Source organism: Colias croceus, chromosome 7, assembly GCF_905220415.1.
Source record: "Colias croceus chromosome 7, ilColCroc2.1".
Taxonomy (NCBI): Eukaryota; Metazoa; Arthropoda; class Insecta; order Lepidoptera; family Pieridae; genus Colias; species Colias croceus.
In genome coordinates this window covers 5,539,034-6,115,749 of record NC_059543.1, presented here as the reverse complement: position 1 = coordinate 6,115,749, position 576,716 = coordinate 5,539,034, and the positions used below count along the sequence as shown (strand labels likewise).

At 32.7% G+C, this 576,716-nt stretch overlaps 17 protein-coding genes, 1 long non-coding RNA gene and 1 other non-coding gene across 24 annotated transcripts; 9 read left to right on the top strand and 10 right to left on the bottom strand.

Moving 5' to 3' along the window:
* The first annotated feature begins 118,540 nt into the window (after positions 1-118,540).
* On the top strand, positions 118,541-119,653 carry LOC123693236. Its single transcript, XM_045638237.1, has one exon. The coding sequence runs from the start codon at positions 118,541-118,543 to the stop codon at positions 119,651-119,653; it is 1,113 nt and encodes a 370-aa protein (XP_045494193.1).
* Positions 119,654-131,151: 11,498 nt separating this feature from the next.
* Positions 131,152-136,339, top strand: LOC123693235. The gene is made up of 3 exons (XM_045638236.1): positions 131,152-131,495; positions 132,291-132,729; positions 133,025-136,339. The coding sequence occupies exons 1-3, from the start codon at positions 131,152-131,154 to the stop codon at positions 136,337-136,339; spliced, it is 4,098 nt and encodes a 1,365-aa protein (XP_045494192.1).
* Positions 136,340-147,847: 11,508 nt separating this feature from the next.
* Positions 147,848-154,595, top strand: LOC123693379 (probable allantoicase). The gene is made up of 8 exons (XM_045638452.1): positions 147,848-147,975; positions 149,894-150,092; positions 150,373-150,453; positions 150,716-150,876; positions 151,210-151,366; positions 152,158-152,304; positions 152,516-152,697; positions 154,040-154,595. The coding sequence occupies exons 1-8, from the start codon at positions 147,919-147,921 to the stop codon at positions 154,172-154,174; spliced, it is 1,119 nt and encodes a 372-aa protein (XP_045494408.1). The 5' UTR covers positions 147,848-147,918; the 3' UTR covers positions 154,175-154,595.
* Positions 154,596-171,773: 17,178 nt separating this feature from the next.
* On the bottom strand, positions 171,774-207,992 carry LOC123693352 (acid sphingomyelinase-like phosphodiesterase 3a). Its single transcript, XM_045638410.1, has 10 exons — positions 207,844-207,992; positions 193,150-193,233; positions 179,553-179,621; positions 179,231-179,390; positions 178,452-178,654; positions 177,885-178,042; positions 175,933-176,101; positions 175,593-175,705; positions 173,723-173,910; positions 171,774-173,508 (listed from the first exon to the last, which is right to left on the bottom strand). The coding sequence occupies exons 2-10, from the start codon at positions 193,217-193,219 to the stop codon at positions 173,286-173,288; spliced, it is 1,353 nt and encodes a 450-aa protein (XP_045494366.1). The 5' UTR covers positions 193,220-193,233; positions 207,844-207,992; the 3' UTR covers positions 171,774-173,285.
* Positions 207,993-210,472: 2,480 nt separating this feature from the next.
* LOC123693351 (centrosomal protein 20) lies at positions 210,473-211,338 on the top strand. Its single transcript, XM_045638409.1, has 2 exons — positions 210,473-210,625; positions 210,892-211,338. The coding sequence occupies exons 1-2, from the start codon at positions 210,530-210,532 to the stop codon at positions 211,228-211,230; spliced, it is 435 nt and encodes a 144-aa protein (XP_045494365.1). The 5' UTR covers positions 210,473-210,529; the 3' UTR covers positions 211,231-211,338.
* A 27,366-nt stretch (positions 211,339-238,704) lies between these two features.
* On the bottom strand, positions 238,705-263,615 carry LOC123693466. Its single transcript, XM_045638597.1, has 17 exons — positions 263,486-263,615; positions 262,681-262,814; positions 262,283-262,401; positions 261,867-262,024; positions 261,429-261,612; positions 261,046-261,152; positions 260,242-260,463; positions 259,706-259,900; positions 258,778-258,964; positions 258,410-258,552; positions 257,955-258,074; positions 257,424-257,628; positions 256,999-257,079; positions 255,930-256,138; positions 255,522-255,617; positions 254,835-254,978; positions 238,705-239,396 (listed from the first exon to the last, which is right to left on the bottom strand). The coding sequence occupies exons 1-17, from the start codon at positions 263,558-263,560 to the stop codon at positions 239,202-239,204; spliced, it is 2,574 nt and encodes an 857-aa protein (XP_045494553.1). The 5' UTR covers positions 263,561-263,615; the 3' UTR covers positions 238,705-239,201.
* On the top strand, positions 242,125-249,124 carry LOC123693467. Its single transcript, XM_045638598.1, has 2 exons — positions 242,125-242,495; positions 248,397-249,124. Exons 1-2 carry the CDS (start codon positions 242,303-242,305, stop codon positions 249,107-249,109), a joined length of 906 nt encoding a protein of 301 aa, XP_045494554.1. The 5' UTR covers positions 242,125-242,302; the 3' UTR covers positions 249,110-249,124.
* LOC123693468 (frataxin homolog, mitochondrial) lies at positions 263,583-264,421 on the bottom strand. The gene is made up of 2 exons (XM_045638599.1): positions 264,035-264,421; positions 263,583-263,865 (listed from the first exon to the last, which is right to left on the bottom strand). The coding sequence occupies exons 1-2, from the start codon at positions 264,317-264,319 to the stop codon at positions 263,617-263,619; spliced, it is 534 nt and encodes a 177-aa protein (XP_045494555.1). The 5' UTR covers positions 264,320-264,421; the 3' UTR covers positions 263,583-263,616.
* Positions 264,422-266,152: 1,731 nt separating this feature from the next.
* On the bottom strand, positions 266,153-269,988 carry LOC123693234. The gene is made up of 2 exons (XM_045638235.1): positions 269,409-269,988; positions 266,153-266,968 (listed from the first exon to the last, which is right to left on the bottom strand). Exons 1-2 carry the CDS (start codon positions 269,844-269,846, stop codon positions 266,153-266,155), a joined length of 1,254 nt encoding a protein of 417 aa, XP_045494191.1. The 5' UTR covers positions 269,847-269,988.
* A 10,651-nt stretch (positions 269,989-280,639) lies between these two features.
* Positions 280,640-282,551, top strand: LOC123693480 (MYCBP-associated protein-like; the record flags this gene model as incomplete). Its single annotated transcript, XM_045638631.1, has 2 exons — positions 280,640-281,115; positions 281,303-282,551. Coding segments are annotated over 2 exons (1,725 nt in total), but the record flags the coding sequence as incomplete, so codon positions are not given.
* Positions 282,552-282,694: 143 nt separating this feature from the next.
* On the bottom strand, positions 282,695-302,480 carry LOC123693185 (carbonic anhydrase 13-like). Of its 3 annotated transcripts, none has more exons than XM_045638173.1 (7): positions 302,355-302,480; positions 299,000-299,709; positions 293,211-293,360; positions 288,617-288,755; positions 287,820-288,016; positions 286,394-286,533; positions 282,695-282,860 (listed from the first exon to the last, which is right to left on the bottom strand). In XM_045638173.1, the coding sequence occupies exons 2-7, from the start codon at positions 299,382-299,384 to the stop codon at positions 282,735-282,737; spliced, it is 1,137 nt and encodes a 378-aa protein (XP_045494129.1). In that variant the 5' UTR covers positions 299,385-299,709; positions 302,355-302,480; the 3' UTR covers positions 282,695-282,734. The 3 variants fall into 3 exon arrangements, with proteins under 3 accessions (XP_045494129.1, XP_045494130.1, XP_045494131.1); XM_045638174.1 differs by having other exon boundaries at positions 299,000-299,539; XM_045638175.1 differs by lacking the exons at positions 299,000-299,709; positions 302,355-302,480 and adding an exon at positions 295,575-295,893.
* Positions 302,481-304,766: 2,286 nt separating this feature from the next.
* LOC123693233 (carbonic anhydrase 1-like) lies at positions 304,767-325,739 on the bottom strand. Its single transcript, XM_045638234.1, has 10 exons — positions 325,721-325,739; positions 323,138-323,247; positions 311,056-311,139; positions 310,903-310,954; positions 310,797-310,826; positions 309,674-309,838; positions 309,359-309,367; positions 308,058-308,305; positions 305,928-306,131; positions 304,767-304,872 (listed from the first exon to the last, which is right to left on the bottom strand). Exons 1-10 carry the CDS (start codon positions 325,737-325,739, stop codon positions 304,768-304,770), a joined length of 1,026 nt encoding a protein of 341 aa, XP_045494190.1. The 3' UTR covers position 304,767.
* An 11,849-nt stretch (positions 325,740-337,588) lies between these two features.
* LOC123693067 (tyrosine kinase receptor Cad96Ca) lies at positions 337,589-405,181 on the top strand. Of its 4 annotated transcripts, none has more exons than XM_045638013.1 (11): positions 337,589-337,812; positions 360,816-361,009; positions 387,374-387,603; positions 388,503-388,982; positions 390,459-390,566; positions 393,962-394,100; positions 396,837-396,988; positions 399,911-400,093; positions 401,108-401,247; positions 402,218-402,359; positions 402,679-405,181. In XM_045638013.1, the coding sequence occupies exons 2-11, from the start codon at positions 360,964-360,966 to the stop codon at positions 402,901-402,903; spliced, it is 1,845 nt and encodes a 614-aa protein (XP_045493969.1). In that variant the 5' UTR covers positions 337,589-337,812; positions 360,816-360,963; the 3' UTR covers positions 402,904-405,181. The 4 variants fall into 4 exon arrangements, with proteins under 4 accessions (XP_045493969.1, XP_045493968.1, XP_045493971.1 ...); XM_045638012.1 differs by having other exon boundaries at positions 337,589-337,835; XM_045638014.1 differs by lacking the exon at positions 337,589-337,812 and adding an exon at positions 353,851-353,903.
* Trnas-gga lies at positions 398,014-398,089 on the top strand. The gene has a single exon. It is a non-coding gene; the product is annotated as a tRNA-Ser (tRNA).
* Positions 405,182-417,536: 12,355 nt separating the features above from the next.
* LOC123693285 (tachykinin-like peptides receptor 86C) lies at positions 417,537-478,860 on the bottom strand. The gene is made up of 11 exons (XM_045638300.1): positions 478,680-478,860; positions 451,862-452,042; positions 446,111-446,222; positions 442,001-442,102; positions 439,078-439,212; positions 434,886-434,963; positions 433,705-433,855; positions 428,014-428,210; positions 424,183-424,307; positions 418,766-418,897; positions 417,537-417,568 (listed from the first exon to the last, which is right to left on the bottom strand). Exons 2-11 carry the CDS (start codon positions 452,028-452,030, stop codon positions 417,543-417,545), a joined length of 1,227 nt encoding a protein of 408 aa, XP_045494256.1. The 5' UTR covers positions 452,031-452,042; positions 478,680-478,860; the 3' UTR covers positions 417,537-417,542.
* An 887-nt stretch (positions 478,861-479,747) lies between these two features.
* On the top strand, positions 479,748-489,664 carry LOC123693284. The gene is made up of 4 exons (XM_045638299.1): positions 479,748-480,054; positions 480,132-480,942; positions 487,714-487,869; positions 489,471-489,664. Exons 1-4 carry the CDS (start codon positions 479,966-479,968, stop codon positions 489,579-489,581), a joined length of 1,167 nt encoding a protein of 388 aa, XP_045494255.1. The 5' UTR covers positions 479,748-479,965; the 3' UTR covers positions 489,582-489,664.
* Positions 489,665-492,474: 2,810 nt separating this feature from the next.
* On the bottom strand, positions 492,475-498,636 carry LOC123693360 (peptidoglycan recognition protein-like). Its single transcript, XM_045638421.1, is given in 5 exon segments — positions 492,475-492,680; positions 493,077-493,195; positions 495,071-495,122; positions 495,125-495,262; positions 498,507-498,636. Coding segments are annotated over 5 exon segments (558 nt in total). The 5' UTR covers positions 498,556-498,636; the 3' UTR covers positions 492,475-492,480.
* A 20,487-nt stretch (positions 498,637-519,123) lies between these two features.
* LOC123693232 (peptidoglycan recognition protein-like) lies at positions 519,124-523,284 on the bottom strand. Its single transcript, XM_045638232.1, has 4 exons — positions 523,022-523,284; positions 522,410-522,614; positions 521,074-521,189; positions 519,124-519,314 (listed from the first exon to the last, which is right to left on the bottom strand). Exons 1-4 carry the CDS (start codon positions 523,080-523,082, stop codon positions 519,124-519,126), a joined length of 573 nt encoding a protein of 190 aa, XP_045494188.1. The 5' UTR covers positions 523,083-523,284.
* A 40,958-nt stretch (positions 523,285-564,242) lies between these two features.
* Positions 564,243-567,250, bottom strand: LOC123693344. The gene is made up of 2 exons (XR_006751675.1): positions 566,852-567,250; positions 564,243-564,362 (listed from the first exon to the last, which is right to left on the bottom strand). It is a non-coding gene; the product is annotated as an uncharacterized LOC123693344 (long non-coding RNA).
* Between the last annotated feature and the right edge of the window lie 9,466 nt (positions 567,251-576,716).

Sequence of the window (576,716 nt, the reverse complement as noted above, 5' to 3'; positions counted from 1 at the left end):
GCGAAATTACCATCTTTCGGACTTCCTGCGAGGTTATGCGATTGGGTTGCCAGCTTCCTGGAAGAGAGGAGCATTAAGGTCGTTATCGACGGTTCCTGCTCTAAGCCTCTTTATGTGAATGCTGGTGTCCCACAAGGCTGCGTGCTATCTCCTACACTGTTTCTTCTGCATATCAATGATTTGTTACAAATCAGTAACATCCATTGCTATGCAGACGACAGTACGGGGGATGCTCTTTATCCCGGCCGTGCGAACACCTCAAAGGAAAGCCTCAATGAGAGCCGAAACAAACTTGTGTCTGAAGTCGAGTCTTCCCTTCAAGAAGTCTCGGATTGGGGCGAACTTAATCTTGTTGAGTTCAATCCCCAAAAGACACAGGTTTGCGCGTTCACCGCTAAAAAGACCCCATTTGTCGTAGAACCTCGGTTTAAGAGTACTCCCCTTAGTATATCGCCGAAAATCGGAATCCTCGGAGTTGAAATCTCGAGTGACGTTCAATTCCGCAGTCATTTGGAAGCGAAGGCTAAATTAGCCTCGAAAAAGCTTGGTGTGCTCAGCAGATCGAGACAGTACTTCAAGCCGGCCCACCGACTTCAGCTGTACAAGGCTCAGGTGCGACCGCATATGGAGTACTGTTCTCATCTCTGGGCCGGAGCCCCACAGTATCAACTCCTTCCTCTTGACCGCATCCAACGTCGAGCAGCTCGAATTGTCGATGACCGTAGGCTTTCCGATAGGCTCGATCCTCTGTCAGTGCGAAGAGACGTTGCGTCTCTCTGTATACTGTACAGAATCTACTATGGGGAGTGCTCTGAGGAATTGTTCCACCTACTACCAGCCGCACAGTTCCACCACCGGACCACACGCCGTAAAAACCAGTTCCATCCGCACCATCTGGATGGTTGGCGCTCCACCACTGTCCGCTTCACCCGCAACTTCCTTCCGCGTACGGTGAAACTGTGGAACGATTTGCCACCTGCGGTGTTCCCGAACAACTACGACATTGGGGCCTTCAAGAAAAGAGCTTATTTGTCCATAAAAGGCCGGCAAAGCACCTGCAACACTTCTAGTGTTGCAAGTGTTTATGGGCGGTGGTGACCACTTACCATCAGGTGGCCCACCTGCCCCTTTGCTTGCTCTGACATAATAAAAAAAAAAAAAAAAAAAAAAAGCTAACTATCTATTGATTGCCAGGTCTGGCGATCACAATAGCGTATGATATACTAATAGACGCATAGGGGTTAAAACCTCTATCTCAAAGCACACGTCGCGACGATGTCTATTTCACATCTACGCTCATAGATTTCTTTATACGGAAATATCAACCGCAATACGCATGCCCTCGATTTTCATGTACTCATTATAATAAAGAGGCACTAGAGCGTTCCACTCGGCATATTAGTCATTGAAATTGCAAGCTGAAATCAGAAATTCCGATGGAAGTGGATGTTTATCGATGCATTGCATTGCCTTAACTGGTTCGAGCGTTCATACAAGAGTTCAAGTGGTTATGAATGTATGATAAGCAGGTTATTTTAAGCGGCCTCAGAGAAAATAAAGTCGCATGTTCTTTTATACGATTTAGATGTTTCTACTAGATAATGCTATAATTAGTTACGTTATATTTTTTAATTGGATAAATGTTATTCGGTTATTTGATTTAAATAATACTTAAACGGGTATTGGTACAATGATATTGTGTTGTTTTTATGGTAATTACAAGGATTGCTGTAATATTTTCTATTACAAAGAAACAATGGTATGTAAATACATGCATGGCCTACTAAATAGGACATGGTACTTAGTGAGATTAAAATATCTCTATGCTTTTACTATAAAAATATATAAGAATAACCCGTTATGACAGTTACAGAAAGCTATTCAGAAAATAAATAACTCCCCTTAAATGCCTTTAATATTCCCTGAAAAGTTACTGCACAGGAATGCAATGGCAGGAATTCAAGACAAATCGTTTTCAGTTCGCTTCCTTTCAAACCGAAATCACGTCCGAACTCAGTATGAACGGACATTTTTCATTTGGGAATATCAAGTTTCTTAATGGATTACCTATATGAAACGGGATTCACTTTACAAAACTATTTCACGGTGATGTTGAACGAATGTACACGGGTATGCGGAAAATATTTCATTATTTGGCTTATGTTTCTAAGGTAGCTTTGAGTTGGCATGGTATAGCAATTGATAGATATAGCTTTGCACGAATGTTTTACCTTATTGGGATAAGTACAATGAACCTTTTATTTTCTTCAGTACGATATTAAATAATATAAGAATATATACACATAAAAATATAAGAAGCCTGCTTCCACTTTCGATTTTAACGTCTATTTTTAACATTAACATGTTAACAGTACATGAAAATATATAAAACACACAGTAAGCATTGTTAAAATTATTGTAATAAAACGTTTGAAATACTTTATGAGACTATTAGATTACATAAAATTACACAAGACATTGTCCTCAAAATGCATTCATAACAATTGTGTTACGTACACGAAAATAGGACAAGCGACGTTGAAATATATAGGTACCTGCATGAAATATACCTCTCCCGTACCTCTCCTTTTAATACAAGAAGGTATAGGTACCATATATTATAATATAATATTGGGTATATATTATATACCTACTAGGTGCGCCCCACGGTTTCAGCGTGGCTCCGCTCCTGTTGGTCTAAGCGTGATGATATATTATAGCCATATTATATCCTTCCTCAATAAATGAGCTATTCACTGAAAGAATTTTCAAATCCGACAAGTAGTTCCTGAGATTAGCGCGTTCAAAAAAACAAACTCTTCAGCTTTAAAATATTAGTATAGATTCATGCTTTGCTATTGTGATTCTTATATCGAGTAAAATCAGTCTCATCGAAACAAATCGTGGACGAACGAAGTTTATGTTCCTAATTTAATTCAGTTAATAATTCTAAACCAGTCTCGTATATTAAATAATCAAAATCACTGCTAACTGGTATAATTAAAATAAGTTAATCAAGCACAAACTCAACCGTATTTCTAGATTTAATTAAATCCGCTGAAATGGAAATTTCATATAATTATTTGATTTTAATTTGATAAAAAAATATTATTAATTCCTAATACGTATAAGGGTTAAAATAATATCAATTGAGAGAGAAAACTTCAAAGAGTAATATGGAACTTGTAGTGCGTAAATGAAACCTTGTAACCACATTGTCTATAAAAGTGGTTTCGTCGATGAAGGGGCTGTATTCCGGTACATCCAAAAATCAGTGTGCAGATTTAAATAAGTGACGTTTAAAAAACGGGTCACTTAACTTGATAATAAGATATATTTTGTAAGAGCACAGTTAAATGCATGAAACGGCGATATTAAGCTAAGGTTTCTTTTTCCCGTACAGTCATTACAGTCAGTACATATACAGTCATTTAGAAAATTAAAACGATATCCGAACTGCAAAGTAAACAATATCCAATTATAGTTTAGTTGTCAATATATTCATTATCAAGGATTTGAAGTCGTTGATAGCAAAATTTGAGTCATTTCCATATTCTAAAAGTGGAATTTTTAAAATTGTGCTAACATTTGATCCAACTTAATTGGATTTTGGAAACATCAAGGATCAAAGGTGGCATGGCCGGCTAAAATATTTCATTTCACTTCGTATAAAAAATGCATACGTCTGTTATCACGCGCCATTTGTTTTTGTGATGACAACATTTAATAATTAATATACTTTCCTGATATGTGAAAGCAGAAATGAACTGTATTTCACATGGTTCACGCATTTTGTAGGTATATAAAGTATTTTGAATTTTTGAAACATCCTTTATAATTATTTTAAACATACTTATACCCTCAAAAATACAAAAATTCTAACAGTGTGGAATATGAAAAAAACACAATGGTTTCAAATATTTTTTGTTAGAGGCGGACGGACATTTCTAATGAAAAATTAAAAAATAATAGAAATTTCTTCTTTTAAAAATTCGAAAACAGAAATATGTAGTACCTATGTACTAGCCAAATCTAATCTCACGTTATTTGCTCTATTTTTATAATTTAGGGCTGATTTTTCAATCCTTGGTTAAAACTTATTCATCGAATAACGTATTAAACTACCATTTCAAAAATGTATTCTAATTGTCCGTATATGACAGTTTACAGGAGACATTTTAAAATGTTCGTGTAGTAATTTATTGGACGGATAAATTTTAACCAAGGATTGAAAAATCGAATCGTAAAAATTGGCCCTTATACAACTAAAGGTAAAACATTCAATTAGTACGCTCAACTCTTTAACATAATATACACAGGTATTTAATGTAGCATTATTTGAATGTAGAGCAACTTTTCAAACTGTGATGAATTATGTATACAAAGAAATCTGAAATTCATAAGAACTCCGTACGGGGATGCGGGAAGCGCAGCTATTTATTTTTATTGAAATATCTCTCCTGATGTAGTTTAGTGGAACAATTTACGTTTGATTTCCTAGGTTCACCTTTATTAACATTTTATTTGCTATTTTAATAATATTAATGAAGATTAAGTAATATATGATTTTTATTTATCTAGACTGGTGGTGATTTGCTGGAAATAAGCTTTTATTTATTGATTAGTATGCTCATACTACAATGATTAATTATTATAAGACGTAATGATCAATGCCCCGCGGTTTTACCTGCATAGTGCGTGGTTTTAGATTGATGTTATATAGCCTTTCTCGATAAATGGGCTATCTAACACCGAAATAATTTCAAATCGGACCAGTAGTTCCTGAGATTAAGTATAGATTAAATATCGATAGTGAGTATAACCTGACGGAGGCTATGAAGTTTTTAAGGCATCGCTCCCTAAGTCATAGTACATCATACCCTTAGTTCTTCTTCATAGTTGTGCTTTATAATCGGAAGAAATATTTATAACTAAAAATCCATAGAAAACAATGTTAATTTGGTTTCATAGATGTGAATTTATATTTTTTGGTTTTTATGGCATTCAAATGCTTTATAAATATAAATTTATAAAGAATAGAAAAAATTCGATCACGAGGCGGGACTCGAACCCGCATCCTTCGCGCCATTCCGGGGCGGATGCCTAACCAACTCAGCCACTCGTGACCCGCCTGAGCAATCGAATTTATTCTATCCTTTCAGTTTTATGTGTCTTAAGGGACACACCGCGCGCCATCTATTGAGATGATTTAACAACCATCTCAACCAATATGAAGCACTTTTCAGTGAATACAATATTGTAACGATGGAACACGACCTTTTCTTGAATTTATATTTTTTGGTTTTTATGGCATTCAAATGCTTTATAAATATAAATTTATAAAGAATAGAAAAAATTCGATCACGAGGCGGGACTCGAACCCGCATCCTTCGCGCCATTCCGGGGCGGATGCCTAACCAACTCAGCCACTCGTGACCCGCCTGAGCAATCGAATTTATTCTATCCTTTCAGTTTTATGTGTCTTAAGGGACACACCGCGCGCCATCTATTGAGATGATTTAACAACCATCTCAACCAATATGAAGCACTTTTCAGTGAATACAATATTGTAACGATGGAACACGACCTTTTCTTGAATTTATATTTTTTGGTTTTTATGGCATTCAAATGCTTTATAAATATAAATTTATAAAGAATAGAAAAAATTCGATCACGAGGCGGGACTCGAACCCGCATCCTTCGCGCCATTCCGGGGCGGATGCCTAACCAACTCAGCCACTCGTGACCCGCCTGAGCAATCGAATTTATTCTATCCTTTCAGTTTTATGTGTCTTAAGGGACACACCGCGCGCCATCTATTGAGATGATTTAACAAGACACATAAAACTGAAAGGATAGAATAAATTCGATTGCTCAGGCGGGTCACGAGTGGCTGAGTTGGTTAGGCATCCGCCCCGGAATGGCGCGAAGGATGCGGGTTCGAGTCCCGCCTCGTGATCGAATTTTTTCTATTCTTTATAAATTTATATTTATAAAGCATTTGAATGCCATAAAAACCAAAAAATATAAATTCAAGAAAAGGTCGTGTTCCATCGTTACAATATTGTATTCACTGAAAAGTGCTTCATATTGGTTGAGATGGTTGTTAAATCATCTCAATAGATGGCGCGCGGTGTGTCCCTTAAGACACATAAAACTGAAAGGATAGAATAAATTCGATTGCTCAGGCGGGTCACGAGTGGCTGAGTTGGTTAGGCATCCGCCCCGGAATGGCGCGAAGGATGCGGGTTCGAGTCCCGCCTCGTGATCGAATTTTTTCTATTCTTTATAAATTTATATTTATAAAGCATTTGAATGCCATAAAAACCAAAAAATATAAATTCAAGAAAAGGTCGTGTTCCATCGTTACAATATTGTATTCACTGAAAAGTGCTTCATATTGGTTGAGATGGTTGTTAAATCATCTCAATAGATGGCGCGCGGTGTGTCCCTTAAGACACATAAAACTGAAAGGATAGAATAAATTCGATTGCTCAGGCGGGTCACGAGTGGCTGAGTTGGTTAGGCATCCGCCCCGGAATGGCGCGAAGGATGCGGGTTCGAGTCCCGCCTCGTGATCGAATTTTTTTTTTCTATTCTTTATAAATTTATATTTATAAAGCATTTGAATGCCATAAAAACCAAAAAATATAAATTCAAGAAAAGGTCGTGTTCCATCGTTACAATATTGTATTCACTGAAAAGTGCTTCATATTGGTTGAGATGGTTGTTAAATCATCTCAATAGATGGCGCGCGGTGTGTCCCTTAAGACACATAAAACTGAAAGGATAGAATAAATTCGATTGCTCAGGCGGGTCACGAGTGGCTGAGTTGGTTAGGCATCCGCCCCGGAATGGCGCGAAGGATGCGGGTTCGAGTCCCGCCTCGTGATCGAATTTTTTCTATTCTTTATAAATTTATATTCATAGATGTGTTTAAAAAAAGTTATCTGAGTATTTTCGATCACGCAAATTTAAAGGGTAGAGCACAACGCCGTCGAAATAAATACATTAGACCGGCCGGCATAATAAAGTCGTGTACATAAAGCCCTATTTGAACGACGTTGTCGATTCACGAGGCATAGTCCCGCTTAGCATAATATCTCCAGTGACGTGACATGCCGTGGTCGGAATGTATTTACTTTTGCCTTATTACATACGTAATAGAGTTTGTAAACGGTTAAGTTTTCAACTTGGTAATTAGATATTAGTGTTAACATTGTATTGGGAATGTCTAGAGAAATGTGCATCTCTATTTTGATATCATACACAAAACAACGCGAGAGAAACTTCCTCGATTCAAGATTCATTGAACAATGTTTGATCAAAACTGTTAATGACAATTAATTTCAAAACAGGGTTTCAAGGTTGGGACAGTTATATTGTTTAAAAATTTGGTTCAATTTTTATTGAAATAAACATTTTATGCTATTTCACAACTTTAAACTTAAAGTGATACATTTTTTTACATTTCAGTACAAGTTCGTTCCACTTAGATCTCTTCACATAAAATTAGTGAGCATTTGAGCCCCGAAGCGGGCACTATCGGGGCTATAACTCCAGCACGGCATTTTATCACATCGATACCTTTAAAATATGCGACATGAACTAAAAGCAGAATAAATCTAAATTTCCCATTTCGAAGCATATTCACATTCGTTTAAACTCGAGAGTTAATCGTCATACCCTATTTTATGTTATTTAACGTAAGTAGCAATGTAAATGTTATGAAATTTCGTTTTCGTGAAATGTTGGTATATTTTTATTGGATTCCAAGTATACCAAAGCATGTAATTCGGATAAAATTTCGTGCTTTTTTATTTATGTTATTTCAACTTTGAATGTATTTATATGCCTTATTAAGGGCGAATGTAAAAATAAATTTCTAAAGCTAACTTATTTATTTTGAGTTGACATACATGGAATAAAGAAGCGAAAAGCTGTATTCATATACTTGCTTAAAGATATTGCCAAAATGCACACTCCCGACTGGATTTAAGATCGGAAATTTCTCAATAAAAAAATGCGTAATGATGAAATTAAAATTCTCTTATAAATTCGTCTCATGGAACTTTTTAAAATTTGCACATTCAACAAAATTACATCAAGACAGTCACAGTATAGTGAGTAATAGCAGTGGCTAACTGTTAACCAACGTTAGTCCGTTGGGTTTACAAGTGAGCTGCGGTCGAATGTATACTACCTTTGTGATGCTTTGCAAACAGTTTGACGGATATATCGATTGTCATTGGATAAGAATATTAGTTCAGGATACATCGCCCATTTTTGCAAGTGACTACTATCAAGCTAATTTTCCGTTTGTAGCTTTATTTTGATGAGACGCCCAATAATTTCGTGTACGAAAGTCTCGATTGTGGTAGCTAACAGAGATAACAAGGATAAAAAATTTTGATTTGATGGTTGAGAACCATATTTATTACTAACTAATTTTTTTTTGTTCAATCTCAAGATAATAATTACCTAAATTATTCGAAAAATATTTGTCCTACAAAATCTATGGTTGGTTCAAAGAGTCCCCCTTTCCAAAGTGTAGGTATCGATAACGAGGTCATCATAAATGATTACTAACAAGCTGATTTTTTTGTTTTCACTTAGTTAATGTTTATATAATTCAACAGACATATTGTCCTACAAATTGCGTAAGTAATAAATATTTGAGAACCATCAAATCAAAAAATTTTATCCTTGTTATCTCTGTTAGCTACCACAATCGAGAGTTTCGTACACGAAATTATTCGGTGTCTCATCAAAATAAAGCTACAAACAGAAAATCAGCTTGATAGTAGTCACTTGCAAAAATGGGCGATGTATCCTGAACTATATCTACTTTTAAATAATTTAGTTTAAATAATGACGATTTACAACTATCTACTTCGTAAAAGACGATGAATGATAAATAAAATTTAATACTAAAATTCTTCTACAAATAAACAATATTTGTTTAAAGGATCTTAATCCCGATATTATTTAGGTAAAGAAAAACTCAGGTCTATTATTTATTTTAGAGTCATGTAAACAGCCTTAATATAGTGTGAACAAGATACAATATAAATCTGTCAACTGATAAAACCCTACAAGACAAGAGAACATAATGTTAAGTTCAGGATTTCAAGCGTCTAGGGTTTCGCGTAAAAGGCGGCAATTGCTCCCAATTACTTTGGTGTCAGCCTATCTGTCTATCACAAAGCCATATTATTTAGTCTATAATTGTCGTATAAAAAATAGAGTAAAGAAAAAATCACTTTAGTTATAAAAATAATGCACGGTTTCTATTACTGGATATATAATTAATAATATTTATTATTGTATGTATGTATGTTTAAATAATAATAAATAAATTTTGAAATTTGAAATATTATCCCTACTTAATTTATACTTTGGTATACATCTTCAGTGCTTACACAAGCGTGTCTCACGGGACAAAAATTATTATTATTTAGCAATATTTATTAAAATAGTGAGAATACTCGGTTAGATCGAGAGAGAGATCGAGAATATTAGGTGTAGGTAATCCGGGTGTAGGTAATTTTCATGTACACACTCAATTATAGTCAGTTATTACTTGTCACATAAGAAGAGAGAAAACAATGTAAAAAATATAAGAAAATGTGCAATGCAAACATAATATTTCATGTAATGAAATGAAGGCCATACAAATATCACACCAATGCTCACAATGAAATTTCATCTCATTTCTGATATAGATACTTCATCGATTTTTCTTTCACATTGAGATTTAGAGCTTAAGGCTACATTAAACAGAATTACAGAATAAAAAAAATATTTTTACAAAAAAAATTCAAATACTTTTGCTTGTACTTTATAAGTACCTACTCATTCAATTTATTGCTTATGTTTCAAACTTTCAAAACTCTCAATTAATACAAAATTCAACTTTGTATTTAGAAATAATAACTTATAAAGTTTCACATGAAAACTTTCAAGTGCGTGTTTGACTTTGTTCAATGCAGGTAATTACATAGTTAAGATAGTGGTTCAACGGCGAACTAAATACATATATTTTCTAAACTTTAGTTTAATTTATTAACATAGCCAATATATATTAATTTATAAGATACCTAATTATTATATCCACCATTTATTTTCTTCCTTCATTCTTCTTTATTATTTTATTATACCTAAACATAAAATCAAACATATCATACTATATTATCAAACTAATTGCTGAAAAACATATTTTACACGATTCTGTTTGTATTAGGCTTTACTCATTTGTTACATGAAGAATTGAGTGCACTCGTTTTATCTTCTCATATCAGAATCGAAGATTTTTAAGCTTTCATTTCAAAGGCAGCTTTGAGAGCAATTCCATTATTTATAATATTGTGTATGCAATTTAACTTGTTTAATGTAATTTAATTATATATTTTATATTTAATATAATTAACTTCATTTTTATGGATATCGCGGGTCTCAAACCATAGGGGCGTATATGCAAAAATGCGATTTTTCGTTTTTAATGCCATTGGATTCTACTTTAAGCAATACATAACCTCAATTTTTCTTATAATTTAATACCGATTACTTTTTGTATAAAATGCAAAATATTATTTGCCGTAAGCTAGACAGTCTACAATTATTGTTAGGCCATATAGCCGTATAATAGACGTAAGAGCAATATCATTGCTTATTGAGGCAGTTTTGACGTGCCTTATAGACGTATGCACATACGACTGTTTGTTTTATTTTAACCTGAAATCATTGTGTCGAGCTATATAGACGTATGCACATACGACCATCAATGACAACATGATCCTGGGGATATTTAGTCATCACTAGACATCGGATTATATGCATTTGCATATTTGCATATGCAAATGCATAAAACTCTCTAATTACGGCGTTAGTGCATATTTTAGCCTTTTTCCCCAATCGTGCATATTTCGTGCATAAATCGTTAAGTAGCGGGAGTTTTTATTGGTCGACTAACCTTTATTAGCCAATCAGAACGCTCAGCGAGTAAACAAACCCTATTTTGGCATGGTAAAATGGCAAAAAATTACAAAACAAATTACAAATGGTACATTTTAAGTAAATTTTGAGCCATTCAAAATAGGGCTAGATTACGCTTTTGGGGCTAAAAAGGTAAAACACGGGTTGAATTCCAAAAAAGGGCTAGATTTAGACCGGAAAGGTCTAAGGTGGCAACACTACGCTCGCGGGTGACAAACATCACAAATTTGCGCTCGAAAATTTGGTAAAAATGCTTAATTGTATATTGGCACAAAAACTATACTCAATTTCAAGAAAATTTCAATGTTTTTGTACAATCTTTGATTTAAACATATAAAAATAATAAAGATTTTTTTGATTTATATGTGCATATTTTAGGAGATTTTAGGCATATCAGTCGTTTTTAGTGCATATTTCGGCCTTTTTTAGTGCATATTTGCATGCATATTTTGGCATTTTGTTAGTGCATATAATCCGATGTCTAGTCATCACTGCGGACGTATGCACATACGTCTACATATTTTAGTATTGCTGTCTCCAGATTTCGTCACTAGGAGGAAGTCACAGAGCAAGTTGGTGGACGTATCGTCATGTCAACAACACGGAAACACGATCATTCTGCAGTGAGATGCCAAAGCGAGTAGATTTAATTCTAATGCGTGGAATAACTTTAGTGAATTTACTATTACTATATATATATATATATATATATATAGATATCTCCATGGGCACTATGTTGATCAAACGTGCCATATAGTTAGTAATTATTTGATCCGTTTTCACTTGTTGATCCGGTTGGTATTTGTGGATCCATTGCCACATCACCGTCCGTATGTGGATCCGAACGGAGCCACAAGTGTAACCATCAGTAATAATAATAATTACGTGCTTTTTATACAAATCCACCTTTTTTGCGTTTTTGCTCTTGTTGATCCGATTCAAATGAGCCAATCAGAGCCCACCGAGCTCAGCCATTGGTCGCTTGCGGCCTTAGTCATTTGAAGGTTTAAAGACATTTATTCCCGTTTTAGAAACGTATGTTGCCGTTCGCCTTTCATAATTTGTTCGGATCTTCGGGAGGGCAAGATAGCTAGCTCGTCTATTAGGATAGTGGCGACTTGATGTTGAGATTATAATATTTGTATTTATGTTTTTATGTAGCGCTTTGCGGATGAACATACATATATTATAAAAGTATAATTGTTTTAAATTCATTATTTTAGTGTCGTCGTAGATTTTATTTGTAGAAGTTAAAAAAGGATAGTTAAAGATAGTTTTAATGATTTTATTTTGTAAAATTTGGAGTGGCGCTAATTTATTTTTGTAAGCACTCCCCCAGACTTCTATTAAATACATTAGGTGCGGCTTTACTAACGTGTTTTAGATGGTGTGGCGTAATTTATGAGGAATGCAAGAAGTAATATTATGCAGAGATCTAGGAAGTGCTGATAATTTATTTTTTAGGTGGTCGATGTGATAATTCCATTGAGAGAGCTGTCGATTCGCAAACCTAGGCATTTCACGTGGGTTTTATTGTCTAATACAATACCGTTAATTTTAAGTGGAGCGTGTGGTGGAATAATTTTGTTATGAGCTTTAAATTTAGATATATTTATTTTTAGTAGATTGCATTTATTTATTTAATTTATTTAAATCATTTTGTGCTTGCGCTATCATGTCATGTATAGAGGGACCAAAATAAAACAGACAGGTGTCATCCGCATAAAGTGTTAAGTAGGTGACCATTTAGCTTTAAATCTTGTAAATTATTAATATAAATTAAAAAAAAACAATTAGAATCGAACCTTGTGGTATGCCACATGTAATTGGTAAGGGAATGCTATCGTGGTTATCTATTTTAACTATTTGTCATCGATTTTTTAAATATGATTTCAGCATATCTAGTGCTTTACCATTAATGTTAATGGATGCTAATTTCTTTATTAAAAGTTCGTGAGAAACGGTATCAAAGGCCTTTTGTAGGTCAATAAACACTCCCAAAACTATATTGTTTGCGTCAATGTTCTGTTTTATTTTAATAGTTAGGACCATAGTCGCTGACAGAGTGTTACTTTTTGGCTTAAATCCGTATTGACGCACTGAAATAAAATTAAATGAGTCTAAATATTTTTCTAATCTCGTGTGTAAAATCTTCTCCAATATTTTTGACAATACTGGCAAAACCGAAATTGGCCTATAGTTACCAGGTTCAAATTTTGAGCCACTCTTATAGATAGGAGCTACCTTCGCTATTTTTAACGAGTCCGGAAAACGTCTTTGACTTATGGCTTGGTTAAAACAGTCGCTTAAGGTATGATTTAATTTTTAACCGACTTCAAAAAAAAGAAGGAGGTTATCAATTCGGCCGGTATGTTTTTTTATGTATGTACACCGATTACTCCGAGGTTTCTGAACCGATTTACTTGATTCTTTCTTGTTCGATGCGGGATGGTGTCGAAATGGTCCCATAAAAATTTTATTCGGATAGGCCCAGTAGTTTTTATTTTATGGTCTGTATTTGTAAATGTTGCAAGTGCAAGTTTGAAGTCGGTTATTTTTAACGCAGTTATCTACTTGTTCTTTGATGCATTTAATTGTTTTTGTAGTAATACCATCAAGACCTGTACTACAGTTTGAATTAAGGTTATAATTATATATTTTTTTACCGGCTTCGGTAGGTCTGAACTTATTAGTGAGGTAATTTTTTAAAATTTCGTAGTTGTCTTTAGATTTCCTCTCCTTTGAGTTATAAGATGTCGATTCTGGGAAACCAGTAAAAATTACATTTTTTTTCGCGGCTCTTTCTGTCCCGTAGTTCCTTGATTAAGTTTTAAATTATATGAAGTTTATTATGATTAAAGATTTAATTCCAGTGATTTTATTTTACTCTCACTCTAGTTTATCTGGGATTCTAATTGAGAAATAGTACTCTTCAATATGTTTTGTTCAGTAATTATCATACATGCTGATGACTTAATTTCATTGATTTGATTCGTATTTTGGCGAATTAAATTCAAGGATTGTTCGTTGGACGATTTAATTTCGGTAATTTGTGTTTTTACCTCAGAAATGTTTTCATGAATTTTGTTTACTATTTGTTCATTTGAGCATACATATTTTTCAAGTAATGTACTAATACGGCTCAACTCCGACCGAATATCCTTCATATCATCACTAAATCTGCAATCTTGTTCTAGCGGTTGTTTCCGTTTTCCGTACCTAAGTAATTTGAGTATCAGTTGGCGTAGAACTCGTAGAAAACGAACTTAGCTTCGATAGATCGGGATGCGATCCACTGGCAGTACCCACTGCACCACTGCTGGTTAAACGTGTTGGCGATCTGCGTACACTCATATTTACTCCGTAATGGATAATTTGTGCAGGATGAGTTTATGAGTCGTCATTTGTTTGACCTAAATCTAACATTTTAATTATTTTATCAGATTGATATCAGAATCAGGGCATAGGTGAACGCTACACGTCAATAAATATAATGATAATTATCTTGATATTTACTGATGATTCAAGAGGTAGGTTGTTATTTGTAGGATGCATACTACTTGAGAATTATCACCGTCACTGTATGACGAAAGGTTCGTCCAAATATCTATCTTTTTAGGGTTCCGAATTTTTAGTTTCACAACGTTTTCTATAAGTTCCAATTGAATTACGGTCGACTTCTTCAACTTCCATAAGACTCAGGAGATTTTTTCTTGCCCAAATTTCATATCCCCATGTCAATATCATGCAAGTGCATATAAATGGAACAGATCAACATACGACTAATGATTTGGTATATAAAACGGAGTCAAGAAGTGTTTAAGCATTTCAAAATTTGAACCGTTACGAAGTCGAGTTTGTCTAGTCTAGGCGGATTTAGCAATGTATGGAAGGTTAACTAACTATAATATGTTTGTGTACGGAGCCAACAAATACTGTAGTGTTTACGAAAAATTAATCTACGTTACTTAATATACAGTTTCGTTTTGTCGGATCAAATAAAGCTGTAATTTTGATAATATAAATGGATCTGATCAACATACGACTTTGGATTTGGTATATAAAACGGACCCAACAAGTGCTTATGGGTTTCTGAATTTTGGCCGTTACGGAGTCGATTCAGTTCGAGATCTTAGCAATAAAAATGTTGAGTATATCAATTTCTCTATGAATACGTTTGGCAACGTCGCCCAAAACTTTGCGCCGTTGCCACTCCGGGCAAGATCTATGCAACCGGAATCGAGTAATATCGGGGAAAAGGTGGAGTCAGGAATGCACGGCAGTCGGGCTGGATCAACTTAGTGCCCAAGTTGGTATTTATATATATATATATTTATATATATATATATATATATATAAATACCAACTTGGGCACTAAGTTGATCCAGCCCGACTGCCGTGCATTCCTGACTCCACCTTTACCCCAATATTACTCGACTCCGGTTGCATAGATCTTGCCCGGAGTGGCAACGGCGCAAATATTTGAGCGATGTTGCCAAACGTATTCGTGGAGAAATTGATATACTCAACATTTTTATTGCTAAGATCTCGAACTGAATCGACTCCGTAACGGCCGAAATTCAGAAACCCATAAACACTTGTTGGCTCCGTTTTATATACCAAATCCAAAGTCGTATGTTGATCATTATCATTTATATTATCAAAATTACAGCTTTATTTGATCCGACAAAACGAAACTGTATATTAAGTAACGTAGATTAATTTTTCGTAAACTCTACAGTATTTGTTGGCTCCGTACACAAACATATTATAGTTAGTTAATGTTCCATACATTGCTAAATCCGCCTAGACTAGACGAACTCGACTTCGTAACGGTTCAAATTTTGAAATGCTCAAATACTTCTTGACTCCGTTTTATATACCAAATCGTAAGTCGTATGTTGATCTGTTCCATTTATATGCACTTGCATGACATTGACATGGGGATATGAAATTAGGGCTACCAAAAAATCTCCTGAGTTTTATGGAAGTTGAAGAAGTCGACCGTAATTCAATTGAAACTTATAGAAAACGTTGTGAAACTAAAAATACGGAACCCTAAAAAGATAGATTTGTACGAACCTTTCGTCATACAGTGACGGTGATAATTCTCAAGTAGTATGCAGCCTACAAATAACAACCTACCTCTTGAATCAGGGCAACTCTTTGGCGAACGCTACACGTAAGATCCATATTGTGATCCGTCAATATTTACTATCGGATTACGATATTTATTGACGTGTAGGGTAGTGTATTGACGGATCACAATACAGGGTTAGTTTTCAATGACCAGCCAAAACTTAAAATTAAGATCTAGATATTAAACCAAAGGTGCATTTGAAACATTATTGTCGAATAAAATTAAATAAAAATAATAGCATTCATTTGAAAATGTCTTAAAAATTTCCTAAATCGTAAACACCCCCAGAATCAATGCACTTGTGTGCGTGCGCGCATTGCCAAATTTATGTGTGTGCTAACTTCTACCTATCTAGGTTGTTGAACTGAATTGTTGCTTTTGTAATGTCCACACGTTCGCTTTTTAGTGGTGGACAGGAATGAAATCTAATTTAAAAAAAAAGTTTTTTTTTCATTAGTTCTAAAAAGTTATCGATTCTGAACCATTTCTGAAAATTTGGCCGGTCATTGAGAACTAACCCTGTATATCGCTGGATTTCTGGAACTCCTTGTGATCTGATCCCAGGACCTACATCGCAATATTTATCTTGCCGTCATCACGTCTGGCTCATACAAAGAACGTTTCAGTACTGACGTATACGATACGTATTGATGGTGTAGGGTGTGCTGTGATCCCTCCCAAGATACATCAGTAAATATCAAGATAATTATCATAATATTTATTGACGTGTAGCGTTCGCCTTTGCCCTGATTCTGATATCAATCTGATAAAATAATTAAAATGTTAGATTTAGGTCAAAAACAAATGACGACTCATATTCTTGCACAAATTATCCATTGCGGAGTAAATATGAGTGTACGCAGATCGCCAACACGTTTAACTAGCAGTGGTGCAGTGGGTACTGCCGGTGGATCGCATCCCGATCTATCGAAGCTAAGTTCGTTTTCTACGAGTTCTACGCCAACTGATACTTAAATTACTTACAGAAAACGGAAACAACCGCTAGGACAAGATTGCAGATGTAATGATGATATGAAGGATATTCGGTCGGAGTTGAGCCGTATTAGTACATTATTTGAAAAATATGTATGCTCAAATGAACAAATAGTAAACAAAATTCATTCAATTAAACATTCATTTCAACATTTCATTCAATTAAACAAAATCATTTCGGCGGTATGGCGACCATTTAGAATCGTCTGAAAAGTATGGCGATGCATGGCGATTTTCGTAAATGGCTGCACGACGATGGTTACCTGTGCAAAAGTTAGCCTGGTACCAATAAAATAATAAATAAAATAAAATTTATTAGCAACTTCAAATATAACATTACAATATTGCTCTGCCTTCTGAACTAGGTAATTCCTATATCTCAGAAGGTAGTGCCTTCCCTTGCAAAGTCCATGTTACATTATATTTGGCAAGTTAACAAAATAAATTTTAGTGACTAATGATAAAGGATACAAAGTAAATGATTAAGAAAATAAAAGTATACGATTTGAATTGCACAATACAATGGTTGAATTGTTTTTTTTTAAATCAACGCATTCGCGTCGGTATGGCGGGATTTATGTCACACCGGAAAAGTATGGCATGACACTACCGTCTACATCTTTTTTATGGGCTATCGGTAAATTCTAAAATTTTTGTGTTACAAATCGTTTGACTTTCGCTATTTTTCCGACGAGTTTGACTAACGCCCACGCGACTAAGCCGCCGGTACCAGCGTTCACACCATCATTTTTCTTTCTGTCATTGCGTACATCAATACACCCCTGTAGAACCGCCATCCTGTTACAAATGACTCGAAATTTTGTGTCAATGACTCCCGATCTACTAGGATTGCGAATCGACAGCTCTCTAAAATGGAATCATCACATCGACCACCTAAAAAATAAATTATCAGCACTTCTTAGATCTCTGCGTAATATTACTTCTTGCATTCCTCATAAATTACGCCACACCATCTACAACACGTTAGTAAAGCCGCACCTAATGTATTTCATAGAAGTATGGGGGAGTGCTTACAAAAATAAATTAGCGCCACTCCAAATTTTACAAAATAAAATCATTAAAACCATCTTTTACTATCCTCTTTTAACTAAAAAAAATCTACGACGACACTAAAATAATGAATTTAAAACAATTATACTTTTATAATACGTGTATGTTCATCCGCAAAGCGCTACATAAAAACATAAATACAAATATTATAATCTCAACATCAAATCGCCACTATCTTAATAGACGAGCTAGCTATCTTGCCCTCCCGAAGATCCGAACAAATTATGGAAGGCGAACGGCAACATACGTTTCTATAACGGGAATAAATGTCTTTAAACCTTCAAATGGCTAAGGCCGCAAGCGACCAATGGCTGAGCTCGGTGGGCTCTGATTGGCTCATTTGAATCGGATCAACAAGAGCTAAAACGCAAAAAAAGGTGGATTTGTATAAAAAGCACGTAATTATTATTATTACTGATGGTGACACTTGTGGCTCCGTTCGGATCCACATACGGACGGTGGTGTGGCAATGGATCCACAAATACCAACCGGATCAACAAGTGAAAACGGATCAAATAATTACTAACTATATGGCACGTTTGATCAACATAGTGCCCATGGAGATATCTATATATATATATATATATATATATCTTCTTAATATATATAAATCTCGTGTCACAATGTTTGTCTTCAATGGACTCCTAAACCACTTAACCGATTATAATAAAATTCGCACACCATGTGCAGTTCGATCCAACTTGAGAGACAGGATAGTTTAAATTTCAAATCGTTTTAGTGGTAAGCTAGTTATTTTATAAAGAACATTGCATGGAGAATAATAAGGTTAAGATTTTCACAAGCCGAGGATAGACCAATGTTGGTGTTATAAGTTTGAGCAGTTACCCGAAGAAGAACAGAAAGAAAAACAGGAGGAGTATAATGAAGAACATGTTAATAGGAAAGAAGCCTTTGACAGGGTCTGGCACGCTAGCCTATTGAACAGACTTCCCTCTTATGGAGTGCCTCCCGAACTTTGCGCTTGGATAGATGACTTCCTTAGTGAACGTTCTATCCGAGTTGTTATTGATGGATGCACATCTGACCCATTTGATATAAATGCCGGCGTTCCACAGGGGTCTGTTCTCTCCACAACCTTGTTCTTGCTCCACATAAATGATATGCTGCGGCCCAATGTATTTGGATATGCAGATGACAGCACAGTTGTGGAGTGTTACTTTTCCAATGCGCTTGCTTCTGGGCACTCGATCGAAGCTGAAAGGGAAGCCATGATTGTGCGCCTAAATAACACCTTAAAGGAAATCTCCAATTGGGGTGACGCCAATCTTGTGAAATTTAATGCCTGTAAGACACAAGCGTGTTTATTCACAGCTAAAAAAAGCACACTCCAACTAACACCATCTTTTCGTGACGTGCCTATCGAAGTATCTGACCATCTTGAGTTGCTTGGCCTCTCCGTCTCATCGAATCTTAATTACGGTCATTTCATTAAATCTAAAGCTCAACTTGCTGCCAAAAAGCTTGGAATTCTGGCCAAAGTAAAGCAATATTTCACACCTGACCAGCTCCTCAGACTGTACCATGCTCAAGTGCGGTCCTGTGTGGAATATTGCTGCCACATATGGGCTGGCGCTGCAAAAACCCACCTTCAAGCTCTAGATTCAATTGAGAAACGCGCGAAAAGACTTATAGCCGAACCTAAACTAATAACCAAAAGTTTTGGATCTCTAGAACACCGTAGAAGAATAGCCTGCCTTTCTATCTTTTACCGGCTGCACTTTGGTGAATGTGCATCCGAGCTGCACAATCTTATTCCACCATCTCCATTCCACTATAGAACCTCGCGAAGAGCGGCCGGCTTTCACCCGTTCGTAGTAGATATACCTCGATTACGCACTAAACGCTTTGAAAGATCTTTTTTAATTCAAACTGCGAAGGAGTGGAACTCCCTCCCGCCTTCTGTGTTCCCTGAGAACTATAATTTGGAACTGTTTAAAACCAGAGTGAATAGGCTCTTCCAGGACAGGCATCATTTGCGATCGACCGCATCCACGCTTACCACCAGGCGGGATCGCGGTCAAATGCCTGCTCTGTTATGAATAAAAAAAAAAAAAAAAAAAAAAGAATATGCCAAAGAAGAAAAGAAGAAGACAAATTAAAGGCAATGGTTGACTCTACTCTTCTTTTCTGAACCTGTATTTGATTTCGAAGCAGTATTATACTGTCCATTAGTTTTGGGTAAACCTATCTTTTATAAAAGGAAATTGGGCTTTATGAATTTCACAATACATAATGCAGTGAGCAAACAGGGCTACTGTTACTTTTGGCCAGAGTACGAGAGAAACAGAGGGGCAAATGAAGTCTCAACATGTTTGTATACTTATATCACCAAGCTTACCAATGTGGAAACCTGATTCTTTATTCTGATTGCTGCCCAGGATAAAATCGAAATTGAGTGGTAGCTTCAATGCTAAGATATGTAATGATGTCTCCAGCAAATCATGTAAAAATTATGTTATCAATTTGGCCGGTATATTTTTTTTTATGTATGTACACCGATTACTCCGAGGTTTCTGGACCGATCTATGTGATTATTTTTTTGTTTGATGCGTAATGTTGTCGAATTGGTCTCATAAAAAATTTATTCGGATAGGCCTAGCAGTTTTTATTTTATGAGCATTTTTGTCTGATCTCGATAACTTAATTGAAATCTAGCAAGTAACTTTGATACACTTCCCGGTAACCGATTAACACGTTCACTGCGTAAAAAATAACAATGACTTTCAGCTGGTGCGGTGGCAGTCCAAAAAAGCACCCACTTGACTTTCTTAATGTGCGTGGCAGACCCTTTCGACACGACAGCTCTGAGAAGTATTAAAGCTCTATTATCTTAGCCAACCCATAAAGTATCTATGATTTTTTACAGTTTTGAAATCTTGATGAATCACTTGTCTATACATTAATCCCGCCCCTGGATTCTCTAAACAGAAATTGAGAAATTAGCAATCGAAATTGTCAGGCCGACAAGGCCTGATCCCGCACCAAAGTGTAATTTTTATAGTGATGGGATAGTGAAAGAAAATAAAATATCGAGTCATTAATTATATTTAAATCTTATAAGCACTAAGCCAAACATAGTAGTTAATTAAAAACAAAATTAAATACAATAATTCTTTTTATTAACTATTTAATGTGTTCTTACCACGATATTATTCGTAACCGAGTTATCATGGTCCTACTCCTGTACATGACGAAGTTTTGTTCCACTGGGACTGATGTATATGTCATTTCTAGAATCAGGGTAGTTAGTCATATTTTTTTCTTTTAGGGAAAATTTCTTCGTCATTTATGTCGTCGCCGAAAATACTTTGGCATTTATAATTTGCTGGGCGGATTATTTTATTTTCTAAAATTGTGATTTGCTGGTGGATGGCTTTGGTTCTTGCTTTTGAAATATTTTCCTGTATTTAATTCGTTTAGTCTCTTCGTAATCGTCTTCAGTATCACTGTTACTTACATTTTCTAGCGTTATTTTTTTTTACGATGCGCCATTTTGAAGTCGATGAGCGCGCATCCTTCTTTTGACTGCACAACACTACTGGCGGCTCAACGCGTATGCATCTGCACAGTGCGGCAACAGGTCGCTACCGGTCACCCACCGAAACAGGCCCGCTCCCGCACTGAGGTAACATTTTTAAAGTCCTGTGCGGCGGAGGTCGAAAACGACCTGTCGCGTAAGTAAACTGCCTATATTACTACATTTCTTGTCACAATTCGAAAACTATATTTGTCTCTATCATGCTCGTAAAAATGCCCAGAAAACCTGTTCCGCACAAGCGAGAAAGACCTGTTTTTTCCGCGCGCACAGTGATTTGGCACAGCACCAGGCCGATTGTGGGTGACCCGCAGTGAACGTGTTAAGCTGAAATTTTGTATACGTATGTAAATTGGATAACGATGAAACATTATCATGACATAGAGTTGATTTGATGATGGAATCGGAAGGTGGCCATAGGAACTCAGTAATATATTGACTCAACTTTATCGAGTTTGGGCTCGTTTGATTCGTGTTGAAAAATACACTATAAAGTATTAAATAAAAATAACTACGTTAAAAACAACCGACTTCAATAACGGAAAAGTAAAAAATAAAAAAAAGATCTGATATTATTAATTACTACATATTATTTAGATGTGCTAGTTATTTATTAAATAGCTTTGAAGTCGGTGCCAAGCACTAAGCACTTAGTATCAAACCTATTTAGTAAATAGCACATCTAAATAATATGTTAAAATAAATAACATCAAATCTTTTTTTTTATTTTTTACTTTTCCGTTACATATTGAAGTCGGTTGTTTTTAACGTTTGTTTAAAAATGTTTGTGACTTTAGTCATTTAAAGTAGGTACCTAAGTAACTATGTTCAGATTTATAAATAAATTTAATTTTTTTATATGCTTATTTTTATTTTCACACAGAAAATATTGTGTAATTACTCCCATTTGTTTTTTTTGTCTAGATTGTAGAATAAAACTGGTTTATACCTCTACTTTGAATTCAAACGCCTCTCAATATAAATGCCAAGCCAAACAGGCGTAAGAATTTTAAAAACCGCGTAAATAACGTTAATTTCGATGGGTTCTCATTCCTAAATTACAATATTTTGAGTTACCGACTAGGTAAAAATAAATATAAGTATAAATATTAATAATTTAAGGAGAAGGGTTTTGTCCATTAATTCCATACATTTATGGGGGAAATTTGACGGAGTTTTGCCATCTATTCGTCATGGCAAATAGACGTATCATCTAAAAACTAGTGTTACAGAGGGAATATCTTAAAACCAAGCATTCCATATTAACTGCAGTGTTAATATATAGCTACATGCAAAAACACAACAAGGTGGCTCAATCACAAAAAAAGTTATTAAGTTTTTTGTCTCTCCTGAAAAGTAGGGGTTTTGTGGATACGCCCCTATGGTTTGAGACCCGCGATATGTTCTATTTAGCTTACCTCTTTCATATAATGACTAATAATCTATACAGGGTGTAAACGTTAAGTGTGCACAAGCGATTATTCCGTAACTATTTCAGATATCAAAAAACTTTAAACTGATATCGAAAGTACTTAACCTAATGAGTAAAAGGCCATAAAACATTTTTTTTAAATATATTATGTATAATAGTATAATAGTGTACACTACCTGTATAATAGTATACACTAGATAAAAAGCTTCACCAGAGGCCCCTTAATCATTCAATTTATATATCCACTTTTTCTTTTTCAGGCTACACATAAAGTGCAACATAAACAAGAGCCCGTCGATGTTTCCCAGCACTTTTCTATAAACTTATTACAGTGACTTGAGAGCATGTGTCTCTAACTCACTAACGTCGTCACGTTACGGAACCAAGTTTGCATCGCTGATTCTCCCACTGCCATTTCCTTTGTCCGATCCTGGAACTGTAACTGCATAATGCCTTTGTACTATTTTAGAGTTGGATTTATTTATACCCCCTTCTATAGGTATAGCTGTGTGATTCCTTGTTGGAGATTTATGTAGTCGAATTGTGAGAGACATTCATTTTAGTATTATATTAAACTATTAAAATTGTAACTTTAGATATTACAGTAATTTATCAGTTTTCAGAAGCGTTTTTTACTATTTTAATAAACGACTTCCACGGAAAATATTCAATCTAATGCCAGATATCTGGAACAACAACTGGATACTATATGTATATTTTAAGCAGATCTGTGAGTCCCACTTCAATTTGTTTTAAACAGTCATTAAGAAGAAAGAAGAAGAAGCACTTACCAAAACTGAACTTCACTATGTACAGAGTTTTGGTTTCAATTCATAATAATTATCTATTTGGTCATATTGCTGTATTTTATATTATCTGAATAATAACCTAATCTGCACCTTAAACCCTCTAGAATACCTACTGCTTTTAAAAATATAATCGCTTTAAATATACTGATTGATTTGTATGAGATATATCATGTACGAGTAGATGTACCGAATTTAAATTGCATACCTATTAATTTTCTGACCACGATATATTTTTAGATTGACTGTCCATTCCTACCTGCTGAAATGTGATTTTATTAAAGCTACGTACAAATAAAATGAAAGATAAATACTTAAACGTGTGTAAATGTAAGATTAGACTGGTTACTTATAGTTCCTTATTTTATTTACGTTGTGGATATTGACCGATAATTTGATAAAAACTAACTCCAGGATCTGATCCCAATCCAAAGATTTGATAGGATTCTCAAAGTTAGAACGGTAATTAGGTTTGGCAAACTTTAACTTATTTGACCCTTGAGACTATTTGCTTTACGATTGCTTATAAACGTAAAAGCTAGTTTATGCATATTCAATTTAGGGCCGATTTTTCAATGCTTGGATAAAACTTATTCGTCGAATAATGTATAAAACTACCATTTTAAAAACGTATTCCAATTGCCCGTATTTGACAGTTTACGTGACAATTTAATACTATCGTGTAATACTTTATAGGACGGATAAGTTTTATCCAAGCATTGAAAAATCGGCCCTTAATTGATTAAAGATAATTTCCTACGTATAAGATGTTGGTATCGAATAGCTATATTTGCCTATTTTTAGTATGTAAGTATCTGTTATAAGTGAAGTCCCGTGTCCCCGTAGTGGGGTAAGGGGCAGATGCATTATGCATGATCTGTTTCACTGATCGATTTTCTTTAGGGACAAGTAGGTGATCAGCCTTCTATGTCCTACCAGACCGAGACATTTTTTTTCTTCGTCTCCACAGGGAATCGAACCCAGGACCCCTCGGTTCTACGCTCACGCGTCAACCACTGTACCGAGGAGGCGGTCAATCTGTTAAAAGGTTCCTGTTAATTCCACTACAAACGGAGTCTTTATTTTTTGTGCAGAAGAAGAAAAATGTATTGAGAGTAGGAATATGAAATTGTTTGAATGTATTAGAAATTACTTATATTTATTTGAAGACTATGAGAACTTCTAACAAATAAAACTTAAATTAAACAATATAATTTTACACATTTGACATTTTAGATGAAGTCCTAAAATTATACATAAATAAAATATTCTATGTATGTGTCGGTGTATGAAAACAAGACATATCATATAATCTGATGTTACATTCACTGTTGTATATTATGTATATGTAAATATACGTGATTATGATAATATTATGCTAATCCCTCATCTCGCTGATCCATACTGCTAGCTAAATATTATGGTTTACTAGCGACGCATCACGCAATACTTTAATTTCACAGATTATAAACAGAATAATAACGTAATATTATTTATTTAAATTTATATGTTGTTTTTAATCTATGGACATCAAATGAAACCTACGTCATCTAGTGAATAAGAGAGTGAAGAATGTAATTCGTTTTGTGACTGTATGAATTGTATCAATGTATCGGTTCATTCGTTCTTGCTCATTAGCACAGAGTACTTTTATATATATAGGTACTCATTAGTCATTAAAATACTTGCCTCTCGTTCGCAATCTGATACACGTTGTTTTATTTTATTAATAGGTTATGGGCCCAGATCCATAGAATTAGTTATCAAAAGTTGTAAAGTTATAGTTTTTTTAGTTAGCATCAGTGATTAGAAAGTGATTGCGTCATATATCACGGTGAAAAAATTTTTTCATCCCTGTTGCACGTGGCGCGGCGTTGTGGTGTGATCAACAGATATGGCTTCAAGTACAAATTCCTTTATTGCAAATGTGCCGAAACTAAAAGGCCGAGAAAATTATAGCGAGTGGGCGTTTGCCGCTGAAAACCTATTAGTACTTGAAGGAAAGTCAAAATTTGTCAAGCTTGAGGGAACCGGCGACGCCATTACGGAAGACGCTATGACGAAAGCCAAGTTGATTCTAACCATAGATCCTTCGTTATATGTACATGTTAAAGATGCTAAGACTACTAAACAACTATGGCAGAAATTACAGCAGATGTTTGATGACGCGGGCTTTTCGAGAAGAATCATGTTATTAAGGAATTTAATTTCAATACGTCTCGAAACATCGGATTCAATGACAAGTTATATTACTCAAATAATAGAAACCGGGCAGAAATTATCTAGAACGGGTTTTGTGGTGAATGATGAGTGGATTGGTTGTTTAATGTTGGCAGGATTGCCTGAGAAATATTTTCCAATGCTCATGGCCATTGAACATTCAGGGATCGCCATTACGGCGGATGTTGTAAAATCCAAATTATTAGATTTGACCGGGAATGATGATTCGGCGGAAACTACAGCGTTGTACACTAGAGGGCGTCGACATATCGATCAAAGATCAAAATCATTCAGTAAGATTGGAAACACATTCAACAAAGATGGCGATACGTCAAATGTTAACAATAGCAAAAAGAAAGTCATCAAGTGTTATCGTTGTAAACAGATTGGGCACTACAAAAATCAGTGTACACAAGTGAAAAGTGCGATGACAAACAACTTAAATTGTTTTTCTGCATTATTTTTACGGGAAAACTTCAAGAAAGATGATTGGTACTTAGACTCAGGTGCAAGTGTGCATATAACCTCGAACGTGAACAATATTCGGAATCCATCAGAAAACACGAGTATAAAGGAAATTACAGCGGCTAACAATGGAGTGATGGCTGTATTATGCTCGGGTGATGTTGATATTGTTACGATTACGTCGAAAAGCAGATATAATATCACAGTGAAAGATGTGTTATGCGTGCCAAGTATTGCAACGAATTTATTATCTGTTAGTAAATTAATTGAAAATGGAAACAGAGTGGATTTCAAAAAGAATCATTGCTATATCTACAACAGTAAAAATCAGATGATAGGAGAGGCAAGGTTAGTCGATGGTGTCTATAAACTTATTGTAGAAAATAAACACAGCTGTTGGCTCTCAACGACTGTCAGTGGAAAAAGTGAGTTGTGGCATCGAAGGATGGGCCACTTGAACAGTAAAGACCTCACAAAAATGAAAGATGGTGCAGTTGTGGGCATTGACTTTAATGACAAAGCTGTTGTTGATAAAAGTTCGTGCGTTGTGTGTTGCCAAGGGAAGCAGTCACGATTACCGTTTAACCATGTTGGTACCAGAAGTAGTGAAGTACTTAACATCATTCATGCGGATGTGTGTGGACCTATGGAGGTGAATTCAATTGGAGGCTGCAGGTATTTTTTAATCTTTGTGGATGATTACACACGCATGACTTTTGTCTATTTCTTGAAAGCTAAGAATGAAGCACTTAAATATTTTAAAGAGTTTAAAGCTTTAGTTGAAAATCAACAGAATAAGCGGATTAAAATATTTAGAACTGATAACGGTCTGGAATTTTGTAATACATTGTTTGATAGTTACTTGGCAGAAGCTGGTATACTTCATCAGAAAACTAATATCTATACTCCAGAACAGAATGCTATCAGTGAGCGTATGAACAGAACTCTAGTAGAAAGGGCTCGTTGCATGTTGTTTGATGCCAAACTAGACAAAAAGTTCTGGGCTGAAGCGGTAAACACAGCCGTGTACCTTAGAAATAGGTCACCAGCTTCGGGCTTACAAGACTTGACACCAATTGAACTTTGGACTAATAAGAAACCTAATCTTAGTCACATTCGTATTTTCGGGAGCCAGGCCATGGTGCACATTCCAAAAGAAAAGCGATTAAAGTGGGATATTAAATCTAAACCACATATACTGGTTGGTTACTCTGAAAATGTGAAAGGGTATAGGATTTATGACCCAGTTAAGAAATGTGTGACAGTAAGCAGGGATGTCATAATTCAAGAAAACTTAAAAAGTAACATGAATGAAACAATATCAGTTTCAGTGGGGGAAATCTCAGAAATAAAAGAAGAAAAGAAAGACATAGATGAATTTGCTGACAAAGAAGCTAAACAGGATATTAACCAGATGAATAATAAAAACGCTATATTGCAGGATGTGTCTGAGATTCAACCACCAGATGAACCAAAGAGGGTGAGGAGACCACCACAGCGTTATGGTTATTCAAACCTGTGCATGCAGTCGAATGCTGAGAATCAAAGTGATCCAGTCAGTATCCACCATGCTCTTCAAAGTCCTGATAAAGATAAGTGGATTTCTGCAATGGAAGAGGAACTTCAAGCATTCAAAGAGAATGATGCATGGACAATAGTGAGTGAAGTGCCTCAAGGTAAAACATTAGTGCAGTGTAAATGGGTCTTTAAAAGAAAGTTTGATAGTGATAACAGTGTTAGATATCGTGCTCGTCTGGTAGCGAAGGGCTTCACCCAAAAACCAGGTATTGACTATGATGAGACATTTTCACCTGTTGTGCGTCACTGTACTTTGCGATTGTTATTTGCACTTTCTGTACAATTAGATTTAAAAGTTACTCATTTGGATGTTAAAACTGCTTTTTTGAATGGTATTTTAAAGGAAGATATTTATATGGCTCATCCACAAGTTAATTTAGATAGTAATAATGATAAAATAATTGTAAAATTAAATAAAACTATCTATGGCTTAAAGCAGTCGTCAAGGTCATGGTATGATAAAGTTGATCAATGTTTGACAGAATTAGGCTTTAAGAGAAGTTATATAGAACTATGTGTATTTACTAAATTTCATGACAATGTAAAAGTTATTGTTGCTCTTTATGTGGATGATTTTTTTGTATACTCTAACAGTAAAGTAGAGACAAATAGTTTAATTTCAGTTTTGAATACTAAATTTAAAATTAAAGATCTTGGAAATGTAAAACAATGCTTAGGAATGAGAGTAAATATTGATTATAAAAATAATGTATGTACTTTAGACCAAGAACAATACATTGAAGAATTATTAGTTAAATTTAACATGCTAATTTGTAAAGAGGCCAGTACACCTATGGAATTAAAACTAAATATAGATAAAAATAACAATGTTAATGATACTAATATTCCATATCAGCAATTGATTGGTAGTCTCATGTATTTGTCTGTATTAACGAGGCCTGACATAACTTTTAGTGTGAGTTTCTTAAGTCAATTTAATTCTTGTCATAATAGCACTCATTGGAATTATGCTAAACGCATTCTTAGGTATTTAAAAAGGACTAAAAATTATTGTATAAGGTATGTCAAAGGTAGCTCTGAATTGTTAGGTTTTGCTGATGCTGATTGGGCCAATAATTGTGTTGACCGAAAGTCATATACAGGGTATTGTTTTATGATGTCAGGGGGAGTAATATCATGGGAAAGTAGAAAACAAAAAACGGTAGCTTTGTCCAGTATGGAAGCTGAGTATATGTCTATGTCAGAAGCTTGTAAAGAGTCTATGTATTTAAGAGTATTGTTGTCTGAAGTCACTAATCAACCAGCATATACTATTACCTTGTACAATGATAGCCAGAGCGCCCAAAAACTTGTTATTAATCATGTCTTACACAGAAAAAGCAAACACATTGATATCAAATATCATTTTTTGAGGGAGTCTGTTGAAAATAAGATTATAAGTATTAAATATATGTGTACTAGCGATATGCCAGCTGATATTTTTACAAAATCACTTTGTGCAAGCAAGCATTATAAATGTATTAAAGCTCTGGGAATTAATGATTGTTTATAATTGTATTGTATATGTGTTGTATTTGGTTTCATGTGATGTAGTGGGGGTGTTGTTTTTAATCTATGGACATCAAATGAAACCTACGTCATCTAGTGAATAAGAGAGTGAAGAATGTAATTCGTTTTGTGACTGTATGAATTGTATCAATGTATCGGTTCATTCGTTCTTGCTCATTAGTCATTAAAATACTTGCCTCTCGTTCGCAATCTGATACACGTTGTTTTATTTTATTAATATTATAACTATCAATTAAAACAATTTTGAAAATATGACACACATAATTTCTATGACGATAATTATTGACTATGTTTTTATGCATAACGTAGCGACAAAATTTGATGACTGTCAATCTAATATCCTACTAATATTATAAATGCGAAAGTTTATATGGATGTATGGATGTTTGTTACTCTTTCACGTAAAAACTACTGAACCGATTACAATGAAATTTAGCACACATATAGAAGGTAACTTGGATTAACACATAGGATAGTTTTTATCCCGGAAATCCCACGGGAACGGGAACTATGCGGGTTTTCCTTTGCAAACGCGGGCGAAGCCGCGGGCGGAAATCTAGTTGATCATAAATTAAATTTCTTTATTACTTATAGAATTTTATTTGTTATATTTTACGGCATTGCCTTCATTTTATAGCACGTTCATTTAAAATCATAACCAACTTTCAAAGGACATTCTATTAATTATTATGAAATATTATTCATTCGTAATTATCAGTATCATTAATTCGTAAGTGTTTAATTCGGTGGAAGCGCTGAATAACTAAAATCACCAGATTATAATGTGAAAGTCATGTATGGAAGAAATTAATAATATTATGTAATTTAAATAAAACCATAGTTACAATGATTACATCATGATAACAAATTGATTCCAAATCTGAGGTTTGGTCATTTAGCCTAATTGAATTGCATGATAAGAACGGACTTTCACAAATCTGTTTCAATAAACAAGAAGTATAAGCGTTCCGGAGAAAATTAAATAAGCTGTGTCCATTTAAATAATTAATGTGTTACGTCGGACGCCCTCGGTCAGCCTAATAGCTATTTGGGGACTGAAGAAGTCACTTTATTGAAGCAATTTCGATCCTATTTGTTACAGGAGTACGGAACGTCTAATATTGGAAATGTTTACAGAAATAATCTGCTATACGCATTTGTTTTGATCGTGGAATAAAATAAGCATTTTATGTTTACGATTTCACAAAATAATTTAGAGTAAATGTAAATTACAAAAAGGAATCGCCTAAAGTGTTGCTAAGCGCAAATCTCGAGAACAGCTGAACCGATTCCGATTTCGATTTTATTTTGTTTTTAATAATATTCCTTGAAGTACGAGGAAAAAATGGAGATAAAACGTAAACATGTACCTACCATGGGCGAAGCCGGCGCGACCGCTAGTAATACATAATTGGATCTTTTATGTCCATTTTAAGAGAGAGAAGACATACCTAGAGGCTAGACAAAATACATATAGTTTATATATTAATATGCAGCTTGTATTTTAGAATATTCTTTATTGAATATGTATCTCATGCCTAACAATGAAACATTGCATTACTTTTAAAACTCTCATCTTATTTCTGATCGTTTATTTGTAGGAGAATCTCGATGTAAATTATCGTTTATTCATCAATTTAAAGATAAACAAAATTCTATCGATATCTAATCCATCACTCGTCAATCTCTAGCGAGATACCTACTTATCTACTAATGAACCCGCGAGACGGATCGCCCTCTCCTCTATCTTTTATTGTTCCCATGAATTACATTTTCAATTCAGCCACTTGCTAGTGATGTACAATGTACATACAACAGCTGAGACTTTGTCGATAAAGTTGGCAATCAATTATTTTTAAACCGAGCATAAAATATGATAAAGTTTTGCCGTCGATTATGTGTGTAATGCATGACTGTCATAAGTTCCGATTTGTTTAAAAATCTCACAATATGTTTATGCCGAAATATGTTTCAATCAGTAGCGATAAAATAGATCTGGGATAATAATAATTATAAATGTACTTAACTCGATACTTTTCATTCGACTCATGATTAAATAATAATCATTTCCGAATATTATGGCAATTCAAGTTCAAAGTTAAATTTATTTGTGTCTTGCTTATGGTGAAGTTCACATTTTTATCGATTACCACGACACATCCCTATTCCCAAGTACCATCGGCGTTCAGTCGATACTCCCAGACAATGATAAGAGAAATAAATGATATTTTACAATGACTGTCTTCTCTCGCCTTTAGTCCGGCCTTTTCAATCGCGTATTGATTTAATGAGAGGGTTGTTTAAAGTAATTTCAAAATTTCAAAGAAAATATTATTAAATACATTTTAAACGGACGTTTCATTATTTCACACTGAAAGGTAACGATTTTATTCTGTTTTCAGATACATTCCTATTACATAACTATTGATATAGTTTGTATAACCATATTCGAAACAAGGCTTTTTCATTTTGTAGTTACATAATATACGGACTATATTTTTTTTATAGAATCTTGCTCATCAGTTTTAGGTACATAAACATTCATTAAATAAGTTCCAGAAGAATTGTTCTGTTATAACAAAATAAATACAGTACACTATACTCTTAGGAAACTAAGTATCATAAATTGTTTGGCGGTTTTAAACATTTTAGCTAAGTTATCAAACATGATTCAGCCAAGTTACTTTAGAGCATCGTGTTCAAGCTTCCGTCAGGTAATTTCCGTGATTTAAAACTTTTCACAGAGAACGTTTTAAGCGGAGTTTATCAACTACTTCTTCCTTGAAATAAATAACTCAATCAATGCCTTTGTTCATGTCGGCAACTTGAAAGGTTTCATGGTGAGGTAGGATTTGATGAGTTTACTGTGGCCAACACTAAATGGTTTGAATACACTATGTACTTATTTGTAACTAACTGCTTACCCCGGATTAATTTGAAATAAAAAGACTTTTCCTTGGTAAAGTTGTAGCAATGGTGAAATAATTTTTTGAATCGGTGCTGTAGATTTTGAGTAAATTATAAAACTTAAAATGTCAAAATCTTACCAACTGTGTGTTATGAATCAAATAATTGTTCAATTTCAATGTTGACTTATAAATTATTATAATATAGCCAGATTAGAATGCTTTAAAATTTGGTTAGAAGCGACTTTCAATATTTTGTTACGGCGGTTCTACCAAATCTTCAATCAATATTTTGCTCAACAGGTTGCCTGATAACGTGCTTTTGATCTTCTAATATTCATAAATATTAGTGAGTGCTATCTTATGAAAAAATAAATAGAAAATAAGTGCAATTATAATTATTTCACATTTCACTTAATATTTCCTCGAGTCGTGAGTTTCTTCGTAAATTTTATTGTTTATATTAATTAGTAATATTTTGTATTAGGACTTCAATACAATAATTTAGATATAAAAATATTAACATAGACTGATCTTATACGGGGAATGAATCACAAATTCAATTGTAAGTATTTTAGTGTCCAGACATCAGTCTTTTCACTTAATAATTATCAGTGTTTTATAAAAATGAATCAACCATTTTGATAGAGACTTCTTATAACAAATAAATTATTTTAGGGACAAAATTAATTATTCATTTTAACTAATTAATTTCTTCAGTGTTATTTGAATATTAAATTACGTCAACCCATGCTTTCAATAAAACAATTGTTAGTAAACTGCAAAATAAAACGAAATTATAATGTTAACTTATTATAAGAGTATACATTATTCAAAATCGTTTTTCTTCTCTTCTACAATATTTTTCATTTTCTTATATGAAAATGCAAGAAAACTCGTTGCGTTAGGATATAAATGAATGCGAATGTTAGAATTGATTTAATTATTATTGAGTTGAAGCGTTCTCCGGAAGGTGGGAAAGAGCACTAAGTTATAGTGAAACAGACGCGATATAACTTTGGAGTATGGGATAAGTATTGAGAAAATGAAACCAATATTAATAATAAATTATTTAATTTAAATTTCTTTTTCTTGTAATTTGGACTTGATGGGTTATCACCATGGAAACTATCCAATATGTGAGTCGTCAGAGAATTATTCTATAAGCTGACGCGAACTGCATCGCGACGTTTTTCCCGTCCCATATAAAACTGAAGAGTTTATTTGTTTCAACGCGCTAATCTCAGGAACTGCTGAAAAATTATTTCAGTGTTAGATAGACCATTTATCGAGGAAGGCTACAGGCTATACATAATCACGCTAAGACCAACAGGAGCGGAGCAATGCGGGTGAAAGGGGTACGGCTAGTAGCATATCTATAAAATGCACTACGGGCGATGCCGATGCGACCACTACTACGTTTTCTTTCTAGTTTACATTTACCAATTCGCTCTATTCTTAGACTTGCACATCAGCCATAACTGGTTTACGGCTGTGACGGGATTCATTAATTAATACCTACAATATAAACAGACGTCTAGCTTTTGATTACATAGCATTCCGCAGACGTACATGTGTGGCAACAATTTCTTAGCAGGAATTAATTTTAAGCACCTAAACGTTTCCTAGATGTCACTTTAATTACGAAATTTCTTAATTAAAACGATATAAGTAGATAATCATTATACGTTAATGATATCTAGAGTAGAGTACCAACAATTTAGATTGTAGATTCAATAAATAAAGCTGTTCATCAGGATAATAAAATAATTATAAATTACTAGCTTACCGCCCGCGGCTTCGCCCGCTTTGTCTAAAACATAATAAATTATATACTAAAACCTTCCTCTTGAATCACTCTATCTATAAAAAAACCGCATCAAAAATTCGTTGCGTAGTTTTAAAGATTAAAGCATACAAAGGGACATAGGGACAGAGAAAACGACTTTGTTTTATACTATGTAGTGAAGACATTGTGGAGTATTGTTTGCTTTAACGTTATATTATAGTAGTTAATACACAGTCTTTCCTAATAAACTGGCTTATATATATACCGTGTTTTTCAATAAAGTTCTTACGATGTTATTTCTGAGTTGATGCTTGACATCACGAAATATTTCTTTCGTAATATAAAATATAAACTGACTAAACCACCTTAAATAAAAGAAACAAAATCGATTTGCATTACGTTCATCGGAAAATTTGTTTTTATTTATGTGACAGCACTCGTAACAATTTCAAATTGCAGCCATTTTTCTAGTGTCCTTAAAAGAACGGGGCGTAATGCAAAAATACATTGGATCATTAGTAAGGAAAAAAGCACATAGCAAAGCTTGGACGAACAGAAAAAGATCTTGTTTGCAAATTACAAATAATACTTTGTACCCAAGCTAATAGGCATGGATAAAAGATGTTTCCATTTGCATAATGAGGGGCAATTTAGTTGTTTCCCTGTTCATTTTTTCAATGAGTATAATTCAAGAGACCGCGACGTATTTTATTGGACTGTAAAAACTTTCGGGGAGTTTTATTCTGAGGAGTTTTAATTCAATGCATTTTTAATATTGGAATGTATTTGTGATGGCTATTATTCAAAATTGTGTTGAATTGTGTGTTGACTTTATTACAATTTTATTTATTAGCATATTATTGTGATCTTTTTTCCTACAATATTTTATCATTATAAACATCTTTTATTACTATTTTAAATAAGTGATAAGTATATCTATTAAAACATATTGAATAATAACTAATTCATATTCACATAATTGAATCGTTACCATTATAAAGTACTCATCAATACCTAAAGCTTTTAAAAATAGTTTTACATTAACTCAGTAAATAGTTGCTAAATTTTATTTTATCACATTTAAAAATGGCGAACCTACTCTATGCCTACTATGATTGTTGAAGAATGATGTTGTTCTCCAGTTTTCATTTGATCTGAGAATTATTCCTTTATTTTAACAGCTATCTTGAAGCGTTTCTATCTTATCTTTATAGAAATAATTATTCATTTCGGCAATGCTTTTAGTATATAATGGCATTAGGCTCAAAGCAATATGCTTAAATTTTAAACGTCTTTTGTTGTTGGATCACTTGGAATATTACAATGCTTTTATTGTTGAGAATCTATAGTAATATTATAAAGCTGAAGAGTTTGTTTGTTTGAACGCACTGATCTCAGGAACTTACTGGTCCGATTTGAAAAATTCTTTCGGTGTTAGATATCCTAGTTATCGAGGAAGGCTATAGGCTATGTATCATCACGCTACGACTAACAGGAGCGGAATCACGCGGGTAGAACCGCGTGGAGCAGCTAGTGTTAGATAAGACGAAACATGATATTTACTTGTAGGTATCTTTTAATCCCATAATTTCATTGGCTCGCTTTAAATTTTGCTTCACATAATATTTACGATGCACATTTTAAAATATGAATAAAATATTTTAAGAGAAGAGGTGAAGGAACGTAAATATGTTCCTTTCATCCAGGTTGTTAAACTTGTTTTAATTAAATTTTACAAGAGAAATTATAAGAGAAATTATAATTTTATGAAAAAATATATGACGTCATACCTAGTGTAATGGCAAAAAATGTTCGGTTTTTAATGGATTTCTGAAAACAGGAAGATGGGAGGCGGTTGATATGACACTAAATATACCTATTGATAAATTTCTTATTATTCCTTTATTTATAAATATTTTTTCCATTTGTCACTTAAAACAAATAGCAATTTTTTCGAAATTAAAAATTCCTTTTTCTTTTTCAAACTCTTCAATTTCAATTTCAAAGCAGTTATGTTTTCATACAAAATAAAGTTCACTTATTTTTAAAATTTGAAATGAGAGGATAAATTTGGATATGAATGTATATATTTTTGACCACGTTTTCCAATAACACGAAAATGTGTTTATGGATACATTTTAATAGCTTTCAAATGGTATCGAATATTTAATCAAAAAACTCCATCACGCGAATTTATTGAAATTTCTCGTCCAATACAATATTTTATATAGATCTTTCCAAGAAAATTTCAAAAGAGGTGAGTGAATCAGGTAACTACATTTTTCTCATTATTCAGCAATCTATTGCAATGAATCAAAATGAAATTCAGATTAAACATAAATAATATTAGATTACTTTCTGCGAAGTCTAGAATAGAATAGTCAAATAATGAATTACTTATTCAAGTATCAAAATCTTTCCTCAAATGAAAAAGGTAAATGTATATTAAAATAATTACCTCGTTAACTTTAAATCTTTAAAAAATACTTAACATAATTTTATGACTTATAATATTGTTTGAGATGTTTGTACTCCAAATATTTTTTACACAATTTATGTATAGTTTTCTTAAAGTATCAAGATTTTATAGTCGCGATAAATACCTACGCTTGAAATTATTTTTCCCTCCAGACTACTAAGTGAAAATTATGAGCGCATAGCGCAATAATAATGTAATCATCTTTAAAACTAGCTTTTTGTAGACACGTTCATAACGAGCAGATGAATATTACATTTTACAATATTTATTGTACCTACTTGGAAAATTGAAACAAAAATGTAATTCTCATACTGATATTATAATTATAATAAAAACGAAAGTTTGTAAGGCTAGATGGTTCGATGAATAGATGTTAGGGTGTTTGTTTATCTTTCACATAAAAAATACTGGATTTTAATAAAAAAATTTCTGGGATATAGGTCAGGTATTAGAATATACATCAGCTTTAAAAATACTTGATATGTCACACGGGGTCTTCCGCGGTTGAAATCGCGCGACTCAGCTTGTTTACAATATAAATAGATCCTGTTACTATTTATTATTCAACGTGAAAGTATCAATAAATTATCTATCAATTATAAAATAGTACTTGAATAGTACCCAAACAATTGAATACTTTCCATCTTTGAAACCATCAAAGCAATGTCCTGTCATCAAACGCAGAAATAATTGAACGATGCTTAGAAATATAACAAAGGCATAGACGGGTTCACTTTCTTAATTATCGCGGAAACTGTTCATACGACTTCTACAATAGAGCCTTACGAACTTTCACTACGCTGCAAAGTTTCCTTTGTTTTAAATTCAACCAGATATTGCCTGCATCTCCAATCATGCCTCACTGGCTTTGTAACAAATCTCAAAAAGGTTTAACTCAAAATTGCCTTTACGAACCTGTTATGAATAATATTGTGATAAAAACCTTTATTGACGCTGTGTGTGGTTTGCCGTGTGGTGGCACGTAAGCGATGAAAATTATTCGTATTTTATTCCTTGAGTTCCTTGTAATTTTTTTGTAAAAATTTCACAGAATTTGATATTTTTGTTTTATAGCATCCAAATGGTACAAATATAATTAAAAAAAAAAATCGATCAGAGGCAGGATACGAACCCGCGTTTTCTGCCTCCAAAATTTTATAAGATGTAATAGATTTAGTTTCGACTTTTATTTCAAAATATTCCATATAAAAACGCATTGAATTAGATCGCTAGGTTTATAGAAAAAGTAGCTATCTAGCGAATAATATATTCACGCATACCTTCTTGATACAGACACTAACAATGTTTCAAACTATCACTTATTGTATTCCAACCAATTCTAAACTTCAAGGAGCTGGCTTCAAACTTGGACACAGGTGCATTGCTTCGCATATGTTCATATAAATCGTAGTAAAGTTTTATTTAACTCTCCAAACATTGCTTAAGAAACTTGCACATTGTATTGTGATATAGTGTCAAAGCTAGATATATAAAGTTTTCTTATGTTGTACAATGTAAAGTGAAATGATTTGAATTTTTTCCAGACCTTTAGATTAGTTATTGTGTTTGTAACCATAGGTTACTTTAAAAAAACGTTACTTCCAAACGAACTGTTAGGTGACCCGGTAGCGAGCTATTTTTTACCTTCAATTAAAAAATGAGGTGCTGAAAACTGTACTTTACAAATCAAAATCTTAAACGCAATTCGGAAAGATTCAGCGACTTTAATTAAATTCGTTATTATCCATACTAATATTATAAAAGCGAAAGTATGTCTGTCTGTCTGTTACTCAATCACGCCTAAACTACTGAACCAATTTGCATGAAATTTGTTATGGATATATTTTGATAGCCGAGAAAGGACATAGGCTACTTTTTATTGCAAAATATGTACCACGGGCGAAGCCGGGGCGGACCGCTATTATTACATACATTATTTCACCAGCAACTAAAATGCTAATCGAACAAGAATTGAATAAGATTTTAGTTTCTCGCGAGTTGGCGTCTTACGAATAATATTATTTGAATACCAAGAAATCGAACTGAACGAAGCTTCGAATTCCTACGCGATTGAAGAAATTAGCATCTAAATGGAAATAATTATTCTGTTGTTCTAACAGATTAAGTTCATAAGACCCATCTAATGTTCTCGTTTATATGGATTCACTTTGAGCTGCAAACAAATCTACGAATGAATAATATAGTGATTAATAGAGAACTGAGTAACTACAAGTGTTTCAAATTAATTTTGTACACAAATGTTTCCAATGAACAATTTCATGTATTTGTATGGGTGAATATTGTTGAAGAATATGTAGTTTAAGAGTAACAAATTTAATAAAGTAGTTGATTTCTGATTGAATTCTGCTTTTTTACGGGCCTATCAACTGATGCCAGTATTTATATAAGTAAAATGTCAGCTTTTGATTATCTAACTAGCTTTCGAATAACTAAAGTTAGAATTAATATTTCACTATTAAATGAAATTTATATTCACACATCTCAATATTCACGTCAAGTTCCCATATACAGTATACCCGTAATACTATTTGCTTATCCGAAACTCGAAACTAAGGTCTTGGAATGCAATCGAGAGTGGGCAGTTGTAGATTTAGGTGCAGAACACACTGATCAACGTTGTACCTGTGGCCTGCGATGTGTGAAGGAGGGTAAATGTGTACCGAGGTTTATACCAACGTTCGCTTTGCAAGGTAAGCAAACATTCTATAGTAACTGTTTCGTAAGCAGGTTTTGTTACAAAATTCGAAACAAAGAATAGTATTATTAATTACATGATTAATTTGCTTGCATTTTCTGTAGAGATATACTATAAATATCAATACTTATGCCTGCTAGAAATAAATTACTTTTTGTGAAATTATTCAGCAATGTATTTTTGAATCTATAGAGGTAATATGTAATTTATATTCTCATCAATCCTTACAATTAATTCGTAAACACTTGTATGAAAATCTAAACTGAACACTGCCTTTAGAATGTGAGGAACCGTGGGCGTTATAGAACTACGATTATAATATTATCTTATAGAAGCTATTCTAAATTTACTCAGCATTTGAATGTAGATACTACCTCTATATACATATTAGGTATGTAAGCTCTGTCTCTCGCTCTCTACAACTTGATTACTCAATAACAATAAGCCTTATTTGCTAGGAACTAACACCTTGACTTACTATAGACAGGATGTAATTATTATTATCTTCCTTTTGTACGTTATATGACAAAGGGATTCATTTTATGCTTACTAGTTTATTTTGATTCTTATCTGTAGCTATTTGTATTATATTATTGACTGTGAAAACTGCAAACAGTAACACCAGAATAGTGAAAATAATATTAATTTAAAACTTCATTATTTATAACCTGAATAATATGTAAATATAAGTACATTTTCAAAGAATATAATTTTGCGTTTCATGTAAATATAATTTCGGCAAAGACTTGTTCACATGTAACTCAAAGTCAACGATATACCTAATATTATAGACATTATATTTCTATTCAAACATGATTTTTATTTAATAACAGTTATACGAACTATAAAAATACTTATATCCATTTCACAGGTATTTATTACGCACAACATACAAAACAAAGGGTAAAAGCTGTTAATTTTATATGAAAATAATAATTAATTAAAACAAGGTAAATGTAAATGTAAATTAAATCCGTTCTGACTTGAAGCTTACACGTGTGTGAAGCTAAGTGAAGAAAGTAATATATTTAATGTAATACGCATAACAAAGTACTTTTTCAGACAGAAAACAACACACATGGCTAATTAACTTATACAATTTTCCAATCAAATCCTCATTCCATTGGTATAATTAAAAGCAAAATACGACTAACAAAAAGTCAGCAGCATCCGACCGCTACAAAAACATTAACTTTGTTTCAACAAAACTCGACTCCATTGGGCTTCCAATCTGGAACTTTCTTTGAGATACCAACATAATCCCTATTAAATTGAACTAAATTATTGTGGACTTTATCAGTGGTCGGCTTTAATTGTCGACGCTATCGGAATTTGCCATCTTGGGAGTCTTTGGATTTTAATAAGATGATAAAACAGTTTAAATTCTTCAATCATAATTACAATTTTGTTTTGTTGGATTTAAATTTTAACTCTTGAGATGAAAATCTTCAACAAGTTAATTATCTCTTGTATCTATCATCTGCTTCTATTTATTATTTGCGAAACGATAAACATCTAGTTTATAAATAGACTGACTTGAAAGAAAGCTCCAACCTTTAGAAATTTGAAATATATTATAACTTTCATTATTACACGAAATGTTCATTCATTTGAAGCCATCCAAGAAGTCATAGGTAATGTCGAGAAAAATATAAAAAGAGAACTAGATTGATGAGATAAAAATTTGAGAATTAAGTATTGATTTTATTAGATCTATTCTATCTATCTATCTAGTATTTAGAAGCAATATTTCACACAACGTTCTGTTACAAATTCCATCCACAGTAAGTAAATTCACAATTCACATTAGATTACGTAAACGTTTGGCAATATCGTACGTTCATTTTTCAGAAAGCAAACGTAAATCATCGCTCGTCGAAGCAAAAACGGAATGTGAATACAAAGTCCCAACGAAGCGAGCTCGAAAATATTTTTGGGTAACATTAAAAATAAACAATCGGCAAAAGTTTGTTAGCAAGTTAACGCTCGTAAGACCGCACCTGTTTGGAAAATTCCCGGCTATACGTTTCATTGTCAAACTTTTTCACATGCTTGAAAGTAAAGTGAAGTATTTATTCCGTGTTGGAATTCATAACGTGCAACTTTTTCGATGTTAATATTAAAACAAACACGGGGAAGTCACGCCGTGTAAAATGTTTTAATGTGATGTTATTGTTTATTAATTGTTTAAGAGACTTTTTTCTTGTTTAATTGTGAAGTGTGGATAGATGTCATGACATCCTATATTTTATTAGACGCTTTTACTAGCTTCTACGCTACTGCTACGAGATGTTGATAAAATGTAGAGCGATCGAATGTTGCTCAAAGTATTTTATATTTTTTCATTGATGTTGCAAATCCAAGGCCTTATGCTTAATAAAATAAAAAATACACAATCAAATTCTACATTTAAATTATATCTAAACGTTGGTATATTACGAATGTAATATTATATCTTAAAATAATTACCCATACAACGATTAACTAATTACCCAGCACAAGAATGAAACCATAAAACAAAACACACTATTTTAAACGTAAACACATTAATAACTTAGAATTAAGGCCTACATTTAAAGCAATAAATAATCCAGCCATCCGTTTGCACGGTAGCATAAAATGAACATGCATAATACTCAGGGTTTCCGTAATCATTTCCATAAAACGATTCCGGTGTAAAAAGTGATCTGGATACGATATTGTCACGAAATCATAAAGCTTTCCTTTTGACTACAAGTGGCGTTTAAACTTGAGTCATGAGCGTTTTTATTACACTTGTGTTTCATTTATATGTATTTGTATTGAGTTGTTAGCAACAATGGGGGACCTTTCGGCTTTTAAAATTTTCATTGATTGCAGCTTACGTTATTATTGAAATGCAAATGCGAGACGACAAATCGATTGTTACAATACGAATACCAAATTTTCATTTCAAAAACAATTTAAGTTTATTATAGAGTCGTCCATAGAGTTCAGTTTATATAACGTACAAAGAGCGTTTCATAAAAAATAATCAACATTAATTATTGATATAATATTATATAAAAAACGTTTCAATTTTTATGTGCGATATTCATAAGAAATTATATATAAACATGTTGATTCCATTCAAACGTATCTTTATTCAGGTCGTTGCTTTAAACAATTTCTTTTCTAATCCGGAGTAAGTATAAACTAACATAATTACGTGATAAGCTTAGAAATAGCCTCTCAACGTTCTTCGTTAATACAGGAACACTTAAATAAATTGCAGCTCGCTTATCTGCGGCAGCACTAATTAAATAAAACAAGCTCTCGACCGACTTACGGCTCCCTGAGGAGCGCAGAATCTTTTTATTTGGCGCGTAGCTTTGCTAAGATAATCAAAGATTGAGACGCAAAGACGGATAAAAAGAAAACATCCATGGAGCAAAGCTTATAAATTAACGATCCCTACTATTATTATTTTTATAATTTTATAAATGCGAAAGTAACTCTGTCTGTCTGTTACCCTTTCCCGCTTAAACCTCTCAACCGATTTTAATGAAATTTGGCACAGACAATCTTTAGACCCTGAGAAAGAACATAGGCTACCTTTTATTGCGAAATATATTATATCACGGGCGCAGCCGGGGCGGACCGCAAACTAGACTATTGTTCATTTATTAAGGTTTAATTGGAGCGTAGGGGTTGTTTATAGATAGGACAATGTTAATATACCTACTTGGAGGATCACGATACTATATGGAACATATACATATATAACTTTAAGACGACGAAGTGTTAACTACTGCGAGTGTGTGCCAATTATAACTGACTGCTATAGAAGTGTACCATACTGAATTAACTTCGTAAGTGTGTCTTTGTGACGCTTTCTGAATCTCCGAGCGTGATACAGAGAGTAAAATGCTTGAACGCATTTCTGTGTCAATCTTCGGTCACATGTTACGACGCCTTTATTGAGCAATTTAAATTGTCTTTGTAAGAAAAGAAAAAAATATTTTTAGAAAAATTAACTGCCAAAAAAGTACTGAGTATTAAGAAAGAAGAAATTAGTTTGGAAGCATTTTTATAATAAACAACTTGAGCAGTGAGCACCTTACAACTTATATTTTTGGTTTTATGGCATTCAAATGCTTTATAAATATAAATTTATAAAGAATAGAAAAAATTCGATCACGAGGCGGGACTCGAACCCGCATCCTTTAGCGCCATTCCGGGGCGGATGCCTCACCAACTCAGCCACTCGTGACCCGCCCGAGCGATCGAATTTATTCTATTCTTTCAGTTTTATGTGTCTGAAGGGAGACACCGCGCGCCATCTATTGAGATGATTAACAACCAATTCTTTTTTTCTATTCTTTATAAATTTATATTTATAAAGCATTTGAATGCCATAAAACCAAAAATATAAGTTCATCAAAAAAGGTCGTGTTCCATCGTTACAATATCTAGACACGCGGCAGCGTGTCAAGCCGAGTTCAAGCGAAGAGAACTGGCGAGCAGCAGCCGTGTGTATATTTACGCGAACCATTTCGAGCCACTTTTCACCCCCTTATAACTCGAAAACTATTTAAGTTATATAAACCAAATTTGGTACATATCAAGAGGACCTCAAGATAAACAAGAACCTTAAATTTCATAAATACAGATTAAACAGTTGCGTAGATATTAATATCCAAAAATCGCAATTTTTAAGACTGACTGACTTATAGACATATACAAAACCTAACCCACTTCCAGATGACCTAGAAAGTTCAAATTTTGTAATCAACTAGGTAATAGTGAGTGTACAAAGGAAAAAATCAGAAAATACTGAATTTATTTGTATTTAATTTTTTTTTCAATGACATTAATTTTGTTTGTATGGAAAAATGGAAAAGTTTAAAAAAAAGAAAATAGTATATTCACCTTACTAGTCTTAAAAAATAGATCAAAACTAATCAGTGGCCGAAAAAAATTTTGAAATCCATCAATAAATGACTGAGATATAGATTATTGAAGTTTACATATTTTAGGACGAAACATCTGTAGATTCGAAGCGCCTCTGACATCACACTCACTCGCGCTAGTATCGCTAGGGCGGATTACTTCGATTGCATGATTTCTTTATTCAAAACTGTTATTAAACGTAAAATAAAAGAAAATTGTAATAAAAATATTGCCTTTATTGCTCATACAGTTAAAAATAATATATAATTTTACATATTCACATTTATTTATTCTTTATTTATGAGTGTTTAGTTTAGTTTTAATTTCAGTGTAAATAAATAAATAAATAGATAAAATCTTTATTTTGCTTTAAACATGGTATTCAATGGTGATACAATTATATTAATAAAGCACAAACATGTTTAGCCAATACAAGCATGCAAAAATAATTACCATAAATGGTGTAATGGAAGAAGGCTTCGTCGAAGGTAGAAATGATTTAATTTGCGTAATATTAATATGAGTGAAACATCTTTAGGCGCGTTTAGAGTAAAATTTCAAGATCGCGTCATGGCAATACCGTAACGTCATGGAGTAAGGCGACGATTCTTCTACAACGATCTTTGCATCTTGGTAATAGTGTGTGTACAAATTCACGCTGGATGTTTAGAAAATCATGTAATCTTTTAAACAGAAAACGAGTTTAAAAAATTGCAGATAATGACGGGCCAATGTGCGCTGACATTCATAACATATAATAAAATAATACTAAACAAACCATACAGAGAAACCGCAAGAAAAAATAAAAAAAATCGTATATAAAAAGTATTATATTCATAAAGTAAATCAAATTTGCAGAGTAATTTTCTGTACAAAAAGTAATGATATCCCACCAAAAACATAAATGTAAAATTTGGAGCCGAGTTCAATCGTTGACTTAATTTGCCAAAAAAAGAAATAAGATCTAAATGTGTGCCAAGTTCTGCAGACAGTCCAGAAATTTATTTACAAAGATGTATTAAGTTCTTAGGTTGACTGAAAACTCAATTGGTTTATTTTCCCTTCGGGAACAATGTTTATTCCAAAATATAACTTTTTAAATTTGAATAATATAATTATTTTCACAAAGCAAACAACTAATGACCTATTGAACCCCATAATTTGATGAGGCTAGTTTTTAGAACCTCACAAAATATAAACACTATGTAAAACTAGCCTCATCAAATTATGGGGTTCAATAGGTCATTAGTTGTTTGCTTTGTGAAAATAATTATATTATTCAAATTAAAAAAGTTATATTTTGGAATAAACATTGTTCCCGAAGGGAAAATAAAACAATTGAGTTTTCAGTCAACCTAAGAACTTAATACATCTTTGTAAATAAATTTCTGGACTGTCTGCAGAACTTGGCACACATTTAGATCTCATTTCTTTTTTTGGCAAATTAAGTCAACGATTGAACTCGGCTCCAAATTTTACATTTATGTTTTTGGTGGGATTGTATTCACTGAAAAGTGCTTCATATCATGGGCGTAGCCACGGTGGGGCAGGGTGGGGCGCTTGCCCCACCCAGGCTTTGACCTGGAAGGTACCTAACCAAATCTAAAAATTGAATTATCAAGGTACTAACTACTAAGCTTAATATCCGTAAGAAAATTCACACTCGATTCTCGAAAGTCGACAGTCGACACAGAAAATGAGACCAAAACATTAGTATTATTTACCTCTACAATGACTGATTAACAAATAATTGTCATACGCCCAGCGACCAAACGGCTGAAGATAGGGACACATTTTGGATCTATTTCGTGATGTGGTAGGTGAACAATAAGGTGTTTTGAATAAGAATAATTCGAATAACGAATTACACACGAAAAAAGAAAATAGCTGAGGCTTCTATGTTACATGAACTGTAAGAAAAATGAGTGTAGTACATATAAATTTATAATGTGTGTAATACGAGTGTAGTACAGTTAGTTACCCCACTATCTTATCCAATTTCACTTTTGTTTTACGTTTCACGTTCTATAGAACGTGTCACGTGAGTTACAACTCAAAAAAATATGGGCCTTAGAAAAAAAAACTTTCACAAAAACACAGAATGAAGTGAGTGTTGTAAAAAAGTTTTCAAGGTAAAGAAGATGCCATCGCAAATGCCATCGCAAATGCGTTCGCAAGTGCGTTCGCAAGTGCGTTCGCAAGTGCGTTCGCAAGTGCGTTCGCAAGTGCGTTCGCAAGTGCGTTCGCAATTGCGTTCGCAAGTGCGTTCGCAAGTGCGTTCGCAAATGCGTTCGCAAATGCCTTCGCAAATGCCTTCGCAATTATGCGTTCGCAAATGCCTTCGCAAATGCCTTCGCAAATGCCTTCGCAAATGCCTTCGCAAATGCCTTCGCAAATGCCTTCGCAAATCGCCCATGGCTAGCTACGCCCATGCTTCATATTGGTTGAAATGGTTGTTAATCATCTCAATTGATGGCGCGCGGTGTGTCCCTTCAGACACATAAAACTGAAAGAATAGAATAAATTCGATCGCTCGGGCGGGTCACGAGTGGCTGAGTTGTGAGGCATCCGCCCCGGAATGGCGCGAAAGGATGCGGGTTCGAGTCCCGCCTCGTGATCGAATTTTTTCTATCTTCTAATATATAAAAATCAATGCCACTTTTCGTTGTAATTCCATAACTCGAGAACGGCTGAACCGATTTCGATAATTCTTTTTTTATTATATTCCTTGAAGTACGAGGATGGTTCTTATGTAGAGAAAACGTTAATATGTACCACGGGCGAAGCCGGGGCGGACCGCTAGTTCTTTATAAATTTATACCTTATATTTTTAAAGATGGAGCTTACTTGTTATACGAGTCAAATGTGAAGAGCCGTGTTACCGTTGAGTTTGGGTTTACAGGAAAATAGATAAGCCCTCGGTTTTATATCGTTTTTGATAGTCGAAGTTTTCCGTTCACGTTACGTTAAGGTCAGCGGAAAAATTAACAATATCAAAATACTATTTTACCATTGACTTCATGCGATTAAGGCGTAATTATCTTATCGCCAGCGTCTGGCAGGATACCAGCATTGTGGCTCTGGGCTTAATGCTGAGTTACATGCCTTTTCTCAGAAGTAAAACCTCGCTATCTATTTTTATGGTGATTATAATTTTAGTTATGTTTTGTATAAGTCGACGGTTCGATTAAGTTTTCATGTTTATACAATAGGTACCAGCTTTCTACCCGCAGCTTCGCCCGCCTTCCTCGAGAACCATTCAATTAGTAAAAACATAATGAAAATCGGTGCAGTAGTTTTTGAGTTTATTTTGAACAGACAATTGCATCTGCAACAGATGGATTTTTTTTTGCAATACGTTGTTATAATATTATAACCATTGCATTTTGCGTCATTTGTAAAGGACTTTTTCCGTTTAAATGATTCGCTATACATTTTTATTTCTGCTTTTTTCTTTTGCTATTGATGTTGAAATGCATTGAGAAGCATGAAAGTTTCACTTTTTTTAACAGAAATAGCAAAAATATTATGAAAACAAACGAAATTCTTAGAATAACGCACAAAAGTAAACCTGGAAGGCTATTCTTCTCGACAATGAAGTTTACGGCAAAAGTTCGGTTTTGTGGGACCGACACTTATTTGTTCTCTGAAACTGAAAGGAACTTGTAAAAAAGTAACTATGTACAATGAAGCTGTTTTACCTAATAATTTAAATATGAAATATAGTAAACACCTGGCTTTTTGTTCAAAAAATCCATACTGAAGGGAATCTATGGACTATAGTTCTCACAAGCATTTGTTTTCTTCAAGCTTGTTAAATATGATAAATAATTTTAGACTATATTTTATGCATTAAAATAGGATAAAAAGAAGTCATCAATGAGTTTGAAATAAGATCACGAAATCGGAATTTATAAAACGTATTTCGAAAACTCAATTAAAGTACGGTAATTAAAAAGATCCCTAAGACGGAGAGAGCGCAAGTGCATCGGGATGATTGGATTTAAACGAAAACTACGTTTTGTTGCATTTGTAATTAAAGTGTGAATCCACAAATCCGTACGGAATTGATAGCATAGTAAGTAAGATACGGGTATACATTAATTTCGCGTTCGATAATGCATAATTTTTATAGAAATTAGAAGTCGAATTAAGACGAATATATTATTAAGTTTGATATTTATATATTTTGGTACAATCTCTTAAAAGATATTATGTAAATATGTAGGTACTGAAAATTGTGAATAATTGAAAAGCTTAGTATATTATGTAACTGAGACATTAAAAGTCATTAATAAATGAAACGTTCAGGCAATCAAATTAGTATTTTTCTAATTTCTTACATTATTGATTGGACCTCCAGACTTTTGTGAGTTATTAAAAACATAAGGCTCTTAATTAACAAGGTTCGTAATATAATTTTAATTAAATAAACTATCTAGTTTTCGATAAAAATAATGAAGTATGAACGTAATTTTATTATAACGTAAAAATTCCACTGAAAATCATCTTCCAAATTCTAGATACATTATTATTGAAATATTAATAGTCAAGAATTAATGACTTAATGACATTTATAATGATGAATTAATGACATTTATTACTCTTTGAGCTTACTTACTTAAGAGAATCATTATTTTTATATATTGTGGCGGTTACAAAATATTTTTTACAATAACATTTCTACATTTGCACGACCTAGCAGAAACTAAGTTATTAAGTCCAGTAGTATACGTTGTTCAAAGAGAAACATTTTCAGGCGGTGTTCATATTTTCAAGCTTATGTATTAAATGTAACCATAATTAATGTCCATCATACGAACCGGAGAGTCCCTTTATTACATTATGCTCCAACTATTAAACATGCTGCCATCCATAAAACGGGACTTAGTAGTCCCTTCCTTACAACGGTTGTTAATGTAGTTACAAACTCGACGCAAGTATAGTGACTTCATATATTATAACGATCTGAGATAGGACTTAGTACGACGTTCATTTATTATGAATGTGCCTTATATGACTGATCGTTGTGCTAATTTTCCCACGTTTCAAAATAACGTCATGTACCTACTCTGCTTTATAGTTCGGGATACATCGCCCATTTTTGCAAGTGACTACTATCAAGCTGATTTTCCGTTTGTAGCTTTATTTTGATGAGACACCGAATAATTTCGTGTACGAAACTCTCGATTGTGGTAGCTAACAGAGATAACAAGGATAAAATTTTTTGATTTGATGGTTCTCAAATATTTATTACGCAATTTGTAGGACAATATGTCTGTTGAATTATATAAACATTAACTAAGTGAATTCAAAAAAATCAGCTTGTTAGTAATCATTTATGATGACCTCGTTATCGATACACTTTGGAAAGGGGGACTCTTTGAACCAACCATAGATTTTGTAGGACAAATATATTTTCGAATAATTTAGGTAATTATCTTGAGATTGAACAAAAAAAAATTCAGTTAGTAATAAATATTTGAGAACCATCAAATCAAATTTTTTTATCCTTGTTATCTCTGTTAGCTACCACAATCGCGAGTTTCGTACACGAAATTATTCGGTGTCTCATCAAAATAAAGCTACAAACGGAAAATCAGCTTAATAGTAGTGACTTGCAAAAATGGGCGATGTATCCCGAACTATTAGAAAGACGATTATGAAAAAGTAAAAAGGACGTGTGACACTCGGGGACTGCCGCGGTAAAGCTATTGCATGCTATGCCTTCAAGCCACACCTCCGCCCGTCGGAGTGGGATTATTTTTTCGGCGAAGTACTCACGACTCGTAATGCTCATTGCATTACGAGTCGTGCAGTTTTCGATTCTCCAAACTTTTATATTATGTATAACTATTATCTTAGTCAGTTGCGTCCATTTACATAATATAAAAAAAGACGGGTTGCACTCCGGGAGTGCCGGCAGAAGTGAAAACTTGATTATTAACGTTCAGCATGTTTGATATTTTGGAATGGTATCCGACTTACGCATGGAATATAAGAGCTAAAAAAAAACATCCGTCTTACGCTTTTTCGATCAGGCCACGTGTCCTGACGCGAGTTTAAGATTTTATACCCAACGCCGCTAAAGAAGTTTTCACTTCAAAAATATTTTTGGAAGACATCTGTTATTAAACATTATAATTTATAACACTATGCTCCATCCAACACGAAGTTTCGCGAAGACTAGTTACTTAGTAACATTTGTAAAGCTGGCAAGAGGTTCCGTAGACTTAGTTCTCAGCGTAGCCCTTACAATTGTTATTTTTTTAGAACTGACGATTTACATTGCATTTACGGTGAACTCTGTAAGATATTTTATTCAGTGTTTACGTAATATTTATGATAAATATTTTTATTGAATCTAATTTCATCTTTTGGTACCGACAGTGACTTTTTTATATTATGACATAAATTTCTTACAGTAAATTGTGTAACATAATTCTAATCTCATAATTCTGTACCCAAACCCATGTATCATAACTTGGTAGTAATATTATACATCTTAGATATTGTATTTATCTTACTGTAGATAAACATTTCCCTTTAACATTACTATATATGTGATTTATATTTCCATTTAGTATATTTATAATTAAATTGACGTGCTATAATCAGGGTGCAGCAAGAAGGGGTGCAGTAATATGCATTCATAAGTCAACGACCGGAGGAACTGCCATACATTAGAAGCCTAGGTTAACACTGAGTGACAGCCGACCTGTCAAATTGATTGTACATGACACAATTGATGGGTGTTTGTAAGATATTATGATTATTGTGAGCAAATGTGCGTTTTGTTTGGCTTGGTAAAAAGGATATTTGGTTTTGGGGTTTTTACCATGAATTTAGATAAACATTTACACAAACACAAATTGATACAAGTGGAGTAATATTGTTAGATCGTTCATTTATTGGGTATATATACGTAAAAAAAAGCTTATCAGTTTTTAAATATCGAATTAATCAATTTACATTATTTTTCACATTAAATATTTTGATGTAAAAGCTGTGTTCAAATATTCAAAGACTTGTTAAGCTCCAAGTGAAACTATTATTTAGTAGGCTAACTTTCTCAATTGTAACATAAGCATCGTTCAAAGGCTAAGTAAGAGACTGGCAGTTTAACCTGATATAATATTTTAAATGTTACTTTTTAATTCTATCGAGAAATAAATATTTGTGTAGGATATCATAAAAATGTAGATTGTGTATGGTTTAAAAAAACTTTCTCTCAAAGAAATTAGTATACGGTGTTATTTCTAAATATTATGCACACTGTACACTATAATGCACACTGTACGAATAATTTATAATTTATCATTATAACATAAAAATAAATAGGTATACATATTATTCCAGACACGCTCTACGGTTCTAATTTTCACGCTACAATTAGACGCTAACCCTCTCGTCAAAAGAATACTTCCCAGCAATACGACTGCCTCTTATATCTTTCTTTCCTTATCCAGATAGAACATTTCAATAAATAAAAAAGACGTGTGGCACTCGGGGACTACTGCAGTAAAGCTATTGCATGCTATGCCTTCAAGCCACACTTCCGCCCGTCGGAGTGGGGAGCGTGAGGTTTTTCGTTACGGAATTTCTAGATTCGGTCCCCGCGCTCAAGGCCCGCGAAAGAAGCTATGCATTAGCTAGATTATGTATAATATATAAACTCATCCAAGCAATAAAAATGTGTAATATCATGTTGTAACGCGATTAAAAACTGAAAGCCGACATTGGAACGCATTAAGTTTATAGCTGGTAATGAAGAAGTTAATCAAAACGAACATCGTCTGCGAAGATCGTTAAAACATCCCGCTTATAAAGCGAGTTTATTATTACGTGATAAACTAACACGCGATGTATTATGAGACTTTATTAAATTTTGTATTAAAAGTAAATGTAAGCGCCTAGTCAGTTCAGTTTAAAATAAAATAAATAAATATTTCAGGACAATTTTCACACACAACACGATCTGATCCCACACTAAACTTTCGCTTGTGTCATGGAAATCAGATGGCTGATAAACATACCTACATATTATATCATTTAAATAAATACTAAGCCAATATAGGTTAACATCATACAATGCCATGGGAATTTAAGCCTAAATTAATCCAAACTACAAATATAAAACAAAGTCGCTTCACGTTCTATGTCTGTTCCTTTGTATGCTTTGCTAATGATTCACAGTGTTTCCAGTATCAACAATTTATGCATACTAAGTATTTTCTTTGTTTCTATTATGTTCATCATCTTTATTTTTATGGTTCCGTATCTAAAAGATAAAACCTTAATACGCTAAGACGTATAATCGCTGCCCATCCATCTGTATGTCTTTGTAATTGTGTGAATGTTTCAAATAATTTCGTTTTTGTTCAAATCATACACTGCATAATATTATTAAAGCCAATAATTTTATTAAACTTGGCAAAATTAACGGCCGAAAAAGTTACAGTGCTCTAAGTACATTGATTAAATAAACTTAGCGTGATTTATGTAATAACTAGTCACCTTTATAAAAAACCATGCGTGAGGGTATAAGAAAGACGTGTTACTGTTAAGTTACCGATTAAGTTGTAAAAAATTTAAGGAGTAATGAACTCTATTACCATAGCCATAAAGCCGTTTTTCGGTAACACAATTTTGGTAAGAATCCTTATCGAAAATCATATCGCGTGCCCTAAAATGATTATTGTTGAGCCATTTTATGATTAGGTAATCTATACATATAATAAAATCGTAGGAAAGTCAAAACTGTACATTGAATATTTTTTTAAAAGAATACTTGGGCCGTGATCTATAATCGATATAGAAGCCAAAAACATAGTTTTTAGAATTTTTGTCTGTTTGTCTGTTTGTCTGTTTGTCTGTTTGTCTGTTTGTCTGTATGTTTGTCTGGGCTAATCTCGAAAAGTACTGCATAGATTGACTTCAAATTTTGCATGAATATTACTAACAGGTCGGGTGAGGCTATAGGCTACATATTATCAAGCTATCACCTACGGGGGAGGAGCTGTGAACCTTTATTTTTCTGACATATTCCGTGTACTACGACAGCGTACAATCTAAAGACTCATGTTTAAATGTTGTTTTTGAGTAAGCCATGCTATTATCTACCTTTACACTATAAAAACTACGTCATTTATGTAATTTTGGCAGAGAAACAGTTAAATGAATCTTAGCAGTATAAAGACAAATTTGAAACAGCGCCATCTATAGCCAGTGTTATAAAAATCAAACACACATTAACTATTGGAAATTAATAATTAAATGACGCATAATATATAAATGTTGTTTGACAATATCTAGATTGAAACTATAAAAATTATGCCATTTAAGTAACTTGGGAAGAGAAACATAGTTTAAAGAATGTAAGTTGTATAATGTTAATTTTGTAACAGCGCCATCTATGAGATTTCGTAAAAATCAAATCAATTTACATGTTAACACTACTGAATACACTGTTGAAAATTAATAATTTAAATATAATCATGTTATTTATTTAACTCTTTAACCCATATCTTCCCTTCCCTATAAGGTATATTTCGTGTAAATAATAAATATACTACATTTTTTTAAAGTGAGGGTAGATGTTTATTATTTTAAGTAAAACTAGACACCATTATCTACAGTAATTAATCTAATATTGATTGTGTTCATTAGTTACAATTTTAAAAATCTTCGTGTTTTATAAATTTACTAGCTTTAGCGGCTTCGCCCGCTTTGTCTAAAACCTAATAAATTATATACTAAAACCTTGCTCTTGAATTAGTCTATCTATTTAAAAAACCGCATCAAAATCCGTTGCGTAGTTTTAAAGATTTAAGCATACAAAGGGACATAGGGACAGAGAAATCGACTTTTGACTATTGAATGCCATAAAACCAAAAATATCAAATGCAATCTTAGTGTTTTGTGAATTTTCACCGTCATGCGTTCCCACTAAAGGTAAGTTGTTACATACAGGTATTAATTTTTTTATAATGATAGCAATTGATGTGTTTTGTTGGTATTATATTATTACACTTTTTGAATGAAATAATAAAATGATGAATTGATGAATTCTTTTATATATGACTTTTACAAGATTTTGAGGTGCATTGGGAACAGTAGTTTTTGATAAAATTTTATTTGTAAGTAGCTTTTTTTATAGATTTACAGTTAACTTTTGATTTTTTTATTTACAGATTCGATGCTCATAAAATTATATCGCCTTTGGAAGACGATTTCTGCTGACAATTTTACAACACCACTTGAAAATTGATGATTTGATGATAAAGATAGTGGCAGCGAGGATTAAGTGGAAATTAGTAATCATCCGCTTCGTTAATTTTTGACTGAAGTTAATGTCCAACGTCCAATGGTTCAATCATTGATCAATATCAATAATAGTGTTAATCATAATGGTTCAATCATTGGAAGTATCTCGGGAAATTTTGGAGGATATTTTTCAGGAAGGAGAGGAGGGGCAGCCAGCCACATATCAAACTACTACGTTTTAGTACCGAAAAAATGTTATTGCCAAATGAAACGTAAATTTTGCACTCACAACTGTACAAGTAATGTTTTTATTTTGACTTTGCGGTTATCTGATTATAATATTTATCGTTATGGCTATCGATGTACCGACCGTACTGGGATCAGAGTACATGATATACAGTTCATCATCCAGGATTGCTAAGAGCATTTTCACACTGAAAAAGATGTTTTCTTTGAATCGTAGTTGCTTCATTTATTTATTTTTAATCATTTTACATAACTAATATGTTTTATATTTTATAAATATATCATTTTCATTATTTATAAATAAAATGGATCCAACATAACTTTGTTGTGTATCATTTCTCTATTAATAACCCATAGGCATATTTTCCGAGCGCCCCATTTATGTTGCGGTCCTGAAATTATAAAAAATTTATGTATACTTTTGCCAAATATGTATAAGCTCATTGCTCAAGCTCATTTTTACATAAAAATAACAAAAACTAAACTACTAAATAAAATAAATTATGTAAAGATTTTATAAGAAAACACAGTATATTTATTAGGAGACGGTGATCTCTTCCAGGCAAAAGATATTCATCAGCTCAATAAAATTGAATAGTATGTTGTTAGTTATTCTTTAGATTCACAATTGTAATGAGCATTTCCGCATGCAAGTTATTTCAAGTAGTATCGTAGTTTAGATATATCATAGTTTTGACACATTAAAGTTCCAACAAAACCCTCAAATTTTTGAGCAGAGTTGAGCAAGATAATTTGAAAAATGTGCCGTGTTAAGTATTATAGAAAAGGTTAGTTCGTTGGTAATTATTATTTCTTCTTCATTTACATGTTGTTAGTAAAAATAAACTTTGACTAACAGTCAAAGTATATTTTAACTAATACTACTTAATACTAACTATTATACTTATGTTCAGTATTTATCTGTATTATTATTGCTTGGTAATTAATATATTTTCATGTCGTATACTTAATTATAAACATAAGTTTGATGTGTTATTAGCTGGATTTATTGAAGTGAAAACTTTTTTAGCGGCGTTGGGTATAAAATCTTAAACTTGCGTCAGGACACGTGACCATCGAAAAAGCGTAAGACGGATGTTAGTTTTTTGCCCTTATATTCCATGCGTAAGACAGATACCTACCATTCCAAAATATCAAACATGCTGAACGTTAATAATCAAGTTTTCACTTCTGCCGGCACTCCCGGAGTGCAATCCGTCTTTTTTTTTACACACTCACAGACTTATAATATTTTATGTTAAAATAGTGTTAATCATATTAATATTTTTTCACAATTAAAAATATTTCCTTTTTTCTGATGGTGATGTTATGAGGACCATATTCGGTCCTCATATCATTAAAAATCTGTGCGAAAACTATAAACACTTGTGAGGCCCTCACGGCAGTCACGGATGAATTCTACACATACCCGTGGCCCTGTCGTTGATGCGGCTCGACGGAACACAGTGGGGTTTTGGTCGGTAGGAATCCGACATAACCCACGGCCTCTTCCCCGGAGGCCGTGGGTATCTATGCAAGATTTCCCCACTAAAAAAAAAAAGGCCCTCACGGCAGATCGGGGCGGTCTGACGCGAAGTGGGGACAGCGTTGTCACTGTATCGCTTTTGCCACGCTTTTCAACAGACTTATTCGATAGTTCAGTTTTGTGTTAAGACCGCTGTGACAACCAACCCGTGAGACAAACAAACCCGGTTTCCCCTATTATCCCGTTAGACCGAAACCCTCACTGAGAGGGAATTACGTCTCACTACTGATCACGACAGTCATATTTTATCTCGAGAATCTGAAACTTTACTCAATATGAAGACCGTTTGACAAATGATAGGGTGTATCATAATATTATTCGATCTCTTGAAGATGAACATGAGCATAAGCAATGACTAGAGTAGGGACGCGAATATTACAATTATTTGAGACAAGAACGATTAATATTTGTTTAATGAAAGATTAAGAATTGAAATTATTCAGTCTCTGAAAACGGACGAATAGCGAGAGGCCCGTCTTACTGCAGACGATTTCGTCAAAGTCTTGATGACTTAGAGGTAAACAATCTATGAATTCGGTGGTGTGGTCCGACAAAATATATAAAAGTGGGTTTGCTTATAACCTCACAATTTATTACAGATCATCTTCTGTATAGGCGATATTAACGTAGTATGTTCTTTGCATGCTTTACATGCTTTAAAGTGGAGTAAGGAGACGGCTTTCGTTTGAAGATACACCGGAACCTTTGAAATCACTACTTTTAGAGGAACATACTGTGCAATCTAAACTGTTATTAGACAATATTCGCTCTTATAGTAGTGCGTTTCAAATGATCCTTTGGTGCTCAATAATTATCAGAAGGTCCTTTCATGCTTACTTTTAAGATACAAGGTCAAGTTTACCATTTGATAGGATCCCTTTTGCCTGAAGGCCAACCTAAGTTTGTTTAAATATATTTTGTATTCGACTACAACGAATAGTGGAATACAAGAAATCAATATTTCTCAAATTTAAAACTGAACTCATTTCACAATTATTTTAGAACAGGTTAATTCGTATGTATGCAGTTTTAAATCGACATTAGAAGCTTTTCCTCAAGATGGTGATATCGGCACTCAGGAACTCCCTGGACGTGTTATAACGCCCAGGCCACAGTATTACAATTTTTCCTACAGTAGAGCAACGAATGTATTTTCGCATAGCAACGGAGGGGAACTCGCGGGGGGTCAAGTGACGCGGGCCACGTACCACAAACATGCTTAGTTTGTGGTACCGAGCGCGAAAGAAAGTCATCGTGTTTTTAGTAAAGTTACTATGTATACTGACGTAATTTAATACTTAGGTACATATTCTATAATGGTGCGCTCAAACTGTTAATCTACATTTAATTTAGATTATTATTTGAAATACTAAGTAATGTAGAATTTAAATCACATTCATTCATGTTGTCTTTAGATTTTAAGATTTTCTTATCAGTGTTCAATTTTAATGTAGTTAAATTTTATAAGAGACAATAATTAAGAACATTCAAAAATAAAGTGTCACGTATTATTTTTTAAACGACGAATGACGAAAAACGACGTAATCGCGGACGAAGTCGCGGGCAACAGCTAGTAATACTATAACAAAGTTGGTTTTAATATGACGTAAGGAGGTGTTAACTGAGTTAGAAATTGATAGAAATAAGACATAAAAACTTTTCTTGCCATCTACGGCTAGTATGGCTTGAAAAACAATTATTACTTTAAAAAAAAAAAATGTAACAAAAAATATTCATCATGAGGCGGGACTTTTCGCGTACCGCGGTAAAAAAATAACGAAAGCTTCTAAATATTCAAAATAACTAATAAAAATTGGTTTAGATGTTCTATAATTAAAAGAAAACGATTTCATCTGAAATGTCTTGCCGGGTCAGCAGCTAGTAAAGTTGTTTTACTTCGGACCAATATATCACTTTTTTTAAATAATAATAGCTAGCTTAATAAATTAATAATAGAAGCTATTAAACTACAAATTAACTGGATTAATAAATCTTTTCTTTCAAGTCTTAAGAAACAATGAACACTAGCATTAAGTAGTAGAAGAAAGACGCGTAGTACGAAAGCAGTCACGAATAGAAGTATTATTTCTATATCGATCGTTTCGAAGCCTCGGTTAATTGTTATTTGTGTGAGTTTGGTATTTTCCGCAGAGTCACCTCAATCAATCAAGGGTCAAGGGAACGTAGGATACGTACAATTTTGAAAGAATCAAGATACATTGATTCCTTATTTATTTATCCTACTATTATTATAAAGTCTGTGTGTGTAAAGGTAGCTGAAAACCCAGTTTAAGAAATTGGCTACGTTTTATGCCGGAAATACCACAGAAACGGGAACTATGTGGGTTTTTCTTTGAAATCGCGGGCGAAGCCGTGGGCGCAAATCTAGTATAGAATAAAACATACAAATCAAGTAATCTCTAATGACTCAAATGGATAATAGTACATATTTTATAAAACAGTAAATAGCTAACATATAAGACATACGTAGAACATTACGTAAATAAAAGAACAATGTACGAATACAGGATCTGTTTAAATTTAGTGGAATAGGAACGTTTTTGTTTGTATGTGTAATTGAATATAAAGATTTCCCATTTCGTTCCAAGATTAAATTTGATCCTCTGGGAGCGTAACCATGCGATACGTAGCGTACTGTTGTTGTGATATTTATGGCATTTTATTTATCTTACTATATACTGTGCTATTTATATTTATTTATTTTATTTATTATACTTTATTGCATTGAAAATACATAAACACATATAACAAAGACAAGACTACAGAAACAGCAAAGGGCGGCCTTATCGCTAGGCAGCGATCTTTACCAGGCAACCCAACAATCAGAGGAAATATAACAATATGATGTGGGTGAGCAAAAATAAGGCAATACTAACTTATTGAAAAATGTACAAAATAAACACATACAAAGCAAACTTACTAATAGTAATATAAAATACATAAAAATAATGAAATAAATAAATACATAGATGCGATAATAATTATAATAAATAATTATACACACACTAACATACTTACAATATATCATGATACATTTGTATAAAAATGTTTAAGATAAAAAAATAATACTTAGTAATGTTTTAATGTTTGCGGCATCTGATCTTTTTGAAATTGACTTTGCAGTTTACTTTTTCCCTATAAAATATTTAACTTGAGATCTCATCGGATATGATATTATAATGTTACAGGGACTTAGAATGACATTTTTAATGTTAATTAAATATTTAATAATTGATTATATGAATAACTTCTGTATTTAATAAAAAAGCATGTATTTAGAAAAACATTTGCTCTAAACTATAGCAAATCAATTACGACCATGATCTGCCAAGAAAACAAATTCTAGTAGGAAGCTAGGAACGCAGAAACTTCAATATTGCTTACATCACGCATCCAACAAATAAATAATGGAAACCGAGAAAAATTGATAAAATTGTAGTCACTACTGCTAGGTCGCATGTCGACCAAACCATTTGTAACTTCTTCAACTGAGACTGTAATACATCTCTGTCAATATTCCAAATACAGGAATACTAGCTGTGCCCCGCGGTTTTGCCTATAGTGCTCCGCTTCTGTAGGCCTATTATAGGCTCGATAAATGGGCTATCTAACACCGCAATAATTATTTTACAAATCGGACCAGTAGTTCCTGCGATAAGCGTGTTCAAACAAACAAACTCTTCATTTTATAATATTGGTACCTAAGATAAGTAGTAAATATAATTTTAGAGAAATAAACTATAGGCACTCATAGAGCGCTACACACTATAATTTAGAAATTAAAGACTTTTTAACGGATTTTAAACGCGATTTATTCATTCTATTATTTTCCCGACGTTTCGAACACTTTACAGCGAGCGTGGTCACGGGGAGACATAATAGAATGAATAAATCGCGTTTAAAATCCGTTAAAAAGTCTTTAATTTCTAAATGTATAATACTCGCGTAAAATCAAACCCTAGAAAATACACTATAATTTGTTAATTTCCTCTTCATCAATGCATTTGCAAATTCATAATATTTAAAATTTATATTTAGGCGTAAATATTTATGTCTTTTTTTCCGCATCCATTCTAAGATTTTTTTTTCATTTCAAATTTTAGTGAAGTCTATCATACTTTTTACATCAATATTATAATAAGGCAATCACGTTCAAAATATAGGTAACAGCAGTGAGCCGTAAAATTTTATAAAAATAATTAATTACAATTTTCAGAAATTTAATTTTGAATGCAAGTTCTGGATAATATTTTGTACCTGAAATAATGACCATATTCAAGGAAATTTATGTACATTGTACATAAAATACGTTTTAATCGCTATAAATATAACATCGGAACATATTACACCTGGTTTTAATATTCTGAAAATCATGTTTTTGTTTGGTTTAAAAACGTATAATTTTTTAGTAAAACGAACATAACATATTATTATTACACAGAACCATTATTAATTATTAAAGATTAATAAATAAACCATTATGTAAAATGTCTTTAATTAATGTTTTCTCTAAAAACTTTTCTGAGTGACTTTTTCCGCTTACTTACCGCTACTTTTCTTAAGAATATTGTAAAGTCGTGATGATTAGTACTGAAATTTTGCGAAAGGAATAATTTATTACTCTGTTTAGATTTCTGTTTTTCTTTTAGAAAAGATCAAGGAACAGATATACCTAGCTATTAACAAATTTCATTGGTATATAGACACCTAAAACTACCATTTTGGAAGGCAGTTAACAAACTGTATGCTGTGGCAGTATCGGTACCGAATTTCATGCAAATCGTTTAGGCGTGAAGAAGACACATAGACCTTAGACATATCTACTTCCGCATTTATAAATTCATCAGGTAAAGAAGGGATTAATTGACGTAACCAAAATAACAACACAGCAAGGAATTAGATTTAGTAAAGTCCTGCAAATTCCTAGCTAAAGACTTCTTGAGTCCTAACGAATGCCTAACGACAACTCGACGAGATCTCGAGTGCTGAGCGCCGTTTATCTAGTTAAAATCTCAAGTTTATGTTTAATGAAATACTAAAGTGAATCCACGTTATGTTTTTGCTGCAATGATGAGTATAGAGAAATAAATAACGCTAAATTTGAATGTTATTTTTACTGGAAATTTCGAAATATACTTATTACTGTATTCTGAAATTCTTACAATATAATTTATATAAAAACACTTTAAAAACATATTATAACAGCTACGTACGTTGTATATTTTAGGTACAGTACATTCATCAGAGTGCTATTTATTTTGACGGGTAGAAACAAGATCTCTTTTATCACGAGTTAAGCCAAGCCGTAATGAACATCGTTCAAAGGATTATTGTCAATGAAAATTTCTGTACGCTAATATGGATTTTGTGTCGGTTAAAAGTATGTGGCGTTTAAAGATAATTTGTATTAATGTAGGTAAGTACTATGTGTAAAATAGCTTAGGATCGTCACTGGGACAAAATCATAAACTGTATAATTAGTATACTATAGGACAAACGTTTCAAATGTTTAATTAAGCTTTGTTTGAGACTTCAGCGACAGGAATTAAATATTACATCAATAACACTTCTTTTTACTTCACGAAATATTCTCAATCAGCTTTATTATAATAAGTAATTAACAACTTCCAACGTTCAAATTTCTTGAAATTTAATTAAAAATATGCAAAATTAATTGAGGCATAAAATCAAACTCAATATTTATGCCACACCTAAATAGTTACGGCGCCATCGTCGTATTTGCTTTAGGCCGTCAACAGGACATAAGCCTTCTCCATTAATGTAGAATGACTGTTGACCTAAATTCAGCTCCCTGCCCCTTTCATCAGGTTGACTGTAGTCTTTAAGGAAGGACGCCTTTGTTATTCTATATATTTTGACTCATATAGTATATATCTTAAGTAAGTTCAAAGACTGATAGACTTTCCTAAAGACTTTAAATTTAATTGTAAATATCTCTATTTGACGACTAAATCTAATAACAGCTCTTAACCTTTATACATTTCAAAATACTAAGTTTACTTTTTAGTTATGTATATCTACTCAACACTCTGACAAATATATTTATTGGATTCAATGCGAGCATTCATTATTACATTATAACTTAAATAGATTGCAATTAAAATGTTTATAATAACCTTAATCATTAAATTAAATCAATCAAGTAAATTATTTCATTGTATTGTAACATAATATTCTCTCCGTACAGTTTATTTATTTCAATATTGAGTGCTTATAGAATAAAGGCATTTAGAATTCGATGTTTTTATCGGAACTTACCACAATGTTTCGCCTTGTAAGAACATAGAATACTCAATTGTTTTAACAAGCTTTCCGAAGTATAGTAACGAGTCTTTTACTCGTACATTTTTGCTTAAACTACTCCAAATGGTCAATTACTCCAAAAATAGTGGTTCCTATAACATGCTCCACAAAGAGACACAAATACATTTTTACCAAAAAACCTTGATAAATAAAGAAATTGTTGGTATAATGCAAATAAGAATACCGTCAGTATAGGCGATGAGTCGACGTTCAGTAATGGGTATTTTATGTCGGCTGCTCTTGGTGAAGTTTAACCGTTTTGTGTTTTTATTCCGCTTCACTTGGGCTATCAGTTATCCATTACAGCAATTTAACGGCTACTATGTTGCTTTGGCGTGATCGTTTTTATTTTGAATCGGTATATTAATCTATGCAAATTGACTGTGTTCGAAATAAGCCATTGGTATAACTCTGTGGTATAACTTGTTATAAAATCTTATTCGAATTAGATGTCTATAAATTATAAATGAATTCATGAATTAGATAATTTAAAAAGGTTAAGGTTTCAAGATGAAAAGCTTATTTAAAAACTCGAATATTAGAGTAATATCACAGCTTAAAAATTGTATATCTCTCAAATATACAACATTACATGCGAATGCATGTAATGTTGTATTCTGTATAATGTACCAAAATATACTCGCAGTCACAAATACCTTAAGATTGGAACGGATTTAAAAATGTACCTTCAGAATGTCGGACATTGATTAACTTGGAGCTGAAAAATCCAGACACTGCAATTTGTTCCCCGACATTGGCCGTGTAACTTGGATTTATAGCACACCTGTCCGTACAGCCTTACTGCACTATAATATTTAGAAGGAAAAATGACGGGATTCTTCTGCTGCTACCTTACAGAACTAGGTACGTACGTGTCTACCTAGGTCCGTTTCTATTTTACTTTTAGAGATGTATAGGTAGGTACCTTTACTTTTTATTTAATAAGTAAGGTAAAAAGTGAAAAGTTTAATTATTTGCTGACTTTATCTTTTCTTTATCTTTCAGAGAAGTATATATAAATACAAAATAATATGCTTTAAATAAGTTTGTAAAAAAATTAAAGTTGAAAGTCTGCAGTTTGGATATTTGAGTTTATCTACAAAGCTCTACAGATTCAGCAATATCGAAGAGGCCAAGAACATATATTTCAGGAGAATGCTGACTACGCCTTAAGAACTTGATGCCAAACATGTAAAAATATGAATGGAGATTTGCTAAGCGAAGAAAGTAGACTTATCCAAATTTTCTACGATTCCATTACTTAAGTAGGTAGTTAGATTTTTGAACACGCTTATATGTATAAGCTTCACCTACAGTATATTTTTATTGACGGCACATAAATAGATAGCTTTTATTAAAACTTTGTACACTTATCAAGAATTGTGGACAATCATAGTTCCACGAGTTCATTTTATTTAAATACTAGTGGTCTGCCCCGGCTGTATCCGTTGTACATTAACGTTTTCTCTCCATAAGAACCATCCTCGTACTTCAAGAAATATTATACATATAAAAAAAATTAGCGAAATCGGTGCAGTCGTTCTCGAGTTTTGTGCTTTGCAACAAAGGAGAATGGCGAAACTGGGCCTAACTGTTACAGAAATCATAATATATTTAAAATTCATTATGTTATTTTTAGTAATTATTGGTAAAATATTTACTTCTGATTCTATGGGAAAACAAATCTTTGAAAAAAAAGATAATGTGTTTACTACCGGCATTGTTATTTAGATTTCTATGACTACCGGTCTTATCAAGCAGAGATTGTCAGTGTTGTCAGGAGTAAAAAAGTCGAATATATCGATTAATACGAATGAATGTCTATATTTTATTTTTAATTTTATTGAATTCAAATGCTTTATAAATCAGAAGCAAAACTTAACTTATTTTTAACACATATCTTAATTTATTTAGATCATTCTATAAAATAAAAACATGTTTTACTTAATCAATAATAATTATAACATTTTTATTTAGGTAGCTGGCCGTTAATAAAATGTCAAATTATTAATCATAATTGTGTCAGTGATGAGTGATTTGTTTATGTTTGTTGTTTGACATTTGAGTGAAGTTTTAGGCCCTTCTCCCATTACGATACGCATAGGCGATTCAAGTATCCTGCAAGTCTCGGAGACTAGACGTCGCCGCGGCGTATCTCACATACATTTTTATGTAGGCTCGCACACTACGCTACTGGTATCCTACACGTCCGCGACTAGTATAGCACTACTCACCGTGTCGGTCGCTTTTGCATCGCGTCTCGACTCTCGCGCGTATCTCTTCGTTAGAAAGATAAAAATATCTAATCATCATGTTGTAGTTCTCGTTCGGCTACAAAAACTCTACAATTTATGTTTCTTTCAATATATGGATTAATCCAGTACTTCTTACTCTTACGTTGGAGTCTTCTATTTGTATAAAAAAGAAAAACTGCAAGAGCTTCTTCATCACTGGAATTGCTGATTGCTCGACATAACGACGTAACTGTTGTTGCAATAAATAAATGAATTATTATTATTATAACGTCGGTCCACAAAAACGAGGCACAATAATGATGAATTTAGTCATTTTTCAGTCGCATAATATGCGAGCATCGGGTAGCCAGCAAATATCTAAGTAGTATTCTACGCGAGTATCGTATTCTAGAAGTATCGTACCTATTGGCAGAAGGGCCTTAGTAACGTTATATTCAAAATTGATCTTAATCAATATCCCAATATCTCTGCTATCCCATAGAAAAGATCTATAATTATTAAATTCATAGAGTCTGTATATTTTTATCTATTTAATCACCCATAAATCATCAGTGTAACGATCAGGCCCAGAGTCCTATGGGAGTTTGCCATTCTCCTTTGGCGATTAATTTTTATTATATACCTATATATTCTATGGTAGTGTTTCACATATACTTTTCATTCGTTGCTTTTTATACATCTCTTTCGTAATAAAAATACACGTCAAGTATTTTGGTCCAGCCTTGTTCAACTCGTTTGTCAAGCTAAGACAACAACATGACATTATTACGAACGCGTCCCAAGCCGTGTCTCCGTGCAGCGTCTTCATTACAATTCCATAACTGTTCCATTCGTAATTAAAATTATTAAACGAAGCGGCTAATTGCCAGCTGTTCATTGTAAGGACACACCCTTGTTTACAGTGTCGCCTGGTTAAACCTGCAATTATTATTTCTAATCAATAACAATTTGGCACGATCACGCGAACGCTTGCGTGACTGTCACTTGTTTTAAAACTGGCCATTCATGATGTACTTGTAGGTGATTATTTTCACATTCAGCACACGTTCATGTGAAACCTTTTTGGATGATTCACGTGTTTTATTTGATACGATTTTTTATAGGGAAGTTAACAAAATCAATACGATTGGGTGTATATTTATTTTCTTTCCAAAATTTAATTGTATATTATAATGTAAAATTACGTAAGTACGTAATATATCATTAGCTACCTATTATAAGAAATAATAGCACTATCCAATAGTAATCAAATAATGAGGACCGTAACAGGATTATTTACAAAATTTTCAAAATGCCCTGACCGTAGACAAATGATAATACAATATAGGTATTACTATTTAAAATAACCATATTTTATTATACCTTCATAAGCGTATATCAGAGATATTATTATATAAGATTTCACTTTGTGAAAAGTAGGGCGCTTATTATTAAAGTTGAATAACAAATTCGTTCCTGTTTAGCTTATTTGTCGAATTTACTTCGATACAATTTATAAGGACATTTTGACAGTATGGTTTGACATCTGCAAATTGTCAACGTTCAGTATTCCCCTTAACGACGCCTACGCATAACCGAAATGTTCGTTAAAAATAATCAAAAATACATACTTATGTTGTTCATTTAATGTTTTAATGTCAGATTATATCTAATATATATTATAAAGGCGAAAGTTTGTATGGATGTATGGATGTATGGATGTATGGATGCATGGATGTATGGATGTTTGTTACTCTTTCACGTAAAAACTACTGAACCGATTACAATGAAATTTAGCACACATATAGAGGGTAACTTGGATTAACACATAGGATAGTTTTTATCCCGGAAATCCCACGGGAACGGGAACTATGCGGGTTTTCCTTTGCAAACGCGGGCGAAGCCGCGGGCGGAAATCTAGTAATATTATAATTATTGTGTTTGAAAGTTTATCGTGACGTTACTCTCGTCTACGTGCGTAGCATTACGAGTGCTACGAAAGTACTACGTAGATCAACACCTTGATGTAACACGTTATTAATTCTGTTATCATAATTTATTTAAAATTGTCATAATTGTATATTACCTATTTACAATAAAATTGTGGATTTTTATTTTTTAATTATTTCATGAAATATAATTATAAATTAAGGATTAAACTGATTAATTCACTTCAAATTTCTAAAATATTAGTGGAAACTTGCCGTTATACACATGTATTGAATTTTATCTACAGGACTATCGCATTGTTTGTTTCCCAAATAAAAATAAAGAAATAATTTTACCTTAATAGAATTCCTATCACGTGTACACTGGGAGTAATTTAAATTCAATCACTTGAGACTACTAAATTATAGTCAGAGAGATCGCTACACTGTAGCAAAATTTATTGTTTTTTCAAGCACGTGTTGACTGTTTTATGTTACTATTTGAAAGAGCACATCTTTGTGCCAGCTACAATATAATAATGTTCTGTAGCGAAGAATGGCTGGCTTGAAGCACTGCTGCATAGTCGTTATTCATGATACCTTGATATAGGAGTTTTGTGTAGAAAAATAATTGTATAGTGGTGGCTGTATCTTTAAATCATATTGTTGCATACTTTCCTCTATATCTTCTATATAATAAAAATAAATCGTCAAATGTGTTGATTTGTGCAAAACTTGAGAAGGGCTGAGCCGATTTCGTTATTTTTTTATTATGTTCCTTGAAGTACCAGGATGTTTCTTATGGAGAGAAAACGTAAACATGTAGGTACCACGGGCGAAGCCGGGGCGGACCGCTAGTTAGTAATATTTAACACAAATATTACACGATAGTTGTTGTTGAATAATTTAAGCCATAAGCCGTAGGCATTTGAGCACACATACAATACAAATAGTGAGGTCAATAACACTTTCTGTTATTGAAATAGACGTATATGATTCGAGATTGCTTTTGCAGAATTTTTATAAAAAAAAAAATAATTTATTTTCAGTTTCTACATCACGGTGAAATTACAGTATATAAGAATATTAATTAATTAATGATCTTCTGCCGAAAATAACTTTTCCTAGAAGTATTTAATAGAGTTTCAGTTCTTCGTATTTTCATCATAGTATTTATTCACAAATAATTATGACGAAAAAGAAAGTTATTTCCATGTCAATGTAATCATTATTTTTAAGTGCAGTGACTCAAAAAGTAAACGTTATTTTCCCAAAAAGAAAAGAAAAACAATAAATGTAATCTCAACTTTTCAATAACATCGTAACCAAAAAAAAAACATGACATTTCAATTACATATTTTATACCACAGTACAGTAAATTCAAACATCTAAAATACAGCTCCAAATCATCTAAATTCTAGAACATTCTACACACGCAAATATGAACTAGATACTTTCAAAATATTTCTAAACCGTTCATACAAGCATTAATACACTCAGATATGTTTCCACATTCATAGCTTGAAATACTGCCAAAGATAAGCGACGTAGTTTGCAAACCCTAGTACAGTCATAAAGGTTAACTTACACTGTTACCCGCGTTATGCACTTATTTGTGTACCCATACTTGCCGAGTAATAAATTCCGCTTGTTTAAAATGTAGGTAAAAAATATGGTGCCAATGTGTTGGCAATACTGTCTTGAATAGCGAATAAATTGTGTGGCTGAAAAATTATGCAATGTTGGTATTACATGTTTTGTAGAATAGTGTTAGTTTGTATGTTTTCATTTTTCTGTACACATTGTATTGTAGTGAATGTTATTTTAATTGTATTAAGTTGAATTAACATACAATACTCAATACAAAAAAATATTTGTGAAATAAGTACAAGCTACTAATTCCTCATTAGTAAAAACAATACAGTTAAACGCATTATTTTATCACAGTAACTACCTCTACATGAAAAAAAAATAGAAAATATTTAAGCCACAAAGTACCATAGAAACCGCTTATCATGAATGTTATAGCAAAATTATAACCGTTTATCGTTCCCTCAGGTCTAAATAGATGTCTATAGTCTACACCGCAATGTGAAATACATCGTTTATAATTCAGTAGTAAACCACATATCGACTACCTAATTGAAACATGTAATGCTGCAATGTATTAATACCTTGATTATATGCAAGGCAAGTAGTTTATATATGTTCGATATTGATAACACATAAATCTGTGTGAATAGAAATCAAACTCCGAAACGGATTGACGGACTCAACGGTTATGGTAAAAGCTAATCCATACTTATATTATACTTATATAATATTATAAATGCGAAAGTAACTCTGTTTGTCTGTCTGTTACTCAATCACGCCATAACTACTGGACCAATTTGCATGAAATTTGGGATAGAGATATTTTGATACCCGAGAAAGGACATAGGCTTCTTTTTATCCCGGCAAATAGGATAGGTTTTATCCCGGAAATCCCACGGGAACGGGAATTATACGAGTTTTTCTTTGACTGCGCGGGCGAAGCTGCGGGTGGAAAGCTAGTATAATATATAATTACATAATTTAATTGTGAGCTTATTAATGAAAAGGCGAGTCCACACTGACCGAGCTGCTTTGCGCAGCAATTGCTTCGCGAGGCTGATCGATCCGTTTGCATTTCAATTTGAATATTTTGGTGAAAAATATAACCCAAAATTGACACGCAAAAAGGCACATTCAAAATTCATTTCAACTATAATTCATACAAAGTTCATTGACGTTCCTATTCCTAGTTGGATCCATAATAGCGTTGCGTGATGAACTCGCGTTTTTTTCCTAAGATAATCATCGTAAAACAAGATGTGAGTTATTTACCCGTTTTGACAAAAGCGAATTTTCGGCACAATCTTTGATCGCTTAATGAAACGCTGTTTTGAACTTGTTTCCTTGTATTTGAGTCATTATTACGTTCCTTTTATCAAGGACGGAGGGATCGCGGCTTGTTAAGTTGATTATTCTATTAAATTACAGCGGCTTTGACAAACTGGAGTTAATTATAAACTACGAATATAAACACTGCAGTACGTTGTTGGTTTGCTGTTCATTTTTTATTTTAATGGAACAAATTTAATTGAATTATGTCCTAAGATGTAGGTACAAAATAATTTATTTTACTGTGGTAATAATATAGAAAATTAAGTATAGTATTAGCCTATAGTAGTTATCGTAGACTCTATAATCATGTAGATAATATTTATTGTTAAATATTCATTAAAATAAAATATCTTCAATAATATTCATAATATAGTTTATTTCCATGGGGATCGCACCCATATCATTTGTAGATGAATTTAGCTATCATTATAAACGTTTACAAAAGGAAAATATATGGTTGAATAAATGTGAATTTATGAAGACGAAACTTTCAGTATATTATCATGAATGAGTTCATACTCATTCATTTTTCTCATGAAAATAATGTTATATAAACAATTATTGGCGAATATATTTTCGAATAATAATAGCCAATATCAAAGCATTTGTTAATGTAATCCTTGTCTATCAGTTAAAATATATGCACCTTAGATAATTTAATACTATATTAGTAATAATATGAACAAATAAGTGTAACAATGACTTTATAAGCAGTTCTGAAATCGACTATAAGTTTTCTAAGCGATATTTCATAGATTTAAGCTTTCTTTTTGTTCCATACTACTACCCTATTTAAATTTAATATTTACAGGGCTGTTTAAAGTTAATACATTAATAAGATACATGAATATCTAATGTAGATAATTAAGGGCTTTCGCTTTTCATTAACATCCCATTTCTAGACCACAGTCTTGTCCCTTTTCCTAACCCAGTGGTTTATCGGTAGGTACCGTAATTTTGTATGATAAAAACTTATATGTTTTAATATCTTTTTAATGTTTTTTAATTACAGTAGAATATATCAATTCAACACCAATTACCTTGGTAAGGTATATAAATTATACAGTTATGTAAGGTATAATTTTATAAGTATTTTTTTAAGAACTCAGCGTATGCAAAACTATAACCTCCTTTGAGCTTAGTATACCAACAGTAGGACACCCTGTATATTTATTTTGTAAGTGGAACTTGAACACTTTTATACACCAAATTCTTTATATAAAATCTCAAAGTCCTGTCGTTGCAAACTAATCTCTACTCCATTCATATTTGATAACGTAACAAAGCGTTCAAAACACATTTGTGGCCTGCAAAGAAATTAAATTTCCTACTCTCCTATCTAATTTCATTCTGCTTAAGTACAGCGCTCGGCTGCCCACACAAATTACATTTTAATATTAAATTTAAGCAATGTACTAAACATGTTATGTACGAAATTAACTACTCCTGAAATTAAGTTTAAAATTTTTTAAAGGGATTTGTGAGAAGAGTTTTTTTGAAGAAATTGAAGACTTTTTTAAATGTGAACGTATTGAAATTAGAATTTGAATTGGTGTTTTATGTAATGAAATATTATATACACACACAACTTTTGTTTAATAGACATAAAATTATAATACTAAAGAAGGGGTATAATTTTTTTATAAAATTTTGGGGAAGGTGAGTAATATTTACTTCTACAATATTTTTTGACAGATAGACCTTATTTATAGAAGAATCATTCGCAATAAAAAATAAATGAAGCTCTATCACTACCGTTTCATTCCATTATCATAAAATCTTAAGTTAAACAGTCTCCAAGAATTGCATACTAAAATTAATCAGTCTTCAAGAGTTGTACATTATACAACCACGAACCATCGTAACCATTTCATTCCTCAACACGCGCGAACGACTACGATTTTATTTTTCAGTGTCTGCTAAAAGGCAGTTCTGGAGTAAACTACACTGAATATTCCACGTCTCCGCCACGCCAGTTCGATACGTGACCTTCATACTAACATCCTCTGATGCAATGTCTTTAATACAGGCCATAAATTGAATATGTACATTAGACGTAAAACAGCCAAGCTCCGATTCACTGGGCTTATTAATTATCCAATACGCTGAGTTTTTCTTCTTTGTTTTCATTTTTCCTTCTTGCGTTTTGTTCTCATGTTTTCGACGGCTTTGCTGTTGTGTTGATTATAGTCTCGAACAGTCTGCAATCAAAAAAAGTAGGTACATAATTACTTAAAATATAATATTATCCTACATGATATAAGTATTACATATTTTCAAGAACAATAGGATTTCGTAAGTAAACATTAACTCAGCGAGAGACCACGCATTCGTAAAAAGGATCACATTACTCTGCCCTGTTACTATGGCAATATAATATTTCCTTGGGCGAAGTCTATAAAAGTACCTATATGTTAAGGTTTGGTAATAAAGTCGAAATTCCTTAATTAATCACAAGTTGTGATCACCAACCATAGTCATAAAATAGCCAGTATTCCTGTAAAACATACATAAAAAAATATTTTTATGAATTTACTAAGAATCTAAAAATAAATCTTGTCTGCTGAATGTAAAGATTGAAATTGTAATTCTGGAAATGAAATTGTTATAAGAAAAACTATCAAATATTTTTATTCTTTTTACAAATCGTTTCTAACCTCTCTGGGAGTTTTATTTAGAGATAGGTATATCCATTTATAATAGAATCATATTCAATAAACTGTTGCTTTTTATTCTAGAATAGAACTATTGGTCATTTGCGTAAATTCAAATAAAATAAATTGCGTTTTTTTAAGAACTTATTTATTAAAATGAGAATAAATAATTGAAATCACAAGAAAAATATAGAGCTAGGAAATAAACCTAGTAAATAATAAAGATATAGATAAGATAGATAACAAAGCTCATGTAATATATATGTGGGAATAGGATAAATAATTAAGATTGTATTTCATAACTACTTTTATTTTTAGTCTGTGTTTTTCTATTATTTAATCTGTGGATATGTTATCTGTAGACTGTAGAACGATCTATGTTGTCTATGACTGGACTGTGTGTTTTTTTTGGTACGATGTAATTGTAATGGAGGATTGTTGAAATGTATTTTTGATAATATGTAACCGGTGTCTGGGAAATAAATCGATTGGGCGATTTTGGCTTTTTATTTACACCATCCCCACATATAGATAACAAAAGAACATCTTTCTCAACTTGACAATGATGTTCACTATAAATAATTATCCTTAGCAAATAATGTTTCTCTTGCTATCTAATATTAGTCATTTATACGTCGATTCAGTAGCAAGCGTCTACGTTCCCTCCCACATATCCAACTATCTCCCAGAAACACATCAAAGGTAATAGCCGTTGTTTATCTATAACTTGGAGATCTTTGAAGGCATCTCTTGGATTGAACAAACTTCGAGTGCATATGCAATTAGATACGATGTTATTTATAGATTTCGAATGCATTTGTACGTTTAAAGCTTTGATTTGAAATATCATACAGTATGATAGTAAATTAGATTTTAATATTCGGAATGTCAACTCTTAGTAGAATTTACTTTACGTCATTAATTACCTAGATTTATTTTGGTAATGTAACTGATACAACCAAGCAAGACACTATTACTGAATTTTATACGTAATTAATTGCCCCAGCAGACATTGTTCTGCCCTATTGCTCCCTTTTCATCCTTTCTAATAAGAACCTTCCTTGTGCATGAACACAAACGTTAAAAATTTGCCGAATTGGTCGAGCCGTTTTACGCTTGGCAACACATTTGGTTATTCATTTTTATTACGCTTTATCGAAACTCAACTTCTATTTACACAATCGCCCATAGCATGTCCAAAGGGTCATCTAGTAAACATAAAAGAATATGCAACTATGCATATTCGAGAAATTTATGCATAAACTGAATGCCAGAAGGCCGCAGGCTCCTAAAAATATATTCAATAAAATATTAGTGGAGCTAGCAAACGGTTTCACATTTGCGAGTCGACGAGCGTACAACAATATTCGATTTCCAAAAAATGTTCGGATGTGACGCCCGTATGATCTTTGAATTTTCATACCCTCTTAACGAAGTTCATTGCTCCTAAATACTAAATTACACACTAATTACCCTATTCATTAAGTTCACTTAGCTTTGATACTTATATTATTCCTATGATATATAAAAGAGCTAGATACGTTACCCGCTCTCTATTTTGGCAAGAAAAAACTCAGGTAAGTGCCCGAGTTTCACTTAGTCACGCACCATTCAGCGTCGTGGCTGGACGTTCTTTTTATATTTTAATCGGCAGTTGTTATTACGAAGTACATGAGTGAGACATGTATTATGTCTCGTGCGTGAGAGTGAAAGAGAGAACAACTGTATTGGTGATAATGCGTTAGTAAGTAGGTATGTATTAATTACGCTGTTTTTTAGTGCAATGATGTTGGCGTATGCCGCGTCTACTAGTATAATAGGTCATTGTATTATTCCTGTTTTAATAATAATTGATGATACGAAAATAGTTGAAACATACTTCGCGTTCTCTTCGCTACAAAGAAAACAAAGTTGGAAATCAGAGTTCAGAACTGTACGTGGTAAAGATGAACTTAATTTTCCACTTCTGCTTATCCAATCTTTGGAAAAACACTCGCTATTTTATACCGACTTAAAAAGGCAGGAGATTCTCTATTCATTTCGGTTGTTTTATTTTTAAAACATACTTTAAAAATTGAGCCACAATGATCATAAAAAGTCATAAGCGTAAATATTATAATATACAAATTTGTTCGTTAATGAAAATGAAAAAATATTTATTACCCGTCGACCCACATTATAAAAGTTTACATAAATGAGACACGACAATCGACTAAATTAGTTACTAGACCTGTGCTATAAGGCGATCGACGCTTTCCACTCCAAGACACAGTGCCATTATAACGTGAGTAAAATCGAGTGTGTGTGTGTGTGTGTGTGTGTGTGTGTGTGAGTGTGTGAGTGTGTGAGTGTGTTTGTGTGTGTGTGTAAGTATAAGAGCCGTCCTTTCGTCATATAATAAAAAGCGTGAAAAGTAAATATAATATAGAAGCAATTGATTCATGTATTATTATTGTATTTAATTAAATGTTCCTTCCTTAAATACAATGAATCAAATTGAATCGTCGGAAATGAAATTTCATCTTCGTATATAAGGGAAACCGCTTTAGTGTTATTGCCCTGGGAGATAACAAATATCAATAAAATACAGGCTTGATGTGGCAGAATGCACGAGTTCCTTTTGTCATACTAAAAAGTAAAGCTGTATAAGGTTGGTTGTTTTCATTTTATCTAATGCTAATTATATTATTGATGAATAAGAATTCATTTATAAGTAGGTAATTAAATTTAAATTGTTTACAGAATTTTACATTTATTCATGGCTTAAGATTAAATTATAGCAAACCTCTATGTTTCTAAATAAAATTTTCCTAAACTGTAAGGTTTTGAATGTATGAAATCTTATTATTATCACTTAGGTAATTGGTGTTTCTAATGCAAAATTATTTTCATTTCCTTGTTGTTTATTAGTTAATCTCACGTTAACAACATACGCAAATACAAACACAATTATGTTTGAATAGGGCATGATGCCGCTAATTAAATAAAATGGCCCATTCCGTATGGGATTCGGGCTAAAACATTGCGTCTTTACCTAAGCTTGATAGGGTTGCCCCAAGCCCCAATTTATAACGAAAGTTAATTTGAAAGGGTAACCATCAAGGGCATATAATGGCTAAGCGTCTCAAATAACAATTGTCTAGGCCCGAAACCTGTGTTTAAATTTAATTAAACAGCCCTCGAAGAGGAAGCCGCATTATTTTCTTTCGAGTTCGAATTAATTTCATCTCAACGGGGAGATATAATGATGCCTTTTGTGTAGGTAAATGTCAATATTTTATTAACGAGTACACTGACTATTTTTAAATAAACGAAAATGTTGTATACGTTAATAAATACGTATATAAAGAGAAATCTAAATTACTGTCTGTTAATGATTTAAAAAATCAGACAGAGAGAATAATAAAGATTTTACTTTGTCCTCTACTAAAAAAACTGACTCTCAAACAAAATACTGATGTAATGTTAATAACATAAATAAACAAATGTTTTATTTCTTTGGAAATAAATATCATTTTCATATGAAAATTGCATGTTCATTGTACAATTGAAGTTAGTATTAGATAAGTTATAATGTTGCAGCGCTCGCGGCGTCCATGAAATTCACGTATAATGCTGCCATACACATGAGATAACGTTAATATATTCTATTGACTTAAATGTAAACATTTGTATTTGATGTCATAATACTGGATACTCTTTTATGAAATGTCCATAACGGAAAAGGTATAATAATAAAAATGTTCTTATTAAACATGCACAACCTTCTTATTGCAAAAGCAAATAAACAAGCCAATGATACATTATTAAACGGTGAGTAAAATCTTCATCTAATAAAATAATATGGAAGACATAAGGGAACACATATTTCCAAATTGCATAGTACATATTTTTCATACCTACTTGGTAACAATCTTAACAAAACGTGTTGGTATAGCAACAGGATTCTGTAATGGCTCATAACTTTACTTACAGTCATCTTATACCTTCAATGTACATCTTTTTACATTTTTTATGATATAAAAGATAATCTGTAAGTGGTAAAAGAGTCACGTAAATCGTGTTTAATGAAAATACTCCGGCAGAATCAGATAATATTTTATTTCAATATCCTTAGCATTTTACCTTTTCAAGGGAGTTTCGCAATCCGTTTTCTACTGGTTTGAATTTATTTCTTTGTATACTTATTTTTTTATATGAAATAAGTCTTATTAGCTGATTGAATTATCTGATTTTGAATTATCAAAAATATATTCTTAATTATTTAATTACAATCAATGCTCCTGAAAAACGGCATGCTCAAACATAACTTTTCTTACGAGATGCATTATTTAATTAATATTATTTATTTTACGCATTCTCAATACAACAGGAAACAAAACAATTTGTATGATGCCTACATAATCCTTTAAGAGAATGGAAGGTGGTCTCTTCACTCAGACTAAATCTTCCTTCACTTTACCGTCTCCATGTTTTCTGGGACAAAGACGTGATAACAGTATAGCCTACAAGGAGATGTGCAGCTTAAGCGAGTGCATCACACGTTGCCTATTTAGGAGGCCTTCGAAATCCTTTGTGAGTGCAGTGGCCAATTTCGCCGCATTTGGCTTGCAAATCGAGATAATACTGAGGAAACATTGGCCTTAGTGTGAATTTGTAGGCAGAAAGTCGGCTTAAATTAACAAAGCCTTCCTTAAGGTGCGCTTAATAGTGGGTAGCGATAGTAGTCCGTATGGCTTTATAGAAACTATTTTGATAGACTGTCTGAACGTTTCTGTCGGCTTTGCTTTTCTTAGAAGATTTTATGACAAAATACGACGCCATTTTCCTCCTTCAATCCTCTGAAATCCTTCAATCTTTAATTTCCTATCAAAACGATAAATATAATTTACATATTTACGTGTTGTAAATAAATTATAAATGTGTCTCTTTATAAAACATTAACTCAGCATAGGTTTTCGAATTACTTTTATTTTTTATACTTATCATAATGTAGAAAATATAACTAAAATATTGCACCATCACAAAATATTGCCATTTAGACTGCACAATGATAAACGGAATTAATATCGAAACACAAAAACAATTCATTTCGTTTTGAGTTCTCATGTTAAACTGGGATTTTATCACGATTGTTCATGTTCCCGACGGCCGATCAACCAGAGCCTGGTTTATTATATTCCCAAAATTAAGTTTCATTCTATTCATGACACAGAATATATTGCAATACCACAAAACCACCAGATCTAAAATCAAACCATCCGTTCAATTTGAACACGTAACTATTCATAAACTCGTCGAGGCATAAACAAATACCCGACACTTGTGTGGTCTAAACCAAATGTCAGCTAAATTTCGATGAAATAACTTTTGTGAACGCTCCCGACTTGTAATATCCGGTTTGAGCCAGATCATTCTAAGCAAAACCGCTCTGGGATATCCGCTAGCGTTATATTGAAAATCTTCTCATATTCTCTTACATGCACCTGAAAATAACTTAAAACTTCAATTTTGCGACTGTTTCGGGACATATTGTTTCAAGCTACATTTAGTTGCAAAGAAATTTATGATATGGATTATAAAACTTGAGGTATTTTAAAGTTAATTGTATGTTAAAAAATATGTATCTGCCACTCCTCAAAGGCATACGGTAGGTACCTGAAAAATAATGGATACAATCAAACATACTCAATCGTGGTCCAACTCTTCCTCTAGAAGTCTAGAAGCACTAATTAATCGCCATAACATAATTTTACCATTAACACCTATTTTAAACAACGAAGGCATTTGCCAGTATTTAAAGATTTTAACATTGAATCAAAATGAAAAGCTTAGATCTCTCACGCGCTATGGGGCACATATATTTTCTTCCGGACATGTATGTGGTATTTATTACACCACAGGGAAAGAAACCCTTTCGGTTACGCCAACCACGCCAGAACGAAGGTCAATAGTGTCTCAAAGTTTGGAAATGTATTTGTGTTTTTATCGCCAGAAAAAAAGACTAATAAATGTAGAATTTATATATAGTGACCGTATTATCATATATTATCATTCATATTTTTGGCCGCCTCGTATCAAGTCAGGAATATAAGTGTATTGTTAATCCATATTATGTTTTTTTATGATAACGATCACAAACAATATGTAATAAATACCTAATACAGCCTTTATGGTGAAAGCTGTTTAATTATAAATCAGTGGATTATATTATGTACTTAACAACGAACGTTAAAACAATTAAATATGTTATCTACTGTTAGAATATAATTCAAATTTGAGAATATGATTAATATGAAAAATACCTATCCAACTTTTTTAACGAGAATTTTTTTGGTCTAACGCCAGAGCCACATAAATTTTACCATTCCTATCGACGTAGGTAAATTAGACCTAGACAATAGGTCATTTCGGGTTAAAAGAGCTGAGACAACAATGATTCCCGTCAATACATTTTAAAACCTACGGTCTTACAATAAGAGCGAAAATACACCTGGGAATTGATGCACCACTAAAATCACCTTTGAGCAATCATTTGAGATCCAATGCAATTAGCAATGCTAAAACCTTGTCTCAGCTTAATCAGGAATTTAATCTTGAAATGCTTGAAGCTTGTTGGTTTAAGTAAGTACATATTTGAAATGTATTCTGAGAATTCCTTAAAGATGCACCATTTGAGAAATTTTTAATGATTTCATTATAGTTTGTGAGATGGTTTATAAGATGAGTTTGCAAAATTACTGAATCGGTTCAGAATTTAGACAGATGTGCCGTGTGTGTCTGTGTTTGTTTTTTATCTATGTACCTAATAATTCATGACAATACCAAATATAAAAGTCGCTTTCTCTGTCCCTAATCCCTATGTCCTTTTGTATGCTTTAATCTTTAAAACTGCGCAACGGATTTTGATGCGGTTATTTTTAATAGAAAGAGTGATTCAAGAGGAAAGTTTAAGTATATAATTTATTAGGTTTTAGACAAAGCGAGCGAAGCCGCGGGCGGTAAGCTAGTCAATAATAATTTAAAAGTATTGTAGAAGCAACCTATGTCACTCTCCAATTTAGATTCTCCACAAAGCTCTATGTGATGTGATGGTCTTTTTTGTCACGAAGTTCATCCACATAACAGGAAACAAGACAAGTCTTTGATACAGGTCTGGTTAATTTCAATTCAAAACAGAAAGTTTTATCAAAAGCCATTAAAAGAAAGTAAACGTGACGAAATCGCAAGTCACAAAGTAAAATAAAGGCAATTTTCCTAAAAATCTCGAGTACACATTGTTCCTTTATTGTTCAGTTTGTTTACTTCACTAATATGCCTTGCTTCAAGCAGTTTGCAAGCGCGACGGGAAAATTGAATTAGCTAACGTTAAACGTTAATATTAGACGTGATTGTTTTGCAATTTTCTTCATTGCAAAGTGTTCGATTGCATGCACTTCACTTTGAAGTTAAAGTCAATATCGTTATTGATTTTGAAAGCTCGACAGGCTTACGAAAAGGAGCGTGGAATCTTGTTTCAGTAGCAATCAAAATAAGCTTTAACTTATTAGAGTGTTATAGTTAAACATACTTTTTTAAAGTTAATAAATAGTTCTAAAATATCTTTAATTCGTTGTGTGCACTACAGTATTGTAGGTAATACTACCGGGAGCTATTTTTAATTGTAAAGCTGTAACTACCAAAAGCGTCATTGCCATTTATTTTCTTGATTTGACGATTTATATAGTTCAAAGTTATACAATATGCCTGGCAGAGATTGCTGTGTAGCAATAAGGCCGCCTATTGTGCAAAATTTTTGTACTTCATTAATTTGTACCACATTTCCTTTACTGTTTTGTACAATGAAGTGTTATAAATAAATAAATAAATAAACAAAGAAGAGTTATGGTTACACTGAAGAACGAAGCTAGAACAATGAAATCAAAGACATCCTCTTTATTATGAAATTGTAACACATTTCGTTGTTACTTTACAAAAGTTTCAAGATAATAAAAGACTCGTGTAAACTCCCGAGTTTATATAGTAACAGGTGTGGTTTCTTTATATTTTAAACACACAGACTCGGCATATTCCTTAATGCTATAAACTGCGTTGTTTATTCAGAGCCCTGAATGCGACCCACATACCTAATATGTTCTTATAATTGTGATATAGGATTCTCTGGAGCAACTTTCAGGTGAACAATTCTAATAGAGAACCAACAATGTAGGAAATATTATGAGAGAAACCTATATTAGCAACGTTTGAAATTTAACGGGAAATTTAAGAATACTGTGGTTATAGTTTTAATCATAATATTTATTCTGAAAAATATTTTCATTCGTGGTTTGTTAATAGGCAAGCATTATGTTATTTCTTTTTTGTAGAAAATAAAGTTTTTTTTATGCTTTTTCTACTTACACTTTAAACGTAAACTTCAGGCTGTATAATGTATAGGTATTCTTCCTGTATATCTTTATAGAGGTAATTAGATCATGAAGTCGGCTTATTGTCCATAAGTTGTAAGCTATTTGTTCTCGTTATCCTCGCCATGATTTAATGTTTTTGATATTATTTTAACATACAAATGAATAAAATTAAAAACCATGACGATATCAGAAAATTGAGATGTACAATAATATCAATTAAAATGAAGCTTTAATTTTTATCTCACAGTTTAACAACTAGGTTCTACAAGCTAAAGTGCGTGAGTTTTAATTTAAATATATGAATATTCCACATCTTTTATACAACACCATAAAGTAATTTAATACTAAATCAAATGCAAATGAAGATTTCAGTAAAAGAACTCTCATTATTTTTCCAGGACCAAATACATATTATATTCTCATCATATTGAACTAAATAACGATGCATAAAATGATTAATATAATGACTTTTAATAACATAATATTTACTACCCAATATTTAAAACTGGAAGCAGCGCGCTAAAGACGAAGATATTGTAGCTATACCTCGCCTTAACAGCAGCTACGCTTGCCAGTTCATTGTTATAAAATAAACAGACTTAAAAAGAAAGCAGCTGAGATATAATTTAATCCAAGTAACGAGCGTCCAAGTTTCTTTGATTAAGTCGCGACCTCATAAACGGTTTACGAGCGTGAGCGGATATAACCCTCGGTTAAAGAGCAGTTAACCCTTGACTTACTGGACCGGCCACTGCTGTGATAACGTACGAGAAAATTGAGATTTCTTCCCTGGTTTAGAGTTGTGTATGGTGTTATGAAAGTAATAGCAGACGATTATGTTCATGATAATTTTACGTATGGTACTCGGGACTTATGTGGACTTTGACTATATAATCGTGTATAAATAATACTCTGAATACTGGTTCCATTTGAAGAATAAAAATATTTGGCAATAGAGCAACTGATAAACATAATTATTATCTCCTTTAATTTGTTCCGAGTTAGTAGGTACGATGCATGATGTAGGAAAAAAAATAAACTTCTCATGTTTTTCCACGTAACAATTTTTTATGTTAACAATTGTATGCATGCAAGGCTATAATTAAATTACTATATGCCAACCCTTATAGCATTTATTGAATCAGCAACATGCTTAAAATTTCCAATAAACTGTATGTAGTATGTAGATAGTCGCTTTCCTTCTATTTCCATATTTACCAACTAAATATATGCTCTCAATTTTACATATACCAGCTCGTTATAAATGTAGAAATAATGCTTTTTCCTGATAGAAAATGGCATAGTTCTGTGATCAAACATCAAAGTGGAGATGTGAACGTAAAAAGGTGCGCGGTGTATCGAAATTGTGAACAAGAAGTAGACAATAGATACGGTAGTTATGGATATGGCATTGATTTATTTTAGCATTTTTAAGCTATTGCATAGCTGTAAGAGCGCGGGGACCGAATCAAGAAATTCCGTAATGAAAATCCTCACGCTCCCCACTCCGACGGGCGGAGGTGTGGCTGGAAGGCATAGCATGCAATAGCTTTACCGCGTCAGTCCCCGAGTGCCACACGTCATTTTTTTTCATCCAGGATTGAAATGTATACTAAAATAGGTTGTTTGTCAGATAGAGTACTTCAGTTTTTTATATTATACCCCAAATTATAGTAAACTAGCTGTGCCCTGCGGTTTCACCCGCATTGATCCACTCCTGTTGGTCTTAGCGTGATGATATTATTATAAAGCCTATAACCGATAACCGGGCGATAATAAATATTATAAATCGATAAACGGGCTATCTAACATCGAAATAATTTTTCAAATCGTACCATGATTAGTTCCCGAGATTAGCGCGTTCAAACAAACAAACTCTTCATCTTTATAATATTAGTATAGATTACTGCAACTATTGTAATTGACGGTATCATACGTGTTTATTACTAAGTCATCCAATATCTTCTAATTCAACATCACTGGCTTTTTATGAAAAAATAAATCAACTAAACAGACTATTATTGTATTTACTGTCCTCCAATGAGCTAAAAATAAAAATAAAACATTAATTGTTTTAAATGTATTCTATTCGTTCAACATGAAATGATTGAAAATGGGATATAGTAAAAGTTCCAACAATTCCAATACAAACGTTTTGAGGTGCGTTTTAACCATCAAAATATAACATCGATGAATTGAAATGAGCTCTATGAATTAGTCAACCATTCCACATTTGAAATTTAATGTTTACCGCAAGAGTATGTTTCAAACGTCGTATCCCATTTAAAACGATCCTAAAATTGCAGTTGAATCGCAATGTTTTACGAGGTGCGGACGAATACGTGTTGTTAACGCGCACGTAAAAGTGTCGTGTCGCGGTCGTATCGTCGGTGTCACGTAGCGGAAGAAAATTGTTCCCGTTTTATGTCGCTATCAATGTTCCTACGTTTGATGGAGTCGAAAAGTAATTGCTGGTTGGAATATTTTTGATGGACAATTATGGGTATTGTATTTTGATACTATTTCTCATTTTTATGACATAATATACATACTTTAACAAAGCAGACCCTATTAACTGTATTAGGAGCAGAAACAGTAGGTACCTCAAATTGGTACTGATAAATTATTTTAGTAAGCATCTATTATTTTATGCCTCTGCGTTTTAATTATTACTTTTTAAATCCAACACCATGAAATTGCATGTTATTTTCTCCTTTTACCCAAATGTATCATTTATTTTACTCCCATTTCGTCAAGAGGCACAGAATTACGAACGAGTGTGTCAACTTGCATAAGTTCCTCAAGAAATGTAGGCTCTGGCGCTGTCAAGAGTGCTCCAAGCGTACCATCATTTACCTCGAGAATTCTGAACATACGGTCGTTCAAATATTTCTTATAGAAGTAGTTTTTTTAACATAGTGTATTCCTATTGAATCATGATTTTACAGAGATTCAATTCCTTCAACACATTTCGAAACTTCACTTCTATCTACTTTCAGTTTCATTTTCTAGCGTTCCAAAAGGACATCAATCAATCATATTATCATAGAGACACTCAAAGCTTGTACAAATTTGCAAAGAAACCCAGCCATTGAGAGAACGTTTTTTTTAAGCTATTGCATAGCTTCTATCGCGGGCCTTGAGTGCGGGGACTGAATCGAGAAATTCCGTTACGAAAAAACCTCACGCTCCCCACTCCGACGGGCTCGGAGGTGTGGCTTGAAGGCATGCTATGCAATAGCTTTACCGCGGCAGTCCCCGAGTGTCACACATCTTTTTTTTTACTTCAAAGTTATGGTATTGTTTGGATAGAAATGCACTTATTTAGGTCGCTCTATGTATTAGGACTTAAATAATTATGTGGTTTGTTCATCGAGTTTTCATACCTCAATCTTATAATGTTGAAAGTGCCTAGTCATCTCGTGATATCGCTATATCGCCTCATTGTTCCAAAACTGCTTCCTCATTACATCCTTCAATTTTATTAGAATCTTGCGTGTTCAATCACCAGGGGTCTTATTTTATCATTATTGAAATATTGTTGATACAGGGGAATGATAATATTTTATCGTTTTCACTGCTCACTTAACTGTAATGGTACCATTATACCTTACAGATAATAATTAATTCATTAATCTCATCAAAATATTTACATGTAAAATGACTTCAAGTCCCGACTGTGCCTTTGCAAGGCATCAGATCCAATGGAGAGCTAAGCGTCTCTATTATATCTCAATAGTTTAATCATAATTAATTTATATACTTATACATTAAGTAGTTCCCAAGAGTTCGTCCAGATTTTTAACATTAGTTGAATAAAATTATATTTCTTTTAAAATGTTATCATTCTTATAACCCGTGTGTCTCTGTTGGTACTTGCATGACTAATGACTTAGAAAACTACATTCTTGCTTTTCCTTTTGTTTAATTCTCACCCTCTTATCAGTTTTTCTATTAAAATAAGTTTGGTGTTACAAGGATACGCTCATCATACTTTCATATTGATATTCATGGAACTGATCAAACTTGAGACGAGGTTCTGGCTTAGTGGCTTATTGAGAAAAATGATATTAAAATTGAGATAAAAAAAAACATTGAATACTTTTGGTATTATTTCGAGAATTCATAAGTTATGAAGAAGATGTTAGAGTTAAACTTTATTCCATAGAATATTAACACGATAATAATTAATTTACAAAATAATTATTAGCAAGCTTGCTAATACATACTCTAATCACAATATACAATTAATATATGAAATAACTATTGTGTGCATTTAAATTCCATTCTTTTCATATTATTATTCCAACAACACGGGTTTAGTGGCTTAGCGGAAGGACCTAGGTTTAACAAGCGACGCAGATTAAAATCTAAAGAAAACCTAGTTACTACTTACTTCCAATTCAATTAAGGAAAATACCTATGATAAAAAATACTACTTATACCTATGATAAAAAATACAACCTATTGTTTAAATTTAAGGCAGTTGTGTTGAATCTCGTCTCAAAGACGATAAAATAACTAAATGGAGCGCGCTAAACTTTGAGGTTAAGTACAGTAAAAGTTAAATTAATTTAGTAGAAGTTTTTCACGGAACTTTACGTCATCATACTTGGTATCTTTTGACGCGCAAATAAAATATAAGTTAGTCAAGAATTCATGGTTCAAAATCTTATTAATACTATTTGTGGATTGTTTTGACAACGCATGATTATAACTGTGGTTATAACTGAAATATTCTGTGGAAATATTCGTTTGTCATGCGCTTAAAAGATATACACACACTCACTTATTAACATAAAATTCTATGAATAGTAATTCAATTCGAACGAAATATGATTTTATCCAGTTACAATAATATATTATATAAGATTTGGTTAATAATTTACAACATTTTAACCCGGGACATTGATTCGGCAAATACATAAAGGACTCGTGAATCTGTACCAGACTTCTGAAGACGGTACTCTGGTAAATTATTGGCAGGAGATCTTCCAAATAGATGTATTTCAGTTTTTCTTGTTGAAACTTCAGTCCAACGAAAATACTTCCAAGGTATCATCAAAAAGGTCTCTGACCTGGACAAATACAGAAATACATAATAGAAAGACCTGCGAAAGTAACGCAATGTTATCAATTCAAGCATGATTTTATATTCCATTTGCGAGACGTTCCTTACATTTATGACGCGCAAACATTTTCACCCTTGTCAAGTGAAGGCCAATTTGTCTTGTTACATTTTTTCCGTCTCATATTTATAGTTCATGCTTTGTCATAGTACTCTTCTTGAGGAAGTCTTTGTTCCATTCTGGAGGTATGTGATATTCTTTCATTAGTTTTTAAGGTATACAATTGTTAAATTTTGAAAGTTTAAGTGAAGTCTTTGATGAATTCTTGTGCTAATAGTGCCATCCCTTGATTGTGTGAATATTTTTTTTGTGAATTCGCTATTTATTTGTGAAGTGTTGTCAGTTTTTATTTGATCTTCGAGCCACTCGACAAACATTCTGCTGCAAGTGTACTTTATTACTTAATCTTATTTAGGTACCTTGTGCTCCAACTTTCATAGAACACGTCTGAAATCTGTCACCACGGATTTAATCGAGAAATCGTCTGAAACAAAAGACAATCTAGCACGCCACCACGCCAGCACGCCATCTAATCCCATTTTACAAAACAAGAAGCATGGATGAATTTATCTCGCCAACATCCAGAAGATTTATACCACATATTATCAAGACAGCAATACATTTCGCCCGTTTGCACCGCAGAAGTTAGCAGCGTTAGCTAAGAGAAAACGATAAATATTAAAGCTTACCTTGGACGGTTTATCTCACGGTGGAAAGCGCGAAAAACGGATAAATTCCAGGACCGCCAAATCCCTTCCGCACAATTTTGACGGATACGATTTTAGACTTTACGACATGGGTGCGATAAATCGTATATTGGCAAGATGTTTCTTCATTGAATCTGTAATAGACTAGACAAACATTTTAGGTAACAAAGTGTTATATTAGGTTATGAGCTTAAATAAAATAAATATTTAAAACATGAATGTTAATTCATGTGTGACGTCAGATACACTGATTAATACGATATTATTAATATGCCACGTTCAAGATGACATTACACCTACATTAGTTACAACACTAATTACAATACGATTGTAGCGTCCCATTATATTTGCATGAACTGTGATTGCGATTTGAAATTGAATATCGTTATGTATTGACCTCTCATATGCAAAACACTTATTAATAAATAAAAGATAGATATAGAACAGTTCCTTAAAAAATAAAAACTTCCGTTCCGAGGTAAAATTAGTGTACCTCGGATGTGATTAATTTTATATTGATTAGTGACTGAATGAAATGAAATGAATAGAAAATGCTTTTAGTATTTATTTATTTATTTATTAGAAATACTCACGTATTAAATTAGTCACAAAATTAGAAAAATATCCTTCATTATTTTAGCTTCATTTCCCGTTTCTGTAATAAATGAATATGAAATTTTTTGCCTTTAGATTGTTTAAAACATGATAATATAATGTTACCAGGATAAATTAAAATCTATTTAGGGAAGCATGGCTTTTTCTCCCATTACTCCGTACTCGACCAGAATACCGCATGAGTAAGCTTTTATGATACGTGGATGATAAAGCTTGAGGGGAATTAGGACCAAAATTAAAATATAATTTTTGTGCAACATTTTAGCAAAAAAAGGTTACCCAAAAAGCGTGTTATTAAAAATATTTAAATTTCTACCAAAGATGAAGTATGCTTTCCGGTCAATTATCCACTTTATTAAAACAATACTACACAGTTTTATTTGTTACTTTTTTATAGAAATATGTATGCATATACAGTTATTCAGATTTATTGATATACTTTTTATTCAGTATTGGATTCTAATAGTAAAAATACCAGACACGCCACAGGACTTTTCCGAAGTTAACTACGACTTTTCCAGTATAGAGATTGTTGTTGGCTCAGATAACTTTCGAATGGCGATATCATGTTCGAGTCAGTCGGCTTTAACACTCCATGGATTACACCCCTCCACTTTCAGCTTCTAAACTGATTAATACTATATAGCTGATTGTACCGTAGTGACAAAGCAATACGGTCTATATTGCTTTAAAAGTAGTGTTTTCAGAAAAGAAAATCTTTGTATTTATGATAAGTACCATTTTCTATTATAAAAAATGTGTAGTATCGTTTTTAAGCTATTGCATAGCTTCTATCGCGGGCCTTGAGCGCGGGGACCGAATCGAGAAATTCCGTAACGAAAAAACCTCACGCTCCCCACTCCGACGGGCGGAGGTGTGGCTTGAAGGCATAGCATGCAATAGCTTTACCGCGGCAGTCCCCGAGTGCCACACGTCGTTTTTATTTTTCTAATGTTTTTATAATATATCTAGATGGACTGCAGTGGCATAAATCAACCCGCTGTGGAAGTATTTTGATAAATTCTACCCCCAAGGGGATAAAATAGGGGTTGACAGTTTTTAGCACGAAAATTTATATTGACCACACGGGGAAAGCTGCTTGCTTATTATTGTTTTGAATAAATCATATTAAACAGGAACAATTGAATAATATAAACCCATACACATTTAATTTTACAACAATAAATTTAATTACTGAATAGGTAGGAACTAGGAAGATAATGGAATATGAGTCCCTTGTTCTCGATTTCACACATGCAAGCGATTTATTAGAAATCTTATTGTGTTGTTGTTGTCTCTTCCTTATACGTTGTTTCTAATTGTTTTCTTGGCATTATTTAACGCTTATAATTTAGTTAATGTTACTGTGAATTTAATGAAACGTTATCCTACTAATATGCGAAAGTTTGTGAGGATGTGTGTGTGTTTGTTACTCTTTCACGCAAATACTACTGAACCATGATTACAATGAAATTTAGCGCACGTATAGATAGTAGCTTGGATTAACACATAGGATAGGTTATATCCGGAAATCCTACGGGAACGGGAACTGTGCGGGATCTTCTTGGAAAACGTGGGTGAAGCCACGGGCGGAAATCTAGTAAGTGCAATTTATATATAACGGGTTAATTGTATATTGCTATATGCAGATACAATTTAAAGTATATAAGAAATACCAACGTGGGTAATCGATTAAGGTAAAACAATAGTTAATAAGCGAAATACAAGGATTTAAATCCGGCTTTTTTTCCAGATCGTTATCATTTTTATAAATTTTCTTACAAATAGCTCTTAAAAAACCTGTATGTAGATAATAGATGTTTTTCTTCTTGTTCCAACAACCGATTATCTTGAAAAAACGAGCGTCTTTAAAATGAATATTTCAAAGGCGACGTAGCAGCGTAAGACAATTGAAGTTATGAGAAAACAAGATATTATACAAGATAATTGAAATAGCAGAAATCTAAACCAGTCTAGTGTAAAATACTTTAATTCGATATTATTATCCTATACTTTAGTTTGACTAGAATAAATTGAATATTATATAAGATAGGTTTTCTGGCGTAGGAGGCATATTGGAGGCATAATGGTATGACGAAATAGTTTTTTCATGTGTCTGAATTTACGCGAGTGTTTGTATTTAAAAGCTTAACAGTTAACTGGATTATTTCATTGTTACTCAACTATTTATGTTGCAAAATTATTATTTAAAATAATAATGTAAACCGATGTTTATTTGATAGCTCCCTTCTTCTTACTTAAGCAATAATTATAATTGGCATTGTAGTTTAAAACATAAGTTATAAATATAAACTAGAATAAATATTTTATAGTTTTGCCATGTCCAAACGATGGCCTTATCGCTAGGTAGCGATCAACGCTACACAATTTTCAAGAGTTTCTTACAATAAATAAAGAGAAATCTTTCTAAAATAAAAAAAAAGCTGATTCAAGCTAGTCCACTTATTTCATGGATATTTTTCGTTTGTGATGTTACAATACATTTCACCGTACATTTAAATTCACTTAGCATTAGAAATTAATTTAGAAGAGAAAGAAACAAGAAGCTTCAATTTATTTTATTTAATAAAAGAATACTTATTCATAAAATTAAATCAAGAGATTACATGAAAATATAATAAAATGCGAGATTCCAAACCATTTCAAGTATTCTTTGTACATTCATTTTAATGCTAGACTTGTAGTATAGAAAATCAGACCTCTAGAGAAATGCCTGACCACGTCCACGGATTTCCCAGGAGCAATCGCATTTAATTGCATTTCGTTTAGTAATTTAATTAGGTGTTGCAGATTTTATTTCAACAATTGTATCATAGAAGATATAAAAGTTGTATTCAATTTTCTGGGAATTAGAAATACGTGTGTGCTTTTGACACAAAATTCCCCACCTAGCTCCTAGCTTTAATTTTCTGTGACATTTATTAAGCTTTTTTATATAAATTTATTAATTCAGTTTAGTATATATATTTGATTGAAACAAAAGAGCAATATTCCAGCAATATTTTAACACGAAATAAAGTATGAAAATGAAATATTAAAAAATAGATAGGTACGGTCTATGTATCTATTGAACTGGGATATTTTAACCGCGCATAAAGTTCAAAATATTTCCTTAAAAATTTAGAACGTCGTCAATAATAATTGTGGATCGTTTCTTTTGGATTTTGATTATATCTCTTCCTTCGAGTAATTTAACCGCTCACACGTTTATGGTTTCTTTGTGATGTTCACTCTTCAATAAAATGATTGTCATGATCTACTCAATGATGTGGTTGGTTCCTTGCTTTCTATCTACCTACTGCTCAATTATTGAAATGGAGTGGGTTATGAACTATATTATATTCCTAAATACATTAAATTCTTAAATTAATATATATGTCTATGTATCCTCTATACTATTTCATTCTAAAAATCCTGATTGAAACTGTCCAGCCGACTAAGAAGCTTAAAGCGCAGCTAATCCTAAATCGGACAACTTTCCTTATTCCTCACCACAGGATACTATTTTTCATTATAAATATTTATACCATAAGGAAGAAGATTACTGAAATATACTTATTCATAATCCTATATCCTAATCATAATAATATATTATTATATTGTTTGATTTGTATCCATCTCCTGAACGATCTTACTTCTAATTGAAACTGGGAACAAATTAATTATATGCTCCAATATAATCAATTTGATTTCTGATTACATTCGAGGTTCTACTGTATATTTCTACGCATTTGTTACCTTTTAACGTGTATGTTTTATAAAAACCGATCCTATCAGTAAAAGGACTTAAGTATTAACAGACTTATCGTGTGATTTATTATAATATAAGAATAAAGAAAAAATAGAGTTCATAACAGCTTTATATTCTCTACGAAAATAATCACCAAACATGTTTGCAAATTGTATTTTGTAAGTGATGAATATAATCTTATTGGAACGAAGTTCCTTATCGCGCGTAGTGAAAGGGGGCTAGACGGAAAAAATTCTTACGAAAAGTTGTCATGACACTTTTTGCTAGAGTTGTAAAGCCGTGCGGCGTGTGCGTGGTTCTCTGTCTCTTTCTCTACCTTAACACTTCGTTCCATCCGGATGTCCCTTGACATCGCTCAAGTTTTTTTTTGTTGACAGTGGGTTATCTTGCCCTGGTATCTAGTACAAAAAGAAGACTAACGAAAAACACTTAGCAGGTTTATTTCTTCCATTTAATATTTAATATGCATAGCAAAACTGGTTACCACCTATCAACAAGAATCTTCCAATTACCGAATAGCAATTAACACGTTTATTCGCGTAGTTAAATTCATTTAAACATTACTCAGCCACACGAAACCAACAAGCGTTTCATTCCCCATTTCACCCCGTAACCTGAAATAGGATGATAATAAATACATTCGCCGCTGTACGTAATGAGATCTCGTATTTCCGAACCAACACACGTGCGACAAAACAAAGCTACTCAGCATACATTACGGAAAACCTTTCTAATCCGTTTATTTAGATTTCCTGCCCTAACATCCCCTGAATATTGACCAGTTTGAGCTGCAAAACACGACCATTTGTAGATCTTTTTTCGACTTTGCCTAACTTTTATGCCTCATTCGAGGAAGTACGCATAGGGTTAATCGACATAAACAAAATAATACATAAAAGGTTTTCATTGTAATTCAGAAGCAATATCTAACTCCAAATAAGTATTATCACTTCAGACTGTTTAGTTGATGTATAAAATGTTATAGATAAATGTAACAGAAAAAGAAGTACCTAATATATTATGTAGTGTTTCTAATTAGTCTTAGTATTTTTTAAATATATTTCCATGTATTATATTAATGGAATGTCATGTTAACAATGTTTAAACATACTTTCTTTTGAAATTGAGTTCCAAGTAATGGCTGGTTTGTATATTCAATCAATCATTTTTGCTCAACAAGTAACGTTGTTATTTATTAAGAGCATTGTTATAAATTTCCACAAATAATGTCATTACTTACTTGGTACTGTGAAACATTTCTCGTATATAAATAATAAATAATGTCTCTATGCAATACAATTTAAAATATATCCTAATACGTACCTACCTAACGAAATAATATAACATGTAAATTATAATAAGTAATCAATGTTCCACAATATACAGTAAAATTATCGAGATTTTGATGTGTTCTTGTATTAAATTATTATTGACATGAGTCCATGTAATACCATACGTTCTTTATTTGCCTTTCTTACCTTTATTCGCTACTTCTTATGATTTCAATATACTTAGTAATCAATTATTATTTTTGTATCATCATGAAAACATAACCTATTAACCTAGGTAAACCAATTAACATAGATTTCCATCTCACAAAATGTTTACTATACCAATATGGCGGGCAATAAAATCGATCGAAAAACACACTTTAACTAAATAACTACAATACATTTATTTGAATATTAATTTGAGGGCCATTTTAAATTCACATATTTTGATGGTAGCTGGCAAGCTGGTAGTTCCGGCCTGTATTTAATTAATATCTGTATACCGCAAAACCGAATTCTGTACACGTAACCTATTTAATAAGAATGAAACAATATTATACGTAATAATATCAAAATAAGCGATTTAACTAGGCAAGCGGTAGATAAAGTTGAAAAACATTCCTCAAAATTTTTTTCCGGTCATTTCTTGTTAGCCATATACATAATTATAGCCTTATTTGAAACTTCGTGCGCGGGAGCGAGAATGTTGAAAATAATGAAATAAAATCGAAAAGCTCTTTTATACAGCAAACAAGAGCTTTTTTGCTAAATTCATTATTTCAATAGTAAGGAAATAACTACGAGGTATATGGGATATCAGTAGTAACTGATATATAAATTCACATAATATTATGCAAAACATCCCACAAATCGGTGCGTAAAATGTTTTTTTATTCACCTATTCCACCGCTTTCATTTGGCCAGTGTAATCCAATGCTGGAAGGTAATTAAAGCTATTACTTTTGTGAGCCATTCGTTGCACCGTGACGTCACACCAACTGACATTTTGATTGTTGTTGGATGTTTGAAATAAAAGGCGTCGATGCGTAAACGCGAACATAGCCACGTCCAATATATATCATGGTGCAGCGAATATTTTTATTCGAATTTCTAAAACTCTGATCCGATGACGAGATACCGAATCGAGTTTGTAGAGATCGGATCTACCAATCAAAACGTTTTGCTATTGCGTTTCTATAAAGCGACACAGATATTCTTTTGTGAACTCGTTCAATATAGTTTGTTAGATAGTTAGATGAATTTAAAATATGCACTGTAATTGCTTTTACGTTCTTACAGTGATTTTGAATAACTTAATGACAGTAATAAATTCTAATATATTTTCGCTGATTAAATAATGCTTTAACTGATTGATTCTGTTTTAACTTGTATACTTCGTAATGTATCTCTGGATGTCTAAGACTAAATCATTAGACTAATCTATTTTTCGTTATTAATTAAATAAACCTTCGTTTACCAAAACGCAGAATGCATCAAGTTCAAGAGAGATGTTTAACTTCAATGACACAAACAAATTCACAGTGTAATTTACTACAGAGAAGACAATGAACAGCAACCGCAAGCTTATTGTAACACCTAACCACACGATGTAACATTGCATTCAAGCATGTACCGTATGTCAATGCTAAGAGCTGTATCACACACTCTGCGGTAAAATGTTTGTATGAAATAATGTTATCAAAGTGTACACAGTCTATGGTGGATATACACAGTGTATATCCACCAACCCGCACTTGGCCAGCTTGGTATTATGGCCTGTTCGCTCATAGGAGGACCATTTCCCATCAGTGGGAATGTATATAGGCTAAAGATTAAGACACAATGATGAATGCCTACACGCACCCCCCACAGCGTGTCTATTTGTACCATAAACTGTGGAATTAATGAAAGATAAATATATGGATTTAAGTACCTTTTTAATGTTGGCAGTGATAATTTGATAATGTCATGTAATGTATTCATTTCAATCCAACTTATATTTGCTATTATACACGATAAAATAAACAATATCCAATTTTTAAGATATATACAGAGCAAAAGCAAGAATACCCAGCGTGCCTACCACACAATATTAAAAATAATCCGCATTTGATCTGAACCGCAATAATTGACGGAAACCGCAAATCATATGAAGATGTCCACCTCAATATAAACGTTGACACGGCCCATATAATTCGCAACCTCTATTAACTTGGCAATCTCGAGTCCCGTGAACATTAGTGCCCGGGCCTGCACGCTACCAACTTAATGTCGACGTCTTAAATCTATGTTGAGAATGGTCCATTACATTTCTTTGCGTCTGTATTTGTGCCTTCCCTTTTTTCTGGATTTCATTCACCTTGTTAGCTTTATAATTTCATTGTGAGTTTATGTAATCACTTGTTTTTGGCTTTTATTGCTTCGCTTTAGGTTGTTGCCTAAAATTTCACTTTATCTAAATCGTAATAATATGTTTGCTTCCTGTATTTTTTGTTATACAGAGTTGCAATTTTGCAGAATTATTACAGTTATTAGAAACGCAAGAACACAAACTCATAAAAATAAGTTCTAAAGTGTATTTCTTTATTTTTATTTATTATTATTCTATTATTTCTCTACAGGTTTAATAACTAGAAGAATTTCCTTATTTTTATAACTAGAAGTTCACCAGATAATGCTTTGCTTGAATTTCCGCCTTGTTTGTGCTGCAGAATGTTTGGAGTATGCAAAAGATGGCCCGTGTTTACCCCTTCAGATGTGAGGTGTTCTACAGAATAATATGCACATGAAATGCTATAGAAGTAATGTTTTCCAACATAATATTATATAAATATAAGATTTATGTAAAGCGCAATTATGGACCACATTGGTAGGATATAGTGCATTCATTTATTAAAGGCCTTTAAAAAACTTCTTTTAAGCAGATAAGAGATATTATTTTAATCCCTTAATTTTGACTAATATTTAAACCAATTTCACCTAATTGCTTAGAAAACGTATTCAGAACTAGAATACCAGATTTATTATTTAGAATACTTTCAACATACTTTTCAATGAGAGAGCGTAAAGTTTGAACGTCCTTTCAATTACAAGACCGCATTTAGTGTTTTCATAGTCCCGTAGTCCAACAGAGGATATTACACGAGAAATTATTTAAAAATAAAATTTCATTCGAGCAACAACGGTTTATACTCTATTGGACCTTGATTCCGTTTTCCTTTGTGAAGTGCGCGGAGAACGTCTCAAAGTGATCGAATTATTCTGCAGATCTTTGTTCTTATGCGTCTTCGCTTTGTCTTTAAAATAATGAAAATAAACGATGAATCCATAAAAAGTTTATTATGTTTTGAGTAACGTGCAGCTTGGAGTACTTTAAACGACTGACTTACGTAAGACATATTTTTGAGTTCGATAGGTACATTTTATGATCGATAAACAAACAATGAGATTGAATAATGTAACTATTGCTAAAATGAGTTTGATCCATGGTGACAGAACATTCGAGAAGACGACACAGAATTGACAGCCTTCAAAAAAATGCACAATGTGTGCACAATATATTACAATAATAATAAATGCATGTCCTAAAGATTTGAGTGAGAATGCATTTCCCTTCTTGCGATTTAAAACTTCCCCATAATTTGGAAGACATAAGCGATTGTATAGAAGCAATTGAATCGAACAGCATTTTCGTTTATTCAGTAGCAATCGCTCACAATTAAGCCGGTGAGCGAGCAATGACTATTGATGTTTGTGCCTTCTGTTTTTTATGTCATTGCAATAATCCCGATGTATTCCGTTTTACTGAAAATTCAATTCTTCCCAATTCTATTGTGTGGCATTTCCATCCTTCCTTTATGGGAGCAATTCAGATGGTAATATTAATGTAGGATTACCGAACGCGTTTTCAAGCACTATTTTTTATGTGTTTGCCATCAGAATTTATGATACCTTACTAATTTGAACGAATACTACGATAGGTAACTATATATAATACTAGCTTTCCGCCCGCGGCTTCGCCCGCGCAGTCAAAGAAAAACCCGCATAGTTCCCGTTCCCGTGGGATTTCCGTGATAAAACCTATTCTATGTCCCGGGGTAAAAAGTATCCTATGTCCTTTCTCGGGTATCAAAATATCTCCATACCAAATTTCATGCAAATTAGTTCAGTAGTTAAGGCGTGATTGAGTAGCTGACAGACAGACAGAGTTACTTTCGCATTTATAATATTAGTAAGTATGAATTGCAATGCGATATACACATTACACATATTGTGGAAAAAATACTGTATAAATATTACACAAAAATTAATATTTAACACATCAAAATCACCCAAACTTATAATATATAGTCATTAAAATGTAAAAAATTAATACTATGTTTGCTTTAAATAAAAGGAGCAAACTCTAGACACTTACAACATTTATATAATTTCTAAATAAAAATAATGTCAAAGCATCCCTTGTAAAAAGTAGGTCATTCTTTTTGTACAGCGCTTAAATAACCTTCGTTGGTTTTCAGTGCCCTTTTTATATAACCTAAGACTAATTTGTAGTGGCATTAAGTAATATTTTATTTTTTAATGACTATTCATATTTTTATATACTTTTCAGTCTGTACTTACCAAATTGGTAGGTATTTAATTATCAGCACCCGACTCAACTAATAATTATTAAGTATTTTATTTCCCCTACACTAGACTTAAAATTTTAATTTAAATGAAGATATCGATAGATAACATAATAAAATATTGTATGCGTTGAAACATATACCTTCCAACTTACGAGATAGTCAAGAAAAGAAGAAAACCACAGAATGCGTTAACTGCTAACTAAAATATTTTCGATAAAACGTTATCGAAAATCGATCCCATAAAATTGTATTTTCTTCCCTTCAATAAATAAATAGCGTGCATTATAAAGTGGCAATCAGTATCAAATAATACGCTGAATTCGCCGGGGAAATAATACAATTCCAATCTACTTTCAATTGACTATGTGTCCAGGGAACTTACTATTAATTTTAAACACCCGGGAAAAAGAAAGTAGGTACCGTTATTGTAAGCTTTTTCTTTCTGCCCCTGTACCATGATGTCATAAAGCAGTATTATTTCCAGAGTGGAACACCGAACAAAGGCAGAGATATACAATATACATAATATTATACATCGTCTTGCACTATCTTGTATGTTTTAAGGTAAGCTTGGGTTGTCACTTTTAATACTTCTCACCAAGAAAACAACCTGCAATATAATATGTAGGTATAACATTTTGTTATAGGTATATATTATAATGTCTTCATTAAGCCTTTTGTTTGAAGCCTCTGTCTGAAAGTTTTAAGTGCCATTAAATAAATGGCTATGAATATTTTTACATATTCACCTTCATACTTCAATAGAATGTATACATGTATCGTCTGCCTACAGAATTCTTAAGTTTACGAACGTTCTCTATGAAAGTATTACATTGCTACTTTAAATAGATAAAAACTATCATCAGCATAACAAAAAGAGCAATGAACTGCAAAATAGTTTTAATTTCGTTTCATTTCAACTAAAGTCTTGATGAACACTTTCAAGTTGACTAATTTGATAAGTACTTGTATTAATTAGTGCTGCCAAAGGAAGTTTTGAGGGCTCTAGAAAGCGCTACAGTCTTTTAGGACTGTTATTTAGTATATTTTATTTTTTTATTTAGTACATACATATTGTGCACTACGGAATTAGATCAATAAATTAAGAAATATTTAATGATTAATAAATAATATATAACATTAATAAATCTTGACTTTTTGGTATTATCATGAAAAATTTACATCGGAGTAAAAAAGTAACGAGTTCCTTTTCGATGCGAAACAAGGTAACATGAATGTTTATTACATAAAACTTTTATCATCATTAAGTAGCCTAGACAAGTGACATAATTATAAAATAACTAGCAGCTCCGCGCGGTTTCACCCCCGTGGCTCCACTCCTGATGGTCGTGTGGTCGTAGATATATTATAGCCTATCTATAAAATAGGTTCCCGAGATTAGCGCGTTCAAACAAACAAACTGTTCAGCTTTATAATATTAGTATAGATATATTTTTCTCAAACAGATAAGAAAACCTCTTGATTTGATATGTACTAAGCTTTAAGTTTTGCTATCTTTCTACCCGTGTGCTCTTTCTGTAACAATAGAAAATCGCACTTATTAATGACAAGCCACAAATGAAAAATAATCTTTTTTCGCAATAACCGAGGCTATTCTCGACACGCCATAGCGGGAAATACATTTCAATTATATTGAAACAATTACCACAAATCATTCGGCCACTAAACTAGCTATTTTGGCAATAATGAATTATTATTTGTCATCATCATAAGTGATTCTTAGATACTTACTTGTTTGTTATATGACACTTAAAACACAACAAAAGCAAAAGCAAGAATGTTTTTTCTATTCATCCTTCTACGTATCAATATACCTCAGAATTTTACCGAAAACTATTGTAAATTAAAAACACAGTGATATGTAATTCCTGGCTTCATTAAATTTAAAAACTCCATCCAAATTTTCAGGAATTGACACGGAATTATAAATCAGCCTGTACTCTAGATCTCGTGATAAGAATAATTATTATATAAAACATTCATTGTTGAGAACAAAGGGTGTGAATTTGTATTCACAACAAGTCGTGGAGTTTATTTTATGGTAGCAGGTAAATGAGCAAACCGCAGACACGTCGATTGATGGTAACATAATTATAATCAACTAGCTTTCCACCTGCGGCTTCGCCTGCGGGTTCAAAGAAAATAAACAGTAGTCTTAGATGTCTCTTAATTAAATTTACTACCATTTATCAGAAATGTAGCTATACATTTCAGTGTGATTTCATTTAGATTTTTCATTGTGATTATGATGTTTTTGTAGTAAAAAGTAGCCCATGTATCACTTTCTAGCCTTTTTGTTCTTTTTTGTTGCTTTGTAAGTACCTACATAAATTTCTTGGGATTTTACATTTACACAACCTTTTCTACAACTTCAACTAATTTAAAACATTTTACTAAAATTTCTTTCACGACGCCAATAAACTCTGCACGAAGATTTAATTCCGCTTGTTTATTGGCTAAACGGCAGTTATAGCACGCAAGCCCAGTTACAATCTGTGCACAAGTACGTGATACTATTTCTTATTTCTTCTGCTATGCAATGTAACAGACTGAGTCTTGAAGCTTTGTAATGTGTTCATTACCATGAAACAATTTGGTGTAGTTCTATGGGTGAAAAGAACATGTTCCAACAAAAATATCGTGCCACATAGGACTTTTCTAGGTTTAAGACACTTTTATGCGTTATGTTTATTAATGATAACAGTTTATATCATGCTTGCATAGTAATCACGTATTACACACACAATAGCAAGTTCACGTCCATTATATTTATATACAATACTAAGCTAAAAACAGAAAAATACCTTGATTCCTTTAGTAGCAAAAGCAGGTAGATCAACCGCGCCAATTGTCAAATCAATTTTATCACAGACTCGCGATAAATTTTCGTTTAGTTCACTACAGAATACACTCTGCAGGATTATCGCCCCTAATCTTACAGGAGTAATGAGTAGATTCCCATGAAAGTAGATCCGATCTGTTCAATTTGTCAGCGGTGTGTGCAAACAAGTGTTCCTGATTGGAGTGTTTGTCCGATATGTTGCGTCAAACTGTAACGAACTATAGAGGTTATTGCTTAAGCATTTTTTAGTTTGTATTATCTGTTTTGTGCTGGTTTATTCATCAGGCTAAGCAAAGGATACGGTTATATTTGTCTAATTGGAAGACTTCGAACTGTATTCATTTTTATCATTTGTTGATGGGGTTTTGTGTAAGAGAGTTATTGTGTAAACATTCCTGTATTCTTATATTTCACATTATAACTCGAAAACTGTAATTCCTTACAGAACAGTCTCCCCATTAACATTATCATTACAGAAGAAAGTCAATAAACCGCACGTAACCGCACCCGCCTTTTGTTTCATATCTACAGGATTAATGGGATTATACATGCACCAGGCGTTAATAATAGACGGTAAGTACGTTTACCACTGAAGTGAAATGGCAAACAATGGAGCATCAGCGAACACCTGATATACAGAGAACAACGGTAATTGGTAATGCGTATCGATTTGTGTTATGAGTAATAAATCACGCTATATTGCATAGATCCTCTACTCCTTTTGGTATTACGTTCAATGTTATGACGTAATATTTGAAATTAAATTTCAGGTAAGTGGAGTAGAAATTAGGTGTATTCAACATCATGACGTTGCGTGATATTGTAGTTGTGATCCCCTTTGAATTAAATACATCGTGATCAATCGAAAGGAGAGATTATTGTTACCATAAACAAAAACGATATTTAATATAATGTCTGTCACCGCAAAACCACACCCCGGACACTCCATACAAAATCATTGTTTTGACAGTCACACTGTAGAGACTGCAAATGTGTGTGTTAACGCTTTATGGTTGGCACATTTGTGACTAGCGTAAAAAAAAATTCACGTTTTTCTGATGAAATACATCCGTAAACAGCACAATATTTAACCATTTTCTACGAAAAACGATAATCACAAATCCAAAATAATAAAATTACTTTAAGTCAATTTGATTAATGTTGTCAATCTTCGTTGCGTTTCGTCTAAGACGTCGTTGGTATCGTCCTTGCGGGGAAATGGGTACCATAACATGTCTGATCGTGCGGGGTGAGGTAAGTGTTTAATTTTGGCGGGAGGCGGAGAGTGTCCGTTCTGTAGCGTTTAGCTACTATTATGTATTCTGTGGCAAAACTATAAAGACCGTGAGATTCTATTGTCAATATTCTAATATTTCCATATATAAAATTACTAGCTTTCCACCCGCGGCATCGCCCGCGCAGTCAAAGAAAAACCCGCATAGTTCCCGTTCCCGTGGGATTTCCGGGATAAAACCTATCCTATGTCCTTTCTCGGGTATCAAAATATCTCTATACCAAATTTCATGCAAATTGGTTCAGTAGTTAAGGCGTGATTGAGTAACAGACAGACAGACAGACAGAGTTACTTTCGCATTTATAATATTAGTATGGATATTTATAGTTCTAGTACATTCGGATTCTTATAAGTTATTTATAAATAAATTAATATTACTGCTATATTTTTAAAGTCGTGGATTATATAGCTTATAAGCTTGTAAATTATTTTTAAACCATACTGAAGTATTTTTAATCGTATGTTGCCTTTTAATGCCTCCACTTATAAAATGTTTCATGCTTTTATATGAAACTTGTATAGCATTCATCCTCTTCATTTAAATTACGTCAGTTAAAATAACCAGCGTCTTTAAAAGATTTATTTGCATTTAAACAAGCTCAAAAATTAAATGAAAACGCTCAAATTTCATTAATTTGACGCGATTTGCTGTCCTTTTAAAAGCAAAAGCTCGCTAAGCCAATTAATACAGGCTAACGAACGCTCGAACGCCTAAATCCGCTTTATGCTTTAAAATGGCACAGTTACAGAGACGATTTGTTGGAAAAACTAAAAAGTATTGCTGTTGAGAAATTTTATACGCGAATTAGGCAGCAGTAACTGTACAAGGTAAGCCCGTATTACACACGGGGGTTTGCTGCCATAATATACGATATGGGTAAATTCTGTAAGAGTTATTCTTTAGGTTTTGATGAGAATTTCTATTCTAGGACGATTATTTTGGGGTCCACTGATCTATTCTTTAGATATCTAATTTAATCAAACGTTATTATGTTAAATATATCATATATTCTGTCGATAAAATTATATTTCTTTATCATTTTACATATATTTAATGAACAAAATAATAAGTTACTCAACATATTTTTATCACCTAGATGCCAATTGGAATTTCGTCTCTTAAACCAGCAGTAATACTTACTACTCTGATATGCCTCAATATAAAACAAATGTTGATAAAAATAAATATCTAAAAAGCTTAAATTAATATAAAAAAGTAAATAATGCCCTTAAATTCCGTATAATCACGTATTTCGCATTACGTGCTAAGAAAGGGCAAACGTAAGGAAGCTACATAATCGTCGTCTTTGCATGCTATTTCTGGCATCGCGTTTCACCCTTGTTGACTTTGTAAAGATAATTCGTATTATAAAGTTATCATGTAGAAGTTATGTATACTGTATAGTCTAATTTTACGCGATAACAGTCTGGCTGAATGGTTAAGGCTTTTGATTATAAAATAGTATTATGAAAGCATGTACCTATTCGTTCAGAGAGCCTAATACAGTGTTAAGGTATATATGGAACATGAAAATGCCTGGAGGGTTTTCGCGTAAAAACCACAGGACAATTATTTGGCATATATTATGTAGTTACATAGTTATTACTATGTAAAATTAAATAATTGTAATATAGACATGATTTTAATAGAGCAACTGTGGAGTTTATTCTCGCTTCATAGATACTGCTTTCTGAATCGGTGATAAATGTTAAACGATGTTATGACATTCGAAAGTGCTTTTATAAGAAGTCTTATTGAATAAATAACAATAATTTGAGTTTGCAAGTTTAGAAACCCGCGGCGAAGAAGGAAAAAGTTAAAGACTTATGACATCCTCCGTCCCGCGGATTATAATATTTTCAAAGCTGACCCTTGTCCCTGCAGTAGCAACAAATGATGTTATGAATATTTTTTTGTTTATACGCTATAATTTATCAAAATAATTCCAAAATACTGTTATCACAGTTCAACATCAAGATGCTGGTATAAAATATTCAGAGTAATAAATATGCACACAAAATACATAAATATTGATAAAAATTACGAATAAAATAACTGAATAAAATGCAACCATAAATACACAGTTTGATACGGATCGTTGCAGTGGAAATGAATGCGGTATTTTATGATACCTATGTATTATGTAACCTTAATACCATTTAGTATTAAAATGTTAGTTTTGTGAATAGTAAACTTTATTAAATAAGCACGTATTCCGTGGTATCATTTTCATAATATAAGTACGTATCCACTGACGTACGTACGTACTTGTAATAACAAATTACTAATGCATACAAACTACGTTTAATTTTAAAAGATACTACATTTATGTAAGATACAATATTAATAGTGCCTACATAGTATACCTAGTAATAGTACTAGTCAATTGTGCTTCTATTTTAATTGTTTACCCCACTCACAGACAGCTGAAAATTCATAAAATATGCATCATTGAATATCATATTTTCACAATGCTAATGGTAACATTTAAAACCGTTCAAAAAAAAAATGCAAACAATACAATTATTGTTATTCCGTTAGCGTTCAACGATAACACAACCATCATTCAATCCAGCGTTCAAAACATTTCTAAATCCGTGAATAATACAGAAAACGTAAATAAGAATTTACAGCTATACATTGCATTGTCACATTTATTCACTCGACTGCTTTATCCTTGTCGAACATTAATCTATACTGACATCGATACTATGCTGAAAATGCGAGGTTCAGATAAAGCAGGGCTTTAACAATGCCGTTGAAATATAGTATTGATTTAACTATGCAAGGATTTTGTAAATCGCGCAATGAAAGGCGGGTTATGTTTTTATTGCATGCTGGAATGGATACCGGCCGATGTAATGCTTTTTGGTCAAACGATATCTGTCAATAAATGTGTTTATAAGCAGCTTGTTTACAATAAGGTTAAGTTAGTTTTGTTCTTTATGATTAGAACCTTTTTATTGACGTATTAGGTTGGATTGTTGGTTGATTGTTGTTGCTGGGTTGGAGTTTGAAATGTAACTGCTACGTCTGGTTATCTAAGCATAGCAAGCCAGACATGTGGGAGTTATGTTTAGAAAACCCAGGTACATAATATAAGTGCAAACTTGTAAATATTTTTTCCCTTCCCTCAATCTTGAATCATTAATTTCCCTTCCAAAAATATCGGTCAAATAGAAAGGTCGTAATAAAACATCTAAATCAATCAACTAATCGTTATCTCTATTACATTTATGATGCCTCATATTTTAGTAACGATGGTTTGTAAATTGGAAAGGCATTTTTCATTAATAGGTATATTTTTGTAACTGGTATAGATTTTGAACCGACTTCAAAAAGGAAGGATGTGTGGTGGTTTTCGCCGCCCATGGATGTACTTACCCACTACTTACCTATATGTGTGCTTTTTCATATACTTTTTTTTAAGTTAAACTTATTTAGTCGCATTGAGATTAAAATTTCAAGGTCGCGTCATGACAATACCGTCTGGACTATGGCGACGATTTTGGTATATATGATTCTTGGCAAAGAAGTTTCACTTCTGACACGTGTGCTGGGCACACATGCTCTCTTTTTAGATTTTATGTATTGCTTAATTTACAGTTACATTTTTCAGTATTACAAAAATATTTGAATATTGTGATATGGATTAAAGATTTCACCTGTTTGCTAATCCATTTTGTTCCCAGCAACATTTACTCATCGAATATGTATTGTGAATCTCGTGCAATATCACTGAAATTTTCACAGTATACTGATATTCAGTATTAATGAATTGGCTAGCTGAAACAAAAACGAGTTTTGAGATTGGTCGGCTCAACCAACAGGAAATTGAAAATAGTGAATAGAAATTCACATTGATTGAAAATTTTAATTATAGTTTTTATGAACAATAGATTAAAAAACTAAACAAAATTCTAATTTTGTTGTAATTGCTATTACACTATGGATGGCTATCCATAGTATAATAACAATTATAATATGGCTATATTGTGGGCACAATCAATAAATCAAATATACCGACGGAATATTGTTTTATTCTTATGAAAATATTGCTAGTTTTGTTGACACAAAAACAGTTTTTATCCAATTAACTATTTGTATGATTCCTGTATAAGAGATCACCATCATTCTTAACAAAAAATAAAATGATACAATAATTAGAAATCGTATTATATTTTTAACATATTATATTATATTTTAATTGTAATTATTGTATAATATAAACTTATTATTGTTGTCCGCCTATTAATTAAATTATTCCATATATTTAATAATAATATTAACATGTCTGTATTGTACTTTTAACAAATAGCTCTGTTTAATTGGTGCATGCTGTGTTAACCTTTATTTGTTTCTTTTGGCAAGAACATATATTTATGCATATAATATTTATGTGGTAAGAATCACTGTAAACAAATGCTGGTTGACCAAATAAATAAAATAAAAATAAAATAAACACGTATATATAATGGTTCAGCACTTAAAGTACATACAACAATAAGAACCAATCAACACTTCGATAGTCCAATCTATCGGTTTTCCCAGATCCTGAGCCCAGTGGGAACTAAGTAAAATTCCCATACTAATGAATATTCAGATGGACTCTGTCGTACTCAAATAATGCGCTTACCAACTTAGTGCACGTTGGTTTTAATTGAATAGGTGGAGACTAGACTAAAAAATCTGTTCAGTTTTCCTGCGAAAGAACAGCTTTGGTGAAGAAAATTTTATTATCTTTGTACCGTTTATGCTAAGTAAAACGTAAAATGTATTAACAAATTGCTGGTTTGTAATAGATAGAGTAATTGGTAAATGACACATCACATAAAACACGAAAGCATAAATAGAGCCCCACAAAATATCATTTAGAAGTTATATGATTAATATTATAAATTGCAGATGTACTTGTATCTGATGATGTAAATATAAAATGTATTATAGTATCCATACTAATATGTAATATTATAAAGCTGAAGAGTTTGTTTGTTTGAATGCGCTAATCTTAGGAACTACTGGTCCGAATTGAAAAATTTTCAATTCGGACCAGTAGTTCGGTTCGGTGTTAGATAGCCCATTCATTGAGGAAGGCTATAAGCTATATATCATCACGATAAGACCAACAGGAGCGGAGCGACGCGGGTGAAACCGCGGAGCGCAGCTAGTGCATTATAAAGTGCAAACGCTACATAAAATGAGATATTGCTTTTTATAAGTTTTTCCCCTGTTATGTTAAAGTATTTTGGTGTATTTTTTAACCAGTCAACACTTTTTTCAGCTAGTAATGAATGGTAAATGTACTTGCTGATTTTTTATAATTTATGATTTTACAAAGGTTTAAAACTGCTTCATAGTATGACAATAATAATAGTGAAACACGCTTGCCTGGAACACCCGGGTCCCGGATATTACAGAAGCCAGCGTTTAAAGTATTGACAACAGGATATGATGGATATTGCATTCAATGTACATGTTTATTTTAAATAGACCAATACTTACCTAATAAAGTAAATTTTATTGTTATTAATTTGAAGTACTAGTTTATTACTGAATTAGATAAAGCCATGTGAACAAAACTTATTAAATAGTAGGTAGATTTTAAATAGCTGGATTATTATAATAATTAATACAAAAAGTACCTATACTTAAGTAATTTAGTTCAATAGTCAATTTTAAACATAATATGATTAACACGTACTTGTATATTGAACCTAATGTTTTAAGGTTTACGTTCAAATTTGTGTGATCGACACCACGGTCCCAAACAAATACCTCGCTGTAACAAGAAATCAGGGCGCCATAAATCAGAAATCAAACTTAAAAGCTCATCTATATCAGTTCGGATTGTTCCCGCAAAAAGGGCGTAAAGCGAAAAAGATAAACGGAAATTATTTGATCGCACCATAATATATCAGCGGAACGGGAGAGAAAAACAAACCCGACTCGAATAACCAATGGAATATCCATCAAACTCAATAAAAATAGAAAAGTTATTACCGAATAACGATGACAAAATTGGGATTTCATTGTTATACAAGATGACGATCACGTGCGTTGAAAGTTTCCTACCTAACTTAACGGTTATGTATGTATGTGCTATACTAAGAATTATATCTTGAAACTTTAAACTGGTCCATTCGTGAATTTAGGTAAAACTACGACATTATAATTTTATGTTAATTGAATAGAATCCAGTTACTTCAAGATCAATGTGCCTACTGCTACGTGTAAAAGGTGGTATAAGGTCAATAATGTTTTAATTTCGTTCCTTTTCTGTACTAGCACTACACAACATAGTATTGTACTGTCATTTGATAACGGATAAATATGGATACAGATATGAATAATATGTTTAAAGTGCTACAATTTTTTTATCCTGCCGTAATAACTTAATATGAGTTAATCGCTACGTTTAAGAAAAACATTCGAAGTAGATATACTGCTTCTCCGATATCTTTTCAATAATATTAGTAATATGAACAATTCAGATTTCAAACAAATCAACTTATATTAGAAGTTTGACCTTAGAGTAATAATAATGTGTTTTCATCTAGTGTCTAGACAGATTTTTTTGAAGCTTTTTAACTTTGGGTTTGACTTAGGACTGTATTGGGACGAAGGATAAAGATTATAATATAAAAATAACTGCGTTAAAAACAACCGACTTCAAAAACGGAAAAGTAAGAAATAAAAAAGATTTGATATTATTAATTACTACATATTATTTTTATGTGCTATTTACTAAAATGGTTTGATGTCGGTCATCATCATCATCATCAGCCCATATACGTTCCCACTGCTGGGACACGGGCCTCCTATGAGGGTACAGGCCATAATCCACCACGCTGGCCAAGTGCGGGTTGGCGGATGACACATGTCGTCGAACGTTTTTTTTTTTTTTTAATTCTTCGACATGTCGGTTTCCTCACGATGTTTTCCTTCACCGTTCGAGCAGTAGTGATGTTACAACATGCGCAGATAAATTGAAAAATCAATTTATTTCCTGCGCGCTCGCCTGGTCTCGAACCACGGACTTATCGATTCGAAGTCCGAGGTCTCACCACTGAGCCACCACTGCTCTGCTCGGTTTGATGTCGGTGCATGGGCTTAATACTAAGTGCTTAGTGTTTGGCACCGACTTCAAACCTATTTAATAAATAGCACATAAAAATAATATGTAGTAATTAATAATATCAAATCTTTTTTATTTCTTACTTTTCCGTTTTTGAAGTCGGTTGTTTTTAACGCAGTTATTTTTATTTAATACTTTTTAGTGTATTTTTCAACACGAATCAAACGAGCCCAAACTCGATAAAGTTGAGTCAATATATTACTGAGTTCCTATGGCCACCTTCCGATTCCATCATCAGATCAGCTCCATGTCATGATAATGTTTCATCGCTATCCAATTTACATTCGTATACAAAATTTCAGCTCAATCGGTTACCGGGAAGTGAATCAAAGTTACTTGCTACATTGAAATTAAGTCATCGAGTACAGACAAAAATGCTCATAAAATAAAAACTACTAGGCCTAGCCGAATAAAATTTTTATGGGACCAATTCGACACCATCCCGCATCGAACAAAAAAAGAATCACGTAAATCGGTTCAGAAACCTCGGAGTAATCGGTGTACATACATAAAAAAAAAAAAAAAAAAAAAAATATACCGGCCGAATTGATAACCTCCTCCTTTTTTTTGAAGTCGGTTAAAAATACCATCTATTTGAATATATTCATAGTAAACAATTTACAACATATTTTTTGAAAAAGTATTTACGAAAGAAACAATAAAATTATTCGAAAATCTCTTTCTCTGGGTCCCCTCATTATTATTAATTAAATTTTTAATCTAGATATTTCTAGATTAAAAATATAACATTATTATAATACAGACGTTAAGTATTTTATAACTTTGACTTATTAGAATTCCACCTTCGATCCAGATAAACGATCTCAGATATTATTTTCTTACAGTAAGTAATAAATTAAAAAACCTTATCTAACTTATCTACTCTATCCCTTTAATGATTTCGATTAGAGATTACCATTCATGAGGTTTAATTTTCTGTTAACATTATTTTACTTTAAAATTAAATTATAATATTATGTTCTTACATAATATTATATTTATGCTCTGCCCTATTCCTCTCCTCTAACTAATTTCCTTCCGTACTCCGGTTGTCTGGAAGAAATCGCTAATTAGCGATAAGACCGCCATTTGTTTTAATTTAGAATTAGATTTACCTAGTTCATATCTAAGAGCAATAAAGTAAATAAATACATAATTTATTTTTTGTAAATGTAAAATGAAATAAATAAGTAATTCGTTCAAATAAAAGTATATTATTCCAATGGTGCTTGAAAACGGCCTCTCAGGGCTAAACGTTATTAATCTGCCGAGTTCTTAATATTCACGTCGGCAACAATGCCTGATTAAAATTTTCCCTCTGAAAAGGTTCGGTGATAAAATACAAATGTTTCCGCGTCAATTCTGAAAGACGATTGATGACAGCCGACATTTATAGAGCATCGTTGAGAATTCAAAATTTCAGGCGTCCGTTTGATCAAAATACGGCCGTAGTATTCGCTTATCGTTTTGTTCAGTTTTTATGTATTGCAAATGTTGAATGTAATTAATCATTTTGGAGATCTAAGATTTCTCATTTAAAAACACAACAATGTTCGGTATCAAGCTGGTTAAAGAATAAAATTTGATGGTGAATAGAGAACAGTCGGAACGTATCTACCCTTATTAATTAAAAATATAGTTTAATTTGTATGACACCTCTCCCACACGTTATGTAATATTTTGTGGTGTGTAATTTATTTTTTGGTTACTTTATTCCAAACCAACATTTATATTCATAATATTCGATTAAAACATATTTTACCTTGAAAGTGCATTCACATTTTAAATGTGCAATTACATCTACCTATTGTATCTATCCATTTGATTACTTTGGATTGGAATTAATTTCCGAAACTTCATTTAGTTGTATAATTATTATAATAATTATAAAGCAAGGAAATAATAAATTAATTTTAAACATTCAAACACTTTTCAAAACGAGAATAATCAGGCAAAGTAACAAGAAAATTGTACACGTTATTATACAAAGTCCTTCAAAATAATGTAGAATAATATTAGTACCGTGCTGCAATTGGAAGCTCGGTCTCAACAATCGTAATAATGAAACTCCCATTAATAATATAATACCTTTATTATTTTCCAAATCTTCACAGTAGGTATTTGTAAAACAGTGAACGTTAAAATTAATGAAAGTTTTTCAAAAAACACCCGGTATTGAACAAACGAGAATAGAAAAATGAAATATGGATATGAACGGGAGTTGGCTTTTTCAATTTCCTCTCTTTTTTATCTACAAACCAAAATATGCTAGGTCTTGATCTATTTGTGCACGGACTGGAAGGGATTTCGTTCGGTTGATAGTATCGTGTGCATGCGTGCTTTCAACAAATATTTTAATAGCCTCGATGGTGTAGAGGTTATTCGACAACATTGGGAAGACCCAGGCTTGATGCCCGGGTCAAATAAAATTGCCAGCCACGGCTAGATAGTCTCCGCTTCTTCGAATCCATTGTGATGGCAATTTAGTTGACAATTAAACTATTATAATGAATAGTTTCATACATCTTTACCGAATAATTCATACATAAACTTTTAAATCTCTTGTGTGATTAAATGTTAGATAAATGCCTTAAAAAGGCATTTTTCTACTTGTCTGAATCTCAGTGACACTGTCTTTCAGAATTGTAAGGAAACTTACTGGAGATTTAGACGGTTAAAAGCCGACATAAACGGCCCTTTTCTCAGGGTCTGCGGGTATCCTATGAGGATTTACCCGCTTAAAAGGTCACAAGCTTGACCACATACTTAATTTGTTCAATATATTATCTACCCTGTACGTGTTTTCTGTGACCAATTTTTTTTATTGATTTTAAAATAACTTATAAAACAGTAGCTAGTAAATTGTATGCGCCTCTCTAGGTTTTAGTAAAAAGGACGTATAATAAACAACGTTTTTATTGTTACTGCATTTGAAGTTTGAAATTAAACTAAATAAACGTTTGTACAAACTTTAAAGCGGTGTCATAACGCTGATTGTATACACAGATTCGAATTCCATATTTGATAAATGCTATGTTTTTGTTTTATCTTGCAAAAAAATAATTGGCTCGATCGCTACGGCGCGGTGCAAAAAATAGGGAATGTTTTGAACAAAATAACAATAGCAACAGCATTCACATGAATTTCGATTGTGGCTCAGCAAATATACGTATAAGTTTCTAAAAACTACGTTAGCAAATTGTCCAATGTTCGAATCTGAAAACATGTCAATACGGCCACTGTGAAATGGGGTCAATTCGTAGCACGAAGTCTGAAAAATACAAGAAATAAATCGAATTTGTACGCTAGAAGTGAAAACATACGTAACCGAACTTGTTTTTTGATCGCCACGGTGTATAATAAGTATAATGTATGATGGGCCTTATCTTTTATGTACTAATAAATTTTTATTTAAAACTGCGTTGATTAAGGATTGTATCTTTAGGAATACTTATAACGTTTTATTGGGCAGTCCCTTATACTTTACCTACCAGTGCATATTATAATTTTATTGCCGCAGTAGAGTTGAACTTTGCTTAAAATGAATTAATATCAGTATAGGTAATATTGTTTCGATTATTAGCTATGAATAAAGAATCGGAGAATCCCTTAAGGGAGGCCCGTGTCCCAGCAATGGGAACGTACGAATATGTACTGATGATGATGATGATGAAAGAATCAGAAACATATTAACCATCAACACGTGCCTTATAACATTTTATAATAATAATTACTTTTTAAGCGGAGTATTATTATGACATCGTTAAGGAAATTAATGATGCCTTTAAATTAAATTAAACGTTGCATTTGACTTTGTATATTTATAGTTTAAAAGTAATGTTATTTCGCCACGTTTTCTTCGATAGTTGAGTGACGTGTATTTCAATTTAGCTCCGGGATTTGTAATACAAATCACGTTAGACTAATTCTGCAAATTGTAGCAATGAAATGCATACCTAAATCCATCAATGTAATTTATTTGATGATACGTAGCTTAGTTAACAGTGCACATTAATATTCTTAATATAAGATAAACATCTTCAGACTGTGTACATTATAATAATTAGCATTAATTAATTAAATGGGAAGGTGAATGTGATGTTTGCTCATAGATTAAAGACTGAATGGTAATTCATATAGGTATTATATAGTTTGATCTGAAATTAGCTTATCATGATAAGCGTGTCTATTTATAGGTATACAGGGTTAGTTTTCAATGACCGGCCAAATTTTCAGAAATGGTTCAGAATCGATAACATTTTAGATGTAATGAAAAATAAAACCGGCCAAGTGCGAGTCGGGCTCGCGCACAAAGGGTTCCGTAGCAGCAAATATAATAAATTACAGTTAAATCAACCTATCTCAAAAACTATAAGAGATACTTTGATCAAACCAAAAATCGTTGAAAGAGTTAATTAGCATGCATCACCTCTATTTTTTTTAGAATTTTATACCCCGTAGTTATAAAAATAGAGGGGGGGGGGACATACTTTTTACGACTTTGAGAGCTGATATCTCAAAAACCGTTCACTTTAAGAAAAATGTTTTTTAGAAAACTTTATATCATTTTAAAAGACCTTTCCATTGATACCCCACACGGGTATGTACATCGAAAAAAAAAATTTCATCCCTCAGTTACATGTATGGGGGGCCCCACCCCCAATTCTTTTTTTTACTATTTAGTGTCATATTTTTGTAGCGGTTCATACAACACATATTCCCATCAAATTTCATCACTGTAGTACTTATAGTTTCCGAGTAAATCGGCTGTGACAGACGGACAGACGGACAGACGGACATGACGAAACTATAAGGGTTCCGTTTTTGCCATTTTGGCTACGGAACCCTAAAAAACGTTTTTTTTAATTAGATTTCATTCCAGTCCGCCACTAAATAGTGAACGTGTGGACATTACAAAAGCACAATTCAGTTCAACAACCTAGATAGGTAGAAGTTAGCACACACATAAATTTGGCGATGCGCGCACGCACAAGTGCATTGATTCTGGCGGTTTTTATGATTTAGGAAATTTTTAAGACATTTTCAAATGAATGCTATTATTTTTATTTTATTTTATTCGACAATAATGTTTCAAATGTACCTTTGGTTTAATATCTAGATCTTAATTTTAAATTTTGGCTGGTCATTGAAAACTAACCCTGTAGACATATTGACATAATAAGGTATCGACACATTTAATAATTCTGGATGTTTCATATAAAGAAGTAGTAGTAATAAGATTATTATTATTAGCATTGGAAGCTATCTTGTAATAATAATTTTTAGAATCTTCTACAATGTAGAGTTACTTTAATCATATTCATCATTTTCAGTCAAGATGTACAAACTTAGCACTGGTGGAAACGAATTCCGCTAAGATACGTTTTCCTATGGAATGATGTATACTTTGGATGCATGCTATGGATACGTGCTGTCACGTGTGGTCTACACCACTACATATGTGAGGTGCCTACTATCGATACATCAAATAGCTGCGCATCCTTCTCGCACAGCTACTTTGCGGGGACTTAATACTGTGCCTCCAGTGAATAAGGGAATAACTCAAAAACAGCACTTTTCAGGAGAGACAAAAAACTATATATCAACACTAAATCTTTATAACTTCAAATTTTTAAGCTTGTATGGGTAAGATATGATGTTAGACTTTAGTTTTACATATGAACAGATATTGTAACAACCCCATAAATATACTTTTTTCGTGTTTTTTTGTAGTTGTGGCCTTATGAACGAGTACTCCATGGAATAACTCAATGTATTCACATAATTTTTTTTTGCTCTTTGCAATATAACGACTTATGCCCTAATGCACTATGTTCATAGTCGCATAACACGACTTATATTATTGCCAGTTTTGGTTTTATAGAAATGATGCGACTTATTATGCTTGAAATTTGTGTACTTTATGACTCAATTGAGGCCTTTTAGTGGAACAACCATGCATGTAGTTTGAAAAACGAATAAAATCAACGGATTTTTTATCGTTACTAGATATAATAAAAACAAAACAACATGTAGGTGTTTATGCATTTAACCCTAGAAGTCCAATCTATGTAAATTTAATGTACACCGCGGCGAAATAACTTTGTCTTTTCTATATTTACCATCGAATCGCTTCGAAATCCAGAAACAACTCATTAGCCGTCGAGACCTAGCAGTACATAGTTGGCTCATCCCGGTAAATTCCGCCATTTTATAGTAAAGAGGATGTTGTACGTCATTTTGACGTATAATTGGGCTTTTCGTAACTTTTACGATTGTTTAAAAAAAATATCTTGTGATTTATTTGAATATTTTTTTTTCCGAGTCACGTTTTACATATTATATACTATATATTGAGTATAAAATAGGATCCAGAAAACTTTAACACTAGGACGAAAAACCTTCAATTTTAGTAAATGACGATTATTGTCCTCCGCTGGATTTGGTCTCCAAGCAAGAGGATTGGGTGGCTGAATATGTTGTCTGGAGAAAAACCGAATATGTCATGGTGGTTATACATTGAGGATACAAGCACTATAAAGAGATAAGAGAAGCTCGAAAACCATATTCCTGTATGTTCAGTTATCTTACAGGGAAAGTTATAGGTGGTCAGTGGCGATATTTTACGGCATGATATGGAATTTTAACAATTTCTATATCTTATAATATCAAAATAATATAGATAAATAAAGAAAAAAACAATGAGCCGCAGAGATTTTATGAAAAAATTAAGCACATATTTGAAGGTGCCTTGGATGCAATTAACAGATTTGAAGGTGCCTTGGATGCAAATACCTACGACTTGAAGAGACTACGTGACAATATCCCAATTTTTTCAAAATATATGGTACCAGAGTATCCATAATATGTTTACGATAATGCAGGACCAAAATAGTATCGATATTGCGGATTTTTTTCCTATAAAAAAGGCAAATTACAGTGGCTAAAACGCGATATGAGAGAGAACACAATATTCATAATTGTCAAGACTGGTTATAATTTTTTTTCTATGCGTCTATAATTATAGTATTATTGGTTAGATTAAATTAAAAAAAAAGATTAAAAACTAGTTATTTTTTTTTATAAAACTTACCCAATTATAAGAAGAAAATATAACATTTTTGTTGGCTTTAGATGATTCAATTATTGTTCTGTATTTATATAAACAAAGAGTATAATATCATATGCACTTATTGTGTTAATTAAAACTGTATTTTTATCTATTGCAAAAAATAGTTAATTTCCATAGAAATATTATTAGTATTTATCCCAAGTTAACTGATAAATACCTTTTTTTTTAATATAAAGATTTATTGTTGCAGATTTATTGAAAAAACGATTGAAAAATATTATTATGCAAAAAGGAATACTGTCCGTTGTTTCCGTGCAGTATTCAAATAGACCAATAGCAACACGGCATTAATGCGAAACTGTCTCATGTCGTCACTTAAACCAATGACACTAAGAGTTGTTCCTTTATGCTCATGTTAGAAAAATGACACAAATGCGATTATACTAAAATAATGTTAGCACGGATGGAACAAAATGAATTAAGTCTTTATTCAAAAAGTATAACTACACATACGTCCTTGTGTTCGTGGGTTATTTTGACTCGAGACGAATAGTTCCTTTGCGATTGCCTAAAATGATGGATAAGGTAACTTATACCGTTAATCACACCCTACTTATACCGTTTGGGTCATTCGAAAAAATGGGTTAGGATGCAGCTAGAGATATGACCTTTTGATATGTTGTGTATTTTGACGAGCTGAATCCAATGGTGCAATAAAAACCAAAGGGAATAACTCGTCTTACTCCCTTATTCACTGGAGGCACAGAATATACTTATACCATCTTGCTTCTTGCTCGCACCGCTACCACCGCTACATAGCTTAGTATCAGAGGAAACGGTCACATAGTTTCACAGTAGGTATGGCTATTATATTTTCGCGGCATAGCTGCATAGCACATATCTGATGGAAATAAATACATGGATATTATTACAGAAAACAAAACTTTTAGTACTAAACGTCATTCATACGCATCGTCTATCACAATTTGTATGGACATGAATCCTAATGCAGACATCACATTCAGTCACCATACCATCCATCAATCTGTCACTCTTTGACAGCTCAGCCTCCATTCATAGCTGTATTATCACTTATATACTCAATTGCTTCTACGAAATTACTGACCAATGTTGTATTAAAATATATTTTGTTTTGGAAAGACAACCACAATAAAAATATCTGGATATGTACAATTTAAGTCTAATTTCACACTTTCTTTTTAAATAAATGATTTAGGAACGTTGTGGATTATGATCAATGTTGGTATTATTAATTGTTTTTATGAACGATCGAAGATCATGCATGATTCATGACATGACCCTTGAAGTTTAAGGAAATAATTTATTTTTTCTCAATTTTAGCTTAAACTCTACATATTTTATTCTACATCTTACGCCAAGAAAGTTTCATAAGATTTGTTACATAAATATCTGGATGGTTGGCGCTCCACCACTGTCCGCTTCACCCGCAACTTCCTTCCGCGTACGGTGAAACTGTGGAACGATTTGCCACCTGCGGTGTTCCCGAACAACTACGACATTGGGGCCTTCAAGAAAAGAGCTTATTTGTCCATAAAAGGCCGGCAAAGCACCTGCAACACTTCTAGTGTTGCAAGTGTTTATGGGCGGTGGTGACCACTTACCATCAGGTGGCCCACCTGCCCCTTTGCTTGCTCTGACATAAAAAAAAAAAAAATGTCGTAATTATAATTTATAGGGAGCGGCATAGAAATATCTTTCCGTAGTTATGCACTATTAAAACTGAATATTTTGTTTACAATCTCTTTTCGTTAAAAGTTTACAAGTGGCAGTAATAAAGTGAAGTCCCGTGTCCCTGTAGACGGGTAAGGGGCAGATGCATTTTGCATACATCCGTTTCACTGATCGATTTTTCTTTAGGGACAAGTAGGTGATCAGCCTTCTGTGTCCTGCCAGACCGAGACATTTTTTTTTCTTCGTCTCCACCGGGAAACGAACTCAGGACCCCTCGGTTCTACGCTCACGCGTCAACCACTGTACCAAGGAGGCGGTCGAAAATCTGGCAGTAATAACCGGCTCCTAATTGTATAAAAGGTATAATAATTGTAAATGCCAATAAAAGTTAAGCAAATTACGAGTTTCATGATACATTTAAGCTGATTCGAACAAGTGTTTAAATATATTATAATAAAATGAAGGTGTCATTGCATCGCAAAATATTGGAGAATTGAAAATGAATTCGAGATAACGAGCACATCGCAGAAATAATTCATTATTCTGCAATTCAATGGATCCCTTTTACTGTTAATAAAATATGCTGTATTATATTTTCAGTATGGACTATTTTATCCTTTGTTTAAATTGCACCTTGTTTGTATTGAAAACGTAAATTGTTTTTATTTCTTTCCCTTACTCTATTTAAAAATAAACCTTTCACTTCAGTTAATTAAAAATATTATAAATTCGTAACATTATGAAAAGTTTTCTTTGTTTTAGTTTCTATCTAGTTTTGTAAGCGAATGGAGGTAGGTACTTTAATTCAATTCAAAATCGAAATAGGTCAATAAACTCAACCTTATTCGAAAACAAAAGACTTTCTAATAAAGACGAGAATTAATTGATTCACACAGGACATCGACACAACTGCGCTAACATACCCATAATACGAGTAGATATAATATTAGAGTACTTATGTAGCTTTTCAACATCTACTTCAAATCTTACCCAAGCACTTTATATAATACAAAATATACCTTCCAAGGCATAGGTTGTGGGTTCGATTCCCACCCAGGGCAAATATTTGGGTGATGAACATAACATATCAGTCGTCGCGGAACCGGTTTAGCGAGTGCTCGCTGTCGCGCGTTGTATTCAATGCGATAGGTAACATTATGCTGTGTAAATTGTTTGCGTATTATCCGCAATACTAATCATGACGGAACGTAAAGTTATTATAAATGAACTTTTAACATTTATTCAAAATAAAATTGACGTGTTGGACGAATTGAGTGTTCTTCAAATATGTGCCTCGAACTTCACAGACTTGGAAGTTGAAACTGCAAAAATAGAATTATATTCTACTTTGAGTTGTAGTCAACATATTATACGGCGTAAGGGTGATGACAAAATAAAGAAAAATATAAAAGATATAATAAAGGTGTTAAAGGAGACTGACCCTGACGACCAGCCAATATTTGTGGCTAGGGATCTCAATCGATTACCTCCTATTACATTTGACTATGTCGATGTTACTCGACTATTGAAAGACTTGACATTTCTTAAAAATGAAATAAACTGTATACGAACTGAATGTATCACGAAGTCCGAATTGACCCATTTTGAAACCTCATTACGTAGTGAATTGACTCAGTTGCGCCCTCGTGATGTGGATATGTCAAATACGAATGATAGTAATAAATTGACGCGTACAATTCATACGCAAAAAACAAAACGGCTCAGAGACAAAATAACAAGTAAAGCATCCCAACCAGCGTCACGAACCATTACCGAATCAGCGGAGTCCGCAGCGTCTTGTGCAGGACTTCGCGAACCCGACGACAACCTATCTACATCTAACCTCTCACTAGAAATAGACTCAGTAGTAACTCCTACATACAGAGACATTGTGACGACGCAATCATTACCAATGACAAAGAAACTGGACAATCAAGGTATAAATAACGAATTTCGTCTAGTCGAATATAAAAAACGTAAACACAAAACTAACATGCGTGGAACTTTGACTAATAAAGGACGAATACAAGTGATGCTTTCCCAGGCGTCTGTATATGTTTCTCGAACAAAAAAGACTGTAAATGAAGCAGATATCATAGCGCATATTCAGGATATGGGTGAGGAGTTCGTATCCGTCGAACTGCTACAACAGAATGTTGAAACGACATTTAATTCATTTAAAGTGGTTGTTGCAGCCGACCGTTTGAATAGATTTTTGGACCCTAGTTTCTGGCCCACAGGATTAGTGTTTCGTCGATTTCGTGAACGTTTCACAAAGACGCCCACCGAACGTAGAAACAACAATAATTAAAATATGGGTAAAAAGTTAACAATGGCTTCATTTAATTGTAGATCATTAAAACGATCTCTTGACCAAGTACGGTCGTTGTGCAAAACAAACGACATTATTGCATTGCAGGAGACGTGGCTTCTTCCACATGACTTAAACTTAGTAAATGAAATTGACTCTCAATTTAGTGCCTTCGCTAAATCATCCGTGGATACCTCTGTGGGCATCCTACGCGGGCGTCCTTATGGAGGAATAGCTATCCTGTGGAGAAAGTCATTATTTTCTAGCGTTGTCTCAGTGGAATGTATAAATGATAGGCTAGCTGCGATCCGTATCGCTGTGGATGACCGTCACTTTTTGGTGATGAGCGTATATTTACCGACAGACAAAGAAGAGAATCTTATAGATTTTACGTCAACGTTAGCACAAATATCTGCAATAATAGAGGATAGCGACGTTGAGGCGGCCTTTTGTCTTGGCGATTTTAATGCTGATCCTAATGGGAGATTTGGACGCCAATTAATGAATTTTTGTAACGAACACGATCTTGTATGTGCAGACCTAGAAATATTAGGTAAAGATTCCAATGAATACACGTACGTAAGTGATGTCTATTATACGAGATCTTGGCTGGACCATTGTGTTGTGACCAAAGCGGCTTTTCCTTGTATAACACTGATAAATGTACTTCACGATGTGTACTGGTCGGACCACCTACCGCTTATAGTGCAGTGTGACATTGAAGTTGTTCAGTGTAAGGTACAATGCAGTAGTAAGGGATTAAATAGAGGCGTCATTTGGGGTAATAGAGACCTAAATCAAGTTAACGTTTATAGTAAGGAATGCTGTGATAATTTAAGTAAATTAAAATATTCTAGTCAATGTAAGATCTGTGATACGGTTAATTGTATAAACCATTTATTTTTAATTAATGAATATTATGACAAAATTGTTCAAACATTACAGAACGCAGCAATTGTAAGTTCTGGATGTCGTCGTAGGGTCGGGAGGATGAATATAACTGGATGGAATTACCACGTTCGAGAATTACACCAGAGAGCGAGATTGAATTATAAAAATTGGGTAGCTGCAAGTAAGCCAATGACTGGGGACTTATTTAGTGATATGGTCAACAGTAAAAAGATTTTTAAGAACAAACTTAAATGGTGTCAGGACAATCAGGAGCAGATAAAAATGGACATCTTGGCAATGCATAAGCGAAACAACAATTTCATAAAATTCTGGGAATCAACAAAAAAGTTACAAGGCAAAACATCTGCGCCCGCTTGTATAAATAATGTTCAGAAACCAAAAGAAATTGCTGATTTGTTTGCTATGCATTTTCAAGTTGATCCAATAATAAACTCAAGCTCAGTTACTAATGCCAAGAGTGATAAAGTTATGAATAAGAGTGAAAACCCATGTAAATATACGGCTAAGGATATCGCTAAGATCGTAAAGGGCATGTCACGTGGTAAGTCCCCAGGCATTGACGGACTTAGTTTAGAGCATATATTGCACGCAGGGCCAGAAATCTTTCGCGTTTTGGCAGACTTGTATAATTTATGTCTGAACCTTTCTTATCTTCCTCCTGATCTTATGAGGACCGTTGTGGTGCCAGTTCCTAAAAATAAAACGGGTGAACTTTCGAGTTTAAACAATTACAGACCTATCTCACTGGGCACAATTCTGGGTAAAATTCTTGAAAGACTTATTTACCCAGAATTGTCGAAGAATGTTGTTATACACGATGCTCAGTTTGGTTTTCGTCCCGGGCTCTCAACAGATTCTGCAATTTTTAGCTTAAAAAGTGTTATAAATTATTATAAATCTCGAGATACGTCCGTGTACGCATGTTTTTTGGACCTCAGTCGCGCTTTTGATCTTGTGGATTATAAACTACTTTGGAATAAACTGTCCAATAGCTCAGTTCCATCAAATATTGTTGATTTGTTGAGATACTGGTACGAGAACCAAACCAATTGTGTGCGATGGGGCGACTCGTTGTCTAATGAATATAGATTAAACTGCGGAGTGCGCCAAGGTGGGCTTACCTCACCAGATTTGTTCAACTTGTATATGAATGACCTGATTGAGGAACTGAGTAAAACGAAGGTAGGTTGTCATATTGGCAGTACTTGTGTTAACAACCTCAGCTACGCCGACGACATGGTTCTTCTCAGTCCCTCAATCAATGGTCTGAGGCGCATGCTCTCAATCTGTGAGCGCTATGCGCTTGAGCATGGTCTGAAGTATAATGTTGGGAAATCACAAGTGATGGTTTTTAAGGCAGGTCGCGGGCCGGATATGGTTCCTAACGTTTGCTTGAATAGCACACCCGTTGAACGGGTGGGACGGTTCAAGTACTTGGGACACTTTCTCACAGAATCTGAATGATGACGAGGATATTGAACGTGAGCGTCGAGCGCTTGCCGTCAGATGCAACATGCTAGCACGCAGATTTTCTAAATGTAATGAAGAGGTAAAATCTATTCTATTCAAAACATATTGTCAAAATTTGTATACCTGTCAATTATGGTCAAATTTCTCTAGAAAAGCTTTAAGCACCATTAGGGTGCAGTATAATGATGCATACCGCATCCTAATGAAATTGCCTAGGTACTGCAGTGCGTCTAGCATGTTTGCAGATGGCGGCATCAATGACTTCTTCGCAATTATTAGATTGCGAATAGCATCTTTTTGGTCGCGTATACGCTCCTCTAATAACAAAATTATATATACGCTGTCCGAGTACTTGAACAGTCCCATTCTTAAGTATTGGTTATGTGTCCATCTGAATAAGAACCGTAAGTAGTTGTATTTTAATGTTATTTTCTTTTTGTTTTTAAAATGTAACAGTTTTTATAAGTGTTCCTAAAATACTCAAAATCTTAAATGTAATTTTAATTATATAAATATGGATACCAGATATCTGAAATAAAGATCTATTATTATTATTATTATAAATTTAAAAATATCTAAGTATGCATTTAAAATTATATATGTTAGCCGTTTCACGTTTGGTTTCCATAAAACAAGAGAAAAAAGCTTGGTATGGGATCAGATCATGCCGTGTGTGAAAATTGTCCTGAAATATTTTTTTAATTTTATTTATTTATATACTATAATATCGTTAAAATTAATAATTCATTTATTTTTTCCCATACCACTAACACAGATCATCGTCACATCTAATACGTACTTCCTTCCAATACTATTACGTATAAAATATCGTTAAATGCATTCAAATGCCCAACGGAGTTGGATTTTACGACAGTGACCATCTAAAATGTTCTTAAAAGCAAATGGAGGTGTATTGGCGTGTTAAGTTGAATATACGCCGTTCTCACAAGGCCCACCTGTCACCTTATATTTATGAAACATGTGGTTCTCAAAATTTATTAATATTTTTTTAAGGAACAATATTAATAAGAAACCGAATATTAATATAAATGATATAGTATCGCTTTAGAATAATAGGACAGTTTTTTGGCATCGTTAGTGCATTATTTATCAAAATGGAGATATTATTAATTATTCTAGTTAGATAAATTTTTAATACGGTCTATTATTTTATGTACCTATACTTAACAACTATTGTTCTCCTCAAAGAAGTCTATTTGTATAAAATAATGTTTAACTTTTAAGAAATATAAGTCTAATCTAGATTAATGACAGATATGGCTTACAAATTTTTGTATAAAGTAGATAAGTTTTAGTACTAAAATATACAATATATAGTAATAGATTGGACTTTGTTATCCCGAAACTTAGGACATTAACCTAAGTTCTGGAGAATGCCTGCTGGCGATAATATTTTTAATTGAAGATATCAAAGATAAAAAAATTTAAAATACGGTGGCAAGTCTAAATCAGAAATATTAGACTTTGAAATAATATGTATAATGTATATTATATACTAGAGTGAAAAAAGTGTTTTTATTTGATCCATTTTGGTTGCTGTTGCAAGTACTAGTACTAAGATTTAAAGGTAACGGTTCCAGTCAAGCGAAGGTAAGAATAGTGTATCGAATTAGTGAATTAATGGACGATATGTTTTTATAAAAAAAAAATTATGCTTATTCACTTGCAATGACAATATCTTTAATTAGCCTTTTAGATGGTTATTTATTTTTTAAGAAAATACTTCCAAAGAACAATCAAAATTTAATATTAAATGTTAACAATTATTTCTACGCGAAAATGGTGAACGTCCATCCGATCCGGTCCAAAAGCAAGAGAGCGCGACGTCTGACATTTGCCACCGTCTATTGCCTATTCCACTAACTCTTTACTAATATTATAAAGATTGAAGAGTTTGTTTGTTTGTTTGAACGCGCTAATCTCAGGAACGATTCGATTCGACAGGTCCGATTTGAAAAATTATTTCGGTGTTAGATAGTCCATTCATCGAGGAAGGCTATAAGGCTATATATTATCATCACGCTAAGACCAACAAAAGCGGACCCACGCGGGTGAAATCGCGTAGCGCAGCTTGTTATAAATAAAAATAACAAGAATCGATGTGTCAATTTTTTTAATATTTCACAATGCACAAAGGCTCAGATGTTTGAGAACCACTGGACTACAGATCGTTGGGAATACGCAGGAGTGCTACTCTATTTCCATACGTCGTGACGACTCAGTTTATTGTTTCCTACAATATAATGCTTGTATCGTATTTCTACAAAATATATTTTAGCACTTACGTGTATGTACTGAGATCACTACATTTCTTTGTACGTATAAACTCGTTGTAAAGCCAAGCAAAGTACAAATATTTATAAATGGTATCTCTATCCTATCTTAATCTAATTATCTTCGTATATAAAATTAAACCTATTTCTAATTATTTTCATCTATTTTTCACGAAAATGTATCACAATATTATTATGAATTTTGAATATATTCATTGTTCTTTTTCTCGTAACGGCCGGCCATACAGTGACATAATCTAAAGCTCATAATATACTTTATTCCGTCTGCAACCAAATTTGGCCCAGTAATGAATTCAGCCCCCACGAGGCCAGCGAGATTGACGCGGGCATGACAGCAACGAAATGAAGGCACAGTCTTTTGAGACTACGCTGTCGCTTATGAGGTTATCATACTGATATCATAAACGCCAAAGTTTGTACGTATGGATGTATGGTTGTATGGATGTTTGTTACTTTCACGTAAAAAGTACTGGACAAATTTTAATTAAACTTTACAGGAATATAGGTAATGATATATGTAAGAGGGTCTGCATAACACAATATGAGCTGTAGAAATACTTGATTATGCACGCGGGTTCGGCCATGAATGAAACCGCCCAGTACAATAGGTACTAGTAAACTAAAACGACGTTAGATAGATACAAGTTACCTAGTGACGTCATACTTTGGTCAGAGCTGGGCATTTTTTAAGTCATGAGTTAGGTCAGTTTCATGAGTTTATAATGTACAATTTAGGGTTAGCACATTTAATAAAAAAATGTGAACTTAATAGAAATGATGGCTGCAAAAGTACATAACTAATATTTATTTTGATTGAAATCAATTTACAACGTTTTCGAATTGATTTAAACTGGTCACGCAGTCAGGTCTTCAAAGTTTTTCATAGCACTTCGTAACCTTATTCTATGCCTTCATTAAACATTCCAATTAAAGCTTAGAACAACATTTTCATAGTTAATAACCCTAGCTTTATATGGTTTTGCCAAAATAATGTACCATAAATTTAAACATATTTTATCAAACAATACACTGAGGTCTAATAATGCAATAGAAGTCAAAACTGTTGCTAGAAACAATGAGCTTCATCTAATTAACGCATTGTTCACTATAATAAAGACTTAAATTTGTTAGTTTGTGTGCTTTATGCCTAGATAAAATGAACGTAACAATGGAAGTTTTCATTACTTTCAGCATTTTCTTTGGAAAATTCAACGCTACTTTTTGTTGGTAAAATGAGAATGCATAATTTTGACCATAAATATACAAGATTATATTATTATTTAACAGTATAACTATACAAAAGCAAGTGAATTAATAAGAGAAATTTAATTTGCTTCGAATATTCCTAATCATAATCGAGAAAATTGTGATGTTTTTTGATGAATGTACTCTCTACTCAGTGCAAAGTATAAGTATTAAGTAATTTTATACGAATCTTTAATTTATTCAAGAATTAAGAAAAGGACATACCTAAATAATTGAAATATATACTCAAACAAAAATCCTCACTACCTCAGTACTATTTTCTGGTCAAAGAAGACCGATTCCAAAATTAGCACTTAACTATTGCGTCTTGAGAAGTTTGCAAACTCCAGAACCCCAACGGGCCTTTAAATTTAAATGATCGTTTACGAGTTTATCTTCTGTGCGACGTGCCCACTTTAAGTGGTGTATAATTTATAGTTCAGTTCATGTGTTTATACATACATGTATTTACTTACTGTCCGGCAATCTATATCACTTAGGGCCGATTTTTCAATCCTTGAATAAAACTTACCCGTCCAATAAAGTATTACACGATAATATTAAAATGTCACCTGTAAACTGTCAAATACTGGCAATTAGAATACTTTTCATAAATGGTAGTTTAATACGTTATTCTACGAATAAGTTTTAACCAAGTATTGAAAAATCGGCCCTAATTGACATAAAAAATAGTTGAACGATTCTAAGATCTGTCCTATAAAAAACGTGTCGGTGGACTACGGTGACAAACATTATGACGCGAGAATTTTATATACAGAATATTTTATCAGGATGGGTTGCTATACGTAATTCAATACCGAAATTATATCATAATATAACTATCATATATTATATCATAATATATCATATATAACTGTTGTTAATTCTAAGAATTAAAAATAAAAGAATTAACTGGTTTCCTAGAGCTAACAATGTTAAAACTTAAAAGGTGAACTGATAAAATATAGCTAGTCTCCGGTTAAAGTATGACCATAAATAAAAAAAATAACAAATAATGAGTTTGGAGCAAGCAAAAAAAAAAAATATCGACATCATGCCTGTATTTGTTTGACTATCCTGTTTCTTGGTAAACTAAATCTATTTCAATGTAATGGAAGGGAATCATAATATTATATAGTTGTTGTATCATATCAGTAATTGTATTTGACTTTCTGCTTTTTTTTTGGTTGCATGGAAGAAATTGCTGTTAAGCAATAAAGCCGCCAATTGCTTCCTGTAATATCCTGCTTTTGTCGAACTGAGTATGCAATATAAAAATAAAATAAATAGAGACTTTTATCTATTCTCTTAGAATCACTATATCTGAGTAAACAAAACCTAACATTACAATATTATATAAATTCTTTGAAGTAAGTTATAACTTACTAATATATTATATATTCTATAATATACTATATTCTAGGTATATTGTATGTACATTGCTTTGAACATAATTGAGTCGCGAAAATTGCTTTTAGGGACGTCACCTTGTAATAAGCGAACACCAACTGAAGGCATCATCAATAAGTCTTTAAAAACTCTGTAAATACCCATTCATTGTTTAGGTACTGTCCATTGAAACTGTTTCAATTAATGTCTTTAATAATGAACAGGTCTGTTTTCCGATTTAGATAAATAAATATATTTTTTTAATGTGTAAATTGGGTAGGTATAGGTATTTTGAATAAAAATTTAAAGTTTTTTAAATAATGTAAAACAAATGCAGCTGTCGATGAAATAATATAATAATAAATGTCGTTAAAAAAACTCAAGTCAACTACATGAAAATACTCTGATAATAATTACTTAAAGTTTCTACAGCTATATAGGTAAGTACATTATCATAATTAGATGTAAATAAAATATGACAATTGTAGGCAACATCCACCGTCGTTTAGGAAATTACAATATCAAAATCCAATAGTAGGTATGTATGCCAGTTTTTCTTTACTTGTATTTGTTAAATAATGTAAAGGAATTTCAAAAACCTTTCTTTTTCTAAGCAATGAAGGTACAATACGGTCACATTGCGGGTGTAAGAACAATATTTGTTTTCCCTTGTTCGCTATAAAAAGTATTTGCGAAGTTACGAACTACCCTCAGCACGGAATCTAGGGGAAACTTGCCTAATTCGTACCACTTAAGGAGAACCTCAAAAATTTTGGAAATGAACAATGATACACAGTTATTTATATTAAGTAATTATAATTTCACTAATGTTCTATTAGTATTTCAACAAAAAATAACATATATCTTATAAACTTCTGAGAAATAAACAATTTTCAAAAACTTAAAAAAAGTACGATTTAAGACCATTCATCTTAAATCGTACTAGTATATTCTTAAATCGTACTTTGAGATCCTATCATTGGTTTACAGTCTTAAAAATCACAATCTTAATAATCTTCTCCTCTTTTTCTTAATTTTAATGTACCTAAATTAATTCTTATTAATACAGCGGATGGTCTTTGCCAAATCCTGACAGTCATCGCAGTAATAACATTTTGTTTTTTTAGTTGTCCCTGCACATAGCTCATGTAGGTAATTGTGAAGTATGGGTAGGTACCCATACTTCACAATTACCGCATTTAATCATGTTTTCTTTATCGTCTTCTTGACATATTTTGCAATACCAACTGTCATTTTCATCTTGTTCTTGTTTCTTTTTCTTGTTTCCTTTTTGAGGTGTTTTCGTTCGTTCGTACAGGTACGTTTTAAGAAGTTGCTGCGAGTACGAAATAGGCACAAGTATCAAAAGAATTTCAAATTTGCCGCAAAAAAAACTGTCAACGAACAAGCCGGCTTTACCTACTATGTGAAATATATTCACAAATATACGCATAAATATAAAATAAACAGTTAAACAACTTATGAACGGTATACTTGGAAGACAGTTCTTGTGAAGTGTGCGAAAAAATTACTCAAAAAGTAAGAAAAAACTTACTTGATAAATATTTTAGTCGGGAGCAACGTAACAGGTATTTATTTGTCACATGGCAATATGGCCGACTATTATTGACATTTTATGCCACCAGAGGCGCCGGTAACTATTACCCAAGCCGAGATATAGACGAGGTACGATTTAAGCGCAGGTACGAATTATGCAAGTTTACCCTACGCAGTTGTATTTTTTTCTCCTGTCAAGTTCGTCGATATATTAAAGTTTGGTTGTGGTCATCCATAGGCCCCTAGGGGACAATAATTCAGTTAGGAAACTATGCGAAGATGTGACTTATATACGAGTGAAAACATCTATATTTCTGGAATGAATACATCGACTAACTTTCTGTTTACAGCTTCACTCGCTTCGTCTAAAACCTAAACATAAATAGATTTTCTTTGCATACCTTTTGTATATGCAAAATTTGAACAAAAATGCATATAATACTAGAATATAACAAATAGAATACAATAATTCATAATATGGAGAACACAACAAACGATGAGTATTGGATAAACACGTATTTTCTTCAAATAAATTGTTATGTATCTATGATTTATTCTCCCAAGCTCTCGATAAATGGAAATCCTTTGTTTTTCAGTAAAACTGAAGCAAAATACTATTTTAAGACAAATATTTTGTTTATCTCTGTTCTATTGTTTGTTATGTTAATTATTTTGCTTAAGAAATTTAAGTGATGATAATAGGTATATAAAACTGCTACATAATGGTTATAAACTAGAATACAATTAATGATAATGTTTAAAACTCAAGTGAAAGTGTAATTAGAGCAAATATTTTTATCTATTTTCATAAATTTGTATTTTTAAACCACCATCGCACTAGTTTAAGAGACAAATAACAAAACAATATTTCAAACGAATAAAATAATTAACCGCTAAATAAAGAGTTAAATCATAAAATTAAACATTAGTATTCAAACGATTGCGCACAATACAAATGACAAATCATCATTTTGATTCACTTATTAATTAGCAGAAATTAGTCATAACGTTTCATACATAGTATAAAAAGAAAACAAGTAGGTAAGTTATCTTCGAACACCCCGCCGTTTCTATGTATGCGAAGCGCTTGGCCACGCCCCCGTTCATGTACGTACACAAGCTTGACGCACGCACACAACTCCGCTGAGTTCCTTCTCATGGACCGGTCTCTAGAGGGCCGCACCATTGCTGTGAGTGGTCGGTGTTTGTTTATACAATTACATATTTAAAATATCAAAGTGAAAAGTGACAACCCTTTTTTTTTTTTTTTTTTTTTTTTTTAACGTTGGGAAATGCATTTACGCATCCCCCTCTGCAGTTTTTCTGCGTGAGGGGGTATGTGGGACTCGCGAGAAGCCATACCCACTAAAACCCAACGGTGGCCTCCGTTCACCTTCCGCGGCAGGGGTTAACAGCCAGGCCTTATACCCCCACCGCGTACGTGGAGATTGCCGCGACTTGGCGGCTCACCCAAGCCCATAAAAGTGACAACCCTGCGCCTCGCGAGTTTTGGTAACGTACGCTTCTAAACGCCGGGAGTCGGCCTACTTGTTCTCTTTATACTATGTTTCATACGTACACGGGTGGATTTAATGAAGTCATTAGGTGTGTGTTTAATGATCATTGTAAAGCATATTATTTGCAAAACAACATAATTAAGTGCACGTAAATTGGTTTTCTAACTGCCGAGGCTTGGATTGCTTTATTTACGATACACGACGCGGTTGGCGCAGTGGTAAAGTAACTGCCTACTGAGCCGACGGTCCCGGGTTCGATCCCCGGTCAGGGCAAATATTTGTGTGATGAACTCAATTATTTGTTCTTGGGTCTGGGTGTTATTATCTATATATGTATTTATTAAATATTATATTTATCGTCGCCTAGTACCCACAACACAAGCCTTAATTGAGCTTACTGTGGGACTAGGTCGATTTGTGTAATAATGTCCTATAATATTTATTATTTATTTAAGAATTGTTATAATTAATTAGTTCGATTTTGTATTACGTAATTGAAAGATTCGACTCTCGTGTATTCTCGAATAAAAATATATTATTGTTTATCAGAGAATGTATGGGTAAACATCCTCCGTTATTATAAAACACGCAGGTTATTTATAATGTATTCTATAAATATTGTTTATATTATATTAATACTGTTGCATGATGTTGATTATATGTATTCTATTAATACTGTTGCAGTGCATAATCCATTTGGTATTTTATTTTTTTATTTTTACAATGAAAAGGTAAAACAGACAATTTGCTATTTAATTTATTTATAACACTAGTTATAAATAAATAAGTATGTGCCAAATATATATATAAATAAATAAGTATATGTTATTGTTATGATTGTAAATTGTAATTAGGTCAAGTCAGTAGCAAATAAACGATCGTCGTGAGAGAACGCATTTTTATTTCAAGCCTCAAGCCTCATTCAAAACTGAACTTTATTGCAGCAACATATGGTCCTTCGAGCCGGATAAGTTGCAGTGAGCAAATATTAGATTGCAATATTGTGAATGTGAAACAACAATTAGTCATCGCGCGACTGATTCATACAATTGAAGTTATAAGTTTTAACAACAAAATTATTTACAAAGTAATTATGTCGTCGGTTGAACAATTATTAGAACAACTGGAGGATTGTGCTACTTTGATTAAAAAGGCTTTAATAAATCACAAAAAAGCCCCAAAAGCTAGATTAACAAAGGGATATTTGAAAGTGAGATCTCAAGTTGTAGATGATTATTGGTCAACGTTTAAGGATCTTCATGGATCTCTTCTAAAGTTAGTACCGCAACAGGAAAGGAAAACATTACCATACTTCGTAAATGAAGAATATGACTTGTGCGAAGAACAATACATTTTGTTGAAGACAGAATTAACGGATTTGTTGGAATCGAGTTCAAGTACTTCGACGGCCGTAGCGGATTGTAAAGGAGAAGTGCAGTGGGTTGCGTCGGAAGCTAAATTACCTAGAATGGATTTACCAACATTTTCGGGTTGTTATGAAAATTGGCAAGTTTTTGAAGACTGTTTTATAACATTAATACATAATAATACCCATCTAAATAATTTTCAAAAACTACATTATTTAAAATTGTGTCTTACAGGCGAAGCTAGTGCTACATTGAAGCATTATCAAACTACTGATAACAATTATATTCCAGCTTGGGATACGCTCAAAAAACGTTATAGTCATAAACGACTGATATTAAATTCATATTTAAAAAAGTTATTTATGCAAAAAAAGGTTCAAATTCAGTCTTCAAGTCAGCTAAAATCATTTATCGATGTAACTAAAGAATGTATTATTGGTTTAAAAAACATAGGGATTTGCACGGAGTCTTGGGATCCAATTTTGTTATTTATTTCGTCTCAAAAATTAGACCACGAAACGCATAAAGAATGGGAAGATTACGTTAGTTCAACTCTCAATTTAACATCTGATGTATTTCCCACTTTCAATAATTTGGTTACGTTCTTAGAAGGAAGAATTCATGCTTTAGAGTTAACAACGACAGGCAATAGAACTTTAAAAGAACGCTCATATCATGTCGCGAATATTAATGATAAAATTTGTATTTTTTGCAACAAAGATAATCATATTCTTAGTCATTGTAAGGAATACGGGAAACTACAACCGAAAGAACGCAGCGCCTTCGCAAAATTAAAAGGTTTATGTTATAATTGTTTAGTACCGGGCCATACACTTATATATTGTAATCACAAGGCATCGTGCAGAATATGTGGTAAACGACATCATTCCCTCCTTCATGAACCTGGAAAGAAAAGCTTTACTCAAGAAGAAAATCAAAACTCGACACAATTATCTTTGCATACTAATGTAGAAGAACAACATGAAGAAGATGATATTTTAGAAGAGGTCAATATTAGCGATGCTACAATAACTTCACACATGGCTACACAACCATCTACGGCGTTACTCGCAACTGCTATTTTACCTGTCAAGGGGACGTCAGGACAAGTATATTATTTACGTGCTCTGATCGATCAAGGCTCTCAGGCGACGTTTATAAGTGAAAGAGCAGCTCAACACATAAAGGCAAAAAGGTTGCCTGTCAATGGAACAATATCAGGTGTTGGGTCCACATTAACAAGAACAAATCATATGATTCAACTTGAACTTGGTTCAAGGTATGATGATCAGCTTAATCTGAAGGTTAATGCGTATGTTATATCTACCAGACTTACAACACAACTTCCAAATAAGTTAATACCAATTGGTGATTGGCCGCACATTCAGGGCTTAAATTTAGCAGATCCAAGTTTCAATAAGCCCGGGAAGATAGATTTATTATTGGGAGTCGAAGTTTACGCACAAATTATGCTAGGAGAATTAATTAAGGGTCCACCAAACACTCCTTGCGCTCAGAATACAATGTTAGGTTGGATTATATTTGGAAAAACAAACACACAATACGAAAACAATAACGTTATTTCTCTTCATTGTCTAGGTCAAGATAGATGAAATGATGAAACTATTGTGGGAACTAGAACCAACAACTAAACGTGAATTAACACCTGAAGAACGACGCTGTGAAGAAATTTATTCATCAACACATTCGAGAACTAAAGATGGAAGATATATAGTGAAGTTGCCTTTGAAAAGAGACCCACCTATGATAAGTCAAGGGAGAACAAGAGAAATAGCTTTAAAGAGACTAGAATATTTAGAGAAGCGCTTTGAAAAGAATAAAGAGTTGAAGGATGATTATGCTAAGGTGATTCAAGAATACCTCGAATTGAATCATTTAGAAGAAGTTTCCGAGGACGAAAAAGATAATGCAGCTGTCTATCTTCCACACCATGCGGTCGTGAGAACAGACAAAGATACTACTAAAACAAGAGTAGTTTTCGACGCGTCATGTAAAGGTTTGAATAATGTGTCCCTTAACGACGACTTGATGGTGGGACCGACATTGCAAGAAGATTTAAGGTACCTAATTATGCGTTGGAGATTGAAACCAATTTGTTTTGTTGCCGACATAGAGAAAATGTACAGAGCAGTTATTGTTGAGCGTGGCCATCAAGATAATCAAAGAATACTGTGGCGCAATAATCCAAGTGATGAGGTTCGAGACTATAGACTGCTGCGAGTAACCTTTGGCACCGCATCCGCACCATTCTTGGCCATTCGAACTTTGCATCAGGTAGCTAACGATGAAGGTAGAAATTATGATATCGAGTCACAAATAATTAAGGAAGATTTTTTTGTAGATGATTTGATTTCTGGACGAGACACGGTGGACGAAGCTGTAGATTCTGCAAACAAAATAACACAAATATTAAATAATGGTGGCTTTTTGATCAAGAAGTGGTCATCAAACAGTGAATCGTTTTTACAACAATTGAAACCACTTCAAATTAATTCTGAAACAAATATAGATATAAAAACTGAAGGAATAATTAAAACCTTGGGACTTACCTGGAATCGGATCCACGATGAATTAAGATATCAATTAAAATTTAAAACTACACCTGAAAAACTAACTAAAAGGATAATATTAGCCGAAGCACAAAAACTATTCGATCCTCTTGGCTTTTTGGCTCCGACAATAATTCCTGCAAAAATAATTATCCAAAAACTCTGGGTTCAAGGCGTTGCTTGGGACGAAGAGACATCACCTGAAATAAAAAAAGAATGGTTAATATTAAGAAAAGGATTAGAAAAGGTTAATGAAGTGAAAATAAAAAGATGGTTACATACATTTAAGGATTCGATGAATACTATCACAGTTCATGGATTTTGTGACGCTTCTACGGTGGCCTACGCAGCAGCTGTGTATTTGAGAGTAGTAATGAATGATAGACAAATACACACCGGGTTGATAGCAGCAAAGGCAAGAGTCGCTCCAGTTAAACCAGTTTCTTTGCCAAGATTGGAACTTTGTGGAGCTGTAATTCTTTCTAGGCTACTTAAACAAGTTCAAGAAGCACTTAGAATATCTAACAATCAAATTTTTGCATGGACAGACTCAAAGATAGTTATGGCATGGTTAACAGGTGACCCAGCTCGTTGGAATGTTTTTGTAAGCAATCGAGTAGTTGAGATAATAGATAATATAGGGAATAAAAAATGGCATCACGCAACATCGGAAAATAATCCTGCTGATATAGCAAGCAGAGGAGAAAACTTACCTGATCTTATTAAAAATAAATTATGGTGGAATGGGCCAAATTGGCTTCAGACTGATGATATTCCCTTTGCAAAGGGTAATCCAGATTCAACGGACTTAGAAAGAAAGAATACTATTAGGCTAAATTTAAAAATTGAGGACACAATTAAAAATACTCTTAAATTCGAAATATTTGATTCTTTACAGGAAATGCTACGAGTAATAGTGTATGTTTTAAGATTTTTGAATTACAAAAAGGGACAAATTACAACTGATAAAAGCATTAAGGTAATAGAAATGGAAGATGCATTAAAAAGAATAATAAAAATAGAACAAAGAAAGGATTTTGCAGAAGAAATAGAAAGGTTGAAGAATAAAAGAAATTTAAGCAAAAACAGCAAACTCCTTTCTCTGAATCCAATATTAGATGATGCTCACATTCTCAGGGTGGGCGGTAGAATAAGACACGCAAACATACCTTTAGATTCAAAACACCCGATGATTCTTGGTTCCGAAAGCGATTTGGTCACGTTAATCATCGCAGATGCGCACAAGAAAACATTGCATGGGGGTTTGGAACTCACGTTAAACTATTTAAGAGCTCGTTTTTGGATTCTGAGGGTGAAGTCAACAGTCAAAAAATATATACATAAATGTATAATATGCGCTAAACTTAAAGCGAGTAGTAGTTGTCAACTTATGGGAGACTTACCTAAAGCACGAGTCACTCCAGCACGACCCTTCATAAATTCTGGTGTTGACTTTGCAGGTCCCTATGATATATTAATGACTAGAGCACGAGGTGTAAAAACTACAAAGGCATATATTTCTATTTTTGTATGTATGTGCACAAAGGCCATACATATAGAATTAGTAGGCGATCTGTCCTCTCAATCGTTTATAGGTGCTTTCAGACGATTTGTAGCACGACGAGGCAGGTGCACAGATATTTGGAGTGATCAGGGAAGAAATTTTGTTGGAGCTAACAAGGAATTAGTAGAAGCATGGTCACAGGCTGGTCTCAATTTTAAGGACAACATAGCAGACATTCTAGCACAAGAGGGTACACAGTGGCATTTTATTCCTGCCTACAGTCCTAATTTTGGAGGTCTTTGGGAGGCGGGAGTGAAATCAATGAAATACCATCTCAAAAGAATATTAAATACAAATGTAACGTTCGAAGAGATGACTACAATTTTGTGTGAAATTGAAGCTTGTTTAAATTCACGTCCACTATGTTCAAAGGCTAGTAATGATATTGATAATGTAGATGTGCTGACACCTGGGCATTTCCTAATTGGTGAAGCTCCAATTACTATCCCAACTCCAACCTTGTCTAATTTACAGACAAATTATTTATCACGATGGCAGCACACGCAAAAACTAGTACAAACCTTCTGGCATCGCTGGCAGTCGGAATATTTAACTCGACAGCAACAAAGACCAAAGTGGCAAACAAAACAATCTGAAATGGACATAGGAGATGTGGTTGTGATAAAAGAAGATAACTTACCACCCAGTAAATGGGCTCTTGGTCGTATTGTTGAGAAACATCCTGGAGAAGATGGTATTTGTCGAGTGTATAGCGTTAAATATCGCGGTAAAATAATAAAACGTTCCGTTACTAAGTTATGCCAATTATCAATTAAATAAACAGTTAATGAATAACTTATATATAATAAGTTTGTTTATGTTTAATTGAACTTACCTTACCTATTGTTTTACATTGTATAAGTTTTGTTTTAAAACCCGTTTTGGTGGGCGGCATGTTATGATTGTAAATTGTAATTAGGTCAAGTCAGTAGCAAATAAACGATCGTCGTGAGAGAACGCATTTTTATTTCAAGCCTCAAGCCTCATTCAAAACTGAACTTTATTGCAGCAACAGTTATAAATAAATAAGTGTGTGCGAAGCCGGGGCGGACCTAGTGGTCCGCCCCGGCTTCGCCCGTGGTACAAATTTCGCAATAAAAGGTAGCCTATGTCCTTTCTCGGGTATCAAAATATCTCCACCGAATTTCATGCAAATTGGTTCAGTAGTTTAGGCGTGATTAACTGATAGACCGACAGAGTTAATTTCGCATTTATAATATTACAGTGAATATCCATATTCAACTGTTTAAAGCTTATATTATGTTTATATTATGAGTACTATAATATTATATTTAACCTATGACATAAATAAATAATATTTTTAGGTTACTAATAAATAATTGGGAATAAATGTAATTGATTACTAAACTATTCTTAACATCTACCTACTTGGTAAATAATATCTACTACTAATTTAGATTAAATAAAAAAATAACAAATAATTCACATATCAAGCAAAACGAAAGAAATATTGTGGGATTATTCCCATGTATGCTGATAAATCTAATTCATTTTTATTCCTCAAGAAGATTTTCTAGAATATTTATATTCAATGGATACATAATGAGGAAAGCTTGAGTTAACTTTATAAGTATTATCGAAATTCTTTTGCGAACATTTAATTTTGTGTTCCTCAATTAAGCGCGTCACACACGGTGAAGATACTATAATATTTTATGTTAAGATACTCTAATATAAAACGTTATAGTATCTTAAGGTATCCGTTATCAGCGTTCTGACCATCATTTTTCTTTTTGTCATTGCGTACTAAGACCCCTGTAGAACCGCCATCCTGTTACAAGTGACCTGAATTTTTGTGAGTCATTTGTAACAGGATGGCGGTTCTACCAAATCGGACCAATAGTTCCCGAGATTAGCGCGTTCAAACAAACAAACAAATAAACTCTTCAGCTTTATAATATTAGTATAGATTGATTATATTATGGCATAAATATTTAATCTATACGCTTGTTACTAACTCAAGCACCCCAAGTACCACAGACAATTTAATAGTAGTACTGCTATAATTACAATCATAGACTGTAACTACGTTCGTGCAATAGTGTCGCTATACGCTAGCCTAAGAGAATAAATTGAATAAATTCCCTGGATGGAGCTTCGGCATTTAATAGCTACATTTTGTTACAGTAAGCCGTCGTCCCAGGGCCCCAGCGGTGGGCAGGCGCTTGATAGCTCGTCTGTACTGACGTACGTTTTTCATTTAAACAGATAATTGAACTTGTATATTGTTACAGTTGCAATTATTGTTTAATATGTTTTAGCTTCTACTGCTAAATCGTAATCGTACACAAGGGATTTTCTGTGATAGTCAAAGCGATGTAATATGCGATATGAATTTTAAAAAGCTCTATAAGCTATTTTATAAGCTATTTTATGAAGTTATAAAAGTTGGAATTAAAATTGTAATTAAAAGTTTAATTTTTATGTTGTATTGCTATAACCCATTAAGACCACTAAAAACTATAGTTCTTAACAACAATTCTTAAACTAAATAACAAATATTTATGGACCGTATTTTTGTAAGTACTTACTTCAGAAATAGAATTTAGATAATAGAAGGTTATTTTAAAAATCCTACATCACTCTCAGATACATTATAAATATTTTATGTGTGCAAAAATAACAACAACTCATCGCTCCATTTCACCTCTAGGCATTTATTTAGAACGTTCACACAAATCTGTTAATCAAAACTGAGTTAATTTTTATTTATGTATTTTTTTTTCTGTCACATACATGGGCTGGTTGCAGAGCTTCACCGACCATCAGTGCGTACGACAGTCGCGCTTGTCATATGTATGGAAATTCATGAAACCGTTCATAGCTAGACCGACCATACGCACGCGTATTTCCATACATATGACAAGCGCGACTGACGTACGCACTTATGGTCGGTGAAGCTCTACAACCGGCCATAATAATTATTATTATAGATAACACATTCGTATCTTCCAACAATCTATACCAAAAAACACAGTCAAAATCAACTCATCAAGTATTGATCACACAATAGAAACAAAGCATCTTATTTTACATCATCTTCCCTCTTATAATAGCTAGAATAAGTACCTCATTCCATTACCCTCATGAAGGCAGCAAATTGAATGAACTGATTCGAAGAAATTACGAGAGATTTCCACTCGAAGAGGGGTTTATTTACAAATCAAATTTTTACGAAACGATGGGATCCTTTGTAACATCGTTAGGGTCACTTTAACTAGCTCTTATAAAATTTTCAATGCTGAGCTGTGTTTATACGAATCTTTTAACTTAAATTTGAATTCGAGGAGAAGGTATTTGTGAATCACGTTGAAGATAATGTTGTATAAATTGTAGTGCAATTTTATGTGGCTGTTAGTTTTTTCTATACTTTCTTAATAATTCTTAAACTTACGTATTATTAAAAATTTATATTCAGTAACCTACACAAAAAAATGTGACATATACATTATAGGGTTCCTAAAGAAGTAAAGCATTTTCAGGAAAATGCCAAAAATCACAGGTGCGGTGTAAGCAGATTGACACCCAACGATTTAACAAATTGACATTTTGTCCAAATTGGGAGAAAATCCTGTGAATTTGACAATATATTTATATAAGTTACTCTTATGAACACGTCAGACGTTAAATAAATTCTCTTACATTTTTATTTAGTACGAAAATACAAGGGCGTGCGCCAAAAACACTGGAAACATTACTGCTTTTTATTACCGTGAAAGGTAGGTAACCTTTTGGTAGAGATATAAAAACATGATATTATTTATTCAAGTAAAAACAAAAATTATTCTGAGTATTGTTGTGATGGTGCAAAATAAAACAAAACTAATTACTTTATTATTAAGAAACGGTAATTAACACATTTTGGTCCTATAACAATATACACTAGACAGTAATAAACAATAATGAATATCTATAATATCTATACTAATATTATAAAGAGGAAAGGTTTGTAATTGTGTATGTATGTATGGTATTCACGCATTAACTACTGGACACATTTCAAAAATTCTTTCACCATTAGAAAGCTGCATCTTCACTGAGCAACATAGGTTAAATTGCATTCTCAAAAAAGAGATCCTTACCAAAAATGCAATAATGTAACCCAAATTATAAAAAATTCCTTTATAAAAATTCTGTCATCGCGTGCGCTGCGGAATCTATTCCTTGAAGTACGAGGATGGTTCTTATGAAAAAAAAAACGCAAACATGTAGGTACCACGGGCGAAGCCGGGGCGGACCACTAGTATTTGATAAGAATAGAAAGTAATTATTATTGTTTCGTTCCTATTAGAGAAAACATTTTTTTAAATATGATAATGAACTTAAATAATATATCCCATCTGTTAATGCCGTAAGTAGGTATATTCTGCTATAATATTATGTGTATTAAAAAATATACTCAATGAGTACTTTTTCTAAAAAAATACTTTTAGTATCCCAGTTTTTATTGCATTTTTCAATGTTAGCAATAATTATACTTTACAAATTGGAACGAACATTGTAACATTAGTCAGGGTGTGCTAATTGAAGTACTTTTTATAACTTTGGAGAAAAATGGAAAATGTTTGCACGAAAATATCTCGGCTCCGTATTTCACGGCGCCAGTTGTAAAAATATGACTCTAGCACCTTATAAACTTTGTGCATTTTAAATTCGTAATATATAATTTTCATCATGTCGGCAAGTAGAAATTTTAATGAAATTCTTCATTTCCCCATATTGTTCTTGATATTAAACTCAAACCCGGTCTGATCTGAAATTCTAAGTGAAACTCGATATTCTCCGAACCTAATATAGTTAAATATTATCAAGAAATAGTAATGTTGAAATTATGTAAATATAGAATAATATTTTTTATCTAGAAAGCATCAAAAATAATCAAAGTACTATTAAATATATATGTACAAAAACTACACAACATGAGTTATTCAAGCCAATTTAGTTGAAAGTTTTTTCCTTTTATAATATTTTAGTCTTCAGCCTTACTACGTAACTTAAGAGCCCAGAGAGAGTGCTCCCTTTACGATTATCGAGCTCCAAATATACCACTCAAACACAAAGACATGTTTAGATATTGTTCGTATAGGGTAGGATTTTTGGGCAGCGCAAGCAAAGAGGTAGGTAGGCCACCTGATGTAAAATGGTCATCACCGCCCATGAACACTAGAAACACTGGTAGTATTACAGACGCATTTGCAGCCAGCATTTTAATGACAAATAAGCTATTTCCTTGGTGACCTGAATGTCGTTATTGTTCGGGAACACCGCAGGATCGTGCCAAAGCTTCTCCGTAATTGGAAGGAAGTTTGTGAAGCAAAATCTAACAACAATTTTAGCTGATTCTTATAGATTGCAAAGCGAATACACTGTAATAATATTATCTAAGTTATTGCATTATCTTTCAAGTTTCAACTACAAAATTTAGAATCTTGTTTATACAACCGCTTCAGTAACTGCTAGCGCGTAAGGGCTCTCTTAGAGCAACTTTTGTCTCCGCAACTATTTTGTCTCTCCCATCTACTCTATGGGCTAATTATTGAAAGTGCGCGCATGTAGCGACGCAACTCCCCATAGAGTTGATGGGAGAGACAAAATAGTTGCACAGACAAAAGTTGCTCTTGCGCGCTAGCTAAATGTTCAAAAAGTTTTCAGATTCAGCATGAAAAGTTAATAAATAAGATAATTAATTTACTTTAGTTCGTATTCAAATACGTTCAATTCAGTCAATTGGGTCACATTGTTAGCAAAGCACGAGGTAATTTAATTTATCGTCAGTTAAATACAATATTGAGTCGTCGTCTAGAAGTCAAAGTTGGTTACTGCAGCGCTTGACGTGTACAAGTCGCCTTTTGAAGTTGAAAGGAGTTCAAATCTGAGATAGAGATAACTAACTTTTAAATGCGAAATGTGATAGTTGGATCTTCTATATCTGGTTATGTGATTCAAGAGCATTGTGATTATGGGCTATACTTTTATTTCTTGTATCATATTAGTGTATTTATTTATTGTATTTGATTAGTTTTAACTTATATTTTTCAAAATCATAAGGAACAATAAGTAGGTGGAGCGAAAACGAAGCGAAGGCAGGTCGCATACAACTTTTATTGCGCAAAATTAAAGCGAAGCGACAGCGAACCGTTATTAAAAATTATAACCCAACTTGCATCTTTTCTTAGCAGCTGCACGTCAACTTTCCATGAGACATCGTACAATAATTTATATACAGCGAGTAATAATTTATCATCGGGAAGACAGCGCGTAATGGAACCGCTGCATCGTGTGGAGATCAAAGTATTGTGTTGGTGCATTTCGTGGGGTTAATGTATAATGAATTTTCGTTAATTGGTATAAAATTATACGTTCTAATCAAGTAAATAAAGTAATATAGGTAAAGTGGTGTTGCTTACTTCTTCTATTACCTAAGCTTGTGTTTGTTTATATCCGACGTATCTTGATATTTCAACGATCATCGCTGAAAATACTATATTGGTGCAGTGTGCACATCGAAGTAGTGTGTTCTAGCAATGTTATCTCTTTTGTCTATCAATTCTCAACATTTTATACAGCTGCTAGTGGCAAAAAAAACTTTAAAACAAATATACATTAAACACTTATAATATCGATATTATAAAAATGAAACTAAAACGAATGAATACACACAAGAAGCAAGGAATCACGTAAGCGGTAGATGTAGACAGCGTGATCTAGTTTGAGACATGTTTATTTGTATTTTAGCATTGCTCTATCAGCGAAATATATTATACACATTAAAATTATGTCCGTCTGACAATTATCTGCGTCTTATAGACATCCCGTACAAATCTATATGTATTAATAATTATTATTTTACTTATAATGTAGGACCTTAGTATAGGACGCTAACAAAAAATATAGTTTGAGATATATTGACATGATTTTAAAAGAGCGACTATCCGAATATCGAGAAGAACCGGCAAGAAACTCCAGATACTTGCCCGTTCTTCTTCATAGATAATGCTGCTTTCCGAATTGCTGGTAAATGGTAAAAAATTATGTTATGACACCCGTTTCGAAATGCTTCTAGAAGAAGTCTAATTGAATAAATAAATGTTTGAGATTGTGTTTGAGAAACGTAGGAATTAAAAGATTTTTGCAAAGTTTGGTAGGTAATTTAGATCGATGTATGTTTGTTACTCAAATTATAAAAAAATGTTTGAGCAGATCTAGGTTTAACTGCACACGTTATTAGAACATATTGTATTCTCCATTTTTTACCTGGGTACTACGCGCATGAAGAAACAGGTTTCAGGTATTTCGTGAGCTTGTGTTTTTATTTGAATAAGACATTATTTAAGCTATAAAAATATACATTCATCAAGATGCACATATCTGTAAAGTTCACAGTAAAGAACGATTGACCTACTATGATTGGAAGTAATCAATTCTCCAACTGGCGTATAGATACGCTGAGAAAATTATTTATTAATATTATCTTTGAGTGTCGAAACGTACCTATACAATAACATAAAATATCATTTTCATAATTAAGCTGCATACTCATATATAAGCATAATTGTATACATAATTATACATAATTCATAATATAAAAATGAATCCCAAAATGTGTTGGTAAGCGCATAACTTTATAACAGCTGAACCGATTTCTTTAATTATTTTTTTATTATATTCTTTGAAGTACGAGGATGGATCTTATGTAAAGAAAACGTGAATATGTACCACGAGCGAAGCCGGGGCGGACCGCTAGTAATTCATAAAGTTGTTGGAGGATGCCTATGCCAAAACCCACATTTGACTGCTAAAAATTTTATGATTAAATACAATATTATTTACCGTTTATAGGATACAATGTTTGTAATTCATTACATAATAAAAGAGCTTTATTATTATACATATATTATAAACCTACACATGTGCATGCTAGACTTCTACACATATTATGCATGCTTATATTCCTGAGCACACACGTACACATACTCGCAGGTATACTAGTGTGTGTATATGTCCATGCAGTCTCAGTATGATTGTAGCATATTTACTACATCACAGCGTGATAGATGAAATCAAATAACATTAACTAATTGTTATTATAACAATAATTATCTACTTTAAGGAAGAAGAAATAACGGTGAATTTTAAATCAACAAAGGAATTCTTAGGTCATTTTTGCGGTTAGGCTATCTTTCGTTTAGTAGCAAAAAAATGCTAAATCAAATTAAATTTTAAATTAGGAATAAGTGCACTAGACAATACAATCAATACTCATCTGAAAGAAAGAAGCCGCTATGTTTATAATTATAATAATAGGTAAAACTGTGATCCACGGTTTTACCCGCATTGCTCCGCTCCTTTTGGTGTTAGGGTGATCATATTATGATATAGCCTCATATAGCCTCTGATTATTTTGAGACAATTTAAAACCATAGTTTGGATATTTGGCTTCATAATATTTACTGTGCTTAATGACAGATTAGATACTTAGTTTAGCATCTGCTGTAGCAGCAACCAGAAACAAACATTTACATCCACATCATTCGGATTCCCGTTATACCTATCATGAGTTAAAAAACACAATTTATAATAAAAAATAAATAACAATATTCCCAAATCGAAACCGCATTACGGCACAACAACCTCCACGTACGTTCTCATAATGTAACTCAGTAAGAATTTATAATGTAATCCCTTAGAGTTTCCAGGGAAATGTAAATTAACGAAAACGGGTCAGAGAAATGTTACAGAATTAATTAATTCACTGTATTTTGAGTTTTGTTTTATTTGTTAAGATCGAGGTGTGCTTAGTGAATTTAATCTGTGTTTAAGAAATTATGATAATAACAGTATCAAAGAGAATTTTCTAGATATTATACTCTTGCATTGATATTTTGTTTAACAGGCGAGAAGTTGATTCTCGTACTTACTTTACCTTTACGATTATAACCAGATAAATATATTACCATGGAGTATCAAACTAAAGTCTTCTTCACTAAATTAACATTCTACTTGCTTTCTACTGCACCTACCAATCAAACCTACAGAATCACGGTAGCAAATTCCAAATCTCTTTTTTAATTAAATGTAAAGATATACCTATATAAAGTGATGATACCGAGTCTCAAATTATAACGTCCGGACAATTTTTTTAAGTCATCTGTCTTTAACTTTGAAAGGTTTAATTTCCAAAAGTTACCAATATCCTGAAAATTTTGTATTACCACTATTACCAATAAAATATTCTAATAATTGTTCGAAAAATAAGCACTCGTATTAGGTACATAATATTAAAAATTCAACGAACTCCAAAACGTTCAGTTCATTATCTATTACAAACTACATGATAAATATTTATAAACTGCGTTTCGAATGTGACTACAAAAAATTGGAGTAAGATATTGAAATTTTTGAAAATATCATACGACCTTACTTGTTAACAGAACTCAATTACCTTTCAATTCTTTAAAAAGTATGTTTCGTAAATGTCGGTTAATTACGGAGACGTTCAGAGACTTTAATTACTCGTTTGAATTTGTTTTTTATTTGTTTTAACTTTAAATAAGTAACATCTTAATGACATACTTTGTAAAAATCTTTAAGACAAAGTTAATCTTGATTAGAGAAATGATGAATAATTAGAATGTCCTTTATTTATTTAGTACAAGAGTATTATATATGGCAGAGATGCCATAGGTGGCAGAGAGAATAAATGAATCGGTTAAACAAATATTTTTTTTAATTTGTTTAATATTTTTTCAATATTACTATATCTCTTTAAAAACTTTAACTCTAACACCAATCATTCTGTTGTATCCATACTAATATTATAAATGCGAAAGTAACTCTGTCTGTCTGTCTGTCTGTCTGTTACTCAATCACGCCTAAACTACTGAACCAATTTTCATGAAATTTGGTATGGAGATATTTTGATACCCGAGAAAGGACATAGGCTACCTTTTATTGCGAAATATGTACCACGGGCGAAGCCGGGGCGGACCACTAGTTATACTATAAATAATATATTACACAATTAAAAAAAATGTTAAAAAAATTATCATAGTTTTAGGTATAACATTATTATGTATTACCCATTATTTTTCTTTTCTCGAACCCATAAAAAGTAAACATTTTCCTCGTTTGGTACACTTATTAATTAAAAAAAAAATACTCTATATTCTAAAACACATAATATTGTGCTTCACTGTTCATTTAACGTATCAAATATTTAAAATCAAACGCAGAATGTATAATTTAACTTGTGCCAGCTATCGCGGTAATTAACTATAACTCAAATATAAACAAAGGTTATTGCAAAACTTGATATATCTGGATCCCTTTGGATTTAACCTTTCACCTTCATAATTATCTTTATCAGCTTTCTTATATGTGATGTTTGTAATATGTATTTCGACAGTAACCTCGTTATAGTTAAGTTTGTTATTATTTGTCGAATTTTGTAATCTTTTGACAAAAAATTAAATTCATAACAATGACTCAATTAACACGCGCTTTATGGGATTGATATTGACGGAAATTATTACTTATCATTTTATATACCTACGTATCCATTATAACAAGTTTGTTTTCTGTTTGTTTGTAAAACATAACACAAAATGATTGCTATTAAATTAATTTTAACTCTTTTATTGAACTGAAACTTCTCTATCGGGGTTGGAAAATAATTTTGTGTAACATTTTTTCGTTACGCGTGACATTTTTCCGTTACGCGCCATCTTTTTCTTATCCCTACCACGCGTGATTCGTATTTCTGTAAAGTTGCATATAGTATTTTTTAAATAAGGTCATAAAGAAGTTTCATTTCTTACGTGTGTACACTAGTACACGCACACATTTTTTTTTGTTTATAAAGTATACCACTATTGCTTTTACATTATTTGCACAAATTAGGCAACTCTAAATGCTATCTACGAGTTAAAAAAAAAAGTTAAAAAATTTATGCATCTGTGTTCATGTTTGCCGCATTAAAACCCTGCAAAGCATTTTTTTTTTCTATTTTGGTTTACAAACAGAGATTTAATTTAAACAATTACGAAAACCCAAATAGATATTATTATCAACGCATCATCGCACACAATCCTTTCTATTACTTGTTTAATGAATTTTTTCAAGAATCATTCCCATTCATTAAAACTTTTTGCCGTAATTCAGTTAGTACGAACCTCAAGGTTTTATATTGTTTACAGTAAAAAGAATTGAAAAGGTCTAGATTGTTAGGATTCATGAATTGTTACTCTTTTAAATGTATTTCAGTAATATTTTATTGATGTAAGAAGAATTAGAACAATATAGAATAATTTACGCCCCACAATCAACAAATTAACATATAATGAACATTTAATGTATATAATTTTTTATAATTCAGCTTCTTTTTATCACTTCAATTTTCAACGTTTTAATGAGGTTTATAATTAACTAGATATCCGCCCGCGGCTTCGCCCGCATTTTCACAGTAGAACCCGCATTGTTCCCGTTCCCGTGGGATTTCCGGGATAAAACCTATCCTATGTGTTAATCCAAATTAACCTCTATATGTGTGCTAAATTTCATTGTTATCAGTTCAATAGTGTTTGTGTGAAAGAGTAACAATCACACACACACATACAAACTTTTGCATTTATAATATAAGTAGGATTGTGGCATACCTACCTTCTGGTACGTGAAAATTAATATGAAATTTATTATAAGGTATTTAAAAAGTTATTTTATGACGTCTCCGGACTTGACTCTGGTGCTAAATAATTATAAATATAAAATATAAAAATAAAAATAAATTATATAATATATTACCTATAATATACCTCTATTGGGATACGAATAATATTATCATGAAAATCATAATTTACAGTATATTTATTTACTGCGCTATTACTTAAAATATTGTTTTGTTGTAATCGTATATTTTAAAAATTTTTATGCAATGTATTTTAGAATAAATACCTTTTAATGCTTTATAGTACTGAAAAAGAAACGCGTTACGCGAATATTAAATTCATCAGTTTTAAATTCAATCAGCATAGAACCATAAATAATACTTTTAGTTCCATTCATATTAAAATTAATCGAACCTCATTAACATAATTACATTTTTACACAAAAAAGGGGCTAAAATTAAAAAAAAAAACGCGTAAATGCTAACCCAAGTGCATCCTAAAAAATAATTTTACATAGATAACTTAAGGCTGAATCAAGGTTTAGATAAGCGAACCTAATCGTATTAATTTTTTACCATCAGTTACAAATAGTATATAAATGGAGTGAGTTTGTCACATTTAGATCATTACGTTGACTCACTTTGTCTAGTGAAGTTCAAAGATAAAGTCGATACGATGATCGATTCGAAGCCGCCGGCGTTTACGAATCTCAATGACTACGCTAAGGAAGATGTAAGTAAACAATTTTTGAGACTTTTGTTGTGATTGTTCATGTTTTATTTATTCTATACAATATTTGTATTCATTTTTTATATTTATCTCTAAATTATTTTATAAACCCCTCTAAATTATTCAGCAGAATATCATTATTCAATTTAAGTTCAATTTCAGGAATGTTTTTTTTGGTTTGTTTTTTTTATTTATGTTTTATTTCCTCCTGTTTATCTCGTCGCAAATTATCGTTTCTAATATAAGTATATTTCTCATTTCATAATTGCTATCTTAACCAATATTTTAGTTATTTGCTATAATTTAAATAACATACTAAAATAAATTCGTATGTATTCATTTCAAATACTATCTACCAATGATAGCTATTTTAATTTAAATACTTATCTTAATATAGAAAACAATTGGCAGTTTCTTATTACTTTTTCAATTACTTCGAAAATTGATAATTACCGCTCAAATAATTATTTGAAGACACAGACAATTGTAAAATATTAATTAAATATCGTTAGATAAGGTAATGATTATTTATTCTAACGTATTATTTTCAATATCCAAATATAGATACATTAATGAATGTCAGATAAAAATAAACATTATTTACATTAGTAATAACTCTCATAGTCTATTTATAACACACTAGATTTCCGCCCGCGGTTTCGCCCGCGCTTTCAAAGAAAACTGTGCGGGGGTTCCTACTCCAGTGGGATATCCGGGATAAAAATATTATGTCCTTTTCTGGGTCTTCAGTTACCTACATACCGAATTTCATTGTATTCATTTCAGTAGTATTTGCGCAAAAGAATAACAAACATCCATCTATCCTCACAAACTTTCGCATTTATTAATAAGATTTCTACGATAAAGTCTGTTGTTGACCTAAATTGCGTCTAGAATCTGCACCTGAATTCCCGTGGGTTTGAACTTTCGGCATGAAAGTAATTAGAAGTCCTGCATCTACTTAGTATTGGGGAATGGGAAATCACATTCATTAATTACTTATATAATATCTATAAATAATAGGTACCTATTGGCTATTATGAAACGATTAGTTTTACTAATTGATGTTATAATTATCAAATCGGCGTCTAAAAAACCTAATCGTTTTTTGATATGGTTTCGGGATATTACCTAAGTTATTTTTGTACCGTTAATTAGGTGAATCTTCTTTATCATAAGTACCTAATGCGAATGTTCCTTGAAGCTTGTTAATCGGTTCTGTTTTGAATTTAATGATAGAATACAAATGCATTACATATTGGAATTTAATTTCAGAAAAATATCCCATGTTACAGAACATGGGACATTTATTTGAAGTAAACCATTATCCTACTTATAGTGGTCCTGTAATGTTGTATATTTATCAGAAGTAATTCACATATTTCAAAGTAGGATTGATAGATAACAAAAACTTTCCACGAAATGGGTCACTGAATCCTAAAACAAACACATCATACAGTATATTTACGGGAGTGACAGGCATCTTATAGTTGTTTTTTTTAATGTCAATCAAAAAACGGAAGGCTTAACATGATTTCTTATAGCAGTATAAATTCCAGTATGGGAACGTGATGGCACTAGACGACCTATAAACATTAGCGCTGTCATTTTTTCACACAAATAATACTGCTTAATTAAACCGGCTACACCTACCTGCTGTAGGAGCAATTTTGGAATTGCACACTTAATTGGCTCCTTTAGAAAACAGAAAAATTGCTCAGACAGCCGTCCAACCGAGACTGTTCCAATATTGGCCCTGCGGCAGGTAGATGCGTAAGGAGTTAACCGGCTTTAGCCTTTTTGACTTCATCAACGGGGCTAGCTACAAATTGAGAATACTTTCATATTCAATACCTATCTATGTGACAGTCTGTTTGGGAACTTGAGTTACCGCACTCAAAGACTATATTATTGTTCACAGGTCGGAGCCAAAGTGCTATTCGCTACCGATGATTTCTTCGCAATATGTGATAATATGTTACTAAGAACTGAACCTGAGTTTATAGCTGATAAGTACACGGAATATGGAAAATTGATGGATGGATGGGAGACACGACGAAAAAGGGTTGAGGGACATGACTGGTGTATTATAAGACTTGCTACTATTTGCACTATTAAAGGTGAGTGCAATGAGATTTTTATTCATTAAACATTGTTTTTTGAGTTAAAAATTTTAGTTGACAATTTGTACTTCATTATTTCTATTTACATAATAGTGTTAATAAAGCTGATTACCTATATGAAGAAGAATGTTCAAGACAGATAATTTGTTGAGGAATTTCGGTATGAGAACTTGCGATCAATTCGTCAAAAGTATTTAATTTTATTAAAGCGCCAATAACATGTAAAATAATTATGATAAAAACAAATAAACTATAATTTTTGCAATTTTTTTTTCAGGTTTATTGATAGACACGGCATATTTTATTGGTAATTACGCACCAAAATATTCCATTCAAGCTGCGGTATTAAGACCTGAAGGTAAGAAAAGTATTAAAAAGTTAGTAGAGTAGTCTTGTAATATATAGAATTTAATTCCAATTTATTAAAAAATAATTTTAAAAAAATTAGGAAAAAGTGTGTAAAAAAACAGGCGTGGCATTGTATGTCTTTAAACAATTGTTAATTGCATGTACAAAGCTTTAAATTATGTATTTATTATGACTATTACACTCGATCCGTTTTACTCTCTAATCTATAATAACTATATAAAACAAACACTTATTAAACAATAAAATTTCAGACGAAGCAATAATACCAAAAAGGAACGCAAGTATAGGTACTGGAGCGACAGAAGACGATTTCAAACAGATAAATAAGCTACGTTCAGATGGGTGGGAAGAAATTGTTCCCTTAACCGTATTGCAGCCTGGTAATGAAGTGACTCGCAGAAATTATCAAAAGGTGTGGAACTGTATAACTTATCTTAATAAATACTCTGAAATATTTGCAAATTTGCACTATTAAGAGAGTTGCGTATGTGGAATTCCGTTTTAAAAGAGTATGTGATGCAAATGGCAAAATTATTTTTAGATAATTTTCATTATAAAGAGAGTTTTAAAGAGAGATATTGGTAAAGTGCAAGAAAAATATTTAAAAATTAAGCTTCCCGTGAGCAAATTCAATAGACTCCCTATTATTTATTAGATATTAACTAAATCACGAAACGTTAGACACTTTCAAGAAATAAGCTCCCTTGAAAATTATTTTATATAATTTCTACTACAATTTTAACAGGTGCTCAGTGATGAAGCCTGGACACACATACGGATAAACATATTCCCTGATGGTGGAATAGCAAGGCTCAGTGTATTCGGAGAAGCCATGCCCCCAGTGCCACCCCCTGACCAGTTAATAGACTTAATATCTATGCTCAATGGAGGAAAACTACTTGGTAAGTTCATTTTACTATAGAAAAATAATATATTTAATAGAAATTGCCTTCAAATGTTGAGACATGTTAATTGGACCAACCGCAAAGCAATAGCTTTCACAAAGAATTATTATCAATCGGTTCACCCAGTCCAAAGAAGCAATAAACACACAAAATACTATTTTAAGGCGGTTTGAAAATAAGGAAAGACCAAGTTTCAAAAATTGGCTCTGATTTAATCCATCCGCATATCCGTTACTAGGATAGTTTTAGGCATTTTGGGAATACAAGCGATTTTGCAAAACTTGTTCTGAATTCCTCCGAATCTGCAGGATCTGCACAAACTGGTATCGCATTCACAAATTCCATTTCAGGACAAACCAAACGAATAGCTGTAATTTCCCAGGCAAGGAGCTAAAGCGCTCCTTTGTTAAACCTTCGAGATCTTTCTAAGGACTTTGCCGTAATTAAATACGCTTGCATTTCTTAAACCGTAATTGATGAGGTCTAACGATATCTTATTCTTGCGATTGTTCAAAATGTGGTAATTCTTTTTGGAACAAAATTAGTCTGTTTAAATCTATACATGTAATAGTGTATACGAAACGTAGTAATTGTACTATTTTTGGTGTACGATACAATACACTTTATTAATGTTTGAAATCCGTTTTAGTGTGAATATTTTTTAAATTTGATTTTTTGTAAGAAACACCCGTATCACTACTAATTCATTCATAATTAAATATGTAGGATTATGATAAGAAACGTATACTATTAAAAATACTTTTAATCTAAGTATACTTTTATTCCAGGGTTTTCAAACGGACAATTCAGTTCTCCAAAGAACCTAATTAAACCAGAAAAAAGTCAATCAATGGCTGATGGTTGGGAGACAGCTCGTAGACTAGATAGGCCTAAGGTTATTACTGCTTATGACAATGGAACTATCACTTCACCAGGTAAGACTTAAAATTCTTATATCTAAAATATAGAAAATAACATAAAAAATATTGAAATGTCGTCTTCAATTTTTTTTCTGTTTTATAGTTGTATTATAGAAAATTATAAAATGATATAAATTATATATAATATATATTACATTTTATCAATGATATTAAATAAATGAAATAACATAATTACAAGGGCTAATTATTTAATTTCCTTCTTTAGGAGAAGAATATGCAGTTTTCAAACTAGGCTTTACTGGCAGGGTTAAAAAAATCTGTGCCGATACAACCCAGTTTAAAGGAAATTACCCAGATACTATTAGATTTGAGGGAGTAAATCTTGGCAATAAGGAATGGGAAGATTCTCAAGATATTCCCTGGAAGACTATCCTTGGTCCTGTTAAGGTAAGATGTGATAAAGCTTAATACAAATGCATACTTAGAAAAAGTTATGTTAATTGGAGAAGATATTTTTTTATTCTACTATGGTTTCTCCATCTATACATATAATAAATCTGTAGAAGGGTCAATTCTGTACATTGAAAATATTGAAAAAATAAATAGCACTGTAGCAATAAATAGCAATAAATAGCAATGTTACTGGATCGATACCAAGCCCAAATATGTGATTAAAAAAATTTTTGTCTGTCTTTCTGTCTGTCTGTCTGTCTGTCTGTATGTTCAGGCATCACGTGAAAACTAACGGTTCGATTTCGATGAAACTTGGTATAATTATACCTTATTATCCTGGGCATAAAATAGGATACTTTTTATCCCGGAAAAATACGTAGAAAAAAATAAATCTTAATTTTTCTTAATTTTTCCGCGCGGGCGGAAGCTAGTTTCTAAATAAGACAACACTTACCATAACCAAAGTAATTCATCTATTTAACTGCAAAATAAAGTATCTAATTTTGTAGGTTCTTACGAATTATCGCCATAGTTTGAAAAGTCAGTACCTTAAAAATCTATTTATCTCGTAAATACACAAACTATTAGAAAAACAGTTCTAATTTCATGTTTGAGACAGAACTTTATCAAGTGAAAAATCAAGACCAATGAATCCGAGACTAAAACTCAATTCGGAATTGGTCATGCGATTTATTTGGTTAATTGTAATTATTCACTAGTCAAATTGGAAGCTTTATTAATGTCAGTGAGTCTAATTTATTGCCCATTCAAATGTTATTTTAAAAAAACGTTATTTGGCTCTTGCTCGCTATGAAGTTTAACTGACTTAATAAGGGTGGTAGTGTCAGGCATTTTTTGTGCAGTAGTATGCAGTACCTTTTAAAGGCATGGAATCGACTAATGTTCCAAACGATAATATTATTTATTTGTCATCGATATTACAAGATATTTTTAGGAGTGAAAGCCTTTACGAAATTTATCTTTAGACGTAAAACGAGCGTGATCTCGTCGTCGTCAAGACTTCGTCTTCTTCTATTCCTATTTTGTCATGTTATGGGCCGATTTTTCAATCATTGGTTAAAATTTACCCGTCCAATTAAGTATTACACATACATTTTAAAATGTCACCTGTAAACTGTCATATACGGACAATTAGAATACATTTTTGAAATGGTAGTTTAATACGTTATTCGATGAATAAGTTTTAACCAAGGATTGAAAAATCAACCCAAATCAAACATTCCGTCCAACGAAGGGGTAACATATTGCAACAGGCTTTTAATATATTTTTTGCAGCTCTTAGCTTCTAAAATAACTAAATATTATTTATTTCCAGTTATCCGCAAACCGGGAACATTGGTTTGACAGCGACACCGACGCCATCAACCATGTACGAGTCATCATCGCGCCTGATGGTGGTATGAGCAGAGTCAGGATGTATGGTTTCGTGGAATCCAACGAAATTATGTAACTTAACAAACTACACCGAATTGTATTATTGAGACGTATTCATTTCAATGCAACTAATATTATGTAATTGAAGCTATAGGATAAATTATTTGTCAACATTCCAATTAATTCATCTAAGCGCCGATTTTTCAATCCTTGGTTAAAATTTATCCGTTCAATAAAGTATTACACGAATATTTTAAAATGTCACCTGTAAACTGTCAAATACGGACAATTAGAATACATTTTTGAAATGGTAGTTTAATGCGTTATTCGATGAATAAGTTTTAACCAAGGATTGAAAAATCAGCCCTTAATTTACTTATTTTTACACAAACAATCGAGGATTTTTGCTGGAAACTTCTTTAGGCGCGTTGTGAGTAAAATTTCCAGGTCGCATCGGCACACACGCTTTTTTTATTCCAAAATATTTTTAATAAAACGTACATAATAATTAATTAATAATTAATATATGTATATTTAATATTATGTATACAATAGCAAAACACCAAAGCAGATGATAGTGTATAATTTATTGTTATTAATTTAAATACAAATTGTTTTATTATTATTTAATAATAGTAGCACTATTGATTTTTGTGCACTTTTGTGAAGTTGTTATTTAACAATAATTTGCAAATGTCAATAAACTTTCTGAAGTATTATTAGCAATAAATGTTTAAGCAAGTCTTGGTGAATTTTTATTTCATTAGAATAATACATTTACCTATATTACCTACTAGAAAACTATGATAAACGAATCGTAAAGATAGGAATACGCAATATATTACAAAGAAATTGCTCTACTAATTAATAGAAATGGCTCTACCTTAACAGAAAAAAATAAAAGTTAATTTATAAGTAACTAGCTTTCCACCCGCGGCATCGCCCGCGCAGTCAAAGAAACACCCGCATAGTTCACGTTCCCGTGGGATTTCCGGGATAAAACCTATCCTATGTCCTTTCTCGGGTATCAAAATATCTCCATACCAAATTTCATGCCAATTGGTTCAGTAGTTTAGGCGTGATTGAGTAACAGACAGACAGACAGACAGAGTTACTTTCGCATTTATAATATCGCATCTATACATATAATAAATCTGTAGAAGGGTCAATTCTGTACATTGAAAATATTGAAAAAATAAATAGCAGGGGGTGTTACTGGATCGATACCAAACCCAAATATGTGATTAAAAAATTTTTTGTCTGTCTGTCTGTCTGTCTGTCTGTATGTGAAGGCATCACGTGAAAACTAGCGGTTCGATTTCGATGAAACTTGGTATAATTATACCTTATTATCCTGGGCGTAAAATAGGATACTTTTTATCCTGGAAAAATACGTAGAAAAAAATTAATCTTAATTTTTCAGTTTTATCCATAGACGTTGTTCCGTAGAACCGCGAACACACGTTGCGTATTATTATAGGCCTAGCCGTATTTGGGAATTGGGTCCAATAGATATTTATAAGATTTTATTGTCAGTACCTACTCAAAATGGAGAAATAAACCATCCACGCGAAGACCGACATCCGCGCGGACGGAGTCGCGGGCGGAAGCTAGTTTATAATATTAGTATGGATTTCATGTACAAAAAATAAGTAGTATTCGAAAAAAATAGTCAAGATGGGGACATTAACAATTCAATTCAAACATATTCAAATATTACGACGATATGCTTTCAAAGAAAATTATAATTGATAACAATACAAAGAACATACATTTGAATGAAATAGAACTCTATTGCAATAACATCAGGGTCCATTAACGAATGGAATATAAACAGAATAGATTTGAATCACTCTAATGATGCAGCTAATAATTGCTTGGTAACTAATAGAGCGTATTACATTGTAAATCTAATAGATTTCACGTTATATCATAGAATCTCTTCCATCATATCAATTCATCATTCCCAATTATAATTTGGCAAAACTTGATGAGGAATCAACAACACGTATGCAGTATATTATAATACCTACTAAGCAGTTACTATACATCTCTATACGTCATGATCTTTTGCCGTTGGTGTACTGTGCTCAATGGAACTTTTCATTACTGTTAACGTAAAAAAATAGTTAAAAACCTAAAGGACGTAAAATAATTTTTATTAGATTTATTCTTAAGCTGTATGTTTACATTCCTGGCATATTATATCGCTCTACACACACACACACACACACAACCTATAAAAATGTAATAAAAATATATGATATAAATAATATTGTCTGCTATCTGTCTATGAAAAAATGTCCTGGCCAATCTCATGAATTGCCGAACTAACTTTATCTTTATCAGAGAGGAGGTTATATTTCAACATTAAAATATATTAAATTAAATATTATGCTTCATTTTATAGTGTTTATTCGTAATTTTAAATAATTAATATAAAATAATTCAATTAAAAACTATTTACTTAAAAAAGAAGGAGGTTCACTATTAAACATAATCTTACAAAGTAATATTTGTCATTTAGATACACAATTTTCAAAATAAAAGTTTTCCACAGAATATAAATGCAGTAGATATCTTATATTTGGTGCTAAATGCGAAATAACGAGTAAAAAATTGTACTATGTACTAAACTAATTTTAAAAACATCAAAACCTGACTGTACTCTAATAGGTTTAAATTTTTTTTCGAAAGTAATATAAAAATAATTAAAGTTAAATTTGCCCTACAAGTATTTAGTTGTTTGATTACTACGAAAACTTACTGACAATAGGAGCTCTGCTTACCAATTACAAAGTTTATATTATATTAACTTCATCATTACTAAAAAAAATTCCTAGTCTTTAAATATAAAAATGAAACCCGTTCCGCGTTGTCACGGCATCACGCGTGAACGGGTGGACCGATTTCGATAATTTTTTTAAATTATATTCCTTGAAGTACGAGGATGGTTCTTATGTAGAGAAAACGTAAATATGTACCACGGGTGAAGCCAGGGTGGACCGCTAGTTATTCATAATTCGACTCCTTAATTAGGACACTTAAAGCGGAGACGGACTCTAAGAAAATGCAATCTCTCAAATAACCTTTGAACCGATACTCCACGTTTAACCTCTAACATACATATGCATTAATTAAAATAAACCACTATCGCCAGTTATAACTGCTTCTAACTGCGATAGTAACAAAGTTATCTTATCGTATGAACACGCGTCCTAAGCGTTTTCAATGATACTTCGATTGAACATGAATTGTGTCACAAAAATCAGTTTTATGTTGTTAGTGTGAGGGACTTTTAAAGTAGTCATAATAATATTGATTACGTAAAGTGTATGTGTAGACCAGGAATAAGATGATAAGAGCTTTTGATGACCTAAAAATATTAACTTATTGATAGTATATTTTTTACGAAATACGGTATGGCAAATACGGTTACAAACTTGGAAATTAAGTACGTGTAAACTGTAGTTATTATATTTGAGTCATTAAACATTTATTTGTGTTTATGTGTGACTGCCTCCTTGGTACAGTGGTTGACGCATGAGCGTAGAGTCGAGGGGTCCTGGGTTCGTTCCCGGTGGAGACGAAGAAAAAAAAATATCTCGGTCTGGCAGGACACAGAAGGTTGATCACCTATTTGTCCCTAAAGAAAAAAGATCAGTGATACGGATGTATAACGCATCTGCCCTTTACCCCACTAGGGGACATGAGACTTCACTTTTCACTGTGTTTATTATGATGGCCTAATATCAATTCCATGACATATGCCAAAAATTTCCCTCATTCTCAAATTTTTCCCTCCGAGTTTTTATTAGTACTTTACATGTAGAGCGCACTCAATGTTTTTAATTTCTGGAATCTACTATCAGGAAGATTAAATAACTTTATTTGAATATTTTATACTTTTAACTAATTATAATACGTACAATACATACACAAACATAATAACATAAGGCTGAATATTTAATTCATCAATAAATTACTATTTCAACCAACCATGTCATGTATATTGTATCAAATATGGATCTCAATTTCTTGCCGACTGAATTTGAACAAATGATTGTATTACATTCCTGAACAATAAGCTTGTACTTGGAACTGTAAAATATTGTATAACAACATGAAACCGTTTGCTATCGTTATGTAATGAAGATATTAAAATAGAGCTTTTTGTATTGTACATCCTACCTCACATACACTTCGTATTTTTTGATGGGATATAGATCTATTTTCAAGTGATTGAAAACAGAAGTTTTTTTGTTACATTTTTTTTTACGTAACCATCTCTACCTGCCCCGCTGCCTCTTTAGGCGGCATACATTTTTATTTGTGTCCAAGAAATGCTGAAAAAATACTTCTATTCAATGTTTTTCACAGGACCTAAACTCTTTACTAATGCTTCTCTCAAAAGCAACATTTTTATTGACGCTCCTGTTTGTGTTATAGTGATGTAGCAAAGGATGTGGCCTTCTCGATAAATGGTCCATCGAACAAAAAAGACAAAGCAGCAATTCTTCACATTTACCCTCTCAAACAACCAATCAAAAACGCCCATAAATTTTATTATATATTAGTATAGATTAAAAAACGTTATATATTCACATAGCTTTAATCATTGGAAGCACTTCACGTTTTATGGAGCTAAGGCTCCCATAAAGCAAGCGTAATACCTTTCGCTTTATTGCGTCGTGAAATTCAGTTATCATTTCGCACCATTCGAAATTGTAATTGTAAAAAAGTATGTAATTTATTTTATTACAAAATAAAAAGCATTGTTATAAAAGAAAATGTCCTTAATTTCGCGGGAGAAATTACAATTTGACACCGTCCCATTTCGTTTGAAACGTGAACCTTCGTTTAATAAAAAAGAACATTTGGAATCGCATTTGGAAATATGACTTGGGCGTTGATTATATTCATACGGAGAAAAGTTACGAAAAATTACTTAGAAAAGCAACCATATGGTCTTCAAGCGATGTAGGCATTGCAGGCAAGTTTGTGTAGAAATGTTTTGATGTGTAATAGAAAGAAGTATTTTTCTGTTGTTCACATCTGATGTTAGAGACGATATTTTTTATAGTAGATTATCTCAAAGAATTTCAGTTACATAATTAAATCGTCATATAGTATACTATCTTGTAACCCTGACCCTCGCCGTAACACTAAAAAGTGTCGCAGTGGAAAAATACTAAATATGTAATATAACCAGCTTACGATTTACTTGAGCTACCGCTTATTTGAAATGAATTAATCCATACTAATATTATAAATGCGGGTTTTTCTTTGACAGCGCGGGCGAAGCCGCGGGCGGAAACCTAGTTTATGATAAAGCTTTAGTTTATGTAATCATCAGTTATGTTAGTGTCCAGTACCTACACTTTTGCTTTTAAAATAGTGTTCTTTGCCATACATTGAGATCCAGCTTATTTTTGCAATCAGAAACATACAACATATACTACTAACTTTAACCCTTAGCTGGTATCGCCTTTTTTGGCAACACTACCGGTATCGTGGGTCAAATTCAACCCATACCAAACAATCTGTTGTAGAACGTAGATTTTTTATTATTTGTATAAAATATGGTTAGATAAGAAATAAAAAAATATTTTTTTACAAAATTAACTTTATTTAATTTTAGAATATTTAAAAAATATCATGTTTTACACGGATTTGTAATTAACCTTATTTTATGGCACTTTTTGGTTAGTGTGAACTTAAAACATAAAAAAAAATAGAAATGTTAGAAAAACTTTAACTAAAATATATTAATGGAACTTCTCATATCTTTATTATAACAAAAAAATAAATTTCTTCTGAAATCAGCATAAAATAAAAAAAATGACAACCAAAACCAAAATGACTTCTACCATCAAATATCATCCTCATCTTCTTCACTCTCATCTCTCGTATTTTCGTTCCACGTATATTTTCTATTATTCTCGTATCTCCTCTTCGTTTTCACTGTCGTCAGAACTTACTCCAAATACACTGTCTTCTGAGCAACTAACAGATTAGGGATTGTCTCGATCGCTGATGATTTCGTCGTCACAAAGTTGGTTTACATTTGGTATTCTTTCATTTTCAATTCCAAATCATCACTTAAGTCGTCCATCAACTCCTCGATTTGTCTGTCGTTCAAAAAGCCCTCCAATGTAGTACAAATAAACAATAAAACAAAAAAGTAAGTAATTACACTCAGTGAAAAAAGTTACTTATTTGGTGTCGTGGGTCGACTGTGACCCAGAAAGCTACATACCTCCGCTCCTAAGATAGTCACGGTGCTGCACATCCACCTCCCGCTGCAGCTAGCGACGCACTGAGAATACTTAGAAGCGCATAGTCGTTGCATAAATATTTAAAGAATTATAACCGAAAATGTGCGCTTCTGGGTCAAATTTGACCCACAATACCTGCTAAGGGTTAACAAATAGTTTTCCGTTCATTTTGTAATCTTTTTTTACGGTTATTTAAGAGAAAATCTTACTCTATTATTCTATTTTTGGCAAATATTATTCAGTTTACGCATTGTGTTGTCAATATTAGCCCATTAGTAGTCAAAACCAATGCCTCTTATCGTAGAATGATTTTAAAGGATTAATTAATTCTCCTCTTCATAGATCGAGGGGTGAAATCGAGTGTAATGTCATTAATTGGACTATGTGTGTATGAATGTATGAATTTAACCCATTATTTTTGGGGTTCCGTGGTGAAATAAGTTTTTTTTATGTAAATAAGTTTTAAAGCAATGAAACACTTTAAAATCTAAGATTTTTTCTCCTATTGAAATAAAAAACAAATAAAAAAAGTACAATCAGATTGCCTACATCAACGTAAACAACTACTATTAATTAAAATTTTGAAATAAAAAAATATATATATATATATATACATACTAATTTAATACGGTCTATATTGATAAACCCATTGGCACAATACTTAGTAGCTCAATCAATTTTTTTGAAATAAGCCTGAAGTTTATGAAAGCATGGTATGAAACCGTAAGCGTTCTAACTGTTACAAAGGATGAGTCAGTGATACTGTCCTTATTGGCTTGTAATTAAGCCAACTAGAAACTTTAGTTTGCTATTAAATTTCCTATATTAGTTGGAAGCCAGGTGAAACGATATAGAGGCCACATAATTGTGATTTGCCGATCCCGTGTCAAACCCTTATCAAAAGCCTCCTCCTAGATCACATAAGCCTCCCGTTTTAATGTACTATAATAAAATCATGCTTCTATATTGTTAATTAAAAATTCTTATCATACTAGCTCGAGGAACCTCTCACCGTCATAGGATAAATAAATGTTACTATGAAAACTAATTTAACAGACGTCGATAGCAATAAAAATTTAATAATTTTTTAATTTAAAATTTTTATTTTTTTTAGATAACTTTGTAAATAAAGTATTTGAATGGTATAAAACCAAAAAGGTAATAAATTCGTCGATATCCTATTTAATTTTAATTATTATCTACCTGTTTATTGTTTTTTCAAAATGACTCGATACTAGTGTAGGAGAATATGAATTCAAATAAATAAACAATATCGATAAGTTACTACTAGCGCAGCTTTTTTTATGATTATTATATGCCTAAGTCATATTATATTATATGAATAAGTCAATTATTTCCAAGTAATGGTAAGCTATAAAGACACAGTAAACAAATGTTTTTAAACATCGATAAATAAAAAAATCGACCATTATCGATTTCAATCGTATCTTTAACCTTTGGGCTTTGACCGGTCTTGTGTGAGTAACTTGACCGATATAACGTTCCAAATCGTGAGATGGGACGGTATAAAGTCATTTAATTTTATTTTGCTTTAATATTTAAAATGATATTATATAATTTAATTTTTGCAATGTAACTGTATTAAGAGAGCACTTTTCCAACGTGATACTAAGTAAAATTATTTCTATTTTTATAGAATTATGATTAAAAAGACAAGAAAAACTCTGAACTAAATACGAAATAAAATCTTCAAATCCATTTTCACACCCAGAACAATATAGTTAAATACCAGACTAAGAATTAGCGAGCCATAATAAAATATTCATACTTTTAAATCGTGAAACTACGTCGACATTTTGAAAATGGCTCTTTTCACTGGCCGTTTCATTTAGCGCGAGTATTATCAATATTACGGTAACTTCAGAACAAAGCTCCTAATGAATGAACAAAAAATGTGCGAACAATGCAGTCGTTGAAGCAGAATTAATGTAGATATGTGGATACAGGGTTGATGTGTAAGAGAAAAAATGTATAGGTATGAATATAGACTTATTTTAGGAGTCGGGAAATTATGTGGTGTTACTAGTGAAATTTTAGAGAAAATGATGCGTCTGACTATTTATTACCATTCAGATTCATATTACAGATTGAATAGGCGGATAGGCGGCTTCTATAGAGCGAACAGCCTCGCAAAGCATTTGCTGTGCTCGGTCGAGGAAAATGAATGTGCTGTCACACGTAGGAGGTTATACTTTATGGGTAAATTTTACTAAATATTATATCATAGCTTATTACAGTAGGTATCGCCTTAAAAAAATAACGAATATTATAACGCGAAAAATTTGAACGCATAACAATAAATATATTGTTCGAAATATTTCACCTAAAGTTGAAATATAAATAACGTAACATTGACAAACTTAAAAGAAACAATATATTCAAGGTCATCATCATCAGCCCATAAACGTTCCCACTGCTGGGACACGGGCCTCCTATGAGGGTACAGGCCATAATCCACCGCGCTGGCCAAGTGCGTGTTGGCGGATATTCAAGGTATCGGACGGCAAAAATTCAAAGACAATATTTCAAAATATCGTTTTATTGTAACGAGGTCGGCAAATGTTATTTTCTTTTAAGGAAAACGTTGTCTCAAGGGTGTAGAGGATATTCGAGAACTGAAATGGGTAGCTTTATTCTATTAAGGCTGCTGTTTGAATATAATACTGCTGTATTTGTTGGCACTAGAACAGTTGTCATGGTGTTGTTCTTATTATAACAATTTATATGATAATTACCTATTCGTGATTATAAAAAATGATTCGTAATTGTACCCCAGAATACCTATATTGGATAGAAATAACTATTCTCTCGTATAATATTATACGTGGCGGTAAAATAGCATCATGTGTGCTTTACTTTTCTACAGAACAATAATTATGGTATTGCCATTTTATTAAATTAAGTGATGTTCATTAAGATAAATAATTAAATTAAGTGATGTTCATTAAGATAAATAATTAAATTGTGTTTATAAACCCAGTTTGAGATTACGAACATTCAAACTTTAATCCCACAGTGGAATTGTGAGCATTTGTATTTCATAAAATAGCACACTTTATTTCACGTCACCTTGGCGTAATATCAAGCGAAAGAAACCCTTCAATAAACAATACGAACAATTGCGTACGTAATGGGGGAACAAAGCAGCGAGTCGTAAAGCGCCAAATGCCATAGCATCTTGCTGGCCATCCGGACGCCATTGGGCTACCTGCCAACTCGGACACACGGCTCTCTGTTACACCGTTGCGTAACTTGGAAAAAATTCGGATTTACAAATGTCCACTATTGGCTAGATATACAAATGTGTACATTAACTATCATAATATAAGGTACGATTATTAATATTTTTAGCTTTGAATAATCGATTTTTCAATGGTCAAACTCAAACATATTTTTTTTTCAATTAGACTTCTTCGAGAAGCACTTTTGAAACGTCAATACATATTTTTAACATTTACCACCGATTCGGATACCAGTATCTATGGAGAAGAACCGTCAAGAAACTCCATAGTTGCTCTTTTGGTCCTAAATTATGAGGATTGATAGGCATGCCTATGTATACTAATCCATAGAATGTTATAGTGTTTAATATAATAAACATTTGTTATTCCTTTTTTTAATAGTTGGAGCGATAAGGCAAAGCCAATCTCTTAAATAAGTAACCCTCGTAAATAAGTAATATCACAATAAATTATTTGAATTTGAATTTGAAGTACTGATAATTAATTTTTAAGCTCTATAAAACGGTCACCTCTACCATATTTTGTTAATTCTTTGAAATTCGTACATGCTCTACATAATTATAAAATGAAATATATTCGCTACGGTGTGACTGTTCCATCATTTATCTCTTTGTAAGCGGCGGGGGTGTGAGTATAATATACTTTATGATCTGAGATTTTCTAGAGAAACTATTCGCATTAAATAACTACCCTTACCTACCTTAGCACGGACATCTTTAAAGCTCTTCAGAAGATTTACAAAAGGCTGTATTTGACCTGAGGTGAAATATAAGATTTAGTACCTGATAATAACTGCCCTACTTTCATTTTATACGAACACTATAACGCAAGTTATATTTGATTATGTTTAGTGTTCAAAATGGTTTGCTCTATACAGTTTATATTTATTTAAAATTGTGCTATAAGTATCTTTGTTAAATTAAGAATATTTGAATACAAAATTCATATGAATTGAATTGAAATTTGATTGCTTCATCGCGTTCCTTTGTGTGTTGTACGCTCTTCAATTTAATTATAAAAAGCTTAAAATATCATAAATAAAATTGGCTGTTTGTTGGTTTATTTCCTTTGTTCATGAATGTGATGTATTGGAAATAATACACCTATTGAACATAGAAAAAGGTCTTGTAGAAAGATGAAGTAGTCACAAAAAATCTAATACAAAAACACAAAATGAATAATGTGTTGGAATTTCAATAATAATTTTTCTTATAAACAAAAGCTATTCGTTACTTGCGTTTTATGAAATTATTTCTTTGATAACGTTCTGCCACTTACCAGTTAGGAACAAATAGGTAATTTATAAGAAGTGACAAATAATTTGGCCAAGGTAAGAATAATGGTGTGGAATATCATTAACGATTTATCTAAAATTATACCGAAAGTTAGACCACATTCATCATTTGTCACATTTTTTTAAATTACATTTTCTCCCCGCTTTGGATGTGTTAAGTAACACGTCGCGATACAATTTAATATTGTATGGTGTTGCCAGTTATCTGATAAATATTACCCTCTTTGCATTTGGAGCTTGAAAAGAAAATATTTGGATGTATAATTTATAATTCTACATGGTATTTTATATATTATTATGTATTGGTGACATATTATTTGCAAGGCTTTGGCTACCGACATAATTTATGTCTTTCCTACGTAGTAATAAATACTGTAGAGCCAAGATAAAAAAATGTTTTGATTTTATTTTCAGGAAAGTCATTACGAAAGTCGATAATGAATTTAGTATTTACCTGCATAGTCCAAATCACGCTTCAATTTTGAAAGCCCGTCCCGAAATTAGTATTTGCACCACAAATGATGCCAGTTATTCGTCAATTCGCTCTCTAGTAGTTCAAAGTGAGTTATAAAGAGAAATACGAATATACAATATTGCTAGGTGAAATTCCGGACCAAATTCATTCACACTGTCATGTATCCAATCTAATTACGTAAATGTCACTGTCAAATCTGTGCCCGAAGTTCCGCGTATATAGCTTTCTATTAGCTTCCACATTTGCATGGAAAAAACATCTATATATTAATATGCATAAGGTGCTTTTTATAACGACTTTTTGTGTTATCTTCATGTTTTTTGTATGACAATACAGATAATATGTTGAATATGTGTTTCATCGCGATATGTACTGTGGAAAATACAAATATATTGCTTCCTACAATTATTGGAATATCTATATCGAATTTCAACCCACAGTTTCAACCGCTTTGTAATCTTGGGAATGAGAAACAATAATTCAGTAATTAATGTTATAATTAATTGACTTCTCCGATGTTTGTAGGAACTTATTGGCTACGCGTTTGTCCTTGACCTTGTTCTGCTTTAAAAGCGAAAGTGTCCCCAAGTGGGGTAAGGGGCAGATTATGCATACATCTGTTTCACTGATCGATTTTCTTTAGGGACAAGTAGGTGATCCGCCTTCTGTGTCCTACCAGACCGAGACATATTTTTTTTTTCGTCTCCACCGGGAATCGAATCCAGGACTCCTCGGTTCTACGCTCACGCGTCAACCACTGTTACCAAGGAGGCGTTCAATGTTCTGCTAAACAGAAGTTTAATAAATATTATTTACATTTTATATTATAATCATAAAATTCATTTTCTAAATCTTTATGTTTCACATAAAATTGTACCTATCACAATTGTGAAAGAATAAATGCAAAACAATAATTAAGCAATGCTCACCTGAAACGGTAGACAGTACGCAGATTCAATTTTGGAGATATTAATGCTGATTTTAGATGCAGATTAATATAAGAATCCGCAAGAAACAAACTGTACAAATAAATAAACATTATACGTTGCTAGATATTCAGATATACAAAGTTAGACTCAAACATTTAGCCCAGAAAATCGCTCAACCCAAGTAAACCGCGCTAATGCATGCTATTAGATTTAAACCCGCCCCATTAAGATAAGGGGAAAATATTTTGATACGAGCCTTTTCCAAGTTTAAAAGAATGCTCCTTGGGGTGTCTCTTTGATCAAGATTGATGGTTCTTTGTTAGGGAATGACTTGCTTAGTTCTTACAAATGGCTAAGTGGCCTGCTTCTGATAGTATAAAACCGTACGAAATGGTTTTTTTTTTGACGTAATCACTTACTTTTTTGTTTTAGTATCAGTGTAATTGAAAAGTGTTCAGACCTCCAATCGAATACTGATTGTGTTTATGCATTTCACATAGAATTATTGAATTGAATTAATATATTAGATATATAGTTATTAGAGGGAAGTCATTTTATTAAATCTCCACCCTGGCGGATCCAGAATATTTTGCATGTATCGTTTTTATGTACTTTTACCCCCATAAAAATGGCTTACCTCTGTTGATAAATTAAAATTGTAGAGACATGACATGATAGTTTTTCTTTTCGAGTGAAGGTGATTAAAACTAAATCCACAAAATTAAGGCTTAAAGCGCACTAGTAAAATAGATTAAGCTCTACCATATTACTGTGCGATAATCATTTTATTTTAGTACAAATTGATAATTACAGGATTTGCTCAGAAGCGTCGGCGGTCGAGAGAGTCACGTACGATTTTCTAGCGTCAATATTTGTACAAAATAACACTGCTTCAAGTAAATGTACAAACTTTGTAATTAAAAACACTTCTATTACCAAATACATCAAAAATATTGTAAAATATATTCTCGTAAAGCTTTTTCATAATGACACTCAACTACCTTAATATCATAATTTTAAGTGAGGAAATAAATATAAAGAAAAATAAAACATTAAAATTGTTAAATTTGAACAAATATTCTCTTATACACCTTAAATTTTACACATATTTTTTTTTCTCTTACTCCCTATTGTAACCAATTTTAATTTATAATAATTAAGTACTTGCTAAGAGGCTTTTTGTGTATTTATTTTAGAGGCAAGCTGTTTCTCCTAAACACAGGTTGCCCAGTAACCTAGCTAGGGAAACATTGGCTTGTATAAATAATTGTTTTGGTAGCCTTTTTATTTATATACTTTTACATGAATATTAATTGTATACCTATTGTAATAAATTGTAATTGTAATTATTGTATGTATGTATGTTTAATAATAATAAATAAAATTTAAAAAAATATTTCGTTGCTGGCATTAAAATGTAAGTATATTGTCTTACGGCCCTGCATATAATATATCAAAGGCTTTTGTTCCTAAACCTTGTTAAAGCTATTTTATATAGACACGCAAAAATATGGAGAAGTGAACACAAAGCCCACTTTTTACGCTACATCGAATTTTACCGCGCTACGTAAAAACTCGATCCCAATATATTACCTCATAAGATTTACATACAGAGTCCCAAAGTAATCATAAAATCCTATCCAAATCACTACCTTTATTCAAAACTTACGCCTTCAGAACGTTAACTTCGACTAACTTTAAGAATACCGTACAGAAAGGAGTCAGTATATAAAATAATGTATTTCTTGCATCTTTTGTTATTTTATCCCTTGGAGTAATGTTATCGAAAGTAGAGGTGAAACTTTGAAATGAGAAAATATATGAAATAGTTTCTTGAATAATATATTCGTAGCTTCTCGTTTCTTTTACGTTAATAGGGAAAATTTTGCCTATCCAACACCTTAGTTTTATTTTAATATTAATATTCTACGACTTTCCGAAAACAACAAGGTACGAGATACATTATTTTACTCACATTTGTTTTGCTCTAGTTTTTGAAAGCGTTGCAAAATAATATAAACTCACAAAAAAATATATAATGATCTTGCCGAATGGAAGGCTAAAAAATTCACCATTTTGCTCACAATTTATTACAATTTCAATTTATTATTACTAGAAACACAATAATGTACCATTACTATTTATTTCTCTAATTTATTCAGCCACTACTCGGTTAATGTCACATTTTCGTCAAAAAACACACCATTAGTAACCGACACAATCATTCGTATACATTATAAGTCAACCGTATTGAATTTTGACGTGGAATATAGGGCATTCACACCTAAAAGATTAGTCACCGATTTGTTCATACAACAGTAAAAAGCCTAGCCAGCCCCCGTACCATGATGTTATAGCAGTATTATTACCATTGCGGAAAAATGACAGCGCTAAATACCTAGGTCGTCTAGCACCGTCATTTTCCCACACTGGGAATAATACTGCTATAAGACATCATGGTAGCCCTCTAATTCACGGTTCTAACCTTGATTCATTAACTCATAGTATGATATTCCTCGAAAAATTGTTCACATTGTCGAAGACACGTGCAAAGTTGCAAAACTTTGAATACTTTTAATTAAATGTTGCGACACGTTTTATAAACTTTTTACACTTTTTATACAAATTTCTGACAAGGGTAGGTAAAAAGCCAAAAAGCTTTGCGTTTTTAAGACTAAAATAATTATTTACGCTACGTGTGGCGAGAACAGCGAACTGAATTTATAAATTCACTAGTATTCAATTTTGAGCGAGAGTTTTATTTGTAATTTTTTTTTTTTCGTTTCTACTAAAATGGGACATTATACATGAAATTTAATAATAGTTAAATTATTGTAAATAATATTTTAACAAGTTTTATAAAAAGAGTGAGTCTTTATCTTTTGCGTAAGGAAAACTCAGCAATAGTTCAATACTATCCCGTCGTACTTACGTAGGTAATTGATTAATTATATTCTAATATTGCTTATAAATTATAAATATAATTATAAATAAAAGCTTTAAATTTTTTTATTACCTACAGCTCTAATTTATTCAGATTATTACATGCGATAGCAAGTTATTGTTACAACCCGCAACTGAGACTTAAATAAATTCGAGTTTCGATATGTCAACGATCCATATTATAGTCTTAGGGTGCTTTTCCACCAATAATGTGCGAAGGTGTGTAGCGAGGAACGTGTTTTTTAAAACCAATCATAACATCGATTAATTTAGTTTGAAGCGTTAAGCGTTTTTAGTGATACTATTAGTTATTTACAAACATATTCCTCGCTACACATCCTCGCACATTATTGGTGGAAAAGCACCCTTAACCTACCCATAAATCAATCACTATGTAAAAGATGCGTAAAGTGCATCCTTTTTCTCGTACAAGTTGTCCTCATTTTTTCATCCAGTCTACCGTCAGCATATTCAGTTCTTGGAAATTTTCGAATAACTTAATAATATGTTGACGCGAAGCATGTTCCATCAAGGGAACGCGGATCGACTTTTGTGTTTAACATAAATTTGCATGACAAGATGTTCTATAGTCGCTTACTATGCACAACATGATACAGCCCTCAGGACATTGTACGTTACCCTCTTTGGGTACTCTTATCGCGTTATATTTCTTCTAACCGCCACCACTTTATGTAGGTACTGACGGAAAAAAGAAGGTACGATTTTTCTATCGGGTTCTTTGGGACTAAATCGTCCAGTTGTAATGCCATGACACTGAAATTATGTAAACGACGCAAAGTGTATACGAATGTGTAAATAAACGCAAAAGGGCAAGTGTATGTTTTAATTTCCATGACGTGATTTTACATAATATGGATTGGTTTTAAATATACTTCGATGTTTAATTAAAACTTTTTAAAAGTTTATATTATTCTGCTATCTAAATATTCATTTTTTGATATCCTACTTACGTTTTGTGTTTTTTTTTATACTTTTATTTATAATTAAAAGTTCAAAAATTTCTTCAATTTATGACATTATCTAATAAATTAACTTCTATCCTTTTTACAACGTAATATTAACTTATGTACCTACTGTTAGTATTTATAAAATATCTAACTATATAGTATATAAGTAATAAGTATATAGCTATAAAGACTATCTACTATCTTATAGTATGTACTCAGAAAACATCCATTGTTTTCTCACCTTATGCCTTCATGATGTAAACAGCGTGAATTTGCGTGAAATCCCCGAAGATTTTGTTTGGTCACGTTTGAGTAAAATGTCATATTTATATACGCAAAGTACATAACTCGTAGAAAATAACATTATTTTCTTTGAATAAATAGATTAAATTGTTCGTGTTTTTATCAGGCATCCTTATTTATTTCATACTCAGTAACATGTCATGTTAAATAAATCGGCCAAGGACGTGTCGGACCGCTCACAAACCATATTGTAGCATTGAATATATTATGAGTAAATAATAAATTAATAAAATATATTTTTTTCGCTTTGACGATAACACCACAAAATATTCAAAACTCCGGTTTTCAGAAATATCCGTTATTTTTAACGCGTGTAAATATTGACCTAAATAAAAGTATTTAAAATGTTGTAAGTATTACAAACCAGAACTGAAATAATGCATTTATAGTATCTTTAAAATGTATCGAATTTAAAGTAAGTGCATATTGTTTACATTTTAAACAACCCGTTTTACCCGCATTGCTCCGCTCCTTTTGGTCTAAGCATGACGATATATAGCACAGATCACAGAAACTAAAGGGAGATATGGTTAGGGGGCGGGGCCGGTGTCGCAGCAATATGTACAAAAAGAGAACAAACTGTAGCGGTGCTGTATACGTACGTCACTTACAATCTAGTGTGCGAACGAATAGTCGCTCTCATATTTTTGTGTGATGACACGCACACAACGCGAAGTATTGTTTTGATTTTGTTTACTGCAGTTGTGTGCGTAAATTTTTTATGAGACACGGTTTCGTACTCAGCGCAAGCGATTGGCATCTCTCTAGATCTCTATGGTCTATAGGCTTTTCACTGAAAATGTGCCATCTAACAGTGAAATAATAATTCAAATTGGGGATCCGTATGATGGGGAACCAGTAGTTTCTGCGATAAGGGTGTTCCACTAACCAACCAACCAAACAAACTTTTCAGCGTAATAATCTCTTCTCTGAATATACGAAATTATCGTGTCACAATGTTAGTTGCCACATGGCAACTAACATTGTGACACGATAATTTCGTATATTCAGAGACCCCTCCGAAACGGCTCTACCGATTCTCATGAAATTTTTTATGCCTATGGGGTAGACCTGAGATTAGGCTATCATATATTTTTCATATACCTAAGTGATAAGAATAAGGCTGAACAAGGACTACCGGGACAGATATGAAACGGATGGAGCAAGTAAATGAATATTAAAAATTTTCGAAATATGATTGGAAAATGAATAAAAAACACAATTTGTAGAATACAATCGTTTATTAACTAAACACCAAATTCTGACAACGGGAACACTGTTCTACATAAAATAAATTAAATGTAGCTTCAAAGGTGCGAAATTATAAACATCTCCTTATATGGAATATTTTTTAAATATTTAAAGCAAATTACAATTCTTATGTCCTAGTTGTTCCTCGTTTACAAATTCCAAAGTATCGATAATAATTTAAGCTATTTACAATTTACTTTAAATTTTTATTCGTACAAAAATTAAACAATCTCCTTGAAATGTTACAAGATAAAGGGTATTCATAGAATTATGTAAATTTTTGTTACGATTTATTAAATTGGTTGTGTTAAAATTTTAACCTCGAGATAAAATATATCATATTTAATTAATTTCTTGCTGACGAAATGAACACTTTTTTCTTTCTCCAAATTATTTCCATGAAATTAACATATTTGAAGCGAAACTTGTTTAGGCGCGTCGAGAGTAAAATTTCAAGATCGCCTCACGGCAATACCGTCACATCATGGAGTAAGGCTTTATTTTGGTATCTTTGAATCTTGCCAAAGAAGTTTCACTTCTGACACGTGTGCTCGGCATGCATTCTCTTTTTTTAATTTAACATCAGCTGTTTCGTTTTAGAAAGAGCATAACAATTACGAATTATTTACACTTCTATCATTATCCTTAATGACGTTTACGCCATTATAATATAAGTTTTTAATTTTTAGTTTATCCTACTTAAAACTACATACAAGTCTGAATTATGTAATTTGCCTATTTCAATTTATAAAAATTGTTTATTGTAGACATAAATAAATAGTACATTAAAATAAGTTTTAGACCTAGTGTAATGTAATACGCCTGAAAAGTTATTAAAGTCAAGAATCGTAACGTCTAAGATTAATCATATAAAATTGAGTAGTTAAAATATCTATCAATAGAACAGTACAAAATACACGAAGAAAATGAGCAAGAAGTCAATTACATTAAAACTACTATTTGATACACATCGTAATAAATCAATAGGCCTCATCAATAAATAAATATTGAAACGTAAACAAGCTACACAATTATGGCCTGCGCAGACGAGGGATTTTAGACCGCAAAATTTTTTGTCCGCCAAAATAGATAACTTACAACTGTATCGAGTAACGCAAACGAGGGATGAAATGTACCGTATAACCGCGGGCATGCAGGTAGTGGACCGGATAAAAGTACGGGGGGGTCCCCGAAAATAATAGAACATGACGTGTGACGAGCCGAAGCAACGCACACGGCAGACTTTAGTCCGCATTGTAACATCTGAATATTCGCTTTCATAGCGTGCTTTTCTCCGCACACCGTGTGCGTCGAGTACGCGGTAAAACCGCAGCGGAGTTTTTATTGGCGGAGTGCACTTTTTTCTCCGCCACGGTCAAAAATACCTCGTCTGCGCAAGCCTTTAAATATCACGAACAGTCCAAGATGAACATTCAAAACTCTTTCACATTCACTTATCGCTATCAAGTCTTTCACTTTTTATTTATATCACTATAAAACTGGCTATAAAGGCTAGTACGATGGCCACAAGCGGAGCGATGAGCGTAGCGGATCCGCCGGAGGCAGCTAGCGCGCTTGCCGTGGCCTCTACGCACTGTTGGTAGGCCACGTGCTCGAGGCAAGTGATCGCGCAATAGTGTTGGTGAGCGCAGGCGCCATCGCAATTATCTGCGTACTCGTATTTCACGTTGTAAGCCCGGAGATACCTGTGGAAATAAATAAAGGTTAATAGAAACTGTGAATCAAGTGAATCAGATTTGCGTTGATTGAGTTACTGAGAAATTTAAAAAGGATTTTCATAGAAAGAATTAACACATTTATTTCAAAATTCCTACTTTTTAATGACATAATTATGTAAGTTTATTGTGATGGAGGAGGAGGATGTTGAGTTACCTTTTCATTATCATAAAAAAGTCAAACCTGCTAAAGAAAGTAGCATCATGTGGCGTATTAGTTCGCAACTTCTCAGCCAAGCCATGAAGCGATTCCGCGGATACATCTCGAAGGCCATAGTACTGTGTGAGGTTATACTCCGCTACCCACTCCGCTCCTGAATCCGCTCGGTTCGCGGCCACAAGGTCCAAATAGAACTGCGTGTAATCTAACACCTGTTGAGGAAAAACATGTTTAAAGACCTGTTATAGCAACGTGTTGAAAACTTTTAAAGTTTTTAATACGTCTACTAAAGAAAATTTTTTGACGTGAAGTAATATTTTATCGGTAACATTTAATTTATATAATATATCTCTGCTAACGTAATTTATAAGGTTAATTATTTACAAAAGGTTATGTTTCCCTTCGTCTACGTCATCTTCCAAGTAGATAAATGTCATAAAGTCTCAAGTTGGTTGCAATATGCACACAGTGTGAAAATGTAATTGAAATCAATTTAGTAGTTTAGAAGCTTTTAGGAGTATAGCGGAGAAAACAACGTGACACATAATTTATAGACGTAATGATGTTATAACGTTTAATATGATGTTTTATGAAATTCAAATCATTAAGAAGCAGTCTATCTAAACGATCTATTGTCGATCTTATTTCTAGTCAAAACTTAATTTGTAAAAAAGAACCCAATGGTTAGATGTAAAAACTATAATTATAAAAAGAAAGAACCCAATGCTAAAATATATTGAACATTAAAAAGACTAAGCTCTTAAAACCGGAGCTTAATTCCTCTTGCTGTAGCACAGCAATTTATCAGGATACACTTAAAATCTTCTTTCTTTACATTTCTAAAATACTGTATAGAATTTCACACTATTTTTTAACAAAATGGATCACCAGGCTTTACATAATTTATATTTAAAAGTGATTTATAATGTTTACTTTGTAATTCAGTACAATGTATCGTTCTTATTATTTTGATCAACAAATGAAAATTTATAGTGATTTCAAAAGTTCCAGGTAACAAATGGAAAATAAGACAAAAAAATTTCGTAACTATCAATAGTATGATTTCTTATTAATATTCCTTTACTATCAATTTAACAGCTGATTTGAGATCTTTTCTAAAACGATTTGATCGAGTAGCCGTCCGTAGAGTTTCATTGTAGTGGCACTTCTTAATCGGGCATAAAAGCCCCCGTTTCAAGAGCCCGCTTGACTAGAACGATTAGGTAACCTTGAGTTTGTCTTTGTGATTTAATTTGAGACTAATATGCATTATAATTATTCTCTCCATGTCTAGGTCACAATCTAGTACGGTTAGAAGTTCTTACGATATAAAATGCATGTGTTTTCTTCCATTTCTTTGATTACTGGCTGCCTTACTGCAACCAATTGTGGTTCTGTTGCTAGCTAATCAAAGCTATTGCACTAATAGTGCAGTCATAATTAAGAATACTAATCTCGTCTTGCCAAGGATTGATAGCCTATGGTCTTGCCTATCATTTCTTAAGTAGGTCGTTCTTTATATTGTTGGAAACCTACCAACTACTATATTTTACCTATTATTATCAGTATTTAGTTCTTCTGTTAGAGAACGGAAATGGGGTGTGAAGATCTGAAGAGTTGTACACAATACGCAAAAATTTAATTATGCAAAATTTCAAATAGACGAGAAAGTCTGCGCTCCAATTTAATACTCTGCACCAATCGCTAAAGGCACGGAAGCAATGTATATATAGTATGGGTGTATACTGTATATGTATAACTGTATAGCTAAGGGTTATAAACTTTGTTTTCGTGACGTTGGAAACCGTATAATTCCTGGCACATTATAGCATATTGCAAAGAGATCTTAGATAAAAAGCTAAAAGAAAACTTATTATAGATATATATACTATACCTTTCCGCTGTCTGTGTCAAACTTGTAAAGTCGTAGACCAGGATTTGTTGAGCCGCCTTGTTCACGATGGGGGCTGATAGACGGCGCTAAGAAAGCCCAGGATACGGGTTGTTCTATAAAATAAATGATTTATATAATATTTCAAAGTAACAAAACTTGTTAAGTTGTAAAATGTTGTTTAATTGGCAAAAGATGGCATTGCTTTCGATAATAATAAATAAGCTTTCCGAAATTCATTTTTACTTATATAGAGTTTGTGTATTTAACATTTCATCAGGCACAAACTTTAAGAAAAGTTACACATGATAAATGTGCTGATCAAATTTCTGAATTACATTACCTTTATCATACATAACTCGGAAAGTATCAGCATGCAAGTGGCCAAAGAACTGGCCAGCAATAATTCGCGCGTATCGCCGCACAGTGCGGAGATATTTCTCGTTGGCTTCAGCAGATATACTATTGTGTCTAGAATCTGAACCAGGCGCTGCATGCCCAACTATGTAGACCTGAGAAAAAAAATTGATTAAGATCTGTTTTTTTATTGCTTAAGTAGAATTGAAATGGATGCTTATTTAACGGTTTTTATTCTTGACTTCTTCAGTTGTTGGTTATTTGTTGGAAATAAAATGTAGGTATATAGGAGTTTTTAAACCACAGTGAATATAGCATTAACTGAATATTTTTAATCTAACGCTACTGTCCTGAGTAGAAATCTATTTCAACCGTTTATATGTGCCCATATTTTTATTTTATAAGTATTTCATATAATAATATGTTCTTTAAAAACTGGGTAGTTCCTCATCAAAGCAGATAAATAAACAGAATTTTAATAAAAGAAGATTTAAACCTTATTATTTGTTAAATTGCAACATTTATTTTTTTCTACATGCTATAATGCTCCAGATTGCATCAATTATAAAACAAGGGTAAAAATAAAGTGAAGCAGCAGTTTTAATCCCTTCATCCAATTTCAAAGGCTATTAAAATAACGAGTTTCTAATGTTCTAATTATGAAAAACGATTTACCTTCGATTTTATATGACCTTTACCTACTTTCACTGCACAAGTGAGCCTTATTGTATAGAAAATTACATATCATTTGAGTTTTATAAGCTAAGTGAAACTAAAATATTTTATTTTTAACATAGGTATTTAAAATCGCACTATCACGAATTTTATTTCAATTTAACTTATTGACTCGTTTATAATAGACAAAAAGTGTCATAACTTCCATTCCACACCAAGTTTTTCCTTTAAATTGTTAAAATTGATTACGACTATCGTTACAGTATCAATACAGAAGTCGACTCGAACTTCCAATTGCAAATTGATTCCCATAACTATGTTTATCGATACGTTGCAAAGGATTGATATTTCACTGTTTAATTTATCCATTACACTCGCCGGTATGAACCGTTTATGAATTTTAAAAGTATGAGATAAATCCATCATATGCTGGATAATAAAGTCATTTATATTTATAAAGTTCAATGATACCAGATGATTGTTTAACGCTTAATCATTATGTTTTAAATTGCTTCCATTATACTGTGAAATAAGGGCTTTAACTAGTATGGGAATTTATGTTATGATACAGGTAATTTAAAATCGTTATCGCATCTACTTATGGTCTTTCATCGATTGCTATAATTGTAATAGATGTTCAGAGGTATGTCACTGTATATTGTACTGTATGTTATTATAATAGGTTAAAATTTGATCGAATAATAATACTGGTACCATTATTACCTTAGAATTAAAAATAACTTTTAACGCATCAACTCTAGCACGTAGCTAGTACACACAATACAGTATGATCTATTATTATAACATCTTCACGATGCATAATACAAGAGAGCGATATTCATAAAAATCCATTCAAATCGTAACACGTCCCTCCGTTCGTTAGTTAACAGACAACCCTGACATTATTGTCACCCGATCAGCCGGCGTATAAAGCCTCTTTATGAATACAGACGCATAAACAGTGTGTGTTATTTATAAGTGAAGTCAACTTATGTATGTGACGGATGCAATTCACAATATATTTTTTACTGATGGACTTTCTTTGCGAGGAAGAAGGTGATCAGTCATAATGTCTCTTGATAGACTCCACCAAGGAAGAGGACATAATATTATGTTCTATTGTACTATTAATATTAAGAATACGAAAGTTTATGAAGATAGATGTTTTTTTTTTTTTCACGAAAAGGGCTACGTATTTGTGTGTAGAAATACTTGATTTTAAAAACTCTAGACAACAGGCTATGTACTTAAATAATTTCTTACCATTTCTTTATTAGCGATAGATTTTTCAAGAACAGAATCCAGCCATTCCCACTGCCGTCGCGCGTGGACAGTATTCTGCTCACGGACCGTAAACAAATTCGTGTTTAGTGCCACGATCCGTAGCTTGCTTTGTGTCTGCTCTATTGTATAGTATCCCCCTGATAAAATAATAATTTTAACATTATTTTATAAACCCCAATCATTAATTATTATAAATGCTAATGAATGATGATTAACGATGAAATAAAGCTGTGCTTTCCGTATTGTGTATAGTTACACGCAAATGTTTAATAATAGGTGCAGTTGTACAATTTTATGTCCATTTAATTTATCATTGTTTAAGTACGGTTTTAAATTGAAAGCCATATCTGGTTTAAACATGTTAAATGAAACGATGAAATTTGTTCCGTGTACATTTCTTCAAAAAATGCAAACGCAATATGAATAATGGAATTTAATAACAACATTCTAGCTATTATTTTATCAGTGAATTTATGGATAATTTACGGAATGTCTTTGTTTATGACCTCATAAAGCATGTAAATATTAAACCCTTAAAACTCATACCATTTTTTAATGTTTGCAAGGCTTCCAGAGGTAACCAATGGCTCCATAAATTAGTTAACGTTTCCGACGGCGCCGGGTCTGTATAGCCCAGTACTGGGAACACGAAGTGAGAGCTAAACGTCATTCGAAGTAACTCTGTCATGTTTCTAATTGCCTGGTACCTATCGACGTCTTTCCCACTATATCTGGAAGCTATTATGCCACTGTGAACCAATAATTAATTAAATGAGAAAAATAATCTAAACCACATTTATATTTAATACATTTTGATCAAAATCTGTTCAGATCCAAAAACCCTCACATGAACAAGTTAATTTCGCATTACAAAGAACCAGCTAAGCCAGATTCTCGTTAAGACTTAAGTCGAATTTAATTTAAACATTCTTCGTTGAAATGAGATAAATTTAACATTATATTTTTGCAGAAGGACGTTTTTAATATGCCTAAAAGCCTGAGAGTTTTTCAGTAATTTCGGCTATAGGTAACAGCTTATCTCAGTAGGAGAATAGAGGTATAATATTCATAAGTGTTCTTGGCTTGGTACAGTCAACAGTTGGCAAACGACCTGTGGGCTAAACATTCTAAGACGCGGTCAGTTTAATGGGTGTCTACTTACTGTATCAGCTTAGCACTGTATTTTGCATGTAAAACATAGCTGGAGAACTGTCTTGTTGGCGTTTATTGTAGATAACGTACACCGTCTTCGGTGAAATGCCTGAAGCCCACCTCCTTGTGGGCTTTGAAAGAAAGTAAAGAGAAGAATAATTATTATTACTTACCCAGTCCATAAAACAAACTCGACATTTTCAGAATGCCTCGTGCGCATATACCGGAGAGCAGATACGATCAGCTCCAAGGGGCTGTCGCAAGCATAGTCCCCAAAACGTCCCAGGGAACGGTGATGCCCTGAACTACCACGATCATCCGTTCTGTGACAATCTGAATGAACAGGTGTTTTTAATATTGTAATTATAACCCAATAACTGCTGACTAATAAAATTTTGAAGTCATTTTCTTCAATGGATTTCGTGATGAATATTATGAGAATTATCTTGAACAAAATTGTAACTTTTGAAGATGTTAAGTTTTAAAATAACTTACGTTTTCTCGTGTCTCCTTGTGGTGAGTATAACGGATCGTAGTGGAAGTCTGTTATGTGCCAGAAGTAACCTGAAACAATGAATTTAGTTTAATTATCAAGCAAGTATATGCTTATGAAATAATAACCTAAAGACGGCTGAACTTCAAGGATATTTGGTATGTTCGATTTGTCTACACCTGGATAAGGATAAAAAAGGTATAAAAATTTATTTCCTGAAAATAGAGCATTATAATAAAAGAGCTACACTTTATTATTAAGGCGCTCAATTCACTTAATATAAAACATGACATTGTTATAAAATAAATAAGTATAAGGCGCGGTAACATAATTAGGAAATATTATCACATGTAATATGATGAGTGAGCCGCAGGCAGTTCTAGCCTATGAAATCCCTTAATCAACAATCCTAATGGGATTTGAGTGGTTGACGACACGTAAGATGTGTTATCTGTTTGTTGTATGAGAATTTAACCGCAATTTACCGCGCATTTTATTATTCAATAAATTTTATTTTTTCTTTATTTATTATCAGAATTAGAAATAAGGAAGTAATGCAAAAATGTTTTGAATTGCAATTAGACCTAACTACACTTAGAGTGTGTGTTAACACTAAAAGTGTGTAGGTACGTGGCTCTGCCGAGGAAATAGCGTTTGTCGATTTTCTGACCGAGCTGCTTAGCGAGGAAAATGCTTCGCAAGGCTGCTTGTTCTGTGTGTGGCCTATTGGTGTGAAGTCCCGTGTCCCCTAGTGGGGTAAGGGACAGACGCACTACACATACATCTGTTTTTCTGTTCTATTTTTTGGGACATTTTTTCTTCTTCATCTCCACCGGGAATCAAACCCCTCGGTTCTACGCTCACGCGTTAACCACTGAACCAAAAGCGTGGACGATGTGGGCGCTTGCTTTTACTTAAAATTTGTCTCAAAATCTATATTATTTTCACAAGTACAATATGATTGCGTACTCTTAAAGGTCGGTCGTTATGTTCCAACATTTCCCTCTCACAGTGGGCTAAAAAACGATTGATTAATGACATACCCACGGACTAATGAGCGTGAACGTTCAAAATATCTTTTGGGAATCGTTAAGCACACGCGGCTCGTACTTTTTGCTTCAAACATATTTTTTTTCCTTTGAATATTTTTTTGTTGAGATAGTAATTATACGTTTATTTTATGCAATAGCTAGAAAGAATCCCTATCTATATAATTAACAGAAATACATTACAATACTTATATTTAAAAAAATCTGGATGTAGTATCACAGAATACATAATAGTAGCTAAACGCTACAGAACGGACACTCTCCGCCTCCCGCCAAAATTAAACACTTACCTCACCCCGCACGATCAGACATGTTATGGTACCCATTTCCCCGCAAGGACGATACCAACGACGTCTTAGACGAAACGCAACGAAGATTGACAACATTAATCAAATTGACATAAAGTAATTTTATTATTTTGGATTTGTGATTATCGTTTTTCGTAGAAAATGGTTAAATATTGTGCTGTTTACGGATGTATTTCATCAGAAAAACGCGAATTTTTTTTTACGCTAGTCACAAATGTGCCAACCATAAAGCGTTAACACACACATTTGCAGTCTCTACAGTGTGACTGTCAAAACAATCATTTTGTATGGAGTGTCCGGGGTGTGGTAGTATCACAAATCGCTTCTTCTTTTTCAGGACACTATACCACTTCAATACCATTTTGCTTATAAAATAAGAAAAAAAAAAGACGTGTGGCACTAGGGACTGCCGCGGTAAAGCTATTGCATAGCATTAGCATGCCTTCAAGCCACACCTCCGAGCCCGTCGGAGTGGGGAGCGTGAGGTTTTTTTCGTTACGGAATTTCTCGATTCGGTCCCCGCGCTCTAGGCCCGCGATAGAAGTTATGCAATAGCTTAAAAATCTGTGATAAACTTCACAAAATAGATAGTACCTAGTATATTATGAAATCAGTAGATATATTAGAAAATTTAATGATAGACACAAATAGATTTCTAACATTATTATACGCCAATAGTGGCTTTTACAAATCCGTCGGTGGTTTTGGTATAATAATTATTTACAATTAATTACTATTATCCTAACAGTTTTAATTAATCCCGTCCCCTATGCCACAAGCAGATTGACATCTCCCTCAGTAATTGCTCTGTCTTTAACATATTGAAATTTATGTTAGCGTTTCAAATAATTTTCTATGTAATACTTAAATGTCGTTTTAATGCAGGTTTAATTTAAATTTTAATAAGAATCAGAAACATGGTTTATGCAAATGCAAATGCTAAACTCCTGAAAGAACGTAAAAAGTTGCGAAAAACGAATAAGCTTTAGTAGAAAGAATAATTTTGTAAAAATTATTGTTCTAACAATGATTTACTTATTCTAGCTCTCAATTAAAAAACAAAAACTTATTTAATTCATTAAGATTTTAATCTGTCAATAAAAAGGTAGGTAAGTCAGTAAACATTACTTCAATTATATTACGAAATCAAAACGAAACATAATTTATAACTCCGCTATAAAAACTAGACCGGCCCTAACTAATTCAAGTATGTAGTCATTTTATGTAATAGCAGCTCTTCAGTAAAATGCAACCTCAACTGAAAATATTTTCCATCCTTGAAAAATTTAAACAGAGTAATTTTCTTATTTATAATCTATATTTCTACAGGGTTAGTTTTCAATGACCAGCCAAAATTTGAAAATAAGATCTATATATTAAACTAAAGGTACATTTGAAACATTATTGTCGAATAAAATAAAATAAAAATAATAGCATTCATTTGAAAATGTCTTAAAAATTTCCTAAATCGTAAACACCGCCAGAATCAATGCACTTGTGTGCGTGCGCGCATCGCCAAATTTATGTGTGTGCTAACTTCTACCTATCTAGGTTGTTGAACTGAATTGTGCTTTTGTAATGTCCACACGTTCACTTTTTAGTGGCGGACAGGAATGAAATCTAATTTAAAAAAAATGTTTTTTTTTTCATTAGATCTAAAATGTTATCGATTCTGAACCATTTCTGAAAATTTGGCCGGTCATTGAAAACTAACCCTGTATACTTACTTAAAATATAAAGATAAAGAGTTCGTTTTTTGAAGGTGTTAATGTCAGGGTCTGAAAAGTTTTTCATTGTAAGATATACCTATGATAAACCGCGGGAATAGCTAATGTAGGTACCAAATTTACCGTTACGCCCGTGTTCATATTACAACAATGTAATGTACTCGCTATTCCCAAGTTCCATGTAAAAGGAGAGGAACCCATTGCCACGATAAGCTTAAATAATAAAGGCCAAGATTGATTTAAGTACCATTTCCAAGAACAATCGTCAAGCCCTTTACTTCGGAAATGCCCTTAGGCGCTTGGTTACGGTGGTGACCTTGAAACAAACAGGGTAACCGTACCACGCCCTTTAGTGTTGAAAGTGATAAAGACAATATTTCTACAAACCCGAAAGATACAATATAGTACAAAGACAGGTTTTTCAATTGATATGCAGTGAAAACAAGCTTTTAAAATAAATTAATTTTGTGTTAATCGATAAATCTTGGAATTCCGGCTTACATAACGTATGTTGTGCAAAAACATAAAGGGGTTATACGCAATCCTACCAGGGCCTCATAATCCTTAAGGCCTCTCGGATATTAATGAAACGGCAACTCACGATTGTACGTACATGTACAGGGTTACCATGTTATCTTATAATCAGTATTATTTCCAGCATGGGAAGAGATGGCGCTAGACGACGAATCGCTGTCATTTTTCCACATCTAATAAGTTTCTAATATTTATATTATACAGGCGAAAGTTTGTATGGATGTATGGATGTATGGATGTTTGTTACTCTTTCACGTAAAAACTACTGAACCGATTACAATGAAATTTAGCACACATATAGAGGGTAACATGGATTAACACATAGGATAGTTTTTATCCCGGAAATCCCACGGGAACGGGAACTATGCGGGTTTTCCTTTGCAAACGCGGGCGAAGCCGCGGGCGGAAATCTAGTTGGAAATAATACTGCTTTAAAATGACATGGTACGGGGGCAGGTGTTGCGGATGTCGGGCAGTTTAATACAATATAATACACGAGTTTACTAAAGTGGCTCCCTGTGGCTTTAACCGTTTTTAGAAAATTGCCATGCTTGATGTTTATTTATCGGGAATTCCGTTGATTTTATTATTACGTAGAAAGAATATTCAATCAATTTTTGATTAGTTTAGGTATACGTGTGAATACTTTTTCGTACTTTCTTACATACAGTGATATTTTTTATTGTTTGAAATATTAAAGCATGAAAACTGTGTCGATGTAAATTTGAAAAATAATTTGCATTTATAATAATATTTTTTTCTTCAATCGATGCAACGATATGTGAAACTGCGAGCCAGTGCTAGTACCTATATAGCTGTCTAGCCTTTTTAATAAAAAGCACATATCCATTTGGAATAACAAGGTGAATAAAAGATAGTACGATTTAAATAAACACACACAATAATGATGATTTATGGCACAAAAGTTCGCGCGCCAACAGGAAAAACTCAGCATCTAGAATGAATAATATTCACATCTCTCTTCCATGTGATTACGTGTCACAGAGCCACATTTAAATTTTGTTACGTGCTCGTAGTTTTAAGCTCATTTTCCCTTGTATTATATATGTTAAATACCATCAAGATGCTGTGCATTTTCTGCATTACATGCCGTACGAAATTTTACCTTAGTTGCTTTGTACCTCAATGGTTAAAAGCAGTTAATATTTTTAGTTTTAATTCTATAAAATTGCTCTCAAACAGTATTTGGTTTGGTATCTATTTATATTTGACTAAATTAATAATATACGCATATTACAGTTCAATATTAATACCGAAGGTTTACCCCTTTATATAACATGTATGTTCAAATAATTTTGCAATATGTTTAATGCGTAACCACACCCCGGACACTCCATACAAAATTATTGTTTTGACAGGCACACTGTAGAGACTGCAAATGTGTGTGTTAACGCTTTATGGTTGGCACATTTGTGACTAGCGTAAAAAAAAATTCGCGTTTTTCTGATGAAATACATCCGTAAACAGCACAATATCTATCCATTTTCTACGAAAAACAATAATCACAAATCCAAAATAATAAAATTACTTTAAGTCAATCTTATTAATGTTGTCAATCTTCGTTGCGTATCGTCCTTGCAGAAAAATGCGGACCATTTTTAGGCTGATCGTGCGGGGTGAGGTAAGTGTTTAATTTTGGCGGGAGGCGGGAGGCGAGTGTCCGTTCTGCCCCCCTTATCTACAGCTTACGTCAATCTCATACATTCGTAGTCTATTCTATTGAACGCTACGCTAATAGAAAGCCACTTGGCTAGGGGGGTAGCGTTTAGCTACTATTATGTATTCTGTGGCGTAACTAGTAGAATAATATTATATAGATAAATTTATATAGATTTCTTTTAAAATCTAAGGAAAGAAAGACGTTTTAAATGAAACATAATACTATTTGTTAAGCCACAGATCGCTTAGTATGAAGAAATAGATGATTTATTTACTTTATGTTCACCATCACCCATCTTGCATCCAAACTTATTTGACATTTTGCTATTGCGTAAGACTCTGCTTACTCGGAAAGATTTAATATCCAAAACGGGAAGCATCCCTGAATAACTTTCTTTGGGGAGTTTCATGCAACAAATTAGAATGCAAATATATCCCGGATTCTCCGCAACGGAATACTTTAAAATATAAGCGACCTATATTGAATTTATTTCTGTTTTGATAAAAAGGATTTCATTGTAAATTTAAATGTATTTCCCTTATTTTAACAACATGCGAAATATGCCAAAAATGTAACAAATAGGTTCTTATATTAAAACTAGCTTACCGCCCGCGGCTTCGCCCGCTTTCTCTAAATCGATTTGAGATTTAAACTATCCTATCTCTCAAGTTGGATCGAACTGCAAATGGTGTGCGAAATCGGTTAAGTGGTTTAGGAGTCCATTGAGAACAAACATTGTGACACGAGATTTATATTAAGATAATATTATTATATATTAAGATAATATTATTATAATAAATGGATTAATAATAGTAGTGTATTCATTTTGAACCTTCGGAAAATGTATTTTAAAGCAAATAAATAAAAAATTTCAGTATATTTAAAAATGTCTACACTGAAATGCCCAGTTATAAATTTGTAGAGGTAAAGCGAATCCAATTATTTCTCGCAGTGGCCACAAGAATGCGGGATGATGTTATGAATGTTATATTAATCTAGTATTATGAGTCCTAGTTTTATTTGTATAGCATTTGCTCTGAAATCTTTAGTCAAGCGCTTTTGAAATGCTCCGTGTCAAGGTATTATATATTGAAATTCCGCGAATATTGCATATAGATATTGTGGTTGTGTTTACTGCTTTGAAATAATTTTACTCAGCAATTTTGTTATTAAGCTATTGCATAGCTTCTATCGCGGGCCTTGAGCGCGGGGACCGAATCGAGAAATTCCGTAACGAAAAAACCTCACGCTCCCCACTCCGACGGGCGGAGGTGTGGCTTGAAGGCATAGCATGCAATAGCTTACCGCGGCAGTCCCCGAGTGCCACACGTCGTTTTTAGTTTTGTTGAATATGTGAATAGAAATTACTCGAAGAATAAATAATACTAAGAAACGTATTATTTCAGGATTTAAGGATTAAAATATAGTAAAGGCAATATTGTTTTTCTAAGGAGCCGTTTTTTTATCTATACTAATAATATTATTAAGCTGAAGAGTTTGTTTGAACGCGCTAATCCCAGGAACTACTGGCCCTATTTGAAAAATTCTTTCAATGTTAGCCCATTTATTGAGGAAGGCATTATCATCACGATAAGACCAACAGGAGCAATGCGGGTGAAACAGCGGGGAACAGCTTGTTTAGAGATAAATAAAACGCACTAATTAGATATCAAAGATAAGCAACTAAGTCATCAAGGTCCTATCTATACATTCGAACACTTTAGTTATTATTCTTCTGTATTATTTTAAAACTTTTTCAATAAAGATTTTTTCTATTTCTATATCATAATATGCTGCTTATCCACTGCTATCCCAGCCAAAAATAATGAACCATAATCTCCAACATACCTTCTAAACTTCGAAAATTTTGAAATGTTCCAGGAAAAATTGTAATCTCCTCACAGATTCTAACAGATCTCGTTCTAATAAATTCAAATGTAATACGGAGCCATCTTAAATAACTGTAAGTGGTTTGAATATCTCGGGGATATAAATCAGAGCGAATATTAATGGTTCTTACCTTTGCGGAATAAAAGAATGGAACTTAAGATTGATGTACCGGAATTTTGTTTTACTAAATATTTTTGATGTACCTAAAAGTTATAAGCATAATGGATTAGTTTTAACAATAAACTGAATTGATTATGTATAAAACTCTAATTTATAAATTGTTATTTTATTTTATTTTAAGAAAATCGCAAGAGTCATTTTCTATGCTGTCATTAAAACTATAATATTTTATACTAGGTTTCCGCCCGCGGCTTCGCCCGCACAGTCAAAGAAAAACCCGCATAGTTCTCGTTCCCGTGGGATTTCTGGGATTGCGTCATTTTCCCGGGATAAAAAGTAGTCTATGGGGGCGAGAGGTATCAAAATATCCCCATTCCAAATTTCATGAAAATTGGTTCAGTAGTTTAGACGTGATTGAGTAACAGACAGACAGAGTTATTTTCGCGTTGTTAATATTAGTATGGATAGTTCTCCATAATCGCTAAAAGAATAGCTAGACTATTCCATTTTGGAGTAGGACCACACTTTTTCAACAGTGTAATGTGTCTGCCTTCTCAGATATCGCATTACATTAGTCTAACATAACGAACGAATGTTACACTAACATGCCATAGTGGAGAATAGAATATTTTCACATAAAATATTATTGAAATAGTTAAGAAATACCTTTTCCCTAGCAGAAATGCCTTATTAAACCCAGGGTAAGCGTGACTAACTTCACTTTAATGAATTGACCAATCGGCGATTATTCAAGATAAGTTTCAAACATAATAATTATCACGATTCAAGCGGCGAAATTGCGTCATAAAATGTTACTCAAAGCATACTGTAAAGGTATTCATTAACTGGAAATGCTCATGTGTGCTCGTTAATCAACTCGTTATTATGTGGTTAGCATAAGTAAATGTGCGCGAAACACGACTCCATTTCACATATCTGACACCATTCACTCGATATTCTGTATCAGAATAGACCCGAATAATGTCTAGATTACCATCTGTTTTCGTACCTGACGTGATGTAATATATAACCTTCTGTACATAAAGAACGTGTACTGATTGATTGACTTACTTATCAACGCCGAATGGAAACCACTGAACTAATTGCACGAAATTGGATCGTAGGTTTATTTATGCCGTAATCGTCTAATAAGGATGGGCAAACCCTTCAGAGGGTTTAATGGGAGATTAAAATTGGTATCGTAATTTTTCAAGGGTCCTTATTAATTTGCTTGAGTTCTCTCTTATGAAATGTTACGGGAAATTTTGTCTTAGATATTTAAAAGGGAATGTACATTTAGGTATACAACTGTTTACGTTCTCAGCGAGACAATTTTAGATCATGTTGTGTTTATTATAACATCCATATAGGTAAGTATGTACTTACACTCACAAACATTTTAACAGAAATATTTCAAAGCGATCTCATCATCAGTCGTCTAGTTTCCATAGCACCAATTGCCTTTAAAGTAAGTACCTAAAATAATTGATTAAATAGTTCGTGGTGGGTGCATATTATCCATACATTGATTAATTCCTTGTACTTTCGTGTTCGCTCCGTGTTAGAAGAGGATCGATACCGTGATATCGCGCCTATTCGCTGAGGCAATTCGTTACAAATCAAATCATTTATTCAGTGCACGATACATGCCACAGGTGTATTGGTCTCACGTTATTTGCGAGGTTGTTGCATGTTTCGTGTACATTGACGAGTGATAAGAGAAGCCTGTGGGATGGTTGCAAATAATTGATCAGTGGTATTGATACAATGATAATACTACGTACAGTAATTATCAGTTACTTTAGGTTATTTTTAAGATAGATAACATGTTACGTAACTTACAACATATATTTTATTTAAAAAAAACGGCAAAGTTTATGTAATACAAAATATAACTCTTCTATCTAAAATTGTGGCATATGGAGCGCTTTTAAATTTCAAACTCATTTTCTGTGCAAACGAAGGCTATGAATTGGAAAACAGTCAAAAAATTAGCGACTACAATTAATAAAACTGAAGAGAATCTTTTCGCACATTGATTTAGCCCCAAAAATGACCATACCTTACATAGAAACCGGCATTTACCTTACGTACAAAACACATAAGGAAACTCAAAGTCAGAATAGACGAAGTATCATCAATCAAGCCGAACCCTTCAACAAAAGGAGTAAGCTTGTGATTAGGGAATCTAAATTATCTACTGACGTATGGGCCAAGAATAAGCAATGAATCTTCGTGTAAGATATCGGAAATTGCCATTTAGTTTTACGATTATTACGTTCACTATTTTATACTTTGTAACGTTCTGTGGAAATTTTAACTGTATTTTTTATAAGTACGGAAAATCGATCAATCACAATTATCTAATCTTATAAAATCCGTTTGAATCTTCAAAATTAGTATTTGCTAGCGTAGTAATTGCTACGTCGTAGCCGCCGTACGTAGTCTGCTACGAAGGCAGATTTATTTGCAACCAATAATAAAAATTATTATTTATCCACCTTCATGTTCCAGATCTTATCAATATCTTCATTTAAAACGAAGCCCTGTATTCCTTTAAGCCGATTTTTTATGAAAAATTTAGTTAATATTTTATTCATATTAATAAAAATAATATTGACTCGCTTAACTGGCTCCTCTTGTACATATTCAATTTTGGAAACAATTACCTACATTAAAATTACGACCGGCAACTGTGTTTAAAGCTAAGGATTTCATGCTTATTACTTTGCCTAAAACAACGAGGTAACAAGGTAATATATTTACTCCAGTTTATTTAATTGCACTTCAGTCCAACCTATGAGCGCTATGAACATATTTCGGGCTCATTAAAAACTTTTAGTCTGACAAAAACAGCGCTTAGCCGTTTGCCAAAATACTGAAAACTTTACGTATAAACACTAAACTAACCCTCTTAAAGTTTGTCCGGCTAACCCTATAAATTCATTTCACAAATTCAAATATATTATAATTTCCAGAAACAATTCGGTTTCAAACTCTTAGAGGTGTAGTATTGAATTATTAAGACTAGCTAATGCATTAATTTGGTAGGAATGTTGCAATTCTAAATGCAATGTCATTATTAATTCTATCTCGAAAAGGAAATTCATTCTGCAATAATTCGGGAATAAAATAAGGTCTTCATCTAATTCGGTAAAATTAAGAGCAAGTTTTTACATCATATACTGTATAATATATATACCTATCTCTTACTTATATGATGTTTTATTCATTTTGCACTTTTACTATGTAGGTACGTTTAACAAAATAAGCCGCAAACATTTACAAGTTGCGATGTGTACGTTATAAACATTTTTATTATATTTATTTTAACATCATTCATAACCAGCGTCTTTACCTCGACTTTAATTTATTATAGAAGCAATTTAATTTTATCTGTTAATTAGATTAAATCCTCACTGTTCCGAAAATAGATCATATTATTATTATTACACGAAGTCAATAATACCGTTTCTATAATGCCAAGGCAAATGGAATACTTCACTTGAAAATTAGAGCAGATTGATTAAAAATACATTACAGCCAATCCGCGAAGGTACCGCTCGTTATTAATAATTTCTGTGGAAACTTGTTCTAGAAGGTGTAAAAGACTTTACACAGCTTGGTCAAGACGGTTGCTATGGAAACAAACTATTAATAGATAAGTGAGGTGGCACTGTAAATAAGGACAAGAGAAGAAATGTTACTGCATTTTATGATGACCCGATTAAGTATTGGTGAATGGCCCTTTGTATGGTCATATTGCATATAGTACTGCAGAAAATTTATAATACTTCGTAACGCAATAGAACGAAGTCAATAATACCACAGTTATAATACCATTTCCATAATGCCATGCTGGTATCTATATTTTGGAATATGAGTGTCTTCAGTGTGCTATTATTTTCATATTCCTTAAGAAAGTACAAATACCGTATACAGTTAGTACTATTGCACTAATCTCTCACAAAACACAAGATCCTACAAGTAACATTTACATTGCAAATATTCAAACATTTATTGAGTAGGATTGAAGAGATTTTGAGAGAACATTGGAGAGAAACTTCAAATTTAAGAGACTTAAGAAAACTTAAGTATTTGTAGTATTTTCATCGAAGTTCTCAATGCGATTGTGTGAAATAGCATTGCATTTTGTCGATTTGTTTTAATGTTTTATTAGTAAATGCTGTTGCAAAGTGTGAAAATGATTATTTCCGTTTTTTACAAATGATCTTACGAAATACAAAAAAAAAAAGAACTGAAATATACAATTTTCGCTAAAAGTCTCTATGCCAAGCAAACTTATATTTACCTACTAATTAATTTTTATAACTGTGATGTCAATTTTTCTAGAAATAAAAGTTGAATAAAAGCCTAAGCACTGTCAATTTCAAATATATATCTATACATATAATAAATCTGTAAAAGGGTCAATTCTGTACATTGAAAATATTGAAAAAATAAATAGCAGGGGGTGTTATTGGATCGATACCAAGCCCAAATATGTGACTAAAAAAATTTTTGTCTGTCTGTCTGTCTGTCTGTCTGTATGTTCAGGCATCACGTGAAAACTAACGGTTCGATTTCGATGAAACTTGGTATAATTATACATTATTATCCTGGGCATAAAATAGGATACTTTTTATTCCGGAAAAATACGTAGAAAAAAAAATCTTAATTTTTCTTAATTTTTCCGCGCGGACGGAGTCGCGGGCGGAAGCTAGTCTTATAATAAAAAAGTATGTAATCATTTCGAGAATAGTTCAAGGAAATAAAATTATCTATTATATACGTTAAATGTTGGAAGGTTGATGACCGAAGGATCTTTTATTATTCGTCTCGACTTTTTATGTCAAGCACTCTAAAAGTTATGATGTAAATTATTTATAGATTATAAGTAACTTCTGTATGAGAATAAAGTTATATAAAAAGTCTAACAATAATTTGATAACTTACTTACTCTTTTAATAGCTTTCAATAAAAATAACATTGATTTGGTATGTACATTATTATAAGTTTTCCTGCCCGAAATCACGGGATACCTTTACTTTGTAGTGATTTTACGCAATACATTTTAATAATAAATAATAATAATAATTCATTGATACATATTTGAAAATTTTTTAGAATATTTGATGAAATTTTCAAATTGGTAGGTAATTCTTAAGTAATTATAATAATTTGCTATAAGTATTACTTAAATACTTTCCAAGTTACAGAACGAACTTATAAAAGTTCTTATTCAACAATCACTATTATATAAAAGAAAATGAAGTACATATAGATAGTTACAAAGATTTTAACAAAAGAAATAACAATGACAACCTTGTTTGAGAGACGTTTGATCTAACACGTGTTGTAGCTCCGGGCTTGTAATGTTTATTGTTTATTCTCCTTTCCTATGCTTTAGCGGAATGTTCTATTTTATTTATTTATGTAAGAACAATACCTATGTTTACAATTAAGTGTTAAAAATATCGTTCGTGAAGGACCACATTTACAAGAAATAATATTTAGACACATATTAGACCATTCATTCAGGAACAGAAACCGATAGCGGTAGTATATTTTAAAAATAAAATTTCTACCAATCCATACTTACATTATAAATGCGAAAGTAACTTTGTCTGTCTGTCTGTTACTCAATCACGCCTAAACTACTGAACCAATTTTCATGAAATTTGGTATGGAGATATTTTTATACCCGAGAAAGGACATAAGCTACTTTTTATCCCGGGAAAATGATGTAATCCCGGAAATTCCACGGGAACGGGAACTATGCGGGTTTTTCTTTGACTGCGCGGGCGAAGCCGCGGGCGGAAACCTAGTTCCTAATATATTCCATTGTATCAATTATTAAATTGTTTTCATCCACCATTTATATTAAGATATGTACACAGTACAATACAAAAAGTGTACGTATATAACAGTGAATACAAAACCATGACATTATAATTTTGTATTCTTTGTAGTATGTATAGTATAGCTTATTCTTTGGAGTAGTATCTTTGTTCCCTCTAACAGACTTAATTACTGTCATTATTGTCTTTTGTTTTTTGAAAGCTTTTTGTATAGTAGGTATTGTTTTTTTATATTTATGAATGTAGCAGCTGTTTGCCCCGGCTCCGCTCAGTAGTAGGGGTGACGGTTTATGAACATTTTCCATATTGTATCAGTTATTTTTTTAGAATTTATTGCAGTCTTTTGGAAGTATAGTAACAAATATGTCAATGACACATTTTTATTTATATTGTTTTATAATTCAGATCATGGAATCCTAAAAAACTTACCGATTTTAGCGTGAGTGCAAGTCAACAAGAGAACACATATGGACATCAATATGAGGCTGGCTGTCGACATTTTGAACGTCGTATCTGAAAATAAAAATAAAATGATTAAAAAAATGAGGTTAATTCACATAGTGAGTTACATTGGTCATTGATGTGTGTGGGACAAACTAGGGTATATTTTATAGAAAAATATATTTAAACTTTCGACATTGTATAAAATATACCATTTTAGTTTGTTTAGATCTCCAATAAATAATACTTTCACTACATATCTTCAATAATAAATAATTGAAGATGGAATAAAAATATGATAACATTGTACTTAATTTTTTCCACGTTCTTAAATAATCCGGAAATATTTATTTAGATATATAAATTTATTTGCTCTAAATACCAGTTTTATTTGACGAAACATACAAAATAAATGCCATCCTTAAAATATTTTATTTTGCGAGATAAAATAAACAAATTAAGACCATGTTGGCTGAGATGGAACAAATTATATTAATGTCTTGTAATAAATTTTCACGAAATACACACCCTTTATAAAGGATAACCCCAATTGTTTGTGTTGTTACAATAAATACAAGTAAGCACCTAAGAAACGAATAAATCGTAGGTATATAAATGTGAAAGTAGCTCTGTCTGTCTCTCCTTCATGCCTCAACCACTGTACCAATTTGGATGAAATTTTGCCACAGAGATAGCTTGAGACCTAAGAGAGGACAATAGATAGGTGTAATCTCAAAATCATTACGGGAAAACGAACCAATTAGGTTTTCCTGCGGGTGAAGTCGCGGGCAGCAAGCTAGTATGTAATAACATTTTCATTCACATTACGACTAGTAGGTACCGTTCCGAGAAGTACATTTATGTAATCCGCTCATTTTCTCCATAAAGAAATCTTACCTACAGTTACAAAAAACTATAGTTACGTAGCGTTTAACCACTGCGGAACAGCCCTTTTGTTCCAGACTTTCAGCCATTTAATATTTTTCAGCAAACAAAGCCTTTCACGGCTTGGCAGCGATTTAAGCCGCCAAATGGCCGTTTGTACCTTCATATTGTTTTGCCGATGCTTAACAAAATACTCTTTTTACTATTTTCCTTGTTCACTATGGTCTTATTGAAATTCCCTTATTTACAATATGCGTACATAGTAATCCTATAGTTAACACTATGTAGAAGTAATAAAAAATCTGTACAAAAGTAAAAAATCTACAAGCTAATTATTTTAGTCTGTAGTAATCTTTTAATTAATTATCCACTTTATAACATCATTCGATAGTATTTGGGAGAAATCGCTATTTTATTCGACATTGTTAAGTGTGTAAAAGTCCATTTTTAGCTTCAGATGCCAATGAAGAATACATAGGTTTCAGACACACACTCGAAATTCACAACCCCCCTTCTGGCGCAGTCGAGTACCTAAACACTCGAAAAATGAGCCCACTTTTTGACACATAGTGTACACAACAAACATACGAAAATAACTTTTATTCAATTTTTCCTTCCGTTTTTGACACCTCAATTGCGATTCTGTTGTATGCCCGCTGCTGAATGCTGAACAAGCCACATTTCAGGATTTTTTTTCTTTTTGTTTTAAGATCGTATAACATTTTTCTTATTTGAAAAGGGAAACACAAAGATAATTCGATTTGTTCGTGTTTCTTTTTCAGAGCTTTGATATCAGTATTCTTTTAACTTAGATTTTAACTAAACTACTAGAAAGTAAGTAGGTACATATCTTAAAACCCCTATCAATGACCTCGACAATCACTACATAGTATAATACAAAGTAAGTCCCTTTGTCCCTATGTCCCTTTGTATGCTAAAATCTTTAAAACTACGTAACGGATTTTGATGCGGTTTTTTTAATAGATAGAGTGATTTAAGATGAAGGTTTTAGTAAGTATATAATTTATTAGGTTTTAGGCCAAGCGGGCGAAGCTGCGGGCAGTAAGCTAGTTGCTTATATAATTTTTACAATAGCTTACCTAAATATAACTTTTCCATACATATGAAACCTAGTATCCACAAAGTTAATACAATTTGGGTCACGTCTTTGTTCTACGTAAGTGCACGTTAACAAAGTTCGTTACAAAGCAATTTAATTTTATCCAAAAATTTCCAACTCTATCTGAGCTTTATCGGCTTAATTCAAAAACCGCAAAGCTTCTATCAGAATGGCATAGATACGCTACATTGTGTATGTTTGTGGCCTCTTTGTGTAAATATTTTGTTACGTTGACCAACTTCGAACGGGTTGTATGGGAAAAGTATCTTCGTTGTTTATCTAGCTCATAAAGTATTTTTGCAATAATATAGTAATCGTTATAATATTTCATCAACATACGTTAAGATGAATTGTTAAATTAGTACTTAGTGATGGATGTAATTTAATTTTTTTTTCTAATAAATATTACGTTATTGAAATAGTAAAATCTGGCTACAATTATAATGAATAACATATCGCTTTTTCTACATTTAACTCAATTCATCAAGTGCGCTTATAAACATAAAATAAAAATAACCATATCCCAATCAATCATTTCCACGCAAATAATTGAAAAAAGTGCATTGAAATTCCCGTAAAAACGGCATAATAAAAATGTAGAATGAGGTCTTTGAAAATATTATACTAATAGAAGCCTTAGTGTAAAATATGTGGTCGTGTCAAAGGTGTTACTTGTGAAGCCTTATTGAGGTAAACCACTTCTTATATTTACACTGACACCAGAAATATATTATGAACAATTGCACATTACTATTCAAACTCAAACACGAACATTTATTTATTCAATTAGAATTCTTATAGAAGCACTTTTGAAACGTCATTACATATTTTCAACATTTACCACCGATTCGGAAAGCAGTATTGTCCTACTAATATTATAAATGCGATAGTTTGTGAGAATGAATAACGTTTATTTCTTATTCTTTTCATAGACATAGACAGACATTATAGGTTTTAAGGCTCAGTTCAAAGAACTAACCGGTGTAATGTGTATACAGGCATCAGCTTTCTCCCTTAGACATTTGAACTTTAAAAAACAAAACAACTTGAAAACTGAGTTAGGTACATAAATGCTGTGTGCAAGCATATTATACAAATATTATTAAAAAAGAATGGATACATTATGTTTGCTACTTTTCACGAACTACTGGAAGGATTTGGATGAAACTTTACAGCAACTAGAACAAGTATTTATGCTGGTCATGTATTAAATAGATGCCTTATCTACTTATGTACGATTCTGAAGAAAAATCAAAACACCTATTATGAAGCTATGTAAATAAATATAGTAAGAAAAAACTAAAAAAAAACGTTTAAACTTGCAATTATGGTATCGTCATCAATTCTTGATAAGTGTACAAAGTTTGAATTAAATATATCTGTTTAAAGTGGATCAAAATCGAGTCTAAAGGAATCGTTTACATACTAACATGTCGGTAACATAAAAACATAAAAAAGAAAGGCGAAGCTAATAAAAACGTGTTAAAAACTACCGAAGCGTTTTGCAAAAATCTCCAACAACAAGTAAATCAGTAAGCTATCGAGTTAATAGCCTTGAGTCGGCTTCAATTAGTTACGAGACTCAATAAGACGAGTGTTCGTTATCGGGATCTAAATTCTAGGCTACCAGTTAAGTGTATTAGATGTGCTCCACATAGCTTTACATAACGGTAATTATATTAGAGTTGGCTTATATTAGTAATTTAATTTGGGATTCATTTTCTAGTGCACTGTTTCTTGAGATATTTTTTCTTTAATTAAAGCTACGAAGTATTGCCACAGATTAGATAACATAATATTATGACGCCATATTTTTTGTGAATCGTGACTCATGCTAATGCAATGGAGTCAATGAAAAATGTCAAAAAACAGACAAAAATAGCGATATATTTTTTATAAGGATCAAGCATGCTTTTAATTTTTAATAGCTGCCCCTGCAAATCTTGCTCTCTCTTTAATAAGTTTAAAAATAATAATTAAAAAATTAAATAGCTGATTTGGTCGTTAAATAGCCGTTCTCGAGTTTAAACAACACATCGATATATTTTGATTAATATAGTAGATTGTAGATTAATTCTTAGTTTATATAATTTGTCCTCTTAATACGAACGTCTCGATAGCTATGTACATTATCTTTATGTCTTAATATGGCTATTGCAAAATATATTAAAGCCTTGATGTGAAGTTCGCGTGCAGACACAGCTAAGGAAATTGCAAAACGTTTTGTACTTTTTAGAGTTAGGGGAGTCTACAATAACGCATTAGTGTAATTTGATTTAAAATACAAAGTTCCGAAAACGTATTCATCGATTTAACTATATTTTCCTTTGTGCGTGAAAATTATCATTAATTTAGCTAACGTATTGTATCTACTGTGAAGCACGAAACAAAATTGAATTAATTTGTAATTATAAGATTATCCAATATTTAGTCGATTTATTATTAAATCAATTAATTTATTTATTTATATTTTATTTATCCAAGTATAAAAAACAAACACGAAACACATTTCAAGAAAAAATAACATTATTGACGATTTCTTACAAAAACGGAAGGAGAGCTTTCATTTATTGTTACATTGATATTATTAAGCAGACTTGATTACGACTGTAGGTATACACAGGAACGTTTTACTATGCCTATAAGTTTTTTTATTTCTTCATTATTTTTTTTTGTATCAAATCGAATCATCGATTTGTATTATTAACTTTTTAAGTTATTAAATAAACCTTGTCGTAAACCTAAATCTACGAAGCCTACTACATAATATATCATCATCTAACTATAGCAAAGTATCCCAGCTGTGATAACAATCCATTATCATTAAGCAAATCCATACTAATATTATAAATGCGAAAGTAACTCTGTCTGTCTGTCTGTTACTCAATCACGCCTTAACTGCTGAATCAATTTGCATGAAATTTGGTATAGAGATATTTTGATACCCGAGAAAGGACATAGGCTACTTTTTACCCCGGGAAACAGGATAGGTTTTATCCCGGAAATCCAACGGGAACGGGGACTATGCGGGGTTTTTCTTTGACTGCGCGGGCGAAGCCGCGGGTGGACAGCTAGTAATATATAAACTGTATCTGATAGGATATAATCTAGCATGTAATCCAAGCAGATAAAAATCAAAGATTTTTCGATAACTAACAACGGAAAAAAACGCTATCGTGTTACAGAAAATGTAACACAAAAAGGATGTAAAATATATTTACTTTATCCAATTTTCGTTGAAAGATTTCTTCGTAACATTATGCTTAGATTTTCTAGGTATACATTAAATTGTAGGTTTGGGTGATAATTTGTCTCATGACTAAAATTATATTAAGGATTAAACCTGTTATTATAATTTCTAATCAGTCTTAAATATTATAAAATTTTAAAACTTTATAAATAGAATAAATAAATACGATATAAAGTAAGTAGTGCATAATCTTTTGAACGACACTTCTTAATATAGCTTTAAATATCTAATGAGCGTTGGTTCTATGTAATAAAAAAAACCATCTTATTATATCTATATATACATTTCAAGGGCTAACACATTTTGTTTTAACATAAAGCAGTAACAATAATCCGCCCAATGATGAAAGTAGTCAAGCCTGTGCTATATTTTCACCTGTTAAAGACATCTTGACCCAGCCGAGTGTCACGATGACACTCAGCCTGTGAAACACTCAAACAGCTGTGTGAATAAAATAATATTTTTGTACAGAAACCGTTGAAATTCAGTGGATATGAATATCGTATTGGATTTGTAAAAATTAACTCTATTACCATATTCATACAATGGTTATTTGAATACATAAATGTTGAAAAATACAGTATTGTTCATTTTATATATCTTTGTTTTAAAAGTATATTTTGTGTTTAATAATAATACAATATAAGGAATCTCTATGTTACATTTTAGATAGGTTATTCATGAGAATAACAACATAGCTCTTTCCTTTTTTAACACTTAACGTATCTATTACATTTATTAATATGTATGAAATATAATAAGGAATATGTAATGTGTACAATTATTATTACAGTATAATTAATTAGCCTCAATCTTATGTCGTTTTTAGCCGACTTCAAAAAACAGGAGGAGGTTATCAATTCGGCCGGTGTGTTTTTTTTATGTATGTACACCGATTACTCCGAGGTTTCTGAACCGATTTACGTGATTCTCATGATACTTATAGACTTTTAATTACAAAACAAAGGCTTTCTGATAAGCATATTAAAATGAAAGAAAAATGTTCAAACAAATCATATTAGATTCAAAGCTTTTAATAATAATCCCGATACTAAGTACAAACCGTTTGAAATATAATTTAATTAAAATTGCAAATTAAGTAATTATCCACATTTACCAACAATGTTTCAAGTTAATTACGAATTGGCTGCGAATAATTATAACTTTATTATTGTAGGAACAAAACATTAATGTAACACATTTTACTGATTGAAATTTATTTATTTTAACTGTGTTTTGTGTTTGTTACGGTAGCGTTTAAATGTCTACCATTAACAAGTTACAAGACTATTTGTCACTTTGTAAATAACCAAATAGAATATAAAAACGATATATATATCATCACGCTAAAACCCCGGAGCGCAGCTTGTATTATATAAGCGCTTCATTGCTTCGTAAATGACTAACATACAAACACAGTTACGTATTTATAATATTAGTAAGGATTGTATAGCTAAAAAGTCTAACTTGGTTCCTATTATGTATATACTCCATTTAAATACATATGTGGTCCAGTTTTATTTCTTACAATCTTACATAAATTGAAAAATACTTAACACGTTTGAGATAACATAAAAAGTATCAAAACATTAAATAAAAAGATGCGACCTATTTAAAGTTTTTATAAAAGCAGATTAATATAATTAGTGAGAGGAAATTATAGCAACTTTGCTTATAGCACTATAAAATTCTTTGAAACAGAAGTTGAAAGGCCGCAATGATAATAAAAGCTAATTTGAGTAAATGAAACCAACATAGATAGTAAACAAAGAACATTAAAAAGAGACAAACCTTACAAAAAGTTAAAAAGTTGAATGGTCTTCCTTTTAAGAGCTTTCAAGTTCATTTTGTGAGGAAAGCTGTTTTCGATAAACTTTTTATTCGACCTATTATTGCATGGTGCACATTTAAAACTAATTTGTGTATTGTATTGTACCTTAACGTTAAATTGTTGTTACATATTATTATATGCTATTGTATATTTATCTTCTTCAATGTATTTAATCTTAGTTTTATACCATGTACTATAACTATATCACTAGAAATCATACAACAAAGTAAAAAACTACTAACAGATTGAACTGTCTTTTAATACATAGAGTGATTCAAGAAAAGGGTTTCAGTATCTAATTTGTTTAGTTTTATATAAAGCAGGTGAAGCCGCGCACGGAGAACTAGTGTAATAATAATTTTTTTTTTTTGATTGAACGCGTTTCTCTTGTGAACTACTGGGCCGATTTCAAAACTTTTATTGTGCCATTACTACAGTCGAAGCTGGGTGGACCGCTTCTACTAAAACCAGTACATTAGCTTATGTATAGGTACATACAAGCACTTGTAAATATCATATAGTCGTCTATATGGAATTGAGGGAAAAACGGTTGAATAGCACTTCTTTAAGTCCCTCTTATGCGGTTCACTTATTCCTATATTTATTCTTGAACATTTAGGGTACACAAATAAGCCCGAGGCACCCGGCCTGCGGAAAACAAAGTCGGTGGCCCTTCTTGAATTCGTCGTATCATTTTTCTGTGTTAAAATGCTATATTTTGTATTTATCTATAAAAGTATTGTTATTAAGTAATTTAGTTCTTAAAACAACATATTTTATTCATAAGCTTCATCTTTTCTACTTAACTCCTACATACTAATTGTCAAAGAAGTCAAGAATATCTTCTGAGATAATTTATAAAAAATATCTTGTTCCATTCATTTTATAATTACTGAAATTATCAATTTAAAACTACGCAATGTGATTTGATTTTTAATGAAAAATATTTTGCGATTAATCTCAAAGTAGATATTATGAAAAATGGAAATATTTTTTCAATGAGTTTCGTTAAAATGACGTCGACACAAAAATCATAGTTATTTATGATTAAAATCATTATAATATTTAAAAGAGATAATATTTTTTACTAGGTCACGAAGGTCATTATAAACACTAGGTCAGGTATAGTGCAGTGTATTTTGTATACAACTGAAACAAAAAAAGCTTGGAGATATTTACGTAGAGGATATTAAATAATATTATTAATGAAAAATTATTTTAGTGTAAATCAATTTAAATAATTTATTCAAGTCGAGAGCGACACCCAAACAAGAATTTCTTCATTTTAGTGAAAACAATACACACAAAAAATATAAGAGTTCATATCATAATCATACTACTAAAAGAGAACTGTTAAAATAAAAGTATCTGTTTCATTTAAGTCTAAGTCATCTAAGTCTCTAGCTATTCTTGAAGTTAATTTCCTTAAGAACAATAAAATTGAGTCTATAAAAATACTGATCTACCAATATTGTGCTATAGAGAACAAAATTCACGTTACCACGAAAGACTCTCTGATTAATTGTTATTGTCTTGTATAGAAAGAAAGAAGAAAGAAAATACATTTATTTGTACCGATGCACATTAATACATAAAAAATAAATAAAATTAACTTATAACTAGTTACAACGGCACAAAATGGATAATATCCACTCAGTGGTTTGAGAATCTAAGGACATATAAGACACTTAGATTCTCCACTGATTTTCAGTTGTATAATAAAATCATGCTAATAAATGAGTCAAAATCATATAATTCCAAATCATAAGCATATGATTTGTACTGACAAAACTGTATGAAAATAGAATGCTTTGAGCTGACACTCTATTGTTATCATAAATAAATTAAGTTTATTAGGTACGTAATATTGTTAATTATTATAATTATGTTAATTAACAGAACACGACATATTTTATATTCAAAGCCATAATTTAATATTCGTCAAATGTTAATTATTTATATAACTATAATTAAATTGAATTTATCAATACGGATTATTATCAGATCTATAAGCATGTACCGCTCCTTACATTTGTAGCAATGCAATCATGGTGACTTTATAAGTACGTAAAAATACTTTAATTTGTGAACGACATGTTGATGATGTCTCTGCAGCTGGTTATCAAAATCGGTTACTGCAGTACCCAATATATTGGGGACTTGAAGACATTGACATAATTCTACTTAATATTTTTTTATTTGAATTATACGATAGGAAAGCGTGCGACTACTATCTCGCCTAATGGTAATTATTATAATAGCGTAACTACGTGCAGTTATCCTACGTGCATCGGAAAAAAGTTAAATTTTGGCTTGAAATGGAACCCGCTTCTCTAGAAGGTATAATATGTTCACTCTACGCACAAATTCTACTCGTTGCATTGTACTCCTACATTTACCAAGAAGATTTAGAAAAACTTTAGGTTGAATAGTACTATATATACCTTTGAACCGGTAAACATTTCAAAAAACGGGAAACTGAAACAACTTTTATATATTTTCCATTATAAACTATAAATACATGTCAGTTGGTAATGAGCACTTTTTGATAATGATGACAAATCGAGTCGAATGAGTGAATGGAACTTATTTCACGATCAATTATTTTTAACTATGAGTGATAATATCAGTAAAATTGTTTTTTACTGTCGAAAATCGTATTCGTATCGTATTATTAAGGCAAATACTATTCGTAAATGTTAAGAATAAATCTAAATAGAATAAGGGTTCGTTGGCACGGTTTTTATGTGCTTATAAAGTATATTTCCTTAATAATAGCTCTTAATTGCATTACATCTCTATAAGTATGTTATTTTTTAATTTTGCAAAAACATAATAACTAAATAGGGACTATATTTTTATATTAATAAAAACATCAATCTCATTCTTGTTTCAAAATATATATTTTCTATAGTTAATTTCTTGTAAGAATTGCCTTAGTATCTATAGGGCATGTACTTCTAAAAATGTAAGTGAATTTATCTTCCTATCTACAGTATGACGTGTACAATTTATATCAACTACATTTATTCATTCAGAACACTTCAAAAGTTCTAGCTACACTCTAAGAGCTACACGCTACTGGAATATATAATAGAAACCACATCTGCGTAAGCACATTTCTTATACTGCACGTATTGTTATAAGAATTCTATTAAAAGTTCCGATATAATCGTTATCGGGAAAAGGACCGCAAAACTAGTAATGTTTGTTTGAACTTCACATAATGGTTCAAGTTCGACGTAATAGTATTAGCAATATTTTCGGCGAATCGTTTCTTATATGGAACAATAATTCTTTATTTACGCGTTCAGAACTTGTATTATAATAGTACTATAATACGTTAGGCGTTCGTGAAATTATAAGGCAATTAAACGATAACTTTGTTGGATAAACTACGCTTTACTTATTAAATATGTTAATACAAGTTTGAAGCCATTTTTGTTTGATGATATCTTTTCATTAAAGCTAACGTATCAATGAAAGTAAACTATTAAGTGCTTCCATCTGAAAATTTATATAAAAACTATAATATTCTTCTCTCAATTATCGTATAGACAGACTTACGTTATAATATTATTCCCGTGGATTGAGATCAGGGAAGCGATAATATATTCAGGTCAAGATGAACACTACAATTATAGAACATCATCTAGTCTGATTCTTAATGTTTGTTAATACCATCATTCAATTTGGTGATTCAATTGCACGATACAGAGTATAGCTTTACTTCTCAGCATTCAAACATCCATTTTTTTGCTTACGCACTCCACGAATTAATCTTAAAATGTTTTATGTAACTTCCAACTACTTAAACGGACAGCCAACAAATGTATGAATACATTATTCGCGCCATGTTGCGTCGACGTTACAAATGCCTCTTCTCTGTTCATACGGAACACCGTTTAATCTTATTATTTTGATATTTATCACAAACTTTATTTATTCGTGAATTATTTAAATTGCTTTTGTTTTATATAAATAACTTTCATGTTAAGCAATAGAGCTACCGATAACTCAACTAAATATGTAAGAAAATAATACATAAGAAAATAATAATAAACGTATTATATAAAAATGAATCGCAAAATGTGTTGGTAAGCGAGAACAACTGAACCGATTTCGTTAATTTTTTTTTGTTACATTTCTTGAAGTACGAGGATGGTTCTTATGGAGAGAAAACGTAAAAATGTACCACGGGCGAAGCCGGGGCGGACCGCTAGTCTATAATATAAAAATGAATCCCAAAATATATTGGTAAGCGCATAACTTTAGAACAGCTGAACCGATTTCTTTAATTCTTTTTTTATTATATTCCTTGAAGTACGAGGATGGTTCTTATGTAGAGAAAACGTGAATATGTACCACGGGCGAAGCCGGGGCGGACCGCTAGTACATAATATATACAACAACAAAACATGTTTAATTTGTTTCAGCTAATACATATTATAATCAAGAAATCATTAAATACGATTATGAGTCTATGACATGGTTATGACCACATCACAAAGAACATTGTTAGAAAAATATGATGTAATAATCGATGTGTATAAGAGTTCATAATAATTAATATTATGAATACAAAGACGATTCACTCTAAACTCGAAGATACGCGAAACATTTTCTCCTTTAACCCAAAAAGTAAATTTAAACACAAATTATATTTCAAACATTCACCTAATAAGCCATAGAAATAAGATTTTTCGCAAAGAGCTAACACGTATTTACAGATGTAAGGATCAAAGCAATGTTTTACGGTGTTTGAATTTAAAATTGCTTGTACTGTAAAGTTTAATTCAAAAAGTACTTTAAGTTTTTTTCTTTTCGAGTAAAAGCAAAGTTGCTCCGTCAGCTGAAAGTTGAGACTTTAAAAAATCGCTGCAGATGCTAGGAATTGTGTTGTATTACTAAGTCTCTGGACACTCTTTCATGAAACTATTGTTTACGTGGTAATATTGGTGAGCATTTATTAAATACTAGCTTTGCCTTGCGATTTATATAAACGGTTCATCCTTAGATTAAAGGGTTCATCTATTTCAATATTTTAGCGGATTAAAAATAAGCTAGTTTTCGAATATGTGCTGTGGTTTAAACATTAATACACAACGCACAGGTGTAGGCTTTATTATCTACGATGGAGTGTTTATTAGTTATTACTTTATTATATTTTAACCAAATTATTGAATTTTATCAAGTACTAAGTATTAATACAAAAATGAACATATCAAACTTCTGTCCGAATCTGAAGACACAATTTAATAATAACATTTGATTTAACAGTAAGGAGATTATACCAAACAGAGATATTATTTAATCATTCACGTTCCATTAGCAGAATGTTGGAAACGCAAGTCAATTTATCAAATACCGTCATATAATCAAATTCATCACTTATTAAAAATTGTGGAGTATCCAGTCCCTTCAATTTCGTTCAACCTCCATCAAATTAACTTCATATTCTGACGTCCACTTTTAGAAAACGCCCCAACGCATTTAGAATGAATTTTCAAAATTACTTCGAAATGGATATTTTCAGGCCTTATTTGGTATTCATTTGAAATAACGAAAATTTAATAATTTTATATCGTGGGTGATAATTGTTAATTTTAATGAATTAATTACCAAATTATTATACAAATATCAACAGATGCCATTTACGTAATAATACGTAATTACAGTATACATAATAGGGTGTCGTGTATTTCATATTTAATCACATAACAATGTGATATTGTATTCATAGATCACTGATTTGTGTATCAATTGTTTTAAAAATTAATTGAATGAATGAATATTAATTATTTTTGATACCTAAACAAATGAAATTTAACCTAGCTAAGAACATATATATAAGAAAATATACATAAAATAGCTTAGTCGTAAAAAGGGTAAAGGTGAGCTCATGTGCAAGAAAAACATCCTATTGTCTTTTACATAATATTATAATATACCTTTTAAATGTAAGAATGGAATAAAAGCTCATTTCGTACACACTAATAAAAAGCAGAGTAACCTTGGTATTACACCTTTCATAAAAATATTCAACAATGAAAACAGCGTTCCGTAATGTTTCTCCGTAGAGGAGATAAGAGGTTGTAGCACTGCTACGCCGTAGGTGCAGGTTACGTAGCTATTTAGATAATGTACGTAGTATATACTGCTTAAACATTCATGCACCCACACAGGCTTTAATCATTTTATAGAAACTAAAATACAATCCTATCTATATTGTATTTAGTATAAAACTACTACTCAGTGCTATATAGAAATGCAAATAAAAAACTTAATAAACGACTAAGCTCTTTGTTATCAATAAGAGTTCGTTTTAGAATTTTCGTTCAATTCTAAATTAATTAGACTGAATTGAAAATAAAAACGGCAAAATAAGTACTAAAGCTAAATAAACTTCAAAAAACGCTCTCCTGAATTAAATCAAGATAAAAAAATATACCAACATTTAACTTACTGGATAATATTAAACAAATAGTAAAACTACGTAAAGCGAAAAATTTTAGACGATTTTAATTAAGAAACAGTAATAACACAAAAATGTAATAAAAGCAGAACTAAATGTAGAACACAGCGTCTCGAAGGGAATATTACAATGTAGGCTTTTTATCTAAAAGCAATGAGAGATTACTTCGGTTGGATTAGTTAGAAAATATAAACTATAAGTTATTTTTCAAATTAACTTTTTATAGTTTTAAATACAATAATAATAACTAAGCTTGTTGATATTTCTGACAATATGTTATCTACGTATTTGTATCCAATTATTTTTTGTTGGTATCTTTTAATAAATATAATTCACAGAACTTAGCTATTATTCCGCCGACATTCAAATATGTACCTTTATACTTGTGCTTTTTGAAAATGTATTGAAATCTAAGTTCATAATCGAAACATTTTTGTTTTAAGAGTAAATTAAAGTCAAATCTACGCTAGTCATAGCTTACTACTATTTTGGGTACCGAAAAACGAAACATCTTGGTTATGAGTGTAAAAATAAAATCTACGCTAAATGAAGCTATTATTTTGTCTTAAAAAATAATAAAACAATCTCACAAACAAACCAAGGACAACACTGCTTATAACAAATACCGTTCAAAACCACGTTCGCGTGTAGAGTAAACACGAAAATTTTATCTTCATAGTAAATCGATAAAAGCTTTCATTTCCCCTTAAATTAAGTCCACGCTTGAGCAATTAACTTCCTTTGTTTTTGTGAATCTTATCTCAATAATAATATAATCTACCGATAATATTTGATGGATGCAAACAACAAAAAATTACGTAACTCTACCGTTAAAACCTTGGGTTGTTGTTCTATAGTTTAGTTGTAATTAAGATTATTGCAATTACAATACATTACATTCATTATTATTGGAGAGGCTTACAAAGCTATGAAGTACAAATAAAAAACGTCCCACCTTGACACTAAACATAATATTAATACCTACAAATTTATAATTCATAACAATTAATGCAATACCATATAAACAAATATTGAAGACAATTATAATTTCCAAATCAGAAAAACAATAAAGTATGTATTAAAACATTACGTAAGAAAAAACAAACAAACATAATACTTACTCCAACGTCGCTACAAGTCACTTTTCAGTTCTAATTTAAATTGTTGCCACTTCCAAAAATCACTTTACATCCATTCAAAGTTTATCACCGAACCCATAATTTCACAAGCACACGATCTCATAAATACAAAACATAGGGACATGTTTCCCCGACAACAGCCAGCGTAGAACTGAGCTACGATTGTGCTTTCCCAACATTATAACTTTCAAATCGGATACTTTCGGTTCAGCTCGGAACTGCAACATTCTCAGACTTTTCAGATTTAGTGAACTATGTGGACTTTTTGTTGGTGGCCTTTCTGATTAATTGGGAATCGCTAAGGGCAAAGAATGCACTGTAGTGATCAGTATTTTGCGACTTTGCATTTCCCGACTATATACCTTTGAGTTTATTTACCTTAAAAATTGTCGCGGTCGCGGCATGGCGAAAACTTGAGTTCGAATCCCGCTAAGTGTACGAATTTTCCAATTTTTCAGAAAATATCGCATAGAAATTGTTTTATCATTTACCATTTATTTTTCACCATTCACTATACTTCTACTTCATACTTCATATTCTTAATAGACAGATGCATATTATTCTTTATTTTTATGGTTGCCTGGAAGGGATTGCTTTAATAAATAAGGCCACCTATTATGCACTTACCATGTTCATATTTTTTATGATAAATTATCTGTATTTATTACTGGTACTGTACAATAAAGTGTCGTAAATAAATGCATTATTTTGGACAAAAGTTGATTATAACAATCTCCCAAAATTCTCTTGCTAGTCTAGCTACTTTATGAAAAAATAATTTTCAACTCCACAAAACCTAAGTACATCTTAGTGCAACATAATGGCAGTCGTAGTCGACAGTGTACGGTCATTGAAAACAAATGCAAGACTACAACAGATCTTTAAGAGCGGTCAAGACCCGTGCACCGTAATTTGTTGAATGTCTGGGTGCTGATTTACAATACACGATAACGTGAAAATAGATCAAATCCAATAATGAGTAAAGAGTAAGTTCTGAGAAAAAAATAAAACTGACTTACTAGTTTTCTTCGTGGAATTTATTATGGCTAGTTTACTTGAGAAAAGCATTACCAGTAATGATAGCAGTTCAAATTAGAAATATTTATTTATTTGTTTATGTTTATGTCCAAATAAATATAAAATGACAAAATAACGTGATTCAAATGACATATTAATCGTTATATACATAATATTATTATGCAATAAAACATTATTTTAACCCGAGGACGGCACGACATATTTTAATAAACTTAATTATCCGTACATGTTATTTCCTGTTGATAATCGTGTCAGTCGCACCCACGACCAAATATCGTATCGTATACAGTAAATGTCTTTCGTAAGCTCAAACTGTCTTACATTAATACCCTAGCATTTGTTACAGTGTGCGACCATAATGTCCCCACAAATAAAATGTGCAACATAAATTCAATTTCCTCTTTTGATCTGTTCCAAAGCTTCGTAGCTTTGGTTAAGTGATATTGATGTCGGTTGATGATTCTATACGTGATGTACATTTTAGAGTTAGTTTTAAATGAGAAAAGATGTGCGCTTCAAGTGGTTTAGAGAACTGCTATTTTTAAAATGGAAAGGTGAATGTAACAATTTTATTCTATTTAATTTTTTATGTAATTTTAATTGCACAGACGCTCGGGCAGATTATAAGATGCATTCCGCCCGCGGTTTTGCCCGCGTTTTCAAAGAAAAACCCGCATAGTTCCCGTTCCCGTGAGATTTCCGGCATAAAACCTATCCTATGTGTTAATCCAAGTAACCCTCTATATATATGTGCTTAATTTCATTGTAATCGATTCAGTAGTATTTGGGTGAAATAGTAACAAACACACACATACACATCGTCACAAACTTTTGCATTTATGATATTTTATAAGAGTAATTAAGGTAAGTTTTCATTTTCGTAGTAGCAACAGTATACCGAATGTAATTATTATATAGAGAATATTTAATTGACTCATAAAATATTCTCTCAGGATTTTTAAACAACATTTCAGTTTTACTAATAAGTAGTTGCATTACTATTAACAACAGATAAACACGATTTAATAAAAGAAGAAAATCGCTTCAAGTGCACAAACTTTATTAGATTTTTTGCTTATATTTTGCAACTTACAGAGTGTTATACAAACATGTGTCATGCATGCATAATCTAAATAAATTATAATGAAGTGAATGAAATGCAGACGTACGTATTTGCCTCATGAACTGTATGCATCAGTTTGCTAAGTTTTAGAGTTACAAACATAAAATAAAATAGTTAATTTAATAAATAAAAATAGATCCTATTGAGCAACTACTGAGCAATGTTCAATATTAGAACTTATTTTAAAGTAAACCTTATTTTAGGCCGCGTTTCCACCTGCAAGAAAACTTCCGCGAGAAATGTCCGACAGTCTGTCTGACAGCAACTTGCAAGTCTCCTTACAGGTGGAAAAGCGGACTAACATTTATTAATTATTCCTTTGATTAATCCATTCTCTAATGAGTATTATAATAATTTGTACTGGTTAAAATAAGGATTTATTATCAAAAAATGAAATTATCTCTCAAGACTGTCACATAAACTGTCATATAAAATGAATTAAATTATCGACGAAAATACATTAAAGAAAAATCAGTTCATATTGAATCGTGACTAATTGAATTCTAAATGAATGAAAATAAAGCGATTTCTGAAAAAGAGCTTTTAAACTCGATAAAAAATCTTTTGAGAAAAAGTGGACACTTGAATAAATTTCAAGCCGAGGTAATATATAATTCTTTTCATAAAAATACATACTTATTATTACGTTAAATTCAGATTAGAAAGTGATTCATAATTCATTATTTGTAAAATTAATCATTACAACTATTGGAACAAAAAGAGTATAACGCCCCGGTTATAATTGTATACAGTAACAATTCAAAGCTGTTTTTAAATGTTATTTACATACAAGGAAAGGACACAGTCAGCTCTGAAACTCTACATATTATAATAAAATAACAAGTTATCGTGATAAAATTTTATTCCAGATGAGAGCGAAAGTGACAGAAATTCTCCAAGACAAGCAAGTGTCCCTTAACCCGAATTACAAAAACACAGGAGCCCCAAAGCCCAATAGTGAAGTACTACTAATCAACGAGCTTGTAAGAGAATACTTGGAGTGGAACGGATATCTATACACAGCATCTGTTATGTCTTCTGAAGCTGGTATGGCAAAGACTAAGAGATCCAGAGGAGAACTTTGCGCTGAGGTAGGGGTTAAAGATGACGAAAAGTCTGCTACCTTACCACTGCTATCGAATATTATTGCCGCTTATTCGGATCGAATCAAACGCAAGATTAATAAAGTGAAGAGAGATGTACAGTAGTGGCATTTTTGTACTTTTTAAATTGTAGTAAATTCAATGTTTTATACTTCTGATTTATATGTGATATATTTTAGTACCGTTTGTGCTCATTAAATAGATTTAAAAGTATCTGGGTTTCACTTAGATGTTTCATCTCTTACTTAAGGCCGTGTACGCGGTCCGTGCGCTGTTTGGCTCAAATATGTGATTTTTCAAACCAGATTGTCTATCAACCACTTATCTTACAAACATATGAATTACTAATAATTTTAGGAAATTTTATTGTCTATATAGTTAGTTAAGAGTTTTTTTCAATTAATACAGTATTTGTGAATACCATCAAGATAACTGAGCCGATGATTACTTGATTTCGCTTTTAGTGTCAATTTCGAAGCTAAAAATATCTGAAATCGCTGACAGATCTAACACACAATTTTTTTTAACTAACTGCAAAAATCCTTATTAAAATAGTTAGTTAAAAGATTTTTTTATTTTGGACTCCTAACTTACGAAATTAAAATCCGAACAATGTGAATTTTTTTAGAAATTATAGTCGACAAAATGATTATTTTCACCAAGATATTTGACTTAGTTTAATATAATTTTTACATATTGCAATAAAAGAACGTCTTACTTATAAGATAAAATTTAAAAAATCAACTAAGGTACCTCTATTATTTTTCTACAATTTTTTTTAAAGTACTATAAAACACTGCGCGCGACCCGATTAAAATCAGTCGGCAGCGAGCCTTTCCAGAGAGAGGACATGTTGCTCGGCGCTCTCCTGTGGACTTATGCTGTTCATAGTAAAAGGATAGCGCAAGCCGCGATCTATCGTAATAGATCGCGGAGATTTTGACTTGCGTTAAATTGAATAAGCCCTCTTAAATTCTTCTATCGTAATAAAAATTTCAATATTGTGTGTAATGATTACAATGCAGTTTATAATATTTTTTTCTTTTCGAATTTTCACATAACATCCAAACAACTTTAGTATAATATTATGTCACGTTTAGAAAGACGAATATTTTCTTGAAATAGAATCTTTTACATAATATTACGAGGCAATAATAATTAATGCTTGTAATATATTCTCTTATTCATGTATTCGTAGGCCATTAGTCGTGCAATATATTCGTAAGTGAATAAGTATCGGCAAGTAATTATTCAAACGTTGTTTGCCTTCTTCGTAATCAGTCATTCGGAGTGAAGTAAGCAGTTGGCTTATACTCATGATATACTTACGCGTATAAAGCTTATATCATATGAACATAACCTATTTTTATGCTTTTGTTTATGTACTAAAATAATAACTAAAAATTTCGATTCTAGCTATAACTAAAAATAGCGAACTAGTATTCACAAGATAACTCATAGTAATGCTGCGTTTCCACCAGAGATGTGCAAGGATGCAAAGCGAGGGATGTGATCGCTACCGAAGCTAATCAAATGCTAAATGAAGCGATATGATTGGTTCTTAACAAACACATTCCTCGCTACACATCCTCGCACATTATTGGTGGAAAAGCACCCTTAGTCTGCGTTTCGCTTCGTTTTATTTGGAGTTTGAAGCAATACTATTGGTTATTTACAAACACATCTCACACTCTGGGTGGAAACGCAGCCTACGGGTACTGGAGTGACCGTAAACACTATACTATAGTATATAGGGATGTCTGTGTAGCAAGGCCTTAATCTGTCACTGGGGGTGAAATACGTGGCTTCCTTAAAGAATCACGTGAACCGTGTTCGCATTTAGCTCGAGTATTTTTCCTTATACTGTTATTTAATTAGTTTTGTAGCGGGTGAGTGAGTGGGATAATTATTACGGAGGAGTTATTTCATTTGCGAGCGTGTTTGTTATTTACAGTTCATTTTTAGATAAAAAAATGATTTAATTGTGTTGAAAAAGAGTGTGTATTATGATGGATTGCATAATTTTAAATATTATAGTAAACTTGATACAAAAAATCAGCTTCTCTGTGCATCGATATGCAGATCATAATAAAATGTTATATTTATCTACGATGTTTTTAAGATCTTTCTGTCTATTCTTAAGTCTAAACAATCCAAAAGATTTTTACACTTTGAAAAAGGCACTATGCTTTCGGAAGATACATAAAATGTATTTTAACTATGACATTTATATTCATTCATTAATCATGATATAACGTTAACATAACAACTAATAAGTAATGAATTTGTAATAAACATTACAAATTATTCGTACCTCAAATGCAATCAGTACTAATGGCCTGTGATCCTGTCACTTTAACTTGCTAATCCAAGCTTCATCTTGATGAGTACGTAGTACGTACGTAGGTATATTGGATGTCAATGCTCTTGTGATAGGTGCATGTATTGGTCCTTCAGTATATTATATATTGATTATTGTAGTATAACGTATATTATGATGCAAGCTTTCAAGGAAATATGTATTATTATTACGTGCGATGTCACGCCAGTAGTGATAAATATCCTTATATAAAAAATGTTGTTCAATAAACACCATTTAATTATGTAGATATCGTACTTGTATTTTAACAAGGCTTTTTTATCTTATTTTTCAAACAAATAAAGTAAGGCTTACAGATGTGCAATATGCGTAGTTTGCCACTAGATAACAAAGCACTTACGCTCTCATACTACACTATACTGCAAACCATAATGGTCTCAATTTTCAGAGCACTTAAGCTGTATTAGTCTAGTCTTTGACCTTGACTTTGTGTCTGAACTTGTAAGACTAAGAGATCTAAAAACCTTCTAGAAAACGCTTGAGAAATCTCGATACAGCTTTTTGTAGTTGCCACGCTTCTTGCATTCTTATTATGTTAGGGTTCCATCGAAACAAATTGTTAATAATTTTATTTCAATGTCTAATGGCCTGTTAAACCCTACTTATGTTCATCTGTTCATACAACTACACAACTACACAAAGCTTAATAACTAATTTTAGGGTCTACTACTTACTCAATATTAACAGAAAACGATATAAATAAAATGTTTTTAAATTGAAAAGATATTTTTCATGTTTTTGTTATGTAAAAACAAGAAAATTATTACAACTGTTCAAAATATGGTGACCATCTCATTTTCATTATTACGTAGTACTTAGAGTCAATACAGTGCAGATATTTTCATCAAAAAAAGAAAGAAATATAAATGTCTGTCAAATAAATCATTCTATGTTTATAAGGTATGGAATTGATAGGTCCGATTGTATAGGATTATAAATGGTTTCGCCATTAAGGTTGTAATGGATAAATCACGGTGGCTTACCGTGTATGGAAGTTATGTTGTATACGAGTTAATTAATGATAAGTAGACCAATAACAAAGAATGACTTATCGTAAAGTCACAATAAGTAATCGCACACAATAATCTTTCTAATGTTCCAAGAAATAACAAATTACGCTGGTTCTTATCGCTTTGATTTACTGTAAATAAACATAATATATCAAACGTTAAATTTAACCAGATGGATAGCAAACGTAGTTAAATTAGTGATACAGAGTCAGGCAGATTCGTCATTTATTGGTAAAATAGGGAGTTAAAAGCTAAATTTTGTTTTTCTCTAACAATTAACTCATTGAAATAATTGTAATCGTTTTCAAATAGATCGTTTTATAATATCCATCAGGAATCGGAAAATAAACGAAACTATGATTCGAGCGCCATGTTTACATATAAAAATGTACAATGTATAATTTAATTATGGGTAAGAATTTTTACAAATACTGGATATCATTACATTTACTTTTAAATTAAAATAATCAAACTATTTAATTTTGCAAATGTATCGCGTCTAACAGGCATTAAAAGTGTTACTATAAAGTTAATAATAAAGGTCGCATATAAATCTTTATTTCATACTACCTACTTACAAATAAGAGAGTGAACTCATAGCTGTCACTTTCATAGCCCTTTCGTTTTTATAGTATGCAAATAACCCATGAGTAATTTATATGATGTTTATGGATAGCCTGTTACTTATCGTACTGTGTTATTTTCTGTGTCTTTTTTATGTTCTTTATGGTACTTTTTTCTTTTGTTATTTATTCTGTTCTATATATTGTAATCTCACCCGGATATACCTACATAAAAAATATATACCGGCCGAATTTATATATTCTTCCTTTTTTTTTGAAGTTGGTTAGTAAAATGTAGAAGTTTCTAAATTCTATCTAACATATTCTAATGGAAAAATACAGACTGACATCGAATAGAATCAACAAACGGGAGTACAGTATAAAGAAAATTCTATGTTGGTAGTCTGAATAAAAAATCTATTTAATACTTTTAAAGGAAAAATTGTATGGATGAATTTTAATCAAGAGTTTAAGCAATTTTCCTACATTTCGATTCCGTTAAGCATTATTTAACGGCCACAAAGCTAACCTTTCGGATTTAAGCTGTGAAATCGAATGTGAATTTAACTATTTTACTATCATAATTATTTTTAAAAGGAGGATCAAGTATTTTCCATTTTCAAATCGAAAACCACAGTAATATGAAGATTACAATATAGGTAATGCTCTAGATTTTAATAAATTAATTGGAAATATCAGTAAATGTTATTTTAACTATCTAGGATTTTAATCTAAGACTTAAATTATAACTTTTTTGTTTCGTTTCAATACTTAGCACCTAACAATATCTAAAAAATGTTTTTTAACTTGTATTAGTTGATATAACCATATAATAGTAGAATAATAAAATCAATAAACAACAACTTTTCTAAAATAATTGTTAATGTGTTTATTATCCAGGCTATAACAATTGTTGATAGTACATTCACTAAATAACAGCAATTCCTAAGATAAAACATAGGTGCCTTTTTATTATAGCTTATACCTAACGTTGAAGTTGCGGTCATTGGCAAGTGTAAAATAAATGAGGGCCTTAAATATCTGAACTAAATCCCAGGAAGAACACAATGGGTCTCATTCTGCACTAGACTTTCTATTACCTGTAATAATCTGGACGGTCCATAAAAGCCTTTGGATCCGATTGAACTGAATTTGAAGATAGATTGAGTTGAACAATGAGCAGGTTAGATTACTTTATCTAGGATTATAGTGAAATTCTGGATAAAAGAGTTATTATATTATGTGTTTTTAAGTGAAGTATTTAGGTATAGGTAATAGGTATACAAAATTAAAAAGGGATCTACTCACTTATAAAAGGTATGATAAAAATAAACACAGATTAAAAACATTTTCCAATTTCATCATATAAAATTATAAATTATTTACTCAAATTAATTTTTGAACGCTTAAAATGTGGTCTCTATTGCTAACTACACTATTTTACTTAATAATTTAATTTTATTCGTTCAGAAAAGCAGTAGAGTCGACGCGCCACATTGTGCTACGCGACACTCATCAAAAATGTGGGATTACTTTGAACGCTTACGCCCTTATCTCACCATAAAATCAAATAAGTTTTTAACAGTGAAATCCTTATGAGTTTATAGAAATTTTCCTTGTAAAATATATTTTTAATCTGTATAAACATTGTGCCAGTTGCGTGTATGTTGCATTTATACTACATAGAATATTATATTCAACTTCTAATCCTATGCGTTGTTTGCAAATTCACAAATAGTGTTTTGTATGTGTAGCTTACCTCTAGTATTTTATAAAATCACTGCTTGTAGAACGCGTTATGTTATTAATGCTTTGCATGTAGTATATCTATAAGGTATTTTACACTATAAAACATTAATTATTTATCTAATAGCTCATAAAACTGATCACCATAGGGAACATTCTACTATATTTTACTTTATTCACTTTTGACCGGGTCGTATACGAAAATGGGTGAAGAATTTGCATTTGAATATTGTTCAATGTTGTACAGATATCGATTTATAAGTCCAGTATAAGTTACGTTGCCTGTGATATAGGAGATTGTATTTGAAATCGGTAAAATATTCATCAACGAATATTTCAACAATAGTTTCAAGATTCAACAAATATTATAATCTGAATCGTGAATTGAACTAACCTACTGCTATTCGATGAAATATATTTGTGTATGAATTGTTTATAATAGTACAGTGTTTATAATTATTTATAACTAGCTGTTTATTCCGTCGTTTACTCTGCCTACACACGTAGATATATCAATAAAAAAAGTAGAACCGCTTCGAACGATTTTCGAATTTAGTCGGTAGTAAAAATGGACGGAATGGATCTTATTTTCATGCTTGTTTATATCGCGCTCACGATAAATAAACAAACAAAACAAACATTCATTTATTTATTCAATTAAGAATAGAATAGAATAAGAATAAAATACATTTATTAGAATCACCAAAGTACCACAACCACATAAAAAACAATAACAAAAGCACTCTTAAACACTATAGAAAATAACAAGATATTAAAAAAACTTAAAAGCTAAGAATCTAATATATAAATATTTGTGTGGCGACTGGTGACCTAAAGGGTAAGGCCACTCAGCTTATGCTAGACTACTATTTAGTAGCACTTTTGAATCGTCATTACTACATAAGTATTTTTAACATTTACCACCGATTCGGAAAGCAGTATCTATGGAGAAGAATCGGCAAGAAACTCCATAGTTGCTCTTTTAAAATCATAATATAACATAATATGCCAAAGAACTGTCCTGTGGATATATACTTTACATACTTTAATGCATTACATATATAATGCTTTACATACATACTTAATATCATATTTTATTTACAAAATACAAAAAGAGCTAATAAACTTAAACAGCAATTAATCGGGTACTAAATTCAAGTCGTTTTCAAATCTGTACTGGTTAGAATATGGTTAGGACCACTAATAAATAGCCTTCCCACAGCAAAATCAAAACTCATAATTCACGCACTATCGGAGGCTGTCTACTCGGGAATAATGGAGGCATATATTATATCTAGACTAAAATACTCGCTGAAACGAACTAACTGTGAAAAGATTTTCATTCTGTTACCATAATTTAAGATTTAAGATATAACATGCAAAAACTGATAAGATGGACTCCGTAAAACAATAAATTCATAAGCTTCTTGCCGTTCAGACTGAATAGAGTTTAGAAATAGTTTATTATCTAGGTGTCTTCAAACGACGATTAAAACAAAAGCAAAAAGGCATTAAAAAACTGCAATACTTCCAGTGCTAACGTAATCAGTGAATATATGGATTGACAGCGAAATCGCTTTTACCACGATTTTTTTTCTTTGCATAAATATATACTAGGTTATGTGAAGAAAATTAATTTTTTTGCCATAAAAAAAAACTTATCAAAATATTTTTAAAACTTTAATTGTTTAAACTTTTAGCAAAAATTTTAACAATTAAATTAATTTTTGTGTTGTTATTTTCACAATATCCAGTTTTATCCTAAAATACATATTGTAAAGCATAGATCGTGTATGATTAACGTTTCTCCGGGATTCGATAACCGACTCCTTGGAAGGCTTCCAGCTTATATTATAGCCTCCAAATCTATTTAGAGCATTTATTCGAATAGACCATTTTGTTCAGCAAAAGTATTTTGGGGCACGTTAAATAGGTTTAAAGTTCTTCTATCCTTTTATCTATTTTAACACTTAAATAAAAAAGAAAATTCGTTATTTTAATTTTTATAATTACTAAAAGCACATTAAATTGTTAAGTGCAAATGCATGGCATGATTTCAACTGATAACAAAGTGAGGAATAGAGGTATCTATTCCTCTATAGAGGTCTATATCTATATTTAGCGGTCCGCCTGGCTCCGGCCGTGGTACATAATATGATATTATAGCACTTGGTGATCAGGGTTTGTATTCGTGAAATAATTATTGCAATCGAATCAGTGGTTACTAAGATAAGCGTATTCAAACAAACAAGTTCTTCTTCTTTATATTATTATTATAGATAAAAAAAATGATCTTTTAATCAACATCCATAACCCCAACGTCACCCAAATGGCCACTAGGGACGTATAGTAATTAATGGTACATCAGACCCACGTGGGGGCCAATTTTCTTATTTATCGGTTCCAATTCTCGGCCATTAACTCGCTGGAAGCTATTAGCGCTTGCGGCAAATTGATACTGCTTAATATAGTTCCATTGTGGCTGATAGGAAGCTTATTAGTTTGTTAAGATCAAATAATATTATTTGATTGGATAGTGATAATAATTATATTTAACAAAAAACTAAACCGCCTTCAAATTGTTAGAACAAGACAAGATTGAAATAGGACCAAACGAAAAGCACCAGCTTTAAAAAAAATATGTATATTAACAAAATCAAACAAAGTCGAAAAAAGGAGCAAAAAGGAAGTTCACGGGTAAGCCAAAAAAATACAGTTGACTTGAGAACCTTCTCCTATTATTACTAACCCTTTTCTATTGGGATTTTTCATATATTAGGAATATTTACTGAGGTTGAATACCTAGTTTCGTCTTTACATATTTCTATTGAATATGTATTGTGCTAAGGTATTGTGTACGTATTCGTATAGATAGTCTAATACTGTTTAAATAATAAATAAATATTATGAAGAATTCCATTCATGTTTTAGTACGACGATACTATGATACGATCAATAAATACACTTTATATACAGTAGTAAAATACTAACATCTTCTATAGGATAATAGAACATGGATTTTCACTCTAAAAATTTTTACAACTGTCAATATGCATGTAAAGCATTGATAGATGTTAATAAAACATACATGTAAATTTGGCAATAGAAAATAGAAAGAGATTTTTATACAAAAACCCATTCATCAAAATATTATGATTGATGTGTTTAATCTTATACTAGTGTTTTGTAAATAAGGCCCAAGTTTTATTATATATTTATAGGTAAATTAATATTACGCCAAGAAAAAAAAACTTAATTCGAATTTGGGTAAACAAAGTTGAGAACTGAGACATTATTGTTTATATAAAAATCTCTGTACAACTTGCGATTTTAAACCTTATGTTAATATAAAATTTATGTACTTTAAATTGTGTATGGTTTCTTTGGTTTAGTGGTTATCGTCATTATATCACTTCTTACCACAAACAATAGTTACGAGCCTCAGAAGCGATTTATTGAAGAAAATCTTTGTCTAACAGCACTGATCCTAAATAAAATACATGATTTGTGAAAATGATAGAAAACCTTTCACTAAACTTTATGACAAATCTATGTTAATACTAGCTTAATTACTATGATATAAACAATATATTTAGAGCCAGCTCAATTAACTTGCACATGTGATTATTTGTTGCCAAATTTTAATTATGCATCGTTTGTAACTTTGTAATTAAAATAATGTTAATGGTCTCATAATACTATGAATATTCAAACACCAATGAATACTAAAATATTGTGTACATATTTTATTCTATAGAATTATGCTATTAAAATACACCATCAACATTGCTTAAAACTCGTGTTTTACAAGGAATAAATGTTAAATCAAAACTGACATAAACCACTTAAAAATTAAACAAAATGTGTCTAATAAGTTAATTACATAACCCTGACAGGCCGCTATTTATAGAGTGCAAAAAGGAAGTTTCTTTTGAATTAAAATGTATGTTGTTTAAAATTATGAACCCCAATCCATATTAAATTACCTAAACTGGAAACAAAGATTAATGTAACCCTTTTGTGGTAAACCACCGGCCACTCAGTACATGCAATAAATAATATATTCACTTTATACGCTTACAAAATGAACTAGAACGCTTTGGGGGTATTAAAATGTAATATTTATCTTTCAATTGGGTTCATATTAACACTTTTGAAGGAAGTCTAGTTGAATAGATATTTGGCTTTTATCGTATATAAACAACCTATTTGAATGAGCCGAAGAGTTTGTTTGTTTGAACGCGCTAATCTCAAGAACTACTGGTCCGATTTGAAAAATTATTTCGTTTTTGGATAGCCCATTTATCGAGGAAGGCTATAGGCTATATAACATCACGCTAAGACCAACAGAAGCGGAGCCACGCGGGTGAAACCGCGGAGCGCAACTAGTATTAATTAATATCGATGGGCTCTTTCTTTTTACTATTTTTTTCAGATACAGGACCATATCTTGTTGTCCTATCGCAAGATCACCGAGACAGGTCAGTCATGCATAACATTGTGGGTATTTATTTGCATTTTACTGTTTGAAATCTACGTTTATGTTTATTTTCGTGTGTGTGTTATCTCTTTTTGCCACGATTTATTTGCCATAAGTTTCGTAGCAACTTCATATCAACATCAAATATTTCAATCCCGACGACCTGAATGATTTGAGAATTGAATTTTAGAAATGTTATTTCAATTTTACCTAAGAGGCATACAAAGTGAACTTTCATCGATTACTTAGTAGGTTTTTTTCTCATCGGCTTATATTTGACTGGTTTATATTTCGTTTTTTAAGGATTTGTTGGTTCGGTTATACTTTTGTTGACCAGCACAATCACATTGTATGTGAAAATTATTTATAACGAAAATATTTTACAATTTGGCACCAGGTTTCTTGTTAAGTCTGCTCTTCCTAAGTTTTCAGCTAAAATTATAAACAAGGACATGCATAAGTTTCCTAGTTTCAGTATAAAACCACCCCATATTGTTTAGATAGCTACTTGCAACGAGATTGCATAGTACCCAGACCTCTCATATGAAGGGGCTTTTGTCCTGCGGACGAGAATGGGGGTTTGTTAGCTCTGCTTTTTTATGATGTCCTGGTACTTTTATTTTTAAATTGCTCTGCATTACCACGTTAGGGATTATTTAAACACCATGAATCATAATAATTAATCGTCTATAATATTAATACATTACTGGCTGTTATTAGTCACATGATTAAAAGTATGTTAATGTATATTTTACAGGTGTTACAAATGGATAAACTAAATGTGAGTCATTAGCAATAATTTGGATTGTAATGGCTTAGTATGTTATTCAAACAAAAAGACGTATACGCCAAATAATAAAGGGAGCGAATGAAGACGCCAGTTCTATCCAAATGTAGATATCCATATATTATTTGGAAGCAATCGACGGAACAAAAGTGTACAATCAATATGAGTTAACTACCGATGCTTGATCAAGTACGGAGGGAGTGTTAGATAATTAATGAGAGAGTTCGGACGCTGGATAGAAACACATTCGCTGGCAGTGACCACAAATTGGCTAATTTATTGCACGAGTTGTTGACCGTTTGCTCAAACTATGAAAGGGATTTTGCGGTAAACGAATCACTGGTACAGCTCAAATGAATTGCATGATATAGCAATTTTGTGTGATGATATTCGATAAAATTCTCTGCTTTAGGTATATCGTTTGATTTGATTGTACTCCCTACAAATATTATACATGCGATTAAAGTTTGTGAGAATGAATGTTTCAATTATAACTATTTCACAGGAAGTCCACTAAACAGATTTTGATAATTATACTTGCCAGTGATGGTTATGCATCAGATTAGCATAGAGAAATACTTGCTTTTGCATACGGATTTATCCGCGCAAAGCTTTTTTATTATAATGTGAATACAATAATATGATGTGAGAGAAGATGAGAGAGAAATCTCAGTTTCAAAAGATATAATTATGAATTAAACCTTTATGCCTTAGTAACAATAACATTAGAAATACTTAGAAGAATATCATGTATGTCTGAAGTAGTGTACATATTTTGTAATAAAAAATATTCAGAAGGAACAAAAGAGAAGTATGAATTAAAGACCCATCAAGATCCCATCCAATATTTGTTATGGCTTTATTAATTAAAATAAGGTTTTATATTTTGCTCAGCTGTTTTATAATAATTAAACAATTTATTCACTTCGTCTTAATATTACTCTCGTAAATATTAAATAAACATCATTTACAAAGTACAAATATGCACATATTTACATGCTAAAAACTATTTACAGTGTAAGCCGAGTCAGACCAGCCTTGATCGAACGGAAGTCAATCTTGTTATTGAGTTACTTACGAGAGTCCTTCCATCACACCGTGGTGCTCTGAAGATTAGGAAATGGATGCCTTAAGATTGGCTATAGGATTTCTGTTGAGTGAAATTTCATTTACAGACTGCATTTTTAATAGGTATTGGATTTATTATTTAGATAATTATAATTCGACTTCGAGTGTCTTTATTCACACGTGACAAGACACAGCTTGAGGCTGTGCTGTATATTGGCTGTACAGAATAATTGTTTTCTCATGTTGTTCTGATGATAACCACAATCATAAAAATAATGCTAAAACGCTACTAAAATTCAACACAAACCGATACTTAGATAAAACAATTCTTTCCAACTAACGTGACAAATAAATTTTAGTACACACTAGTCAATAAAAAAAAGTAATGGTGTAACCGATGCCAAGTTATATGATAACTGATCTTTGAAAGAGGATGTGAGCACTTAAACGTGTTTACTTTCCACTAGATAAGACCAGACTTCACTTGTTTGGCAAGGGATTAGCAGAAGACCAAGTTGGTTGGTCTTTTTCTTTTATGTCAATGTACTTAATTTTAATTTTTAAGTATATATATATAATTCTTAAATTGTTTAGTTTTTAAGAATTGTAATAATTTCCTGAATAAAATGATAAATAAATAAATTAAATCCGTGATAAAAACAAAGTTCACAGTTTCATAATATAGAACGTGGAAATTTAAATGGTAAAAAATAAATTAGAATTATTTTTTAAGGCATACAAAACCGAAAGAGTATGAAGAAATTGGATTGGTAAATCAATCACGAGTAGCCACGATTCGATGAAAGACGCGGGTTAGATTCCGTCTCTTGATCGAATATTTTCGATTCTTCAAAAATATTTCCCTTTTTTTTACATTTTAATGAATTATCTTCTAGAAGAATGATATATGTATTTGTTTTATTAATAATTCATAGAAGACTCAAAAAACCGCCTCAAAAATGTAATCAAGGAAAAAGATAGGTACCTACCTACTGTGTTTATTGCAAATTAATTCATTTATACAATTAGTTAAGTGGGTCTGGAGTGCTTTGATTTTTCCTTGTACGAATAAACTTTAGTTCGACTGAAGATTTGTGTCGCCGCACAATCATTTACTAACACAATCTAGTGGATTATTTTTCTTAGTTGGTTCGGATAATCGCGTTTTTGCCATCTTTCGAATTTGATCACTACTCTGAAGCACTTTAGACACGACGACTCTTGTATAAAACGACACGATAGCGATAAATTCTGTTGTGTTGTAGGTTGTTATGTTGTGATGTAGTTTACGAGTCTGATATAATGCTTCATTGTGATTCGTGTATTGTACAGATTGTTTAACAGTTAAATATTTTTAACAACATAGAACTACGAAAGGTCGTCAAATCAACAACTGATTGAATAACTAAAATAAAAAGCTTTAACATAATATTTTGTGGTTGACAAAATGTCGTTGCGTTTAAAAGACTTCAATACAGAATCTGTGAAAAAGCCATCGCAGACAGAGTAAGAAGATTATTATCAACACCATTATTTGATACCACATAGGATTGTGAGTGTACTATAATCTCTGTTTTTTACGCGTGAGCCAATAAGGAAATGATCTTAGGTTCTTGTTTAAGAAGAATCATTTATTGAATAAAAGTCACGCGCTATAATTTATTATTTTGATACCGATTTTTCTTTGTTTAATTTATTTTCTAGACGCTATTAAAATTTAAAATAATATGAGAACAATAATTAGTAGATCTTTTATATATGTACTTTAGTTCTTTAATGTACAGCAGTAATAAGGGCTATTATTATTATGTATTTAAGACCAGGAAATGTCAGATCACACGCGTGTATGTACAAGCAATATTTGCACTGTTTCTGTATCATTCTATAAGCCTAAAAAAGAAAGCAAAAACGTAGGGACAAAGGTCAGACGCGATCAACGCTTTACGCTACAAAATTCCTGAAACGTATTAAAAAGTAAAATGAAAATTCATTCCGTACATTCCCTTTTCTTTTTCGTCTTTATTTTATTCTCTAATTCCATCCCCTCGACACCTATCTTAGCTTACCTTATTAAGCTTGTTTTCAACTGCGAAATTTAATTTGGAACACCAATTGTAAGATTGTCGTGAATAATATATTTTACCCGCGTTGCTTTTTCAGCGTGTTTCTATTGTTTCTTGTCTATAATTTGAGAATTCATTTATTTTAATAGTAACAATATGTATGCATCTTAAAAAAATATTAGCTGTGTTTTACCTGAAATAAAACACATATTAAATACTTACCTATATTTGAAGCTTACTTATTGAGAAGGTACCTAGCTTTTTCCGCCTATTTTCCCTCTCTTTCTCGTTGTATATATGCTATCTCTCTCGCACACGGCACACCTCCCACCAGGTGGCGCGGCCGGCGCACGATAATGTGCAGGCGCTAGATCTTCTTCATTGAGTCGAAATACTCAACAGGTGGACGTTAAGTGTAAGCTTCAAATATAGGTAAGTATTTAATATGTGTTTTATTTCAGGTAAAACACAGCTATTAAACACTTGACCGTAATTTGAAGCTTACTTATTGAGACCTGTTTGTTACCCACCTGGTGTACAATATATGGACGCCAATGTGAATTTGAATAGGTACATAAGTAATTACTTATTTCTTTATTTGAAAGAGTAAGGTGTGCAGATAGTATACCAATAAATCACACAAATTTTTAAATTTTTATATTATTTATATTAACAATAAAAAGTTAATCAAATAAGAACCAAAAAGTAAATCATAATGATTAAAAGTATTAGAACTTATGAGATTGGTTCAAGCGTACCTTAGTTAACCTTTTGGGCTTGAAAAGTTAAAGTTACTACAATTTCCACTATCTTTAGCGTAAATCTGCGAAAGAGCAAGTAACGACTTTTAATTACGCATTTAGATGTTACTTACAAAATTAAGCAACAGCTCATCACCGACGAGGCAAGAATACCTCAAACTCAAACCTTTATTTATTCAATTAGACTTCTGTAGAAGCACCATTGAATCCTCATAACATAGATTTACCAGCTGTCTCAACTCACACAGTTCTAACCCAACCTGCTACTAGCGGACAAGTAGAGACCTTGGTCTTTACTTTTAGGGTCAAATAAATTAAAAGGTCATCCCTTGGATAAGGTAATAAAATAAACCAGGTAAGCGGTTTAAATTATAATACAGATAATATGTAACATCCAACCAAAGCGTGCGGTGTCTATTAATGTTTAGAGCCAACGCCACCGATCATAATATAAACATGGCTGGTACTTTCAGTGCAATGCATGAATTATTTATTTAAAACTGATAGGTTTTAAACTCTGTACTGGAAACATATAATGAACTCAAGAAGTTAGAGACTAAAATGATAAGAGCTTATCTGTGTCCCAAACCTGCGATTACTACAGCTAAGTACGTTAAGTTTTAATCAAATTAATTTTAAGGTATAGTTATGGTTTACATCAGAACTTATATACCAAAAGTCTCGGGACTACATAACGTGACTTATTTATAATGAAAGTGTTTGTGCATAACATCTAGGCCATCAACAGCTATATGAACGTCAGATAGGAAATGAGCCAAATTTATCCAGTAAGTAACAAAGGTTTATAATTATACTTATTCTAATTCAACCAACTTCTACTAGCTACTCCGTATGTCTTTTGGGTAGACGGAGGCAAATAGGATTTTTCTTCCGACTATAACATTTGATATTTGGAAAATGTATACATTTCTGTATACCTTCAGAGTCAGATTCTAGTGGTGCAGCACTAAACACTGTCTATTAGGTGAATGGTGCTGCTGACCGGGCCTTCAGTTCTGCTTTCCAGAATACCTTCGCCCTTCTCGGTGCTACTACTACTGAAATAGCAGTACTCTTACACGTCGTTCAGGCCTCGAACTGACTAGGATTTCTCATATTATCGTTACAACCCTCGCTCGCTCTAACGAGAACAAATTATCGCTAAGGAATTCTGCTGCAGGACAATGGCAACAGATTAATATGCATTATTATGTTCAGGAATATGGTGCGTTCTGAATACTATCGTCGTCTGAAGGTATCTCCTTTCGATTAACTGCATTAAGGGTGCAGATCTGATCCCATTTTTGTTCCGTAGGAATGCTACGACTGCCTAAACGTTAAACTGGACAAAGAAAGTTTCCCTGAATATGGTCGGTTGTTCCAACATCCCTAATATGGCTAGCTTACCTTAGTTACCCCTTGATTGTAACTGCTACCAATGGAGGCACTGCTCGTGGGTTGTCCACAGTTTTTCGAGTGCAAAAATGAAGAACTGAACTCGTGGGGATCTATGTCGAATGAATCTGTTTTAAGATTATGAAAGGACAGTTGGTTGTGGATGCGAAGACAGGACGTTACTTTAGTCATCTGTAACCACCACGAGAGGCAGCCACGGACAGTGATATAGTAAGAACTAAACTAGCAAAGTTTAGTTGGCTTACTAGACTTTGTCATGTTTAAAATGCAGTATATCATCTGTATAGAATTGCATTTATGACCATTGATAAACTTAATTCAACCGCAACCACGAGAAGCAGGCACGGATATCGATATAGCAAGAACTAAACCAGAAAGGTTTAGTTCGCTTATCTGGTATATTTATAATGTTTCAAAAGCCGTATAGTCTGTATTGCATTGCATTTATTGCCCCCCCCCCCCCCCCCCTTCAAATCAAAGAAATGTGAAGTCATCTGGCAGAGCTTTCTCGTGAAGGGTAGGGGTTCCAAGTAATATCTAATAATACGAGGCTTTTGTTTGGAAGGATTGACCTTCCGTTATTAATTATCCTCTATCCTAAGTAACTCAATAGTCAGAATTCACAGCACTCGTTGAGTACTTAAACGTTTTACGTTAATAGTTGCATATAAGTTTATTATATAATATAATAATCCTGGTGGGATGACAAGAAACTTGTCTAAGCAAATGATTATCCTAATCCCTCAGCGATTTATTGTTTGAGCCCTGAAGAAAAACTCATGGGTGCCATGCCATAATGAGGCCAAACGGGTTGATAAACGAGTCGAATAAATTGCCTACAAGATCGGGCAACTAAAGTAGGCCTATGAGAGGTCAACTATACATAACCAATCGTAATTTGTTACATTCAATCGCTTTGCGATTAAAAAATCTCTTCAGGTGATTTTATGTGAAAATTGGTCGGCTAGTGCCATGGAATTACGATAACAAATATACCATTGACACAAGGCTTGGTGACAATCCTGGAAACCACCGCCACAAATCATCTGCGAGATGATATTTGATCCGACTCGCCTCCCTTTGTTGTGATTCTCTGCATTGTGAGGCTCTGCATTGGTAAATACAATTTGTTCAAGTCGCAATTTCCATAATTGATAAACCAATGGTGGTTTCCTGATTAAATAAGCGTAAGCTAACCTTTTAGGATACAAAGTATTCATTTCATGCGTCCATTATTTAACGTCTCTTACCTATTTTATTGTATTTATTAGGTTATATTACTATACTTATATTGTATAGATGGCCCACTGTGAATTAGATTTCAAAACCTTTTTCTACCTACCTTAGAAGAGTGAAGATCCGTTACTGTCATCTCTAACATTTTCGTGGGTCCTCGTTGACGAAAGCAAATATCTATGATCATTTTAATGATCAATCCTTTGTATATTTGCACCAACCGCAATCAAAGCCCCGCGAGGGCCGATATATATTTGCACCATTTCCCCGTGAGGGACGGTCGTAATCAAAGCCCCGCGAGGGCTGATATATATTTCCACCATTTCTCCTTGAGGGCGGTTGTAATCAAAGCCCCGCGAGGGCTGATATATTTGCACCTATTTCCCTGCGAGCGACAGCTGCGCGAGGGATGTTTGTAATTTGAAATAAGTAGGGCCTTCCCAAAAATACTTAATAGTCACCCTGCGAGGGTGGGTTTAACCTGGCTAACGAACCTAACCTGCGAGGAGTAGCGGTTAAACCTAGCGGCCACATTTATGTAATCTGCTTCGAGCAAGATTTAAGGTGCTAATATAAAATTAGAAGTTAATAATCATTTAAAATAATAATATAGTAACAAGGTACTTTAACTTATTTTCCAATGCTAGCAACAGCTGTCCAGGATGAAATAAGAATTGATTTGACAATGGTAATTAATTGTTATGTATATATAAAAAGAAGGCTTTAACTATTTAATAAAGTCAAAATTCAAATCATTTACACAAAATTTTAAAATGAACTTCGATTCATATTTAATTTAGTTCATACAATCGATGTCACATTCAGTTGCTTTATATCCGTTAACATTCCTTACGAACGAAGCCATACGTGGCCATACCATCGTAGGACGGTTTTATTGCACAAAATAATCTCCGCTCACCCGCAATTTTTTACTTTTTGTCAAGGTGTACAAGTTTATAATATTATTCTAAAACGTTAGAATATGTGAATAGTAAATCCTTTGAAATGTCTAAATTTAATTTCTAATTAAGGTATCTCGATAACTATACGATAACGTCTCTTTCCAAACTAGAAAATTTAAATGTAAAATTTTGGCACTTACTCGTTTTAACCAAAAAGTTGCATCATTTGAAACATAGGAAACGTAATATAAATAAAAGTAATTTTCAAACCAAAATTGCTGTGTGTAATACCTATGTCTATTTTCGCTTATATACGGATCAGATTAATACTCATAAAAGGACACGTATAGACTACGGATACTTTTGAATGTGTGGTACGTTCATGGTACCTACTGAACATGTGCATTGTGCGTATTCCATCATTATTCAGATGAGCGGCTAACTCCCGGACGATTTATAACATATCTCGACATGTTCGGACACGTTGTGATTCGTGCAATTACGCTAACATCAATTTGTTCCTGTTATAGGTAATACCTATATAATTTGTTCTTTGAGCTGACTCATCTCGTTCGATAATTTTTAGTTATAAACTATACTCCGAACCGTTCCTAGTGATAACGACAATGTAATAAAGTCGTAGCAATGGATTGCATGCCTGTTAAGCTTTGAGTTGGCTCATAGGATTAGCCTTGGATTTATCCATACATACTATTAATATTCACTTGTAACCTTGTAATAAAAACACATTAAAAATGAAATAAAATAAAAATATCTATATAAAAGAGAGGGTATTTGATATATTTAGTCAATATCAAATAATCACAAAAGTAATATTAACGATACGAGTAAAGCCGAACGGTAAATCCGTTAAAATCTGCTTTACTCACAGTATTAGAAATTCAAATATTCATTAGTATATATTGCATTACTTATAAAATATTTCAAAAGAAAAGTTACTATTTCACGTAAAATGTAACGGTTGTATCGTTAATTTTAAATATCTAACATGCTATTAAGTATTTAAAGCATATTGAAAAATAAACTATTGCTGAAGGATTCAGTAAAAGACCTCAGCATTTTAAATAAAGTCCAACGGATATACCGTCGATTTAAAAGATTTTTGCTCATTTTTAAGTAAAATGTCATTACAATAGATGTAAAAATAACTCACTGTACCGATCCGACGGGATACACTTTTTCACACTTTTAGCACTTGCAATATGCAATACTTAATACTTAATAGCACCAAGGTTGTAGTCTTGTAGACAACCTTCTCGCGGCGGAAGCTAGACGCCAATGAAGAAGATCTAGCGCCTGCACATTATCGTGCGCCGGCCGCGCCACCTGGTGGGAGGTGTGCCGTGTGCGAGAGAGATAGCATATATACAACGAGAAAGAGAGGGAAAATAGGCGGAAAAAGCTAGGTACCTTCTCAATAAGTAAGCTTCAAATTACGGTCAAGTGTTTAATAATATTTTACAAATGCAATAATTACGAAAGGATAAGAATTAAAGGAAATCCCTGCTAGGTTACGCTTTAATTTTATGTTAAAAAAATAGTAATAATTTTGAATATTTACAACATCATGCTAATATCAATTGATATTCATTTAAAAATGAACAGGAATATGTATTGTATTATAATAACCTCAGTATGAAAGAACAATCTTTAATTGAAACTACTTTAATACCCGACCTCAATAAAAAGTTAAATTTGTTACATAAAAATAGCAAAATTTCAATTGAATTTTATGATAACTTCAGCTGCTGTAGGTCCCACCTGTCGCTCATTTAATTAAAGACTGTTTTCGTTTCCAATGTCACAGACAATATCGCTTCGATATTGCGATCTAGTAAACTACAAGAAGAAATTTAATTAGTACTTTTATTGGTTCATAGTTCCAAAAAATAGAAACCCTGTAAAATAATTTCGGCAGCCAATTTGTACAAGGCTTCTGTAAGCCTCTTGTTCTTTCATACTAAGCTCTGTAGCTTAATATTGTGCTCTCGTATAAATATTTACCTGATTTCACTCTACGATAGACTGTACAAAATTGTATTGTACATAGTATTACCTACTTAATAGTACTTACTACATAAAGTACGTATTATCTGATAGAAAACGTAAAACGAAACGTTAGTAGAAACAATATTTTCATCGAAAAACAACATTCGTACAGAACTGCAATCCCAACAACTACTCTACCTGTAACATATTTAATATACAACATGAAAAAAGACACATATTTTGATCGAGATTAAAATTATCTCGACGTCCGTTACCTGTTTATGGAATACAAGATGGTCTCGTACATTCCCAACTTTTCTAATAAGCGTCAAGTAAATATTTACTCCGTTCATCGTCACTAGAGCATCGAGATTTGTATCTTTGCCAACGAATGATTTTCTAAGTTCATAGCCGCTTTTGGCGTCCTGGAATCTCGCCAGCGAGTACTGATTGCTTCTATTGACTCAAATATAACTTCATATCGACGGTAGATATTAAATTTGCTTCGTGAATGATTAATTGATTTTGCGTAACAAAGCATATGAACGTTACAGTTATAAGAATATGTAACAACATACAAACATAAAAAGTGGAATATCGCAATTTTACGAATGCATAATATTTCATTATATTCCTTAAATAAATACTTTATTAATTCCTCAATGAATTCCGTCAATTTTTATTGATACGCATATGTAATGAACGCTTTTAACTGTCGTGAATTGGAGCATGCATATTGTAACTTGTAAGTCCGCTCGATTCAGAAATAAAATAATTTCCAGTGTCCATCATAGCTTCCATCAATTTTTGCGTGTAATCTTGTTTCGTTCGGGAGCGGACAAAATGCCTATAAAAGAATTTTAAGCTTTACTAACAAGCTATATGAACTGTGTTTTTTTATAAAAGCTGAAAGTCTGTCACCGAATATTTTAAATACAGGTTGAGAGACCATAATATAAGAAGTATTAATTATTAATAAAATAATATATTAGCAAAAATTATATGTAGATCTCTGCCTTAGTTTTAGTAATTAAATATGATTATAATATAAAATATTATATTTATACAATATTTAAACACATTAGTATTTCAGTATAATATCAAAGTACGTAAACATACGATAAGTAAATTCAGTACACACCTACAAAATACTGGCTTATTAGATACCTATTACCTACATAAAAATATAATGTACAAAAAGGAATTGTATCCCAAGATAAGGCCCTCATAAACTACGCTATCAATCCCAACTAGAAGCTTCTAAATAACAAATTTTCCTGCTTTATATTATGTTAGTTTTGTACCAATTTTCACGTCTGAATCAGGAAAATTTCAACACTGTACACTGTACAGGTACCACACATTTTTATGACTAATTGGGTTCACTATTTCTTAGACCTAAGGCTTAATATCTATACATATAATAAATCTGTAGAAGGGTCAATTCTGTACATTGAAAATATTGAAAAAATAAATAGCAGGGGGTGTTACTGGATCGATACCAAACCCAAATATGTGATTAAAAAAATTTTTGTCTGTCTGTCTGTCTGTATGTTCAGGCATCACGTGAAAACTAACGGTTCGATTTCGATGAAACTTTGTATAATTATACCTTATTATCCTGGGCATAAAATAGGATCCTTTTTATCCCGGAAAAATACGTAGAAAAAATATACCTTAATTTTTCCGCGCGGACGGAGTCGCGGGCGGAAGCTAGTAGGTACGTAAATAATTTAGAATATTAGACGATTTATTTCGTAGGTAGGTACTTATATTTTATATGTTTTTTTTTTTTGTATATTAAGAGAGATCTGCGTTTAAGAAACAATGAATAATATTATTGAATTCAAAACAAAAACGTCAAAGACATATATATACCTACCTATACTTCGATTCGAAATATATATCATCTGCAGCTCTACATTTACCAATACATGCTTCTATTAGTTATGTAAAGAACTTAAGAACTACCTGCTAGAACAAAAATAATATTTCTATTCCTACATCAACATTTTACCTACCATGTAAACGTTACATTATGTTAATATATACGGAAGCTTAAAATAATTCACCATACAAGATTAGTAAGATGTAATGAAAGTACAATTACTTGATGCAAAACTTGTACATCGTCCATCACAAGGGTACGCTTAGTCATAATACAAACATAAATCAAAACTTCCCTCTACTAACTTAAGTGTTACACTATTACTTTGCAATTTAATAATGTATCCGAGAAACAATGTACTCTGTTTACTGCAAGAGTAGAAATATATTTGGAACAAGGATTATACATTAATTATTGTTGGGGTAAAAGTATTTAATAGGTACGATTGTAGGTACGAGTACATTGTTTATTTACCACCCAAATTGTATTAGAATAAAATATCTAAACATGAATACAATTTGGTAAACTAGAAACAAAAATGAATAATAATAAAGAGATTTATTTGATGTAATTTCATGTTTCTTAGCTAGAAGAATATACTTACTTAAAAAATAAGAAAGATAGTCTGCCTTTAGTTCTTCCTTAATAATTTAGGTACAGTTTCTAATTACTTATCAATTTCTCGGTCACAAGAACCGTCAACAATATAGGTAAACAGTAGTCGCAATATCGTCGAGGTTTCAACTTGTAGGAATACCAATGTACCTATGACCGATGCTAAATGTAAACAATGAGCAGAAATATAATATACCTAGCTACCTACATGTGTGTTGTGTTGTACAGGTATTTTGTTACGTTACCATGTTTTGTTACCTTGTATCTCTATCACCGTGTAGTCAAATGCACTCTGAATTCAATGGTGGTCGAAAGCAAATATCTGTAATGCTAGACCTAGAGCATATAGAAATGCCATTCCTGTTTCATCCTTCGCCCTTGTCGAGCTTTAATCGGTTTTTGAACTCGAATAAATAATTCACTCAAATAAATAAGTAATTTTGCAAAAACGATAAAGATATAATTAATTAAGAAAAGTATGAAATTGCTCTATCAAATTGTGGCTACGGATTTAAGAACAAATATACGTATTTAGAGCAGTATATGAACGTTAAATTGTGCGAATTATAGAAATTCCATTTATATATGAGATTCACGAGCAACATACGGACAACAAGTAACTAAAACTAAAACTTTATATTCACAGCATTTTCCTGCACGTATACCCGCATTTGATGACATTTTATACAAGTGATAACTGCGTTAAAAACAACCGACTTAAAACTTGCACTTGCAACATTTACAAATACAGACAAAAATGCTCATAAAATAAAAACTACTGGGCCTATCCAAATAAAATTTTTATGGGACCAATTCGACACCATCCCGCATCGAACAAAAAAAGAATCACGTAAATCGGTTCAGAAACCTCGGAGTAATCGGTGTACATACATTTAAAAAAAAAACATACCCGCCGAATTGATAACCTCCTCCTTTTTTTGAAGTCGGTTAAAAAACGTATTCCTCTATTAACTTACTACCACATAATAAAATACTATACGGGTATTACTAGTTACTTACACATTCACACAGGTTTAATCTTTACCGACTGTACGTGGCACGTTAATGCCTAACACCACCAACATCCGAAACACATAAACAATGATTTCCAATTTCCTCTTACCAAAGACCTTTCCAATCTTGCTGTCGAACTTATAGCGAGCATAAATTCCGTACAATAGTTGAACAAGTAATTCTAAGCAAAGCTATCTTGCACCGGAGCGTGCTAACTTTTGTGTTTACTTAGTAAATTAAGACGATGCTTCTTCGAAGTTGTATGAATTTGTTCTAGTTAGTAGATAATTTGAAAGCGCAACGACAGCATTTTGAATGCACTAGTATAAAATTAAAGGCGACTTGGCTGTCTCTGGTTGCATAATGTGTATTAACCCTCGGACGTCTCTACAGATTACTGAGTGTCTTATTTACTGGTAAGTGTATGCTACAGTTAAAACCCATTTTCATTTAGAACGCGTCTTCACTAAAGAACTAGTTTTAATTAAATGTAAATGTTTGGAAATTGAAATGTATTAACAAACTAGCTGCCCCGGCGGACATTGCTTTGCCCTATTACTCCTTTTTCGTGTTCTCTCCATAAGAGCCTTCCTTGTGCCTTAACAAAAACGTTTATAAAATTCGTGTCAAATTGGTCGAGCCGTTCTCCGGTTTTACGCTTAGCAACACATTTGTCGATTCATTTTTATTATATAGAAGACATGATTTGGCCAGGACAAGGGAAAATCAATACAACTGGTGAGTATAATATGACCATTTCATCTCTACATTATTAATTCAACTATTAAGTATAATATATGTATATGGTTGCTTTTACTTAAAAGCGCTTGTAAAAGAAACTGAAGTGAAGAACATACACTTGAGCTTTGAAAAATTATTAAAATTTTGACGAATATTTTTCTTATTAATATCTTCAAAGAAGAAAAAAATCATTAAAAAATAATTGGAGAGGTATATAAATTAATTAAACGAATATTCTTTAATGAGTTCAAACCTCATATTTTAATAAAGTAAGCACGAATTAATCATCAAAATAAGTCCGAAAATAAATATACCTAAATATAGGTCAATGACCCCAGTGACAAAGTTTTTAGTTGCAAATGAATAAAAATCCTTGCAATTAATTAATGAAATTGGATATGCAAAGCGAAAGATTTTCCGCTCCGAACTTTAAGCTCTGAAACTTATTTCAGTCGTTATATTATTAAATGTCTATTCACTATCTTTGTAAAAATAAATGTGGGTTATATTTCATTCAGACAAACGTAAATACGAGAGATTTCCATAAGTTATGTTGTCAGGTACAGCTATTATCTAGTCGTGCTCGGCTGGTTTACATTCATAGTTCATACTATTCATATTTTATAAAAAATAAGACGTAAAATATAAATCTTTAATATTGTTATTAAAATGGAAAAAAAGGTTCAATTATACTCGCTCTTTATTCCTTTTATTCTCCTATTAATTAAAAGTTTTATAAAGCCAGACAAAGTATGCCCTATTCTACTTCCTCGTCTAATTCATACCTACTAGCAATTAATATCATTTGTTGCTCCTATTTATATAATAAAATCTAGGCTCAATTCAATGGTGCGCGTACTTTCATTTGCTTTTAATTATAAACCTACCATTGTACAAATAAAATTAATTGAAATAATAATTGAGAATATTATTGTTTTTAAACTCAATTTTAAATTTTTTTACAAGAGAAAATTTTTAAATGGATGAATGAAGCAAGGACTCGCTTTGGGAGGACCATGTACATTTAAATGTACGTATACCATAAAAAGCGTATCCATCAAGTAATCATCATTAAATTACAATAATCGGTATGTAAATTACGAATTATGAACCTTCCAACGTTTGGGAAACTCAGTTCCACCATAGTTACGCGAAAATATATTATATTAACATAGTTACATAGTTATCGTACTTATGATTCAAGTTTTGAGATTAAAAGCGTTGTTTCTATTCAAATACTTTAAATATTTAGTTTCAACGTTCACCCCAACCATTAAGTATTTTATACCGCAAATAACAATAACAACGCGCTCGAATTTCCCGAAGGGTCAGAGAAACGTATGCATACCTACCTAGAACCTATATCTCTCCATTTCAACAGTTATGTTTATTCATTTAATATTTTAATAATATGAGGATTTCAGAGATTCATAATCAGCATTTCACACAAGTTACTTATTTTAAGGTAAGATTATATAATATTTTAAATATTATAAGTACTGATATTTTATAGGTAGGTAGGTACTCAAAAATAAAACTTTTAAGAGATCTTTACCTCCGCCCTACACTAACATTTCCCATTTTAAATATATATTAAAATTCTCACGTACCTACAATAAAAGGGCAACATTCTCAAAATATAGCCGCGGTTTTAATTATCCAATCTAAATCAAAACGGATATACGTATGAAATCAAAACATACAGATAAATCAAATTTAGATTTGAAACCAGATGAATGCATAACAATCATGGCACGTTCGTGCCGTGTTTTGAATAAACAATTCACGCAACCTTGGCGATATCTCCGTTGTATGTTTGGATTTTAGGCTTGTAGGGATATTGGCAATGTTTTAAAATGCCAATATCCCTATAGGGTTAAATACGCCATCAGAAGCTAAAGTTTGCTCATGTTATTTACTTTTCATAATATTTTTATAAACATAAGTTCAGGATAAAAAATGTGATGTTTTTGTACCTATATAGATATGCTGTAATTTATTTTTAATTGTTATGTTTATGTAAATAAAATAATAATAGTTAGACAGATAGGTACATATTTTAAGTAAGTGTGAAAAATTAGTTTCATTTTTCGAACCTCTCTTAGTAACTATTAAAAAAAAAGTTAAGGTATTTTGTAGAGAAAGTAAATAGTCTATTTTCTCTTGTAAAGTTAAATTAAACGAACCTCGTCTAAAACTTTTAGTTAAACGTTAGTTACCGAGTTTATTCTCCTATTAATAAACAAGTCAATTACAGCATGTAATACGAGAAGCAACAAACTTATCAAGCGAGATTTTATAGTTTAAACTTTCCATCTAGATGTCAATTTCTATTGAGGGTAACTTCCGCAGATTCCATTATAAAACTTGTGACACGGGAACCGACTTCCAGAACTTTCTGCCTCTTATAATATCTTGTAAAGAGTTCAAGTTGGAACGTTATTTTATATTTACGTCGCGGCTTTTGAATGTCCGAGAGGAATTTAAAAGTTTACCACTTTGATATTACGCTGTATTCAGTTTTTGCTCCTTTGGGACTATGCTTTAAAATGCATTTGAGAGCTATAAAACGCAAAGAATTAACGTTTGTTTTAGCTCGCTTTTGCGTTTTCAACTTTGAAAGGGTTAAAATTATTATTAAAACTTTTCTTCGTGTTGCTGGGAATTTTATCACCAATTGGAGGTTTTTTTAAAGCGTATCTTTCAAGGTTTGCTCACGTTTTATACGGCAGTTATGAGTATACTTACTTAGGATGTCATCTTAAAGCGGTGTACTTTTTTAGAGAATCTAAGAAAATATAATACCTACATATATCACTTATGTGCTTTTTATAAAATATTTTTTTATAAAATATATTTTTATATAAATAAACGGGGAAGTTAGGAAATAAAACAACTATTTTGTCATCAATATTGTTTTATTGAAATAAGCTATACGTGACTTGAGAATATAAATAAAGGCACAGGCTAATAATAATATACTACGTATATAAAGGGTATGTTCTGCAGTAGACAATAATTATCGAGACACTTCTAAGCTACTATTACATAATATTATTATTATCATTCAATAGGTTAGTGCAGTTGTAAATCTAAAATACAATATTTATTTATAAAAAGTGCGCCGATGTAAGTAATATTTTGATTCAATCCATCCAACTACCAATTACAATTACAGACATATAAATTATTAAACCATACAAAATAATAAGTAGTTAGTTTTTCTTTTTTAAATGCGAAAATATGATGATCTTCCTTAACATTGTGATTGGAGATAGTAAGGAGGCTAAAAAGTGATATATAGGCTACTTTTCACGGTTTCATTTAATTTCCCATAACTTGGAATATATATTTTTATCTAAACGAGCGAAGCCGCGGGAGGAAACTAGTCTAATTTTACAATAAACCTCCAGGCTGAGTTCTAAACATAGAGTACAACTCCATTAGTTGTTTATTATTTTTGCTTTGGTTCTTTATATTGCGGAATTCTGTCCGTCTGTTTATGTGCACCTTAGCGCCCTCTATACCGGACCACGATCTTGCTGTTGTTACTAATCTACTCCACGGCATCGACCATTCTCCACGGAAATACTGTAAAGAAAAATTATATTTTTGTATTCTGTCGTAAATTACTTAATTGGTAACTATTATTATGTAGAATATGTGAGAGTTGATTTACTTTTACATAAATTGTATTTTATATATTACTAGCTTACCGCCCGCGGCGTCGCCCGCTTTGTCTAAAACCTAATAAATTATTTACTAAAACCTTCCTCTTGAATCACTCTATCTATTAAAAAAAACCGTATCAAAATCCGTTGCGTAGTATTAAAGATTTAAGCATACAAAGGGACATAGGGACAGAGAAAGCGACTTTGTTTTATACTATGTAGCGATGAGTATGGAACTAAGAAGTGTAGCCTAATGTTGTCTAGATGGCGTTTTAGAAGAATTAATATTATTATGTAGGTATGTAAAATAAATAATTTCTGAGTGTTGTAATAATGATCTAGAGTAGATTAGATATGATAATTCCTGCGAATGATCGATTATTTATTAATAACGTGAAAATTTTCACAACTCTAAGCTGTGAATTACCAACTATAGTTATATTTAATATAGGAATAGAGTTAGAGGTTGACAGGTGTCAACAGCAAAGTTAACATCAGCTGTTAGATTTTAAAATATAAAATTATTTAAAACTAATTGTATATAGTGCTTAAATAGAAAATATTATTAATTATTATATCCTGTATTTTTAAATAATACCTATAGTTAAATATACATATACATTTCTTTCTTTTTAAATAATGACAACATACAATACTTTAAATATTTACTACCAAAATGCACGCGGATTACGCACAAAATTACCAATCTTCTATAAAAATGTTGAAAAAAATAATTACGATATAATTATTATTACTGAAAGTTGGTTATGTAACGGAATATTGGATACGGAACTCTGTGATAGGCGTTACGATGTATTTAGATGCGACAGAATAACTAAAAAGAAAGGCGGGGGTGTTATGATATGTATAAAGAAAACATTTTTGAGTCATAACTTGCATAACGTTCCTGATGACCTTGAAAGAGTTTGGTTAACGATACCAGGGAATGTTTTTAAATTTAGGTCACAGGATGCAAAAAATTTGCACGTTATTGCACTTTATCTACCCCCTAACTCAGACGCACATAATACCTTAAAAATATTTAATCAAGCTTTACGTAATATTTACGATCGGCATCCAAATGACCTATTTCTTATTACGGGCGATTTTAATCTACCTTTTATTTTATGGTCGACTAACAACACGTATAAAATTAACAAATACTGTAATTCAAATTTACTAGAATCTGCATTAGATCTGCTCGATACTACAAATTTATTGGGGGCCCAGCAGTTTAACGTCACACAGAACCACTGTGGCAATACTCTTGATCTTGTCTTCTCGAATGTTTCTGTCGACTGCACGGCATGTTCCGATGCACTCGTAAATATCGATAAATTTCATAGCCCATTGATTATTTGTGTAAAAGATATATGTTTTAAAGAATTGCGACCTGTGTTTCCTAAGCTGAGAAAATTTTATAGAGCAGACTATGATGCCATAAATTCTGAATTGAACAAAATAAATTGGTATGAACTTTTATCAACAGGTTCTTTGGACGAATGCGTGGACATATTTTACAGCAAGATAAATACCCTAATCGATACTTTTGTCCCATGCATAAAGATATCTTCTCGACGCCATTACCCTAAGTGGTACACGCCGGCTCTCATTAATGCAATTAAAGAGAAATCTAAATTTCACAGTCGATGGAAAATTTTCAAAAACCCTAATGACTACGCATCCTTTTCTCTACTGAGAAAAAGAGTTAAAAACTTACAGGACGAATGTCATTCTAACTATTTATCACGTTGTCAAGACAGCATCATTAAGGATCCAAAGGAATTTTGGACGTATATTAACAGCAAACGTAAGAATTCTAATTTACCATCCAACATGAATTATAATGGACGCGTTCTCACAAACGGTAGTGATATTTGTAATGCTTTCAACGAATATTTTCATAGCGTGTTTCAAAGGACTATCTCCTCCAGCGTAACGCCTAATGCCTATGATTCTGATGTAACTGACTGCTTACACACTATACCTTGTAATGATGGAGAAATAAAAAAACTACTGAAGGATTTAGATGTTAAAAAAGGCGCTGGTTCAGATGGTATACCAGCTATATTCGTAAAGAAATGTCAGTCCGGTCTTCTTTTACCTTTAAAAATATTATTTAAACGTTCAGTCACCGAAGGAGTTTTCCCGAAACGTTGGAAAGAAGCCTTAATTGTACCGATTCATAAAAAGAATTCTAGATTAGAAATAACAAACTATAGGGGTATTTCATTGCTTAACATATTCTCAAAATTGCTTGAAAAACTCGTCTACAAAAGTATTTACACACATGCTCTGAATTACATTCCATATAATCAACACGGTTTTATAAAATCACGTAATGTCTTAACAAATTTATTGGATTTCACCCACTATCTTAACACTAATATGAATGACAACGTACAAGTTGATGTAATTTATACAGACTTTACTTATTTATAACGGTGAAGGAAAACATCGTGAGGAAACCGACATGTCGAAGAATTAAAAAAAAAAAAAAAAGTTCGACGACATGTGTCATCCGCCAACCCGCACTTGGCCAGCGTGGTGGATTATGGCCTGTACCCTCATAGGAGGCCCGTGTCCCAGCAGTGGGAACGTATATGGGCTGATGATGATGATGATGATGATGATACAGACTTTGAGAAGGCATTTGACAGAGTAAATTACGATGTTCTAATAGGCAAGCTTTCAGATGTAAATATCAAAGGAAACCTACTGAGATGGTTAGATTCTTATATAAGAAATCGTTGTCAAGCCGTTGTAGTTGGTGGTTATAGGTCTAACTTTGTAGATATCCCGTCAGGTGTGCCGCAGGGTTCACATATGGGACCTTTGCTGTATAATATCTATCTTTATGATATAGATAAATGCCTTCATAGTTCTAAATTCCTTTTATATGCGGACGATAAAAAGATATTTACCAAAATAGCTAGTTTAGATGATTGTCTTTCACTTCAAAACGACCTTAATAGATTAACAAATTACTATAACATAAATAAGATATCAGTTAATATAAATCGTGTTCGTGCCGGCTACGTGTTAGAGGACGACGCATAGTAAGTGTGTCTCAATTTTTGCCGTGCAAAAATCTTATTTGCGCACGCGCTTCCTACTTAAGCCCCGCCCTAGTCAACTGCTCATTAACGCTGATGGGCGGAGCCTGCATTATCTTACTATTGGACTAATTACTTGAGACGATTATAGTACCTTAAGACATTATTAATAAAGGTCAAATCCTATACATATCATTTTTTATCATCTTAACTGCATAAAATGAACCGGAAAATAACTCCTGAAAATAAAAATGGTTCTACGAGTACAGTCCAAAAGGAACGCAAGGGTTTGACCCGGGATAATGTTGAAATTCATGAATCTATTCTATCACTGCGAAATGAAATCAAAGAAATGTTTGGAGTCTTCGAATCTAAGCAAAACAAACGTATAGAACTCATTGAAAAGAGTATTTCTGAGATAAAAGAGATTAAAAAACATTGTACGAGCATGGACCAACATAATAAAGAAATAGAAAAATCATTGGAATATATTAGTGGGCAATTGGAAACATTGCAGAGTAAAATTGTAGCTCTGGAGGAAGTTAAAAAAGAGTTGTCTAAAGAAATCCATTCAATCCACGAAAAGTGTGAAGTTTATAACCAATTCTGTATTAAAACTTGTATTGAAATACGAGGGGTTCCGCATCAAAAGGAAGAGCAAAAAGAAGGGTTATATAAAATGGTACACTCATTGTTTAACTCATTAAAATTAGACTATCATACGTCGGATGTTCGAGACGTCTATCGGCGATTTAACCGAAACAATAAAACGTCATCCCCTCCTATAATTATTGAGTTTACATCCACCTTTACTAAGCACAAGGTTTTGGAGACTGCAAAGAAACTGTACAAATCTACACAGAAGCAACTAAATGCAAGCCATCTTGGATTAAATTCAACATCAACCATATATATGTCAGAATTATTAACTGCTAAAATAAAACGGCTATTCTTCCTGGCGAGAGACTTTGCTAATACGGAAAAGTACAAATATTGCTGGTCGAGTAACGGCCGTGTGTTTCTGCGCAAAGCTGATGGTTCTCCTCATATCCACGTAAGAGATGAACAACAATTAAAAAGTCTTACTCAATGACTAATAACAATAATATATTTTGGTATTTTTTATGCATGTATTTTAATATTGATTAGTGTTAAGTTAAATTATGTTAAAAATTTTATTAATATACAAGGCTTTAAATACAATAGTCTTACAAATTATGCTTATTATATTTTATTTAATAGAATAGCGTCGTTTAAGTATCTAAATAATATTTTTGCAAAATGTATTATATTAGAAGATATTATTTATGTTTGTGCAACTAAAATTATATTATTTTTTGATGAGTTTATTCTTATACAGTGTATTATCAATTATTGCTTTATAAAAGATCGTGTACTTAATTCTAATATAATATTATTTATGAAATGTTTGTTATGTAGTAATATAACAAAAAATGGAATTGTACTTTTGAAATTAACTATTTACAACGAATATTTAAAACGTTCTAAAATTATAATTGTAACTCATCAAAAATGTATAAATATTTTATTTATTTCTTACGCTTTCACTCTTGCACATATCAACTGCTCAGAAATTTGTGTGTGTCGATTACAAACATTTAATTTCAACCTTATATATATCCATAATATAATATATACACCTTATCCACCTACACCACTTACATATTATAACTCTGCCAGACACTATCTTTATTTCTTCAAATGGGACAACAATAAACGTATCAAAGATTGGTCTCCACATAATCATTATAATAAATTCCAATGGCTAACACAAACTTAATAATTGATGATATAGATCAGACATGTATTATTCCGTTCTGGCAAACCTTTAAGCCCGAATCTTGCATCCATTACTTTGGAGACGTTAATAGACAGTTCACAATGATTACACAAAACATAAGAAGTATACGTAAAAACATCAGCGCATTTGAATTATTTCTAGATCGTCTTGGCTACCAGCCGGATGTTATTGTGTTAACAGAATGTTGGATTGACGATACATTCGGGGGTATAAATCTTTCTGGTTATTACTGTGCATACTCAAAAAAATACTACAACAAAAGTGATGGTATTGTAATTTTTTATAAAGCTAGCCTTAGCAAGGTGAAAATAGTGGAACCTAGTTTTCGTAATGGGACATGTTTAATCTTAGAAATAGACTCTATTATTTCTATAACTTCAATCTATAGATCTCCTTCTTTTACTTCCATGACAGATATAAATAACTTTTTGAACTCTTTAGAACTTGTATTAAAAAAATGTACGAGTAGAAATAGAGTGATAACCGGTGATTTGAACCTGGATATAACAGATATTGGCATGTCTATCTATTCTGAGCAATATTTAAACCTAGTGACCCAATATGGCTATATACCTGCATATAATGTACCAACGAGATCGGGGAGCTGTCTTGACCATTGTATGATTAAGTCACGATCACAGTGCAAAGCTATTATTTGCCACTCTGATATTACTGACCATGATACTATCTTATTGTCAATTAGCCTTACAATAATGGATAAATGTTTTTCAAATAGTACAGATACATTAATTAAATCAAAAATTAATCACAATAAATTGCTAGAGTCAATAGAAAATATGGACTGGTCAACTTTATATAACTGTAGTAATGTTGACATGGCGGCAGAGCTTTTTATTGACTCTCTCACTGATCTCATTACACAAAATACCACAAAAATCATTACAAGTAAACGTAAATTAACTTTAAAACCATGGGTAACCCCAAACTTATTAAAATGTCTGAAAAAACGCGATGCTTTACATATGACGACAAAAAAGTTCCCCGACTCCGAAGCACTTAAAAATGAGTATAAAAAATATAGGAATACCTGCAATAATTTATTTCAAAATTTAAAAGATGAATATGATAGACAGGCTATTCAAGATACAAGAAAAGATAGTAAAAAACTTTGGAGAACTGTCAAAAGGATATGTAAAATTGATGATGCCAAAATAATCGAAATGAACTTCTGAACATCAAACCTAACAGCCCTGTAGATTCCCTTAATACAGTTAATGATTATTTTTCAGAAATAGGTGAGAAATTGGCTACTAAAATTCTAGATAATCTTGATAAATCCGAATCAGAACTAGCTCGAACTTATCCTAATTTACCAAAAAGTCCATCGAACTCACTTGCTTTCACACCTACCGATCCTTCTGAAGTAGTGAAAGTCATTAATTGCTTGAAAGCGAACTCCGCTCCGGGAATAGATGGCATTACTAATGCAATTCTAAAATATGCCAAATTATCTCTTTCTCGTCCAATTTCTTTTATAATTAACTTGAGTCTATCTTCCGGTATATTTCCTAGCTGTTGCAAACTTGCTAATGTCTGTCCAATTTTTAAACAAGGTGACCCTAATACACCATCCAACTATAGGCCTATTTCTCTTCTTAGCTCACTATCTAAAATTATAGAAAAAATAGTAAACAGCCGACTGATGCGCTTTCTAGAGAAGGAAAAAATATTATCACCTAACCAATACGGGTTTCGAGCTGCCAGATCTACGGGGGATGCCATCACATCACTGGTTGACTTTATTGTTACTAAATTAGATGGTGGCTACAGATGTGCTGGCGTTTTCCTGGATCTGGCAAAAGCATTTGATACTGTTTCTCGAAAAATCCTTCTCAGGAAACTTGAGTGTGTGGGAATTAGAGGTTTACCTCTGGAATGGTTTTCCTCATATCTATCTCAGCGGTTACAGCGGGTAAAGTTGGAAAGCTTCTGTAGTGATATTAAATCTATAAATTTCGGCGTTCCTCAGGGTAGTGTTTTAGGTCCTACCCTTTTCTTGGTCTACATCAACGACTTCTGCTCATTGAACATGCTTCAGGCTCAAGTTTTTGCCTTCGCAGATGATACTGCTGTTATATTCTACGAGCGCGACTGGGCTGGAGTCGTTGGTGTAGCCCAAGCAGGTCTTCAAATAATGGCAAGTTGGCTGCAAAGTAATCTACTTACCCTAAACACCGACAAAACAAAAGTTGTTTGTTTTCACACAACACTAAAAACGGCACCTGGGGTAGATATGAGGTTTACCATCCATCACTGCAAAGATGGTACACCACTATGCTCGTGCCCTAACCTCCAAATAGTAGATGAAACTAAATATCTTGGTGTCATAATTGACAAGAAACTAACATGGGAGACCCAAGCACGTGCTCTAAGCTCCAGAGTTCGTAAACTCATGTACATATTCAGACTATTAAGAAATGTGGCTGATACAGAAACGATGCGTATTATATACACAGCGCTGTGTCAGTCGCTTCTGTGTTACGGAATATGTGCATGGGGTGCAGCTTGTAAAAGCACACTACTGAGGGTGGAAAGGGCACAAAGGGCAGTAATAAAAGTGGCGTATAAAAAACACTTACGATTCTCAACAACGCAACTGTATCTAGAAACCGGCTTTCTTAGTGTACGGAAGTTATTTTTAATGGCACTCATTTTAAAATTTCATAAGTCAGCTAATAGAACCTTAACAAATCCAGAAAGTAGACGTCTTATATGGCAAACTCCAGCCACTCGTACCTCTTTTGCTCAGAAATCTTTCTCTTTCTTAGGTCCTTACTTATATACTAAAATTAACAATACATTAAATATTTTTAAAATGACTAGATGTAAACTAAAAAAGTCACTAAAAGTATGGATGCAAGGCCTTGATTATATTCAGACGGAAGAGATTTTGAAGTTGGAAGTATAGAGACCTATCTAAATTACTCACACACACCCAAACACACACACATACACACACACACACACACACATACACACACACGCACACCCACACACACAAACACACATACACACGCATGTTTAACAGTGATTTATATAATTTGTATTGTATAATTATTAAAAAATTTGTTTTTTTGTAAAAATTTTATGCAAATGGAAGAAACTTGTTCCCACGACACAGGGAATCCTAGTGTGGGAACAAGGGTTCTTATATTGTATGTATCATATTATTTTGGATAATAAAATTATTGAATTATTATTATTATTATGTTTCTCATTTCCATAATACTCGGGTACCACCAGAAGGACGGTACCCGGATCTTTGGAAGGCTTACGTGGGGACACGGATCCAACACGCAGAGGCCCTTTCGAGAATTTTAATGTGTTATGGGACACCAGCCGCAGCCTGCCCATGACTGCACTATAGAGATACAGCCCTAGGCAGTCCGCGACCGCTGTAGGACTATTGCAGGGTATGGAAATTTAATAATTGGGCTATGGATTGGGATGTTAAATGGACTGGTGTTGGGGACTATGGGAAACTATGGCACCTGCCTTTCTACTAAAACAAAGTAAAAATATGTTGGCAGGTGGTGACTCGCCCTCTCACTGTATGGGCCCCCGAAATAAGTCGCTGCAATAGTGCGACAAGGGGGCAACATATTGTGAGCAGCTAAAGGTGGAGAGGCGTCCCTGGACTTTAAACTACGATCACGCGCTCCCTGAGGGTCCAGCATCACGTGCCCACTCGCCACTTACGCTTCGCATCCACCCTTCGAGCTAAAAGCTCTCGCGACTCCACTCTGGCCGGCCGGTTAAGGCAAGCCAGAGGTGGGGGTCCTGTCCTCGTCAGGCTTCACTCCGACCGGCCGGTGAAGGCAATCCGGAGATGAAGACAGGGGCCTCCCCCGGGAGCACTCGGTTCCCGCGGGGTCGCTACTCCCCGACACCCCGCCACAAGGTGTCCTGCGGGTTGACTGATTGCACGGGTGGAATATCTATTGTCACGTAGACAACAGATATTCCAACCGTGGGCGATGGGGTCGTCACATCCCTACGCCCTTATTATTATTATTATTAAATAAATGTCAAAAAATAACTTTCTCTAGGAATAAAAAAAATATTATAAATTTTGAATATTCAATCTGCAACGAAAAAATTCCATCCACTAATACAGTAAGAGATTTAGGCGTGATACTGGACGAGAAACTCACGTACAACGACCACATTGACTACGTCACAAATAAGGCATTTGCTAATTTAGGTTTTGTTTTGCGCACAGCTGAACCTTTTGACGATATACGATGTTTAAAGGTCTTATACTTTGCATATGTTCGGAGTATCCTTGAGTTTGCATGTGTAATATGGCGACCAATCTACAAATGTTATATCAATAGGCTAGAAAAGATACAAAAAATATTTTTTAAGAAATTAAATTTTAAATCCAAACATTTCCCTGTAAGCTATGAGCAGGCTTGTCTACATTATAATATTAACGCGTTATCGGATAGAAGAGATCTAATTGACGTAATGTTCTTGTTTGATATTCTAAATAATAAATTTGACTGTATCTCTATTTTGAATCCTTTAAATTTTCGGGTTCCCAGTCAAGGCACTCGACAAAAAAATTTGTTCTTAGTGCCGTCAACGTCTACAAACTATCTTAAAAATTCTCCATATTTCAGACTCCCTGAAGTATATAATAATAAATTTTGCTCAGCTGATATATTTTGTTTATCACGCCCTAGATTTAAAAGTGCAATTCTTCAGATTATAAATAACTTAAATAAGTAATACACACACACTCACACACACACACACACACACACGCAGACCCTAACACACACACTCATTTACACGTCCACTCATTCTCTCACATTCTCTCACATTGTCACCTACCTTAACAGGCTCAATTTCATTTCTGTTTTTCTCAGCTTTAATGTTATATTGTTGATATTGCTTGTTCACGAGAAGTCACATTTAATTCATTTATGTTTTGTGTTTCATCAAGAATTTTTTGTTAAAGTTAAGTTAAGTTTGTTAAAGTAAAAGAAAACAATTATTGTACCTTTGTAATTTGCCGTTTTTTGTCACACAATTTTACTATTATCGGTGTGCCTTGTAATTGGCGTTTTTATATGTAATTAGTATAATTTATCTTATCAACAGCTGTAAGGTACCTTTTATGAATAAAATAAAAAAATAAAAATAAAAATTATTAACCATTACATTGATGTACAAGTGAAAATTATTGTGAAACACACCTTCTATGGGATCTACGCAACGTTTAACTTTTTAACGCGGAGGTCAACGTGTCAACGGTTATCCCAATTCAAATATCTTCGATAAACCAGGGGAGTACTAGTTTTATAATTTCATATTTAATTATAAACAACACCTATATTCATTTGTATTACCAACACCGCTCATATTTAATGAGCTACGTCACAATAAATACATTGGCACAAAAGTTACCGTCTCACTTTGCTTGACAAGTTGGAAGCAATTTAGAAGACAAAAACTTATCGCCCCAGACAATATTATTCTTTACTCTTTACTACATCATACCGTTAATCACTTATCAACATTCAGTACTACCATAATAGTATTCAAATATAATTATCTCATACATTTTCTTTCATCTGTTTCAGCAACTACAAAATACAATATGCTGACCCGCAAGGCAGTAGCTAAGGACATGGAGAATAAATTAAAAGCTACACTCCATGATTTGAAAACATCACAATCTTTATGTGAAAAACTCATACAAGAGCGGGATGAAAGTGAATTAGAGATTCAAGAAATAATTAAAAAGAACTCTCTTCTAAAGGCCGAGCTGGCAGAACTACACATGAAATACATTTATAGTGAAGACAAGTGCAAAGCCCTCCAAGACATTGTGGACAGCTTCCAGCAGTGCTCTAGTGACCATGAGATGGCTCTTAGCCGTATCGCTAAGTTGGAATGTAGCCTAATGGAAGTGCAAGAGGACAATCCCAAGCGGCAATGCAACACACCAAGTAGTCTTCATGATGAATTAGTTGAATGTGGACAGTTAAGTGGCTCTGTAAACTTTAAAAAAATCAATTTCTCTTCACATAAGAAGTTGAAAAAATACCTTAGATTAAGTAAGTTTATCAAGCGTACCCAATCAATTGTTAGAAAGAGTTCTTTTAAAAATGTAGTTCAATTAGAGAAAGTCAATAAAAATCTGGTTCAAGAGTTAGACAAATATCATAGGGATCTAGAATATTATAAAATCTTGTATGATGTAGAAACAAATGAATTAAAGGAGAAGATAGACTCTTTAAGTCAAATGTTAAATGATGTCAACCAGAAGTATTCTGCTGCCCAAATGCAAATAAACGAGCATATACAACAGGCAGATGACTTAATTAAGTTGAGTAATGAAAATATGGATCGCTTTGAGTCGCTGACCAATAAATATGTATGTCAGTGTTCAAAAAGTGACAATGAGCAAACGTCGCCCCATAAGCTTGACTGCACAGACATACATAGTGTTAAACCCGTGACAACAATTTCAACTAGTAAAACTAAACACCTTTCCGAGCAGGAAATTATTGTGTTGTCAGATAGTATTGGTCAGGGTTTTGGCGCTATGCTCAACAATTTAGGGCTTAAAGTCACTAATATTTGCACTCCTAACAGTTCATTTAATTATATAATCAAATCACTTGATCATTTTAGCTTTAATAAGAATAATATTGTAATTATACTATATGGAGATAGTTTAAATATAAAAAATAAGGATATTGATGTAGGATTTCAAAAAATGTTGGAAATTAGTAGTCAGACTAAATGTAAATTTATGTTGTGTACATTGCCGTACCTACCTGGTTTGACACAAGAACAAAATAGATTAATTCATAATATGAATTTAAAATTGTATAATGTAACAAATCATCATCGTGATGCATTTCTTTACTTTGACATTAATTTGTGTATTAAATCTTTTACTTTGACAAAGAATACAGTGTATCTGCCATCTAGATATAAGCGAGAACTTGCTATGTTAATAGCATATAATATTAACCAGTCTGGTACATGTTTGTTATCAGACCCTGGATCTACTATAATTTTATGTAGTAGTAATAATAATTATATACACCAACCTTGTGTTGACAGAAAATCTAGCCCTAAGCTAGATTTAAACTAGTATATAAGACAACAGCTAAGCAGACTTTTTCTATTGTACATCAAAACATTCAAGGCTTGGCTAGCAAATTATTAGAAATAGAATTATTTTTAAATCATAATAGAATTAAGGTTTTTTGTGTAACAGAACATTGGCTTAAACAATGTCAGTTGGTAATAAATATTGATAATTATACATTAAAAAGTATATACTTCAGGACATATGCTATTCATGGAGGTTCTCTTATTTTTGTACACAATAGTGTAAAATGTAAAGAACGAACTGACATTGTTAGTCTTTCTGTAGAACGGACCATTGAACTGTCCTGTGTTGAACTGGAGCGTTACATTATTGTTTGCGTTTATAGACCCCCTTCCAGTGACTATAATATGTTTGAGACAGTCATGGAAGAAATATTAAAGCGTTTAAGTAGGAGTAAAAAAAAAGTTATAGTATGTGGTGATTTTAATATTGATATACTTTTACAAACACAAACGGCTACACGAATTGTTAATTTGTTTCAGTCATTTAATCTGTATAAACTTTTTAATGAACCCACACGAATTACACCTACTTCTGCAACCTGTATTGATAATATATACTGCGACTGCTTCTGTTTAGAGAAAAATATTCTCAATACACTCACTTCGGATCACTGTGGCCAGAAAGTAGTTTTTGAATGGGATTGCTTACCTGAATTTAATAGAATTAATGTTAGGCCTATAAGTAAAAAAGGCATTAATAAATTTAGAGATAATATTAATAAAAACCTGCCCGTACTGAATAATCAATCCTGTAATAATAATCCTTGTGAAATGTTTAAAAATCTTTTCAATTTAGTTCATAATGAATTTGAAAAAATATTTAAAGTTAAATCTTTAAATATTACCAAGGATTTACCATTTAGTAAATGGGCGACACCTAGCATACATAGGTGTAGGATCGTTCTTTATGAGTTATATGGTATGAAGCAATATAATAAAGACCCATCTTTTCTTAGTTATGTTAGAAATTACTCAAAAACTTTTAAAATTGTTTGTTTTACTGCGAAGCGATTGTATATCAGAGATAAAATACGCGAATCGGATAATAAAGTTAAAACAGTTTGGTCTATTATTAATGGTGAAATGGGTAAAAGCAAATCAAGTAATACTATAAAACTTGTAAATAATGACAGGGTTATTGACAAAAGTGCTGATGTTGCTCTTGCTTTTGAAGAATTCTTCAGTAGTGTCCCTGTTACTATTACTAATAGTTTAAATTCGTCTTCAGCACTTGCAGAAACCTTTTTGACTATGTTGCGGGGTGCAGTACATTATTTGAATTACGACACGTAACTGCTAGTGATATTGTTACTGCCTTTAAGACGCTTAATCTAAAAAATACTTGTGATCTTTGGGGAATGTCCGTAAATTTAGTTAATAATATCATAGAAAATATTGCGAAAAATTTAGCTTTTATATTTAATAAGTGTTGTGACTATGGTACATTTCCTAATTTACTAAAGCTTAGTAAAGTTATACCTCTATTTAAGAAGGGCGATCAAGAAGACTGTAACAATTATAGACCTATCTCTATTTTACCAACATTAAGTAAGGTATTCGAGAAGTTAATATTAAACCAACTGAGTAGTCATTTTGCATCTAATGATTTACTGCACACCAAACAGTTTGGTTTCACAAAGGGGCGCTCAACCACAGATGCTGGGGTTGCACTTCTAACACATATATATAAAGCATGGGAAAACTCAAAAAATGCTCTGGGGATATTTTGTGACCTCTCCAAGGCATTTGACTGCGTTGAACATTGTACTTTGTTACGTAAACTTAATCACTATGGAATTAAAGGAAAAGCACAGAACCTCATAGCGTCATACCTGCATGATAGGATACAGACTGTAGTTGTTAATGGAGAACGTTCTAGCGGTGCGTCAATTAACATTGGTGTTCCACAGGGGTCAATTTTAGGTCCCTTCTTGTTCTTGGTATATATCAATGATCTTCCCTATTATTTGCAGGATAGGTGTGAAATAGTTCTGTTTGCAGATGATACCTCATTAATTTTTAATGTGGATAGGCATGACCCAAATGTTGACGAAGTGAACAGTGCTCTTTTACACATATCTGAATGGTTTAATGCCAATAATTTATTATTAAATGCCAAAAAAACCACTTGTGTTGAATTTCTACTTCCTAACGTAAAAAAGTTGAACAGAGATATTACCTTGAACGGGGAGGTATTGCATCCTACTGAGTCTACTGTATTTCTAGGGTTAACATTGGACGAGAAACTACAGTGGGGAGCCCATGTCAACACCGCTGCAGGTAAGCTCAGTTCAGCTGCATATGCAGTCCGAAAAATAAGGCAACTCACCGATGAAGATACGGCTAGACTGGTTTATTTCAGCTACTTTCATAGCATTATGTCCTATGGAATTCTACTGTGGGGCAGGGCTGCAGATATAGAAACTATATTTATCTTACAGAAAAGAGCCATTCGCTCTATATATAATTTACGTGCTCGGGATTCACTAAGAGATCATTTTAAGAATACTGGTATCCTTACTGTACCATCACAGTATATATTTAATAATATTTTGCATGTACACAAAAGCTCCGACTTACACACAAGAGTAGGAGATAGACACGATTATGGCACAAGGAACAGGAATAGAATTGAAATGCCATTTTTCCGATTAGCTAAAGTTAAAAATTCATTTATGGGTCAAGGTATACGCTTTTACAATAGAATTCCTCACAATATTAAAGAGTTTAGTAGTTCTAAATTTAAAACTTATATAAAAAATGTATTAGTTCAGAGAGCGTACTACAGTATTCAGGAATATATGGACGATAAAAACCCATGGAGGGTTGTCGCGTAAAAACCACAAGACAGTTCATTGGCATATTATGTAGTTAGATATAAGTTTCATATATTGTAATATTTACATGATTTTAAAAGAGCAACTATGGAGTTTCTTGCCGATTCTTCTCCATAGATCACTGCTTTCCGAATCGGTGGTAAATGTTAAAATAATTATGTAATGACGATTCGAAAGTGCTACTAAATAGTAGTCTAATTGATTAAATGAATGTTTGAGTTTGAGTTTATGTTTGAATTATGAAAAAAAAAATGTGTGCGTGTACACACGTAAGAAGTGAAACTTATTTATGACCTTATTTTTCAAAAAGTAATTTACTATTAACGACTAATAAACACGTCGAATCACGCGTGGTAGGGATAAGAAAAAGATGGCGCGTAACGGAAAAATATCACGCGTAACGAAAAAATGTTACACTCATTTTTTTTCCAACCCCGATAAAGATGTTTCACTTCAATAAATAATTTTAAAGTAAAAAATACCTGATCAAACGGTCTCTTCCCAATATGAAACATAATGTATAACAGCGGTGCCTTGTTCAACGTAATATTTGCCTCGGAATTATCTTGTATGCCTAATTCCTTGTAAATCCTTTCCGAGTGTAAATACATGTGATCGTATATTACCTGAAACATTATTTTAGGTCTTATGTCTATGATTTGGATAAATAATTTTAAATTAGATTTATAATTAATATAAATATCTTTCTTAAACAGAAGAAGTTTTATTCTTTACTTAAATTATTTTTCATACAAAACGATGCCTGAATTAAAATGAAAAAGGAAAACTATGTATTATTCGTCTGATAAGTCTATTTACGCAATTTTGATACAATATTAGTGTGACTTTGAAAGCGGGTTATATTTAATTCTAAAATCCTACTAATATTATAAATTCGAAAGTTTGTATGGATGTTTGTTACTCTTTCACGTAAAAACTACTGAACCGATTACAATGAAATTTAGAACACACATAGAGGGTAACTTGGATTAACACATAGGATAGTTTTTATCCCGGAAATCCCACGGGAACGGGAACTATGGATGCGGGTTTTCCTTTGCAAACGCGGGCGAAGCCGCGGTCGGAAATCTAATATATTATACAAACAATAGGTATTAAATATGTAGTTAGCTAGATAATAGAATCTTCATAAATAAGACACAACTTACTCTTAGGCTATCTCTGCCAGCCGATGTCATTAATATTTGACTAGTCAATGCTGCGGCGTCGCTTGCTTTCTCTGCATTTGACGCTGGTACATTACCCTATAAAATTATTTTACTTCAATCTTACTATAATACTATAAATGCGAAAGTTTGTGAGGATGGATTTTTGTTATTCTTTCACGCAAATACTACTGAACCGATAACAATGAAATTTGGTATGTGGGTAGCTGAACACCCAGAATAAGACATAGACTACTTTTTATCCCGGAAATCACACAGGAACAACTATGCGGTTTTTTCTCTGAAAGCACGGGCGAAACCGCGGTTGGAAATCTAGTTTAAAATCGTGAACTTCAACAAAATGCACGTAGCAAATCACTATTAATTTCATATGGAAAATTTTTATGATACCTCTTCAAAAAACTCAGCAAACTCCGGAAAGTCCTCCAGACCAAACTGATCCGATATAGAATACGTTTTCTTCGTCTCCGCTACCAAAGCTTCTATTTCAGCTGTATGTTTGTCCTCCTCATCTATGGAACAGAGCGCTTCGGCTACGGCGAGTGCGATAGATGAGGGGGAACTGTGGCTGCCGTCGAAACTTATTGAACTGGATGTTGCTAGAAAAATAGATAAAGTTATTGAATAATTGTTATATTATTGCTTATTTTATAATAAATAAATAAATAAATAAATAAAATCTTTATTTGAATTCATACATTAATATGTTACAATAGATTGGGGTTCAGGCCCCCTTACTTGGTATAACCTGTATTAAGGGGAAACTACTTAACTTTATACTGCTATTATTCAAAAAAAGAAAATTTAATTTTACTTAACAAGACGAAGAAGACTACCGTCAAAGTATTAGTATCGTCGTCGTCATTTGAAAAAAAATGAAAATAGAAAATTTTGTATTGGTATTAGAAAAGCGTATCGGCAGTGTATAAAAGATTTTTTTATACATGATAATGACGTCATGCTCTCCATGTCTATACGAATACTTTGACGATAGTTTATGTGCTTGATAAGAAAAAAATTAGACTTCCATATTATCATAGGTCAGGACATCCAGCAACATCCGTACATTAGTCTATACTTGAAAGTATTAAATACTAGCGGTCCGCCCCGGCTTCGCCCGTGGTACATATTTCGCAATAGCCTATGTAATGTGTGTATAAAATTGCATGCCAGTTCACATGGCGAACACTGTTACCCAATACTTTGTAAAACATCTAATGTACGTGTTCAAGCAATGAATAAATGAATTTTGAATTTTTTTGAATTTTGTTCTTTCTCAGGGTCTAAAGAGTATCTGTGCCAAATTTCATCAAAATCGGTAGTTTATGCGTGAAAACCATACATACATACAAACCTTTCCTCTTTATAATATTAGTATAGATTTGAAACATTTTAAAGTATTTAACTGTAAAACTAAGTATTTTTTATATAAAACGAATATAAATAAAACCATACTTACTAGTATACATTGAAGCTATTTTAACTTGTTTCGGTCTGGGTCGATGCCGGACGTTCATATCATGCGCTTCGCCGTTTGACACTGAAAAAATATAATCTCTAAATTAAAGGTAATGCACATTAATAAGTATAAAATATAATTCATCTCTTCACTATTACTATTTTCACCTAAATCAATATGACCCATAACTTGTACATAATAAATCGAAATAGGAGATTTCTAGGGGTAAGTAAAATTATGGCAAGTCAAAAACGTTAGTAAAGAAGGAAAATCAAGAATTCTTATTATACAAATACCCTAAAAGTAGCCTATCCTCTATTATTATTACTATCTATTACATGACGTGTATTTCGCTTATATCTTTAAAAATAGCACGTATATTTTTTATTGTAGTTACTTGAAAGTTATTTTTAATTATTACTCACTGTTTCCTTGTTTCGCGGCTTCCTTCTTGGCCCATTTCAATAATTCCTCATATACAACAGTAATCAACATTTGCAGTATTACGGATCCACCCACAGGGTTAATATTAGATGGTAGAGCCTTTTGAATTACTTCCCCAGTGTTAAAAAAACTTTTTGGAACGCATTGCAGTGATCGGGATATGCAAGCAAGGCATATGGACATTGTCTGTAAAAATCAAATATTATGGTTAGGTTAGGACTGAAAAAATATATTGATATGAGCTACACCGCGCATTCACTTTCGAATAAAGTACGGGCACAAACTTTCAATCCTTGAGAACTTTGCCTCTGGGTTTCACTTTTTAGACTACTTTCATTCCAAAATTCATTGAAACCGGTGCTGTGGATTAGACGTGAAGGTGTGACACAGACACTTTTACACACGTGCATTCAAGTACTCAAATAACATAATACATTTTTACAATGTTACCTTAAAGTATAATTAAATATTTTCTTATTGTATTGATAGTCAGTAGTCAGTATATAATTTACCTGATACATAGATGCGCCGGTTTGAATAGCATTCACTAGCATAGATGGAATAAACTGTAGTGTTGTACCCACTAGAGCTAACACCGCGGCCAGCCATGGAGGTCGTCTATCACACCACACCTTTTATAATAATACAATAAATAACTTTAATAACAATAACATTCATAAATTCTCTAACAACTAAATCTAAATCTAATATATCTAGTACATTTTTAGAAATTTATTATTTAACAATTTTATTATAAATCTCTCGCTGTAAAGTGTTCGAAACGTCGGGAAAAAATATAATGAATAAATCGCGTTTAAAATCCGTTATAAAGTCTTTAATTACAAAATGTATAATACTCGCGTAAAATCAAACACTAGAAAATACGAGTACATTTTTCTGGCTGGCTTCACTTTCTTTTTATTGAATGTTACCTAGTAATTATTTATTTAATCCTTTTTAAACAAACCTGTCGTTTATCCAGACACGCAGACCAATCTCTTCCCGATATTTCTAAAGCGTAACATAAAGTAGACTTTAATTCAGTCTTACTTCCAATATTTGACAAAATGTACGTGAGTGCGCCTGCTGCTCTTGCGTATTCTTCCCCTTCTGGTAAAAGAATAAACCACAATTAATACATTCTTATAGATATGTATTTTTTTACTCTTTCACGAAAAGGTTAAATTTTTACTTTTTATTAATGTAGGTTATAAATAAGCACAGCAGCTACAGAAATACTTGATTCAACCACGTGTGAAACCGCGCGGCACAGCTAGTTATATCTTACAGAATTACTACTATGAATTATATATTTTTTTTTTTATATAAACTTACTATTACTATCAGGTTTAAATCTACAGAACCCGTCAGCTGTGCACAGAAACCCATCACATTTCTGTCTTCTACCATCAAGACTGTACCACAACCCATCAGCTGGCCAACGTGAATTATCCGTCGACATGTGTCGAATCGCATGAATTATTAGCATCCTTGTGAGATGACAGTTTCGCATCATAAGCACCTAAAATAAATCAACATTAGAATCAATAACTTTAACATAAAATGCTAGTTTCCCCATTCCCTAACTAGCTTACCGCCCGCGGCTTCGCCCGCTTTGACTTAAACCTAATAAATTACATACTAAAACCTTCCTCTTGAATCACTCTATCTATTAAAAAAAAACCTCATCAAAATCCGTTGCGTAGTTTGAAAGATTTAAGCATACAAAGGGACATAGGGACAGACAAAGTGACTTTGTTTTATACTATGTAGTGATTGGCTTTAAATTTTTACAGTTTTTTCTTCTTGAAGAATATTAATTCTTACTACTGTTTAATGGATAAACAATAAAAACATTCCTTTATATTTAACTCATTAAATAACGAATCAAAAAATTGCAAAAAAAAGATTCTCGAAAGGTTCTCTATTTTCAACCGATCTTCAAAAACAAAATGTGGAGGTTCGGTGTTCGACTGTATGAAATTATGCAAAAATAAATTTTTTTTTTGAAGTGAAACTTCTTTATCGGGGTTGTAAAAAAATTTAGTGTAGGTAATATTTTTTCGTTACGCGCCATCTTTTTCTTATCCCTACCACGCGTGATTCGACGTATTTCTGTAAAGTTGCATATAAGTAGTAAACTATTTTTTAAAAATTAAGGTCATAAAGAAGTTTCACTTCTTACGTGTGTACACTAGTACACGCACACATTTTTTATTATTGTAGTGCCTGTTGTTGTGTAAAAATAATTAATCTTAATTACCTTGACTAACAAAGCCCACGAGGGCTGCGGCTGAGCCAACAAAACAAAAAGTTCCAAGCCGATCGCCGTTTTATTTGGTAAATCCTGCGTGGTGGCGGTGACGTCATCGAATGCTTCAAACAGATTGGGACTCACGAATGTGAACCATGGATAGGGACTGTCCTTTAACATTGGTTCTTCTTTTTCTTTAAATGCCTGGAAGCATTAGTTTACAATATCTATATTAATAACATAAATATGTTTTAACTCCGCAAGTGTGATGTTGTTCTGCATAGGTGCGTGCAATGTACAATATGCATAGGTACGTAATAAAATTTCCCTAGCAATTTTTTTGTATTGAAATTTAAAACCAATGCCCAAAATTAAAAGCATTTTTCCCTGGAATAAATTAGATCTTAAACAGGCTTTAAACTTCGGAGATTCAGTTCGACTGCATCTTAAAAATCAATAGCAATTTAGTGCAAGATACATATTTTACAAGTTAATAGCAATATAAATTAAAATCATTCTCATTTTATTATTATCATATTCATTACCTGATGTAAAAAGTGTAATTCCGCACCTCTATACACCATACACTTAAACAGTTCGTTACACTTAGCGTGCACGTCCCTTACATCGCGAGATTGGCTCGACCGTTCCAGACCAGCCAAGTCCGCGCCCGTGCTACATATGCAGGGCAACAGTTGCGCAACACATAGCAACACGTTCAGAATATCGTTGATTAGCAGTGGTGTGGTTGAATCTGTCGTGTTCGTCTGTAAACACAGGTGTAGGTTGAATATTGTTGGCAATGTTCAGGAATTTTTTAGACCTAATAATATGTGTGTATATTTGATTGGAATTGGTTTTCTCGTTTCAAGCTATCCAAGTCCTTGCCCGTACTGAATATGCAGGGCAGCAGTTGCGCAACACATAGCAACATGTTCAGTGTGTCGTTGATTAGCAGCGGTGTGAATGAGTATGTCGTATTTGTCTGTAAACTCTTTCTGTTAAATCTATTAATTAAACTAAGAAGCTCGAAATATATTATTAATTAATTATATTAAATATAAACGATGGCCAAGATAACGACTTTGTGGAGCCCAGACACAGCTAGAAGGCGTCGCGGCAGGCCGAAGAATATATGGCGGGAAGAACTGGACCAATTTAATAGAGACTGGTCTACAATAGCACAAGATAGTGATTCATGGAAGCGCTTTGGGGAGGCCTTTGCTCAGCATTGGGACACAACAGGCTAATACAATATAATACAATACAATACAATATTAAATATATTATTAATTAATTGCAAACCATTATCTCTCCATTAATATCCTCAAATAATAAAAAATAACTACCTGACAGTATCTGACTGTAAGGATAGTCAGTGTTTCATTGAGCATTCCTGCAAATATCCGTTGTGCCATTCGCGGAGGTACTGTGTCCCAGAGGTCTTTTCTACTTCCTGTGTACAAGAAATTAATTGAATACACCTATTTATTTATTGCAGTTTGCACTGAAAAAATGGTCATCTTTCAGTACTTTTGAATTTCAGGGAATTTTAAGGTATGCATCGGCTTATTACTGAAAAAATGTTGCAGCTCATAATTTTTTGTTCATACTATATTTCTGCCGAAGGCATCGCCCGCGTATTCAAAGAAAAATCTCATAAATCATCCTCTGTGGTATTTTCGGCACAAAAAATATGTAGAATACCACGACAACCAAATTCACATCTCACCATTCATGTAAAGCCACCAGCCTTGAACCGAAGGGGTGCCAGTATCGTGTACACTTCTGCCTTGAATATCTATTGGTCTTCCACCGGAATCCTGCAGAATGTATAGAGATAGCACTCTATTGTGAAGGTCTAATACCCTTTCGCCGACGGCTTCAGACATTGTTACATATCTTTTGTAGCAGGCCTGAAATATTACTTCAGCAAAGCACTTATAGGAAATATTATTTATAGCATTTACAGTTTTTATCTACTTTTTTTTTTTCTTAATACCCTTAAAATCTTTATCAAAGTATTATTAATTTTATTAAAAGTAAGGACTGATTATATTTTATTTGTTTAGATGGATTTAATTTAACCTTCTGAAATAAACCCTTTTTTATCAAGCAAGAAATTCAGATAAATTGAAAGTCATAAACGCTCTCAAGTTTATTAACTGACCTGCATTACAGACTGCATTTCAGCAAGGCCAGTATCCTCAATATGCTGTAAATAACAGTAAAGACTGTTTTTCAGTAACGCAGCTGCGCCCAAAGTCGCAGTTAATACTGGCAAGTCAGCATGGTCTAATGCTTCTTGTGCTAGCATATGGAGATGCTCTGTAAAAATTATAAGTTTATAATATTACACATTAATAGGTGCAAAGTATTGATAAATATGTTTCTTAATTTAATATCTATGTACAATATTATAAAGCTAAAGAGTTTGTTTATTTGAACGCGCTAATCTCGGAAACTACTGGTCCAATTTGAAAAAATTCTTTCGGTGTTAGTTAGTACAATTTATTGAGGAAAGCTACATAATATGGGGGTGGAACCATGGAGAGCAGCATATTATAAATATGATAATATAATTACCTAAAAGAGAATCACTAGATTTGATTGCAAGCTGCACAAATTTATCTGGATCAGAAGTTTTAGCAACACCTGCTTCAATATTTTCATCCTCCAGAGTGACAAACATACCAGAACCTTGTCTGAAAAAAATCAGTACCTTTTAACATTCATTTTCAATTTGTATTTCAAAATTACCAATTAAGATGTGCTAACATTATGGCTTCACAACACAATCTTTGTCTTTCATTGTTATTTTATAAGTTGTAAGTTGAGATAGAAATATGCATTTTCTTTTTCTTCTTATCCAAAATAATAAGAAAATGTATTGTTTAAATAAATTGTGATATTTTGATATTGAAAGAACTTAAACATAAATCTAAACCAAATCCAACAAACAATTATATAACAAATAAACATACTTAAATGCAATCGAGAACTCTTCTTCAAGCCACAGTACAATTTTGACAGCTGCAAATGAGGCGCTTCTCGGGAAATCCAGCCTCCCACCAACCACACCACTGCAAACTTTCTCTGAGAGCACTGTTTGGTTATTCTGAAAATTATAGTGTTCTATGATTCTTAATTTTTTAATAGAAAAAATATTTTTTATATAGACCAGGTTCTTATTATGTATAATGTACCTATACTTATTATATAATATCACAGACATTACTTTACATTATTACATTATTTATTATTATATAGTCAAATCAGGAAAAAAAATGAATCTTGAAACTTCGATAGAAAATTTGATCAAGTTTGTAATTAAGAGCATGAATAAGAACATAAATAATAACATAACAAGTATTTTATCATTAATAATATTTATATCTACATTCAGATTGATTTTTAAGCTATTGCATAGCTTCTATCACAGGCCTTGAGCGCTGGGACCGAATCTAGAAATTCAGTAACGAAAAAACCTCACGCTCCCTACTCCAACGGGCACGGAGGTATGGCTTGAAGGCATAGTATGCAATAGCTTCACCGCGGCAATCCCCGAGTGCCACTCGGCTTTTTTTTTATTTATTTAAACTAAGTGAAAGGTTATTGCTACTAACTGATTGTGTACATGTTTCATTTGAATCAACAATAATCCTAATTGGATATTTTCATATATTATTGGAATGTCTTACACTATTTTATAAGAATGTACTCTGTCCTCACTTAAAATGATTTTAAAGAATCTCAAATTAATGCTCTTGTAAATTAAAGTTAACTTGCCTGATAATATTCCAAATCTCTTTGCAACAGGATAGGAATCCTGTCCATAATATTGCCATCTTCAATGACCTCCATGTTGAAAAAATAAAACAAAGTATGCGTCAAATCCTATCTATTTTTCATATACACATTTACACTAAGCTATGATTGCACGATTTGAAATCAACATTTTCTATAATTTTTGATATTTCATCTTGTAGGAGACGGTGAAGGGGTACTCCGTCGTGCTTGTAGATCCAATATCCTCCATTCTTCAGAATTAAATCATAACGTTTTGGTCCTGACACAGGGGAACTAAGCCAGATTTGCTTGTTTGGCGTCTGTCTGTTAATCACATATGTCCCATGAGATGGCCCTAAATATACTGTGAGCACACCGTCCTGGAAATTAAAACATCAAATTTATAAATAGTGTACCTAATGGTAAGATATCCTACTGAGAAAATTGCTGTAAAAAGTCAATATTTTCTAAATTGTAACATCTGTTGTACAGTATTTAAATTTATTTATTAATAAGTATTGTATCATAACCATAATAATAATAACTTACACTGAATGTTACATCAGCGCCTTTTAAATTACTCGTCCGATCTATAATTTCTTCAAAATAGTCACACAGAGATTCTAGTGTTTCGTTACATATATCTTCAAAAACTGCTTGTTCTATATGATAGGAACTATCAACATTGCTAATATTTGAAGAAAAATCACGAATTGTGCAAATAGAACAAGGTTTAAAAGAACTACTTAGGAAATATCTTTTGAAAATGGGTGTAGCAATATTGATTCTTCTAACAGCCAAGCACCTGCTGGCACGGAGGACATTTCTAATCATTTTGGTTTATTGTTGGTATCCAGTAGTTACTAAACGATATTTTCCAAGTTTTGATAATGTTTTCCACTTCGTTCTTCAAAGTTCATATAAACTTCAAAATCAAATCAAACTGACAACACGTGACAATTAATAATTGAAACTTGACAGTTGACAGTGACAATGGCAAAGATTTGCAGCCAAACAGCCCAATGACTAATAGCATCTACAGACGCTCCGATTTGGTTGGTGCCAACCATCCGACCACGACCAAATCGGAAAGTGTAGAGAGCGGTCGGTCCGACATAATTATTATTAATATTGGTTTGACGTGGTCGGATGCGCCAGCGATACCAACCAAACCAACTTCCTATCCGACCCAACCAAATTGGAACGTTTGTAAGCTTTGTTCCGACCAAATCGGCTCATTCCATAGAGTAATATAGGTAATTGACTCATTCGCATTCGCAACGCCGCCGGTGTGTCAACATGAACGCCGAGGGAGTTACAGTCACCGAACGTGATATTATAATAAAATTACTGGAAGTATATAAAGACTTTCCCTGTTTATGGGATTTAACTAATAAAGATTACGCAAACAGAGATGCCCGAAATCAAGCATATATTATTATGTTAGAACTATTAAAAAAAATTGACAGTGGGGCTACATTAAAAACATTAAAAAATAAGTTAGATAATATGCGTAAATCCTATAGGAGGGAGCGAAAAAAGGTAAGCAAATTCAAGTCAAATATCCTGTTATGTATATAAATAAATAATGTGTTTTATATGTTTTTAATTTATGAGCATTTTTGTCTGATCTCGATGACATATAAATGAAATGTAGAAACTTTGATTCACTAAAAAGTATTTAATAAATATCAAACCTATTTAATAAATAGCACATCTAAATAATATGTAGTAGGTAATTAATAATATCAAATCTTTTTTATTTTTTACTTCTCCGTTTTTCAAGTCGGTTGTTTTTAACGTAGTTATTTTTATTGCGTTTTATTATGAACTAGCTGAGCCCCGCGGTTTCACCCGCGTGGCTCAGCTCCTGTTGGTCTTAGCGTGATGATATATAGCCTATAGCCTTCCTCGATAAATGAACTTTCTAACACCGAAAGAATTTTTCAAATCGGACCAGTAGTTCCCGAGATTAGCGCGTTCAAACAAACAAACTCTTCAAGAAAGAACTCTTCAGTCAAAGAAAAACCCGCATAGTTCCCGTTCCCGTGGGATTTCCGGGATAAAATCTATCCTATTTCCCGGGGTAAAAAGTAGCCTATGTCCTTTCTCGGGTATCAAAATATCTCCATACCAAATTTCATGAAAATTGGTTCAGTAGTTTAGGCGTGATTGAGTAATAGGCAGACAGACAGAGTTACTTTAGCATTTATAATATTAGTATGGATGACATGATTGCTAAAGGATTTCGCCCATTCCCTAGACTGGCTTCTACAGTCTAAATAACAAGAGAAATATGAAGTGATATACGGCTGCGCAATATCAAAACATGTCTTGATGTAGCAAGACTAGCAAGTATACATAGTGGTAAATCAAAACATGTTTTGACAATACTTAACAAGTAAAAAAATCATTATAATATATTCTAAGTACTTTATTGAAGAAATAAAACAACTATGGGTTTCAGTAAACAATAAATTTGGATATTTTACATATTTTAGGTGGAAGCTAGCAAGACTAGTGGCGCTGGAAACGATGAGGTGCATACGCCATCACTATGGTACTATGAACACCTCTTATTCTTGGATGAAAAAATCACGCCGACGACAGAGGTTATTGATAATATGGAGACGGATTCTTCCCAGTCACATAATGATGAGGTAAGCTTTAAATATTCATAGTATTAATCATTCTTTCTTGAAAATGTACCCGGCCCTGATTGTTAAAATATTCAGTGAATATTTGTCTAACAGAATTACCATCTGCAGTACGTTGCCTTTCTGTTCTGTTAAGGCCTACTAAGTTGTCATTTAATCTCCAGTCTCCTGGCCGAAAAGTACATGTTTCAGTATCCTCGGTATCAACACAATTTCTTGTTATATAGTTTGATGACTTTTTTCTTAAATAATTGTGCAGTGTGCATGAAGCCATTACAACTTTGGGTACATTATGAACATTAATTTGAATTGGTCTTTTTAATACTCTAAAACGTTCAGCTAAAATACCAAATGCATTTTCTACAATTCTTCTTGCTCTGGAGAGTCTATAATTGAAAATTCTTTGATCATGTGTCAAATTTCTTCTTGGATATGGTTTTAAAAGATTTTCATTAATGGCAAATGCATTATCTGCCACAAAACAATATGGGGCGATAACATTTGAATGCGGTAAAATAGAAGGTGATGGTAAATTTAGTTGGTTCGATTTCATTTTTTCATGAAAAGTTGTATGTTTGAATACTCCACCATCAGAAATACTGCCATTAGAACCTATATTTACATAAATAAACTCGTAATTTGCATTCACAATACCAAGCAGGACTATGCTAAAAGTTCCCTTATAATTATAGTACAGTGTACCCGATTTTGGCGGCTTCTCGATAATAACATGTTTGCCGTCAATAGCACCCAAGCAATGATTAAATTGCCATTTTATTTCAAAGTCTTTAGCTATTTGTAACCAGTCATTTTCTGTTTCAGGAACCTGCAACAAAAAGAGAACGCGTTACGAGAAGAAAGCAAAATGACATTTTAAAGAAACAGTCGGAATTACTAGAGTCTGCTAAAATATTAATATCTGGTGACGGCACATCAGCTGATGCTTTCGGGAACTCCGTGAGTTCTCAGCTCAAGGAGCTCCCAAAAGTACAAAGATGCCTCGCCGAAAAATTAATAGGAGAAACATTGTTCTATGCAAAACTAGGAGTGCTTACTTTTGAAACCTCAATAAATATTAAAAGAAGATCAGTACAATATTTAGGTCAGGGGTACGCGTACCAGCAGCAGGTGCCACAAACATATGCACCATCACCAACACCATCACCTCAGCATCACCAGCCGTCACCATATGCACCATCACCATCACCATCACCACAGCATCACCAACCGACACCATTTGCACCATCACCAACACCATCACCACAGCATCACCAGCCGTCACCATTTGCACCATCACCAACACCATCACCACAGCATCACCAGCCGTCACCATATGCACCATCACCATCACCATCACCTCAGCATCACCGGCCGTCACCATTTGCACCATCACCATCACCATCACCTCAGCATCACCAGCCGTCACCATTTGCACCATCACCATCACCATCCCCACAGCATCGTCAGCCATCACCATCACATAAGTACTCACATACATCACAATCACTTCAACTCAGTCAGCCATCAACGTCATCAACATTACCTCAGCTTCCACCATCATCATACCAGCAACAATTAGATTCCAATTCATTAATTAATTACTTAACCCTTCAGCTGTGGCGGCCATTTTGCACGGTTTCGCGCATCTGTGAAGGCCATTCTGCGTGGTCAGCGCGAAACCGTGCGAGTTATAAACAATGACGATATATTCTCTAAAATTTTGTAGGGAGCTACTTTGTATAACACGTAGTATATTATTATTAGTCTGTGGTATAATTGTATACGTAGTATATTATTATTAGTCTGTGGTATAACTAATATCGTTCGAATCGTTATGAAACAAGCTAATATATAAAAGATATCTTAGTCATAAATTACTTTGCAATAAATAAGTAATTCTAGCTTGAAATCAGGGTGAGCAATTTTTTTTAGTTCATTGTACAAAACTCGTTAAAAATAAATAAATAAATAATTATTCATACAAAAAGGTTTTATTGTATTTACAATAATACATATACAAACTCATTAAATAATAAAAACCATTCATTCCTATACATTTTTTTTAAAATACAAGGCTTACAAAAACATTAGCCATTCCGAGCGGCCGAGCGCCGGGCAAAAAATAGGGACCGTTAATTATTCTTCAATCCAAGTGGTTTAGGTTATTAACTTATATTAAAGTTCGGTTCTTATACTTGACTACAAAAGAGTTTTGGCTGTAAGAAGTTTTTATGTTACGAGAAATGAAACAACAAAAAAAGCACTTGAAAAAAGTACCTCTTGAACTTTGGATACCTGACAGGATGAATTCTGTTACATTTATTTGATGACAGATGTCATGATAAAGCATAGTGTTCATTTACGAATCGTTAAAACAATAAAAGACATATGAAACCTTTGTAAAACATTCCTAAAATCGATGACTAAACCCAATGACGCTGTCGGCGCTGCGCGCGAAATCGAGACGTTGGACGGTAACTTTTTAAAGCGCTAGAGACGCTCGTAGCTACGTTTTTGTTATGTAAACATGTGGATGTATGCCATCCTTGTTCTTCTGTTGATATTTTGTGTTAGTTTGAGTAGGAAAGATATAGTTTACGATATACAATTGTAAAAAATACGACAGAAGGTACGTCACGGTATAATCAAGCTCCAGGAGCGGGGTCCACAGATGCGATTTTTTTGACATCGTTCTTCTAAAGATTTTATAACAGACAAGGGGATAAGCAGCAATCAACAACAGGTAGTCAGAGGAAAGGGGAAGGAGTTAAAAAAATATTTGATTTTTAAAAAGTAATTTTTCAGTGATATTCGTACTTTTCCATTTTAATTTTTACTAGCTTTCCGCCCGCCTTTGTCTAAAACCTAATAAATTATGTACTAAAACCTTCCCCTGAATCGCTCTATCTATAAAAAGAGCAACTATGGAGTTTCTTGCCGGTTCTTCTCCATAGATGCTGCTTTCCGAATCGGTAGTAAATGTTAAAAATATGACGTTTCAAAAGTGCTTCTCGAAGAAGTCTAATTGAATAAATAAATGTTTGAGTTTGAGTTTTAGGAGCCATTATTTAAGAGAAGAAGAAGAAGAAGAATTTGAGTTTGAAAAAAAACCACGTCAAAATCCGTTGCGTAGTTTTAAATATATAAGCATACAAAGGGACATAGGGACAGAGAAAGACACTTTGTTTTATACTATGTATACTATTACTTTAGAAAAATAAATAAACTATTTTTTATATATTAAAGTTGTTTTATTGAATACATACCTTTAGGTAATCTTTGAGTACTCTAATGATAGCTTCGCAGGTCTCTGGTATTATCTCAGACAGTAGTTGTGGTGATATACATGTGCTTAATTTAAGATCATTATATTCTCTTCCTGACGCGAGATATTTTAAAGTTGCCACTAATCTTTCTTCGGCAGTTACAGCTTGCCTCATAACTGTATCGGTTTTCGCTATATATCTTTTCAAAAGATTTAATATTTCATCGAATGATTCTGGAGTCATTCGAAGATATGTTCGGAAATCTTCATCATCCAATTCCTTAAGGAGCCGCATATGACTGTAATTTTCTCTATTTCTATAGTAGAATTTAGCCCATTCTCTTCGTTTTTTCCTTTGTTCCTTTTGCAGCGGTGCTGTAGCAACAATGGTTGCTGCAACCAACGCTATTTTAGCATTTTTCGATAATACCGGTGGCATGAGGCAAGACGTCCGTTCACTACTTCATAACAAAGTCAACTGCATATATTATATTAACTCTATGGTCAACTGACAGCTGGAAGGCCAACCGTCGGACAATCTGTAGCAATGTCGGAATGGTTGCCATGTCGGTTCCAATATGGTTGGCACCAAGAAGCTTATATCTAATACACTGGAGATTTCGGTATGAACATTTGACGTGTAACAAGAAAATTGTTGTGTTTTATCACTTTCACACCTAACTTGGTATTGCCACTGTTAATACGAAGTTTTCCCAAGGCTACTATGTATGCTGTAATATTCTGTGCAAAAGGTTTTTATTTGTACATGAGTTTGTTGATAAATTGCCAACAACGTCATTCAGAAGCATTGTTGGATGAGACAATTATTATTTATGCTAAATAAAATAAGTATCTGGACCAATTATTAAAAAGCGATACTCCCTGATTATGGGTAGTTACCATAATAAAATTGTAGCAACTCTCACTTTGACAATATGGCATAAGTGTCAAAAAAATTGCGTCGCTTCGAATATTTAAGTTAATATTGTTGCGTATTTAATAAATATTTTCCGAATATAATTAATGTATTGCATTGTGAAAAATTGCAGAAGTGTTTGGACACCAAATTCTGGCATAGAATTTCACAGGCAAGTGTATATTTACGTTATTTACAATATTCCTCAATACTCCTGCATTTACCTGTTTAGAATCATTTCAATGGCAAAAATTGTAAAATTTTGCATCATTTTAGAAAGCAGTCATGTTAAATTTGTTATTTTCCTAATACTTTATCATTTTTCAACAAGTTTTCAATAAACAAAATTAACAAGTAAGGTAACCATGATGACGAGTTTTTATGGATAGTGAAGAGAATATATTGTAATAACAATATTATGATGAAATTTAGAACACCATTTTCAAGATTTTTACTAGTAATGAAACAACACTCGACATCGGTATTGCACTCACATGTGTTACATTGAAATTTATACTTTTTTAACTTACCTCATATTTTTTGTTTTAGGTATTTCAGCTTTCCAAAAAGTAAAATAAAAAGAAATATATGTGCCCATCAAGGGTAAAATTACTGAGGATTACGACCCAGAAAAAAATACCTTTTGAAAAATAAACTTTGTAAAGTTAGCTGAAATTTGTGCAAGGCGTTTATTATAAACAGTTTTTCTTTGATGATTTTGGCTTGAAATTGACCCGTCGAAGCAACGCGTTTAAAAAGAAGATCTGAGTAGCTTACAATTTGGTAAACAGCATCTGATGCAAAACACAACTTTCCTCAAATTACAAAGGATGTTAATGCTATATATCGGTTCATAACCAGGCTTTGTAGCCAAGAGTTATTTAAAACTATCATTCTATACCAATTAAAATTGTATGTACCTATAAAGTATGGCCAGTAATATTATAATATAATTAATACTGTTAAAAATACATGTCGTTATTATTTATAGACCATGATTTTTAGTTTTTTCTATTTCGAAAAATCCTGAATATACAAACCAGTGTGGTCACCCACAGAAAGAGACAAAAAACAACACTGACGTCATTCAAGGTTATATTTTCTTGTGACAAGTCAATGGTCATAGTGCAATCTCCAGTGTATTAGATATAAGCTTCTTGGTTGGCACCAACCAAATCGGAGCGTCTGTAGATGCTATAAGGCTGGTTACATAAGCTTGACCGACCATCAGTGCGTACGTCAGTCGCGCTTGTCATATGTATGGAAATTCATAAAACCGTTCATAGCTAGACCAAGAAGCTTATATCTAATACACTGGAGATTGCACTATGACCATTGACTTGTCACAAGAAAATATAACCTTGAATGACGTCAGTGTTGTTTTTTGTCTCTTTCTGTGGGTGACCACACTGGTTTGTATTTTCGAAATAGAAAAAACTAAAAATCATGGTCTATAAATAATAACGACATATATTTTTAACAGTATTAATTATATTATAATATTACTGGCCATACTTTATAGATACATATACAATTTTAATTGGTATAGAATGAAAGTTTTAAATAACTCTTGGCTACAAAGCCTGGATATGAACCGATATATAGCATTAACATCCTTTGTAAATAGAGGAAAGTTGTGTTTTGCATCAGATGCTGTTTACCAAAATGTAAGCTACTCAGATCTTCTTTTTAAACGCGTAGCTTCGACGGGTCAATTTCAAGCCAAAATCATCAAAGAAAAACTGTTTATAATAAACGCCTTGCACAAATTTCAGCTAACTTTACAAAGTTTATTTTTCAAAAGATATTTTTTTCTGGGTCGTAATCCTCAGTAATTTTACCCTTGATGGGCACATATATTTCTTTTTATTTTACTTTTTGGAAAGCTGAAATACCTAAAACAAAAAATATGAGGTAAGTTAAAAAAGTATAAATTTCAATGTAAAAACGAACAATCTTATAACTACATGTGAGTGCAATACCGATGTCGAGTGTTGTTTCATTACTAGTAAAAATCTTGAAAATGGTGTTCTAAATTTCATCATAATATTGTTATTACAATATATTCTCTTCACTATCCTTAAAAACTCGTCATCATGGTTACCTTACTTGTTAATTTTGTTTATTGAAAACTTGTTGAAAAATGATAAAGTATTAGGAAAATAACAAATTTAACATGACTGCTTTCTAAAATGATGCAAAATTTTACAATTTTTGCCATTGAAATGATTCTAAACAGGTAAATGCAGGAGTATTGAGGAATATTGTAAATAACGTAAATATACACTTACCTGTGAAATTCTATGCCAGAATTTGGTGTCCAAACACTTCTGCAATTTTTCACAATGCAATACATTATTTATATTCGGAAAATATTTATTAAATACGCAAAAATATTAACTTAAATATTCGAAGCGACGCAATTTTTTTGACACTTATGCCATATTGTCAAAGTGAGAGTTGCTACAATTTTACTATGGTAGCTACCCATAATCAGGGAGTTTCGCTTTTTAATAATTGGTCCAGATACTTATTTTATTTATCATAAATAATAATTGTCTCATCCAACAATGCTTCTGAATGACGTTGTTGGCAATTTATCAACAAACTCATGTACAAAAAATAACCTTTTGCACAGAATATTACGGCATACATAGTAGCCTTGGGAAAACTTCGTATTAACAGTGGCAATACCAAGTTAGGTGTGAAAGTGATAAAACACAACAATTTTCTTGTTACACGTCAAATGTTCATACCGAAATCTCCAGTGTATAAGATATAAGCTTCTTGAGCTAGACCGACCATACGCACGCGTATTGTCATGTTGATGCGTATCGTCAGGACCGACGGTACGCACTGACGGTCGGTCAAGCTCTGCAACCAGCCTAAGGAATCCTATTCATTGATACAGCCTGGTCGTATTTTATTATTATATCTTATCTATATTATTTAGAAAAGAAAATCGTTACTTATAAGAAAAACATCTACGTTAACCTTGGGCATGAAAAATTACTGCATGGTTTCAAGTTGAACTAGTCAGCGTTTTCTTTTTTTTTCGGCAGCATGTAAGAGTTCTGTGGTGGTAGCATCCAAGGATGGGCCACATATTCCGGCGACAAAACAGATATTGAATTTTCTGGCACCCTTGGTATAGGTAGTAGAGAGTTATATTGATTCCAATGAGGATTAATAAACAGTACGTGCCGATCGTTTCGTTCTTGTAGCGGTCTAAAGTTGCGGAGATTGGGTACATCCCATGGGTCCCATAGTTTTCGAAATTGCTTCATCTGAAAACCAATCGGACAGAATTTATTCTCGTACCTACTTACATAAAAGTTATTTGTATATTTTGAACTCTTGATAAGATAGTTAAACGCGATTAAATAATTATTGTAAGCAAATAACTCTGCTCTGTATCCGATAAGATACATAACATATAAATAATAACACAGACTAATAATAATATACTACATATACAATATAATCAATTGCATAAAGCTCTGCATTCATTCCAAATCAATTTCGTTGTTCGTGTTCGTTGTTCGTGTTCGTTGTTCGTGTTCGTTGTTCGTGTTCGTTGTTCGTGTTCGTTGTTCGTTGTTCGTGTTCGTTGTTCGTTGTTCGTGTTCGTGTTCGTTGTTCGTTGTTCGTTGTTCGTTGTTCGTTGTTCGTGTTCGTTGTTCTTGTTCGTTGTTCGTGTTCGTTGTTCGTTGTTCGTTGTCCGTTGTTCGTTGTCCGTTGTTCGTTGTTCGTTGTTCGTTGTTCGTCGTTCGTTGTTCGTTGTTCGTGTTCGTTGTTCTTGTTCGTTGTTCGTGTTCGTTGTTCGTGTTCGTGTTCGTTGTTCTTGTTCGTTGTTCGTGTTCGTTGTTCGTTGTTCGTTGTTCGTTGTTCGTTGTTCGTTGTTCGTTGTTCGTTGTTCGTGTTCGTTGTTCTTGTTCGTTGTTCGTGTTCGTTGTTCGTTGTTCGTGTTCGTGTTCGTTGTTCGTGTTCGTTGTTCGTGTTCGTTGTTCGTGTTCGTTGTTCGTGTTCGTTGTTCGTGTTCGTTGTTCGTTGTTCGTTGTTCGTTGTTCGTGTTCGTGTTCGTTGTTCGTGTTCGTTGTTCGTGTTCGTTGTTCGTTGTTCGTTGTTCGTTGTTCGTTGTTCGTTGTTCGTTGTTCGTTGTTCTTGTTCGTTGTTCGTGTTCGTTGTTCGTTGTTCGTTGTTCGTGTTCGTTGTTCGTTGTTCGTTGTTCGTGTTCGTTGTTCGTGTTCGATGTTCGTGTTTGATGTTCGTGTTTGATGTTCGTGTTCGTTGTTCGTTGTTCGTTGTTCGTTGTTCGTTGTTCGTTGTTCGTTGTTCGTTGTTCGTTGTTCGTTGTTCGTTGTTCGTTGTTCGTGTTCGTGTTCGTTGTTCGTTGTTCGTTGTTCGTTGTTCGTTGTTCGTGTTCGTTGTTCGTGTTCGTGTTCGTTGTTCGTGTTCGTTGTTCGTGTTCGTTGTTCGTGTTCGTTGTTCGTTGTTCTTTGTACAACGAACACGAACATCAAACACGAACATCAAACACGAACATCGAACACGAACAACGAACACGAACAACGAACACGAACAACGAACACGAACAACGAACACGAACAACGAACACGAACAACGAACACGAACAACGAACACGAACAACGAACACGAACAACGAACAACGAACAACGAACAACGAACAACGAACAACGAACAACAAACAACGAACAACGAACAACGAACAACGAACAACGAACACGAACAACGAACACGAACAACGAACAACGAACACGAACACGAACAACGAACAACGAACACGAACAACGAACAACGAACAACGAACAACGAACAACGAACAACGAACAACGAACAACGAACACGAACAACGAACACGAACACGAACAACGAACAACGAACACGAACAACGAACAACGAACAACGAACAACGAACAACGAACAACAAACACGAACAACGAACACGAACAACGAACAACGAACACGAACAACGAACACGAACTCGAACAACGAACAACGAACACGAACACGAACAACGAACAACGAACACGAACAACGAACAGCGAACACGAACAACGAACAACGAACAACGAACACGAACAACGAACACGAACAACGAACACGAACAACGAACACGAACAACGAACACGAACAACGAACACGAACAACGAACACGAACAACGAACACGAAAAACGAACACGAACAACGAACACGAACAACGAACACGAACAACGAACACGAACAACGACACGAACAACGAACATGAACAACGAACACGAACACGAACACGAACTTGAACACGAACTTGAATTTGAATTAGAATTAGAATTTGAATTCAAACTTGAACTCAAACACAAACACAAATTCGAACACGAACACGAACACGAACACGAACACGATAATAATGCGTTGATCAAATTGTATAAATTGCAACTCTTCCAACGTAGTGAGTGCGCAAACTAAGCTCGAAATGTCTTTGGGGGAAAAAGACTTATCTTGAAGGCCTGATTAAGGTAACATAAAGCAACTTTATAAATGTGAAAAAATTCACGAGCATTGCGTATGCGTGCACTTATTGATAAACAAGAAAAAAAATCAGTTTATCATTTCAATAGCCGGGAAAAAATTGTCAAATAACTTGTTGAAAACGCAATTTTGCTAGACTGCAGCCTTAAGACATTGATTACATATTATAAATTTATAAAGAATAGAAAAAAATTCGATCACGAGGTGGGACTCGAACCCGCATCCTTTTACGCCAATCCGGGGCGCCTCGTGATCAATTTTTTTTCTATTATTTTTAGCTTTAATGCATTTGAATGCCATATTCAACATTGTTACCTGATCTAAAGAAGCGAACAAAGATTTCCTCGGCACCAACCATCTGACTACAAAATTTTCGCCTCGTACTGTGTGCAAACTGCCCCAATATAGAAAATAATCTTCGTAAAACATTGGAAGCAAGTGCGACATGGGGTGCGGGCCTACACGCGTGTGGGTTTGAGCTTCTTGGATCCTTGGAAAACCTTCTATAATCCAGCTGAGGCGTTCATCGGGGTTTACACCATACTGGAAGTGATATTACTCGTAAGCTAGTATACAGTATACTAATAGCATAATATAGTACTATAGCACCAATAATAATTAGCCATGCATCTCAAACTGGCAAGCTAATTTCATAAAAAATTTGAACAATAGACAAACTAGAGATTGACATACGTAATCAGAAACCAATCAAGAAATAATTAATTCGTATGCAATTTTCGTTATACAATCAAATAAAAGACAACTGGATACCAAATAATTAATTCCGTGATCTTAAAGTTTACATAGACTCGACTTTTCGACTTTTTATAGAGACTTCAGTTCCAATCTATAAATTTGAAACTATAACAATATAAATGACGATAATGTGATGAATCACTTATACATTAATGAAATACTGCACCAATGATGCTATAGGCAAAAAAAATGTTATAAAAAATCATTCTTACTTTGATCATATAACAGACTATAACTACTCCGTCAGGATGTCGGAACGCCTCGTCTTGCGTCATATAATCGGCTTTGAAAAACGTAACCTAAAATATATTTAAGATACTTTACCTTATTTAAATTGTATTTTTATAATTTCCATTAAAATACTTTGGCAATTGCCGTATACAATTAATTTTAATGACATAATTCGCCGTGGATACAGTACCATAGACCACATCCACACAGTGCGGCGGATGGTACAGAAAACCCAAGAGTACAATCAGCCCCTGTGCATTGCTTTTGTGGACTATGAGAAAGCCTTCGACTGCATTGAGACCTGGTCTGTTCTGGAGTCTTTGCAGCGCTGCCAGGTTGACTGGCAATATATCGAAGTGCTGAGATCACTGTATGAGGCCGCAACCATGTCCGTCCAAATCCAGAACCAGCGTACGAAATGTATCCATCTACAGCGAGGCGTAAGACAAGGTGACGTTATCTCGCCGAAATTGTTCACCAACGCGTTAGAGGATATGTTTCGGACGCTGGATTGGAAAGGATGAGGCATCAATATCAACGTTCAGTGCATCTCACACTTACGATTTGCCGATGACATTGTCATTATGGCTGAATCGCTGCAAGAGCTGAAGCAAATGTTGAACGACCTAGTTGAATCTTCCGCAAGCATCGGACTCCGCATGAACGCAGAGAAAACAAAGGTAATGATTAACGCTCATGTCTTACCGGAGCCGATAAACATCCAAGGAGTCTCTCTCGAGATTGTTCAAAAGTATGTTTACCTAGGGCAAACGCTCCAACTAGGTGGGAACAATTTCGAGAGAGAAATCAACAGGAGGATACAGCTGGGTTGGGCAGCTTTTGGTAAACTGCGTCGAGTCTTCTCGTCGTCACTACCACAATGCCTCAAGACAAAGGTATTTAATCAGTGCGTCCTACCAGTCATGACCTACGGAGCCGAGACGTGGACACGGACAGTGCGACTGGTCCACCAACTCAAAGTCGCTCAGCGAACTATGGAGAGAGCTATGCACGGTATTTCTCTGAGGGACCAAGTCCGAAACGAAGTAATTCGCCAGAGAACAAAAGTAACCGACATAGCTCAACGAATTAGCAAGCTGAAGTGGCAGTGGGCTGGTCATATGTGCCGCAGAACGGACAACCGCTGGGGCACACATGTCTTAGACCGCGACTCGGCAAACGTAGCGTAGGACGCCCTGCTACACGGTGGAGTGACGACGTCCGCAAGGTTGCTGGCCATAACTGGCGGCAAAGAGCCAACGACCAGGCTCAGTGGCGTGCATTAGGAGAGGCCTACGTCCAGCAGTGGACATCGAAAGGCTGATGATTGATTGATTGACATAATTGGCAATATTAACTATACCTGCATTTCACCTGGATACCTTCTCTTATCAACCGTGTGTTCACTGCCTTCCATCATATGAGCACCCCAATGAAAGTGAATTTGGGATAATACATGTTTCTCGAGAAAAGGGCCACCTTCTAGATATGGCCTTTCTGTTCGCCATTTCGCACCCAACAATACTTTAAAATTTTAAAATAAAAATGAAATATAGACTCGGCTCATCATGAACTATCGGGTACTCCGGGATTGGATATAATAAATTATTGAATTGTTAATTACACACGCATTAAGAGCTAGCGCGCAAGAGCAACTTTTTTCTACGCAACTATTTTGTCTCTCCCATCAACTCTATAGGAAGTTGCGTCGCTACGTGTGCGCACTTTCTTACTAGCCCATAGAGTTGATGGGAGAGACAAAATAGTTGCGTAGAAAAAAGTTGCTCTTGCGCGCTAGCTCTTAATGCGTGTGTAATTAACAATTCAATAATTTATTATATCCAATCCCGGAGTACCCGTCAGTAGCAGCTGTATTGATGTGATAGGTCGAAACTAAAGTCAAAAATAACTTACAAGTAGAAAAAATATTCATATCATGAAGAATGAAGTAAGGTCAGTAAGGTCATTGACCTTTATCACCACGTGAAACTTAAGTTTAAGCTAAGTTTGTTAGTATTCAGGTCATCCATTCGAAACTATGTACTACAAAACGAAACCGTGTATGGTTTAAATATTACAAAGCTTACAAATTTTGACCTCACCGTGTACAAATAGGGGTTAGAAATTTGTTAACTACAAAGTTTGGCCGTCAGAAACAAAGGAAATAAGAGAAAGGGGCTCCTCAGCAGTGATATTATTAATGAATAGAGCTCCACTGGGGGTAGTTTTAAGTTAATCTCACTGTCGTGATATTTTAGATCAAGGCTGCATAGATACATGAATTTACATTCCAAAGGTTAGAAATTCTTATCTTTGTAATAAAAATAAATCGCCAAATGCTAATCGTAAAGCTGAATTTTCTTTCTTTCTAATATTACCCGTATATCCTGTATTGGTAATTTTGATCTTATGCGGGTAAACATCAAAGTTGTACCACTTCAGTTCTGGACACGTGTATCTCAGTGAGTCTGTAATGGAAACTTCGACAGGGGTTGGTAGGTTGCCTTCAATTTCACTTAAGTAATAAATCCATTCCACTGAACCAATTGGAGGGATTACTTTTTCGTCCTTTACAGGTGCTACCTCTTCCTCTTCTATAGGAAAAACTCTATTTTAATCTTATTAACTTATTAATATTATGATTGAATTTGTGAAGGTTTATGTGGTAAAAATGTTTGTGGTCCTATAAGCTAAAATATTTACAGAAATAGTACAGTATAAGTAGAATGTATATCTAATATATAATTTGTGAATAAAATATTGTATTTCATAATATTAATTTTTAAAAAACAAGATCAAATCAAACAAACGTAATGATTGACAATACCTTTTGGTATTACTACTTTGATCATAATTCACTTAAAATTTAATCAATTTTTTTTAATTTTATATAAAATGTTTTTAGAATAAATACATTTTTGGATTTTGTGTAATGTTTTGACAGTTTATTTATCAAAAAATATGAATTATGATTTTGAACTTGTTTTGAACATTTGAAGCTTGATTTGAAGCATTGAAGAATATACACACAGGTTAAATAAAATAATAATTATTAATATATACGTGATAATACTGTGTAGGTACACATCACATGACACAATGATATGGACGATTTTACATGCATTGTGTAATTTAAAAAAAATCCTGTTTTTTTTATAATACCTACTGAAAATGTTCTGCCATTGCGTTGCACGCCTAGGGTTGTAGCGTGAAATAGCTGAAATACGATTTCTACCGAATTTTTTTTTTTCGATAAATAAATAAGCAAAACTAGAATTGACACCATTTGAATAAAATTTTAAACAAAAACGAATATCCGATCCGAAAAGGATCCCAATCACAATCACAGATCCGAATGTACTGTGGCGATCAGGTGCCGGTTCCATTATTTTCCTGACCGGTTAGTGGCTCTGCCTTCCAAGCAAGAGGTTGTGGGTTAGATTCCCACCCGGAGCAAATATTTGTGTGATGAACATAGATATTTGCTCTGTGTCTGGGTGCTAATAATTATGTATAAAAGTAAGTATTTATTTAAAATTATATATTATGTTTATCAGTGATCTGGTTTAACATAAGTGAAAGCGGTGAAAGCTTAGTATGGGATCAGATTGTGCCGTGAGTGAAAATTGTCCTGAAATATTTATTTATTTATTTATATGTCAGAGAGCCACAAATCTTAATAAGAAATATCAAATTACTTAAATGTCAATGTAACATTGATATTGCTAATATTATTTTATAATATTTAGTACAAACAAACAAAGTACTGAAAATGAAGAAAAATGATAACGAAAAAAAATTTAAGGAAATTAAAATCTACCCAGACAGAGAACTTCTAGTATGGGAAAAATGGATTCAAATAAGAAAAGAGGAAACACAACATTTAGCTGCGAAAACCAACAGACCACCAGCAGATTTAACAATGAATTTATTGGAAAAGGTCCGCGAGGACAAGGAAAGAAAAGAAGTATTAGAACATGCTCAAATTGAAAAGAAGCCAACTGTTAGAGGTTGCTTATGGGAACAACCTCTTAGATTAAAACAGCGTTGTTACTGTGAATCAGTTTATGAAGTTCAAAGGACGAGAGCTGAAATGGGAAAACCCAGAATTATACAGCATGTTGGAGTACCCAAGTACATTCAGGAGACAGAGAAAGGTATCAGCGGTGTATCGAAAAGAAATCCGTGTTCCAATATTGATCATGAGTACAAAAAATATAGAGACGAAAGAGAAAAAAACCTTAAGGAGAAGATCGATAAAATTGATCCCTACCGGTAAGTGTAATTTTTTTATTAATAAAAAGTCTGTTCAATTAGTTTACTGACCTTTTAGTATAAAATTAAATGCTTCAGTAGCTATTACTCGCAGGCAGATTATTACTCTGCTTATTCGCAGGCAGATTATTACCCTATTCGAATATTATTTTATATACTTAATAAAAAAATCTTATTTTTATTTCAGGCCAGATATGCAAGAACTATTTGTACTAGGTAGTAAGCCGAAGCCTCCTCCACCAAAAATACCCGACCTACCAAAGATTATTCTTTCTACAGTAATGAGTCATGGCAACTATGCTGTCAGTTCCATTTACGCACTAAAAGTTAACAATACAATTTTTGTTAAGGATATACCAGATCAAAAAATACCAAGCGCCCTAACAGCTATGCAGAAAGAACCAGGACATGAATGGTGTAACTCGTGGTCATATTATTTTAATACACCAGTTAATAGAGCTGGAAGATGTAAACTGTTTTTGAAAAATGTTGGTACCGTAATGTTAAGATATTGTTGGAAAAAGATAAAGCGATCACTTCCCTTTATTCCGGAACAACCCTTTGAGCAAGTATTCTTTTTCAACAAGAATGAAGACACTATTTATCCTGGTCAAGAAAAAATAATTTATTTCACTTTCATTTCTGACAAGCCAGGAATTTATAGTGAAATTTGGGAACTTAGTACATGCAATATTTGCCTTTTTGATACTTTAGCTGAGAAAATTGTAATCAATTTGAACGCTGACTCCGTCGAAAATATAGAGAGAACTAGAAGAAAAGCATATAAATTAGATGTGAAAATTAAGCATGTTGCTATAAGAAACTTCGTCTTACATTTATTGGATGAGGTAATAATGAATGCCGTTAGCATACAACCACCACCATATCCATACAAGAATTATCTATTAGAACGAGAAATGTTTATTATGAAAAATCCTATTTATTTCTATCATCAAACCGAAGTTCTACATCTAAACGATTTATATACCGAAATGTTACCTGGACAAACGTGGGATCTCTCTATCGTTAGCTGGAGAGCCGCAATGATGGAGAAAATGTATGACGATAGAATGAAATACTTTGAACTCCTTAAAAAATCACATCTCCATCTTTTAAAGCCTTGGCTAGAAGGAGAAGAGCTTTTGAAAGAAAAATATAGAGCTGTTAATTTGCTACTCGGTCAGTTAGCCGACAAATTTGACTGGGAATATTTAAGATTATACCATCTCTTGAGGCGCGATGTTTCTGGACAGTCACATGTTGCTGATATAAGTACTGTGTCTATTAATTCATTGGATTCTACAACAAGCTTCACAATTCGTAATATACTTTACGTACGAATGTACGAACATCTAGCTTTCACAATAGAAATGTGTGCAGGAGCTTTGAGCAGTTTGGATTTGAACAGATGGATCCAATTTGATTTCTGTCGTTGAATTGTATACTGAATATAATTATTTATCAATTCAATATCAATGTATGCTGAATATTATTATTTATACAAATTCGAAGTGTAGGTACTTTACACTTCGAATTGAAAACCTCCGTTTCGGTAGAGTAGCGTAAATAAAACACATCATAACAAAAATACGTATATTCCATACAATACAGATATCAGGTCAAAGTTTCGATTTCATTTGCTTCACGTATATAACAGAGTGTCCGGGTGGGTGTCGTTGCGTCGGCCTCACATTCCTCTCAATGGGTGTACTGTCGTTGCCCTCCAATTGCCTCAAAAGACCCAGCTGCGAACAAATTGTATGAAAGCATTCAATCAGCAGTCAATTTATACTAATATTATAACGATTTGATTTTGATTTTATTTGCTTACTAAGAATAGGCTCTGAAACTACAGGGTGAATTAAAATATTCTTTCAACATCTGAAAGGTACATTTTATTTTAATTAACAAATATAATTAATTATTATAAACAATAAAAACACGCTTTAATAAGATAAACTCATAATTTTATTTTAGGTACTGTCACCAAAACTTGATGATGAATGTGAGTCAAAATCGAGTTTAAAAAAGTCGGTTGTATACAAACGTTACAGGTGAAGCTAATAAAAGCGTGTTAAAAACGATGTCTTTCCGAGCGGAACTGGGACAAACAGCTATCACAAAGAACTTTGCACGTGATATTATGTATGAAAGGGAAGAGATATATCACGTCAAACTTACATTGTCAATGAATGAATAGGAATACCTTTACTTATTCGAGAGTACGATTTTCCGGGAGAAATTGAAAACTTTAAAGTTACAATCATAACTCTGAAGTTCGATGTAATGCTATGTAAGAGCTTGTATTCATCGAAAATAGCGGCTTCATCTTACATTCCTTACTACGTGACAAACTACGTGATATACCTAACAATCAATATTTGGTCCTTCAATGATGGACTAAGGCTTTAATCATTTCCCCAATTTGAATTGAGGATCCTATGTAATTACAGGCCTCTATAATGTTCGTATAATTACAATACGATCACCCTTGATTTAATTGAATAAATATAACCTAACTACCTATCCAAATGTGGACATACAACTACCACGTGAATCTCTATCCCACCAAAAACATAAATGTAAAAATTGGAGCCGAGTTCAATCGTTGACTTAATTTGCCAAAAAAGAAATGAGATCTAATTAATGTGTGCCAAGTTCTGCAGACAGTCCAGAAATTTATTTATAAAGATGTATTAAGTTCTTAGGTTGACTGAAAACTCAATTGTTTTATTTTCCCTTAGAGAACAATGTTTATTCCAAAATATAACTTTTTTAATTTGAATAATATAATTATTTTCACAAAGCAAACAACTAATGACCTATTGAACCCCATAATTTGATGAGGCTAGTTTTAAATACTGTTTATATTTTGTGAAGTTCTAAAAACTAGCCTCATCAAATTATGGGGTTCAATAGGTCATTAGTTGTTTGCTTTGTGAAAATAATTATATTATTCAAATTAAAAAAGTTATATTTTGGAATAAACATTGTTCTCTAAGGGAAAATAAAACAATTGAGTTTTCAGTCAACCTAAGAACTTAATACATCATTATAAATAAATTTCTGGACTGTCTGCAGAACTTGGCACACATTAATTAGATCTCATTTCTTTTTTGGCAAATTAAGTCAACGATTGAACTCGGCTCCAATTTTTACATTTATGTTTTTGGTGGGATAATTATTTTCACAAAGCAAACAACTAATGACCTAGAACCCCATAATTTGATGAGGCTAGTTTTACATACTGTTTATATTTTGTGAGGTTCTAAAAACTAGCCTCATCAAATTATGGGGTTCAATAGGTCATTAGTTGTTTGCTTTGTGAAAATAATTATATTATTCAAATTAAAAAAGTGATATTTTGGAATAAACATTGTTCTCTAAGGGAAAATAAAACAATTGAGTTTTCAGTCAACCTAAGAACTTAATACATCTTTGTAAATAAATTTCTGGACTGTCTGCAGAACTTGGCACACATTTAGATCTCATTTCTTTTTTTGGCAAATTAAGTCAACGATTGAACTCGGCTCCAATTTTTACATTTATGTTTTTGGTGGGATATCATTACTTTTTGTACAGAAAATTACTCTGCAAATTTGATTTACTTTATAAATATAATACTTTTTATATACGATTTTTTTTCTTGCGGTTTCTCTGTATGGTTTGTTTAGTATTATTTTCTATATTTTCTTGTATGTTATGAATGTCAGCGCACATTGCCCCGTCATTATCTGCAATTTTTTAAACTCGTTTTCTGTTTAAAAGATTACATGATTTTCTAAACATCCAGCGTGAATTTGTACACACACTATTACCAAGATGCAAAGATCGTTGTAGAAGAATCGTCGCCTTACTCCATGACGTTACGGTATTGCCATGACGCGATCTTGAAATTTTACTCTAAACGCGCCTAAAGATGTTTCACTCATATTAATATTACGAAAATTAAATCATTTCGACCTTCGACGAAGCCTTCTTCCATTACACCATTTATGGTAATTATTTTTGCATGCTTGTATTGGCTAAACATTTTGTGCTTTATTAATATAATTGTATCACCATTGAATACCATGTTTAAGGCAAAATAAAGATTTTATTTATTTATTTATTTATTAACACTGAAATTAAAACTAAACTAAACACTCATAAATAAAGAATAAATAAATGTGAATATGTAAAATTATATATTATTTTTAACTGTATGAGCAATAAAGGCAATATTTTTATTAAAATTTTCTTTTATTTTACGTTTAATAACAGTTTTGAATAAAGAAATCATGCAATCGAAGTAATCCGCCCAAGCGAATACTAGCGCGAGTGAGTGTGATGTCAGAGGCGCATCGAATCTACAGATGTTTCGTACTAAAATATGTAAACTTCAATAATCTATATCTCAGTCATTTATTGATGGATTTCAAAATTTTTTTCGGCCACTGATTAGTTTTGATCTATTTTTTAAGACTAGTAAGGTGAATATACTATTTTCTTTTTTTTTAAACTTTTCCATTTTTCCATATATACAAACAAAATTTATGTCATTGAAAAAAAAATTAAATACAAATAAATTCAGTATTTTCTGATTTTTTCCTTTGTACACTCACTATTACCTAGTTGATTACAAAATTTGAACTTTCTAGGTCATCTGGAAGTGGGTTAGGTTTTGTATATGTCTATAAGTCAGTCAGTCTTAAAAATTGCGATTTTTGGATATTAATATCTACGCAACTGTTTAATCTGTATTTATGAAATTTAAGGTTCTTGTTTATCTTAAGGTCCTCTTGATATGTACCAAATTTGGTTTATATAACTTAAATAGTTTTTGAGTTATAAGGGGGTGAAAAGTGGCTCGAAATGGTTCGTGTAAATATACACACGGCTGCTGCTCGCCAGTTCTCTTCGCTTGAACTCGGCTTGACACGCTGCCGCGTGTCTAGATTTGAATGCTGACTCTGTTGGTAAGGTCATGATGTTATATTTAGCTAAATTTAATATTTGTTTAAACGCTAAGCATGATACACATACATGATATTCGGGGAACTCATTAGACACTGTTACAATGTTTCAACTTTCAGCTTCTCAAAGACATGTGTACGATACCTAACACAATTAAAATTAAATCTGTGGAGTGGATCAGATAAGCCACGATTTTAGTAAGATTTTCACTGGAAAATAGATGAGGTTATACGGCAATATGTTGGTAGACTATCCTACCTCGCGATTGGGATTTACGTGGGAAAAACCGATCGAATATCACTAGTTGGGACTATAGTTTCACCTGCTCAGTTCCAATTTGTACGGGCTTCTCATAGATGATCCATGTGACACATTCAGTGTAGGGCGGCGTGGTCAGCGATCCCTTGTAGGTGACGTAGCTGCCCGTTGTGACGTCAGCTCTGTCCATCCATGATAATGATTCTGTAAGGTGATACACGTTGAGTTTTTGTATTGAGAGAAGTTAATAGTTCATCATTATTTTACTTGCAGTAGAGTTATAGGAAAACAGGTATAGCAGATTTTTACATAGGAACTATGTATTTGTTCAAACGCTATCTCCTACTATAATATCTAATGATGAATATTTTTCATATTTCATTCTTGATACAACGTCTTTTAAATTTAATGAAGGTGCAGAATTAGTGTTAATTGAAATAGCAGAAAATCAAAACAATTACAAAGTGACGCATACTTTCCGCTATAGGACATAAATATGAATAGAATAGGTACCTCAAGTATACAATACTCGAAATATTATGTAGTATTTCAAACGTTAGCTTTACGAGTAGGTACTTAACGAGCGACAATTTCATAAAGGACATTGAAATCTCAGTCAAGTGGCTTACTTGATATGTCGGCGCTAGCAAGCAAAGTAAATAAGTAGTAAAATATATTATGCTTATCGTAAACTTTATCGAATGTATCATTATTTATCGGTGCTTAAAAATATTAAACGATATCGTTAATAGTAGACATAATATTTACGAAACAAAGGATTAAACCATACATAATGTTACGCTTAAAAATATATAAGAAGTAGGTAAGTGATTTTGGTCGTAACTCAAAGGTAAGAAAAAAAAATGCTTCGAAATCATCTGACTGAAAATTTGGCTGTTACAAAAGAAGCTCAGCTTCAGCAAGGGCTGATTCTACTATTTGAAATCGATCACGTAACATTTCTCAAACACCGAAGTAGGTTATAAATCCCACCCGTATGAAAACTTGTGTGAGCTAAAAAAGCTCTTGATGTGTGAAGTAGAACATTAATTTTATTTGTGTCACACCAGCAAATTTTTTGTCTGGAAATTGAACACAATAGTTATACTTTAAACCTTACTGAATCGTAAAATTATTATTAAATGATATGGACCAATTTGTTGTTTCTTAACATAAAACTAGAATGGTTCAATGGATTAAAATGATTTGATACCTCCGCCTACATAATAAAGAGAGAATAAGAGGCTAGAAGTATGTTATATCGAATAAAAAAATATTAAAAACTTACAAAAACGTCTACCCGAGCGAAGCCGGGGCGAGCAGCTTGTAATACATAAAGCAGGTGTTAACTTAAATTTATCAGGAACTATAAAATTCTCACTTATACTATTATTATTTATATTTCTACAGTGTTTTGTGCAAATACAAATTTTTCATGTAATGAACGTAATTGATAAGAAAGACTACAATAAAAAACCGTAAAAGCTCACCAGACGGTAAATGCACTGCATTATCCCGCTTCTTAATTAGATCCAGACCCTCAACAAACTGGTCGAAGCAAGGGTTTGGAACGTCCACAGCCTCTAGAAGGAATCCAACCACAGCCAGACCGTCTGGGTGGGCCACTGCGGCTTCCATGGATTCATATTTACTGTTGAAGTGCACTAAGTGACATTCTGCCGCGTATCTGAAAGAAATACTGGTTCCTTTAAATGTTCAATGACAAATTGCTCGCGTCACTAGCTACAAGAGTCATGCAAACCTGATTAGCATTTACAACGCATTGTATAAAAAATTCTAACAATTAAGTAGTTCATAATCCATGTACTTAATAATTCAGTATAAAAGCTATAAAACTTATTTTGGCATGGTTATATTTTCCGTTTTATTCGACACTATTTCAACGCATCTGAAATAGACGGGTTCGAAAAGGGACATAATGAAGCGGCGATGACTCAGCGTGGAAGGCTTCCCATTTCAATCAGAGTTCACGGGTTAGAGAGTAAACAAATGTGCAAAATGTGAATCCATTTTTTACATCACATTTGCTGCAATCGGTAAATTGGCATGTCCAAACATTAATTTAATGATCTGTGACATGCCATCAACATAGTAAATTGAGACAGAGAGCTTAAGTTGGTGATGATGATGTAAAAATAAGGATGGAAAGATATACTTGCTGACAGATCTGATGAAGATGTTTCGACGCCGGTCGCAATCCATTAAATAAAAGCGAAATGGACTGACATGACTGCACTATTTAAAATCTAATAAACGAAGAACTTACCCATGTCCATCTAAAACGTGTTCACATCCCGTGAAATCATCGACTGACCAGTGGAAGTGCATCTGCTCAAATATATATTCGCCGATAAGTGGACCTCCACTGAGACATGGCCGTTTTGCGGAATCTAACGTGAAGAATGCTAAAAAAAGAGATATCCACTTTACTAAGTCTCATAAAACTTCAGCAAGAAGGATTACGCTATAAACCATCAATAGATTTAGGTGTGTGCTGTGATGATATAATAATCGGTAGCTACTTGTGCATATATTTCATCAGGTAGGTAAATATGCCGTTATACAATCAAACCTTTGTAATCTAAATAAGCATAATGTATTGTTGTATCTAAGTATCCATAATCCTAAGATATACAATCCTATAAGACAGAAATTCATTTTTACACTTTGATTATTTGATAAATGGTGGTCCTTTTCTGGCTTTGAATTATACAAATGTCGAGAGATTGTGAGAGAGGAATAAAGAGATAAGTTAGAAGAGGCGCTATTGAACACTCGTAATTTTATTAATGGTAATTTCCGCGCGGAATATTTTCCACAATGAAACACAGCCTATCTGCAATCTATATGGTGTATTTCATGTAGGGGAGAGTGAATGAAAATTTTATTACTGTAAAAATATAAGTACAGGAACGAAAAATTTTGGTACCACGAGCTTACATCTGCCAACCATCACTTGGCTAGCACGGTTTGGGATACCTTATACCTATGTCTCTGCAGTGGTAAGAAAAAATTGGAAATTGTGATTATCTACATAATAGAGAAATGAAAGAATTTACTAGCAGCAAACAATAATATAATTTCAAAATAAGATATGAAATATAGATTATGATATGGCCTGTAAAACTACGTCTCCTAAAAGGACGAACACAACATTAGATACACAACTTGAAGGAAATACATGAAGCAAAATATTTGAAAGTTCATTGTAATCAGCTTTTACAAACAACAAACATTAAAAAACACTAAATGATAAACAACTCTTTGAAAAGTTCAAAGTAGTTGTTGTAATGTACGCTCCCGGCTAAAAAGCAGGAATTTTAATTTTAACTTTATCCAGCTTGTTCGAGCTTTCGCATGTGCTATTAGTCAATAGTGAACATAATATTGCAGTATAAATAAAATCCAGTATACATAAACATAATAAAATAAAATAAATATAAATAAACGTATTATGTTGATATCGATATGTTGATAACAGTAAAACGAGAAATTGTAACTTGCTTTTTATTATTTGTAATCTAACGTTGCTTCTAAACTTTGGATATAACGATTATCGAACATTATCTATTAAACATAGAAAATAGATACCTATTGATAAAAGATACTAATCTGTTCAAATGTAAATTATGAATAAGGAAATATCACGATAAAGATTTATTTCTTGTCATATCTGTTACCAACGTAATTGACATTTTAGTAGGTATAAAATTCAAAAGGCTCATAATGAATTATGAACTTTATCTTAAGTGAATACGGTAAAATTTTCAGATGAACAGGGTTAAATAAAATTTGAAATGGTGACGTTTCTTGCCATTTTGATTACTCTGCAGACTGTTGATTTAATAATCTAATATTATTAGCTATCTTAGCACTGGTTCCAAGGAAGGAGAAAGGAATATTAACTTACAAAATGTGTAAAAATTAACTCAATACCTACTAAATTAACATATTGTTTAACCCTAGAAAGATAGTCTGCGTCAAAATGACTCCTGCGTTTTCGAAATATAGCTTTATCTTTTTAAATGTCGCGAATCCATAACTGTGCTTATAGGACATTTCATAAGTCACTAAGAGCTACCCTATGGTATACGTCTTAATAAAGTTAGAGTAACCAATTTTGAAATATAACGACTACGTGAGTCAAAATTACGCATGATTATCTTTACCGTGACTTTTAAGATTTTGACTTCTATGGTAGTTTGAATATTTTTTAGCTTATTTTTACTGTATATTGTGACTTATGTTTAAAATTTATTTTTATACATATTGAAGCAAATATAGAAAACATATCCCCAAAAATTGGAAGAATATTGTATACTAGCCGCTCTTATGCAAAGCGATGAGGGTCCCTGTGAAGAAACCGATAGGGAAGTAGGAGGACCACGAAATTGAAAATGACGAGCAAAGTGACACAGAAGAAGCTTTTCCCGATGAGGTACAAAGCAAAGATGATATATTACATTCAAGCAAAAGGCAGAGTAGATGCATTAGACCGAATGTGTTCCCTGATGTTCAATAGTAGTAAGACAATGAGATGGCCAATGGCTTTATTTTATGGAATCAATAAAATTGCTTGGATATTGCATATTAAATTTATAGCCACAATATTAACATCAAAGCACAAAAACATCCGAGTCAAAAAAACATTAAATATAGAAGCATGGAACCGTCTTCTTTGTTTATGCGTGGGTGTTTAGAATCACCAGCTTTGATAAGATATTTGCGTGATAATATCTCCAATTTGTTGCCAAATGAAGTATCTGGTACATCGTAAGAAAGTACTGAGGAGGCCTTCCGTAAAAAAAAAAAACGTATTTACTATACGATTTGTCCTTCTGAAATATGACGAAAGGCAAATTCCTCCTGCAAAAAATGTAACATCGTTATATTATGTCGTGAGCATACGTTGATATGTGCTAAACTTGTTTCTCACTATTTTTTATGTACAACATATATATAAGATATAAAAAAGTCTGATAATTGTAGCCAAAAATAAGTTTTTATTAGAAATAATACGTGTTACAAGAATTGTAGATTTAAAGCAGACGTTTAATGTTTTCGTTTTTTTATATGTATAAAAATAATTAAAAATAAATTATTTGTAATATTAATTATTCTAACATAACTGTAAATATATAATAACTTACAATTTATAGAAAAAAAACAATATACCGCGACTTAGAGCTAACTAAAAAACATGCGTAAATTTGACGCATGACTATCTTTCCCGTATTACTCAATATGATTACCTATCTTTCTAGGGTTAAAGGTGTGAAACGTAGCAGTTTGTTTTTAAAAATGAAATTGATAAAATATAAAGTGGACTATAATTTATATATTTTTTTATTATTTTTCTCACAGTGTTTGCATAAGGTAGTTAACTCAATTTTTAATAGAGGGCCAGGTTTAAGATAGGCAAAAATTGGGAACTTTTTAGGTCACTAAGAAAATGTGCCTGCAAATGAATAAAAATATTTTTAGTGAAAATATTGTCCATGGTTTTCGTAAACCTATTAGTTATTGTTCTAGTTTTTGTAAAAATATGAACCAATTTGAAAATATTATTATATAAATAACATTTATATCAAATGCCGCCTTTATTTTTTTATCAAAATGAACTACTTAATTGATTACACATAAAGTGCAATGATCTTATAAAGAAACTTATCGCAATAATAACATTATCACGAATCTAAAAAACAATAATTAAGTGCCAATTCTATTATTTATTTTTAACATAATGCGTCAGTAAATTAAAGCAATAAGTACTATAGTCTATAAAAACTTAACCGCCTCCTTGGTACAGTGGTTGACGCGTGAGCGTAGAACTGAATTCCCGGTGGAGACGAACACAAAAAAAAAATGTCTCAGTCTAGTTACTAGGACACAGACGGCTGATCAGTGATCACCTACTTGTCCCTAAAGAAAATCGATCAGTGAAAAATGTATAATGCATCTGCCCCTTACATAACATGGGACTTCAAATAAAAGCTTGACTTTTTGTTTGTTTATTTGTTGCGATTTAATTTAATTAATAAGATAAAAATAACTTTTACAATAAGAAACGTCGGTTTCTTATCTTTACAGTGTATAATATTATTATGTATTAGCTGTAAGTCTTTTTATCGGCTCAACCCAGACGTATTAAACGGGAAATCCCTATAACGTACGTAATAATTTACAACATTTTTCTGTAGAATGTTACAAAATTTTGTCGTTATTGATAGCATTGTATTTCCTTATATTTTATCATTGTTATCAGTAAACTGGTTCAACGGTTAAGTTTTTATTGAATCATTGTTGTATGAACTTGAGTCAGCGTTAAATGAATTAATCATGTAATTCAAACCGATCGCTTTGATTAGATTACACGATGTTACATAATTACTTTTAATAAAATCCTTACTTGTTATTTAATATACTTAACAATATTATTAATGTGAGGTGTGTTTGTTTATCTTTCTTTCACGTCGCAGTGGAGCGATTTTGATACGATTTTTGTGTCTGGAGAGTGACAAAGGCTATTTTCCACTTAAATGAAAAATATTGTGAATGTGAATTCATGGAAAGGCACGGGCCGGGCGTATATAAGGCTACCAAGCCTTCAAAGTTTCAAACTACATAGATAAGCTTTTAATGTGGAAGTTACATACCTGACAACGAAGGTTAACATTTTTTTCATGTTATTAATATGAACTACATAAATAAATTGGAAGCATTAATTATTACCTATCACAATAAATCTTCTGAATATACGTCGTGTAGAGTAACTCTCGCGTTACCAAAAATGATTTATACTAACTTAATAATATATTCTCAACAAAAAGCAATTAATCAAGTCTACTCTTAGTTCTTACCCGTTTGGCCAGTGTTCAAGAGCACTCCAGTCGCCTCATTGTCCCAGTAGCCTTTGAATTTTAGAGGTTCCAGAGACGACCACGTGGGGCAGCGGCTGACAGATATGGCTATGGGCGACTGTGACGCTCTGAGCTTCGAAATTTGTTCAGCTGAAACGAGATTATGATCAGGTATATTTTTTGGGTGAAATTTGAAATAGCGACTATATACTAAGACTATAGACTAAGACCCAGATCGGAACTACCAAAGGTAGTCGTAAAAACCCACCGTACAAAATTATGCACAAATTAATTTATTGCTGTCAACCCCAGAGACGTAAAACATCGTAATTTTGAAGCTTTTAGGGTTTCGAAAGTATAAATAAGTTGTTGTTTTAGTTTTTATAGTTACGTGTAGATAATGTTTTACATAAAGATTACACAGTGCCTGAAACTGAATACTGAAGAAAGATAAAACAATATTTTTAAATCACTTTCAAAAAATAAAAATTGGGAATACCAAACACGTGGAAAATATAAGATAAGTAACAAATCTGATTTTCAATCTTTTTACAATTATCGTAAGGACAAATATATTTTTTAAAGGTAGGTATAATAATGTCATTAATATTATGCCTAAAATGTATCCAAAAAACGACTAAATTTCAAATAGGTATTAATCTTAGAGCAGTAAAAAAAAAATATGAAATCAATTTCCCATTATAAAACTCCTGTCGTAGATATCGTATCAATATTTTGATAACACCTCCTTTGTACACTAACTATTACATATTTGATTTACATAATAGTTTTGCTGCGAGATTATTTTTATATGAGTTTATTAATAATAGACCATCGACATAATATTATACAGTGTAATCGTTAAGTGTGCACAAGCGATTATTCCGTAACTATTGCAGATACCAAAAAACTTTAAACTAATATCGAAAGTACTTTATAAATTAATTTATTTTTGCTTTGCTGCTTTAATTACTTCGCAAATTTGAAGGGAAGTTCATTTAGAATCTGTAAATAGAGCTCCTCATTGTATTGCACAATGAGGACATCACTTCGAAAATCTGCTATGAATACAAAATGTATGGGAAATAAAATGTATGGGAGCGTTTAATGTAACATTTTTGGATATTTCTCGTTTTATTTTTAAAAATTTATTATGGCCATTTTACTCATTAGGTTAAGTACTTTCGATAGGTATCAGTTAAAAGTTTTTTGATATCTGTAATAGTTACGGAATAATCGCCTGTGCACACTTAACGATTACACCCAGTATATAAGCTTTTCACCCGCGGTATCGCCCGCGTTTTCCAAGCTAATCCAAGCTATCCTCTATGTATGTTAAATTTCATTGTAATCGGTTCAGTAGTATCTGCGTGAAAGAGTAACAAATATACATACGTACACATACATCCATCCTCACAAACTTTCGCATTTATAGGTAACTAGCGGTCCGCCCCGGCTTCGCCCGTGGTACATATTAACGTTTTCTCTACATAAGAACCATCCTCGTACTTCAAGGAATATAATAAAAAAAGAATTATCGAAATCGGTTCAGCCGTTCTCGAGTTATGGAATTACAACGAAAAGTGGCATTGATTTTTATATATTAGAGAAGATATTATTAGTAGGAAGAAGGAGTAGGACGTATACGTAGTATCCAATACCCTTGCTATATTATAAAAAAACACTACTCAGGGTGAATGAAATCAATGGCTGGATGGCAATAAGTTCACTCCATTCTATTGTTTTAATATAATAAAATAGATATAGTTTAGTAAGTTGGATAGTGGCTGTGACAATCATTGCTTAAAGTTGGTTAAAAATATAAAAGCAGTTAGTTCATAATATCCCAAAGCCGGATAATCTTAGAAAGCCTTTATTATTCGTTGTAAAAAATCTATTTCCTAGTCCTCTTTCTATTCTTCCGTAGTTAGGTATATAAAATATGTAATAATCAATAACTTTATTTGCTTGTAGCTCTATATTATAATTTACATAATATAGAGCTATAAGCTCTGTATTATAAATGAATGTTTGAGTGATGACTATTATATAAATCGATGGACGATTACCTACCAGATAAATTTTGTAACAATATCTCAAGATCAATATCGGAATGATACTATTTATATAAAGTTAAAATTATATCAATAAAATCCAATTAATTCATTATTTATATAAGCTCATGATATTCTGGTAATGGTTCGGTCACACTACCAACGACGACGACGACCACGACCAAAATTCCCATCCAGCCAAAGTCAATTTTTATGGAAAGCGGATTCTATTCCTTAGCGTTATTCTATTTCTCTACCATTTGTCTCGGCCTGCTGAAGAGAAAAGAAAAAAGAGAAAAAAATACATTACCATCTGACGTAGCGGCTGTGTTTGAAGGGAATACTTTGGTGCTGCCAACCGAACTAACAATTTTGTTACAATTCATTTTCACGTAATTATTTATTCCAATAATGTATGCTACGTCTGCTTGTGTACTGCGAATTTAAGAAATTGATTCACACTCAAGGTTCTATCTAATCTATGATAAAAATTGCTTTATCACATTTTGATTAACGACTGCCCATGCTAAATTCCCTTATCGATATGTTTGACAAAAACAATTTGAGACATTATTTGCGTGAATATATTTTAATCCGAGATAATGAAATGAACTTGTTCATGATTAGAATAGAAGTTATTTTGTTTGCCGAATTTCCTCGTGGATTCGAGCTTTTTTATAACAGAACAATACGTACCAATGTTTACCAATAGTTTTTAGTGTATGTTAGACTGTATATTTAAATACGTATATTATTACTTCATAAATAAATAGATAATATAAAAAATGGCAATAAAAAAAATATTTAAAATACTTAGTGTCATTTCTTTTTATAGAGATCTCGATTAACTATTAAAGGACGTAATTTAATAATGCATTATTTTTTCTAAGAAAACATGATACATTTTCAACGTCATCAACATGAAACAATAATTAATAAACAAACCAATTTTTGGGAAATCGCGGTTACTACAAATCATAATCTCCATGGAATTTGAGTGAAATAATGCTGTTTTGATAGTGAATGTGTACATGAATTCTGATAAGCGCCTTTGTAAATCGCATCAGGAATAATTATGAATTTCGAACAAACACCACCTACATATATTAATTATTATTAGCACTAATTTTGGTTGTGTTTCAGTTTATTTATTAAATTTAGCTATTCAATTTGTAAATAAAGTTTAATGGTGCATTTTCACGTTCGTGAAAATCACAAGGCGATCCGCGAGGCAAATAACTAACATACGTGTACATTTTATTAATGTAAATAGTGCACTCGATTTCGCTATGAAATTTGTATATTTGCGTATAAAGCGGTTATTTTGGACGAACACGAACTTCATTTAATACTTATGAATGTATAAACGGTGAATGTATGTATTTATACCCATTCGAATTCGGGTATGAATTTATACCCATTCGACGCTCGATGAACTACCAAATGCTGTTCATTCTATTAATAATGAACTGGCTAAAATTGTCATTTGGTGCGATCAATTCGGCCTTAAGATCAACCCCGCAAAAAGCCAGGTTATTGTAGTTGGTAGTCTTTACCAAATATCTGAGGTTGACTGGGGTATATTGCCTGCTGTACATATTAACGGTGTTATGATACCTTTTAGTAAGCATGTTAAAAACTTAGGTATTCACTTAGATCAAACTTTATCTTGGTCCCACCAGATTCAAGAACTTGGTCGGAAATTTTACGCCGCGTCTAGTTCTCTACGACGTCTGCGTAACTTCTTACCCATACCGACAAAAATTATGCTAGCACAGTCCCTACTCCTTCCCATTATTGATTACGCTGATGCATGCTTTCCTGACTTAACGGTTGAGCAACTAGACAAACTTGAGCGACTTCAGAACTTCGGTATTAGGTTCGTATTTGGTCTCCGTAAATACGACCACGTCTCCTCTTTCCGCAAGAAACTCAAGTGGCTCCCAATTCGTCTTCGCCGGAATGTACATTATTTGCTTCTCCTGTATCGTATCCTTTTTGACCCCAAGACCCCCTCCTATCTCAAAATAAAATTTAACTTCCTGCATTGTGAAAGCTATTCTCTTCGTTCGGTCGATAGGCTTGTTCTGTCTACTCCTTTTCATCGAACACATTTCTTTGGTAATTCCTTTACAGTCACTGCCATAAACCTCTGGAATGAACTGCCGATAAACATCAGACAAGCTCAATCCCTAACTTGTTTTAAAAATCTCGTCCGAAATCATTACCTACTCAAATCTGACTTTTGACTCGGTATAGCATATTTAGCTCATTATAATATGTATTATTATATGTATGTATATTATTTCTCTAATGACTCCTTGTTCTTTGTCTTTTATTATTTTACTAGCTTCCGCCCGCGACTCCGTCCGCGCGGATGTCGATCTTTGCGTGGATGGTTTATTTCTCCATTTTGAGTAACTCGGACAATGACATCTTATAAATATCTATTGGACCCAAATACGGCTAGGTCTATAATAATACGCAACGTGTGTTCGCGGTACCTACTACAGAACAACGTCTATGGATAACTGAAAAATTGAGATTAATTTTTTTTCTACGTATTTTTCCAGGATAAAAAGTATCCTATTTTACGCCCAGGATAATAAGGTATAATTATACCAAGTTTCATCGAAATCGAACCGGTAGTTTTCACGTGATGTCTTCACATACAGACAGACAGACAGACAGACAGACAGACAAAAATTTTTTTAATCACATATTTGCGTTTGGTATCGATCCAGTAACACCCCCTGCTAGTTATTTTTTCAATATTTTCAATGTACAGAATTGACCCTTCTACAGATTTATTATATGTATAGATATGTATTATTGTATATGTATTTATAATATGTATGTACATATATATATTTTACATATGATATGTTTATTTTTTTTATGAATGTTTTTATTTTATAGTATTTAGTTTATAATCTTTATTAGATAATATTTTTATTATCTTTGTATAACATTATTATTTATTTATCTTTGCGTATACTTTCTACCAACCTACCTCCTATTTCTAGTTTATTATTTATCCTTCTATCAGTTGGTTGCCTGGAAGAGATCACTCTTGAGTGATAAGGCCGCCTTCTGTGCTGTTTTTCTTTTAGAATAAGTTTTGTTTGTATTGTATGTATTTTGGCAGCACAATAAAGAGTATAAATAAATAATAAATAAAACGGTGGTTCGTGTTCGTGAAGCAAGTGAATGAAGAGGCGAATGGATATAATAATATAATGGGCATAATAATAATATTGTACAGTGTACACGGCATAATTCGGCCATTATTTTTCGACAATCTAAGTGCGTGGGAGAGATGAAATTGCCCAAGTACGCGCTTAAACACAAATGCACTTTATATTTAATCAATCTTATAGTCCTAACACTCGAGATGAACTTGGAAGATGTATTATAAATGAAATGTGAGAACATAAAGAACGAAAAAAAATTAACGCACGTGATTTCCCAAGATACCTGACTGTAGTGCCAACAGACGAGCAAGTGATATTTATTTATTTAATATATTATTGAGCGGAGCCTCGAAGCCGAAATTGATTCATATGAACATGCTAGCCTAAAGATGCAGTTTTTGTGTAGGTAAAGAAAGGTATTAGATTGGAGTTAAATTAGTTCGTTTAGTATATACTATATAGTAACTATAGGTCGAGCTAGATGATAAGTGTGTTCTCACAGAACGTTTGCAAGGTATGTATAAAGATGCATATAACTCACCAAGATTTTTCGCATTCATGCTCTGTTCTTGATATATTCTAGGATCTATCTTATGTTCACTCTCAGTATTTAAATCTTGAACCACAGTTATTGCTTCAATATTACCATCACTTTGTTTCATGTACATATCACTATGAATATCATGGTACGTCAATACATCTTCTAATGTTTTATTTACATTATCTAGTGTCAAATGTTTATGCTCTTGCGCTGACTTATCAAGTGTAGTAGAAGACAGTTCTATATTACTCTTACTGCAATCTTTCTTTAGTTGTCTAGTAATGTTTTTAATTATTTGAATTTCAGATTTAATGTCTCTCAGTTCTTTTCGTATTTCGGTTATACTATCTTGTTGGTTCATAGCAGATGTTTCAGGATACGCCATGATTGTCTTGTAGATATATCTTGATACATTAATGAAATCTGGTTCTTCTTACTTTCTCTTTGGCACTCATAGAAAGGGAATTTTATTGAATAAAATTATGTTGAACACATTTTACACTTCGCTGACTTCATGTTAAGGAAGAAACTGGCTGGCCACTAAATAAATAGGTCACAATACTGATTCTTATACAATTTCTTACAATACAGTATTTCTCACAAATTTAACTCGTAATAAGGAAACGTTTATTCACATTGTATGCAAGTTACATTGTTATACAATATACGTGTGATTTAGAACCTCACAAAAAATTTTGCGATTCGTAGGCCTGTTATTTTTTGGGTTGGATAAAAGAGATAAATATTATGAAAACGGCTTTAAACTATGCCATGACCTATTAAAAGCTACAAAAACGATGCAAAGTATACAAATACTATGTTATAAGTCATATTTGACGTGTACAGCTTAGATTTGTTATGAGAATAGATTGACTACCTATGCAGTTTCTAACATGACGGCTATAAAACATTTTTTGCAAGTAGCAAAAAAATCTTATCTAATAAACGCATACACAAAAGTGCATTATTTTAGTATTATATTTCACTAATCTTATCTTTATAAAAAATGCTTCCTCAAAACCAACCACCGTTGGAGTCTTTAAACACTGTTAACCAATATTTTACAACAGTTGGTAGTAAGCTTGCAGAAGCAATCCTTCATAACCTGAAAAGGAACGAAAAAGATCTGGCACGGGAAGCTTCTCACCTCACAGGACCGGTTCACTCAATGGTTGTCACAAACACTGATTCTAAAGAAGTAAATAAATTAATATCATCACTGAAAGTAGACAGTGCTCCTGGCCACGACAATATCACCACTAAATTCATTAAGGAGTTTAAAATATATCTATCTGAACCAATTTCATATGTTTGTAACTTAAGTCTTGAGTCTGGAGTTTTTCCGAGGACTTTAAAAAAAGCAGTTGTGGTACCCATTTATAAAGGTGGATTAAAATCTGAACCAACTAACTACAGGCCAATATCTCTTTTAAGTGTACTGTCGAAGATCCTTGAAAAGCTTTTTAATAATAGATTAATCACATATTTGGAAAGAAAATCACTCCTAAACGACAATCAATTCGGATTTCGCAAGGGCCGTTCAACCGAGGACGCAATCCTGCATCTTACATCACTAATCACATCCTATGTGGATAATGGTTACAAGTGTCTCAGTGTATTCCTTGATTTGCGTAAGGCTTTTGACACGGTGTCGGTCCCTATCTTAATTTCAAGGCTTGAAAACCTTGGTATAAGAGGTGTAGCTATTGACTGGCTGCAAGACTATCTGACTAATAGAGAGCAAGTGGTGCGCCTTGATAATTTAACGAGCAGCAAAGCAGCCTGCACATACGGTGTTCCACAGGGGAGCACACTGGGACCTACGTTGTTTTTAGCGTACATAAACGAGTTATGTAGTCTCCCTTTACATTCTGCAAACACAATCATGTACGCTGATGATACAGTAGTTATCTTCCACGCCAAATCGTGGAGTGATTTGAAATTGATAACTGAAAAAGAGATGTGCAAAATCACTGCTTGGTTGGAAGATAGCCTGTTGTCAATAAATGTTGAAAAAACTAACTTCATCTGTTTTGGTAAAAGAATTTCTTCCATTCCTGGTAATCAATACAAAATTACTCTCCATTCATTCCCCTGCAATAGGACATTAACATCAACTCTTCAGAATACTATTTGCACATGTGAAGAAATTAAAAGAACCAATGAAACAAGATATCTAGGTGTTATAGTGGATGACAAATTAAGATGGGAACAACATATAAATAGCACAGTAAAAAGAATCAGAAGACTCATATTTGTGTTCAAAAATCTCCGATCTATTGCCAACACTACTCTGCTCATCCAGGTATACAATGCTCTTTGCCACTGTATACTAACTTATTGTATATCTGTCTGGGGAGGAGCCTGCAAAACTCTAATGTTACCTGTAGAAAGGGCACAAAGGGCTGTTCTTAAGGTTATGTTCTACCTTAATTATAAACATCCTACAACTGATATATACATCAAATCAAATGTTCTTAGTGTTCGAAAATCTTATATTTACCAGTGCATCCGCAGAAAACATCGCATGATAGATCTTTCTAATACAGAGGTAAAAAGACTCAATCGGCTACCTATACCCTCAACCTCATCCAAATTCGCTCAACATCAATATGAATTCTTAGCAACAAAATTGTATAATTTGTTAAATAGTAAATACAACGTTAGGGTTATAAATCATAATAAAATTAAACGAGTTGTGAAAGATTGGCTAAAAGATATGGATTACGAAGAAACAGAAAAATTAATGATGGTAAATCACTAGGACGTATTCACCCACCCTCCCACATGTCATACGTACTAACTTACTCACATGCTCTGCACAAACACACACATGCACAAACGCATACACACACGCAAACACACACACACACACACACACACACACACACACACACACATATGCGAACAGATACAAGCACACAATATTTATAACGGGAATGACTTCTTAAAATTGAAATATTAACTTCAGTTTGTCCTTTTTTTTGTATAAACAATGGTATATATATATATTTGTTTTTCCTTTTATCTATTTTTACTGTTTAAACCTAAAACTGTGAGTTTGCAGAAACATATATAATATAGATATAAAGACTGGGAAGAAACTGGCCTTCGAAACACAGTTTACCACTAGTTCGAAGGTCAGGGTCTGAACATAATGCTGTACCTGTTTCTTGAAAAATAAAATTTTTATTTATTTTTATTTATTTAAAAAAGCAACAACAGATTCTGCATCCTCTTACAGTATTTCCGTTTCTTCAACAATTGCGTTTGCATTAAAACATAACCAAGATTAAAAAAAATCTTCCGTTATTAACACTCCAGAATAATACTGCAAACCAGAATACTTCCTGACCTCTCAATCAAATTTTCTGAGTGCGGACGTTAACGAAAACAAAGTGGCACTTTAACAACTGGGATTAGTGAAACGATAAATAGAATTCCTCGATAAATTGATAGATGGTGTTCGTCACAGCGCCGATTAGATAACTGCTGACTTCCACGTGCTCGGGCATTGCTAGTTTCGATACACACATAGTTCATACGTACAATATATTCGCTTAAGGGGCATATCAATTTTATATTTATTATGCAATAGCATCTCGCCTTGGCTCTGTCTGTTTTATTTTTTGTCCGTTTTAATTTTTTTGACACCAAGCGAATACAAACCCTTCAGTTATAAATGGCGAAACATGAAAATTGAAAACTGAATGACCACATAAAAGTCACAAGTTTAACTACAATTAATTCTTATAATTCAGAAAGACAAGAATTTTGGATAACTCGTCTAGTCAGTTCATGAACAATAAGAAAATAGAAACCATACATTTTGTTAAAACCATAATGTTTAAACGATGAAATTTAAACTTTGTTTGGATGGAAAAACTTATCACATTATCAATGATCGTTCTTTGTACCTATAGTTACTATACCTATAGTTACACTTACTCGGTAGGTACTGCTTTAATTTTGTCTTTTGCAGTGAATGTGGTGTTATGTAGTGTAATCAACACATAGGCACTTCATTTCCTCCTTTCTTCATTTCACTACCTATTTGTATTTGATCCTTATTTTCCGTTGCTAAATTAACACTCTTCTCACTCTGTATTGTAATTACTGTCGAAGGTTCGATTCGAAATAATACTTTGTACGATCATTATTAGTATTTCGGACAGATACTGTATTAACAAGATTTGCTTATAATTAAATAAGCCAACCTTAATTCATGGTTATATGGAATTAAATTGGGAATTTCACCGCAGACGTGACGTCGTAGAAAACACTGATTAATGCTCTAGAGATAATATCATAAATTTGTGTAGATATTACTGTATAATATTCATTAATTAGGAGGAAGAAATTTGAGGTTTGTTGTTGTTTGAGACGGAAATAATTTCGAATTAATTATGATAAGAAATTACACGCGAGGCAGGGTTAAATATTAGTTTGAATGTGATAAGAATGTACCAGCAATTCTACACAGCTACCTAATTGATGTAGGTAGTTGATAACAAATCGCAGCAAGTCAACGACTATTAACTAAGTGTGGGTAACTACCCACATCGGACTCGTGTGGTCAAACGTCGTTTAAACAACGTCCGATCCCCTAGGAACGATTCGTACGAATGCGCCACCGCACCGGTTCAAAGGAAATTATGAAATCAAAAGTTACGTCTAACATTATAATATTAGACAAATGTTAAAAAGTAGCACAATAACACATTATAATATAATATAATGTCACTGTTATAAATATTTTATCCTGATGGTCATTCCGAGGAAGAACTGTTATTATTTATTAGGTAGTTATATTGGATGCTAGAAATGTGTACATATGATATTAATCGTCGTATATATTGTAAACTTAGTAGGTACATTTAATAATTAATTAAAATATCACAACCGACATTCGCCTTAATGAATAGCGAAAACATTCTTGTCTTGTTATTATACAACGCCTCTATCAAGTTTAGCGATAAGGGAATTGACGCATTCTTTATTTGTACATTTATGTCTTAGACCTTAAGTTCACATTAGTATAATAAATGCATATCGTGATGTATCATGCTGTGTTGCTATCTGTACCGCAGTGCATTTTCTAACGATCGATGGTGACCTGCATTGATTAAAAGTAATCGTCAATAATTTATGTAATGAACTCAACGAGTACTTGCACCGTATAGTTTATAATATTATACCGTCTATGAAAAAATACTTTACTTTAATTTGTGTAAGTACTTATATTTAAAATACTTTATAATTCCGGTTTTGTGCTTTATATACATATCTAATATATAAAAATCAATGCCACTTTTCGTTGTAATTCCATAACTCGAGAACGGCTGAACCGATTTCGATAATTCTTTTTTTATTATATTCCTTGAAGTACGAGGATGGTTCTTATGTAGAGAAAACGTTAATATGTACCACGGGCGAAGCCGGGGCGGACCGCTAGTAATAATATATTATGCTGTTGCATTTTAGCGTAATAGCACTAAAATAAAATCAAGCACCCAGGCTTTTCAATCAAACTCCAGCAACATACAAAACCTTTGAATGAATACCCATAATATGAACGTTTCTAGAAAAAAACCTTATTGATTACATCTACCTATTACAAATAGATTTTAAATAAAACATTAGCTCCTGAACCAATCAGCTGTCAAATTACCAAGATATTTTTTCGGGTATAAGAAACTCTGAAGCTTTGAACAGAAGAAAATATTATTGAAAATTAATCATGCCATTTTGTTTTACATACCTTTTCTTTAATTAAACAAATATATCTTGCGGTCGTTCAAAGGTTGCGTTTGTCGCAGGAGGCTCCCTTGGTACTCTTCTGTCATTAGATTTTGTAAGGATTGAGCTTCATGCTAAAATTATAGGGTAATGAATAGATCTGGTCTATTAAATCAAATATAAAATTAAACATTTTTCTTCGAAATCAATATAATTTATAGTTTATTCAACAAATCTCCATCACAAATAGATACCTATCGATTTTGGAGACCTGAACAATCTACTCGTGCTGAGTACCGAAGCGTCCTCTGATAAGAGAATTGAATTACTTCATGTTATATATGTACCTATATACAGGATGTCCCACTGTTGGTATTCTAAGCTCAAAGGAGGTTATAATCAATTTTGCATATGCTGATGAGTGCGTAAAAATACCTACACAATTCCAGACGCATTTTTTTTTCAAATAGATGAATTTTTAAAACTCTATGTGTACACGCATAACAAGCAACCCGCCCAACTTTGCCACCAGCACGTGAGCTATCGTTTAAGATTATGTTTTCATAGACAAAATGCTCACATTAGAGAAGCGGTATATGCCGACTGCGCGCCGAAGCTAGAGAAGAAAACATGGATTTTCCAAAAAAAAAATTGACGTTATAAGTATCTTTTACGTGATCAGTGTATGCAAAACTACAAGTACCTTTACGCTTAGTATACCAATAGTGGGACATCCTGTATATATTATGTACGTATATGCAATATTTAATATTTACTGCAGCCTTGGTTATTTCGGGAGCTTAGAACATGTTAGAACCATTTCAGGTTTCAATATGTATTGTTGACTAACAATTGACACAAACTAACAATGCTCTACATTTAATTGTAAGTCATACATAGGCATAGCATAGACAATATTAGACAGTCATGACTCACCTAATTCTCCGACAAGAAATCTACCTCTTAAAGAAGTGAAACTACCACCAAAAAGATATGAATCTTCTCCAAACCTAACGAGGAAACTTCACTCGTCAGATGAGTATAATGACTACAGATAGACTGTATAGTGTATATAGTTTCAACTTAATAAATCTATCTATATTTTATAGCACTAGCAACACTTATTTCTCAGATTAATTTATTTGGCTTAAAATCGTATAAAAAAGCATTTAGAAAATAATTAACTTACCCTAGTGATCGGTAAGCTTTTAGCTCTTATAAGCCACAATACTGTCTCTGTGCATGGTGGAGCAGTCAGCGATCCTTGATAGCAAGCATATTTCTTAAACGGTGGATTGAAATAACTCAAGGGTAGTGGAATCGTAGAATTAAACCTTCTTGTCTTCATTGCCATGATTATTTCTTTAACTCCACGTTGAGTTCTATTTTGGTACTGCAGGGATAAAGTACACTATAATCCCTTTGTAGTTCATTAATCAATCACGTTAAACTTAAAGATAAGGGAAGGATTATGTCGATTGTATACCTACGTGTTGATATTATACTAAGATCATAGTAAGGAGATAAGATATAGCTCCTCAATATTTTACAGTCAAATAATAAACCTCTTATAATGTAATTTTTATATATAAAAATATTAAAATTATCGCATCTTGAACTCCTTCACTGCATCATACTACCTTATGGCTGCGTTGTTAAAAGAAATATCAAAAGGCTGAATTAAATAACTGCTCTCCTGTAAAATTACCCAATTATTCTAATATTTATACAATTTCAGTTCTTACTTTTATTCGAGAGTTTATAAAAGAACCCTAATAAAAAATACAAGGTACCTACCATCTTTATCATCAGAATTAGTTTCAATATTAACTCCTCACCTACGCGATACATTACAGTCGATTTGAGTTGGTCAATGATTCTTCAATAACCCATTTTATATTTCCTATAAGTATTTTCCACGTGTTACTTTTACATTAGAGAAAAGCCAATGGCAATAAAATGTTCTCAAAAGGTGTAAAAATACTTTCAATGGTAGGAATAAGATAACAAAGCGTTACCATCAAATTATCATATTACTGTAAGAACCTTATCAGTCGCTGTTACAATTGGAGGGTTTACTTGTTCAGCTAAATGTTCAAAAAAAGCTGTATTACTGTTATTAGACTAAATAATTGGTTACAAAAAGTAACACGCGAAATATAACTGACAACACTAATCCTCACTTTATAAACATCAAAATCGTTTGGATACAACGCTCGAAAAAATTAATTAGTTTGCGAGAACCTTCTAGAGCCCTAGGATAAAAATAAAGAAATCCTTTCACAAATGGAGCTGACAAAAAGTTTGTCGAGATATTAATTTTAATATCGGGATAAAGGTGATCACAATCTGGATGAGGATAATTGTTTGTAATTTCCATTAAGTGCGCAAAAAGGAAGAAATTATTTACACAGATGTTTGTGAGATATCAGTAATTGGTACGGATCAAATTATATCGTAGTTTTATTTTTAGCGCAAGTCACTTAAAAAGAAAGTCATTATAATTAATCTCGCATCTTTATTCCTTATAAATGCTTTTATTATAATAAAATAATGTTGAATTCATTATTCAGTAAGTAAGGTTATCATGAAAAGTGTGTAAAGTTATATTTTGAGCGTGCTATCTTTTGTCCCAAGGGAATAAAAAGGTCTCTGAGTAAAATGTCCAAAGCGAAAATAAATGTACGCGGTACAAGGAAAATTTTGCATGCTGAAGCTGAACACATCATTTATTTCTTTTTTTCTGGAGATTTCGTAGGGTATGTTATGCATATGGTATTACATTTATGAAATTGGTAGATCGTAAAATATAATAAAATATTTTACAGTTGCATGAAGTTTGCATGAAGCATATCATCAAGATGAGAACAAGATGCAAATCGTACGTCGCATCTGTGGCCCAAAGTATAAAATAACCAGAGTTTAATCTCAGTAATGTTACATTTTTCGGCAATCAATGCACACAAGTGCATTGGTTGCGAAAAATTGCCAACTCATTATATCGATTTCTTTATAAATAAATAATATTATTGATTTTTTTTTGTTTTATTTTGTCTTTATTTATACCTTTCCCTCTGATGATTGCTCTTTGATACATCTACATATAAGGTCGTAATTGACACAACAGTTAGTCTGTAGCATTAGATTTCAGGGGTAGACAATAATACCATACGTCCCTTAAATTTATCTATGTAGCTGGTAGCAGATAAAGTTGTGTTTATCATATTACAGCCACCATGAAAGATGAACCTTCTGCTAAAGCAAATAAGCACTATAACTTATTGTAAAATCCTCATAAAAAGCTATATGCTCAACAAACCATAAACAGATTAACAATTCCAAGGAATGCCAGACGATCCCTGGGCGCCGCAGCTATCGCGTCACCCATAGTTCTATACTCCGCTGAGATGTGCAGCACCTGCGTCTCCAGAGGGCACTGCACTCCCTCAATCCTGTGTTCTGAGGGCCAGCGTAACGACATGGAGTGGAAGAGGTAGCGGCGACTGTGGGCAGCACCGCCATACACCATCGGCCTACGGTTTGGATCCCAGAAACCGAATAGTATGACTATAAATGACAAAAGTAAATGTATTTTTTTTTTCTGGAAGTTCGAGCATTTAGGTAATGATGTTTAATGTGATGTGTAATGTTTAACTTTCACATCAGTTTTTCCTTATAAGAAAGAAAATGACTTCCTTATTACGTGACGTATGTAGGAACCAAAGCTCGTTAAAACGTTATGACACAAGTAGACTTTTACGATAGTTCAGTTAATCAGCTCAATTGGGCGGGTAGCGATTACATTTAGCTTTGCAATAAAAGGTAAATTTTATCGTTTCCCCAAAGACATTTTACATAACAGACTTGGTTGCTTGGTAAAGGAATCTTTATTTTAGAGCTGACTGTAAATGCTAATAATTTTCAACCCTTCGCAATCGAACTGTGTTATCAAGACAACCGTTTTCTTGAAGTCGTCTGGAGAGTTTATTATTTAATTATCAGCAATTCAATTTAATTGTGTCTATTCAGATATTTAAAATATCTAGCGCCTATTAATATCTGTACAAATTAAATTATATATATTAATTTTTCTATTATTCCATTATTGCAATAGATTTTACGATTTAGAAATTAACCCCTCTTTCCATTATGTCTCTACTGAAAGCATAATAATCTGTATTAAATTCAGGAGCAAAGGTCAAGTTAAAGAATGGGAATTATAACAGTACCTAAAGCTTTCAAGTTAAAAGGGTTTTTCTATCGAATTACTGTGTCATTGATAACTTTTCAACTTTATTGCGGGTTTAAGATATTTTCCACGAGCTTCTGATAAAAAAATCCGAGAATTGACAAAATTACTGGATACGACCCTATCCTTTTACTGCTTTCAAAGCTAGTGTACGCGTGATTTTTAATTTTCTTTCCCCTGTTGCCTTCTCTTTTATGATTGAAATTCCAAATATAACCAAACACAAGAACTAACACATACACCAAAGTGAAGTCCCGTGTCTCCAAGTGGGGTAAGGGAAAGGTATCTGTTTCACTATCGATTTTCTTTAGGGACAAGCAGGACTGAGACATTTTTTTTCCTTCGTCTCCACCGGGAATCGAACCCAGGACCCCTTGGTTCTACCTACACTCACGCGTTAACCATTGTACCAAGGAGGCAAGCATATTAATTATTAATAGGAATTACTATTGTCTATAACTGAAAATACAATTTTGCAATTAATTATATGTTTGAAATAATTAATATTATGTTTTAAATTATCTCGTATAATTTTATAAAACCATTATTTATTTATAAGTAGTCATGTTGTCTTATAATATTAGGTACCTACACATTATATTTTGAAGAACGATAATTTGTTTATAGGCAATCAAGTCTTCTAGACAAATCTTATAGAAGATAAGTAAAAATAAACTACTTACAACGATCTTTAATATAACGTAAATTGTAACTATGTGGGCGCAAGTCATAATTAGCGAAAATCAGGCTTCGACTGTGTTTCGCTTCTATTAGACCCTTTGTTGGTATGTTGACAGGTGACTGCGATCGGCCATTACACTCAGGATAATTTTGAAACCATTTATTTTGATCTAAAGAAAATAGGAATAAAATTAATTTCAATTTCACAATCATGATCACTAAACACTAAGTAAAGTACGTAAGTAAGTAGCTTAAACTTTTCAATAGCATGAATCCAATGTGATTGTAGCAATTATGGTAAAATTTAGCTGGCACAAAGAAATTAAATAGGTAGTTTTATAGTAATAAAGGGATAATAATGGCTTGGTTGAATGAAGCAGTCTACAATAAGGTATGCCTATCTTGAAGGAAATTGATTATTCAGTTTGAAATAGATTGCAGTCTCGGAATTAGATAAAGATTAAAAATAGAGATCGCTCTTAATAACCGATTTAATATAAAACATATTTTAATTTTAATATTTATTTTACATAAAAAGAAATTACCTAACTAATGATTTAACGGGTAGACCCTGAGGGTAAAACATGTCACCGTCTGTAAATTTCGTCATTTTGTAATTTATTTCAAAATAATATCGACGAATATTAGTAAGTAATTAGGTAAGTAGTCTTTTTTTCCAGCAAAGATTTTCGGTTAATCCAATATCATCAATGAAATATGTAATACAATAAAAATAAATTCCATCAACGATTTAATAATTGCGTTTTTGAACGGCTTAAACATTTGCCGAACATAAATCAGTATTAAATTTGACATGTTTTGAAATTAAGCGTGCGAGCTAAATGCCGATAACTGATTGGAAAAACAATAATATCTCTTAATTCCCTTTCATTTATATGAATAATGATTGTTTAAAAAAAAATTGTAAACTCTTTTTAAATAAATCCAGTAAGCTTTATTTGACGGGATTTTCTTTTTCAAATATTTAGTAGGTAACTCAGGTAAGTACTTGATTCATATAAAAAACAACTAGCCCTAAACAGAATATTCTTTCACCAAAGACTACTTAAGTAAGCCGTTTCAGACGTAGCAAATAAGTAGTTCTATATAAATACATATTCTATTTACCTTTAAAGCTCCATCTTTTGATCATCGTTCCTGAAAAAAATATACTATTTTTTCGTAACTACGTAAATAAAAACCGTAGAACATTACTAATATGGGGTATTTTTACCTTTGCTGTCCTCGTTTATATTATGGTTTTTGTATTTACCCTTCGACATGATCTAGAAAAATAAAAAATAATGTTGAATTTAGAAACTAAAAAGTTCCAGAAAAGTACTTCCAGTAGTACTAAAAATAGGTAGGTAAGCGTTTATTAACTTACATGAAATCGTTTCACCAGATTTAATGGACTAGTCAGTATTTCAGGGAATTGTGTTGGTATATGGAACACCCAAATAGTTTTTGGCTGCAAAATAATACATTAGGTAATATTACTCATTATACTATTAAATAACAGAAACAAATAAAAATTGAAATTGTTATATACGAGATAGATCTTATTTTACAATAATTGAAATATCAAAGAAATCGTGAAAAGGACCTCCCTATATTTTGCTACATAGTTTTGTTCTTCTGGTATATCTAGACATTGTTTTATTTCCCAATTTAATGCAAAATATAATTGTTATCCGGAAATCATAATAAAATTTTATCATTTTATAGATAAGAAGTCTTCCTCTACCGTGAGCATTGGTCTTTCTAACTTTGATTGTTTATCTAAGATTGTTGAGAGAATGTTACTTATACTATAATATTATGATATATTTCTTATCGCATATATTTTCGCAGAAATAGCAAAATAATCTTCACTGCGCTTTTAAAGATGTGTATTGTGTAGCTATGTTGCGATAATGTACATACTATTATAATTATTATCTGTGATAATAGCTATGCTGTGAAACTATGTGACCGATTCCACTGATGCTAAGCTCTGTGTAAGCATAGCACATCTCTGGTGGAAAAGCAGCCTAAATTATGTTATTATAATATCATATTTAGTATACCGGATTTACCTTAAAACTGGCGTCCCGGTTTAAAAAATAATTAATAGTTCGTTCTTTGTGACCTGGTCAAAGCAGGTGGACGTAAGTTTGTTAATGCCAAGTCGTTTTCCTTTTCACAAATGTGGATAATATCAAGTTTTGTTTATAAAATATGTGATTGATAATATTACTCATTATACGGTTACGTCCTAGCGAAGTATTGACTAAGTATCGATTTAGTGTCAAGATTGATAACCTCACTTAGATGTTTAGTTAGAGAATGTTATTTGCAATTTGAACCTTAAGATGTTTGGGTGGGGTAACGTTTATATCCGGATTTAGATTGAGGCATTTCCAAGATTTAGTTCGCCTATTAGTCACGTATTGAAGGAGAGAAGGAGCGAGTATATATCCTTGATAATCAAGGTAATTTCAGAGACCAGGTATATTGAAGCATTAACCATTGAGGCTTGTAGATTTGAAAGTGTCACGTCGTTAAAGACGGTGTTATTTATCACGTAAGGTCGCAATTATGTAATCGTATATCAGCTATAGAGAAATGTTCGTAGAACGTTAATAAATATTTGAATATAGTATCGAACTAGTACCTATATAAAATATAACTAGCTGGTGCGTTGTGCGCGGGCTGCAAGCAGCCCGCGAGCCCCTTTTGCCCCTGGGTTGAAGCAATAGGGCAGTCATTTGAAAATATATTCGAATTTTCTGTCCATTTGTTACATCTGCTAACAGCGATTCTACAGTCAGTCGTTAATGCTTATAAATTCCCCATTCAAGTATTTTCCACTCCGGGAGGCTGTCCACCTTCGAGGGAGCGTAGTGCGAGGGCTGCAAGCAGCCCGCGAAGCATCCCAGGGCAGAATTAATCTTCAGTCATTTGAAAATGCATTCGAATTTCCTATCCATTTGTTACATCTCCTAACAGCGACTCTACAGTCACTCGAAACTGCTTATAAATTCCCCATTCAAATATTTTCTATTCCGGGGGGCTGTCCACCTTCGAGGTTGCGTGGTGCGCGAGCTGCAAGCAGCTCGCGGCTCGTCCCAGGGCAGAAATCTTCAGTTATTTGAAAATGCATTCGAATTTCCTTTCCATTTGTAACATCTGCTAACAGCGATTCTACAGTCAGTCGAAACTGCTTATAAATTCCCCATTCAAATATTTTCTATTCCGGGGGGCTGTCCACCTTCGAGGTTGCGTGGTGCGCGAGCTGCAAGCAGCTCGCGGCTCGTCCCAGGGCAGAAATCTTCAGTCATTTGAAAATGCATTCGAATTTCCTTTCCATTTGTAACATCTGCTAACAGCGATTCTACAGTCAGTCGAAACTGCTTATAAATTCCCCATTCAAATATTTTCTATTCCGGGGGGCTGTCCACCTTCGAGGTTGCGTGGTGCGCGAGCTGCAAGCAGCTCGCGGCTCGTCCCAGGGCAGAAATCTTCAGTCATTTGAAAATGCATTCGAATTTCCTTTCCATTTGTAACATCTGCTAACAGCGATTCTACAGTCAGTCGAAACTGCTTATAAATTACTTATTCAAATATTGTTAAATTTTTGAAACGTCTTATCGATAGCGGGCAGTGACTTTTCATAATAAACTGTTCAAGAGTTAACATAACACGCTCGTCGCTTCGCTCCTCGCTATCTATTTGAATATTTAGGCCGGCCGCTGCCGCGACTCGCTCGCTTCGCTCGCTTGGCTCGTGCGATAGGTAGTTCAAAAGTTAACCTAACACGCTCGTCGCTTCGCTCCTCGCTACCTATTTGAATATTTAGGCCGGCCGCTGCCGTGACTCGCTCGCTTTGCTCGCATGGCTCGTGTGTTAGTTCAAAAGTTAACCTTACACGCTCGTCGCTTCGCTCCTCGCTACCTAAACTGCTTATAAATTACTTATTCAAATATTGGTAAATTTTTTAAACGTCTTATCGATAGTGGGCAGTGACTTTTCATAATAAACTGTTCAAGAGTTAACCTAACACGCTCGTCGCTTCGCTCCTCGCTACCTATTTGAATATTTAGGCCGGCCGCTGCCGCAACTCGCTCGCTTCGCTCGCTTGGCTCGTGCGGTAGGTAGTTCATAAGTTAACCTAACACGCTCGTCGCTTCGCTCCTCGCTACCCATTTGAATATTTAGGCCGGCCGTTGACGCGACTCGCTCGCTTCGCTCGCTTGGCTCGTTCGGTAAGTAGTTCAAAAGTTAACCTAACACGCTCGTCGCTTCGCTCCTCGCTACCTATTTGAATATTTACGCCGGCCTTTGACGCGACTCGCTCGCTTCGCTCGCTTGGCTCGTGCGGTAAGTAGTTCAAAAGTTAACCTTACAAGCTCGTCGCTTCGCTCCTACCACGCTCCTAACACGCAACCTAACACGCTCGTCGCTTCGCTCCTCGCTACCCATTTGAATATTTAGGCCAGCCGTTGACGCGACTCGCTCGCTTCGCTCGCTTGGCTCGTTCGGTAAGTAGTTCAAAAGTTAACCTAACACGCTCGTCGCTTCGCTCCTCGCTACCTATTTGAATATTTACGCTGGCCGCTGCCGTGACTCGCTCGCTTCGCTCGCTTGGCTCGTGGGGTAGTTCAAAAGTTAATAAATATTTTCTACTCCGGGAGGCTGTCAACCCTCGAAGTTGCGCGGTGCGCGGGCAGCAAGCAGCCCGCGGCGCCGTCTTTTACCGTTGCTATTAAATTACCCTATATGGAACTTTCCATACAAAATTTTCGAAAAAAAAAAATTTCGCTTTTTAGCAAAAATTTTTATGTGCCTGGAAGCGGATCAAGTTTTTAAACATTTTTTACCTTGGTGACCCCAACCTAAGTGCCACCAGTTCAGAGAGCCGTTGAATTTCGTGATGTATGGAAAATGGAAACCGGGGGTCGGAGAGAAATTCTGAGTATGCAGTTTTGTAAATCTGACCAATCAGAGCACAGAAGTCAATTTTCAGACCGATCGTGACGGAACCGGCGCCACCATCTTGCTTTGAAAAATTGGCCATTTTTGAAAAAAAAATTGCGTCCAATTTGAAATTTCTCGATTGTCCTGGTAGCGCCCCATCTTCCTGATCATTTTTTAGTTCTACACACCCCACCTATCTCGCGCCGTTTCGGAGAGCCGTCGAATTTCGCGTTGTATGAAACTCGGAAACCAGCTGTGGAAACTCGATTATGAGTACGCCAACTTAATTTGCGGCTCGATTAAAGCCCCTGAGCCAAGTTTCAGCGCGATCACATCAGCGATGGCCGTTTTAGAATTTGTATGGCGGCGGCCATTTTTTCCGCCATTTTGAATTTTTTTCACACTCTGTGGTAATTGCTCGAGGTCTACTACAAGTTTAGTTCGAGCACCCCAGATGCAGCTGCTACCGTTTGCGCGGGCCGTTGACCGTCTTCGCGAGATGTGGGAAAGTTTAAGATTTCGGATTTTTCTGGATATCCTGGGAGTTGGGCGAGTATGAATGCGTCATTGGTTTATTTCTCTATTGCACCACCTCGGCTAAATTTACGTTTTTATGTTTGCGCCAAAAATGGAAAAATTCCAAAATCGAGCATCCCACTACGGCTCCCTGGTAGCGTCCCAGGGTGGTGATCATTTTTAGTTCCGACACCCCCCACCCAACTCGCACCGTTTCCGCGGGCCGTTGGATTTTACGTTGTATGGAAGTTGGAAACTGGGGCCCGGAGCCACTCGAACGGGGCACCGATCGATTCGCCGGCTCGAACAGAGCACGTGTGCCAAATTTGAGACGTAAGGATTCATAAACGGCGATTTTGGCAAAGTACGGCGGCCATCTTGTTTTCGCGAAAATCCCCATTTTTCCACCACCCCTGGTAATTGCCACCAGTTCCGAGCATTTTTTGTTCAGACACCCCCCCTCCAGGTACCACCGTTTTTGCGCACCTCCAGGGGTCCACTTGGTTTTCGAAGATGATCGAGATCGCTATATTTTTCCGGTGGTCACTGGAAGCACCTCTACACGACCACGTCAAAATCCCCCCAACTTTCCCCGTAGTTTCCGAGAAACCCGATGTCAGTCAGTCAGTGAGTGAGTGGTAGTGTAGCTTTATATATTATAACTAGCTGGTGCGTTGTGCGCGGGCTGCAAGCAGCCCGCGAGCCCCTTTTGCCCCTGGGTTGAAGCAATAGGGCAGTCATTAGAAAATGTGTTAGAATTCCCAGTCCATTTGTAATTTTCTGCTAACAGCGATTCCACAGTCAGTCGGTAATGCTTATAAATTCCCCATTCAAGTATTTTCCACTCCGGGAGGCTGTCCACCTTCGAGGGAGCGTAGTGCGCGGGCTGCAAGCAGCCCGCGAAGCATCCCAGGACAGAAATCTTCAGTCATTTGAAAATGCATTAAAATTCCCCGTCAATTTGCTATTATCTGCAAACAGCGATTCCACAGTCAATCGGAAGTGCTTATAAATTTCAAATTCAAATATTTTCTATTCCGGGGGGCGGTTCACCTTCGAGGGTGCATGGTGCGCGAGCTGCAAGCAGCTCGCGGCTCATCCCAGGGCAGAAATCTTCAGTCATTTGAAAATGCATTCAAATTTCCTATCCATTTGTTACATCTCCTAACAGCGATTCTACAGTCAGTCGGTAATGCTTATAAATTCCCCATTCAAAATTTTCTATTCCGGGGGGCTGTCCACCTTCGAGGGTGCGTGGTGCGCGAGCTGCAAGCAGCTCGCGGCTCATCCTAGGGCAGAAATCTTCAGTCATTTGAAAATGCATTCGAATTTCCTTTCCATTTGTAACATCTGCTAACAGCGATTCTACAGTCAGTCGAAACTGCTTATAAATTACTTATTCAAATATTGTTAAATTTTTGAAACGTCTTATCGATAGCGGGCAGTAACTTTTCATAATAAACTGTTCAAGAGTTAACCTAACACGCTCGTCGCTTCGCTCCTCGCTACCTATTTGAATATTTAGGCCGGCTGCTGGCGCGACTCGCTCGCTTCGCTCGCTTGGCTCGTGCGATAGGTAGTTCAAAAGTTAACCTAACACGCTCGTCGCTTCGCTCCTCGCTACCTATTTGAATATTTAGGCCGGCCGCTGCCGTGACTCGCTCGCTTCGCTCGCATGGCTCGTGTGGTAGTTCGAAAGTTAACCTTACACGCTCGTCGCTTCGCTCCTCGCTACCTAAACTGCTTATAAATTACTTATTCAAATATTGGTAAATTTTTTAAACGTCTTATCGATAGCGGGCAGTGACTTTTCATAATAAACTGTTCAAGAGTTAACCTAACACGCTCGTCGCTTCGCTCCTCGCTACCTATTTGAATATTTAGGCCGGCTGCTGGCGCGACTCGCTCGCTTCGCTCGCTTGGCTCGTGCGATAGGTAGTTCAAAAGTTAACCTAACACGCTCGTCGCTTCGCTCCTCGCTACCTATTTGAATATTTAGGCCGGCCGCTGCCGTGACTCGCTCGCTTCGCTCGCATGGCTCGTGTGGTAGTTCGAAAGTTAACCTTACACGCTCGTCGCTTCGCTCCTCGCTACCTATTTGAATATTTAGGCCGGCCGTTGACGCGACTCGCTCGCTTCGCTCGCTTGGCTCGTGCGGTAAGTAGTTCAAAAGTTAACCTAACACGCTCGTCGCTTCGCTCCTCGCTACCTATTTGAATATTTACGCTGGCCGCTGCCGTGACTCGCTCGCTTCGCTCGCTTGGCTCGTGCGGTAGTTCAAAAGTTAATAAATATTTTCTACTCCGGGAGGCTGTCGACCTTCGAGGTTGCGCGGTGCGCGGGCAGCAAGCAGCCCGCGGTGCCGTCTTGTTGCTATTCAATTACCTTTCCTACTATGGAAATTTCCATACAAAATTTTCGAAAAAAAAAATTTCGCTTTTTAGCAAAAATTTTTATGTGCCTGGAAGCGGACCAAGTTTTTAAACATTTTTTACCTTGGTGACCCCAACCTAAGTGCCACCAGATCAGAGAGCCGTTGAATTTCGTGATGTATGGAAAATGGAAACCGGGGGTCTGAGAGAAATTCTGAGTATGCAGTTTTGTAAATCTGACCAATCAAAGCACAGAAGTCAATTTTCAGACCGATCGTGACGGAACCGGCGCCACCATCTTGCTTTGAAAAATTTGCCATTTTTTGAAAAAAAATTACGTCCAATTTGAAATTTCTCGATTGCCCTGGTAGCACCCCATCTTCCTGATCATTTTTTAGTTCTACACCCCCCACCTATCTTGCGCCGTTTCAGAGAGCCGTCGAATTTTGCGTTGTATGAAACTCGGAAACCAGCGATGGAAACTCGATTATGAGTATGCCAACTCAATGTGAGGCTCGATTAAAGCCCCTGCGCCAAGTTTCAGCGTGATCGGCCCAGCGATGGCCGTTTTAGAATTTGTATGGCGGCGGCCATTTTTTCCGCCATTTTGAATTTTTTTCACTATCTGTGGTAATTGCTCGAGGTCTACTACAAGTTTAGTTTGAGCACCCCAGATGTATCTGCTACCGTTTGCGCGGGCCGTTGACCGTCTTCGAGAGATGAAGGAAAGTTTAAGATTTCGGATTTTTCTGGATATCCTGGGAGCTGGGCGAGTATGAATGCGTCATTGGTTTATTTCTCTATTGCACCACCTCGTCTAAATTTACGTTTTTATGTTTGCGCCAAAAATGGAAAAATTCCAAAATCGAGCATCCCACTATGGCTCCCTGGTAGCGTCCCAGGGTGGTGATCATTTTTAGTTCCGGGACCCCCCACCCAACTCGCACCGTTTCCGCGGGCCGTTGGATTTTACGTTGTATGGAAGTTGGAAACGGGGGCCCGGAGCCACTTGAACGGGGCACCGATCGATTTGCCGGCTTGAACAGAGCACGTGTGCCAAATTTGAGACGTAAGGATTCATAAACGGCGATTTTGGCAAAGTACGGCGGCCATCTTGTTTTCGCGAAAATCCCCATTTTTCCACCACCCCTGGTAATTGCCACCAGTTCCGAGCATTTTTTGTTCAGACACCCCCCCTCCAGGTACCACCGTTTTTGCGCACCTCCAGGGGTCCACTTGGTTTTCGAAGATGATCGAGATCGCTATATTTTTCCGGTGGTCACTGGAAGCACCTCTACACGACCACGTCAAAATCCCCTCAACTTTCCCCGTAGTTTCCGAGAAACCCGATGTCAGTCAGTCAGTGAGTGAGTGGTAGTGTAGCTTTATATATATATGATAATTATAATAATAACTAGCTGGTGCGTTGTGCGCGGGCTGCAAGCAGCCCGCGAGCCCCTTTTGCCCCTGGGTTGAAGCTATAGGGCAGTCATTTGAAAATATATTCGAATTTTCTGTGCATTTGTTACATCTGCTAACAGCGATTCTACAATCAGTCGGTAATGCTTATAAATTCCCAATTCAAATATTTTCTATTCTGGAATGCTGTCGACCTTCGAAGGTGCGTTGTGCGCGGGCTGCAAGCAGCCCGCGAGCCCCTTTTGCCCCTGGGTTGAAGCAATAGGGCAGTCATTTGAAAATAAATTCGAATTTTCTGTCCATTTGTAACATCTGCTAACAGCGATTCTACAGTCAGTCGGTAATGCTTATAAATTCCCCATTCAAGTATTTTCCACTCCGGGAGGCTGTCCACCTTCGAGGGAGCGTAGTGCGCGGGCTGCAAGCAGCCCGCGAAGCATCCCAGGGCAGAAATCTTCAGTCATTTGAAAATGCATTAAAATTCCCCGTAAATTTGCTATTATCTGCAAACAGCGATTCCACAGTCAATCGGAAGTGCTTTTAAATTTCAAATTCAAATATTTTATATTCCGGGGGGCGGTTCACCTTCGAGGGTGCGTGGTGCGCGAGCTGCAAGCAGCTCGCGGCTCATCCCAGGGCAGAAATCTTCAGTCATTTTAAAATGCATTCGAATTTCCTTTCCAATTGTAACATCTGCTAACAGCGATTCTACAGTCAGTCGAAACTGCTTATAAATTCCCCATTCAAATATTTTCTATTCCGGGGGTATCCACCATCGAGGGTGCGTGGTGCGCGGGCTGCAAGCAGCCCGCGGTACATCCCAGGGACAAAAATCTTCAGTCATTTGAAAATGCGTTAAAATTCCCTGTCAATTTGTTATTATCTGCTAACAGCGATTCCACAGTCAATCGAAGTGCTTATAAATTCCCCATTCAAATATTTTCTATTCCGGGGGGCTGTTCACCTTCGAGGACGCGCGGTGCGCGAGCTGCAAGCAGCTCGCGGCTCATCCCAGAGCAGAAATCTTCAGTCATTTGAAAATGCATTCGAATTTCCTATCCATTTGTTACATCTGCTAACAGCGATTCTACAGTCAGTCGAAACTGCTTATAAATTACTTATTCAAATATTGGTTAAATTTTTGAAACGTGATCCCGAATTTTATTTTTTTGATGTGTCTAATCAATAGCGGTGACTTTTCATAATAAACTGTTCAAGACAATAAATGTGTGAAGATGTATAAAACATATTGAAAACTTCAAGTCATCATTAGTAGCGTCGTTTAATAATTAATTAGTTACTACATATTATTTAGTTGTGTTATTCACTATATAGGTTTGAAGTCGGTGCCAAACATAAGCACTTATTAAACTACGCTATTTTTTGATACAAGAACTACGATTATTTCGATACAAGAACTACCTACTTGCAATTCAATTACATTATTCGCAATACAAAAAATTGGCTATTTTCGATACAAAAACTACACTACTCTTGGTGTAAGTCCTACGCTTATAAAGCGTGAACGATTGGCTCATTCACTCAATAAATGTGTGAAGATGAATATATTATTACGTATTGAAAACTTCAGTCTTTTTAGTAGCTTCGTTTAAAATCAAAATCATTATGTTTTCGGCACTAAAAATAAGAACCTACTTTTCCGTTTTTGAAGTCGGTTTTTTTAACGTAGTTTTAATAGTTTTTAACCTACGTAGTTTTTTTGTTTGAGTGGGAATCGCCCTAAAGTCGCTTCTGTTCAAGAGTTTACTTAACACGCTCGTCGCTTAATCGCTCCTCGCTACCTATTTGAATATTTACGCCGGCCGCTGACGTGACTTGCTCGCTTCGCTCGCTTGGCTAGTGCAGTAGTTCAAAAGTTAACCTAACTCGCTCGTCGCTTCGCTCCTCGCTACTTCTTTGAATATTTACGCCGGCCGCTGACGTGACTTGCTCGCTTCGCTCGCTTGGCTAGTGCAGTAGTTCAAAAGTTAACCTAACTCGCTCGTCGCTTCGCTCCTCGCTCTTTCTTTCAATATTTACGCCGGCTGCTGACGTGACTTGCTCGCTTCGCTCGCTTGGCTAGTGCAGTAGTTCAAAAGTTAACCTTACTCGCTCGTCGCTTCGCTCCTCGCTACTTCTTTGAATTTTTACGCCGGCCGCTGACGTGACTTGCTCGCTTCGCTCGCTTGGCTAGTGCAGTAGTTCAAAAGTTAACCTAACTCGCTCGTCGCTTCGCTCCTCGCTACCTATTTGAATATTTATGCCGGCCGCTGCCGCGACTCGCTCGCTTCGCTCGCTTGGCTCGTGCGGTAGGTAGTTCATAAGTTAACCTAACACGCTCGTCGCTTCGCTCCTCGCTACCTATTTGAATATTTAGGCCGGCCGTTGACGCGACTCGCTCGCTTCGCTCGCTTGGCTCGTGCGGTAAGTAGTTCAAAAGTTAACCTAACACGCTCGTCGCTTCGCTCCTCGCTACCTATTTGAATATTTACGCTGGCCGCTGCCGTGACTCGCTCGCTTCGCTCGCTTGGCTCGTGAGGTAGTTCAAAAGTAAATAAACATTTTCTACTCCGGGAGGCTGTCAACCCTCGAAGTTGCGCGGTGCGCGGGCAGCAAGCAGCCCGCGGTGCCGTCTTTTGCCGATGCTATTCAATTACCCTTCCTACTATGGAAATTTCCATACAAAATTTTCGAAAAAAAAAATTTCGCTTTTTAGCAAAAATTTTTATGTGCCTGGAAGCGGACCAAGTTTTTAAACATTTTTACCTTGGTGACCCCAACCTAAGTGCCACCAATTCAGAGAGCCGTTGAATTTCCTGATGTATGGAAAATGGAAACCCGGGGTCGGAGAGAAATTCTGAGTATGCAGGTTTGTAAATCTGGCCGATTAAAGCACAGAAGTCAATTTTCAGACCGATCGTGACGGAACCGGCGCCACCATCTTGCTTTGAAAAATTGGCCATTTTTTGAAAAAAAATTGCGTCCAATTTGAAATTTCTCGATTGCCCTGGTAGCACCCCATCTTCCTGATCATTTTTTAGTTCTACACCCCCCACCTATCTCGCGCCGTTTCCGAGAGCCGTCGAATTTCGCGTTGTATGAAACTCGGAAACCAGCGGTGGAAATTCAATTATGAGTATCCCACCTTAATGTGCGGCTCGATTAAAGCCCCTGTGCCAAGTTTCAGCGCGATCACACCAGCGGTGGCCGTTTTAGAATTTGTATGGCGGCGGCCATTTTTTCCGCCATTTTGAATTTTTTTCGCACTCTGTGGTAATTGCTCGAGGTCTACTCCAAGTTTAGTTCGAGCACCCCAGATGTAGCTGCTACCGTTTGCGCGGGCCGTTGACCGTCTTCGAGAGATGAGGGAAAGTTTAAGATTTCGTATTTTTCTGGATATCCTGGGAGCTGGGCGAGTACGAATGCATCATTGGTGTATTTCTCCGTTGCGCCACCTCGTCTAAATTTACGTTTTTATGTTTGCGCCAAAAATGGAAAAATTCCAAAATCGAGCGTCCCACTACGGCTCCCTGGTAGCGTCCCAGGGTGGTGATCATTTTTAGTTCCGACACCCCCCACCCAACTCGCACCGTTTCCGCGGGCCGTTGGATTTTACGTTGTATGGAAGTTGGAAACTGGGGCCCGGAGCCACTCGAACGGGGCACCGATCGATTCGCCGGCTCGAACAGAGCACGTGTGCCAAATTTGAGACGTAAGGATTCATAAACGGCGATTTTGGCAAAGTACGGCGGCCATCTTGTTTTCGCGAAAATCACCATTTTTCCATCATCCCTGGTAATCGCCACCAGTTCCGAGCATTTTTTGTTCAGACACCCCCCCTCCAGGTGGCACCGTTTCTGCGCACCACCAGGGGTCCACTCGGTATTCGAAGGTGATCGAGATCGCTATATTTTTCCTCTGGTCACTCGGCGCACCTCTACACGATCACGTCGAAATCCCCCCCACTTTCCACGTAGTTTCCGAGAAAAGCGATGTCAGTGAGTGAGTGAGTGGTAGTGTAGCTTTATATATTATAAAATATTAAAAAAGTAAACAGATCTATCTCATTTTTCACACACGCTTCAATAGACTCATATGAAATTTGGCTGCGTCAGTTTCTTGCCTGAATGGATAGTTCTAATCTACCAGTAAATGGCGTCGTTTATCAGTTCAGATGACTAGCTTTATATAAGGCATAAGAACCTGTCCATATTGAAGTCGATCTCGTACTTCATTGTCCAATTGCCTTTGTATATCATCAGCGTCATCCAAAAGAGTATTAGGCCGAGAGGTGGTCTGATCTTGTGTGTAACCTGTTCAGTTACAATACAATTAATATAGTGCATTAAATTTTATGGAGTGCTTTTCTGGATTACAATATTTTTCCTGATCTCGAAAGATTTGTGCTCCAAATAACATTTATAATTATTTTAGTGACAAGTTCTTTGAATGGAAAAATCTATAGGCGGACTGAATGCTTCTTAAAAATTTCCCATAACACCTATAGAGTTTATTACTACAATATACTACTTTATACTGTTATAGATAACGCTTAGATCAAATCCTATTGTGAACGTATTTGCCTAGAATCTAGACAATAGATACATAGATAGAATATCCTATTTCAATTTTTTCGCTGTTGTATTTTCTGTCCTAAGCTCGTCGTAAGTAAATAAAAAAACATTTAAATTCCATACAAGGTCATGGTTGGGTTAAGCGTATATTTTTTCAGTATTAACGTAAGAAACATTACAGTGCGCTTATCAGTGTAGCTTCAGGGCTTTGTGATTTCATTTGTGAGGTTTCAACTCGCCTAAAGGAGATTTATGCAGACCCATACATTACCTACCATGCTATTATAGCCAAAATACATGATACTGTATGGAATAAACGTACAGATAATGTATAATGGATACGGTATAATATTACCTAACTTATCCTATCCTACTAATATTATAAATGCGAAACTTTGTATGTGTGTGTGTGTGTGTATTTGACTCTTTCACGCAAATTTAGCACACATATAGAGGGTAACTTGGATTAACACATAGAAAAGATTTTATCCCGGAAATCCAACCGGAACGGGAACTATGCGGGTTTTAATTTGAAAACGCGGGCGAAGCCGCGGGCGGAAATCTAGTTATTCTATATTCCTCTAGAATTGAATAAAAAACTCTAATTCTAGAACGAACTAACACTGAAAATATTGTTTTTAAATTCAAACTCAATAAATAAAACGTGTTTAACTAACTTTACATACCTGAAAATATCACATAATTTCTCGTCAACAATAACAATAAAAAAGTGGTTTTGCACATGTTAATCCAAATTAATTATTTTAAATTAATCTTGAACTGGACCTCAAATAAAGCTTCTATATTATAAAATTAATGTGTAATTTTCAATACCTACATACACTGTTTGAAATGACAAATTTAACAGCAATTGCTCATGACATTGATGTGACAATATTATTTCGTGTCTATAGCAAGTCTATAGTCACAGTCTATAACTAGTAATTGTTTTGGTGTTGCACAAAATAGTACAAGTTGAATGTAGTTACTATTATCTATACATATAATAAAATCGTAGGAAAGTCAAAACTGTACATTGAATATTTTTTTAAAAGAATACATAATCCATGATCTATAATCGATACAGAACCCAAAAACATAGTTTTTAGAATTTTTGTCTGTTTGTCTGTTTGTCTGTTTGTCTGTATGGTTGTCTGGGCTAATCTCGAAAAGTACTGCATAGATTGACTTCAAATTTTGCATGAATATTACTCACTGGTCGGGTCAGGCTATAGGCTACATATTATCAAGCTATCACCTACGGGGGAGGAGCTGTGAACCTTTATTTTTCTTACGTATTCTCTGTACTACGACAGCGTACAATCTAAAGAATCATGTTTAAATGTTGTTTTTGAGTAAGCCATGCTATTGTCTATCTTTACACTATAAAAACTACGTCATTTAAGTAATTTTGGCAGAGAAACAGTATAATGAATCTTAGTAGTATAAAGACAAATTTAAAACAGCGCCATCTATGAGATTTCATTAAAATCAAATCAATTTACATAATATTAACGCTTCTTGGAAATTTATAATTTAAATATTATTATGATGTTGGTGAGGTTGTTTTTTTTAAAGTTAAATAAATAATTCATATCTTCCCAGAGTCCATTTCAGGTGCGCTTATATTTCATGTGAATATGTATAATGAATCTTAGTAGTATAAAGACAAATTTAAAACAGCGCCATCTATGAGATTTCATTAAAATCAAATCAATTTACATAATATTAACGCTTCTTGGAAATTCATAATTTAAATATTATTATGATGTTGGTGAGGTTGTTTTTTTTTAAAGTCAAATAAATAATTCATATCTTCCCAGAGTCGCGAGTGCGCTTATATTTCATGTGAATATACTAAATTTTTATAAGTGAGGGTTGATGTTTATTATATTTTGATGTCAAACAAGACACCATTACAGTTAATATATGTAGGTAATAGTAGATAACAGTGATTGTGTTAGACTCATGTTTTTAATTAGTTAAAGTTATGACAAAATAAGAAAATGATGAAATTTTATTTGTATGTATAATTTTTACAAGACTATATTAAACGCCCAAAGAAGGTCACTTTAGTTCTTGATAAAACTTTATTTGTTAAATTAGCTTTTTAATAAAATTAGGTACAGTTATCTTTTGATTTTTTTTATTTACAGATTCAATGTTCATAGAAATTGACGATTTGCCTGAGGATGTAGTGGAAATTAGTAACCTTGCGCGTGGTCAATCATCATCAATCTATACTAATATTACCTATAAAGCTGAAGAGTTTGTTTGTTTGTTTGTTTGTTTGTTTGAACGCGCTAATCTCAGAAACTACTGGTTCGAATTGAAAAATTATTTTTGTGTTGAATAGAACATTTATCGAGGAAGGCTATAGGCTATATAATCTATACTAATATTATAAAGCTGAAGAGTTTATTTGTTTGTTTGTTTGTTTGTTTGAACGCGCTAATCTCAGAAACTACTGGTTCGAATTGAAAAATTATTTTTGTGTTGAATAGAACATTTATCGAGGAAGGCTATAGGCTATATAACATCACGATATAACGATTGGGAGCGAAGAAATAATGGAAAATGTAAAAAAAAACGGAGAAAATTATTCATCCTTGAGGGCTTCCATTACGTGCGCTGCGTAAACGGTTCGAGATACCAAAAATATATGTATGAAAGAATTATTCCTGAATTTATATTTTTTGGTTTTTAAGGCATTCAAATGCTTTATAAATATAAATTTATAAAGAATAGAAAAAATTCGATCACGAGGCGGGACTTGAACCCGCATCCTTCGCGCCATTCCGGGGCGGATGCCTAACCAACTCAGCCACTCGTGACCCGCCTGAGCAATCGAATTTATTCTATCCTTTCAGTTTTATGTGTCTTAAGGGACACACCGCGCGCCATCTATTGAGATGATTTAACAACCATCTCAACCAATATGAAGCACTTTTCAGTGAATACAATATTGTAACGATGGAACACGACCTTTTCTTGAATTTATATTTTTTGGTTTTTAAGGCATTCAAATGCTTTATAAATATAAATTTATAAAGAATAGAAAAAATTCGATCACGAGGCGGGACTTGAACCCGCATCCTTCGCGCCATTCCGGGGCGGATGCCTAACCAACTCAGCCACTCGTGACCCGCCTGAGCAATCGAATTTATTCTATCCTTTCAGTTTTATGTGTCTTAAGGGACACACCGCGCGCCATCTATTGAGATGATTTAACAACCATCTCAACCAATATGAAGCACTTTTCAGTGAATACAATATTGTAACGATGGAACACGACCTTTTCTTGAATTTATATTTTTTGGTTTTTAAGGCATTCAAATGCTTTATAAATATAAATTTATAAAGAATAGAAAAAATTCGATCACGAGGCGGGACTTGAACCCGCATCCTTCGCGCCATTCCGGGGCGGATGCCTAACCAACTCAGCCACTCGTGACCCGCCTGAGCAATCGAATTTATTCTATCCTTTCAGTTTTATGTGTCTTAAGGGACACACCGCGCGCCATCTATTGAGATGATTTAACAACCATCTCAACCAATATGAAGCACTTTTCAGTGAATACAATATTGTAACGATGGAACACGACCTTTTCTTGAATTTATATTTTTTGGTTTTTAAGGCATTCAAATGCTTTATAAATATAAATTTATAAAGAATAGAAAAAATTCGATCACGAGGCGGGACTTGAACCCGCATCCTTCGCGCCATTCCGGGGCGGATGCCTAACCAACTCAGCCACTCGTGACCCGCCTGAGCAATCGAATTTATTCTATCCTTTCAGTTTTATGTGTCTTAAGGGACACACCGCGCGCCATCTATTGAGATGATTTAACAACCATCTCAACCAATATGAAGCACTTTTCAGTGAATACAATATTGTAACGATGGAACACGACCTTTTCTTGAATTTATATTTTTTGGTTTTTAAGGCATTCAAATGCTTTATAAATATAAATTTATAAAGAATAGAAAAAATTCGATCACGAGGCGGGACTTGAACCCGCATCCTTCGCGCCATTCCGGGGCGGATGCCTAACCAACTCAGCCACTCGTGACCCGCCTGAGCAATCGAATTTATTCTATCCTTTCAGTTTTATGAAAAGTGCTTCATATTGGTTGAGATGGTTGTTAAATCATCTCAATAGATGGCGCGCGGTGTGTCCCTTAAGACACATAAAACTGAAAGGATAGAATAAATTCGATTGCTCAGGCGGGTCACGAGTGGCTGAGTTGGTTAGGCATCCGCCCCGGAATGGCGCGAAGGATGCGGGTTCAAGTCCCGCCTCGTGATCGAATTTTTTCTATTCTTTATAAATTTATATTTATAAAGCATTTGAATGCCTTAAAAACCAAAAAATATAAATTCAAGAAAAGGTCGTGTTCCATCGTTACAATATTGTATTCACTGAAAAGTGCTTCATATTGGTTGAGATGGTTGTTAAATCATCTCAATAGATGGCGCGCGGTGTGTCCCTTAAGACACATAAAACTGAAAGGATAGAATAAATTCGATTGCTCAGGCGGGTCACGAGTGGCTGAGTTGGTTAGGCATCCGCCCCGGAATGGCGCGAAGGATGCGGGTTCAAGTCCCGCCTCGTGATCGAATTTTTTCTATTCTTTATAAATTTATATTTATAAAGCATTTGAATGCCTTAAAAACCAAAAAATATAAATTCAAGAAAAGGTCGTGTTCCATCGTTACAATATTGTATTCACTGAAAAGTGCTTCATATTGGTTGAGATGGTTGTTAAATCATCTCAATAGATGGCGCGCGGTGTGTCCCTTAAGACACATAAAACTGAAAGGATAGAATAAATTCGATTGCTCAGGCGGGTCACGAGTGGCTGAGTTGGTTAGGCATCCGCCCCGGAATGGCGCGAAGGATGCGGGTTCAAGTCCCGCCTCGTGATCGAATTTTTTCTATTCTTTATAAATTTAGAATTATTCCTTTTGAAATGATCTAAAAAATGTCCGTGACAGTATATGTCTATCTTTTAAGATTAACTCACTAGAACCGTTTTTATGGTAATCAAATTTAGTCGAAATTAATGCATTATTTGTTAAGAGTTGTATCAAAGTAATAATATTAATCTTTATCCAAATAAATGTGTTGTTGATTAAGACTATTAAATTGTGAACAAAATTGTCTTTGACATCACTTAATTTCAATGAACATCTTAGAAGATATTACGATTTTAAAATAAGACCCGAATCACCCGCGCCGCATGATGTGCAAACTTTGCTTGCGAGCAACGCGGCGGAGAGGGGGGTGTAAATCTAACTTCTATGAGGTACTATGCCGCGGTCGGCTCCCTTCTGAACGGTTCACAGTATTTTTTTGACCCTTCTTTTGCGACAGCCTAATTTTATTCAATGATCGAATGGATAAATACATAACAAACGCAAGAGTAAAACTCCCATGAAGCTCACTACCATAGTTTTCGAAAAAATGCAATCTGAATAAAAAGTACCGGTTTTTTATATAATTCAATTTTTATTTTAAGCTATTGCATAGCTTCTATCGCGGGCCTTGAGCGCGGGGACCGAATCGAGGAATTCCGTAACGAAAAAACCTCACGCTCCCCACTCCGACGGGCGGAGGCACAGAACTATATAGTTCTGTGGGCAGAGGTGTTGCTTGAAGGCATAGCATGCAATAGCTTTACCGCGGCAGTCCCCGAGTGCCACACGTCGTTTTTAAGCTATTGCATAGCTTCTATCGCGGGCCTTGAGAGCGGGGACCGAATCGAGAAATTCCGTAACGAAAAAACCTCACGCTCCCCACTCCAACGGGCGGAGGTGTGGCTTGAAGGCATAGCATGCAATAGCTTTACCGCGGCAGTCCCCGAGTGACACACGTCGTTTTTTTTATTAATTTTTCTATCATTTTTTAACACTTTTTTTGCACTGCGAGCGTCAAGGCTTGCCATAGGGCCAATTTTCGAACCACAGAACTATATCTGTGTTTCGAACCATTCGGGGAAGAGCTGTGACTTCGCAATTTCGAGATAATCGCATAAATAACAAAATTTCATTTTTTTTGTGTCTGAACTCTTAAGAAAAAGCGGATTATTTTTACTTTAAAACATAGTTATATGTATGGACTACTTCCACAAAAAAAAAAGTGTGTGTACTTATGTACACGCGATAGAAGTTATACTTCTTTGGCGTATGGAAAAAAAATACTAGAATATACAACTTGAACATAGTTATCAATCTTCATACCACCTAGAACTAACTTCATGCTGTTAAATTTATCTACGCGGACGAAGTCGCGGGCACAGCTAGTATAGAATATATCTACATCTACACTAATTTGTTTGTTTGATTGTAATGAATAGGCTCAAAAACTACTGGACCGATTTTGATGAAATTTGGCACAGACAATCTTTAGACCCTGAGAAAGAACATAAGCTACTTTTTATTGCGAAACATGTACCACGGGCGAAGCCGGGGCGGACCGCTAGTTCGTTTATAAATTAAATTATATTACTCATGAAACATTTTACCAAATAGCATAAATAAAACATAATTAAGTACACCGTTAGTTTACACTTACACAATTTAATTATTTTATATTATCTCTGAATGATGGAGCTAACTATTGAAAATATTTAAATTCTTGTACCTATTTTGCTTGTAGTGTTTTTACTTGCGAAATGGCCTTACCAATTTTTATGATTTTTTTGTAGGTTCGGAAGATACCCAGCAAACTATTTTGACTAAGTGATTAGGATGTTATGGCAGAACAATGTTTATTTCTAGTATTATTTATTTATTTATAACACTTTATTGCACAAAATTAATTATGAGAAATATACCATTAACACAAAAGAAATGCATAGTTTGTACAAGAGGCGGCCTTATTGCTAAGCGGCACCCTTTTTTTTTCTTTTTGATGTTTATTAGTGTTTATTAGTATTGTGTGTAGGTAGTATTAGGTAGTATTGTACAAAATACAAATTTATCTGGCACTTGTGAAAAAACTTTTAAAAATACGTGAAAGCCAACGTAAATTTCCTGCGAGGAAACTTTTTTGTTTCTGAACCAAGACAAACGCTACATTTAACTGAAAATTTACCAAGTCCATAAAAGTTTAATCACAAAAGTGTTTTTGAAAGAAGCACATTAAAAGCTGAGTTTTTTCCTACCATACTAACCTACCTAACTACTACAAATAATTTTTTACCTGAAAACAACTTCGAACACTAAATTTGAAACTTGTAGCCCGTTATTAGATATTAAAAAGAGGAATGGTTTGTAATTATGCATGTATGTATTGCTTTCACGCATAAACTACTGGAACGATTTTGATGAAATTTGGCACAGACAATCTTTAGACCCTGAGAAAGAACATAGGCTACCTTTTATTGCGAAATATGTACCACGGTCGAAGCCGGGGCGGACCGCTAGGTAGTATATAATAATATTACGAATGCGTTTTCTAAAGTTCCATTAAAACGAAATTTAACGACATGCATATAATTATTTTGTTCTGTTTATTAAGCGCTAGAAATTAAAAATTAAATAATAAATATAGTTTAAAAAAAACTAAACAGTTACTTATACCATATTAAGAGCTACCTACTTTCCCTTCAGGTCTACAAAATTCCATAACAGCAGTCAAAATATGACAATCCATACTATAATATTATAAATGCGAAAGTAACTCTGTCTGTCTGTCTGTTACTCAATCACGCCTAAACTACTGAACCAATTTTCATGAAATTTGGTATGGAGATATTTTGATACCCGAGAAAGGACATAGGCTACTTTTTATCCCGGGAAAATGACGCAATCCCGGAAATCCCACGGGAACGGGAACTATGCGGGTTTTTTTTTGACTGCGCGGGCGAATCCGCGGGCGGAAACCTAGTACCTACATATTTGGTAGGAAAGATTATGCTGAGCGTAAAACCGAGCAAATTTTAATGTAAAGTTTGAGCAAGTCACGTCCTATAGGTAGATCCTGTCTAAGATACCTCGAAAATAAGACTCTATATTCAGGCGGTGCTGCCTGAAATTCTGCATTAGGCAAATATATTTGTCTTTTGTATGTTTGTCATGCAAATTTGCAATATGCAGTGCAGTTCGCTTCGCAATCTGGCAGAGTGCCTGAATATTATTTATTTAACTATTAAGGAAAGGTCAAATAATTTGTTATTAGATTTCCTGTAGGTATTTCACTTTAGCGAAGGCTTTCATGTTATGTAATATAATTTTAGAGAAATGGTTTCACAATGTTTTCTCGTTGAGTTGTTTCAAGCGCTCTATAAAAATTGAATTCCTTTGGCGTGGAAAGCTGAAACGTTGTTGGGTCATTGTCAAATTTTGCGCAGGTTAACTTGTCCCTCAAAACTTTTTTACTTCTATACCATTAAAAAATTAACTGTCACTAAAAACTTACAGCAAATACAAACTTAATCGCATTAATAAACAGATATTAATAAAATAAAGACTTAGTTTTCATTTTTTATTTTATTTTTTAAAGTAACATGGTGGTTTTTTCTGGTAACAGAAGGGTTTTCCATACAAATTTGACCTGTCCCAAGTAGCACTTCGTTACAGAAAATATAAAATAACTACAATTTCCAATATACCAACCCACATCAATTAAAATATTACTATAAACAGAATATTGCGAATATTTCTAAAAGTACATTTTCAACCCGATCAGTGCTAAGATTTATTTTATAAAAAATATTTTAACTTTGTCCCACGTAGTGTTTGGAATCGTGTGCACTACTATGTTACTAAATAAATCATTACTCAAAATAGAGGTGGCGCTGTTTTCGACTTTCTATTAGCTTGAGCGAGGTTTCTGCAGCCATTGTGGTCGTTCGTTAGGTCTGGGGGTGGGGTACATTGAATCTCAGTCGACCGCGTGGCGCTGAACGTGCCGCGTGTTTTTATTCCGCATCAACATTGTTACCTACCTATTAAAGTAAGTAAAACCGTTTTTTTCTATTAACTTACGTTCACTTTGTTGTTTAAGGGGTAATTATGCTCAATTTGAAATAAAAAAATAACTAAATGCATTATTCTATGATTTATGTCTTTTAGAATGTAAAATTTACAACTCTGTTATCATCATTCTGTTACTTAGCTCATGGTAACAGAGTTGAGTAAGCATGTATTCTGTAACTTTTGTTTGAAATTTTATATTTGTAATAATTTTTTTTCTTAAGAATCGGTTTCCCAAAGTAATTTTGAGTTGTTATATGTAAATAAATCATATTTAATTAAATGTAACTTTGAAGATATTGTTACAGGTTATTCTGCCGTTATTAACGCCCTTAAAATGCCTCTCACGCCAGCTGAGAAGCAAGCAAGTTAACAGAAACAGATCGAAGTTATTTACAGGTTATATAAAATTTAAGTAACAATTAGAAACAGTTAACAAGAGATAGGAGACGTATAAAAAACAATGCAACAGAGAAAAACGAAAGAAGTCTAAAAATAAGGACGGCAATCCAGAAAATCCAGTAAATGCTATTAAAAATGGCCATGAAAAAGTTAAGAATCTGAAGGAAAAGTATACTATTGATAAAATATTCGACAAGAAGGCCGTTAAAATGTCTAGACAGGAAATACAAATTATACAAGAGTGTCTTGCTGTGGATCAAAGTTTCATATGAAAAAAATCAGCCCACATGTAAGAAAAATGTTTTTAGAACCAAAATCAATCTTTTCGAACGTGACGACATATCAAAAGTATGCAATTTATTCACTTATAGTACAAAAAGAACAACTAAGTTACTGTGTTACAACTCTGTTACTTTCGTGTCCCGAAGATTAAAGAACTTAGTTACGAAATTTAGGAAAAGCTATTCAATATAATACTGCTAAATTACAATAGGTTAATTTGTCAGTTAATGAAGCGGTTATATGTTGTAATTAGCTGTTAATTTACAGATATTTCATGGAGTAGTGTAGAATTTAAGGTTTGTTATTATTCATAAAGTAACAGAGTTGACTAAAATTGTAAATAAATTACTGTTAAACTTAAAAAAAGCTTGTGCTTCTAATGGTGATTATAAGATATAAGACTGTAATTAATATAAAAGCCAAAATATGTTCGACTGGCTTATTTAATTTAATGATAAAAGGTAAAGTGTAATAATAACAGAGTTGTATTTTTTCTCCACCCTGACGCACTAAATCTGAAATAAATCTTAAATTATTAGCTAAACATCTCGGCCAACTTGAATTACAGATACTTCAGTTATTTTAACAGGCACGGGCATAAAGAAAAGTTCAATTTTAAAATATTTTCTTTTTCACATTTTTGAAATCTGCAGTTACGTTTACCTGCGCAAAATTTGACAATGACCCTGTTATGTTTCGGATACCTTTCTTTAAAAGGCCAAGTTAGGAGTGACTAGTCCGTCCATTTTTCACACCTACAAATAATATTTTTATTTATTGTTTTTGTTGGTATAATAAATGTTTGATTTTGTTTTATGATATTATGAAGTATTTGAAGTAGGTACCAAAATAAATAAAATATTATATCGAACTATACCTACACGATAAATATTAAGGTGCCTATATCAATTACCTATAAAATAACAATTAAAAAGTTAAACAAGTGTGGACTTCATAATTACAGATTTGTTTCAAGTCAACAAGATTTTGTAATTGAGTATCTAACAAATTATAAATTGAGAAACTCGTTTGAAATCGATTTCATTTAAATTACGAATAGATGGAATAGTTTTGATGACGCAAATCCCACTCGAGTTTAGCAGGATTTTCAGAACCAATTAAAATTGCTATATTAAATAGTTAAGTACTAATATAAGTTTAAGGACTACCCAAATTGCTGGTATGTGGAAAATAGTTGAAAAGATAACATAACGAAGTATGGCAACAATGTGATAAAGTTTCCTTTATCACATTGTAGACTTAATGACTGACGAAATATATCAACGACCTTCCTAAACTACTTTGATGATGATGATGACAATGAGAAACTTGAAAAGCAAAGAGACTAAAGAGGAAGGACGTATGCATACCTTCGTAAGCTTCACTACATCACTACAATCTATATATATTTAACTCAAAGGTGACTGATATAGTGATCTATCAACGCACAGCCCAAACCACTGGACGTACCGGGCTGAAATTTGGCATGCAGGTAGATGTTAGGACGTAGGCATCCGCTAAGAAGGGATTTCCCGAAATTCTTGCGGGAACGGGGAAAAAATTTTTTAAATAGAAAGAGTGATTCAAGAGGAAGGTTTTAGTATTAAATTTATTAAGTTTTAGTTTTAGGGCGCAACCGCGTACGTTAAACTAGCTCTAGTAAACAATATAAAAACAATATTATTTAACTATTTGTTTAGTGTAGTTTTCACATGGACGAAAGGGCATACGCACGCCCACAGAGTACATTATTATAACTGAGCGCACGCCTGTCTGTTTGTAGGGAGAGTGGTAAATTTCCCTACAAACAGGAACAATAATGAATTATATCAAAACCTTTTATTCTATACTCTTATCGAAGTGAAAAAAAAAACATACAGTTCTGTTATATGATAAAACCACAGGTGTGGATAAAACAGATTGATTTCCATATTATGAGTTTATAAGCACAAAAACCATGGTCCGTGTTATAAAGTGTCGTAAATTTTTCATCGCAACAAATTTATGTCACATTTCGACGTTAAAACAATCAGATTTAATATAAAAAGTTACGCATCCATGAAATTAAAATCTATAGGTAAGGCCAATAAAAGTCGGTGAATGTTATTTTTATGTACATAATATAAGCACATAAAACCTTCTTGCGATGGCAAATACCAATAATACCTAGCCACACCCTACCCACTTCAGATAAAGTTAAGGTTCTATAAAGAGAAATCATTATTACTACATTTCTACATTGGTTCATAAAATAATATACCTACCTAGAAATTTTTGTAACTTTTACTTACTTGTAAAGCCATGTACAATAGTGGACTTTTTGTCTAATAAACACAGTCTAATACATAATACAAGAAGTAATGTTTTCTTTAATCAAATGTTTTTATTTGTAGAAATTAATTTTCTCCGCATCTCGAAGCTTTCTGGGCGTAATAATGACTTCAAAAAGTTTTCCGCTGCGTTTGATTTGCATACAATGTGGTTTGTTAAACATTAATTTGTATAAAATATCGGAATATTATAATAATGTTAAGAAATCAAAATATTTTACTCTTTTAGTGTAGGTAAGTAAGCGTGACACAATCAATCATAATTATTATCACACCAGCGGTCCGCCCCGGCTTCGCCCGTGGTACATATTCACGTTTTCTCTACATAAGAACCATCCTCGAACTTCAAGAAATATTATAAAAAAAGAATTAACGAAATCGGTTAAGCCGTTCTCAAGTTATGCGCTTACCAACACATTTTGGGATTCATTGTTATAAATTATAAGGTTATACTCAGACAAATAAAATACTGAAATTATTTTAGTCCTATCATACTTTTACAAGATCTTATTAAAACAATTTATAAGATAGCTCGCCTCGAGAAAATAGAGGTTGATGTTTTCTTTCGCCTACTGAATATGATTAGCTAATTCAACTGATGTATAATTTGCCTAGATCGTGGGTTCAAATTGCGTGCTAAGAGTATGTGTTATATAGGTGGGTAAAAATTGGTACCCGTACATATTTGTATCTATGGAATGGGTGTAAGATTTTGTTCTTCTTATAGATTAATAATAATAAAGCGCAGGCTCTGTTCACATGAAATACTGTTTTGTTATGATTTAAGTACGTAAGTACTCCTGTTATTAAATACAAATAAGTAACAAAGATATTATGCCTGCTAAAATATATTAGAATTGGGTAAATGAATTCAAAATACTTACGGTTATTTTGAATTACCTTCACCTTCAGGCTTTTTCGCAATTACGTTCAGGCGCCCTGTGTTTTTAAATAATTAATAATTTCCATAAAGATATAAGTACGTTAGTATGGTTAAATTACAGTATTTCCACAGTATTACAATATTATTTAGTATTTCTATGTATTTCAATTTTCAACCTAGCGTAGGTATGATTTTATTTTTTGGATTCAACGGGAAACACTATTGTACCTACGTGAATAAATGAATAGTGTATCGAAAAATATAGATCGTTTTTCTATGATTTGTATAGCGGAAAATTAAAAACATTTAATTCCTCAGAGTCATTCAACAGAATAAAGTTAATGCCTTGAAAAGTTACTTCATTGGTTTACAGTTTGGCTCTGAGTTAGGTCTGAAAGTTAAATAACAATCTTCGGTTTCCCTGAAATTGTTTGAAAGCAAACACTCGCAGACATTGAATATAATATTTTATAGAGGAATGGTAGGTACTAAATTGCACCTACGATGGCTACCTACCTACCTACTAATTATAGCCAGAGTAAAATGAGGTACCAAGTCTATTTAGATTTTAGGTACATAGACATTACCTATTTATGTTTAGTGTTTACTAACTCAGGCCCTGGAATCACAGACACAAAACACAATAGAAAATCTATTGTGTCGTGGACCGATCGGGCCGCTCGGGGCTCAATGGGTTAATTTTTTTATTGAATTTTATTTCCTCTTATATTGAGCATATATAGACTCCATAAAAATAAAATTTGATTCAATAACAAGTCTGTGTTGAGTCTACTTAGTAGACCGTACGTAGGTACTTACATAAAAATCGGAGTATCTTTTTCTTCCGTTTAGTTCCGTTAAAGTTGTTTTTACTCACTTTTTACTTTATAAAGCGATTGAGTTGTGTTGTCGTCCAAATGTACCGATTTAAATCAAAGAAATAAGTTCTATGCCTATGTTAACAAAGACGTCAGCGTGAAGTGTTAATTATGTACGGATATAAAAATCGAATTGGTATGAAATCGATCAATAGAAGAGTATCAAATACTTCCTAATGTGATTCTGCGTTAACCTTAATTAGTTTCTATCGCGCACGAAATAAAGGCTATAATTCTTTGTAGCATTAGTTGTAAAACAAGTTGGTCATGACTTTGAGTGGGGGACCGGGGAAGGCTCTCGCGCAGCCAGTGTGACGCTGTCGTTCGTTGGATATAATCGGTTTTAACGATTTAAATAAGAAATCGATACAGATCCGTAGTGAAAGTGCTCGATTTTTAAATGTATGTTTATTGTATAGTTTTCTTACATTCAAGTGCTTGCAAATGTGAACAGTGGATCGTTTGGTTACAATTTTTGAGAGCGTGTGTACAATTAATGTAGATCTGCCAGCTCTACAAGTGATTTCAGTTTTTATTGATTGGAGGTAAAGGTGATAATTCTTTGCAGGTAATTAGGTACACATTACAGTTAATGATGACTAATTTATTATTTCTCAATTCGATGAGGAAGCTTCAAGTTTGAAGGGAAATTAACTTTCCATTGCGCTTTAAAGTCTGGTGGCTTTCACTATCGTGCAATTAGATCTTTCTGTCGTACCTATTTCACAAAATTAACCTTACCTATTGGCAGCACAATAAGCAGCTTAATACGTACAAAGATATAAAAAAATAATGTAAATCACGACAACGCCGAAATAAAACAAAAAAACCAGTGATGCATACTGAAAAATTATTATAATCAAACGAAGAATCGCAATTATTTATTTATGTATTTCAAAGGAACCAGAAATCAACGTGAAATCAAAGTAGTGAAATAAGTAAAAGATTTCAAAGTTTCACAAAGGTAAGTAAAGTACGAACTACGAATAAAAGCCGTTCGCTACTGCTGAGTGCTGACTGCAGCTGACGTCGTTTTTGGCAGTCGGCAGATTTACTAGTTATGGAGGGGATAGAAATTGCGAATCACTGATAGGCTTCCGATAAAATATATTCTGGATATTATGTATGCCATATTTTTATAGTAAATTATTAGGTTTATAAATTACAAAATATTATCTCAGAAATTCAAAACAATACGTCTTTAAAACTGGTTTAGGAAATTATCATAATGTTATGCGGAAAGTGGAAACAGGATCCACATGACGGAGTTCTTTAATTAATTTTATTATTAGGCTTCAGATACACGCATGTACCTATATAATGTTTATTTACTCTTTCATTCATAAAATGGACACTAAACTGAACTAGGTATGTACACTATTTGTGTAGGTAGGTAAGTAAGTGGCCTAAGTGCGTGCCTACACTAAGCCTACAACTACGTAGGTAGGTACCTAAGCACCAATTTTCCATGTAAGTTTTTTGTACTGAACTGTTACTGCATAGGTAGGTAGGTACCTAGTTAAAATTTTAATAGGTTAAATATAGGTACCTAAATCGATAGGATAGGTACCTAGTATTGAATTAAAAGTAGACCGTACTACTGAGTACTGGTACCTACTACCCTAAAATGTACCATGACTACAATTACGTACCTATACCCATTTAATGAAGAATTATGAGATATACTTATAATACCTATAATCTATAATTAGTTATTAAAGGCAAAATTAAACATTAATAATATTGTATTATGTATTTATTATACCTAGGTAGTTATTAATTTTCGATCCACGAGGCATATAGTCTACACGAGTTTTCCGGAAGATAATAACTGTATATACCTAGGTACCTACCTAATCTGTGAGCTTTCATAGATTGGGCTGGTTTAGGAATTCTTCAATTCTCACGATAAAATTAAAGATCCGTTTATCGTTGTTTTGTAATTCGAAATAACTATTAAACGTTTCACTGAACATGTTGTTATGAATGACATAACAGGTCCTGTAAGTTCTTTTAATACCTATGTTGTAATACCCACTTCTGTTCGTTGTTCTGAAGAACTAAGCATCTATATTTTGCACCATAGGTAGGTACCTGGTTCTTTTAAGGATCCATAACGAGATGGCGTGTCTGATGGGAATAGTAATCAACGTTTCTTATTATTGCATCCACAGACTTGAAAGAAATGCATGATGCGGTGTAGGAAAACATTCCCATAAAACATCCCCACTACGTAATGTTATAATTTATAAATGAGACTCTGTCTGTTTGCTGTCTCTTCTTCATGCAAGATAGGTTACGGGAACAACAAATATGCGAGTTTTTCTTTGACGACACAGACGAAGCCGCTGGCGGAGTACTAGTTAAAGATAAGACCCAAATAGATACTAAATTCAGACATAATTCGAAACTCGTGGCTGCTGTACGAAGTCAATATAAGAAGCAAATAACACAAAGCCTTAGATTGAAACTTGAGAAGTAGTAATTTTGGTACCTAGTTACTTCTAGATTCTACGATAGTTCAAAACAAACAAACGCGTTTGGCGAAATTTGCCGTGATCACAAAGACTGATCAATCAGTATCTAAGCTCCTTTGTCCTATAGAACGCCAATACAATTTGTCAGGGTAATATTAAATTAAATACCTAAAGCATTAAAGTTTTATTTAATTCAATATTTTCTGCTGATCTATTAATGCATTATTTATCCTGTATCTCTACAAAAATAACGAAATATTTTTATAACACAGCAGTGGTTTTGTAAATTGATGTACTTAGGTAGGTAATAAATGTCAAGCATAATTTCTGTTTTATGGAAAAAAAGGCGTCAAAATAATTCGTTTTAAATAAATCCAAATATTGTCGAGATTCACAAGGTCATAACATTTCCTTCCTACTTTGTACACCATAAAAAGATTCTACCTTTTTTTTATCTTTTTTAAGTTTATTACAAACAAAATCCATAAAAGTTAAAACCAAGGCTATATAGGTATTATTACGTTATATTAAATTCAAGTCAAAGGTGTTCTCATAGAAATAAGTATATTGGAATAAACCTTTTGCCAAAGCCACGTACTTATCTATACAATATTATGTATATCTATCTATCGGCTGCCTACGCTATGTAAGTTCTCTAATATAATAAATTAATAACGAATGTGCGCCCACATACGACATTCCTATGTCCTTAGTCGGCATCGATAGTTTGAATGTATCATAAAATAAGAAGAAATCATTCAGTGACCACGTTGATCCGGTGTGGTCATTTGCATAAAAATATCTCTCTATTTTTTTTTAGTAAATAAAGTAAAAACTAAAAATATATTAAGTAAGTGATGTACTTTCATCATGGATATAATTTGTCTCTAACTAGCTGTGCCCTGCGGTTTTACCCGCAGTGCTCCACTCCTGTTGGTCTTATAAGCGTGATGATATAATAATAAAGAATATATCCATGATGAAAGTACATCACTTACTTAATATATTTTTAGTTTTTACTTTATTTACTAAAAAAAAATAGAGAGATATTTTTATGCAAATGACCACACCGGATCAACGTGGTCACTGAATGATTTCTTCTTATTTTTTAATAAGCCTTCCTCGATAAATGGGCTATCTAACACCGAAAGAATTTTTCAATTCGGACCAGTATGTCCTGACTCCTGACATTAGCACGTTCAAAAAAAAAAACAACTCTTCAGCATTATAATATTATACCTAGCTAATAAACTTACTAGACATTATATATCTTATAATCTATACATATAATAAATCTGTAGAAAGGTCAATTCTGTACATTGAAAATATTGAAAAAAGAAATAGCAGGGGGTGTTACTGGATCGATACTAAACCCAAATATGTGATTAAAAAATTTTTTGTCGGTCTGTCTGTCTGTCTGTCTGTCTGTCTGTCTGTCTGTATGTTCAGGCACCACGTGAAAACTAACGGTTCGATTTCGATGAAACTTGGTATAATTATACCTTATTATCCTGGGCGTAAAATAGGATACTTTTTATCCTGGAAAAATACGTAGAAAAAAATTAATCTTAATTTTTCAGTTTTATCCATAGACCTTGTTCTGTAGAACCACGAACACACGTTGCGTATTATTATAGGCCTAGCCGTATTTGGGTCCAATAGATATTTATAAGATGTCATTGTCAGAGTTATTCAAAATGGAGAAATAAACCATCCACGCGAAGACCGACATCCGCGCGGACGGAGTCGCGGGCGGAAGCTAGTAAACAATAATCCAAGCAAAATATATAAGGACTGGTTTATCAAGGTCTTTTAACCCAAAAGTTTAATGACTAACCATCCCAAAACCGAATTCTAATGATGATTCTAATACGGTCTTGGGTTGAGTATTCATTCAATTTCCTAATTGAAAATAAATAAATTACAGAACAACAAATTTCGAATGTTTTCTTGCTAAAAATTTGCCCACATTTGCCGAACCGTTGCCAATCTTTCAAAACACGTGAAATAATTACAAAAATCTATACTAATATACCTAGGTAATAAAGCTGAAAAGTTAGTTTGTTTGTTTGCTTGAACGTGCTAATCTCAGGAAACACGTCTCATTTGAAAAATTATTTGACTGTTTCGTCACATTATTTTCCATTTATCGAGGAAGGCTTATATGCTGTAGTAGCATTAAATATGATATGTACATATCATCACGCGAATACCAACAGGAGCAAAGTAATGCGGGTAAAACCGCTGGGCACAGCTAGTCAATGATAAAATAATTAAAAAATATTTTGATAAATCATTAAAAAGGGACCTTCCACTTCCTAGTATGAATTATGAAGGTTATAACCGGATTGAAAGGTTTGGTGCCTTCAAGTTTGTTGGCAAGGTCAAATTAACTTCAACAACATTTAATGAACGATGTTTTAAAACCCATAGCAACCTTCAGTGTATTATCTGTTAATTACAATAATGTAATTAACAGAAAATTTTATCTAAATGCTACTTCTCTGATATTGAACCCGCATATATCTACTAACCAAAGCACTTTGTACATGGTATTCATTAATTATATTGATACGTGTAGTAAACGGAAATTAAATAGTAAAAAATCAGTGTGGTTTTTGACAATACTAATATTCGGTAATGGTTTTCTATACATATTATACCTATAGGTATATACCTATTTATTTACAATGTCTTATGCGCCATAAAGTGCGGATTTCACATACATAAAAATTCAATAGCGTATCTACCAGTAATACACTACTTTTACGAGAAATAGTTAGAGTCAACAAAATCCTCAAAGTAAGCTCTTTCATTTAGGTTAACAGTTCACACGTTCTTTTATAGCTGAATAGCAGAGCTATTATAGACTCTAGTAAAATGGAAATAAGTCTCAGCTTTTCCAGATAATGTCATACTACATTGAAGAGACAAGGCACGTGAAGTTAATAAACATACAAATATTCGTACAAGTTGTTATGCGTAATACGGAACACCACATTTATATAGTAGGTACTGTTGCTAGGGCCTTTTTATGTCGGCGTATGTGTTTAAGCAGGTTTGTATCCCATTATAAATTAATTAAAGAATAACAAGACGAGTTACACATGTTTCTAGATCAGAATTGAGACTACGTATTATTTTTTTTCAACATTCATACATTCAAACATTCATAAGCGTATGTTATATGAATATGATTAGAAGCATATACATGTACATACATAATAAATAACAATAAGATATTATTTTTTAAAATATACCATCATATAAACATTACCATATTAGATCGATTGGAGATATTATAGTTATCTTCAAAATTTGCGATTGTTTGAGTTACCTGTAGAGGTTCCCTGCTTCTACAATCTGGTCATTTATCCAATTTGTAGTAGCATTTTCCTTCCTCCTATCAATCTCTATCGGTTATCAGGGATATGTCAATTTCAATCACGAAAAAGCGGTTGATGTCTTCAGAATAGTTTGGATGAAATATGGCACAGATAACTTATAACTTTGATTAACATCTACTATACTTATGAATCCTTAACCGGGATGGGATAAATGCTAAGTGCATATAAGTCCGTGTAGATCTAACCTAATATTCTAAATAAATATCCGTAAATAGAGTATGGATCTATGACATTTTTGCATACTTATTCAACATTGTTACAACAAAATAATGAATACTATATCCAAACTAGACGGTAGGTACAAATGGAATATTTAATTTTAAAATCTTTTAAATGTAAAGCATGTGAATGGTTTTCAATGTAGATTGTGGGTAACTAATGGTTTTATAGTAGATGTAAATAAGATTTTATATAGTTCTACCTGGACACTAGATAAAAGATATATATGATTTATTGGCATACTTATCTATTTATTACTATTAATTTAGTAGTGTTAAGTAGTGGAAGATGGCAATATAATAACAAGTCTATATATAACTGCGTTAAAAACAACCGACTTCAAACTTGCACTTGCAACATTTACAAATACAGACAAAAATGCTCATAAAATAAAAACTACTGGGCCTAGTTATCCGACTAAAATTTTTATGGGACCAATTCGACACCATCCCGCATCGAACAAAAAAAGAATCACGTAAATCGGTTCAGAAACCTCGGAGTAATCGGTGTACATACATAAAAATAAAAAAAAACATACCGGCCGAATTGATAACCTCCTCCTTTTTTTGAAGTCGGTTAAAAACATTTTACTGGCTTCTATAAAAGTTTATGGTTGTAACTTGTAACGCTAACTTTTCTTGCCCTTTAAATAACTAAAAAAGTGATATATTTAATTTTAATCAGTCTTTGTCAAAAAATATTACAATGGATGTATTTGAGATATTATTTTTTTGTATATTTAATTTTAATCAGTCTTTGGAAAAAAATATTACAATGGAAAAGTATTTGAGAAATTATTTTTTGCCTATTTGAGATAATCTTCCATAGGTAACTTAGGGACTCGAACAATCTTTAATTTTCTTTGCCTTTTCTAATTAATTCTAGGTGAGTAAATGTTTCGACTAGTTATAGAATAATTCTTTTACATTATTGAACCCCTCTTGTTTGTATATATAATATCATTGATTGAACCTATATTAAATGATATTCAAGCTTGTTGCTTTCAATAGAAAGCACAAAGAATCATTGAAAAGGTATATGCGATGCTGTCAACCAAATGCAATACAAAATATATAGCAGGATGTTGCTTTTAACAATTTATATTGCCTGCGACGACGAACATTTTATTTGATATCCATGTTGGAGATGTGAGATTGATTCGAAATTTCGAAGTAATGTATCTACCTTGTACAGACTTTGATATTCCTGTTTTTAAAGGATTTTTTTTATCGCGTTTCTTCTTATAATTATCAATTTGAAACAAATTAAGTTGTTAAAAGTAAGATTCGTAGCGTAGATTATATAAATGCTAATTTTGAACCATGAAACATTATATTATTCTATATTTATTTTAATCGAAACAATATCCAATATTCACACTAATATTTTAAGACGAGAAGCTAAATTCGTTATATTATTACACTGCCTACCTGTATTGTTTTCTACTTAATTACAAGGTATTAATCCACGCTTTTCATATTCGCAGAAATGTAAGGACGTAGAAAGTCATCTATTATTAACTAACTGTAAGTATCTTAATATAAACTATCGCGTTTTCAGAGAAAATCTCGCATAGTTCCCATTCCTGTGGGTTTCGGGATAATCCTATCCTATGTGCTAATCCAAGCTATGTGTGTGCTAAATTTCATTGTAATCTGTCCATTTGTATTCGCGTGAAAGAGTAACAAACTCTCATACACACAAACTTTCGAATTTATAATATAGTAGGATATAAATCATAAACTTAAATTTCTATAGTAACAAAATCACAATGTCTTAGTATAGTATTCATGGCGAAAGACACCTGATAATTGGTAATACCCGTCTCATATAAAAGAATAAGAATAATAAAATGGTTAAAACAAAAAATAAATAAATAACGCAATTATTTTCCTGGCTGTTAAAATTTTTGCCAACCAATTGCAAGCATAATTGGGCTTAATTATAGAGAAGGTAAAAACGTACTTGAACCAACTTTCCTTTAAAGCATTGGCTTTCGAAAAGAGTTAATTTCTCGAAGGTTCTCGTCACATATTTTGACCCGAAACCCGTCAGCATTCACCTGTTAAGTGACCTAGTACATTTAAGGAAATACAGGTAATAGCAATTGGTATGAGTTATTTATTATAGGTATGTAGAATTTGGGTAGGTATACGGTTTAAAATAACAGGGTGTTAACAGAATATAATATTATCTCATATAGGCTAATTCATATAGCGTCATTTTTGCCTGGGAGGAAATTGTACCTACTAATTACTATAGAATAAATAAGATGGAAAAAATAATGATTTGTTTATCATTACATTGTTCTTATATATACCTATAATGGCTTGATCGTTCAGTAAAAACAATCTGTCATTGTTCTATAAGTACGCAGTACGAAACTACTCCTATTACATGATATAGTAACCTCTTTCAGTTCCATATATTCCATATATTTCACCACTCATCCTGTATAGAATCTCAAAAGTAGAACTGTAGAATAGTAATACTATTTGGTCCGTAAAGTTTGAAAACTCGATACGATGTGCGACTAATTTCTATTAATCAAAGCTCAATTCACGTGAATTAGGTGTTGGACAAACTACTCAAGTTACTCAGTCTCTCGAGTTTTGGTTTAGCGTTAATTGTAGTTTGTTTTATTTAGCGTTAACTAACATTTATGTGGTTTATTTTATGTTTAAACTATAGCTGTGCCTCGCGGGTTGTATGTATATGCTGTGCTCCGCTCTTATTGGTCTTAGCGTATCACCGAATTTAATGAAAATCAGACGTTTTTCCGTGAAGGAATAACAAACAAACAAACAAACAAAAACAAAACAATGCCAAACATAACAAAGTGTCGAATTACATCAGTTAATCTGGCCATTAATAGTTAAGTTACATATTATCTACACGCCTACATATAAAGTTGTATTGTATCCATTATTCATCTCCCAGCTCCCTATAATATAGATTTAGAACGCAATTGTTCCAGGATTAATTACCTATAGGTCGAATTACGATAGTTACAATATCTCAATATACGGTTTCATATCGTATTTTATTGTTACTAACCGAATTATTCGCTCCTAACAATACTACCTAATTATGTAAATAATACCATAAGTGATGGCCGCAACCGCACAACCAACGAGGATAGTATAATAGTAATAGATTTAGTTATTTGTGTTTTGTATATAAAAGGATTCTTATGATAATGTAGATGGGACCTACGCAATTAAAGCCTACAAACCTAGAAGGTAGGTACAAGGTGCATATTTAAAGATATTTTTCGATGCTTATAAGTAGGTGTCTACATCTTCTATTATAGCAAGTTTGTAAGATTGTATTGATGAATGTAACTCTTACAAGCGAAAACGATTGAACGGATTTTGATGATGCTTGCTTATAAGTTATAATATAAACTCGCGAGTTCGCGAGTAAATCCGCGCGGCACGACTAAGTAGTCTTCTAATAAAGAAGAGACGGTGACGGAAGCGTAAAACCCGCTTACAACCCGTAGCCTTCTATGTTACACAACAAATTAATCATAGTCTGATAGACCCCTGATCCGTCTTATTGACCTTATGTCGGTACCTGTTATGACGTTTGTGCTAGCCTTTATTAGAATGGCGTAATATTTGCGTTTGTTTTATATTGTGTATATGTTACAGTCAAAACCCTGAACCAGTCAATAACGTTATTAGTCAATATCCTTATTAACTGATTTTAAGTCGAGACATCTAGTCAATATAGGTTTTAACCGACGTGCCCAGTCAAAACTCATAAAAAGTTAAGGACGTTAGTGAAATTATACTAGAAAATCATTTAAAAAGGTTCATAAAACTTTTTAAAGTGCAATATTTAAGACTTTTATGTTTTATTAATTAATTCGGGGTATTGTTTGTAAATTGCAACCGCGCGAGAATACGTGCCCCAAAATATTTTTGAAGATGGCAATTGTGTTTTAATAACAACTAGGTTTCCGGCCGCAGCTTCGCCCGCGCAGTCAAAGAAAAACAGCATAGTTCCCGTTCCCGTGGGATTTCCGGGATTGCGTTAGTTTCTGATTTGATGGAGTGACCTGCAGGTTTACTTCGAAGACTGCTACTGGATCTAATAGACGAGTAGAGCTAGGAATGCCGAGTTTGGGCTCGTTTTGTAAGTTATGTCAAGACCTTACCTTCGGACTTGATGGAGTAACCTGCAGGTGTACTTCGAAGACTGCTACTGGAACTATTATACGAGTAGAGCTAGGTGTGCCGAGTTTGGGCTCGTTTTGTTAGTTATGTTGAGACCTTACCTCCGGACTTGATGGAATGACCTGCAGGTGTACTTCGAAGACTGCTACTGGAACTATTATACGAGTAGAGCTAGGTGTGCCGAGTTTGGGCTCGTTTTGTTAGTTATGTTGAGATCTTACCTCCGGACTTGATGGAGTGACTTGCAGGTGTACTTCGAAGACTACTTCTGGAACTAATAGACGAGTAGAGCTAGGTGTGCCGAGTTTGGGCTTGTTTTGTTAGTTACGTTGATACCTTACCTCCTGACTTGATGGAGTGACCTGCAGGTGTACTTCGAAGACTGCTACTGGAACTAATAGACGAGTAGAGCTATGTGTGCCGAGTTTGGGCTCGTTTTGTTAGTTACACCTGCAGGTCACTCCATCAAGTCAGGAGGTAAGGTATCAACGTAACTAACAAAACAAGCCCAAACTCGGCACACCTAGCTCTACTCGTCTATTAGTTCCAGTAGTAGTCTTCGAAGTACACCTGCAAGTCACTCCATCAAGTCCGGAGGTAAGATCTCAACATAACTAACAAAACGAGCCCAAACTCGGCACACCTAGCTCTACTCGTATAATAGTTCCAGTAGCAGTCTTCGAAGTACACCTGCAGGTCATTCCATCAAGTCCGGAGGTAAGGTCTCGACATAACTAACAAAACGAGCCCAAACTCGGCACACCTAGCTCTACTCGTCTATTAGTTCCAGTAGCAGTCTTCGAAGTACACCTGCAGGTCACTCCATCAAGTCTGGAGGTAAGATAAGGTCTCAACATAACTAACAAAAGGAGCCCAAACTCGGCACACCTAGCTCTACTCGTCTATTAGATCCAGTAGCAGTCTTCGAAGTAAACCTGCAGGTCACTCCATCAAATCAGAAACTAACGCAATCCCGGAAATCCCACGGGAACGGGAACTATGCTGTTTTTCTTTGACTGCGCGGGCGAAGCTGCGGCCGGAAACCTAATTGTTATTAAAACACAATTGCCATCTTCAAAAATATTTTGGGGCACGTATTCTCGCGCGGTTGCAATTTACAAACAATACCCCGAATTAATTAATAAAACATAAAAGTCTTAAATATTGCACTTTAAAAAGTTTTATGAACCTTTTTAAATGATTTTCTAGTATAATTTCACTAACGTCCTTAACTTTTTATGAGTTTTGACTGGGCACGTCGGTTAAAACCTATATTGACTAGATGTCTCGACTTAAAATCAGTTAATAAGGATATTGACCGATGCCCTTAGTCAATAACGTTATTAACTGGTTTAATCAGATAAAATCAGTTAATAAGGATATTAACCGACGCCCTTAGTCAATATCCTTATTAACTGATTTTACCGGTCAATAACGTTATTGACTGGTTCAGGGTTTTGACTGTAACATATACACCTACTTTGAAATAAATACACCACATATTTTCTTCTCAGAATATCGCTAGTAAGAATATTTTCATATTAAGAAATGTTCGATAAGCTTTGCCAATTATTCTAATTGCCTAGGTACTTTCTAACATTTATACTTCGGCGCGTCCGAAATATCTTACAAGAAACTGTTCCTAATATAAATCTCGATATTAAATCTAAAAATAATATGTGTTATGTTAAAAATGTGATTCAAAACAACCTTTTTTACATAGAATATACTCGGAAAAAATTATCAAGTCAACGGAAGTGAAACCTTATTTTCGCATTTACAGTTTTTATCGCGATTCAAATAACGTTGAGATAATAACATCATTACACGAAATTGTTACTTTTCACCACTAAACAATTACTGTGTAATTAAGTACTATAGCTATACTTATCAATCAACGAGGGTTCATTGAACTCTAGTTATGGGACAAAGCCCACGCGACGTTAGTTCCAATGATTGAATATATTCTATCTCCCTCACTCTTGAGCATAGAAAAAGAGAGATTATGGAGAAATTAGCGGTGGTTTATTACCAAGAGATGCTTTCACATAATAATTATGGACGTTTCAATAGCTAGCATAGTTTGTATGTTACATGCATAAAAAGTAAATGGAAAACGTATTAGCATTTTAATGGTAGGTTTTTAGGAGGAACCTCATAAGCAATGCGCTTTTAAAATGCGATGATATTTAACTAAAAATGTAAATTTAAATATTTTGGCAATTGGCAAGGTAAATTTATTTTGGCTTTTTCGATTTAATCTTATGAAATCTGCTCATTGAGTTCATACCAGAGATTGACCCGGCAGTTTGTATAAGTACACAATTTAAAATGCACTATGAGTGCATGAGTTACTTTCTGGTAAATGTATCACGATTAAAATATCAATATTATGTGGTCGACGTTTTTGACAAATCGTCACTTTAAAAGTTTCATTGCATTGCGTGCAACGTCGTGCAGAAGACGATCGTAAGAGTGATGTCAAATTTAGACCACCGACTAGTCCTAGTCTTGACCTAGTAAAGTATTCATCGAAAGGAAACATTAAATTGCAATGTTAATTTACCCACACATGCTTTGCATTCCAAGTATAACGTCTGAAGTGGTAAAAGTAATTATTCCAGCTCCCCAAAGTGCCGAAAAGTGGCCAAATTTTGCAACAAACTAATTTACAGAGTCGTCGTCGTCAAACGGTCTTATAAGTTTTAGATAGTTGCGTGTTGGTTACGTTTGGTATTTATTATGTTTGAACGTAGATCAACTGTTTGGTTCTGCTTACAAGATTGATCGTTTAATGTATCCCCTTCTATAAGTAATTAGTTACTGATATTCCACCAATTGCTCAATACAGTTAACTTTTATCATAAACTCATCCATGTTGAGAATCAAATGAAATTTAAGTTTGAGTTTGAGTTTGATTGGATAGACTGATTTTCGAGGATGGCTTTAGTATTACTTAACATAATGTATTTATTAGGTTTAAGACAAAGCGAACGAAGCGGCGGAAAGCTAGTAAAATATAAAGGAAACTATTTTGACTTAGTTGAATATTTAGCGCTGCAACGCAGGACAGAGCTCTAATTATTATTAACTGGTTATTCTTATCAGCTTAGATATCAGTTACATAACACTTGAATACTATGTCATGCATTTAAATAGTCCACATTGTAATATTACATACCTATACGTGACTAACATCCATATGTTAAAATGTCCCAAGTGTAGAGAGTGTTATTTTAATACATAAAACATATTCTCAAATATTTTGCGGCATTTTACTCAATACCAGATAATCTTAAGCTTCGCGCTCAGCTCTAAGGATTGAGATATATAAATACAAACAGTTAAGTAGGTTTATGTATTGGTGATATGTACTTATAAAATTGAGCATGAATATTATGTGTCTACATAGCTTTTTATCTGTGTGACTCGACTAAAAAGTCGAGTCTTCTCGATGGATTTAGTTTTAGTTATTAAGAAGCAGTCCTAACTACTATTCGTCTTGAATAATTGTATAATATTCTCCATAACTCTATGCTTTTCCTTCTCTTCATTAACACGACTCAAAGTTTCAGCTACTGTTTTAGATAAGAATTTTTAAAATACAGTAAGTATTGTTCCAGTAGCATTTACCACGACCATACCTACTACTTACTCGTCAGGAATGTTAAATTTCACTTTACATATGTGATATCAGTGATCATCTCGTGATACAAGCCACGCATTCAAAATTAAGATGTTTATCAAACCAGAGTCCATGAACATCTTAAAATAAGTACCTACTACCGAACTTGGGTGAATGATTTAAAAACTAATATAATACTGGTGTAATACTAGTATATCTTTACTCTAAAAACTTTCATCTCAAATCGAGAAGTCGCTTTTGTGTAAAACAGTTATTAACATACGCATGCATAAATGCATAGCTAACAATGTTCGCCTTAATTTTAATATTCATACAGAGATTAGAAACTGCACTACACGTAAAAACTTAACCGCGACGCTCCAAAACGCATCATTTTGGACTTCATTACACTATTGTGTGAACAATTACAAATTTAACACACGTCTAAATACCTCTGTACGTCCGGGAGACAATACGTATTATATTTAGTTAGAATCGTTTACTTGCGACCGCACGCGTCATGGTCACTGACTTTGAGTAACGGTAGCTCCATGCTATTCGACTGCATCTGATCTTCAGTTTATAGAACTTCGATATCCATGTCAGAAATACCTTTTATATTGGAAAAAATTGTTAGAGATGAGGTGTAAGTAATGCATGATTCTTAGTAGTATAGGTATTGCTTTGTTCTTTTTCGGTCTGCTTTGGTCTTAATAAAACAGGAACATGAATTATTAATCTCTGTCTTCCTTGATCTTTCATTCAAATATATTTTTGGTTGAATATGTCCAGATGTTCAAGAACCATGGAAGAAGAGGAAATTGTGTGTCCGGGACCGTTGTCTTTTCCTTTCTTGCAATTTATAGAATTTCGTCGAACGCTAATAATAAGGCCATTTATGCAAGGACAAAGGTTTATGTTTAACGTCTATACCGCAATCATCATTAATATCAAGAATACGACTAAAGAAATTACGTCATCGTTACATAATAAGCCTTTTTTTTTTCTATTTACTTCAATGTTTTCGCCAAAATGCAAAAATAATTACTAAATGCATAGTTATGTGCATGTGCTTGTATTTGAAACGATCCAACTTTGTGGAGCTCAAAATATTTAGCGAATCGATTATGTCATTACTCTCCAAGCTAACATTTATTAAAGTTGATGTTTCTATCACTTGTGAATTTATGAGTATGCGGTATTTCATACAATATAAGTCCACCACCGACTAATGTGTTAATTAGCACCAGTACCTATTGTCATTTACTAAGTTTACTACTACTATCAGAGAAACATCAGAGACATAATTATTGTGATGAGGATGTCTTTCTTGGTAGAAAAACTAAATTTCTAACCAGATAGTTTTCTAGTGTTAACACCAGTTCTAAGATTGAAGTGGAAAAAGTAGGTTGTAATAAAACGTTTTAAAGTCACGAATGTTGCTCATTCTACTGATACAATCTGTTATAGTGCCAGGTGTATATTACGCAATATATAACTCTAACTCCTTGTAATATTGCTGATTTTTCCTTAACACGTTACTATTGGAAGACTGAAGAGTTATCGTTGTTAAAATGTAGTAACATAGCAAATAGTTTTAAAGTCTGTTAAACGCAGGAATGTTGTCTACAAAACAGTGATGTTACGAGTTTCTAGTATCATAAATAAGTTCAAATAGAGTTAGGATTGTCATTGACAATAATTGTAAGCTGTCAATTTCAAAGAAATCAGATGAAAATACTTTAACGATGTCTATTATCTCATTCAGTTGCTTAAATCTAATCCTATCCAAAGGTTGCCTGGAAGAGATCGCTTGAAAGCGATAAGGCCGCCTATTTAACATGTGTACCTATCTTATATTTTTTTCTCTTTTCTTCTTCTTATCTTCTGTACCTATGTGCGTGTTAAATAAAGTAAATAAATGATATTTTGTAACCATAAAACAGGTATGGTCATTATTTTAAGAACTCGTTTTGGCCATCCTACCTACTTCATTCGTTTAAAATACCTAACATCTGTGACGTAACAAAATGGCGGAAACTCATTTCCTTTTCTAATTTGGCGCGCAATGGACCTAAATTATATCCTTGTTTCAAGGTTAAATTCTTAATTCACTTTCTATTGGCAGCCGATCATTTGGGGAACTTTCTAAATCAATTCCTTGTACAATGTTGTACCTAACATTCGTAGTATATTATATCTAGTCTGTGCTAACATGAATTGTAGGTTTGTATAATATTAATGTACCTAAACTCAAATTATTATGTTCTTATAGAATAGTGAGATGAAGTAGGTTATGTTGAACGAATTTAATAAAGTTTATGTTACTTTTAACATTATTTTAAAATATCTTAACTATTAAATAACATTGTATGCTTTGATTGTACGGTAACAATACTACTTTGTGCACTAAAATATTAGCAATTTTATGACCACATTATATTCTAAAGGTAATTCAAGAGAATGGAATTAAAAATCTTAAATATATTCGTCAATATTATATTAATTTTATATTAACTAGTACCTATATTTAATCTGCTGAATTTTATTCGTCATTAAAAAAAACCTAAATTATAAAATAGATGTAGGTACATTGTACATAATAGATGTATCAAATCTATCAATACACGTAAAAGTGTAATTTCACAACCATACTTACATAACATGATACATAACAATATCCTGGTTGGACAGTACGCTACTACTACCAATTCATGATTATAGGTACACTACTTACTGGGGGGTTACCATGATAACTTAAAACAGTATTATTTCCAGTATGAGAAAGGGATGGTGCTAGACGACCTGCTTTCTGGCTCCTGCTGACCTATATGACATAATATGTATAGCCTGTATAGCTCTTAATTTGTAAAGACAGGAATTAATATTGCTATTAAGACATCATGGTAACCCCCCGTTCAACGTATGAGAAAAAAAGAATTCATTTTAATAATTCACCAACATTAATTTATAACAATGCTATTTATTTTGCACCAATGCATTTCTTTCGTCTGTCAAATGTTTGAAATCGCGATACTCCGAACCATGGATACTTTCTACCCATCGACACTTGAAAGCGAACGCAGACTTTCCTGTCGCACACTTTCTAATGCTGTTACGTGAGTGATAATCTCGTAATTTGGCTGTGACGTGAATGGGAGAAACTGAATCATAATATTATTGTTTTTAATTTTTTGTACTGGCAACTATAATCATTTAGCGGTGATTGTTATTTTTGTAATTTTTATTTTTTTTGTGATCGTTAAGGTTTTCACGGTGACTGTAATTTTCAGCCTGTTTGTTGGATATTAATAATACTCCAGGAATATAAAAACTGTATTAAGCATCTTTCTCCACATTTTTTTGTTGAATGTATACATATAAATTTCGTTTGAATTCTCAAAAATATTCTTGAAGGTTAGCATGACGAAAGACAGCTCAGACAATTTCTTGTACCTAATACAAATATTATATAGATGTTCGTTATAATAAAGAATAACACCCATACATAACTACATGCTTGCGGCCAAATTTTGATTGGAAATCTACTTAGTCGATATATAGGTCGATATATATTCTCCTCATTATAAATATACATAACATTTTGGTTGCATCAAAAAAACTATGAACAAAGTAATCCTGCAATGAGATCTTTAACTATCAATTTCAAAGATAATAAAAATAAAGATTCCAGTCTTTGTTTCAATTATGAACGTAATTGAGATACTCGGAAACTAAGACCATTAAAATAATAAACATTTATTATTATTATCAGAGAATTGGAACGTGGCTTTAGGTAGTAAACGTTTATAAATTACATATATCTATTAATTAAAAAAAAATTAAATTGGTTACATAATTAATTATTATTGTTTGAGAAAATGATTTTATTTTTATGTAATTAATATTAAGTACGTGTTTGGTTACAAAAAATTACAAAGTAAGGGTTGTGAATTGTGATTTTAATTCTGTCAATTGCGGGGATCAAATTAATATCTTTTTTTTTTCGAAATAATTTGAAGAATTCAATGCGAATATTTTATTATAAGTATATTTTGCCCACGTAAATTAAAAGTCGAATTACTACGCTAACATTTGCTTCAATAGAAATGGGAGAACGATTTTCTCGAAATTGTTAATTGTTATCATTATTAATAAGTTCATCATCATCATCATCATCAGCCCATATTATACGTTCCCACTGCTGGGACACGGGCCTCCTATGAGGGTACAGGCCATAATCCACCACGCTGGCCAAGTGCGTGTTGGCGGATGACACATGTCGTCGAACTTTTTAATTCTTCGACATGTCGGTTTCCTCACGATGTTTTCCTTCACCGTTCGCGCAGTGGTGATGTTACAACATGCGCAGATAAATTGAAAAATCAATTTATTTCCTGCGCGCTCGCCTGGTCTCGAACCTCGGACTTATCGATTCGAAGTCCGAGGTCTCACCACTGAGCCACCACTGCTCTATTAATAAGTTACAAATATGTATTTGGAATGCTATGAAGATATGAGAAACGCTTACAATGTGGTTAGAGCTACAATGTTCCGTATTCTAAACCTATTCTTTAATAGTTCAACAGCATATTTTATAAAACATGTGAAGTTAAACTTTAGTTTCCGTTGGCATATTACTGAAAAAATACAAAAATAGGTATTTGTAATACACTACAATACAATATTATGGTCTACTTCAAGTGAAGTTTGAAAAAAGGCATGAAGTTTTATTTTACCCAACGCAATCCTAGTTCCACTAGTAGTTCAAACAATATAAGTTACTAATTCTATCGAACAAATTGAAAGACGATCAACTTTCTACATTAATCCAAATACCAGGCAAGCAACCATCCGTCTTATTTTATATCTTCAATTTGTAAATCTCTTTTATAGTTGATAATAATAGAAATCAAAAGATTCCACGATATTGCCGTAAGGTATAGGTGTTTCAGTCTAGTCAGACAATAATCTACCTATGTTAATTTGATGGCCGCGGCCGCAGGATAAGTTAATCGTTTTGCTAGGTATTGCTTATAGTTATAATATTTTTAAAAGATTTTTATATCTTATTCTTTTTCTTTATTGTAATATTTGTTTTGTTAGTTAGTTGATCGTTGTTATAATGGAGAAGATCAGATAAAATCGTTTTTTAGATAATGTTATTTTAATTTAACCAAAAATATTGAGATAAAATTTATCAAATAATAAATAGTACGTGCGCAGGTAGGTATATCAACGACCCTTATTTTTAAATTGTTATATATCTCGGAGGAAAACAATTCAAAGTCTTTTCTACAGACATATATTTACCTATTTATTACTCATACTGTATATGTTCTAGGTATCTATAAACCGGCTATATCATATATCACTCGTTTCAAGTACCACATAATGCGGTTACCCCTACTTTCACATTGCAATCTTACCTAGTTATTCTAGTACCAAGGTAATCAATTCATTAGCCATATATTACCATGGATTTATAGATAGTATCAGTCTTAAATTAATATTAAGCTTTTGAAACCCACGACAAAGACATTCATGAACGCAAAGCGATTTGCGAATTTAATAACATTACCAACATTACTGTTTATGCGAAGCTAAGGTTAAGCTTTTGAGATATTGTACTTTACAAGTTAAACTTGCACCTAGCTGAACAATACTCAGATAACTTGAGTTACTTATGATTTGCTTTAACTTAAATATTCAACGTGGAATACATGTCTCTAATTCATTAACTTAATATAGGTAATTAAGATTATTGTTGTTTAGCACTGGCGTAGGATTAAATTCTTTAATCTTTATCTTCGTATTGAAAATTGACATTGATAAAAATATTAAAAAAAAAACCTTGCCCTTCAAATATTACTTAATATCAGTTAAACTTCACACACAATTTTTTAAACTAAACAACACAACATGTAAAAAATTGCTTATTTTAAGAACCATCCTCGTACTTCAAGAAATATAATAAAAAAAGAATTAAAGAAATCGGTTCAGCTGTTCTAAAGTTATGCGCTTACCAACACATTTTGGGATTCATTTTTATATTAGGTATAGATTAATATAGTTAGGTGCATAAGTTGTACATAGGCACTTAGGTTTTTAAGTTATCCCTCTTGTTGTTAATTATTTATAACGTTCCCATTACCTTAAAATAAGCGCTCGTTAAAAATACCAAGATATTTTTCTCTAATATCGCAGTTCATAAAAATTGTGATAAACACAAATGAAAGGTCTTATAAAATGAAAAAAACATAATTAAGTAGATCCGAAATATTTAAAAAGGTGGGTATAATATGTTTAACATAAAAAAAAACCTTTTATTATTAACAATCGTTGAAGGTAAGTGAATAATTTATTATTTAAATTGATGAAAGACATTATGATAAACAGACATTCATTGCTCGGTTCACTTCAGTGGAATTTCACTTTAACACTGCGCAAGTAAGATATAAAACAGTTGTTCGTTCTACTAATTAAAAATAACAGTATAATTACGTAGCATCGTCATTGTGGGTAATTTTACTGATAGAGAGTTAGAGACATCTGATAGAGACACAAATATTGAATTATTTGCCCAAAGGGAATCCATTCAATGGAAAGAAGATACCTACTTTTAGTGTAATCTTACAAATATGAAATAAGATACTTTAAGTAGCGTAACTACTATTAATTAGTATTCTGTGCTTCTAGCTTGTGAGTAGAAATTTTTTTTATGTAAAACCACACTCTAATACTTTCATACTTGTAATACTTTGGCGTTTGTAGGCACGTGTGAATCTAACTTTTTTTTATTTCATTTAAATGCATTTAAAAATGTATCGTATATCTACATTATTTTTCAAAAATTCAGTTCTGTCAGTAATTTTCATTAAGTAGTAAACTTATAAATAATAAATAAATAAGTATTTTTTTTTATTTCCAGATATTTTTTCATATTTGTGTTAGTATACATTAATCTTACAAACTTTGTCAGTAATACGTATTTTAAAATTACATTCAAAACTATTAAATTCACACAATTAAAAAATTACTGATTAAAAATCGCCATTGCTTCTTTAGCGAAAACAAAGCTAAGATAGCATTGGTTCAATAAATCTACGTAAAATAATATGTATCGAAATCCAGTGATATCCAATGCCCGAAAACGTGAAAATTCTTATTAAAATTCTACGCATAATTCTGCTAAATGCTAATAAAACTGTTTCGGAATTGGAGCGGAAAGAAAACGTCAATAGAAGCACGAGGTTTCATTCACATTTGAACTCCATGTAACGTATGTAGTCTGTAACGTTTTGAATCAGATCTGATATTTTTTGTATTACACACTTACATTTTTAGATTATTTTAGCTTATAAAATGCTATGCGATAGGTTGATACCCATTTATGATGTTAACTCCAGTATGTAAGAGTATGTAGTAGGTAAAAAATAAAAATCATCGTAAGTAACACGTAAAAACCTTCGAGCTTTATAATATATTTACCTAAGTACATAATATATATTATAGATAGAATATTTTGTTATTTTGCCTAAATATAAAAGGTTGGTTATTAAAATAAAAATAACTGCGTTAAAAACAACCGACTTCAAAAACGGAAAAGTAAGAAATAAAAAAGATTTGATATTATTAATTACTACATATTATTTTTATGTGCTATTTACTAAAAAGGTTTGATGTCGGTGCATGGGCTTAATACTAAGTGCTTAGTGTTTGGCACCGACTTCAAACCTATTTAATAAATAGCACATAAAAATAATATGTAGTAATTAATAATATCAAATCTTTTTTATTTCTTACTTTTCCGTTTTTGAAGTCGGTTGTTTTTAACGCAGTTATTTTTATTTAATACTTTTTAGTGTATTTTTCAACACGAATCAAACGAGCCCAAACTCGATAAAGTTGAGTCAATATATTACTGAGTTCCTATGGCCACCTTCCGATTCCATCATCAGATCAGCTCCATGTCATGATAATGTTTCATCGCTATCCAATTTACATTCGTATACAAAATTTCAGCTCAATCGGTTACCGGGAAGTGAATCAAAGTTACTTGCTACATTGAAATTAAGTCATCGAGTACAGACAAAAATGCTCATAAAATAAAAACTACTAGGCCTAGCCGAATAAAATTTTTATGGGACCAATTCGACACCATCCCGCATCGAACAAAAAAAGAATCACGTAAATCGGTTCAGAAACCTCGGAGTAATCGGTGTACATACATAAAAAAAAAAAAAAAAAAAAAATATACCGGCCGAATTGATAACCTCCTCCTTTTTTTTGAAGTCGGTTAATAAAAACTAGTTCTGGCGCTTGTATTACGTCTACATCTAAAATATCAGATAACAACTGTTGTGTATACCTAATATTGAAACATTTGGCATCTAGATTATTTTCTCTTTTGGGTTTCGCTATTTCATTACAAAATCTATTATACGCATATTGCACCTGGTAAATACATATTTAGTTCACAGAGGCGTTAAATTGAGAACCCGATAAATCCAAACATATTCAATTAATAAACTAGCTGCCCGGCATACGTTGTTACTATGTAGGTAATATGTATGCCCATTTTTCGAGTTTTCTCTCCTAAGAACCTTCTTAACAAAAATGTTAAAAAATAATGCCTGAGAAATATTAAATTGGTCTAGCCGATGTTGTGTTTTACGCTTAGTGACATTTGGTGGTTCATTATTATTATAAAGTTATAAATATAATATAGAAGTAGATACAATTACCAAGCAATGACTAATGAGTGAATCTTAAATCTTAATGCATCAGAGAACTTGTTAAATTATGAATAGCTTTTCCAATATACCATAATTAAATTGTTCATTAGTCTAATACAATAGTAACCACGAGTAGTTCGGCAAAACTATTTAACTATCATAGAGAAAGCTGTTAATAGCACGCTCTACTGATTGTGGTCAACGACGAGGATCTGTAGTTCGCTATTCGCTATAGTATGGATTATAAAATTTAACATTTATATTATACTAGCTTACCGCACGCCCGCGGCTCCGCCCGCTTTGTCTAAAAGTCTAAAACCTAATAAATTATATAAGTACTAAAACTTTCCTCTTCAATCACTCTATCTATTAAAAAAAACCGCATCAAAATCCGTTGCGTAGTTTTAAAGATTTAAGCATACAAAGGGACATAGGGACAGAGAAGCGACTTTTTATACTACTTATATGTAGTGATTCATCGTTCTATATATTTTAATAATTATAAAAATGTTTCTGACTGTTTTACAATGTTGCAATGATTAGATTTAAAAGCTTATAATATAATGATTTAATTTTTGGAACTTTAATCATTAAAATATCTACCTCCATAGGTACAATGTAGGAGGAAGCATACTTATAAGTTATATTTATATTAATTATTTTATTTATTTATTTATTTACGGCATGCGCCAAACCATAAGTTATAAGTTATAAGCCTGCTTGTCCTATACATTGGTATTAAAGATAAACAAAAAAGGTGGTAGGTAAAAACTTAAGTTAAATAAAAAACAGGTAATTTGTAAAGTTAGTATAGTTTTATACGCATTGCAATGGGTTATATCAAACAAGGAAAAATATTATTCGATATAATTCACACGTGTTTTCTATTTTGTTCCAGATATCTAATCGAAAAATTACAGTGCAGTGTAGTGAAGTGATCAAAACATTATTAATGTGTGTGAAGTGATGTGGATATCCTTTGGGACTAGACAAATGAAGCGGCGTAGAGCACGTGTACTCCCCTACGCGTCTGTGCAGTAACTACAATGTTGGCCGCGTGGCCGTGGCTTCTCGCGGGATGTTTTTCGCTAGGTGAGTGCTCCTCGTAAATGTGCTGCCCTGGTACATCGGCCTGCGAGGTGAAGGGTTCAAACAAAGCAAAACTTTAAATAATTTACTTATCTAAATACTTATTACTTTGTTTGTAGGTATTTTATTAGCTCCAGGTTTTCTTAGTTACCATATTAATGAAACCATATAAATGCGTAGACAAAACACGATCAGAAATAAATGACATCACTAATTTCTAAGCTTAATTGCTATCTAATAAATGACATTAGATAATCGAAACAATTTTTACCTCGAATGATCTTAGAAGATGCCACGGGAAAATAAACTTTATGTTTTTGTTGTCACGTATCACGATTGATTTAAGTACAATATGGAATTAGACGAAAGTATTTATTTTTGACATATTATGTTATATATATTATTATTTTCGAAGATACGTATTCACATATTTAAATTATCATATTGTTTTACTACAATACCTATTTCCATATTAAAATTTGTGTGATATTTTATTAAAAATTATTCAAATTTTAGACGAATTAGATGAAATAGCAACTATTTTATAATAATGATTGGGCCCGTCGCGACTACATTTAGCCGGCATTCGAAACGTTATTTTATTTGAAATTTTAAAGCTGGAGTCGACATAATTAATATAATTAATAAAATAGGAACAGAAATCTCTCTGTATTAGACGGAATTCCTCGGAGCATTAGACGTTCTTAGAAATTACTAGGATATAAGAACGAGGGAACAGGTCTATCTAGCCTAGCTTCACCATATGTAGCACAGAATGCACACACGTTTAGAGATCCAACTCACACATAAAACTTGTGTCCATAGACTAGTTATCTATTATCCCTGTATCTATCTCACAAAGGATTAGTATAAAGAGGTTGTAGGAGCGAGATAGTCGCTAAATCCCAATGAAGCCCTTCCACATATTTATATGGATACGATGTATGTGTTAGCGTCCACGCATCTCTTTCACATGCGGTATAAAGTACATAGGATAGAGTGTGATGCAATATGGAAGGTTCCTGCTACGCGATATGTTCTCTCATGAAATATTAGGGCAACATAAATTCAAGAAGGCAATGCTATTGCAATAAACATGACATATTATTGTAACAACTTCAATGTACAAGTATGAACTACCTGCTTACAAAAACTTAGGATGCATTATGCATTGAGTTACCTAACGGTTTTAAATAATAAGGATTTAAAAATCTTAAAACCTTATTCATTTTATAATTCTGCAAGATACTGCGTAATAAACCTGAGCGATTCATAAAAAAAATTCATGCAATCTTAAATACCTAGTAAAGTTTTATTATTTCTCTGGGTTTCGTTCTTCGTCGGTTTTGGTTATTGGTAGAATATTGTAGAACTATAATAAAGTTTGTTCAAACACTCTCACGCAATGGTAAACTGCGATTATAAATCATAAAATAATATCTAATTATTATTAAGAATACCTAACTACTACCTACAACATATTGTAAATAAAACGAATTTTATTTTGAATTCTATGTAGGTACAAGAGTATACTAATTATAGTGTTGACATGTAAGTACATATTCTTGTATGTAAGCTTTCAAAAACCTTTATCAATTCGCAAGCCAAATTAATTAGAAAAATAAGGACCATCACCGCTTTTAATACCTAAAGTCACGTAAACTTCAAAAATAATGCAATAACTTTTCAAAAGGAATGAGACCTAATTTTTTAAATATCGATGTAATTTGGTACGATTTTTAACGCTCTCGAATATTATCATTCTTTTTTTTAATCTTGTATTTTTGTGTGCAATAAAGAATTTTTCATTCATCCATTAATTATTCTATTGGAACTCTATTGGACTCGGAAAATGAATTCTTGGCCCCATTACAATGATTTTCGACAGGGCTCAAGCAAGATAAAAGTAAAGCAAATAATTGAAGTATGGATTGTGAGATTTCTGTTACCTACTACCTGTTGTCAAGTCGACATTTCGACCTATTTCTAAAGGTAAAATTGTCAGCCGTAATAAGGACTGCCAATACCTAGAAATGAAAACTTACACGTATAATCTAAATTCATCTACCAAAAATGCTAAATCGCAGCTAAAAAAGTACCCATTGTTTTAAAAAAATTACCCGAATAAACTACATAATGGAATGTTACAGGTAAACATTTTATTAACACTTTCACTTTTAACTTGCGAACCGTTTTCAGGAAATTTCCTTAGATATAAAAAGAAAATAACGTAAACCTATCGTTTTACCGTGTGATCCTTCTTGGAATTTATAGATTGCTATCCAGTTACCAACTATGGGAGTGTAGACTGTATGTGTTAGTTTGGATGAAACGAAACTTATTTATCTCGCATAATAGAGAATACACATATTTGTTGTCATCGATTTAATTAAAATGCCAAATGTGTGCCAAGTGTAAAACTAAAGAACGGCTCGACCAATTCGCCTAATTTTTTAATGTTCTTGTTAAGGCACTAGGAAGGTTCTTGTAGGGAAAAACACGATAATAGGGCAGAACAATGTCTGCTGAGGCGAACTAGCTGCCCCCTATTTATACAATAATCTATAATCTTGGTGAACAATTCCATTTAAATCAGCGGGGTTACCATAATGTCCAAAAGCAGTATTATTTCCATTGCGCTACGTCCATAAAGCCCTGTCATTTCTGCACACTGAAATGATTCATACGCCTTGGCAGCACTTCAGGTACAGCTCCTCTGTCCGATATTCGGGGAAAATGTTCATAAAAACAAGTATTTCTTGCCCAAGTAAATAATTAATATCACAGCTTCTATGCGAACTTATTTCAGATTTTTATGACCGGAATTTCAACAGTGTCTCCGGCTATAATATACCAAGTCTTATTTATAGACTTGGCAAATGAATAGTGCAAAAATAAACCCTATATTAAGTAAATGTACTAGGTAAACATAACGTCTAGAAGCATTTAACAATGAGTGGGTATTATATATCCAATCCAATTATTGTTATTACCTATGCGTCAGTAATTAATATCATCTGTATTCTGTAGATCAAAGATGAGCAATGAGCATAATAGGTATGCATCTCAAATCTCAATGCCAGTTGCAAGATGACGTTATTATGGTTAGAGCAAATAACAATCTTAATCTCTAATATATAAAAATCAATGCCACTTTTCGTTGTAATTCCATAACTCGAGAACGGCTGAACCGATTTCGATAATTCTTTTTTTATTATATTCCTTGAAGTACGAGGATGGTTCTTATGTAGAGAAAACGTTAATATGTACCACGGGCGAAGCCGGGGCGGACCGCTAGTATAGGTATATAAATCTCGTGTCACTAAGTATGTTGTCAATTGACTCCTAAACCACTTAACCGATTATAATAAAATTCGCACACCATGTCCATGTGCAGTTCGATCCAACTTGAGAAATAGGATAGTTAAATCTCAAATCGTTTTAGAGAAAGCCGCGGTCGATAAGCTAGTAATTTCTATAATATTATACCAAGATATTATACCAATTTATATTTAAAATTATATTCTATAGAATTTTCGTAAGTCCAAAGTTAAATAGTGTCAAATAAAATGATATAAATAAAATCTCAATGGCTAAAAATAAGGTAGGTGACTATGTTATATTCCTGTAAATATACGTATAATGAAAACCACCGTCATTTAATAACTAATGTTTGTTTTATATGTGGTCATTATTTTACATGACAGAGCTTATTAGACATTATTATATATTTACCTACTGTGAGTTAAGTGACCGACTTCATATTATTTCAAATTTTTAATTTTTAAACTTCCTAATTTAATTATTGCCTATTTAAATGACTCCACTATAGGTACTGGATATTTTTTTTTGGTAATAAGTAAGTCTAACTCTGTTTAAAATAATAAAATTGTATTGAGTTAAGTCTAGGTACTCATCAACAATAATTTTATGTTATAATCACCAATTGAATATAGTCGTATTCCTAGATAACATGCTCTACGCACTTTGACTTCTTCAAACGATTAAGAACACTTTTAATGACTAGCAATCAAAATCAAATCAGAGTATGAATGTAGGTACAGTGTATTAAAACTAACATAGGTTTGCACTTGCGGAGGTTATAGAAATATTTATCATTTCTTTGAATCTCCAAGTAGTCCTATAGTCCTGGTACTTGCGAGTGCACACACGTCGCACCGGACCCGATAAATTCCATAAAACCCGGTACAGAGTATGCAATTTTCTACTTTAATACCGTGTGATACGACCTTATTTTGTATAAGCCTTAATACAGAGAAACTTCAAGCATGTTCTGATAGCTTAGTATCTACTAGCATATTATGTGCACACATCCTATTGAATCAACCTATTCTCATGATATCAAGGTCATGGTATGCTCACATGCAGCCGCCGTCTTCTATCGCATGTTATTAGTACGTGTAACAGAGATAGTTATATATAAAAGAAAAAGAACTACGCTCCTGGGATGAAAAAGAGACCATAAATTAATTTCTTAGGTACAATATCTTTAGTGAGCATAATATTAGTCTTTAAAATAAATTGTACGTAGGTACATAATTTTAAGTAAGTGCGGCAACGATCATAAAAAATATAATTAATCATAACAAACAAAACCATATAATGTAGTTATTTTGGATATAATCACAGTGTAAATAACATCAAAGACAGCGCTTACATAAATAAAATTTCATGACCGCAATATAATAATTCAAATTATAGCTCGCTATAAAGCTCGCTTCCGCGAAATTCAACAATAAATCCGAAAATTTAATTGTACTACAACTGTGTTATTAGTTATTACAGTATTATTCGTTTAAGGTTTCGTAATCTTCCTAAATTTCCATTTGGTCATACAGTTGGTATAGGTCTTATTACTGTTAACATAACACTATATCTATATAGACTGCCTGTCTACACATTTTACCTACTGCTTCAAATTGCAAAATAAAAATCTTCACAAATTCTCTAATACCTAATTAGACAGGTAAATTTCGCTTAGGCACGAACCACACTTCACTAGAAGTTAGGATTAGCACCGAATCGGAATTAGGGCCAGTCCGAACTGTGCGGTTGTGAACGTCTAGCACTTATTATAATGGCAAGTGTCGGGGATAGGTCAGCTTTGATAAAAGCCAGTTAATTTAACGGACCCTGGAATTTCATGTTACAGAACCTTTTCTATATAACGTAATGGCACCGAATACCGACCACTGATTGATACGGCTAAATGAATCCTTTAAAAGATAAATTAAATACTCTAGAGGTCATAAGAAAAAATGATATTATGAAAGATTACGAACTTATATTTTAAAATATGCACATAATTGTATTTCATAATGGCTTTTTATTACCTAAATTTGGATTTTAACTGTCACGACTGGAAATTAACTGAAAGCACCATTTTCCGACCGACTGAGTACAAATACACGTGTTTCCGACCACTGAGTAGCTAGATTCCGACCAGTCAAATATTTTCTACTAAAATCAACTTTATGATAATAGAAATACAATGGAAATTCGTAAAAACCCGTTTCGTCTTTTCACTGCATCACGCGTGGACCGATTTCGATAATTCTTTTTTTATTATATTACTTGAAGTACGAGGATGGTTCTTATGGAGAGATATTTTAAATATGTACCACGGGCGAAGCCGGGGCGGACCGCTAGTTTTAAAATAATATTTGAACATTTAGGTATTATAATAACAAAAACTAACTCTATGTTAGACTGTAGTAGTTTAAAATTACATTTACTCAAACTCAAACTCATAATATGCCTCACTGGTCATCCACACTAAATTAGAATGTCCCATTGACTACTTTGCCCAATTCTAAAATCCATTTCACCAAAAGTATTATTTCAGCTAATGAGAATACTTCAGCCTCTTTTTTATCACTCATGATGATGACCTGAAATAAACGCATGCAATTTCACTCAAGCACAGCGCAAGCAAAAGCAACCCAGTTGGACGGAAACAGGGAAATATATCGCACCTAGATTCCGACCAAACCTAAATTTGCGTAATAAAGCCTCTAAACCGAAATTGATATTCATTTTTAGTTCATTTCTATTTCATATGTACACTTATAAAGATCTCACAATTTCGTAGTTATGCAATTATGTGTCATAAACGTAAAATATAGGGGTTTTAAACCAGACCGGTCTTTGTAAATGAATAACGAAAAAATCAAAAAAGAGTGTCAGTTAAAACGTATATTACAAATAATCCATTAAAGTTAGCATTGGTCGCATACAGGTGTAGTATGTAAGCATAGCGTTTAGAATAAATAACTTAATACGAAACCTCCACAAAACAACATGCATAATAGATAATTACCTTCTTTTACAAAGTGCGAAATTCCGTTTACCGACCGATTCGGTCGGATTTCGGAATGTTGTTATTTTGAAAAGCTCCTCATTCCGTCCATAATTATTTGTCCAAAAAAACCTATAAAAACACGCTATATTTGCATGTATATTTTAAAATTAATAATTTAAAACACCAATAAAACGTTCAAAGTAAATTAACCACAAACTTACCAGAGTACCTATTTAGCGTAAAAATCCAAATGTTTATTTTCACCGTTTTATGTTTTTTTCGCATTCAATTCAATACAAACTACACTCTCGCCTAGCTTTTCTTGGATTGACGAAATGTCGGTTAAAATTTGAAACCCAATTTTGGACAGATGACGTACGATAAGTGATTGGATCGAAAGCCTTCAGTTTCACGAGTGTCGCGCGTATTTTAAACGTTTTATCAAATAAAAATCAAAATGGTCGGATAGAGGAGGCTAGTCGGAAACCGGTGCCGTTACGTTAAGGTAGTCTTCGATATTTCAGAGATTTGTAAATTAATTAAATTCAAACAACATTCGTACAATACTTAGTTATCGGAATTGTAAAGTTTAGGAGAATCTCTTATTCTATGGCTTAAAAATTTGGACTCTTTAAAATTACACTTTTTCCTTTTTTAAGATTTTTTTTATTGTTCATAGGTACTCACACTGTAGCAATAATTATCATCATTCCCAATGTAGAATTACAATTTCAATCTAAATTTCTAATATATTCGTCCTCAACTGTATGGAGAAACAATAAATTCAAGAGGAAACCATTTACAATAATACCATTACATTCGATTCAGTAATTGTGAAATTAAATTCAATCGTCATATTAAATTCGATACATTCATTGCATTAATGAAGTAGGACGCTTCATATTCATTAAGTTTAAAAGGAAGATGAATTTTACAATACATAATTGCCATTATAGATGCATATTGTTATTTATCATCAGAGCTTACAACTTATATGGGGGCAATTCAAGCGATTCAGGGATTTTACTCATATCCACATTCATTTGCAGCCAGTATGCTTAATATTTCTTTATTACACTTCGAATTATTGTATATATTTTTTTTAATGAAACGTCATCAATCGTAGCTTGGATTGAGTTTAATATTGTATATACATGATGACATTTTAATAAATTATGAAATACTCATTTAGTGTGGATCGTATATTTTGTCAATATAGCTTGATAGCAATGATGGAACGAAAATTTACAGTAGAGATACTTATAATAAGAGTAATTATAGCACACTTTAGATAATATTATTATGATATAAATTCCAATTACAGAAATCGAGCAGCTAAACACATCATGGTAATTTTGGCACATAGGTATTAAAATTGCAGAAGACACTATATTTTCGCGTACGCGTAGGCAGCCCAAAAACATATGTGTACAATATACATACGGAAAACCCAACACAGTCCTTTGAAATCGAATATAATGTTATTAAATGCGTGGTGATGTTCATAATCCACTTGAGTGTTCAAGGTGAACCAGTATTGGAATCCATAAGTTTTGCCGTACGTTTTTGTACGCACAAATCTTCCACTAATTCGTAATATTCGAAAGTTTTTATACTCAAGACTGCTTTTAAGTGTAGTTTGTTTGAATAAAATGTAAGAAAAACAAGACGAATAAATACAATATATATATCAATTAGACAAAGTATTGGTAAACTCATTTTGAGAGATCTTTAAATAAAAACAAAAATGTTTAGGTTTAAAAATGGCAATTAGAATGTTTGTTTTTCACTCAATAACATTTTACACTTAGATTTTACATATAATATATCAAAGCTTTTTCGATGAATGTACCTAATTCAAAGAAATTTCTAAATGTATTTATTTGTGTACGTTCATGTTTTTTTTTTATTTTATAAAAATACAAAAGATCAATAGAATAAAATAAAATACTGAGGATAGGAATTTATAACTAACTATCTATGGAACAAAACGTAACTGCTATCTTATTTTTTTATAGACAATTCGTTTTTTTTTTCTAAAAACAATATAAATAAAAAAATAAAAAAAAAAAACATTCTCACTATTTTGGAGATGGACACTGGACACTGGACAGTTACAATAATATTTTCATGAACCCACTAATGCTTTTTTGTTATGTTATATTAATTATAATTACATAGGTACTTACTATATAGGTATAAACCACAGAATAATAAATATGCTCCTTTAATAAATATAGATAGGGAGGCGAGGTAGCTAAATGGCGTAATTCAACGGCGTCGTCGAGACTTATCAAAATCGAAAGAGAAAATAATTTCGAAAAGAAAAGCTTCTATGGTAAAAACCATTTTAGCGGTGGGTTTGGCGTGTAGGGATTTTCAAAAATGTAAAAAAAAACAGTTACTTGGGCATTCTCGAGCGCGTCAGATATTCATACTACGTATGCCCCAAGTCCCTCTGATAACAACGGTATACTAATCTGCCGGTTTGCGTGGTGGGGCTAGGCATATAAATTCGTCAAAAATGCACCAAAAAAAAAATTACTCGAGCGCGTCAGATTTTCGGAAGGGGTGTTAAGTAGGCCCCAAGGAAGCTCCCCTTAAAAAAACTGACGATTACGACATGACGATAAGTTATGATGAATTTTTGAAAATGCAGAAAAAAAGAGTCCTTTTGAAATACTCGAGCGCGTCAGATTTTCATAGGGGAGGTTTATCTCGGTATCCTGAAAGCATATTTTCTTAATCTGACAAAAATGTTGGTGGGTTCTCTTAATCTGACCGAAAAAGGTTTGTGGGTTTCTTTTTTTTAATCATCGTTATTTCATATCAATTTTTCTTAACTCCCTCAGTTTTCGAGATATACACAACCGGGAGTTTGAGTTTTTACGATGCTTCAAGTAAAAAAAGTTTTAACTTTGGACAAAAATGAAAAGAGACCTTTTTTTGTAAAATAAAATTACCTTTTTTGTTTATTTAAACTTTTTTTTTGTAAAAAGTAAAGTTTGCGACTTATATGCTGCAACGCGTTTTTCGGAAGATGAAATGGCTCCTCCAGACTTCCGGTCATGCGGAAACCGGCAGATTTTGTATTTTTAATAAGTTTTAGATTATATTCTTCAAAATAAAAATAAAAACAATCACGCTCGAGAATGCCGGATTAACGTTTTTTTTTACAAATTCGCGACCCTATAACTCGGCGGCGTCAAGGACTTATGGTCAGATTAGTTAAATTACGCGCTCGAGTATTTCAGACTATCGATTTTTTTTTACTAATCTGATCGTCTATCCTAGGCGCGCGTCACTACATATAGAGCTAAATAGTTAACAAGGTTGTTCTATTAGGTCTAAGGTATCTCTCATATCTTAAACTGCCACGCTCGAGTATTACAGAAAATTCCCCTCTTCGCCTCCCTATCTAATATGCTCCTTTGTAGCAGTATAAGTTGGTTCACACTATTAAAAAAAATTGACAAGTTAAACAGATTATTTTCAAAAGAAAATATTTACTACGGCTATCGCCCCGAATGCTAATGCCTGTTTCATGTCTTTGAATTATGAATTTTTTGGTTTTTATGGCATTCAAATGCTTTATAAATATAAATTTATAAAGAATAGAAAAAATTCGATCACGAGGCGGGACTTGAACCCGCATCCTTCGCGCCATTCCGGGGCGGATGCCTAACCAACTCAGCCACTCGTGACCCGCCTGAGCAATCGAATTTATTCTATCCTTTCAGTTTTATGTGTCTTAAGGGACACACCGCGCGCCATCTATTGAGATGATTTAACAACCATCTCAACCAATATGAAGCACTTTTCAGTGAATACAATATTGTAACGATGGAACACGACCTTTTCTTGAATTTGAATTTTTTGGTTTTTATGGCATTCAAATGCTTTATAAATATAAATTTATAAAGAATAGAAAAAATTCGATCACGAGGCGGGACTTGAACCCGCATCCTTCGCGCCATTCCGGGGCGGATGCCTAACCAACTCAGCCACTCGTGACCCGCCTGAGCAATCGAATTTATTCTATCCTTTCAGTTTTATGTGTCTTAAGGGACACACCGCGCGCCATCTATTGAGATGATTTAACAACCATCTCAACCAATATGAAGCACTTTTCAGTGAATACAATATTGTAACGATGGAACACGACCTTTTCTTGAATTTGAATTTTTTGGTTTTTATGGCATTCAAATGCTTTATAAATATAAATTTATAAAGAATAGAAAAAATTCGATCACGAGGCGGGACTTGAACCCGCATCCTTCGCGCCATTCCGGGGCGGATGCCTAACCAACTCAGCCACTCGTGACCCGCCTGAGCAATCGAATTTATTCTATCCTTTCAGTTTTATGTGTCTTAAGGGACACACCGCGCGCCATCTATTGAGATGATTTAACAACCATCTCAACCAATATGAAGCACTTTTCAGTGAATACAATATTGTAACGATGGAACACGACCTTTTCTTGAATTTGAATTTTTTGGTTTTTATGGCATTCAAATGCTTTATAAATATAAATTTATAAAGAATAGAAAAAATTCGATCACGAGGCGGGACTTGAACCCGCATCCTTCGCGCCATTCCGGGGCGGATGCCTAACCAACTCAGCCACTCGTGACCCGCCTGAGCAATCGAATTTATTCTATCCTTTCAGTTTTATGTGTCTTAAGGGACACACCGCGCGCCATCTATTGAGATGATTTAACAACCATCTCAACCAATATGAAGCACTTTTCAGTGAATACAATATTGTAACGATGGAACACGACCTTTTCTTGAATTTGAATTTTTTGGTTTTTATGGCATTCAAATGCTTTATAAATATAAATTTATAAAGAATAGAAAAAATTCGATCACGAGGCGGGACTTGAACCCGCATCCTTCGCGCCATTCCGGGGCGGATGCCTAACCAACTCAGCCACTCGTGACCCGCCTGAGCAATCGAATTTATTCTATCCTTTCAGTTTTATGTGTCTTAAGGGACACACCGCGCGCCATCTATTGAGATGATTTAACAACCATCTCAACCAATATGAAGCACTTTTCAGTGAATACAATATTGTAACGATGGAACACGACCTTTTCTTGAATTTGAATTTTTTGGTTTTTATGGCATTCAAATGCTTTATAAATATAAATTTATAAAGAATAGAAAAAATTCGATCACGAGGCGGGACTTGAACCCGCATCCTTCGCGCCATTCCGGGGCGGATGCCTAACCAACTCAGCCACTCGTGACCCGCCTGAGCAATCGAATTTATTCTATCCTTTCAGTTTTATGTGTCTTAAGGGACACACCGCGCGCCATCTATTGAGATGATTTAACAACCATCTCAACCAATATGAAGCACTTTTCAGTGAATACAATATTGTAACGATGGGACACGACCTTTTCTTGAATTTGAATTTTTTGGTTTTTATGGCATTCAAATGCTTTATAAATATAAATTTATAAAGAATAGAAAAAATTCGATCACGAGGCGGGACTTGAACCCGCATCCTTCGCGCCATTCCGGGGCGGATGCCTAACCAACTCAGCCACTCGTGACCCGCCTGAGCAATCGAATTTATTCTATCCTTTCAGTTTTATGTGTCTTAAGGGACACACCGCGCGCCATCTATTGAGATGATTTAACAACCATCTCAACCAATATGAAGCACTTTTCAGTGAATACAATATTGTAACGATGGAACACGACCTTTTCTTGAATTTGAATTTTTTGGTTTTTATGGCATTCAAATGCTTTATAAATATAAATTTATAAAGAATAGAAAAAATTCGATCACGAGGCGGGACTTGAACCCGCATCCTTCGCGCCATTCCGGGGCGGATGCCTAACCAACTCAGCCACTCGTGACCCGCCTGAGCAATCGAATTTATTCTATCCTTTCAGTTTTATGTGTCTTAAGGGACACACCGCGCGCCATCTATTGAGATGATTTAACAACCATCTCAACCAATATGAAGCACTTTTCAGTGAATACAATATTGTAACGATGGAACACGACCTTTTCTTGAATTTGAATTTTTTGGTTTTTATGGCATTCAAATGCTTTATAAATATAAATTTATAAAGAATAGAAAAAATTCGATCACGAGGCGGGACTTGAACCCGCATCCTTCGCGCCATTCCGGGGCGGATGCCTAACCAACTCAGCCACTCGTGACCCGCCTGAGCAATCGAATTTATTCTATCCTTTCAGTTTTATGTGTCTTAAGGGACACACCGCGCGCCATCTATTGAGATGATTTAACAACCATCTCAACCAATATGAAGCACTTTTCAGTGAATACAATATTGTAACGATGGAACACGACCTTTTCTTGAATTTGAATTTTTTGGTTTTTATGGCATTCAAATGCTTTATAAATATAAATTTATAAAGAATAGAAAAAATTCGATCACGAGGCGGGACTTGAACCCGCATCCTTCGCGCCATTCCGGGGCGGATGCCTAACCAACTCAGCCACTCGTGACCCGCCTGAGCAATCGAATTTATTCTATCCTTTCAGTTTTATGTGTCTTAAGGGACACACCGCGCGCCATCTATTGAGATGATTTAACAACCATCTCAACCAATATGAAGCACTTTTCAGTGAATACAATATTGTAACGATGGAACACGACCTTTTCTTGAATTTGAATTTTTTGGTTTTTATGGCATTCAAATGCTTTATAAATATAAATTTATAAAGAATAGAAAAAATTCGATCACGAGGCGGGACTTGAACCCGCATCCTTCGCGCCATTCCGGGGCGGATGCCTAACCAACTCAGCCACTCGTGACCCGCCTGAGCAATCGAATTTATTCTATCCTTTCAGTTTTATGTGTCTTAAGGGACACACCGCGCGCCATCTATTGAGATGATTTAACAACCATCTCAACCAATATGAAGCACTTTTCAGTGAATACAATATTGTAACGATGGAACACGACCTTTTCTTGAATTTGAATTTTTTGGTTTTTATGGCATTCAAATGCTTTATAAATATAAATTTATAAAGAATAGAAAAAATTCGATCACGAGGCGGGACTTGAACCCGCATCCTTCGCGCCATTCCGGGGCGGATGCCTAACCAACTCAGCCACTCGTGACCCGCCTGAGCAATAAGCAATAAGAATAAAGGATAGAATAAATTCGATTGCTCAGGCGGGTCACGAGTGGCTGAGTTGGTTAGGCATCCGCCCCGGAATGGCGCGAAGGATGCGGGTTCAAGTCCCGCCTCGTGATCGAATTTTTTCTATTCTTTATAAATTTATATTTATAAAGCATTTGAATGCCATAAAAACCAAAAAATTCAAATTCAAGAAAAGGTCGTGTTCCATCGTTACAATATTGTATTCACTGAAAAGTGCTTCATATTGGTTGAGATGGTTGTTAAATCATCTCAATAGATGGCGCGCGGTGTGTCCCTTAAGACACATAAAACTGAAAGGATAGAATAAATTCGATTGCTCAGGCGGGTCACGAGTGGCTGAGTTGGTTAGGCATCCGCCCCGGAATGGCGCGAAGGATGCGGGTTCAAGTCCCGCCTCGTGATCGAATTTTTTCTATTCTTTATAAATTTATATCTTTGAATTATTTCAATTTAAATTGCTTACAAACGAAAAAATTTTCACGAACGCTACTATCCATACTAATATTATAAATGCGAAAGTAACACTGTCTGTCTGTCTGTTACTCAATCACGCCTAAACTACAGAACCAATTTGCATGAAATTTAGTATGGAGATATTTTGATACCCGAGAAAAGACATAGGCTACTTTTTATTGCGAAATATGTACCATGGGCGAAGCCCGAGCGGACCGCTAGTAGTTTATATTTATTTCTTTGATATTATTCATTTAGTGCCTATAGTGATAGTTAATACCTACCTTTATGTATGATACCCACTGATATCATACTTACCATACATTCATACTACCTATTCTATTATTAATTGAGAAATTTAAGACTTCGGTGGATTTGAACTTGATTTATTTATTTTATTAAAAGGTTTGAAATATTGAGGAAAATAAGATATTTAATAAATCGCATTTCGTTTGCAAGTCTTTACTTTATTTATTTCTTTTTATTTTACTTTATATACACAAGATTTAGCCAATTATTCTGACTGGCAAACACAAGAGCCTCTCTTTGTAACATTTCTTTATTGTAAATTATTCTATTCGCTCGATCGTATAATAATTGTTGGAATAAATTGCATTTAAAGTGCAATCAACTAAGAAACCATTTCCGTTTAATCTTGCTTCAATAAAGAATAATAAATCTACGTCTTTCAAATGCACTTACTTATAACTTCTGTTTATTGAAGAAAAAATATTCCATTCTTCATGAATTAAGGTTTAAAGACATTTATTCCCATTAAGACATAAAGTCACTTACATGAGAAACTTAAATTTTAAACATAGGTATTTATAAAAAATATCATTCGTTAGATAAAAATTTAGAGTAAGTTACATACTATAAACATAAGTTTAGGTTAGGTACTCATTCATTGCATTCAAAGTTTGAGCGTGTGGTCTTCCAGGATGTGTTTCGCTAATTGTTTTTTGAATACAATGAATGAGTTTACACTTTTTAATTTGCTTGGCAATCCGTTATAGAAACGTGCTCCTTCGTATGTTGCCGTTCGCCTTCCATAATTCGTTCGGATCTTCGGGAGGGCAAGATAGCTAGCTCGTCTATTAGGATAGTGGCGATTTGATGTTGAGAATATTATATTTGTATTTATGTTTTTATGTAGCGCTTTGTGGATGAACATACACGTATTATAAAAGTATAATTGTTTTAAATTCATTATTTTAGTATCGTCGTAGATTTTATTTGTAGAAGTTAAAAAAGGATATTTAAAAATGGTTTTAATAATTTTATTTTGTAAAATTTGTAGTGGCGCTAATTTATTTACAATTAAACACTAAACAGCCTTTGAATCAACGACAATCAAACACAACACTTCTTTTACGTTGAACTTTCCATTATCCGTATAATGATACATATTATTAACCAATTTAAAACAATGGGACAAACAAACAGCTGTTATTTATTTATATGATGTACGCTATACGGTTCTAGGTGTGAATACATTTAAATTAACTTTATAATCTGAAAAAAAATCTGCATAATTTTTGCACTGCAGGTAGTTAATAAGATCAATATGGACACGAACGCACGTTCGTTTCAGCCGTGGGACGTCCACTGCTGGACAAAGGCCTCCCTCAAGGATTTCCAGTACGACCGGTCACCGGCGGCCTGCATCCAGCGGCTCCCTGCCACTCGGACCAGGTCGTCCGTCCATCTTGTGGGAGGTCGTCCCACGCTCATGAACGCACAGTTACACGAAAACATTTTTGAAACTAACCTCACTAATAGGAGAAGGTAACAACTGGATAACACTGTTATTTGTGACTTTGTTTTCCACGAATCACGCTGTCTTGTCAAATATTTACTATAGGTATATTTTTCTATACAGGGTGTAATCGTTAAGTGTGCACAAGCGATTATTCCGTAACTATAACAGATATCAAAAAACTTTAAACTGATATCGAAAGTACTTAACCTAATGAGTAAAATGCCAATAATATTTTTTTAAAAATAAAACGAGAAATATCTAAAAAAATAACTTGAAACCCCCCCATACATTTAGTATGAGATATGAATATCCCATGTACATTTAATACGAAAGATTTTAGCTTTTTCTCTTTTTTTTGGTTTTCTGCTTTTAAATTACTTCGCAAATTTGAAGAGAAGTTCATTTTGAAACTGTAAATAGAGCTCTTCATTGTGTTGCACAATGAGGACGTCACTTCGAAAATCTGATATGAATACAAAATGTATGGGAAATGAAATATAATGTATGGGAGCGTTTAATGTAACATTCTTGGATATTTCTCCTTTTATTTTTAAAAATGTATTATGGCCATTTTACTCATTAGGTTAAGTACTTTCGATATCAGTTGAAAGTTTTTTTTATATCTGCAATAGTTACGGAATAATCGCTTGTGCACACTTAACGATTACACCCTGTATATTTCATCAACCTTTAATTTCCTAGAAACAACAACCATTTTTCTGTAGGTAACAACTTGTCAAAAGTTACAAATATTGTTATTTTAGACCCTTCTGAGTTTCGTTATCTCAAACAACTCAATTATAGCATACAGTGATATGTTGATAAGATAATGTAATAAGTGAAAGTCGCTTTCACTGCGCCCGCGCATTAAGTTGAACTTGCATCTCGGTATAATTCGAGCGAGATACACGATTTACGTTCCCAGCGTAAGTTTAAACCTTTTTTTATGTGTGTGTCATTTATAAGAATTGGTGTTCGACACCATCCCGCATCGAACAAAAAGATATCAAAAAAAGATCAAATCGGTTCAGAAACCTCGGAGTAATCGGTGTACATACATAAAAAAAAAAAACATACCGGCCGAATTGATAACCTCTTCTTTTTTTTTTTGAAGTCAGTTAAAACGGGTGCTTTTTGTTTCATATTACATTTCTTTACTTATAAGCTTATAATAAAATATTTTAAATATTCCTTTATAAAGTCTACTTCACTAACCTATTCCGAAATATATGTATCTATTTATTAAAATGAAATAGCTCAATGAGCAATAAATAAAAGGGGTCTGTACTTTCAAAGACTATAATATTGCCTATAATGTCCGTTAGCTACAGGCTACAGGAACTCAAACAAAGTCTTTGTTCTTATACCTAACGTAGGATATAATATGAAAGTTAACTTAGCATCCATACAAAAATTACAAATGCGAAAGTAACTCTGACTGTCTGTCTGTTACTCAATCACGCCTTAACTACTGAACCAATTTGCATGAAATTTGGTATAGAGATATTTTGATACCCGAGAAAGGACATAGGCTACTTTTTACCCCGGGAAATAGGATAGGTTTTATGCCGGAAATCCCACGGGAACGGGAACTATGCGGGTTTTTCTTTGACTGCGCGGGCGAAGCTGCGGGTGCAAAGCTAGTTTCCAATATTTGAGCTATTCTCTTGTCATATTTTACATAGATTAATCCAGATGATATCAAAAAAGTAAGAAAATGTAGGATAAAACTAAAAAGCACGTGAAATATTCAAGAAAACATAGTTAAAAAGATTATATAAATAACTCATAATTATACCACTTTTACACAGTTACGTAGATTCTCAAAGAAGAAACATGTAGAGTAATATTCGAAAATACAACTCTTACTCCGTATAGTATATACATTATTCTATAATAAACTATGTCTATAATTAATATTCGGTTCAACAAAGCAGATAAATTCAATTTAAAACAAACTTTTCTTTGTACTGAGTGTATAGTAAAAGTTACGACACATAATCTTATGGTCTTTCCATACGGCTATGCACAGTTATACAAATAAATTTAATTTGTAATGTTAAAAAAGTTCTCAGATTGAAAGGCTCTAGGCTGAAAAGCCGTAATATCCCAATACATTTCAATTCCTCGAAATCTGTATCCTATACCGAAATATATTAATTCTGTAGGTTCTGTCAAACATATTATACTGCCTTGTGTTACATAATTTTCGAAAAGTAGATGTACGTATTTTGTGCCTCGTACCTACTTATTTCGGATATTCAACTAACTACTTAATTATAGTGATATTGAATGTTCACGTATCTGATAGCCAAATACTTTGACTTTATATTGGTATTAAAGAAAAAAGCAGATATTCCTGACAACGTACCTACCGAAGTGCTTCTAATAATATATCCGCATACGAAATTTAAACAACTACTTAACATAGATATTGAATGTTAATGTAAATGCTTTACCCGTAGAGTAAGTATAGCTAAGGTACCAACTAGATTTCCCATCAGTTTGCTATAAATTTGTAATAAAATTTTTATATAATATCTTTTACATATCTGGATCTAACCCACGTGCATAAATAACTTTCTTTGCTACTGAGAAACAACTGCTAACTCAGAATGCTTGAAGCATTTCTCAGTCTTCTGAGTTAGCAGGATAGAAGTAATAATGCCTATTGCACGGTGAAAACAATACCTTTTTTTGAAGTGAAAACTTCTTTAGCGGCGTTGAGCACTTTTTCTGTAATGGGTATAAAATCTTGAACTCGCGTCAGGACACGTACGTGACCTGATCGAAAAAGCGTAAGACGGATGGAGAGTATAGACAGCTATCCCCTCTCTACTACGCACGTTTTCACTTCTGCCGGCACTCCCGGAGTGCAACCCGTCTTTTTTTTTTTGATAGGCGGACGTTTGACCGCAGTCGGAAAAGCGGTAAAGCGGTCTAAGGTTAAAGTGTAAGGGTCTAAGGTTTTTATTTTTATCGTCTGCTTCGTAGGAAGAGCTCTAAAGCACTTTGATAAAAAAATATGTCTCTATCCATCTTCTAGTCAAAAAACAATTGATTATGAGTACTAACTAGTACCTGGTGTAATTTAAATATTATCCTAATAATATTATTTTATTATATTGAATCTTTAGAGCGTTCACTGCATAATGTTGAAATAAAATACAATACAATTGCTTTAGTATTTGTGGTGGACGATTGTTGACTCGTTATTGTTACAGTGCTTTGAAATCACAATGATGATTTTTAATTAAATTAATTCTTGATTGTTTGTAAACAGTTTATTTGTATGGTAGTCTAACGTTGCGATTTTGCGCTTTATTGCAGTGATAGATATCGCTAAAATTATTTAACTAAACGTGTAGGTTCTTTAATACCACATCATGTTCTTAGGGCTGATTTCTCAATCCTTGGTTAAACGGATTTAAATATCCATTTTAAATTACTATTATTATGTGATATGTTTTGGTTGCGGTTGTATTATGGTTCAGTTAAGAATAAATAGGTAGATTTTCTAATAATAGCTAAATATGAGGAATATTTTTACATACAATTGAGTAAATAAATAAGGGAAATTCTCCTCACAAATTGCTCCACATTAGGACAAAAGCCCCGTTATAGCCTGATGTTCTTTAAAGTGGTGCGATGCTAGTAAATGTGACAAGATTACTTCAAATGCTATTCGGAGAAATAAAGCGAAAAACTTGGCCAACAGCGTCTATTTTTTAACCGACTTCAAAAAAGGAGGAGGTTATTTTTTTTATATATATGTACACCGATTACTTCGAGATTTCTGAACCGATTTACGTGATTCTTTTTTTGTTCGATGCGGGATGGTGTCGAATTGGTCCCATAAAAATTTTATTCGGATAGGCCCAGTAGTTTTTATTTTATGAGCATTTTTGTCTGTTTTGTAAATGATGCAAGAGCAAGTTTGAAGTTGGTTGTTTTTAACGCAGTTATCACTTGTTATTAATCTTTCATCTTTATTTTAATGTACAGTCAATCTGCCCCTGTAGTCTGTACAAATTAGTCGGTAATTACCGACAACTTATTTATAGACCCGTCTTCAGCAATGAAAATGATGTCGCTTAATACCTCTCCCCAATTTGATGGAAGCATACAATGGATACATATTTGTTTATAATTTTTATTCTTCACAAAACTTTTCTTTATGCGTCAAAATATTTATATAATAATAGCCTTGTAGCAATGCATTTTTATCTAAATTAATAACATCATTATTTCAATTCCGTAGATATATGAAAAATAAATAAAATACAGATTTCATGGATTTGGAAAATCATTTCTTTGCAACACATTCGAATATTGTCAAAACAAATTATTCTTTGACATTGTCAATCGTTATGATCATCATCATCATCATCATCATCAGCCCATATACGTTCCCACTGCTGGGACACGGGCCTCCAATGAGGGTACAGGCCATAATCCACCGCGCTGGCCAAGTGCGTGTTGGCGGCTGACACATGTCGTCGAACTTTTTAATTCTTCGACATGTCGGTTTCCTCACGATGTTTTCCTTCACCGTTCGAGCAGTGGTGATGTTACAACATGCGCAGATAAATTGAAAAATCAATTTATTTCCTGCGCGCTCGCCTGGTCTCGAACCCCGGACTTATCGATTCGAAGTCCGAGGTCTCACCACTGAGCCACCACTGCGTATCGTTATGATACTGACGTTTGATCTCGACAAGATCTCGAAGGCCCTTCTCCCATTACGCTACCGGTATCCTACACGTCCGCGACTAGTATAGGTGGTCGTTTTTGCGTCGCGTTTCGCGCGTATCTCTTCGGAAGAAAGATAAAAAATTCTTATCATCATGTTGTAGTTCTCGTGCGGCTATAAAAACTCTACAATTTACTTATGTTTCTTTCAATATATGGATGAATCCAGTACATCCTACTTTTACATCGTCACTGGAATCGCTCGACATAGCGTCCGTCTACAAAAACGAGGCACAATAATGATGAATTTAGTCATTTTTCAGTCGAGCATCGGGCAGCGAGCAAATATCTAACTAGTATTCTACTCGAGTATCGTATTCTAGAAGTATCGAAATGGGAGAAGGGCCTTACGGTTTGTGTGGATTTGTAGATACAGTTGATAATATCGGAAACATTATATATTATTATAATTTTATAATAAATAGAAGATATTTCACACTTCCGATGCTATATTATGATTTAACGCAATATTTTTTTCTCTTATTTAATGTTATTGCAATTAAAATAAAATAAACAAATAATGTTTTATTTTTAAGATGGTTTCAAAATCTTATTGAAAATGTTAAGAAGCATCTTATATTATATTAAATAAATATTAAAATAGTGTACTGCTGTCTGCATTTATTCAGCCTAAATTATTGCATTCATATTCGATTAATTTCTTTTTGAACTTCTAGGATAATAAAATTATACAGATGAATACAAATAAAATAAAACGATTCAATTACGAAATAAATTTATTAGAAAATTTTAATTTAACAGTTTATAATAGCGTAGTTGAAAATTTGGCTCAAAACCATCATCCCTCACCAACATAATAATTCTAGTAACTTGTTCATCTGTAAAATATAAAATTTATAGATAAATATTTATATTTAACACATAAATAATATTAACCGTGAACCGCTAAATCAATTGCATTGCATCCTTTGCTTATTAACTGTAATAAAATATACAATGATGCACATAATATAATATAATAATACAAGCTAAAAATACAAGCGATACAAATTATCCGTTCCGTCCTTAGTTTTAGTTCCGTCAGTTTCTATGATGTCTTAAAGATTTCTCAAAAGGATTCGAATTGAGAGCTTTTGGAGCCCTATCTTGTAGAGCTTTTGGAGTCTTTTGATTAGAATTTTATTGCACTTCACAAATAACAAAATATTACTAAACTAAAACTAATAGCTTTAACTATATAAAAACATAACGCAGATTGATATTTTCTTAGGATATTTGTTATCCAATAGATTTATAGGACTTTTAAGAACATAATTAAAAATTATCCTCTTGAAAACACACAATTTATATTTATTTTGATAGAAATATTATTTTCATGATTGATGATTGATGTCAAATGTCAAAAAAGTAAATAAAGAGGTTGCCATACATGGAATTTTGGATTCCATGAATATGTAATCAATAGAACATTAATTAAACGATTGATATAAAAAATATCGAATTTGATTAAAATTAAATTAACTGCCATGTTTTTTTGTGCATAAAATTTGCTTTTTTTATATGCAATTGCAATTGTAATAATGCGAAAATTAATATAACTAATTTTAATTTACTATCTATTCCCTAAAACTAAGCTAAATTTCTTGGAAAAAGAACACTAAATTTTTTAGGTCTATACTATAGTTACTGATTGGTTACTGATAATCGTTAGTTACCGACCGATTTCGGTCGATATCGATGTCGATTAGTGTCGAGACTACGCCTACAGGGTATGCACGCCTGTGCCTATAACTCCCAATAAATTTTTAAATATGTAAATATAACTCATCCAACTGTTAATATTTTTCTTTTCGAGTATTCGTATGACATCAAACGTTTTGCAATTACGAAAAAACATTTATAGGGACCTGTTTTCAATCAAGGGTAGATATTTTAAACAATTCGTAATAAGTTCTTGTAAAAATATAACGGAGCCTGAATTCATTCAATATTTTGGTAACATAAACGTTGTTCAAATTTATAATTTACCGTAACCAGTATAATTTAAAAAAATGTCTTTTCATTCTGCGTCAATTCACTAAATAACAAGGCCTTTGTTTTAAATATGCCTCTTTATTCTTTCTTATTATCTGCTTCAATGGAAAATCTTTCATGTGTATAAAAGTTTCATTCATTATTACAATGAGTGCTTCGAGTTTCAATTATAGGTCACGTTATTTTGTGGTTTATCGAGGAAGAAAATGTTTTATATTTATATACACGTATTATGTTTGTAAACTCTAGTTAAGGAAGAGCGGGTCCTCCTGACACAGGTTTTTGTAAACTTACTAGGAGGACTCATCCATTTTCTGTATATGAAAACTGTGTGTATGAGAAATAAATATATTTTCAAATATATTTTCATTTTCATATTTAAAAAGAATTTGAATTTAATTTTCTTTAACTTTTAATAAGGCAACAAACTTATTAACTATGAAATTTTTAAAACCAAACGTTGCAAAGATTATTAATGTGGTCTGGCAAAAATCATCATAATATTATTGTTATAAATTCTAAGCATTTTAGTTTACTCAAATATAAAATTCTAGTTAAATTACCTATCATAAATTCAGATACAAACGACCCACAAATAGATTATTTGATGAAATTATAAGCTTTAAAGAGAATAGCTCTATTGTCATACAATTTATTTAAGAGGCTACCCCCAATCAGGCTTAAATTTGAAACCAAACAATTGAATTTAGGATAGTGTTTCTATACGCTTGTCAGTATGAATAAAAAGCAATATGTGGCAATATTTTGTGTAAGACGTCTATACTGATAACAAGGTACTTGAGTAGTCAGAAAAGTAAATAAAATGTACGCATCTGATGGTCCGGGAGCCAGAAGCAGATTTTATGACCAAGTTCCTCTCAAGCGGTAATTAGTAAAATGCATCAAAGTATAGTATTATGAAGCCTGGTGAACGTCAGCTGGAGCTCGGTTGGGGGGGTGAGCGGTTGTAGCCTCCCACGCACGTAAGAAAAAAAATTATATTCATTCATTTCCTCTCAGCTAAAATTTTGTCAAATTGTAGCTAACCCAATATCTCATCGAAAATTAATAATCAGCTGGTTACAGCATGGTGTATTATACGTCAGCTGGTGTCTCGAATATAATGAGACATTAACAAAATCATCGAGATACGTGGAATTCCATCAACATAAGTCCCCGTAAAAGATAAGTAATAACTTTATTAATTATATATTATACTATTATTTTTTTAATAATTATAGTTAACTAATGTTTTTCGTGGGTTGTTTCATATTTGTTACACTTTTAGGTAGTTATGTGAATTTGATGATATGATAGTTATTTTTAAATGCAGTTTATAATATTTGTAAAAACATGTTTACCGATGTGGCTGAATGTACGTAGTACCCCGATAATGCGCACAACTAACCACCTCCAAGTACCATATTACTGTCTATATTATGCTAGCGTGTGTTTCTTGAATTTTTAAAAATAACGATAATAATTAAAGATACGTCATTTCATCTCAGATGAAAATTTGTGAGCTGATTGTTAATATACTGATGCGATAAATAAAAAAAATCAGCTAGCAATAATTCGAGGAAAACCTAGTCAGTAGATGCATATAAATTGGCAATAGATGCTTCTGTCTAACTCCTATGTAATAACTTTCAAAGTACCAGCTGACGGTTTTTCCACCAAGATACAGCCAGCTGACCTATATATATATCCACAGTTACATATAAGCTATCATCAGGTAAATTTTTGTTTGAGAGGAAATCACGGAAAATAATTTTAATTTTTACATGTTCGAGACAACAGCTGACGTATAATACACCATGTTGTAACCAGCTGATTATTTTTTTTCGTTGAGATATTGGGTTAGCTACAATTTGACAAATTTTTAGCTGAGAGGAAATGAATGAATGTATTTTTTTTCCTACGTGCGTGGGAGGCTACAACCGCTCACCCCCCCAACCGAGCGCCAGCTGACGTTCACGAGGCTTTATAATACTATACTCTGATGCGTCTGACGAATTATCTCTTGAGAGGAAATAATTAACCAAATTTGCACCTGGCTCCCTAACCATGAAGATTATTCGATTAAATCAGATCTCAACAAGACAATTTGGTAGCTATCGGTATAAGGGTCTCAGCACACATATGGGATCGGAAAGGGATCGTAACCGTATCGCCTCGAGCCGTTCAGAATGGTTTGTATTAAACTCCCTACTGCAACGCACACTAATCGGAATAGTAACGTAATCGCCTCCCCTCGGAACAGGCTCCGCTCTTGCAATTCCAGCGCTGACGGCTCATCGTCCCCGCGCTTACGTCTCTCCGTCCCCGCGCTTACGTCTCTCCGTCCACGCGCTTACGTGTCTGCCTGCTACGACTTGCCGTACTTGCCATTTTGGCGTAACGCCGGTGTCGCCTAGCCGTAGCCGAGTTGACGTACAGGCGCTGCTGATACGCTTTCGTCACGTGCATACGGTAGGTTGACGCCTGGTTGACAGCGAGGCGAAAGGCGTTACGGTTACGATCCCTTTCCGATCCCATATGTGTGCTGAGACCTTATAGGTGATAAAAATAATATATTATAATAGGTACATATAGTACAGCAGCAGTGGTGGCTCAGTGGTGAGACCTCGGACTTCGAATCGATAAGTCCGTGGTTCGAGACCAGGCGAGCGCGCAGGAAATAAATTGATTTTTCAATTTATCTGCGCATGTTGTAACATCACCACTGCTCGAACGGTGAAGGAAAACATCGTGAGGAAACCGACATGTCGAAGAATTAAAAAGTTCGACGACATGTGTCATCCGCCAACCCGCATTTGGCCAGCGTGGTGGATTATGGCCTGTACCCTCATAGGAGGCCCGTGTCCCAGCAGTGGGAACGTATATGGGCTGATGATGATGATGAATAGGTACATATAAAAGGAGAATGACCACGGGTGGTATCGGTAAAATTTTAGTTGTGCCACGTATTCTTGATATTGTTAATTCCTATTTGTATTTATAATGATCATATGTATACTATGTATACATATAGTCTTAATTATACCTTGTTCTATTTAATTCTTTTCAATTTATATAATCAGATAATATCGTTTCATATAATAATTAACATTTATATATTTGAATAAGCCTAGTCACAGACATTATGAACACTAATGCTGTTATAACAACATAGAGATTAACGCATAATTGAAGTTTTAACTCGAAATTAAATCCTTTGACTTAACTTATAAGCCGCATTAGTACAATTAACTCTGCTAATTGCCTGCCTTTTAATGGCCTGGAATTAAACAATCATTTGAGTATGATCAGCTTTAGCCCGCGTCTTCGTTCGAGTGAACCTTGAACATTCTATTGACAAAGAAACTATGCGTTCTATAGTTTTTGTTCGAACAAATCATTTCATTCATACTTTATTGAATATTAGGAGGAAAAGCTACAGAAGATTACAAGAAACGTCTTAGGGACTACAATATAATACATATTAGGTATACAGAAAGAATGTGAAATCGTCTTCAATTGAAGCTATAACAGTATCTGAACAGACTGGCTGAGGTCGAACACGTAATTGTACAAATTTATTTTTGTTTTTCTTTAAACTTTGCTTAAACTTTTCTTATTGGAAAGTACGTGGTTAAAAGTAAAATCCATTCTTTGTTTAGAAGGAAATATGTAATAGTATTTTCTTGTGTAAATGTAATAAAAGGGTAAACATTCGACATTGCTTCTCGATAAACGGCTTATTAAATATTGCGTGCATTCATTTAATAAGTTTACGAAATAACTTGATCTCTTTTAGTTAAAGTTAACATGTTTTTTCTCATCTGATTAAAACTACAAGAGTCATAGTTATTACAATATAGTAAGTCGTTAACAAAACAATATAAAATCGACAACATTTCAACAATTCACATTTCCTTTCCAGGACTATCACAACTGCCTCCCGGGTTCAATTTGCCTGCGATCACTCATGTGGAACGGAACTGGTATGTGATGGCCACGGACCCGATAGGTACCAGGGTAACACGAGTGACCAGGGAGAGGACGGGCAAGCAGAATGTGACGTTCGGCTTGGAGACCAGCGGACCACCCACGCCGTTCGCGATAGATCCTCATACAGGGGAAGTGTTTGTGAATGACACGCTTAAGGATAAGGTAATTTGTGATTTTATTATTATCTTCGTATAAATTTAAATATACGTAAGACTTGGTTAGAATAGGCTTTATATTAGGTAGGTCATGTGCACTCAAGAGTTTCTACCGATCTATCTTATTTGTATACCTAAGTCCTAAGGTATAAAATATCAGAAAAACCAGTTTCAATTTTCTTCTCTCACTTTGATTTTGTTAACACTTTTTATTGTGTTTGTTGTTTTACAGAAGTGCCTGTATGCAACTAAGTACTTACCTTATAATGTTACCTATATTTACATTTCAAAATAAATATTAGGTATTTCTTCTGAAATAGAGTTGTCAATTTTATTTATTTATTCATACGTATAAATTCAAATCGTGAAGATTATTCCGAATCCGCTCCTCACGCGGTTTGGTGTATATTGGATTCCGGGATGATAAATTGAACTAGAAGGATTTTTCAACGGATACCTAAGACCTTTATTCCTTTTCATTGAATCATTTTCCAAGCTATCTATGCTTGTTACTTTGTTCTTTCGTTTTCTATAATTAACTTTTTCTTTGTAAACTCGAGTAATTATCAGAATATATCAAATGTTAGATGTAGTTAAGACCTAATTGTCACCTAATTAGTGAATTTTGGACGAAGCTTTATCAGAGAATTTGTTTTTGTTTGAATTATTTATTAAGCTAGGTATTTTACAAAATACTTGTCTGTTCAACATTCTATATTGAAAGTTGAAAAAGAATCTCAGAAAAAAAAAACAAATAAAAATCGTATTCAAATTTAATTTCCTTTCAGCATAGGATACTACTACAAACAACTGCTTATTCATATATTTTTGGTAGTACTTTTAGATTTATTTTTATTACTTCAAACTTTCCAGTTTACAGTGCAGTAATTGTTCCCTCTGTTACAGGAAAATAAATCTTACTCGTTGTGGGTTACGGCATATGATGGCGTATCACTACCTCAACGGACTGAAGTACTTGCCACCGTAATAGACAGTTCAGGTGTCCGACCGAAGGTGCCCAGACCGCCAGCGTTCGCGATCGCCAACTACCCCAGCATGGCGCTACAACCAAAGTTCCCAAAGCCTCCACAAAGCACCACCAAAGCATTTGATTATATACCTACAGTACCTGAAACGACAGTCGTAACAACACTTAAACCACCTAAAGCACCCGACGATATACCAAAAGAAGTTAAAGAGAAACTTGATACAAATGAACCCAAAAATAGTACGGGCATTAATGAAGTACACGTGGAAAATCCTGTTACTTTAACAATTATACCATTGATTGCGATCGGTGCATTGATAGCAATAGTGGCTGGTGTTATCGCATTTGTATGGAAGAAGCGACATATTAAAGGAACCAAGAGTACGAAGGATGACATGGTAAGTTCATTGTAAAATAGTTTAAAACTTGCTTATTTTAATAACTGAATAGTATTGTCCAAGGAAATGTTGCCTATATCATTTTGAAGTTGGGTAGAATGCAAAACATTTAAAGTAGGTATTAGCTTAGCATTATGTTAATTTGCAATGATCATTACTCTTTAGTCTTTACATAATTTTCATCATTAAAATAAATTGCTATCAGTTTTTAATTTGCGTCTCGCTTTTTAGGTACGATAGCATGCCTGTAGTAAGCTTGTAGTTATTAATTATTATGATGAACCCTATTTATTTGTATCAGAATTAATCAACAAGTAAATATGTGTACTATAGACCAAATCAAAATATAGGTACAAAGAAATACCTTTGAAATATACAGTTACAAAATAAAATAAGAACAGGCGAAATTTCGAATAAATAAATAAATAAATATTTCAGGACAATTTTCACACACGGCACGATCTGATCCCATACTAAGCTTTCGCTTGTGTTATGGAAACCAGATGGCTGATAAACATACATAATATATAATTTTAAATAAATACATATATAGATAATTAACACCCAGACACAGAGCAAACATCTATGTTCATCACATAAATATTTGCCCCGGGTGGGAATCGAACCCACGACCTCTGGCTTGGAAGGCAGGGTCACTACCAACCAAGCCAACTGGTCAGTCAAATTTTAGGAAGTCGAAACTTTAAATCCGACAAAGCAAACCCAACAGAAATATCTTATACTAGCTTTCCACCCGCGGCATCGCCCGCGCAGTCAAAGAAAAACCCGCATAATTCCCGTTCCCGTGGGATTTCCGGGATAAAACCTATCCTATGTCCTTTCTCGGGTATCAAAATATCTTTATACCAAATTTCATGCAAATCGGTTCAGTAGTTAAGGCGTGATTGAGTAACAGACAGACAGACAGAGTTACTTTCGCATTTATAATATTAGTATGGATTATCATAATGGATGTGGTATAGGAAAGGATTTTCATGGGGCTATGCATCTTTTAATTATTCGAACTTTGCTATCAAGTTTGTGACTTGATGCGAAATATTTTAAAATATTAAACGTTTTCGCGCACTGTAATAAACTAACATAGTATATGAACCGAATATCATTAATAATTACATAATATACTGTCTCAAGTCTAAAATCGACTTAATCGCAAGCTTACCTTGCCATAATTTCGCTACGAAAACCGCATTTATTTAGGTATGTATTATAATTGGTTCAAATTAAATTCTTCAGAACAAGTTATAGCCTACATCTGACCTGAAAAGTTTCATCAAAATCCGTTCAATAGTTTTTGCGTGTAACCCGGGCAACACACCGTAAATTATTTATCAACACCGAACCAGCGTGTACAATTGCACATACAGCTTAAAATCGATTTCGATTCACTCATTTTGACAGTTACTGCAAACGTCACTTTATTTTTCGCGCCATTTCATAAAAGTCCGTTGTCCACAGAGTAAAGAATCGAGTGGGATTGTACTACAAGATTCCTCAGTCAACATGTGGGACCGCCCACGCGCTTACTCGAATCAGTATAAGTCCTGGGACAACGGTCATTTACAGGTCAGTCTGGCCATTTTGTTCATTTGTATTAAAAGTAACATGTCGACAGACTTGCAATAGTAGGTAATTTTGTTAATTTAGCTACTAGCTAAGAACTCACTACATCATAATAAACCTTAGTAGTGTAAAGAAGTTGATATTTTAAACCAAAGTATTATTATAATTAAATCAAGAGCAAAATGAAATTATATTTGAAGAAACATAATAAATTCTATTTAGACGATCAAACAATAATTACACATTATTTTTTTTTTATAAATATGTACCCATATAAGTTCACAATACAGATTATTAAAGCTGATTGATGATTTCAGTATAATTCATATTCTTAGTCTTTATTTATACATATTAGAATATTTGAATAATACTTGAAAATGTGTACTAAATTAACTTATACCTCATCTGTATTCGTTAAGGAAATTGCGATATATAATAAGTAGGTAACCCATTCTTATATATAAACTAAATTTAGCGTGCGGTTTATTAAAATTTAAATATTTCACGTCTCTCTGCTTACTTAATATATTAACAGTATAAAACACGCGTAATAAATATATCTTGCCCTAATAATAGAAACCAATTGAATTACGATATAAAAAAAATATTAAATAACAATTTTAAAGCTTCATTTTCGATATGTTTTATTCATATTTTCTGTTCAGTGTTAAATGCGTTCCGTACGAAAGCAAATAACTGTATTATACATCCAATATGAAAACAGAAATGTAATTAACTACTACATAATACCTGACGTTCGAAGTCACAAGATAAAACGAATGTCAATATAAATTTTATGAGTTTAATAAAACAACAACAGGGAAACACCAATTACATATTCCAATTAAAAACGCATCATGAAATTATCCATTTAACGATAACACTGTTATCTACGAAATGACTTAAGACCAATTAATAGATATTCCTTCTGTATATTAAGTTTCTTTATTTACAAAATTTTACTTAATTGTGTTGGAAAAATTAATCTTAATAATAATTAAAATTTAACTTAATAACTGCCCGTCTTGTTGTGTTTTAACAAGAGAATGTTTGATAATAGGAAACGTGAACGATTGCTTCGTAAATATACTTGAAATCTGGCCTGTAACGTAATAAAGCGAAATAACTAGATTATTTACGATTCAAAAGGTTTTAAATACTTTTAGATGGAAAATTAAAATTCTCATACTAGACGTTGTACTTAAATAAAGCAAAAAAATTAACAATTGAGAGGGAACATGATATTTAAATATAGTTTAGTCCAGTCCTTTTGACCTTTCAATGCGAGGTAATAAGCCTGCGGGTAATTCTATTTGAATAGCTGTAGCTCTGTAAGTGACATTGCCATCTTGTGATCTTAATTTTGCCGGATTTGCCGCCAACATCAAAGGGCTGTGCAATTCATATTATGGGCAGTGGGCACACAATGGGCAGCGATGGCCGATGGGCGAGCAGAGGCAATCATGATAGTATTAATAGAGGGCATTAGTGTATATGGCCGTTATTGTAGGTGTTTTTTTCATAAACGCCATACTGACGGCAAACATCGACGATCATTTGGTGGCCCACCGCCCAACGTTGTCCAAGGTGAAGAGAGCACATAATATAATTTAGCGCATTGTTTATTTCCCTTCATAAAATTAAAACTGTTCGTTGAAGAGAAAAAGCAAAAAACAAAGCTGATAAAGCCTTTACATTCATAGTATAGTTTTGACACGTATTTTAACGTTTATTTAATTGTATTAAATAATGGTTGTTCATGTAAATGAATTCAGCTTGTTTAACATTGATGCAGCAGCAGCAACAATATTTGCTTTTTCCAACATTATAAATTTATAAAGAATAGAAAAAATTCGATCACGAGGCGGGACTCGAACCCGCATCCTTCGCGCTATTCCGGGGGGATGCCTAACCAACTCAGCCACTCGTGACCCGCCTGAGCAATCGAATTTATTCTATCCTTTCAGTTTTATGTGTCTTAAGGGACACACCAACCAACATTGTTTAAATAAATAGACATAGGTAGGTAATTTAAACAGACGATGCTGGTTTTCGCAGAAATATTTATATAAATGCCTGGGTTTGCAACGTAGCCAATTTATAATTTGTTAAGAAGGACATGGATAGAAAACGCATAAAAATACTTAATTTCGTACAATACCTAACGTGCAGTAGGTATGTACTGACTACATGGAGTAACTTATGAATCTAACTAAAGAAATTTCAACGAAAGGAAATTCCGCTAAAATAAACGAAAGAAAACTATTAAAATTATCCACGCTATACCTGCGTAGGAATGTACTCGTAGTTTTAAATACATTTCGCGCCATGCAAACGACAACTATTGTTCCTTTGTATCACTTAAATGAGGGTTTTGCATTCAATAGCAATAGCGTAGCAATTATATGGACTGACATGGAAATAAATGTATAATGTAAATAGTGCCGTTGCCGTTAACCGACCAGTTTAAAAAGACCCCTCCATTGTATGACAATTCGTTCGGCATATAGACCAAACTGTTAGTTACAGTTTAACCGATATTATTAAATTATGCGTTTTTGTTAAATAGAAGTGAAATGTATTTTGTGACTAATAAAGTGATATCAGAAGGCATTCCTTGTAGGTATATTTGTGAATATTGATGTGATAAGAAAAATAAAAAGAAAAAAGCAATTCAAAGTGGTCTCGAAAGGACCAATTCATTAAAAATCCGTAAGCGTTTTTTTACTCAGAACTATGTATGAACTTACTTTTAAAAAGTCTATAATGAAATACGTAGGTATGTACGTGTTACCTGTTGTGTTTTTTTTCTAGACATTTTTTTCTTCCTAAACACACACAATCGTGTATTTAATTATTGTATTTTAAGCATATATTTTTAATTTTTACGTACAAGATTTCTTTCAATAATAAAAAGATAAGTAGCTTTAATACTAGAATTAAAATCTTATCTAAAATTAATTCCTCACACCTAAAAGATCAACTTGAAATGGTTGATTAATTACTTTCCTTTACTTAATAAATACTTTCTAATTTAATCGCTTAATCGGCTTACACTTATTCAAAATAATTTGACTCTGACAGTCAATTGATAGAAAATTTACTTTAAAAGTTTTCTATAAGTACCTACCTAATTATCGCAGTAGCTAGAGACTTAACTTTCATAATAATAATATTCCTACTATCAGAAACATAATATGAGTTGAATATTGCGTTTTAATAACTTTTAGATGCTTATTTATAAAAATAATAATCAATTACCTTAATATCATAGAAGGTTTACTTACTACTTACTACTTAATTTGTCACAAGATAGCGTTGTATAAAATATCACGGACAAAATATATCTATCTAAAAAAGTTGTTTAAGAACATGATACACAGCCAGTTTTCTTTCAGATATCAGAAGAAACAACAATAAGCAAAGAGGAACCCCGCGACGAGTGGGAGTTCCCGCGGCATCGACTGAAGATCTTCAACATAGTGGGGGAGGGCGCGTTTGGACAGGTCTGGAGGGCCCAGGCGATTGATATTGATGGTGAGTTACCATGGAAACTTCTAGAAGCTTCTACTAGTATAAATTTATAAAGAATAGAAAAAATTCGATCACGAGGCGGGACTCGAACCCGCATCCTTTCGCGCCATTCCGGGGCATCCGCCCCGCCTGACCAACTCAGCCACTCGTGACCCGCCAGAGTAATCGAATTTATTCTATTCCTTCAGTTTTATGTGTCTTGAGGGCCATCTATTGAGATGATTAACAACCATCTCAACCAATATGAAGCACTTTTCAGTGCTTCATATTGTAGTTCACAATTACAATATAGTATTGTATGTAAGTATTGTAGTTCACAATATTGTAACGATGGAACACGACCATTTTTGTTGAATTTATATTTTTGGAATTTTTTCTATTCTTTATAAATTTATATTTATAAAGCATTTGAATGCCATAAAACCAAAAAAATATAAATTCAGCTTCTTCTTGACTTGAGGTTTATAATATGGATTTTTAAACATATTGCATACCTACCTATATTATCTGTACATCTTGTTATATTTAAGTAATAAAAGAAATAATAGGCGAGACACGACTCGGCTATTTAAACTCAAACAGTAGCGCATTTTAATATTGCGAAAATTCATTTATCACACGAATACATAAATAAAGAACAAATAATCAAAAACAATAAACACGACTTTCCATTAGGTACGGTACTTATATTGTTTTGAACGTACATGGATTACTAAACAGTAAACATTTTAAGGTACAAATGTTTTTATTTACACAAACAATGCTACTTTCAGGTACTTTTTCATACACGAATACAAAAAACATAAAAAACTTCATTTAAAAACATCATAGTTGAAAGAATAACACACGTTGCTAACAAATCCCTCCTATATTTGTTAGAGTTGTAAACAACTGTTATTTTTTGTCGTTATATGGCATATCAGCTGTGTACAATACAGCAAATTGATTTTTATCATAATACATATTAACAATATTAATCTGTAACAGCGTTCTTACGTAGATATTAGTTGTACTTGCATTCTTTTAAGTAGGTAAATTAATTTGAAACGTAAAGAAAAAATAAAATGAAGCCCTTATAACAACAAACAAATATCCCTCAAACAAAACATGTCATATTTATGCTGAATAATTAAATATTATAATTAATATCATTTCGACATCCGCGTCGCTTCTACGACTTTGTAAAACAGCTTCATACAAATCACGTAGAAGAGGCGTGTGATAGAATAGAGAACAATTAACTTCAATAAAAATGGTTCATCAGAAATTAAACACATTCTCTATTCTAAAATGAATGAATTCTCGAATAAATAATACATTTTATTAAGATATAGCACCGACAGACGCAATAAAACAAATTATGCAGTAAGTAAATAAATAAGTAGTTACTGGAATAGAAAAGCGTAAAATTTCTCACCTGCGTCTCGTTTCTAAGTATTCCTTGTGTCGCAATTACATTCATTTTGTATGTACTTAAATACAAATATACGGGCCATGCTTTGCCTTCGTTTTCATTTTACGTCTACATCGTGAGTTAAATATCTATCTATATTTGTCTCAACACTTCCTTGTAAATAACTGCATAATTCGAAAATTTTTACTTGGTTGACTTTACATAATATGCCTTCGTGTACAATAACAAAATAACCTTAAAATAACAATAAATTCAAATTTAGGTTTATCGATAACTTTTTTGTGATTCACGCTTCTCTTTGACTGTGGATAGCATTTGTCAAAATATATCGTAAACAATTTTTCAATGTTATGACTAAAGTCATTTTACTGAAAGTAAACTATAGTCGAGCCAATTTAATACGCAACATTTGACGTCTATCAATTTTATTTTCGAAGAGAGGTAACCTGCTTAAAAACATCGATTGAAGTGTATTAATCGATACGGTTTTGAAACATTTGTCAATCGAATTTATTAATTTATGATGATTTTTATTCACAAGTAATCAATGCATTCGATTCTAGATGTCAGATTTCGATTTTTAGAGTAACGTCTCTAGTATTTAAAAAGAAAAAAGGTTTATTGACACAAAATTGTAGCGACGTCAGTTCTTCAATTCAGAAATTGTTTATTATGTTTAGGATGATTTATCAGTAAAATGAAATCTTAAAATTACTTGTATCGGTCATTATTATTATAATTATATGTAATTGTAATTGAAAAAAGTTAAGCAAATGTGCAGTTCTAACAAAACGAAATATCATATTATTCTATGTCGTCGTTACTAGGTTACGTTGTTGAATTTTGTTGAACTGTCAAATGTTGCCTATTAAAATGGCTCTACTATATTTATTGTGATAACCTCAATTCATATTCCCAGGTCCAGTTACATAATATATGTAGCTATGTAGGTAATATTTATAAATAAAATAAATAAATATTGTGTTTACATTTGCATTCACATATTTATATAATTTATATATACAAATAACAATATCCACTCCAAAGGGACATAATGCATTCAAATTCAATTGAATTATTTTAATGTATTTATTTATTTTTATTTTATCAAATGCATTAGCACAATATTTAAAGAACATGAAACTCTGTAACAGGTTTTCTGTAAAAAACGATAAATAGTTAAGTAGGCACTATTTTATTTTTCTCTGGAACTTCAATATTAAATTATGTATTCTACTACTTACCAAGTAGGTATTCTTTATACGATTTCCACCTCAATACTTTAACGAGCCCGTATTAATATTAAAATGTCACTTCATTCTCAGGTAAAAAAGGGGAGCAAACGGTAGCAGTGAAGACTTTAAAAGGAAATGCTTCAGAGAAGGAAAAAACCGACCTGATACAGGAGCTAGCTGTAATGAAGACGTTAGGGACGCATCCCAACGTTGTTAGACTCGTCGGATGCTGCACGGAGAAGGTATACTTTATTTATAACTAGCTGCTCCGCGCGGTTTCACCCCCGTGGTTCCACCCCTGTTGGTCGCAGCGTGATAATATATTATAGCCTATAACCTTCCTCGATAAATGGGCTACCTATCTAACACCGAAAGAATTTTTCAAATCGAACCAGTAGTTCCCGAGATTAGCGCGTTCAAACAAACAAACAAACTCTTCAGCTTTATAATATTAGTATAGATATGTGGTATCATAACTTAGTTTGTACATTTTAAATATATCTTACTTTCACAACTTGTACCATTTGTTTATCTTTCAAATCTTTTTGAATGGGACACAATAAAGTATTTTGATGATTGTAACTAGATAACGTTTGTTGGTAATGGAAGCAATAATTGGTTTAAATATACTCAAACATTTAATTCCTGGCAGTTTCAGTCAGTGTAGTTAATAATAATTCCAAATTTTTGTTATTATTATCAATCTAATATCGGTTGTGTGTGTAATTGTAAAATAAAAACCAATATTTGTTACTTGAAAGAAAGTTTAGAGTCAGTAAACTACATATCTTCTAATATATAAAAATCAATGCCACTTTTCGTTGTAATTCCATAACTCGAGAACGGCTGAACCGATTTCGATAATTCTTTTTTTATTATATTCCTTGAAGTACGAGGATGGTTCTTATGTAGAGAAAACGTTAATATGTACCACGGGCGAAGCCGGGGCGGACCGCTAGTTTTTTATATAAAGTTTAAAGAATTATAAATTTATAAAGAACTAGCGGTCCGCCCCGGCTTCGCCCGTGGTACATATTAACGTTTTCTCTACATAAGAACCATCCTCGTACTTCAAGGAATATAATAAAAAAAGAATTATCGAAATCGGTTCAGCCGTTCTCGAGTTATGGAATTACAACGAAAAGTGGCATTGATTTTTATATATTAGAGAAGAGATAGAAAAAATTCGATCACGAGGCGGGACTTGACTTAAGAGTTAAGACACATAAAACTGAAAGGATAGAATAAATTCGATTGCTCAGGCGGGTCACGAGTGGCTGAGTTGGTAAGGCATCCGCCCCGGAATGGCGCGAAGGATGCGGGTTCAAGTCCCGCCTCGTGATCGAATTTTTTCTATTCTTTATAAATTTATATTTATAAAGCATTTGAATGCCATAAAAACCAAAAAATATAAATTTAAAGAATAAGTCAGTAAACTATTTTATTAAACGAAATACAATACCGATTTCTACATTTCCTTGACCGGATTTATTTTAACACAGCTCAAGCGTATTAATAGTGATCAATTTCATGGACAATTATGTGAGACAATTGCAAGTATTTCACCGGATTCTATTATTTTTTGTACCGGATTCGTTTTCTTATTTTGTACCTTGTAAAATTGTGAAGAGCTTTTTAAGTATTTTCGTCATTTCCACGAGAGACAGAACATAATAAATACATCTACTACCTATCATTAAATTCTTTAAACTTTAACGAACATAATTTTACTTTCATTATAAGCTGATGTAATTTTTCGGTAAAAATTATGCATTTTAAGGGCTAGGTATACACTAGGTATGTAGTTTTATTATTGGTGGTTCCACACGTGACACGACGTTCCTTCAAACTAAATAAATAATAGATTCGTATATGTACTTGCGATAATCCCTTTTAATTTATTATACTTCATTGTCCCTGTATATGTATAAAATTAACTTAAAAGAAGGAAAAAATTATAGAGTAATCTCCCAAAATGTCAAATAAACTAAAAATACCCAATATGAAATTAACGCAGACTAATATTTGATTAACACATAATCACACTGGCTTTAATGGATATTTTGAATGGATTCCACTGAGTATTAGCAAGCGATATTACTGACAATACTGTATCAATAACGTAAGATAATATGAAAGCCCGTGTATAAAGTTTTGCTATTGTTAACTTACCAATGCTCCGAGTATTTCCTAGTAGATAAATTTTGCTGTTAAACCCGAAAGGTCGAAGAAAAGCGTATCGAAGGCAGGAGCATTGTGTACAATATTTCTATTAGCATGCTTCATGGAAAAATGTTATTAGTTTTACGTAATATGTATTTACGTAAAAAGTTTTATATCCTCCAAACGATTATACCGTTTTATTGTATGGGATTTAACGGAATATTAGGTAATAATGTCGAGAAAAAATGTTGAATAGCTTTGGTTATAAGATCTTTTAGATTGGATTTTATTGCCCATATTGACAAAATTTTTCTACTAATTATCGTTAATTCTAGTGTGTGTGTGTATTAATCACGATAATAATATCACAGTTGACAGATATATACTACGTACATGTGCATACAGTTGAAAAGTTTCAACAAGGGATTTTGCTCCACGTTCCAACACTAATTAAGCTTTGGTTTTAGGTGTCATCTAATTCGTTGTTTCATGATAAATAAATCATGGAACAACGAATTTCATGACATTTTAACTAAACAGAAAGTTTAATACAAATGTCTGAAGAGTTGACCCTTTAGTTGTTGTAGTTGTACACCTTACATATTACACGTATGAGTTTACAATTTCCGCAATAACTTTTGACATTTGCTTCTTTTCTCATTATTTGAGTAGGATAGTATTTGACACAGTTTGCTAAGTATATATAAATTAATTTAAAACAAAAAGTGGCAATAGGTTTAAGGTCCGTATATTATGAAGTCCCTTCTCATTTTGTAAGTATGGAGGCATAGACCCGATTTGTAAATTACGCCATTTCTCTACTTCTTCATCATAGATGATCAGCCTTTAGTAGGTATCTACTCCATACTACGATGTCTAAAAGCAGTATTGTAGTATGGTATATCCAGTGTGGCGAAATCGCTGTCATTTTTCCATTCATTTCCATCATGGTTCCCTTGTTCAGTTCTGTACCTACAGTTATCATATGACCCATCTTACAGGAACCTACACTAGTGATAATGGAGTTCGTCAGTCTGGGCAAGCTGCAGCAGTTCCTGCGCGACTCCCGAGCAGAGCGTCACTATGGCAACACGCATGGTGGTAGCCTCTTCCTTACGTCGCGGGATCTCACGCATTTCGCCTTCCAAGTCGCGAGAGGCATGGATTTCCTTAGCGCTAAAGGGGTAAGTTTAAAATAAATAAATAAATGTGTGTGTGTACTAGTGTACACACGTAAGAAGTGGAACTTCTCTATGACCTTATTTTTAAAAAAATAATTTACTATATGCAACTTTACAGAAATACGTCGAATCACGCGTGGTAGGGATAAGAAAAAGATGGCGCGTAACGGAAAAATGTCACGCGTAACGAAAATGTTACACTAAATTTTTTTCCAACCCCGATAAAGAAGCTTCACTTCAATAAATGTTTTACATATCATTCCGCCTTCAGCTTCGGAGTCATATTTGTTTCTCTGATACTTTCATTACATCTATTAAATACAATAAGCATAATCTAATATTATACTGCAAGGAATTGCGATTTAATTAAATCTACTAAAGCAAAACATGATTCATGGATTCCAATAGCGCTGAAATTATAACAAGATTTAATATTAAAGTTATAAGATTATTTTTGTACTAAAACTACCTACTATCTAATCGAATTTTCATACCCTACTGATTTTTAGAACATGGCTCGGTATCTTAATTAAAGACGATCTCTTTGTCAGTTAGTTTTCTAACTATAGCATTTTAGAGCACAAAGAACCACCAGTGACTTCAGCAAATACAAGTTCATTAAACTTTAACCAGAAATCGTCAAGTTAATTTAACTTTACTATAGAATGCTTTCAAGATAGCAATGTAAATAAAACCGTACAGATAATTCATTTTACACCCTGAATGTAGTTTGTGTGCAATTTCATAATGCAATCAACCATTGCCTAATAGGATAAAACATGAAAAAAATTACACATTCCAGACATCAGCTTGCCTCTAAAGATAATAAAAAATATGATGATTTATTGGTCAGGTGTCGTCGAATAGAGTAAATTAAATCATGGCGCGAGATTCGAACTTCTTTTGTCATGTCAATGATTGGAATGATTGATTATTCTAGTCTTTAATTCAATTGAAATATTTATAAGCAAACTAATTAAAACTAATAATATTAATAGAAATATAATTTTCTTATAGATAATACACCGGGATTTAGCTGCGCGAAACATTTTAATAACAGAAGAGAGGACGTGTAAAGTAGCGGACTTTGGTTTCGCGAGAGACGTCGCGGGCACCCACGTGTATGAACGGAAAAGCGATGGGCGGTTGCCAATCAGGTATGTTTCTTAATTTTTAACCGACCTTAAAAAGGAGGAGGTTCTCAATATGATAGCATTTAAGATAGGGCTGAATGTTTGTTAAAAATAAAAAGTTTGTAGTTAAGTATGTTTTTGTTACATGTTAAATCGATTGGTTTTTGATAACATAGATAAGTAACGCACAGGGTATTTTTTAAGAATCGCCCAAGCAAAGCATGGACGATGGGTACATGATAAAGACCATTAATTTCAAGTATAGGTAGTAAAAATAAGAGATTAACAAACAAACTCAGCTTTATAATATTAGTAGATATAGATTTACAGTTTTGTATTTGAAAATACGCACACTAACTATCATTACGTAACATGAATTTGTGGCATCTCATTGGATCAATCGGTTACTAACACATGGTTGACTGAAACGGTCGTAGCCTGCGGCAAGTTGAAATTCTCGCTTATGCCTCTGTAACACGATGCAATTTACATTTGTGAAGGAAAATAGGTGTTTATACGTTTGAGTACTTGAATATTTTACAGGCTAAATGGTTTCCTTTAAATTTAGCAAAGGTAAAGGAGTGGTCATTAGGACGTTAGATGAAGACGTAGATGAAATAAAACTCATAAATCTATGTAGATAAGAAGGAGTTGTGTTTGATAATATTTTATATCCTGAAAGTTCTAAGTGAAACATTAGTTTAGTTAGTTTAAAATAATATTTTATTGTATTTTTGTGTAAATAATTTGCTTGTCGAAGGTTTTTCTTGAGTAATTTACAATCGTATTTCTAAAACTTATATAGTTTAAGCCAAACTTAAAAGCATCGTGAATATAAGTTATTAAAACTTTTTCGACATACATCACTCGAAAAATTGCTCGGCTATTTATATCACTCGCCCTGTGACCTACAAAATAAAGCCCGGTTTTGCGAACCAGCTATAATTACTGGGAGTAACAGCTTAATTCATTTACAATTTGTTTTTAATTTTAGATGGATGGCGCCCGAATCCTTGTATGATGATATATTTAGTGTGAAATCTGATGTTTGGAGTTTTGGGGTTTTGCTGTGGGAGATTGTGACGCTGGGCTCCACTCCATACCCTGGTCTGTCAGCTGGTGACGTCATGAAAAAGGTAAGGATACTTTTGATGAACCAGTCTTACAATTATTTTGTTATGGTATATACTTAATTTAAAAAATACCAATTTAACTTACGTGATAGATCTTCTTAAATTCTGGTCAACTAACCTGGTGTTTGATGGTTAATTTGGTCCCAATTTCTTTATTTATTTATCATATAAGTCTCTTTCATGCTTACAAATCTAAGAATACAAAAGCACTTAAATTTTACTGTAATAACACCATAGTATTTCTACTTACCACTTCATTACTTGCACCAGAAAAGTCTTTTTCTTAAAATTTTCCGGATTATTCATCTTGACTCTTCCACAGGTCCGGGATGGTCACCGTTTGGAGAAGCCGGAACACTGCCGGCGCGAACTGTACAACATTATGTACTATTGTTGGGAAGCGGAACCGGCTTCCCGGCCCGAGTTCAAGGAAATTGTTTCGATGCTTGAGCGCCTATTGTGCACTGAAATGGACTATATCGAGCTGGAGCGGTTCCCTGACCATTCGTATTATAATGTACAGCATTTGGATGGGGAGAAACTGTAGTTAGAAGTAGATTTAGGAATTAATATTTTTTTTTAATCCGAATATCTTCAAGGTCGAATTTGGTCAGTCTGATAGCTTAAACCTTCGGTCTGTGTTCATGGCAATGTTCGAGCATCCATTGTGCCTTGTAATGGACTTTTTATATTGGCTGGAGTGGTTCCCTGATTATAATTTTAATATTTTGACGGCGAGAAACTGTAATAAGAATTAAGAATTAATATTGTTATAATTCGACATGTGACCACTTCCAGCCTCTCCAAATAGACAGTCTTGATGGCCTTAACTTTCTCAAACAAAAGATTTTCTACGGAAGGAACAAATATAGGCTAGTAGTAATGATTCGATTGTCAAACATAGTCTTAAAAGCATTATTGTATTGTTCACAATGGTATATATTATAGATTGTAACGTAGAATAAGGTGCAGTTTTTAATGCAAAATATTAGTAGGTAGTTAAACGTTATATTAGGTACCTCTTATGAAGAGGACCTAATATTAGTATAATAACGATGTACTTAGCTACTGTCTGCTATTGTTTTTTTGCTATCCTCATTATTATTAGGTACTGGCTAATATTTATCTTTTTATCGTTTGATTTCATGCTAGTATCATGTTAAAATTAAATAATTAATCAATTTTATCCTTAACGAAATAGTATTTAAATTTCGTTAATATAATATCTTATTTGTTATATTTACTTGTCTTTTATTGTTTATGTTAAAAAATGTTATTCTTAGCGCATATTGGGTATAAAAAATATGAAATACGTAATAAATTTAATCGTAAATAGTTTGTCTGTTTCATCTAAAAGAGTAGAGTACTATTTTCAAGCTATTTTCAAAGAAAAACAACAAAAGTTCTAATCCAAGATGCGTTGGAAAATGTTCTTTTGTATATAATATTTATAATACTCTTATTATTATTTATGATTAAGAGGAACAATCGGCTTAAATTGATGTGCAATATTCATAATTTGTAAATATTTTTTTTATGTATCAATTGAAAATTCATTGAATAAAGTATTAATAAAATTTGGAAATAGACATGTTTGCAATAACAAAAAGCTTAAACGTGGTCATTATGATTTAAATATGTAAATTAATATTTATTTCTTTCTTTATTTCTTAATTAATAATATTATGACTATAATAACCCCGTTCCAAGCAAAATCATTTTTAGTAGAAAATTAAGGTAAGTATTTCCTTAATTGAACGTTTTATTCCACAATTATATCAATTAATTACATGAAAATTATTAAAAGATAAAAATATACAATCAAAACATCAACCGTTACTTTAATATTTCTCGGAAAATAGCTTTTAAAGCTAAAGATTTTGTGTTCTAATAAATGTGTCGATTTACAATGAAATCAGAAAGTAAAGGAAATTCATTGAATACGTTCTTATTATTACTCCGATGAAATTACGTTATGAAGAACGTGAGACATCTATAAATGCGCAGATTTGCCGTAGATTTTATATGATCTTATAAGGAAAATCAAAGTAACAAGCCTTCCATTGTCTGAGATAACAATGAGACAGTGTTTGGTTTTAATATTTCCTGATTTTACGTTGAGAACTATACACATAGGACAAATATTGTCTCAACATAGTAACAAGTAAGTATTAAATATGTAGATAAAAGAATCAAAACAATGGAAAAAATTATCATACTATAGACGCTAAAACAATGCTGGCAAATGTTGAACATGGTGTGAATGAACATCATTCACGATTTTCGGGATTTTGCAAGGAAAAATTATAAACGACCAGTCTATAAGTCATGAATCATGGGACTTATGTAGGTTTCTTGTGTGTATAAATAAATTAAAATATATATAGAACTTGGTATGAAACACTCATTCAACAAATTGGTACTTGCAAATGTAATAACAAGATTCTTGAAAGGAACTTTCTTAACTGCGTATTCTTGTATGACAACCCATTCCATATTAATATAAAGATGTTTTATGTAATTTATACTACATCTTATAAATATAAGGTAAAAGAAGTGTGATGGTATTATAGTGTATCATGTAATTTTGAAATAAAATAAGTACCTACTGGTAACGAAATGCTTTAGTACTCTTCGGCATTCAATATAATAATTAATAATATGTAGTATTGCTTATATATTTAAATGAGATTTTTGTATAAATGTAGCTGTAGCGACTAGTCCTTAGTAATAATGATAAAGGATACTGCTGTAATTTAGTTTGTAGGAGACGATGTAAAATGTAATTTTTTGTATGCACAATTTCAATAAAAGTTTTGTTTGAATTTTTTTTTATTAATCTCTTCCTTACAAGAATTTATAATCTGGTCAATCTGAACATTCCGTGATATAGAAATTCACAACAAGCTGAAAATCAGTAAAGTTGTTCGAAATACATAAATAAACGTATTAACACGTTTTTGTAGATAATTTCAGGATCTACAATCTTGTCAAAGATATTTTTCTGATAAAAATTACGTTTCCCTGACAATCGCTAATTTTACTATCACAATATGACAGAGAGAACTATTGATTTTGTACGATATTATTTATTGTGTAAAATTATGGAAAAATTTACCCTGTGATACCTACATAATTTAACAATATAATATTGTAAATTAACAATGATACAACAGGTCCAATCAATTATTATAGTCCTTCTCACCTAAGATGATTCCTGTGACATACCGATTGTTGACACGTGTAGAGATTGCCTTTACTGAAATCGTATCAATTGTGTCCGATAATCGATAATATTTTATATGGAAATGAAATCGATTTGAATAAAGGACCAAAATTAGTTATTTCGGCATTTCGCCAACAATTAACTAAGGAACCTTAGCAAACAACAGTGACAAAAAGTGAAAGGGACTATAACTGGTGAGCGTAGAACCGAGGAAGCCCAAAAAAACTTAAGTTTTATAAGTTAGGCAGAGGAAATTCCAAGAGTTACAACTCACACGTGTCCAATTAGGTACTGGTAGACCTGCCTCAGACAATATTTACTTTAAATCTTGGCGTGAACGTATATTTTCATTGTCCTTAATGGATAAGTAAACATACTTTAGTGAACGTAACTATTTCATAAAGAGCTATTTAAGTAATGTTTTCGGTAAAGCTTTGTTCTTAAAAGGTATCCTTTTAACTCTGCCTTTAAACTCAAGACGTGTATGGTTGTGTAAAAAAATGTGACTTGTGACTTGATTTTATAAATATTGATTTATAAAAAACTAGCTTACCGCCCGCGGCTTCGCCCGCTTTGTCTAAAACCTAATTAATTATATAGGTACTTAAACCTTCCTCTTGAATCACTCTATCTATTAAAAAACCGCATAAAAATCCGTTGCGTAGTTTTAAAGATTTAAGCATACAAAGGACATAGGGACAGAGAAAGCGACTTTGTTTTATACTATGTAGTGATGTGAGTTCTCGACTATATATTAAAATGTATTTGCCACTACGTGCATACATAATAACATGGAATATATTGTTATTATTAGTTACAAGGCGTCCCATATTATATCAGGTATCAATATCTCGATACAATATTCATGTAATCGGTGATATTGATCAGAATTTTTTTATTTTGTACTAGCTTCCGCTCGCGACTCCGTCCGCGCGGAAAAATTAAGAAAAAAATTTTTTTTTCTACGTATTTTTCCGGGATAAAAAGTATCCTATTTTATGCCCAGGATATGTATAATTATACCAAGTTTCATCGAAATCGAACCATTAGTTTTCACGTGATGCCTGAACATATAGACAGACAGACAGACAAAAATTTTTTTAATCACATATTTGGGCTTGGTATCGATCCAGTAACACCCCCTGCTATTTGTTTTTTCAATATTTTCAATGTACAGAATTGACCCTTCTACAGATTTATTATATGTATAGATAGGGAGGCAAATGAGCATACGCACTACCTGGAGATAGCTAGCTACTACCTATACTAATAGATATTATTCTGTGCTGGAGGTAAGCAGATTGCGTCGCTATATACGACCTTAACAGAGGTTATGGGTGTTGCCTACTAGAGAATTCAAAGAGTTAGTTCTGTGTTGGGTATAACTTAATAATTATTGAGTTAGCTTTTAGTGTACTTCACACAGCATGTTAGGTATTTACTTCCAATTCACGTAACAATATACAAAACTTTAGAGTATAAATAAAGTTTCATCCGAGCAACGTGGAACGTGGTTGAAATTCATTGCAAAACAGTAAATTGGGTAAAGGGTACTTTTCGAGAATTGAATTTATTTATTTGTGACTTTTATCCCGCCTGGACGTAGGTAAATAGTTTTAGCTGTGATTAAAATATTGTGATATGTGATTAAAATATTGTGTATATTAGCTAGCCGAATTATAGATAAGTATTAATTTATTTTAATGACAGGGAACCACCAAAATGTATGGGTAAGAGGTACAATGATTGGCACCTAAAGCAATTTACTGACTTTTAGCGCTTGTGTAAAATCAACCGTTTATACTAGTGACCTACACTTTATGGCATTTGATTGTAAAATATATTAGGAACCATTTCGAATCAAAATTTAGCTGTATTAATAAGACTTTACATGATAAAATTAAACAAATATTGAAAAAGTCCCCAGGGCACTATTATTGGCACTCGGTGGTATAGTGATTAACATAGTGAAAGGTACAATGACTGGCACTGCCAATAATTATACACGTGGTATGCCAATCAATACGACGGAGAACAAATAGTGTTGGGAATAGGCTTGTAATAATAAAATGCTGCAACAAATAGTAGCTAGGTATCTATTAACTGTTATAAGCCATGCAGATAAAAGAATCGAATTGAAAATGGGCGTCCGCTCGCTTCGTGATTGGTCCGCCTCTCATACGTTCTCGCTCTTCCTAATAGAGATTGAAAAAAATGCAAGATGTAAAATGATTTATCTTGAATATCTTTGTTGAATTGAATAATAATAAAAAAATCTGGCTTAATTCACACAGCACCATCCAACATTGTGTTTACTACCTAAATTAAATACCTTTTTTTAATTACATATTATTATACCTACATGTTATAGCACCTTAGACACAACATGATTTTGTTATGAAGAAATCGAATCCAGGACCTTCTGCGTAGGAGGCAATGTTACTTTCTATTAGGCCTGTTATTGTTATTATAATTATTTACCTAATAAATCACATGAACGTTAGCGCACATCACTACTACTCCTCATTAAAAGTAGGTATAATTATTGGCATACGAGTATAATGATTGGCCCTGCCAATCGCCTTAAAAGTACAATAATTGGCCCTGCCAAAATTTGGATGCAGACTCACTATCACCATAATATGGCTTTTTATGAATAGAACTTTTAATGCACGTCATAAAAAGTCCAAAATCTAACATGGATAATTGTTAAACCGTTATCTATTCATTGGCCCCCGTGCCAAAAAACTGTACTCTCATACAAAACATGGCTCATAGTCATTGGCACCCAAGAACTCAATAATCAACAGATTTTTATGACAAATTTTGCTTTAAAACTGTAATATTGTAACTCATTAACAAGTACAAACAACACACCAATCATTTATTAATCTAGTAACAAAGAAAAACAACTTACAAACTTACCCAGTATTAGCAAAATTTGTTAAAAAATCACGATAAAGTTGTTGCGCTCGGAACCATGACAGAAAAGATTTTTTTCTCCGTGTTACGAGTTATTAAAATTCATAACTACCATTTAGTGTTGCCCATAAATAATGGGGGCATTATTTGGTAAATTTTATTTTTGGTAATTAGTCAGCGAACCATAATAATTGCATGTTAAACCTCAAAGTGCCAATCACTGGGGGGGTGCCAAGGTTAGTACCCGTTACCCTATTGTATGTCCACGTAATATATTATTAGGGAAAAGATAACACGTTAAGGAAGTAAAATTGGAACATTAACTAAGGTCCATTATATTCTATAGCTTTAACGAATCTATATTATAGAGATTACCTAGTTACTGGAGATCTATTATTACGTTGATTTTTGTTTCTCAATTTTTATGTGTAGTTCAGCGGTTTGTAAAATTGTATTTCGCAGATAAAAAAAATATCAAGTTTATAAAATTTAAACAGGGATCATCTTATCTTTAAATGTGGTACAATTAATACAATATCTAGCATTCATGGTATTTTTTAATACTTGTTTGTATTGATATACTTCATATTTAACTAATTATTTTCCTCTAGCAAACAAAAACTTTAAACAATTTTTAATTGTATACAACTTTACAGCTTTAATAATGTTAACGAATCTATATAATAAAGATTATCTACAGCTTTACTAATAGCTGTACAAAGTAGTTAAAAGTTAACCGCTTATCTAGACAGGAGAATTTAGGCCATAAAGTTCATTAGACTTGATTCATTTAATGTAGGTACTTGTGTCCTGAAATCATGATTCATAGGCAATAAAAATCTATAATTTATTTCACCCACTACACAGGAGATTAATTTTTCCAGAGGACCTTTACCCTGCATTTATCCTAACTAATGAATTGGAACGTAACCCTTTTCGGCTCGTGGTTCGACACCTACGCGACCTTTAATTCACTACCTATCTTCACAATTACCGTGTTACCTACTACCATTTACTATTTTTGGTACAATATATCTCCAAAATGAACGCATAGTATTGCTTAATACTTAGTACATTCAGCAAAATTGTAAGTATATTTTATTTCACATCTGCATTATTTGTCTGCTTTTTAACAGTTTCTGCGCAAAAGTATTTTATGTTAAAATACAAAAACGATCTAGGTAGATCTTAAAAACAACATAGGTGTTTGATATTATAATATCAATTTTGAGATGAAGCTGTAATTCCAATAGTTGTTGACAGTAGACATTATCCATCGGCCATAAAATACTTTCTGCCACACTACTTTCTTTTTTAATCCATTTATGTTCATCAAAGATCTTAATTAAAATAATGGCGTCGATTGTTATAAAATTTACTTTTTCTCTCAGTGGATTTTATTCAACTTTTTAAATATCTTATTGCATTCCTATTTAATAAGTGTGCTTATGTATAATTAAATTATATGATTTAGACGTAGTTATTTATCAGCAGTCTTTTATTTAGTCCCTTGAAGCAAGTGAAATTTAGAAAATCGTTGATAACAGTTGTAATTATTTTTAAAAATAAAGGAATATTACCTTTAGACAAAATTTGTTACTTTCAGTATTTCAAGTACTTTCCCTTCAGAGCTTATCGAAAATTTCCACATTATGTGGTACCTATTAGGTATTACTAGCTGTGCCGGCAAATGTTCTTCTGCCTTGCTCTACAACAGATGTTGGTACCCAATCGGCACACGAAATTTCATAAGAATCGATCTAGCCGTTACGGAAGAGTATGGTAACTAACATTGTGGGTTGAGAATATTTTATATGTACCTACCTAAGTATATTATAGATTCAACTATTTGACAGACGCACATCTGACATCGTGGAGGAATTGTGGAACTCTCCAATTATCGTTGTATCGATTCAATACGAACTCAGCTCAGCTGTAACAAGTTTTGTTTTAAAATATAATAGTTTCCTACTTTTATCAAGTTTGTACACCACGTTATACAGGGAGTCTCAAAAAAAAGTTTATATTTTGTGGATGAATAAAAAAAAAGTAAGCGGTGTATTGAAAAAATGTGCCGTGAACGCAATGGACTGCATTTGGACGATATTATTTTAAAGAAATAAATTCCCATATTATGCACTTTAATAATTAGATAATAAACATTTTTTCAATACACCGCTTACTTTTTTTTTTTTATTCATCCACAAAATATAAACTTTCTTTTGAGACACTCTGTATTATATTTTTATCGTTTTAATATAGCATTATTTTTCATTATTAAATATTAATAATAACACTATGAGCTAAAGGCTGAAGGAGCTTGTTTTTTTTATTAATAACTCCAAAGGTTGGTTCACATAAAATAAGTATTATATCCCTTGCATTTTACATTCATTTCAATCATTAATTCATTATTCATTACTATTATTATACTAGGTACCATCGAATAACGGTACCAAAACAAGTCAATAACTGCGTTAAAAACAACCGAATTCAAACTTGCACTTGCAACATTTACAAATACAGACAAAAATGCTCATAAAATAAAAACTACTGGGCCTATCCGAATAAAATTTTTATGGGACTAATTCGACACTATCCCGCATCGAACAAAAAAGAATCACGTAAATCGGTTCAGAAACCTCGGAGTAATCGGTGTACATACATAAAAAAAAAACATACCGGCCGAATTGATAACCTCCTCCTTTTTTTGAAGTCGGTTAATTAAAGTTGATATCATATTGACTTAAATAATTACTCGCATGGAAATAACTTCATACAATCTGCAAAATGTATTTAATTAATGAGCTGTTTACACTTCTGATAAATTGCCTGTAATGTGTTCAATGTTCAATGTTAAGGTATTTGTTTGTTTCATTCATCATTAAATCATGATTAAATTTAAATGTTGATACTAGATTTTAATCACAAATCAAAATTAAATGATCATCTGGTATCATTTGACCGTCGCAGGTTTTTACAACTAATGTAATTTGGGTGTTTATTATTCTAAATCACATTAGAGGCACGATCAAATATTGTTTGGTAGGTTAGCAGATAATATAGATATCTAATTTTCTTAAAGCTTTCAAAATGTTTAACAGTCATAATTTTTTTTTAATCGATTCATCATTCTGGTGTACTTAATGAGTTGTGTAATAAATCCAACGTTCTTTTACATGTAACTTTAAATATAATATAAGTACTTATTTTAACTGAATATCTGAATATAAGTACTTATTTTAACTGAATATCTACCAAATTTGACGTCTCTTCATGCGTGTGTTTCGTAGACGGTAAACGGACGTGCAAGTCACGCAATCTTTATGAATTGCTGCGATAATAATAATGTCAATCCCATATCGTTTCCATTGATAAAATCACATGTTTTGAAAATGTGATATTCAAATATCATCTAAAAATAGATCATATAATATTATTATGATGTATTGTAGATATTTTATAAACTATACGACGAAACATGGAATGTTTTCCAAGAAAAATGCCATTCAGAATTTTTGGGCTAACTTCGTGAAAGAATTTGCTTTTCCCGTTTACCCAAAGGTAAAACAGAAATTCATCAATGTTTTACTATACTAAGTATTAGTAGGAATATAGACAATCATAGAATATTTATAATTTCTTAGTGGATGAACCTAAAAAATAGTTAAACAATGCCGTTGGCAAAATAATTAACTGAAAGATGTAGACATGGTAATTTATTTCGAAAGACACACACCTTTAGGGTTTTAAGCTATGGTTTTTAAGTCAAATTACCGCTCTTAGTTTAGCCTGGCCTTTTCGGCCGATTTGTATGGTAATAAGGTTTGCATAGCATCGTGACGTTTAAACTCTGCAATGGCAATATCCAGGAGCTTAACACCACACCGTAAAAAATGAAATAAAATTAAGAAGACAGTATTTATTGTGGCGAAAGTGGCGAAAGTACAGAATTGAAATTTCTATATAATATGTATTAACTGCCTCTTTAGTAATATTATATAATCGGAAAAGAGTACCTACTAAAAATAAAGCAAGGATTTTAAAACGGAATACTGAACACCTACTTCCTGATACCTAGCAAAATTGAAACAATTACATTTATTATAAACGGGATACCACAGAATTGTTCGTCGCATCATAGCATTTATCACAGATATTAGTTCTGTGGCATTTATAACCAAACTTTTCGAAACTAATTTCAAACATTTTTCTTCGTTGAGAGTAGATATGTTATAAAATAGCTTTGCTTTTTTATACCTCTAAGTGATAAATATTAAGGGTGTCCTAGCGAAACAATAATTTCCGGGTCACCTAGTTCGACTATAAAAATCTATTGTGGTGCGTTCGTCTCATAATTAATTTTGTATAACAAAACAAAAAAATAATTCAAATAGGTAGGTTCCAATGCGAATTATTTACTCATTTTGTTCGTCTCAATACTCGGATGGTTTACGAGAAAAAAAGTTAGTGAAACGTCTAAGGAAACGAAAAGTCAAACGTTTTTGACGTGGCCGAACTCGGGACGACTTTTAGAAAAAAATAAAGACTTTTAAAAGGAACTCTATATTACATATTCATTTATGGAAACTGGGAAATAAATTATTTTTTGTAAAACAAAAATAAAGGATTGTATTTGTATGTACGGGTAAATTTTGTCAAGTAATAAAAGGTCAATAATTTATTTCCATTACCAAAATTACCAGCAATTATCATACAATTAATTGAGTTAGGTACTCATTTTCGGCTTTCAGAAATAGCGTTGTTTCCACAAACGACGCTCACATTTTGCTTTCATTCATATTAATAGCTGTTATTCGAATTCAAAGTCTTTCATTATTCTAAAAACGTAGCCCATTTAAATTTACCTCTAATGTCGTTATTTCTGCGAAAAAAATAAGGAGCAAGAGCTTTTGCAATTTAAGTAGATAATAATGCAAAAGGCCATGTTGTTTCCTTTATAACAGTCCTTTTTGCATAACGATAATCTACACTAATTGATTTGTTTCATAGAACGCTCTTATCTCAGGAAGTATACGTATAGAATAAATTCGATCACTCTGGCGAGTCACGGGTGGCCTAGTTGGTCAGGCATCCGCCCCGGATTGGGGTGAAAGCTGATCTGAAGTGAATCTTTTCTATTCGTTAAAAATTTATATTTAAAAAGCATTTGAATGCCATAAAACCAAAAATATCTAATTCTTTCGGTGTTAGACAGTACATATTTTATCAAGGAATTAGCCTCTATGTAGGTATATAGGCTATATTATATAACAAGTTTACCACCCGCAGCTTCGCCCGCTTTATCTAAAACCTAATAAATTATATACTAAAACATACCTCTTGAATCACTCTATGTATTAAAAAAACTGCATCAAAATCCGTTGCGTAGTTTTAAAGATTTAAGCATACAAAGGGACATAGGGACAGAGAAGGCGACTTTGTTTTATACTATGTAGTGATGATTACGATTAGATTAATAGGAACGGAGCTACGCAGATAAAACTGCGGGGCGCAGCTTGTGATATTAAGAATATAGATGTCTTTCGCCACATAAATTAATTTGGAACAAATTTATTCAACCGCATATTTTACATTATCTTTGACAATTCTGGCATGCCTCGATTGTAATTGCTCGTAGAATTCGTTGTTATCTTAATATGTACGTTACGCTTATTGTGATAATTTATGTATGTGTAATTTACAAATGTTTGAGAACATGTTTGAATAGTTAGGATATAATTGCCGTTGCTACTAAATACAGTATATAATATCTCGATAGGCATCAAAATAATTTGTAGAACATAATATTATAATAACAAAAAAAATCCATAAAAACCGTAGATATCAATATTGAGGTAAACAACTGTCCAATAAATATTTTCATTTATAATTATTGTTTATCATTATAATATTTCTAGCTGTGCAAAATGGTTTCACCCGCATTGATCCGCTCCTGTTAATCTTAGTGTGATGATATAATAGCCTATATGTATAATATAATAGCTCGATCAGCGAATTGCACATATTGTGTGTCCCTACAGCCTTCCTCCATAAATGGGCTATCTAACACCGAAAGAATTTTTCAAATAGGACCAGTAGTTCCTGAGATCAGCGCGTTCAAACAAACAAACATACAAACAAACAAACTGTTCAGCTTTGTAATATTAGTATAGATTAATATCCTTTTTAAACAGAGTTACAAATATTACTTTGTGAGTTACAAACAAAATAGCGAGATGGCTTCTATCAAATTCCAAAACAAATAATACAATATGTATGTCATCATCATCATCATCAGCCCATATACGTTCCCACTGCTGGGACACGGGCCTCCTATGCGGGTACAGGCCATAATCCACCACGCTGGCCAAATGCGTGTTGGCGGATGACACGTCATGTCGTCGAACTTTTTAATTCTTAGACATGTCGGTTTCCTCACGATGTTTTCCTTCACCGTTCGAGCAGTGGTGATGTTACAACATGCGCAGATAAATTGAAAAATCAATTTATTTCCTGCGCGCTCGCCTGGTCTCGAACCCCGGACTTATCGATTCGAAGTCCGAGGTCTCACCACTGAGCCACCACTGCTCTACCACTGCTCTGTATGTACCAATGTATGTACCAAATGAATTTAGTATGTTTGTATGTATACCTTTGTATAATACCTTTGTATGTACCAAATGAATTTAGTATGTTTCAATTTAAATTTTGTTAAATTAAATACAGTTTTCCCAGTCTCGCTACAGTACTGATATTAAAAATTAAATAGCTACCCTTTCTAAATATTAATAGCTAGTAAGTACTTTGAAAACTGGACTTTATTTATTGAGTCAAAAGGTAGAAAGTTTAAATACTTCATTACATATAGATGAAATCCAGTATGTAGGTTTTTTTGTTTGAGAGTAATAAACATTAATCCATCCCAGTAAATTTTCGCATTTATAAGCTTTCCATAGGATTATTCTATATCCCACCTTTCTGAACAATTTTCAGCTCGTCTGCTTTGTGGCTGACAAAGCAGTTTGTTGGCCTTTGTCAACAAAATCAGGCATTTCAAATAAAAATAAAAATTAGTTATCGTAAAATGGAACATTAGAGCTGTGGGTTAATGTAAACATCAGCTTTGTGTGGCACAAACCACGATATTACGATATATTATAATAGAAAAGTAAAATATTCTCGCAATGTTTGATTTCTAAACTAAAAATAATTTAAATTATTTTAATAATGAAATCAGCCGTTCGTTCGACTTCTTACTTGGCAAAAATATACATTATTATTAGTTAATCAAAACATATAAACAAAAAGTTAAATATTTCTTATGTCAATATTACCTAATAATTATAATAATCGGGATTTACAATGAAACACACTTCGATTTAATTCGGATTTAATGGTCAAAATATTTTTTTTTAACATTCATATAAAACAAACAATCTTAATCCAAAACGTTTTGTATAATACATATATTATATGAATTTACTTTATTATACACTCCATTTATAATTTAGACATAATACATTTACATAAATTAAAATTTTCATTAAATAACAAATAGACATTCAAACTTAGAGCTATATTTACAATATGAGATCATAGTAACTATCATAATATTAAATTCAACATAGGACTGATTCTCACTTAGACACAGTATTCATTAGACAGGTCCACACAGAGCGAGCAGCCTCGCGAAGCAAATGCTGCGCCAAGCAGCTCGGTAAGTGGCTCGGACGAGGAAAATAACATGTACTGTCTATCATAATGGTATATACCTCGGCCAAGAAAAGTCTAATTGCTTCGCGAGGCTGCTCGCTTTGTGTGGACCCGTCTATTAACATCAAAATCTTAGATTAAGGATTGGAAGATTGAAGGATCTTGATTATTATATTGATCTTGATCCTGAAGGAAGGAGATTGAAGGATCTCCGCGCGCGCGCTACGACCGCGCGCGGAGACCAATCCTTAATCTAAGATCAAAATAAAAAACAAACACAAATTGATAGGTATTATAAACGTCATTTCCAAAGGACTTTATCATGGAGTTTTCGAGTAGCTATCACCACACTATAACAAAATATTATTTTGGCGATTATTGTGAGATATTATCGCTACGCTTTCCGTAGGTAGTATATATTAGAAAGATATGTTACCACTTATTTTTTCAAAGACATAGTACTCTTGCTACTTGCGTATGAACATTAGCATTGTGATAGATTTTAATATTATATAATACAAAAGAATTATTTATCCATATTGTATAAAGGAACAAAGTTACAAGTATTTCTTCAAATAATACTTAATTTTAGTTGAGTTAAAAACAATATATTTTTGCAACAACCTTTATAAAATATAATACATAAAGTACACAACGTTAGCTTCAAATTTGATTATCAACTATAAAATATCATCTGGTTGTGAATAATAGGCATGACTAGGTAGGTAGATACATATTAAATTTAAAAAAATCTTAAAATCTGTATCAACCGTCAATGACTAGAAATAAAATATTATAATTTTTCAAATTAAACTATAATATCCGATTAAATACATCGTTATAATTAGAATATTAAACAATCATTGTAATAATTAAGCATTTAAAACTCAATTGTCACAAACATGAACATTTACAATACTATTAATAATATATACAGCAATTCACATTGATTAAACCTTATTAATTTACTGAAAACATTTGAAAATGTAAATACATACGTAAAATTATTAACGACGTCCGTCTGTCTCTCCGTTATCTATGTTTTCACGGTTATGTATACCTAACCACTGATTTGGATGAAATTTATAATAAAGATAGTTTAACCACGTTCAAACATAGCATTTTTGTTAAAAAAATAACCCCTACAGGGTTGAAATAGGCGATGGCTAGTAATTAAATAATTTATGAAACTTAAATATATCAGAATCAGCACCAATACCAATCTTTAACAATTATGTAACGTTTAGAATTAAAGCTAAACTAAAGTTATAATCACATTAAACACATCTTAATTGAGTTATTATGTACAGGTAAGGACCTATTTAAGCCTTCGTTCCATGGATGTAAGCTGAAACAAAAAGTTGTTATAAATATTTTTTCTCACAATTTAAAATGCTTTGACATAATATCAATAAATAAACATTGTTATGGATATAACAACTATAAAATCTTGTTTGAATAAAGGTTAGGAGAAAGCAGTGCATATAAAAAGGGTATATTTTGAGAGCATGAACGGCAAAAATGCGGAAATTAAAACTTCCTAATTTCCTGCCACTAGCCGTACGTATTTGGAAATTCTAATGTAAGTTTGAACATTCTACATTAAACGGAATATGGTTTGAATAAAAAATAACTTTGTTACAACCATAAATTTACAAATGTGGTATAATTTGTATGGAAAAAATATTTTGCTGTATTAAGACAAAAAGTTCTTTCGCACACCATGCAGTGCAGTTCGATCCAACTTGAGAGATACGAATACGATAGAGAACGAACGGGCGGTAAGCTAGTGTGTCTAATAAAGATTTAATGTTTATTACGACCATAATATAATATCAGCATTCATATAAAAATTAAATATCCTATAAATTTCATAGGGTCATTAATAAATCTCTCTAAGCTTTATCCGCGTCGTCAATTATCTAGAAGGACAGATAATCTACTTCAGGGTAAAGAATATCGATCACTGGAACATGTATAATGCATCTGCCCCGTATTCCACAAGCTTACATGGGACTTAGCTTTTCGGATAGGTACATACCAAATACGTAACCATTTTTCTTATACGAATCGATTGAAGAGTTTTCGAATCAATTCCAAAATTAAATTATGGTAGAATGTGTATTAATTAATTTATTAAATTATATAAACAAAATCCATTCGTCCTAACATATTTCATTTCAGAAAAATAATGTTTCCTACTGAAATAATTGTAGTTTTATTTGTAATCGTCGACAAAGAAGCTCACGGGGCGCCTGATAGTAAACACTTCCACCGCCCATGACCATTTGCAGAGGCTACCGGTCATTTACAGACCTTATCTTTGCCTTTACAAAAGGATTGCCGATGAATACAGACCTCCAGTGCGTCCATAAAAAACTAAAATTGCTGCTACTACTTCAAGCTATCATCGTGGATCTGTGGTTCTTCCCCGGTGCGAGCTTGGCCAATACGAATCGTGCTCGACTCCTACACAATTGGGTGCAAACACTTCAGACACAAAAGCAATAATTTTTTCTTTGTAGGTACTATTAATTTGAATTACCATCATACGTCCGATGCGGGCACTTGGGGCAGCTAGCAGGCAAAAGCGGTCTCGGCTGGCGGCTCTGCTCCCGATACATATGGGGCCATTCTGCCACTGCATTTCCTCTTGACCCGATGAGCGCCTCTATACCTGTAGATACACAGACTATACGGACATTATACGAATAGTTCTTCTGGGAAAATTTTATTAATATACTAGTTGTGCGGTTTCACCTGTGGGAAAATGCATGGTATTTATTTATTATTATATTCTTCATTGCTCTTAGAATTTTAAAATAAAGCTTAACTTAAACTAAGAATATATTTAAACAATAGCCGGTCTTATCGCTATACAGCGATTTCTTCCAGACAACCAGACAAAGGTACGGTACGAAGAGTAATAAAAATAGAGGAAAGAAGAAATTATTTCTATAGCGCATGTGTGATTCACCTATATTTATCCGTCCAGTAGTTATTTCGTGAAAAATTAGCATACATATTCATACATTCATCCTCCCATTTCGCATTTATAACATTAGTAGGATAATATTTTTGGACTAATAATAATAATATGGACATAAATCTAAATCAATGTAGGAGTGATATTTATTGAGACTTTCGGTATAACCCTCATAACAGGATCTGTAATAAATCGGTTATAAATGACACTTGTGTTATGAAAGTATCAGAATACATGCTTGTTAGCCTTTATTTTTTTAGGGTTCTGTATCTAAAAGGAAAAAAGGAACCCTTTTGAGACTTCACTGTCTATCTGTCTAGTGTCTGTACGTTTGTCTGTCAGCAGGCCCTGAACCTGTACGGGAACTTTTTTTTTTAAATCATGATAATATTGTAAAATACATTTGTTATGTAGTATTGCCGTTCAAAATAAACCGTTCTAAAAAAATTATAGAGAAATGCAAAAACTGAAATTCCTGTACTTTTGAATTCTCATCTGCACTCAGGTGACGGCATAGAGCTGAATCTTATTATTTTATGCTCTTATATCGTTCTAGATAGGTCACCTGGAGGTTCAAATGACCCATTACTTTTTCAACATGGGCCTGTAGTCTAATAGTTTTTCAATAATCAATAAGCCAGCCTATTTTAATAAATCCTTATATAAAGAGTACCCAACCGTGCTTCTTATTTAGAAGTTCTCATAATACATAAGAGTTAAAACGTTTAGATGTCACTAACATCTGAAGGTCTCAGACCTTTGTCTGATAAACGATTGTATAAACAACTTTAATTAAGAGAGTGATTTGCCAATTTTCTCGGAAGTCCCTAATTGCTTAAATCACGTGGATTTACCTTATTAATCTCTTACTTAAACCCACACTTATATGAACTATCAGAGTGATTAATCTAAAGCCTTAACAAGGAAAAACAGGACATACCATTATCAACATGAAAACCAATGTGAAAATAAAAATTATTATTTATTGTTCCGATAGGTATATTTAATTTGTATTGCAGGAATGAAAAGTTCATAGAACGAATAGCTTATGAACGTAATTGTGATAAGAATTGTAAAATGGCTAAAAAGCCATGTCGATGGAACTTCACTAAGAGGAATTTTGTTTACCTTATTTACCGGAGTTGTAAACTATTTTTGCGCTTTAAAAATTGTTACTTGTAAGCCAATAGAACTTGTGTAGTCAAACAAATCTGTAGGTACACAGTTTGAAATTATATTATGCTTGTTTTTAACCTTCAAACTTCCGTGCAAAGTTGTATTTTAATGCATTTAGCATAAAACATATTTTGGCTTCCAAAGTTCGTATTTTTCGCTACATTCGAAATGTATTCAGTAAACAAACCTAGTGGGAAAGCTTCGTTTATTTTCCGTTTCTCTATATTTTCAGTTTAAAGTCCAACTTTTAATACGTAGAAATTGAATTGGTAATTCTTAACCTACGCTTCTGTCTGTATTTATTTCACGTGAGAGGTTAAACCTTAATTACTAGGCATATAACATTTGGCTTATACCATTGTATGATAAATTTACATTTGAAACACGTTTTAATCATTGTTTTTAGCAACATTATTTACCTGAAAAGTATATTACCTATATCTGTACTTTGTTGAACAAGTTTAATTGTATTAAGTGATTGATGATAACAGGTTTTGTCTATTTAAAGTACTAGAAGGCCCTATTTTAGTAAATGCTATTACTATCTTAGAAGCTAGCTACTAGTTATTATTCTGTGGTAAAGGTAAAAAACCAACGTCGAAAAATTGTCATTTAAAATTAATTAGAAAACTGTGCGTGTGTACCATACCTATTAATGTTAAAGCAGTTGAAAAACGTTTTGTTTATGAAACATTATTTTTGAAAAACATGTTATTTTTTCAGTAGTGGGGATGGAAATAACAACTTCTGATGCAAGTATTTCTGAAGGACACACCTATGTAATTTAGATTAAAAATTAAATAAAATCTTTTAATTCGGGCACTAGAGAATTTGAATAATCTTAAGCGAAAACACTTTAAATTTTGTATTCAGATTTGTATAGAAATTAAAATACATATTCAAACTAATTATAAAGTGAAACTGTATTTAGGTACACCTAATTCAAAGTTAAGTTTATTAAATAAACAGAAACAGTGTTTATTCGTAGTACGTAATAACGAACTTAATGTGGAAATATATGACTGTACATTTTGATACAATTCATTTAACAAACTACACTAGAAATGGACACATATACATTATACATTATCGTAGTGCAAGGAAACACAGGAGTTTATTACGCTGTGGCTTGTGAACTCATGTTATTATTTTAGTAATAGCTAATTTCTAATAATTATTCTGCCTACACAGTACACAGCCTAGCTGTATGAAATATAATTTAAGAACAACATTCATTGACCTACCGGATGTTAAAAAATATATGATAAAAATGTATAAAACCGTTACCTACGAGAAAGTCTGTTACAATCACTATGAATCCATAAAAAAATAAAAAAATCGATCAAGCCATTTTGGAAGAGTTGATTATATAATATATATTGTGGCTTGTGAATGTTTTATAGATAACTAGCTTTCCACCCGCAGCTTCGCCCACGCAGTCAAAGAAAAACCCGCATAGTTCCCGTTACCGTGGGATTTCTGGGATAAAACCTATCCTATTTCCCGAGATAAAAAGTAGCCTATGTCCTTTCTCGGGTATCAAAATATCACCATACCAAATTTCATGAAAATTGGTTCAGTAGTTTAGGCGTGATTGAGTAACAGACAGACAGACAGAGTTACTTTCGCATTTATAATATTAGTATGGATAAGACACAAGATATTATTTGATTTATTAACCCGGTTGCCGCAGTGCTTAGTGAATTAGACAATAGTTTCAGAGTTGTGTCTGTGGTTACAGCATTGCGTACACTAGGTACTTACTTACATTAGTTTTAATCACTTCGGCTGTATTTTTTCCACGCAACGGAAAAATACGTTTCCTGTATTTTCGTAGAGTTATAATATGTTAAATATTATCATTAGTTTTAGTAATATCATTTGTATTTATTGGAAAAACTTAAAAGAGTTTTCAATTGTCTAAGTTTTTCACAGTAAGTACAAGCTTTTCCACGTTTATACCAAATAATTGCTGGCTGATCAGTTGATCACCTACTTGTCCCCAAATAAAAATCGATCAATGAAACATAATATGTATGCATAATGCCCCATACCCCACTAGAAGACAGAACTTTGCACACTTGTGATTATGATGTTATATATTGTGGAAAAAGTGCTACTACAGTACCTACGAATGATTTCAATCCAACAAACAAAAAATATGTTATTTGTCACTGCAGTATAATGTTGCATAACTTTAAAATCACTGCGGCGTTTTGTGGACGATTTTAAGTTATTGCTAGTAACTTGTAAATAGCTTTCGTCTCTCTGATATATTTTTCTTGATGCAAGATAAATTGCCAAGCGTTTTTAATCTGCTAGTAACTTATACGTTATGTAAGTTATGTAACTTTGGGTTGAAAAATTGAGAAGATTCAATTCTGAAGTTTATAATTATATCATCACCACGAAGGCGACGATAGTATTTAGCTACCTTACCTTACTATCTGACATTCTTACATGGATATCCAATCCTTCATTTATTTATTTTTTTAATATTTTAACGCGAAATAAAAGTAATAAATTAATAATATTCTATTCGTAGTATGTAATTTGTGTTCTGCAGTAGGTAATATGCACGCGAAGCTTTATTAATATCCGTTTAACAATGGCCGCTTCTCACGGTTAATGAAATTAATGTCTGAAATGAAATCTTTTTGCATTTGAATTATTATTCTATCTTCTATTGAATTCTACCTATTTATTATCTGTAAGTAGATAAAAGCCTTGTGTTCAACGCAGCTATTACATTATAATTATTTACTATGCTAATAACTCGGTTGATGAGTATTAAAATATTATATTCGTACATAAATACAATACATTTTATTTCAAATAAACTTTATGATGTTTTTACTTATCTGTTTGCTTGTCTGCTAGTACACAATGAGTATATATATAGTTTTACAAATTTTTAATATTCTCCTTTTCTACGCTTTAGGTACTTATCTAAAAAATAAAAATATTATAATCACAGCATCAGCACAACAACAGATTGAAATTACTTGTGATAAAGTAGCCGGATTAGAGAGCAAGGACATTTAAAAGCCTTGTTCAAAAAAGTATAATTATAATTAAACCCAAACGGATTAACGTCTACACAACATTTAAGAAGTTTTCTCTTGAAAATATTATGAAGATATCTTTCATCATATCATATCATTAAGTCTAAAGCAAAGTTTGTAAAATATGTAGCTTATTTTAATTTCGAAAACACGATTAATCTTGAATCCTAAAATCTATATATATAAAACTCAAAGGTGACTGATATAGTGATCTATCAACGCACAGCCCAAACCTCTGGACGTATCGGGCTGAAATTTGGCATGCAGGTAGATGTCATAACGTAGGCGTCCCCTAAAAAAGGATTTCCCGAAATTCTTGCGAGAACGGGGAAAAACGGGGATGCACGAACAAAGTCGTGGGCGGAAGCTAGTAACATATAAGTTCAAAGGTTTTTACGTTAAAAATGTACTGTTTAATCAGTAAAATGATTGGAGCACCACGCATGTATATTTAAACTTTTAAAATGAATGAGAATATTGGTTTAAATTGCGAGTGTAGGAAGAAAATATTCTAAAAACGATTTTGGTGACTTTTTCTTGTGAAAGTATATGAATTTATCTAAAAATAAACATAAAGTATAATATAAGGAATTAATAACGCATTATACTAGAAATACCGATATGAAATTGTGATGACAATAAACATTAATTGAAGTGCTTTCAAGTTTCTAGTTCTAAATGACTCTATTGTTAATCGATTGATACCAAATAATAATTACGTTAACGAGTAAAAACCTGATCGGGATCTGCTGCCAGACTGGGAGACGCAATCAGGGGGAGACTCTGGCAGCGCGGGCTTGCGTCTGATGCAGACGTCTCGCCATCTGCAGAATATGGCTGTGCGGAAGTATGAGCGAAACCTGTCCACAGAAAAGAATTATTATTAAGTTAAATTAGTTAAATATAAGCATTTCATGTTCTTATACCTAGCTGTGTGTAGCGCGGTTTCACCCGCGGACGAACCTTCGGGAAATCATACATATATATACCTAGCTCATGACGAGCAATTCTGTTATGTTAGCTGCCTGCCAAGTATTATAGGTATCCGTTAAGTGATTTTCCAGTAAAAGAATAATAAACATGCATAAATCCTCACAAACTTTCACATTAATAGTTGGCAGAAGGAAGTAAGTTTTTGTTCCTCTTATTATTTGCGATTAATGCTCTACGTAGTTTCAAGTTATTCTGTGGCTAAACTTTAGAATTAAAATTTGTAGTCAACGCCTAAAATCACCTACTTTAATATTATATAGATATACTAGCTTGCCGCCCGCGGCTTCACCCACTTTGTCTAAAACCTAATAAATTGCATACTAAAACCACTCTATCACTCTATCTATTAAAAAAACTGCATCAAAATCCGTTGCGTAATTTTAAAAATTAAAGCATACAAAGGGACATAGGGATAGAAAAAGCGACTTTGTTTTATACTATGTAGTGATGAATTGTCGGATATATAGGAATTTACGCGAATTACGTGGATTACACTTAAAAGTACTTAAATAAACATTGAATTCACAAAATTTAAATAAAATTGTATGTAGCCGGACATTGCGGTACAATGATTTATTCTGAGGTTAACCCGTTTATCTATGTTCTCTGTACATGGTTACTCCGAACTTATATGATATGGATAAAAATGTATACCACATTTAAGGCCAAAACCTATTTAAATAGAAAGAAAGAAAGAAAGAAAGAAAATACATTTATTTGTACCGATGCACATCCATACTAATATTATAAATGCGAAAGTAACTCTGTCTGTCTGTTACTCAATCACGCCTAAACTACTGAACCAATTTTCATGAAATTTGGTATGGAGATATTTTGATACCCGAGAAAGGACATAGGCTATTTTTTATCCCGGGAAAATGACGCGATCCCGGAAATCCCACGGGAACGGGAACTATGCGGGTTTTTCTTTGACTGCGCGGGCGAAGCCGCGGGCGGAAACCTAGTTAATACATAATAGCAAATTTAGCTAAATCCGTTCAGTAAACGTACACGGTACACCAAATCGATGCAAAGTTTTGAATTTATTTTATGTTGGTTCAGTTTATAATAATAAATAACGCTTTTGAATAGATTCTAATTTCTATTCATTACATTTATCCTTTTTTACGTGTGAATTGCGTATATAAAGCTATACATAGTGTGAATAAAGATTGAACTAAACTCATAGGGTCACTAAGTTTTCTCGTTAATTTTATATCTTTCAACCCATGCACTCACTCAATTAACCGCATTGTATTTTATCAATTTAACATTCAAATGTTGAATGGTGAAAAGCAAAACCGACAACACTATTGTGTTACTATTCTCTTTACACTACGCTTCTATTGAGCAGCCCAAATTTTAATTAAGCACATATAATATATAATATAGTTTGAATACCAATTTTATTTTCGTGTGTAAATATAATATATTTAAACTTAGTATAATTTTTAAATTTTCTAGATAAACCATCATAAAAAATCGCCCAAAGCTTAAAAAAACTTATATTTTATTCTCAATTAATTTATCTCTGATTCTGCGAATAGATCTCAGTGAATTTCGATTGTCTTGAAAAAGGAGATTACCAAAACGTCAAGAAAAATCCACAATTTGTGAAACAGATAAAAAAATGTGTGCGTGTACAGTGTACTAGTAACACACGTAAGAAGTGAAACTTCTTTATGACCTTATTTTTCAAAAAATAATTTACTACATGCAACTTTACAGAAATACGTCGAATCACGCGTGGTAGGGATAAAAAAAAGATGGCGAGTGACGGAAAAATGTCACGCGTAACGAAAAAATGTTACCTACACTAAATTTTTTTCCAACCCCGACAAAGAAGTTTCACTTCAAAAACCGTTCTAATTGGGAAGGCTTAGGTACTGATTTATTTATTTAAATTTACATACAATACTATGAAGATTGTGGATGTAAAGTTCAATATAAATTTTTTTCATTACGTTTTAACTACACAATAAAAAATTTATTAGATGATAGTAAATCGCATATTTTCTCTTAGGAAATGGGTTTATGGGTCGTAATATTAAGATGGCTTCGCTATAAAGTTTAAACGTAAACTTCGAAAAGGCTTGAAGGTTTTATAAGTTTCTGATATATTTATAAAGTATCCTTATGTTCATAAACCACAAATTTTCCATATAATTAATAGGTTTTTCCAATAATGACTGACTATCCGATGGTGGATTTTAATTAATCCAGACTGATTATTACACGATAAATGAAATTTTCGTATTGATATGAGTATTGTAAATATCACGCTCAGTGTGGCTAGTGTGAGTTTTCATCGAGTACGAAACGTTACTATCGCGTCTGCGTCACAGCGAAATTTGTATGGGGAAACAAAGCTTCCCCATACGTGCGCTAGGGGCGCTGTTCGATTTCCCATACTAATTCGGCTGTGACGCAGACGCAATAGTAACGTTTCGTACTCGATCAAACTCACACTAGGGGTACAGGTTCATACCACCATTCTCACTAATGTTACTAATATTATGAACGCGAAAGTTCGTGAGGATATATGTTTGTTATTCTTTCACGCGAATATACTATAGGCAAGGATGTAGCTTATGTCAACTTATGTACCAGATTCACTACATAGTATAAAACAAAGTCGCTTTCTCTGTCCCTACGTCCCTTTGTATGCTTAAACCTTTAAAACTACGCAACGGATTTTGATGCGGTTTTTTTAATAGATAGAGTGATTTAAGAGGAAGGTAAATATAATAATATCATTTGTTTGGTTTTAGACAGCGGGCAAAGCCGCGTGTGGTAAGCACAACACATACTATATAGAACAAAACAATAGTTTAAAGTTACGGCGCGCGTCGGTAGAAATTCTATCCTTTATAAAATTAATAAGAACCGTCACCTTCAATAATGTTAGGCTTTCTAACTTGTCAGGATTATAAATTAACTTCAATTACTTTGGTCGACGAGCCAAAAACTGTAACGAAGCGATCAAGCCTGTAACTTACAATGAAGTTAATAGGTGTTTTAATAATGTAATATTATTATCTACTTGACATTTTACTTTTCATTATATTTTCTTATGAAAAAGCCTCTGTATTGTTCTAGCAATAAATGCTTTATGATCTCTTGAGTATACAGTATACTCTCGACTTTACTCTTAATCCTTCTTTGTTCCTTTTGTGTTGTTATTTGGGCTTCTATATGTTTTGTATATGATATTCACATTAGGGATAAGGCAAAACATATTAAATACTGCTTATATTTGTTTCTCAAGAAACAGATTCATTTAGCTAGTAGCTTTGTTTGATTAAAATGAACCTCTAGTAAATTAATAATGTGAATGATTTAAAATTAAAGAAAGAATTGAAAGTGAATAGAAAATAGGATCGCTATTTACGGTGTGTAAACCGCTTGATAAGTTAGTTAGTAACAGGCTATACTATTAATGCCTTCTAGTAGAAGTTCCTACGGTTACTTCTCACTTGCCAATATTGAGCCTAAGCAGTGTGACAAGCACTAAGCACTTAGTACAAAGCCTACGTAACAGGCAATAATAGACGTTGTTAAATGGATACTTACTTCGCATTCATCCAATAATATATAATTGGGTTCACCATCGCATTGGCCATGGCTAGCCAATAGAAACCGAGGTATACGTGTTGTATATATTTCACATACAGCACTGAAGGATTGAAGTGAGTGTAAATGAAGTATGTGTGGTATGGCAGCCAACAAATGCCGAAGATAATTATCACAAGTATGAACATCTTCACAACCTGTTAAACAAATAGAAACACATTATTGATATGAAATAAAATAAGGTAATATAAATCTTGTTAATGAAACTAAAATGGCTTTTATGAACGGTAGATTAAATTACTTACAACTAATTAGCGTTTCTTATTACACCAAGAAATTATTTATAATTATACGATAAACATTATAAAAAATTTTATAAGACGGTAATCGGTATACTTAAACAATATTTTTTTTATCACAATAATTATTGACATTAATATTTTTATCTTTCAATAAAATTAAGTATTTCTTAAATATGATTTCACTAAGAAGATTTAATTTCTAGTATTTGTGTCATCATTATTAGTGTGTGGATAAATTGAAATGAGAACGCAATCTCGCTGCCTCGTGTAGAACTGTTTTCAATTGTAGTCAGTTGCTAATCATTGAACAACTGCTGCGTATTTTTTATCTGCACATTCTTCTAATAAGTAGTAGTAAGTCAGTAAACTTAGTTGCAAGTTTTCTGCAAAAAAAAATAATATAGATACATTTAAGTGAAGTCCCGTGTCCCCATATTGGGGTAAGGGGCAGATGCATTATGCCTACATCTGTTTCATTGATCGATTTTCTTTAGGGACAAGTAGGTGATCAGCCTTCTGTGTACTACCAGACCGAGACATTTTTTTTTCTTTGTCTCCACCGGGAATCGAACCCAGGACCCCTCGGTTCTACGTTCACGCGTCAACCACTGTACCAAGAAGGCGGTCAAAATAATATACATAGGTATAATTGAATCTATACAGGGTGTAATCGTTAAGTGTGCACAGGCGATTATTCCGTAACTATTACAGATATCAAAAAACTTTAAACTTATATCGAAAGTATTTAACCTAATGAGTAAAATGGCCATAATAAATTTTTAAAAATAAAACGAGAAATATCTAAAAAATTAACTTGAAACCCTCCCATACATTTAGTATGAGATACGAATATCTCATGTACATGGGTTGATCCAAAAGTAATGATAATCAATATTAAACAAGGTCATTACAGTTATAATAATTATGTAGTTCTCTAGATAGTCTTCTAACTAGAAAATATACTTCAATATTTTTTTTCCTAAACTTAAAAAAAAAATTTGACTTCATCCACAAAAACCCCTCCACGCGGCCATCACTTCGCTGTCGTCTTAAAATAATTTATTGCTAAGAAAGTGTTTCTTGTGCCGAGGAAAGAGATAAAAGTAAATAGGAGCTAGATCTAAAAAATAGGGTAGGTATTCAAGCATTTGGAATGCCGATTTTTGAATGGCAGCCATCGCAACTGACGCTTTGTGATCTGGTGCGTTGTCTTGGTGAAACAGCGTTCAGGTCCGCAGTTTGCCATGTCTCTTTTCCTTACTAACCTACCGCAATCTTTTAATTTGGTCTGTTTAGTAAGAGCCCAATAAAGTGGCTACCTTTTTAAAATATTCCACCATAATTATTTCTTCAGCGTCCCAAAAAACTACCGCTTTAATCTAACCTACTGATTTTCACTTTGAATTTCTTCATCGTCATTTTGGAAGCTCGCATCCAGGACATTGATTGTTTTTTGGTTTCAGCATAAACATGGTGAACTCGGGTAACGTCCATGATCACAAAACGTGACAAAAAATTATCCTGATATCATGAAAAATTTAGAAATTTACCCTCTACATGTCGAATCGTTGTTTCTTCTTTTCGTCGGGAAACATTCTGGCACGCACGGTTCACATTCAAATTAATGTAAATAATTGGAAACGTGGCCTGTTGATATGATTTTTTTGTGATTACTTAGTGAATACATGAGCAAGCAAAAAACATTTATTTTATATTTTTATGTGCACAGGAAATACCCAATTATCATTACTTTTGGATCAACCTAGTACATTTAATATGAAAGATTTTAGCTTTTTCTTTCTTTTTTTGGTTTTCTGCTTTAATTACTTCGCAAATTTGAAGGGAAGTTCATTTACAAACTGTAAATAGAGCTCCTCATTGTATTGCACAATGAGGACATCACTTCGAAAATCTGCTATGAATACAAAATGTATGGGAAATAAAATGTATGGGAGCGTTTAATGTAACATTTTTGGATATTTCTCGTTTTATTTTTAAAAAATTATTATGGCCATTTTACTCATTAGGTTAAGTACTTTCGATATCAGTTTAAAGTTTTTTGGTATCTGCAATAGTTACGGAATAATCGCTTGTGCACACTTAACGATTACACCCTGTATAATATGATCCTTTTTTGTAATACGAATAAGTTACAATAAGCATCTTTCCACTATATAGTGTCTTATAATAATATAATAAGGTAGAGAATTTATTCAATTTATAAATCTTCATCTTTTCGTAAATTAGATTTACGTCTGTCTCTTCGATAAATCCGCATGTTTTTCATATAAATTGTAACATTCAAATTCAATTTAGTTCCACTCACTTTGGAGACATAGTGAAATAATATGAATACGATAACCCTTGATGATAATCTACACTACTCAATAATAATATTATAAAGAGGAAAACTTTGTTTGTTTGTTTGATTGTAATGAATAGGCTCATAAACTACTGGACCGATTTTAAAAATTCTTTCACCATTCGAAAGCTACATTATCCACGAGTATTATAGGATAGGTTTTATCCTGAAAATTCCACGGGAACGGGAACTATGCGAATGCGTTTTTCTTTGAAACCGCGGGTGGAGCCGCCGGCGGAAAGCTAGTCATTGATAAAATAAACCTTAATTTTCTACTATGTAATAAGAATTTTTTGATCAACTTATACACACTTTAGTTGAATGATTAATTTTTAGTTTAGCCACTTTAAACTATAAAACGATGTCACCAGTTATTTTGTGCAGTATTGGAGTAACATCTGCATTCTCAATTAGTATAGGTACTTGTGCATAGCAAACTTAAACATCTACTAAACCAATTTATACATACGTTGACTCTTTTTTTTGGACTATTGAACCTACGCATCCATCATCCTTCTGATGGAAATAAGTGTAATATGTATGTACAGTACTCCCAAACTAATAATGCGCATAGAAAAATTCGTCACTGTTCGGCAACTGTCATATTCCGCGAGCCTCCGAAGATGATACGTATATAGAGTGGTTAAATGTATTTTCTTCATGCATAGTTTATTAGAATTAGGAGTTTTGTTGTGATTTTATGGTAAAATAGATAAGTAACGATAATAATACGAACGTAATTTGTTTCGATAATTCAATGTAAGTTAATATCGAGAATAAGCCACACGATTTCGAATATATAATATCTATATATTCGAAATCGTGTGGCTTTGTGTGGCTGTGTGAATTTTCCAAGTAAATCAATACAACAAATATTATTTTTTGTATTGATTTACTTGGAAAATTCTATACTTAGAACTATTAAAGACACTTTCTGAAGCTGGCGTAATGATGGATGTATGGAAGGTTAAAATAAGACAAGTTTATATTTAAAAAATGATTTTCAAACACTGGTTTACATTTAAATTGTGAAATCTAATCATTAAAATCTCAGTCAAAAGGATTTACAGAATCAGGGATTATCTCTATTTCTGATATAGTAGAATGATCAGAACTTTCATTATGCTCTTACTAATTTTCACTTTCCCCACTGCTATCTACTACCTGTGTAAATAATCATTTTACCGGAAAATTCAACTTTGTAACAAAACTAAGAAGGGTATGGAACAGCAGCTCTATATAATTCCATACAGAGATAATACGTGCGGTCACCACCAATATATAAAGACGACTGACGGATTTTTGAATTTTTTGACTGACGGGCTACCGTCACCTATCGCCCGAATTATTTTCGATTGTGTATGACTCTGAATTGACTCATATTTCTTTCGAACAAGGTGCAAGATGCAAGTGCATTGTTTAGGGCACTTACGATTCAATGATTCGGGGTGATTCGGGTTTTTCTGGAAATACGATAATTAGCGAAGATCTGCATGCGCATTATTACTTTTGGAGTACTGTAGTGTATAATATGACATAATATTGAGGAACTGCTTTATGTTTGACCTACGTTTATTTGCCGAAAGCAGATGGCCACAAGAAACACGAGACTTATATTTTCTAAAAACTATTTCCAAGAAACTGATACTAAAAATATAGGTATAGGTACTTTCAGATACCGTTTACCTAATACTTATACCTTTATTTAGAAATAACAGTCTCTAAAAAAATATAGGTAGTTTATCAACCCGTATTTTCGTAATCCCACTCCCAAATACATGCTGACCTCTTTATAATATCAAAGCTTTAACAAATGTATGCTATTCTATTGACGTCACACTAGATTTAAATAAAAAGGCAAGTCCACATAAAGCAATTGCTGCGCGAAGCAGCTCGGTCAATGTGAACGTGGTACCACAGATTGCTAAATATACTCTGTCCATTATATTATTTGCTTTTTGACAGCTTCACGCCTATGAAGGATTGTATTGTCTATGTTAAAATGTCATACAATTAATAATTTTACTTCATGGACAGGCCCCGCCCACTTAGTGATGTCTACACAAAATTATTCAATGATGGGTCGATAGATTATAATAATCGATAGAAATACTCTGTAATATATATCCGATACAGAAAAACTCTTCTGTTATGTTATATAATTTAAACATAAAGACAACCAAATTGTAAGATAGAAATTAGAAACCAATATATAATAAAATATTAGTTTAGTTTAGTTTTAACATAAAATGCATAGATTTGTGGTCTTTATTACATATCTTATTAGTACGTTTACGTTGTAATTATTATTTACGTACCTGATTCGATTTATGATAATATTTTGAATTTATAATAATTGAAATGGTATCACAATCGATAATCTTTTGGACACCACTTCTGGTATCACCCGTCGAGCTGTCAAAAAGCAATTCTTATAGTGGACAGACTATATGTGTTGCTCGGCCAAGGAAAATTATTACGTGAGCACTGAGCAGTCACTTTCATCGACAGAGCTTAGAGAGGCTTCTTGCTCTATGGGGACCCACCTATTCAATTATACATTAGTTGCTTAATTTACTGGCCAGTACATGTGATTTGCCCTTTATTAAGGAAATTGAAATAGACATGATACATCTTGGCGTGCCATAATCACTCAAACTTGAAATATATCTAGCAAAGCTCTAGGGAAATCACGGAAAAACTGACTTCAAATGTATTAAGACATTAATTTGTAACTGACACCAATGAACTGATGATAAAATAATATTGCGTAATAATTCATTTCAGTATACATTTGAATATTAAGTGGGTATTTGATATTTGTGTCTATTTGAATCTGCATTAGTATACAATATTTAGATCCAGATTGTGTCACAAACAATCTTGCTGAAACAACATACAGTTAAATATGTTTATTTTATTCTTCTGAGGTTTTCTATCCAAACTGTATTCATCTACCATAAAAAAAAATACCATTTTGTAATAAGGCGGCACTTTACTATCTAGTGTAAGGCAATCGGAATATACCTTTCGTTTAGAGCGTATGGAGTCCAACTGTCGTTGAGTCAGTTCCCCTATAGACCGGGAACCCCACAGCACCTTTCCCATGGCTGAATAGAAGTATGTCATACCCAACATTGGAACTGCGTATGTCACTATGAAGAATAGTACTTGGTACCTGTGAGAGAAAAATTATATCCGACTTCAAAACAAAAGAGGCTATATTCGGCCGGTATATTTTTTATGTATGAAGGTACACCGATTTCGCCGATGTTTATCATATGATTTAGGTGATTCTTTGTTGAAAACAAAGGCACGATGTCATGTGATAATGGGTACAATAATGCAAAAATATGAAAGCGTAGAGTAGCGTAAATACAATTCGTTCATATTTATTAAACTACATATAGTTTATGCATCAATATCCAGAAGTATAGAAGAGAGAATAAAACGCAAGTTTTAAAACATTTGCATTAGTTTGCCAAATGTAATGTTTAGTTACGTAAGTATATTAAGAAAAGATTTTCCTTCTTATACATAGTCTAAACTAAATTATTTTTACTATAATTTGACTAAGAATAAATAATTACAACTTGTTTCGTCTTCATCTTAATTGATGTTTTAATATCATAGTTCTGGATCTAAATTAAAAAAGATTCGCAAACAACAGATCTTATTTTAGCGATGAAATTAAATATCTCTTTTATTCTTCATTGGTGTTTGAATTAAATCTGGGCTAAATTAATTCATAGAACTGGTACTGTCATATTAATAGATTTTGTTCTCCATAGTCAAATCTTCCATTTTCTAACTCTACGTGATAGAAGGTACCTAAATGATATAATGCATTTTTTGTAAATCCAAAGCTTATCTTTACATACTCTCTTTATACATATAGGTACTTAGACTACTTGTAATAAAAGGTAGCAAAAAACATTATTATAATACCTATGTAATGTACTAATAATGTACAATGTACATGTAAGGCTGGTTGCAGAGCTTGACCGACCATCAGTGCGTACGTCAATCGCGCTTGTCATATGTATGGAAATTCATAAAACCGTTCATAGCTAGACCGACCATACGCACGCGTATTGTCATGCGCATTAGTGTCATAGTCATACAATAATAATTGTTGATGCGTAACGTCAGGACCGACGGTACGCACTGACGGTCGGTCAAGCTCTGCAACCAGCCTAAACACTTACATAAAATCCAGGTATGAGACGTCTGGCAAACCATCCGGCCATGAAAGTAAGCACGCTGTCTTCAGTTTCCCTTTTGATCTGAAAGCATGTATAATGTTACAATAACATCAAATAAAAATATTCTATATTGTTTCTAGTCGTCTAAGGAAAATCTATTGTAACTAGGAACATATAATAAATAATTGATGACAATTTTGTTTGATTTGTTAAGTCAGAAAATGCAAATACAGAAATTATCAACTGGAATGTTTTTTTTTTTTTTTATAGTGGAGAATGCATTTAGGCATACCCGTTTTATTACCCTGTAAATGTTGTGTTATTAGGAACTCGCAACAAATAAATGCATAACAGGGTATAAATTCAATAAATGTTTCATTCATAATATAATAATATGTATGTATGTATGTGTATTGTGTATGTATATGCCGCTATGAAGCGACAGCAAACGTGTCGGTGACAGCGCACATAAGTTTTGCTTCCAATGCAAATCATTCAATCACGCGATCAATTCAAATCCATTTTTTTTTCGCAGTTTTCATTCATTCATTTTATAGAACTTTCTAGGTCTTAAGAACTTTCTAGGTAATATGAATTTTGCCAACTCACTCTTGGCTAGCGTCACCTAGCGTTGTGAACCCTCATAGAAGGTCCCTGCATTGGGAACGTTATAGATAATATATATGTATGTCGTGGCCATATCGTAGATTTGCTCATTTCATGAAATGACCAATTTAGTTTGGCCAGATCGTTAAATCGTCAACGTTTCACGATTTGGTCATCCACATTTGGCCAGATCGTCGATCTGGCCAAACGTGGATGGCCATTTCACGAAATGCGACCATTTTTGTTTCTTTTAAAAAGCGATTCGCTTCTGGCACTCGCCGGCCGCTGCGGCGGCACGCTCGCTTTGCTCGCTCGGCTCGTGCGTTGTTTATTAAAGTCTAACTTAACCTAACCTATATTTTATACGATCTGGCCAAATGTCGATGACCAAATCGTGAAACGTTGACGATTTAACGATCTGATCAAACTATGTTGGCCATTTCATGAAATGAGCAAATCTACGATATGGCCACGACATATACAGGTTGAATTCTGATGGTGACCATGATTGTCACATATGTATAAAACTAGATGTTGTTGTAACCTAGGGTTTGTGTAAACTAGGTTGAGTTGTTGTCTTGATGTAAACTAGGGTTTTATTCTGATCCTTTTACTGTATATGTACATTTCAAGGAGGATTAGCCTAATTCGCATCTAGAGATTCTCGAGGATTTGCACTCTGCTATTTCTCTCTCATTTTTACCTTTATATTCGAAAAGGAATTATTAATATTTAGCTTATCTTTATGTATATAATACATACTATTAGGCATGATTGTGATCAGCATTACATATAGAATTCGTTAGATTTTTCGCTAAATAAGGACAGGTCTAAAAAATATATTATACTTCTTATGAAAAAGCGTATAAAATTTCACATTCGACTTTACTAGAAATATCTCTTAGCTCGTAACGTTGACGACACTTTTCCCCGCAAAATGCAGGAAAACGATGTTTTATTTACAGTGTTCGTTTGAGATGAAAATGTCAGATTTTACTCAGAGGTTTTATTAAGACGACAGCGGATATCTTTATTTCCACTTTTCTAAATTTACTTTTTACTTTTACATGGTGATTATTTATTCATCTTCCTTAGTCTGTTTTGTTCATGGCAAAGATAATGTCTCGAGGGCTTCTCGAGGGTTTAGCAATAATTCACCAAGTGCGGCGCAAAAAGTTCAAAAAAACATGCCATCTATCAACACTGATGTTTCATGTCTCCGAACATTTTTTTTGTGTATATTATGTACCTATGTCTTATCCATGCCTAATCATTGTTTTTCCTATGCGAAAGCAGTGCTGATAATTGAAAAATAATTCAATATTTGTATACTCGTCTAGTCCTTTCGTTTCTCCTTGCATTACATTACTCTATTACGATTGTAATTCAATTATAATTTACAATTAAGGGCTTCAAATTGAACCAAAAAGAACTAAGAAACCACGAGCACGTAATTTCATAATTGTTAAAGTCTCATTTAAAAAAAGCTCTCGTTCGGAAACGCCAATTCTATTTTCGTTAATTAATAGCATTAAATTGTTTTTAACGAAATACGAAAACCTGACTGTCATTAATTATTTGAACAACTGATTTATTCAGGACCTATCCAAAACGGTTTAACTGAAAACTTCTCAGTTTCGTAGAAAAATAATATAAAATGAACTAATGAAGTTAAACTCAATTGAACTCTGCCAAGGATCTTTCAAAACTTTTTCAATTCTTATCTGTGGTAAATAGTTAAAAAGTTATATAAATACTGTATAGACGTAGAAACATTATTTTTTTTTTATTTAAATTCCCTTAGGCATCGACTTTCAAACGTCCTAGTCCAACGATAGTATTTAATTCACAGATTTAATTCAAAGGTAGGAAGCGAAGATAAACGAGAATGTTCATTAGCAACAATTATATGGCTTTTTAGTAATGTTTAAAAACAAATTTTATTTTGTGGACACACCGTTTTGAAAATTTTACCGAAAAAAAATAGATAATATATCTGTTTTTTTTTATTCAATAAACGTGGTGCTCTTTTATATCACTGTAAGTGTAACTCTTTTAATTACATATCTAATTACACTAATAAAAATGAAAAATAGAGTATATATAGTATTTTATTTATTAAGCTATTATTATACACAAGCTAGAAAGTTTTATTGGAAAAACTTGCATCAAGATTTCCTAACTTATAATTCAAGAAACCCATAATTGGAAAACACGAGCAAATAGCCTTAAAACGTCCAACTTAAGCAAAGTTAGGCTGTTTAACTTTGCTTAGTTCAAATTGCTTACGACCAGTGAAACTCAAGAGGCCAAGAGCCTTGTTATAATAGTGTTGTAACTGCAACTGTAGTGGGCTTCAATATCCAATGTATTTGATTAAAAAGTGTAATTAAAATACTCTTCTAGCTTCTAGATACCTGATAAACGCAAAATAAAATACGATATTTAAAATGTACATAATAATATTATGTAGTAGGTATCGAAAGTAATGTCAATGCTCTATGGTTTTAATTTAATTATAACTATACTACAATATAAATTTATAAAAATAATTATATCGGAACTGCCTCCAAATTTAAATGCAAGGCACCAGATATCGAATAATTATAAAAAGTTATATATAAAAATGTTTCACCAAGTCGAAGGTTCTGACATAACAAACCCAAAATAAAAGACGAATTCCTTCTTTTTTAATGTCGGTTGAAAAAAGGAAAATATTTTTCATAAAATTGTTGTTGCGAACATTGAAAAATGAAACTATTTTATCACGAAAGTTTGTACACTGTGTGGCATGTCTATAAAAAAACATAACTAATAACAAAGAAGTAAGTAGTAACAGTTTGGTTACATAAAGAAGAAGTCTCATATAATTTTCACTCCGATCATTTTTGTGATCAAAACTTATATTGTAATTTATTGTGAAACATTAATGAGTTTTAAAGTCGAGACAAACAAAACAAACATCAAATTATTTCAAGTCTTACGACCTCTATATACCTACCTATCTTTAATTTGAAAATAATATTTCATTTATTTCAAGCAATTTACGGCGCACATTAATTAATACAATGTACAACAAAAATTTCATTAAACATATAAATTAACTAAATTATTAACAGTTTTTGCATGAGTCAATATGTCTTTATAAGGACAAATGACGTGATTCAGTCTACTCTACAGTTATTATAGCAACATGCACATTGCGAAGGTCTATAAAACCTGACTCTACAGAGCGAGCAGCCTTGCGAAACAATTGCTGCGTGAAGAAGCAGTCAGTTTGGATGTGGTTCAGCCGTGGAAAATGACATGTGCTGTCATTCTCTTCAGCCGAGCCACGTTCATTTAGCTTATGGGCCCTCTTCACAATTACGCGAGGATATACGATAGTGTAGAGGGCCTAAATGTCATTATTGTGGGTGTTTATTCAAAATCGCCGTGATGGCGGTAAACATCGACGATCATTTGTTGGGCCAACGCTGCCAATTGTGAAAGCTTATTAAATTGCTTCACACAGCTATTGCTTCGTAAGGCTTCTTCTATGTAGACGTGGCGTATAGCTTTTCATCTCACATTCAACATGCATACTTACTTATACTCCTTAGTCGTAGAATACAATAGACACGGGATGGCTAGCAGCATCCCGCACGCCCATATTCCCATTATCATGATAAGGGAGCACGTCTTGGACATTCTTGGCCTCATTGGTTGCACGATCGCTTGATACCTAATTAAAATACTGTGTTAGATAGAAGTTAGATAGGCGCACTAGTTAGCCTAGTTAGGACTCGGATAAAGCTAAGAAAAAAAAGTTAGTTTTGTGGATATTAGTGGTCAGTTTGATTTAAAAGCTTTATGATATAAATCACAATTACCATGTTTGCACAGCCTTACAGGTATAAAGGCATATGGCTTTTCATGTTCATGACTCATTTCCAACAAAGGATCGGTACAGAAAATAGTAGAGATGAAAATAAATATTATACAAGTAAAAAACACAAAAACAGCATCATATTTTTCTCGTTATTAAAAAAATACAAACTTAATTAACAACAGCGACATCTGTTCTTAAAAATTGTTATATAACCAACTTCAATATTTTTAAAGTTTATCTTTGTTTATCTTTGAAAAATTGCGGTAATGTGAGTCTATTTATTACTTTAATCTTTGCGTATAATAATATCAAGTTTTACTAGAGCACAATATCATCAGAACTGAACAATGAACTGAAAGTACAAACTTCACAGGATTCGTACTTATTACAATGCAATTTCATCTTTAAATACAATGTTTCTCTTATTTTATATAATATTTTCTGAGTAACACAATTGTTGTCTGAGAAACTTGCTAAACTTTATTTATTCAAATTTCTGAAGGATAACTATTATCACTGCAAATTATTTGTAATTTATAAAGCGTATAAAAAACTTTGTTTTTACGACAAACATTTTTACATTCCGTATCACCAAACTTTTTTCTCAATTTTTTGTGGAAGTCCCTATATTCGGTGGGTCAAATAATAATATTTATGTCGTCAACTATTTTTTGTATATCTAAGTAAAAAGGGTGTTCAAGTAAAACAAAGTTTGCCATGTCAGATAATTCATATTATAAAAAATAACTTACCTAAGTAAAAATATGTCTTTTTTCCCCATTCTTTTTCCATATTATTTATTTTTTCCCGCTTTTTTACATTAGTATTTTACGATGAAAGTTTCCATGGCAATTTTATTACTTTTCCGCAAATAATAGCTCAAGTTATTTCTAACGAGCAATGTTTATTATATAGAATAATAAAAATAAACATAATTGGTAGATATTTAACATATTTCTGAATATCTATGATATTGAGTTTAATATTACCCGTAGATGTTTAATTCAAATTTGTTTACTAGACAGTAGACACGTTATATATAGATAATAGATTATCGAGTATAATCTAAATTATGAACATTCTAATACATGAATACCAAACTTCACCTTTGATACATATTATATCGTGAATATTATGCCGTGGACTAGAGTCGCGGTATGTGATATTAAAGCCGTATACTGCGAGGATAAATTCTATTCAAGGGATTTACCAAATTTCTATACAATGTTACAAAAACTTTATTGATATACCCGTTAGTGTTGGAAACTTTCCAACAACAAGCTCAAACATTATGGAAAATTAACATCGATAAAGCCGAAATAACTTTTATTGCAAAATAACATGGATGGTAGGTTTTTCCGTTTAGGTTTAGTGTATAAAAGAGTGATCGTGAAAATACGCCTTGTGTAAAATGGTTGGCGACGTGTCGATCATTTTTGTGGAAAAGCATAAAATTTATATATTTTGTAGTCTATTGTACATTTAATGACATGTTTATAAGCCACAGCAAAGATTTCAATATTTCAGATTTATAAGTGAAACTATGAAGTCAGTTCGTATTTATAAAACGCAAATTTCATTTCATCTTATGAGTTTGACATTTGTTCTGATATAGCAAAAAAGATGCGATTTCAATACATTTTGTATTGAATAAAAGGAAATTTCAAAGCTCTTTACAAATCCTTGGCCGTTATTCATGTTAACGTTTACGGCTTTTGAAGTGACTCGTAGGGTAGGCACGTAACGATTGTTAATTTTGAAAGTATTCAATTAAAAGTTACAGAATTTCATTTCGCAGTAGATACCGTTCAAATAAGAGGTCATAACTCATAGTACAAAGTAGGAGGTATGGATAGTCATCTTTATGATATCTGTGTGATGTGTATAACATTTTAAGCTGTTTGCTACAGCAGATAATAAATGTATTTTTTCCATTCATTCCATTCCATTTCATTTCCATATACTATTCTATCTATTTTCTATATTCATATAACTTTCATACAATCATTATTGAATTTAAACGCACAAACGGGTACATAGCTAGTAGATGATAAAGGTATATCTCTTAAATTATTTAGGATATTCAATGTTACGTATTTACCTAAGCCAAAATGTCGCCGTTGAAAACCAGTCACGTAGGAACTTTGCGCTAACTTATACTGATGTGGAAAGCCTTTAATTAGTCAGAGACCATTTTTTTCTTTTAATTTATCTTCTAGATATTAACACACATAGTAAAATTAATATATTTTTAATTTTTATGTTACGAAATACTTATTAAAAGTACCTAGGTATAACTTGAGAATCTGAGAAGATGAAAAGATAAATTTTTCACTCTTTTTCTAATAAAATTGTATAAGTTTACATTTTCATAAAATTTTTTGTATTACCATGATTGTAAAAACACTCATATTAGCACATATTATTTTATGATAGAAATTGTTTTCTATTTTTCTAGTAAAATCGAAATCCAATCTAGACAAGAGAACTTTCAAGTTATCTCAATAGACACCATAAGCCAGTTTTCAAAGTGAAATAATATAAACATTAAGCATGCATGCATAGCTAAGCATGGCTAATGACATTTCTTCGAGAACCTTCTAGAACGTTCCATGATAGTTTTTCCCAGTATATTGCTCACCTGTCAAATGATATCCCGGTCAGAGTGAACACGCTTGCCGCCACTGTCACGTTCGCTATGAAGTTGCTCAGTTTGCAATATTGTACACCGAACACCCAGTCACTGTAACAAAATGAATGTATTATTGTTCTGTTCAGTATTATGTTTGTTTCATATATTGCATAGCTTCTATCGCGGGCCTTGAGCGTGGGGACCGAATCGAGAAATTCCGTAACGAAAAAACCTCACGCTCCCCACTCCGACGGGCGGAGGTGTGGCTTGAAGGCATAGCATGCAATAGCTTTACCGCGGCAGTCCCCGAGTGCCACACGTCATTTTTAATTTATTTATTATTGAAGTGAAACTTCTTTATCGGGGTTGGAAAAAAATTTTGTGTAACATTTTATTGTTACGCATGACATTTTTCCGTTACGCGCCATATTTTCCTTATCCCTACCACGCGTGATTTAACTAATTTCTGTAAGTTGCATATAGTAAATTATTTTTTGAAAAATAGGGTCATAAAGAAGTTTCACTTCTTACGTCTGTAGTGTGTACTGTGTACACTAGGACACGCAGTACGCACACATTGCAAAGTGGCTAGATTTCTTACATGAGACATACCATGTTTAACGCCAGAATTATCAAGAAAATTCATCTATTAAATTCCGGACTTATAATACCGTCCTAATAAACAGAGCTTACTATGTAATGTTAAATACTAAAAGTTAGTTATACTTAAAGTAAAAAGGTTATTCGTAAAATTTCCTAATATTCTTTAACATTAATAAAATGTGTATATACGATTTCATTCCCTGTACCTGAATGTGACTATGAAATATCAACGAAAAGCGAACCCCGGTAATTTCAGAAGCGATTTGCCAAATTGAATACGTTATATCAACGAAAGGCCTTTTGTACCCAAATTGTGTTTACTTTTCAAATTGTATGAGAATTAATTGCTGAAAATAAGTATTATGAACTTAATATTAGCAAGACGTTTTAATTATTATTATCAACTTAGTAACAGGTTTCTATTCAATATATTTTCGGATCACTACAATAAAAGGCATGCATACATTTAACCACACATTTAACATATTTTGTCTTCCAAAAATAATGTCTGGATTATATGAGGAAAAAGTAACGTAAAGATACGAAATTGAACTACAATTTTCTCTATGGTCTACACTCTACAGTACAAATTGTCTAACGCCTAATTTACATTAAACGAGCAAATGCTTATTCTATCCCCACAAATTTATTTAGTTTAAACGGGCGTAGACCATTCTTTCGTTGTTCTTAGTGCGTTAGAAAAGATTTTATGCAATGTTCTAATACTGAAAGATCACACGAATGACGAACGAATGCTCCTGCTCTTGCTCTAGCTCTATGTTCGTTTGATATAAATGCACCTTAATAAAAAATAAACCCACAGTTCTTCGTTTCTTATTTGTATTTTTGACATATTTTCTATCATTAAAATTAACATAATATCAGGCTCCAAATCCAAAAGAAAAAATGATATAATCGTATTTGTTTTGAGATTCAATTTGTTATTATTCGTCGCAAAAGGGCACGTTACATTTGTGATTACATAAAATGGAGGTCATGTCAAATGAATGTAGAAGAATTAAAATAAAACGAATCAAATCACAAATGTTGATGTATTCAGCTCACGCCAATAATTGGATATTGATATTATATTTTAAGCTGTGCTTATTTTCCAGGTTTGTTTGAAAATCCCATGTTTTATACGATTAACAAATGCTATGCATGCAAAGCGTGTTTTTAATCTCGACCTATAATTCGATGGAAGACGACTTTGCGTGCGGGACATAATTGAAACGATTCTGAAACATTTTTCTAATACTGATATTAATTACTAGCTTCCGCCCGCGACTCCGCCCGCGCGGATGTCGGTCTTTGCGTGGATGGTTTATTTCTCCATTTTGAGTAACTCGGACATGACATCTTATAAATATCTATTGGACCCAAATACGGCTAGGTCTATAATAATACGCAACGTGTGTTCGCGGTACCTACTACAGAACAACGTCTATGGATAACTGAAAAATTGAGATTAATTTTTTTTCTACGTATTTTTCCAGGATAAAAAGTATCCTATTTTACGCCCAGGATAATAAGGTACAATTATACCAAGTTTCATCGAAATCGAACCGGTAGTTTTCACGTGATGTCTTCACATACAGACAGACAGACAGACAAAAATTTTTTTAATCACATATTTGGGTTTGGTATCGATCCAGTAACACCCCCTGCTAGTTATTTTTTCAATGTACAGAATTGACCCTTCCACAGATTTATTATATGTATAGTTTATAGCTGTGCCTCACGGTTTTACCCGCATTGATTCGCTCCTTTTGGTCTTAGTGTGATGATAAATGATAATATATGTGAATTTCAATACATAATAAGTAAATGTAATAAAATCGAACTTTTATTCTGTAATTGACCAATAATTATACTTACTATTTATCATTAGCATATAAACCTTCCTCAGTAAAATAACTACATAACAGTGATATAATTTTAACCGACTTCAAAAAAGGAGGAGGTTATCAATTCGGCCGGTATGTTTTTTTATGTATGTACACCGATTACTCCGACGTTTCTGAACCGATTTACGTGATTCTTTTTTTTGTTCGATGCGGGATGTTGTCGAATTGGTCCCATAAAAATTTTATTCGGCCCAGTAGTTTTTATTTTATGAGCATTTTTGTCTATATTAGTAAATCTTGCAAGTGCAAGTTTGAAGTCGGTTGTTTTTAACGCAGTTATCACTTGTTTCTAATCGGACCCACGGTTTCCTAGATAAGCGCGTTCAAGCAAACAAAATCTACAGCTTTACAATATAAGTACAGATTACTTTTTAATTTGAATTCTTTACATTTATAGCCATTAATTGATGTGATCGTTATTAATTATTATTCTAAGGATTTTTAAAAGGCCGTAGAAAGAGTGATAAAAAAGTTTTAAATTTATTATTATTTTGTATGTATAAATATTGATTGCTTATCATGCATGGTAGATCACAGAGGATAATTCGTAATACAATTTACCGCTCTAGCGTGATGACGTGATAAGTTCTACGAATTTTAATATTGGTTCATGTTTTGTATTTTCATTTCACATGTTACATGTTACAGCTTGTATTACATAGTTATATTTTTCTTTTAAATTGTCTTTTTTTAGTCTTTAAAATATATATAAAATTGAATTAAATAGAAGATTTATTAATATTTAAAAAACTAAAAAATAAGGACTTCTATAGCTGTCATTTTAAAAGTATTCAGAAAATGCCAAGATTGTTAACACAGATATTATTCAGTTCGTATAGTTTAAGACCCTATCTTAATTTTTATAATAAATAACAATAATATAAGCAATTTTAGTTGAAACCTAGTAAATTGTTACGAAAACTATTTTGCAAGAACCTTCACGTTGTTCTGAAACTTCGTTAAAAATTTCGCAGAATATCCAAATTCTTACTAAATCAATATAGGTTAGCTCCAACTATACATGTGTATCGGAATTCGTAATCTATTTCACAAATAAACTATGTGACCGATATTTACCGAATATTATATAAAGATTAAAGATATATAATATATATACTAGCTTTCCACCCGCGGCATCGTTCCCGTGGGATTTGAGTGATAAAACCTATCCTATGTCCTTTCTCGGGTATCAAAATATCTCTACATAAATTTCATGCAAATTGATTCAGTAATCAGTAGTTAAGGCGTGATTGAGTAACAGACAGACATACAGAGTTACTTTCACATTTATAATATTAGTATGGATTAATTATGTAAAATTATGTGAATCTAAAAGTTACGTGCCGGGGACTGTATAACTACAATAACAAGGTTACAAGTAGTAGGGGCTTTAATTAGGTCAGGCACAATAGGTTACCATAATTAGCATCAGTCTAATGAAATACCTCAGGAAATAACATCCTTTTTGACACATACCAAACCAATGAAGGTGATCAAAATATATTTGTGGAACGGTTGTGACGCGATAACGTTCTTAAGAATAATAGTATATACCTATCTAGGTATATATTATGCACAAAATTCTGAGACAATAATTAACACAAAATACCTGTGTAACATGTAGATAAAGTTGAAGAGGCAGTTCAAAGACGACATCATCAAATCAGCGAACGATAAATTCACCAAGAAGTAATTAGTGACGGTGCGCATCCGACGGTGTGCTGGAACAAACAAAATACATTTACATGTAAATATTCACTACCTATATTACGTGACACGTAACTTAGCAACCTTCGGGTAATTGGGTTGACTTCGTGTTTCTAACAGATATTTAACGTTTATCTTAAAAAAAAAGGTGAAACGCGAGCGGTTATGATATGTGTTAAAATTAAGACGCCTTCTGTAAAATTGTCAAATGGCGCAACTCAAATTTTCCCTAACCCTTTAACATGTTATTTATTGCTAAAGTAATATTACCTTAGTGGAACTACAACTGCCTGTCGCCTTCTAAGGTTGTTGGCATAAATTATGTTTAAAAGAATCTTAAAGATAAGAGAGTTAGTAAGAGAGTTCACAAAACACTAAACCGCCATCAAATTCTCACAACTAGAAAAAGTTTAAAATGGGGCTAATCGGATTCTTTCAATGAATCATTAAAATCGATTAAATCGAATGCTTTGATATAACAAACCCAAAATAATACCTCTTCCTTTTTTGAAGTCAGTTAAAAATTATGTGAATCTAAAAGTTACGTGCCGGGGACTGTATAACTACAATAACAAGGTTACAAGTAGTAGGGGCTTTAATTAGGTCAGGCACAATAGGTTACCATAATTAGCATCAGTCTAATGAATTGTAAAGAAAACATTTCAATCGTGGGTTTTATGATATTCATATATATATATATATATATATATATATATATATAGCGAAATTATTGTTTTTCACATCTCAAATAGAAATAACTTATAAAAAGGCACGAAAATCGACGCAGATATTTTTAGTGCCAACTAACTTTTTACGTTATGATTATTAAGCTATTGCATAGCTTCTATCGCGGGCCTTGAGCGCGGGGACCGAATCGAGAAATTCCGTAACGAAAAAACCTCACGCTCCCCACTCCGACGGGCGGAGGTGTGGCTTGAGGGCATAGCATGCAATAGCTTTACCGTGGCAGTCCCCGAGTGCCACACGTCGTTTTTAATTAATAAGGATAATCTCTGGAATGATCGCTATTTTAAAGGTTGTTTGGTATTTAAATTTCTGCCATCTTAACTAGATAGCACTTGAGTAAATAACACTTTCAATAAATCCTGGATAGTTGATATTTAGACTTATTTATTTTCAGACGTAGAATAATAAAAGCAAGCGAAGGCTGATTGTCTTAGCGTTCTGTTAATTATTACAATATTGGTTCGTTGTTTTGGAAACAACAAAGTTACAAGAGGGCCTATCACAATTCGGGAGAATAATTTAGTTTTAGAAATCAAACTATGCCTCAGCCATAATTTATATACCTTGGATAATATTATGAAGCTAAATATAATTAACGAGCTTTCGAACCGCGTCTTCACCAGATTCGTATTAAACCTAACAAAATAAATACGAACATCTCGAGAATCACGCTATCCACTGTTGGAAACAAAATATCAGTGCAGTAGTAGTTTTTAAGTTTGTTGTGAACAGACAGACAGACCTGTGTCGGAGTTTGTTTTATAATATTACTAGCTAACTGCCCGCGGCTTCGCCCGCTTTGTCTAAAACCTAATAAATAATATACTAAAACCTTCCTCTTGAATCATTCTATCTATTAAAAAAAACACATCAAAATGCGTTGCGTAATTTTAAAAATTTAAGCGTATAAAGGGACAGGGAAATAGGGACATAGAAAGCGACTTTGTTTTATACTATGTAGTGATGTAGTGCAGTAGTATTTTACATAATATAAATGTAGGTATGTAAAATCCCAAGCCTAGAAAACTTCTCAAAGGTGACGCACAGCAATTCTAAATCACTAATTAGTATTGACTATTGAGTATAATTTGTGCTTTAGGTGGGTAAAAATTCGTAGTATTTACATTCATGTCACAGATTACTAAATAGTTACTACACAATCTCGGTTTTAGGGCTATAAGTATCACGGTACATCATGCTAGTATAAGATTTAAACGTATGTTAGTAAGGTGAACCGTGAATGGTTATTTTTAATAGACTGCGATTTATTCTATTCGTGGTTAGATTTTCATGTTTTCATAATATGATGCTACCTACGCTACTACAAAAGAATAAATATTATGAAATGCAGTTAAAAACAACGTGATTCTATTATTATAAAATGTTTGAATTTGTAAACGTTTAAAAATTACACCTACTGGATATATTTTTTTGGCTCTTTGTGGATATTTTAGTATACAGCGACAGAAAACAGTTACGAATACTGAGAATTAGTGTATTCAATTTTACATTTTAAAACAAATTAACATTTGATGAATTTATATTTTTGGTTTTATGGCATTCAAATGCTTTATAAATATAAATTTATAAAGAATAGAAAAAATTCGATTCGATGCGGGTTCGAGTCCCGCCTCGTGATCGAATTTTTTCTATTCTTTATAAATTTATAAATTAAAATTTGTTGATATAACTTCTATGGTCAGTTCAAGTATCGGTTTAAGTGGTTCTTGTCAAAGTCACTTGATAACAATTTCGTTGAGTAGTTTACGGAAGCCGAACGTTGTTATAATGAACAATTCAATTATTCTACCGTGGAGTACGTAATATGATAAATTAAATTATTAATCCCTAATTCTTCAAAATAATAGGAAATTTTCAATAATTAAAACCTTTATAAAATATTTATGGAAGTTTTTTTAAACTATAGAATAATGAATTCGTAACAAGAGAGATACCTATGGAAATAAGAAAGAATTTTATTCAAAACACAGATCTAGTAAAATTATAGTTTTGATTGACATTTATATCAAGTGACCGATAAATAATCTTATTCAATAATATTCACAATACGACTATAGATAGGTATAAGCATGGTATAAGATATTTACACGATTTTGTCACTTTAGTACCTAGATGTATTATCACCCATAAAGTATTGTAAAACTATCCTACAATGGTAGAGTGTAGATAGGTATATTAGATATTTATATCATAATCACTATTATAAAAACTCATTTCATAAAACAACATATTATGATATTCAGACCTTCATATAAAAAGCATTCTTTAAGGTCATAAAGGAAGTAATGCTACACATTTTCTCATGGCCTACGAAAAGCCCGAAAATTATTTTCACGCACAATGAACTTTCTCGAGTGAAATTCTTTTGTTATAATAGTTTATTTAATTAAGGTTGTAGAATGTTTAAATCGTAATTAATGTAAAAATATAATTATTAAAACGGTCAAGGTGTTTTGAGTTAAAGTGTAAAAAACAAATAAAAAAAATATTATTTTCGTTGTACTTTTCTAATATTATCAAGAATAATAGATAATAATTAAAGGAATTTGAGCAACTCAAATAACATATTAAATTATAAAATACTCAAATACTGCAACAATAAATTGTAGTTTATTCAAAAATAATTTAGAAATAATACATTACCCTCATCAACATCACGGTTTATTAATTATTGAGTAATATATTATTGAGTAACTCAATACAATGATAGATTTAAACAAAGGTTTGTATCTAACCTAAACAGGCTTTAATTTCCTGTGAAGGGAATTTAATTTTATTCACAATGAAGTTTAAATAACTTTTCAATTCTGTATAGTTATGTAAACAGTTATAATTTGTAATGCTACCTGAAGGGAAAGTACTAAGTGCTCTTAATCCATACTAATATTATAAATGCGAAAGTAACTCTGTCTGTCTGTCTGTTACTCAATCACGCCTAAACTACTGAACCAATTTTCATGAAATTTCTTATGGAGATATTTTGATACCCGAGAAAGGACATAGGCTACTTTTTATCCCGGGAAAATGACGCAATTCCGGAAATCCCACGGGAACGGGAACTATGCGGGTTTTTCTTTGACAGCGCGGGCGAAGCCGCGGGCGGAAACCTATATAATATAATATATAATTTAATGCAAAATATTAAATAAATTCATATTATGGGAGCATCATTGCATATTCAAGACTAGCTTTAGTTAAAATTACCTTACCTTAAAATTAATAATAAAGAGTGTCTCTTCTGGGAGTAATACCTAACTTTGAAAAATTGTCTCCAAGGAATAATATATTATGTGCACATTAGTTCCTCTTAAGCTCACTTCCATAGTTTCAAAGCTATTAATTATTTATCATAGCTTTAAATAGTGAGTTTAAGGGCCGATTTTTCAATCCTTGGTTTAAATTTATCCGTCCAATAAAGTATTACACGAACATTTTAAAATGTCACCTGTAAACTGTCATATACGGACAATTAGAATACATTTTTGAAATGGTAGTTTTATACGTTATTCGATGAATAAGTTTTAACCAAGGATTGAAAAATCAGTTCTTATTTGTGTAGACTTAGCAAAGGAGTTTAAAAGTCGACAGTTTGTAGACTGTACGTTATCTCCACTGCTACGTCGTAATCTGCTCTTGCTCTAATAAATCATACTTATAAAATCTAATCTATAAATATATCTAAATTCCCAATTACCGAAACCGTAACCAATATCATAACCGATTCATCAATTGGTGCAGATTTAATGCTCTATGGATTAAGTACAAAATTTCAATTCTAGCTAACGGTCTTTAGATAGACAATCGTACCTTGTTAATAAAAAAAAGTTATAAAGCTAGTTTTCAACGTTGAAAACTGTAACGAAACTTGTATTATACATATAAAAAGAGTTCATATAATATTTAAGAAGGTTACAGTTTTCAACGCGACCTGCGAATCATTAATTTATATAACACTAGCGATCCGCCCCGGCTTCCCCCGTGGTACATATTTCGCAATAAAAGGAAGCATATGTTCTTTCTCAGGGTCTAAAGATTGTCTGTGCCAAATTTCATCAAAATCGGTCCAGTAGTTTATGAGCCTATTCATTACAATCAAACAAACAAACAAAAAAGGTTTTCCTCTTTATAATATTAGTGTAGATTTACGTTTGTTAACCTTTTTCCCGTAGCTTTATTAGCATTATGTATCTAAAAGACTTTGGTCATTGATTTGTAAAACACAACAAAACGAATATCAAGAATATAGAATAATCATATTATTTTTTACAGGAAAACCCTCAATCCTTAGTCAACCACGAAAAGTTAAGAAGAATCCATGAAAAATTATAATGACTCGTTTCGACCTCACGTTTTCAACGCTAATACAAAAAGTTTAATACCCAACGATGCCGTCAGAATCCCTTTAAATTGGTTCAAGTTTTTGGTCAACTTTACTGCGAATCAAGCTACGAACTTGACCCATTTTCTCTCCCTGAAATACGCAATTAGGAAAAACAATTCTAAGGAGAAGAAGTGCGGTCAAAGTTGCATATCTAACCCTTTTGAACTTCTAATAACGAATAACGTATTATGTAACACGTTAAAGAAAACCGAGGCAGATCGAATCGAATTTGAGATAGTCATAAAAAGCAAAGAACAAGTGTTAAAAATATTGTCACACTAACAGAGTCCAGATGAATAATTAAAAATGAATGAACTTACAATAGCTACAATGTACCTTTGAGTAAAAATAATAATCAATACATTAATTATACTGAAGGACATTTATAATTACTGCAAATGTTTAATATGACTCTTCGAAAACTTATTTCGCGCGTCACTTTTTCTTTGCGCTAACTCCTAACACTAAAAAGCATGTAGGTATTTCTCAAGGTTACCAACGTACCTGCAACAATCCATATGACAATAGCGTTCCCTCCAATAGATATAGCCAGCATAGCTCCGAAGAGGCAGACCCAGGAGTTATGGACCCATACTGGCATCGTGATGATCAGGGTCGGCGAATTGGGGTCCAACAGCGCTGCCCCCGTGCGCGCGCTTTCATTGGCTTCCATCTTCCATGTGTCCTGTATATATACAAAGTAACTTTAATAAATATATCCTTGTATTATAAGGGATTAAAGGAGGAAAGTCGTGCCGATCCTATAGCGTAAGCTAAATAATTTTCATTTGGACTATTTGATCAAACTTGGACCATTGTTCGTCCCTTTTCCTGTATGCAATAATATCAAGATACATATAACGTTTCGTCCAAGGTATTTATTTTTTTATCTACCCTCAAGTGTTTCATAGAAAACGTGACCGAAGCCGCAAACGATGTCCAAGAGAATTCCTAAAAATATAGTTGGGTAACACATTATTTTTGGTCTCGCCATACACAGGTTTTACTTTTTTCTTTTTTACGGCCCAGTGGGGCTGTTCACTGATGTCAACCGTAGTGAAAATTAGTCTGTGAGCTGTCGTTCCTATGAACGGACTTTATACACAGGAATTCGATAGCGAACTGTTGAAACGTTGGTTGAAATGGGCAAACAAAGAAATACTTATTTAGGGATAATGGAAGTGATTATAATTCCCGAAACTGAAAGTTGCTTACAGCCTTCTCAGTTCCGCGAATAATAAAAGGAAATAAACCAATGTATGGATATAATAATTCCTATAATAAATTTCTTAGAATAATAAAACACTAAATTTTTATATCTTCATTATTATAACGTGTCAATTTATCAAGTCAAAATATTATTTGAAACCCTCATCTGAGCCCTCATCTATATTGTGGGTATTCATTTGTTATCTCTTTGCCTTTGCAGTTAAAAACGATTTTACCCTGTGACTGCAAAAATCAGTCAAAAACTTTTTGACCGCCAATTTTAGGCAATGTAACAGCTACCTACCTACCTGTATTGGAATTTTATACAAATTAAACGTCGCACCAACTGCAACTCAGTTCGACATACCAGTAGATATTAAACGAACTTGTAACTAGCTGCAAAAAAGTCCCGAATATGTATTAGTTCAGGATACATCGCCCATTTTTGCAAGTGACTACTATCAAGCTAATTTTCCGTTTGTTCTTTCTTTTTTTTTTTTCAATCTCAAGATAATTACCTAAATTATTCGAAAAAATATTTGTCCTACAAAATCTATGGTTTGTTCAAAGAGTCCCCCTTTCCAAAGTGTATCGATAACAAGGTCATCATAAATGATTACTAACAAGCTGTTTTTTTTGTTTTCACTTTACTTTAATGTTTATATAATTCAACAGACATATGGTCCTACAAATTGCGTAATAAATATTTGAGAACCATCAAATCAAAAAAAATTATCCTTGTTATCTCTGTTAGCTACCACAATCGAAAGTTTCGTACACGAAATTATTCGGTGTCTCATCAAAATAAAGCTACAAACGGAAAATCAGCTTGATAGTAGTCACTTGCAAAAATGGGCGATGTATCCTGCCCCTGTAGTCTGTACAAATTAGTCGGTAATTACCGATAACTTATTTATAGACCCGTCTTCAGCAATGAAAATGATGTCGCTTAATACCTCTCCCCAATTTGATGGAAGCATACAATGGATACATATTTGTTCATAATTTTTATTCTTCACAAAACTTTCCTTTATGCGTCAAAATATTTATATAATAATAGCCTTGTAGCAATGCATTTTTATCTAAATTAATAACATCATTATTTCAATTCCGTAGATATATGAAAAATAAATAAAATATAGATTTCATGGATTTGGAAAATCATTTCTTTGCAACACATTCGAATATTGTCAAAACAAATTATTCTTTGACATTGTCAATCGTTATGATACCGACGTTTGATCTCGACAAGATCTCGAAGGCCCTTCACCCATTACGCTACCGGTATCCTACACGTCCGCGACTATAGTCCTTTTCAGCTATGATGATTCCTGTGACACTTCATCGTGTTCCGAATTACGTATTTAATGTTTAAAACGCCAAAATAATTTTAGTGCATAATATTTTTATTTTATGGCGGCATTATTACCAAAAATATAAAAATGAAACATCTTAAGCTTATAAATCAAAAACAGTATTGTTTAGTTTAATGTAATGAAAAATAAAATAAAATATCACAAAAATATAATGCCTACGCAATTCGTGTACATGAAAAGGATCGTTGAAAAATCATAGAGTTGGAAATCATACAATCGGCGCCCATCTTGTGATCGTTTGTCAATCGAGTCAATCGTCTGTACGAGTCCGTCAGCTTTGTATACAAGTTGCATTTTTATATTGATACTTTACGTGATATTATGTTATTGTTACTAATTGTTATTGTTGACTTTTTTTTGCTGTTGTTTGCTAAGTTTCCTTAGTTAATTGTTAGCGAAATGCCGAAAAAACTAATTTTGGTACTTTATTCAAATCGATTTCATTTCCATATAAAATATTATCGATTATCGGAAACAATTGATACGATTTCAGTATAGACATCTCTACACGTGTCAAAAATCGATGTGTCACAGAAATCATCTTAAGTGGAAAGGACTATAGTATAGGTGGTCGTTTTTGCGTCGCGTTTTGCGCGTATCTCTTCGGAAGAAAGAAAAAATTCTTATCATCATGTTGTAGTTCTCGTGCGGCTATAAAAACTCTACAATTTACTTATGTTTCTTTCAATATATGGATGAATCCAGTACATCCTACTTTTACATCGTCACTGGAATCGCTCGACATAGCGTCCGTCTACAAAAACGAGGCACAATAATGATGAATTTAGTCATTTTTCAGTCGCTTAATATGCGAGCATCGGGCAGCGAGCAAATATTTAACTAGTATTCTACTCGAGTATCGTATTCTAGAAGTATCGAAATGGGAGAAGGGCCTTACGGTTTGTGTGGGTTAGTAGATACGGTTGATAATATCGGAAATATTATATATTATTATTATTTTATAATAAATAGAAGACATTTCACACTTCCGATGCTATATTATGATTTAACGCAATATTTTTTTCTCTTATTTAATGTTATTGCAATTAAAATAAAATAAACAAATAATGTTTTATTTTTAAGATGGTTTCAAAATCTTATTGAAAATGTTAAGAAGCCTCTTATATTATATTAAATATATATTAAAATAGTGTACTGCTGTCTGCATTTATTCAGCCTAAATTATTATTGCATTCATATTCGATTAATTTCTTTTTGAACTTCTAGGATAATAAAATTATACAGATGAATACAAATAAAATAAAACGATCCAATTACGAAATAAATTTATTAGAAAATTTTAATTTAACAGTTTATAATAGCGTAGTTGAAAATTTGGCTCAAAACCATCATCCCTCACCAACATAATAATTCTAGTAACTTGTTCATCTGTAAAATATAAAATTTATAGATAAATATTTATATTTAACACATAAATAATATTAACCGTGAACCGCTAAATCAATTGCATTGCATCCTTTGCTTATTAACTGTAATAAAATATACAATGATGCACATAATAATTATAATATAATAATACAAGCTAAAAATACAAGTGATACAAATTATCCGTTCCGTCCTTAGTTTTAGTTCCGTCAGTTTCTATGATGTCTTAAAGATTTCTCAAAAGGCTTCAAATTGAGAGCTTTTGGAGCCCTATCTTGTAGAGCTTTTGGAGTCTTTTGATTAGAATTTTATTGCACTTCACAAATAACAAAATATTACTAAACTAAAACTAATAGCTTTAACTATATAAAAACATAACGCAGATTGATATTTTCTTAGGATATTTGTTATCCGATAGATTTATAGGACTTTTAAGAACATAATTAAAAATTATCCTCTTGAAAATACACAATTTATATTTATTTTGATAGAAATATTATTTTCATGATTGATGATTGATGTCAAATGTCAAAAAAGTAAATAAAGAGGTTGCCATACATGGAATTTTGGATTCCATGAATATGTAATTAATAGAACATTAATTAAACGATTGATATAAAAAATATCGAATTTGATTAAAATTAAATTAACTGCCATGTTTTTTTGTGCATAAAATTTGCTTTTTTTATATGCAATTGCAATTGTAATAATGCGAAAATTAATATAACTAATTTTAATTTACTATCTATTTCCCTAAAACTAAGCTAAATTTCTTCGAAAAAGAACACTAAATTTTTTAGGTCTATACTATAGTTACTGATTGGTTACTGATAATCGTTAGTTACCGACCGATTTCGGTCGATATCGATGTCGATTAGTGTCGAGACTACGCCTAAACCAAGAAGCTTATATCCTTTATTACACTGGAGATTGCACTATGACCATTAACTTGAAACAAGAAACTATGACATTCAATGACGTCAGTCATGTTATTTGTCTCTTTCTGTCGAGTGACCACGCTGGTTTGTAAATTCAGGATTTTTCAAAATAGAAAAAACTAAAAATCATGGTCTATAAATAATAACGACATAATATATTTTTAACAGTATTTATATTATAATATTATGGTCATACTTTATAGGTAGGTACATACAATTTTAATTGGTATAGAATGATAGTTATAAATAACTTTTGGCTACAAAGCTTGGATATGAACCGATATATAATTATATAGCATTAACATCCTTTGTAAATAGAGGAAAGTTGTGTTTTGCATCAGATGCTGTTTACCAAATTGTTAGCTACTCAGATCTTCTTTTTAAACGCGTTGCTTCGACGGGTCAATTTCAAGCCAGAATCATCAAAGAAAAACTGTTTATAGCAGCCTTGCACAAATTTCAGCTAACTTTACAAAGTTTATTTTTCAAAAGGTATTTTTTTCTGGGTCGTAATCCTCAGTAACCTTGATGGGCACATATATTTCTTTTTATTTTACTTTTTGGAAAGCTGAAATACGTAAAACAAAAAAATATGAGGTAAGTTAAAAAAGTATAAATTTCAATGTAAAAACGAACAATCTTATAACTACATGTGAGTGCAATACCGATGTCATATTGTGTTGTTTCATTACTAGTAACAATCTTTAAAATGGTGTTCTAAATTTTCATCATAATATTGTTATTACAATATATTCTCTTCGCTATCCATAAAAACTCGTCATCATGGTTACCTTACTTGTTAAATCTGTTTATTGAAAACTTGTTGAAAAATGATAAAGTATTAGGGAAATAACAAATTTAACATGACTGCTTACTAAAATGATGCTAAATTAGACAATTTTTGCCATTGAAATGATTCTAAACAGGTAAATGCAGGAGTATTGAGGAATATTGTAAATAACGTAAATATACACTTGCCTGTGAAATTCTATGCCAGAATTTGGTGTCCAAACACTTCTGCAATTTTGCACAATACAATGCATTCTTTATATTCGGAAAATATTCATTAAATAAGCAACAATATTAACTTAAATATTCGAAGCGTCGCAATTTTTTTGACACACATGTCATATTGACAAAGTGAGAGTTGCTACAATTTTATTATGGTGACTACCCATAATCAGGGAGTATCGCTTTTTAATAATTGGTTCAGATACTTAATTTATTTAGCATAAATAATAATTGTCTCATCCAACAATGCTTCTGAATGACGTTGTTGGCAATTTATCAACAAACTCATGTACAAAAACTAACCTTTTGCACAGAATATTACAGCATACATAGTAGCCTTGGGAAAACTTCGTATTAACAGTGGCAATACCAAGTTAGGTGTGAAAGTGATAAAAAACATGAACTGGGCAATATTTTCTTGTTACACGTCAATGTTCATACCGAAATCTCCAGTGTATTAGATATAAGCTTCTTGGCCTAAACTATATCTTTTGTTCGCCTAATTGTCGATGAAACATGTCACGGCTACGTTCCGTTCACAAAGAGAATTCATATTTCGTCTTTACAAAGAACAAACAATTTTTAGGGTTTAAACGAAAGCTTTGCCGTCAGCGTTGTTGTAGCTGACTCGACAAACATTCTGCCAGGATTTAATCACCTGTTTGTATTGAAAATATTATTCACATTTTACAACGAATTCTTACACAAAAAAAAGTTTACGTTTTTAGTAAATTGTTTCATAAAACAAATAAATGTTACGTCAGTTACAGTAATATAATTTTGTGAAACAATTTACGCAACATATTATAATATAATAGAATTATACCTATTGTAACAAATGTATGCGCCATTTATATATGAGCTGTATAAAATAATCGTTTGGAAGAAATTGCGATGAATGTGGCAGAGATACGTTTCTTTATCTACAAACAAATGTATCTTTACTTTGGTCAGCTATTTAGGTTTTATTCTGAATTTATTTAAGAAATTGTACAATATTCTTCCGTCATTATTATTTTTATGAAACTATACTTTATATTAATTATTATTGATGTTATCAAGTCTGAAATTTAGTTTCAAAGGATACGAATTTCACGAGCTGTTCAAAACACGCACATATGTAAATGTTGTATATGTAAACAAGTTACTGAAGCTTGTTCAAAAAAGAATGTTTCTTAATAGTAGAGGAAAACTTTTTGTCAATAATACAACCTTAATACAACTGACTCTTAACTATAACGAACACATATCACATAAAAGTTTGATACTGAATATAGCACAAATATATGGAAAAAACCAGCGCCTAGCAACGAAGTATTTCCAAAACTAATAAATCATTATGGAAAAGAATTTTCATTTAAAAAGGAATCTCCATATCTCTATGTTAGATACAACATTATAATATATATGTTTAGCATAATTTATGTAATATCTGTGGTAATATGGTACTTCCTCGAACCTTTGGCAGATGTCATTGAAGGGTTTTTCAGAGCATTTGTTGTCCTTTCGCAAAAAAAGTAATTTGTCAAATACTTTTGTAACTATCGCCGTATAAAAGCACGCATCAATTTTCTGAATATAAACTGTTAGTGGAATTTGTTAGGATGAGAAGTTAAAGTTTAACACCGCAGCTCCGAAAATATTTAGAAAATTCTATCAACAAACGCGACGGCCCTATTAATTATAAAATACTCACATACTTTTACCTAAAACAACTTTTAACTATTCAAAATAAAGTCAGTTTACACTATTTGAAGAAATTAAAAAAGGAGGTTATGAGAAAACTCCGAGGCAGTGTAGGTAATCTTCTTAATTAGTCGACAGTTCTTAGAATGTAAAGCGGAGCATGCTACAATGCATTAATTAGCAGCTTCACAGCTGTTTCAATATTTTTGTAAGTACGATGTAAAGTGAATATTAGCGTAGTATAAACTTACTTGATTACAAGAAAACAATAATAGTATTATTAGTGTTAGTAGCACTCATGCTTGAAAAGCAGCCATTAGTATCACAAACAATGTTCTTTTAAATTGCTCTTATAATTTATTTTGGCAAGTAATTTTAGAAGAAGTGTCTTCTTAACGACAAGTATACCTATAATATAACTTTAATAATATTTATTATTATTTTAACAGTCACTGATTTGAGTAGTATATTTTATGATTACTAAATAATCTGAAGGTAGATTATAAAATTGTGAAAACGGTAGGTAATTAATAAAAATCAGAGCCGCTTAAGAACGGAGCTCATTCCTATCAATTTAATTAATTTTAGCCGTTACTCTGTTCTAATTGTAAATTGTAATGTATTGTAATTGAAGTAGTGCCGTATTTTAATACGGTACGGTACTACTTCAATTAAGTAAGTTTGTTTTTTTTTTTTTTTTGAAGTACAAGGTTGATTTTTTTATTGCTGAAAACTGAAACACTGAGAGCCAGATTGGTTTAGTGTTTCAATAATTTATTGGTACGATGATTAAATCAGTAATATAGAAAATTATGTACTCCCTTATATGTAAATCAACTCAGAGTTGTTAGTATCTTTCGTAAATTATGCGAAACAATCTGCCTGAACATAGACTATACTTTTGAATAGATAGCGCAAGTGGCCGTGTCTAAATTAAGCGTTTGTGTACACTTAAGTTTTGGCAACGTCGTTATTGCACTAGAAAATACATTATGCTGTAATTAATCATAAAAGCCAATTATTATACATGAGCAGTGTAAGTGTTAGTTGTAAAAGTTCTTCAATTAAAAGTTTGAGACCTCATGAGCGTGCGAAACTTAAACTGCTGAACTATAGATTGTGGTCAAAATGTTATGTGAAATAACCGAAAAGAGGATAAATATGTGAAGACATGAACATATGGAAATGAACATAACATCAATCCATATCTAACCAGATTACTAATATATAGAATAATATATCTTGAACGGTTAACATTTACATTTGTTACATTTGTATGACACAAATTCTGATGACGGTACATCTAGATTGACTTGTACGTTGATACCCTATTAATTTAGTTACAAATTGAACTTCGAAGTAACCAAATTAAACAAGTAAACATTTCATGAATAATCTAGATTCCGGATTTTGCCATAAAATAATCTTCAGGTTTAATAATTCGTAATGCTAATGTATTCGTATAGCACGAATACTACAGTGAACACAAAGATTCTGATTTCACTCACTTTTAGAAGTGAGTATAATAAATATTAAATGGGAATAAGAGCGCTTACCGCTTTAATAACAAGATTAACCGAGGAATAAGAAAAGAATAAGAAGATTGGGAGAAGGTAAGATCATCTTTCCGTACACTTATATAGAGCAACTAGCGAGCCGCCCCGGCTTCGCCCGTGGTACATGTTAACGTTTTCTCTCCATAAGAACCATCCTCGTACTTCAAGGAATATTATAAAAAAAGAATTAACGAAATCGGTTCAGCCGTTCTCGAGTTATGCGCTTACCAACACATTTTGCGATTCATTTTTATAGTATAGATTAGAAAGCTATTTTTCTTCAAAACTTGCTCAGTATTTGAACTTTCAATATTAACACACATTGGGCACTTCTTATTCATCACTTCTAATTCAAGATGATATATTTACTAAAGAGCTAACAGTTATTCGTCTATTTATTTTATTCTAAAAATATGCCTCGATTAAGCATTATTACTTTTAAGAACGTACTGAAGATATTTATAAATGCAATTGCAACAGTTATATTTAATAGGATTAATTAAAATTTTCTCCTTTAGTTTATTCTAGTTAGTTTTTCTGAAATGATGTTTAAATCGCATTAAAACAGAAACAATTTAGTTGATCCGCTCCGAAAGCAAACGGGAAGCGATTATCCGATTCTATCTTTATTTTAATTGTGTTTTACACGAAATGAGAATTTGTTCTTATTTTTATAATGAACATTATATAGTTAGAACCCATATCTTCCGCTTCATAGGCAATTGAAGTGGTATTTCTAGTATATGTTAGCACCTATATTATGTTTTAATCATTGGAAAATTAAACGATTAAATTACAAAAAAATTTCGCGTAAAATGACTTCGTTATTTTAATCAGAGTGATATCAGCTTATCTATACTTATTAATATTATAAAGCTGAAGATTTTGTTTGTTTGAACGCGCAAATCTCAGGGACTTCTGCTCTGATTTGAAAAATTCTTTCGGTGCTAAATAGCCCTTTTATCATTAGCCCGAGGAAGGCAATTATAGGCTATATATCATCACGCTAAGACCAACAGGAGTGGATCAATGCGGGTGAAACCGCAGAGCACACTAGTTAGGTAAATAAATATATATTTTTTTCGTACAATTATAATTATATAAATAAGCTTTAACAAGGATATAATATTTTGCAAAGCCATTAATTCTACAAAATAGAATTTGAATAATTTGTAATAACCGTATTTATTTAATTAGCTTTTACAATAATGAATTATTGGTTTAATATGAAATGAATGAAAATTGAAACAAGATATGTAATGTCTTAATGTGATATCAATTTATTATAAAACTGTAACGAATTATTCTCAATTTAAACCAATTATAATCAAATTGTATAGTGAAGCAGAATATACAGTTTCGTCCTGTGGTCCTACTCCGTTGTCCAGAAAAGCAAACAAACGGAAAAAATAAAATGACTATACTATCGAGTAATTGCTAAATTTACTTTATTTTGTCCATTTAAATGGAAGCAGTCTCTTTTGTTTTCAAACTCGACTAGTGCCACAGCTTGTGCTGTAAAATATTTAATCTAATGTTAAAAATGCCCAGAACCATTTTCAAACATCATAAAATTAACAATCTTTGTATTAAATATCATTTTATAATTTTAAAGTCCTCTCTTATATGATTGAACCAACTTCTCGCTATTTCTCTAACTAACACGACTAGTTACAGTCATTAGTGCTCGTACTGCCAGAACGAAAAACCTTTTTTCTTTAACCATCTACTATGTGAAATATTACTGTTATTTTATTTCTCAAATGTTCTCAAAGACCTTTCTTTACTTTCAATTAACTTCCCTGATTTTATTTCCTTTACAAGGAATGATTTCCACGTAAATTGTAGGTAATGATTTTAAAATAAGATGATATTCTTTCGCTTTATTTGGTTTCGCATTCTCTTTGTATCTTCTGAATTGTGTTAAAATTGGAGTTCTTTGTCAACAAAAGAACAAATAGATTTTACAAGGTTTTTGATTTGCCAACAAAATGTTATTTCCAACAAAAATATTTGACAATTCAGAAAGGAATTTTATATAGGTACTTGATGAACTTGATCTACTATATAAAAATAATTCGGGAACTAATAATAAACTCCAGAACGCACCTACCGATTTCCACGGTTTTGCATTCGTTGGAAAGGTCTCGGGTTCCGTGAGGTTTATAGCAAATAAAAGGTGTCTCTGGTGGTTCGCCCGGTTTGCTAGTGGTATAATAATATATAAACATAGAATTATCAGATATGTTTGCTTTATACGGACAAGGAAGAAAAAGAAAAACAATAGATACAATCAAGCAACGTCCGTCATAGTTTCCATCAATTTTAACGCACTATCCCATTTCATTCGAACGGTACAATGAGCAAGGAATGAAAGCTGTAAATGGATTCACCATAAATTGAAGGTTTTGCTCCAATTCATATGTATTTTATTATAAGGATTATAACAGCGTCAGCAAAAAAGAAAGCGAAATTGAATTGTAATGTTTGAGTGATACAACACAATTTCGATTAAATACTAAACTAAAAAATAGCAAACATAAGAATCACAAAATCCAAGTGTTACCGAAATTGATTTAAAGTTGCTTTAACATTGGATCATCATCATCAGCCCTTATACGTTCCCACTGCTGGGACACGGGCCTCCTATGAGGGTACAGGCCATAATCCACCACGCTGGCCAAGTGCGGGTTGGCGGATGACACATGTCGTCGAACTTTTTAATTCTTCGACATGTCGGTTTCCTCACGATGTTTTCCTTCACCGTTCGAGCAGTGGTGATGTTACAACATGCGCAGATAAATTGAAAAATCAATTAATTTCCTGCGCGCTCGCCTGGTCTCGAACCACGGACTTATCGATTCAAAGTCCGAGGTCTCACCACTGAGCCACCACTGCTCATAACATTGGATAGTTAATTCTAATTTATATTATATCTATGACAAGCACAGGCTATCCGAGTGAGGGACACGCTCTATAACACGTACTTTTGTGATAATTAATATTATTGATTCATAAGACTATCAATGTGATTTAGTACCAAACAGAAACTATTTTACCCGAGCGCCAATTGAACTATGTACTTAAATTTACGAGGTAGTAGGAAATTTATTGTAACAGTTGCGCTTAGTTTGTATTTATGTGTTGTAACTTACAACACACATTTAAATTGTATAATTTACGAATTTTTACCCAATTTATAGGCAAAACTAAGGAAAATAGCATTCTTAAAGATTATGTAAAATCATATAGGTAGTTTCAAAAACTTTCATTATTATAAAAAAAAAAACATTCTGTACTACAAATTGTTTTGGTTTAAAATTTTTTCTTATTTTCAACCATTCGAGGTCAACTTTACTTGAAAATATTTCAAAAGTACCTAATAATGAATTTTTGAATCTGTTGAACCAGGAAGTTTTTCAAATATTTAATCAACGAAGAAAGAGTTGAAAATCTCAAAAGCTGATAATAAGAAGGAATTAAGAAAAAATAAAAGGAAATTATAACAGAACTTATTTGTGTTATAGTTAACGTACGGTGAAACTGTGGAACGATTTGCCACCTGCGGTGTTGCCGAATAACTACGACATTGGGGCCTTCAAGAAAAAAGCTTATTTGTCCATAAAAGGCCGGCAAAGCACCTGCAACACTTCTAGTGTTGCAAGTGTTTATGGGCGGTGGTGATCCTGCCCCTTTGCTTGCTCTGACATAAAAAAAATACCAAGTCTGTATATTCTCTTTCAAAGAGTGCTCACTGCTCAAATATTAAAATACTATTAGAACAATAATTTTGTGCACTGCGATGATACTAAGTTCGTAAGAAACTAATCTTAGCAAAGTAATGAGCCCGGAGATAGATTTACGGCAAAACTTCTGAGGACTATCCATTAATTCTTAATTTTTGTAACTGTTAGGGCTGATTTTTCAATCCTTGGTTAAAACTTATTCATCGAATAACGTATTAAACCACCATTTCAAAAATGTATTCTAATTGTCCGTATTTTACAGTTTACAGGTGACATTTTAAAATGTTCGTGTAATACTTTATTGGACGGATAAATTTTAACCAAAGATTGTAAAATCGGCCCTTAATAATTTATTTATGTAATGTCATTTTATTCCTATGTCGTAAGCCTTCTTGTCGAATATGATGTAAAGTTTCCTCTTGTGAAGGCATTAGGCAAATGAATTTTACATTTTTTTTCTGTGCGTATTTTCATTTTCGTCATGGTATGTGTATTGTGTATGGTATTATAAGCCTGCTAGTTATTATTTTCAATCGACTTAAAAAAGGAGGTAATTCTTAATTGGACTGTATTTCTTTTTTCGGCAACAATAACTTCAGAATTAAAAAGTTATCCAGATCTGATCAAAGAAGGCGGTTAAGTTTATTATTAAATGTGAATTATTATCCCTTATATTATCCATCAATTTCTATTGGAAATTGAAAAATTCTAGAATTCCATACGCTCACTAATTAAGAAAAAGATCAACATCTGTAGTAAATCACTTCCGTTTGTATAAGTTTCCCTACTTTATATTCTTCTACTACATATTCGAGGTATTAACATAACGGAATAATATAAATAAATAAAATATCGATTCGACGACCTCCATTGATCATGGTCACAAACTGCTACGGGCAAAGTGGATATAACAACTGCAGGATATAAATAATTTATACTTACTGAAGAAAGTAAGATTTTTTACCTTATTGTTTACAATATGGAAAAATAAGAAGAATAAAAAAAACAAAGAAGAAAATAAGAAGGTACATAATCGTAAATCGTAACTATCATATTAAGAAGGTAAATCAGAATTTAGAACATGGATAAATATAGTTTGAAAAACTAAAAAACACACTTTCAAGATACAACTAAAAAGTAAATGCCATGTAATTGTAAATGAAGACTAGCTTTCCGTCCGAGGCTATAACATAGTGATTTTCACAGTTCAATAATTAATTATAGTCAATAATATGCCAGTTAATATAACAGATATATTAATTGTAATGAAGTCGGTTTAAAATACGGGCGCTCGCGCTGTATAAATTAAGAAACTTTTCTTAGACTGGTCAAAGATAAATATTAAACGCCGTAGAATAAACTACATCACTATTTTTCTCTAATCCTCTTTGAGGAAAATTACACTTCGTTAAATTATTAAAACAGGAAAGAAATCTATTATAAAACCGTATTAAAATAACTTACAATTCATTGAGTAAAGGTTATCTATTTAAAATTATCTTTTGTTTAAATTCAGCCCCAGGGCACAGAATACAATAAAAGAGTACTAACCAGCTATCGACCAATTATTACGGAATTATGGTAATATAAGTATATTATACTTTGTGTAAAGTATATACTTTGTCGAAAAATATAGACAAAGCTTCTTGAGTTTATTAAAGTTTAAAACGTTATTTATAGCAAACTAATACTTTGGATAGAAAATTCATTATTATTTTTCATGAATATATAATAAAAATTCATCATCCTGAACGATTAATTCATAGCTCGTTTACACCAAAAATAAAACATTCATAACATTTTTAACGCGTTTCATAATCCTTTTTATTTATATCCCATGTTAAGAAGTAAGTAGTATATGTAAGCAATCGGCTTTGGTTATAAATACAACAAATCTTATAGGTCTTAATATCAAGAAATGCTTAAATATTTTAAATAAAAATGTATTCTCGTCTATTACCTTTTCGCGCAAACAACGAAAAGGATTTACATAAAATATAGCAGGATAAAGATTTTTCACCAAAATAGAACGGATAAACGTTTATGGAAATATGTTAATGTACCTACGTCTATTAATTTTGTCCCAAGGTTTTGATAAGAAGCGTTTTCATTCAGGAAAAATTGTGAAAAATATTAGGTTTTATTCAGGTCTTCATCATCACTTCATAGTATAAAACAAAGTCGCTTTCTCTGTCCCTATGTCCCTTTGTATGCTTAAATCCTTGAAACTACGCAACGGATTTTGAAGCGGTTTTTTTAATAGTTAGAGTGATTCAAGAGGAAGGTAATTATTTATTAGGTTTTAGACAAAGCGGGCGAAGCCGCGGGAGGTAAGCTAGTTTATAACAAAATTAGGTGGAAACTACCCCATCTACCACCAAAATTGGTGGTGGATCATATGAAATTGGCATTTACCGTCATAAACAAACAATAAAGTAACAAACTGCTATTACACTTTTAAATTTATTAATCAAAAAGTTTGTCTGTCTGCATGATAATAATTATCGACTTTATTTCAAAATATGTTAAGTTACATAATTGATACAAATAGGTATGTGATTGAAATAATATTAAAAACTTCATTCATAAAATTGAAGAATGAAAACTAAAAACTTTAGTTGCATGTTAAATCGATTAAAGGGCGACTTTTAATCCGACCGTGGCGACACGGTCACGCTCACATTTTACATAATAATAAATGATAACTAGAATTTCTTTATATTTTATCAAGTATTAACAGTATTTATTATTTTATTTATGAGCTTTTCGCTATCTACGACTACACGCAATGGTTATTAATGTCAATCACGATATTATGAGCATTAATAATTAAATCAAGGGTTATTTCATGGTTATTTATATATTGAAAACTAGCTTCCGCCCGCCACTCCGTCCGCGCGGATGTCGATCTTCGCGTGGATGGTTTATTTCTTTATTTTGAGTAACTCTGACAGTGACATCTTGTAAATATCTATTGAACCCAAATACGGCTACGCAACGCATAATACGCAACGTGTGTTCGCGGTTCTACAGAACAACGTCTATGGATAAAAGTGAAAAATTAATTTTTTTTTTTTTCTACGTATTTTTCCAGGATAAAAAGTATCCTATTTTACGCCCAGGATAATAAGGTATAATTAAACCAAGTTCCATCGAAATCGAACCGTTAGTTTTCACGTGATGTCTTCACATACAGACAGACAGACAAAAAAAATTTTAACCACATTTTTGGGTTTGGTATTGATCCAGTAACACCCCCTGCTATTTATTTTTTCAATATTTTCAATATACAGAATTGACCCTTCTACAGATTTATTATATAGATAAGGTTAACGGAATTATTTACTAATACAATCGTATGGACAGCTGTATATAACGTGTAACTGTTATAATATAACGTAAACGCATGCGTATTCGGTACATCTACCAATTACTTATTATATTGTTGACTTACAGATTATTATTGAAGAAAAAAACCTGATAAGCTATTACGAAGATGGAGGTAAATAAGATAATTCTTAGTGAGTGTATGAGTAAAAATATATAATTTTATCTCAACGAGGAAAGGATCTCACAATAACGACAGAAAGATTAATGTGGATATGATGGACAAATAATATTAACCATTAAGCTGTAGTCGGGTATTAAGAATGATAGGAAAAGAAATGGATCGCTTAATATAAATAACAATAATAGAGGTACTACGTTATTTGCTTCTAATCCAGCTTGTGGGAAATAATTCTTGTGCATTGTGTTTCACCCGCGAACGAACCCATGGGCAAAATCAAGTATTTCTATAGTTCACGTGTTATTCTGATGAATTACTTATATTATTAAAAAACTATACTTCATCCAAATCCGTCCAGTAGTTTTCATGAAGGAGTATCAAACATACATTCAATCCGTAGGGATGAGGACGCCTTCACGAACTTTCGCATTTATAATATTTATAGGTTAGGATTGTGACTTGTGAGTTGCGTCACAAAGTCCAGAGCCGAAATTTTCAATCCTTGGTTAAAATTTATCCGTCCAATAAAGTATTACACGAACATATTAGAATGTCACCTGTAAACTGTCAAATACGGACAATTACAATATATTTTTGTTATGGTAGTTTAATACGTTATTCGATGAATAAGTTTTAACCAAGGATTGAAAAATCAGCCCTTAATGAACAGGTCCTGAAAAATATGACTCTGAAAATAACAACTTTTACTTAGCAAATTCATTATATATTCGCCTTGAGCAATATTACAATTCATAATGAAAATGGTTTAGATATTCCAATAATATTTAAGTATCAACTAAGTAGCTTTAGGAAAGACAACCTGAGTTTGTGTACATTCAGTGTTTTTCGAAATTCTAAATGAAAGTTTATTTGAACACTAGAACAAGATTAGAAATTTTATGTAGCGTACTGGTCGATGGACTTTGGGTGGCGAAAGAAGACGAAAGTAAATTTGCGCGTTTAAAAAATTTAATAATCAAAATTACAAAAGTGCGTTTGGACAATGAGTTTTAGCGAAGAAAGTTAACCGTAAAACCCGACGATTTCGATCACGTATTTTCGAAGGTCGTTTACAATTTTATCAACTTTAAAACTAAATAGTTAACTTCTTAGTTACGTAAATCCTTGTATAAAATGCCGCAGCAATTATCAAAGCATCCTGCAGTAGGATGCGAAGTCAGAAAAATTAGAGTCAATGAGAAGAAACCGCCCATAATTTGTACTACCTATATGTATACATGGTTACAGTAGATAAAACATTCATTACATAAAAGTTCACTTCAATAATTTATTGGACAACAGCATAGTAATACCGCTTTTATTAACAACCATCATTTAACATCGGTACACTACAACTTTCAGATTCTTAGTAAACTAATGGGTTTAATTATATTACTAAGAAATTTAAGTTTCTAGCTTTTAAATAGGTGTCGTGACTCTTGGCCGAGAATAATTATTAGTCTGAAATTCGGTGACCCAGTTCTCAGCCACTTCGTTGGGATTATAATCAATTTGTTAACTTTGTTTCATGCAATTCAATGTACGTATTTAATTTTTATTGAAGTTAATACTTCTTTGAGCGCGATGGAGAAAAATGATAAGAGCGACACCTAAATTTAACAGCATGAAGTTAGTTCTAGGTGGTATGAAAATTGATAACTATGTTCAAGTTGCATATTCTAGTATTTTTTTCTATATGCCAAAGAAGTATAACTTCTAACGCGTGTACACACACTCTTCTTTTTTTAGTATTACATTGCCTTCAAAATGGCTAATGCTTAACATAGCAATAATATCGACTTATATAAGCCTTTGCGAAAGCTTTGCGGTGCTCAGATAAAATATTATGTGGTTTTCTATAGCGTCATTTTATCTGCATATCAATTTTAATTATGTTCAATATCTTTTCTTGTTTTAACTTCACATGCACCCATGCAAATATTAAGTCTTACAAAAATATTATAATTATTCTTTTCCAAATACATATTTTCATTTATACTATAATATTATTATTGTTCGATTATAACACAAGCATAAAATAAGGAAGTACGTTTGATACACAACGTAAATGCAATAATATGGGGCCATAATGTAATTCTATTACCATTCGTATGTCAATGTTTATATTCGTACCATGTGAGCTTTCTCGTATTAATATTTATTCTGCGACACTGGGATGGAACAAACGGATTAAAATAAAAAGAAAAACTTATCTCTATATTCTCGGTTATTAACCGACTTCAAAAAGAAGGAATTCTCAATATTTTTATTTACGTGAATCGGAATAATATTCCCGTTTTAAACCATCACATAATTAGTACCTGATGTTATATTTAGATACTTCTAGAGTGTCCGTGTAAAATGTTATTTATTGTAAAGCATTGATTTGTATAAACTTCATTGAGCTGGAAGAAGTGGTTTACAGTTCATATACTTATCGATTTCATTATAATGTTGGCTTGTCATGTCATGTTATGCTGACTACACAATACGTACCTTTAAAGCCATAAACGTACAAAATTAAATATTTCGTAACTCATATTATAAAATCAATAAATTACGAATAATCGTTATCGTTTATAGGCTTAAGTTTTTTTGTAAATAATATTAACTCGGGTAGTTATAATTTTGTTCAAATTTAATTAATTATAGTTATAAGAACACAATGGGAAAGTTATTTCATGCGTCTAAAGCGTTTTTAATATTATGTGGTATGAGTAAAGTAGCATTGTTGGGAATATTTTATAATTTTATTGGGCTCCGCCCGCGGTTTCAAAGAAAAACTCGCATAGTTCCCGTTCCCGTGGAATTTCCGGGATAAAACCTATCCTATATTACCTACTCGTGGATAATGTAGCTTTCGAATGGTGAAAGAACTTATAGAAAGCACCTACATATAATATATACAATTATAATGCTTATTTGATAATCTATATCGTTAATATTATATACTTACCTAATATCTACCTATGATTACATATGAAAATAAATAAATAAATCTACGACGTTATTAGCTAAAGGCCATAATCTGTGGCCATAATTTTTTTTATTTTTTTTATTTTTTAAATTAAATTTTTAATTAAAAATTAAAATTAATTTTTTGACCAGATGGTCTGAAAGGTTCTTTAATTTATAAATTCGAATGTCAATTTATTTCCGTTCTTAAAACGCTGTGTAACTTTTGATAAAGTGACCTGTAGCACTTTTTAATAAAATAAAATCATATTCGCCGCCCACAGTTAACGCAAAAGCGTTACAACAGAGTTTCTGGGAACATCTCAAAATAAAGTAAAAAATAAACCTTTATTTTCTCACTAAAAGTAACTGAGTAATTTTTAGTGGAACAAAAACAATAATTGGGAGACAGGACCTTAACAAGGTTTATTTATAGTCCTTACTTTAATATTTAGTTTTTATAGCATTCAAATGTTTTATAATTGTAATTCTAACCGACTTTAACAAATAAACCTATGCACTGGAAGAATACAATTTCTGCTCTAGTATAGTTCGCATACTCTTCAAAATAGTCATGGTCATAACCTACGTTTAAAAGGCGATTATTATCAAATGTCACACGTGTCACAAAACGAATAAATCACTTCGTAACAGCTTCGTAATTACAACCACAGTACCACCTCCATACAATTTATACTAATCAATTCAAATTCATCATAAATCTTCTTTAACTATATATAAAACTCAAAGGTGACTGATATAGTGATCTATCAACGCACAGCCCAAACCACTGGACGTATCGGGCTGAAATTTGGCATACAGGTAGATGTCATAACGTAGGCGTCCCAAGGATTTTAGAAAATTCATCTCCTAAAGGGGTTAAATAGGGGATGAAAACTTATAGCATGAAAATTTATCTTTTCCACGCAAGCGAAGCTGCGGGCAACAGCTAGTTATTAATATATCTAAAATATATTTCAAAGAGCTTTTACTATAAGTTCCGTTACGATTTTTAATGCATATAATTATTAATTTAATTCTTGTACGTGGATAATGAGTAGGATTGAAGAGGTTCGAAGAGGCCTTTGTTAATCGACAAACAGTTGAAGATGATGTATTACTTATTTTTTTTTTTAAATGCTAACTTTCGAATACTATCTACTATTCTGTGTATAATACTAGTAAAGCAAAGCAAAACTATAGTCTTATATAATAACCTAGAAACCTATTCAATAATAAATATCAAAGCATCATATTATATCCCCTTACTATTTTATACTTATTATATTAGCTTCAGCTAAAACGATACAGCCTTGGATCCCCAGTAGAAAATAAGTATGTTTCCCAAATCTTTCAATAAGCGATGTACTTACATATTCAATTACTCTTTCCCACATTCCCATTGGGAAAGAATACTAGGAACGTTACGGAAATATCTAATATATGTATATCTTATTGAAGCACTAAAGATATTTAGAAAAATCCTATAGAGGGCGCTTGGTAACTAAGCCTGAACTTATGGTCCGGGAGCCAGAAGCAGATTTTATGACCAAGTTCCTCTCAAGCGGTAATTAGTAAAATGCATCTAAGTATAGTATGTATTATGAAGTCTCGTGAACGTCAGCTGGAGCTCGGTTGGGGGGGTGAGCGGTTGTAGCCTCCCACGCATGTAAGAAAAAAAAAGTATATTCATTCATTTCCTCTCAGCTAAAAATTTGTCTAATTGTAGCTAACCCAATATCTCAACGAAAAATAATAATCAGCATTCAGCTGGTTACAGCATGGTGTATTATACGTCAGCTGGTGGTCTCGAATATAATGTTACATTAATAAAATCATCGAGATACGTGGAATTCCATCAACATAAGTCCCCGTAAAAGATAAGTAATAACTTTATTAATTATATATTATACTATTATTTTTTGAATAATTATAGTTAACTAATGTTTTTAGTGGTAAATCCAATTTCGAGAAGGAGATAAACCGCCGAATCCAACTAGGATGGGCAGCTTACGGGAAGCTACGCACGATCTTCTCGTCAAACATACCGCAATGCCTAAAAACAAAAGTATACAACCAGTGTGTGTTGCCAGTTATAACATATGGCGCAGAGACATGGTCGTTTACAAAGGGCCTGATAAATAAATTAAGAGTGACCCAACGAGCTATGGAGAGAGCAATGCTCGGAATTTCGCTGCGCGACAAGATCCGCAATACGGAAATTCGCAGACGAACGAAGGTAACTGACATTGCTCTCAGAATCTCCAAACTAAAATGGCAGTGGGCAGGCCACATAGCCCGCAGGACCGATGCTCGTTGGGGAATACAGGTCCTTGAATGGCGACCAAGAACCGGACGGCGCACTGTTGGACGCCCTCCCACTAGATGGACGGATGATATAGTTAAGACAGCTGGGCGCAGATGGTTAAGCAAAGCCAAAGATCGGCAACTGTGGCACAGTATGGGGGAGGCCTACGTCCAACAGTGGACTTATCCGGGCTGAATGGATGGATGGATGGATGAATGTTTTTAGTGGGTTATTTCATATTTGTTACACTTTTATGTAGTTATGTGAATTTGATGATATGATAGTTATTTTTAAATGCAGTTTATAATTTTTGTAAAAACATGTTTACCGATTTGGCTGAATGTACGTAGTACCCCGATCATGCGCACAACTAACCACCTCCAAGTACCTTATTACTGTCTATATTATGCTAGCGTGTGTTGCTTGAATTTTTAAAAATAACGATAATAATTAAAGAAACGTCATTTCATCTCAGATGAAAATTTGTGAGTTGATTGTTAATATACTGATGCGATAAATAAAAAAAATCAGCTAGCAATAATTCGAGGAAAACCTAGTCAGTTGATGCATATAAATTGGCAATAGATGCTTCTATCTAACTCCTATGTAATAACTTTCAAAGTATCAGCTGACGGTTTTTCCACCAAGATACAGCCAGCTGACCTATATATATATCCACAGTTACATATAAGCTATCATCAGGTAAATTTTTGTTTGAGAGAAAATCACGAAAAATAATTTTATTTTTTTCATGTTCGAGACACCAGCTGACGTATAATACACCATGTTGTAACCAGCTGATTATTTTTTTTCGTTGAGATATTGGGTTAGCTACAATTTGACAAATTTTTAGCTGAGAGGAAATGAATGAATGTATATTTTTTTCCTACGTTCGTGGGAGGCTACAACCGCTCACCCCCCCAACCGAGCGTCAGCTGACGTTCACGAGGCTTTATAATACTATACTCTGATGCGCCTGACGAATTATCTCTTGAGAGGAAATAATTAACCAAATTTGCACCTGGCTCCCTAACCATTAGCTTCAATACCTAAAAAATTATCCAAAACCTAAAAAAATATAGTTATTAAATGGATAGTAATAACAATAAATATTCAAAGGGTTAACAGTTTAGTTTAATTTGTTACTCTCCTAACCAAATCTCAGCAAATCACGATTGAAACTAGCCAACAGGCAGGCAGTCAAGTCATAATAGAGGCTTTGTTAAAGGTTTATAGTTTATCTATACTAATATTATAAAGCTGAAGAGTTTGTTTGTTTGTTTGAACGCGCTAATCTCGGGAACTACTGGTACGATTTGAAAAATTCTTTCGGTGTTAGATAGCCCATTTATCTAGGAAGGCTATAGGCTATAATCACGCTTAGACCAACAGGAGCGGAGCAATGCGGGTGAAACCGCGGGCAACAGCTAGTATTTAATAAAGCCATAGACTGGCTGTCTTATGTCTACGGGTTTATTAAAAAAATATACTCCTCATTGAAATAGGATTTGCTTCAGGTTAAAAATAAGTGTCAATATCGAATAATAATATTGTTCCATACCAAATAATGTGGGCGTGGGTCAGCTAGTTTTATTTATAATACCTATAGATCGTGACGTTTTATAATTTCCATTACCTAGTTTACGCTTCATTTGAAAGCAGCTAAGAAAACGGATTCTATTTTTTCTTTTAATCCACAGTGATTCTAATAAGATTTAAGAACCAATAGTTGTTTATTATATGCGTGGGTAAAACCCAACAATACAAAGCTGATGTATTTTTATTTACCTTGTGTTCCCTCGATTATTAAAAAAATCATAGCTAATTTTCAGAATTGAAGTAAGGAATGTTATTGGAGTTCGTTTTATTTTTATAAGCTTACAAAATATATAAATAAACTATGATAGTGTTATTTAGTTATTCACTTTAACAAAAGCAAACAAAATATTATGTATTCACAGACTCATTATTAACTAAAATGATTAGTTAACGTTACAATCGTTACTATAATTTAGCTGTTGTCCACAAAACTACATCAAAACTGTACTTTATTCATATCACATATATTACCTATAAGTCTACTATAAACCATGCTAAAATATCGACGGAATTGCATATTAAAATACTGACAGAATACCCGATGATGCAACCCTAATGAAGCGCTACAGTTTTCTATGCAACCATCGTAGTATGATAGCTTTTGTTAAAGTTTATCATGACTGACTGACTCAATAAGACCCCTATCGACACGTGTGTGCTAATGGAATCACATTTTTATTTCAAAGCAAATTCTACATTCTATATTTAGAAATAAACGAACCAATTGTATTTGCCTTTAACCTGAAATTTGTAGTAAATTACCTAACAAGTTCAAGAACCATTGTGTTCTTAAAATATCCTACTCTTTGTTGTTACAATAATATATTTATAGGTTCATACTAATATTATAAAGAGGGAAGGCTTATATAATTATTTGTTTGTAAAAATTTTATTCAAAATATATTCGAACGATTTCATAAATCCTTTTACCATTAAAAAGATTTACAAAGATCTTTTGCCAAGTAACATATTATGCTTTGATATATTTTTTTTCCGGTTTAACCCATACGAATTGTCAAGCTTATAAAAAGCCTATTAATGTAGGAAATAATTTTTTGTCAGTTTCGAACTTTTACAGCTCAAAATAGAAATGTAAAAATTTATGGAACTCACATTTCAAATAGTGAATGTTTCCCTCCGAATGTATGATATCTATTACCAATAATAAAATTAGTGTCTGTTTTAGATAATTAACCGATTTTTACTATTTGCATATGGATGTATACACGTATACCAAAATACTAATTTTTACAATGACTATTTTGCTAAATAATAATATGCGCGCGGGTGAAATAGCGGGGCGCAGCTAGTTTATAATAACATAAATTTTCCAGGAATTGAAAGACTGTCTCAATGGCCTTATTGATAACACTGGAGATCTAAAAATAATGTACTATTTTATTGTTAATATTTGAAATTTTTTAAAAATATTAAAATGAGTTAGCGTTTTTAAATAGAAATTCCACAACACAGTAAACCCAAATTGTTTTATATATTATATTCAACTAAGTCAAATATCTTGGTGAAAATAATCATTTTGTCGAGTATAATTTCTAAAAAAATTCACATTGTTCGGATTTTAATTTCGTAAGTTAGGAGTCCAAATTAAAAAAATCTTTTAACTAACTATTTTAATAAGGATTTTTGCAGTTAGTTAAAAAAAATGTGTGTTAGATCTGTCAGCAATTTCAGATATTTTTAGCTTCGAAATTGACACTAAAAGTGAAATCAAGTAATCATCGGCTCAGTTATCTTGATGGTATTCACAAATACTGTATTAATTGAAAAAAACTCTTAACTAACTATATAGACAATAAAATTCCCTAAAATTATTAGTAATTCATATGTTTGTAAGATAAGTGGTTGATGGACAATCTGGTTTGAAAAATCACATATTTGAGCCAAACAGCGCACGGACCGCGTACACGGCCTTAAGACCAGCTTAGAACACTAAAAAACACTGGAATGTTTTGTTCGAGCTATATTATATAAATTTTAAATTTGATGTCTCTGTTTTTTGGCCTGTTTTGTGAAAAATATTTATAAAACTTGTGGCAGTAAAACTTTTTGTTTATTTCAATGTTTTTTCTTTATTATTTCTTCCAAGGTATTTTTAAAGGTTCCAATTACATATTATATAGAAATATTCTAAATTTCGTTATTATTTCTTTCCGTGGAAATTTTCACACAAATTCGTAAAGGTTTTTATATAAAAATAAAACACAGAAATTAAAATTCCGTTTAAAACGATTCTACGTATTTAACTTGCGACTAGGCTAAATTGATTTACTAAATTGTTATCAGCTGTATAATGCCACTCATTCCTGATAACTTTAAATTAAATTGAATGATAACAAGATGAAGAAATTTCAGTACAAATTGGTGTCAATAAATGTTTACTTGAGTGAATTAATGGAGGAACATAATTATTCAAGTGTAACTTCTTTAAGCGCGTTGAGAGTAAAATTTTAAGGTTGCGTCATGGCTATACCGTCACGTCATGGAGGAAGGACGCGATTTAGGTAGGTAGGTATCATTGAATCTTGCTAGTTAAGTTTCACTTCTGACACGTGTGCTCTGCAGTTCTGCACATACGCTCTTTTTTATATAGGTACGGTTACAATTCGACGCGTTAGAATAGGTATATGAACCTATCTATTCCAAGATTTCGGTTGGAAGCCATTAATAGAATTCCACCTTTACTTCTAATGGTGTTTGAATGGAATCTATAGAACTACGATAACACAATGAATATTGATTAATTACTAAACCTAAAAGCTTCGTCAGGACTTACGTTATTTTGTTACCTACGAAATAAATATACGAAAGAAATGGTAAAGATTGTGAATAATAAAATAAAAACGACGTGTGGCACTCGGGGACTGCCGCGGTAAAGCTATGCCTTCAAACCTCACCTCCGCCCGTCGGGGTGGGGAGCGTGAGGTTTTTTCGTTACGGAATTTCTCGATTCGGTCTCCGCGCTCAAGGCCCGCGATAGAAGCTATGCAATAGCTTTATAAATTATATTTAATGCTACGCTTGCATTCAGGAAGAGGTGATATTATATTATAATATGATGAAGAGCGGTGAAAACGAAATTTCATAGAAATAAAAATGTGTAAAATGTAATTAAAAAAAAATTAATAACATTAGGAACTAACCAATTTTAAATCATTTTTTTTATAATATGTTTTTTTCGTAAACAATTAAATGTATCAAAGCAAACTCAAGAATTAAGTTTATCGAATCGAAACGAAAGCAGTTAGCTGCAGCCTTTTAGAGTAGACCTACGTAAATCTTCCCCTTTATATCTCTGTCTAACATCAGATTTACCGCCTTATCGAACTTGAGACTTGAAAATGGATGGAATAGATACTTACACTTTTCTATTTCCACACGGTATTTGATTTATGCACTCTATTGAAATGTTCTAACACTTGAACTTGATTTTCGGCTGAGTCTTTTTAAGAAAAGAAACTTTTTCTTTTCCATGAAATTAATAATATAAAAGCATGTGTCGTAACAATATTGTTACGAATTTTATTATGATAGTGTAGTGAAGCAGGTATGTTTTTTTTTTAGTTTTTTCGCTCAAATATTAGGTATATAAATACACAAGCTTACCGCCCGCAGATTCGCCCGCTTTATCTAAAACCTAATAAATTATATATTAAAACCTTCCTCTTGAATCACTCTATCTATTAAAAAACCGTATCAAAATCGGTTGCGTAGTTTTAAAGATTTAAGCATACAAAGGGACATAGGGATAGAGAAAGCTACTTTATTTTATACTAGGTAGGTATTAACGATTATATTTTATTAACTTATGTTTTAATATTTTTTTAATAATATCTTAATTAATTTTAATAATTAGACACAAAATTTTAAACGAGCTTTAACACATCAACTATTGATTTTTGATTAAATCAAATTAATTAAAATATCATGAAATTAATAACTCTTTGAGAAAAACAAAATAAAACCTGAAACAAAATATCAATTTTAATATAGTTAAACGAGTAGTAAATAATAATTACTACTCACGTTATTTGTTTATAAACAAAACCACACAACAGAAAATCATCCAAAAGTTTTAAACACACACACAAAATTCCCGTTTTAATCACATTTTTCACACTTTATTCAGTTAAATTATTAGAAAAGGACGATAACTTTATCTCGTATCGAAGAGAGTTAATCTAGAGACGACCACTCACTTCGCGTGCCCGAGTTGCACTGAATTTGTAACTTTACGGCCATAGCCCATATTACATATAGGATAAAAGCTCCTTCAGTAAATCTGAATTTATAACCTTATGCGTGTTCAGACACTCCTTCGCAATGTTTATGTGAAGTAGGTAGCTTGATTGATGCCGCGGTAAATATTTTTGAGCGAGTTCATAAACTATTCGCCCGCTCGCGGCTTCGTCCGCATTTTTAAAGAAAACCCCGCATTGTTCCCGTTCCCGTGAGATTTCCGTAATAAAACCTATCCTATGTGTTAATCCAATAACTCTCTATATGTGCGCTAAATTTCATTGTAATCGGTTTAGCTGTATTTGCGTGAATGAGTAACAAACATACCTACACATACTCCTCCATCCTCACACTTTCGCACTTATAATTTTAGTAGGATAGGTCTACTAGGCAGTACTAGCTGTCCCGCCAAACGTTGTTCTGCCTTATTCTAATCACGGGGTATGAAAAAATGGATGTTGGCCGATTATTTCAGTGTTTATCGGCTGGTAGAATATAATAAGACGGTCCAAATTTGATCAGATTTACGAAATTGATTTCTTTAGGCTTTTGCAAAGGCTTCTCTAACATTTTTGGAGTATAAATTGATAAAAATATATTTAATTTTTATATATTATGATAATAATTGTTATCTTCTATGTAGAGTTATTCTAATTTGATCGACGTTCGTTCACAGAATTTGTTAAATTTGTATATGAGGTAAGATAATTCATGCGGATATTATCTACATAAATTATTAATGTATAAACAAACAATAACAAACAACAAATAACCACCACATTTACATTTTGTCCATCCGAATCAGCAATACGTCTAATAAAATACGATTATGCTGATTATGTTATATCCAGAAAGACGGCTAATAATACCAAATACTTCCAATAATTACATTAGATAATTACCTACCTACTTAAAGAAATTAGTTCGAATATCCAAAAAGATTCTATAAATTTTCATGTCAAATTTAAGAAAAGGAAATAAATAAATACTGTCATAGGCACCGAAAATGTATTAAAATATATTTAGAAAAAAATCAGTTTAAATTGTAAAAATCATTCAAAAATTCTCGTACAATGCCAAATACGAGGCGTAGACGATTCTCCGTTCAGAATGAAATACGGGGACGTGATATGATGAAGTCACAGAATGGGACGCAAGTGAAGTAATAGTTAATTTTAATATTTTGTATGTTTGTTTGATTTTAGACCCTAAGAATAAATGTGGTAATTTTTTTTACAGCGCTAACCAAGAATCGGATATTAAAGCTATATTACAATCACCGCTAAACATTAAACAGAACAAACCCAAATCAAAAATATGTCCCAACACTTCAAAGAAATCCTCCAATCTCCATATTGTAGATCAATGCCAAAGCACTTCTTACATTTTAGCAGCTACTGATGCTATTTCACCAACAATAGACAAAGACGTCACGGCAAGCTCTAGTAATATTGATTTATTCAATATCTTAGGTGCAACAGAGGAAATTATGACCAAAAAATTACAAGATGCTTCCAGTGAAGAACAAAAAAATATATTTGAAATGAAGCATGTAAGCGAAAGATTTCCAACAAGACGCGACAAACATCCAAGACAGCATAGAATTAAAGTACGTAGCCCAAAACGAAAGCCTCCTAATATCGAGAAGCATGAAGTTATGAAGCGGTCTGTGGGAGTCAGTTCTATAGATTGGAGTGAAAATGAAACAGTAATACAAGACGAAGTTCAACCTGAAGTGACAGAAGATTCTGAGGCAACGGTTGAAAATGTACAGGAGGAAGAAAGACCTAGTACTTACTCTATGGACGATATGTGTAGAATATGTCACGGTGGGGAATCATTATCTCCGGAGCTGGGTCAATTGATATCAGCCTGTTCGTGTAGGGGTACTGTTGGGAGAGTTCATGTGAAGTGCTTGGAGCGATGGTTAACAGAATCTGGAAAATCTAGGTGCGAGCTATGCGGGACTAGATATGCTACGCGACGAGTACATAGATATGGTGTACTGAGAGCTTTAGTCATGTGGATTTTGAGCCAAAATGCTAAGCAGGTAATAAAACAATTTTCGGTTTATTTTATTAATTAAATTGGTCGAATACTTCTACAAATTTTAAATCAAATATCCACATCTGGGTACGTAGAAATAACGAACTCGTTTTTTGAATAGGTATTTTAATTTAAGTCTTAATTGCCACTTAGTAACGGTTAACAGATTTCCCAGAAAATATATCAATATTGAATTATTATTAAATTCCTCGGACGGTTTTTGGTATATATAGCTTACGCAATAATATACAGGAGGCCATACTAAATTCATTTTAATATTCTGTTTCAACATTCTTCAGCAAGAAGTAAATAAAGCTTGAAGTGCTCCTTTAGAAATTATAGCAGTCGAGTTTAATGAGTTTGAATTATTAAATGGTACATGTTGGTCGTCTCCTCCGCGTTAAGGTTATAAGAATTATTATAAAATAAAAAAATAAATAATTTTGCACTCTCTAAGGCACTTTGTTGACCTCTAAGCATAGTTTTTTTTATATTTTTCTTATTCGGTAATTTGATATTCCCAGATTAATTTCTTGGAATTCTAGGCCAATTTAGAACTATTTCAAGATATAAAATGGTCTACTTATAAGGGAAATTTAATTACGGTAGAGGTAATTGATTTTTAACCGACTTCAAAAAAAAGGTGGAGGTTATCAATTCGGCTGGTATGTTTTTAAGTACTTACCTCTGTTTAAAAAAAGGATGTTTAATCTCTCAATTGAAAGACGAGTAATATATAATAATTTTGCTTCGTAAAATAATAATGAATGAATGATTATTCTTTATTGCACACTTAATACAGGATTAAAAACTAAGAGCTATACAATTAATAACATGTACAGAGGGCGGTTTTATCGCTGTAAGCGATTTCTGTCAGACAACCCGAAAATTTAGGAGGATTTATGGTGGTGGTGCATTACAGACTTAAAATTTTGGTTTGAACTAAAATGAAAAGTATAATGAATAAATATAAATAATTATGACCTAAAGTATACTGAGCTTAAAATAAATTTAAAAGAAATCTGTGCGTGTTTTGGTTAGCAACATTCGGAGTGAATTTCATTATTTGCGGTCCAAAGGTTTACATTAATTCTCGGCGTACAGCAACATTTATTGCCCAATTGAGAAATTAGGTATGTACTGATCCTATCTGAGCGTAGGTAATTAACTACTCACATGTCTAAAGAGTAACCACCAAACTCTAAATAGACTAATATTAAAGAAACAAGTTGCAACAAACATTGTATAGGTTCTGAAAATCATACTGTTTAGATTGAACCAAAAAGACATGATACTACACGAAACAATTATACTACAGTCAAAGTAAAAAGAATGTCCTAAAATAATATAAAATCAACTTTAAAAAAGAAATCCTTTATGATTGAAACTTCAAAGATAGTCCATTGAAAAGTTACATTTGGGGTTGCATTTCTTAGAGGACGCAATTTTATTTTTTTGATGTGTAGGGGGGTTCAATGTGAAGCTAAAACCAAGTTTGTGGGGTCGCCACCCTTGTCCCACGGCCGCCATCTTGAAAATAGTGGTTGAAATGGTTTTTACGATATATCTCTTAAACTATTTATCTGATAACGCAAGGTTAGGCCAAAAAAATGTAACATTTCAATGGACTAAGAATATTTATGTAAATTCAAACAGCACCAATTCGCAGTTATATTCACTCTTTGCTATTTCAAATTCGCTTTCCTGAGAATCACTGCCAGGAAGCGAATACAATAGAACTAACAAACTAAATCTTCTACTCAATTCTCAATAGAAACTGCACTGTTATGACACAGTTTGAGCAATGTTTTTGATTTTTTAGGATTGACGATTTTTGCTGTTTTATCGCTTAGTTTTTCCGATGCATGTATTATGGTACTATCAAAATTTCAATCTCAACTCAAAATGATTTCAGTAGACGTAGGTTATTCCGGATTTTTAAACAACTGATCTATTACCTACTCACGAGAAATCCTGAATTAAAATATTAAAACACGCCTTTCTGATAAAAAGTCGCGTGTGTATCCCTACAAGCAGAGGGGTTCTGTATATTTTTAACCGACTTCAAAAAAAAGAGGAGGTTATCAATTCGGCCGGTATGTTTTTTTTTTATGTATGTACACCGATTACTCCGAGGTTTCTGAACCGATTTACGTGATTCTTTTTTTGTTCGATGCGGGATGGTGTCGAATTAGTCCCATAAAAATTTTATTCGGATAGGCCCAGTAGTTTTTATTTTATGAGCATTTTTGTCTGTAGGTATTTGTAAATTTTGCAAGTGCAAGTTTGAAGTCGGTTGTTTTTAACGCAGTTATCACTTGTATAATCTTTCAAAAATAAACAAGTAAGTTTGAGAAGATCTTGTAATATCTTAAGCGTTCGCTCTATGAAATACGATCAAACACAAAGTGCATCAAACGTTAAAACTTAGCATTTCAAATTTTAAGTATTAATTACCCTTTCGAAGTTTACAAAGATGTAGGCGGCGTATAATTTAATGAAGCTAACTCAGACCTCAATGTAATCCATCTAGAAGTAGTTCGAAAAAACTTCACTTTTACTAAAGTAAAACTGACGTTTTCACAGGAATTCCAATTACGTTTAACACTTAGATAAATTTTCTGCATATCTCATTTAACGCGCGTGTGAATTAAATTAAGATTTATTAAGCCTTAGTGGCTTATGCTTATCCGAGTGGAGAATACAATGCGCTATTTGAATATCTTATTTAAGAAATAAAATATAATTAACATACACAAACCCTCTCTTGTATTTATTCAATCGTACAAAGCTTTGTACTAGATGGTGCAAGACAACACTGACAATCAAAACTCACATTATTTACTTAAATAAATATGACTTTCATGGACACAGCAGCTTCAAGAAGTGCGGAAAAAAATGTTTAGTTCTTACGGTTCCCTCAGACGTTTACGTAACCTTCTTCCCATCCCCACTAAAATTGAGTTAGTACAAGCTTTATTTCATCCAATCCTCGATTATTGTGACTGTGCCTATCCCGATCTTAATGAAAACCAATTAGATGCTCTCGAACGCCTTCAGAACCTCGGTATAAGGTACATATTCGGTTTGCGAAAATATGACCACGTATCCCACTTCCGTACGAAACTCAAATGGTTGCCAATACGTTCTCGACGGAATGCTCGCATGCTTCATCTTCTACGGCATATTGTTTGACGCTAGAACACCGAACTATCTTAAGGAAAGATTTATATTTCGTCACTCCAACAGCTTGGTATTGAGATATCCTTACTCCCTTTCTCTTCTAATTCCATCTCACCACTCTAACTTTTACCATCACTCTCTTACTATGAACGCTATTAATCTTTGGAATTCGTTGCCAGATTCAATCAAACATGCACAAACCATATCTACGTTCGATAGTTTGGTAAAAAAATATTATCTTTCGTTATAAATTTATCTATTATATTTTAAATTTTTTGTATACTATTTAACATTGTATGTATTATTATTACATAATATGTAGGTATATATATTGGTGTACTATATATAATATATTATGTATGTTATTTTATTTATTTCTTTATTTTAAATATTAAAAGTGCTCTTTTGCTCACACCTCCATAAATGTATTCTTCCAGCATTTTCCAATATCACAGGTTGTCTGGTAGAAATCACTTGTAAGTGATAAGACCGCCTTTTGTACATTGTTTCTATGTGCTGTTTTTTACTCTGGTATTTTACTTGGTGTGCAATAAAGAATTTATTATTATTATTATGTTTCTCTTCTCCATAATACTCGGGTACCACCAGAAGGACGGTACCCGGATCTTTGGAAGGCTTACGTGGGGACACGGATCCAACACGCAGAGGCCCTTTAGAGACTTTTAATGTGTTGTGGGACACCAGCCGCAGCCTGCTCTTGACTGCACTATAGAGATACAGCCCTAGGCAGTCCGCGGCCGATGTAGAACTATTGCAGGGTATGGAAATTTAATAATTGGGCTATGGATTGGGATGCTAAATGGACTGGTACTGGGTACTATGGGAAACTATGGCCCCTGCCTCTCTACTAAAAGAAAGTAAAAATATGTTGGCAGGTGGTGACTCGCCCTCTCACTGTATGGGCCCCCGAAATAAGTCGCTGCAATAGTGCGACAAGGGGGCAACATATTGTGAGCAGCTAAGGGTGGAGAGGCGTCCCTGGACTTTAAACTACGATCACGCGCTCCCTGAGGGTCCAGCATCACGTGCCCACTCGCCACTTACGCTTCGCATCCACCCTTCGAGCTAAAAGCTCTCGCGACTCCACTCTGGCCGGCCGGTTAAGGCAAGCCGGAGATGAAGACAGGGGCCTCCCCCGGGAGCACTCGGTTCCCGCGGGGTCGCTACTCCCCGACACCCCGCCACAAGGTGTCCTGCGGGTTGACTGATTGCACGGGTGGAATATCTGTTGTCACGTAGACAACAGATATTCCAACCGTGGGCGATGGGGTCGTCACATCCCTACGCCCTTATTATTATTATAATTATGATGTATTTTCATGAAAATGAATTTCAAATGATACGCAAGCTCCTCAACAAAAAAAATTCTACATTTTTAGGGTAATAACATTCACACAAGGGAATAGTTCCACATTTTTATAACAGAGTTCTTAACAACTCGTCGTTTTAGTAGTTTTACAGCCGCCAGACGGCCACAGAATAATTAATAATAATTCAGTACACAAATTCATTCCGTCATATTTGTAATAATAGGTATTGTAAGTTATTGGAACTTATTATACACTCATATATTATTATATTAAATAAAAATATATATCATCGGAACATATATTTTTAATTATCATATCACACATTTCTGAAGCAAGATTTTCTCTACTTTATTCACTGTTTTCTAAAACCATTGTTCCATAAGATAATATAGTTCATATTCGGTCTAGCGAGTGACTTTTTTATGTTTATTTAACAAAATTAAAATCAGTGACTTTAAAAAAAAGACTGCTATGGGTAAATTATTTTAAACGTATAATATTTTTATAATACCGACCGAATACGACCCAAGTTAAAGCCTCTCCAAACTAGTACGTTTATTTAAAGATATAAAATTAGCAATTGTTTGTGTAAGAAATACACACTGAAATTATTTTAAAATATCCATGAATGAGTTGATCAAACATATAATAGCGGTTAAAATACAAGGGTTAAATTTTAGCCTTTGAGGGATTTATTAGTATAAATCTCATATTTTATCAAGCTTTTACAAAATAAATTGAGAAGAATTCTCATATAAGACATAAGTTGCTAATATATTTTTAATGGCTATAATTTTATGTATTTTTGTAACATTTACACTAAGGTTTCATGAAAAGAGTAATTATCTCTTCCAACATCTTAGCAATTCGTTTACCTAGATTATATTTTGACTACTTCTAGTTTAATAGTTACTAGCTAACTGCTTCTATAGTTAACATAAAAAAATTGACGCGTTTTATAACAGACATCCTATAAGACGTGTCAAACAAGTTGTTGGATCGAGGAATAAGGTTTTTGTGCAGAGCTCTAACATTTGACAGAGCAACATCTGTTCGTACAGCGTTAATATAATTTGAACCCGAACGAACCTTGGGAAATGGATCAAAGTAATCTTGTAAGACTTGAATCCATTTGCAATGGTAACAAATGGGACAGGTGGAGTTAATTAAGCACTTGTTAACACTGGAAAACTACGTTGTTATTTAGTACGCTTTCTTGTTATGTCTAAGTAACATTAACAAAGATCAACCTACCAAACTACACTAATTGAATCACAAGTATTGCGAAATATCTTTAAGTTTATTTGTTATGTCGTTGCTATCTAGTTTTTTAGTCTGATCAGTTGTTATTGTTTATTCAATGTCTGACAATATCTTTCGTTAGTTTTGACTAGTCTTGCGTGGGTCTAGGTACATATCTACATTCAATATTATTGTTTGATAGTATCTAGTAAATATTCCAAGGAATCTCATCTGCAGAAATATTGGCCTCTCAAAGCAAAGTCCATTCATTTATTCCAGTTAGTAATTAATATTCTCCTTTGAAAGTTATGTAATGTGTTGAAAATGTTATTTTCTTAGAATTAATTATACCGCCTAGTGAATATTAGCAGTTGCTACGTGCATAGACAAATAGGAAGAAATACATACTAAGATTTCATAGCCTATACATATTTCTTCCTTTTGTTAATATTAAGAGCTAGCGCGCAAGAGCAGCCTTTGTCTCCGCAACTATTTTGTCTCTCGCATCAACTCTATGGGCTAGTAAGAAAGTGCGCGCACGTAGCGACGCAACTTCCTATAGAGTTGATGGGAGAGACAAAATAGTTGCGGAGACAAAAGTTGCTCTTGCGTGCTAGCTCTTAATATTAACAAAAGGAAGGAATAGGTATAGGCTATGAAATTTTAGCTCAAGAAATTTCCTTCAAAATGAAATTACTGGTATCAACTATGTAATTTAATCTGTTTATATTTAAATTTCAATAAAAGTTTTAAATGTTCAATATTAATAATTCAATCGCAGACAATTTCAACAAAGCTTAAACCATCAAGTTCGTTCAGGGGTCTAGTTACCCCACTTACTAATGGACTAGCAGATACGCTAAATGTTGTAATGTTGCCTAAAAACATATACTTACTTTTTCTTACCAACACATAATGTACACAAAACTTTTTTCAAATCTGTTAGGCGACCATATAATAAGTAGGTATAATTAAGTATATAGATTAACACTATTTCTACCAAAGTTTATTACTTTCAGTTGATGGTAGACAGCCTGGGGATAATGCTGATGTCACCGCTAGCAGTGTTAGCGGCCTGGCTCTCTGGCAGAACCCTGGCTGGTCTCATGACGCAGGAAACCCATGTCACACCCTGGCCCTTAGCATCGACCTTTGTTCTGGCTTGCATGACTCTAGTAAGTGGTTAAATATGCAATGCATAAACGATTCAACGTGAAATGGAATAGAAAACTAAATAGCATATGTTTGTGAGAGCTTACACCTGTTAGTGTATGCCTTTCGAATAGGAGATGATTAATTATTAAGTACTAGGTTTCCGCCCGCGGCTTTGCCCGCGCTGTCAAAGAAAAACCCGCACAGTTGCCGTTCCCGAGAGATTTCCGGGATAAAACCTATCCTATTTCCCGGGGTAAAAAGTCTTAGTCTATGTCTTTTCTCCGGTATCAAAATATCTCTATACCAAATTTCATGCAAATTGGTTCAGCAGTTAAGGCGTGATTGAGTAACAGACAGACAGACAGAGTTACTTTCGCATTTATAATATTAGTATGGATTAGTATGGATTATTAAACATACTACACCCAAATGGCAAATGGTTATTTTCCCAGAAATTTTTGTTTTCAAATTCAATGCAATAAATGAAATACGACCAATTATAGATATATATATTTGTAACTTGATGGATATACGAACAAGAAATATGTACACACTCCTATTAAATATAAAATAGGGTTAAATGGGCGATTCCACAGCTGCAATTGCGGAAAAGCGAATATATTGTTTAATCCACGATCTGGAGTAAAAACCAGAACCGCAGGCGCCAAAATAATTACGTAGCCTCAATATAATAGTTGTTCTAATTAGCGCGGCTTGTTATTAGCACCGTGCTCCATTAATTTCTCAGTTTGGAGTCCTTTTAATACCTAAAAGTTTATCGTCAATAGGCCATTTTATTACCTATTGCGCGAAATGATCTAGTTAACTTACTAATTAAATTACTCGTGGTTCTCGTTTGTACTAAAATGGTGTGCTGCTTCAATCGCGATACTAATTCCCTCATTGAAATTTGAAATGTCACCGCAAATATTCCTGTTGTACTTACCTGGAATCCTAGGTTATTTGTAATACGAGGAATTCTTCAACTTCTCAACGGATAAGAATACTAGAGATGTTTTGTTGACGAATGAATAGCATGAGGGCTATTTTGATAGAATATTTATAATGTTATGCAGAAAAGTGACAAGTTGGGCACATACAAGCAGCCTATTCAACTGAATTTGCTTATAGTGCTGTTGTATTTACCACCGAAACTAAATAAATATACGATAAACAAGATAACAAAAAACTCTATCCATTCCAATCCAAAAAACGGAATTGCTGCAATTTGTGTTTTATTTCCTCCTTCCTCTTTATTTTGTGCCCCGTCACTTGAATGCAAATGTTATGTGATTCATTCAGCTTTTGGAAGCCATAAAATGGAGAAAACAAAAATGTTTAAAATTCCTACAAAGTTTTGAGATAATACAATTATTTTTTTAAACGAATTTCAGGACACAGTAATTTTGAAAATAGTTCTTTAAACCTTTTTCAATCAATGAATGACCTGGGCTAATGACCCTAAGCCCGTTGGACGTTATACATACTTATTAAAAAAATCTTGTGATTTAATAAATAAGATACCTGCAAGATACAAACCAACATTTTTACTAAGCGTACATTTTTATTCTCTCTCTTAAATTTATTATTATGATTTGATATTAAATATTATTTCCTACAGGTGTGTTACTACTGCTGGATAGTGTCAGCTGCGACCCGACACGCTCTTGGCTGGTGGATATGGTACAGATCACAGTACGAAGTAAGACTGCAATTCGCTATCGATGAATAATCTTGGCTTATTGAAGTGTGGGGATGTGATCATATTGTGATGGGATCTAAATTTTCGGTGCTTATAAACGCCTCGTCTGAATATTTGTCGTTTCATTTCTGCCCTTGAATTTGAAAATATATTTGTGACACGTGTAGGTTGTATTTATAGATCAGATTTCGTTCATCTCAATCTTCAGATAAAAAGTGTAGCGAAAATTATATACTCGACTGGAAAATTTAAAACAGTAAAAGACAACCTCCTTTTTTAAACTATCACTTAGTCACTGTCAGACAGTCTGTCCGTGACCACGCTCGCTGTAAAGTGTTCGAAACGTCGGGAAAATTATATAACGAACTATTGTAGCTGCTCCGCGCGGTTTCACCCCCGTGGCTCCACTCCTGTTGGTCGTAGCGTGATGATATAATATTGCCTATAACCTTCCTCGATAAATGGGCTATATAACACGAAATAATTTTTCAAATCGGACCTGCAGTAGTTCCCGAGATTAGCGCGTTCAAACAAACAAACAAACAAATTCTTCATCTTTATAATATTATATCACTTACTTACGTACTAATAGAAAATATCACTTACATTTAAGATTTCATTAAGAATTCTCCTTTATAGCAACGGTCGTTGCACTTCTTTTTGCTCTTTCATGAAAAACAGTTTATTGCACCCTTGTTAACATCAACATTCTGAATCCATTAAGGTGTGAAGATATTTAGAACAATATAATGCACTCATGATCACTCTTTGACGTTTAGGAGGTTATTGAACGGCTCCTTCATTATTATAATTTATTGACCCATGTCGCTTTACAAAATGAAAATCATCGATGGTCTCCAGCCTAATTTTGATTTTATATTAGTATTTTTTGATAGATTTAGTTTCATAGGATTAATAAGAATCCAAAAGCGATGGAAGCAGGTACGTTACTGAACCATTTATTAATTATTCTTAGAATAATTTTATGCTATGAAAACTAATCTTATCTGTTACTCCAAGTAAAACTAATTTGAAATAACAATTTCTGTTTTGAAGACGAAATTAATATAAAATACTTTTAAATCGTTAAATAAAAATATATTAAAGATCATTACGTCGGAGCATTTATAAATTATTTACTTTATGGCTCCGTGCAGACAGAGAGCGTTCTGCGTTCCGCGTTCTTTGTGATGCGAAGGATCTATAGCGCCGGCGCGCGCACACAGAACGCAGTTAGACCGCGGCGCTGCGCTATAGATCCTTCGCATTACAAAGAACGCGGATCGCGGAACGCTCTCTGTCTGCACGGAGCCTATTAAGCCACAATGTCTAGGTCGCCTTTGATCCTGTTGTTTGAATCTTCGACACGAAGCGTTTCAGAAATTATATTTATTCGGTCAAAATCATCTTACCTTATACAAATATCTACCTATACTACTTTAACATTATAAAGCTGAAGAGTTTGATTGTTTGTTTGAACGCGTTAATCTCAGGTGTCCAATTTGAAAAATTCTGACTTGCAAATCAAACGAGTGTAAATTTTAACAAGATATTTTATATTATGTGCTTGGAGAAATTGTGTATTCCGCTTACTTGAATGAATTTGCCAAACCAGATAAATAATTGATCAAACGTAGCTATTTTTTCAATTATGTATGAATTATGAAATCGAATTAAATAATAATATTTACTAATTTCGAAAATTGAGAAATTGTAGTTAAAAACGCAACAATGATTCATGAAAGTTAAAAATCTTCCAGTATTCACAATACCCTGCTATAGAAGATTACGTATAAAATCCTTCATGAAATAACCTCCACGAAATCCAAACAATGAGTTGTGCGAGTGATTAAAGACGTGTACATCTCTCATGTACGAAGGCCAAATTAACGTAACAGGATAAAGTGTATTTAGCAGGAACAAAAGCTCCTTTGTACCAGGTTTTGGTAATTTCGAAATCTTCTGCCTTCATTCGTATTGATTATTGTAAATATCAGGGATATTGGCGTGGATTTACAATGTTATAGAATGCAACCATCATTATACAATTATTGAAATATTATTTTTATTTAAATTGTATCCCTTGTTGTGGTGTAAACCTAATATCTTTAGTCACAGATCTTAGTCTATCAGTTTAGTATCTAATATTATGAATGCGAAAAAGTGACTATCTATCTGTCTCTTCTTTACGCTTAAGCCAATGAAGAGATTTGGATTAAACTTGGTACGCTATCTGCCAAGTTTAATCCAAATCTCTTCATCTTAAGAAGATATACAGGATAGATACTGACATTCTGGAATTGCCACGGGAACGGAAAATATGTGGGTTTTTCTCTAGCCAGGCAGGTAAAGACGCGGGTCGATAGCTAGCTTTATATAAAGCAAGGTAACAAAATTGTAATTCTTTGTAGATTTATTGTACTTAAATGCTTGTTTCCATCGGCCAGCACTTAAGACTTTGTGGCTTAATAGCTCGCAATTTATAAAAGCCGTTTACTTGAAGTTAATTACTTTTTAGTGATTAAAGAAAATTACAGTTAACAGTTCACTAAATAAAAACAGTTCGTTCATATTTTTGATTAGTAGAATTTTGTGATTCTATTGTTGTTTATACGTTATGATTTTATTACTTTTGCAATCAGTCTGGTAGCTTTTGAAAATTAGATCCATTACAAATGTGATTACAAACATTAAGCATTAAATCTTAACTTTTCAATGTCAGTCTAGATTCGTTTAAAATTTAAGAAAGATGAGTACTTAATTTATTTTATTTTCTGCCTCTAAACCAAACGGCTCTAAAACGTGTAGTCGAATTGAGATACCTCCTCCTTTTTCGAAGTCTACACACAACTTTAAAAGCTTTAATTTATTTAATAACTTATGGTATGACCTTTATGGCTAAACCTTAAATGAAACTCCTTCATAATGATCAATTTTTAATCGACGTAACGTCTTCCATCCAATCAGGCCAAGTTCTAATCACCTGGTAGAGTCGGCGTCCAGGGCTTTGAGTCGCGATCAGTTGTTTGTGAGCTACCACCTTGTAGTCTGGTGATAAGTGACCATTTTCCACACCACAACGGATCAATGCTTTTGTAGCGTCTAGCTGAGCGGTTGTTGGCGTGTCATCTGAAATTATAATGCGTAGAATAACTTCCCATAAGATGCAGATTTTTTGTAGAAGTTAAGGTAGATTTTTACACAACTCAGTCGCAAGACCTTAGAAACGCTAAATCTATATTTCTTCAACAGTCTATGAGAAGGGAAAGCAGATAGTTTAGTGGTTTTAAATATAGATACTTATTTCAGATAGTTTTTTTTAAACAACTATATAAAGATTTCCTTATTTCATCTTCTATCTCAGTATTTACGGCGAATTCAGGCTAGTAGATGCTACCTAGATTTGAGATTCTAAAGGTAAATCAATTCATTTCGAAGCTCATTTTTCAAATTATGCGGCAGCACGTTCAAGCGTTGTTTCAAACTCTATCTATATAGAATCATCAGAAATTAATCTATACTTACTGTTATAATTTCCTATGAAGGAAATCGCAATGGATTTCTTATTATAGCCTATGGTATGTGCACCGACGTGAAGCCAACCGCTGCCCTCATATATTTTACCGTTACCACCTATGAGAAATCTGAAACATAAAAGTATTCTAGAAAGACTCATTCTCCCTGTGACCACGCTCGCTGTACGAAACGTCGGGATAATAGAATAATTAATAAATCGCGTTTAAAATCCGTTAAAATCTTCAATTTCTAACTATGAAATACCAGTGGATAGAATTTTATTTACTGGAATTAATTTCTTATACGTAATAATTTCTTAAGGGTCGATGCAGGATTATTCTATTTTCACGTAATCTTCTTATTTAAGTCGTCAAAGCCTTCATTAAATGGTAGCTATACTTCACTATCTATTCTTACGTAGTATTTGTATTCTCTTTGCTATCTACTGCTAGTGTTATTTATTTATTTTATTTGTTACAAAGAATTTGTTTTTTTCAGTGAGTAAAATAAAAAATAATTAACTAGATTCAATTCACTGAACAGGTTCTAAGAAATCGTATAACTTATCAAGATCGGTCAGTGACTTATCAATAATACCTTTAATACTTATAAATAATGGTACCTGCTATTTTCATTTCATTTAAAATAACGAGTTTCAAAGTGTCTGCGTTATCGAGAACATGACTGCGGGAGGCTATATTTGGATTTGAGTACATAAATAAACAGGATAAGTAATAATGAGTTAGCAATACATGATTGATCAACGGAAAATTTCATCAATTTAGTTCGCAAACAGCGAAATAATTAGAAGTAAGAAATGAAAACAATTTTGAGCTTTTCATTTACGATAAATCCTTGATAATTCATATGTTAAGCAATATTAAATAATTTCTTAGAAATTGGTCATATAAAATATATACTAAAATGGATGTGCTTAGATTAATTTTCCAAGAAATATAAATACGAGTTTACAGTTGAATAATATTATATCCCACTCATATATATGAAGAAAAATTTTACTTAAATGTACGGGAATGATTTTGCTAATCAAAAATTTTAAATATTAAGTATAGCCTCGCATAACATAATATGAATCTAACGAAACCTGCCGAATTTATGCCAATAAAGAATTGTAATTCGGCAAATAAATCGATTGTATATTTTATACCAGCTGCGCTTCGCGGTTTCTCGTGGCTCCACTCCTGCCCCCCTAGCCAAGTGGATTTCTGTTAGCGTAGCGTTCAATAGAATAGACTACGAATGTATGAGATTGACGTAAGCTGTAGATAAACGTATCTACAGCTTCGTATCTACAGCTTACGTCAATCTCATACATTCGTAGTCTATTCTATTGAACGTTACGCTAACAGAAATCCACTTGGCTAGGGGGGCTGTTGGTCTTAGCGTAATGATATAGCGTTGCCTCGATAAATATCTAACACCGAAAGGATTTTTTCAAATCGGACCAGTATTTCCTAAGATTAGCGCGTTCAAACAAATAAACAAACAAACTCTTCAGCTTTATAATATTAGTTTAGATGACAATTTCATTGTACGTCCAATGAATTTATATCGGACAACGGAATTTATATCCTACGGAAGTCGAATCGGATCTATTTTTGAAACTATCAATTTAATTTCAGCAATTCAATTTCTATTAAAATTGAGTATCTCCTTGAGCTCTAAAGGATATTTTATTGCTTTGTGAACGCAGGTTGATCAAACACCGAGAAGCAATTAAGAAATACTACACTATTGTCTTTAATAAGATAAAACATGAAGTATGTTTACTTCTAGCTTCATATTATGTAGTTGTAACTATTTAAAAACTGTACAGGAAATCAACTGATTGAATGTAGGTATATGAAAAGTACACTTATAAAATATTATCGTCTGGTAAGCACATGGCTATTGTTTTTCTTTGTAGCATGTGAGTAAAGCCACGGGATCCAGCCAATTTACTGATAAGACTGATATTACTATTTATATCCATGTTAACTTACGACATTCCAATATCCCAGAATCCCAGCTCATCCATTTGAGTATCGTATAGGTTTCTGCACACGCGGCGTCCGTAGAACAGAACGGTGTGACTGTGTGCTGGATGATGACCAGATCCACTGGCCTGGGTAAGTACTCCACGTGCAAGGGTGATAGACCATCCCACTCCTTTTTGGATACAATGGGTGGACATGCTGGAATATAAAATAATATTAAAATCTGAATGTTGGTGATAGGCACACTTTTGGACAAGAAGGAATATATGTGAAGATAATTGATTCGAACGTGAAGTGAAGTTAGGTGAAAGTCATTTTGGGACGAGAATATTGGGCAAATCTTGCATATAAAGGGGATAATTATTGTAATGATAAAGAAAAACAAATCAAGCTCCACGAGATATAGAGGAGCCTTAATGTACTTTTATTCCATCTATTCTGGGATATTTCTTGGTTTAAATAATAATTTTTACTAGAAATTTAGACAATGTTACATATGAAACAAAAGCATGTTTTGTTAAATATATTATGTAGTACATATTGTGACCCGGTCTCCATCATGACAGCACCATCCATTACCCAGTAAAAGCCAAAGCAATAACGGACATAGCACATGTCGCCGACATTCGAGACTGATATAAACCAAAATAATTTCCTCAAACCGATATGGGTGAGCTAGAATCGCTTTCCAAAATTCCGGTTCGGTATATTGGTGCTTTTGGTATTTGGAATAATATTGTTGTAGGATAACCAATATTGCTATATATAGAAATCTAAAAAAAAATATAAATTTTGGTATAAACTAGAATGAAGTTGAAGGAAAATCTTGAACTAAACTAAATACCAATATTTAAAAGAAATATTAAGATGCAATTCAACTATTGATATGTATTTTTATGTCAATAAAGATAATTATAGTCATCATACAATGATGATGTGTAATTGTGTAATAAAGTAAATACTAATTAAATTACAATAGTAGGTACCTATAAGATAGACTAAAGCTACAGGAATAATAAATAACGCTCGGAAGTGTTTCGTAGTTCAGGTGAACGTTTAAACAACCATACTTTCAAAATTTAATATAGCTTTCTCATACAGTTGCATCCATACTAATATTATAAATGTGAAAGTAACCCTGTCTGTCTGTCTGTTACTCAATCACGCCTTAACAACTGAACCAATTTGCATGAAATTTGGTATAGAGACATTTTGATACCCGAGAAAGGACATAGGATAGGTTTTATCACGGAAATCCCACGGGAACGGGAACTATGCGGGTTTTTCTTTGACTGCGCGGGCGATGCCGCGGGTGGAAAGCTAGTATCTATGGCTGTAAATAATAGGCATGTCAAAAGTTCTATCCTAGAAAATTTCTACTATGTTAATTCAAAAGAAAGAGATACAATTAAGAAAATAAATCCAATTCACGTTTATTCTTTCTCCTCAATGTAGCACCTTTGATATTTATATTTGTTATAATTTTATTAGAATAACATTTAAGGAGCACTACGAATACACTCACCTTCTAATTCCAGATGTCGCAAAGTACCTACCATAATAATTGAAAACCAATGAATGATATTATAAATATTATAATACCTAGTTTTGCTACGCGACATGAAAAAAGAAAACATTTCACTCAATAGATAATTTGGCCAGTCAATGGCCAATGACTGTTGAATATTGCACGTTTTAACCTAATTAATGACTTCTCTAAAATATTTTTAAGATAAAGACTCAAAAGTTTATAACTTTCTCGAGGTCAAAAATTTAATATAAGAGCAAACTGTACCGAATAAATACCTATATTTTATAAGTCCAAGTAATTATAGCATAATTAAAACACATCCAAATTACAACAGTAATTTTCATGTTACAACCAAATTACATGCTTCGAATAGATAAATTATACGACGAAAATATAGGTATTCATAATTCACGTGTTTATTTTTAAACTAGCCTACGGCGTCGCTTAGCCTGTTTTATATTCCATCCAAATAAATTACAAAAATTCTTTACTTATTAGATTTAATGTTACTTATAAATAATTCTGAACAAGCCCTACTAGTGCTTCTATAATTCCCAGAGATAATTTTGATATTATAATCTTCAAGTGTCTATTTCGAGAATTCTGTTATTATAATATTTTTTGACGTAGGTATACAATAATGGTTCTCATGAAGAGTAAAGATGTACACGGGCGAAGTCGGGGTGGACTGCTTGCATTAAATAAATCTAAACTGTAATACAAGAAGGCCAAGGTTACAGATGGATAAAATCACAATCTAGATGTAACAATTCCTAAACCATCTAAAAGCAATATCAATTTGATACTAAATCCAGTATTATCCAGTTATGACTACGTTTTATTAACTCAACTCACGATATTATAGTGTCCTTTTGTAAAGCGTGCCAATGCACTATTTTACTACTATTTACCAGTAGTTTTTGTAATAAAATCGAAATAAAAGTGGAACTAGTGAATTGTGTGTTTCTTTCAAAAATGAAATTTGCAAAAAAATATTGTCTAACCAATATGTTAAACGTTTGTTTTGTCTTCATACCTTTAGTATTCATAATGAGTAAGATATAATATATTACTTATATTAAAAATGAACGTTGTCGGTTAAAAAAAGACCAAAAGGATTAACAATCTCAACTACTTACGATCAAAACAACAACTATATTTCAATGGAGAGACTTATGCGTTTTACTGCACAGGCTACAACATTACCAAGTACCATTCAAGTAGTTTTTCTCGATTATAATTAATATCCATACTATTCATCCAAAACATCCAAATATGTTGCATATGTATCTATCAGTAAAGAGATTATTCTCTCTAAAAAGAAATAGGTAGGTCAGGTATAGGCAAGGTTAGTTGGTTTAAAATCTTACCGCTTAATTATTTACGTAACCATATTCTTGGAAAAATGAATCGGTGCAGGGAATTCACCCAACGTAATCGGAACAAATTAAGTTGGTAGGTAGGTAGGTAGGTTGAGATAGTACAGGGTGTCTCAAAAGAAAGTTTATATTTTGTGGATGAATAAAAAAAAAGTAAGCGGTGTATTGAAAAAATGTTTATTAATTATTAAAGTGCATAATATGGGAATTTATTTCTTAAAAATAATATCGTCCAAATGCAGTCCATTGCGTTTATGGCACTCATTTGGTACCTACTTGTGTTGTGGCTTTGTCTATGATTATAATGTGTTTATAACTGTGGTTTATAATATCTATGTTTTTCATTAGTTATATTGAGTAAAATGTGCTTAATATAAAATATTGTACTTCAATAATCTATGTAATGAACTTGTAAGTTTGTAAACATTAACTATTTTTATACTTGATAATTTTTAACATAAATATAAATAACAAATCTTTTATCTACATAAAAATAAAATACATGACAAAAATATACACAAAATAAACTCACACGCATCCACAGCAATTAAACCGGATACCAAAAAAGCAATGAAGATCATGGTGACCTGCGCACGCGCTCAATGTCAGTAAAACACTGACCGCAAGCCGCTAGCCGCTAGAGTCTAGACGGAGCCTGTGAGTTTGGCTTATCTTGAGGTTAATCATCCCTGCGAACAAAAACTACTTAAAATATTATGTACCTATGTCAATTCAGGACTTTTGTCATAGTATTTACCTAGTATAAAGTTTGATAGTGCTGACTCTCCTTTTTCACGAATTGAGTGCTTTTCTCTTTATTCGATACATTAATTGATTTTGCGCTATCTAGTTCCATCATGTCTTGTTTAAATAAGTAGAAGTGATATTTCTGAACACTTTTTCCGAGTTATAATAATTAAAATTAAGAGCTCTCATCGAATTTGACTACAATCAAAACATTGTTATTGGAATTTAAACTAGCCTTCCTATTATATTATAATGGGCCTTCTTCACAATGGGCAGTGTTGGCCCAACAAATGATCGTCGATGTTTGCAGCCAGTGCCCTGATTATGAATAAACATCTAACATGACAGCCGATCATAGACATTAGTCCCTCTACACTATCGATTGCCTCTTTTTTTTTTGATAACAGGGAGGAAATCTTCAAAAAATACTCCCTTTTGGGGGAAAAAGAGAGCATGTGGGATTCTTACCCACTAAAACCTCCTCGCCGGCCAAACCCAAAGCATGGTAGTGGGGACTCCGGGATCTCTCGCAGAACGCACCAGAGATCGATTGCCTCGATTGCCTCGATTGCCTCTACTCGCCCGACGCTGCCCATAGTGAAGATTGGCCATAAGAGTCAGGAAGTAAATGGTACTTACCTAGTCAATCATAGATGACGTAGGGCTCCCGGTCCTGTACTGACCTTTATCCAATCAACAGTCGGTTGAGCTGTAAATATGATGGAATTAGAAGGACACAGGAAAGTATTAGCACAGATTACTAGATAGTTACTGACTACTGTAATGGCATTATAATGTCTCCGTGTAATATGTTTAGCCTCCGAGTTCACATTACTTTACAAACACAGTACATAATATGATGTCACTAACTTTGCCCCGCGGTTTTTCTAGCATTGCTGCGCTCCGATCGGCCTTAGCTTAGCGTGATGAATATAGCCTGCTTCGATAATGGACTATCTAACAGTGAAATGAGTTTCAAATCGGACTCGTGGTTCCTAAGATTATCGCGTTTAAGAAAGCAAACCAACAAACTCTTTAGATTTATTATATTAGCATAGATTAGAGGAAGATTTACTTTAAGACTGTTATCAGATGTGTTCTATAAAGTATATATATAACACGAAACATAAGTATCATAATGTATTAATATTAAATTAAGATACAATATGCCTCAGAAGCTGTTCTGAGAAATATGTCGGATACAAAATTAGTCAATCTAGTTTAATGAGGTAGATGTTATATTCGGAGAAATGTGTTCCCGAACATATGAAAGATATTAATTCTCATAAATTATGAAATAATTATTGTTTTTCTTTTAAATTTACTTCAAATATAAAGCAATTAACGATGCTTTTTCTAATGAAAAAGCACATGAATAGCACTAACTTGTGAAATTATAATATAATACCTTCTTATCTAAATAATATGAAAATGTGTACGTATGATAAATAAGTTATTTTATCTTTCGTTCGTTTATACTTCGCCTCATATATTAGTAATTTAATTAAGTACCTACTGGCAGTTTTTGGATATATACAGTAACAAAAGTTCCATCCATAGAAACTTCAGGCACTCTGAACTTTTAAGTGGTAGCTCTAACTTAGCATTAATTATTAGCATTGTATTATTTTCGTTATTAATACCCTACTGTCAATTTCAACAAAGATTTAAGCATAAGATGGCACACTAAAAAGTGTATGCACACAATACATGCATCTGGTTTTATTAATCGCGTGGGACCTCTGGGACTAATGGGACCGTAGAAATAACTTTTGAATTTCAGAATCATACCCAATTTGAATAGTAAATAATTGAAATTACATGATCATATATTATATTGCTCAATTGCACACATATTTGGTACTAGATTTCCGCCCGCGGCTTCGCCCGCGTTTGCAAAGGAAAACCCGCATAGTTCCCGTTCCCGTGGGATTTCCGGGATAAAAACTATCCTATGTGTTAATCCAAGTTATCCTCTATATGTGTGCTAAATTTCATTGTAATCGGTTCAGTAGTTTTTACGTGAAAGAGTAACAAACATCCATACATCCATACATCCATACTCACAAACTTTCGCCTTTATCTGGGGGCACGGTGTCAAAAAGTTATCAGATCTCATGTAGAGCCAAGCTTCTAACACTACACGCCCTAACTCTACAAGGCCTAACTTCAAAAACTCTACACCTTAGTCAAAATATGAGGCTTGGCCGTTCGTTACTACAAGAACTATTGTATAACTCAAAAGTAATGAACAGTGAATTAATTTTTCACCTTACGCCGATGTGAATGTAGCGAAATGGCCAAGCCACATATTTTGACTAAGGTGTAGAGTTTGTGAAGTTAGGCCTTGTAGAGTTAGGGCGTGTAGTGTTAGAAGCTTGGCTCTACATGAGATCTGATAACTTTTTGACAGTGCGAGTCATATGGGATCGTCTTGGCAACATTTTACATGAAAATGTTTTTGGTGGGATAATATATATTAGAATATTAGATTGCTATTTTAGTAGACTACAATAAAATAATGCCAACTTTCTACACGCTTTCCATTCTTGCTTCAATATCATCATATAATAAGATATAAATCCAAATAAAGTTATGTCGTTTCTCAGCTCTTTATCACTCTCAGTGCATTTAGCCGTGACCCCAATTGTGAATCTGCTGAACTTATAAAATATTGTACCGTGCTATGATAAACTCAACTATTGATGTGTTTATTGTATGACGTTCTTAACTGCTTGTCGATTACACATTTTTTGGTGACACCGACAAAGAAAGGCCAGGGGCCAGTTATTTATTAAACACTAGCTTACCGCCCGCGGCTTCGCCCGCTTTCTCAACGATTTGAGATTTAAACTATCCTATCTCTCAAGTTGGATCGAACTGCACATGGTGTGCGAATTTTATTATAATCGGTTAAGTGGTTTAGGAGTCCATTGAGGACAAACATTGTGACACGAGATTTATATATATATTAAATAATATGATAATTTTTTCAAATTCGATCACAAGGCTGGATACGCACCCGCAAAATGCGAAAGACGCTGTTTTTTTATTCTAAAAAAAAAACTACCTAATTATTTAATTAACATTTCAATGCTATAAATCTAACTTGTAAATTATTTTTACGGGTATATAAGTATCTTGATAGAATCCTTAATAATTGTCCTTCACTTACTGAATAACATTGGTTTATAATTAACTAGCTGTTGCCCGCGACTTCGTCCGCGATTACGTCGTTTTAGGTCATTCGTCGTTTAAAAAAAATACGTGACACTTTATTTTTGAATGTTCTTAATTGTCTCTTATAAAATTTAACTACATTAAAATTGAAAACTCTGATAAGAAAATCTTAAAATCGGAGAAAATCGAAAATCTGAGGAAAACATGAATGAATGTGATTTCAATTCTACATTACTTAGTATTTCAAATAATAATCTAAATTAAATGTAGATTAACAGTTTGAGCGTACCGTTATAGAATATGTACCTAAGTATTAAATTACGTTAGTTTACATAGTAACAAAACAAAAACACGATGACTTTCTTTCGCGCTCGGTACCACAAACTAAGCATGTTAATGGTACATGGCCCGTGTCACTTGACCCCCGGCGAGTTCCCCTCCGTTGCTATGCGAAAATACATTCGTCGCCCTGCTGTAGGAAAAATTGTAATATGTACTGTGGCCTGGGCGTTATAACACGCCCAGGGAGTTCCTGAGTGCCGATAGACGTCAGTCTATCTATGCACCCTATCATTTGTCAAACCGTCTTCATATTGAGTAAAAGTTTCAGATTCTAAGATATGACGGCTGTGATCAGCTGTGAGACGTTTTACCCTCTCACTTCTCAGTGAAGGTTTCGGTCTCACGGGATAGTACCTACATGCCGTTCACGGTCAGCTGTGAGCCGCAATTCTCGTTGTGAAGCGGTTTCAGGTTCTCGGCATGACACAATATGTTGTTTTCGGCCTATAATAGTAAGCCTCACGATTCTTGAGAACTCTTATTTCTCATTTTCTTAGCTTTGCTCGATTTTCGAGATAAGGATTTTTTAGGTGGCACAGTGTTATAGACAAATATAATCAGAAAGCTTCGAACTCCTAAGCTATCGGAAGTTACACGTGTTATTGTGAGTCAACCATAAAAGATATACATTTATGATGTTGGGAGATATTTTTTATATAATAAGGAGAATATTTCTTTCATACAATATGATTTCTGTGTAGCTTAACTCTACTTTTACTGCTCTGCTCAGGAATATGAAAAATAATTGTACGTTTCGTTTAAATCCGTTGAGTACCTAGTTTTTGTTTCTATAACGGTTATACGGACAGACAGACGGACAAAAATTTTACTGTTCGCTTCTTTGGCATCAGTGTCGATCCCTAATCACCCCGTGATAGTTATTTAGGAAATATATTTCATGTACAGATTTAATATAAGTATACATAATATATTTATATTCCAATTTCCATGTAACGTTAAATTCGACTATACAATAACTAACAGACAACGCAGGTTACTCTCGTTTCCATAAGTTGAGGCGGCTACATATTCGGTCCTCATAACATCACTTTTAGTGAACGAAACGACAGCGCGGTTTAATTCGATGCCAACACCATAAGAAAAAAGGAAATATTTTTAATTGTGAAAAAATATTATGATTTACACTATTAACAATATTTTAATCTATAAACATAATAAATCTGTAGAAGGGTTAATTCTGTACATTGAAAATATTGAAAAAATAAATAGCAGGGGGTGTTACTGGATCGATACCAAACCCAAATATGTGATTAAAAAAATTTTTGTCTGTCTGTCTGTCTGTATGTGAAGGCATCACGTGAAAACTAACGGTTCGATTTCGATGAAACTTGGTATAATTATACCTTATTATCCTGGGCATAAAATAGGATACTTTTTACCCCGGAAAAATACGAAGAAAAAAAACTAAATCTTAATTTTTCCGCGCGGACGGAGTCGCGGGCGGAAGCTAGTATAAAATATATGGCTGTGAGTGTGTAAAAATAAATCCAGCTAGTTTCACATCACACTTATGTTTATAATTAGCTATACAACATGAAAATATACATTATACATATTAATTAATACCAAGCAATAATCATACAGGTAAATACTGAAGAAAAGTATTAACAGTCAAAGTTTATTTTTACTAACATTTAACAACATGTAAATGATGAAGAAATAATAATTATCAACGAACTAACCTTTTCTATAATACTTAACACAGCACATTTTTTTAATTATCTTGCTCAACTCTGCTCAAAAATTTGAGGGTTTTGTTGGAACTTTAATGTGTCAAAACTATGATATATCTAAACTACGATACAACTTGCATGCGGAAATGCTCATTGCAATCAGTAAATTTAAAGAATAACTAACAACATACTATTTAATTTTATTGAGCTGATGAATATCTTTTGCCTGGAAGAGATCACCGCCGCCAAGCCGCCGCCTAATAAATATACTGTGTTTTCTTATAAAATCGTAACATAATTTATTTTATCTACTAAATTTTTATAAATTTATAACTAAGTTCTTTTTATCTAAAAATGAGCTTGAGCTTATATTAGGCAAAAGTATACATTAACTTTTTATAATTTCAGGATCGCACCATAAATGGGGCCTCGGAAAATATGCCTACGGGTTATTAATAGAGAAATGATACACAACAAAGTTATGTTGGTTCCATTTTATTTATAAAATATAATGAAAATGGACAAATATAAAACATATTATGTAAAATGATTAAAAATAAATAAATGAAGCAACTACGATTCAAAGAAAACATCTTTTTCAGTGTGAAAATGCTCTAAGCAATCCTGGATGATGAGTATATCATGTACTCTCATCCCAGTATGGTCGGTACCTCGATAGCCATAAAGATAAATATTATAATCAGATAACAGCAAAGTCAGAATAAAAATCATAACTTGTACAGTTGTGAGTGCAAAATTTATGTTTCATTTGGCAATAACATTTTTTTCGGTACTAAAACGTAGTAGTTTGATATATGGTTGGCCGCCCCTTCTCTCCTTCCTGAAAAATATCCTCCAAAATTACCCCAGATACTTCCAATGATTGAACCATACGTTGGACATTAACTTCAGTCAAAAATTGACGAAGCGGATGATTACTAATTTCCACTTAATCCTCGCTGCCACTATCTTCATCATCAAATCATCAATTTTCAAGTGGTGTTGTAAAATTGTCAGCAGAAATAGTCTTCCAAAGGCGATATAATTTTATGAACATTGAATCTGTAAATAAAAAAATCAAAAGTTAATTGTAAATCTATAAAAAAAGCTACTTACAAATAAAGTTTTATCAACAAACTACTGTTCTCAACGCACCTCAAAATCTTGTAATTAAGTAAAAAAGAATTCATCATTTTATTATTTCATTCTAAAAGTGTAATAAAATACTTTATAAAACTAATAAAATACATGAATTGCTATCATTATTAAAAAAAATACCTATAAAAGTAACAACTTACCTTTTGTATGCTGAAAATTCACAAAACACGAAGATTGAATTTAATATTTTTGGTTTTATGACATTCAAATGCTTTATAAATATAAATTTATAAATAATAAATTTATAAAGAATAGAAACATTCGATCACGAAATTATGCGGGTTCGAGTCCCGCCTCGTGATCGAATTTTTTCTATTCTTTATAAATTTATAAAACACGAAGATTTTAAAAATGTAACCAATGAACACAATCAATGTTAGATTAATTGTAATGGTGTCTAGTTTGACTTAAAATAATAAACATCTACCTACCCTCACTTTTAAAAATGAAGTATATTCACACGAAATATAAGCGCACCTTATAGGGAATGGAAGATATGGGTTAAAGAGATAAATAAATAGCATGATTATATTTAAATTATTAATTTTCAACAGTGTATTCAGTAGTGTTAACATGTAAATTGATTTGATTTTTACGAAATCTCATAGATGGCGCTGTTTCAAATTTGTCTTTATACTACTAAATTCATTAAACTGTTTCTCTGCCCAAATTACGTAAATGACATAGTTTTTATTTTGTAAAGCTAGATAATAAGTATGGCTTACTCGAAACCAACATTTAAACATGAGTCTTTAGATTGTACGCTGTCGTAGTACACGGAATATGTAAGAAAAATAAAGGTTCACAGCTCCTCCCCCGAAGGTGATATCATGATAATATGTTTAAACTATCCTCACCCGACCTCTAAGGAATATTCATGCAAAATTTGAAGTAAATCTATGCAGTACTTTCTGAGATTAGCTCGGTCAAACATACAGACAAACAGACAAACAGATAAACAGACAAACAGACAAACAGACAAAAATTCTAAAAACTGTGTTTTTGGCTTCTATATCGATTATAGATCATGGATTATGTATTCTTTTAAAAAAATATTCAATGTACAGTTTTGACTTTCCTACGATTTTATTATATGTATAGATATTATAATTAATATTAAATACCAATAAAATAATATAAAATATAATAATATAATATTTCATAAAAATGTGTATAAAATGTCCAATTACCAATACAATGATAAGATTAAATATTGATGACTAACAGATATTATTGATGCGATAAACTAGGGACTGTACCGCATTTTTTGCAGAAATTTTGTTTATATTTTTTTACCGAATTGATACCAAAACGAATTATTAAAATCCAAACTGCGTATCACATTCAATATTGAATTTGGTGAAAACAACTGCAAATTTTTATGTAAAAAGTCATGTTTAATCTTCTCTCAGTTTGGTTCCATGAAGCTCATCAAAATTCACATAGATGCTGTTCCCGTGGGATTTCGAGGATAAAACTTTCCAATGTCCTTTCCAAGGTCTGAAACTATAATTTGTATTTAATCGGTTCAATTGATAATGAGACATACATACAGAAAGAGAGGCAGACGGATGACGGAACGACAGACATAGTTACTTTTCTCATTTATCTATACTAATATTATAAAGCTGAATAGCTTGTATGTTTTTTGTTTGAACCCGCTTATCTCGGGAACTACTGGTCCAATTTGAAAAATTTCTTTCGGTGTTAGATAGCCTTCATCGAGGAAGGTTATTGTATGTCTGTGGTTATAAGCTATACCTATATCACCTCGCTAAGACCAACAGGAGCGGAGCACTGCGAGTAAAACCGCGGAGCACAGTTAGTAATATTAATAAGTAGGTAGGTAGGGATTAAATCTACTATGCTACTTATAGATAGGCAATGATAATATTCTTAAAAGATATAACAAGAATTTTTAGATACCTACTGTATAATATTATGAATTATGATACAGTTATTGTATAATAAAAAATAACAAAACAATAGTTATAAATGACTAGGTCGGCAACTTATTAAAAACCTTCTCAAATTCTTATTAAATCTTATTCCATCTATATTAAATCCGACGAGACGTGAATGAGTATGAACTCAATTATCGAAACTTTTTAACTTTGCGTTTGCCATAACCCTCTAAACTTATTGCCATGTTTATTTGCAGTTAACGTAACCCATTTAGTGTGAAAATTTAAATACGCCTGTAATTTACTCATAGAATTAATCGCAAACATAATGTTTGCGTATATAAGTATATCAGGCGTTTATAATTTTTGATACATTTCGTTTTAACATGATTTTATGATAAGGTGAATTTTCTTTAAATAAAACATTATGGTTCTAAATAATCAAATGAAAAGGTTCATTTAGGAGCTTCATCATCATAATCAGCTATTCAAGAATAATGAAATCTACCTTAGCTTTAAAGATAATACTATAAAATCTATACTTATATTATATAGCTGAATACTTTGTTTGTTTGTTTGAACGCGCTAATCTCAGGAACTACTGGTCCGATTTGAAAAATTCTTTGGTTGCAATGGCAATGGCACAAAAAACACACTTACATTCTCACATTGTATGTAATATACAAATCTATGTAGATATCATGTATCAATCTACAAGACTTTGTTATATTATGTAGTGTCCAACTTTGTTTGAACTGGCGTTCAAACCTTCCTGGGAATTATATTTATTAAAGTCCTGTAAAAAAAACTTCAACAAATCATTTAATATCGCTCTACCTAAGTAGAGCGTTAAAGATTAAATTATTTCAGAAGGATAAAGACTTAAACTTGAATTTGTTTTTACAAAATATTTTTTTACTCTTTTATTGTTGCTGTCAATTAAAATACAGGTACATGCGACACTTTGTATAAATAATAATGAACTTATAATGTGATCTAGATTTCCCGGGCTTAGTAAATAATAATTAGATAGAAAAACAGTCTGGGATGAATTAGGTAAATTCAAATTTAATCACAGATAATATCAAAACATTAAAAGTGGTTTATGCCTATCTTACCTTTTTTTTTATTTACATTCATTTGGTCTTCAAAGGATTTTAAATATAAGTTTTAAGCACAGGTTTCGAGCTATGAATGGAATAAAAATCGTAATTGATATAATAAGTTTTTATATAATACCAGCCAAATATCAGCTGACCAAATAGTCAAATAGCAGCCGACAGACGTTGCAGTCCTGTCTTCGCGCAAATTGTCAAACCGTTATATCACAGTTGACAGATAGTTATATTTTCGCATTTTCTTAATTTGTTGGCGCAAATTTCTTGAGTTTTTCTTTTATAAGATCCCTCTCCTGCCAATAACGATTAACGAACACATCAAAATAAGAAATATCAGTCCAGCCGATCACGCGTGATGCCCAAGCCAATACCCGTGTGACCAAAACAAAAGATGTACCTACATTGTACAATGTTATAAATCTCGTGTCACAATATTTTGTCCTCAATGGACTCCTAAACCATTAATCGATTATAATAAAATTCGCACACCATGTGCAGTTCGATCCAAATCGTTTAAAGAAAAAGCGGGCGAAGCCGCGGGCGGTAAGCTAGTATGTTATATAATTTTGAATTAAAATAGAAGGTGCAATTTTATTTAACTTATTCAGGCTTAGGTACACAACTCGTACTAAAATATCAGGTTTTTAGTTGACCAGACGATCTTGAATTTAAAATTTGTTATTTTTATAATATTCTTTATAAAATAGCGACCAAAATATAACTTCAAGATTAATTTCCACGAAACTTAATTAAAAAACAGATATCAAAGAAATCTTAATTAAACTTGGTCTAGCCTTCTATTGGAATAGTCTAGAATCAAAGCCCATAAAAACAAATACAAAAGACAGGTCCCACGCTTGCGAAACTATATCCTTTGGTATATATTTTTTACAGTTCTTATATTTTGAAAACTCAAAATCTTAGATTACAAAATAAAAGACAGATGGATGTTGCCGAACTAAACCGAATAATTTATCGTCATTTTCAATAAAGCTATGTGTGCTGTCATTTCGCCGCTGCGCTGTACGTACACGGTGCTTCTGTGTGCGTGTAATGTTGCCAGATATTGAAAAATTTCCCAAATTTTTCCCCGACTACGGACAAAAGAGGGTTATGTTTTTCGAGTTTATGTACGATGTATGTATAATATTTCTTTGACACGCCCTGCAGTATAAACCGTTGGACCGATTTTGAGTTGTGAGGTTTCATTGCAATGATCTGAATTATTATGTTAGTGGCGGTAGTGACGTAGGCTATATACATAAATGAGAAGTCAAGTTTTAATTTTTATTTAAATTCTTTTATTACATAAAGTACCTGCCTACTAAAGCTATATATGGACAAAATAATTGTATTCAATTTTTTATTAAATAAATTACATAAAAAAAAGTTTCAATATTAACTATAATAATTATATTATTTTTTATTTTTCATAATATATGAATACGAATAGCGGTTGTTTTTAGTCGAGAATACGGGACATTTTATTTTCATCATATCCATCATGGAGTTCACATAAATTAAATCGCTAGCGAAAACGACTATGACGTTTTTAAGCTTTATAAAAGTAACAAAATAATGTATTATGCTTATTAAAATAATCTAATAATTATCATGAAACTTTAGTGCACTATACAAATAATCACATTCACGATCGAAAAATCCAACAGCATTACCCTGAAGATCTTTTAACCATTTTACCGTTTTACCAATAAAAATGGCAAATTCATTTTCAAAATACTGGCAACATACGTTGAAGTTTTGTATTCCTTCATATCTGTAAAATTATTATTCGTATTAAAGAAATAAATCAGCCAAATAATCTACAGAAAACCTGTGAAACGATGTTTAATCTTTTTTTTTGTTTTCGGGAAGAAATTTTACAGCGTTTTATTATCACAAAACGGCATTTTTTTACTAAAATTGCAAACCCTTTTTGACGTATTGCATGACACTTTATGCGCTATAGGACTGGTGCAGCGACGTATTTGTTTTTGATTTCGTATTTTCTTTGACAAGGGCGACGGGCGGTTGTCATGCTCCATCTGTACTTTATTTTGTAATCTAAGCTCAAAATATAGAGTCGTTAATAGATTTTTTAAGACGTAGTGATGCTAAGATAAGTGATCTTATTATTAATTAATAGGTATTTGGAATGAATTATGGTGTGCACTGTACACTGTGCAGTGTGCATACTACCTAATAATTTAGGAACTAAAAATTGTTGAATTTTAAAAAGGCGTTTCGGGACTATGGCCGTTATTTTTCTTTCATATGCTTTATTCTTTGAACAGAAACCATGGAGAACGAAATTATGAAGCCATGTAAATTAAATCACTGACTTTTAAATTGAAATAACAACTATAACAGTATATAGAAATTTTATAAGAAATATTTATTGCAAAAGCGACAAAGTGACGATTGCGATAGGCGGTGAAACAGAATAAGTACAAAAAGAAAGTTTAGAACTTTTAGGATATAAGTACCTTTCTGAGAATAATAATTAACAGTCTAGCGATTTATAAAACTTATTTTATGTTTTATTTAAATTGATTTTCCTGGAAATTCGTGTCTCGCACCTCCTCTATTAATATGAATTAACTTGAGTAGGTACTGAACTTGAAGTTACTAATTTATTAGGTAAGTACATTTAAAGATTGTATAGGGTGTCCCACTATTGATATACTAAGCGCAAAGGGACTTTTAGTTTTGCATACACTGATCACGTAAAAAATACTTGTACACTCTAATGTGTACACATAAAGTTTTTAGAATTCATCTATTTGAAAAAAATGTGTCTGGAATTTTTAAAGTATTTTTTACCAACTCAGCGTATGCAAAACTATAACCTCTTTTGAGCTTAGTATACCAACCACAGATCACAGAAACTAGTTGGAAACCCTGTAATAATATATATGTAATTAATATGTATATATTTTGTGTAACACTGTTTTAGCAGTGGGAATATAATAGGGTTGATTACACCGTCTGGTTGGTAGTTCAAATAGAGGGTGAATAATTTTATGATGGTATGTAGATACTTATACTGTAACCTTATTCGTTCTTTGGTTATAGAATTGTTTATTTTACAAATTTACTGATTTTAACTTATATATTGTGGTGTTGAATAATCGATTTTGAAAATAGAATCGATTTTAATTTATGTGACAAATGAAAATGTTTTATTCACAGGTTAAATCAAAAATATTATTAATCTACACACAACAATCGAAAAATAATAAACTGCGTAAAATATAACTCGTAATATTTATGTTTTCTTCAATTAAGCTCCTGATTTATATGTTTTTAAATTACTTACGTAGGTGTGTCATAACCGGATTTTAATTTTTCATACATTTACAGACATAGATATTATATTATATACTGATAAAATATAATGGTTTATTATAAATATTTTCATTAACTATACAACAAACGAATTGATATTTCATATAACTAACCTTTATTCCGCGGCGAGACTCGCGTCATACCCGGATAAAAATAACCTTTGTGCCCGTTTATTTTTTAAGTAGGTATCTCATCTATTAATTTATTTTATCTCTAAAACTGCAAATAGCACACCATTATAGTTTAATATAGGAATATCAAATGAGTTAATAATCATATCAATTAAAAGGTTTCACAATATGTTTCCATACCAAGTTTAAGAGACCAATTATTAAGGCACGCGACGACGCAAATTTATTGGCTATTGCATACATAAATCACATGCGTAGTTAAAACGTACATTATTGATTTGTTCTACAAGTTTTGGTTAAAAAAAATCCCAGTGTTTCAAATTCAATTTCTTGGTTTTCATTCCAAGAAAATGGCATCATGTAAGAAGCTTCCCTATTTAACAGATATGACAGAAACTTTCACGTAACATTAAATCATACAGAAATTATCAAACGTATTTTAATGTTAGAGGTCATTCTATTCGGTCAACAGTGTGATAAGATGCATAAATCCTAAATAGTTACGGAACAAGATGACTTCAAAACATTGTTACCGACTTTTTCCTTCATTGATAACCTATTACTTTTCAGATAGAGTCTGTTCTCAATTTAACATAACACATGATTGGGTCAATGACCCAATTGATAGTTTAAAAACACGTTTAATCAGGCGTGACACGATAACAGCTTAAATAATATTATAATAATTCATTTAGTGCCTATATTTTGAGTAACTCACATACATTAAATTTTCTGATAGCCCTAAAAGTTTTCAAAAAACAAACGGTACGAACATTTCCTGGAAGATTCTTCCTTTCTAGCGTGTCTTATTAATACTTAATTTCTAAAAATATTAAAAAGCTTTCAAAGAAATTGTACATGCATTTTGAGATACATATATATAATAATTTATATGGAAGAAATATACGAATAATTTGACTTAGATACTTTTACCGTTAACAGCCTAAGGGCAGTAATTATGCATCCCTTACATAGGTACTATAAGTACTTAGCTCTCGGACATAAAGTTGAGTCTCAGGGGCCTTAGACAAAGTAACAATTACAAAACGATAACGAAGTTAGAAATCGCAAAAATGTATGGGATTGACATTAGATAGACCACGTGATCTAACGCGGCGTATGTCAATCCCATACATTTTTGCGATTTCTAACTTCGTTATCGTTTTGTAATTGTTACTTTGTCTAAGGGTTCATACGCACTATGCGGGTAGCCGCATTGCGGGTAGCCGTCCGGCTGACCGCAGGATGCGGTTGCGAATGCGGCCAGCCGGACGGCTACCCGCAATGCGGCTACCCGCATAGTGCGGTTGAAGAACCGTTGCGATTTGCGGACATGTCGATCCATTTCAAAGATGGAAATGGAAGAAGTTGCAGCTATTTACTACATTTACACACGTTACGTATAGAGGAAAAGCAAAGAAAGAAGTACTGGGTGCATCCTTATTTGCAAACACGAGATGAGAGCAAGCATTTTGCAACCACGTGCACACACTCACTCAATGGCGGGCAGCCGCAGACTGAACCGCACAGTGCGTATAGCAACCGTCCGGCTGGCCGTCACTCGGGCCGCAGCTCTCCGAGCAACCGGAGCGGTCTGCGGGTAGCCGCATCGCAGTGCGCATAGAAATGAATATTACGTACATAATTGTGCTTGCGGTCAGCCGGACGGCTACCCGCAACGCGGCTACCCGCATAGTGCGTATGAACCCTTAGGCCCCTGTTTCGAGTTCGACAGCCCACCCAAAGAAGCCTTTCAGGATTATATGGCGCCTGTCAAAAGAAGATGACGGCTGTCAGAAGATGATGATGGCTGTCAGAAGTAGATGACGGCTGTCAGATGTAGATGACGGCAGTCAGATGAAGATAACGGCTGTCAGATGTAGATTATGGCTGTCAGACGTTTTAGTACGTACATAAATAATTATTTAATTGATAAGAACATCTTGTGAGTGCTTGAATTTATAAATACGTATAATACATAATATTATGTTAAATGCGTACATCTGGAACTAATAATCTTGTAAATTACAAGAGATTTTTCCCTATTTTATTGATAAAACATCTTCGTTTCTTTCTTCCATAACATGTCAAAATGTAAAATTCATCATCCTATCCTTAGATTACAAAATAAAGTACAGATGGAGCATGACAACCGCCCGTCGCCCTTGTCAAAGAAAATACGAAATCAAAAACAAATACGTCGCTGCACCAGTGCTATAGCGCATAAAGTGTCATGCAATACGTCAAAAAGGGTTTGCAATTTTAGTAAAAAAATGCCGTCTTGTGATAATAAAACGCTGTAAAATTTGTTCCCGAAAACAAAAAAAAAAGATAAAACATCGTTTCACAGGTTTTCTGTAGATTATTTGGCTGATTTATTTCTTTAATACGAATAATAATTTTACAGATATGAAGGAATACAAAACTTCAACGTATGTTGCCAGTATTTTGAAAATGAATTTGCCATTTTTATTGGTAAAACGGTAAAATGGTTAAAAGATCTTCAGGGTAATGCTGTTGGATTTTTCGATCGTGAATGTGATTATTTGTACAGTGCACTAAAGGTTCATGATAATTATTAGATTATTTTAATAAGCATAATATATTATTTTGTTACTTTTATAAAGCTTAAAAACGTCATAGTCGTTTTCGCTAGCGATTTAATTTATGTGAACTCCATGATGGATATGATGAAAATAAAATGTCCCGTATTCTCGACTAAAAACTACCGCTATTCGTATTCATATATTATGAAAAATAAAAAATAATATAATTATTATAGTTAATATTGAAACTTTTTTATGTAATTTATTTAATAAAAAATTGAATACAATTATTTTGTCCATATATAACTTTAGTAGGCAGGTACTTTATGTAATAAAAGAATTTAAATAAAAATTAAAACTTGACTTCTCATTTATGTATATAGCCTACGTCACTACCGCCACTAACATAATAATTCAGATCATTGCAATGAAACCTCACAACTCAAAATCGGTCCAACGGTTTATACTGCAGGGCGTGTTAAAGAAATATTATACATACATCCATGAACTCGAAAAACATAACCCTCTTTTTTCCGTAGTCGGGGAAAAATTTGGGAAATTTTCAATATCTGGCAACATTACACGCACACAGAAGCACCGTGTACGTACAGTGCAGCGGCGAAATGACAGCACACATAGCTTTATTGAAAATGACGATAAATTATTCGGTTTAGTTCGGCAACGCTCCATCTGTCTTTTATTTTGTAATCTAAGATCCTATCTTTGAATATTATATTATAATTTATAAAAAGCTATAAGCGTCCACGTTCTTGGATTAAATAACATCAAATTAATATTTGAAATATACAAAACCCACTAAGTATAAAAATACAAATACAACACATAAATTGACTTTTTGCAGTCCAACTTTATTTCATAATAATATATTTACATAAAAATTAATACTGTTAAATGCTAATAATATAATATAAGAAATACTGACAATAACAATATATTATTTAACTCAATTTACATACAATAATTGTAAAACCTCTGAATAGTAGACAGCTATTAAAATTTATTACTTAAACATTGAAACCTTAACTGACATATTGCGACCTTTTTTAGGGTTCCGTACCTCAAAAGGAAAAGCGGAACTATTATAGGATCATTTTGTTATCCGTCTGTCTGTCTGTCGGTCTGTCCTCTAATCAAACGAATAAGCTAACGCAATCTAAAGATATAGCCGTTTATGATGCAAATTTTCGCAAATTTCGACATTCGCATGGGAATCAAAACCTACAAGGTACTTCCCGTGAACACTGAGTCTCGAAATTGGGAAAATGCTATATGATAGCACATATAAAGGAAAAATTGTTAAAAGCATAAAAAGTATATAACGACATAACAAAAAATAGGTGTGTTCGGAACGGACTCGCACTTGGCCGGTTTTATTTCTATTTTGATTTTAATGTGACTTTTTATATTAGACTTATCCTTTTTAACTATCACCTAGTAGGCGCTATTTGTTTTTTATCAAATATTCTTTAATGTATTATTTGATAAAAAACAAATAGCGCCTAGGTACTAGGTGATAGTTAAAAAGGATAAGTCTTCAAAATATTCCAAAGCATTCACATTTCCTTATTAGTTATTACAATTTTAAATTTTTTCGACCAAAAGTTTTATTAAATTCCTGTTATTAAAAATATATTTGCATTAGATAAATAGTTTAATGAATTATTCATAAGTGACATGAATTTGAATCGACATATAAACAAATCTGTTCATAAAATTTAAATATTTGACTATTAAAATAGAATTAGTTCATTTTTATTCATTAGTTATTAATAGAGTTGAAGGTAAAAATTGAAAATATTATATTTCAACTCGTTTACATTTTTCAGGTACCTATTACTATTAGATACTATAATATTTAAGACTTGCTTTTTGGACAACTTTTAGCACAGCAAATATATTTTTTATTTCAAATTTGAATATGCACTATTCGACTAAAATCTTAATTCAATTTTGCTTTTGAATAAATTATAATATATTATACTAATTATTGCAACAAACAAATAAATAATCTTATAGTCAATGAACGTAGAAGGTGTATAATCTCATTTAGGTGTTTTTTTTTCAATCGTGGCAGAAGCTTTAAATTAGCACGATTATAAGATTCACACGAATTGTTCTGAATGAGATAATTTAAAAAAAACATTATTTTTAACAGCGAAATATTCTATGCAGTTTAAAAATAGAACAACATAGGTACCTAATATTATATTTCAAACGCCTTAGTCTCATAAAAAAAAAACATCTGTCAGGATATTCTATGCAGCCAGCTATAGTTTAAAAATAGAACAACCTATTTTACAAACTCCATCGTCAAATTCTATAAAAAAATCTGTCAAAAATAGAGATGTTCTCGAATGTTGATATCGGAAGTAAATACCTACACCGGTAATACAGTTATAGGCCTTCAACTCTTGTTCGGTCCAATGTGTGAACCCATTATGTTAATGACTGTACTATGTTAATGCAATCACGTGAATTGCTATGTTGAACTTATCAACGAATTATTAAATTTGGTAAACATAACTAAATAATGCGGTAAAAAAATCTGTTAAATAGATAAAGGTGTTTTTTTATTTAAAAAGAAAGAAAGAAAACATTTATTTCCCGTTGGTTTCTTTTTAATTCTTGCAATATAACTTTAATGTACATATTGTAATTTTTTAAAGTATTTAAACAAAGTATTTTAGTTATACATACATATTATATAGTAGCAATTTTAGTTTAACACGATTAAAAAAAGTAGTAATTTTTTAATAGTGTAGAAATTTTTAAGACGGGATTGGCATTTTCAATAATTTTTAATATTATCATACCATTATAACTAGGGTGTGAATAATATAATGTACTTATTAGTTCAAGAATATCATATTTTTTATGTACATTTAGCATTTAACATATTAAATTCAGTATGGGTTCATAACATACAAACCTAACTTCTAATCAATTACGTTCCCAATGAAAAGTTTTCGTTCTCAATAATTGAATTTCTAAAATGCAATTACAGAACTTGATCGAACTGACTTTTCAAACTGTTTCTAGTAAATTTCTCAAGAGTAAAATATCTAACATTGGACTTACAGGAAAAAAAGTAAAAACGATTGAGAAAGCCTAGTTAAGAATTGGTGAATAATTTAATATGTATGATAACTTTTATTTGTATAACACAAATCTTCTTACCTTCAAATTAAAAAAAAATTGGTAAGCATGTAATTGGCGCCTGGCGGCCTTATCGCAATTTCTATGACGGTGTAAAAATATCAAATCAAATAACAAATACAAATAATTTTTAATTTAAATAATATTTGCATTATAATTTAGAAAATTCGTCACTAATCTTAACATACTTATAAGTTATAGCTTAATTTAAATTTGTAGGCAGCTATACTTTCTTACTTTACAAATTTAAAGTACGTTTTGTTTACTACAAACAAAAATTTGCAATCAACACCCATAAGAAATAATATACCAAGGCATTGAACAATCAGAAAAGTAGTCTTCAACTAAAACATGTTTATTGGTTAGTTCATTTTATAAGTGATCCCTAAAATATCTAATTACTTCCTTTTCTTAGTTTATTGACTGTAAATGAAATCCAATAACATAGAAAAACTTTATAAACTAGGTACTACCCTACTTAGAAAGAACTCTTTCACAAAATGAATTTATATGTTTTCCGATTTTCGAGTTCTTGCACATGCAGCAAAGTTCGTTTTTTATTATGTATATGAAATTAGTATTTAGGTATTAAATATATTATTTATTTTATTAATTTTGTTTGAAAAAACAGTATTCTGTCTATCTAGGATAAGTTGTAGTCGTCCGTATAAGTTGTAGGTACTCTTATTATGTCCCTAAATGGTTGAGACCCTGTGTGAATTGAAGTATTAAATAAACAAATATACACCACACCTACTGGCTAGTAATCATAATTCATAATATGATGGTATTTGTACTAGTTTTTACTAGAAAGTCATGCATTATAGAGCCCAATGGACGTTGATAATCCACTAAAAACCACTTTCGAAGAATCTTGTTCAATTCATATATTTCAAAACAGTCACAAACAAATAATTCAAGGCATACTTTCTTCATTATAATGTGAAGAATAATCTTATTTATTACGGTAACCTGATTGGGGCGAAAACTATTTTTGATAACTTGACCGTGTTTCGCCGATAAAAGCTAAAAACCACACAGATTAGTTAATAGCATACACACATTAATGTATAATATAAAAAATATGTATTTAAACAAAAGTGCATTTCATGATAATAATCATAAGCCTCGTATAAACATGATAATACATGAACTAATTTTATAATTATTAATAAGTACGAATCAGTCACCTCAACAATATTCTTATGTACCTAGAGCTATTTAGTGAAAAATAAACTGAATTTAGATATATTTATCGTTGTATGTAATTTTATAAAAAAATAAAATAAAGAAGCATTCCCTTCACTATCAATAAGCCATTATCCATTAAAATAACACACGTCCTCTAAAACACACAAAAGTGAAGACTTTGTCACTTCTGGGGTATTTTTATAGTCTATGGGGCAAATGCATTTCACATGTTCTGTTATTTATTTTCTTTACAATTTTCAGATATCTGGTAGATCTATCAGACTAGGTTAATTTAATACTAAAATATTATTTATAAGCAATATCTTAAAAAAATTAAACATAGGTACTTACGTCTTTGTTCTGTGACCTTTCGCCTTTTCTATTTTAATAACACGCATAGATTAGCTTCACTTGTTTGTAACCGACTCAATCTAATGAGATTTGATTTTTACCTACTATGAACGGAAAAAAATTAATTTAAACTTTGTATCTACACTTATCAAAAAACGGTGGCAATAAAAATTTCAAGAGTTTATCTTATTAAAGCCTTTTATTGGTTTCTTTTTAAACGAATGTACCTATTACTTCAATCGTTTATTACATTTTTAAATTTCTACATAGATATATTCTGCCGCCAATGCGGCCATGTTTCTATAAGGCTTTGTAGTTTAGCCCCAGGGCTAATTGTCGATGCCACTTGACCGTGTCCCACAAGATCGTAGTCGTCAGACAAGTTATGGTTTTTAACACTACAATCCAGGAAGTCCTTAGCGGCTTGCAATGCTTGCTCAGTTGGTGACTCCTCTGAAAGTTATTTTTTTTATGAATAAAAAATTATTCAAATAAATAAACAAAAAAGGGCACACGGTCACATATCATAATATACATGTTTCGATATTCCTACAATTTACAACGTGTAATTGTATTAAAAACCTAAAATTAAAATGTACGTAGCTATATATTAGTCTTACTAAAATAAAAGAACTCCATGGTACATATAGACCGTTCGCTTCACCAAATGTTTGTATTCCACAAACACTAATCCGTTTATAGGCGCACTTTAATTCCAAGAGAAGTTTCGAGTCGATTTAGAAAAAAAAGCTTGGTACAATTTTACTTCAAGTATATGGACTTTTTTCTGTCTTTTTCACTATCTAATTAAATTTAATCAATCAAAGCATTCAATAACTATTTAGAGCCGATTTTTCAATGCTTGGATAAAACTTATCTGTCCAATAAAGTATTACACGATAGTATTAAAATGTCACGTAAACTGTCAAATACGGACAATTTATAGAATACTTACGTTTTTAAAATGGTAGTTTTATACATTATTCGACGAATAAGTTTTATCCAAGGATTGAAAAATCAGCCCTTAACAGAATAAATACTTCTTAATTACAACTAACAAGGCTAGCTATTTATAAAGATAACTCAAAATATCAAATCACTAAGAATTATATAAATAAAATATTACAGGATTTTCTATATAATTTCATTCTAAGTAGGTACTTACTTTAAAATATAAACTAACTCTAAACTCATAAATCAAGCTTATCCAATCCTTTTCTATAAAGTTTTTAAGATCTATAAGCATAGATTTAATTAATACTTCATCTTAAGGCAGTCGGGTAAACCAAGAGAGGGTATTGTCCCTTATCGTAGTATCTGCCATGAAGTTGAATTTACGTGCTTACAACAATAGAGTGATATTGTACTAAATATCGTTAAAGAAACGAGATAGATGTCTCTATTCTCTCTTAACACACGCTATATAATCGAAAAGATTTATCTGAATCCATCACGCGATGACAAAATACGATACGATATAATTCACAAAATTATGTAAAATAAAAATATAATATTATCATGATACTAAACTGAGAGTCACCAAAGATATCTCGCAGAAAATTCAGGTCTTTATCAACCGCTGCCTCCGACAAATTCTGAGAATTCACTGGCCTGAAAAGATCTCCAATGACCAACTATTGGAACGCTGCCACGAAACACCGATTTTCCTCCAAATCTTACGCCGTAAATGGACATGGATTGGTCACACTCTTAGAAGGGAAACCTTACATATACCCAGGCAAGCCCTGGAGTGGACTCCGCAAGGAAAAAGAAAGCGTGGCCGTCCTAGACAATCCTGGCGTCGTTCCGTGGCAGCGGAGGCTAGGGCGATTGGGTTGACGTGGCCGGAGCTGAAGGGCGTAGCCCAAGACCGAACGCGATGGCGGCGCACTGTGGACGCCCTCTGCCCCACATAGGGGCCATAGGACCTTAAGTCAAGTAAGTCATAATGATACTAAACTGGCACATCAGCAAAAGTAATCAAGAAAGTTTCTGTAACAGTTAACTCAACCAGTGTTAACTGTTATAGAAATTTTCTTCAATAACAACCTTGTAATAAACAATGATGCAATAGCCAATAAATGATGCTGATCGCTCTAAGACACAATAACATTAATTAATCGAATTATTATTTTATAAAAAAGATCAATATAGCACTTACTCCTAAGATCCTATTGTATCTTATCAACAAAGAAAATATCAATAAACTAACCCCTAAAATCCCCAATGAAGGATAAACCAATGGATTTGCTATTAAGCCCCTTTGAGTGCGCGCCGACGTGCCACCCGGAACCTTCATACACCTTTCCGTTACTGCCGATGTAGAAACTGAAATAAGTAGTGTATTATTTCGAATATCACCTTTCCTTAGTTGCATTAATATTTATACTACATTGTAATATGTTATCGAAACTTGACAAGACGGTATAGAATATCGGGAGGCTCTCTAAAAATCCTCCCGACATTTGAATAAAACAAAGATGTCTTTGAAGTTTTAATTTTAACCGTTTCTTAGAAGCTAGGTTCATTGACTGTACTTAAGACTCTTAAGTTAGACGCGTATATAATACTGAACTTCTCATCGTTTCATATGCTTTTAGTTTAGTTATTTTGAAGAGTTTAATAGAAATGAACTTGTTTTACACATTAGCATTAGCACATTAAAGCAGGTACTAAAGCTTCTTCACGAATAGACCTAATTTTCGGGAGTAAACAGGAAATAATAATATGTATTATGCTTTATTTATCAATCATACAAAAGCCTTGTACAATTTTCCTACTAATAAGTAAGATGAAGATTGTTATATAAGAGAAAGGCCTCCCTTGTGTAGTTTCGAACAAATATACTCCATCGCCTATTAATTGATTGCTTGGACAATCAGGCTTTCTGCGTTCCATATTATGTGACCCAATTTCTTAGAAAGGAAAGCACATGTAAATAATATAGATCCTAAAATATTTTCATGTGTTTGTTCTCCTATCGAGAATTAGGTACTAGAGTTTCGTTCTGTAATTAGCCTTTGCTGTATGTTGATCGTAAATCTATGTTAAATAATAATTTCTCTTAACTTAATATCTCTTCGACCAAATTCGAGTTTTAATTCGAGTCTGTCATATGAATTTGGATTGTATTACTTATGTATAGTTAAATGTAATTCAAATGCACTAATTTTGTCGTAATTATAGGAGTCGCTTCAATGCATCATTGTCAGATTTTACGATGATGAATGATGAGTTATTTGAGGCTTTACATTTTCTAAATAAATTCAATAATTGATACGCTCATTGAATCTGTAGAAATTATGAAAACACCAATCCTATGCTATTATGAGTTGAAAGTACAAATAATATACGGGTACCTATGATTTGCTTTGTATATACTCAATAATCTTGATATCTCTTTTTACATGAAACAAAACATTTAACATGAAACACTTAATTCACTTGATCACATAGGTATATCCATACAACATTTACAAAACATAGTTAAGGTACTCCTGACAACAGAGAATCTCTCATCCTTCTTACAAGAAATTCTTCATACTCACGAATTGCCAATATCTGAGAACTCCAGCATATCAACGTGTTGTTTCCTAACATTATTCAGAAGCTTCACACAGGATTCGTCAGCGAAGCATTGGCCCGTGACCGTATGCTGAATGACTACTATGTGTACTGGCTTTGACAAATTCACTGGATTGTTCAAGGGCGTTGAGCCCCATTGAGATAGGGGTACGACTCCGCAATCTAGATCTGTTCAATTCGAAACGGTAGGATTAATTGCTGAGCCAAATTACTAAACAATGCGTTAATTACATTGAGAATTAATATGCAGGTGTCGAATTTAATATTCTAAATAATATATCTTTAAGTATAGACTTTGTTTGGTTAGTTGAGTCAAGTACCTATAAGTTATGACTTTAATTGGTGTCAAAAAGGAGGCGCGATCTCTTGAGAGACTTCAATCAATTAAATTAAAATTAATGTCAAACTTTTAAGCTCTATCTAAGTTATTTTATTTGATTGTGAGATGTTATGAGCAATGTTTTATTTAGCTGTTATTTATTAAGTAAAAATAAATCTGTATTGTTTTACTATCGCATCGCGGAGAAGGAAAAATTGAAACGCTGTATATGTTAGGTACTGTACAATGTACATACCTGTGGCGACCACAATTTTTATAACGAGCAATAAAACAATATACATTTCGTTTCCTTTCATTGCGCACTAATTGAAAAATAAACACAAACACTATTTATTATGTTATGTTAATTACAAACACCATTTATTAAATTTATATGTTAGTAATCAAAACGTATGTAACTAGTAACATCCTAAAGGTGATTGATTCCCTTTGATTGGAAATTCTGCTACATTCATTACATCATACATCATACATTCTACTATATTCACGGCTTGGTTACTCATCAATACTTAGTGCGTATATGGTTTAATGCTCTAAGAATCAACAATCAACATATTTTATACGTAAATGTAACTGTAAAATTGTTTTCCCTGCATACGCAGAACGCTATGAGATTTACATAGTTTTTCAATTGATTCTTTCTGTTATTATATTTTGTCATGCTGCGAGTGTTATAATGAAATGAAATCCATACTAATATTATAAATGCGAAAGTAACTCTGTCTGTCTGTCTGTTACTCAATCACACTTAACTGAACCAATTGGTGGAATATAACAATTATTGTAGACCCTTCTGTACCGAAATTGGAAGGATTTTTGAGATATATTGTTTAATTTTTATGCAGAAATAAGATGCGACGTTGAAAGGATGCGAAGTACGCAATAATGTACCATGAATATGTACCAGGATATGAATCAATTTAAATGAAATGTTTAGTTCAAAGATCTGCGAAAAGGGAAATCTATGAGATTTTTCTATTTGTACACTTGAAAACCTGAGAATAATCGACACAATCATGGAAAATTTTATTTTATTCAATAATAAGAATAATAAGAAAGAAAAGACTAAACGTGTCATTTTATACGTTACGGGGATAATATTATGTACCAGAATTAAATAATTAAATGTGTTCAGCAATTATAGAGTATTAATTTTATTTCAAAAGAGAGCTATAATATAACATGATTGTGTTTCTACCAATTATAATTTAATTAGTTTATTCGCAAAAAGAACACAATTTGGTGTTAATGGGCTTCAGTTTAATGACCCCTGTCAACCTTAGTTCTCATAATATAAAAATAAACAACCATCACGGCAATTTAGATAAATCTTTATTTATATTTATTATAGTACCTAGGTATCTAATATAAGGTGCTTTGATGTGATTTTGGAAGATGGAATAAACAATAATGTAAATTTAACACGCTGCTAGTGAATATTTTTAAAACTTGCAATGCTATTATTGCGAGTCCTGTAGTATTGTATATAAAATAATATATTATGTACCAAGTCCTACACATAATAAATAATACCATAACCATAATCGTGTATAATCTAGAAATCGCCGTAGCAGTTACAAATGTCGAAAACAACCTAACCAATATCTTGTGAATTACTTAATACTCAACTAATATCACAACCTAACTCAACCACCTTCACTTATTCAATTAGACTTCATTTGAAGCGCTTTTCTCCATAAGTAGCATGACATTTCATAATGCGAGGTCGTTATGAAAATTACCCCTATTTACATTTTTAAATTGTGTTCTTTTCCCGATACATTTAGATTCCGTAGACCCCGCATTGGCTTATGGTTTTTGTATGTCATATGTATAACAGACAGATATTTTACCAAAAGATTTTAGTTGCTAGTTGCCAGCCGTCAGCAATTGAGTTGTTCAAACTGTGGTTCAAACAAAGCTGATAGTGCATCAATTAATGCTCCATTCCATTATTATTACTTACTCTCTCTAATCTTCTATTCTAAAAAGTGATTTTGAAACATTTTTGTTCACTGCTGGTGCAATTACATCCATGTCTTGACGGCAGGCCCGAAAAAACATACAGAAAAATACAGACAAACGAAAAAAAATTCCAAAGTTATACTGTTTTTGTTTAACAACTTTCTAAGGAAACAGAAGCCTTAATAATTGTAAGCTCATATAAAGAGTAGATAAATTACTTACTTATTAAAGTAGACGGTCAAACTGTATAGAAATGACAAAGTATCGAATAAAGTTAAAGTCTGCTTGCGTAGTACCTAGGACGTATCGACGACGAACTTTCGAAGTTACAAAGTTTTGAATTTAGTAGACATTCTTGAAAATCTTCTGGACACTTGACATACAAAATCTATGAGACTTGAGGGATACTTATAAATTTATTTTAGGAAAAGTGGGATGTGAATATGCTTTAAAATTTCTAAGACTTTTAAAGATATTTTTTGTAATATAGACTGATCCATTATTATGGGTATTCTGTAGGTTTTTATCGTGAAGATATAAATGGTTAATTATTTTAAAAATTTTAACTCAATGTCGAAAATATATTCAACTAGTTGTCCGCCCCGGCTTCGCCCGTGGTACATATTTCGCAATAAAAAGTAGCCTATGTCCATTCTCGGGTATCAAAATATCTCCATACCAAATTTCATGCAAATTGGTTCAGTAGTTTAGGCGTGATTGAGTAACAGACAGACAGACAGACAGAGTTACTTTCGCATTTATAATATTAGTATGGATTTGTATTTTAAATTTTATAAATTATATAGTATTATTATTCTGACGACAATCCAATTGAACTCTCTTAGTAGAATAATAAGTAACAACGTGCGATGAAATTCAAAATGATTTTTTCAAAACTAATTATTTAATCGTTTAAATTCACAATTTCTTAAAGTTAAGAGAACTTTAAATAATATAGATACTTTATTATTAACAGATAGGTATATTCGTAACCTATCATATATATATTATATAGTCATTAATAGCTACATATATACATCATAAATACTTGCATTCTCTCCACATTATAAGGAAATTCATATTTATCTCTACATCATATGCTATTACAATTGTATACTTAAGGAGTATTAAATAAAAAAGAAACTAAAGTATTAATAATAGTTCTCTGTTCTTAAATTCGTCATGTACCTACGAAATGTTTTCTCATTTTTTGAATATATTAGACATCATTAACACGTTCACTGCGGCACCTAAAATGCCAAACTTACCGTTGTTGCGGCATGTCTTCCATACTTCACATCGGCAAGTTCACCACTGTGCGTCATGAGCCATTTTTATCACATCGCACCTACTGACTTTGAAGGTTAATAATTTCATGAAATTTCAAGATATTTCAAAAAAATTTTTGGGATAATAGTATATATAGTCTTGTATATACCGCATAAATAGCTTTTAGTTTGACCCAATAGTTTAAAAGATATGAGGGAAAATGTAATCCCCTGATTTTGTGAAAAATTATTTGCCATCCCGCACTGCGTTGATACGGCATGTTTACAGTAATAGCGATGGGAAACACTGTAAAATAAAACATCGATATCGATATAAATCAATTTTGTATATTTCAGTCTGTTTGTTAACAGATAACGAGATCGTCGATACAAAAAAAAAGACATATAAAACAAGGTACTTGATAGAGTACTATCAGGAAATTGTTCAGTAACTTTTGTTTTAATTTGTTCAGTAACTTTTGTTTTAATGTTTTATATTATATTCACAACTGTCATCACATTTTTGCATTTATGCTACGAAATAAAAGAAAGTAAAAAAACTAACGCCTCTAAGGTATCATTGTCATTTAAAAATTTGATAACGACGCGTGCGGTCCTTGTACATCACTATGCGAGACTGACACGCGGCGCGCTCGCAGTACAGTGCGGCATGAGGTGCTTGTCCATGGCAAAATATTTGACATGCCACACACAAAAGAAACGGTTTCTTTTCTATGCGTGTGTCCAATATCACTGGTCTGCAAAGAAATCCTCCTTTGAATAAAAATATGATAAACATGGAGATCTTAACATGCTGAATCTAGATCTGCTTTCAGTTTTTTTGTATCACGTCTAAATTTTTTTTTATTGCTGTTTTTAAATACCTCAAAATTCTGTATTGCTTGGTAGTCTCTATTGCAATAATGCTATTTTATTCGGTCTTTATGATATTTTTCATCACAAAAACGACTTGAATTTATAAAACTAGAACGATTTCTACTGAAGACATTATTTTTACACTAATTTGTAGGGAATTTATGGGCTTCCGTAGTTCTCATCGTCACTCCGCTGCGCTCAGTTCAAAGTAAAGTTGTAAGGTGACGGTTGATGATTTTATCCTAATAATTTGGTAAAATTTTTATATTGTACTGATATATTGATGAAAATTTGTATATAATTTCAACCATAAAGCAAAATTGAATCACGTGTTATGAATTTTTAAACGACGCAACATCGAAAGCGCGAGTCTTTAGTGTGGTCTCTAGGGACTGCAAATGCGGGAGCTTAGATAAGAATTAAATTATGAAATTAAGCAGACTAAAGCTGTCAAAAGAGTATCTGGTGACCACTATGAAACATTTTACCAGAAGTTTGAGAGGAGATACGGAAAAGCTAACTGAAAATATAGTAAAATATAGATAATAAGTTGACAGCAAAGCTTGCTGATTTTACTAGATCGATTCGTCGCGAAACTCCTTATAAAATATTAAAAGAAAAGAAAACTACTAATTGAAACAATGTAAATAATGTGTAATTATATTATCTTATAGTTTTTAATAGTTTTCTTGACATTATTTGTAATATTTAAACCTAATTATCAAAATAACGATGTATTCTAAGAACAAAAAAAGGGGTTTCTTTCAAATTAAACCACAAAAAATCTAGACGTGATACAAATTTTTTAAAACTTAATTTCTGTTCAGAAGTATCACTTCTATAATAATCTTGTGCAAAAATAAGAAGGAGCGCGAAAAAAAATTTTTTTGCAGACCAGTGTATTTTGCCATACGATTTTTAAACGAAATTGAGTCCTACTTCAAACTGTGATCACAAAAATATATTAATTGTCTCTTTTCTAGTCATTGATTAACATATAAAAAACCTCGCCGCACCATGGTGAAAACTGTGATTTTGGGCGCCGCACTGTGGTGTAGTCGCTGATGGCCCGATACTGGACATGCCGGCCGCAGTGAAGGTGTTAAGATTATTATTAATTAAGGGATTGAAGTCTCTTCCATCTATTTGCCGACCACGACAGATAGTTACTATTAATCCAATATTTACACATGACACAAGCTTGTTTACTAAGCGACATAATATTGTAATTAAAACATCTATAATTTGTAACTACATTCTTGCAAATAAATATAATTTGAATTTTGAATTTGAATTTGACCCCTTTGATTTATTACTACAGTAGTACTACTATGAATGAATGAATGAATGAATACTCTTTATTGTACATACACAGAAATACAGTTTGTTAGATGGTTTAGATAACTTATGAATAAATTAACTTATGATATAAAAACAAACTTAAAATATATACGTATATAATATGTAGGTACAAAGAGCGGCTTTATCGCCAGTAACTCTATGTAGACAGATATAGTGAGCAAGAATTAAAGAGAGTAAGAAAGTAAAGTACTACTATAGTAGTAGAGCACTTCATACAACGCGCTTGGATTCAACAATTTGATTGATAAACCTAACATTAACATTATACATTAATTGTTTAAATAATTCTCTGATTTTGTCCTCGATAGATTCTCAGAATGTTATTATAATTAAAATATATGGTAATTTTTTTTTTTTTTAAATAATAAATAAATATTATTATAGGACATTATTACACAAATCGACCTAGTCCCACAGTAAGCTCAATTAAGGCTTGTGTTGTGGGTACTAGGCGACGATAAATATAATATTTAATAAATACATATATAGATAATAACACCCAGACCCAAGAACAAATAATTGAGTTCATCACACAAATATTTGCCCTGACCGGGGATCGAACCCGGGACCGTCGGCTCAGTAGGCAGTTATTTTACCACTGCGCCAACCGCGTCGTCAATTATAATCAAAATGACACTGATATTAAATCCCTATAAACTAATACTTCGATAACACTAGAAATTTATATTAAAATAGCTACATAATACATTAACGTCTAAAATTATTATGATCGTCTCGAAACCGGAACTAATAAAATTCCATTCATTAATCATAAAACATATTTCTCTAAAATTAACATCAATAAGCTTAGGATATTTTTTTCTTGGTTGAAAAAAATAATCCTTATTAATTTAATATCTGTGGAAAATTTAATAAACTAAAACAACTTTTTTGTATATAAATATTAACTGATGTAAGGAAATTAGTAGAAATATTATAAATAAACTCATAACATTATAATAAAGATAATATTATTATTATGTAGGATAATAGAGCAAAACTAGCTGTGCTCCAAGGTTTTACTTTGTTGGCTCCTGATATTAATTATCCTTCCTCGATAAATGGGCTATCTAACAACGAATAGTTCCCGAGATTAGCGCGTTCAAACAAACAAACTCTTCAGTTTTATAATAGTAGTATAGATTAGTATAGATTTCGTAGATTCAATTATTTAGACACGCTAGCCATAACTTCAAAATAAATATACATTTTTGCGGTTAAAATTACAAGTGTATTTACTATTTAGTATGTTGAAAATGTTTTACACGCGTAATATTGTACGTGATACAATTATTTATTTATTTATTTATTTAGCTTAAAATTCGGATAACGCAGATCCATTAATTAGTCATGAGTTTTTTAAAGATTACGGATATGAAACACTGTTAATAATATAATATTATAAGGTAGGTAAATGTTCGTTGAACTCCGCTATAAACTATCGTAAATTGAGAATATAAAATCCTTTATTTTTCGAATCCCGTCTCGCGATCTAAATTATTATATTTTATTAATTCTCATTTATAAAGCATATGAAAGCTATAGAACTTAATGTTAAAAAGTAAAAACTATCGAATATTGAAAATCGTTACCTCTATGTTATTCGTGTTGTACAGCACAATGTACTTATCGCCAACATTTTTTGTAAACAATATAGGTACTTTTTCACGTGTGAGGATAAAAAAATATTATTCAATTTTTTTCTCAAACGAGAAGCTCATCACACTTTTTATCGAGTGACTATTAATATTGGCAATCCGATAATGTTAAAGAAGTATTCGCAATTTGGCCTCCTGTGTTGATTGGTCGTTGAACCAAGAGGCATCTACTACGTTAAAGTTGAAACCTTACAATTTAATCTAGAGCTTATGGGACTCGGAGTAAACGTTAATTAATTATTCATTAGTAAATTAGTCAATTAAAGCGTAAAAAAGACACCAATATTATAGGAAAATTTGATAATAATTTGTTGTACCACCTACCTTCCATCTATAATAAATTGGCACAAAAATTCAATGAATATAATTTTTACATACAGTCATAATATTTTCATAGTAAATAAAAACATTTTCTCTATCTGGTAGTGAATACAGCATGAAAAGTCCATGCAGTAGTTGTTGAGTTTAACACGAACAGACAGATAGACACGGCGCGAAGGACTTTATTCTATATATTGATAGCTTATCGCCCGCGTATTGGGACCTCTGTCCCTTTGTATTCGACTGCGTATGCGTATGTAAAGCGACTTTGTTTTATACTATGTAGTGATTCTATATTTATTTTATTATATAAAGATTTATCTAATATACATCAAATACTATAACGGAAACGTTGATGAGCATCGTTCATTTGATATTCTAACCATTGTTTATCAAATCGTTAGTGGTTCTTACACGTCAGTTGATGTTTAATGAATACCGTTACCCATGAATTGATTTCAATAGACAGAACAAGGGCTCCACATTTTATAGGTTATGTTGTAGGGTCGTTTATTATTCGCTTATCATTTTAAATTGTGTTGACTTTATGCGTAATCCCTACTATCCCTACTATGTTTAAATTATTATAAATGCGAAAGTAACTCTGTCTGTATGTCTGTTACGCTTTCCTGCTTAAACCTCTCAATCGATTTTGATGAAACACACAGACACACACAGACAATCTTTAGACCCTGAGCACAGAATACATAATAGTAGCTAAACGCTACAGAACGGACACTCTCCGCCTCCCGCCAAAATTAAACACTTACCTCACCCCGCACGATCAGACATGTTATGGTACCCATTTCCCCGCAAGGACGATACCAACGACGTCTTTAGACGAAACGCAACGAAGATTGACAACATTAATCAAATTGACTTAAAGCAATTTTATTATTTTGGATTTGTGATTATCGTTTTTCGTAGAAAATGGTTAGATATTGTGCTGTTTACGGATGTATTTCATCAGAAAAACGCGAATTTTTTTTTACGCTAGTCACAAATGTGCCAACCATAAAGAGTTTACACACACATTTGCAGTCTCTACAGTGTGACTGTCAAAACTATAATTTTGTATGGAGTGTCCGGGGTGTGCCCTGAGAAAGAACATAGCGAAAGAACATAGCCTTTTATTGCGAAATATGTACCACAGGCGAAGCCGGGGCGGACCACTAGTAATGGATAATTTATTGTGTCCTTGCTTTACAATCCAACTGATCGGAACATTGCAAACAGAAAAAAATGTGTTTGGCTAAGCGCGCACCACGATTTTATGCAGCGTGATTATTTTATCGCAGAAATACAACGTATGAGTTACTATGACAATGCGCGCACATGCGATTAAATAATGGCAGCGATTTTAAAATTGTGATTTGTCACATTTTGCTGCGACTGCTCGCGACGCGATTGTCGCGAAAATGAAATGCAGAATATGAAATTGTATGGTACCGCGCGCACTGCGATAATAAAATCGCACACTCGGGCCCGGCCGGCACTTCACTTGTGTTTCGTCTGTCCAACAGTAAACATCGTAGTGGTATAGGTAGGTACTGTTTGGTAAACATAAATTCAGTAATCTGTCAAAGGTTTGAATTTATTTATTTAACACTTTATTGTACAAGAAACAAAATATACATAAAGGTTACAATAATAAAAAAAATAAAAAAGCACAAAGGGCGGCCTTTTGGCGAAATTTTCATTCTATAATAGCTAAAGAATTTTTTGGGATACATCCGAAGTTTATTGTATTTCTGACTAGCTTTCCACCCGCGGCATTGCCCGCGCAGTCAAAGAAAAACCCGCATAGTTCCCGATTTCCGGGATAAAACCGATCCTATGTCCTTTCTCGGGTATCAAAATATCTCTATACCAAATTTACAGACAGACAGAGTTACTTTCGCATTTATAATATTAGTATGGATAAAAGAAACTTTTGAGAATTCTATCTGCTGTAAAAAAATGAGTCCAATATAGACGAATTTTCTTTTTTTTTTTTCTTCTTATCCTCCGAAGTAGTAAATAAAGACAAGCAACTTGTACGAAATCCATGATGAAAGTGAGTAAGGATCACTATTAAATTATCGCTGTGCGCGCACCGTACTCTCTGCGATTTTCTACAGCGCGATTTTGAAATCGTGTCGCAAAAATTAAAATCGTGGTGCGCGCTTAGCCTTTTATTTTTATAATGACATTTCATACATAAGGGTATTTATTATTTTGTATATTTTGTTTTATTTTATAATTATTGGCACCTTCTATACAAATCACTATAATACGTATAAATAAATAAGACTGATTTGAGAAACGAAATAACAACATAAAATTAATTTAGAAAACCAGAATCCCTGTATACATTGTTTAATTAAACCCGTCACATGGACATAGGATACATAGGATATGTGCTCGGCGACCCATCGTTTCAAACTTGACAGTATGACCCCGGCAGGCGAACTGTTGGCATTTTACTCGTCAATGAAATGAAATCTTTCATTTCATTTACGGGTAAAATGCCATAGTAAAATTATAATCACTATGTAGAGTACATTGATTTACTCTATACAATATATAGTTACATATTCTGAATACAATATAAACCTATATATTATACTAGCTGCGCTTCGCGGTTTCACCCGCGTGACTCCGTTTCTGTAGGTCTTAGCGTAATGATATTTCGCTGTCTGTCCGTCCCTATCTATATAATCTTTGAATATAAGGAGGCCTTCCTCGATAAACGGGCTATCTAACACCGAAATAATTTTTCAAATCGGACCAGTAGTTCCTGAGATTAGCGCGTACAAACAAACAAACTCTTCAGTACCTATAGAAGTATAGATGGGTTACCTTTCAGTGTCACCTACACTATAATAATATCATAAAGCTGCAGATGTTATATAACCCATATATCGAGGAAGGCTAGGCTATATATCACACTAAGACCAAAAGGAGCGGAGCAATGCGGTTAAAACCGCGGGGTACATGCTACATACATAATATAGTTATCAATTATATCCTACAGACTCACGATCAAATAACATGGACTTTAACTCTTTATACTATGTAGGTATATTCCTCATGGAAATCATCAAAGTTCGAGTAATCAATATTATAAAATATTAATAAGTATTAAATGAGGAGTTCACAAAAAGGGAAAAGATAGAACGTAAACATTTTCTGTTAGAAATGAATTAAAAACACTTTTTCTTTGAACGTCAAAAAGCAGCCTGTCAAAAAGTACTTCAATTAATTTTGACAAAATGTAAACACCATTGTGAATATTGTGCGTTTTTAAAACTCTAAGCTTCTCTAAAGCATAACTTTGTCGCAGGCGGAAAGTTTTCAACAAAAACGAAAGCAAATTCAAACGTACCCTCACTATAATACATGACACTGTTCTGTTCAAAATACTACCTTTAGAAAGTAAACATCAACAAAATGGGGATCCCCAGTGACGTAAGGAATATCGTAAATAATTAATTCATGTATTGGAACAAATGAATGAAAAATATATTGGATAATCTAGAAAGTTGTTCAAACGTGATACTTATATAGCAATGAAAATCTACGCAGTCGCGGAGAATCTTGTCCCTACGTCATTACGGAGGTCATTGTCGCGTCATACTATGTGATATTATTATGTTTACAAAGAAACCTGACATAGGTTTAACAGATTCCCCTTTAAACCTGTTAGTGACGTCATGCTTATAAAAGCAGTTACTTAATCTAAATATACATATTTATATAGTAATAGTCGCTTTGCATGCCGGATTGAACTTTTTTACGTATTCGCTGTGTTTTTATCTTGACGCTGTATAAATCGAAATGTACCGAAATGTAAGATACAGCGTCATTCATATAGGTACTCGGTATAATGAATGAAAAATAAAAAAAATAAACTGTAATTTTTCACAAGAGAACATTTCCACGTTTTTTGTTTTTTTATGCTATAACAAACATTATTATGATGCGGATTTAGAGTGATTCGTATTCATATTTGGCTAATTTTATTCTCACAACAATTTAATCTCAGCTCTTATAGTGGTGCATTTACATCGAACGAACATAGAACTAGAGCTAGAGCCAGAGCATTCTTCCTTCCTTTCTTTTGGTGTAAACGAAAATTCGTATTCAGTGTTGTTCAGTATTACGGTGCATTGACATCAAACGAATATAGAGAGATTCTTTCTTTATCTTTTAGCGAAAATAAAAACTCGTATTCAGTGTTGTTCAGTGTTAGTTATCATGCTGATAAAAGTTTAGTAGAAGTAATAAGTTTAAAAAACTGATTTTAATGAAGTGCGTTTAAGATCTGTTTATCTATCTTTGCACAAATAAAACATTTTTTTCCATATTTCGGAAAAAAGGAAATATCAAAACGGAAATGAGACCTCCCTAATATTATTAATTATTATTAAAGAATATAATATCAACTTATTTAAAACAAATATAATTTATACTTTCATACAAGTGTATGTTCGATAGCATCTTTCCAACTCAAGCGGCATTGTATTAATGAGTTTGGACAAAGATGAAACAACATACGAACAATATATGGGTAATTCCTCTGATTACTACATAGTAAAAAACAAAGTAGATTTCGCTGTCTGTCCGTTCCTATCTATATAATCTTTGAATATAAGGGACAGATGTTGATACGGTTATTTTTAATAGATATAGATTGCGCTTTCGCATTTTGCAATTGTCGTACATGTCCATTATTTTTATGGTTGCCTCGAAGAGATGCTTCGCAATAAGGCCACCTATTGTATACTTTCAAGTTCATATTGTGTTCATTAAAAGAAATTTTCTTTTCGATTCCTAATAAATGTCTCCATGAAGAATCATAAATAAATAAATGAAAAGAAGGCGACCGCGACGTCGCGTAGTACATAATCTACAATTTCGTGAAATGCGACCATTTCACTAAATGATCATATCATGAATTGAGCAAATCTACGATATGGCCACGACATATACCTATAATGATCCAATTACTCAGTATCAATTATTATTAGTCTCTTAGCATCCTCTGTCCTCACAAGGCCAAGTGACTGTTAATAACGATTAGCCCTACTGAATGAACCTCATTATGTTTATTTCCATTTAAACATCAATAATGAGTCATTACAACTTGTTTACCATGAAAACTGTCATAGGTTTTTTACTTAATCCATATTAATTAATCGATGTCGATGTCCTACAAGGGACTGACATATTAATTATGTCTATAGTAATCTTAGTTTGGCATTTTGAATTACATACCTGGGGGAATTACTTGTAATTAAGAATATATTATTTTAAATGCGTTTGGTGTACTTCCTTCTTAACCTTTATATTATTACTACTATACTACTGTATCGAATTTTATTTGACCCTAAAACGCCAAAATACCTTAAGGAAAGGTTTGAGTTTAGAGGTCATTGTAGTGAGGTTTGTTCATCCGAAATGTTGAGGATAATTATGCCTCAACATCGCACACATTTTTATGATGGATCTTTTACTGTACATGCTACTAAACTTTGGAATGCTCTGCCAGACTCTATCAAAAATGCTCAATCACCAAATAGTTTAAAATGTATGGTTAAATCTCACTTTCTCAGTGTTAGCCGTACATAAAATTTATTTATATTATAAACGTATTATTAATTACTATGTATTATTTTAGTATGGTATCTTTCTTCGAATCTCTATTCCCTTTTACTTATTTAGTTTATGCCACAATATAAATAATATGTATGTGTATCCTATATTATCATAGTTATTATTGCACTACCCATTTATGTATTTTGGTATTTATTCCTCTATAGTCTATTGTACCAAAGGTTGTCTGGAAGAAATCGCTCTAAGCGATAAGACCGCCAATTGTACTTAGTGTAAGTTATATTTAAGTGTTTGTATTTCTTGTTTTGTTATCTTTAAGTGCAATAAAGTATTTATAAATAAATAAATATTATAATCTACAATAATAAGGGTGCTTTTACACCAAAAATGTGCGAGGATGTGTAGCGAAAGGTAGCGAAGAATGTGTTTGTTAAGAACCAATCATGTCGCTTCATTTAGTTTGAAATTTGGAGCATTTATTGTTTGTTTTGGTTATTTACAAACACATTCCTTGCACATAATGGTAGAAAAGCACCCTTATAAGATATCCTGGATAACACTCAACTAATTATATGAGATATGGTTTATTTCAATACATATGTCTATGTCAGCCCGGAGTAGAGGAGACGGTTCCTCACCTGTTACTCGAGTGCCCAATTTTTGCAAGCAATAGATACCTATGCTATTGAGCAAAAATTGGGCATGGCGATGACGGGTGAGAATCTGCCTTCCGCCCTGGGGGACAAGTGTAGGGATGCGTTCTTGCAATATTGTAAGCATATTGTAGTCGTAGTTAACCAAAGAAATAAGTAGTGTGTGATATTAGTTTAACTGTGATATAGGATTAAGTTGAGTGTTTTTGTGCCGTGTTTTTATTGAATTTTTACTTAATAATTTTGTCTTTATTTTATATTGTAATTTAATTTAAGCTCTTATAATTTTAATTGTACCTTATTTATATTTATATTATGATGTTAACCAGTATGTTAATATTTCTAAAAATTGAAAAAAAAAAGGCAAGAAAAGTCTCTGGACTATAATCCAGAGGTGGCGCGAACACCCTGTGATGACGGGTGCCATTTAAAAAAAAAATACATAAGTAGGTAAACGATTCAATATTTTTCATATTTTATTAAATGTTATTATTATATTGTTGTTGTAAACAAAATTAGAAGGCACATTAGAGTGATGTATTTGTTATGACGCCTTTATTTATAAGGTTAAATTATTGTATATATTAAACTTCTTTATACTTATACGAATTAAATCTTACTATTTAATATTTAAGTGTTTATCACATACATCAATCAGGCGTTAAATTTGTAAGTATCTACTGTAAGTATAGGTATATAATAAAAAAAAACTAAATATATATATATATATATATATATATTTAAAGGTTACCAGAGGCTTATCTTACTGAGTAACTGAATCACAAAAAATGTGAATGTAATGAGAATAAAGGATGTTGTAAATGTATTGTGTTCAAAATCAAAATAAAAATAAAATGAAAATTTGGTATTAAAAATATTCCACTTCTTAATGGCAAATATTTATAATTGAAGGAAAAAAACCTGCAGCAAGCGTAGGTTGTTTACAATTTTTCTCGGATTTCGCACTATTGTGTAAAGTTTAACCACTGGAGCAATTCGTTTATAACAAAAAGTTAATTTTCATGAAATTTGGTATGGAGATATTTTTATACCCGAGAAAGGACATAGGATAGGTTATATCCCGGAAATCTCACGGGAAGTGGAACTATGCGGGTTTTTCTTTGACTGCGCGGGCGATGCCGCGGGTGGAAAGCTAGTCTTAACATATTTCTTTAAATACTTTTTTTTATAATAATGGGTTTAAGTATGAACGTAGGTAATTCTTTTAAAAAAAATCTTTAACCGTCTTCAAATTGTCAGAACTAAACCAAACTTAAATGGGACTGGGATACGGTTTTCCATTAAAAAATAATGATCATCATCATCATTCACCCATTCAAAGTTCAGAGGTAACAACGCATGAAAAACAACAAAATATACAGCCGAATTAAGATCCTCCTTCTTCTCAAGTCGGTTGAAAATGATGTCTAGGTAAGTCAAGTTATATTTTTTACCTATTAACACTATAATAATAGGCTGCAAATTGCAATCCAAAATAAAACAAATAATAGTACCGAAAATAGCGTAATGATAGTTAGTTTGATTCTATGTATAAAATTTCACATGTTATCAATACTACAGAACAATAATACAGACTTATATACATAATACATTTTTATTAGTATAGAATATTCAAAAACTTTGTTGTCAAGAATATTCATCAACTTTGTTTGTGTAAGCTTCAATGTTCCTTTAATTTATAGTAAAAACAATAAACTACAAAGGTAGTTAATGCATTGATTCATTTTATTGAATTTTATGGGTGTGCCGTTAGCTATGTGCTCTAAGTGAATACGATTACTAATACCAAGGGATAGTGTCAAGGCAACATCAGCTATTAATTTTTATTCTATAAAACCAAAGCAAGCACTTTATATTAAACCAAGCAATTTATATCATTTTCATTTTGTTTCCTTAGCTAAGCTGAGAGATCTTGCTATTTATCTAGGATTAAATTTAGATTAAAAATTTAACTAGGATGCTAGTTTATTATTACTTAATTCATATAATCTAAACAAGTGATAACTGCGTTAAAAACAACCGACTTCAAACTTGTTTTTATTTACAAATACAGACAAAAATGCTCATAAAATAAAAACTACTGGGCCTATCCGAATAAAATTTTTATGGGACCAATTCGACACTTTCCCGCATCGAACAAAAAAATAATCACGTTAATCGGTTCAGAAACCTCGGAGTAATCGGTGTACATACATAGAAAAAAAACATACCGGCCGAATTGATAACCTCCTTCTTTTTTTTGAAGTCGGTTAATAATAGTACGTGTGATTTCTTTCAATTCAAATAATAGTAATAATAGTGATTTTCAAGTTTGGTAAGTTAGGGCCGTAAAGGCACAGATTACCTACTGCGGTAAAGGTAGATTTTGACAATTACATCTTATTATTATCATACAAAAAAATAATGAAGGTTTTAACATTTGTGTTTTATTTATGAGTATACAGCTGACCTTTGCCTGAAATCAAAAATAAAAAAAACAAAACTTATTTTGAATAGTACTTTCACATTGTTTTTGTTAAGTGAATGATCTTTATGGAATGTAATAAATACCAAACGAAGCCTTGTTATTTATAGAAATAACCATATTGCTTTATTTTAAAATAACTATAATTGTAGTAATATCTAATGATATAATTTCATTTCTTAGAATTGAAAAATATGTTTATTGTTTTTTTTTTCTTTTTGTAAAGTAATATCTGATGTAAATTCTAAGAATAATAAGAACAAGGATAGCCTTCACAAAGCTCGTTTAATTACGTAATGTCATGCAAAAATTGCTCCCAATACGCTGTTAGTTTCATGAACCAATAATTATTGAATTATTTTCGATAACCCCGCAAAAAATTAACTTTTTACTTTGTTTTGTTAATTCAAGGGGGGTTAGGCGGTCAGCGAAAATTCAGCTATTCGGGCCTGACGTAAGGGGTGAGGCGGTCCGCGTTTAGTATGGTATCAACGTGCTCGAAACTAAAAATCGTAAGCAACATTCACATTTTTATCAAAAAGTGAATAAAAAAATATTTAAATAAATCTATAATACTTAAACTAAATCTAAAACAGTCACGAAATCGAGAATGTAAATATGTATTTTAAATAAAAATTCTTTACTTCGAAGTGATTATTTGTGTTATCCTTTTCAAATTAGAGGTTAGCCGAAAAATTGCAGTGCACGCTTGCCTAAACACGTAGAGTGCCTAAACAAAAAGCTTATTAGTATGTATATTTACTGTGGATTTTAATGAAATGAAATGAAATGAAAATTTATTTGTATGAATTGTGGTTACAAAGTTATAATAAATTTTTCGTCCGCACAATTCGCCAACAATTGGCATACAAATATTTTAATTTTATAATTAAAATAAAAATATTTTAATCTATTATATGATAGAAGCTATAAAAGACTAGTCAACTTTGATAACTCCTGGCTTCTGACAGAATTCAAAAACCTTGAAAATAAGTAGCAAGTAATATTACAGCTTTATGACGCACTTTCGCGGTCGGCTTTGTTGATAAGATCCTATAACATGGTATATATCTAGGTACCTATTGATTTTTGGTACATGACCGTAAAAAAGCAATCATGTCATAAATGAAAGGTAAAATACTCTATCCATATTCAAGATTAGAGTGAAGACCCAGTGACGCCAGACCTTACTAATTAAGGTGCGATTAAACGACGCGACGCGCAAACACGCGAGCCGAGCCAGGCTCGGCTCGTGGTCCGCCGCGCCACGCGCCGTGTAAACAACTGCGCTCGGCGCGGCTCGGCAAGTTTGCACGATCCATCACTTGTCGGTTTTTTCGACACAGATCAAAGGCGCGCGGCTAGGCTTGTGTTAATACGCGCCGTCTAAACAGATGTCACTGTCTATTTTGTATTGATGTGTAGCCGCCACAGACGGCTCGGCTGGCGTAGGATCGTGCTACCCCGCGTCGTTTAAACGAGCAGGCTTGCGTCCGTATTAAACCGAGCCGCATTTCCACGGACGGCTCGGCTCGCGTAGGATCGGGCTAGCCCGCGTCGTTTAATCGCACCGACATATCTCCATGGAGCGAGCATCCTCGCAAACAAAGCTAGCTCGTCCGAGCAAAATGGCTGTCAAATGTGCTGTCATTTCCTCGGCCGATGCACGTCCACACTAACCGAGCTGCTTCGCACGGCAATTACTTTGCAAGGCTACTGCAGGGATACGCCTCTTACCCGCCCTTACGCTCTGTAGGGAATAGGGATTCGCCTATTTTTAAAACAATAAAATGTGGGGCATCAAATAGTGTTTATAAAAGCAAAGCTTGCATAACTGAAAAGTTCGTTAGACGGCCATTACGTTGAGAAGAGAGACATAAAGCAAGTCCAAAATTCATACTTTTATCATTTTATATATTAACTAAGCCATACACGCTCCGGTCTACAGTACATACAGGTTTACCTTATAGGTATACCTGCGCTGGTATACCTATACAGGTGGACCTGTCAAGTATACCGTGTGTGGCGGCCATAACAAAAATCCATTAATTATTGTTTAGAACTTTAGCCGTCAAGCGAATGAAAAAAATGCAAAAGCAAATCAAGCAATCATAAATTTAATTTCCGAAATATAAACGAGATCTTTCGCTCATGTCTCCTACATAGGTACGTCATACGTGGTTATACTCAAGTTTTTTATAAATTATATTAGCATATTAAAAAAATAGCGGTCGATTGAATTATATAATATCTTGATAATACTTACTTACGTCTTCATATTGGTGAGGATAAATAATAAATAATAACAAATTTTATGTTTTTTGAAAGCGAAAAGCTACATTATTTATATCATGACGACTTTCCAATCTGAATGTTAGGTACATAATATTATTTAGTATTAGGTATATTACGTATAGACAATCACAAAAACTGTTGAGCCGACTTCAAAAATTTATTATGTGTATGTATCACAATATGACCAATAGGAGCGAATAAATGCGGTTAAAACCGCGAAGCACAGCTAGTTTGGTATAAAACAGAATACCAATATGTTCAATATATCTGTGAAGTGTGAGAAATAATGAATAGTTGGTACTGGTGATATCATAATGAATAATTATTCATTATAATGAATGCTGTAATGTTTCGATTCTAATTAATACGCCTGAAGTAGACTTAATAGCTTTCTGAAATTATTCAACATTAACAATTACGCTCTACACTTTACTAGTTTAAATTATTAGCGTTTTAAGCAGGAAAATCATTCAGTTTCTTTGTACGGTATAAAATTAGCAACCCAGAAATTACAATGGAATAAACATTAATTGCCCGCTCCGCGCCGCGAATGCGAACGGACGTGTTCCAGTGCTAGCTGAGTTTAAAAATTTGTTTCAATGGAAAGAAGTGCAATTTTACCATTTTAAGTAGTGTCAAAACTTTTATAAGTGATAGGACTGTAGTCGAATGTTAAATAATACCAGTGGACAGTGCTTAAAGTGGTATTTTTCAAAGTTTTAAATCTGTGACGGTTGATATTAATTTGCTACAGTGCAGTGTTGGTTGATCTTGAATCAACGACTTATTAGAAACCGGTTTGATTGAATTGGATCTCACGTATTATAAGACTTACTATTTCGCAAACTCGATAGTGGCGTATTGGTTGAGTGAGCTAAGACTTGGACTATTAATTGGTATCTAACAGCGAGTTCGAGATCGTATCCGAGTGGTTCCAAGTTGTGTTAAATTTTGTTTTTATTTTTTATTTTCTTTTTTTTTTGTTAAACTCCTATTAATACAGTTTGGTTAGATGAGAACATTTGGTCTACTAGGAATATCTATTTTATTTTATTACAATTTTTATAAATAATGTCGGTTAAACGATCACCTCCCGGATTGAAATTAAAAACCACCCCGTTGCTATATGGATCTGATTCAGCATTAAATAAATGTAAGGAAACGAATACAGAAAATTTTTCGACTGGCACAAAACGACAAAAACGGACATTTATGGAGTACTCTGAAAATTCTGAACAATTTATGTCAGAAATAAAAAACATGTTTTCAGAAATGAAAGCACAACAAGAAGAAAAGTTTGAATCATTAAAAAGTTCTATAAACTTATTAGTGTCCCAAAACCAAGACATCATGAAGTCTGTTGATTTTATGTCCACTCAGTATGACGAATTATTAAATAAATTTAATGCTCTTGAAAAGGAAAATCTTCAATATAAAAAACAAATATGTGCACTAGAAAAAAAAATGGATCTACTGGAGAGAACTTCACTCAGTTCTAAAATAGAAATACGCAATATTCCACAAACATGTGACAACAAACAAAACATGATGAATACTATTAACAGTATATGTACAACTTTGTGTCCCGAGAATCCGTTGGTGGATTTAGAAGTAAAAGAAGTCTATAAGTCTAAGTCTGACGCATTGATAGTTGACTTTATTACCACTGGCAGAAAAGAAACTATCTTAAATGCATATAAAAGTTATAATAAATCACGCCGCCTAACTAAACAACCACTACTCAATACACAGGATATTAAGCTTCCAGGGCCGACATATCCAATATACATCTCTGAGGTTCTGTCGAGTAAAGCACGTCAACTTCACTACATGACCAGACAGCTTGTGAAAAACAAAAAGATAATTAGCACATGGACTTCCTTTGGAAAAGTGTATATCAAAATAAAAGACGGTCAGCCGCCATTACGTATCGCGGAGGAATCCGACTTACAAAAGTTATCATTGTGACTAGATTTAAGTTTCTTTATGCATGTATTGTTGTTAATTATAATATTATGTTCGTTTTATTATGTTTTTATAGTTAAAATTATGTTTATGTGCATCTCTATTATTGGTATTGTAATGTATAATGGATATATTATGGAATTTTACTCCTATACACAAATAATTAACTCTACTTACATACTTCTCTACAAAATATTATACAAGAAAAAAACGTTCACTCACCTATATACATATACACAGCCACACATGTCTTACATCTCACATATAACATACACCAAAGCTAGCCTAAAAGTACTTATACGACAAATTCGATAATTCCGGAATTGAATCAATCCATCAAAGTCTCGATACCTTTGATATAGCCAAATCCCTTACATGCGACATTGAAGACATGAAAACTGTCCTACCATTAGGCAAACGAACCTTAAAAATATTCTCTCAAAATATAAGAAGTATACAATGTAACATGCCTAATCTACAGGTTTTATTGTATAGATCGGGCATAGATTGGGACGTAATTATTCTCTCTGAATGTTGGCTTCGATCGTCACATAATATTCCCCTTTTAGAGGGTTACAGACATATATGCACAACCATCCATCAAACACAAAATGAAGGCGTTGTTATTTACTATAAAAACCGGTATGAAGTAATGGTTGATGAGCCTCATTTAGTTGATGCTAATTGTTTATGCTTAAAATTTAGTAACGAGATTTGTATTGTTGGTCTTTATCGCCCTCCAGGTCAACGTAATACTACTAATTTTATTAATTCTTTAGATACATTACTGACTAAATTAAACAACTATAAAACAATAGTAATTGGTGGAGATATTAACATTGACATAGGTCCCAATAGTACCGATAAGCGCTCTTTTGAATATTTAAATATTCTGGCGTATCATTGTATACTACCCGCTCATACTTTACCCACCCACCAACACACATGTCTAGATCATTTCATGATTAAAACAAAATTGGATACCACATGTTGTGTAGCTGCCTCATCTGTGACTGATCATGACAGTGTTGCTATAACTATTAATTTGCAGACTAAACTTACCTTTAATCTATCAATCATAAAAAGAATTAATTATACTGAACTAGATAAATCTATCAATAAAATAAACTTTCAGTCAGTAATAGAGTACAGTGACGTAAATTTAGCAACAGACCACTTTGTCGCACTTCTAAATAATGCCATATTAGATAACTCGTCCATTGTAAGAGTACCTAACAAAAAGAGGATTCATAAGCCATGGATTACTACAGGCCTACTGAGATGCATACGCAATAGGGACAACTTGTATAAAAAACTAAAAAAGAAACCTGATGATGATTCACTTAAATTAACCTACAAAAGATACAGGAATTTTTGCAACGCTCTACTAAAGAAGCAAAAAAGAATCTACGAAAAACAAGAAATTGAAAAAACTAAAAATAATAATAAAAAATTGTGGGACGTCATTAAAAATATATGTAACACAAATAAAAGATCAGAGTCCGCTTCAGCGCTAATTGATAAGAACAATCCCAAGAATAGTGTTGATCATGTTAACAGTTACTTTATAGGTGTTGGAAAAACATTGGCTGAGAAGATTATCAGTAACCATAATAAACCTAACATTTATGAGAATGTTCACTCTCAAATATCCAAATCGTTTGTTCTGCTTCCAACTGATGATACAGAGATTGAACATATCATTATGGATCTAAGAGAAGATGCTGCGGTGGGAATTGATGGCATATCAGGCAAAATCATAAAACGTTACATCAAAGTAATATCGCTTCCTCTTTCATACATCTGCAACCTATCGTTTACCACCGGTATTTTTCCACAGGCTTTTAAGACTGCACTAGTTAAACCAATCCATAAAGGTGGAGATATAGACTCCATTACGAATTACCGGCCAATTTCTATTCTCCCCACTCTGTCTAAAATCTTGGAACGCTTGATCAATAAACGTCTGATGAAATTTTTAGAGTCTAATGAACTACTTTCTCCTGGACAATATGGCTTTCGCTCAGGTAGGTCGACTGATGATGCTGTGCACGAACTAACTAATAATATTGTTTGCAATTTGGATAAGAGGAAGAAATGTATTGTGGTTTTCCTTGACCTAGCCAAGGCCTTTGACACCGTATCAATACCACTCTTGTTACTTAAGTTAGAAAGGATCGGTGTGAGAGGCCTTCCATTACAATTACTGGGAGATTATTTAAAGCACAGAAAGCAGCGAGTAAAAATTGACAATTGGGTAAGCGATGAACTACTGGTGCAGTACGGTGTCCCCCAGGGCAGTGTTCTTGGACCTAGCCTTTTTCTGGTATATCTAAATGATTTATGCCAACTTCAACTGAACCATGGTAAAATACTGTCTTTTGCAGACGACACAGCAATTTTATTCTCGGGTGACTCATGGACAGAAGTGTTTCAAAGTACACAAAAAGGCTTTGATCAGATTTGTGAGTGGCTAAAATGTAATGCTTTAACGTTAAATGTGGATAAGACTAAATATATTGCCTTTGCGTCGAAAAAAAATCTTCTTCCTCCTGCAAGTTACAACATTACCTCACATACATGCACACCTATGACTTACCGAACCTGCTCTTGTCCTTCTATACAAAGAACTGACACTATCAAATATCTTGGAGTTTACTTGGATCAAACTCTCACATTTAAGCCTCACATTGAAATTTTAGTCACACGGATTCGCAAACTGATATATATATTTAAAATTTTGAGACATATTGCTGATTTTCGGACAATAAAAATGGTTTACTCAGCTCTATGTCATTCAATCATTAATTATTGTATTAGCTCCTGGGGAGGCGCTTGCAAGATACACCTCATAGAAGCTGAAAGGGCACAAAGAGCCATACTCAGAGTTGGAGCTGGTTTACCATTTCGCTATCCTACTTGCGAACTATACAAACGTTGGGATGTACTAACTGTCAGACAGACTTTTATCTTATCCATTATAATAAGGCAACATGCACAATTAAAATATGATCCGAATTTCAACAGGGACAAGCGTAGAAAAGATATTATTTGTAAAAAAAACTCTTTTAATACATGTCTGTCACATAGATTTTACTATTTTCTTGGGGCATTTTTATACAATAAAATCAATAAGTCTATTTCAATATACTATCTTAGTACATCAAGGTGTAAGACGTCGGTATGTAAATGGCTGAAAAACTTAGACTATCAAACTTCAGAAAATTTTATTCATAATATACGGTAAGTAGAGAAACTGAATCGTGCATACTCTATCGCTAAAACGCATCTACACCTACCCTCAATCACACATATATACGCTCTCACACACGCATACACACACGCACACACACACACACACACTCACCTACATACGCATACACTAACACACATACACAAACACTCACATTATACACTAACTATATTAATTCATTTTAACCTTTCATCTCATCTATAAAATAATTTATAATATATCCATCTTTAATTATGATTAATTCTTTCTCATTTAATGTTCACGTTCATTGTTTATCTGATAGATTGTGATTGTTAATGCTTGGGGGCCTGGTGACCCGTAACACAAGTATTTTGTACTTATCGCGGGCACCAGTCTCTCACAAATGTTAGTATTAAGATATATAGATTAACAATGTATGTGTTGATTGTACATTTGTGATGAGAAAATAAATAAATATTTAATTTTTTTTTAATTAAATTATTCAAGACTAATAACAATTTTCACTCCACGAGAAGGATAATTGGCAGAAAGTTTTGGGATCTTATACAATATTGAAAAGTTTTCCATTTGAAAAGGCTTTTTCGGACTATGGAAATATTTGTATTTTCTAAACAAACGTAAGAACGTTATACAAGAGTATTACAATATAGAAGCAGAAGCACGGGGATGAAATTCAAACATTTCTTAAACTTTGGTGATGATCAAGTTTTTTTTATGTATTATTATTTATTTCTATCGTTTTTATTTGACCAGATATAAAAAAGAGCGTGTGTGCCGAGCACACGTCTCGGAAGTAAAACTTCAATGGCAAGTTTCAAAGGTATTAAAATCATCGCCTTACTCCATGACGTGACGGTATTACTATGACGCGATCGTGAAATTTTACACTCAACGCGCCTAAAGAAGTTTCACTTCAATTGATCTATACATATAATAAATCTGTAGAAGGGTCAATTCTGTACATTGAAAATATTGAAAAAATAAATAGCAGGGGGTGTTACTTCATCGATACCAAACCCAAATATGTGATTAAAAAAATTTTTGTCTGTCTGTCTGTCTGTCTGTCTGTCTGTCTGTCTGTCTGTCTGTCTGTATGTGAAGGCATCACGTGAAAACTAGCGGTTCGATTTCGATGAAACTTGGTATAATTATACCTTATTATCCTGGGCGTAAAATAGGATACTTTTTATCCTGGAAAAATACGTAGAAAAAAATTAATCTTAATTTTTCAGTTTTATCCATAGACGTTGTTCCGTAGAACCGCGAACACACGTTGCGTATTATTATAGGCCTAGCCGTATTTGGGAATTGGGTCCAATAGATATTTATAAGATGTTATTGACAGAGGTACTTAAAATGGAGAAATAACCATCCACGCGAAGACCGACATCCGCGCGGACGGAGTCGCGGGCGGAAGCTAGTTTTTAATAAAAACGTAAATATTTTAAGTCCTTAATTGAAACAATTTCAAGAGGTCAGTCAAACAAATCGAAGAAGGCACCGGAACCTAAATATTGAGTTTAGTGAAGTTATTTAATTCAAATTATTAATATGAAATTTCATCAAGTTTCTTCATAAATTTTAATAACTATACTAATATTTGTTGTACAATATTGTTTATCTTAGGTATATTAAACTATCGATCAATTAAACTCTAGGCAATAATAATGTAATACTTCCAATTTCTGAACAAGAAGAAGAAAATTAATAAAATGAACTAAGTATGTAATTATCGGTTGTACATTTCATTTTTCTGATCACATATTAATACATTGTAAAGTTTTATATAATAAAGGTAGAGATAATTGTAATCCGTAGCGCGTGCCTTTATGCAAGTCATAGTTATCAATTACAGTATTGTGGTTACATGTTATTATTTATGACTAGCTGTTCCCCGCGGTTTCACCCGCATTGCTCCGCTCCTGTTGGTCTTAGCGTGATGATAGCCTATAGCCTTCCTCGATAAATGGGCTATCTAACATCGAAAGAATTTTTCAAATCGGACCAGTAGTTCCCGAGATTAGCGCGTTCAAACAAACAAACTCTTCAGCTTTATAATATTAGTAAGTATAGATCTGAATCGATTTTGATAAAACGCAAGTGATTCGAAGCGACCACTGACATAGGTATCTCTCTCTCAAGAGCATGGAAACAATCGTCAAAGTATTCATATCGTTATCGAGTGCATTTGTATATAATTTCAACAAAACAAAACTTGAAACAAAAACTTATATATTTATTATAAACATATATTTTATACTAATTCCTACTAATATAAAAGTGAAAGTTTATGATGATGGATGGATGTTTGTTACCTTTTCACGCAAATACCTAGTACAAAATCGATTACAATAAAATTTGCTATGTAGGTAGCTGAAGACCCAGATTAAGACATGGACTACTTTTAATACCGGAAATTCCGATCATAATAAAATTTAGTATGTTGGTAGCTGAAGATCCAGATTAAGTCAAAGGCTACTTTTTATCCCGGAAAATTTTCTTTGAAAACACGGGCGAAGCCCCGGGCAAAAATTTGGTATGTATGTAATGACGTCATGCTCTGATTGATGACACGAATGTTTTGATGATAGTAATATTCGTGATCGCTATCCTGGTGTATACAAAACGTGGTAACTCAATAAAAGCCTATTTCACGCCGAATGTTTAAGAAAATAAGGAAGGTCCTGAAATGGAAATAGCTCAGATATAAAAAGATTATAACAACTTTCGGTTCCAGGAAACATCTCAATAATAGATAAATATTATTATAGACTATTTGTCCCTGAGTCTTAGTTTGCGTAGGTGTCTATGAAACATGCCTATTCCCACTTAGGCCGGTTGCAGAGCTTCACCGACCATCAGTGCGTACGTCAGTCGCGCTTGTCATAATATGTATGGAAATTCATAAAACCGTCATAGCTAGACCGACCATACACACGCGTATTGTCATACGTATTAGTGTCATAGTCATACACATTGTTGATGCGTATCGTCAGGACCGATGGTACGCACTGACGGTCGGTGAAGTTCTGCAACCGGTCTTAAATTCCACGATATAGCTCTATTCTATTACTGTATTCCAAAAGTATCCCGAAAATCGATGTCTTAGAATTTAGAAATAACAGGTTGATACAAAATTTTATTTTCTATACGTAAACATATTATATAATTTAATATTTTATAATATCATGGGTCAAAATAACATACGATACAAGGAAAAGCTACCGTAATATTGTTAGATAGAACGTCTGTCCACCTGAATAAACCTAAACCAGTAATTTTATGAGCTCTAGTTTTTTATTGTATTTACATAGGTACATTGTATAAACATAGATACATACCTAAAAGCTTTTATAATTTACGTCATAGAATCAGTTATATTTTATAAGCTGACCCGTCAGACGTCATTCTGTCAAATGTCAAATTCCTCCAAATCATTCCTATGAGTCCTATCAAGTTACGTAATATGATAGTCCATGGCTATTGGCTATTAATAATGAAAATCCGAGGTGAATTGATGTTAGGGCATTTGTTACCTAGTGGTTACCTACTTTTCTTGTAAAAGCAATAATCAATTGTTTGATTATTTTGATCTGGAATATAAAATACGACAGTTTATGGCTTTATTATTTTTTTTTTATTAACGCCGATTTCAAAAATATAACATTGTTAAATGATACGATTACTTAATCAGTACATTAAAATATTTGTTTATTAGTAAATTCTAATCCAATTGAAAATCATTAAAGACTGATTAAGAAAGTTTACTATTTCGAACAAAACTTCAATACAAATGTGTTGGGCACTTTAATTGAGCCAAAAGACGTGCTTTTGAAGTGAGGAAAATGAAGGAAATTCATTAATTTGTTTGTACGTGAAAATTAACAAGTGAAAACTTTACACAAATTTGTGAATTATTAATATTTAGGTTGTTATGCGTTTGTTTATCAAGTTGTAGTCAAAATGTGTCTGTCATCTTTTAAACCGAATTTGTAGTGCATTGAAAAATTTCAAGGAAGATAGGTATCAGAATATTTTATAACAAAAAAGCGAATTATATAGTTACGTGTAGTATGTACTTATTTTGCTAATTATATATAACTAGCTTACCGCCCGCGGCTTCGCCCGCTTTGTCTAAAACCTAATAAATTATATTCTAAAACCTTCCTCTTGAATCACTCTATCTATTAAAAAAACCGCATCAAAATCTGTTGCGTAGTTTTAAAGATTTAGGTAAGCATACAAAGGGACATAGGGACGGAGAAAGCGACTTTGTTTTATACTAGGTATATAGTGATATTCCACATAACTGAAAATAGCTCCGTTTGTTTTATATAAATAAAAATTAATCGCCAGATTTAAAACTTCAGCAGAATTATAATATGTAAAAGGAGCAGGGTAGGGCAGAAAGAATTCTAACAAATACCCGCGGCCCCCTCATTAAAGCGGCTCGACGGAACACAGTGGGGCTTTAGTCGGTAAGAATCCGACATAACCCACGGCTCCTTCCCCGGGGGCCGTGGGTATCTTTGGAAGATTTCTCCACTATAAAAAAAGGGTAGGGCAGAATAACGTTTACCGGGACATCTAGTTACTAGACTATCAAAACAAATGCACGAGTTGATACGGAAAGCATTCTTTCTACAATCCGGAAATCTATACTTCTATATTAATATTATAAAGCTGAAGAGTTTGTTTGTTTGTTTGTTTGAACGCGCTAATCTCGGGAACTACTGGTCCGATTTGAAAAATTCTTTCAGTGTTAGATAGCCCATTTATCGAGGAAGGTTATAGCACAGATAATAATAATATACTAGGTTATAGGCTATATATCATCACGCTGCAACCAATAGGAGTGGAGCCACGGTGGTGAAACCGCGCGGAGCAGCTAGTTTGTAATAATCTTGAAAATAAAGTCTTAATTACCTTGATAATCGCCAGTACTCATTACACACGTCATGATAAACATACATAAAGAGCAATCGCACCTGACTTTATTATTTTTACACGTGTTTTTAACATAAATCATAATATAATAAGCGTTGTTTATGTAATCATCATAATTACAGTAGAACCGATGACCTGCCGAGAGAATACGAAGAACTGACAATTTGTTATAATAACATCGTTAAAATACAATTTAAATAATACTTTACTGTTAAAAATGTGTCGTTAGGTACTCTATTATAGATTGAACATGTTTTTCACTATTTAATAAACTGTATTGGACATAGAAGAAGACCAAAAGTTATTTCTAAATATCCATACTAATATTATTATAAATGCGAAAGTAACTCTGTCTGTCTGTTACTCAATCACGCCTAAATTACTGAACCAATTTTCATGAAATTTGGTATGGAGATATTCTGATACCCGAGAAAGGACATAGGCTACTTTTTATCCCGGGAAAATGACGCAATCCCGGAAATCCCACGGGAACGGGAACTATGCGGGTTTTTCCTTGACTGCACGGGCAAAGCCGCGGGCGGAAACCTAGTAATTAATAAAATTGTATTGTTTCACAGGCGAACTTAAAAAGCGTCGATAAATATTTTATAATTTTGTCTACATAAATCAATGCATCTGCTTGATTGATTGCATTGAGATGCTTAGTAATTTCTGAAGTTTATCCAAAGGGTACTAATTACATTTGCTAAATAAATGTGTTTCTACCTTTTTTTCACAACACATAAGTGTATTAGGTACTGAAGAAGATGGAGGTAATCAGTTGGAGAGTTTTTCGTAGATTGTAATTAAGACAACACGTGTACTGAATAAAAGTGTCTTGTTCCTTCTATTTTTGTACCAATTATGTAACAAAATTATATTATACTAGCTGTGCCCCGCGCTTTTACCCGCAGTGCTCCACTCCTGTTGATCTTAGCGTGACGATAATCATAATATAGCCTTCCTCGATAAATGGGCTACCCAGTAAGTTCCTGAGATTAGCGCGTTCAAACAAACTAACTCTTCAGCTTAATACTATTCGTATAGATGATCAAAATGTTAGGAGCTTTTAAAAACGCTGTCATAAAACTGAAAAAAGAACAACTATACGAACATATTTGTTGCCATATGTTACTTCTTATAAAACTTGATTAATTTAAGGATCAATTTGTATAAATTTTTATAGATCTGTCCTTCAAAGGATACTAATATAATAATTGTGCTGTATGATATACCTACCTAAGTGAAAAACTGATACCTTCCTTTTTTGCCGGCGCGCACGCATTTTGTATTATATAATTCGGCATTAAACTCGTGTGTTTAGCCTAGCACTCTTGAACTATAAGTTCTGATTTGTATTTGTCATTCGTTCAAAAGTTTCATGTAGAATTATCCCTTTTAAAACGGCGAAGAATACAAGTGATAACTGCATTAAAAACAACCGACTTCAAACTTGCACTTGCAACATTTACAAATACAGGCAAAAATGCTCATAAAAAAAAACTACTGGGCCTATCCGAATAAAATTTTTATGGGACCAATTCGACACCATTCCGCATCGAACAAAAAAAGAATCACGTAAATCGGTTCAAACCTCGGAGTAATCGGTGTACATACATAAAAAAAAAACATACCGGCCGAATTGATAACCTCCTCCTTTTTTGAAGTCGGTTAAAAATCATATAAGTTTATTATAAGTAAGATTATATAGAGCGATAACACATAATAAATTCTCTAATATTTGTAGCTTATAAACAACATAACCAAGTTGATTTATGACGCAAATTCTTATTCTCTGACATATTCGCGAAAGACGCATTAGTATTAAGCTAGGTTAACAACGTCACGATGATTAAATATAATTATTTAATGAGATAAATGTTAATGTTTATAGCCATGATTGTATCTTCTCCCGGATTTCATTCTGCATCTTTAAAATATCAGGTTATAAAGGGTGTTAATGCAATTTAAATGTCATTGATTAATGGACTTAAAACTGATTAAACTGATCCTTAATTACTCTGTTTAAGTGGTTATTTTACTGCATATAACGAATTACTCTTAAAACCTTTTAAACAGATAACCAAATAAACAATGTTAATAAATCTTGTGTCATTTAAGAATATTGGATGTAATAACGGAAAAATATGAATTTTGACACCACTCTATCAGCACTCGTGACGACTCATTTTTAAACTAAGATAAATATCCTCCTAATAGCCTCCTTCCATGCACCCTACCTACGAACCTACCTAAAAAGTAGCCATTTAGAAAGGCATTAAGATTTGAGACTAAAAAAGTGTTATATTTGGAATGCGTGCGTAATGCTTGGAACTAATGATGACTCTAGGGGACAATTCTTGAAATATGTCAGAGGAGACTTGAGCTTGATTACAGTCGAAAATTGTGAGATAAACTAATATCTGATTTATAATACACTCAAAATATCATAAAAATTTTATAAAATGAAACAGTGGCTCAGTCGCCATTTGTAATAAAAATATGAACTCTCATGCAAATGAAACGCTTTTTCATTTTCAATTTGATTTATAAGAAACATTGTTTTGAAGTTAGTTCTACAGAAGAGAATCTTATTAGTTATAGTAGATATAGTAGTAAAGTTACTCCTTATATAAAAACTGAAAAAAATGAAAGCTCTCATTAATATTTCTACAACCAAAAAAAAATGTCTGAAAATTACACAAAAAACTGTCATGTGGCTCATAAGCGAAAACATTCCATGGGTTTAACTTTCATATTTATGTTACAAAACTATAGATTTTACGATTTCTAATCCATGGTGAAACTTAATTTACTCACTGTCATAAATAAATTATATGTATTTTTGAAAATAAACGTCGAAATATAAAAAAAAATCGCCAGCCGGACCAAATAACCGGAATAAATTATATATCTAAGTACCTAATATATATTTACTCTGTCATCATACTTATTAAAACTTGTTTGATATACGTACCTTTTGTAATAAAGTCATATTTTACAATTAATCACATACAACATTATTGAAATTGCTTGTTACAATGACGTAAACCGCACCTGCAAATGTTCACGTGAGTATGTCAGTTTTAACCGATTTTACATATAAAAATATTTTTATTCATTCTTCATATTTTCAACCGACTCTTCATAATTTATATATGTCTTCAAAAAATACCTAGATACTCCTAATATGAAGTATGTTCAGATGTATGTTCTGAAAACTCTTATTAAATACCTGTAATATTTATTTGCCTCTGGTCCCGTGGTTAAGCGAGGGTTGTTTGATATCTCCCAGTCAAATATACCTCAATCCAATGATGTATAAAAGGATCACAGAACAAAGAATACTTAATGAAACGGATATTAAATTCAATTTCATTACCTACGCATTCATGTTCATGCCATTTCCCTGTTTTTCCTGCTTGTATTGTTTATTCTGTGGTTTAAATTTGAGTATTTGAAATTAGCATGTGTATACAGAAAAGGGGTATCCATTAAAGACGATTTTAATATTTATAAGGAGTTCTTTCTCTCTATAAAACATAGGGATTAATAAAACTCGATGATCACTGAAACACATAATATTATGGTTGATTGGTTGGTAGGTACAACTAATTGACTACGACGCTACATTTGTAGTACATGCACTACACACCTGCCTACTGTTGTTAAACCGCTTGTGTTTTTATTAAGTGTAGCTCGTACATATTTAATTTATTGTGGATTGTTAAAAATCTTTTTATCACTATTAATTTGATATTGTACAGTGTAAAAGATTCTAAGATTCTTAAGAGATCTTATACCTTATGAATAAAGTATTTGTTTTTTGTTGTTTAATAAATATATTTTTTTAAGCTTTCTTTTAATTGTTAATGCCTAGTAATTGTTATGGAAGAGAAGCGCCTTCTAACACAAGTGAAATTTGTCACTTAAATGAAGGCACTTACCTCCAACCCGAGATGAAAACTTGTTTAAAAGAAATAAACAATTTTTATTTTTTTATTATAAAGAATGTATTGTTTAAACCTACCTGTGTGACCTTTTCACCTCTTTATATGCCTGCCATATGCATTATTTTAATATATTATTATACCTACCTACAGTAGGTATAAGTACATAAAAACAGGGATTTTCTAAAAAAAATGCGTTTCACTTCTTTAAAATTGAATGCTAGAGCCAAATTATGGCTAATCCTTACATGGCCATACACTATAATGTTCGTATTACAATTCTTAAACGCGTATTTAATAACCTTAATTACGATAAATAATACGAATATAATTACTAGCAGGGTCATAAGGTGTAGAAAATAGTATTATTACAAACAATGGAAGAACACAACGCATATTATTTTAACGCGCCATTAAAGCGATTTAAATTAACATTCTTAATTGTTCAAGGATTTGATGATAAAATTCCAAGAGAGAAATTATGGAACAAAGCACAGATCTATACATATAATAAATCTGTAGAATGGTCAATTCTGTACATTGAAAATATTAAAAAAATAAATAGCAGGGGGTGTTACTGAATATCGATTCAGTATATATATAATCACATATTTGGGTTTGGTATCGACCAAACCCAAATATGTGATTATTTTTTTAAGCTATTGCATAGCTTCTATAGCGGGCCTTGAGCGCGGGGACCGAATCCAGAAATTTAGTAACGAAAAACCTCACGCTCCCCACTCCGACGGGCGCGGAGGTGTGGTTTGAAGGCATAGCATGCAATAGCTTTACCGCGGCAGTCCCCGAGTGCCACACATCTTTTTTTTATAAGATGTCATTGTTAGAGTTACTCAAAATGGAGAAATAAACCATCCATGCGAAGACCGAGATCCGCGCAGACGGAGTCGCGGGCGGAGTTTATACAAATATAAACAATATACAAAGTAACTTGAATTGTACATATTATTTTCCTTTTACATAACATTTAGTAATGTTCTATGAACGCAGCTGCGCTTTCTGGGTTTTTATTTTATTATTTCTTAAATTGTAAATAATATAATGTTTTATTACACAATGAAATTCGATAACATACTATTAATACAAAATTCTGTAAAAAAATGTGTGTGTAAAAAAAATGCTGATAAAACTTGGAAGTCATGCATATAACTTATAAGTCCTGCCTATTTATAGGTAGTTAACAATTATTTCATCATGACTTACTAACACTTTTGACTTGACGTTGACTTACGTTAACAAATTTCCCAAACGGTTAATATTTGTTCTTGATTTTTAACCGACTTCATTAAAAAGGAGGAGGTTATCAATTCGGCCGGTATATTTTTTTTTTTTTATGTTTGTACACCGATTACTCCGAGGTTTCTGAACCGATTTACGTGATTCTTTTTTTGTTCGATGCGGGATGGTGTCGAATTGGTCCCATAAAAATTTTATTCGGATAGGCCCAGTAGTTTTTATTTTATAAGCATTTTTGTCTGTAGGTATTTGTAAATTTTGCAAGTGCAAGTTTGAAGTCGGTTGTTTTTAACGCAGTTATCACTTGTTGTAATCGTTATATTCACTTGAAGATAAAATATTTTCATCCCTATAACCGCTCATATGCTTTGTGCAACCACAGTTGCAAAAATGAAATACGCTAAATTGCTTCCGAAAAAAATAAAGGTAGCCTACTTTGCTAGTGCTCTGGAACGTGCGCCGCGCGTTCGACCCACCGCTATTAAAACTTAATTTATGAGTTCCGCGAGAGGAGTACTTCAAATATATTGATTGTAATCGATTGCTATTGAAATAATACTATACAAATCTGTGTTATTTTAACAATATATGATTACCGTATACCTTTAAAAGTTATGAAATCGTCTAAAGTCTACTAACTTTTAAAGTCGTCTTTATTACATATTTATTACAAAGGTCACTAAAATATTACTTTATAACAATAAAACACATGTTAGAGAATAATTTGGTAAGTAAACACGAGAAGAAATCCATAAAATACAACAATTACGGCATATTTTAACACTTCCTTCTAAGACACGTAAGATACAAACTAAGATATTCTCAAAATTCTGTTTGAAAGGTTGGTAGTATTGGGTAGAAATAGATGAATCAATTAGTTGTCTTTGGTTTAAATACGTAAAAATTAGACTCTGAGAGTATGAAATAAGGTTTATAATCAATTGAAATAAGAAAGTCGCTTTGCAACCACAGTTGCACGAAACAAGATTTGCGATCGTGTTATTGCAACTGTGGATGCACGGAACAAAGCAAGGGGTCATTTTTTTTTTCTGAAGCATATGAGCGGATAAGCACAGGACATAATTGTAATTTATTTTAAAATTTAGTGAAGATAGGAGTCAAGTTACATATTTTTCTATAAATTTCTAGCAAAATCTCAAGTTGATCTAATTGTTTTTCTCTCCCATAGAAAGAAACTACTGAATAAAATTCAAAGGATTCTGTACAAAAAGAAGATTGGTTACATATAATTGCTTCTAAAGAAAGTTAATCAACAAAAGAAACGAGATGTGCACAGTGCATAGGTCGAACATATAATTATTATTTACTATTAATAAATTCATATATGTGTTCACAAATTAATCTATAAATAACGAATCACATCCACGCTAATCTGAAACTTGTTCTAATATTAATACTGATGTTTCATTAAGAAATCACTAAAATTATAATAAAGAGATAGAGTTTTAAAGAGACAGATCGGATATAAAAAAATCTTTTACATTAATTATGAAGCTATTATTAGCTCTGATATCAAAGATTTGGCTTATTTAATATCAAGTTCAATACAAAACAAAAATTAAATCTGCCATGAAGAGTTCTCTACTGATTTTTAATAATCTGTTATACTGAGTATTTTATTTATATTTATCGTTTATTGCTCTTATTTATGAGAAAATTAAAGAAAAATTACAAGTTAAACGCGATTTCTTCTATATAATAAAAACACTAATCAATAATTGTGTTTGTTTGTACTGTATCAGGTATGTTTGTAACATCAGCCCATATAATACGTTCCCACTGCTGGGACACGGGCCTCCTATGAGGGTACAGGCCATAATCCACCACGCTGGCCAAGTGCGTGTTGGCGGATGACACATGTCGTCGAACTTTTTAATTCTTCGACATGTCGGTTTCCTCACGATGTTTTCCTTCACAGTTCGAGCAGTGGTGATGTTACAACATGCGCAGATAAATTGAAAAATCAATTTATTTCCTGCGCGCTCGCCTGGTCTCGAACCTCGGACTTATCGATTCGAAGTCCGAGGTCTCACCACTGAGCCACCACTGCTCTATGTTTGTAACGTTTGTAACAAATTGCTGCAAAAGTTCAAACTTTTTATGTGCTGTATCGGGAAGATGATATCGGCTCCTGAAACACAGCGAAAGCTATATTAGTGTAATATATACCTTGTTCGTTAAATGATTTCTATTTCATTTATGTATATATTTTTTATTTTTTATTAAGACACTTCACACAACACATTGCCATCGACATTATTCGGCAAGTATTACCTACCCATACCATAAAAAAATTTAACATAGCTAAGAAGTAGGTATATTACACAGGTATATCAAATAGTCAATTTATATAATTACACCTGGCAACAGTATCAGATTGACAATGACCTACGACCTAGGAAACCGGCTGTGATACACCCTTTTAAGAGTCAAGAACATGTCATGGATGTCGTTTGCCGTTTACGTCTCGTTCTGATATTTAATTTAGATCTGTATCAAAGATTAGCTGATATAATAAAAATTAAAACCCAACTACGACAAAAAACGGCGCTGAAAAAGTATAAAACAAGATTTTCAGAATGCTGAACTGAACAATGTTGCTAATGTACCTTGTTGCATGGACACAGTAGACTTTATCAATATGCCTTCGTTGTAAATTAACAATAATGTCATAAAATACTATTCTGAAGTATGCAATATTCCACTATGTAGAGATAAATTTTCATGTTTGAAAAACCGCAGTCACACGTTGTCTGTGCTTCGGTAGATAGGTTTAAGTAACGTGTGACTACGCCTTTCCAAACATGAAAATTTATTTCTACAACCCTCCTTTTGCTTTGCCATAGTCTGGTAAAAATGCATCTCTAGGAGTATCTATATATTCGTTAAAATGGCTTGTTTCCTACATGCACCATGTATAAGCATTTTATTTACGTTTATTATGCCCTACCATGCGAGTGAAACCACGGGCAAAAGCCTTATGTAATCTTCTTAATATATATAAATCTCGTGTCACAATGTTTGTCCTCAATGGACTCCTAAACCACTTAACCGATTATAATAAAATTCGCACACCATATGCAGTTCGATCCAACTTGAGAGATAGGATAGTTTAAATCTCAAATCGTTTTACAGAAAGCGGGCGAAGCCGCGGGCGGTAAGCTAGTAATATTATAGATTAATTCAAGTTCTTTAGCAACTGAACAGGAAATCATCTCGCAACGTTACCTTTTTATTTATATTAAAAATGTAATAAACTTTAGGAGGTACCTTTATATTAAATTCTTTATTGGAACATTTATTCTTTTAGGAATATTACTTTCTGTGAAAACAGTTTATTCAGGTTTTTCTTAACGAATTAGACCTCTACAAAAAATTATTTTATATTACGCTGTTCAAACAGGAATATATGAATCTTATATAATATATGATATGAATCTTCACAACTGTTCTTTTTTTCTTACAACGACTATTGAAAATTAATATCATCATAACATAGAAAGATTGTTATTGCGTTTGAAGTATTCTTGTAGAGAAATTCACGAGAAAATCTTCAAGAGGAGAGTGAACAGGTACATTCTAGGAAAGTACGCTCCATCTTAGGCCACATCTCAGCTTACCATCAGGCGAGATCGTGGCCAAGCGCTCCCCTATCGCAGCATAAAAAAATCGTTTTCCATACTTATATTGTGCTAATGTATTAAAATACTAACGCTCTATCTGTATAGATAATAGGTAACTAACGTTTTGTAGTATTTTGAAAGATAATTTTATAATTTAAGTAGACGAAAATATGTGAACGGGCTAAATACCTTAAAACTTTTTTTTTTATAAGAAAAAGTTATTTCTTTCCTTTCTTGTTTACAAACCTCGTGAACTAAAGCTTTGTTAACAATTAATGTAGATTTATACGAATCTCGATAACAAATTACTGGGTATGCCTTGTTACTTCTGAATTTATGAGCCTACTTGAAATCAATGCTGGAAAGGTTCTGTTAAATTTAGATTCTATTGATTATGTTGATGAAGGATAAGGAATACTCAGATTCGGGATAAATTTATACTTATATTATCCCGAGAATTATAATATACTTAATATTATATGTAGATATTATATACACATCTCTGACGATAGAAACGTAGAAAAGTTGTCTCTCCTTCAGTCTTATCCTCCTGGGGCCTGCGGTCATATATATATTACATCTTTTGCGTATACCTATGCGGGAATAATACCTCAAATCGATGTAGTGGTACCTATGTCATCCGCTATACTAAACGGTTTTTGGTTTTATAAGTGACAGTGATTTTAAGTATTCTCATTTCGAAGTTGACGGTGGCTGTGCGACGGCAAACACGTGGTCAGTAATCTTACATTTCTAGTGGAACCATTAGTATATTGCAGTATATCTTTGTATATCTAATTATAATAGATATTATTTCTGCAACCACAATAGTTATTTTGTAAAATAAATCTAAAACTTGTGAAAAATATGAATGTTTTCTTTTATGTCATACTGGTAAGACATTTGGTCTCAATTCTTGCCAAATTGGTATTGGTTACAAGGGCCCCATGTATTACCTATCTGACACTCATTAGTTTATGTTACAGATTTTATTATAATTTACAAGGATTATAAGATACTGAGATCTACCAACACCTGGATGAGTCAAATATTGACCTATATGATGGACCTATGGTGTTTCTTGCCGGTTCTTCTCCATAGATACTGCTTTCCGAATCAGTGGTAAATGTTAATACTGTTATGACGATTCAAAAGTGCTTTTAGATGAAGTCTAATTGAATAAATAAATATTTGAGATGAAGATAATCCCCCAAATGATACCGATGAGGCCGCCCAAATACCAGAAAATGATTCTTCTTCCATTCGTCCAATGAGTATGAGTCATGTCAGAACAGAATCGTCACTATGTATTCCATCTTCAGTTGTTGGCAGACCATCTCGGGGACGCACATGACATGGACCAAGCATTACAGGAGGCTGAGAGGATGGATTAGAAATAAGACCTAGGGGTGGACGTGACAATATAAATACACCGCCGCGCCGGTGCAAATTACTTGAACCGATCGTTTCTCACCCTTAAAAATACCTATCTTTAAACCAAGGTCCAAAAAATAGACACAGAACAATGGATAGAATAATAAATATTTAGATTCAAGTTTAAAAATATATAATAACTAAAAAACATGTAGTTTTTCTTCATTTTCATAAACTTATTACACTTGGAACTGGGACCCCCTGTAATATATATTATATGACATAAAGAAAATCCAAGTTTTCCACGAAAGATTTTTTTTACATTTTTTTGAATATCTATAATTGCATTAGAACAGATACATCTAATTTTTATTAAAAAAGAAAGAAAAAAAATCCTGGGTCTCAGGAGGAATAGGATAATTATTTTCCGTTCCTGAGATTATCCTAATATTTTAATACTTTAATAAGCTTTCAATATTTTATTTACTAAACTTTGAATATTTTAATAATTATTTTAAGTGAAATTATAGAACATAGTAAAATAAAGTTCCTTCACCTTACACCTTATCTTATTCTTGTTCATTCGCCTGTCAAAATGATATTTTACAGATCGTTCGCTAGAATATCGAAAGAGACGATAAACGATGTAAAATCAATCATGTATTATTTTATCTTTCGAAATAATGATATCAATTATGTTAAACTTTTTGAGATTTCGAATCTGATAGAATCAGAATCAGTCATAATTCTTTATAAGTTTTAGCACGTTTTAGAGCCAGCGCGCACGAGCAACTTTGTCTCCGCAACTATTTTGTCTCTCCCATCCATCGGCTAGTATGAAAGTGCGCGCACGTAGCGACGCAACCCGCCATACAATTGATGGGAGAGACAAAATAGTTGCGGAGACAAAATTGCTCGTGCGCGCTAGCTCTAAGAGCCAGCGCGCACGAGCAACTTTGTCTCCGCAACTATTTTGTCTCCGCAACTATTTTGTCTCTCCAGCCATGGGCTAGTATGAAAGTGCGCGTACGTAGCGACGCAACTCCCGGGAGACTTTTTTGTCCGCGGGTTCGGAGACAAGCCCGCGACGCAACTGTCGCCCTATCTATTGGTTTCAATGCAAGTGCGCGCACGGCGACAAAAATGTTGCCTGTCGGCGGCCGCCGGCCAGTTGCCGCGTAACCGGCGTAGCGATAATACGTATTTATGTCAACGTATTTATTCTCGTACACAGTAGTTTCAACCGACTTCAAAAAAAAAGGAGGAGGTTATCAATTCGGCCGGTATATTTTTTTTATGTATGTACACCGATTACTCCGAGGTTTCTGAACCGATTTACGTGACTCTTTTTTTGTTTGATGCAGAATGGTGTGGGATTGGTCCCATAAAATTTATTCGGATAAGCCCAGTAGTTTTTATTTTGTGAGCATTTTTGTCTGATCTCGATGACTTAATTGAAATGTAGCAAGTAACTTTGATTCATTTCCAGATTACCGATTGAACTGAAATTTTGTATACGTATGTAAATTGGATAGCGATGAAACATTATCATGACATAGAGCTGATTTGATGATGGAATCGGAAGGTGGCCATAGGAACTTAGTAATATATTGACTCAACTTTATGGAGTTTGGGCTCGTTTGATTCGTGTTGAAAAATACACTAAAAAGTATTAAATAAAAATAACTTCGTTAAAAACAACCTACTTCAAAAACGGAAAAGTAAAAAATAAAAAAGATTGATATTGATATTATTAATTACTAAAAAAATTTTTTTGGAAATGTTCTCAATTTTAAAAACATTGTATGGAATTTCCCCAATGTCAGTCTCTCACTCCATAATGGGTGCACCCAATATTGCCTTTTTCGCTGCCGTCTTCGGTTTCTAAGGACAAGAGCACAGACCACAACCGTCTCTTCGAAAGCCATGTTGATAAATGCAGAAAATTTTAAAGAAAAAGTTGCGTTGCTGTCGCTTTCGTGTGCGCATCGTTCAAAACTTTGCGAGGAGACAGCGACAGAGACAAAATAGTTGCCGGGCAACTAAGTTGCTCGTGCGCGCCCGCTCTAAATCTGGAAGACATTTCAGTCTTTTTGATCTAAGTAGGTGTTAGGCATGTTTTTCATCTTCACTGGTCGTTATTGTTCTGATTCAGATTATTGTTTTTACTTTTAGATAACATAATATTATGTAACACTTATTTTCATACGTTAATGAACCCATTGAGCCCCGAGCGGCCCGATCCGACCACGACACAATAGATTTTCTTTTGTGTCTGTGATTCCGGGGGCTGAGTTATGAATTAGACTTTACACTGTTAAATTATGGATATTAAATTCATAACCTAATTTATAAAGTAGGTTTATATTTTGAGTAAAATAGATTAGATAGAATAGATAGATTTATCTATCCATTAATGTAAACAAAGAACAGGCGTGGGTTCGATATAATTCTAAAACATCATCAAATAATCCAAATATAGAGTTATCGTCAATATAATTAACATTTGCGATACAATAATTTATTAGATACAATTTACTATTTCATTTTTGAGATGGAAAATCACCTAATATCTTAATATTATGGAGTACAATAAAACAAGCAAATAGCTAATATGTATTTTATTGCCTTAATAATTAATAACATAGACGATTTTATTTCCACGAACGATAACTGTTGATTTGGCCCAGTTTCTCCCTTCGTCACCATGTACCGGTTAAGTGGAACTGTGGACAAAAGAAAAATAACATAAGTAAAACTATTTTAAAATTATATTAGTGTTTTATGGGATTTTCAGTTAATGTTTAGCGGGGACTTTTGTTATCGGGGACTTTAAATTATCAAATTATAATTCTTAATTAAATAATACTGTTATCTAATATTTGGAATGGATTTAAGTCGTGCACGCTTATCATTTATATTTTCTATTTATAGTTGTTAATAAATAATAAAGTTAGAGTAATCTCTATTCAGTTCAATAACATTAGATTGTTAATATAAAAAGTACTACGTTTATTAAAAATTCAAAAGAAATCAAAAAAATAACACTATCACAATAATTACAAGACCAGTTTTATTCCAGAGAATTCTGAATTAACCTATAGTGCTATTTATTTCCAATCTCGTTTCATAACCAATTTTCTGATATTACTTTGACGAGACATTTATTTTTCTTTTTGTAATAGTTATCAATATCAATGCTACATTATAATGGTATCGTTTATTCCCTTAACAATTTTTGTTTCTATCTTCTATATTATTACAAGAGAGGTAAGAGAGGTCAAACGATAGCTAGTCGCGTTCAATGATCATCAATATCATAAAACGAAGGACACGTAACATTGAACTCTAATAAACCGGACACAATGATAGCACTGATAACAGAGGAAGCATATCATTGTCATGGTTCGTGCTACCGGATACAAATACGCAGGTCCACACGAATTGCTGCGCGAACGAGCTCGGTCTATGTGGTCGTGTGTACCACCGTTTTCTAAGCCATGTCTACACTGTCTGAGCTGTATCAAGCAAAAATTAATTCGCGAGGCTACTCGCTGTGTAGACTCGCCTAATAAAAACAATCACGCACGTGTCTTTATGCTAATTGATAAATAATGGCAGCGGAAAATATTGTTTGAACATGTGACTGAAGGGACAACATTTTTAACGATTTAGATACTTAATCCTTTTGTAAAAATAATCTAAAACTGCCTTCAAATTTAAATAAACCAAATTTAAATGAACCACATAGTAGTCAAATAATTATCACTCTATCGAAATTTAGGTGAGAAACCCAAAAATTACAGTCAAATTGCGAAACTTCTTTTTTTGAAGGCGGTTGAAAAGACGATGGTAAACTAGGAATATTATTATGTTTCTTTTAATGTGTAATCAATCTAACAAAATATGTGTAATTTATTCGACGTTCAACCAAAATTCACGTGGTGTGATGACTTAGAAGTTTATTGAAGACATATTTTACACGTGGACTTTAAGCGTAGGTCTACATAGCAACTAAATACTACATCATAATATATCAGAAAATAAACTTAATTCAGTTAGCAACGCACACCTTTTTAAGCCTCTTGGCTCTTTAGATGTGTGATCTTTAGACTTTTATAATATATTCGATAAAATTAATTGAACAGTTTATTCGATATAGGCCTATTATTCATTATTGCTTAAGTTATTGATCAATATATTTTAAATTAAATAAATTAGCATTGAAACCTTTTCAATTTAAATTAAATAAAGGTTACATTGGTTTTCTGTATTTGTATTAATTTGGAAAATTAAAATTTTGCAAAGAAAAAGACTGGTTAATCGAGTAACAACGAAATAAAAGGTTGATCATAATTTCAGAGAATTACTATAAGATACATAGAATTACTAGAAGAAAACTAAAGTCAAAGTATTCGTTTTATTGTGAATTACCTTCTCGCTAGCTTTATAAATAAGAACATTTACATTAAGGCAATACGATTCAAAGAAGAGCCTCGGGTTGTTTAAAAGCAATTTAAAAAAATGTTGAGAAAACCTCGATTCAATTCGAAATATCAAAGTTGTTCTTGACGAGGGTTAAGATAGTTCAAACAATTTTTTCTAAGTTCCTATTACTGGTGTAACCAGTACTTATTAAAATATTAGAAACAGATGTAGAGTCCAAACAAATTATTCAAAAGCAAACATTCGTTTTTCCGCAGTATATCCCATGTTATTTATGAAAATGAAACGAAAAACAACGCAACAAAAACCATAACAAACTACTAGTTTACAAACTTTTGACCTTTTACTTTAACAAGTTTTATTATAATTTTATATTCATATGTTTCTATGCAGATGGAGGAAAACATGGAAATTATTAATGTACCTAGTATTTCGTTCTACATAAGAGCTATAAATCTGGTTGAAATTAATTTAATTATTACAATAGTAGAGATTGTTGTTTACAGATCAAAAGCAATTAAAAACCACAATTGCTAAGGTATGTCACTGATTAATAGAAATATGTATCTAATACAAATGCGGTTTCGATATTTGTTTAATCATTATAAATTAATCTTTTAGTTTACGGCCTACACTTCGGTCTAGTAAATATTGTTTTAGCACCAATAAAAAGGGTTTCACACCCATTATAACTTTTAATTCTTAATCACTTTTATTCATAAATTATTTATTTCTAATCTAATATGGGCAAGCAAAATAAGGTACCAACCTGCTTCGAAGCGAAGCGTATCAAAACTTTTCACAAAACACATCACAACACATTCCTTCACCGCTTCTCATTGTTGGAATACACAGTGGATGAAGACGACACTGATGATGCACTACTGGTTGTCTTCGATAGATTTGTTTTCTTTCTAAAACTCAATCTACCCTCCCCGCGGATCAGACGGTCGAGCGTCTGCCTCAACGCGGAGTGTTTCCTTTCGAACGGATTTGTATACATTTTATTTATTTTGACGTGTGTTCTCTTTGAAAGCTCAGTTCAATCTGAATCGATCTGACACCGGCTCACAATATATATTGACGCGATGACGCGGGCGCAGGTCAACATGTCGTCTACGTACGTCACGCGTTTTTGCTCATTAACGATCGGTTTCAATACAAAAAGTTACATGTGGATTTTCTTTTTTAAACAAACTCACATTTTTGAATCCTGTTACGGATATTGATAACGGGAAGAATGTTCAATTTATTAATGATAATTCTGATGGTTTTTTCCGGTCTATAAAAGCCTATTAATTGTTAAATAATATATCTAGCTGGTACCTATACTTGCTCTATATAGAGTTATAATTTATTATTTGTAATTTATTAATAACCTTTGAGGGTTTTCCTCATCCAGAAATTGAATCATAGAAGTAGATAAGGATTCGCATACTTTTATTACATTTTTATTTTATAACCATGATCCACTAACATAACTCTTAAGTCACGATAACGATAGGAAAGCTTTGTTAGGCTAACCTAACTTTGAAAGGTCTCATAAAAATTATCTATTAACATTTTAGTATTCCGATAATCCGTACATTAGGTAATATATTATAATGAAATATAACAGTAGGGTTTATTAATAAATGTATGTATGAGCTAATTAGTTAATATGTATTAAGATAGTTAGAGAGTTTTACAAAATGAATACCCTCATTTTTACTTATTAGATTAAAAGAAATCAAAGATGAAGATATAATCAGATACACTTTAAACATTTAAGTAAACATAATGAGATTATTTGTAATTTGTATGGAATTTTTTCTCCGCCGGAAACCGAACCGAAAACCCCACGTTTGTAATCCTGACGCAGTTTAAATTAAATTATATGCGTAGTGGTTATTATTAGATTTATTATTATAATTAAATAAGTACGTCGAACGGATTCGCACATTATCTTGGGATTGTATTATCATAATGCAATATAAATATTTTGTTTCAACAAGTAACATTCTGACGTAGGTACGACTTTATTAATAAATTTCCTACAAATAGGTAAATGCATTATACAATTAATTAGACATGACTGAAATTCAATTTTCGGTTCTAATTAAAAACAAACATATGATTGATATATTTTTCATCCATCAACAAAATGTTGTGTTTGTTTTTCCACACAAGAGCAATGTTTAAAAGTTCCCAGATTCGAATAATAAACTCAAAACTGTCTATCTTTCTGGTTCAATAATCAATGTACAGTATTTGGTCATAAACAATATCTATTCAAACAAACTATTTTCACAAAAGTAGGCCGTCATGTCGCTCATAACTTTAACACGTGATTCTAATAAATTATCTTTTAATAAACCCTTAAAGGTATTTTAAAAATAGATAAACATTATATAGAAGAAACAAAAACAAACACAATTTACAACTATTCATAACAACATAAAAGAACTTGTAACTTCCACAATAATGAATGAATATTTCCTTAGAGATTCCTTATTGAAAGATAGCTTCATTTGTGCTGATTAGATTTAAAATAAGAACTTATTTATCTGCTGTAATAAGGAATCTATTCTAAGAATATTTTTTATACTACGGACACAGGAAGTATACAGTTATAGTATTTGCGAAAAAATAATTCCACACCTTGACCGTGAACGTGACGTGACCGGATAGACGTATGTTTGTAAATTCTATTACGAATAAAGTGAAGTCATTAATTCCGTAACATGTAAACATGTGTCGAAATAATAAAAATAATATTTAACTAAACGATTGTAGATTAGATTAAACAATCAAACTTCTACGTAAGTTATTTAAATCCGAGCAACCAGTTATTAAATTTAATAATTACAAAAACAATTAACGTTCGCCACAGAATAAAACGACGTCAACATAACATACAACTTTAATTACGCATAGGTACTAGCTGTTTCTTTTTAGTACCTTCATCAATAAACCAACGTAGTAAACAATAAAATACCCAAGAAACACACGTAGTATAGTTGTTCAACATCTTATAGCGCAGACAAACAAATCAATCGAGTCTGTCTTCTCATAAAAAATATCATAACATGTTGACCAAAAATAGCGCGTCCGTCGTATGACGTCACGATACATCTAAAGAAACAAATCGACTTTCCTAAACATGACACCAAAACTAAAGCCTTAATGAGCTTTAACTCTCTCATTGCGTCTTGAAAGCACCGTTATAACATATATGCGCTTCTTATGAAAAAAATTGACCAAGATGTTTTTAATGTCTCTTTTAAGTTTTTAGTCATTTTCTTTGTAATAAGTATGTTATGTATTGTTTCTTGGAGTCGCAAAAAGTACGAATTTAGAACAACATCGTGTTACCACGATGTTGTTCTAAATTCGTTGAAAGACTTTAAATTATTAATACTTGTTTTCAATATTCAAAAATGTTTGTTTCTAAAAAACAGTGATTAATGTGATGATTTATTTATTATTTATTTCATCTTGCCTTTGCTTAGGTTAAAAAAATGGCATTAAAATAGATTAAAATATACCTAATTACATTTGTATCTCTATACATTGTAAAAACTGACTTTACAAGAAGGTTTATTTATGGTTTCGTTTTAATAAATATTTACAATGACCTTTATTATTTACAAGTGATAACTGCGTTAAAAACAACCGACTTCAAACTTGCACTTGCAAAATTTACAAATACCTACAGACAAAAATGCTCATAAAATAAAAACTACTGGGCCTATCCGAATAAAATTTTTATGGGACCAATTCGACACCATCCCGCATCGAACAAAAAAAGAATCACGTAAATCGGTTCAGAAACCTCGGAGTAATCGGTGTACATACATAAAAAAAAAATATATACCGGCCGAATTGATAACCTCCTCCTTTTTTTTGAAGTCGGTTAAAAAGATGATCCCCTACATTTATTAATAATTATTTATACAGAACATGTTATAATGAGTTTTTGTCTTGTTAGAAAATTATGTAGAAAACGAAAAACTAAATCTATACGTAGATAATATTCTGTAAAAGTCTAATTAAACTATTACATAATAATACTAAATTCTACTGTACACGTAGGTACTACTTTATTTCAATACTTAATTTATTTATTTAATCAGAGATAACAATTAAAAACGTATTAAAAATACAGAAGTAACAATTGCAGGTCTTTCAATGATAGGTGGAAATTCCATAGGCATCATGACTATTAATATTTTGTTCTCGGAAATATGAATTCCCTGTCTAAATATTAAAACACACACAGTGGCAGTGACTTCATCAATCGTTGATTCAATATTCGCTTAAACTATTTGGTAGAGTTAATAACAATTCAGAGCTTCTGAGAAAAAATAAAATGATCCATTAAGCATATTACAACATTCAAAGATTGATTAATGTAATTAATTATTATTTTGAAGTTTTAAAAATTATTGGATGTACACAATAGGTAAACATAACCATTCAAACGACATGGGTACAAAATACGATAATATTAAATTCATAATTTGTTAATAAGTTATTCATATAAGTACTAGCATAAACAATAACCGTATCTGAACTCATACTTTCTGATAAGGGATAAAAATTACACATATAATTTTCATGTGTCTAAAAATCGATTTATAAATCGATATTTTCGTTTTGATTAATTTCGCACTTAGTAAATTACGAACTATCTTCAATAGTTTGAAAGATATCTACGTACACAATTCCATGAATGGAAATGAAAATGGATTCCCAAATACCTACGTGTCACAAAAATTTCCATCGAAAACACAAACTTTGACGCAATTTACAGTTTCGTGTTAATATTTTATCGAAGCAAATGTGAAAATACGTATTTGTTCGGATACTTTTGGTAGCAGTTGGTTGGCTATTCGCGTAATATTTTCCTGTTTATTTGCGGTAGAAAACCCGTTATAAATAGTTACGACCTTCAAATCTGACGTATTCACAAGCCCCCAAGACCATTGAGCACTATAAAAACTATGGGTCTCACTATGGCGCATAGTTTAACCCTTTTATAACACATGTTCTAACCAAAAAAATTAATTTAAACTTCTAAAAAGGGTTCGACATTTGAAAAGTCATCTCTAAAACAATAAATACCAAATAAAACAGGGTGTCATAGCGACATATTTTAGTAGACACGTTCAAAAGAGCGTATTTTAACCAACTTCAAAAAAAGAGGAGGTTCTCAATACGGCCGGTAAATTTTTGAAGAACTTTTTGGAAAACGACAGTGTACATACTAGAATCACCACCATCGGCTCATCCTTTCTAACGAATCTTATCTGTGGACTGTGTTCTACATCAAAGTCAAACATGTTTTGTTTATTCAAGTGACGTCTTTAAGCTTTTGAATGGTCATGTTACATAGTCACCTATCACGACCCATAAATTCTACAAACCTGCATTTAAAATACGGAAAAAACGAATATTACGATAAATTCTTAAAAACGACGACCGTTGCATACACTTAATATTATAATTGGATGTTTTGTTTGTTTGTATCAATTAAGCTACAACTTATTTTAAAGTTCATTATACTTAATCTTGTCATAAATATTGTTAAAAGGAAGTCTTTTTTTTTCTATTGCATAAAATATTTATTGTAATGAGTGTTAATTTAATATACATATTATTATAATAATACTTAACCCGCCAATATGAGTTATACTATTTATCGAATAAATACCAAAGAGATGCTTAAAGACCATCAAATATCTGGCTCTAAGCTGTTCTCTGAAAATCCAGATTATTTTGAGCTTCAAAGAGTCTTCTTAATCAGCATTAAGGCCGTCTTATGACTGAATATCTAAAAATGCAATTCGCCTTCCAAAGCTTTGAACTTTTCAATCGAAATACCAGAATTAAATCTCTAGCATAAGCTGTAAAATTTGCAAATTGTGTTTAAAATTTCAATAAAAATGTGATAAGTTCGTAAAGTTTACCGTACACTATACCAACGATCCATTAAAATGAATAAAAAAAATCTGAGAATTTTTTTAACTATTTTATAATCGTCGTCTCGTCTGTAATTGTTTGTGGTAAGTATAAGACATTATATTCACAAATCAAATGCATGCAGCATTTATTTAGGAGGTTTCCCAACATACACTAACGGCATTCACACCATTCTTTACTTCATAAAGAAAAGCTCGCTGCATCGTCCCGTTTCCTCACTTTAACAGTCATAAATGGGGCCTACGTGCTTACTATATTTAATTTTTCCAAGCTGCATATTATACTGCGGTGCCTGGTTTTTACTAAAAAATGTTACTAAAATACTTTATTATTAGATAAAACTGAATTTTACTATTAGCTATTCAATGTTAATTTCATATAAATTACGCAATAATATTTAGTAACATTACAATATTATATTATAATACTAGCTTCCGCCCGCGACTCCGTCCGCGCGGATGTCGGTCTTCGCGTGGATGGTTTATTTCTCCATTTTGAGTAGGTACTGACAATAAAATCTAATAAATATCTATTGGACCCAATTCCCAAATACGGCTAGGCCTATAATAATACGCAACGTGTGTTCGCGGTTCTACGGAACAACGTCTATGGATAAAACTGAAAAATTAAGATTATTTTTTTTCTACGTATTTTTCCAGGATAAAAAGTATCCTATTTTACGCCCAGGATAATAAGGTATAATTATACCAAGTTTCATCGAAATCGAACCGCTAGTTTTCACGTGATGCCTTCACATACAGACAGACAGACAGACAGACAGACAGACAGACAAAAATTTTTTTAATCACATATTTGGGTTTGGTATCGATCCAGTAACACCCCCTGCTATTTATTTTTTCAATATTTTCAATGTACAGAATTGACCCTTCTACAGATTTATTATATGTATAGATTAGGTACTAAAAACATAGAGGTGCGTAAAATAGTTAGGTACTGTTAATAAACAAACAACATGGCGTGGTATTTAACGGCTACAGTTACAGAAAGTTCAAAAGTCCATACAATTCATGCAAAATCACTCAACTGACGACATCATTCAAATAAATAAAAAACCAACTACAGTGTTCATATCAAAACATCAACATCTATTTAATCCTGCATTAATCCGGTTTTAAAAACCTATTCATCGAATTCCAATAGTTGTTTACAAACAAACATTTTGTAAAGCGCATTTTAAACTTGAGACACTGCTCGAGACTACATACCTACAAACCTGTTGAACACGGGTCTCAAGCAAAATTGAGCCAATTCGTTGATTATCTAAACACGGAAAGAACAAAATGTTTAATATTAACGATAAAATTCAATAAAATTATAAAACATTACTTATGTAATACTTTAACCACAGCAATGCCATTATATAATAATTTTTTTTTTGTTTTATTTTTGTAAAATCTCATAAATATGAATCCTTGGAACACGTTACATTATTTTATATTCGTTAAACTTATCGTGGCAACAAAAATTAAAGCGCAATGTGAATTATGATCCCAAAAATAAACTTAATTTGTATAATATTATGATCTAAGGTCGCATATTTTATCACATTAGAAGAAAATTGTGGACTGTATTCCATATTATCTACGCACACAGCTTTATGCGAATTCATATATTTTCATTGGATCTGCGTGGGACTGTTCCATAGTCGGTGTACCCAGATAACTATAGGTAACTCTAAATCCAACTCTGTAAGTCCAGAGTGAATAGCCTTCTGAGCACACGTGCTCCTACTCAGATCGCATGACTGCTTAACATCAGAATAGCGCTCAAAACCAGCCTAAGACTTAATAAAAAAAAAACTATAGTCCTTTCCACCTAAGATGATTTCTGTGACACATTGATTTTTGACACGCGTAGAGATGTCCTTTACTGAAATCGTATCAATTGTTTCCGATAATCGATAATATTTTATATGGAAATGAAATCGATTTGAATAAATTTGAATAAAGTTTTTTCGGCATTTCGCCAACAATTAACTAAGGAAACTTAGCAAACAACAGCAACAAAAAGTCAACAATAACAATTAGTAACAATAACAGAATACCACGTAAAGTATCAATATAAAAATGCAACTTGTATACAAGGCTGACGCACTCGTACAGACGATTGTCTCGATTGACAAACGATCACAAGATGGGCGCCGATTATTTGATTTTCCAACTCTATGATTTTTCAACGATCCATTTCATGTACACACGAATTGCGTATGTATTATATTTTTGTGTTATTTTATTTTATTTTTCATTATATTAAACTAAACAATACTGTTTTTTATTTATAAGCTTAAGATGTTTCATTTTTAAATTTTTGGTAATAATGCCGCCATAAAATAAAAATACTATGCACTAAAATTATTTTGTCGTTTTAAACATAAAATACGTAATTCGGAACCCGATGAAGTGTCACAGGAATCATCCTAGGTGAAAAGGACTATAATAGTCCCTGAATAATTTCTGATTATCTGCGTGATGCGAACGTATAGACTAGATTTTGCTTTTCGGGATATCATTAGCTCAACTTCTCAATTGAATAATATTTTTTAGTTTCTAAACGTATTCAATCGAATCCGTTACCCTTTGAGTTTCAATTTGGTTTCAATCAAGGTTTCAATAAGTTTTTGAACGCGATGTCAGTTGTCAACCTTGGCAAAAGCTGTCAATATTATTATTTTTTACGCGTAAAGTTTGAATTAGAAATCGATGGTTAGACCCTTGGTTAGACCCAAGTTAGACCCCTCTTTATCAATCGACATATCTTAAATATACATACATAATTCTAAATCAATCTACTGTATATATAAATTTTAAAATTAAATACCTGATATGAATAAATTAACATTGTCATGAAGTATCGAGATAATAATATTATATTCTATTGTTCAGCAAAAAAAATTGACACGAGTCAATGATCGTCTGATCTTTTCAACTATTCTCGAAGTTTCTGCAAGGATTGATAGACAAGTCCTTGACTTTGCTGTAAATAGCATCACATCACTTTACATTTTAAGACAAGGATTTAAGATTAACATATTTTGTTTTATTTTTTGAAATAAAAAAAAAATATTTGATTTTTTATGAGACCATGTAGGTACATGGTCGTACTCATAGGTATGAGTATCAAGATTTTTGCATTGGCTTTCTTGCAAAATCTACTCGTCCAATTTAACGGAATTTATAATATTTTTAAATAGATTATAGAATAAAATACAATACAAATACAATACTTTACCTGGTTTTGGTAGCGGTAATTAGTAAAATTAAAAATATTATTTTTAACATTATCAAACATAAATATAAAACCGCAGTACGCTTTTAGTTTCCAGAAAATTTATAAGATTCTGTTATATAATTTATACTTTATTGATAATTTAGGTAACAAATTTCTTCTGGAATCTGCCCTTAGAGCTGCATAACGGGTATAAAGTGGGTATTTATTTATTTATTTATTTAGCCTTTATAATCCATGACATTTAGATACAGTTTACAACAAAAGATACATAATACATGAAAATATTAAAAAATGCAGTTAGGTTAAATGTCCTGGCCCCTTAAAAGTAGAAGTAAAGTGGGTATTACCCAAGTATTACCCGACTTGTTGTTGGTTATAACGAGTTTTATGACTTCCAGTTAAAATGTAAAAACTCAAAAGGTGAATTGGAACTCCTTCGTGAGTAAGAAGCTTGCGTGGAAGCTTTTATGCTGTTTACATTCACATAAATTCTTAGCGGTTCTGCGACACAGTTTTCATACATCAGATTTTCATATATCATGCACAGTCATTGAGATATACTTATGGAGACGACACCGCCTACATCATAAGTTCGGCTCAACATACGCCATATGGCGTAACTGCACGCTCATTTTTATTTGTTTTAAAGTGAAACGCATCAAATATGCCTTCGTGTGTGTTACGATATTGCACAAATAATACAAATATTTCGGAAAAGTGCAAAGGAATAACTTCCATCGGTAAGTCGTACCTAACTAGATAATCATTTTTAAAACTTAATTAGAGTAAAAAAATGGCGCACAGATTTTGTTCGTGGTGTCTCCTCCATACGTAGTAATATTATCTCAATGTGCACAGTATAGTTATATTTTTAACACGCTTTTACTAGCTTCATCTGCATGTTTGTATGTAACCTTTAGACTCGTTTTTGACCCACTTTACACGGATTTAATTCAAACTTTGTATACACTTCATCAAGGATCGGTGACAATGAGAGTGAGGTGAGTTAAGGCGCGCTTTTTTTTAGTAATATTTCGGTTTTTAACAATTCGGTATATAATGAGTAACATAGTGATAATTTTTTTAGTTCAAAATAAAGGAAAAAACGTACTACTACTAGGTAACTAAACTATCTATCTTCAACCCTTAACATAATATATAATATCTATAGAAGAAAACACGATTTGTTTTGTCTGGAACAAGCAATAAAAGTAGAACAAAAATGTCATCCTATTACCCGAATGCTAAAATTGATAACAAAATTTAGATATATTTTGGTTTTGTTATTTTTTCTTATATGGATTATGCAACATAATTTGATGAGACCGATTCTTTCCAAACTGACATGACCCAAAATCGAAGCGACGCGGACGCAAATAAGTACAAAAAATTTGTTTGTACCTACTCCAATGAAAATAAAA

Bases quoted from the DNA above. Each gene is read 5' to 3' on its own strand.
- LOC123693351 (XM_045638409.1), top strand. From the start codon at position 210,530: ATGAATGAAAATAAAGCGATTTCTGAAAAAGAGCTTTTAAACTCGATA. The intron at 210,626-210,891 runs GTAATATATAAT...ATTTTATTCCAG, and splicing joins TGAATAAATTTCAAGCCGAG to ATGAGAGCGAAAGTGACAGA.
- LOC123693379 (XM_045638452.1), top strand. From the start codon at position 147,919: ATGATCGATTCGAAGCCGCCGGCGTTTACGAATCTCAATGACTACGCT. The intron at 147,976-149,893 runs GTAAGTAAACAA...TATTGTTCACAG, and splicing joins ATGACTACGCTAAGGAAGAT to GTCGGAGCCAAAGTGCTATT. The intron at 150,093-150,372 runs GTGAGTGCAATG...TTTTTTTTTCAG, and splicing joins TACTATTTGCACTATTAAAG to GTTTATTGATAGACACGGCA.
- LOC123693233 (XM_045638234.1), bottom strand. The intron at 310,827-310,902 runs GTAAAAATACCC...TATTTTTTTCAG, and splicing joins TATAAACGAGGACAGCAAAG to GAACGATGATCAAAAGATGG. The intron at 309,839-310,796 runs GTAAATAGAATA...TATTTTCTTTAG, and splicing joins CAAAAGATGGAGCTTTAAAG to ATCAAAATAAATGGTTTCAA.
- LOC123693467 (XM_045638598.1), top strand. From the start codon at position 242,303: ATGGGACCTTTGCTGTATAATATCTATCTTTATGATATAGATAAATGC. The intron at 242,496-248,396 runs ATCGTGTTCGTG...TATTATTATTAA, and splicing joins TAAGATATCAGTTAATATAA to ATAAATGTCAAAAAATAACT.
- LOC123693235 (XM_045638236.1), top strand. From the start codon at position 131,152: ATGTCGTCGGTTGAACAATTATTAGAACAACTGGAGGATTGTGCTACT. The intron at 131,496-132,290 runs GTGGGTTGCGTC...GGCATCGTGCAG, and splicing joins GATTGTAAAGGAGAAGTGCA to AATATGTGGTAAACGACATC. The intron at 132,730-133,024 runs GTTAATGCGTAT...TTCATTGTCTAG, and splicing joins ATGATCAGCTTAATCTGAAG to GTCAAGATAGATGAAATGAT.
- LOC123693466 (XM_045638597.1), bottom strand. From the start codon at position 263,560: ATGGAGGTCATTGAAGATGGCAATATTATGGACAGGATTCCTATCCTG. The intron at 258,075-258,409 runs GTTTGTTTAAAA...TTATTATAAAAG, and splicing joins CGTGTCTGGATAAACGACAG to GTGTGGTGTGATAGACGACC. The intron at 254,979-255,521 runs GTAAGTTGTGTC...ATAATGTTTCAG, and splicing joins CTGGCAGAGATAGCCTAAGA to GTAATATACGATCACATGTA.
- LOC123693232 (XM_045638232.1), bottom strand. From the start codon at position 523,082: ATGAAAGGAAACGAAATGTATATTGTTTTATTGCTCGTTATAAAAATT. The intron at 522,615-523,021 runs GTATGTACATTG...CGAATTGAACAG, and splicing joins AAAAATTGTGGTCGCCACAG to ATCTAGATTGCGGAGTCGTA. The intron at 521,190-522,409 runs GTGAGTATGAAG...TACTTATTTCAG, and splicing joins TTCTCAGATATTGGCAATTC to TTTCTACATCGGCAGTAACG.
- LOC123693234 (XM_045638235.1), bottom strand. From the start codon at position 269,846: ATGCCACCGGTATTATCGAAAAATGCTAAAATAGCGTTGGTTGCAGCA. The intron at 266,969-269,408 runs GTATGTATTCAA...TTTTTGTTGCAG, and splicing joins TACTCAAAGATTACCTAAAG to GTTCCTGAAACAGAAAATGA.
- LOC123693185 (XM_045638173.1), bottom strand. From the start codon at position 299,384: ATGGCGTATCCTGAAACATCTGCTATGAACCAACAAGATAGTATAACC. The intron at 293,361-298,999 runs GTGAGTTATATG...ATCTCGTTTCAG, and splicing joins CATGAATGCGAAAAATCTTG to CTGAACAAATTTCGAAGCTC. The intron at 286,534-287,819 runs GTGAGCTTTTAC...ATCACCTTACAG, and splicing joins TGCAGTGCATTTACCGTCTG to AATCATTATCATGGATGGAC.
- LOC123693468 (XM_045638599.1), bottom strand. From the start codon at position 264,319: ATGATTAGAAATGTCCTCCGTGCCAGCAGGTGCTTGGCTGTTAGAAGA. The intron at 263,866-264,034 runs GTAAGTTATTAT...TTTAATTTCCAG, and splicing joins GCGCTGATGTAACATTCAGT to GACGGTGTGCTCACAGTATA.
- LOC123693284 (XM_045638299.1), top strand. From the start codon at position 479,966: ATGCCAAATACGAGGCGTAGACGATTCTCCGTTCAGAATGAAATACGG. The intron at 480,943-487,713 runs GTAATAAAACAA...TATTACTTTCAG, and splicing joins TGAGCCAAAATGCTAAGCAG to TTGATGGTAGACAGCCTGGG. The intron at 487,870-489,470 runs GTAAGTGGTTAA...TATTTCCTACAG, and splicing joins TTCTGGCTTGCATGACTCTA to GTGTGTTACTACTGCTGGAT.
- LOC123693285 (XM_045638300.1), bottom strand. From the start codon at position 452,030: ATGGAAGCCAATGAAAGCGCGCGCACGGGGGCAGCGCTGTTGGACCCC. The intron at 446,223-451,861 runs GTACGTTGGTAA...TGTTTGTTCCAG, and splicing joins TGTCATATGGATTGTTGCAG to CACACCGTCGGATGCGCACC. The intron at 439,213-442,000 runs GTGAGCAATATA...TATTTTAATTAG, and splicing joins ACCGGGATATCATTTGACAG to GTATCAAGCGATCGTGCAAC.
- LOC123693067 (XM_045638013.1), top strand. From the start codon at position 360,964: ATGTTGGCCGCGTGGCCGTGGCTTCTCGCGGGATGTTTTTCGCTAG. The intron at 387,604-388,502 runs GTAATTTGTGAT...CCTCTGTTACAG, and splicing joins ATGACACGCTTAAGGATAAG to GAAAATAAATCTTACTCGTT. The intron at 388,983-390,458 runs GTAAGTTCATTG...CGTTGTCCACAG, and splicing joins AGAGTACGAAGGATGACATG to AGTAAAGAATCGAGTGGGAT.
- LOC123693236 (XM_045638237.1), top strand. From the start codon at position 118,541: ATGACGGAACGTAAAGTTATTATAAATGAACTTTTAACATTTATTCAA.
- LOC123693352 (XM_045638410.1), bottom strand. From the start codon at position 193,219: ATGTCGACAGCCAGCCTCATATTGATGTCCATATGTGTTCTCTTGTTG. The intron at 178,655-179,230 runs GTAAGTAATAAT...ATTGGTTCACAG, and splicing joins GAGTTTGTTTTATGGACTGG to TGGCATAATAGCTTCCAGAT. The intron at 175,706-175,932 runs GTAATGTAATTC...TTTATTTTATAG, and splicing joins CCGAGTTATGTATGATAAAG to AACAACCCGTATCCTGGGCT.